Raw genomic sequence first — 576716 nt, forward strand, 5'->3', positions numbered from 1 at the left:
ATTTGTGATGCCCAAAAGTAACAATTTATTATATCATTTTTACTATGGAAGTAACTAGTAAATATCAATAATGTTTTTCTGGTAAGAATTTCATATAGAGATAACTCCTATAGAGATAACTCCTATTCTGAACACTGTACTACATATTTATCTTATTATGTTTAATCTTTACAAGGACTCTATGAATTTTCCCAGTTTTCATTTGCACAAACTAAGTCTCAAATTAACCAAGTTTACACTCCTATTAAACAGACAAGTTAGGAATCAGCTGCATAAAGTTTAGATCCAGACTCTATGATTTAACTAACACAGAGACCACGTTACTTTACTTTGAACCAATTAATCCATTTCCCCATCACGTTTGAAATGAAATGCATGTTTAAATTTAAAAATTTGTGAAGATATTCTGTTGTGGATTATCACCACATATCAACGTCATTCAAAAAGTCAATCTATTGATGATGACCATGGTTGTGACCAGGATAAATTAAGATCTACTGACTACGAAATACATTTTGCCAGAATGAACTCCATTAAAATTAATTTTCAATGAGTAGAAAGATGACGATGGGTTTATTTTTAGATTTAGAGGAAGCAGTCGGACTCCAAATCTCAAATAATATCACTGTAAAATTGGAATTTCTATAACGAAAACATTTGCTAAGATTTGCATTTAATTCAGTATTTCAATAGCAGGTTATGTGGTAATCAAAATTCCACATGAAATGATGTGAATTTCACTAAACTGGTAGTGAAAACTTTTGGAGAGGTGACGTGTCTGCTTTGTTCATTATTCTGGTTCCGGTGTTTTGCACAATGGCTGTCTTGTTATAAGAACTCAGATGAATCCAAGTAAGGAATTAATGTATTATTAATAATTGATCATTAATCATCATCTTTAACTCCATTCCAGCAGCTCCCTGGCTTCTGATCATTTTTGTTATTCCTACTGGGATCATTCCTTGGGCTACGTTCATGGTCCTATTAGATTTTCCCTTCCTTCTGATCCTCAGAATTTTCTAGGACAGAGGTTTTATTGAATCCTTTGGGGCTTTCTAGTTCTAAACTTTGAATGACCATTTATGCCTCTGGAAATATCGGCCTAATATTAGTACCCTGACCAGAAGCCCTGCTAGGTTCACTCCTACAAAATATCAGAGACTATCAGAAAGATCTTGACAACTACAAAGAACTATACAAGGAATGTCTACTTGCAAACCAGAAAATCCACTGCTGGTCTGGGTTGTTTTCTGTGTGTTTTTTCCCTAACTATGAAAGCCTTATTTAATAGAGGTAAATGACGCTACTTAACTTATAGTGAAATGTATTGATTTTCTCTGCTTCTGCAAAGGTGACCTCTAGGCAATGGTAGACTCCAAATTACAGCAAGGCAAACAGGTATTATAGATTTAACTCAGCAGTTTGAAATCTATCAGCCAGTTAATTCCCACCTCTCTTTACAGTCCATTAAGTACTCTATTTTTAATTGAAGTTATAATATTTATTTTCTCATTCTCACCTGTTTGGGTATGCTACATTTCTTTGGTAATTTCTCTAGAGATTTTTGCTTGGATTAAATTTTTTTCCCATTATTCTCAGTACATTTGTCCTTTTTTCAAGTGTGTTTGGAATCGATTGTCTAGAATTTAGAATAAACTTTTTTGAAAAATGGAAAAGACCTCATAATTCTCAGTGAGGCAAACAAACCAAACCCTTCGTTGTTCAATACAGGAAATAGAAACATCCTTGCTATGGAGGAGAAAGTTAGTATAACTCAAATATCTGATCCTCAGTTTCAACTCACATAATTAAAATGTGAGAATTTACTCATTCTCACTGTCAAAAGTATTATAATGAAATGACTATCCAGACTGTTATAAAGAAAAAAAAAAACAAATTATGAGTGATGACTATTTGTAAAATAGAATGCACTGTATACATTTGTTCTTAATCATAGATCTAATAATTAATTTCTACCTCCAATACTAATTAAAGTAAAAATTTTTGTTTTGGTGTATTTTATAATCCGAATTTCACCTTTGAGTGTGATTTGTGACTACAAAGAAGAAATTACATTTAGGTTGATTTTTATTATAATACAAGTTGAGTAACCTTTATCGGAAATGCTTGGGACCAGAAGAGTTTCAGATTTCAATTCATTTTCAGATTTTGGAATATTTGCGTATATATAATAAAAGATGTTGGGCATGGGACCCAAATCTAAATATAGAATTCGTTTGTTTTATATATACCTTATACATATAGCCTGAAGGTAATTTTCTACAACATTTTAAATAATTTTGTGCCTGAAACAAAGTTTGTGTACATCGAATTATCAGAAAGCAAATGTGTCACTATCTTAGCCACCCATGTAAACAATTTGTGATTGTTTGGCATCACCATCATTTCTGATTTTGAATTTATATATACTACTGATAGGCAATCATCTTCTTACACTTATTCACACATAAGTACTTAACAGTAAAAAACATATGACATATAATTAACATAGTGAAAAAATGACGTGCTCCTTTATCTGGCAGCTCATGCCTGCTTCCCAACACTTTGGGAGGGCAAGTTGGGTGGATCACTTGAGCCCAGAAGTTGGACAGCAGCCTGGGCAACATGGTGAAACCCCATCTCTACAAAAATTACAAAAATTAGTTGAGTGCCGTGGCACACACCTGTAGTCCCGGCTACTTGGGAAGCTGAGGTAGGAAGAGCGCTTGGGCCCAGAAGGTCAAGGCTGCAGCGAGCCATGGTTGCGCCACTGCACTCCAGCCTGGGTGACAGAGTTCGACCTTGTCTCAAAATGAAAACAAAAGCAAAAACAAAACAACAACAATAACAAAACGTGCTCAGGGTATTAAGTGGCACAGTAGCATCCTCAGAATAACTGTACGTGTGTTAAACAATAGCAATAGCAAACAACGGCAGGCTTTCAGTCTCCACCTATGATACTATGTTTTGGTAAAAAGGTTACTGTGCATTGCATTATTATAATTTTTTTTTAGGTGAGAAGAAACACCAGAAGTAGTTGAGGGACAGGAAGAGGGCTCTCTTTATTCCTAAAGGGATAAGGAAGCATTCTGCTAGATGGCTTTTTAAAGTGTTTTCACCAGAGTCACCCGTCTTGTTAACAATGCCTTTTTTTTTTCTTTAAAATTCCTCTCTTTGATTTTATAAACTGTCATGATTGCTTGTTCTACTATGAACGCATGCTGCTGTGGTCCCTCAATAAGCCCATCATCTGTCTTCACTATGTCATCTACAGGCACTTTTTCAGTGTTAACAAAGTCACATGAGGTCAGGTGTAGAGTTTTCCACCTTGGGCATCATGTTGGCTCTCAAAAATTTTCAGATATTGCAGTATTTCAGATTTTGTAGTTTTAGATTAAGGAGACAAATATTTTGTAACATAAAAATGTTTAATTAATTGAACTAATCCAGTTTCTAAATGGAGAGTCATGCAATATGTTGTAATATGGAATGACACTAATACAGTGTTAGAAGTATTACTCATTTATTTGGCAAGCCTTTCTTCAGTTTCTCCTATAAGCCAAGACCTATCTCTTGTTCTTCAACACTTAGAATTCAACGTGGAAGCAGATAGACTGGCTTCTGCCCCCAAAGTTCTGAGCCTTGGCAACCTCTTCATTAGTAAAACAGCTATATAATCATCATCTTTTAAAATTATATACTGTGTTCTAATTTTTAATGTGAATTTGCACCTGTTGTTTCATTTTATTATTACTTGGCATTCAAGCACCTTATATGTAGGCCATTTCTTAATACAATCCTGGATGGTTATCAGGGGATAGGGTAAATGAAAATATGAATGAAAATAAAATAAGGATAAATAATTGGCCAAAACAATCCTTCTGATAATTCAGAAGTAGTGTACAGATTCCTTGGGTTTTTCATATTTTCTAGTTTCCAGAAATTTCCAAGTAGGAAATTTACTTTACATTGATCTGGTGTTATCCGTGTTTTCATGTTTGTAATTAACCTCACTGATATAGCTCTTTTTTATATTAGGTGTATTATTTTAAATACTGTACACTTTGGATAGTTACCCATGCAGACATGTCAGTTTGCTTGGAAATTTCTTGTTTTTCTTTTTTTATTTATTAGCATCATTCTGACTTTAATTTTTGACATAATTCATGGAAAGAGATCATTGAAATGTTCATTATGTAATGAATAAGGGAAGCAATGAATATTTAGCTTTTATATATATAATTTATAATTTTTTCATGCTGCCTTTTATTCCATAATATTTCAGTATATGGTATATTAACTTTTTTTCAGTGTCTTAATTATGGCCATTTAAATCAAATAGCACTGATGTATCTATGTTTAGTAGCATGTATTTGAATGTATAATACATATATTTGAAAAATTTGAATGAAGAAATTAGAATCTGGTTTCAAAGGAAATACTTAAAGCAAGGGTTTCTGGGAATAATTAATCTTTAAAAAGACTATCAAATATGTCAGTTATAAATAAATTCCAGCTTTGGAGACAATGAGATGTTTGTATTATAATAAAAATTCTTTGAAATATTGCTAACTAAAAATAAATGTTAGAGATAAGTTGTTAATATAAGTATGGCTGTAGCGTGGATTGCTAAAAAGTGAACTGGAGTCAGGAGACCTGGTTTCTAGGGCTAATTCATCTCTTGATTTTAGGCAAGTCATGGGAGTTCTCCAGGCATCAGTTTTTTTAGCTAAAAATCAGGATTTAATAAATGCACTATGATTCTTATCTAGTTCATTTAGTGCATTATTCAATGATCCCCACATTAAATGTTAAGTAGTGGTTATAATAGTAAATTCTCATATACCGAGAGAAAAAAAATACATGCAATACTAGACCAAAAATCTGTGGACTACTAAACCATCAATGACTATTGGAAAAATGCTAAAATTATTATGATATATTGCAGAAATAACCATAAATTATCATCCTCCCTGTATTAATGCCTTTACAGTGTGACTTCCCAGATCCTACTTTAAAAGGTCAAGTCTATTTTCCAATTTCTTGAATTTGTTCTGGTTGTGTGACTTGCTCCAGTGAACAGAATGCGGTAGAAGCAGCATTGTACCAGTTGAGCATTTAAGCTCCAAAAGGCCTTGCAAACTTCTAGTCTCTCTATTGCAACTCTGAGAAGAACCCCGGGCTGCAGCATGGATGAATGGCCATATTGATCAGATAGTAATTATCCCAACCATGTGTGCATGCCCAGCCCAAATTGGCACAGCTACCCAAGCTGCTGGCTGCAGATGCCTGAGTGAGCCCAGCAGAGTCCAGAAGAACCACCTCACTTCACCAAGCCTAAAATTCCAACCCCAAAATATGAATATATGCTTTTTAATAAACCACTATACTTTGAGATGCTTTTCTATGCAGCAAAAGCTAACTGATGCAACTATGAAGTCCTAATTTCTCCCAGATACAATAAAAGTTATTGTAGAATAGATACAGATATTAGACGGAACCATATTTTGCCCTCAATATTTCATATCTGGTCACTGTTATAAAAAAGTGATCTCCATAGTGTAAGAAAGTGGTAACATTCTATAAGAAGGGAACAAGATAGGAGAAGGAAAGTCATAGAGTAAGACAGCATGGTGATAAAAGTTAATAATTATGTGTTGTATACTTCAAAATTACTAAAAGAGTAGACTGTAAATGCTCTCACCACAATAAAATAAGTAGATAGATGATGGATGTGCCAATTATTTTGATTTCATCATCTTACAATGTATACATGTATGAAAACATCACATTGTATCCATACATCTATGCAATTATTATTATTAATTAAAAAAAATAAAAAACCAAGTCCAGCAAACAAAATTGCCAAAATAAACATTGTTCCTATTACTAGGCCAGACTACTTTTTTTTTCTATTGTGGGAAAATAGAGGAAATACTCAATTTATTGAGACAAAATAAGTCAACTCCTTGCTGCTCTTAAATACTTCTTTCTTACTTCGGTCTTGCTGACTTTTATTTCCAGTAGTCCTCCAAGATGATTTATTACAAAATGTTGTGCAGTTATATATTATTGTGTATAGCAAATGTGATTTGTTTTGAATTTTTGTTGCTTTTATAATTAGTTAGGAAGAGAATTTATATCTCTGTTAGTATAATTCAATTTCATGGACATGTCTTGACAGGAACTATCTTTCCCATGCTACAAAGTTAAATAACGGATTGCATAAAACTATGAAAAGTAAAAGATCTTTCAATATATTAGTGAGAAAATATTCCACGAGCCAAGAAGAGCATATACATTTTAATATTACATAGGTAATCTGGGTTTTTCTAAAATTGTTTCATATCTAATAACTGTTCTGTTATACTCACATTAATATACTTTATGATTATCAGACAATGGGTGATGTTTTTGTTTGGAAAGATATAGCCATTGTATATTAACTGTTATATAACATGAAGATGAATATATATGCATCAAAGAAAAATATTTTTTAAAATGGAAATGTTGATAGGTTATATTAGTATAGATTCTCCAGAGAAATGGAACCAGTAGGAGATGTGGAAATTGGTTCACGTAATCATAAAAATTTCATCATCTGCTTTTTCCAAGCTGGAGAATCAGAAAAGCCAGTGCAATTTAGTTTAAGTCCAAAAACCTGAGAACTGGTTTGGGCCGCTGGTTTAAGTCCCAGATTTCAAAAGCTTGAAAACCAGGATCTCTGATATCTGGGGCGGGAGAAGATGGATGCATCAGCTAAAGAAGAGGGAGTAAATTTACTTTTCTTCTACCTTTTTGTCCTAAGGGTGCCTCAGTGGAATCTATGATGCCTGCCTACACTGGTGAGGGTGATCTTCTTTACTCAGTCTGCCAATTCAATGCTAATCTCTTTTGGAAATACCCTCACAGATACACCTGGAAATAATGTTTTGTTAGCTATCTAGATATCCCTTACCTCTGTCAAATTGATATGTAAATTAACCAACTGAAGTCTACTACTTCTCAAATTGGCACCCATATTAATTTCCTTAAACCAAATCTAATTTCCAAACAAAGACAATAACAAGGTTATAATTCCACCTCTCATGATAGAACTGTCCTATGTACAACTCAAAACACACTAACCCCTTTCCAGAAAGAGCACGCAAAATCCTTGAATAATGTTTACTTTTGTTCTGATAGCAATACATCATACATTACATAATAAGGGAATATAAGAGGAAAGAGAACAAAGATATTTCTTAAGATATTTATATATACACAGAAACATATTTGTAACAAAGAGAAAATACTCATGACAATTACAATCCCCATTCCTATAACTGCTCCTATGGTCATAGCTGGAATTTATAACTAATGTCCAGTAGCCAATTTATTTTCCCATTGCCTTCAGTAAACACCTCAGCTTATTGCAGTTCTTTACTTGGCAGGTTTACCCAAACTTTCATTACTGAAGAGTCTGGGCCATTTGTAGTCTTTCCTGCGTTGGGTTATTGTAGTTTTTATTGACCTTAATTACACGCATGGTAAAATACTATCAGATACCCTAAAGCATCTCCTGGGTTTCAGATACACTCTTCCTTAGCTCCATTGTGGAGTAGTGGTTCATTTTCCCCTTGGTGGATCAGATCAATCACCCCAGGCATCGTCGCAACTCCATTCTTTTCCTGTGGACTCAAAGGCATGAGGAGACCCAAGTGGCCAGGTGGCATCTTAACTTCCAGTTCAGTGGAATCATTGTTGTGTTTCCTGGAGGAACCATTCCTCCCTCTGAAACCAAGACCTCTAGGACAGCAGAGCCAGGGGAACAGAAAGCCAAATTTTGCTAGTGGATCACTTGGGGTAACAGTGAGTGGTGCCACTCCCATTTCCACTCCTTTATTTCTGGATTTTTGCTTATATAAATAAAAAAACTCAAGTAGTTGTTTTGGAGTGTAGCACATTTCCTCATCACACTTTCTACCTTACATCTAGAAATCTTCCGGACTTATACTATTACACTTATTAATATGTTTTATTATTGTCAGACAATATGTGTTGTTGCTGTTTGGAAAGACAAAGACATTTTATATTTAGTGTATAACATTAAGATGAATACACGTATATCAAAGAAAAATATTTTTTAAATAAAGATATTGAAAGGCAAAAAGATATTCAGGGGAAAAGCTTAAAAATTAGCTTTGGGTTTGAAATGTAAAGATGTTTTACTGAACTATGGAGTGGGACTCAATGCCACCTCCTGGGAAGTCAGTATGGACTTCCCAGGGAAGGGTGGAGAAGAGGAGGATTAAAAAAAAAAAAAAAAAAGCAGAGAGAAGAGACAATTCTGAGATTAAAAATATTAGAAGGAAAACGTAGAGAGAGGCCTGACAAGAAGTGACCACTGAGACAGGTTCAGTGGTGTAAGTAGATACGCAACTCACAAAGAAGGAGAATGGGAAGGAACTGAAGACAAAAGTGGAATGGCAGAAGTGAAAATGAAGAGAGTAGGACATTCTTTACTGGGGTTTGGTTATAAAGGGGAAAACAAAATGATTGGAAAGCTGGAGGAGAAAGTTGTTTCGAAGGAAGTTTTAGTTTGGTTATTTCTGAAGGTGGAAGGTGTCAATGTCTTTATTTGCTAATAGAATGATGAGAGAGAGAAAACTAAATTATACAGGAGAAAGAGGGGGTCATTTAGCAACGAAGTCATGGTTTAGATGAGAGCAGACAGGCTCTGGAATCATAAACTTTGCCAGTCGTTCTGCCAAGTCACTGAGCCATTTATAGGACTGCAGGAGATCTTTGAGGGGCCTTCTAGTTGTGATTCCCAGTGCATTAGGTAGTGTCATTCTAAGGGACAAAATGTCTTCTTAATAAAAATAATAGCACTAGAAAGGGTGCACAGGCATTATTAGTCCTTTCTGCCTATATATTCAAAGATACTTTTATTTATAATTTTTCTTCAAAATTTGCATTTTCTCCTTTCTAAAAAAAAAACAAACCTTTGTTAGGTAACAAATGTGTTTTTAGAATATTCTTAACAGAACATTTTTTGTGTGTGTTATTGAGTACTTTAAGATTGTGGCTATAACAAATCATTACCTTAAGGGGTTTTATCATCAAAACTAGAGTGAATCTAAGGGAATAAAGGAAGAAGAAGAGGAAATAATACAAAAATCAGGTGTCTTTTTAGATCAATGATCAAAGGCTGTGTTTTGACACTTTTGAAAACATGAGTTATTACTCATTCTCTCATAGTTGATATTTTTGCTCCATAAAATACCTACTGTTTCTTAGACATAACACATTTTATTGGCTATTTGAAGATTATGAATAAAAGTGACTCATTTGGCCTAAAAACATCTAATTTAGTTTTGATTTCCCCCCACCCTCTATTTTCCAAAAGTCTGTAACTTTGATTTTTTTGTTTTAAAAAATCTCATTTCCATTTTCTGCTAATATCTTGAAAGTGAATCACATTATCTATTTATTTATTTTTTTTAAATATACTTCAGCTTTGAAATCTATGTTATAATCTAAAAAAATAGGTATGATAACCAAGTTTTAAAATCTGGATAAGAAAACATTCTCAGGTTTACAGTTAATATCTCTGATGATGGAATATCCATTAGGTGAGGTCTGAGGAAACAGGTGGATAAGAAAGACTTGTCAATGGTAGTGGCTCTGAGAGTGAGAATATGTAAACATATAATTTCACATTAAATAAAATGTTTCTGTGCACATTTCATGCGTTGAACAGTATTTTCTAGAGTCAGAAAATGTTAGAGATAAAAGGGATCTTAATGATTACTTATCTCCTTTAGTAGATAAGGAAACTGAGGCCTAAGGAGTCCAGTGACTTTCACAAGATTACATATCTGGCTTAGGATGATTCTCCAGAAGGATGATGTATTTACATATAATGATTGTTTTAATGTCAGCAAGCAGGGTGAAAACTACCCTCAAAAAGCCTTTAAATCACTTATAAACTACAGCATAGAAAAAAGCATCTACAAGTGGGTCAAGTAGAACATTTTTCTCGTTTTTTCTTTTTCTTTTTTGTTTTGTTTTTGTTTTTGTTTTTAGAATGGAAACATTACTTTCTCTCCTACTGAATCCCAAAGTAAGCAGACATCTTGTTTTCAAGCGACCACATTGTACATAAAAAAATCATACAAAATACCTGGGAAGTGAGACCAACTGAGGGAATAGCCCTGTTATGTTCTTTGGGTAAAAATGTGGCTTGAAATAAATCCACTCATTTGTCGTTAATTGATTTTTGACAAAGATTCTGAGAATACACAATGGGGAAAGGATAGTCATCAATAAATGCTGGTGAGAAAACTGGATATCCACATGCAGAAGAATGAATTAGACCCTTATCTCATAGGACGTTAAAAATAATCTGAAACGGTTAAATGACTAGAAGAAAACATAAGGGAAAATCTTCATGATGTTGGTCTGGGCAAAGAGTTTATGGATATGACCCTTAAAGCACAACCAACAATAGCAAAAACAAAACAAAACAGAAGAGAGGCAAGATTGCTGACGAGGTGCAGTTAGGAACATCTGCCACCAAGGTACCTGGACACCAGGAAGGTTGGTGCACTCTGAGAAGATCTTCAGAAGGAAGCCATTGAGAGTGGATGGAGGGAGGACACAGGCTGCACTGAAGCAGGAGGAAGCTGGGAACCCTACATGGGGCTACCATGCACTGAGACTCATTCCTAGCCCCCAACAACTCCTGGGGAGAGAGTGAGTTGAGCAGGTAAGGGTTGACCCACTCTCGCCATGGACCTCTGGCATCCTGGTAGCAGGAGACCTCATAGCCCCAAGGAACACTTGAACTGACAGGGAGAACTGCTTAGAGAGGTAATAGGGGCAATATTCCAGCCTGTGGAGAGTCCAGAGGGTTTGGTGTGGGTATGTCTGCAGGGAGCACAGCCAAGGTTACCCATTTCTGAAGGCTTGCCATGTTTTCTAGGAGACTCTAGCCTTAGGGGAACTGTCAGACCTGAACTGAGTAGGGTGATCTTGCCTTTGAGATGGGGTCAGTCTGACCTGAGTGCTCATCTGTCTGTTGGCCTCTCCCAAGGCCTTAGCCTGGCCATGCCTGCTTACAGTCCAGCCTCAGATTCCCAACCAGGGTGTATCCCAGGAGCCTGCATCATAGCTTCTGCACTGGTGGACCAAACCTGACCATCAGAGAGCTCCGGCAGAGCAACCTCTGCTGAATTGTACAAGGTCACTTCCACTCGCCCCCACCACAGCCTCCCCATGCCAGTTTGCCAGTATGCACTTGCCCAAGGGATACCCTCTCTTCACTTTGCCAGTGCATGTGTGTATGAGAGCAGACCTCACCTCTCCTTCCCTGTCAGTTTATGAGTATGGGTGCACCCCACTGTGCCATTGTTCCTGGCATGAGTGCACCCACCAGCCCCCCGTGGCTACATTGCCATTGCCAGTGGTATCACACAGAGGGACAGTGATGGCCCTGCCCTCTGTGTCATGCCACCATCATAGCTGGCATGAATACGCACATGGAGGCCCCAGCCCTGTGGCCACTGGTGCCCTGCCCCTGTGCTGACACTGCTACTGGTGTGAATACGAACATGGACCTCAGCAGACCCCTCCTGTCTTCCCCCCACTACCCCTGGGTGGCCAATGCTGCTGCTGCCAAGATCTGCTGGAGGCCAGCAGCCCTGGGCCTGCTACAGCCCCTTCCCAGCTGATGAACCTGCACCCTGCTGTGCTGTCACTGCTGCTGGCATGGGCGAATGAGCACAGATTCTGCTGGCACAGTCCAACAAAGCTCTTTGGGTGGAACCACTGTTCAGAGTGGGGGCCAGTGGTCCAGGAACTCCTTGACCACTCTAGAATAGCAGGTTTCCAACCATGAGGGGCTACAGAGAAAAGCTGGGGGCCCAATACCAGTCACCCAGAATTAAAGCACACAGCCCAGGGGTGCTGAGCTGAGCCCTGGACCCCCCAAAATCTACCAGAAATGAAGCTAGTCAACTGAATCCACCTTATACCACAATCAAATCCCTAAGAACATTAAAGAAAATAAAAGAAAAAAAATCATTCAAAACAAAAAACAGAATAAACAAGACCTTTGAGAAATATGAGATTATGTAAAGAGATCAGATCTATGACTCACCGGCATCCCTGAAACACAGGGAGAAAAAGTAAGCAACTTAAAAAACATATTGCAGGATATCATCCATGAAAAATTTTCCAACCTCACTAGAGAGGTAAACATTCAAATCAGGAAATGCAGAGAATCCCTGCAAAATACTACACAAGGAGACCATCCCCCAAACACATAGTTATCAGATTCTCCAAGGTTGAAATGAAAGAAAAAAACGTAAAAGGCAGCTAAAGAGAAGGGGCAGGACACCTACAAAGGGAACCCTATCAAGATAACGGGGACTTTCAGCAGAAACCCTACAGGCAGAAGAGATTGGAGGTCTATATTCAGCATTCTTAAAGAAAAGAATTTATAATCAAGAATCTCATATCCAGCCAAATTAAGCTTCACAAGTGAAGGAAAAATTAAACCCTTTCAAACAAACAAATGCTAAGAGATGTTGTTACCACCAGAACTGCCTTAAAATAGATCCTGATGGGAGTGCTAAACATGGTAAGAAAAGAACATTATCAGACCATTATCACTACAAAAACACACTGAACTACACAGAACAGTGACACTATAAAGGTACCACACAAACAAGTCTGCATCATAACCACCTAACAACATGATGACAGAACCAAACCTGCACATATCAATACTAACCTTGCAAGTAAACAGGTGAAATGACCCAACTAAAAGGCATAGAGTGACTAGTTGGATAAAGAAGTAGGGCCCAATAGTGTGCTGTCTTCAAGAGACCCATCTTACATGCAATGACACCATAGACTCAAAGTAAAGATATGGATAAAAATCTACCAAGCAAATGTAAAACAGAAAAAAAAAAAGCAGTTTGTTGCTATTTAAGTTCAGACAAAACAGACTGTAAACCAACAAAATCGAAAAAGACAAAGAAAGGCATTACATAATGGTAAAGGATTGAATTCAACAAGAGACCTAACTATCCTAAATAATATATGCGGCCAACACAGAAGCACTCAGATTCATAAAGCAAGTTCCTAGAGACCTATGAAGAGACTTAGATAACCACACAATAATAATGGGAGACTTCAACACCCCACTGGTAGTGACAAAGATAATTGTGACCCAAACTCAACACATGGCTAAATTGATATAATAGCAATCTATAGAACATTTCACCCCAAAACAACAGAATATACATTATTCTTATCTGTACTTGGCACATACTCTAAAACTAACCATATAATTGGCCATAAAACAAACCTCAGCAAGTTTGAAAAATCCAAAATCATACCAACCACACTCTTGGACCACAGTGCAATGAAAATATAAATCAATACTAAGAAAATCACTCAATACCACACAATTGCATGGAAATCAAACAACCTGCTTCTGAATGACTTTTAAATAAATAATGAAATTAAGGCAGAAATCAAGAAACTCTTCGAAACTAATAAGAACTAAGATACAACACACCAGAATCTATGAGACACAGCTAAAGCAGTGTTAAGAGGGAAGTTTATAGCACTATATGTCCAAATCAAAAAGTTGAAAAGATCTTAAGTTAACAACCTAAAATCACAATTAGAAGAACTTGACAAACAAGGCAAATCAATTCCAAAGCTTTCAGAAGAAAAGAAATAACCAAAATAAAAGCCAAACTGAAGGAAAACGAGGTGTGAAAAGCATACAAAAATCAATGAATCTAGAGATTGGCTTTTTGAAAAAAAGAAATAAGACTACTAGCTAGACAAATAAGTAAACAAGAGAGATAATCCAAATAAACACAATCAGAAATGGTAAAGAGGAAAGTATCACCCCACAGAAATACAAAAAACTCTTAGAAATAGCTATGAACACCTCTATGCACACAAGGTAGAAAGTCTTGCAGAAGTGGTTAAATTCCTGGATACACAAAACCACCCAAGACTGAATCAGGAAGAAATTGAATCCCTGAACAGACCAATAATAAGCTCCAAAATGAAAGCAGTAATAAGAAACCTACCAACCAGAAAAAGTCCAGGAGTAGAGAAATTCAGAGCTGAATTTTACCTGATGTATAAAGAAGAGCTGGTACCATTTCTACTGAAACTCTTCCAAAAAATTGAGGAGGGAGGGCTCCTTTCTAATGCATTATATGAGGCCAGCATCATCCTGATACCAAAACCTGGCAAACACACACATGCAAAAAGAAAACTTCAGGCAAATATCCTTGATGAACATAGATGCAAAAATCCTCAACAAAATACTAGCAAATGAAAACCAGCAGCACATCAAAAAGCTAATCAACCATGATCAAGTAGGCTTTATCCCTGGGATGCAAGATTGGTTCAACATATACAAATTAATAAATGAAAATTATTATTTACTACATAAACAGAATGAAAAACAAAAATCATATGATTATCTCAATAGATGCAGAAAAGGCTTTTGATGAAACCCAACATCTCTTCATGTTAACAATCCTCAACAAACTAGGCATTGTAGGAATATACTTCAAAACAATAAAAGCCACTGTGACAAACTCACAGCCAACATCATACTGAATGGGCAAAAGCTGGAAGCATTCCTCTTGAAAACTGGAACAAGATAATGATGCTCTCTGTCATCCCTCCTATTCAACGTCTCGGCCAGAGCAAGCAGGCAAAAGAAAGAAATAAAAGGCATTCAAATAAGAAGAAAGAAAGTCAAACTATCCCTATTTGCAGATAATTTGATTCTATGTCTAGAAAACCCCATAGTTTCTGCTCAAAAGCTCCTTGCTCTGATACACAACTTCAGCAAAGATTCAGGATACAAAAATTAATGTACAAAAATCAGTAGCATTCTAATATATCAATAACATCCAAGCTGGGAGCCAAATCAATAACAGAATATCATTCACAACATGTATATGTTATATATATATTTTATTTGAATTTCAGGATACATGTTAAGGATGTGCACATTTGTTACATGTGTAAACATGTGCCATGATTGTTTACCGCACCTATCAACCTATCACCTACATATTAAGCCCAGCATGCATTAGCTATTTATCCTGATGCTCTTCCTCCCTTTGCTCCCCACTGACAGCTCCAGTGTGTATTGTTTCCCTCCTTGTGTCCATGTGCTCTCATTGTTCAGCTCCTACTTATAAGTGAGAACATGTGGTGTTTGGTTTTCTGTTCCTGTGTTAGTTTGCCAAGGATAATGGCTTCCAGTTCCATTCGTGTCTCTGCAAAGGACATGATCTCATTACTTTTTATGGCTGCATAGTATTCCATGGTATATATGTACAACTTTTTAAAATCTAGTCTATCACTGATACGCATTTAGATTGATTCCATGTCTTTTCTTATGTTATATTTTTAAGGAATGAAATATTATTGGATAACAACTTAGATGGTTTAAGTGTTTGGGTTTCAGGTGACTGATTTCAACTTTAGTGTATTTATATAATAACATGTGATATGGTTTGGCTTCGTCCCCACCAAAGTCTCATCTTGAACGGTAATCCCCATGTGTGGAGGGAGGGAGGTGAATGGATCATGGGGACTGTTTCCCCATGCTGTTCTTGTGATAGTGAGTTCCCACAAGATCTGATGGTTTACTCTAAGGGGTTATTTGCTCGCACCCTCTCCTGCCATTTTGTGAAGAAGGTGCCTGCTTCCCCTTTGCCTTCTGCCATGGTTGTAAGTTTCCCAAGTCTTCCCCAGCCATGCACAACTGTGAGTCAATTAAACCTCTTTCCTTCATAAATTACCCACTCTTGGGTATTTCTTTATAGCAGTGTGAAAATGGACTAATACACCATATATGGGTTGCAAAGCCCTTGTTGAACTTATTGTCTTGCTGTAGTTTCTTCTGCTGATCATGTATCAATAGGTCTTAATTCTAACCAGAAGCAACCACGAGCCAAATCATCATACATGTAAACACCACACTCTAGGCTCTAGGCGCTGGGACCATTACAAGAGTGAAATATAGAAAATACTATTAATCAAAACCTAAAATGTTTATGACCATTTCCATGTAACTCTTTACAGCTGTTACCCAAAAACTTGTCTTTGAAAGTCCCCTTTAGGAAGTGTCTTAAAGGTTTTCAATGGAAGCTTTGTTTGAAAATCATGGAAATTGGGGGGAGGAGAGAGAACCCAGAAAGTAATTTCAATTTTATACATAAATTCATGTATTGCCATGTACTTTCACTCAAGTATGTGTTAATTTGATAAGGGTAATCGTTGGGACACTTAAGATGTGAACTCATGTAAAGAGAGGAAAATTACAGGACTAAGATATCTGTCCAGTAGAATTTCCCGCACCCTACTCTGTATCTTTCTTTACCCACTAAAATCTATGTTTTTTTTTTTTTTTTTTTTTTTTTTTGAGATGGAGTTTCTCTCTTTGTTTCCCATGCTGGAGTGCAGTGGAGCAATCTCTGCTCACTGCAACCTCCACCTCCTGGGTTCAAGCGGTTCTCCTGTCTCAGCCTCCTGAGTAGCTGGGATTACAGGTGCCCGCCACCACGTCAGGCTAATTTTTGTATTTTTAGTAGAGACGAGGTTTCACCATGTTGGCCAGGCTGGTCGTGACCTCAGGTGATCCTCCCACCTTGGCCTCCCAAAGTGCTGGGATTACTGGCGTGACCCACCACGTCCGACCCCGTTTAATTTTCTTTATGTTTGGTTCTATGAATCTTTTTCTTGGCACTGAGATTGTTTGGTCCCTACTCATGTCAGTTAAAAAAAAATTATCTGGCTTTAATTGCATTAAGTAGTCAAATTCACCACCACGGTTCCATCTATTTTTCTCTGCACTTGCTATTGCTCATCCTTACGAACATCTCATCACCACTACCTTCCACTCAGCTCACTAGTATCTCTAGGATAACCTAAAAAATAAATAAATGAAAATAAATAAATAAAGTTTAAAAATAACCAGGCATATCAGGCAGTATCTACACCTGGGTTTAAAACCAGTCAACTAGGTCCTAAGAAACTTGTTTCTTTTGGCTCTCTACCTCTTATTCTGAAATTCTTCCTGGAGTGCCAATATGATAAACATGAGTCTTTCCTAAGATATGTGCATAAAGTACATTCTTCTTCTTCATAGACTCTCCCCACTCTTCCCCTTCCTCCCACCAAGTAGAGACACACAAGCAATCACATTTTAACAATATACCAATGTGAATTTTAAAAGTAGAGGACATGCAAAATTGTTACAGTTTTAGTATCATATAGTTTAAAATCCAAGGAAAGTCTATGCATTCAGAAAATATTTGCAAAGTAATACTTGAAAAAGGCAAGACAAGTCAGCACAGGGAAGCTTTTAGATTTAGGGTTATATTTTACTTTGCAAATGGCAAAGACTCAGCTAGTAGTAGTTGTGCTCCTAAACAGTAATGTTGACTTTGACTAAGTCATTTACTTTCTTCCATAAATTTATCTGATTTTGTTGTCTCCTGTATACTCTGTGGCATGTTCGTATGTCCCATCACACCTTCATTATTACAGCAATGATAATGGAAATTAAGTATGCATCTTTGAACTAAAAAGTGCTAAATAAAAATTGTCATTAAAAAAATCTTGCAAATACCCTCAAGGTCTCAAGAGTAGTAATGAAAATCAAAGATGATGTTTGAATCTTTATACTCAAATGCAATAAAATTCATCAAGAATTACTAAGTTGCATCCTTTGCAGTTCTCTCCATCTTGTTTTTAGATCTCAAGACAAAATCCTTTGCTTAGCTTGTGTGCATATTAATTAGACTTTTTTTCAGATATTGTTCACTTTTGGCACATACAACTAATTAAGAACTAACCCCATTAACAGGCTAACATGAAGGTGATGTTTTTCTAATACATTGTTTTATTTCGGAACATGCATAGGGATATTTTTAGCGGTTTGGTTACACACTAAATAAAATATTCTGTGTCTTTCAAAGGATCCCTGCTAATGCATCTATACTCTTTCCTAGAAGCCCAGAATATAATTCTGATTTTATTTTTCAAAATAATCTTTTTCTCCCTTTATTGGAAAATGTCACTTCATCAATCATTTAGCAATAAACTCCTGCTGTGGCTTGACCTCCCTCTGTAACTTTTGTGACTTTACAATTCATCCTTTAAGTGGAGCTGTCATTTTGGTATGATCCTTGGTTTAATCCTGTTAAGCTCCTGCAAGCATCCCATTTTCTATATGTTGAACACTTCGTTGAAATGTAAGACACTTTTACAATCCATTTTTCATTTCCAACGCTGCTGCTGTAGAGTAAATTCACCATTCACTCTTTCTGAAACTGTGCACTTTCCAAGGAGATTGACATTCCTAAAATTGTATCATCATTTTCCTCATTCATTTTACCTGTCATTTCTTTATCTGTTCTCATTCTACATGGTCCTCGGTGTTTCCTGTAACTTACCTACATTTCTTAGAGATTAATAAAATTCACCCCAGCTTCTAATGGGTGCAAAAGAGAGCCCCCTTTACGTTGAAGATAAACAGGACATCCTATCTGTAAGTCATAGGCCTGGTTTTCATTCTGGCCCCATCATTTAACAGCAATAGGACTTGAGCAAATCTCTTCAATTCCCTTTATTAGTTATTAGTACCATCTACTTCAAATAATCATGAATGATTCAATGAATCTGATAAGAAAAATACATAAAAGAATAGCCACCATTTGTTTTACTACTAAGTTTATTTGATAAAGGATTATAGAACTAAAATGTATTGAGCACCTAACATGTACCAAGGACTGCACTTGGAATTTTACAATTATTCACAAATGTTGTCATTAAGGTTGCTTCAAAAAAGGAATGTGAATTTGTCTTTGCTCATGTGTTATGTAGATCCATGCTATTATAACTATGATATAGTGCATTCGGTCTTTCAATCTCTATAAATTTCAGTCTCCTCATCTGAAAATGAAGATAATATTACTTAATTTTAGGATTCCTTTGAAGAGTAATGAAGTTATATAAAGATCTTAGTAAAATATATTGCAGATGCTTTAAAGAAAAGTTAGTTATCTGTATTTATTGTAGTCACAGTGGCCATGGTGGTAGAGGTAGCAGGCAGAAATGTTTCAGCTTATGAACAATTTGTGTACTCTAAATGTTTCTAAAATTTTTAATAGTGTATGCATATTGATGTGTATTTCATTTTAATATTTGTGAGGTGGTGTTGTAATTAGATGTTCGGGAAGACCCACGAAACCCATTTAATCTGTAGTAGAGCTGGACTGTTTTATTAATAGGACTATATATTTCTCTCATTCTAATGTGTCATCCCTGTACATTCACAGACCCATTTAAGATTTCAAATATTTTCGGCTGGGCACGGTGGCTCATGCCTGTAATCCCGGGACTTTAGGATGTTGAGGCGGGTGGATCATCTGATGTCAGGAGTTTGAGACCAGCCTGGCCAACATGGTGAAACCCCGTCTCTACTAAAAATACAAAAATTAGCTGGGCATGGTGGCGGGCGCCTGTAATCTCAGATTTTCAGGAGGCTAAGGCAGGAGAATCGCTTGAACCCGGGAGGAGGAGGTTGCAGTGAGCTGAGATCGTGCCACTGCACTCCAGCCTGGGCAACAGGGCGAGACTCTATCTCAAAAAAAAAAAAAAAAAAAAAAGAAGATTTCAAATATTTTCAAGGAAACCATATTGAACTGATTTTGACAGAGAGTCTTAAAGAATAAAAATATTCTGTAATGCTATACCCAAACTCCCAAACTGATGACAACATAAAGCTATAACATTAAGCTATAGACCTTATAAATATGCAGTGTTTTTATTGTAATTTGTTGCCACGAGGAAGTAAATGTCAGATTCAGCTGGAGATGGCACAGTCCTAGAAACAAAAACTCCACATCAATCCCTGAATTGGTCATCTCTGACTGAAATTGGAAATCAAAGGGAGATGCCCGTCTTGTTTACTCATTTTCAAATATCATTGAAAATATAGTTTTCTTACTTGTCAACTGCAATTACAGTGTCTATTTTAAATATTTTATCTTCTGTTTGGCTGTTTTTATGCTCTCATTACAGTCTTTATTTTAGGGTATTTATTTTTCAATTAAGGTTACCTTCAAGACAAGATGATTGATTTGTTTTTATTGAACCTTCTTAAATATCTTGTTAATTACTAATAACCTCTATAATTTTACATGAATTACTGAAGAGGAAGCTGACTTAAAATTTGTATTTTTGTTTAACTGAAAATTCCAACTGTTGTTCTAGGAAATCTTGGTATTTTGCATCTATAAATGTGGTCACAGAAAAGAGAGAGATTTTATTATTTAACTCATTATTTCTCAAAGTGTTCAGCCCATACACTTATAAAATGTGAGATGATTTTAAGTAGTGCGTGAATTTTCCTTAAAATATATATTATCAAATCCAAATAGCATCTCAATCCCATTATGTCACAAATATTTTAGATAATTGCAAAAAATTATTAAAGTGGATTTAGAGAAAATATAACTATATATGTTTACATATATAAATATATACATAATTTTCCAATATAGTGTGGGCTTTGGAAAATTTGCTAAAACAATAAAATTTTGTGAACTATTGGAAAAGTCAAAGATTGTTGGGGAAAGTTGGCTTCAAACTTCCAGTTGAGGATGTGCTGGGCACATTTGTCATGCACCTCTCTGGGAAAATATGTGTGATTGAAAGTCCAGTTGGGCTTAAGGCTAGAAGGAAGTAAAAATATACAATCATTAGAATTTGTATTAGTAGATATCAACATGAGAGAAAAATAAAGAGTAATGTTATTAAGGGGATATTAATATGTAGCAAGCACACAAACAAACTATAACAACAGTAAGTTTCATGGCTAATAAACTCAAGCAAGTTTCTTTGCAACAGGTTTTCTTAGCACCATTATGTTAATCGCAGTGCAAATCACCAAGAAGCAGATCAAATATAAGCTAATTCCTAAGTATGTTTGATCATGAGGCCCTTCCCTTCAAAAATTCCTATTAATATTTCAGAAAAGCGAGAGTGTGAGGCAATACTTGGTGACTGTTAAAGGAATAATGTTTGAGAAAAACACATGCAATTCATTTTTTTGAACTTCTTAATGGCAGAAATTAATTTTTATATGTCTGTATATTTTGTATGCATGAACATAGCAACTGTCAAAAAATAAGGTATGAATGAATTAGTCCAATACTTCATCAGATTTAAGATATTACAAAGGATAGGATGAGAAATCATTTTAATTGTGAATTAAATTGAGTTGTTCAAAAGAGAGACTTTTGATCTTATTTGTAATCTTCACTTTTATTAATTTTTTCTATATTTGCTCTGAATTCAGAAACAAGCGTCTCCGTATAGATGACCTACGAGGTCCTGAAAGTCAAGTCCATTCTCACTTTTTACACTCCCTTTTTCTACTCTTAGTACATTTAGGACACTATACTGTGTGTTTGTCAAACAAAGTTCTCAATGTATTATAGATGCAGGACAGGTGAGGCCCAAAATTGAAGCTTAGCCTGGGAGGGTTATTGGTTTAACTCAAAAAGGAATTAAAGGGTAAGCTAATCGTGCTGGACAGAAATATTTTATTGAATGGTACTGCTCCTTGGGGAGCGGGGCTAACTCATAGGCAGTGTGCCCAGACTGGGCAATGTTGGTGACTGTATTTATACTTACTTTTACCCACTTTCTATTTTATGCAAATTAATGGGAAGGTTAATGCAAATTGAGGGGTGGGTTTCTAGAACTTATTTAAAAAGGGGTGGCAACCTCTGAGTCTTTGCAATGGAAAGGGCTGGTAACTTCTAGGTGGTTGCCATGGCATTTGTAAACTGTCACAGCACTGGTGGGAGTGCCTTATGCCTATGAGCAATGAGGGCAGCTGGGATACCTTTTGTCACTATCTGCTGGTTTCAGCTGATTTCTTCATTTTATCCTGTCTGAACCAGATACTGTTTTAGTCAGTAGGGTTGTGACCAGAAAATAGGCCCTGCCAGTCTCCTGTCTCATTATTATATAATAGAATGAGTGACTGAATAGCCAACTTTAAAGTACCCTGTATAGTTCAGCTTAGACTTTTCTTTGTCCTGAAAAATCATCCCCTGATATTGACTTAAGGGGTATCCTTTATATGTATGTAATTCCATAGCATTCCTACTTACCCATTTATAGAATCAATGAAAAATTACAGCGATTATCAATGTAATTATCTCTTTCTATCGAAATTCTTTTTTTTATTTTTTATTTTTATTATTTTTTTTATTTTTTGAGACAGAGTCTCGCTCTGTTGCCCAGGCTGGAGTGCAGTGGCCGGATCTCAGCTCACTGCAAGCTCCGCCTCCCGGATCTACGCCATTCTCCTGCCTCAGCCTCCCGAGTAGCTGGGACTACAGATGCCCATCACCTTGCCCGGCTAGTTTTTTGTATTTTTTAGTAGAGACAGGGTTTCACCGTGTTAGCCAGGCTGGTCTCGATCTCCTGACCTTGTGATCCGCCCATCTCGGCCTCCCAAAATGCTGGGATTACAGGCTTGAGCCACCGCACCCGGCCCTATCGAAATGCTTTAAGAGTATACTTGTGCTGAATTCATCCCAGGCACATTATCTGGCTCATAGGAGGTGTCCAGGAAATATCTGATGAATGAAGAATAATTAAAACTTTATAATTATTACTAAAAGAAAACCCATTTGACCTAAAGGCCATTGTACTGGGTATGTAAATAAGACAAGTAAAATGTAATAGTCTAGGAATGTGATTTGGTCCACTTATGCAAACCATAGTATTATGGAAGTTATAAGCAGTGTGAAGTAATTATTGGTGCCTATTAAAAACAGGAACTTAATGGTATTTAGGCAAATATTTGCTGTTCACCAGCTGTGTATGACCTTTCTCTACACATTTCTTCTGTATCATATTATTTGACCTCTCTTTACATGCATTATACAAGCATTACCATTTATTTCTCATTAGAGCTGGAAATGAGTGGTAGAGGCGGCGTAGGGGCTCATTAAAAAAAAAAGCCTGAGAGAACTCCCATTCACAATAGCATCAAAGAGAATAAAATACCTAGGAATCCAACTTACAAGGGATGTAAAGGACCTCTTCAAGGAGAACTACAAACCACTGCTTAGTGAAATAAAAGAGGACACAAACAAATGGAAGAATATACCATGCTCATGGATAGGAAGAATCAATATTGTGAAAATGGCCATACTGCCCAAGGTAATTTATAGATTCAATGCCATCCCCATTAAGCTACCAATGACATTCTTCACAGAATCGGAAAAAAAAACTGCTTTAAAGTTCATATGGAACAAAAAAAGACCCTGCATTGCCAAGACAATCCTAAGCCAAAAGAACAAAGCTGGAGGCATCATGCTATCTGACTTCAAACTATAATACAAGGCTACAGTAACCAAAACAGCATGGTACTGGTACAGAGATATAGACCAATGGAACAGAACAGAGCCCTCAGAAATAATACCACACATCTAGCCATCTGATCTTTGACAAACCTGAGAGAAACAAGAAACGGGGAAAGGATTCCCTATTTAATAAATGGTGCTGGGAAAATTGGCTAGCCATAAGTAGAAAGCTGAAACTGGATCCTTTCCTTACTCCTTATACAAAAATTAATTCAAGATGGATTGGAGACTTAAATGTTAGACCAAAAACCATAAAAATCCTAGAAGAAAACATAGGTAATACCATTCAGGACATAGGCATGGGCAAGGACTTCATGTCTAAAACACCAAAAGCAACGGCAACAAAAGCCAAAATTGACAAACGGGATCTAATTAAACTAAACAGCTTCTGCACAGCAAAAGAAACTACCATCAGAGTGAACAGGCAACCTACAGAATGGGAGAAAATTTTTGTAATCTACTCATCTGACAAAGGGCTAATATCCAGAACCTATAAAGAACTCAATCAAATTTACAAGAAAAAAACAAACAACACCATCAAAAAGTGGGCAAAGGATATGAACAGACACTTCTCAAAAGAAGACATTCATACAGCCAACAGACACATGAAAAAATGCTCATCATCACTGGCCATCAGAGAAATGCAAATCAAAACCACAATGAGATACCATCTCACACCAGTTAGAATGGCAATCATTAAAAAATCAGGAAAAAATAGGTGCTGGAGAGGATGTGGAGAAATAGGAACACTTTTACACTGTTGGTGGGACTGTAAACTAGTTCAACCATTGTGGAAAACAGTGTGGCAATTCCTCAAGGATCTAGAACTAGAAATACCATTTGACCCAGCCATTCCATTACTGGGTATATACCCAAAGGATTATAAGTCATGCTGCTATAAAGACACATGCACACGTATGTTTATTGCGGCACTATTCACAATAGCAAAGACTTGGAATCAACCCAAATGTCCATCAGTGACAGACTGGATTAAGAAAATGTGGCACATATACACCATGGAATACTATGCAGCCATAAAAAAGGATGAGTTTGTGTCCTTTATAGGGACATGGATGCAGCTGGAAACCATCATTCTCAGCAAACTATCGCAAGAACAGAAAACCAAATACTGCATGTTCTCACTCATAGGTGGGAATTGAACAATGAGATCACTTGGACATAGGAAGGGGAATATCACACACTGGGTCCTATTGTGGGGAGGGGGATGGGGAGGGATAGCATTAAGAGATATACCTAATGTAAATGACGAGTTAATGGGTGCAGCACACCAACATGGCACATGTATACACATGTAACAAACCTGCATGTTGTGCACATGTACCCTAGAACTTAAAGTATAATAATAATAATAAATAGCCTGAGAGAGCACAGGTGACTTTAGAGAGTTCAACAATGTCAATAGAACAAGTGACATAGCAGCATCATAGTAAAGAGAACATCATGTACATGGGATGCGCACCAAGAGCATGAAGCAATCTTCTGGATGAAGCCATCTTCAGCATCTGGATGGATGCTGGAAGCAGCAATATGGAAGGATTTCACATATTTCTACCAGGACCCATGTTTACAGGATAAACAATGTGAGGAAAGCATGAACTGGGGAAAGCTGAGTGAAAATGAACTGGCCTGGTACCCAAAGAAGATCAGGTTCTAGGTAGGATCAACTGGTGAAGTACAGTATTCAGCACATTTTTTTTCCCCCAAATTCCTCAGCAATTTGATGTATGCTAGATATTCTAGTTAGTGAGATGATCTTGCAGTGTTTTCCTCTCTGAGTGACTTCTGACTTTAGTTGTCCAGTTACTTCTTGGTTATGACTCATTTAAACCACCACGTATTCTGATTATACCTATATTATGAAGTGATCTGCCTTTATATCTTTGCAGTAAACACAATGTAAGAACATAAATTCAGGGTGCAAATGTCCACAAATATTAAGTAGCATTATCTATATATACTTGGCTAGTCTAATTTAAAAGTATTTAATGCTTTCACGTACCCTGACATTTTACTGCATTCCTATCAGATATTTTCCTGTATAGGAAATGTAATATATGTTGTTGTATTTCTGTACACCTTCTTGGCAATCTGAAGGAAATGAATTTTCATATAAGTCAAACAATTCGTGGGCCCATTTGGAAAATGAGCAAGGTAAACTTGTGCTTGTGGTCTTATAATGTATGTGAGAAAGAATATTCCAAGACATACACACACACACACACACACACACACACACACACACACACACACACACATAGAAAAGGACTAGAAAAGGAAACTGGGGAGAAGGGAGACAGAAGTCAGGAGTTAACCTTTGGAGACAGGAGTTAACTGTAAATGTATCACATAATCAAGAAGATGAAACAAACAAAGAAAAAACAAAGGAGACTCTCAGCAGTCATATTATTCTCCTACAACTAACTGAACACAGTTTACACTTCATTGAGAACCTCTAGGAAACTCATCTTCAATGGCTTAACACGTAAAAAAGAAATAGTGAATTTTTTAAGGCTTGAGGAATTTGACTAGTCTTTAGTTAGTTCTCCCAATTTCTCTACTTAATGATATAATAGATTTATTCCTAAACTTGTTCACTTTACCTTATTTTCATAACAGCTTATGCTCCTGAAAATTGTTCTCAATGATGGAGAACTTGCAAATGTGAACTGAACTCTCAAGGCTGGGTGGAGAATTATATTTTAATTCATCTGCCATTTTCCCTCCAATAGTATAGCATATGATCAAATAAGATATAAGATTTACTTTAAGCTGAGAATGGCTTTTTTGTTTAGAATTAACTGATGGTAGATGTATGTCCCTTCTGGCATCAACATGGTAAGTTTTCTCTATTGATCAAGTAGCATTCCAGAGGGAAAGCTGTTTCCAGAGGACAGACGCTACGTTACACAAACTGTCATTTTCTTGCTTTTCTGGAGCCAGGAGTAACTCAGCTGCTAATTAAACTGGGATGAATTAGGGTAAATTGAATCTTCCTGCACATCTGTTCCAGATCTTCAAATAGGACCATGAGGCACAGCAGACACAGCTCATTTGACAAGAGCCTTCTTCTACTTTCTACTACTTTCTTCTACTTTCAAACCAGTCCCAAAGAATCCCAATCCTCAGGTCATGGAATCCTGAGGTAAGAAAGAATGTGAATGAGAGAAAACTAACAACCACCTTGTGCATATCTTGACACTAAGAGTATGCAAAACAATAATTCCATATTCACAGAATGCCTGGAAGGCTTTCAAAGTTGGGTCATTTTAGAAAGTGGACTACATGGCCAGGCGCAGTGGCTCACACCTGTAATCCCAGCACTTTGGGAGACCGAGGCGGTGGATCATGAGGTCAGGAGTTCAAGAGCAACCTGGCCAAGATGGTGAAAATGCAAAAATACTAGAATACTAAAAATACAAACCTGGCCGGGCGCGGTGGCAGCTGCCTGTAATCCCAGCTACTCGGGAGGGTGAGGCAGGAGAATCACTTGAACCCCAGGGTGGAGGGTGCAGTGAACTGAGATCGCGCCACTGCACTCCAGCCTGGATGACAGAGTGAGACTGTGTCTCCAAAAAAAAAAAAAAAAAAAAAAAAAAAGACTACACACATTTATAAAACAAAATCATTAGATTAAGATTAAATCAGTTATTCCCTGATGACTCCTTTACACATAGCTCGAAGGATAGTTCGATACTATTATTTCTGTGGCTACCTAAAATATCCATATAATTTAATCCCATTTCTTTAATTAATCCCCTATTGTTGGAAAATGCTATGGTTTCCATTTTTGTTTCTTTTTCCTGTTGTTACAGGTAAAGCTGTAATTATTTCTCATACATATATAAACACACACACACATATATGTGTTTGTGTGTGTGCATTACACATATATTCACCCACACTTGCAGTTATTTACTTGAACTACATTTCTAGGACTAAAATTTGGGGGATCAAATTTTATTTCCAATTTTCCATTTGTGTATACATCACTAAATTACCAGGAGATATTTTACCTACTTTATCTATTTCCTGATATTTACAAATTCCTTTCTCTCCCTCCCTCAATCTCTCCCTTCCTCTCTTCTTTCCTTTCCTCCCTCCCTCCCACCCTTCTTCCTTCCTTCCTTCCTTCCTTCCTTCCTTCCTTCCTTCCTTCCTTCCTTCCCTCCCTCCCTCCTCTATTTGTCTCATTACATAGTAGACTTTTTTTCAATGGGTTCACAGTAATGAAAACCAAAATATGAAAATGTAATACAATTACACTGACAATCTCTAACTACAAATAAATTAATCAAATCTTGCAGAAAAGTTTACATTGTATATTTTCAGAAAAAAAGTGCTAATTCTTATATTCACATGAAAAATGATTCTGTATGTAGGTTTTTCATCAAAATGAAAGATCTGGATTATGATATTAAGAAAATTAAATACCTCAGTAATAAGTAATAAGAAATATGAGAAATAAGAATAATCTCTAGGTTGACTGTATCTGTAGCTGTATAAATTAGTTCAAGTATTTATTGATTTTAGTAATCAAGTGCTAATGGCTTTGCTAGGCTCTCGGATTAATACAAGAAAGACATAAAGTTAATCTTTGCATTAAAAAGGTTTGTTTACTTGTTAGTGTCTTCTCTGCACTGGAGGCATAGAGCATTGAAAAGCACCTTATATTCAAGAAACGGGGTTAGTTCTGTGTGGTGGAAGCATGAAAACTGCTAGGAGGAGTGAGAAAAAGTATGGGATGTAAATTGTACTAAATAGTGAAAAATCTTTTTTTTTTTGAGACGGAGTCTGGCTCTGTCACCCAGGCTGGAGTGCAGTGGCGCGATCTCGGCTCACTGCAAGCTCCGCCTCCCGGGTTTACGCCATTCTCCTGCCTCAGCCTCCCGAGTAGCTGGGACTACAGGCGCCCGCCACCTCGCCCGGCTAGTTTTTTGTATTTTTTAGTAGAGACGGGGTTTCACCGTGTTAGCCAGGATGGTCTCCATCTCCTGACCTCGTGATCCGCCCGTCTCGGCCTCCCAAAGTGCTGGGATTACAGGCTTGAGCCACCGCGCCCGGCCAATAGTGAAAAATCTTGAAATCCAACTTAGAAATCCCCAAAGTAAGTTTCCCAGGACACTAGCAGCCATATTTGTCCCTCGAAAATGTGACCCATGGATATACACGATTAGAAGATTCTGACTTGATATCTTCCCCCTCGAGAAGTTAAAATGTACATTAGTATCTAAGCAGATCTGAGAAGTCTTTCACTAAGAAATCAAATTACCTTGGTTTATTCCTGCGTTTCCTATACCTATTTAATCAATGGAACTGTTTAGATGTAAAACCTGATGCTATCTCACAGAAAGAGAAAAAACTCTTGTAGACAGTACACAGCCCCAAAAAGCTTTTGACAAAAATATAGTATTTTCCCAATCTCAACCATACAGGTACTGAACAGAGAAGAAAGAGACATATCTACATTTAAAGAGGAGTATAGAGGAAAATGCATCAGAAGTAAAATAAGCTCCTGGAAATATGGGAATTCCCAAAATATTTCAAGAGGCTGATGTAGTTAGTAAGAATCTCTGCCTGTAGAACCAGTAGGGCTGGTGTTGGTATACTTGACTGTCGCCAAGTACTTGGGCACCTCTGTCCATTACCTCAATTTGGGGTAATATTTGGGTCGGACATCTTTCTCCTTTTCAAGCCCATCCCACTCATCACCATCCATGTGTAGAATGCAGGACAGAAAGAAATGGCTAGGACTTTCCACTGCAAAGTGGGAAACAAAAAAGTCAAGGTTAAGGTTGACACTCACCCCTAAAAATTATGAAAATTTCCAAATGTCAAATAAGTTTCAAGAGTAATACTACTTTGAATAGAAATAAATTCCAAAGAATCGGACTTCAACTTGAGTTCAAAAGTTGGAAAAATGATATATAATGCAAAATGAGTTAAATGATCACTTCTTTTAAATATCCAAGATGAATATTTGCCGTTCCTCAAGCTTTAACAAAGCACCAAATAGAATTGATAGGGATGAGAATGATTTTATTTATTGTAGGAGGTCATACTTTCTGTCTGGCACATTCAATCATGAAGATGCCTTGGACATGTATGATGATGAGGATTGTTCTAGGTAGGAAACGAAGGTAAAGTGCATTTCTGTTCATTCTTGCCATTCATCATCACATTTCTTGATCAGTTCATGTGACATCACATAGAAGCATATGAGGAGTCTTTTAAAATGGTTTTATTATTTTCTAGTTTAAAAGTTGAGGATACTACCTTTACCACATCATTCCCCAAATTAGTACATTTAAGGTTCTCATTACATATTATCTTCTAAAATAATAGTAATACTGTTAGCTGGGGATTTTTCTGTTTTTCAGTCACTCTACTAAGCACTTTTTTAAAGGGTTACTTTATATTATTTGACTTGACCCACACAGGAAACTTACAAGTGAAATCAAATTTTATCTCTAAAAGAAGAGAAAACTAAGGCTCAGATGTTGAGTAACTTGTTAAAATCATGGAGCTAGGCAGTAGCAGAGACAGGACCCAAATCACAGTGCAATCTACTTTCATTTCACTTGGAGCTACTTTGACTTAGAAGACCATTTATGATCTGACAGCCTCTCACTGCCCATTCTTTCTCTAATTTAATCTCCTTCATTTCATTGCTAGATCACTCCTCTCCTGCCACCCAGGTCTCTTTACTCTTCACCAAATATGTCAAGTATATTCACTTGTGCCTTAGGGACTCTACATTTGTTGTTTTTCCTGAAATGTCTTCTCCCAAAAAGTCTGTGTGATGTGCTCTTTCTAACTTCCTTCTGCTTATTTGAGTATCTGATCAAATGTCACATTGTCCCCACCTCCCACGTGTCTGCCTCCAAAAGTCTCTCTCCTCTTTCATCTGCTTACTGTCTGCCAATGTACATGTAACCATCTAACATACTTGAGTTCTACTTACTTATTTTCTCACTAAACCTTCCCACCATGAGTCTGTAAATTTTCTGAAGGTAGGTACTTTGTCTATTTTATTGACTACTGTACTCTGAGCACTTACCACAGTATTTGGCAAATAGTACTAAAGAAGTATTTGTTGAGTTAATTAAGAATTATTTTCTCTTGTCTTTATTCTTACATATTTGTTTCATTTCCTATTTTTATATTTTTAAAATTTATTTTTCATCTCTAAAGCTTTATTACTGCAAGCAAATCAATCTCTAAGTATTTTACTAAACAATAATCAGATGCGACAAATTGTATGAGGTCTAAAAGAAAATATGCAAGGACGATAGAATATGGCCGATGCATTTCAATGGTGAGGAAATCACATTGGTCTCTACAAAACAAGGCAAGAAGAGATTGCTGTAGTTTTTTTTTCCCCCTCTTTTAGGCTTATAATTTCAAATATATTGGAATTAAGACAGGAAAATGCAAAAAAATTATATTAACCAAGTCATTTGAAGACAATGATTTTAAGTATTAATACAATGGAATTGTACTGAAAGAATGTGAGTAGATGAGAAATAAAAATAAATTAATTTCCATGAGTTATGTCTAGAAACAAAAACAAAGGGACACAAAAGCCCAGTGCACATGCATCATATTGACTCAAGACAAGTCAAATAAAAGTAATCTCTAACGTACTTTATGCCTTACATCAGCAGTGACTGGATTTCTTTACACATATAAAAATAGAAAAACATGCTTCTTTGGTATTACAATGTACTGAATATCTAAAATTATTTTTCCTTATTACCATGCATTTCCTCTACTATGCCTTGTCAGGTGCTTCAGGCTGTTCTTTTTATCTTTGGTTGAGTCACTTCTATGTGCTCTAAAAAAATACATTGTACATTTCCATTTCTTCTATTCCTGTTATTACTGACTTTATTTGGGCGTTTGTCATCCATAATCTGGAAAACTGAAAGAAGCTATTCATTATTTTTTCTGCCATCCTTTTCTTGACTTCCAGTCTAGCCTCTGGATATTATGAGAAAATATGCTTGTAAAGCTCAGTATCTTCAAGGGTCCCCTGTTACCTATGGAATAAACCCCAAATTTCCAAGCAGAAATTCGCAATGGCGTGGCCTTGACTTCTCACTGTCTTTCACAGATTAAATATTCTGATTATTCTGTTCCAAGCGTCGTTTCCAAAACAGGCTTTGCAGCTCGTTCATATGATTTCCTTTTTTGGAACATTATTGTCTACTCTTGATTCTCTATAAATATTACTTATTTTTTTATTTTTAGACCTAACTTGAAAGAGACTTTCTTCTTTTTTTGATTTCTTTCAGAATCAGAAATAACAGCATATATGCCTTTTTTTCTTTGTAGATTTATATTCAGAGACTACAAGTATTTCAGCTTTGTTTTCTTCACAATATTTAGAATTGTGCTTTGCATTCTTTTGGATCTCAATTTGTTTATTTGTCTCCATTATTTTTGCTGTACAACAAACATGCCAAGATTCAGTAGCTTAAACCAGCTCATTTATTATGCTCACAGAATCTGAGGTCAGGAATCCAGGCAGAGCACAGGGTGAGCCCATCTGTGTTTCACAATGTTTGGGTCTTCATCCGGGAAGGCTAAAGGGCTGTGGGTTTCATTCAATCATATGTGGATTCTGGCTGGTGTGACTCAAAGACAAAGACTGCCAGCCAAAGCATCTGCATGTGACTTGACTTTTCCACAGCATGGTGGCTTCAGGGAAGTCAGACTTCTTATTGTAGTTCTGGTCTCCAAGGGGAAGTGTTCAGCAAACATAGAGAAAGTCCCAGTGTCCTTTATGGCCCTTCTCAGAAACCACTGAGCGTCACTTCTGCTTCACTCTATGAGTAGAAGCAGTGACAACTCTCCTAGATTCTAGACCAGGGCACATAGCCCCTGCCTATTGTGGAAAATGGGAGGAATACCAAAGAATTTTGGAGCAATGTTTTGAAATTCTACACTTGTATTGTACATATGGCTACTTTTAATGTACAAAAAAACTTCGTGAAATGATCATGGACAAGCTCTTGTATTTCTGATAACAGAAATCAGATTTTTTTTTTTCTTGTGTTGATGGCTGCTATTTCTGTAGCGCAGCAGAAATAGAACAGCTTGGACTTGGGAGTAAGACAAGCCTGGGTTCAAATCCTGGTTGTGTAGTTCATCAGTATGTGCCACTGTACAAATTATTCAACACATTTAAGCCTCTGATCATTCAATTATGCCCCGGAGATAACAATATCTCAAATAATTGAGATGAGGATGAAATACAATAATGCACACAAAATAAAATGTGTGAAACATAGTTGGCCCTAAATAAACATTAATTTCCTCTGGCCTTTCTCCATCCAAATCAAGCCTGCAGTTATCTTCATATAAACATATCTAGAATATAAATATTCAAATAAGAAGATGGTATTTGAATTCCTTGTGTAGAATAGGTAAGTAATGTATAGGAATGCTAGGCAAAGGTAAGAAAGATGTGACAAAACTTGGTTAGGTGACCTTAGTTTCATGGTCTGGAGTTTAGTGGCTAGAGGAAGGGAGAAGAGATAAACCCAGGGAAGTAGCCATGGGGACAATTTAAATTACGATTTCTATTTTTCTATCATGTTTTTCTTTTGCTATCTTTATCCCAATAGATAGTAATTTCAATTCTGTACAACGGTAATTCTCTAGTCCTTTCTATAAGTAACATGGCAGGGAATCTCCTCAGTGACCATCATGCTGAACAGCTGAGTTTTCTCATTGTCCCCTATTAGATCCTTCACCTCACAACTCTGTGGGAAGAACAGCTGCAGGGTGCACTGAATATTAATCTGAAAGCAGCAGGCTGATCAGGGAAGGAATATACCATCTAGAGACACCCAGGAGGAAAATGACTCCAATTAATGTGACAGCTTATGATTATTTATGTTATTATTTTTGTTATTTATTTCTTTTAAAGGGATTGATTGCTTCATTTGAAACTGGAAGCAAATAAATTTAGCCAGTAAGGGAAGAATTGAATAATGGTTCTGGAAGATGTATTTCAAGTGGTGCTACGAAGGTTTTTAATTATTCAGGGTTGGATCTATCATGGAGCACCCAGAGAGACCCTGTTTAACTCCCCACAGGAGGGAGATTGCCTTTTAACAGGATTAGTCAGCATCATCACCAAAGTCACATTGTGTACTCATTATGCTATGTGCATATGATAATTATGCTGCACCTGTATAGGATTCAGAAATATGTATAGACAAATTCTATCTATATATGCATACTGGTGATATATATAAAATATATAATATATAAAATATATATATGGGTTGATAGAATATATGCTAAGATAATATAAGTGTTAATAGTGCTTAATCTGTGCCAGACTGTATTCATTCATTTTCACACTGCTATAAATAACTTCCCTGAGACTGGGTAATTTATAAAGGAAAGAGGCTTAATTAACCCACAGTTCTATATGGCTGGGGAGGCCTCAGGAAACTTACAATCATGGTGGAAGGCAAAGGGAAAGCAGACACCTTCACAAGGTGACAGGAGAGAGAAGCATGTGAAGGAGAAACTGTCAAACACTTACAAAACCATCAGATCTCATGAGAACTCACTCTCATGAGAAAAGCATGGGGGAAACTGCCCCCATGATCCAATCACCTCCCTCCCTCTATATGTGGGGATTACAGTTCAAGATGAGATTTGGGTGGGGACACAGGGCCAAACCATATCACAGACTTTATATATATTAACACATTTAATTCTTACAGTAACGCTAAGAGGCATATTCTATTGTCATCCCTATTTTTCAAAAGGGAAACTGACACACAGAGATATTAAGTACCTTGCTTATGGTCACACAGATCACAAGTGGCAGAACTGGGATTCAAACACAAGCAGTTTGGTTTAAAGAAAAAGTGTGCATCTCTACATATTTTATATATGCACACACACTTACATACGTATGTGTAGTTGGGTTATTTTATGAATAAATATATAACAATGTAGATAAGAGACACAGATAAAGTTAGATCTAAAAATATAGATGTGGACACTAGGATACATCCCTTCTGCTTCTGTGACCTCAGTGTTCTGCAGTAACTTAAAATAGACACTTGAAATAGATCACTAGACCAGAAGATTTTTAATAATATTTTATTGGTCATAAGACATTTAATATGTCTCATGAGTCAGGAAGTGAACTAGTTCAAGCTTGAAGCTAGGACAAAATAAACAAAACACAGATTTTATAGTCTCTGAAATTGAAATAAATTTCCATCTTTTTACTCTAGTTTCTCCTCCTTTCAGCCTATCAACCATTTAAAAAATATAGAAGACCTTCAGGCGATTCTGTTTAATTTTTCAAGATTTATACCTCCACCAATAAGTTTAGTATTATAACTTGCAGAAAAAATTTTCTAATATGTATACACCCTTGGCATTAAGTCTTCTCATAGGGTTATAAAATGCCATGGTTAGTTATCCACCATGTCTACATAGTCTGCATGAAGGCAACAATGCTAGACAGTCATTAGATCTTAAAATACAAGTGTGGCTATTAGGATACATTCCCTCTGCTTCTATGACCTTAGGGTCATAGAGAGCTTGAGAAGAGAGAGTAAGCATGAAAATGTCCCATTTGATTTATTCAGCTGCTTTAGAGCTTATTTCTTTAAGATTATTAACATTGTACTACAACAAGCATTGTAATTTAAAAAGGATTCCTTAGAACTGTTCCACCTGAAGTGAGAAGAAGCTGAGTATTTGTCCTTCAACTCTTACCTATCATTGACAAGACAGCTATTTCTTGGGAATATCAAACCCTGCAATCCTTGTGTGTCTATCACCAGCCCAGAATGCCAGAGAAAGCCCTCCAGTGCTTGTTTTCGGAAGCCACAGGTAGTATGGGATTGGTAGGTCCTGAGGAGATGTGGGTGAGGTGTTAACAGCATCTGCTACAGATATTCTGCAGCAGACACTTTCCATTCCTGCACAATGCTCAGTCATCACAAAGAGTATTTGAAGTACATATTGGCCCTCCCTTTGGAGAAATGTCGTCTTATTAACATTAACATCTTACATGTGTTTTCCCATGAATTAGCTCATTTCTTAAGAGAATAGAGTTAATGACATGAAGTCTAAATACTTTTAGTGTGTTGCTCAAAAACAAATAACAAATGAAATATTAGAACTCAGATGATCCAAGCCGAGGGTGCCCACATGACGCTTCTCGAGAAACTGAGGAATTTTCTTTAGTTAAGATTGTACCAGGGTCCCATCTTGTTAACCAGCAAGGTAGGGTGGCCTCAATTCAACATCGGTTGAATTCAAGGCTGTTTTCAGAAATTAGTGTTACTTGGTGCAGAACATTCTCAAAAGCAACAACAAAAACTGTCTCAGGAAAGTTTCAAGAAAAGAAGAATGTAATTAACATCTGGTGGAAGTTAATTAAGGATCTCTGGTGTAAACACAATGAGGTGATATGGATATTACATTGGGTTGAGGAGGCAGAGACCTGGTCCTAATGTAGTGTCTGCCATCAACCAGCTGTGTGACATGGATTAAATCACTTGTCCTCAGGAAACCTCAGGTCCTAATTTATAAATAAAGCTCTTCATGCTTAAATTGTATTTTGAGACTCTGAGGAGGGAAGTAACATTATATTTAAGTAGTACATTGCCTTACAAGTTTGGATGGTTATATGCATTTTGAGAGAACCAGGCACTTCGGGGTATTAATACAGAACGCTTTGGGTAGTTAGACTTTTGTATGCTGGTTGAACCTCATAAAATGCCACATGCCTAATCTCTCTTCCTCTCTGTTCTCCCCTTTTTCTTTTTCCTCATCCTGCTCTCTCCTTGGCTTAATGTTCTTGTCTCCTGGTTCCATACCAGTGAAACAGAACCACAATATTGCCTTCTCACCCACCTTTGGCCATCATAATGGCATTTCTTCATGTAAAATTATTACACATCCAATTAAAGTGAACACCTGGAGGAAATAATAGCTGGACTACTCAGTAATTTTACATTATGCTGAAAAAATAATTTTATTTCAGTCTTTTCTTCAGGTCAGTTTACTTGAAAAGAAATAATGTGTAATGGGTTCAAAGTCAGTCTGGCAATTTGCCTACAAACTATTGTCAGGCAGTAAATTACAGAAGCAGTTGATCATCACACATGCCCATCAGCTCACTAATAGAGAGAAGCCAATGACAATTTAGGGAGAAAATAACCAAAATATATATCACATTTATTCTATTCATAACAAATCATTTTTTAACACTTATTTTTTTTCCCTAGTTAAGTTTCAATTTATCTGGGACTCTGTCAGGATGACAGAAACTCATTTAGAATCCATGAAGACAGCTGACAGAAAGTGCATTAAAAATTAGATTTTGAATTCAAAGAATGAAAGCTTTAAATCACTACAGTCAAGTCAGTGGGACAAGATTGATACCAGATGCTATTTTGTTCATATTATTAAGGAAGTATTCCAGCCTTGAAGAGACCTTGTCACTACACAGCTTCTGTCTATGTAAATAAGAATGAAGTGAGTATATCTGTTGTCAATGATAGAAACAGCCATTCAGTGCCTCAAAGCAACAGGCTAGTTCATTTGAGGAGAATGCTGAAAGTTACAAGAACCCTGAAAGGTCACATATGCCCAATTCCCTCATCATGTGTACGGGAGGACTGAAATCCCATAGGAGAAGGTTAGCATGTGTATTATACACACATGAACTCTTTAATTTAAATTGAGTGGTCTGAGTAAGGGCTAAGCCACTCTCTTGATAGGGGTTTTGGGCAAGTCACTGGACAACTCTGGGCATCATTGTAGAGAATATTCATTTACCCTATGTGTGTTTTTAGTCTGTTCAGCAGCTATTCCACCCTCCTTCAGCACCTCACTTTATTCTTTGAGAACTACAGAAATCCTGAATTGCCTGTGCTTTTTATTATTATTATTTTAATTTGGGTTTTAATTATGTACGTAAATAGCAACATGAACAACATGAGAACGAGGAGTTCTAAGGTCTGTACATGATCTCTAGGTGAGAGGATTTCAGATTAGTTTGCTTGTAGGATGGTACCACCCAAAATAACAGAGGTCTGGTCTAGTATTTCCTGAAGAAGAAAGCCAATTTAATACATTCAATACTGACTTCTCTGCCATTTTTCTGTAGAAATACTGATTTACTCTATGGAGTTTCCAATGTTTACCTACAACTGATTAAGATGGGCAAAGCATGGAGTTTTCTACTTAGTTCCAGGTGAATTCTTCACGTTTCCTGGCTTTTGAAAGTTCTCCTTCCACAAATCTTAAACCCCAGTCATATAATCTCTCCCCACTGACCTGGGCCAACACGATAGTTTGTTGTGGATAATACAGGGAGGCAGCTAATCCCACGAAACCAGGCGGATACGCTAGCTTCTTTATTTTTGAACCTCTAGCCAAAAGGAGTTCAATAAGGTCAGCAAAACCACTAACACCAAGTCTCGGAAAAAATCCAGGAGGTGCATTTTGGAGACAGTCATAGCTGTCTAACCCCCATTGAACTAAACTTTGCATCTTGGGCTTACTTTGGGAGTACGTGTCCTGACACCAGCTTGTGTATGGCTCGCAATAAGTGTCGGAGCTGTGAGATGCTTTCTTCAAGCGGGTTCCTCGACTCCTCCACACACTGCGATTCACCCTCGGGAACTGAGTAGAGTGAAAGCTCGTCAATCTTCACGGAATTTTTGGGAGGTGAGTCTTTTTTCGGTGCTGCACAGACTTTGAAGGTGAACAAGCTCAGGCTGGCTGGCCTCACGGACCCCTCTGAATTACGTCTAACGTGTGGCTGGCAACTGTGGCTCCGGAAGGGTCGGTCACCCCAGCCTCGGCCACGCCCACAACAGAGAGGTGGCTACGGAGGCCCGGTAGGGCCTTGATTTCCCTAACGGCAAGCAAGCCGTGGTGCGGGTGACGGCAGTAGGGCAAACTCGGTGCCGCGAAGACTTAGTTCAGTCACTCCTGCCTGTGCTCTTGACGGGACTTTCTTTTTTTTTGTTTTGGTTTTTTTTTGAGATGGAGTCTCGGTCTGTCGCCCAGGCTGGAGTGCAGTGGTCTTGACGGGACTTTCAATTCAGGTATCCTGCCCTCCTCTGGCACACAATGTTAATTGTTTCCACAAGCTAAGTTCACCAGTCTCTCCGTACAGGGAAATGAAGTCCTGAGCGAAGTGACACAAGTATGGAAAAGGTTTAGAACTGATGTATTCTGGTAGTCATCCCCAAAGCGCTATCCATTTGTCCTGGTTACTACACCTCCAAAATTCCAATGTCCGAATTTTGCAATGTTTGTATTCTCTTTCCAGTATCTGATTGTTTACGTTCTCCTTCAGTTCTATGAGCTGCCTACGAACCTTCCACTAACACCCATTTTTAAGTTAATTGCCGTGGTCTCTGTTGCTTGCAATCAAAAACAAATCTGATATATTGTACATGTGAAACTGTAACTAATATATTGTACATGTAAAATGGGAATGATTATACTTCACTCATAAAGGTGGTATCAGGTTTTTTTTTTTTTTTTTTTTTTTTTTTTGAGATGGAGTTTTGCTCTTTTCGCCCAGGCTGGAGTGCAATGGCACCATCTCAACTCACCGCAACCTCCGCCTTCCGGGTTCAAGTGATTATCTTGCCTCAGCCTCCTGAGTAGCGGGGATTACAGGTAGGTGACACCACACCCGGCTAATTTTGTATTTTTACTAGAGATGAGGTTTCTCCATGTTGGTCAGGCTGGTCTCGAACTCCTGACCTTAGGTGATCTTCCCACCTTGGCCTCCCAAGGTGCTGGGATTACAGGCATGAGCCACCTCACCCGGCCCAGTTTTTTAAAATATATAAAATAATGTATATTAAAACTACTGACTTGAAGAATAAAACTTAGGAGGAACCCAGTAAGTATTGTTTGCTTGGTTTTTAAGATCCTTCCTATGTATTCTCATCTATATTCCTGGATTCTGCTGAGATGCTCAATGGATCCATGAGTCACATGCTTAATCTCCTCAAAGAACTCTCCGGGTGAGAGCATACACTCACCTTTTGGTCTTTTTGAGACACTGAGTAATAGTTGTTTAACCACACCCTTGACTTTCTCTTCAGAACACATTTTCCTAAGAATAAATCTAGTTTTAGCTTCTTTTGCAAAATGAATAAGCAGAGAATTTCCCAAATCATGAAATCCTGGTTTTTGTTTGATAGTCTTCCTCAATTTATCTCCCTCCTCTTGCATTTTATTATAAGCAGCAAGACGAAATCTGACTGTACTTTCAACATGTTGCCTAAAATGTTCAGAAAAACGGCCAAGTTATTTGCTTACAAGTTGTGCTTCCACGTAATTGTAGGACAGAATTCAGCTAGGCTTTCTCTTTCTATATTATAAGGGTCTCTTCTCCAGCTCCCCAGATCGAGTTCCTTATTTTTTTCTGAGCCCTCAACAGCAAAGCCTTTAATGTGCATATTTCTACCAACATTCTGTTGTTGGTAATATACATCTACTTTAAGATAATAGAGACTTTCTCTCCTATTCTCTTAACTTACTCCTGAGCCCTCATCAACAGGGCCTATAATACACGTTTTTCTACCAAGAGTCTGTTTAAAGCAGTATAGGCTTTTCCTTTCTAGTACCTCAACATTTTTTGAGCCTCTACCTATTACTCAATTCCAAGGCCATGTTCACATTTTTAGGTATTTGTTACAAGATTTTTAAAGACAGTTTTTAGGTATTTAGTTAAATATAACATTTTAGATATTTGTTCCAGGTTTTAGATACGTAGTTTTTAGGTACCAAAATCTGTATGTTTCCCATGACTGTTATAACAAATTATCACAAATTTGGTGGCTTAAAACAATTGTTCTCTCCAAGTTCTAGAGATCTAATATCTGAAATCGATATCACTAAGCTGAAATCAGGGTATCAGTAGAGTTACACTCCCTCTGGAAGCTCTAAATGATAATCTGCTTCTTGCCTCTACCAGCTTCTGGTGGCTGCCAGCCTTTCTTGGCTTGTGGCCATGTACATCTAATCTCTGTCTCTGCAGCTACATTTCCTTCTCCTTCTGTGTCAAACCTCCTTCTCATGAAGACACATGTGGATTACACTGAAGGCCCACTTGGATTATCCAAGATAATCCCCCCATTCTAAGATCTTTAATGTAATCAAATCCACAACATCCTTTTCTGCCATGTAGGGTAACATTCACAGGTTCCAGATGGTAGGATGTGGATACATTTTGGGGGTCATTATTTAGCTTACCACATGCTTCTTCTCTTTTTCTGGTTTTGCCTTTTCCAACTCTGTACAAAGTTGTCTGTGTAACAGGCCTCAGTGTGACATTCTGGAAACTTTAAAATTTAGCTGACTAAAATAATTTCATGTAGGAGAATATATGACATTGAAATTTAAATTTTGTTCAAGGGGCTTTATTTACTCTTGTTAATAGTAACTTTTTAAATACAGAACCAGATGGTGATTCAACACACACACATACAAATACACACACATCTGCCTGTTAGCATAATGTAAATCTTCCACTTACAATTATAATTTTACAAAAATCAGTTGAGGACATGCATTAATCTATAGTAAATCTGGCAGGAGTTCTTCAATACAAGATTTTATATGAAGATGTAAATGTTTATTTAGTTTGAAATGAACCAAACCAATCTGTACAGAAGAAACAACATAGAATTTTACTATTCCATACAATTGAGCATTATGTTCAAATACTATAAAGGATAAAGAAGTGAATTCCAATATTTTTCCATTTCTTTTCCTTCTAAATAGTTAATGTACATTCTTAACCTATTTTAGCTATTAAATTGTTTTTCTCTGTTATTCCAGGTTTCTCTTCATCTCTTTTGATCCTCAGTCTGTACATCCGAGTCTTTTGTCCCATAGTTTTTAACATGAAGTGTATACATTATTTTGCATTGCTGCTGTAAAAAATCATCACAAATGTAGTGGCTTTAAACAACCCAGATTTGTCACTCTTGCAGCTCTAGAGGTCAGAAATCTAAAATGGGTTAGCAGGGCTGTGCTATTTCTGTGGTCTCAAGAGAGAATTCATTCCCTTGCCTTCTCTACCTTCCAGAAGCTTCCTGCATTTGTTAATTTATGGCCCCGACTTTCTTCCAGCAGCATAGTATCTTCCAATCTTTGTCTTTCTTTGCCCAACACACCACTTTTTTCTGACTCTAATCCTCCCCCTGCCCCCGATTACAATGGGCCCATGAGCATAACCCAGGTTAATCTCTCCATCCCAAGATCCTTAAATCAATCACATATGCAAAGTACCTTTTATCATGTGTGGTAAAATATTCATTGGTTCTGAGACTAGGATTAAAACATCTTTGGGGGTGGGATTAAAACATTTATTCGGGCTATCGCATGAAGCTTGCCAAAATTCAAATCCATGTCTTTGTTACTATTTGCAAAAAATCTTCAGTGTTTGCTATCACTAATGGTCAAAACTGCATTGTTTGGTTTGTGCAATGAATAACTTTCAAGTGGAATCTGAGACAAAAATTGGACCTTTCATTTGATAGAAGCATAGGCTCCATGACTCTCATAGGGTAAGATAAGTAAACATTCATCTTAATTGCAATCCATTTCTGACTTCTGTTTTAGTACTGCATGGCCCAGAATGTGTGGGCTATTTATACCCTTTTGGTGAGAGGCAGAGCAAAGAAAAGGAGGGCAATATTTGAAGCAGAGGGACCCCTCTTGCCCTGGTTAAGTTAAGAAGAAATGAACAAGGATCTCAGGGCAAGATCAAGAGAGGTGATTCATCACCTGGCCTTCAACTAGAAAGGAGAAGATAGTCCTTTCTAGTGGAGTAGTGGAATGAACATGACAGAGCTCCCAGGTGTGCAATTCTTTCAGCAAGCTGGTAGTATTAGTCAACTCACTTCACCTCTCTGGGTGAAGAGGTGAGCTCAGCTCATCAACCTCTAAAATCTTAACCAGTAGTAACTCTGAAGGATTAGCCTTGACATTTACTGATGTTGCCTGTCTTGCTTAATATTTTATAGTAATGAAAATATTACTTTGTAAGTACTGGGGAGAAATGTATTTTAACAACTAACAGAATTGCTACTTCTGAGAAAGTGGTAGAGAGGGATTTATCAAAGTCATCTTGCTTATAACAATAAGAAGTGTCAGCAGAGGAAAAAAGCGAATAAAACAGTTAAGTATTTTGTAATCTGAGGCTGAAAGATGCTGCCTAAGTAGTGACGATTCATATTAAGGAAAAATTCTTATCTTCCAAATCCCATCAGACAACATTACATGTTCTGCACAGATTTTTACTGCTTACATGACTATATTTAATGGAAAATACGCAATTATTGGAAAACACTGAGTGACTTGGGGCTTACGGAATGTGTTCTTTGGTGGCAATGAGAAATAAAAAGCAGTGCTTTCAGCTGTGAGGGGAAATTGCTTTAGTATTGCCGAGGTTCTAGAGTGTCATTGCATAGCATTTTAAATAAACATTTATTTGTTTCATTTTATTTATTCCTTCATTTAGTCAATCAGCAAATATTTATTAAGTGGATAGGCCCCACACTACACTGAATGTTAAACAAGATATAATGGACTAGATATAAACCCTATCTTTTGGGAATTTATTGTCTATCTGGAATAAATAGGTATAGCCACAACTAATGAGAAAACAAGGCATAAGGTATTATTTGCCACATGAACCATACAGAAGTATAGATAGATTATCTCTGTGCATAGAACTCAACAGTATTGAGTAAGTTGCATGTAAACTACTTAAAATAATATCTGCCCCAAACTAGTCTATGTTCTTGGAAATCAGAGTAACAGTTACCTTTGGGAATGGAAGAAGGAATATGATTTTTTAAAAAAGGAGCAACAGGAGATTTCTGAGATTTTGGTAACATTCTGTTTCTTGTTCTGGATGCTAGTTACAGTGCTATGTTTTCTTTGTGAAAATTCAATAAGCTGTATACTGATTTTATTTTTACTTATATATTGTTTTAAAAATCAAAAAAAGTTTTGAAAAGCAGTGCTTCCATCGTGGTATGTTCAAAACAAATATTTGTTATACTCAAATCGCAACTCTTAGCAACTCAAAGTGAAGCAGCGAAGGTTCTTGGCTTCACTCAGGAAGAAATTCAAGAGCAAACTGGTGGTTAAAAAAACAGCTTTATTGAGGTGGACAGCAGTGTTACAGTTCTGTGAGCTCCTGCAGAGCAAGGTTACTCCATAGGCAGTCATATTTATACCCCCTTTTATGGACATGTTAATTAAGGGGCTGGTTATTCAGAAAAAGCTAGAAAGTAGGCAATAACTTCCAGGTGTTGCCATGGCAATGGCAAACTGTCATGGTGCTGGTGGGCATGTCTTATGAAAAGGTACTTTCAGTTCCTCTTTCCAGTTTCTGCCAGTCTCCAACCTAGTCCCCAATCAAGTCTCACCTACCTCCTGCCTCAAAATGTGGGGAACAATCACTTCTGACTGAGGCAATGGGCAGTGATTTCAGGGAACAGGCCACTTCAACCAGATTCTCAAGATTAGTTGGATTATGTGCATACAAAAATAGGTGTAGAACTTCTAGTTTTAAAAAGTATGCCACATATTCAGGAAAGCATAATGATTCGGGGTGTGGACTGTGAAGTCAGATCTCAGTCTGAATACCAGCCCTATAGTTACCAGAAAAGGGTCCTGCTTCAGACCTCATGAGGGAGAGAGTTCTTGGATTTCATGGAAGAAAGAATTTTGGGGTGAGTCCAGAGTAAAGTGAAAGCAAGTTTATTAAGTAAGTAAAGAAACAAAAGAATGGCAACTCCATAAGCAGAGCAGCCCTGAAGGCTGGTTGGCTATGTTTATGGTTATTTCATCATATGCTAAACAAGAGGTGGATTATTTCATGAGTTTTCTGGGAAAGGGAATGAGGATTTCCCAGAACTAAGGATTTGCCTTCCATTTAGACCATGTAAGGGTAACTTCTGGACATAGTAGCCATGGCACTTGTAAACTGTCATGGCACTGGTGGGTGTCTTTTGGCATGCTAATGCATTATAAATAGGTATAATACACAATAATTAGTGTGCAGTGAGCATGGCCAGAGGTCACTTTCGTCGCCATCTTGGTTTTGGGGGATTTCTGCAGCCTTCTTTACTGCATCCTGCTTTATCAGAGGAGTCTTTGTGACCTGTATCTTATCCTGTGACTAAGAATGCCTAATGTCTTGGGAATGCAGCCCAGTAGGTCTCAGCCTCATTTTACCCAGCTTCCACTCAAAATAGGAGTCAGTCTGCTTCTAATGCCTCTGACACTATGGTTTAATCTATTTTAATGCAAACTACTCAAACTTTTTGAAGCAGTTTTCTCATCTGTAAAGTGGGGATAAATGTCCCTACTTCACTGGATTATTATGATATCTAAATGAAATAGCCCATACAATGTCTTTGTCATAGAAATAAGAGCATTAGAAAAACTCAAGAAATGTTGTGATGATGATGTAATACAATGACATCTGCCTGAGCTGATAAACGTAAGGTTTATACTGGGTATTGACATATATCAGTTTCTCCTAAGGTGGTTTAATTCATGTAGCCTATAGATCTTATTTTTTTCACGAACTTTAAGACATTAGGTTATTAGTTAGTACCAACAGACTTCAGAGGTATTGAAATGAAAAAATATTGTGAGATTGTATATTCATTTTTTTCAATTTTTATTTTATTTCTAATAATCATTAACATTATATTTTGTGTTCTATTTTTATCTTATCTGGTACTATATTTCTGAACTTCATTTTAATTAAATAAAAGTAGTAATAGTAATTACTACAAATTTTCAATTTCCTTTGAAATGTAAAATATTACAGAAAAGCATATGCATATCTTGGTATGAAATTGTACTCAACATTTCAAGGCCAGAGTGTATTATTCATTACAAACAACAACAAAAAGCTAATGGGAAAAACAATTGGAATCCATTGAAGTTGAATTATTAGAACATATTTCACAAGAGAGCATGTACTAGAACTGTGGTATGATGATCAGAAATACTGCATCTGCCGTTCTTGATTTGCGTAAAAATCAGCACAAAAGAAACTTCAGTTAATTCATTTGGTCATTCATTCACCCAACACTAGTCAGTGAATATCTGCTCACATTTGTGGCTCAGGCACTAGAGGTAACATGGTATAGATTACAGATACTTTCCCAGACTCCTCCAGCCAATACCTGCTCTTTGGAGGCACACTGACCTTCTTGTTATTCCAAGGTCTTCTCACATGTTTGTGCAATTGTCTCTACTTGGAATGCCTTTGCTGTCTTTCCAATTAACCTTTTCCCTGTAGATCTCCCTTCCCTTCTATTCAAATATAACCGGCATACCTGTTTTTCTACACTGAGTATGTATGCTTCTTATCCTGCCTTTGCACAACCCTACCTCTATGTACTCAGATTCATGGTCCAGACTTTTTTTTCCTGCCCCAGTGCTCAGAAGTCTGATTCCAAGTGCTTCCCCCATTTCCCTACTCTTGCTTTATATCATTTGTTTGGGCTAAGACTATGGCACCCAGAAAAAAATCACAAGTTGTGGGATGCAGGAGTCAGTGGAAGAGGAGGCCATTCCTTCCTGTGCTCTACCTATTTTAAGCTTTGTTCCTGGCATGGCTGTGTCCTTCCATGGCCCCTTTCCTGTTACACAGCCTTTCCTCCATGGCTGCAGTTCACACTGTGCTCCAGTAACTCTCTATTTTTTCTTACTTTTTTTGTAATGTCTTTTTTGTTTTTATTATTTTTTAAATTTAATTTTATTTTAAGTTCTGGGATACATGTACAGGATGTGCAGGATGTGCAGATTCATTACGTAGGTAAACGTGTGCTGTGGTGGTTTGCTGCACCTATCAACCCATCACCTAGGTGTTAAATCCCACATGCATTAACTACTTATGCTGATGCTCTCCCTCCCCCCCGTCCCCCAATCAACAGGCCTCAGTGTGTGTGTTGTTCCCCTCCCTGTGTCTATGTATCCTCATTGTTCAGCTCCCACTTATAAGTGAGAACATGTGGTATGTGGTTTTCTGTTCCTGTGTTAGTTTGCTAAAGATAATGGCTTTCAGCTCCATCCATGTCCCTGAGAAAGACATGATCTCATTCCTTTTTATGGCTGCACAGTATTCCATGGTGTATATATACCACATTTTCTTTATCCAATCTATCATCAATGGGCATTTGGGTTGATTTCATGTCTTTGTTATTGTGAATAGTTCTGCAAGGAGCATATGCATGCATGCATCTTTGTAATAGAATTATTTATATTTCCTTGGGTATATACTAAGTAATGGAATTGCTGGGTCAAATGGTATTTCTGGTTCTAGGTCTTTGAGGAATTGTCACACTGTCTTCCACAGTGGTCAGACTAATTTACATTCCTGCCAACAATGTAAAAGCATTCCTATTTCTCCCCAACCTCACCAGCATCTGTTGTTTCCTGACTTTTTAATAATTGCCATTCAGCCTGGTGTGAGATGGTATCTCGTTGTGGTTTTGATTTGTATTTCTCTAATGATCAGTGATGTTGAGCTTTCTTAAGTATGTTTTTTGGGCGCATAAATGTCTTCTTGCTCTTTTTGTGTTAGGGATGATAATGCATTACTACTGTTGCTAGTCTTTGGGTGCCTCAGTATCCCTTAACTCTGTTCACGTACATGTGTGTATTCCCCCTATATGTGGTTTCTTGGGCTGGATCTTCTTTCCTGCTGAAGGTCTTACTCATACATTATGTATAGTGTGTAACTTTGCTAAAATTTTTAATCAGATTATAATAATCTTTTTAAACAAACAGAGTTTTCTTTACAAGGATCTTCTGATTGTTAAGCATTTCTACTCTTTTCTGAAAAGAACAGTGCCTGCATGTAGTGGGATTAAATAAATGTTTTATAAAATATATAAATAAATACTATTTATACCTATGTATATGTTTTTTTCAACAAATTTTATGTAACAGTTGAGGAGTTTAAAGTCTACCAGATAATATATAATACTATAGGATGAATAGTAAGTACTTTATAGGATATTCAGTACAATACAATACTTAATACTATAAGTATTAAGAGGAAACCAGAGTTATTATGAGACTTATTAGAAGTGTTGGAATTGGATTTTGAAAAAAAAATTTTAGGTAAAATTGATGACTTTGAAAGAGGTTGAGGTTGATTGCTTTGGTTCCCTACTTTTAGAGAAACAAACAATAATCTGATATGTTCCACCAAAACGATTTTAGCAGAAAGGAAGTCTGAAATTATTTTAATAGAGAAATGGTACAGGGCTGATTCATCCATTTTGGAAGTTAATGTCAGAGGTATAACTTTCATTTTATTATTTGTATAGTTTGAAAAATAAGCCCTAAATAAAAGGCTCTTAACTATCATCACATCTGCAAAGTTTATTTTGTCATGTAAGGTAATGTATTCACAGGTTTGTGGGATTAGGACTTGGACATCATGGGGAACTTGTTATTCTGTTCATCACAGAATTGCTTATTTTCATTAGAATTATTTGATCTCTCAACTACAAATACCAGAAATACATTAAGAATTTTCTAATATGTCACACGTCAAATTTTGGAACTCCCCATATGGAAATTTAATGGAGCTGATATTCATCCAACATTTACCAAGTGCCAGAATGGGCCTGAGAAAAATACACAACAAAATAAAACAACAAAGTGGGAGGTAGAATTTATTTCAGTTGTCTTGTTTTTTCTTTTTTTTGAGACGGACTTTCTCTCTGTCGCCCAGGCTGGAGTGCAGTGGCACAATCTTGGCTCACTGCAAGCTCCGCCTCCCAGGTTCAAGGCATTCTCCTGTCTCAGCCTCTCAAGTAGCTGGGACTACAGGCACCTGCCACCACACCTGGCTAATTTTTTGTATTTTAGTAGAGACAGGGTTTCACCGTGTTAGCCAGGATGGTCTTGATCTCCTGACCTCGTGATCCACCTGCCTAAGCCTCCCAAAGTGCTGGGATTACAGGTGTGAGCCACTGCGCCCAGCCAATTGTCTTGTTTTATAGGTGAGAAAGTTAGAAAGTAAATGTCAAATGAGTTGCTCATGTTCACATCCATAGTAAGTGATATGACAGGAATTTGAGACTAAATTTGGTTTTAGAGTTAGTGATGTTTTAAGGGTACCACATAATTTTAACTTCTACTATTTTATAGTAATGGAATATATATGGTCAGCAGGTATCAAATAATATCTAAGTTAGGGAATACCTGTTTTATTATATAGATTTAATATGTTTAAGTTCAATATCAGTTTAAATTATAATACAAATTAGTAATATTAGTCAAAAGTTTACAAGTCAAATTGACATGCATTATGCAAGTGCATTTTAGGGATTTTAACATTTACAAGACAAACATTGATCTACCCAGATCAATGTCTACTTACTATTTTGAGGCTTTGCTAGAAGAATCTAAAAATTAAAGATTGCAATCTCCTTTTCTGCAGACACTAAATATTACCAAAAATAAATTATTGCAAACATATCCAAGATTGCTAAGTGGTTTTAGAACCCTTGCTTCTTGATAAGAATTTTTAAATTGGCATTTTTCAGCCTCTGCTTAATACAGACATGTTTTTGCTCTAAATATAGTAAACATCTATTGCACTATATGCAAAGGACTGAGAAGCATTTCAAAGATAGTGCACAAAATATCACATTATTTTCTGAGTATAGTGTTTAAAAAATCTATCTTGCAATCACTATTTACCATGATCAGTCAATATGTAGTCTTTGAGAAAAGAACATTAGCTTGTTGAACCATAATTCAAAATAAGTCACAATTTAATCGTATTTTAAAAACACTCTGGTTAATTGTAATTAATGTTTGACAGTTTGAAAGACATCTGTTATATTAACATAATGGTTTTATTGCACATGAAATGCTGCACATTAAAAACTCAGTGGAGTTGAATGAGTATTTTGCAAGGAAAAGAAGAAAATCTTTGATAAAAACATGTAGTTCTGTCTATTGTTTGCTAAACAAATAGGGCCTTTTTTCTCTTAACATGATAATTAATGAAATATATCTGTTTCTTTAGAAGGGAAATACACTTCCTGCTGTTTTGGTACAAATTGATCATTCTAAAGACAGTTTGGTCTTATGTTTTACAGTTTGAAAGTCATTGCTATACTTTGTAATTTCATGAATTTAGTTATTGCCAGCTGTGATTGTTAGAGGTCACTTAGACTCTTGGATTATTCCATACTATTTCAACAATATTCTAAATCAAACAAATAAATGAATGAAGCAAAATTCCCATACCAGATTTCAGAGATGATGCTAAACATCCTATAGAAAGCCTCTTCCCCTCATCCAATCTAAGATGTCAATAGTGCCATGGATGACAAACCCTTTCTTAAATCTATAATAAAAATCAAGAAGAAGATTTTGAAACATCAATATATTGATACAGTAAGGAGTAACTCTGACATAAGAAATGTGTGGAGGCAAACTTTATAAATGCAAACAAATCTACATTATTCTCCTGTCAGTTTAATCTATAGATTTGTATTTATAAAAAGTTGCTTTCAAATGTAGGTTTGTGACTCACCTTCCAAAGCAAAAAACCTAGGAGTGACTAATCTGGCTAAGAATTTATTTCACTAGGTGTTAATGTTTCTCCCTATTTTAAAAAAAAATTGGGAACCTGAAATAAAGACACTAATTCGGTGTATTAAAAATGATAAAAATAGAAGAATAATTTTAAATTGGGACAATGTTAATACACAAAGGTGAACACTTACTAGAATTGGGCTGAATATTTTATTTAAGTTTCCTCTTAGGAAATTTAAAGAGGAACTCTTGGTAAGATGCAAGACTTTTGGGGTCCATAAATTTAATATTACCTATAGTTGATCCTACATTATTCAAGTGTTAATTAGCACAGTGCCTGAAATGTAAAAGTCACAAATATGCATGTGCTGAATTATTCAGTTTGCTGTAGACAGTGAGCAAAAAGCGGTTTGAAAATTCTTTGTAAAACTACAAGCCACTATGTAGAGGCATGGCCCAAATATTTCACTTCTATGCTCATGCTTCCACCTTTCCCAGAAATTTCTTTCTCTACCTTCTGTGCTTGGCTGCCTCCTACACATACCCATGTGTGCATGGGCACACATGGCACAAAACAGTCTGATAGGTAAAAAATCAAACTCTTAACTAGACATAAGACATAGCTAACAGTTACTACATACTAGATACTGTTCTGGTGCTCAACATATTTTGATTTGTTTATTTTTACAATAATCCTATGCTAAAAGTGCTTTCACCCTATAGTGTAATATTCTCCATCTTTTAAACAGTGTCCATAAAACATTCCTCTAATATCCCCCAGAGTTGATAACTATGGGATGGTTCTACTTGCTTGGAATACTCCTTTGTAAATATTATTTGTTGAATTTTAGTTCCTTCAAGGATCAGGCCAAAAGCTGTGTTTTATAGAAAAAATATTTCCCTATTCTCCCAGTTCTGGGAGCTCTTCTCTTTACTCTTAAATAAATTTTATGAGAAAGATACTCAGTGTACCAGTTAACTTTATTTGTATAAAAATCCACTCCCAAAGTTAATTGCTTAAAATGGCAACCATATATTAGCTTTTGCTTTTGTAGTTTGGCAATTTGAGCTGGGCTTAGCTAGTTGGTCTTTTGGTCTTGGCTGGATTTACTCATGCATCTGTGGCTCTGCTTTAGAGACTTGGCTGGCCCTTGGCTGCAGTGATGGGGAAAACTGGCCATATGCCTCTTGTCATTCAGCAGGGTAGGCCAATTTATAGTGACTAGACAAGTTTCCAAGAGTGAGCTGATGCACTGACTCTGAACCGGCAAAATGTTACCTATGTTGCATTCTACTTGTTAAAACAAGTCACGGGCAAAATGTTACCTATGTTGTATTCTACTTGTCAAAACAAGTCACGTGGACAGCACGGATTCAAGGTGGGGAATAAAGTCTACCTCTTGGTGGGAGGAGCCACAGAGTCACATTACGAAGGGTTCTGTATAGGGATAGGGGAATAATTGTAGCCATAGTTGCAACCAGTCTATTCAGTTCACCAACATGTTGGATAATCTCCTTCAAGTTAAGCACATCATTTTGTACAGAGGGTCTGGAATATATTAAAGGTTAAATATAAGTTTTATGTCAGTGAATGGTGATTTTTAATTGCATACTTTTCCTTTATTCTTTGTTAAAATGATTTTAAAAGGAATCCAAATCACAGCTAATTTCTTGGTCTGACTGTAATCACTTTGGGTCTTAAATCAAGACTAGCCTGTTTCTAATAGTTAACAGTGTGATTTCTCATTCTCACAAGGAGTATAATTTAGAGGTGAGCATCCACCAATGCATGATACACTTGGAATTATTTTTTTTCAGTTTACGTTTTTATGGAGAAGTAGACAGCACTATACATCAAAGTTAGAAGCACCTACTTTTGGTCAATGACATTTCTAGTAACTAATCCAAAGGATGTTTTGTCTTAAAGTTACCAAAGACGTGTTTAAAATGATGTTCTTAGTATTGTTGTATACTTCCCTTTAGTTTCATGCTAAAGTGTATACTTCTCTTACATATAAGTGAGATCATACAGTATTTATCTTTGTGTGTTTGGCTTATTGCACTCAATATAATGTTCTGTATATTGTAGCAAATAATGAGATTTCCTTATTTTTTAAGACTGAACTGTCTGTGAACATATATATAGATCTCACTTTACTCATTCATCTGTCAATGGACACTTAAGTTGATTCCCTATCGTGGCTATTGTGAATAATGCTGCAATAAACATAGGATTGCAGACATCATGCTTGAGAAAATGATTTCATATCCTTTGGATATATACTCAGTAGTGGCATTGCTGGATCATATGCTCGATCCATTTTTAATTTTTTTAAAAAAGCCCTGTAATGGCCATACCAAGTTACACTCCCACCAACAGTGTAAAAGGATTCCTTTCTCTCTACATACTCACCAACACTTACATTTTGACATTTTCATAATAGCCATTCTAACAAGAGTGATGTGTTATCTCATTGTCATTTTGATTTACATGTCCTGATGATTAGTGATGTTGAGCACTTTTTCTTATACGTTTTGGTCATATGTATGTCTTCTTTTGAGAAACATCTGTTCAGATCCTTTGCTTATTTTTAAATAAGGTTATGTGTTTTTGTGTTTTTGAGTTCTATGAATTCCTTATATATTTTAGATATTAACTCCTTATTAAATGTATGTTTTACAAATATTTTCTCCCAATTTGTAGCTTGCCTTTTCATTCTGTTAATTATTTCCTTTGCTGTGTATACATTTTTAGTTTGATATAGTCCCAATTGTTTGTTTGCTTTTGTTACCTGTTTTTGGTGTCATATCCAAAAAAATCATTGCCAAGATTTATGTGAAAGGATCTTTCTCTTAAGTTTTTCTATGTTTTCTCTTATGTTAGCTTCTAAGGAGTTTTATGGTTTCCGGTCTTACATTTAAGTCCTTGATCTATTTTGAGTTGCTTTTTATGTATAGTGTGATGTAAAAATCCAATATAATTCTTCTGCATGTTGAGACCCTGTTTTCTCAACGTCATTTATTGAAAAGGTTGTGTTTTCCTTATTATGCATTCTTGGTGCCCTTGTGAAAGACTTATTTATCAAATATGCATGGATTTATTTCTGGGCTCTCCGTTCTGCTGGTCTTTGTGTCTGTTTGTATGCCAATACATACTATTTCGATCACTATAACTTTATAATATAGTTTGAAATAAAAAAGTATGATGCCCCCAGCTTTGTTAATCTTGTTCAAGATTACTTTGACTACCTGTGGTCTTTTGTGGTACCATATGAATTTTATACTGTGTGATATTAGGTGATTTTATATATATATATATATACAGTTTTTTGTCCATGTTTCCTGGCTTATAACACCCATTGCCTTTGTTACAATATTTTGTTATAATGTTTGGGTGCTTTAAGCCTTAGGAGCAGACCTCAGGAAATAGAATCTCTCTCTCTCTGTCTCTGTCTCTCTGACCTTATCCTTCCCTCCTTTCACCTGCCTAAGGTAAGACTCTAATCTGATTTTGAGGCATAAGACCCTTATTCCAGAAAATGTCCTGCTCATACTTTGGAAAAGGAAATGCTAAACAGAGAGACCAAGAAGAATCTGTACAGACAGGCCTTGCTGGGTTTAGATCGTACCCTTTTTGTCCAATCACATTTTGACATGGTTGTCCATGCTTCAATCATGGTCAAGCAATGACATCTCCATAAAAGACCCAAAGGACATGGTTCAGAGAGTTGTGGACAGCTAAACACGTGAATATTCCTGGAAACTGGCATGCTTAGGGAGGGCATGGAAACTTTGTGCCCCTTCCTCCATACCTCGCCCTACCCATCTCTTCATTTGTATCCTTTGTAATAAGCTGGTTAATGTAAGTAAGTGTTTCCCTGAGTTCTAGAAGCCACTCCAGCAAATTAATCATACACAAAAAGGGGGTTATGGGAGCCTCAACTTGAAGCCAGTCTGTCAGAAGTTCCAGAGGCCCAGACTTGACGACTGGTGTCAGGATGGTGCAGTGCAGCAATTATGGGGAGTCCTGGGAACTTAGCTCTGAACCTGTGGCGTCTGACATTATCTCTAGGCAGATAGTGTCATAATTGAATTGTGCTGGTATCCACCGCACAATTGATTGCTTACTTGCTAGTGAGGAGAAATCCTCATATATTTTGGGATCACAGAAGTTTTCTGTGTTGATTGTTGTTATGTTGGTAGGAGAGCAGAGGAAAAATATGGTTTGAAAGTTTTTCCAGAACAGATTGTTTTTTTCTATTTCTGTGAAAAATACCATCAGAACTTTGACAGAGATTGCATTGCATCTGTAGATCGCTTTGGTAAGTGTGGACATTTAACAAAATTAATTTTAATCCATAAATACTGCATGTCTTTCAATTTATTTATTTATTTTTCAGTTTATTTCATCAATGTTTTATAGTTTTCATTTTGCAAGTCTTTCACCTCCTTGGCTAAATGTATTCCTTAAGTATTTTGTTACTTTTGATGTTATTGTAAATGTAATTGTTTTCTTGATTTCCTTTTAAATAGTGCACTGTTGATGTTAAAAACAATGCTACTCATTTTTGTATTTTGATTTTATATCCTGCAACTTTACTGAATTTGTTTATTTCAACAGTTTTTAAAATAGAGTCTTTAGAGTTTTCTACGTATATAATCATGATGTCTGCAAACACAGACTTTTTGGTCTTCCTTTATTATTTGGGTGTCTATTATTATTAGTTTTTTTAACCTAATATTTCTGGCTGGGACTTCCAGTAGTATATTAAATAAAAGTCACAAGAGTGGGCATCCTTGCCTTCTACTGAAACTTAGAAAGAAAGCTTTTACTTTCACTTCATTGATTGTGGTGCCAGATATAGACTTTTCACTAAATGGCCTTTTGTGTGTGTGTGTGTTGAGATAAGTTCTTTCTATACCTATTTAGTTGAAAACTTTTTATCATGAATGGATGTTGATTTTTGTTAAGCATTTCTCCCCATATCATTGAGGTTATAATATGGCTTTCATCTTTTATTTTATTAATGTGATGTATCATGTTGATTGATTAGTGTATGTTAAACTAACTGCATTGCAGGGATAAATACTACTTGCTTAAAGTGCTTTCAACACTTCAAATACTTCATCTGATTCCCATCTAACCTTCAAGTTCTCTACTGAAATAGTCTATGCTAGTCTAATGATATTCCCTTGTATAAAACTAGTCACTTTTCTGTTGCTGCTTTCAAAATTCTTTTTGTGTTTATTTTTTGACAGTTTAATAATAAGGTGTCTCAATGTGGGTCTCTTTGGATTCATCTTGTTTGTTGTCTTTTGGGCTTCCTGGATCTGTTTGTTTATTTCCATCTCCAGATTTGGGAAGTGTTTTTTACCATTAACTCTTTATTAAGCTTTCTGCTTCTTTTACTTTCTCTTGTCCTTATAGAACTCTCATAATGTGTATATTAGTCTATTTATAGTGTCCCATAAGTCCTTTAAGTTGTATTTATTCTTTATTTTTCTCCACTCTTTGTTCTTCATTTTTATTTCCTTTTTGCTTCTCTGATTGGGTGATTTTTAGTTCACTCATCCTCTCTTCTGAGTGTGCTGCTAAACTCCTCTACTGCATTTTTAATTAAGTTATCATAGTCTTCAGCTCTGCTTTCTGCTTGGTACTTTAAATAAGTTTTTTCTATCTCTTTGTTGAAATTCTCAGTTTGTTTATTCATTGCTCTTATGACTTTAGTGAGCACCTTTATGACAGTTATTTTGATTCTTTGTTGGATAGATTACATATCTCCATTTTATTAGGATTGGTTTCTGGAGATTTATCTTGTTTTTTTTTTGTTTGGAGTATATTTTCCCATTTTTTTAGTTTCCTTAATTCTGTCTTTGGTTTCTACACATTAGATAAAATATCTGTCTTTGCCCCTCCTTACAGACTGCCTTGTACAGAAGATGAACCTCGCCAATCAGCCCAGACAGAGATTCTGTTTGCCTTCTTCCAAGTGCTTGCCTTCTTTGGTGCTTGTCCAAACCACTGCCTTTGTTTTTAGTAGCTCCCAGTAAACAAGAGTATGCCAAGTTCCATCAGTGCACCAACACAGGTGAGACAGAGCCAGTTTCTTGAGTAGCAGACAGAAAAGTTGAGGTGCTAGATGCATGGCCCAATTCCTTCTTTCATCAGCGAGAAGCTAGGAGTTGAAGTTTATCATCTGTTTGTAGTGAGCATGGAGAAGAATTGTGGCAAATACCTGCATTCTCCTTCAGATCATATGCAATTTCAAACCACTGCTTTGCTCTCTGTCCCCCACAAACCTAACAAATGCTGGGCCCTATCAGTTCTCAGAGACAGGCAAGTTAGAGGTCAGTCCTTGGATAGCAGCTAGAAAAGTTGGGGCGAATGATGTGCAGCTCAGTTCCTTATAGTGAGAAGCTGCATCCTTGGTTTTATCAATGGAATGAGCTGAAGGGAGGAGCCAAGGGAAATGCTCACATGCCTGTTCAATCTCTAGGCCACAGGAAGTATCCACATACCCATTCAATTTCAAGGAAACTGGTGATTTCTTGTCCTGTCAGTTCCTAGAGACAGGCAAGTTAGAAGCCAGATCCTCTGGAAGCAGCTAGAAAAGTCAGAACATTGGATGTGCGGTCTAACCTCTTCCAGGGAGAAGCTGAGAGTTCAGCTTTATTGCCTGCTTGCTCAGTGATGAGCTAGGAGGAAAAGGCAAGGAAAGTTCTATGCAGTTGTTTAAAGCCACCTCTTGTTTCTTTGTGGTCCATGGAGACTAGTAAATGCTGAACCTCATTCAGAGATAGGTGAGTGGGCTTGGAGCCAGTCCCTGAAGTTGTAGTGCTAGATGTGTAGTCTCAACACACTCTTTGCTCCTCAGGGAGAAGCTTGGAGTTAGGGATTCCCTCCCAGTTGTATGGTGCTGTGCTGAGAATGAGATTTATGACAAAAGTGTGTGTCTTACCCATTTTCTACCCATGTCAATGTGGAGTAGTTTTCTCATTTACCAAGTGTGCAGGAGACTCTCAACTAGTTTATGGATTTCTCTTAGAGGTATTGATCCATGTGTAGCTGTTTATTCAGTGTATCTGTAGCTAGAGGGAGAGTCCAGAGCCTACTCTTCTGTCATGTTGCTGATATCACCCAGGTTAATGTTTCAAACCACGATAATTACTTTCCTGGGGAACAATGGTGGTGTTTGGATTCCTAAGTGTTTGTTTTCTCAATGTTCCTCACATTGAAATTCTTCTGATTAATTTTAGTGTTAGTCTGTTACTTCTTTCTTTTCCTGTTCCTTTAAATTTCTTAATATCTTTTAGTGTGCCTAACTCAGGTGTAGGAAAACAGCATGTTGCATGGTGAGAGTAATGCCACCTTGAAGCAAAACTGCCATGATGACCACTGTCTGACCCTCCCATAGGTGTTCTGCAGGAAGGTCTTTAAACAGTGCCTGTAGCATAGATAACACCTCATAAAGATGCTTCTCTAACCTACCCAAATGTTCATGATCCTTTGACAAGAAAGTCTGAAGACATGACCAGCTTCACCTGGCTTATCCTAAAAGCTTGCTACTTAAAGGCTATTTTCTGGATGGTGAATATAGAGGATCCACTGTCTCACAGTCACCCAAGGCATCATTTCTGTTCGTTAGTCCCTATTCCTTTATTTCTTTCTGAAAAACTGGATTTGTCAGCCTCTTTCATTGGCCTCTCATCTCCCCCAGCCTTTGGGAATAGGTTTGCATATATACGAGCTCAACCCAGAACACTCTGGTAACTGATATTTTTAATTTGATACTAAAAGTATTTTGTAAACCAAGATATCAAATAGCAACCATTATCACAATTGTGGCAAGACAGGAATACATGGATTCTGAGTGAATATCCAAGAGACTCCCTTTTAGCAAAGAGTAATTGACCTCAGTGCGTGCCCTCTGCAACATACAGTTTAGAAATCCTGAGCTCTTTTTGCTTTTTTTTTTCCTGATACTCAGTTGTGCACAAAGAATATTGAACATGTTTCTAAGCCAGAAGATTTTCAGCTAGAGAATTTTTAACAGAAATAACATAAATGTTGCAACTCACAGAGCATTTAGGAGTCTCAACATTTGTAACTTTGAAGAGTAGAGGGGAAAGAAAATGAAAGAACTTGAAATTTTAACATTTTCAAAGCTGTTCCCTTCATAAAGTAAATTTTTTCTTGTCTTAATATGGTGAAAAATTGATCTTCCTAGTCATCTTCCATGCCTGGCTTAGATTTTCTACAAAGTAGTATTTCCCTGGCCAAATGGACCATTTGCTTATTTGTAAAAAGTGTTGTGGTGAGAAAGTTAAAAGATACTTTCTCATTCTTATCTATATGAAAAGAAAATAGATTGTTCCCTTAAAGACCTTTTCCAGATTTTCTATATTGTACAATGCACTTACTATTTATTGAGCCCTTGATAAATGCGCATCATTGTGAGAAATATTTTTCTTGCATTAACTCGTTTTGGATTTTTAAATGATCCTTTGGGAAGGAGAATATAATAATACTGATTTTATAAGTGAAGGTACTGAGGCTCAGAGAATTTATGATGTAGAGGTGACAGTGAGACAGAATGAGATAATTAAATGTCCAGATAAGTGATTTTTGACCAATACTGATTTTCATGGGGGCACTTTGGAGTCTTGATATTTATAATTGTAAAGAGCAGATAGGGTCCAAAAAATTACTATGAACTGGCCTGAGTTATTTTAAATCATAGATATAGGGGAGGGACTTACTACCAAAGTGACCTTCATATTGCTACAATACTTTCTTGGAAACACAATTCTAGTATTATAGACAGGATGGTTTGCTCTGGATGTGAGACCCTTGGGAAGGAAGAGTGTCAGTCCCCTTGATCTATCTGAGAGTATCTCTGTTATGCTGATAACTCATCTATTAAATACTTGGCTTAGTCTAGAATACTGTATACCCTCCAGTTCAACCCATTGTAGGGTGGAGCAAAGATGCCCCTTGAAAAGGGAGGGACAATTTGGAGTTTTACATCTTGTGAAGTGGTACATTGGATTTAATCCAGAGTCATTTATATCAGCCTACTCTAAATAGAGGCTTTAGGGAGAAATCTGGCTAGGAGTGGAATTGAGAGCTGCATCAGTTTTTACATTTTCCTTAATAGGCAACTTAAAATAAGAAGAAAAGCATTGTGACGTTTTGGATGGGATGAAAATTATGGAGATTGGTATGTGCAAAGTAAATGTGACACTAAGTTTAGAGTGAGATCCTAAACGAGAACAGCTTACATCTTTGGCATCAAATCAGAAAATATTAATACTGGAGGTGGTGATCTTTTTTCCTGACAGGTAGAACAACATTGGTGGAAAGAAGAGCAGTGCAAAGAGTAAAGAGAATTGATGAGAAAACTATTCCACCCCATTTCCTGACAAAGCAAGCCCACTTCTTCACAAATAACAGGTAGAGCCAGCATAACTTAAAAAGACCAGTGACGTCAAATCCATGACTATTCAAGCTACAGAATAGTAGAAATAAAGAAAAGGCCCCTAAGATATCAAGGGAGACATTGTCACCAGGGGATGCCGAGGAGAATTGACACTGTCAAGGAAAAATAAAATTCATTCAATTAAGCCAAACTCACTTGAGCACTTTGGTACTGAACATTGTGATAGGCTAAGAAAACAAGGATTGCAGGATGTAATAATTACCCTCAAGGCAAATTCAGTTTGATAAAAATAAGGTTCTAGGAGCTGCACATAAAAGCCCCAGAGTTACACAGCTTACTCATTCTCATTCTCTTTTACTCACTCTCACTTGATTACACTTTCCAAGCAACAGGTGCCATTACATAGTAGCTTTCATATTTTTAAGATGTAATTTACAGAAAAGATTGCACACATTTTTCAACCTTCATGTCAGATTTTGTGGGGCTGTAGAGCCTCCTGCTGAGAAGAGATGTAAGTCATGAATGAACTCTGTGGGAAACAGCATTATGGAACAGAGATTTGGGTATAAAATGACAGCAGGGATGCATATATACCACATACTCACCTCTTCTGTCTGTTAGATCTTTTGTTTTGCACAAGCCTGTCTTTGGAATACTGAATATAAAAATGACTTGTGAACTTCCATGTACTATAAACATAATGATTAATCATACTTTATTATTTCTACAATCCACTTTTATGTGGGAAGCAGTGAGTGAGTCTTGATGCTCTGTGCTAAAACTTTAAGGCCAAATATCCTCTTTATTTGGTACTTGTAGGAGTAAGCAATAAAAAATGTTACGCACACCTCAATTCCTCTGAAAATCTTTCATAATAGGGCCTTATTTGTACCTTTGTTATACTACTTAATAAGTCATAATACATTTTGGAGTAGTTCTCAGACTATTCCAAAATGAGATGAGTTCCTTAGGGAAGAAGTTGTGTCATTGACTCTGGATGTCACTTTTATACACAATACATTTTCAAAAGATAAATGAACAAAGAAATTATTACAAGGGAAATAGAAAAGAAGAGAAGATAAATGGAAGGGAGGAAGGAAGGAGATTTCTGTTAGAAAAATTGGAGACAAAGAATAAACAACTCATACTTTCTATGCTTATGAAACCACGTGTTTTGTAGCATTAGTGTCACCTTTCTACTACTGGTAGGAGATGAGGTCTGGGGTGAAAGGGGCAGAAATGGATTTAAAACAATGTGCTACGGGTAATGTTGCATACACTAATATTACATGCTTCACTGCTTATCTGATTATTCACTTTTTACACCTGTCCTCAGGGACCACATAGATGAGACATTTGATGTCATGGTTTTGTGTGATCATCATTGTTTATTTGGAGGCAATGTTTGCCTTCTCTTTAGTTAAGTTGATAGGCCATGCTGGCAAGCACGGCGTATTAAGCAGAACCTTCAATAGAGTAAGTGTGGATTGAATATTGATAACAGATAAGCATTCAACCTAGGCTCATGTGGAGAGGAAGAGAATGTGGAATTATGGTAATTAAAGGCCCAAAATGTTGGTGATATTTTCTAATGCAGGAATTGGCAAAGTTTCATTGTAAAGGACCAGTAATAAATATGGTGAGCTTTGAAAGTCATACTCTGTTATCACTACTCAACTCTGCCATTATAGTATAAAAGCAGCCATAGATAATACATAAACAAACAATCATGGTTGTGTTCCCATAACACTTTATTTACAAAAACAGGTGGCCAGCCCACAGGCCATAATAGACAGTAATATAATATCCATGTGCTGCTAGAATTATAGTACCGCATCACTGTTCATCATCCAGCCTTTTAAAAAATTCTTCTGATATCTCACTACCATCTGGGTCAAGCTTTTCTAAATAAAGATGTGTGTGTGTGCAATGTGAAATTGTCATTTTCTGTTATATGTCTGGACTGTGACCACACATTACTTTAGATCTAATCTTGGAAAGCACAATGGAGAACACAACTGTTTTCATGTGAGATCCTCTCCAGTATTTGAAGACAGCTGCCATATTCTGTTATTTTAAATAGTCTTTAAAGTTTAGAACACTTTTATATCTACAAATATCATTGTAAATATAATACAGAGACAGTCTACATATTCCATATTCTGTTTCTTCTATTATAACATATTATATTAGAATAGTACACTTGTCACAATTAATGAACCAATATTGATACATTATCATTAACTTAATTTCATACATTATTCAGATTTACTGATTTTTCCCTAAATGTCTCTTTTTTTCTTCCAGGATCCCATCCAGGATACCAAATTCCATTTAGTAATCATGTTATATCAGACTCCTTTCCTGTGACAGTTTCTCAGGCGTTCTTTATTTATAATGACCTTGAGAGTTTTGAGAATTACTGGTCAGTTATCTTGTAGACTGTCCTTCAATTCGGATTTGTCTGAAGCTTTTCTCATAATTCAACTGGAGTTTTGGGTTTTCAAATGAAGATTATAGAAGTAAAATACCATTCTCATCACATCATATCAAGGGCACATACTTTCAACATGACTTACCACAGTTGATGTTAATATTAATCACCTGTAGATGTTGTGTTTGTCAGGTGTCTCCATTGGAAAGTTATTCTTTTTTTCTCCTATTCCACACTGTATTCTTTGGAAGGCAGTTGTTATATGTAATTAACACTTGAGTGAGGAGATATGCTCTGCTTCTTTAAAGGTGAAGTGTCTTCACAAACTGCAATTCTTCTGCATTGGAGGTTTGTCTGTCTCCCATTTACTATCTATTTATTTAATCATTTATATCAGTTTAGACTTATAGACATTTATATTATATTTTGGATTATAATTCATAACTACTTTATGATGTTGCTCAAATTGTTCCAGCTTTGGTCACTGTGAGTTCTTTCAGTTTGCTCTTGTGTCCCTTTCACATACCTCAGTGACTGTGTGTGTGTGTGTGTATTTATCACTTCCTTACCTTCTGGATCTATAAGATGTTCCAAGTTCATCTTGTATATGTCTTATCCCAGTCATAAAATTAGACATTTCTCAGAGAAATCCTCATTCTTTTTATTGGATAATGATATTAAAAACCAAGTTCTGAGTATTGGATGTGCTCATTGCTACTGAGATATCACAGCTTCCAGGACCTCTCAGTTGACAAAGCAAGGAGGTATGTGTGTATGCTAACCCAGGCGCACACACATACCTGCAAGTATTTCTGTGCCTATAATAAGCTAAACATGAGTTTATACTGAGGTCTCCAATTCAGATCCATTACTACATAAAACGCTCTTTTCATCTTCCATTACTTATCTGCAATATCCCTTTCCGACAGTGAAAACATTTGCTTCTACCTCTGCCATCCATGTACTTAATTGTTCAATTCCAGTATACATGACACAGTGGTTTTAGAACCATTAACTTGTACACTTACGGGAAGCAACTTTATCAACTAGAATATATACTTATGTACTGTTCCTTTTGCCTCTAGTCCTACAGACTTTATTCACATTTAAAGTTACTTGTATCAGCAACTTATTCCACCTATCCCACCACCCACTTCAGTGAGGTTGTTTCATAAATCTGTAATGAATTGTTTTTTGTCACATTCTACATTGGATCTTGGGATTCTCCAGCCTCTTAATTTTTTTTTTAATTTGCATAGGTTAAGTATATTCATTTTTGAAAATGTGAATATATTAAGTATATTCATCATTATAGTCATCATTACAGTGGCTTACAGAATGGTTCACCACCCTGAGCATGTTCAGTGTTCTATTTATTTAGCCCTGTCCTTTTCCCCACCCACTGTGTTCCTGGCAAGCACTGATCTCTTCATGTTCTCTGTAGTTTTGCATTTTCCAGAATGTCGTATAACTGCAATAGTATAGTATATAGCTTTTTCAGACTGACTTATTTTGATTAGCAATATGTATTTAAGATTCATCCATGTCATTTCAGGGCTTTTTAGTTCATTTTTTAAAAATCTCTGAATAATATTCTGTTGTATGAATGCTCCACAGTTTATTTACCGATTCTTTCTTGGCAGAACGTCTTAGTTGCTTCCATTTTTATGATTACAAATAAAGCTGCTGTAAACATTTATGTGCCAGTTTCTGTGTGGACATAAATTTTGAAATTAGTTGGGTAAATGCCTAGCAGTATGACTGCTGAATTATATAATAAGATTTTGTACAGTTTTGTAAAAATCTGCCAAGCTATCTTCCAAAGTGGCTGTACCATTTCTCATTCCTGTCAGCAATGGATGAGAGTTCCCATTCTTTCACATCCTCACCAGTAATTGCTATTGTTAAGCTTTTGGATTTTAGCCATTCTAACAGGTGGAGAGTGGTATCACATTTTTTTAAAAATTAATTCCCTAATGACAAGTGATTTTCAATGTCTTTTCATATGCTTTCATTTGCCACTTGTATATCTTCTTTGGTGGTGTCTTAAATCCTTTATCTATATTTTAGTTATTTTTATCATGAGTTTTTAGAATTCTTTGTCTACTTTGGATACAAATTCTTCATTAGACATGTCTTTTGCAGATATTTTCTCCCTGCCTATGGCTTGTATTTAGTTTCCTTAATAGAATCTTTTGCAGATAGTTTTTAAATCATAATGTTAATAATGTTCTATTTATGGGTTTTTCTATTATATAGTGTATTATGGATATTGTATTTTAATCTTCCCCCACTGAACCCAAGGTGATGTATATTTTCTCCTATGCTTTCTTTTTAAAGTGTTAGAGCTTTTCATTTTAAACTTAGATGTTGTGATTCATTGAAATGAGTTTTTGTGCAAGGTTTAATGTCTGGCTCTAGGTTTGTTAATATTATTTTGTATATCATTATTATTTAATAGGGTGTTCAGTGTTTCTGGATTATTTCTTGTAAAGACTATCCTTTCTTCTTTGAATTGCCTTTACTCTTTCATCAAAGATACATTGACCATATTTTGTGAGTCTATTTCTTGTCTCTCTTTTATGTTCCATACTTCTATATGTTGTTTTTTCTTTAGTTCATAGCATACCGTATTATTTACTCTACCTTTTTAATAAGTCTTGAAATTGGGTAGTGTAAATCTCCCAGCTCTGTTTTTCTTCAGTATTGTGTTGGACATTCTAGGTCTTTCCTCTTTCCATATAAACTTTATAACTAGTTTTTCAATATCTACAAAAGAGTGTGCTGGGGTTTTATTGAGATTGCTTTGACCCTTTAGAGCATGTTGGGAAAAACTGACATCTTAACAAGATTGATTCCTCCAGTTCATGAATCTAGAATATCTATTTATTTCAGTCAAAGTATTTATTAGATATTTTTATATTCTTCTCAAAATTTTTATAGTTTTCCCCATATGTATCTTATATGTATTTTCTTAGATTTGTACCTAGATATGCCATATTTTTGTGCTGTTGTAAATGATAATTTTAAAATTCAAATTGCAATTGTTCATTACTGGTATATAGAAAACAACTGACTTTTGTACACTGACCATATGTCCTATCTCCTTCTATACTTGCTCATTGGTTACAGAAGTTTTGTTGTCTTGATTTTTGAAGGATACTCTAGATAAATAATGATATCATCTGCGAAGAAAACTTTCTTACCTTCTAGTCTGTATACTTTTGTTTTCTTTCTTATTTTATTGTACCAGCTAGTAATTCAGTGCACTGTTAAATAAGAATAGTGGCAGGAAACATCTTGCCTTCTTTTCTATCTAAGCAAGAAAGCATCTGGTTTCTTGCCAATACGTGTAATGTTTGCGGCAGAGTTTTTGTAGGTGTTCTTATCAAGTTGAAGACGTTTCCCTGTGTCGTTGGTTTGCGAAGAGTCTTCCTCATGAATTAATACTGGATTTTGTCAAATTTTCTGCTTCAGATAATATAATCATGTACTTTTTTCATTAGCCTGTTGCATTGGTTACATTTATTAATCTTTGAATGTTAAAGCAAACTTGGATGCTTGGACTACCTCCCAACTGGTTATGGCATCTTTATTCTTTTTATCCACTGTTAGATCAATTGGCAAATATTTTATTGATAATTTTTGTATCTGTATTCATGAGAGATATTAGTATTTAATTTACTTGTTATGTTTTTATCTCGTTTTGTTATTAGGGAAATGCTCACTTTAAAACATTTTCTTTTCTTGTTCTAATTGGCAAATACAAATTATGTATTTATGGTGTACAACATGATGTTTTGAAATAGGTATATGTTGTAAAATGGTTACATCAAGCTAATTAACAAAACCATCATTTCGCAAATTTATTTTTGCAGTGAAAACACAAAATCTACTCTCTTAGTAATTTTCAAGTATATAATCAGTTGTTATTAATTATCGTCATCATGTTGTACAATAGATCTCTTGAACTTATTATTCCTGTCTAACCAAAATTCTTTATCCTTTGAGTAACATCTCACTAATTTGCCTCCACTCCCTCCCTAGTACTTGGTAACCATTGTTCTACTTTGCTTCTGTGAGTTAGACTTTTTTTGATTTCATACATAAGCAAGATCGTGGTATTTGTCTTGCAGTGCCTGGCTTATTTCACTCAGCACAATGTCCTCCAAGTTCATCCGTGATGTCATAAATGACAGGATTTCCTTCATTTTAAGGCTGAATAGTATTCCATTGTGTATAAATTTCATATTTTCCTTATTCGTTCATCCACTGATGGACACTTAAGTTGATTCCATATCTTGGCTACTGTGAATAATGGTGCAATAAACATGAGAGTGCAAATATTTCTTTGACATTCTGATTTCATTTCACTTGGCTATGTACCCAGTAGTAGGGTTGCTGGGTCATACAACAGACATGTTTTTAATTTTTTGAGGAAACTTCATGCTGTTTCCCATAATTGTTATACTAATTTACATTCCCACAGTGTGCAAGGATTCTCTTTTCTCCACATCCTCGCCAACACTTACTGATATTTTAGAATGTGTCAGAAAGTGTTCCCTCTAATTTTATTTTCTGGAAGTGATTGAGGAGAGTTAGTACCACATTTTTGCTTGTTTCCTATAATTCACCATGCAAACCAGTTGGGTCTGGTAATTTATTTTTAAGATTATTAATAATTGATTTTGATTGTCTTTCTCTTGTATGTGTTTTCATAGTTTGTGTCATTCAAGGATTTGGTTCATTTCACTAATTTATTAAATTTGTGGGCATAGAATTGCTTGTAGTGTTTTTGTATTTTCATTTTAATGCTCATTGGATCAGTAGAAAAAATCATTTTTAAACTTTCTGATATTTTATGTCTGATAATTTGTGTTATCTCTGTTTTATTCTTGGTTAGAGGTTTATCCAATTTCATTGATCAACCAGCTTTTGGTTCAGCAAATGTTTTCTGTTGTTTACAATTTCATTAATTTCTGCTCTAATTTTTATTATTTTTCTTCTGCTTGCTTTATGCTTAACTTGCTCTAATTTTACTAGTTTCTTAAGGTGGAAGCTTCAGTTATTGATTTAAATTATTTTTCATTTTCTAATATATACATTTCATGCTATCAATTTCTCTCTAAGCATTGCCTTTTCTGTGTCCCATACATTTTGATACATTATGTTTCTATTTGTATTTACTTCAGAAGATTTTAAAATTTCTCTTAACACTTCTTTTTGACCATTGTTATTTAGAAGTGTGTTAGTTAATTTCCAAATACCTTTGGGGATATTCCAGCTATATTTCTGTTATTGAATTATAATTCAATTCCATTGTAGACTGAGAAAAGATAGTACATGATTTCTATAATTTTGTATTTGCTAAGATATGATTTGTGCCTAAAATGTGGTCTACCTTAGTGAATGTTCCATGCAAGCTGAGAAGAATGTGTGTTCCGCTGTTGTTCAAAGACATATTCTATAAGAATCAATTAGATCCAGTTGGTGAATAGTGCTTTTCAGGTGAAATATACTTTTATTGATTTTTTTCTGGCTGATTTATCTAACACTTGCTGACAATGGGTGTTGCAATCTCCAACTATCACAGGTTCGTCCATTTTTTCTTTTAGTTTTATCTGTTTGTGCCACACATATTTTGATGTTCTGTTGGTAGGTGCAGACACATTTACGATTATTTTGTAATTTTGTAGAATCGATCACTTCACCATTATATAGGGCCCCTTTTTATTCCTGATAATCATCCTTCTTTTGAGGTCTGCTGTGTCTGAAATTAATAGTTACTCAGCTTTCTTTTGATTAGTATTAATGTGGCTCATCTTTCTTGATTTATATACTTTGAACTTATCAGAGTTTTTCCATTTAGAGTGAGTTTCTTTTAGTGAGTTTCCTTTTTTAAAAAAAAAAAATCTAATCTCTGTCTTTTAATTGGTTCATTTAGATAATTAACATTTAAAAGGATTATTGACATATCTGGATAAATATCAAATATGTTGTAACTATTTTCTCTCCATTACATTGTTAAAATTTTTACTTTTCCTGCCTTCTCTTGTTTTAACAGCATTTTATTTGATTTTGTTATATCTCCTTTATTGATACTATTCTTCACAAAAATGATGGTTGCCTTGGAGTTTATATTATGCATTTTCAACAAGTTTCTAACCTGTATCATTTTCCTTCTGCCTGAAGGAAGTCTTTTAACATTTCTGGCAAGTCTGGTCTCTGACAAAGAACTCCTTAATTTTTTTTTTTTTTTTTTTTTTCCTGAGTAAGTCTTCATTCCTTCTTTACTTTTGAAGCACAATTTTCCTGGATGTAGAATTCTAGATTTGTGTTTTTATTTTCTTTCAACATTTTATTTCACTCTACTGTCTTTTTGAGTGCATGATTTCTGGCAAGAGGTCTTCTGTAATTCTTATCCTTGTTCTTCTTATAGGTAACTTGTCTCCCCCACCCCCACCAACTGACTTATTTCAAGATTATCTCTCTGTGTTTGGTTTTGTGGATTTAAATATGACATCCCCAAATATAGGCTTTCTTTTGTTGGGGGAGAGGGTATTAGGCTATTTGGTGCTTTCTTAGCTTTTTAGGTCTGTGGTTTAGTGTCATTAATTTTGAAGAGTTCTTGTCCATTATTACTTCAAATATTTCTTCCACTCCATTTTTGCTTTCCTCACCTTCAAGTATTCCAATTATGCCTATATTACAGCTTCTGAAATTGTCCTATAGTTCTTGGATACTGTTGTACTTTTTATCCATTTTTCTCTTTGCATTTCTGTTTAGGATATTTCCATTAACCAATGTTTAAACTTGCTAATTTTTTCTTTGGCCATTTTTAATTACTGATGAGCTCATCAAAGGCACTCTTGAGTTTTGTTGTAGTGTGCTTGATTTCCAGCATTTCCTTTTGATTCTTTATTTGAGTTTTTCCTCTCGCGTGTTTATACTATCCATTTGTTCTTGCAACTTACCTATTTTTCCTATTAAAGCCTTTAATATATAAATCAAAGTTATTTAAATTCCTTGCCTGATAATTCCAACATCTATGCCTTATCTGAGTTTTGTTCTGATGTTTATTTTGTTTCTTCAGATTGTGTTTTTTGGTGTGTTTTATAATTTTTTATGTTTAAAGCTGGACATGTTATATTGGGTAACATGGAACTGGAGAACATAGGCCTCAAGTGTTATGATTTTGTGAATCTGGCTAGGAGTTGGGCTTTGTTTACTGTTTGCTGGTGCTGTACAGTTCAGAGGCTTTAACTTCCTTTAGTATCATTGTTTTTGTCTCTCTTCTTGACTTTGAACTTCCTCAAATACTCTTCCGAGGGTCTGTTTCTTGCAGCTCCTTTAACTGTTATCCACTGTTGATATGGTGGTAAGGTTTGGAGCAGGGAATTTCTATATAATCTTTTAATTAAACTTAAGTCTTTTAGTGGGTCTGTTTTTCTTACCTATGACTTTCAAGATGTTTCTTCATATATAGCCCCCTCTACTCTCTTCAGGTAATACGGAGAGACTCTATGTGGCTGCATGGCGAGGAATTCCCTTTTCCCATGTCTCTAGGACAGGCTCTGATAAATTATTTTTGCCTAGAGAGTTATAAATAAAAATTTTGGCATAGTCACAATTATTCTTTATTCCTTCCCCTGCCAGGGCCATGTGAGGATCTTTCTTATATCTTTACCAAGAGCACTTGGTAATGTTCCCGAACGTAAAGCCCATGAATATGTGGGGCCCTCCCCAAACTAGTCCACTGTCAACTTCTAGCAGTTGATCAGAATTGCCCTTTAAATGTTTCTACTTCTTTATGGCTTCAGCAGCTTCTGCTACAGGTAAGCAGATCCTGGCTTGATTCTCTGTATTTGCCCATCTCTCCAGGTTTCAAATTGGTTTGTCCTGCTAACTCTATTCACAATAGCCCCCAAAAGATGATTGTTTTTCAATTTGCCCAGCATTTTCTTGTTGTTAAGGATGGGACTGATGACACCCAAGCTCTTCCAGCTCAAACTGGAAGCCCGTCATACGCTTTTGAGGGTTTGTTTCTCCTTTGTCTGGTTAAATGCCAGTTCTTTCAAATATTTTTTATAGTTTATGATTTTCAGATCCTTTGAAAACATTTGAAGGGTTGCCGAGAACAAAATTACTCTCTTAATTTGGGATGAACCCAACTGGCATATACTATTCCAGATGTAGTCTAAGTAATATAGAGAATGATCATCTCATTTATTAATGACCTGAAATAGCGTTTTTAGAAGGCTTAGTATTTTGTCTTCATTTTCCTCAGTGTTTACTATGGTAGTGGAAATATCATGGACACTTAATAGATTCTGTTTCTGGATGATTTTATGAAACATTCTGTTTTTAAGGAATTCTTGTAAGTGTGTAGAAAAATAATGAGCTATGTTATCAGGTTTTTTATGTATGTGTGGTGTTAAAGTAGATTAAGTAATTCTTATACATTTTGTGAAGAAATTAAAGTTTTATTCAACAATTTACAGAGCATTTTACACTATACAGTTTTTAAAATTATATCAACTTTCTAGTCTATAGAAGGAGGCTTCTGTAAATTTCAATGCAAACACATCTTCAACCTACCTTTTGGGATTGTTGAAGGATTCAATTTAATTTTTGAAAATATCTGGTAGAATGATTTGTAAATAGTAAGAGAAAATAAAATTATAGCTTGTCTCATCCTCATTTTATTGGTGAGAATCTGTAGTGCTGAAAAACTACTCCTATTCCCAAAGTCATGCCATTAGTAGATAGATGACTAAACCTTTTATTGGATTCTGGTCTTTTCCCACCTCTCTATCAGATACTTTACAAAACACTACTATTATTTTGGGATATTTTTACTCTTCTTCTTCTGATTGAAAAACTACAGAATAAACAACAGTTCCAAGATTCTGATTGTGTTTGATGTATGCATGAATCCCTTTCACAGCAAAATTTTCAAGAAATGTAAGCTGGACCAGGTTTTCTAAAATCCAGGTGGAGCGAGTCCTTCCACATTCCCAAGAGCCTGGCTGTACTCGCAGCAGGAAAGGACGTTGTTTGAGCCCCAGCCACACAGCAGCATGACCCTTAATTAAATGATGCAGCAACATATGGGAATTAGCAAAGAGATTAAGAAACTAATAGAGCAGAACGCAGTAATGCTGATGTAAATGGAGGGGAACTCCGTGTTGGCAAATTTAAAAAAAGAGAGAGAGAGGATAACCTATGACAAGGTATCGAATCATAGAAAAAGGATTCTAAGCATTGAATCGCAAACAGGACCCTAAGGTCATTTAGCCCTAATCAGATTCTACGTTCCAGCTACTGAGGACTTTTAATGGCAAGGTTGCCCAAATGCTTTTTGAAAACTCAAGTGAATGGAAAGACACAACCTTAAGAGGCAGCTTATTGCCTTATATCATTCATTTTCTGTCTCCCAAGTTCTTATTACTCTGTTCAACAGATACCTATTGAAGCTCATCATGTGCCCCTCCTGTCCTAAGCATAAAATTTATGGGAAATAAGACAGACATCGTTCCTGACCTCATGAAGAACATGTTCATGCCTGTAAAAAAGAATTTCTTATATGAAGCCATGATGTGTCTCTAATTGTTCCTCATCATTTATTTCCTTTTAATTCTATAAGACAGTATACTTTCTTACCATGTGACATTGTGTCAAATAATCGAAGATGGCTATTGTGTTCTAGAATATCTTCTACCTTCTTGGCTAAATATTCCCATTTTCTTGAATGTCAGGTTATATATTTTTGGATTTATAACAAAGGTATTAAGTTATCCAGATAATTTCAGAAGGAGTAAAAGGGAAAGGACCTATCTTTATTGTATTTCTGCCATGTGCCAGACCCATGGATTGTCACGTACATCCAAAATGTGTGGCCCAAGAGTGTATAGACCTTGTTCACTGCTGTATCCCAATGCCTCAAGTGGCATCAGGAATATACCATGGACTGGGAACATATATGAAGAATGAAAATACCCGATTTTTATATCCCTTTAAAATGAGGAAATTTGTCAGGTATACGAGAAGTATTATTCCAGCGTACGTTGACAGACCCTACATAGAACCTAGTATGAGCAAAGTACCACTACTATGGCCCTCACTAACACTACTGATATCAAGAATTATTATTTAAAGGTCATAAAGATGGGAAGTGACATAACTCGATCTAGGTGTTCAAACGATGTCTTCAGACATGTATTTTCTTTCTATCTTGTAGCGTAGCTTGATTTCTACTGACTTACTGTTTTATTTTCTAAAAGCGACATCTTCTCGAAGTACCAAAGGGGACCACTAACAGCTCTAGGCTTACTATACATACCTGTTATGAGTCACAGTTTTAGCACAATGCATAACTTTGAACAATGCTTTGAACAGATGGACTCATGAAAAATGTTGCAGACTAAGTTCTACTTTAAAAAATTTTTTTGTTGGAAAGAAGACAAATTTCATGGAACATGTAAGCCATTTAGTTATAGCAGAATTGTGGAATAATCAAAATATTCCAAAGAAGCGAAATCCTACTTTGTAATGTTTGGAGAAAAATGATAAAACAGGGCTGCTCCCTAACTGGATTTACCTTTGCATGGAAAATCAAGAAACCAATGTCCGTATTTCCTTGAGAGATGAATGAAGGCTGGAAGGCAGTGAGCACTGGTACAAATGACAAGGCCAAAGGATTAACAGTATGATCTTGAATTAGAGTAGTACAAAAGATCATTATTATTCCAGGGAAGGTATTAGGGAGTGAAATATTACCAATGTAGTGGGTTTCACCTAATTTTCATGTTGTATTACATATGCAATAACAGAGATATAACAACAATAGCTAACAATTATTGAACACTTTATGTCAAGCACTGCTTTTTAAAATTTTTTAGTATATACCTTTATAATCCTTACAAAAGCCATGTGGACTGGCAAACTACATTTCCATATTTTGGATATAAATAAGATACACTGGTAGATTAAGAAATGTACCTAAGGTCAAGGTTGCACAGCAAATATATAATGAAGCCAAGGTTTATAATCTGACAATCTGACTTTAGAATCCACACAGTTAAGCATTAAAATATGCAGCTTGAAAATGCAATTCCAAGATAGAGTTAATTTAGCAAAAGCTTTGATTAATTACATTGCAATAGTGCTTCTAAGAGTAGTTGGATTTCCAAGGATAAATAGAAGATAAGGGAATGGACACTTTAGACATGTGCAAAGGCATGGCATATTTGGGGAATTATAGTTTGGTATTCACTTTTAATGGGTGAGGAGAAAAGGATGGAAGGATATGTTGGAAAGAACAAGATGGTCACTTTACATCATTTCTTTTATGCCATGTTAATAATGAAAACCACATTTTGAATCACTCTGCATTTTAAGAGTATTTTTGATCTCAGAGATACCAGTGTCTGCCACTCTGTATTTCTCACCCCCACTCTACTCCAATTTAGAACTTGGTCAAGGGGAAGGAGAATAAATGAGCAACTCTGAAAAGGAATTTCTGCAATTCATAGTATCTCACCACAGCCCATTTGCTGTATATGATTTTATATGTTCCGTGAAAGTGTTCACATTTCAGAGAATTTAAAACAAATGAGACATTTATTAGTGTAACCTTTATTCTGGTGATGATTTAAGCCATTTCAAAAGTAAGTGAAAGGGAATCGCCATTTCTCTCACACTTCAGTCTTCCCCATGTCCCCACCAGCCCACAAAATGCTTCAGTAATTTAAACTTTCTGTACATCTTCTGAAATGCCTACATAAATAATCTATTGTTCTAAAGGTCACAAAGGTAGAAGATCACTTTGAAATGTCAGGAAAGTAAATGATTTGGCAATGTGGCGCCATAAATTTGGAAATGTCCATTACCTCTTTATCTTTAGATATAGGTGGGCATTGGAGGACATGAGATAGTTGACCTGCATGTGAAAGCTTTGGGGTACTTCAAGAAACAGAAGAATGCCTAAAATTGTGTAGTCTCGAACATAGCCTAACCACTTCTCCCCAGAACAAAAACTATCAAGTGTCTAGCAGACATAGCATTTTTGCTGGCCTCCTTGTCTCTGCTCACATGGGATAAAACCTCATTAAAACACCAAGTCTTAAAGACATAATTCAGCCACAGATCTATTTCACATTAAAGGCCACCCCGTGACCACGGTCTTAAGAGTTCACTCACAACTCTCAAACATCCCACGAATTTGCAGTTAATAGGAAGTTTGATAAATCCTCTCTCACCTTAACTGCTTTTCAGAACTGTCATCTTTCTTGATAGATGTCACAGCCTAAAGAAAAGATTTCTAAGATGTTAAATATCACTACAGGGTTGAACATCCAAGATTATTTTTGCATATTACCTAGGTAACTTTTAATAACATTCTCATAGACATATGGAGCATTAGAATTGGACAGATTGTGCAGACCTCAGAGCCAGATCTGAACTATGAGGCTTCCGGGGGTAGGGGCAAAGACAGATCAGGTACATAATAAAGGACTCAGAAATAGAATACGAACCATGACCTCTTCCTGGAAATTCTGTGTTTTTTCCAACATTGCAGGGATGCCCACTCTCCCACTTTGCAAATTAACCACTTTCCCATGTGGGCTGGAGACCAGAAGACTAAATGACCTCAATTATAGCCTGTAGCTGTAAATAAATAACTTTTTTAACACTGAAAGCCTCCCTCCAATACCATCTGTCAGAACTGAGCTATGTCCAGCTACAGAACTATGAGAGCAAGGTCTATCGCCACCATAGAAAGCTTTATCTTCATTTAGTCCTGGTGAATTCACAGCCCATTTCTCAAGAAGGTACTAATCTTTCAGACTGGGACTTTGATCAAAATATTTTGTCTGACAATGGTTGTACTGAGCACACCTTTCTGTAGTTATTATAAGACAATCAAGGGTTATTACACCGTGCTTGATCATTTCCCTTTGTCAGCCTTTACTATTCTCAAATTCAAACAAATCTTTATAGTGACTCATGCTCAGACTCAATGAAAAACTGCTCATTACTTGGGTGGCAAAATAATCTGTACACCAAACCACCATGACATACAATTTACCTATATAACAAACTGGCACATATGCTCCTGAACCTAAAATAAGAGTTAAAAAAAAAAAAAAACACCAAAAAACTGGTAGATTCAAATGGAAAGAGAAAGGTCTGAACCATCTATTATTATGTGTTACACAATGTGTTAGCACCATATCAGTAATGTAGGTAATAATAGCCTCATTACTCAGAGGAAGAAGAAAGGTTAGATAGCTTGTCCACGTTATTACACAGGTGATACGCAGGCCCAAGGTATTACACAAGTAGTATGTAATAGACTCACACTTGAACCTATGACCATCTGACCTATGAATGGAAAGTTATAGCTTAGCTAAAGAAGAACCCCAATTTTAAAAAGCAGATAAAGCATTGCCGAAAAATAGAGTTAACATCTTATTTCAGTTTAGCTTGCCTATTTATAAAATGTGTAGAAGAAAATGATTCACAAGAGAAGTAACCCATAAATCACCCTCTGAGAGCTTTAAATGTATATTTAGGTGCAAAACATAATAATAATGTGAAATCATGAACTATTTTCAGTCTTAGAATAAGAGCCTTGTTTGTCAATTTCTAATGGGGAGGTAAATAGGAAGAAAAACAGATCACACATGTGCTTCTTGTGGGCTAATGTGTGCTCCTGGTGAAAATGTGATCATGGCCCTTCTTGACTAGAAAACTTTCAAAGGATTCCCAATGAGAATGGAATCTGGGTCCTTATCCCAACATACAGAATCTTGCCTTCCCGTCCAGTTTCATGTCTTCCCACACTGGCTGTCACCTGATTCTCATCAGCCTGCACCAAGCTTGAAGCTACCTCTGCACATGCCAACATTTTCCTGTTTCAGGATCATTACTGGAAAGCTCTTTCCTCTAAAATCTCTGTGGCTCACACCCTCCCATCCTCTGAGTTCACACTTACATAGTGCCTACTCAGGGTGCAGTTTCCCGTGCCTCCCTTGTCACCCTTTACTCACTTGCCCTGATTTATTTTTTATTCTAAGCAACTCATTTACATTATTTTATCTTATCTGCCTAGCTCACTAACTGACAAGCTTGATGAAGACAAGGGCTTTGAGTGTCTTATTTATTTATTATTATTTTTTTTCCCCATATGTTTTTGACGAACAGGTGGTGTTTGTTTACATAAGTTCTTTAGTGGTGCTTTGTGAGATTTTGGTGCACCCATCACCCAAGAAATATACACTGTAACCAATTGGTAGTCTTTTATCCCACATCTCCCTCCTACTCTTTCCCTAAATCCCCAAAGTCTATTGTATCATTCTTGTACCTTTGCATCCTCCTAGGTTATTCCACTTGTGAGTGAGAACATACAATGTTTGGTTTTCCATCCCTGAGTTACTTCACTTAGAATAATTGTCTCCCGTTCCATCCAGGTTGCTGTGAATGCCATTATTTTGTTCTTTTTGATGGCTGAATGGCATTCATATATATATATGTATATCCATCAATCAGTGAGTGGATAGATTGTGATGTGTGTGTGTATATATATATAATTGTAGTATATAGATATAATTATATATATAATTGTGGTGTGTGTATGTGTGTGTGTATATCTCACACAATTTATTTATCCACTCATTGATTGATGGACATTTGGGATGGTTCCATATTTTTACAATTGATAATTGTGCTGCTATAAACATGTGTGTTCAAGTATCTTTTTCATATAATGACTTCTTTTCCTCTGGGTAGATACCCAATAGTGGCATTGCTGGATCAAATGGTAGTTCTACTTTTAGTTCTTTAAGGAATCTACACACTGTTTCCCATAGTGGTTGTACCAGTTTACATTCCCACCAGCAGTATAAAAGTGTTCCTTTTGACTGCATCCCTGCTAACATCTGTTATTTTTTGATTTCTTGATTATGACCATTCTTACAGGAGTAACGTGGTATCACATTGTGGTTTTGATTTGTATTTCCCTGGTGATTAGTGATGTTGAGCATTTTTTCATATGTTTGTTGGCTATTTGTATATCTTCTTTTTTGAATTGTCTACTCATGTCCTTAGCCCATTTTTTGATGGAATTGTTTTTTTTTCTTGCTAATTTGTTTGAATTCCTTGTAGAATCTTGATATTAGTCCTTTGTCAAATGTATACATTGTGAATTTCTCCCACTCTGTTGGCTGTCTGTTTACTCTGCTGATTGTTTCTTTTGCTGTGCAGAAACTTTTTAGTTTAATTAAGCCCCACCTATTTATAACCGTTTGTGTTGCATTTTCTTTTGGGTTCCTGGTCATGAAGTCTTTGCCTAAGCCAATGTCTAAAAGGATTCTTCCAATGTTATTTTCTAGAATTTTTATGGTTTCAAGTCCTGGATTTCAGTCTTTGATCTAGCTTGACCACATGGATTCACAGCTGAATTCTATCAAACATTCAAAGAAGAATTGATATCAATCCTATTGTTACTATTTCATAAGATAGAGAAAGAGGGAAGCCTCCCTAAATAATTCTATGGAGCCAGCATCACACTAGTACCAAAACCAGGAAAAGATACAACAACAACTAAAAAGAAAACAACACACAAATATCCTCAATGAATACAGATGAAAAAATCCTTAACAAAATACTAGCTAACTGAATCCAACAGCATATCAAAAAGATAATCTGCCATAATCAAGAGAGTTTCAGATCAGGGATGCAGGGATGGTTTAACATATGTAAGTCAATAAATGTGATACATCACGTAAACAGAATTAAAAACAAAAATCACATGATTGTCTCAATAGATGGAGAAAGAGCATTTGACAAAATCCAGCATCCCTTCATGATTAAAACCATCAGCATAGAAGAGACATCCCTTAATGTAACAAAAGCCATCTATGACAAACCCACAGCCAACATAATACCGAATGAGAAAAATTTGAAGGTATTCCCTCTGAGAACTGGAACAAGACAAGGATGCCCAATCACACCATTTCTATTCCACATAGTACTGGAAGCCCTAGCCAGAACAATCAGACAAGGGAAAGAAATAAAGGGCATCCACATTAGTAGAGAGGAAGTCAAACTGTCACTGTTTGCTGATGATATGATTGTATACTTAGAAAACCATAAAGACTCTTCCAAAAAGCTCCTAAAACTGATAAATGAATTCAGCAAAGTTTTAGGATACAAAATTAATGAACACAAACCAGTAGCTCCTGTATACACTAACAGTGACCAGAGAGTCAAATCAAGATCTCAACCCCTTTTATAACAGCTACAAAAAAATAAATAAAATACTTAGGAATATACCTAACCAAGGAGATGAAAGACCTCTGCAAGGGAAACTGTAAAACACTTCTGAAAGAAATCATAGATGACACAAACAAATGGAAACACATCCCATGCTCATGAATGGGTAGAATCAATACTGTGAAAATGATCACACTGCCAAAAGCAATCTACAGACTCAATGAAATTCCCATCAAAGTACCATCATCATTCTTCACATACCTAGAAAGACAATCCTAAAATTCATATGGAACCAAAAAAGAGCCCACATAGCTGAAGCAAGACTAAACAAAAAGAACAAATATGGAGGCATCACATTATCTGACTTCAAACTATACTATAAAGCCACAGTCACCAAAACAGCATGGTACTGGCATAAAAATAGGCACACAGACCAATGGCAAAAAAATAAAGAGCCCAGAAATGAAGCCAAATACTTACATCAAACTGATCTTTGACAAAGCAAACCAAAACATAAAGTGGGGAAGGGACATCCTATTCAACAAATGGTGCTGGGATAATTGACAAGTCACATGTGGAAGAATGAAACTGGATCCTCATCTTTCACTTGAGTGTTTGGTTCATTGTTTTATCCTGCCACATGGGAGAATGCCTAGCACAGAGAAGGCACTTAACAAATGGTTGCTAAATTAATGCATGGGCTGTTATTTTCACTCCAGAATAGTCGTGTCTCCCCAGGTTGCCATCCTCCAAAAAATGTCACTGTTAGGTAAACCTTGGAAACTTCATTGTAGGCTTTTGCAGACCCACAAAGACCACCAGCTTATTGTCATTGTAATGGCAAAAATGCAGAAACAAAGTAATAGTAGAAAAAAATAACTGCTGAGCATTGATTATAAGAATGATATTGAACTAGAATCTAAGTTCCATAATTCAGGCTTTGCAAACGTCTTTACTGATGAAGAATCTGAGGCTCTAACAAGTTACATAACTTGCTCAAGGTCATCTATTGTTAAATGATGTGGTTTAAATTCAAAACTACTTTTTTTGTCCTTATACCTTCCTCTCTGTGTAGTACTGCTAGTCTGAATAGTAGTGATAAGAAAAATAAGCAAGATTACACTTTATTATGGCAAAACTACTTTGAATTGCAGTCATTGGTCACCTTCCCCAACTTCATGTGCCACAGTAACTGAAAGATCAGAAAACTGCTAACATCAAACAATGGTATACATCACATACATAATAAAAACACAATCAACACAGCTGCCCCGATATTTTGACCTGGAAGAATGTATGCATGAAGCTTTTTTCTGTACCATGCCCAACAGACCACTTTTATTTCCAGGCTAATCAGGGACAGTGTGGGAAGATTCAGGCCCTTGAAAAGCCTTAGCAATATCCACTGTTTTTCCAGATAATGTACTAAATCCTCCCTTTCAATTTCTTGACAACTTTTTATTTGAAAATCCTTCTCATCTTCAAATACTTTACTGTTTAGTTGTTTATCCATTAATTCAAAAATATTGATTGTGATTTCTCTTACATGCCATGCACCACAGTACTAAGTGAGAAAAAAAAGTTCAGATTCAGCTAGCTCAACGATGTGAAGACCTGAATGGAAATTGGGTAGCTGACATAGGGCAGGTGAATGGAAGGGTAGAATGAGCAGAGATTTGAAAAGTCTACAAGGGTCAGACTGTACAGTATGTAAGAGCTTTGAGGTCGTTTGAAATGTAATTAGATCCTTAATGCTGACCCTAGAAGAAGTTTTAAGCAGAAGAGTAAAATAGTATGCAGTATACATTTTAAATGCTCACTACGTCTCCTGTGCAGAGAGCAGATTTGTGTGGAGCAAGAAAGAAGGCTGCGAGTCAATTCGGTGGCCATGGATGTGGTAGAAGAGAAATGAAGACAACTGGACTCCAAGCCTACCAGCCTAAAATTCGAGACATGGATTCAAGGTGTGTGATGGACTTCAACAAATTTCTTTTACTTCCAGACTAGGTCATTCATGCTTGTCACTTTCTCCTCTTAGACATGAGTTGAGTTTGTGAACAATGAGATATCATATTGCCAAAGAGAAAAACACACTGATTTTTCTTACAGTGCTAGTCACAAAGTATAAAGGAGAAATAAGTGGATTATCAAATTTGCTAAAAATGACAATAATAATAGTAAAAACAATCTAAACAGTTGAGGAAAATGCAGAACTTTGCCCCACTAGATCCTATCACTTCTTCCTGCCATTCCATTTTGCAACGTGTTCATGCAAGAATACAGGGTTAATGGTATTCCCGGAAAGGCAAAAGAATGTGGAATAGGAGAGCATTCCCTAAATAATTTCCACAAAGAAAATGAAGAGAAGATTTGTGTATATGAATTAATTTCTGTCTACCATACACAGTGAAAGGCATTTCATATGTGTTCTCTTATGTATTTGTGGTCCCATCTTTCAAATGAAGAAATAGATCTTTCTCCCACAATCTTCAGCCATGAAATGGGAAATTATAGGTACAACCTTACCTTCAAGACAACAAATAGCAAGCCTTTATTGCCTTACCACATAGTTTATTATTTGAAAATAAGAGAAGTATACACAAAATGTTTTGGCTTTGTACGTTTTTATTACCATTGACATTGTAACCTTGAAAACTGTAAAGACTCACAGCTATATAAGATAATTTTAAAACATTGTCTCAATTCATAGCATTTACATCTCCTCCAGACCTATAATATTAAGTCAAAGATGAATCATAGCTATGTTTTATTACCTGGAGAGGGTTACTGCAGTATTTTAACTATGAGCACCTGAATTTCCTTCTTTTCCTCCGTAGATTTGGTTTGGACAGTACTGTATAGTGGAGGTTGGTCCAGGAAAGACCAAGAGAATAGTGGGGAACCAAGACCAGGAAGTGAGAAAAACTAATATGTTTTGTATTTTCAACTAAGATATCATTGTGAGCAGCTGCAGCTGAGGTGAAATTGACTGGGGAATATTGGATAACAGTGTAGAACCTCAGAATTATTCTATCCAAGCGGGGAGAAAGCTAGAGTATTTATGTAACCGTTCCCATCAATTATTGGTTGTGGGTTGCCCTTGGGGTGCTAAGGGGCATTAATTCGCTGACATTTCTTACCTGCTATGCACACTGAAAGAACTGATTCCAATGTCCAGAGATGCTGACAAAGGGATGCAGGTTCTGGGAGTAGGAGGGCAAGTAGGTGTGCAATTGGGCACATAAGGGCAAAAACACATCAAAATGTTAAGAGTATTATTTATTAATGGTGAGATAAGGGACAATTAATATATGTATTCTTTTATTATTTATTTATTTATTATACTTTAAGTTCTAGGGTACATGTGCACAATGTGCAGGTTTGTTACATGTTTATACATGTGCCATGTTAGTGTGCAGCACCCGTTAACTCGTCACTTACATTAGGTATATCTCCTAACGCTATCCTTCCCCTCTACCTCTGCCCCACAACACACCCTGGTGTGTGATGTTCCCCACCCTGCGTCCAAGTGTTCTTATTCTTCAGTTCCCACCTATGAGTGAGAACATGCGGTGTTTGGTTTTCTGTCCTTGCAATAGTTTGCTCAGAATGGTGGTTTCTAGCTTCATCTATGTCCCTACAAACGACGTGAACTCATCCTTTTTTATGGCTGCATAGTATTCCATGGTGTATATGTGCCACATTTTCTTAATCCAGTCTATCATTGATGGACATTTGAGTTGGTTCCAAGTCTTTGCTGTTATGAATAGTGCCACAATAAACATATGTGTGCATGTGTCTTTATAGTAGCATGATTTATAATCCTTTGGGTATATGTCCAGCAATGGGGTGGCTGGGTCAAATGGTATTTCTAGTTCTAGATCCTTGAGGAATCGCCACACTGTCTTCCACAGTGGTTGAACTAGTTTACAGTCCCACCAACAGTGTAAAAGCATTCCTATTTCTCCACATCCTCTCCAGCACCTGTTGTTTCCTGACTTCTTAATGATCACCATTCTAACGTGTGAGATGGTATCTCATTATGGTTTTGATTTGCATTTCTCTGATGGCCAGTGATGATGAGCATTTTTTCATGTGTTTGTTGGCTGCATAAATGTCTTCTTTTGAGAAGTGTCTGTTCATATTCTTTGCCCACTTTTTTGATGGGGTTGTTTGATTATTTTTCTTGTAAATTTGTTTAAGGTCTTGGTAGTTTCTGGATATTAGCCCTTTGTCAGATGGGTAGATTGTAAAAATTTCTCCCATTCTGTACGTTGCCTGTTCACTCTGATGGTAGTTTCTTTTGCTGTGCAGAAGCTCTTTAGTTTAACTAGATTCTATTTGTCAATTTTGGCTTTTGTTGCCATTGCTTTTGGTGTTTTAGTCATGGAGTCCTTGCCCATGCCTGTGTCCTGAATGGTATTGCCTAGGTTTTCTTCTAGGGTTTTTATGATTTTAGGTCTAACATTTAAGTCTTTAATGCATCTTGAATTAATTTTTGTATAAGGTGTAAGGAAGGGATCCAGTTTCAGCTTTCTACATATGGCTAGAAATTTTCCCAGCACCATTTATTAAACAGGGAATCCTTTCCCGATTTCTTGTTTTTGTCAGGTTTGTCAAAGATCAGATGGTTGTAGATGTGTGGTATTATTTCCGAGGGCTCTATTCTCTTCCATTGGTCTATATCTCTGATTTGGTACCAGTACCATGCTGTTTTGTTTACTGTAGCCTTGTAGTATAGTTTGAAGTCAGGTAGTGTGATACCTCCAGCTTTATTCATTTTGCTTAGGATTGTCTTGACAATGGGGGCTCTTTTTTGGTTCCATATGAAGTTTAAAGTAGTTTTTTCCAATTCTGTGAAGAAAGACATTGGTAGCTTGATGGGGATGGCATTGAATCTATAAATTACTTGGGCAGTATGGCCATTGTCACAATTTGGTTCTTCCTATCTCTGACCATGGAATGTACTTCCATTTGTTTGTGTCCTCTTTTATTTTGTTGAGCAGTTGTTTGTAGTTCTCCTCGAAGAGGTCCTTCACATCCCTTGTAAGTTGGATTCCTAGGTATTTTATTCTCTTTGAAGCAATGTGAATGGGAGTTTACTCATGATTTGGCTCTCTGCTTGTCTGTTAGGAATGCTTGTGATTTTTGCACATTAATTTTTTATCCTGAGACTTTGCTGAAATTGTTATCAGCTTAAGGAGATTTGGGGCTGAGATGATAGGGTTTTCTAAATATACAGTCATGTAATCTGCAAACAGAGACAATGTGACTTCCTCTTTTCCTAATTGAATACCCTTTATTTCTTTCTCTTGTCTCATTACCCTAGCCAGAACTTCCAAAACTATGTTGAATAGGTATGTTGAGAGAGGGCATCCCTGTCTTATGCCATTTTTCAAAGGGAATGCTTCCAGTTTTTGCCCATTCAGTATGATATTGGCTATGGGTTTGTCATAAATAGCTCTTATTATTTTGAGATACGTCCCATCAATACCTAGTTTACTGAGAGATTTTAGCATGAAGGGCTATTGAATTTTTTCAGAGGTCTTTTCTGCATCTATTGAGATAATCATGTGTTTTTTGTTGTTAGTTCTGTTTATATGATGGATTATGTTTATTGATTTGTGTATGTTGAACCAGCCTTGCATCCCAGGGATGAAGTCAACTTGATCGTGGTGGATAAGCTTTTTGATGTGCTGCTGGATTCGGTTTGCCAGTAGTTTATTAAGGATTTTTACATCGATGTTCATCAGGGATATTGGTCTAAAATTCTCTTTTTTGTTGTGTCTCTGCCAGGCTTTGGTATCAGGATGATGCTAGCCTCATAAAATGAATTAGGGAGGATTCCCTCTTTTTTTTATTGATTAGAATAGTTTCAAAAGGAAAGGTACCAGTTCCTATTTGTACCTCTGGTAGAATTCGGCTGTGAATCCATCTGGTCCTGGACTTTTGTTGGTTGGTAGGCTATTAATTATTGCCTCAATTTCAAAACCTGTTATTGGTCTATTGAGGGATTCAGCTTCTTCCTGGTTTAGTCTTGAGAGGGTGTATGTATCCAGGAATTTATCCATTTCTTCTAGATTTTCTAGTTTATGTGTGTAGAGGTGTTTATAGTATTCTCTGATGGTAGTTTGTATTTCTGTGGGATCGGTGGTGATATCCCCTTTATACTTTTTTATTGCATCTATTTGATTCTTCTCTCTTTTCTTCTTTATTAGTCTTGCTAGCAGTCTATCAGTTTGGTTGATCGTTTCAAAAAACCAGCTCCTGGATTCATTGATTTTTTGAAGAGTTTTTTGGGTCTCTATCTGCTTTAGTTCTGCTCTGATCTTAGTTATTTCTTGCCTTCTGTTAGCTTTTGAATGTGTTTGCTCTTGCTTGTCTACTTCTTGTAATTGAGATGTTAGGGTATCAATTTTACATCTTTCCTGCTTTCTCTTGTGGACATTTAGTGCTATAAATTTCCCTCTACACACTGCTTTAAATATGGCCCACAGTCTGGTACATTGTGTCTTTGTTCTCATTGGTTTCAAAGAACATCTTTATTTGTGCCTTCATTTCATTATTTACCCAGTAGTCATTCAGGAGCAGGTTGTTCAGTTTCCATGTAGTTGAGTGGTTTTGAGTGAGTTTCTTAATGCTGAGTTCTAGTTTGATTGCACTGTGGTCTGAGAGACAGTTTGTTATCATTTCTGTTCTTTTACATTTGCTGGGGAGTGCTTTACTTCCAACTATGTGGTCAGTTTTGGAATAAGTGTGATGTGGTGCTGAGAAGAATGTATATTCTGTTAATTTGGGGTGGAGAGTTCTGTAGATGTCTATTAGGTCCACTTGGTGCAGAACTGAGTTGAATTCCTGGATATCCTTGTTAACCTTCTGTCTCTATCTGTCTAATGTTGACAGTAGGGTATTAACGTCTCCCATTATGATTGTGTGGGAGTCTAAATCTCTTTGTAGGTTTCTAACGACTTACTTTATGAATCTGGGTGCTCCTGCATTGGGTACATATATATTTAGGATAGTTAGCTCTTCTTGTTGAATTGATCCCTTTACCATTATGTAATGACCTTCTTTGTCTCTTTTGATCTTTGTTGGTTTAAAGTCTGTTTTATCAGAGATTAGGATTGCAACCCCTGCTTTTTTTGCTTTCCATTTTCTTGGTAGATCTTCCTCCATCCCTTTATTTTGAGCATTTGTGTGTATCTGTGAGTGAGATGGGCCTCCTGAATACAGCACACTGATGGGTCTTGACTCTATCCAATTTGCCAGTCTGTGTCTTTTAACTGGGGCATTTAGCCCATTTACATTTAAGGTTAATATTGTTATGTGTGAATTTGATCCTGTCATTATGATGTTAGTTGGTTATTTTGCTTGTTAGTTGATGCAATTTCTTCCTAGCATCGATGGTCTTTACAATTTGGCATGTTTTTGCAGTGGCTGGTACCAGTTGTTCCTTTCCATGTTTAGTGCTTCCTTCAGGAACTCTTGAAAGGCAGGCCTGGCAGTGACAAAATCTCTTAGCGTTTGTTTGTCTGTAAAGGATTTTATTTTTCCTTCACTTACAAAGCTTAGTTTGGCTGGATATGAGATTCTGGGTTGAAAATTCTTTAAGAATGTTGAATATTGGCCACCACTCTCTTCTGGCTTGTAGAGTTTCTGCTGAGAGATCTGCTGTTAGTCTGATGGGCTTCCCTTTGTCAGTAACTCGACCTTTCTCTCTGACTGCCCTTAACATTTTTTCCTTCATTTCAACTTTGGTGAATCTGACAATTATTTGTCTTGGAGATACTCTTCTCGAGGAGTCCCTTTGTGGCTTTCTCTGTATTTCCTGAATTTCAGTGTTGGGCTGCCTTGCTAGGTTGGGGAAGTTCTCCTGGATAATATCCTGGAGAGTGTTTTCCAACTTGATTCCATTCTCCCTGTCACTTTCAGGTACATCAATCAAACGTAGATTTGGTCTTTTCACATAGTCCCATATTTCTTGGCGGCTTTGTTCATTTCTTTTTACTCCTTTTTCTCTAAACTTCTCTTCTTGCTTCATTTCATTCATTTGATCTTCTATCACTGATACTCTTTCTTCCACTTGATTGAATCAGCTACTGGAGCTTGTGCATGCGTCACATAGTTCTCGTGCCATGGTTTTCAGCTCCATCAGGTCATTTAAGGACTTCACTACACTGTTTATTCTAGTTAGCCATTTGTCTACCATCGTTTCAAGGTTTTTAGCTTCTTTGCGATGGATTCAAACATCCTCCTTTCGCTCAGAGAAGTTTGTTTTTCCCGATCATCTGAAGCCTTCTTCTCTCAACTCATCAAAGTCATTCTCTGTCCAGCTTGTTCCATTGCTGGTGAGGAGCTGCGTTCCTTTGGAGGAGAAGAGGCACTCTGATTTTTAGAATTTTCAGCTTTTCTGCTCTGGTTTCTTCCCATATTTGTGGTTTTATCTACCTTTGATCTTTGATGATGGTGACATACAGATGGGGTTTTGGTGTGGATGTCCTTTCTGTTTGTTAGTTTTCCTTCTCACAGTCAGGACCCTCAGCTGCAGGTTTGTTGGAGTTTGCTGGAGGTACACTTTAGCCCCTGTTTGCCTGGGTATCACCAGCGGAGGCTGCAGAACAGCAAATATTGCAGAATAGTAAATGTTGCTACCTGATCCTTCCTCTGGAAGCTTCGTCTCAGAGGAGCACCCAGCTGTATGAGGTGTCAGTTAGCCCCTATTGGGAGGTGTCTCCCAGTTAGGCTACTCGGGGGTCAGGGACCCACCTCAGGCAGTCTGTCCATTCTCAAATCTCAAACTCCATGCTGGGAGAACCACTACTCACTTCAAAGCTGTCAGACAGCGATGTTTAAGTTGCGGAAGTTTCTGCTGTCTTTTGTTCAGCTATGCCCTGCCCCCAGAGGTGGAATCTACAGAGGCAGGCAGGCCTTCTTGAGCTGAGGTGGGCTCCACCTAGTTTGAACTTCTGGGCCACTTTGTGGCCCAGCAATGGCGGACGCCCCTACCCCAGCCTCGTTGCCACCTTGCAGTTCAATCTCAGACTGCTGTGCTAGCAGTCAGCGAGGATCCATGGGCATGGGAGCCTCCAAGCCAGGCACAAGAAATAATCTCCTGGTGTGCCATTTGCTAATTCCATTGGAAAAGCACAATATTAGGGTGGGAGTGTCCCGATTTTCCAGATACCCTCTGTCATGGCTTCCCTTTGCTAAGGAAGGGAATTCTCTGACCTCTTGCACTTCCTGGGTGAGGTGATGCCCTGCCCTGCTCTGTGGGCTGCACCCACTGTCTGACAAGCCCCAGTGAGATTAACCTGGAACCTCAATTGGAAATGCAAAAATCACCCGTCTTCTGCATCACTCATGCTGGGAGCTGCTGACTGGAGCTGTTCCTATTCAGCCATCTTGGAACCTCTTCCATGTATTCTTTTTATGTATCAATATTTTATAAATATTTTGTCATAAACATGTAATACATATGAAAAGAGAATAAAATGATAGCTGAAGGATATTTTTTCCTGACACTTGAGCATTATTCTCTAGGTATTATGCTATTAAGAATAGACACTTATATACTTTTTAAAAAACGTCTTCTAAAGTCTCCACTGCTGAAAATCTAGTGTCACGTTAATTAATTGCTTTTTCTTTAGTTCTTCCTTTTTAGAGGGTTCATCTAAGAATTGGGTTTGATTTCATTATTATTATTATCATTTTTCAGTTCACCATTTTACACCAGAGGACACAAACACTTAGCCAACACCCTAATTTATATCATCACTGTAAGACATCTCAACTGAACTCTGTGTTGTAAAATGGTGGTGGTGGGAGAAGGGCTTCCTGTAGAGGAGGGAATAGGTTTCTGTCCTATCTGAAGTTTTCTGCCTGTAAATGTAACAATAATTCCTTTGGGACAAGGATTAATATTTAGGTGTAAATTGGAAACAATTTTAATCTAATAGGAGGAAATCAGAAAGTTTTCTTATTGCATATTTCATACAGTCAGATTCACAGATATATTACCCAATGTTGGGTATGTTACTAGTTTTGTCCTAATTTCAATACCAAAAAAAATCATACTAATGTATGTTCTTCTTTTATTCTTTAATTATTGTCAGAATGTGACACTTAAAAGGTGAAAAGTTTTATTAGAAGAATGATCATTTATTATTAAATTTTACCATGATAAATACTTTATGTTAAAACACAAAGAAATAAAGATTGAAGTTCTTTTCCTATTTTATTCCAAATAAGAGCTATTAATTAATTACTTCAATGTTCTGTTCCCATGATCCTTATTGCCTCCTATTTATCTATCTATCATCTATATCTATCTGTCTGTCTGTCTGACATAAAATGCTTAAAATTAATGACTCAAGTTTCTGCTTTAAGAAGTTAGAGAAGGGGGAGGTATTTAAAATCAAGGAAAATAATACAGCAGAAATATGAAAAAAAAATAGAACAGAACTCTATCTAAGACAAACAATATTAAAAAATCAACAAAGCCAAAAGTTGGTTCTTTGAAAATGTTATTAAAATTATGAACGCATATCTGGTCTGAACCAATCAGAGAGCTAGAGACAGCACAAGAGTGAGAACAAGCAAGCAAGAGCTAGAGACAGCACAAGAGTGAGAACAAGCAAGTGAATGGCAGGAGAGAGAACATGCAAAACACGACCAAAATTGAAGAGGAGATGCCAATGTATACTTTAGTCATCTTAAAGGGACAATAGGGCAATATTGGAAATTAAATAAGATGACTTAGATGAAATGTACAATTCCTTGAAAATCCTTAGTCCAAACTGAAAAAGAAAACAGAAATGGTAACTTTTGTTGTTGTTGTTGCTGTTGTTGTTGTTTTGAGATGGAGTCTCACTCTGTCACCCAGACTGGAGTGCAGTGGCACGATCTCAGCTCACTGCAACCTCTCCCTCCGAGGTTCAAGTGATTCTCCTGCCTCAGCCTCCTGAGTAGCTGGGATTACAGGCATGCACCACCATGTCCAGCTAATTTTTTTTTGTAAGAAATGGTAACTTTGAAGGGCTCTATAACTACTAAAGAAATTAAATGTTAAAGTATGATTTTATTATATACAAATGAAAAATAGAACAAACTAATATATTCTTTAGGGATAGATGATAAAACTATAGAAAAAAGTGAAGGCATAGTCATTATGACAGTCAAGATTAAGTTTACCTATAAAAATGAGCTGGATCAATGGGGAGGGCTTTTGAAGTCCTGGAAATACTTTATCTTTAATTGGCAGGAGATTTATGTGGGTGTTTGCTTTATGATTATTAACTACTCAAACTTTCTTGTGTGTGTGTGTGTGTGTGTGTGTGTGTATATTTCAAATAATCACTCCTCTTTAGGTAGATGTTCATGGGACATAATCAGGAAAGCTGTTTTCATTGATATTTCCCAAGGTCAGGCTCATTATCTTCTCAGGGACTTCCCACCACTCCCCTGGTAACCTTACCATACCTCTTTTCAAGATATCTCTTCACCCATAAATCCATCATCATGACTGATGGGCCCATGCATATGAAAGCAAGTCATACTGGAGTGGACATAGTGTCTTTTATTCCTGGTTTCACTCAGAAGCCATTCAAAGGCAAAGCCAAACCCTGGAGGACAGAAGATAGTAATGCAGTCTCATTACCCTTTTGAGATCTGTTTCCTCAACCACAACTTCCCTCAACACGCCCAACTCATAGCATCCTTGCATCCTTCAATCCTGCCATGCCACACTCACCCCATGGGCACTCAATCCCCATCTCTTATCTTTTTATTTTATTTTATTTTATTTTATTTATTTTTTAAAAATTTATTATTATTATTATACTTTAAGTTCTAGGGTACATGTGCATAACGTGCAGGTTTGTTACATATGTATACTTGTGCCATGATGGTGTGCTGCACCCATCAACTCGTCAGCACCCATCAACTCGTCATTTACATTAGGTATAACTCCCAATGCAATCCCTCCCCGCTCCCCGCTTCCCATGATAGGCCCCGGTGTGTGATGTTCCCCTTCCTGAGTCCAAGTGATCTCATTGTTCAGTTCCCACCTAAGAGTGAGAACATGCAGTGTTTGGTTTTCTGTTCTTGTGATAGTTTGGTAAGGATGATGGTTTCCAGCTGCATCCATGTCCCTACAAAGGACACAAACTCATCCTTTTTTATGGCTGCATAGTATTCCATGGTGTATATGTGCCACATTTTCTTGATCCAGTCTGTCACTGATGGACATTTGGGTTGATTCCAAGTCTTTGCTATTTTGAATAGTGCTGCAATAAACATACGTGTACATGTGTCTTTATAGCAGCATGATTTATAATCCTTTGAGTATATACCCAGTAATGGGATGGCTGGGTCATATGGTACATCTAGTTCTAGATCTTTGAGGAATCGCCATACTGTTTTCCATAATGGTTGAACTAGTTTACAATCCCACCAACAGTGTAAAAGTGTTCCTATTTCTCCACAGCCTCTCCAGCACCTGTTGTTTCCTGACTTTTTAATGATCGCCATTCTAACTGGTGTGAGATGGTATCTCATTGTGGTTTTGATTTGCATTTCTCTGATGGCCAGTGATGATGAGCATTTTTTCATGTGTCTGTTGGCTGTATGAATGTCTTCTTTTGAGAAATGTCTGTTCATATCCTTTGCCCACTTTTTGATGGGGTTGTTTTTTTCCTTGTAAATTTGTTTGAGTTCTTTGTAGGTTCTGGATATTAGCCCTTTGTGAGATGAGTAGATTGCAAAAATTTTCTCCCATTCTGTAGGTTGCCTGTTCACTCTGATGGTAGTTTCTTTTGCTGTGCAGAAGCTGTTTAGTTTAATTAGATCCCATTTGTCAATTTTGGCTTTTGCTGCCGTTGCTTTTGGTGTTTTAGGCATGAAGTCTTTGCCCATTCCTATGTTCTGAATGGTACTACCTAGGTTTTCCTCTAGGATTTTTATGGTATTAGGTCTAACATTTAAGTCTCTAATCCATCTTGAATTAATTTTTGTATAAGGAGTAAGGAAAGGATCCAGTTTCAGCTTTCTACTTATGGCTAGCCAATTTTCCCAGCACCATTTATTAAATAGGGAATCCTTTCCCCATTTCTTGTTTCTCTCAGGTTTGTCAAAGATCAGATGGCTGTAGATGTGTGGTATTATTTCTGAGGCTTCTGTTCTGTTCCATTGGTCTATATCTCTGTTTTGGTACCCCCATGTCTTATCTTAAAGCAGATGCCTGAGGGTCATAAACCTTTCTCACCTATCCTTTTCTAGGACCCGAGCCTTAGTTAGTGATTTTTCAATATTAAGAAATCTTCTTGAAAGGGACAAAATATAGCAAGATGTTTTTGGCTTTTCTTTTTGATTCTGTTCCAAGCTCTCAACAGTGAGCATTGTAGTGGGCACTTTATAGATGTTCACTCATCAACTTTTAATTTATTAACTAACCCCTGTGAAGCATTCCACTCTAAACTTGTGGTTCTGGTAGTACTTGGGCTTGCTTTAGACACCCAGCTATCAAATTATGAGTAATTTAAAACATTCTCATACAGAAGCACCAATTCTAAATGGCTTCACTAGCTTTCAAATAATAGAAAATTAATGACTAATATTATACTTAGACAAATGTATAGACATTTGTCTAAGAAAGACAAATGAAAAACAACAACCAAAACTTTAATGACATATTTAAAAAATCAAATTTACCAAAAATATGTAATACATTCTGTCCAAAACATATTTATCACAAGAATGTTAGAGTTGATCAATATTTTATGCAATTTACACACTGATGCAGAAAAAATGACAAAATGTAGCATCTATGATTGATAAATACTCTCAGAAATCTAGACATAGAAAGGAATGTTCTCAATGTAATAATATGCAACTATAAAAAGCCGTAACTTAATAACATACTGCTGGTTGACCCTTTGGGAAATCAGAGAAAAATAAGAATATTACCTCAAACATTTCTCTTCAACATTACACTAATGATCCTACACAAGGCAATAAGGAAAGAAAAATAAATGAAAGAATTTGGAAATTATGAAGTAAAAAAGTCTTCCGATTTGCAGATGATATGATTATTTATCTAGATAATCTAAAGGATCCCAAAATAACAAACAGATGTAATAAGTAAAGTTAGCAAGGGAGAGTGACATCAGCAAGATGGCAGCATTGGTGATATAAGCATTTTTTCCTCCAACAAATAACCACAAATGATGTGAACCTAGTGAGAGCTCAAGGGTCCATTTAAAAATATGCAGCAATGCAGCAGAACAAAACAAACAAGCAAACGCACAACAAAAAACAGGAGACTAACCACACAGCAAGGATCACTGGGGACATTGGCATACCTGAGAAGTCTGGTCATGGCTAGAAACAAAGAAGGATGGAGGCTATCAGTGTCATTCATGCATCAGGTCCCACTATGGTCTGCAGCAGACTGCTCTTCAAAGGACATTGACATTTTTTTTTGACACTGAGGTAACTAACAGCCACCTCTGCCACAAATCCCATGGCAAGGGAGAAATGGTTGTGTCCACCTCCAAGGAGTTGCTATGGTGCCACACTAGGACTGAAGCTGCCACTCCACCTAACCCTATGTGTACCCCTGACTCCAGAGCTTCAGTCACTCTATACATGCCTACGCTCCGGAATCCTGCTCTGTGGCCTCAATGCATTTTTGCCTCAAACACTGGAACCACCACTGCTATGACCTAGCCTCTATGTGAACCCTGGAGCCCTGATCACTCTGTGCATACCTGTGCTTTAGACCTTGGTTGACAGCTGCAACAGTTTCCATAAATCTATGCCTGTTCACCCTCCAGATACCAGGTCCCTGACTGATCAAGAAGACCATAACCTTACAAACCATTGTGAATGTGATAGTAAGATATTTGTGCCTCAGACATTGATGGCACTGCTTCCCCAGATCCCCACTCTGTACATACCTGTGCTTTAGACCTTGGCTTGACAGCTGCAGCAGTTTCTATAAATCTATGCCTGTTCATCCTCCAGATACCAGTTCTATGACTGATCAAGAAGACCATAATCTTACAAACCATTACGAATGTGATAGTAAGATATTTGTGCCTCAGACATTGATGGCACTGCTGCCCCAGATCCTGGAGCCCCAGTAGCTCTACAAATACTCATGCTTTAGATCTTTGCTCTGTGGCTGCTCCAAAGGTGCCTCACATCAGACACCAGTGCCATAACCATTGTGAGCATATCTGCAATCCATATCTGGTACCAAGATCCTTATACATGACTTCCTCAATAGGAGAAAAATATATCAGGAGGACCTCAGAAGCCTTTGTCACTAAAGACCCCAACATCCCTGCAGGCACCCATAGCCTTGGCAACTGGACACCTTTGGAATCTTTACCAACATTGATGTCAGCTAACAGAGATGTATGGAGACTACACTGTTGTGTCCTCATGAGAGGCAGAACTGCTGTAGCCCACCAAGCTGGTGCCCTCACACCCACACCCACAGGGGAAGGTCTCTTCCCACTAAAACCTATCCATAAACTCTGGAAGAGGTGACTGCTTCATCCAATACACAGATAACAATGCAAGGCAGCAAGAAACAAGAAAATCCAAGGAAATACTACCAAAGAACACAATAATTTAAAATAACTGCAAGCCCCCATGGAAATCTACAAGTTACCTGACAACTCAAAATAGTTGCTTTAAGGAAGCTCAGCAAACTTCAAGAGAGCACAAAAAGTTAATTCAACAAAGTTTGATTATTTGAAAATCAAATTCAATAAAAATAATAGATGAACAAAATAAGATGTTTAACAGAGATATTGAAACCATAAAAAGAGCCAAAAAAGTCTACACATAAAGAATACAATGAATAAAATAGAAAATGCAATAGAGAGCATCAACAGCAGCATTGATCAAGCAGAAGAAAGAGTCCATTAACTCAAAGAGAAGATATTTAAAACTATTCAGTTAGAGAAGAAAACATAAAATAGAATTAAAAAAAAAACCCTACAAGATTTCTGGAACAACATAAATAGAGCTAACAGTTGCATTTAGAATTAAAGAGGGACAAGAGAGAGAAAAAAGGAAAGAAGATTGTTTTAAAAAAAAATACTGAGTGAAACCTGTCCAAATTTGGGAAAAGTTATAAACAATCAAGTACAGGAAGTTCAAAGATCTCCTCAGATTCCACCTAAAGAAGACTACACCAAGACATATTATAATCAAACTATCAAAAATCAAAGATAGAGCAAGAATCCTGAAAGCAGCAAGAGCAAAAAAAAAATGTCCTCGCATACCAGGGAATTCCCATAAAGCTATCAGTGAATCTCAGCAGAAAATTTGTGGGCCAGGAGAAAATGATAATATATTCAATGGGATGAAAGAAAAAACAATCTTGCAAAATAAAGATATTTTACTTAGCAAAACTGTCCTTAAGAAAGAAAGGAAAATAACAACATTCCCAGACACACAAAAGCTGAGGGAGTTCATCACCATTAGATCTACCCTACAGGAAATGCTGGGATTCCATTCCAAGATGGCCAAATAGAAACAGCTCCGGTCTGCAGCTCCCAGTGTGATTGACGATTGACGCAGAAGACGAGGGATTTCTGCATTTCCAACTGAAGTACCTGGTTCATCTCACTGGGACTGGTTGAAGAGTGGGTGCAGCCCATGGAGGGTTAGCAGAAGCAGGGTGGGACATCACCTCAACTGGGAAGTGCAAGGGGTCGGGGGATATCCCTTTCCTAGCCAAGGTAAACCATGACAGACTGTACCTTGAAAAATGGGACACTTCTGCCCAAATATTGCACTTTTCCAATGGTCTTAGCAAATGGCACACAGATAGATTATATCCCACGCCTGGCTTGGTGGGTCCCACACCCATAGAGCCTTGCTCACTGCTAGTGCAGCAGTCTGAGATTGACCTGCAAGGCAGCAGCCTGGCAGGGGAAGGGGCGTCTGCCATTGCTGAGGCTTGAGTAGGTAAACAAAGCGGCCCAGAAGCTTGAACTGGATGGAGCCCACCGCAGCTCAGCAAGGCCTGCTGCTTCTGTAAACTCCACCTCTGGGGGCAAGGAGTAGCTGAACAAAAGGCAGCAGAAACTTCTGAAACTCAAATGTCCCTGTCTGATAGCTCTGAAGAGAGCAGTGGTTCTCCCAGCATTGTTTGAGCTCTGAGAATGGTCAGACTGCCTCCTCAAGTGAGTCCCTGACCCCCATGTAGTCTAACTGAAAGACACCTCCCAGTAGGGGCCAACTGACACCCCATACAGGCAGGTGCCCCTCTGGGACGAAGCATCCAGAGGAAGGATCAGGCAGCAATATTTGCTGTTCTGCAATATTTGCTGTTCTGCAGCCTCCGCTAGTGATACCCAGGCAAAACGGTCTGGAGTGGAACTCCAGCAAACTCCAGCAGACCTGGAACTGAGGGACCTGACCGTTAGAAGGAAAACTGATAAACAGAAAGGAAAAGCGTCAACATCAAAAAAAAGGACATCCACACCAAAACCCCATCTGTAGGTCACCAAGATCAAAGACCAAAGGTAGAAAAAAATCACAATGATGGGGAGAAACCAGAGCATAAAATCTGAAAAATCTGAAACCAGAGAGCCTCTTCTCCTCCAGAGGATCACAGCTCCTTGCCAGCAATAGAACAATGTTGGACAGAGAATGACTTTGATGAGCTGACAGAAGTAGGCTTCAGAAGGTAAGTAATAACAAACTTCTCCGAGCTAAAGGAGGATATTCAAACCCCATTGCAAGGAAGCTAAAAACCATGACAAAATATTAGACGAATGGCTAACTTAAATAAACAGTGTAGAGAAGACCTTGAATGACCTGATGGAGCTGAAAACCATGGCACGAGAACTACATGACACATGCACAAGCTTCAATAGCCGTTTCAGTCAAGTGGAAGAAAGGGTATCAGTGATTGAAGATCAAATTAATGAAATGGAGTGAGAAGAGAAGTTTAGAGAAAAATGAGTAAAAAGAAACAAACAAAGCCTCAAAGAAAATATGGGACAATGTGAAAAGGCCAAATCTACGTTTGATTGGTGTAGCTGAAAGTGACGGGGAGAATGGAACCAAGTTGGAAAACAGTCTTCAGGATATTATCCAGGAGAACTTCCCCAATCTAGCAAGGCAGGCCAACATTCACATTCAGGAAATACAGAGACCACCACAAAGATACTCCTCGAGAAGAGCAACCCCAAGTAACATAATTGTCAGATTCACCAAGATTGAAATGAAGGAAAAAATGTTAAAGGAAGTCAGAGAAAGGTTGAGTTACTGACAAAGGGAAGCCCATCAGACTAACAGCGGATCTCTCAGCAGAAACTCTACAAGCCAGAAGAGAGTGGTGGCCAATATTCAACATTCTTAAAGAAAAGAATTTTCAACCCAGAATCTCATATCCAGCCAAACTAAGCTTTGTAAGTGAAGGAAAAATAAAATCCATTACAGACAAGCAAATGCTAAGAGATTTTCTCACCACCAGGCCTGCCTTACAAGAGCTCCTGAAGGAAGCACTAAACATGGAAAGGAACAACTGGTACCAGCCACTGCAAAAACATGCCAAATTGTAAAGACCATCGATGCTAGGAAGAAATTGCATCAACTAATGAGCAAACTCACCAGCTAACATCATAATGACAGGAGCAAATTCACACATAACAATATTAACCTTAAATGTAAATGGGCTAAATGCCCCAATTAAAAGATGCAGACTGGCAAATTGGATAAAGAATCAAGAACCATCCTGTGCTGTATTCAGGAGGCCCATCTCACTTGCAGAGAGACACAAATGCTCAAAATAAAGGGATGGAGGAAGATCTACCAAGAGAATGGAAAGCAAAAAAAAAAAAAAAAAAAAAAATTCAGGGGTTGCAATCCTAATCTCTGATAAAACAGACTTTAAACCAACAAAGATTGAAAGAGACAAAGAAGGCCATTACATAATGGTAAAGGGATCAATTCAACAAGAAGAGCTAACTATCCTAAATATATATGTACCCAATACAGGAGCACCCAGATTCATAAAGCAAATCCTTAGAGACCTACAAAGAGACTTAGACTCCCACACAATCATAATGGGAGACGTTAACACCCCACTGTCAATATTAGACAGATCAATAAGACAGAAGGTTAACAATGATATCCAGAAATTTAACTCAGCTCTGCACCAAGTGTATCTAATAGACATCTACAGAGCTCTCCACCCTAAATTGACAGAATATAGATTCTTCTCAGCACCACTTCGCACTTATTCCAAAATTGACCACATAGTTGGAAGTAAAGCACTCTTCAGCAAATGTAAAAGAACAGAAATCACAACAAACTGTCTCTCAGACCACAGTGCAATCAAATTAGAACTCAGGATTAAGAAACTCACTCAAAACCGCACAACTACATGGAAACTTAATCTGCTCCTGAATGACTACTGGGTAAATAATGAAATGAAGGCACAAATAAAGATGTTCTTTGAAACCAACGAGAACAAAGACATAGCATACCAGAATCTCTGGGACACATTTAAAGCAATGTGTAGTGGGAAATTTAAAGCACTAAATGCCCACAAGAGAAAGCAGGAAAGATCTAAAATTGACACCCTAACATCACAATTAAAAGAACTAGAGAAACAAGAGCAAACACATTCAAAAGCTAGCAGAAGGCAAGAAATAACTAGGATCAGAACGGAGCTGAAGGAGATAGAGACACAAAAAACCCTTCAAAAAATCAATGAATCCAGGAGGTGGTTTTTTGAAAAGATCAACAAAATTGATATGCTAGCAAGACTAATAAAGAAGAAAAGAGAGAAGAATCAAATAGATGCAAGGAAAAATGATAAAGAGGATATCACCATCGATCCCACAGAAATACAAACTACCATCAGAGAATGCTATAAGCACCTCTACGCAAATAAAGTAGAAAATCTAGGAGAAATGGATAAATTGCTGGACACGTACACCCTCTGAAGACTAAACCAGGAAGAAGTTGAATCTCTGAATAGACCAATAACAGGTTTTGAAATTGAGGCAATAATTAATAGCCTACCAACCAAAGAAAGTCCAGGACCCGAAGGATTCACAGCCAAATTCTACCAGAGGTATCAAGAGGAGCTGGTACCTTTCCTCTAAAACAATTCCAATCAATAGAAAAAGCGGGAATCCTCCCTATCTCATTTTATGAGGCTAGCATCATTCTGATACCCAAGCCTGGCAGAGACACAACAAAAAAAGATAATTTTAGACCAATATCCCTGATAAACATCGATGCAAAATTTCTCAGTAAAATATTGGCAATCCGAATCCAGCAGCACATTAAAAAGCTTATCCACCACAATTAAGTCGAATGTATCCCTGGGATGCAACGGTTAACAATACACAAATCAATACACATAATCCATCACATAAACAGAACCAACGATAGAAACCACATGATTAACTCAATATATGCAGAAAACGCCCTCGACAAAATTCAACAGCCCTTCATGCTAAAAACTCTCAATAAACTAGATACTGATGGAACATATCTCAAAATAATAAGAGCTATTTATGAAAAACCCACAGCCAATATCATACTGAATGGGCAAAACCTGGAAGCATTCCCTTTGAAAAATGGCACAAGACAGGGATGCCCTCTCTCAACATACCTATTCAACATAGTTTGGGAAGGTCCGGCTAGGGTAATGAGACAAGAGAAAGAAATAGAGGGTATTCAATTAGGAAAAGAGGAAGTCAAATTGTCCCTGTTTGCAGATTGCATGATTGTATATTTAGAAAACTCATCGTCTCAGCCCAAAATTTCCCTAAGCTGATAAGCAACCTCAGCAAAGTCTCAGAATAAAAAGTCAATGTGCAAAATCACAAGCATTACTATACACCAATAACAGATAAACGGAGAGCCAAATCATGAGTGAACGCCCATTCACAATTGCTACATAGAGAATAAAATACTTAGGAATCCAACTTACAAGGAATGTGAAGGATCTCTTCAAGGAGAGCTACAAACCACTGCTCAAGGAAATAAAAGAGGACACAATCAGATGGAAGAACATTCAATGCTCATGGATAGGAAGAATCAATATTGTGAAAATGGCCATACTGCCCAAGGTAATTTATAGATTCAATGCCATCCCCATCAAGCTACAAATGTCTTACTTCACAGAGTTGGAAAAAACTACTTTAAACTTCATATGGAACCAAAAAAGAGCCTGCATTGCCAAGACAATCCTAAGCAACAAGAACAAAGCTGGAGGCATCATGCTATCTGACTTCAAACTATACTACAAGGCTATAGTAACCAAAACAGCATTGTGCTGTTACCAAAACAGAGATGTAGACCAATGGAACAGAACAGAGGCCTCAGAAATAATACCACACATCTACAACCATCTGATCGTTGACAAACCTGACAAAAACAAGAAATAGGGAAAGGATTCCCTATTTAATAAATGGTGCTGGGAAAACTGGCTAGCCGTATGTAGAAAGCTGGAACTAGATCTCTTCCTTACATCTTATACAAAAATTAATTCAAGATGGATTAAAGACTTAAATGATAGACCTAAAACCATAAAAACCCTAGAAGAAAACCTAGGCAATACCATTCAGGACACAGGCATGGGCAAGGACTCCATGACTAAAACACCAAAAGCAATGGCAACAAAAGCCAAAATTGACAAATGGGATCTAATTAAACTAAACAGGTTCTGCACAGCAAAAGAAACTACCATCAGAGTAAACAGGCAACCTCCAGAATGGGAGAAAATTTTTGCAATCTACCCATCTGACAAAGGGCTATTATCCAAGATCTAAAAAGAACTTAAATACATTTACAAGAAAGAAACAACCTCATCAAAAAGTGGGCAAAGGATATGAAGAGACGCTTCTCAAAAGAAGACGTTTATGCAGCCAACAGACACATGAATAAATGCTCATCATCACTGGTCATCAGAGAAATGCAAATCAAAACCACAGTGAGATACCATCTCATACCAGTTAGAATGGCTATCATTAAAAAGTCAGGAAACAACAGATGCTGGGGAGGATGTGGAGAAACAGGAACACTTTTACACTGTTGGTGGGACTGTAAACTAGTTCAACCATTGTGGAAGACAGTGTGGCAATTCCTCAAGGATCTAGAACCAGAAATACGATTTGACCCAGTGATCCCATTACTGGGTATATACCCAAAGGATTATAAATCATGCTGCTATAAAGACACATGCACACGTATGTTTACTGCGGCACTATTTACAATAGCAAACACTTGGAACCAATCCAAATGTTCATCAATGATAGACTGGATTAAGAAAATGTGGCACACACACAACATAGAATACTATGTAGCCATAAAAAAGGATGAGTTCATGTCCTTTGCAGGGACTTGGAGAAGCTGGAAACCATCATTCTGAGCAAATTGCCACCAGGACCAAAAACCAAACACTCCATGTTCTCTACTCATTGGTGGAATTTGAACAATGAGAACACTTGGACACAGGATGGGGAACATCACACACTGGGGCCTGTCGTGGGGTGGGGTCCAGGGGAAGGGATAGCATTAGGAGAAATACCTAATGTAAATGATGAGTTAATGGGTGCAGCAAACCAACATGGCACATATACACCTATGTAACAAACCTGCATGTTGTGCACATGTACCCTAGAACTTAAAGTATCTATATTAAAAAAAAAAACTTTCACATACCAAAAAATGGATTCAAAACCTCAAAAAAAAAAAAAAAAAAAAGAAATGCGAAAAGGATTTCTTCCAGTTTAAAGTAAAGGATAATAATTAGCAACATAAAAGTACATGAAAGTGTAAAACTCACGGCTGGGCATGGTGGCTCACACCTGTAATCCCAGCACTTTGGGAGGCTGAGGCAGGCAGATCACTTGAGGCCAGGAGTTCGAGACTAGCCTGACCAACATAGAGAAACCCCATCTCTACTAAAAATAATAAAAAATTAGCCAGGCATGGTGGCGCATGCCTGTAATCCCAGCTTCTTGGGAAGCTGAGGCAGGAGAATCACTTGAACCCAGAAGGCAGAGGTTGTGGTGGGCCGAGATCATGCTATTGCACTCCCGCCTGGGCAACAAGAGCAAAACTCCATCTAAAAAAAAAAAGAAACTGAAAAAGAAAAAGAAGAAAAAGAAAGTATAAAACTCTAGTAAAAGTAAGTACATATTAAAATTCGAAATACTCTAATACTCTAATGGTGGTATATATATATAAATCACTTACAAATTTATTGTGAAAGTTGACTGTCTAAATTATTTTTAAAAATCTATAGCTATAATAATTTGTTTAGGGATATACAATATTAAGTGTAAATTGTGGCATCAAAAATGTAAAATATGATTGGGCAATAAAAATGTAGCGCTTTTGTATGCAGTTAATGTTAAGTTGTTAATACCTTAAGATAGCCTGTAACAACTATAATAAATTTTATGTAAGCCTCATGGTAATCACAACGCAAAATGTGTAATAGATATGCAAAATATAAAGAAAAAGAAATCAAAATATGCCACTGAAGAAAATAATCTACTCACAAAGGAAGACAGCAAGAGAGGAAGAAAAAAAAAAAAAAAAAAGGATCTTCAAATTAACCAGAAAACAATGAACAAAATGGCAGCAGTAAATCCTTACCTATCAATAATTAGCTTGAATGTAAATGAACTAAATTCTCCAATGAAATGACATATAGATTGAGTGAATAAATAAAAATACAAGACTCAACTATAAGCTGCCTACAAGGGACACTCAGCCTTAAGTACACACATAGACTATAAATGAAGGGATAGAAGAATATATTTTATAAAAATGAACCAAAAGAGAGCAGAGGTAGCTGTACTTACACAAAACAGACTTTAATTTAAAAACTGACAGGGCACAGTGGCTCACACCTTTAATCGCAGGACTTTGAGAGGCTGAGGCCAGCAGATCTCTTGAGCCCAGGAGTTCAAGACCAGCTTGGCAACATGGTGAAACCCCATCTCTATAAAATAATACAAAAAAAATAGTTGGGTGTGGTGGCATGTACCTGTTGTCTTGGCTACTTGGGAGGCTGAGGTGAGAGAATTGCTTGAGCCAGGGAGGTCAAGGCTGCAGTGAGCTGTGACTGTGCCACTGCACTCCAGCCTGGATGACACAGTGAGACCCATCTCAAGAGGAAAAAAATGTAAAAACTGTAAAAAGAAAAAAAGAGTGTCATTATATCATAATAAAGGAGTGAATTCATTAAAATAATATAGTAATTGTAAACATATGTACACAATATTGAATTACTCATATATGTAAACCAAATATTAGTAGATCAGAAGGGATAGATAGATGGTTAAAAAATAATAGTAGGAAACTTAATACCCTACTTTCAACTATTGACAGATTATCCAGACAGAAAATTAATAAGGAAACACTGGACTTCAACTACACTTTAGATCAAGTGGACTTAATAGACACATACAGACTATTTCATCCAGTAGCAGCAGAATACACTTTCTTCTCAAGCACAAATGGAATATTCTCCAGGATAGATCATGTTAGACCACATAATGAGGATTAACAAATTTTAGAAGTTTAAAATCATATCCAATGTTATTTTCAATCATAATGATATGAAACTAGAAATCAATAACAGGAAAAATTTTGAAAATTTATAAACAATGTACTTCTAAACAAAAAAGTGGGTTAAAGAAGAAATCTAAAGGGAAATTTAAAAACATCTTGAGATAAAAGAAAGTGGAAATACAAAACACCAAAATTTATGGGATGCAGCCAAAGCAGTTCTAAGAGGGATGTTTATAGCAATAAATGACTACATTAAAATAGAATAATGATCTCAAATAAACAATCAAATATTATATGTCAAGGAACTAGAAAAACAAAACCAGACTAAGTCCAAAGTTAGTAAAAGAAAGTAAATAATAAAAATCACAGCAGAATTCAATTAAATAGATACTAGAAAAAAATATCAACAAAACTATGTTTTCTTTAAAAAATAAATAAAACAGACAAATCTTTAGTCTAAAAAAAGAGAAGAGTCAAATAAATAAAATCATGAATGCAAGAGGAGATGTTGCAACTGATACCACACAAATACAAAAGATTGAAAGAGACTACTATCAACAATTATATGCTAACAAATTGAGTAACCTAGAAAAAAATGATAAATTCCTGGACACACACAACCAACAATGACTTACACTGTGATGAAACAAGAGAATATCCAAGCAAATCCATAATGAATAAGAATCAGTGAAAAATAATATCTCATCAAAGAAAAACCTGATGGTTCCATGGTTAAATTCTACCAAACATTTAAACAAGAACTAATAAGAATCCCTCTCAAACCCTTTTGAAAAATTGAAATTAGGGAATACTTATAAACTCACATTACAATGCCAGTATTAGCCTGATACCAGGACCAGAAAGAACATTACCAGAAAACTAAAATTACAGGCCAATATCCCTGATAAACCTAGGTGCAAAAATCCTCATGAAAATACTGGAAACCTCATTCAACAGTGCATGAAATGAATCATCATGAATAAGTGGGATTTATTCATGGGATGCAAGGATGGTTCAATATACCAAAATCACTAAATGTAATACTTCATATTAATAGAATGAAATTTTAAAAATATGATTCTTTCAATAGATGCAGGAAAAGCATTTGATAAAATTGAGCATGTCTTCATGATAAAATCTGTCAACAAATTAAGTAAAAAACAAATGTACTTCCACATAATAAAGGCCACATGTGGTAAACTAACAGTTAAATTCATACTCAGTGGTAAAAAGGTGTAAGCATTTTCTCTAAGATCAGACAAGACGAGGATGCCCACTCTTGCCACATCTATCTAACATAGTACTGGAAATCTTATCTGGAGCAATTAAGCCAAAGAAAATTTTAAAAAAACATCCAAATTGGGAATAGAGAAGTTAAATTGTCTCTGCAGATGACATGATTGTATATATAGAAAACTCTAAGAACTGTATTAAAAAGCTGTTAATGACAGTAAACAAATTTAGTAAAGTGGCAAAAGACAAACTCAACATACAAAAATCAATGCTCTTTCTATATACTAACAACAAACCATCTGAAAAAGAAATCAAGAAAACAGTCCCATCTAAAATAGCATCAAAAAATCAGACTTATCTGCATAAATTTAAACAAGAAGAAGAAAAGCTGTACTCAGAAATCTATAAAACATTGATGAAATAAATTGGAGAAGACAAATAACTGGCCATATATCCTGTGTTCATTGATTGGAAGAATTGATACTTAAAACTTCTACACTACCTAAAGTGATTCCCTCATTGAATAAAATTCCACTCAAAATTCTAAAGACATTTTTCATAGAAATTAAAAACACAGAAATAGAAAAAAATCACGGAAAAATGCATGAAATTGCACGAGACAGTGAGTAGCCAAGACAATCTCAAGTAAAAAGCAAAACAAAAGAAAAGCTGAGACATCACCTTGCCTAATCTCAGAATATACTATAAAGCTACAGTAATCAAATAGCAATCTTAATTGAATGGTATAGTAACAGACACGTGGACCAATGGAACGGAGTAGATAACCCAGAAATAAATCTACACATTTGCAGTCAACAAATCACACACAACTAGAACACACAATGGGGAAAGGGTAGTCTCTTCAATAAAGGATGTGAGGAAAACTGTATACTCACATGCAGAAGAATCAAATTGGGCCTTTAACTTCCACCATATTAAAAAAATCAACTCAAAATGGATTATAGAATTAAACATAATTGTAAAACTACTGAAAGAAAACATGGAAAAACAGCTCCTTGGCATTAGTCTTTGCAATGATTTTTTGGATATGGTCCCAAAAGCACAGTCAATAAAAGCAATAATAGATAAATGGGGTTGCATTAAACTCAGTAACTTCTTCCCTTTAAAGGAAAATAACCCAACAGTGTGAAGGGACAACCTAAATCTACAGACTGGAAGAAAATATTTGCAATTCATACATCTGATAATGAGTGAATATCTAAAATAAGGAACTCAAACAACTGAATAGCAAGAAAACAACCCAATTATAAAACTACAAAATGAGCAGAGGACCTGAATAGACATGTTTTCAAAAAACAAGGCATACAAATAGCTAGCAGGTACATGAAAAGGTGTTCAACATCACTAATCAACAGGGACATGCAATCAAATCCACAATAATATATCACCTCACTTCTGTTAGAATGGCTATTATCAAAAGGCGAGGGTGGAGAGATGTAAATTAGTACAGCCATTATAGGAAACAGCATAAAGGTTGCTAAAAAATAAAAAATAGAACTACCATATGATCTAGTAATCCGACTACTTGGTATATATGTTTAAAGGAAATTAAATTAGTATGTCAGAGATATCTGCATCCCCATGTTCATTGCAGCACTGTTCACAATAGCCAAGATATGGAATCAACCTGTGTCCATCAACAGATGAAAGAATTTTTCAAATATGATATATATACACAATGAAATACTAATACCATTCGTCCACAAAAAAGAAGAAAATCATGTCATTTGTGAAAGCATGGATGAACCTCGAGGGCATTATGCCAAGTGAAATTAGCCAGGCACAGAAAGAGAAATACTTCATGATCTCACTTGTATAAGGAATCTAAAAATGTCAAGCTCATAGGACCTGAGAATACAAGTGTGGTTACTAGATCCCAGGAAAGGGAGGATCAGAAAGTGTTGGTCAGTGGGTACAGAGTTTCAGCCAGACAGGAGGACTAAGTTCTGGAGATCTACTTTACAGCGTGGTAATTATAGTTAATAACAATATATTATATACTTAAAATGTGTTAAGAGAGTTGATTTGTAATCTTCTTACCTGAAAAAAAGTATGTGAAGTGATGGATGTGTTAATTAACTTGACTTAATCATTTCACAATGTATTCATATGTCAAAAGTTCACATTGTCCTCCATAAATGTATACCATTTTTATGTTCAATTAAAAAATAAATCCAGAGGGTAAGAAATGAGATGCTTAATTACTGATGTGTATAAGAGGAGAAGTGGTCAAATTTCTAAGGCAAATTGCGTATAACTTGAGTATGGACCAAAGAGGGGCCACATGTAAGAGAGATGGCAGTAGACTCATCTTGCATCTTATCTCCGAGGACTGCCTGGAAGAGTAGACAGAACTTTAGCAGAAGCTGAAAATATTACTAGCTTCCTAAGAACTGAGGAAGGAATATGAATTAGTGTATAGATGCATTCACACACATCAAATAACTCCAGAATGATGGAAGGTTGCTTAAGGACCCATGAAAATTCTATGTCACATTTCAACCTCTGCAATATTCAATAAGCACACAGCCCACAACAGTACAGTACCAATCAAGTAAGGTCTTTTTTTTTTTTTTTGAGACGTAATCTCACCCTGTCGCCCAGGCTGGAGTGCAGTGGCTGGATCTCAGCTCACTGCAAGCTCCACCTCCCAGGTTTACACCATTCTCCTGCCTCAGCCTCCGTAGTAGCTGGACTACAGGCGCCACCACACCCGGCTAGATTTTGTATTTTTTTTTTTTTTTTTTTAGTAGAGACAGTGTTTCACCGTATTAGCCAGGATGGTCTCGATCTCCTGACCTCGTGATCCGCCCGTCTCGGCCTCCCAAAGTGCTGGGATTACAGGCTTGAGCCACCGCGCCCGGCCAGTAAGGTCTTTTCTTACGTTTCCTCTCTCTCCCAGCTCCAAACCTGGAGGAACTCTAGGTAGCTGATATTAAGGAAAGGGGAAGAAGAGGAAGTTGATCATGCCGTCTTTCTGCACTGTAGACTTTTCGGTGTGAAAGAATGAGAAATGTGGAGAAGGCAAGATTTAACTTTAAATCCAGTTCAGATTAAATTCTTAGCTTAATTAGATGGAATTATGCATTTTAATTTGTAAGTTGTGACTGTGTTTATACAAATATAATCATAGGACTTTTTTTCCCCCCAAAATGTTATGGGAGATGGATGAATTTTTCAATCAAGACAGAGAACTAGCTCTTTATGAGATTGAAAGTGAAAATGCTATATAAAAGCAAATTTACTTATTCTTTCAAAAGTAAAAGTAAAAAATTGAGTTCCCAAGATTCAAAATCAATGTACACACAAAATTTTATTTCTATATGCCAGCAAGAGATATTGGAAAATAAAATTAAATAATGTTATTTCCAATGACGTATACATAAATTCTTAGAAACCCTTTCACAACAAATTGTGAATGATCTATACAATAAAACTCACGAAATATTGCCAAGACAATTATTTATTGATTGATTTTTGAGACAGCATCTCCCTGTCACCGAGGTTGGAGCGCAGTGGCGGGATCTCTTCTCACTGCAGCCTCTGCCTCCCAGCTCCAAGCGATTCTCTCAAACTCCTGGCCTCAGCCGGGCACTGTGGCTCACGCCTGTAATTCCAGCACTTTGAAAGGCTGAGGTGGGCGGATCATGAGGTCAGGAGTTCGAGACCAGCCTGACCAACATGGTGATACCCCGTCTCTACTAAAAATACAAAAATTAGCCCGGCTTGGTGGCATACACCTGTAATCCCAGCTACTCAGGAGGCTGAGGCAGGAGAATTGTTTGAACCCGGGAAGTGGAGGTTGCAGTGAGTTGAGATCGCGCCACTGCACTCCAGCCTGGGTGACAGAGTGAGACTCTGTCTCAAAAACAAACAAACAACAACAACAACAACAAATCTCCTGGCCTCAGGTGATCTGCTCTCCTTGGCCTCCCAAAGTACCGGGATTACAGGTTTGAGCCACCGTGCCCGGCCCAAGACAATTTTTTAAAATGTACATAAATGGCAGAACATACCATATACCTGAATTTCAAGATGCTATTTAGCAGTGTCTTTTGTTGTCAATCCTTCCTAATACATACATTAAATGTAATCATGATCCAAGTCCCCATATAATTTTTTCTTATAAATTAAAACTTGATTCTTATGTTAGAAAAATTCAAAGCATCTGTTAAATTAAAAAATTTTGTAAAAGAATGGTGGAGGAGTTGCAAATCTAATTTTGATATATGTTTTGTTTTGAGACGGAGTCTTGCTCTGTCACCCAGGCTAGAGTGCAGTGGCGCTATCTCAGCTCACTGCAGCCTCCGAGTAGACTGAAATACATGTTTGGGTCTATTTTGTAAAGGGATGACAGGGTAATTCCACTGGGAAAGGATAGTCTTTCAACAAATGGAACTGAAACAGGTAGATATTCATTGGGAAAAACAGCAGTCTCCCCCTGACACCATCCAAAAAATAATTAAATATAAATCATAGACCTAACTATGAACCGTAAAATTTCTATAATGAAAATTTTACCATCTTGGGGTAAGTAAAAATTACACAGACAAGACAAATTGCACTAACCCAGTGATTAAAAAAAAATGATGAACTGGACTTCATCAAGATTTACAAGAAATGTCCAGAATATGCAAATCCATACAGATAGGCAGCAAATTAGTGGTTGTGCAGGGCTGGGGCAAGGGAGGAATGCTTGATGGCTATGAGTTTTCTTTGTGAGAGTGGTTAAAATGTTCTGGCACTAGACAGTAGTGATCGGTGCATACCACTCAGAATGTACTAAAAGCCACTGAACTGTATGCTTTAAAATGGTGAATTTTATATTGTGTGAATTTTAATTAAAGATCTGCACCACTAAGAAAATGAAAAGTTAACCATGGAGTAGGAGAACATATTTGCAATACATAAAACTGAAGGGATTTATGTGCAGGATAAGACACCTTACGGAGAAGTAAATGAAAAGAAAAACAATACAAGATTAAAAATTTTTTAAATAGACTTGAATTGATACTTCATAAAGAAAAGAATGGCCAGTGAGCTTATGAAAAGACGCTTAGCATTATTAGTCATCTCACCACCTGGTATAACATTCTGTGACTTACAACAAATAATATTGATCACAATAATAATAATGAACACTCCGGAAATACTAATTGCTGTGACAATGATGGTGGGAGTGTAAAATGGCAAACCCACAAAGTAAAGATATTTGAAAGTTTCTCACATATTTAAACAGACACTTCACCCATGATGTAGGAGTTTCATTTCTAGATATTTACTTTAGTAAATGAAAACATGTCTATAAAATAGTGTGCAAGAATGTTCATAGCAGTTTTATTTATAACAATTAAAAACCAAGGCAACCCAAATATTTGTCAGCAGATGAAGGCATAAGCACATTGTGGTATTCACACAATGGAATCCTGCTCAGCAATTAGATGGAGTCACTATTGATACACATAACTGCATAAATGAATCTTAAAATATTTTTTAAAGAAACCAGAAAAACACAGAATACACATGGTATGATTTCATTCATATGAGGTTTAAAAATATGCAAGCTAAACTATGGTAGTGGAATGATGGTTGCTTCTAAAGGAAAGGATTGACTTAAAAATGGTCCTGAAAACAACTGACTAGTATGATGAAAATGTTGTATATTTTAATCACGATAATGGATACAAAACTCATTGAACCGCACACCTAAAATCTGTAATTTTTAAAATAAAGGCTATATACTTCAATTAGAAAAAAATAAGTAATTTTTTAAAAAGTCTCTGCACAGTCTTATAGAAACCTTTCCTCTCTCCCTCTCTATTTTGTCTTCCTTATGGATCATAGTTAAATGTCCCTATCTATGGTACAATTTAGGAGTAAACTTAATTTGTTGATCTTAGGAAAAAATAGGCTTGATCCTTTAGACTTGAGTTAAGTTCTAACATCCTATACTCTATTGAGAATTCAGGAAGTACCATGATACAGAAAGAGCAAGTCATTTAGAATCAAAATGACAAGGGTGTTAGAACCAGCTCTGTCACTGATAAGCTGGATTTTGAAAAGATTAAACTATCTAAGTCTCAGTTGCTTTATCTGTTAAATAAAAGAGGACCCTATGTAATTTTCCCACAGAGTGGGAAAAGATCAAGATGATATTCATAGAATGTTAGCACATATTAGTTAGAGCTCCCTAAGTGATAGTTTTTTTTCTCTTACCCAATTCAAAAATTAATTGAATATTTTTAATTAAATAATTTATAAACCTTGAATATGATTTCTGATTTTCTTAGGTTGCTTAATTTTTCTTGTATCTGACATATCTAAGGTGTTACTGGTCAACTCTTCAGAGAGTACTCAAAACACGTTTAAGAGTTTAACCAATTCCTGACATTGGATTTCATAATCTGGGGCATGTGTAATTTTCTCTGTATACTCCAGTGAAAGGGAGCTTCTTGTATATAAATGAGTTAACCTGTAAGGGGAAAACAGAGTTGTTATGAATGGGTAAAGGGTTAGGTAGTCATTACTCTTGCTGTTACTACTATTGGGAAGTCCGAAAATTACCCCATTTACTAATGTATCAATTCACTCATTCAGTCAGTTATTCCTTTGGTCATTTATTCATTCATCTGTATAATTTTTCAACAAATATTTTTGTGAATGCCTAATGTACTATGTGCTAGGTGTATGTAAAACAGAAACATTACTCTAAATGTTTCTTTTATATTTTTAATAATTTTACACAAGGCAAAAGTGTACATAGATTCTTTGTGATAGCTTTAGCTGCAAAGGAGTCTACTGAAATTCCTCATGCTAACATGCTGTTTTCAGAATGTCAATGCCTAAGGTAGAAATTAAAGGCCTCTGGGAGTTCTGGAAAGTATAGCCGTTGGACAGACCTTAAAACAAGGAGACAGTATTGTCCCAAAGATGAGAATATGACAATTGCTATGTCATGCCCATAAGTAATCACTGAGTTAATGCCTCCTTCAAAAATTCTGCCAGGGAACTTAGTTGTGTGCAGCACGTCTTGTTTGTTCTCAGGTTTGTAGTACTAACAAGGCTTCTTAACAATTAATTACACTCCTGTTTTACAAGTGTGAGTGTTTTGATTTGTGAACTTTCTGGAGAACTTCAGGGAAATTTAAATTGCCCTCCAACAACTACCCAGTTCACTGCCCTGCACTATGCAAATTTGATATTAAATGATCAAGTATGAACCCGAAGCCTCATGAGGTCGTGGAATCCCTTGATTTGGGACCAGGTGTATAGAAATGTTCAATTATTAAATAATTAGTTTGGAAACAATAACTAGTGTAGTTTAAGTCTCTTGCTGATTTCCTAATGTTTGTTAATTTAAGCACCTGTGTCTTCCTGTAACACTTTCCTGCAGAATGCTTACCGGGATATGTCTTGCATGTAAATTAACAATGAATATAATTACCTTTTTGCAACTCACTCCAGGTGCCTAAGTGAGTAGAAATGAATTATGACTTTAATTGTCAGAAAGAGTTCAATATTCTGAATCTAATGATTTAAAAATCATTTAAATGTTTGGCTACGTAATAATGTTAGTGTTAATTAAAACACCAAAATATTATATTTTTAGGTTAACCAAAGGTTCCATTAAAGAAGATTCAGATCAATAATTACATAGTAAAGAGAAGCAGTTGTTTTAGCATACCTAATCTGTTCTCTGACTATTTCAAGGATGATTGAAGTTGTAGATGCATTTTCCAGCTTTCAGCAAAGTCCCTAATTCCTTCCTTTGACCTTCCCCATTTTTCTTGAGAGTGAAATAACGTTCATCTTTGTAGAGAAGTAATCCCATTTATACTTAAAATTCATGTTCAAAATTGCACTAATTATCTTCTTATAAAGTCATCTCAATAATATCATCACCATTCCCCCATATAACTAAAAAGAATGTGAAACTCATTTTAGATTTTACCTTTCTCCCTTCAGCCCTGCATCAATTAGTTAACAAGTTCTGGTCACTTTTCTTCAGGCTCATCACCAAATTCCCAACCAAACTCTCATCTTATCTTGCTTGATCTATCCCAGTAGTGTCTTCCTATTGAGTCATATTCTCCCATCTTTAGGGACTCTTGTCTCTAGCCTCAGCTGTGACCTTCAGGCCAACTTCTGAATGTAAGAGTTATTTTTCCAAAGTGCAATTAAAAATAAGAGAAGGAGGAAAGTTCATGTCCCAAAGGTGCGGTTGCTAATGAGTTGGAAGTGGGAGGAGTTTGTTTTGAGAGATAAAAGGAACACATATGGTCATTTTGAAACTATTCTGGATGTCGGCTCTTTATGGAATCTTATTCACCAAAACTTATTCAACTAGTCATTTCACATTCCCACATATTCCACATGTGTATGTGGATGATATCCACATATTAATGGATATCTTTAATGGACATAAACACTAAAAACAAACAAGATGAAAAGTTTAAAAGTATAACATCTTCCTAGTATTGAAATATGCAGATAATGCCTTTAATTCTCAAATGAAATGCTCGTATAGAGATAGTAAAAGATATATAATCTTATGGCATAATTATGGGCAGATCATCCCTAATCATTATTTCACAATTTCACCCTAAGTCTTAAGGTCAGGCAATGGATTTATATGTAAGATGTTAAATTTGTTAAAGTGCCATGTTAGCACAAATTGATTTGATAAAGACTGGTGGAACTTTTCCTAAAATAGAAAGAAAATGGGTAAAATGATCTTTTAAAAAGCCTGTGACTTTCATGGCAGATCGGCAGGGGTACCCCATTATGTAGTGTAACATGTATTCCTACACTCGTAACAGTGCATGTTAAAATGCCAGGAAATAAACAGCAGGACTGAAGTAGGAATGAGGTTGCCTGCGTAAAGCATTTCTTAGAAACATAATTACAGCATCATTGAAGCATGAAGGTAGCCACACATATTTGCAGCTGCTATAATCAGTGTAATTGGCCTGCCATTTCCTCTGCACACCCTTCTTCAGTTAAGACTTTAGGAGTGTTTCTGCTGGAATGATATAGTTAATGCCCATTTGTTCTCTTCATGCATTAAATCATGCTGTTCCTCTCTTCTACTCATATTGCTGCTATATCATATGACATTGTTTGTGGAGTAGATTCAACTATCAAATGGGCTTTCAGATTTTCTGTCAGAACGGAGTTTATAAAACAATTAAACATAAAACTTGTTTTCATTGTTGTTATTCTTCTTTGCATCATTTCTGGGTCCAGTTATGAATATCCACCTTGTTAGCTCCTTTCTGCTTGTTTACCTTGATTGTCACTGGCAGGGGAAGAAAGAGGAAAATTATTCACAAATTGCTAGAGTTAACTAGGGCAAATTCTAAGGCAGGGTATCTCAAACTTACCTCCAAATGGTTATTCTACCAAAAACGCAAATGTACTTATGATGTAATAAAATAATTTGTTTTTGCTGAAAAGATATGTAGTAGATTTACAAAGATTATGTACATATAGTTACATTTAGCCTTGACAATACATCGTATATTTATAGTCCAAGTAATTTTAGAACATGATCAATATTTTCCCTAAATATTGAGAAGCAGTGCTAATAGATATGGAAGTCATTTAAAGTTTAAGTAGGGAAAAAAACATAGTAGTTAGAGAATGCATTCTTATTTTCATTAATTATGGTTGCAATAGTAATTAATGGGCTCAGATCTGGGAGAAACAAGACAAATTATAAATTATTACTGATTCCTTGTCCATCTGGTCATGATGAATTAACAGGGATTGGACTTACCCTCCTACAGTAAACACCGAATGAAAGATATAAAATGACTTATTTTAGACAGTGGGAAGAAGCACCATAAGATCGTGACCCCTGAGAAAAGGGAAATAAGCAAGACGAGCCCCATGATCACATCAGGTTTCTTGCAGACACATTCCAGTCGACAATGTTGGCAGAAAAATCCAGAGTATAGCACAGTGGTTTGATAAAATGAGGAGGCAGATATCTCACTGCAGAAAAATTGAGGCAATTATTGAAGAATGATTAAAATTTTACCTTAGTGTTCTAGTTCCTGTGGTATCTTTGAAGCAGTGAGGAGAGTACAATTAGAATTGATTATAATACCTAAGAACTGAGACATAAGAAAAGAAGGAAGGCAGGAAAGAAGAGAGAGAAAAGAGAGATGGAGACAGAGAAGGCAAGAGAAAGAGGGAAGAGAAGGTAAGGAAGGATAAGGGGAGGGAGAGGAAGAGGGGCATGGGAAGAGGGGAGAGAGAAAAGAAAGCAGGAAGAAAAGGAAGAGGGAGAAGGGGAGGTGAGAGAGGGGAGGAGAAAAAAGGAAGAAAAGAAAGAAAGGAAATGGGGAGAGAAGGGCAGAGGATGAAAGGAAGGGAGGAAGGAAGGGCAGGGAAAAAGGAGAAAGGAAGAGAGAGAAAGAAAAAGAAATTCACATTTGTAATATGCATGCTATTTAAAACTTCCATAGTGATCATGGATTTCCCAGCAATGAGAATACAAACATTTCATGTCTCATCTTTTCTCTTTGCTGTGTGCTTAGGATGATGAAGGTGAAGGCAGAGTGAGAGGAGGGAAGCTGAAAATATGAAAGTTTATATTCCCACTGTTTTGAAACCCTTTGTTAGCATGGGTAATCTTAAACTGCCAATATATAACAAGTACTAATGTTGCCAGATAGTCGGATATATCATTTTTAAGAAACGCTGTTCAGATTTTATAAATCCATTTGCATATTTACATAGCACTCAGTGATATTTCAGGGAAGGAATGATACTTGGGGCAGGGTCTGATTTCTTTGGATGGGCTGTTTGTTCTCCTTATAGCAAGCTCTGACCTGAATTCAGAGAGGATATATAGACAAATGGACCTTCAGATGAAGAATTTAAGTGTAAGAAGAAAAATAATCTTACTAAATAAAGTACCTTACTACATCTTGGCAAACACAACCATATGGCACTCTTATCTCCTCGAGGTACAGGTGTTATCTTTTAGGATGTAGAATAATCCACCTTCATCTTCTTCATTATACTGGTCTAGCTTGATAGATTAAGGCCAATCTCATCAGTTCATTGGGATAGAGGTGGCAAATAAAACTTAAATTTTCCTTAATTTTTGTTTCCTCACACCTGTATGGTCTTAGTTCTCTAAAGAATTATCAATCATAGTTTATAATAGAATCGATTGATAAAATTATTATTAACCATGATGGGTCATTAATACTTTATAAAGCATGCTTGCGTATATATTGTTCCGAAATAACTTATTTTGTGAATTTATATTTCAGACTTGGTGCTCTATAAGTGAAATATGATTATACTGAACTCATTTAGTCTTTGAAATTAATTATAGGTGGTAATAACTATCCCCATTTTAGAGAGAAGACATAAGAGCTTTAGGAAGGAACCTAGCCCTTGTTACACAACTGGAACTTGAGGGGCAATGTGAAGACCCAGGTTTGCTCTGCTTCAAACCTCAAGCACTTAAATATCATGATGCCTCTTTAGTGTCATGTTTTACGTTTTATAAATGAAGAAATGAGGGGGTCAGAGAGGTGCTTCACCTACGAACATAGAGTTACCTAAGGACATGCAGTTACCTAAAGAGGACAATTGAAGTCTATATTCGGATTTTTCATAAAAAATCTTTGAGTATTTTTCCTACTCTCAAGTTATCGGTCACATATAAGCATAAGAAATATTTCTCAGGTGCCTTTCCTTTGTAAAATGTATAAATATTCCTATCTCAGAAAGGTCTTCCGGTTGCACATTCTATATAAATTGTAATGAGACACATGTGGGCATAAATATATTTCTAACTGTAAAAATATAGGTAACTGTACTAATTTTTAGGGGGTCTAGGGTTGAAAAAAAATATATGAGTAACTGATGTAGATGTAATTTTAATCTAAGGCCAGGTACTTCATCTGGGATAATTTAAGTGACAAATCCCTGGATAATTCAGAGGCAAAAGAAGAAAAAATTAACATTTTCTGAGCTTTACTAAAGTCAGCCTATTCCTTTTTTGGGGAGATTTCTTTGTTCTTAAAAGGAGGGGTTGACAGAGTGTGGGTGAATCCACAGCACCATGAAGAATGCCTTGGACTTGAAATAAGGTTGGCTGGAGGTTGAGAGTTTTAAATTTGTCACTGACGTCAGGTATGTTGCTTAACCTCTCTGATTTTTCATTTTTCTCATCTGCAAATTTAAATCCTAAAACCTAGTCTAATGGACTATTTTGAAAATGGAATGTCATAATGCGCATTAGAATAGAATGACTCTCTTACTAGATGAAATTTCAATTATGTGATGAGTGGAAGAAAATGTGAACCAACATTTTCAGGAGCTTGGAAATGGGTGCACAGACCCAAAAAAGTGAAGGTGAGGAAAGAGGAAACAGTAACATTTACTACCTGACCCTGGGGTCTATGACATCATCATTTTCACTCACCTGTAGATAACATAGAAATATTCTCTCGGGCCCTGATTCTTAACAGAACAATTTTACCAATCAGATACCTAAAAAATTAAATGAACTACATTAAACTCTTAATTCTACTGATTGTATATATCTTAACTCTTTCCAGCATTCTATATTTTATGTAAATCAGTACAAAGGTATGCATAAAGGGAGAAAAATGAAGTAAGTTAATAATCATTACTTCTTCTCCTCCCCAGCCTCCTCCTCCTGCTATCAAAGCAGTGAAAGTAGCTAACAGTAAGCGTTGACTATCATTCTTGTATATTAACTTAGTGAATACTCACACCAACCTTGTGGATTAGCTACTATTATTATCCCCATTTCTCAGGGGGAGAAAAACAAGACTAGAAAGATTAGATAATGCATTTATTAATCTATCTGGACTTTAAAATCTAGCTTTACATCTTCCAGCACTTGAATCTTAGTATATTCTTTGTGTGTATTTTCCAAAGTCACACAACTGGTGTCTGAAGTAGATGGAATTTAAAACCAGAAATTCTCACTCTGGAGTTAGTGTTGTTAACCAAAGTCCTTACTGTGAGAAAGACATCATGCTACATCTTTTCATATATGTTGTCTCATGAAATTCTTACAATAATCTTGTGGCAGATGAATAATAATACCTATATTTATAAATAAGAAAACAGGCACAGAAAATTTGAATTCATTTTCTAAACTACATTGACAAAGCCCGTATTTCCCTGTTTGTGTTTGTTTTTTTCTTTTTTTGAGACAGAGTTACACTCTTGTTGCCTAGGCTGGAGTGCAATGGCACTATCTTGGCTCACTGCAACCTCCACCTTCTGGGTTCAAGTGATTCTCCTGCCTTAGCCTCCCCAGTAGATGGGATTACAGGTGCCCACCACCATGCCTGGCTAATTTTTTTTGGAGGGGGGTATTTTTAGTAGGGAGGGAGTTTCACCATGTTGGCCGGGGTGGTCTCAAACTCATGACCTCAGGTGATCTGCCTGTCTCAGCCTCCCAAGGTGCTGGGATTACAAGTGTGAGCCACCGCGCCCAGCGCCTGTATTTTTTCAATAATATTTTGCTATCTTTGAGTCACCTGGCTATTTGATTTCTCTAGGGTGAATAGCCAAATAAGTGAAAACAATGACAAAGGGAAATATGGGTGCTTATTGGATAACATTAAAGGTGCAGATTAACAGAATATTAATGGAAACTTTGGTATCTGGTCAGGAGAATAAGTGTGCCATTGATAGGTGCAGAAACTGAAAAAGAGGACAATTTATAGATATTAGAGTTCATCGTAGGGAGGGAAGAGCTGCCAGTCCATGACACAAAGATTGAAATCAAAATTTCCTTCTACTGAATAGGTTGGTAGGGGATGGGAAAAAAAAAATAGAAAACATTGCCGGAACCACTGGGATTGACACATAAAGGAGGAACCACAAGGCCAGGTAAAGGCAGGAGTGAAGATGGCTTAACCCTGAGACTATTGACAGAGGCTTCAATTGATTCAAAACTTCTGATCAGCAGTCAGGATGTGGGCTCAGGTTTGGAGTCAGGTGGAATGTGAATTTAGAGACATTAGTACTATCACCTATAAGAATATAAATATTAGCCCATTATTCTTTGCTCCCTGCTTTTGATTGTGTGCATGCACTTTGGCTGTGCATAAATGTGTGCCTTTGCTCATCTACAAATTCAAGCTATGTCTATAGAAAATACCAGATCAATACTGGAAAGAATAGAGTCTAGAAGATAAAGTTTGCTCTGTTTGAGATGTCAGCAGTCTGGTTCAGGAATTTGACAGGCCGTGGCCTCCAGATAGCATATCCCTAGTCATCTTTCACTCAATTCTATTTTGTACTCCACAAAAAAATTCTGTCCATATCTCTCATATGGATATAGTTATTTGTGTATATTAAACTCAGTAAATGACTGTAATGTTACATCATATTTTACTGAATGCTAAAGTGTTGGAGTCGCCCCCAAACTAGTTACCGAACTCAAAGAATATAGTTGAATATGCCGGGTGCTGTGGCTGATGCCTGTAATCCCAGCACTTTGGGAGGCCAAGGTGGGTGGATCACTTGAGGTCTGGAGTTTGAGACCAGCCTGGCCAACATGGTGAAACCCTGTCTCTACTAAAACTTCAAAAATTAGCTGGGCATGGTGGCAGGCGCCTGTAATCCCAGCTACTCGGGTGGCTGAGGCAGGAAAATGGTTTGAACCCAGGAGGAACAGGTTTCGGTGAGCCAAGATCTCACCATTGCACTGCAGCCTGGGAGACAAGAGTGAAACTTTGTCTCAAAAAATACAGTTGAATAAAACAACTTTACAGATATAGACAGTTCAAAACATTTTTTTCTGTTGCTTAATTGTATCCTCTGAGGGGTTATAAATATGTCTGAGAAGAATTACGTGATGAGATAAAATAGCAAAATTTTTTGTTCTTAGTATCTACCACAAAACACATATTGTTATAACAAAATATGAACTGTGGTTCTAAAAAAAAGTAGAAAGTGAAATCAAAAAAAACAAACAGTTCATCTTCTTTCATCTTCCTTTTTTTTTTTTACCAGAATCTTAAACATGATCAAAAAAATCTCTGTTTGGATTTACTCATTTGATGTTTATTGAATTTAGCCCAAACAAGGTAAAGACTTCTCATCCACAGCATATTGTTTTAAAGTCATGCAAAAACAATTGTGCTTCAGCTAAATTACTGTGTAGATTGTGAAAGTATTTTAAGCCATGAGCAAAAATATTCTGCTCTTGACGTTTTGGAGGGGGAAATCAATAAAACCTCTTAAATATGTGACAGTAAAAAAAGGAGTATTATATAGGATACAAAAAGCTTTATGCTACAGTTAGTCTAATGGTCATAACTGTAAATAGTATTGGAAAATGTATATAGTAAATTAAGTCTCACAAGCTCTGAATTTGCAGCAGGCAATTTACAGAGGATTTCCTCACTTCTTCCCTAGGGGAGATAGGTGGGGGAATCTCTCACACGGGCCTGCCTCCTCACCATCCATCATTTCAAAGAGACATATATCGGTCTCCAAAGTGCTTTAAGGCAGCTGCAAGCAAGTGTCACTTTGAGTTAAATGCATTATTAAACTGTTGGGAAATTTCACATCATGGGTCATTTATCTATGCTAAATTGGGTCAAAAGCCTCTACACATGCCTAGATAAATGAGAGAGAAGAGCACAATTCTCCTGTGGGAAGTAGTACTTTGACAAGCTTTATGAGTGTGGTTTATTTATTTATTTACTGAGTAGCCATGGGGAAGGGAAATTTTCTTGTTTTTGTTGTGTATGTGCATGTAGTTATTTTAAGAGCTCATCAAACAAACATGGCACAGAAATAATGTTACCTAATAAATATAGTTATATATTTACCATCCCTACAATGCCACAAATTAGATTTTGTGGAAAGCATAAATCATTAAATATTCATTCATTTAACAATCATTTGAGTGTGTTCTGTGTGTCACACATTGTATAAGAAGTAGGGAGTGTGAAAATAATTATTTTAGGTCCTAAATTCTGGAGTTATTTCCAGCATGATGGGAAAGACCTGATTGCCTTATTTATATTTTTTAAAAATAGAGTGTGGATGCAGACAAGCGAGGGATTAGATCTTCCAGACTTTAAAGGGGGCAGTGCAGGAGACATGACGCGAGCAGGGCCTTCAATGATGGGTAGTGATTTGCCAGATAAAGGAAGTCCAGGAGTCCAGTTACAGGATGAAGAAACAGCAGGAGAGAAGAAAAAAGGAAGCAGAAATGGAGTTATGATGATGATATAATTAAGGACATAATTATAGAGTGCCCAAATTAGGACACTTGATAAAATGAAAGGGGACACTATGAAGTAAAGTGGGACAACAGTTATAAACCAAATCTATCCCAAACAAATGGAAACACTCATTTAACTGAGGTGGATCCTTATCCTTGCAGTGGCTTACATGCTGATGTTACAGTGTTTGTAAAAGGTCATCCAAATGTAAGAATGTGAATGTACCTACTGCCACTGAACTACACATCCGAAAATGGGCAAAATGGTAAATTGTGTATTATATATGTTTTACCACCATGAAAGAAAAGGCAATCCAGAACCCTACAAATGTGGACACAGTTTTAGTGGAACATTTACCAAGGTGGTGTGAAGAGGCAGAGAGGAGACACAGTTAAATATCAGTGATTCTACCAGACTTTATTTTCTTTTTATTGTATTGAATTTTTGATTTTCTAGTAAATTGAGTAATATTATGATTTTACCTCTTATTATTTCATCAAACTTTATTGTTCATCATTTAAGTTCCTGATATGCAGAGAGAGAAAGGAAAGAAGCTAGAACAGAGCCATCTTAAAAGCAGCAAGTCATCACTTACGAGTAAGCTACAATAAATACAGCCTGTTCTTGATTTCTAATTTGATTCCATGGTAGTGGGAAAATATACTCTGCATGACATAAATTCTCTTAAATTTATTGAGGCCAGTTTAAGGCCTACCATATGTCCTATGTTGGAAAATATTGCATGGCAATGGAATTTTCCCAAATGATTAAACCTTTTTCATTTTGCACTGCAAGCATGTATTGGGCATCTAATGAATTGTTTGGCATATTGTCAATAGTTTATGTGACAGAAAACTGAAGTTTCATTTGAGTCTTTGCTCAATCTGTTGCACAAAATGAAATTGTTACTTCTTGTGGCTTTATTAAGATATAATTCACATGTTATACAATTCACCCATTTAAAGTGTAAAATCCAGTGGTTCTTAATATAATCACAGTGTTACCAAATTCTAATTTAATATTCTAATATATTCCAATAGTATTATCAAAATATAATTTTAGAACATTTTCTTTACTGCAAAAGTAAGCCCATGTCTACCATCATTCATCCTTACCCCCACTGACATTCAACTCAGCCTCAGACAACCACGAATCTGCTTTCTGGCTCTAAAGATTGGCCTATTCTGGACATTCTAAATAAACATAATTGTAAAACATATGATCTTTGTTACTGGGTTATTTCACTTACCATGTTTTCAAGGTTCATCTGTGTTTTGTATCAATACTTCATTCCTTCTAATGGCACAAAAGTCCATTATATGGATGTACCACATTTTATTTATTCATTTATCTACTTAAGGACATTTGGGTTCTTTCTACTTTTTGGTTACTAGGAATAATGCTGCCGTGAAGGTTCATTTACACATTTTGTGTGGATGTATCTTTTCATTTCTCTTGAGAAAATATCAAGGAATGGAATCGCTGGGTGCGATGATAATTCTATGGTTAACATTTTGAGAAATTGTCAGACTGTTTTCCAAAGTGACTGCACCATTTTACACTCTAACAAGCTATGTACAAGAGTTCCAATTTCATCACATTCTTGTTACTATTATCTGTTTTTTTTTAATCATAACCATCTTAGTGTTATGAGGAGGTATCTTATAGTAGTTTTGATTTTAATTTTCCTGATGGCTAATGATGCTAAGCATCTTTTCATGTTCTTATTGGCCTTTTGCACATCTTCTTTGGAGGAATGTCTATTCAATGCCTTCACCCATTTATAATTGGGTTATTTGTCTTTTTAAGTTTTGAGCTGTAAGTATTCATTATGTTTTTTAGATACTAGTCCCTTGTCAGATATATGATTTGCAATTTTTAAAAAAATTTTCACTTTGTTATTGCTTTTTTTTTTGAGGTGGAGTTTCACTCTTGTTGCCCAAGCTTGAGTGCAATGGCGCAATCTCAGCTCACTGCAACCTCCACCCTGTAGGTTGAAGCGATTCTCCTGCCTCAACCTCCCAAGTAGCTGGGATTACAGGCACCTGCCACTATACCTGGCTAATTTTTGTATTTTTAGTAGAAACAGGGTTTCACCATATTGGCTAGACTGGTCTCAAACTCCTGACCTCAAGTGATTCACCCTCTTTGGCCTCCCAAAATGCGGGGATTACAGGCATGAGCCGCTGCACCTGGCCTTTGTTATTGATTTCTAATTTAATTACAAGGTAGTAGGAAAGTATACTTGGCATGATTTAAATTTCCTTAAATTTATTGAGGCCTGTTCAAGGCCCACCACATGTTCTATGTTGAAAAATATTACATGTCTACTTGAGAAGAATGTATTTTCTTCTGTTGTTAAATGGAGTGTTCTAGGTTCTAGGTTCTAGGTTTATTAGGTCTCATTTATTTATAGTCTTGTTCAAGTCCTCTATTTCTCTTGTGATGTTTCTTGTTGTTCTATCCATTACTGAAAGTTTGATATTCTAAGTCTCCAACTACCATAGTTGAATTCTGTCAGTTTCTGGTTTATCTATTTTGAGGCTCTGTTTTAGTTTTATGTATACATATTTATAATTTTTATATGATCCTGATGGACTGACTCTTTTATCAGTATAAATATCTCTTGTAATCTCTAGTATTATTTTTGTTTTAAAAAATTTATTTTTTTCTATTACTATATTATGTACGTCAGCTTTCTTTCCTTTTCCTTTCTTTCTTTCTTTCTTTTTTTTTTTTTTTTTTTGAGACAGGCTGCCCAGGCTGGAGTGCAGTGACACAATCTTGGTTTACTGCAACCTCCGCCTCCCAGGCTCAAGTGATTATCTTGCCTCAGCCTCCCAACTAGCTGGGATCACAGGCACATGCCACACGCCACCACACCCAGCTAATTTTTGTATTTTTAGTATATATGAGGTTTTGCCATGTTGGCCAGGCTGGTCTCAAGCTCCTGGCTTCAGGTGATCCACCTGCGTCAGCCTCTCAAAGTGCTGAGATTATAGGTGTGAGCCACTGTGCCCTGCCACTCAGCTTTCTTTTGGTTGCTCTTTGAATGATGTATCTTCTTCCACCCTATTACTTTCAATCTATTTGTTTCTTTGGATCTATGATGTGTTTCCTATAGATAACACATAGTTGAATCATAGTTGTTGTTTTTAAATCCAGTCTGAAAATCTCTGTTCTATCCACTCACATTTAATGTTGTTATTAATATGGTTGGATTTATGTATGTCACTTAACCTTTTGCTTTTGGTGTCTCAAATCGTTTTATGTTTCCCTATTCTTCCATTTCTTTCTTTTTCATTGAGTGAGTATTTTGTAGTAGAGCATTTTAATTTGTTTAGTTCTTTTTTTCGCTGTATTCTTTGAGGCTTTTAAAAGGTGGTTTCTATATGGTTTCCCCACAATATACATTATCAGAATCAACTTTAGATTTATACCAACTTAAATTCAATGAGAAGTAGAAATCCTATTTCTAGATAGCCCTATTCTTTCTTACCCTCATTTTGTGCTATTATTTTTAAATACACTATATTTACATATGTTACAAGCCCAAAATAACATTATTATACTTTACATGAGTTTATGCTATCAAAGGAGCTAAGAAAACAAAGGAGAGGAAGTATACATTTCTAGAGTTTTGTTATATTACCCTTATTTATCATTTGATCTATTTCTATGAATTTGAGTAACCATCTGATGTCATTTCCTTATTCAATACAATTTTTCTTTCATTATCCTCCTTTGTGGTGTTACTGTCAAATATAAGCCCAGCAAAGCAGTTAAGGTACATATTGGTTGCTGAATAAAATAACTTTTTAAAATTTATTAAGGAAGAAATATGAATGTGTACTCTTTTTTATAATTACATAATTATCTTTACTGGCAGTCTGTTTTTTCATGTGGATTTGAAATACTTTCTGGGATTACATGTTTTCAGCTGGAAGAAATTCTTTCAATATGTCTTATAAGGTAGATCTGCTAGCAAAAAAAATCTGTTTTTATTTATTTATGAAAGTCTTTATTTTGCCTTCATTCTGTAAGGTAGGTTTGCTGGATATAATATTCTTAGTTGAAAGACTTTGAAGATGTCATTCTACTTCCTTCTGGACTACATTGTTTCTGATGAGAAACCAGCCATTCATGTTTTGGAGCTTACTTGGAAGTGATAACTTGTCTTCCTCTTGCTGCTTTTAAGGTTCTCTTTGTCTTCTGACGTTTTTACTAGGATGTGTCTAATATGGATCTTATTGTGTTTATCCTACTGGGTGGTTATTGAAATTCTTGGAAGGGCAGGTTAATGTTTTTCATCAAATTTAAGAAGTTTTCAGCTATCATTTTTTTGAATATGTGTTCTAATCTTTCCTTTCTCTATTCTGCTGATACTCCCATTATTCATTTGTTACTGAGCTTCTGGTTGGTGAGAGTTTCTCTGAGGGGCAGATCTTTTTTCTTCATTATTTTTTTCTCTATTTTTCAGATTGCAAAATCTCTGTCTCCAAGTTCATTAGTTCTTTCCTCTGCTTGCTAAAATCTACTGCTGAATTGCTGCAGTATATGTTTTATTAAAATTATTGTGCTTTTCAGCTCCAAAATTTATTTCTTATAATTTTTATATCTTTATTTTAATTCTTTATTTGATAAGACATTATCACACTTTACTTTTTTTAAGCATAGCTTTCTTTAGTTATTTAAATATATATATATAAATATCTATTTTTATGTTTTTGTTTTTATCCTGATCTAACATCTGTGCCTTCTCAAAAGCAGTTTCTATTGCCTGTTTTTTCTCCCATGACTCGGAGTTACATGTTTTGTCTTTATTTGTGTATTTTGTACATTTTTGTTCTAAAAACTAGACATTTTAAAAAAGTCTTGTAACTACCCTGAATACTAATTTTTCACTCTTTCCCAAATCTCTCTTTGTATCTTTTCTTGATTTCTTTGTTAAGCTGTCTGCCTTAGTTTGTATCACAGAAAGCCGTTAGCCTCCACTAATTTCCAGTTGTTTGTTTTACTGTTTTCAGTTATTCCCTGGGGATATAAATTGCTCTAGTCCAATTCACTTAAATGCAGGCCATTTTTCAAAGGTAAATTTTCAGTCCAGTTTTTGAGGTTTGTTCCTTTTTCTAGCTGTCACTTCTTGGTTCTCTCTTTAAACCTATAGCTTGTTTTTAGCTTTTCTGGAGCTACCAGCATCCTCTTAATTGCTAGGCTTGACCTTTTCTACACTTATTCTAAATAATGTCAGTTTCTTTGTAGAATTTCTCCACCCCCTAAGCAAAACCTCTGCACCACTGCTTAGGAACTTGGGAAGGGGAGAGAGATCCACTTTTTGAGGAATGACTCCCCTGCTTCATGTGTGGGGCAATGAGGTGGAGAAGCTGCCTCTAGTTTTCTTGGTTGCCTGTTGCGAGGTGTAACATCTACCTTACGAGCAAACTGAGTGGAGGGCCCTTGGGGCCACTGTATTCTCACTCTACCACACCTGGGCTCTTACTTCTACCAATGAGTGGGAGCTGAATGGATGAAGAAAACCCCAGACCTCTTGGCCAGTCTTGTGTAGCATAGAGGTCCTGCAACAGGTAGCTGGGAATATGAGAAACACTGGCAACCTGCATCTCCCAGGGAGATACTGTCACCCTTAACCGAGAAGTAGAGGGAAAAGGAGTCATGTGTTCTTGACTGCACCCACCAAAATGGAGCCCCCATCATGCTGAGTTGGGTGGCTGGGAGTGGGGGAGCTAGTCTTGGCTCAGTTACCGCAGACTTGCTGTTCTTATTGAAATTTAGTAGCTTTTTAAAAATAAGTGTTTCTTCGCTGGCTTCATTGCCTTAAGAAAATTTCCAGACATTTGCATTATTTTAAAATATACACTTTCACCAGCTATAGTTGTTTCCCTAGTGAGAGAGTCTGTGTTACTCTTCATATCACCATCTAAAATTATCTTTTGAAAGGAGTTTATCCAATCTGAAGGCAATTCCCTAATCATTTCTATGTCAAAGAAAGGGGCCTCTATGTATAAAAAGTAAATTTTAAAAAGAGCCCTAATATTCACACCAGAACAGCTCTTGCCTCTTACAATTTTGATGCTGCCAGCATGTGATATCTCTCTGGTATTAATACTGGCACCTAAGCCATTTTCCAGACACTGAACTTTGAAACTCATCAGAAGAATGATTGAAATGCTAACAATAGGGATGTTTTTATTCTAGAAATGTTCAGTCTTATTCTGAAATTATCTGAGTTCCCTCCTTACACATAGTAAAGACAAATAAAGGAGATAATCATATCTGGATAATATTGCATTATATGACCACAGAGGTACTTCTGAATTTTCATGAAATGCTTTGTTATTACTATAACAATAACAATACATAGCCAGGTCTAGTCCTCTCATACTAACATCAGTGCTAAGAGGTAGGTACCACTTTACCCCCATTTAACATGTGGGTAACTGGAAACCTAAGTTCACATAGCAAGCAAGTAGTAGAGGGGAGACTGAGAACATGAATCTCAGACAGATGAATTCCAAAGCCTCAGACTTTAATCAACTTACAATTGCTTCACACTGCTCTAGTGTTAACCAATGCTACAAACATTCATTTAGTGCTGCATTTTACAAAATGTTGTCCAGAGATCCCTGAAAGTCCTCAATACTCATTCAGGGATCCATGAAACTATTTCATAAAAGCTCTTTTCATAATATAAATATATTGTTTGCCTTTTTTATTCTGCTTCTCTCACCAGTATGCAGTGGGGCTTCCAGAGGCCACAATACTCTGATTGGGAATGCCTCATGTGCTTGTATAGCTTTGTATCCTGTATCTCCCTTACTATTGCTATTATGTTAAACATTGATAGATATAACCCAAACATATGAGGATCCTTGAGGTTGTCCATTTTTAAATTTGCAATGGAATCCTAAGACCAAAATTTAGTTTGAGAATCACATATTTAATTAATGCTACTGTAAATTATTCTAAACCATGTGGAACCATTGTTCTCCTGTTTCTATGTATTCAATATTTTAGATTCCAAAGACATGTGAGATCATGCAGTATTTTCTTTTTCTGTGTGTGGCTTGTGTCACTTAGTATAATGTCCTCTAAACTATTCCATGTTATTGCAAATTGTACTATATCTTTCCATTTTCAAAGCTGAATAGCATTTCATTGTATATGTATAGCACAATATACAATTTAAAAAAACATACTTGGAAGGAATTGAGGTTACATAACATGCAGTTTATAATTCCATGGCTTGCAGAAAGAAAAGAAGTCCTTTTGCCTTGATTTTACATCACAAAATGTTACCATATTTACATTTTTCTTTCTTAATTTGCCTTGCCTATCTTTAAGTTTAGAGTTAAAAGTGTAATTGTAGTGACAATTTACCCTAGTTGCCTGATAACATATTATATTTTACTTATGTCAAAAATTTGGGGGTATCCTTTTTAGATATTTTATTGGTTCTATGTTATAATGTGCTTTGAACTTTTTAAAAATAGAAGTAACTGTAAATGTGGATTTTGCAAATTCAATATACTTCTTATGTTAATGAAAGTGGTCTGAATTAACACTCTTCCCTTTCACCTTTTTTTTCTTCATTCATAAAATGACATTCTGTGGCTGTGGGATAATGGAGGAGTCCATTTTCATAACTGTATGTTGTGAGAATTTCACAAAAGTAAACAAAAACTTAGCTGGTCTGGCACCTTGAATAGAGTCTTTTCTGTTTACTTGCAGTAGTTTTGCTGCATTAATTGAAACTTAATCCCTCAGGAAATGGGGTACAGCACATCTCAAGAGTATTTCACCCAAGATCTGAGGAGTCCAGGGCATTTAAACATCAACTCCTGACAGTCATTGTTTGAGGTCCATATTGGTTTTTCAGTGCTGCCACAACAAAATATCACAGACTGGGGGGCTTAAGCAATAGAAATTTGTTTTCTCACAGACTTGGAGGCTAAAAGTCCTAGATCACGGTGTTGGGAGGCTTGGTTTCTTCTGAGGCCTCTCTTACTGGCTAGCACATGGCTGCCTTCCAATATGTCTTCACCTGGTCTTTCCTCTTTGGACATGCATCCCTGGTGTCTCTCTGTGTGTCCAAATTTCCTCTTCTTATAAGGACATCAGTCAGATTGAATCAGGGCCAACCCTAATGGCCTCATTTTAACTTAATCTCTTTAAAAGTCCTGTCTCCAAATACTGTCACACTCCAAAGTCCTGGAGGATAGAGTTTCAACAGATGAATTTTGTGCCGGCACAATTCAGCTCCTAGCAGGGGATGTGCTGGGGCAGGAGGATTTTTTTTGAACTACTTCTGATATGGGCAAAGCAGGCTCAAGCTGCCAGTACAAATCTATGACAAAGAAGTGCAGCTGTTCCCAGCTAGAAGTCAAACATGCACTGCAACTGTGAGGGCAAGGGTATATGGGTGGGGCAAAACAACATCTTCCATCTCTACACACAAAATCACAAGTATCCTAAGGCTGACCTTGTCAATTCAAACATGGTGTAGTCTCTTTGTTTCAAGAGAGTAATGACCATATCCATGCACATTTGGTCAAATGCATCTAACTACATTCTATATAAGTACTGAGATAGCAAAATAAATGACACAAAGGGATCATAGTCTAATGGGGTATATGATGTGAGTTCATTCATGGAAGAGATAGAGCCATGGGACATCATGCCATGGGAGAGAGTGGGGAGATGGGGATACAGGTCATCAAATAGTGAAGGCTTTCGTGCAATGGTGACTCCTGAGCTGAATCTTGGAAAATAGATAGAAATCCATAAAATTAGCAAGAAGTTTGAGACAGAGATATGGAGAGAATTTTGCATATGGAGTAAGCAGGGTGGAGGTGGAGAGATAAGGATGGTGCATTAGTGCACTTAAATGTCCTATGGCAATGAGCTAGCATCTTTCAATAGAGACGCTGGTAGAGAAGGCAGCTCTATTCTCCACTTCTTAGATTATAAACCATAGAAGGAACTTATTCACAGGTATTATGTACTCAGCAATGCATTCAGAGGCTTTTCCCTTTCATTTTTTTCCTCATACAGTTGCAGAAGAGCAAAGTGACAAAAAGCAAACTAAGGTTTTCTCTGCAATTAGGAGTAAGCAGTTAAAGTTGTTCTCTCTCTCTTTGTCTCTCTCTGTCTCTCTCTGTCTGTCTCTCTCTCTCTCTCTCTCTCTTTCTCTCTCTCTCTCTCTCTCTCTCTCTCTCTCTCTCTGGAGGACCCAAAGCTGCTGGCAGCTGAGAAAAACCACATGGAAGGATTTTTTATGCCAAGCTGGCTTGAATCCCAGAGTCATGCATATTCCTTTGAAAACGGGTTTTGACTCCAGGCTAAGAAACCAGACTATGTTAGAAAGGAATATTCTCATCAAAGTCAGAGCATTTGCATTTAATTCAGCATTTTGCTCCATCCCAAGATAGCTTTTTTAGTTATTGCAAAATGTAAGACACTATTCCCCTGGGAAAGAAAAAAAGGAATCATCCACTTGCCTTTTGAGACTTAAAATGAAGCGATTCCACAATTACCATGGACTTGGTTAGAACTGTCTCCCTGGGTAAAAAGCGATCCTGTTTACTTACGGTGCATGCATGCATACATGTGCTTGTCTACTTTAAAAAGGGAAACAAGCAATCTAAAATACAAATGTTTAGCATTACATGGATTTTAACATTTTTAAGATTTAATGCATGGCTAAATTAAGAGCTGGCACTAATTGTCCTAAAGCATATTTTCACTTGTAAAGAAAGTTAGAAGAATTTATACAGAAATTGGGCAATTTATGTTAACCTCTGCCACGGATATTATGAGACCAGGCAATATGTTACTCATCCCATATTTTTATTTACTAAATATGACAAACTCAAGTCACTCAGTTCTATCTGGAAGTGCCAGAACTCAAGCCAAGATTGCCTAAGCAAAGCTAACATAGTGAAGCGTTGTGCACTATTGATACAAATATATTATGGCACTATATTCAATATTTTCTTTTCTTAGCTATGGGAAATGCTTGTGTACTGATGTGCATTTATTTGTATGATAGTTGAAAGACCAGTGTTTGAAATTCCTAAGACCTAGGTTGGAATTACTGCTCTTCTGTTAGTCAGTTGTGCAATGTTACTCATATTTCTTTCATAACCTCAATGTTCTTACTTGTTAAAGGGGGATTATTTTGCCTCCACTGATATGTAGGTAAATACAAGTTGACCAATTGGCTTCTGCCTGACACTGCATGAAAAGTTAAACTTGAATTATTTCATTAAATCTTCACATGAAAACTCCGAGGGTAGAAACTAGTAATAAGAATTCTGACTCCATCATTGTTGTTGTTGTTTTCCTTTTTTTTTTTAAGTTCGGAGATACATGTGCAGAATGTACAGGTTTGTTACATAGGTATACATGTGCCATGATGGTTTGCTGCACCCATCAACCTGTCATCTAGGTTTTAAGCTCCACATGCTTTAGGTATTTGTCCTGATGCTCTCCCTCCCCTTGCTCCTCACCCCTCCCTCCGACAGGCCCCAGTGTATGTTGTTCCCCTCCCTGTGTCCACAGGAGCTTTAAAACTTCACCTCTCCTTCTTCCCTGCTGCCTCACATCTGGGCAAGCTGATAAGAAAGCCTGAGTGCTCTTAGAAAGGAGTTCAAACAATGGAAACTCTCATCTCATCCTCACCCCAACTATCATAAAAGCCCCAAGCCTATCTCCTTTCCTTGATCTCTCCAACCACTTAAGGATCAGCTTGGGAAGCCTGCCCTTTTCTCTCCAGAAAGACTCATTTTGTGACTAATAAACATTTCATACTCTTTTGGGGTGTGTGTGTGTGTGTGTGTGTGTGTGTGTGTGTGTGTGTGTGTATGTCTTCAGTTTTAACATCTGAACCAAACTTTGGAAGGGGGTCCGTCCTATTTCTCTGGAGTGACTACAAAACAATACTATTATTTCTGTAATTTAGAGATGAGAAAAACTTGGACTTAAATGATGATTAACTTGCCACAGTCACACAGACTAGTAAATTAAGCATCTGACTTTACAGTCGCAGCTTGTGGTGTTAGGAAGATAAAATGAGGACATTCATAAGAAATGTTGAGTCCAGCACTCAAGACATGTTTAATGCCCCATAAATCCCACCCACATCTAGGTAAAATGGGGAGGTCAGCATGTGTGAACATCAAAGTAGGTTATTGATTCACTGTTGTGCCATCTGCACCGAACTCAGAGCTTTCCTAGAAATAAAGGTTTACATGCGAACAACCATCTGATGCTTGCAAACACTCTATGACTCTCTCTTCAAAGCACTGAAAATGCACAACTTCCATCAGTCCAAGACAACAAGTTTATTTTCCAGTCTCACATATTTCATTCCCCAGTTGTTTGCTGGAAGCTGCTGGCTGGCTGCCAACATGACAACCCTCATCTGTCATCAGTGTGTGTGTGCCTCCTATGTACGGCCTTTCACGGAGACTTGTAGGATATGTCTTCTATTCGCCGGAAGGGTGGACACTCTGCCAAGACTCTTATGAATCCTAGTGTTCTCTGCCTCTCTGTGTAAGGTACAGTTAAACCTCCCCTAATCTGAGAATGACATCTCCTGACACCTCTGTGATACACCAGGAAATCACTAATTGCCTAACCCAAGGTCATAAAGTTTTACTCCTATGTTTTTGACAGCATACATGTGCAGAATGTGCAGGTCTGTTATGCCTGAGAACCAAAAACATGCTGGGTTTTCTGGTCTTTCTAACAGCCAGTACTATTTCTCCTCCTCCTCATTCAACTCAACTGCTGCTACTACTGTTACAACAATTACTACTACTACTTCTATTAGTAATTGTAAGTAAGCATTCCCTAATAGTAGCTAGTTTATCTACTGCATGCTATTCTGTGTGTGCTTTATATGCAAGATTCCATCCTCATTATTATACTATTAAGCAGGCTTTATAACCGCCCCCTTTTCTGAATGAGGAAACTGTTACATGAAGCTGTGCCCATGTTATTCAGCTACTTGCTAGCTAAACAAGGATTTGATCACTGCTTCTTTGACATCTAATTATCTTTAAATATCACCTTGTTTATTATTGTAGTTTAGATATCTGTCCACTCCAAACCGCTTGTTGAAATTTTATCTCCAATGTTAGAAGTGTGGCCTAATGGAAGGTGTTTGGGTCATTGAGGCAAGTCCTTCATGAATAGATTAATGCCCTCCCTGGAGGGAGCAGAGGTGTGAGTGAATTTTCGTTCTCTTAGTTCCCATGAGACCTGGTTATTAAAAAGCCTGACTCTTTCCCCAGTCTCTCTTGCTTCCTCTCTTGCCATGTGATCTCTACACACATCATTTTCCCTCTATCTGTCACCATGAGTGGAAGCAGCCTGAGGTCTTCACCAGATGCCAAGTCTTGATCCTTCCAGCCAGCAGAACCATAGCTAAATAGACCTCTTTTCTTTATAAATGACCATCCTCACGTATTCCTTTATAGCAACACTACATGGAATAAGAAACCTGGCGTCTTCTGGTAGAGAAATCTGAATCTCAGATAACATGGTAACTAGTTCAAGGTTATAGGATAGGATTTCTAGAATTCAGGTTTGCCTGGCCACAGATAAATACTCTCATTTTCTTTCCATACAGAACAGTAAAGTGTTAATTCTATATCCTCAGTGGTGCCTTTTCTAGCTTTCATGCTAAATAAAGGTCCTAATATTAGAAAGGACACTTTGCATACTGCACTTACGGAATGCTACTGCTCTGAGAGAGAAGGTGGGAGGTGCTCAGTGTGTGAGTTAGATACGCTTGTATCTGTAGTAATACTCTATATGTCCTTCTCTATCCTCGTCTCTCCCTCTGGATTTTTCTAATATTACTTTCCCTGCTTTCAAGATGAAACAGTTATCTATTCTTTTTAAGATGAGCCCGTGACATACTGCATGCATCTCTTTTAGCATTTCTCACATGGCTCCTCAATGATTTTCTATCTGTGTCTCCTAGACGGCAAGCAACCTGAGGGTGAGAAGTGCATTATGTGTTTATTGGCATCTCATGTTTCTCAAATAATAGGCCCTTTAAGTCTCTGTAATGATTTTGCAGATGACTGACTGAATGACATTGAAATTGCCACTAGTTGGCAAAAGTGTTTTTGCTTGTTTCACTGAGGAGGGAGAAAAGGAGGTAACAGGTGAAACATAGGGGCTTGAGGGTCAGAGTGACATTCAGAGAGATACGGAGGAGATATGTGGATGTTGTCTTGGACACTCAGCTCCATAAAGGTTATATGAAGGACAAGCTAACATTAAGCAGAATCTGTAAGGCTATTTCTAAATAGATTATTCAATTACAGACATTTCTCCTGAATATAAGAGTTTCATACTGATTCAGAGTAAAGGATACTTGGTAGCATCAAGTCTTTGATGTTTTCTGGGAAACAAAGAATGGGTTCAGCGAATGCTCTTTCATGCATAGAATACGATCAGTGCTATTCACCAGGTGACCCTTAAAGTGTCACACAAAGACGTGAAGCTTCCGAGGTGAAAAACTGCATCCAAAATATGCCTTTGATTTGCTTAAGGCACGTTAGAGGGAAGCATTCAGAATCGGAATGAAGTTTTTAAAGGACACAAACGAAAGTAAGGAGCAACTTTAATATCTACACTGTTGAACATCATAAGGTATTTTACTAAGTGGCTTAAACGGAAAATATTTTTTCAAAAAGGAAAAGGATGACAGGCATTATCGAGCTGAACTGGAGAAAGAGTTTTAGGTAAATCCTCAGCGGTATTGTAGAAAGAAGTATTATCAACTCCTGGAATCATAGCACAGTGTCCATACATATTCAGGGCAAATTTTTCCTCAAATGTCAGCATATTACATTGCAAGTTTATATCTGATTTTCTGTCTGTTCTCATATCTAGGTCTCTTTTGGAATTGTTGATTTCAAACCATACTTTCCCCTCCCCCTGACTGGGTAACACTGAATATTTAAGGCGCTAAGAAATCAAAACCCAGAAGTTGTCAGTACTGAGGCACCTGCTGTGTACATGCCCTGAATGTGTGAGTGGAAGACAGAAGCCTATGTTGGTGGAATTCACATGGCAGTGAGAAAAGACAAATGTGACACACTAGCCTCTACTCTCCATAGGGGATGAAATGATTATAAACAGGAAGTAATACTCCAGGGGTGTTGGTAGATATGCAAGGAAGACTCTTCAGGCCATTTTCATTTGGGGGGAGTAGAAAAATAAAGCAAAGCAATAAAATGATGGCTATGTGAAAAGATGGATTAAAGAGAGGAGATGGCATAACTGAAAAAAAACAGTTGCCTTGTTTGAATACATCTAAAATGCAATGGCTGAGGGGCATCTTCCTAGTCTGTCTCCCTGTACCATTTGTGTACCTCCCACAAAAAAAAAAAAAAAAAAAAAAAAAAAGGATGGTTTTCAGTTGACTACAATCCCTTATGCCCTTCCGCAGATTCTGAACCACACACAAGCCTCTCTTGGTTAGTGTGATATGTTAAACATTTGACCAATTATCACATAACAATCCTCACAACCACACACTAGAAAAAATGATCACCACTAGTTCTATAAATGACTCAATTTTTTTTTTTGAATGGCTGCTCATTAACGTACTCAATCCCACACCCACCAGCACCATGACAGTTCTGGGAACATTTGTATTTGGTGTAAAAATGAGTGATGCCATGGTTCCGAGAAATCTTCACTTTTTTCCAGAAATCTTTTTGAATATTCTACCTTTTGGTTAAAGAAACCTGTAAAGATAGAAACCCCAGACCTCACGGCATGCAATCTCTCTTGAGTATGTCCGAACTCCCTTTTCTTGAGTGTGTATTTTAGCTTTGCTATTAAGTCCCATACTTTCAGTATTTCCTGATTTGTTCTTGATTCACCTCTGGAAACAAACAGTATCTAAGAGCCTGGACACTGGCCTGGGTAAAAGGTCCCACTGGCATTTAGGGATCTCTCTTCTCCCACTGGTATCACTTAGACAGATTACATTATTTCTCTGAATCCCTTTCTTATATTAAAATGTCTCATATAAAAAAGTCATTAAAATGACTTCCATAAAGTCATTTTAAGGATTGGCTATAATATGTCAAGTATTTAGCATAAATATAGGATGAATGAAGGGCAGTGATGGTGCTGGTGGTGATGACGATGGTGTTGAAGATAATGACGCTTGATATGCCTATGCAAGAGGGAAGGGAAAAGCAAGTCTGATTTTTCCCTCTTCTTTTAGAAATGCTGCCATCAGCAAAACTCATACTAACCAAGAGAGATTATGTGTGGTTCAGGAACTCTGGAAGAGCATCAGGGATTGCAATGAACTGAAAACCATCCTAGGTTGGTGTGGGAGGTTCACAAAAGGCATAGGAGACGGACTAGGAAGAATGTTCCTCAGACAATGAGATGTGGTTACACATGTTCAAATCTGTGTGAATCTGGCATCAGGAGAAACAGCTCATTAGTATTTAATGCTGACAATGTGAATTCTGAATTATTTTGTGTCAATTAAACTTTATAAGATAACTGTAAGCTAAGAGTACTTAACAAGGTATGAAGTGTTAAGGACACAGAAGAGTGAAGTGTGTTTGATTGTCCTGCTTGGGCTATTTGTTCCAATTGGATCTGGTAAAAGTAGCATGCTTGGAGAAATAGAAACATTTTGAAGAGATGGGAGATGTTTGATTGGACCTGAATAGAACTGGCATCTGTAAGAGAGATTCTGCACAAGTCCTGTGGGCAAAAGGTGAGTGAAAAATATAGAAGGCAAGTTTCAGGTTAGCACAAGGGAATAGAAATACCTAATAATAATAATACAAATTATAGTAATAGTAACAAAAGTATTTTAAGGTAGCATAGGCCACTAAATGTGTCCTATCCTTTCCTTAAAAGTATGCAAAAGATGCCAGGTAGCCACTAAAAGAATATATTTTTATAAGGAAAGACCTGCTGTGAGTGCAATATTGAGCTATATTACTCAAAGATTACCTTCAACCCCAAGATTTAAGAACTTTGATAGAGTAAACTATTCATTTTACATGGTGTTTGTATTTTCACTGTATTAATACCTCCAATAGGTTGACTCTGCTAGTGCTGGCAAAACACAGTGAAGAAAACCAAAATATTTCACCGCAAAATATACTTCTTTGACATATTAACAGAAGTTGCCTTGCAAAGCTGTTTTAAGTGGAGGAGATTTGCATCTGTAGAGAATCTGCACTCTACAGATTCTGCACTCTCTGTGGTCCTCCCTCATCTGGATCTAGGAAAGATTGAGTCTGACATCGTTAAACACCCAAAAGAAACATTTACAACTCTTATATCTGGAGGCTGCTACCTGTGAGGTTCATCTATATAACAAGACCATCTTTGCCAGCCAGGCCTCCTCTTCTCCCCTTCCCATAACCTGGCCACGTCTTTGAGTTCTTGTATTTTGTATGACTCACATGCACATTATTAGATGCATATGCCTTTTCTCCTACGTTAAAAGAAAAATGTTAGACAAATTAAATTTAACAGAATTTAATTGAGTAAAGAACAATGTGCAAATCAAGCAGCCTATACCCCAAGCCAGAATAGGTTTAGAGAGACTCTCGTGCTGTCCTGTGGTTGGAGAGGATTTATGGACAGAAAAGCGCCGTAAACGAAACAGAAGTGAGGTACAGAAACAGCTGGATGGGTTACAGCTCAGTGTTTGTCTTATTCGAACAGTTGGTGCCCTGTGATTGGCCAACACTTGATGATTGGTACAAGAGTGGGTTACAGCCCATTTATGTATAGTTTACAGGTCACTGTATATGGAGAAACCTTTAGACTATACTTACAAGGAGACAGTTTTAGGTTAAACTTAATTTAACACCTATTAATCTGCCTTTCACCAATTGACTTTTCAGTGAACCTTCAGAGGGCAAAAGGGAAGTTTTCCCTTGGCCCCTACAACAAAGATGGGCAAAATGGCAACTCTTACCATTATAAATTTTTAACTATGTAAACTTAATTTTTCTTAAAAGAAATAACCAAATTCCATCCTAACATGTATCTTGTGTTTTAAAAATATCTATTTTATTCTTTCCTTGCCTTAGTCTAATTAATGGCTGCTGGGTATTGTAAGCAGGTCAGGTGTATTTTTCAAGTATTTTATGCATAATAGGAGTTGAGATGATGTTTTTAATCTAAGGTAACAAAGATGATTATTACTTAGTAAATGGCATTGACTTTTGTATATTTGTGCGAATTTAAGAGCTAGAAAATCATGTTCAGGAGTAGAGAATTTTGAATTACCTAAATTTTCCCAGTAATTTGATAACAATTATTTCTCATCCAGTAATTATTTTTTGAGATGCTAAAAATGTAATAAAATAAAATCTTCATGATTGCCAAGAGCAGAATGAATTACAACTATAATCTCATTGTCACTCAAGAGTAGGGAATTAGAATACTCTAATGGTGTCAATGGGATGTGTGAGTTGGACACTTCCATACCATGAGGAACGTTTTGTATAAATGATGATTGACTGGGTCCGATCTCTGGTGTGTGACTGGCACATCCTGGATGCCACACGTACCCCAAACTGGGTAGCACACGAATTTACATTTGCATCCATCTGTGTCTTTTTGACTATCTCTGTTATTAGTCTCCTGGTGGCTCACCATCCATGGGAAAATGAGGCAGCTCAGAAATGAACTCATTAGCTCTCTTATGCATCTAATAAGAGCGGTGATAACTACAGATTTCAATCTGTAGTCCCCTGTAGAGTAATTCTCATTTTTCTAACCTGTCATCAGATAACATTAAAGTCTCAGTGAAAAACAATTGTCTTTCCAAATCGTCTTTCAGGTAGCTGAAAGTAAGAATTAGGCCACTTATTTGTCTGATTTTCCTAACTAGAGGTAATAAGCTTGTAAGGAAAATACAATTTGGTAATTATACATATCAAATGTCTAGCATGTTCTCCGGAAAGGTAAATTATATGTTGTCATACAAACATACAATAGGCAGAATTTCTCAATTACAGTGTAATGAACATTCTGAGAGGAATGCAGAAGAATATGAAATTGTAATTATAACACCTTAATACATGACATTCTGGTGTCATTTTTTATTTTTGTTATTATTATTATTATTCTTACTATTATTGAGACAGGGTCTTGCTCTATCATCCAGACTGAAATGCAGTGGCACAATTTTGGCTCACCACAACCTTGGCCTCTTGGGCTCAAGCGATCCTCCTACCTCAGCCTCCATTCTGGTGTCTTTAATTGAACCCCTGAAACAAACTTAGTATTTGTGGGGGTGGGAATAGCAGAGAATTTTATGTGACAAGTATTTTACAATCACTTCTATTTCAGAGGAATTCTAGATATTCCTGCACTGGAATGTTATAGCAATGTCTTAGATTAATTATTCAAAATATTTCAGCAATCACAAGATTTGATTCATAATCACCAATAAACCATACATAATTAATATGATGACATATGAAATGTAGCTTCTATTGTGTAGGTTTATCCAATAATGGCATGAGATGGTCATCATCCTGATTGTAAGTTTTACTGAAGGTCATGTGGTAAGTCAAGAGTGTTCTTCACGAACAGAATATCTCAGGTAATGAATTGAATTGTAAGCCTTTGAATGATGACACATACATACACAACCTGAATTTCTTAAGCCTTTCAGCAAGTATAAATCAAAGCACATTAAATGTTTAGGTTTGGAAATTCAGCTCAGCTTCAAGTTGGGCTTTGTGGTTGATTATCCTTTTCCAAACTGTTCAAAGACATCATCAATCAGATTTGAGAATCCTGGAATGAGTATTAAACTCAGCACATGAGTAGATTAGAGTCCAGAAATGAGAAGAAATGTATATTTTGATTTATTTCATTAGAGTTGCTTTCTGAAGACATTACAGATTGCAAAACTGTTCTCCTGCATTACCATGATGAGATCATTCTGCAGAAGTGGTGCTAATGTCTGTATTTAACAGACAACGTTTGCAATGATAGATAGAAACCAAAACATAAAATCTGCAAATCAATATGTTTCTGGTTATTTCTAAGTGTTGCCCACATTTGCTGGAGACTGAATCTACTTTCAACCAAGGAAAATATATTAGCAAGAACATCCTGAGAATTAAATTATAAATGTCTGTTATAGATTTTCAATGTTTCACAATCATGATCTTGTGAATAGTTATTTCCTGTGGCTTTGGCCCATTGCAGTTTACAATGTTTTCTTTTCCAATAGCTAACTATGAAATGGAAGGTAGTGACTATGATCATTTTTTTTTTCTTTTTTATCCTTTGCTTTCTACATTGCTCTTGATGTCTTCATAGAAACATATCTTATTATGGTAACATGACTGTCAGTCATTTCATAAACTGCTGCTGATACTAGAATCAGGTCTAAAAGGTAGCTCATGCCTGTAATCCCAGCACTTTGGGAGGCTGAGGTGGGTGGATCACGAGGTCAGGAGTTCGAGACCAACCTGGCCAACATGGTGAAACCCCATCTCTACTAAAAATACGAAAATTAGCCGCGTGTGGTGGTCAGGCGCCTGTAATCCCAGCTACTCAGGAGGCTGAGGCAGGAGAATCGCTTGAACCTGGAAGGTGGAGGTTGCAGTGAGCTGAGATCACATTCTTTAATCTTATGGAGTATATCGGCCTTTTGGAAGGTCTCAGTCTGGTCCCTAAGGTTATGATAGATCCTTGACATCTGTTAAATTCTATTAAATGATGCACCCTGAAGGATGCAGGAAGCATTGACATTAGAGTAAAGGAATAACTGACATTATTGACATTAGAGTAAATGAATAATCCTCTAAAATTGAGGCCAATGCTAGTAATTATAATAATAAACAACTGATAGTATTTGAACTTTTACTATATGATATGCCAGACTGAAATACTTATTTAACATGGATGATTTTATTTAATTCTCATGATCTGCTCAACCTTATGAGGTAGGTACTGTTATTAATCTGATTTAGAAGTTGGAAGACTGAGGCTAAGGAAGCAACATCTCCCCCAAAGCAGTATGACTGCTAAGAGTCAATATTAGGATTTGGTTGTAAGCATCGGCCTTCAGGAATTGCACTTGTAACTGCTGCTGTGCGAAGACCAGCTGTCTGAGTGTCTGTGTAGAGGCATGTGAAAATGTCACGTGATGTTTTACCAAAGATGTTCTGGTCTCACCCAAAGCACCTGGGACCAATCTGGCAGCATGGTGCCCTGGTTGGATGGGTAAGGATGCAAAAGAAGAAAAGAAAGAGATCAAAGTATTTTTTCTTATCTGTATTAATTAGACTACTAAGGACCCTGACTTGTAGTACGGATAAATGGTATTCAAACTAGAAATGCTTAAAATTCTTCGGAAATCATTTAAAAATTGTGAAGAACATTTTTTCACTTCCCTCTAAGGGCCATTTGTTCTCACATTCTAGTATGTTAATTCAATAGAGTTGTTGGCATAAACAAAGGCGATTCATGTTATAGGCTAGTTTTAACACTATCTCATTCATAAGAATATTAAATTATTTTAGGCAAAGTGGCTGTGTCAAACTGAATAGAAATAAAAGGAAAGTGGTAATTAGACTATGTTAAAATATAACCTCCAAGGATATTAAGTATGCAAGAGCTCATCCATGAAAAATTAGACTACAAGAGGTTATACCACATATTAGGTTATTTTGTAAGATATCAAATTACTTCTCATGAATAAATATGACTAATAATGGTAACTCTATAATTTAATGCTATAATATTAAAAATACTTTTTGACTAAAAAAACCCAAACTAATTATATATTTGATCCTTTTTATTACCAAATACTAAGTTAATATGAGTTAAATGAATAATTTCTGCTAACTTTACCAAACTTTGAGATATTCTACATTTTAAACCCTACTTACAACATATTTTAATAAATACTACTTAAACAAATACTGAGATTTAAATTTTAAATGGAAATAATACACAAATTATTTTACCTTGTGGTAAATATGTCAAGTACCCTGACAGAGTAAAACGAGGGTCTTTCTTATGTGTCCAATATTTTGCTAGGTCCTGAGGTTATATGACAAAATAAGAAAAGATAAAACAATTGCAAAGAGTTACTAATATTTTAAAAACTTACTTTTTATATATCTATATACACATATATAGATGTGTGTGTGTGTATGTGTGTGTGTGTGTGTATATATATATATATATATATATTTTTTTTTTTTTTTTTTTGCAACGGTGTCTCGCATCGTCACCTGGGCTGGAGTGCAGTGGCGCAATCTTGGCTCACTACCTCTGCCTCCCACGTTCAAGAGATTCTCCTGCCTCAGCCTCTGGAATAGCTGGGATTATAGGTGCCTGCCACTATGCCCAGCTACCTTTCTGTATTTTTAGTAGAGATGGGGTTTCACCATGTTGGCCAGGCTGGTCTCTTAACTGCTGATCTCGTGATTTCCCTGCCTCAGCCTCCCAAACTGCTGGGATTAAAGGTGTGAGCCACGCGCCCGACCCCTTTTAATATTTTTAACTGTGAAAAGAATGCATCAAATATAATGACATCCCTGTCTCATTGATGTGAAGAACCCCCATGGGGAAATAGGCTAAGGTAAAGGAAGAATCTATGTATGTAAGAGAAGGTGCTGTCCATTAGATTCTGGGTATCTGATAACCTGGGTGCTGGTTTGCTTTGAATTTCTCTCTTTCCAGGTTTTGCCAACCTCTTCCCCATCTTGCTTTTGTCTCAGGCTCATCTGCTTTGTCATTTCACTTGCTTACAAATACTATCAGAGGCATTTGAACCAGAGTGACTGCATCTTGAATAGGGGCTGGATAAAATAAGGCTGAGACCTACTGGGCTGCATTCCTAGACCGTTAGGCATTCTAAGTCACAGGATGAGATAGGAGGTTGGCACAAGGTAGATACAGGTCATAAAGACTTTGCTGATAAAGCAGGTCTCAGTTAAGAAGCCATCCAAAACCCACCATAACCAAGATGGTGACCAGAGTGACCTCTGGTCACCCTCAACGCTACACACCCTCCAGTGCCATGACAGTTTACAAATGCCATGGCAATGTCAGGAAATTACCCTATATGGTCTACAAAGGGGAGGCATGAATAATCCACCCCTTGTTTAGCATATAAGCAAGAAATAACCATAAAAATAACCCTCGGGGTTGTTCTGTCTATGGAGTAGCCATTCTTTTATTCCTTTATTTTCGTGATAAACTTGCTTTCACTTTGCGAACTCACCCTTAATTCTTTCTTGCATGAGATCCAAGAACCCTTTCTTGGGATCTGGATCAGAACCCCTTTCCAGTAACAATACCATTTGCAGAAAATTCTTAGTAGTGAGGGCACTAAGATAATACTTCTCCTTTGCCGTCTGACTGTTGACTGAAAATCATTGACAAGAGGCAGATCCACAGGAGAAAAAGCATACAAATTTACCTGGTCATGGTTTTATGTGTCATGGGAGTCTTTAGAATGAAGACCCAAAGATATAGCGGAAACTGTTCATTTTTATGCATGGGTTCAACAACATATGGACAGCCATGTAGAAATATTTTGGGACAAAAATAAAACCACCCATCTTGCATGTTAGTTTCTTGACAGAAATATAGTTATAATTAAGCATGAATCAGGCTGCATTCTGGCCTGTTTCCTTATTGCTGAAAGTCAGGTAACACCAGATACTGACCCTTTCCATCCCCATTGTTTCTACAGATAGGAGTTCTGACATTAGAGTCACAAGAAAGATTAAGAATTGATTTGCATCCCCATTGTTCCTATAGACAGGATTCTGACATTAGAATCATAAGGCTCCTGTTTAAGGATCCTTTGAAATGTTTTTCAACCCTGAATTCCAGTACCCAGCTTGAGGACTCCCACAGAGGAACAGGATCAGCGTGTGGATACAGCTTCTTCCTCTCCCTGTTCCATGACTTCACCCTGCAGTCTTCAACAATCAGTGATCTCTGATCGCCACACTTCAGCTCACTCCACAATCCTTAAAAACTTAACCCCAAGTTCCTCAGTGAGATGGATTTGAGGTTTCCTCCTGTCTCCTCATCCAATGGCCCTACTGTTCAACCTCTTTCTCTGCTGCAAGCTGGTGTCTTCGTGTATTGACTTGCCATGGGTCTCAGGCAACAAACCTATTAGGGTCAAAAAAAGGTTGTAACCTAATGCTAACAGACTTAGTGGCGATATCTAGGAAGACCTGTCTGTCTAGATTCGTCTTGGCCTCTCTGTACATTCATTCCTCCTCTCTGAGCATGGAACGTGACCCTCTCTGGAATACGGGTATTATGACTATAATGAAACAAGGTAGCTCAGATAATTTCTGTATGGCCAGGTTTTACACAGGAAGGTAGGGAGGGAAATTAGACTAATATTTTTAGGGTTTGTGGATGGCTTGGAAGAAAAGGGGTTCTAGTTTTTCTGACTAGCCTCAGGGGAGAATGAGGGGCCAGAGACAGGAGGTCAGGGGAAGGTCAGAGAGAGTTGCTTCTGAGGGCTTCATTATGTGGTATCATTTTCTCAGACCCTACACTAGCTAAAGAAACCTTTGAATAAGTTTCCTAGTAAAATAACTCCATCCCATGCACTTCTCGGGCCCAAGCATGAACAGATAAAACTACTGGCACTCTGCCTTTCCTTAACTATATTTAAGCCTATTGGGAAAATACACGTAACAGCAAATAATCCAAATGCAGCAAGGCATCCATCCCACTGTTTATAGAATGAAGTAAGAACTGAGAAGGAAAATAAACTCAAATCAGTCAGGGGAAGCTCAGAAATTTTTCACAGAAAGCCAAGCATTTAAACTGATGATTAAAAGTTTCACAGGCACTTACTAGAAAGTCTAGCATAAATCAGGCAGCCTAAGTGAAGAGAAATAGTGGGAAAAGTGAATGGGGGTAGTGGAAAGCACAAAATATTTGGGAAATTCAAAGTTTAGCATTCCTGGAGTATGAAGCTGCGTGGGTGTTGGATTTAGCAGTGGAAGTTTAGTCTACGGGGATACACAGAAGTGTTCTTATGGAAAGTGCTGTAAAAATCCAGCTGCAGTCTTCTTATCGTTGTTCAAACTTCAGTGCTGTGTTTATAATTGCCAAAGGGCACATTTACCTGGAATTTCAAATATCACACATCTACAGAATGGTGTCATAATATCTCCTAAATCTACTCCTTCTTTTGTGCTAGGAACATTTCTTTAAAACCACACTACAGCCCTGGGCCCGGCGGCTTACGCCTGGTAGTAGCCCCAGCACTTTGGAAGGCCGAGGGGGTGGATCACTTGAGATCTGGAGTTCGAGACCAGCCTGGCCAATGCAGTGGAACCCTGTCTCTACTAAAGATACAAAAATTAGCCGGGTGTGGTGGTGGGCCTCTGTAATCCCAGCTACTTGTGAGGCTGAGGCATGAGAATCACTTGAATCCAGGAAGCGGAGGTTGCAGTGAGCTGAGTTCGCACCACTGCACTCCAGCCTGAGTGGCAGAGCAAGACTCTGTCTCAAAACACAAAAAACAACTCCACACTACACACACCTTTGAGTCAGTCATATTTGAAGTGTGTTGTCCAATATACCACCAAGAAGGATAAATTATAGAAAGAAGAGTTTTATTGTCAATATTAGTTTGCAAGCCAGGAAGAGACGGTCTCCAGCGTGGCCCAAGGAACTCTCTTTGAAGAGGGAAAGGACAGTTGGGGGTTTATGGCATTATAGCACCTGTGTCACAGAATAGATTCATACATATTCAGCACTTTTGGGGGAAAAGATAAACATATTTATGAGAGGAGTCAAGAACACGTGCAATGAGTAAACACATATGTAACAAACATCTCCTATTCACTGCGTGGCAGGGTTTTAACATTAAAATGAGGTAGAATTTGGTTCTTCACATCAAAAGGTGACCTGTAGGACACAAAGTGTTTGTGTCGGCTCTTTAAGCTGCTGAAACTGGCTCAAGATCTGTAGTTACTTTTCAGAAAAAAGAAAAAAAAGAGTTTGTAAGGCTGGTCCTTTGTCCAGTCAGAGTTGTAATGGTTTAGGTTGTAAATCTGAGTTAGGATAGGTCTGATAATTTGCCTGATAAGTCCTATTAGGGAGTTTAGCAATAGTGTGGTTTTTCTTATAGCCATAGGAACTTAGGAAGGTGCCATGCCAGCTGAGTCCTGAAAACAAGTAGGTAAGTTTTGTTTTCTTAACCTTAGGGTTTATCTTAGTCCATATAGGGATATCTATTTTAGTCTCTCAGATCACAAGTCTTAGAGACATATTGATAGGCTTTACCTCCCCAAGCCTGCCTGTGTCACTAGCAGCCTGTGATGTTGTGAAATATAGTCATCCCTTGGTGTGCCTGGGGGCTTAGTTCCAGGACCCCCTGCAGATACCAAAATCCATGAATGCTCAAATCTCATACACAATGCTATAGTATTTGCATATAAGCTATGCACATCCTCCTGTATATTTTAAATCATCTCTAGATTACTTATAATAACTAACATGATGTAAATACTATGTAAATATTTGTTGTACTGTATTGTTTAGGAATTAATGACCAAAAAAAGTCCATACATGTAGTACATGTTTAGTACAGATGCAACCATCCTTTGTTTTTCCTCAAATACTTTTGATCCAAAATCGGTTGAATCCAAGATATGGAACCCATAGATACTGAGGGCTGACTGCATGAATTTTGGATTTGATCCACAGTTCCTGGCTCAGAGGTCCTAAAACCTTTATAACTCTTAAGTGACTAGACCAATAGGAGTATCCTTTGTTAGAATATGTGGCCTTTTGTCCTGGATTGTAGAACAGCTCTGGAGGGATAAAGGAAAGAGGAGTGTCTTTTGTTATTCCTGACAAAACCAATGATGTGGTTAAAAGACTGGAACTTTCAACCCTACCTCCACCTCCAGGGAGAAAAGAAGGACTGAAAGGTGAGTTGATCACCAGCGGCCAATGATTTAATCAATCATGCCTATGAAATGAAGCCTCCCAAAACCCAAAGGACTGGGTGTAGTGAGCTTCCAGGTCAGTGAATAAGGTCATTTTCAGTCTGGGACAGAAGCTCTTGTACTCATGATTCATCCGGACCTCACCCTGTGTATGTCTTCATCTCGCTGTTCATTTGTAACCTTTAAAATAGCCTTGGTAATATATGGGTAGACATAAGTAAAGTGTTTCCCCGAACTCTAGTAAACATAGTAAGGGAAGTCTTACTAGAGTTTACCAAATTTAAATATATAGACGATTGGAGAGTTTATTACTTATAATGCATAGACTTAATTTTTTCCCTTTCATTTAAAATTTTACAACCTAATTTCAGACCAATAATTAGAAGATCTGGAAATCATAATATAATAAATAAATCTTAAGAATTAATTTAGCTGTCCATTTTTGGTAGCATTAAAAGAGTTTGAGAAATTTAGAAGCAATATTATCTAGATATTGAGAAATAGAGCGATATCAGATGTGATATCTAGTAAAGTGTTTACTAAAGTTTTTTGAGCCACTCTAGTAAATTAATTGAATTCCAGGAGGGGTGGTGGGATCTCTGATTTATAGCCAGTTGGTCAGAAGCACAGGTCATAATCTGAGGGTACTGATTGGCATCTGAAGTGGGGAGCAGTCTTGTGGGACTGAGCCCTCAACTTGTGAAATCTGATGATATCTTCAGGTAGATACTGTCAGAATTGAATTAAATTATAGGACACCCCACTGGTGTCTGTTGCTAGAGAATTGCTTGGTATGCTGGAAACACACACACACACACATACACACACACACACACAGTCATAGAAGCATTCTGTGCTGTGAGGTATGTGTGAGTAGAGAGAGAACAATTTGCTTTTTCCTGTATTCGAATGGGCCATACACAAAGACCTACATTGACTTATATTCTAGGACTTTCTGACCAAAAATACTGCAAAGATAAATAGGATTGGACCAAGTGAAGGATTCCTCCATCATGCTCTTTGTAGTTCTTCTTCAGTTCTTTATGTCTGGAACATTCTCATTGCCCATCACATTCCCTAATCCAATGCTGAATTCATAGATCTCATGAAACTTTTTTACAGGTTTTTAAAATGTGATATTCTTCTTTGAACACCCACTGTATTTTAATATCTTCATGTTTTAGGGGCTTCCTGTGTTCCACTAGTGTTATATTTCAGAAAGAGAAACATGCACAACTATAATTATAAGGTTTTAAAGAGAGATACTGAGACTCGCCCATTCACTTCGTTATTTCCAACAGTTTTTATCTTTGGTTGAATTAAAAATAAAAAGGCACATGAGCACAAACTACTAAATGTTAACTTTTAAAATTCATATATTTGTTTGGAAGAGCAAGGCAAGTTCTCTGCAAGAAACACTGGGATGCTGAAAAGTTACACTGATCTATTTTATAATGATCCTAGCTACTTGGATTGGCATGGCAGATTAAAGTTTCTTTGTAAATTAGGAGATCTGGGCTGGGCGCGGTGGCTCACACCGGTAACCCCAGCACTTTGGGAAGCCGAGGTAGGTGGATGACTTGAGGTCACGAGTTCGAGACCAGCCTGGGCAACATGGTGAAACCCCATCTCTACTAAAAATACAAAAATTAGCTAGTCATGGTGGCGGGTGCCTGTAATATCAGCTACTCGGGAGGCTAAGGCAGGAGAATTGCTTCAACCCGTGAGGCAGAGGTTGCAATGAACTGAGATTGCACCACTACACTCCAGCCAGGGCAACAGAGCAAGACTCCATCTCAATAAAAAAAAAATAATAAAAATAAAAATAAATAAATAAATTGAGAGATCTGAAACAATGGAAACAGTACCACATCCTATGTTACTTTCTTTTCCTCAGAAAATCTGCTACACATTGTGTATCTACTATGCATTTTCCCTTGGAAAACTGAATTTTCCTCTCTCCTATTCAATTCAACTCAATACAAATTTCCATGACTCAATCTAATTTATTACCCACTTCTTCTGGCTGAGCAAGAAAACTTTGGGAAAATTGTCTTTGCAATAAATTATGAATATTAGCAAGATACCAACCACAGAATTAGATATAACGTGAATCACATCTGATATCTATTTCTTGATATCTAGATAATATTCCTTCTAAATTTCTCAAACTTTTTTAATGCTACCATGAATGGACAGCTATATTAATTAATTCTTAAGATTTATTTATTATATTTGGATCTCCCAAACCTTTTTTTTTTTTTTTTTTTGAAATGGAGTCCTGCTTTGTCACCCAGGCTGGAGTGCAGTGGCATGATCTTGGATCTCAGCTCACTGCAACCTCCACTTCCCAGGTTCCAGTGATTCTCATGCCTCAGCCCCTTGAGTAGTTGGGATGCTACCACACCCATCTAATTTTTGTATTTTTAGTAGAGACAGGATTTCACCATGTTGGCCAGGCTGGTCTCCAACTCCTAACCTCAAATAATGCACCCATCTTGGCCTCCCAAAGTGCTGGGATTAGAGGCATGAGCCACCATGCCCGGCCTCTCAATTCTTGGTCAGAAATTATGTTTTATAATTTAAAATGAATGGAAAAAATATTTTGTGTCTATGTATCATATGTAATAAAATCCCCAATTGCCTATTAAAAGTTTGTAAACCCTAGTAAAAGGCTTCCCTTACTATGTTTTCTACCTGGCTTTAGAGATCAGAATGTAGGCTCCAACAGCATGGTCTGGCAGGGCATATACAATGAGTTCTATATGTTTTTTGTGGACCAATCAGTAATTGGTGAATAAATTATCTATTTTACCCTTGAAAATCAAACTGCGTCATGACTTCAGATATTTGGGTATTTTTGGTACTTGAGACAGATTATGGGGAAGAAGGTTCTTTATTATGCCAAATTCATAATTTTAATAGTAGCATTTCCTTCCTCCCAAGAGCCAGAAACTCTGTAAACCTGTCACACACACAATGTTACTTCGTCTCAGATCTTCCTGGGTTATTGATCAGTTTCCAGTAAGGAAAAAATAACTCGCCCAAAGTTACTCAGAAAGTTAACTGCAAGCATGATATTCAAACTGAAAACTCTATCCACCATAGGACACTACCTCCATTCCTAGGCTACAACAAGCTGTATACTGGCCTATCTTACTCTCTAGATTTATTCCTAATAATTCCCTTCCTCATGGCCACGTAATGTAGTGTCTCTCAGTCAATACTACTGTGCTAGGGTCTCCTTATACTTTATTCCATCAATATATTTTTTATTAGGCACCTTCCTAAAGAGCTCTCAAATTCATCCACTCATCTTTCCTTCAATTATAGCTGTCATCTTATTCCAAACTACCATTAATTTTATCCAGAATAATGCAATAACTTTTTTTTTCCCAGACAGAGTCTTGCTCTGCCACCCAGGCTGGAGTGCAGTGGTGCAATCTCGGCTCACTGCAGCCTCTGCCTCTCGGGTTCAAGCGATTCTTCTGCCTCAGCCTTCCAAGCACCAGGGACCTCTTTATTGGTTTTATCAAAGACCTCTGGACCATCTCCAACATTTTCACATCACTCTGCCTACCGTCTTCCTCATCAGCATTAACCCGTCAGTGGATTCCCATTGCTCTGAAAAGAAAACAATATATATTTATGAGACCTACAAGGCCACTGCAAGCTTGGTCCTGTCTAACCCTCAAATCTAACCTCACATCAGTTTGTATTTTGCTATTTGACTTAATTTTTAAAAGTATTTAGTTCTTATTAATTAATATTACATAACATATTTGGGGGTCTGTACCATTGACTTTATATTCAACATTATTCCAATGCTCAGGCCTTGGAATTAGTCTGAGTATAAATCCTACTTTGGCTTACCTGGTGTGGGGGTTTGTCATCTTTAATTCCTTCTTTTTCTTCAATTTTATTATTATAAAGTGGGTGCTAGTCATAGTAACTATCTCACAAGGTATTTGTGAGAACTAAATGAAATAATATGGAAAAAATGATGAATGCATGCAAGCACTGTATCTTTTATGTTTATTTAATTAATGTTCACCCCCTCATGGGGTGAGATTTTTAAGGTAAATGACAGCACACATTATGTCTGGTGTTCATTACCATGTATCACAAGTGCTTAGGATAGAGCTGACATAGTATTTTGATAAATGCTTATTAAATGAGAGAATAAATGACTGGATTTAAGTTTTACAACAAAACCGGTAAGATTGTCTGAGCTGAGCCCCTTCATCTGCCAAGTAAATGCCTCGTATTTTTTGAAGACCCAGCATGTAGCTTATTGCCTTTTTGAAATCCTTCTGTGTTCTCTGGGGTATTGAAGAACTCCTACTGAGATAACTCCACCTACCTTATGCAAAATTCTATAATTACCTTTGTAACACTTCATATGTTAAATATTTTTTATAGATATTTCTCCTGAGATCAGAGTATTCAGGTCAAATGATGAATTAGAGAAAGTTTCTTCTCTCTAAAGATTTACAAAGTAGTCGAAGAAGACACCTGTTTATTAATACATTCATCTAGTGAAGTAGTGGGTATACCATGGTGTTTATTGTACCGGAGGAAAAAATAACAGAAAAATTAATAAGTAAGTGTAATGATGGAGATAAATGAGGGATAAGTGACTTGTATAAAGAATAACAGAAAAGGATTTTCTTTAGGTTAGAATAACTTTAATGAAGCAATGATATTTAACTGAAATTCACTGCCAGGAATAAGGAGCCAGAGAGAGAAGTAAAGATATGATTGTGGTCTCAAAGCATAGCAAGAGACTGGTCCACTGAGGACACCTGATGCTTGCCATCAGAATGAAAGAAGTAAGATATGGTGGGGACAGGGGGGAAGGGATAAAGAAAAGCAGCAAAGCATTTTTAGCATTATTTTAACTTTTCTCAATTTTTCCAAAAATCTAAAAGGTAACTATTATTTAGTACTGAATTCAAATTTATGTCCTTCCATCAACATATTTTGAAACTCATCATTGTCTCCTTGAACATCTGCATCACTTATTGGTAATACAATAACTTTGCAACTCTGGAACAAGAGATTCAGTATGAATCAAAAATGTGTTTGTTGTACTTAACCCCTTAGTTTTGTGATCTCTTGTGAAAGTATTGCAGCTGACCAGGCACTGTGGCTCATGCCTGTAATCCCAGCACTTTGGGAGGCCGAAGGGGGCAGATCACTGGAGGTCAGGAGTTCGAGACCAGTCTGGGCAACATGGCGAAACCCCCATTTCTACTAAAAATACAAAAAATTAGCTGGGTGTGGTCACGTGTGCCTGTAATTCCAGCTACTCAGGAGGCTGAGGCACGAGAGTCGCTTAAACCTAGGAGGCAGAGGCTGCAGTGAGCTGAGATGGCAGCACTGCACTCCAGACTACAGCCTGGGAAACAGAGAGAGACTCCTTCTCAAAACAAACAAACAAATAAACCCCACCGAAAACAAAAATGTATTGCAACTGTTGAGACAGTTGATCCCATTTAAGGATTCTCTGTTTGTAAGTTCAGAATATAAAAAGAGTCAACTAGACCAAGCCCCTGTCAACTTAATACTGCATGGCTCTCAGCTGCCTTTTATCACCACATTTTCCCTTCACCATGCTTGATCAATTTGAAGATTGACACAGAATGTTTTTTGGTGATCTGCTTTAGCATCTTTACTTTATTTTGGTGTCAGTCAATCCACCAACAGTTGGATCTCAAAAATGACTGTTTAGTTTATTGAAATTATAATTTTTAGTTTCTTATCCATAGTCAGAGATTCCTCAAGGCTTTGGATTTTTTTTCCTCTCTTCCAAAGACTAGTGCCACTATTTTAAATCCTGGCTTTTTCTTTTTTCTAGATAGCTAGGAAGGAAACCAAAAGATGTTTTTTGTTTTAATAATGAAAAGTTACATTTGAATCAATAGTCTAAATACTACAAAGATGCCAATTCTCTGAAAATTTATCTGCAGATCCTACCAGAATTTTCTTCATAGGTATCAATAAGCTCATCATAAAATTCATACAGGAAGGCAAAGAAACTCAAAGGTCCAAAACAAACTTGAAAAGAATATTGAAGCAGGAAATGTCAAATAACTGATTTCAAGGCTTACTATAAAGTTACAGAAATTAAGCAGTATAGGATTGGCCAATTAATAAGTATATATAGACCCACAGAACGGAATAAGGATCTATAGAGATTGACATGTACAAATCTAGTCAATTGAATTTTAACAATAATCACATATTGCATGTTTTTTAATATTAAGTTCGAGAACAAGCAAATTTAATCTGTGGGGAAAAAATCAAAATAATGGTTTCTTCTGTAGCCATGGGAGTGATGATTGACTTGGAAGGAACATGAGGAACACTCTTAATGTTAAGATTCTATTTTTTGATAAGAGGTTGGGTTACACAGGTAGATGCATGTCAAAATTCAGTAAATGTGTAATAAGAACTGTAAATTTCATTGTGTTTAAATTTTGCAACAAATAAAAATAACTGTAAACTCTTTAAAGAGCAATATATTTTAAACAACTGTCAAAATTGTCTAAGATGAAAATTTGCAAGAACAAAGCATTGCTGAACACACAGGCAAAATTCACAATGATTTCTTGAAATAGAGATCTCCTTACTTAGGAGATGTTATTGATATCTCTAACAGATTTATTTTTTCAGTTGGAAATTTCATATAGAGAATGGGATGTGGAGGAAATATTGAAGCAGGCCTCTAGAATATCAACAAAGAGATAAAAGGGATAGGAAATAGTCCTAGCAAAGAAAGATAAAAGGATCTTGGGTCATTTTGTGTAATTTTCAGAACAGAAGTTGAGAAATTGCTTAATGGGCATCTTCCCCATTTATAAAGGTAATGTATTGTGTTCATAGAGACCCATGGAACTACTTGGAATTTTGAGTTCATTTGCTCAAGCCTCCTTTATTACAAGTGACCACACTGATTTCCAGGGAGCAGATGTGACTTGCTGAAAATCTTGCAGCTCGTTAATGGTTGAGCTTGGTTATAGACTATAGCATGATTGAGATTCCAGGTATCAAGCTAAAAGTGGGTACCGTGCCTGCAAATGTGAGAACTCAGGGAGGAAGTCTTTATATATATATATATATATTCTTGTATTTTAAGTTCTAGTGTACATGTGCACAATGTGTAGGTTTGTTACATATGTATACATGTGACATGTTGGTGTGCTGCACCCATTAACTCGTCATTTACATTAGGTATATCTTCTAATGTTATCCCTCCCTTCTTTCCCCACCCCACGACAGAAAATGCTATTCTATTAACACAGACATATGCAGTCTCCTGGAAGAACATTGTCCTCACAATGCTTCATTCATATATCTGTATTTCCAAAGTCCTTAATTGCTTCCTAACTGTCCTAAATAGATAATTCAAAGTTCCCATAAACCCACCTCCACTTCTAGAGGCAAGGGCTCTGACTGAAATGAGTGGGTTTGAGAAGTGACAATGTGCTAGCAGCCCTTGCTCTTGGCACCTCCTTGGCCTCCGCGTCCACTGGTGGCACTTGAGGAGCCCTTCAGCCCACCACTGCACTGTGGGAGCCCCTCTCTGGGCTAGCCAAGGCCAGAACCAGCTCCCTTTGCTTGTTGGGAGGTGTGGAGAGAGAGGCGCAGGTGGGAAACGGGACTGCATGCAGCACTCACAGGCCAGCACGAGTTCCGGGTGGGTGAGTACTCGGCGGGCCCCACACTAGGAGCAGCTGGCTGGCGCCCCCAGCCCAGGGCAGTCAGGGGCTTAGCAACCCAGCCAGCAGTTGCAGAGGGTACGCCAGTTTCCCCAGCACTGCCAGCCCACCTGTGCAGTGCTCAAATTCTTGCTGGGCCTCAGCCGCCTCTCCATGGGGGCAGGGCTCGGGACCTGCAGCCCGCCATGCCGGAGGCCTCCCCCCTACCCTCATGGGTTCCTGTCCCCTGAGCCTCCCTGACAGGCGCCGCCCCCTGCTCCGTGTTGCCTGGTCCCATGGACCACCCAAGGGCTGAGGAGTGCGGGTGCTTATTGTGGGACTGACAGGCAGCTCTGCCAGTGGCCCTGGCAAAGCATCCACTGGGCGAAGCCAGCTGGGCTCCCGAGTCAGGTGGGGACTTGGAGAACTTTTATGTCTAGCTGGAGGATTGTGTATGCACCAATCTGCACTCTGTGTGTAGCTCAGGGATTGTAAATACACCAATCAGCACTCTGTGTCTAGTTCAAGGTTTGTAAACATGCCAATCAGCACTCTGTGTCTAGCTCAAGGTTTGTAAATGCACCAATCAGTGCTCTGTGTCTAGCTAATCTGGTGGGGACTTGGAGAACTTTCGTGTCTAGCTAAAGGATTGCAAATGCACCAATCAGCACTCTGTGTCTAGCTCAAGGTTTGTAAATACACCAATCGGTGCTCTGTGTCTAGCTAATCTAGTGGGGACTTGGAGAAATTTTATGTCTAAAGGATTATAAATGCACCAGTCAGCACCCTGTCAAAATGGACCAATCAGCGCTCTGTAAAATGGGCCAATCAAATCTCTAAAATGAACCAATCAACAGGATGTGGGCGGGGTCAAATAAGAGAATATAAGTAGGCTGCCTGGGTCAGCAGCCAGAAGGGGAACCCTCTGGGGTCCCCTTCAAGCTTGTGGAAGCTTTGTTCCGTTGTTTTGCTCTTTACAATGAATCTTGCTGCTGCTCACTCTTTGGATCCGCGCCTCCTTTATGAGCTGTAACACTCACCGCGGAGGTCTGCAGCTTCACTCTTGAAACCAGCGAGACCACGAACCCACCAGAAGGAAAAAACTCTAAACACGTCCGAGCATCAGAAGGAACAAACTCTGGATACACCGTCTTTAAGAACTGTAACACTCACCGTAAGGGTCCACGGCTTCATTCTTGAAGTCAGTGAAACCAAGAACCCACCGATTTCAGACACAGGTTAATCATATCTTGCCACGGTTTTCGGTTCAGTTCATCTAAGCCTAAGCCAACGGCTACTATGGCTTCCTCTAGATATTTTAGCTGATTTGAGTTGTGGTTCAATTACGAAGAAAGTCAACATTTTGCCTTAGAATCTTAAACATATTGATCTCATTTGGGACATCATGGGACACAAACAGGAAATACAGGATCTCTACAGCCACTTTTCTTGAAGTGAAGGTTCTTTGAACATTCAGTTGAAAAAACTGAAGTAAACTGAACCAAGAAAATGACAATAAAAAAATAGATAAATAAATCACAACTTTGACCAAATTATACCTAAATTCACTCTGGATATTTAAATTACATAATCCACTAAATTCTCTGTAATATTTAATTGTCTTCCACGTTTTTTTTTAATATTTACAATCAAAGACATTCCAACTAATATCCGCCAGAAGAAATATTTCTTTTAAAGAATAGATTACTGAGAGTTATTTATTTTTAACAAATTAGTTACTAAAGTAGATAAAGTAATATCTATTGTAAAATGCTAAGCACTTTGCATACATTATTGTGTTTAATTCTGACAACAGCCTCTGAAGTAAGCAATACTGTTATCTTCATTTTACAAATAGGAGAAATGTGGCAGGTAAAAAAGAATGTTTCCTATGGATTGTGTTTATGTTCACACAGCCAAAATGTGGCAGTGCTGGCATTTGGCCCAGATTAGTCTGATTCTAAGACCATGACTAAGCACCTCGGAGTAACACGTGCAATGACTTGAGGTGTGTAGGATACAAAGCAGTTTTAATACTGGATTTTAATTTCCAACATTCTTCTTTAAATGTACTTCAATAAGGATCCCATTCCTTTCTTTCATTTCTTTTCTTTTTCTTCTGGCTAGTCCTGAAAGTTTTTATTGACTCTATACACTTATTTTAAGTACGTGTATACTGGACACTTTTATGAACTCACCTATTTAAATAAGACTTTCAGTTGATGCATTAAAGTTTGCCCATGCTATACATATATCTACTATCTGTAAGGAATAATGGTTTTGTCTTCTACTATCTGTAAGGAATAATGGTTTTGTCTCCTCTTTTTGAAATTTTGTTCTTTTTATTTTGGTTTGCTTTTGTTTCTGCTAAGTACATTGAACGCAACCTCCAGAACAATGTTTAATAATAGTAGCATTAAATTTTAGTCATGCTTCTGATTTTAATTAGACCAGCTTTACTATTACACTATAAAGGTAATATTGGTTGTTGTTTTGAAAGAGATTATTTCTTTTTAAAGAAACTGTATCCCTATGACTCTTTTACTAGATCATTATTATTTTAATGAAGCTACAGGTTGATGTTTATACATTTTAGATATATTTTTTAAAAAAGGTAGGAAGAGAATTGTCAAGTTATCAGTTTGGTACAGGCCCAAGACTTGAGTGAAGGGATGGAGAGTTGAGGTAGAAAGTACTCTATCTTTCCACATTTTAATATCTGAGCAGTCTTTGTTGCATAAATCATAATGCCCTTTCTCCATATTCTATCAATTAGTGCCTTTTAAAAATTCATTATAGAATATGGTTATATATTTGTCAATCTTTGTTTATTGTTGTGATGTGATTTTTATTATTTTTCCATGTCTCCATAGACATTTTTTAAGGGACACTGTAAAAGGCTACATCAAAACCTGATGGAGACATGAAATCTCAGGCCTCAAACCTGGTCATTTCTCAGCCCGTCATCACTTTCACAATACTCAATTCCTTTTAGAGGAAAAGAATCTATATGGTTTTAGAGATTAGGTTTCTGGCCTGGAATGCCTGCTGGGTTCCTACTTACTATGCTAAATGTCCAAAATGCTTGTTCATTCGTGCATTTAAGTGAAGAAACTGCTCAGTAGCTTTGGGGTGGTGTTCTAGTCTCTCTTTTTTCTGAAAGACAAACAATAAGTTACAGAGCTATCTTATAAACCACCCTTTGCTTACCTTGAGGCATTTATTGAGTCAGTGAATATTTTTCCATGCCATCTGAGCACCAGGCATTTTGCTGGGCACCAAGGATACAAGACTGAGTAAAGAGGACATAGCCTCTGCCCTAATACAGACTAAAGAGTAAACAACTCAGCTAGTAAATAAGTGTTTCTCTGCTCTTGTCTGTACTAACCAACAAAGGTAAGTACTCTAAAAGGAAAGAACTGTGCTCAGAATTATAGAAAGACAAGGATATGTATCCATCAGTCAAGTTCTCATGGGAAGCAAATGGCACACTCAATTGGAATCAATAAAAGGGACTGTAAAAGGGAATGATAAGAAGACCGTTTCTAAAGATGTGGGCAGGGTGGAGGAAACTACAGAGGACCATGCAGAATCCTGAAATCAGAAACAACACAGGTTTGGAAGGATGAGGGAAGGAATGGTTTTCAAGACCCAGTGACAGAGAAGCCCAGGTGAAAGGGCCACCTGAAAGAACACAGCTACCCTCCAGCACATGGGAAAACCCAGACAATAAAAGCCATGCCTTCTCTTGTGTCTTCCTCTCTGCTCTTCTTGTGGTGCTCATCATGGACTGGATTCACTAGGAAGCACAGGGCCAGAGTGTCTTTGCCTGTCACACACTCTTGTCAGCTCCCTTTGGAATGGAGCAGTGTGTGAAAGGGTTGGGGGGGCGGGGTCGATCTGGAAGAAGAATGGAAAGATCTAAAACATAAGCAAGTGACCTATTCTGAGGACTAAGAGAAGTTTGTAAAGTCAGCAAGTTCTTGGTGAGAATGCAGAACTGATGGTGACACTGATACTCGGTGACAGCATTGCTTTGAGTACGTCACTCATTCTTCCCCAAACCCAATGCCATATCAGAAAGTTAATAATAATAATAGGTACTGTTTGGGATTGCTATGAGGATGAAAAGAAAAAAAAGATGTAAAGCTCTTTGAGTTGTACCTGGTCCACATAAAAAAACTACATGTTAAATGTTATCATGAATAGTAGTTTATTTTCTGCTATAATTGTTCATAGTAGTCAGAAATGTCCCTGCATTTTCCTGGACAGAAGAGTAGTAAGTCAAACTGGCACACTTGAAATTAATTGGATGAAAGAGGTGGATGCTGCTGCTAAAAGAGAAGTAAACCATATTGCATTTTTGTAAATTAGTGGTTCTGCCAATTCCTGGCCAGGAGAATTGTGAAGTTCTGAAGAGATAATTCAATTACTTAAAACAGAGCAAATATAGCTACAACCTAAAAGCAGTTGCAGGTTGACCTAGAAGGAAGGATTTCAGGAAGACAGCTGAAATACTTGGGGTTTTCACTATATCCGGACCCTTACGATGCATACTTTAATTCTCACAACACACAAGAATCATGCAAGATGTATATTTATGTATGCATGTATATATGCACAAAAACACACATAATATACAAGGCACAATCAACTTTTCCTGCCGCTATCCTACCCCTTCAATCTTCCAGAGACTTAGGAGACCAAAAAGGGGAGGCTCTCTAGGCAGAAAAGAGTGTTAACACTTAGCTTCACATTTGGTGTGGCTTGATGCTTTTTAAACTCTAAACAGTAGATGATTGAAGTTTCCTCTAAAATCACTTTTGGCTTCAAATATGATTACTTGTATAAATTATTTTTTAATGGAAGAGGGTGGGAAGAGTGAATGGGGATAACTAATGCAGGCTTCTTTTCATACCAATTTTCTATCTCAAAGTAAAATTTAATTTAAGTTCTTGAGGCCTTCAGTGTTAATGAGTATTTATTCCTCTTTTTCTTATAAAAAAAAGATGAGCATTTTTAGCGTGATTAAAGTTGATGACAATCTCATTTCCATAATTACAATGTATAGCTTTATGAAAATGTAACCAAAATAATGTTCTTTGTGTGTGTGGAGTGTGTGCATTTTCTTTTTCAGGAGAAAAGTGGAGAAAAGAAATGGAGGTTTGTTTGAAAGGGAGAGGTTTTCATTTCCCGGTATTTTCCCATTGGAGATCAGGTGTCGGTAGACGGTTCACATGAGTGACATTCTGTCTTCTAACCCTCAGCATCCTCATCTCCTGTACAGAGATGGTGATACCTAGGTGGCAAGGCTGTCATGAAGACCTGATAAAATAATGACAGGAAAGAGGAATTTTAACAAGAACAGAATCAGAATATTTAGTATGATATTTATAATTCTCAAAAAATGATGCAGTGGTTGAGTTCAGGCACTGAGACAGAATGGGCTTAGGTTTGAGTCTGAACTGTGGCTCCACTAGCGCATTAGTTTGAGAGCAAGGTGCATGACCTCTGTAACCATTTATTCCTTAATCTGTAAAATGGGGTAACAGTGGATCCTACCTCAGGATATTGCAGTGAGTCAGTGTAGTAAAATACGTCAGTCACAGTGCCTGGCACGTCATAAGGACCCAATAAATGTGTCTATTGTTATTGATAATATTGTTGTTGCTGTTATTATTGAATAAGGCAATTTAAGAGATAAATATTTGAATCTTTGTTCTTTTGTTGTTGTTGTTCATTCAGTCTCAATTTTCTGGAACACTAAGTTTCCACTGAGGACAGCACGTAAGTGAAGTAAAAAACAGCAGCTAGGTTAGATCTTGCCGTATTATTCTTTCCAGTACCTTCAGTGACTGGGTTTAAAACTGCGACGTAAATGTAACAAAAAAAGTTACTAAGCATGACATCCAATATAAAATGTAGCCCATTACAACAGGCATATGGATAAAATATTTCCTGTGGGTAATCTGGTTTACCATCAGCTTTGCCAATGTGTGCCACATAGTTCCTCACTAAAATAAGTCTGAATGAAACATTTGGATCTCTCTGGCAAAGTTGAAGCTTTTGTATCTTAAATATTAGATAATCAAATTCAAAATTATCTCTAGCATCCTATTTCAATTCCACAAACATGGTGAAAAATACAGTTTGGCATCAAGTGACACAGACCACATCTCAGCCACACCTCTCTGATTCAAATACCTTCACATTTTCACTTAAAAATTCAGGTCTCCTGACTTCCAAGCCTGCATAAGCATGAGCCTTCCAGTCATATAAATGTGGGCTTGAGTCTCTTCTTTCTCGTCTACTGGCTGTGTGACCTTGAATTAGTTATTTAACCTGATTGTCTTCATCTGTAAGACTAAGATAATGGCTCCAATATCACAGGCTGTTGCAAGGATTAAATTCAATCATGAGTGTCAAGTCCTTTCCACATAATAAGTATCAATAAATGGTGGTTTTTATCTTTTCTAAGCCTTGGCTATGCTAAGTTCAAATATGGTATGGTGGTGAGTGATTAAACTTCACTCAGAATCTTCCATCACTGACATTCTAAAAGTCAATTTGTAAAAAGAAAAAAATATATATGTGCTGAAAGCATGTTCTGTGCCAGCTTTATTATTATTATTTACCCATGTGTGAGTCAGCTTTTGAATGAAGTGGTTAATGATTTGAATGGAATTAGTGGAATCCTGATATTGATTACTCAGTGTTACATTTTTATCATTTCTGACAAATGGGGATTTTTAAGATAACCTTGGTAATTTATCTTTAAAAATTTGACACACAGTCCCTTGAGACAAATTCATTCCATTTACACCAGCCTGTTGGAAGAGCTAAGCGTTTACTGTCATTTTTCTTAATGAAAAATCGAACTGCAACTCATCAAAGTTACCAGGAAAACATGATTTTATAAATGAAGGATTTTTAATTCCCTAACATCCTGAAAGTGATTTTGTAATGGCTGCATTGTTCTGGGAATCTCTGTTTTCTTGCATGTTGTATTTAATTTTTCCAATCAAAATTACCACCTCTGATCATATTGGTATGTATGAAGGGCCTATGGCTGTTGATATGACATAAAGCTTTAGTTCATTTAGTTATAGAAAGTCATCATGTCATTAAACACATATTTCACACATGGAAGTCATTCTTTTGCCACAACTCTCTAAGTTAAAATTATAGCATAAACTTGTGGAATGTTGCATTTTCAAAGCGTATTATATAGCATCTTTAGTAACTTGCAAAGGTGTTTTTTCCCCACATACATTCACTGCCTTAGTCTATTTGGGCTGCTATAATAAAATACCATAAATTGATTAGCTTATACATGACAGAGATTTATTTCTTATAGTTCTGGAGGTGAGAAAGTCCAAGATCAAGAAACTAGCAGATTCGGTATGTGGCGAGGGGTGTTTCCTGCCTCATAGATGGTGTCTTCTAGCTGTGTCCTCACGTGGTGCAATCACAAGGCAATTTTCTAAGGCATCTTTTATAAGGACAGTAATGCCATTCATGATCCACCCTTATGATCAAATCACCTGCCTAAGGCTTCACCTTCTAAGGCGATTACACTGGGGATTAGGTTTTGAACATATAAATTTTGGGGAGACACAGCCATTCAGACCACAGCATTTATCATAGTTTTTCTCCCAAAATTTCTACAGGAAAGATAAGGCAGTTATTTCCATTTGATCAGTGGGAAAAATTGTAATTGATGCAAATCCACATGGATAATAAAGAGTAGAGCACAGTCTATAGCCCAAGTTTTTTGGTGTATTTTGTTCAGTGTCATTTCTGCCTAAATTACAAATAACTCCTTCTGAGTTTATTTCTTTATCTTTGTATATTTGTTCAGATGTAACAATGGATCCAATGCAAAATGAATTAACCACATAAGAAAAAATGCGATCATATCTTGTAACAAGAAGTCCTAACATAAGTAAGCTAGTTAGAGGTTTGATAACCTAGTTAGAGGTTTGATGTTGACATGAAGGATCTGTCTCCATCTTCTGCCCTGCTGTGCTCTAGCAACGAATATGTTCCTCAGGCTAGTCCCCCAATGGTCAAAAGATGGCTAGCAGAGATGTAAGGAAAAACTTGCTTCATCCAAAGGAACGGCTGAATTTGAAAGCAGATTACACAGAGAGATTATTGTAAATAGCATCAATACAATCCAGTCAACACTGAAAGCTTAAATCCAGCCATTATTGGGATGATTTAATTAAGTAAAGTTCCTTGTGCAGGCAGATTTTAAAATGATATAACCTGATTTCTGAAACCAATAAAAATCTAAGAAGCCAAAGACAATTATTTTTTCATTTATTCACATCGTAAAAACAGATGCAATAAGTGGTTGGGGCCATCTGAAGATATTTTACAAGCTGTTCCATCTGCTTGCTGGCATTCTACCCAAGCAGTGTGGGTGGTTCTGAGCTCTGAGTCATCTCTATCTAACAGTTGCATAACTTGGCATGAGATGGAACCATTTTCTTTCCTTTCTTTCTTTCCTTATTTTTTATGTCCTGGAGTGGATAGAAGCAGGTCATTTATTTTGTTTTGTTCCACTTCTAAGACAAGGGGGAAAAAAGTTCTTTTTTTATGTACTTGTTCAATGTTTCAGAGTGCCTTGGCTGGTAATTTCCTAGAAGGGTGGTTTTAGGTGTCCCCTGAGGGTAAGATAGAAGCTGTCATCTATTGCTTGCTTGCCAGCTAAATCTTTTCACTGGCTATGCCCAACTACTTATATACATCTTCCACTTGCTCTGCCCCTGGTGTATTAGAAGTAAAATATGTGCTGAAATTCACCAACATAAAAGAATACATAAGTTCTTATCAGATATTTACGTTCTTCCTGTTCAAAAAAAAAATTCATACATCAAATTTCACCCAGCCAGTGACTCGTGACACTATGTAGTATGACAACATGAGAAACAGGCATGAATTCAGGCTTAGGCAAAAGTAGGAGTGTATGTGAATCCTTTTCAGGTGGTCTTATACAATCATTTTTAATTGCTTCATTCATTCATTTTCCTCTCACCAACACGTAAAGGAGTAAGTTAGGGAAGATTCTACTCTTTCTACATGTCATGTAGACATGCAGATGCCTAGAAGATTAAGTGATTTGTCCAAGATAATAAATATTTGAATTGCAAGTGGATTCTGATTTTCAACATATCCATAAAACACTCAGTATTGGTCAGAGAAAGTATGAATGAAGAATCTCACCGGAGAGTCTAGTCTAGAATCTCATATTGTTGTGATGTATGTGCAGATCCTTTGTCCGGGCTGAAGCACACATTCTCCCAACTACCTGAAGTGTTGTCAGCTGATAGCTGAAATTTTGTCTGAGAATTTGTCCTCAGACAAAAAAATAAAAAAAGCTCCCTCTTCCATAGTCATGCCCTTTCCTTTGGGACATTTCTCATCTATTGATTGTTCAATATGGGGGTGAAAATGCCTACTTTCTTAACCTCAAGTCATTACAACTTTAATGAAAGTTTATCCCAACCCAAAACTCCCCATGGAATCAGCTGATAGCTTTGTTGTCAATGCGTTGAAATTAAATTGCTCCAGACCTCTGTCTGATCATACTTCCATCGCTTTCTAATAATCTTTCTACATGCAAATCTTTTTAGAATTTTTCTCCTGGGGGATCTAGCCTAAGGCAGGTGGTGTCGAGAAGAATGAAGATCTGACACAGGATTTTGGTGTTAGACTAAATGGAGTATGGATAGCCCTATTGGCATACTATGGCTGTGTAATTTTAAAATTTTTCAGTTGTGGTAAAATGAATAAGGTATTGGTGAAAGAAAATGTGCTGGCAAGGGTAACATCTCTGATATATGAGAAATTTTAGAGGAGGTAGTAAATTATAGGACAATGGAATTAGATGAATAATGGCTACGTGTAAAGTCAGCAGGCACTGTTAATGTCATATGGAGAAACTCTTATCTCATGCAATCAAAAAACATAAAATAATTCAGGTCTGGCCTAGGACTTAATAAATGGCAGAAAAACAGATTGAATTCTCCATCTTAGAAAATAGATTTTGCCAAAATCAGACCCTTGATTTGGAAAGAGTAGGGTCTTCTGAAAATATGAAATGGAAATATCTTGGTGGATGTATCCAAATGTCTTGAATCTCCAAATGCCTTACTATGCCCTGGGCTTACAGAAGTAGGCTGCTGTGACCTGTTAAGGAAAGTATTCCAGTCTTCCTTGACAAAAATATAGAGAACTATGCCTGCAGGACCATAAAAAGAATACATCTTGGAATGTACCTCCAATTCTGTTTTGACCACCAGACCAATGAGTCAGGTCAAGTCATAATACAGTTTGGCAAGGGGGCATGAAAGGAGAAAAAAGAACATACATACCCAAAGAGGGATGCAGGACCTAGCCAAAATGTATCCGAGGAAAACTAGATTTTGTATGGAAGTATCTTGAGGATGCTGCAATTGAGGGGGTCATAAAGTTGTGTAAGAGAAGGTTTAGTATCCCATGATACATACTTTAATATCCAGGCAAGGACTCTGAGGGCCAGTGGTAGTATACCGTTAGTATGGTTCTTGGAAACTTGGATAAAAGACTGCCTCATGCTAAATGACATAAATATGGGGATTTCCATGCTAGACAATAGAAGAAGGGACCAAACAGCTCAGTGAGGTGGGCATGATAGAGTTGACATACTAGGTAAGCTAGTGGTGTCCATAAGAAGTCTGTGTGCCCTGGGAGCTTAGCAGTAATGTAATAGTGAGAGAGCACTGGCATTGTTGAGAAAGTCAAAGATGGTTGTGTTTTATAGACCAAAACCAATGGTAGGATATGTTTTTAGGGAACTGGGCTAATTGATAGCAATGCAGTGATACAATCTTAAAGTAACAGTGATGAGGTCATAGTGTTTAACTGTCAGATAAATGGCAAGGTCAAAGTGGCAGTCGGGAGGAGTTACTTGAGGAGATCAGTGGAGTTGGTTAATAGAAAATAATATTCTTAAGGGCAAGATAGATGGGCAGCTAACAAGGCTATACCTTGAACAATATAATGGAAAGAAATTATTAAAAAAGGGTTGATTAAGAGGCAAAGTGCAACTACACAAATTAAAAAAGTGTTATCCCTTGACCAGTTTCTGATCCTGAGTCAGTGCTTAGGCCTAGAACCCATTTATCAAAAAAAGAGGTTGAATGTGCAGGACTATGGAAATTGTATTCAGTAATAATCTTTATCCTTCCACAACAAAACCTAAAGCCCTTTTCTAGAACTATTATAAATTTGGTAAAAGAAAAAGCCCAAACATTTCAAGAACTGATGGATACAGGGTCTAAAATGCTCTCTGTCATGACTACAGTGGAAGATGCATGATTCTGTACTTGTCAAAACCCATAGAATTATATCTCACAAAAAATGAATTTTACTGTATGCAAATAAAAACAAATCAACAAGGATATGGGGGGAAGGGTATTTTGATTGGATACTCCAAGGCTAAAGACAAACTGTACATAAACACTGCCCTGTAGTTAGTAAAGTTATTTCTCTCAAGAGTATGGGCTAGCAATTTTAACTACTTTATGTATATTTAAATGTTGAACAAATAATTAAATATATTATTTATAATGAGAACCAAGTTTCTCATGTTGATAAAGAAGTTACAAATAAAGAAAAAAATGGCTGAAATAAAGTGTATTGGATTGAAATTGAAAGTAACAGTATGAACTGATGGTTTCAGAAATATATAGAGAATAGGAGGATGGTTACCAGAGTCTGGGAAGAGTAATGATTGGGGGAGTGTTGTGGGGGAAGGTGGAGGTGGTTAATCAGTGCAAATACAGTTAGAAAAAATAAGACCTAGTATTTTATAGCACAACAGGGGGATTATATTCAACAATAATTTAATTCTACATTTAAAAATAACTAAAAGAGTATAATCAGCTTGTTTGTAACACAAAGGATAAATGCTTGAGGGGATGGATACCTAATTTTCCATAATATGATTATTACACATTGCATACCTGTACCGAAATATCTCATGTATGCCATAAATATACTACAATGTACCCACAAAAATAAAAAATAAAAAAATTAAAGAAATACGTACAGATAAAAATGTTGACTGTTGCATTTGCTGTGCAGAAACTGTTTAATTTGATGTAGTCCTTCTTGTTTATTTTTGCTTTTGTTGTCGTTGCTTTTGGTGTCATATCCAAAAAATCATTGCAAAGACCAATGTTAAGGAACAAAAGCTCCCTATGTTTTCGTCTATGAGTTTTAAAGTTCCAAGACTTACATTTAAATCTTTAGTTCATTTCTGGTTAATGTTTGTCCATAGGTATAAGGTAGGTTTCAATTTCATTCATTTGTATATATATATATCCACTTTGCCAACACCATTTATTGAAGAGACCTTTCTTTACCCATTGTATATTATTTGTGCCCTTATCAAAAATTAGTTGACTGTATAGGTATGGATTTATTTCTGGGCTCTCTATTCTGCTTCATTCATCTATGTGTCTAATTTTATGCCAATACCATACTGTTTAGATTACCATAGATTTGAAATATATTTGGAATCAGGAAGTGGGATGCCCCCAACTTTGTCCTTCTTTCTTAAGATTACTTTGATTATTTGGGGTTATTTCTGGTTCAATATGAATTTTAGTACTTTTTTTAAATTTCTGTAAAAAATGCCAAAAAATGCCATTGGAATACTTATAAGGATTATGTTGAATCTTTAGATCACTTTGGATAGTGTGATGGTTAATACTGAGTGTCAACTTGATTGGATTGAAGGATGCAAAGTATTGTTCCTGAGTGTGTCTGTGAGGGTGTTGCCAAAGGAAATTAACATTTGAATCAGCAGACTGGGAGGGGCAGACGCACCCTCAGTCTGGGTGGGCACCATCTAATCAGTTGCCAGTGCAGCTAGAATAAAGCAGGCAGAAGAAGGTGGAAAAGAGCAGACTTGCTGAGTCTTCTGGATTTCATCTTTCTCCTGTGCTGGATGCTTCTGGCCTTCAAACATCTTCAACTCTTGGACTCTTGAACTTACCCCAGTGGTTTGGCAGGGGCTCTCGGGCCTTTGGCTACAGACTGATGCTGTTCTGTTGATTTCTCTATTTTTCAGGTTTTGGGACTCAGACTGGCTTCCTTGCTTCTCAGCTTAGATGACCTGTTCTGGGACTTCACCTTGTGATCATGTGAGTCCATACTCCTTAATAAAATCCACTTCATATATACATCTATCTTATTAGTTCCATCCTTCTAGAGAACCCCAACTAATACAGATAGTTTGGACATTTAAAACATTATTTTTTTCAATCCATGACACAGGATATTTTTCCATTTATTTGTGTCTTCTTCCATTTCTTTATAATTTTGCTTTATAGTTTTAGTGTACAGATCTTTTACCTCCTTGTTAAATTTCTAATTATTTTATTCTTTTTGATGATTTTTAAATGGAATTGACTATTTCTTTTTTAAGTATTTCATTGCTGATATGAAGAGACATTACTGATATTTGTGTATTGGTTTTATACTCTGGAACTTTACTGAATTTATTTTTTAATTTGAATCAATTTTTATGAAGTCTTAGTGGTTTCTACATATAGAAATATGTAATCTGCAACTGGAGGTAATTTTAATTCTTTCTCTGGTTTATATATCTTTTATTTTTCTTGTCTAATTGCTCTGGCTAGGATGAGTACACTGTTTAATAAAAGTGGCAAGAATGGGCTTTCTAGTACTGTACTGCAGCATACAAGACAAACTTTCCATTTTACTCATTAACTATGATATGATGGCCTTCAGTGTGTTGAGATAAGTTTCTTCTATACCTATTTTGTTGAAAGTTTTTATTATGAATAGATGTTGAATTTTACCAAATACTGTTTCTGCAACTATTGAAATGGTCATGTAATTTATATCTTTCATTCTGTTAATATGATGTATTACACTGATTAATTTGAATATGTTGAAACCATCTTGCATCCCAGTGATAAATATTACTTGGTCATGGTGCATAATCTTTTCTGTTCTGTTGTTGAATTCAGTTTCCTCATATTTTATTGTGGATGTTTGTATCTATGTTTGTTGTGGTGTCTTTGTTCAGCATTGTTGTTAGGGTGATATTGGCTTCAAAAAATGGCTTTGAAAATGTTCTTTTTTTCCTATTTTTTGGAATAGTTTAACATGAATTGCTGTTCATTCTTTGAGTATTTAGTAGAATTCACCTATGAAAGTATCTGGCCTCGGGCTTCTCTTTGCTGGAAAGGTTCTGATTACTGTTTCCTTATTGATTTTGGTTTGCTCAGGCTTTCTGTTTCTTCTTGATTCACTCTGGTAGGTTGCATATTTCTAAGAATTTATTCATTTTTCAAAGGTTATCCAGTTTGTTGGCATATAATTTTTTGTAACAATCTCATGATCCTTTCCATTTCTGAGGCATCTATTGTATTGCATCTTCTTTCATTTCTGATTCTGTTTGAGTCTTTTCTCTCTCTTTTTTAGTCAAGCTAAAAGGGTTGCTCAATTTTAGAGATAGAGTCTTGCTGTATTGCCCAGGCTGGTGTTCAGTGGCATGATCATAGAACATAGTTCACTGTAACTTTGAACTGCTGGGCTCAAACAATCCTCCTGTCAGTCTCCCAAAGCATCGTTACTATATTTACTTTTTCTTTGGACTAACTGTAGCCTTAATCTGTTCCTCTTTCTCTTTTACTTTTTGTTTATTTGTTTGTTTGTTTGACAGAGTCTTGCTCTGTTAACCCAGGCTGGAGTGTGGCAGATCTAGGCTCACTGCAACCTCTGCCTCCAGGGTTCAAGCGATTCTCCTGCCTCAGCCTGCCCAGTGACTGGGACTACAGGTGTGCACCACCATGCCTGGCTAACTTTTTTCGTATTTTTAGTAGAGATGGGGTTTCACCGTGTTAGCCAGGATGGTCTCAATCTCCTGACCTCATGATCCACCTACCTCGGCCTCCCGAAGTGCTGGGATAATAGGCGTGAGCCGCCATGCCTGGCCCTGTTCCTCTTTTTCTAGTTCCTGTAAGTATAAAGTTGAATTGCTCATTTGAGATTCCTTCCTTCCTTCCTTCCTTCCTTCCTTCCTTCCTTCCTTCCTTCCTTCCTTCCTCTCTCTCCCTCTCTTTCTCTCTCTCTCTCTCTCACTCTTTCTTTCTTTCTTTCAGATGGAGTTTCACTCTTGTTGCCCAGGTTGGAGTGCCATGGCACAATCTTGGCTCACTGCAACCTCCACCTCCCAGGTTCAAGCGATTCTCCTGCCTCAGCTTCCCGAGTAGCTGGCATTACAGGCATGTGCCACCACGCCCAGCTAATTTTGTCTTTTTAGTACAGACAGGGTTTCTCCATGTTGGTGAGGCTCGAACTCCCAACCTCAGGTGATCCACCCTCCTCGAACTCCCAAAGTGTTAAGATTACAGGCGTGAACCACTGCACCCAGCCGATTTCTTCTTTTTTAATGTCAATGTTCATCATTGTAAACCTTCCTCTTAATACTGGTTTTGCTGAATCTAGTAAGTTTTTATTGTTGTGTTTTCATTTTAATTTGTCTTAAGATATTTTTTAAATTTCCTTTTGATTTATTCTTTGACCCAGTGACTGTTCAAGAGTGTGTTGTTTAGTTTCCACGAATTTGTAAATTTGATTTTCTTGCTGTTATTGATTACTAATTTCATTCCATCATGGTCAGAAAAGATACTTGGCATATTTAGACCTTCTTATATATAAGAATGTATAAAGTGAACATGGAGCATTCTCAGAATATATCACATTAGGTCTCTTGGGTGGAAATTTCCATATATGTCTACTAGTTCCATTTGGTCTAATATGTAGTTCCCAACCAATGTTTTCTTATTAGTTTTCCTACTATTACTATTTGAACACACTGTTATCTGTTAAATCTATGAAGAATAATGGATATAAAAGATTTTGTTTTGATTTAATTTATTCCTTTTCTAATGTTCTTTTTTTGTTTATTTATATAGATCTGAGTTTCTGACCTATATTATTTTTCTTCTTTCTGAAGAATTTCTTATAACATTTTTTGCAAGGTAGGTCTACTGGTGACAAATTCTGTCAGTGTTTGTTTGTGTGAGAAAGTCTTTATTGCTCCTTCACTTTTGAAGAATGACTTCTCTTGATAAAGAGTTAGAAATTTGTGGCGGGGAGGGAGGGGCATGTATCAACATTTCTCTTCAGTCTTCTCTTGCTTCCATAGTTTCTGAGAAGTCTCATAGAATTCTTATCTTTGTTCCTCTATAGGTAAGGTTTGCTTTTCTTCTGGCTTCTTTAATGATTTGCTCTTGGTCTTTGATTTTCTGAAGTTTGAGTATATGTCTAGGTTTAGTTTTGGGGGGTTTTGCTCTCTCTCTCACTATCTTTTTTATTATTATTATTTATTCTTCTTAGTGTCCTCTGAACTTCTTAAATCTGTGGTTTTGTGCCTAATTGTAATGTGATTTTTCTACATTTCTTGATCATTTGTTTCTGTCTTTTACATTCTTTTTTTCTCTTTGCATTATTGTTTAAGAAATTTTTCTTGCTATTCCTTCAAGCTCCCTGATGCTTTCCTACCCTGTGTCCAGTCTATTTATCTCAGCAAAGGTATTCTTTCTTTCTGTTACAATGATTTTGATTTCTAGTATTTTATTCTTTTGTAGAGTTTCCATCTTTCTGTTTACATCACCCATCTGTTTTTGCAAACCATACTCATTTTTTATTAGAACCCTCATCCTATTAGTCATAGTTGTTTATATTGACGCATACATTTGTGCAAGCTGCCTCAATTTCAAAAATTAAAACTATATAGGTTTATACATTAAATAGTCAACGGAAAGGGCTGAATTCTATGCAAGGAGAAAAAGGGAGGAAAAACAGTGTATTTTTCCCTTGAGAGTCTCAGTTTTAATTCTAGGTTTGTTCATCTAACCGACATCACCCAGTTCAAATCACTTCTCTGCAACTCAGTTTCTTCACCTACAAAATGAGTGGTTAAAGTTGGAAAGGACCTTATAAATCTTTTCTGGAATTCTCTCACCTTCATTTAAATGGATGTTTCACAAAAGACAAAGAAACAGGAAAAATCACCAAACTTCCACTATATATGTGATTTCTACCACACTACAACATTGCTTTTTGGAAAAAATGTGACTGCTAACTCTTAATTCAAGCCTATACTCAAGGAATGTAACTTTCATTACCGAAACTCAGATGATGCGTTCTACCTTTTTTTAAAAATATGAGATAACATGTACAACAGATCTTTCATGTTCTTTTGTCACCTAAGATTTTCTCTGCAGTTCTAAATAGAAAATTAAATTATGTACTTTAAATTGTTGGGAATGAATGAATACAATCATTAAACTAGGATTACTAAGGGTTGAACATGAGGTATGTGTGTGGAGGAAGTTGTGGAGGCAGGAAAAAATATATTTTACCCAATTAGTACCTTAAACTTTGTAAATATTAGTGCATTTGATTAATACAAGTAATGTATGGAATAGCCATTCTGGGTTGTATTCAGTATGGAAATATTTGAAAGCAGCCTCTGTTTTTGTTTTTTCCACGTTGTTCCTTTTCTCACCTGAGAAATTTCTGGGTCACTAAGGAAAAAGCACTTGGGTCTAATTCAATTTCTAGATAGTTAAACAATATCAGAAATGCCAAACCGTTGAACCTCAACTCAACTTAAAAACCGTGCCCTGCACACTCAGTAAGCTAATGGTCTGCTTCACTGTTCTTTCTACCAGATTGCCCCTTTGCCTTTTCATTTCTTTATAAAGCAACATTTCTTCCAGGTGAACACCCCTGCAAGGGCAGGCATGGAGAGTGGCCTCATCTATTAAGGTGACACAGTTAATCACCTTTGACAATATTCATTTGTGGCTGAAGTGAAGCATTTCCAGATCAGAAATGACACTCTGATATTATAGTGCTATTAACACCTACATCCACAAATGCAGAGATTTTGCCCAAGGATGCTAAATATCACTTCGGAATAAATTTATTTGACACCTAGATTGGTTAACACGTGGTCAAATATTAACACAGACTTTTCAGGACACATATAAATATGAACAATGTTCTACAAAGCTTTCTTAAAGTAGTAGGAAGAAAAGAAGGTAGGAACAAAGAAGTAGTAAAAAGCTTGGGAGTATTTGCTTCATTGTTCGTACTGAATGATATAGGTACGTATATTAATGTTCTTGCTGCTTCCTTCGTGTTCATGAGGAGGACATAAAAATAGATAACTCCAGCCTACCCACAAACAGATGCTTAGTGCTAGAAGAATACTGCAAAGTATTGTGATGGAGGATGAAACAAGGACACAGCCTGCTGAGGAGTTCATGTAATGCTTCTTAGAGGAGATGGACTCTGGGCTGGATGATGAAGAACAAGTACTAGCCATTCAAGTGAAGAAGTGAGGGTGGTGCATTTTAGTTGGGGATATGCACAGAGACCAATAGAAATAGAATCACTAGAGCAGCTGAAGTAGTCCAAGAAGTAAAAAAGAGTGAGATATGCGGCTGAAATAAAAAGTAAGAGCAGAGTCTTAGAAAGCTTGGTATATTGGCCGAGTGCAATGGCTCACGCCTGTAATTCCAGCACTTTGGGAGGCCAAGGCAGGCGGATCATGAGGTCAGGAGTTCGAGACTAGCCTGGCCAACATGGTAAAACCCCGTCTCTACTAAAAATACAAAAATCAGCCGGGTCTGGTGGCGGACACCTGTAATCCCAGCTACTGGGGAGACTGAGGCAGGAGAATTGCTTGAACCTGGCAGGTGGAGGTTACAGTGAGCCGAGATCAAGCCACTGCATGACAGCCTGGTGACAGAGTGAGACTCCATCTCAAAAAAAAAAAAAAAAAAGAAAAAAGAAAGCTTGGTATATCATATTCAGATGCTCAGAATTTATCCTGTAAAGCATGAGGTTTATGCAGTTTGAAAGAGAAGAATGATTACCAGTGAAATTCTGTATGTCCCAAGGGAGACTGCCAAACTCTGATCACTGATCTTACCTCCAAAATAATAGGATTACAAGAAAGCTTGCAGATAACTTTTGTTTTAATTCCTCCTTGCTTTTAACAGATGAAGAAACTGACACTTAGAGAAAGGTGAAAGTGATTTGTTTTAGGTCACATGGCAGAACTATGGAAAATGTATGGTTAAAATTAAAACATCAAAACTCTCAGCATAGGATTATTCTCATGCAAATTAGATCCTTCTCCCGATCTAGTCAAATCTAATGTAGTGCTACAGTACCTTCCAACTCAATGTAAGGTTATCATTTTCTAATTTAAAATAAGACAAAACCTAGGAAGTTAGCCGAACAGTTTGGAAGTCATTATTTGGAAGAATCAAGGAGCATTCATGTCATAATTCACCACTTCAGGATGTTAAATATCTAGCAAGAAGCCAAATTGGACATCAGAAGAGTTCTGTTGTGTCTGCTAACTAAATAGGTTATTATAGGTAATAACCTTTTGCCTCAGTTTTTTAATCTATAAAATGGAATTAAGTCTAGACTATCAACACTATTCACCTGCATAGAGAGTGTAAGAATAACATGTGATAATAGATGTGGAACTGTGTATTTAAAATGGAGTTTTTCATGTCAGTGTTTCCCATATGGTGCATAACCCACTAGGACTACACAAGATGATTTTACACAAGGGAAAAAATAAGCAAGTGATTACATTGCCTCTCAGCTCCAAATCCACTCTTCTTTGCCTTGATGTAGTTTCTCAACTTGACCAAGTAAATACTTCTCCCTTGACAGGTGGTGAAATATTGGGCTTTGTCAATAGAGGATGCAAGAGAAATGTGGGAAGGTGCAGAAAGAGCAAAGAGCTTGTTCTCTTGGTTCCTGTGTTTTCCTTCCTCTTGTGGCTCTCAGTGGTGTGCAGGACATTCAGTGGCATTCAATGTTTAATCAGTTTCTTAGGCCACTTCTTTTGGGCTAGCTCCAGTTCACTGACATCTTAGTTGGTGGCTTCCTGTGCATAAGCTCTTCCCCAAGTCATGTCAAAAAACCTTTCCCCCTTCCAGAGAGCTGCATTCAAGGACAGAATCTCAGCATTGGGAGCCCGGGCTCTTACATGTTTCATTCACTTCTTGAGTGCTTTCCCTCAGCCTTGGAGGTAGCAGCTTTTCCCTATAGCTGCTATGTCCCTATTTCTTAGAAGGCTTTTTTTTTTTTTTATCTCGTTTAGTAGTTAACCACTTTTACTAGTTAATACCTTTTTATATTACTTTTTCTCCTGCTGAAATTACTTGTGTGATTTCTGTCTTCTGGCTGATCTTTGAATAATATGGAATATATATTATTTAATATTTAAAATTATTTAACATTTTGATTACAATTTATGATTACTATGAAATTATAATTAGACTCAAATTTATTATTTTGTGGTAGAAATTTAAAGTTTTCACCTCACAACAACTTTTTAAATGTAAACAAATGGCTTACGTATAATATTATCTAAATAAGAGTAAAGGTAGCTCAAAAATATGGCAAATTCATAGCTGTTCTATAAATGACTGGAGTTGAGGAAAGCCTAAACTGTTTAAAAGCAAAATACCTAAGGTATTTAACAATAGTTTTTAGATTTCTAAATTATGTCCTTTATTAAACAGTTACATAGAATGTACTGTCAATTTATGTGCATAATCTTATTTTGGTCTTACAACAACACTGAAGAGTTATTTTATTCCCCATTGTATGTATAAAATGAAAATTAGATTTAGATAAATTAAGTAAATTGCTGAGATGAGGTACCTAGTAAGTGATAGATGTGCAACTCAAACCCTAATCTGATGTCAATGTCTGTGCATACTGTTTGTAATGGCAAAATACTGAAAATAAGCTGCAGGTCCCAACGCACTAGGGGTTGGTTAAATTGTTCACCAAAAACAATAGAATGATAATTAACAAAAATAAATGATGAGTTATTAACTGTGTATTGACCTTAAAATATAACCATGATATAGTGTGAGTTGGAAATATAAAAACAGAATAAGTTACAGAGTTGTGAGTATCGAATGATCCTAATTTTGTAAACCAAAATGATGCATATGCATGTACATGTGTACATGTAATGATGTTTATGAACGTCTGGGAAAAACAAAGAAGGCTGCGCATCCAGTTCTTAGAGCTGGGATTTTTGAAGTGAAAGGATGGAATTTCATTTTTATTGAAATATATGTAAGACTGTGAGTGACTTTTACTTTAGTTTTGTTCAGTAATTTTTGAGTGAATTTTGAAGTACATTGTGTTCTTACAGCTATGCTGATTGTCTATTTTGCATAATTCTCCAGTAAAAAGAAACTTAGCAGATGCTCTCACTGAAGGCAGCAGTCATAGAGGAAGATCTGAAGAAATAATTCCTTGAGTGCAGTATCATCAAAATGCCCAGAACTCTGATGAGTGTTTCCTCTCTCAATTTCCCATGCCAAGCATATTCTAGTCTCTAAACCTGGTTAACCTGGATGAGTGCATTTCTCACCATATAGATATTGGCTAAGCAAGTTTGACTTATGGAGTCTGTTCTCAAAATATAGATATTCCCTGTTAACTTATTCTACCATGAAGAGCTCAGCTAGATTCATAGAAGTTACAGATTCTAGGCTGGTAGCTGTGGCTCACGCCTGTAATCCAACCCTTTGGGAGGCCAAGGTGGGTGGGTCACGATATCGAGAGATCGAGACCATCCTGGCCAACATGGTGAAACCCCATCTCTACTCAAAAGGCAAAAATTAGCTGGGCGTGGTGGCACACACCCGTAGTCCCAGCTACTCGGGAGGCTGAGGCAGGAGAATTGCTTGAACCTGGGAGGCAGAGGTTACAGTGAGCCGAGATCGTACCACTGCACTCCAGCCTAGAGACAGAGTGAGACTTCATCTGAAAAAGAAAGGAAAGGAGAGGAGAGAGGAGGGGAGGGAGGGGAGGGGAGGGGAGGGGAGGGGAGGGAAAGGAAAGGAAAGGACTTACAGATTCTGAACAGGAAGAGTGAAAAGAATGGCATGGTGTTTTAATCATCTTCCAACTACTCCATTGTTGAGGGGAGGATTCCCTCCCTAGGGTTATAGAGATGATTAAACATAAGATACCCCACACTGGACAGATGAAATTATTAGTGTATTGGTTACATGTACTCACAGTCTGCAAGAGAAGGAGACTGCATGCCCTGTGGGGCTACATGGATTGCACGGGAGAACAGAGTGCACAACCAGAGGATGTGGGAGGCAGGCTTTGTAATACCAAAAGGAGGCGGTGCCCTGTAGTTCCTGTAGGAAAGATGTGATTGACCTATTTCAATAGCTCCATAAGCCAACAAAAAAACTTAAAACTTACTACTCCAAGACTGCACTTGGTCTTTGACAATAGCATTGTTTGGCTAAGGGACCTTATTCCCAGGAGCAAAGTGGAGAAGTGAACCTGTGGTGAGGCCATTTGAGGCCCTTTTGAGTTCACCAGCTGTCAAAGTAGTACATAATATTGGACCTTAACGTCACATGTGGACAATGATTAAACTACAGTTTAACTCTAAAGGAGTTGGATTCAAACAGGTCATACTTAGAATGTGTGACTGAACTAAAATTCCAGTGCAATATCACCGTTTTATCCATGGTTTCTCTTTTTGTGATTTCAGTTACCAATGATCAACCCAAGGTCCAAATATATTAAATGAAAATTCTGGAAATAAATAATTCATTCATAAGTTTTAAATTATGGGCCAGGCATGGTGGCTCACACCTGTAATCCCAGCACTTTGGGAGGCTAAGGCAGGTGGATCACCTGAGGCAGGAGTTTGAGACCAGCCTGTTCAACATGGAGAAACCCTGTCTCTACTAACAAACAAAATTAGCCAGGCATGGTGACCCATGCCTGTAATCCCAGCTACTTGGGAGGCTGAGGCAGGAGAATCACTTGAACCTTAGAGGTGGAGGTTGCGTTGAGCTGAGATCATGCCATTGCACTGCAGCCTGGGCAACAAGAGCAAAACTCTGTCTCAAAAAAAAAAAAAAAAAAAAAAAAAAAAAATTGTATATCACTCTGAGTAACATGATGAAATCTTGCATAGTACTGTCCAATCCTGCCCAAGACTTAAGTCATTTCCTTGTCCAGTGTATCTACATTGTACATGCTACCAACCTGTTAGTCACTTAGTAACTATCTCCATACTGCAGTGCTTATGCTGAAGTAACCCTTATTTTTACCTAACAATGACCGCAAGGTGCAAGAGTAGTAACACGGCATATTGTTATAGTTTTTCTATTTTGCAATATTAGTTATTCTTGTTATGTCTTACTGTACCTAATTTATAAATTAAACTTTATCATAGGTGTCTATATGGAAAAACATCATATATATAGGGTTCAGTATTCTCTGTAGTTTCAGTGATCCACGGGGGTTTGGAACTTATCTCCCGAGCATAAAGGGACTATTGTACTTTTCTAAATCCTGCAGGTTATTTATTCTAGGAGTTGTGTGACAGTGTTTGCTTTTTGTCTTAAAATGTATTTGTTGACTTTGTAGAATAATATTACGTATATTATAGAAGAAAAGCACTTTATTTATTTCCATCAGCTTCCATAAATTGCTCTCAACTTCACACCAAAAAATTAATTTCTGTCCTTGGATTAGAACTTAGGCAGTTTAAACTAGGAGATCTTTTATAAGAATAAAAACAACAATGGCTTTTACATCATCTAGCATTTTTTAATAACGAACTTAAAAATTATTTTATTACAGCACCCATAAAAACATGAGCATGGGCATTATAATTAATCTACAGCTGGGCCAAGAAACAAACATCTGCACAGGGAATGGATTGTGCAAACAAGTACATTCTGTTAAAAAGCCAGACAGATAGTAACATGTGGATTTAACTACCAAGTAACTGTAGGAAAAGCATATTGTCAGTAATAACCAGAAACACGAGTCATAAAAGTTTGTAACTAATGAAACCAACTCAGTTTGATAAACATGAATTAGATAAATAACCCAGGAAGTACTTTTTTTTTTTTTGGAGATGAAGTTTCACTCTGGTTATCCAAACTGGAGTTCAATGGCGTGATCTTGGCTCGCTGCAAACTCCACCTCCTGGGTTCAAGCCATTCTCCTGCCTCAGCCTCCCAAGTAGCTGGGATTACAGGCTGCCGCCACCATGCCTGGCTATTTTTTTTTTCTTTTTTTTGCATTTTTAGTAGAGATGGGATTTCACCATGTTGGTCAGGCTGGTTTCAGACTCCTGACCTCAGATGATCCACCTGCCTTGGCCTCCCAGAAAGTACTTTTAAAGGACAGTATGTAAGAATTTGTTAAGAAAAATTCATTCAGTTAGTCATTCAGGGGCCATAGGATAGGCTTTCAGGTGGACAGGTTGCTTTCTACCATCTGCCGGCTATGGGACTGTCCTCTTACAGGCTTAATCTGTCTGAGACTCTATTGACTCATCAGGAAAATGGGAATAATCAAACTTTTTCATAGCTTTGCTGGAAAGAGTAAATGAGATTCCGCCTAGCAAGGGCCTGGAGGAACCCTGGGTATACAATGAATTCTCAGTGAACATCAGCATCATTGTTCATGTGCACTAGCAATGGTTTGACCCTTAGGTCAGATCACAAAGGCAAATTATGTGTGATCCAAATGGTTCCTGAGTTACTCAGAATGATTACCTACAAGTTGAACTCTTCCTAAACCCTACATGGGAATCACCTGGAAAATCTATTAAAATGCAGTGCTCTTGATCCACAATTCTTGGATTCTGAATCAGCATGTGAGTAATGGAGCCCGCGAATCTACCTTTTAAAAAACAACTACTTTAAGTAATTCATAGGTACACCTTAAGACACATTTGTGTTTTCATCCCAAATAAGCAAATGTTTCCCAGTTGCCTCCTTCACATTACCGGGATACTTAAACATAAGCACTAGTTACACTAGCTATGTTTTAGTGAGCAAGAAGCAGAAAAGAAAAAGGCACAGAAATAATATTTGTATTACAGATAAATTCAGTAAAATATGCTGTCTGGAAGGAAAAGTTGCTGAAAGGTTTCTGTAGGGACACAACAGGACTCATATAAAATGTGTCCATAGTCCTTTTGGGGGATGTCACAAGATTATTTTCTAGTTGTTGCCAGGATCCTGCTTCAGAGCATCCCTCTCTTACAGTCTCCAGAAATGGACTGGCCTGATTCATTAAGGAATGGATGTCTGTTCAGATTTCAATACCCCTGGGGAATATAAGAAAAAAAAATTACTGAGTTTATTTTGATTGTGTAACTCCAGTGGATATAGAAACCCTACTAAATTCAGAGATCGGTGCCTTGTAAACATTGAGTCACAACTGGAATTCTGAAGAATGAATATGGAAGAAAAGAGCTTGAGAGCAATGAACCCCACTATAAACTACTTGTGAGTGATGCAGGAGGCTTGGAGCATCTGAGGAAGGAACGAGAAGCTGTTCAAAGGGAGGATCCCAATAGAATGTGCGTGTGTGCACGTATGTGTGTGCACGTGTGTGTGGGTGCACGTATGCTAGAGAACTGCTCCATATCACCTTGTGTCTGCCTCCTTTAAGGATGCAGCTATTACTACTACCCTTGGTGCTCATCTAATTCCCATGATGATTCTAAGGTGCAGGCATTACTGTCCCAACTCTAGAAAAGGAAACGGAGATTCAGAAAGTAACCCGCCTAAAGTCACCTAACTAGAAAGTGTCAGAAATGGAATTGGGACTCTTGTCTGTGTTAGGACACGGCTGTATTATTTCAAACATGCCACATTATCTTAGAAGCAAAACAAGCAAGGAAATGAAAAAAAAAAAAACCCAAGCCCTTCCTTTCCTCATGCCCGCTGAAATAAAAGTGTGGACAGTGGATAAAACAAAATGGCGCATGCTGGGGAAGTAAGATATGCCAACTACGTGATTTAAAACCATGGCAATAATAATCTTCCTCCCTCGGTTTTTCTTTCATTCCTTCCACAAGGTATTCAACCAGTAATCACCATACATCAGTCACTCTGCTACAAACCGTGTAGAGAATGGTGTTTCTCTGAATTCTTGTTTCATGCTCTCCTGGACTCACTGTACTCCAGATATATTACTTTACTTACTTTCCCTCGAATACATCATCAGCTTTTGACCACTTTCCCATGTGCTAAGGCCCTTTTGTTTTACAATTTTGTTTTTTAAGAGATGGGGTCTCAGTTTGTTGTCCAGGCTGGAGTACAGTGGAGCAATCACAGCTCATTGCAGGCATGAACTCCTGGGCTCCAGTGATCCTCCTTCCTCGATCTCCCAAAAGATGGGATTATAGGTATGAACCATTGTGCCTGGCCAAGACCCTTTTATATTTAGTCTTATTTTATTCTCAGACTTTTCCTATGATCCTCTAATTTCTCTTAATATCACAGGGAAAGTATTTGGTACATCAAAGATTCTTGACTTTTCTGGGAACAATCCAAGCAGATAAGGTGGAGGCAAAGGAGGGAAGCTATGTTTCAGACTTTGTAAAACAAAATTGGGGGTAGCAATGATTATTTGAAATCCTGCAACTCTTAAGCAATGATACCCTAAGGCCCCTTTAGCCTTCAGCACAAATAAGCTTTGGCTCCTCCAGCACGTGTTAAATTTATAATCATCGTTTATAAATATCTTCAGCCTGTAGCAAATTGCTGCCACTATTTTCTGTTTCTATCCCAAGGCATTATGTGATGAGTACTTAAACACATACACAGACATACCTATATATTATTTGTAAAATAATGTATATCCCCTTTATCCCCAAAGCAATCTGCAGTTAGTAGTGGCATGTCGTGCTTTACTCTAGAGGACTAAAATTATACCATACTAAACCCTCCAAATGATTTGATAAATCTGGCAGAGGCAGCTCAAACGAATGGGTATTATTGTGTCATAAATGGCCCATTAGATTGATTCCGGTAAGCAGAGAGCTTTAAAAGGCATAAATTAGGGGAATGAATTGGACTTCCCTTATGGAGTAACTCAGTGGCATTGCCAATTCAGCAAGAAACAGCCCAAACACTGCTATTCTTAAGGATGATGGCCCCAATGACAAATTAAGTGCACATCAGGGAAGAGATGTGGCACTCCCCACTTAATGGTTTCATTTCTCTGAAGTTGCTGGAGGTGGCCGGTAAAGGACAGTCAGGGCAACCTCCCAAATATCAAGTCTCACATTGCTTTGTTGTTTAATTACGTATGCTTAAATGCCAAGTAGTCTATAGAACACGAGCCTCTGACTTTTAATTGGGTGTTTTCCTGTTTCACTATCCCCTGCTGTTCCCTCTCATGTCTCTCAGCTGCTCTTTTACTCCTCTATTTATAGGAGAGACATTCTCAGGCCTCACTGGTCTCTGCTCCCCTTTCCTGCAGCTAGTTGCAATTATGTGAACACACAGGTCATCTTGTTGCCATGCACTTATTTTCAAAGGAAACTCTGAAATGACTCCTTGATGGAACTTATTGGAATCCAAAATAAATCCCCTTTTACTTGGGCATGGTAAACATAAAACTTGAAGGAAAACAACAACAACAAAAAACTAACTCCAAAAAAATCAATAGATCCTTATATATCAGTTTTATTAGTGACCTTGTCAGGGTAAAATAACAACTTTCGTTTTCCCTGGCACTGAACACGCTATTTTATGGGCAGAACAAAACAGCCTCTATTTTCACCTTTCAGGGGCCGGAGGGCACATGGCTGCATAGAGGACAGAAGAAATGCACTCTATACCCCTCTATCCAGGCAGCTGGCAGATCCTCCCTTGCTTCAAGGCAGTCATTGCCTCCCTGGTGTTTTCAGCCCAGGGCTAAGATTAATGACTATGTTCATTTCATGATGGATCTTGCCTTCCTACCAGGTAACCTTATCTGAAAATTACCCTGAATGAGTAAATACTTACTGAGCATTTACTACATTCTAACCATGCTACTAAGTACTTCATATGCATTATCTTTATTGCAGTTATCATTTCTTCTCATTTTTCTATATTTGTTTAGAATCTGCCTCCTCTCACCAGACTATAGGCTCCAATGGGTCAAGGGCTTTGTCTATTTCGTTTATTGCTATATTACCAGGTCATTGAGCAGTTTCTAGCCAGAGTAAATAAACAATAAACATTTATCAAATAAATGCATTATTTAATCAGTATGGAAAGCAAAAGCTCTATGCTATGCTCTGGATGTTGTGTCCTGCTTAAAACTCAGATGTTAAAATCCTAACCTTCAAGGTAATGGTATTAGGAGTTGGGGTTCTTGAGAGGTAATTAGATCATGAGGGCTCCCTCATGATTGAGATTAGTGCCCTAACAAAAGAGAACCCAAAAAGCTAGCTAACACCTTCCATTGTGTGAGGTCTCAGAGAGAAGGTGCTGTCTTATTGTGTCCCCTTATTGAAGTTAGGAAACTCTCAAAAGTTACAATATTGCTAGAATCATAGGTTTCTTCCAGTAACATTGTATTTGGACACCTCTTCATTTCTACTTATACTCACTACAAAAGAAAGTGCATAAACATAGGCAATAAAATGTTAGGCATTTACATAGTTAAGGGAGCATGTCTTTACCAGACACTGAATCTGCTGGCGCCTTGATTTTGGACTTCTCGGATTCCAGAACTGTAAGAAATGCATGTTTGCTGTTTATAAATCTCCCAGTTTATGATATTGTTATAGCAGCCTGAACAGACAAAGACACACTGCAAAGATACATAACTTTCTCCAAGCTAAATAGGTAGTGAGATTCAGGATTTGAACTCATGCTGTCAAACTTCAGAATCCGTGCCCCTTTTACATTCCAATGATAACTAGTGTGTCGACCTGAGGCTGACAGATCAGATTGTCCTGTAGAATACAGTAACAGAGAAATTCTACTACTCATGTTTCTATGAGTCAGAATTTTGAACAATGTAGTCTACTATTCTAGAGAGCAAAGCATTCCACTCTAAGGTTCTTCTCAATTATACTCACAGTTGCTATGTGTATGTGAAAACTGGTGGGGGGTGATGGAAGGAAAGAGAAAACAGAGTGTAGGAGAAATAGGGAGATAAAAGGGAAAGGGAAGGGAGAAGCCAAAGGTGAGGGAAAAAGAGAGAAAGAGATAAACCAGAGGGAAAAGAAGCATATTTTGGTTTTGAAGATTTATTCGTCTCCTGAGAAATTTGAACCTCTCCTCTGTGTCGTTCAGTCTCTATAAACGGTTGAGTGGTGTAGATGGTTGTGAATCTATTAGCAGTGATTTGCATCAGACCAATTTAGAGGTCACTTAGGCATGAAAACACTGAGCAAGAAATTGTATACCTAATGAAACAATATCAGTAATAGCATATTTAAATGAACAGTATCAGTAATAGCATATTCTGAATGTTTCATTAAGTCTGAATTGTTAGAATCAGATCGCTGCTGCTTAATAGATTTTACCTTCTTTAACAAGTGTTTCCATATTGGTCATATCGTGTCTCTTTATTGAAATTAGGAAGCTCTCAGAAGTTACAATTTTCTTATAATCATATGGTTTTTATAGTAACATTGTATTGGAGCACCTCTTTTCATTTCTACTTATATTTAATACAAAAACAAGTTTATAAAAAATCCAACATATGTTCCTGTGGCAAGAGTGTGCATAATAAAATTTTACACATTTACATATTTAAATTAAAGTACCTTTAAAATAAGGTTGCCAGTTCAATCTAGTTTTATATTCCTGAGAACATGATATGGGAAAAGTAATGCTATCAACCCATAATAGGTTCACTTTCATTTCAAGATCATCAAGTAACAATATTAGACCTTCAGAGACCATAATAAGAATACTTTCATATTCTTGGGAACATGTTTCACATTGTTATTGACTGCATTCAAGCTGTCTTTCTGGATTATTCTTAGGTTTATATGAAAAGAAGGGGAAATATTGAGAACAGTTTTCACAAGAGTCAGTCAGTGGAAAAAATCTATCACCTGGGCTGTCCAGGAAGGGGATTCTATGTACTCTTCAAGATAATTTTATAATGGCTCCATGCCTGTTTACATAGAGCCCAATTATCTATCTTATGCTCCCCAGTACAAATGCTGACAAATGAGGCAAAACTCATTAGTCAGCATTAGTCTGCAACTGTGCCAGTTGCTTTATTTTCATTGTACTTGATCTCATCGAATGCTCACAAAATTACTGCAAGGAAGGTGTATATTTCACAGAAAGATAAATAGCCTATCAAGGCAAAAACTGTAAAAGTGGTAGAATTAAAACCCAGATCTCTGACTTCACAGTTTTGGAGCTCTTTATGATGCTACACTGCAAATGGCCTTCAAGCAGATTCTGTGCAGCACCCTGCTTGTCCTCTGCTTGTTGCAGAGTGGAATTTTAGATAAGCTAGCTCTGTGTTAGAATGTATCCACATAAGCTAGGCCACTGAATTATTTAAGTGATTTTGTTAAGAAGTGCTTCATATAGAAGGCAGTTTGATGTCCTGAATGTCATGGACAACTTTTTAGTGAATCGCAGGTTGATTTTGTAAGGTCCATTAATCAACACAAGACCTTTTAGTTGCCAGAAAAAGTTTTTAAAACATAGCATGTTTTCTTGGACAAGAGAAAAAATATGCAAGAGTAATATTCCTATGCTGATTGCAACTAGAGCTACAAAAGCTCAAAAGCTAAGGTTAGGAAAAGACTTTTGGCTCCACTGCCTTGTCTTCTGAGGTCTTTTTATTTCTGTTCTTTCTCCTAAAGATGTCATCATCCTCCAAAAGTTCAACTATATATTATAGTGCCCCGCCTCCTGCTGAGCTCCTGGCAATATTTCTAACATTTGAGGGGGCTCTCTTTGCTTCTTCTATGGGTCTCTCATATATGATACCCTACATTCATGTTCTTCCCTCCAAACCATCACTTTCCCTACAAACCAGCTTGTTATCTGTTTTCCTACTTTATAATAAAATCCAGGCTTGAAATATTGAATCCAACTTTCATTTTATAGTGGGAATTGGTAGAGGCACTGAATTCACAGTGTAGCACAGCTGACCACGTGGAAGAGATTCTGCAAGCAACACGAAAGTTAGCCTTGAGTAAGTTGTACTAAAAAAGATTTATATTGGGCATTTTCGTTTTCTCTTCTCCCTCCATCCTCTGTTATTTTAGAGCTATGATTCTTAGAGGTGAAACCTTAGAGATAAGAATTCTTTCTTACAGAAATTCTTTTAGGTTGGTGATCTTAATTCCATTTTTTTAATGTAAGCAAACTAAGGCTTAGTGCTATAAGATAACTGTAAAAATGGTGTGGCTAACCAGTGGTAGGATTCAAACATCTTATAATTTTTATTAATAACTTAATATGATCAATCAGAGCTTTCTAAAAATATGCGTAACTACTGCATATCTCTATTCAATGAAAACAATATACTTTATAATTTGTATTTCAATGCAAATGTGCCTAGGAGTGGTAAATTTCAGCAGTATTTTGAAGATAGGGTTAGCATGACTTGCTGATATATTGAATGTAGGGCATGAGAAAAAATGATGAGTCAAAAATAAGTTCAATATTTTGACCTTGTCAACCTAGACACCAAACAGAAAGAGGCTCTATAAAAGAAAAGATATTTATCTGGGAATAATGCATCGCAATGGCAATATGCATGCGATAGTAAACTATGTGCATATTTAAGGGGGGAAAAGAAGGCAAAAATTTTTAAAGGACAAAATGAGGAGGATTACATAATTGTTCTGGAATAATTATCCTTCAATAACAAGGGTGACACGAGTCTGAGGTTGAACAAGCAGCTGCTGGGAGGATACCCTTGCAGAAGTATTTTTGGTGAAAGATTGCAATGGTCTTTTTGCCAGGTTGTGTTTTTTGCAGTCTTTTGTGACAGTTTTTGTTCTCAGGCATACAAGCATGAGAACACTCACTTCATGGCCTTTCCTGGCTCTATTTGTCAGGGTTTTCTTAACATTGGTGACTACATTTTGATTCTGACAACTTCCATAACCTCGACAACTAAGAAGGATGATTGCCATTACTGTGATTAGGAAGGCTATAGGTGGGGCAGGTTTGGGGGAAATTTCAGGAGTTCATTATACGATATGTTGAATCTTCAATGTCTCTTAGACATTCAAATGGTGATTTTGAGTAGGCAGTTGAATACATAAATCTGGAGTTTAGGAGAGAGGCCTTTGCTGGAGAAAAATGAGAGTTTTTAGATATGGAATTTTAAATCAATAGACTAGATGAGCTCATCCAGGGAGTAAGTACAGATAAAAAAGAGAAGCTAACCAAGGATTGAGCCTTGAACATTTCAACATGGAGCTGAGAACAGAAATAGGAACCATCAAAGAAGTCAGAGAAAGAGAGGCAGTGAGGGGAGAGGAATACCCTCAAGGATATTTGGGGTTCTGTGAGCCAAAGGGTAAGATTTCGTCAAGGAGGAAGGAGCGTCTGCATAAAATGTCAGTGATGAGTCAGGAGGAAACTTGGATTTCCATTGGATTTAGTAATATGACAGTTGTGCATATGCGTTGGAGGGTAAAGGGAGACTTGCAGGGGTAGAATGGATAGAAAACCTGTAGATAAATCTATAGTCAAACATATATAAAGTATCTATTGTTTCTTAAATAAGACTTCAAATATTTTATTTTGCTTCACTCAAGCTACATAATTAGTTCAAACTTGAGTGAATTACAATGGACCTTGAGCAAGAACAAAAATAAAAGAGAAAGAAACAGAAACAAATATAATATTTCTAACTAGCATAATCTGGCTTCGTTTAGTTTTGCTCTGGAAAAGTATTTTAATGTAAGAATATCACGTTTTAGCGTAAATTTTATAAAAAATGGAGTATCAACCTAATATGCCATTTTCTCTACAGTGTATAAAATAAAATTCTGTCTGAGATTTGGGATATTTTGATTCGATTTTTCAAGTTGCATTCAGGTCCTTTTTCAGAGGGCAAATAATTTTCATTCTTTATGTTGGTTTAGGGAATAAATCAGCTTTAAGTGTTCTGAGAAGTTTCAAGCAGGATCAAAGCAAAAGTTGATTATACTTTTAGCTAAAGAACTTGCTAAACCTTGAGGGTTCAGTGACATTATTTACATGGAAGTGAGCATGGATTGTAAAGTGCTAATTCTAAAACAAAGACACAGCTTACCATGTTTCATAACCTTTAGGATTATTTCACAACCACAATGTAGAATATATTTTCTTCGGTGGGGTGGGGGATACTATCTCTGGTGGACCAATAATTCTATTGAAAATCTAGCCTCATAAGGTAGCCCTTCTTTGGAAATGACCTGAAATTCACTTTTAACTAAGCCAAGGACAATAAGAGTTACTGCTGCCTAAGCGTACTTGCTTGTCATTATTTAGTATATAAGATTGAAATGCACAAGGTGTGGATCATAGGGTGAATATGTGCCCAAGAGGTATCCAAACAGGTCAAATACTCAACTAAAATAATTCCATCCCTATAATTACTGTTGAGTCTCATTCACTAAATACTATTTATTTTCATTATAATTTAAATTAAGATAATTTAAATATAATACAAATATTTAGTGAGAACATAAAGTTGAAAACACAATAGAGTTTTATTTTAGACTCTTGAGGGCAAGCAAAATATACCTACTTGTTCTTACATAAGTAAAAGGTATTTTATTACAAGAGTTTGATTGGTTAGGATCTTAAGACAGGTCTAAAAGTAGGTCTCAGGAATGCATTGAAATCAGATACTTGGACACCATCAGAAAAGTTTTTCTCATCTTTTTGCATATTGGTTTTATTTTTGTTTCTTGTTAGAAACTGACATTTGCTGTGTTTCAGATTTCGTGGTAGAACACGCATTACATTATATTTGCAGTTTTATATCTCCTCTCCCTAAGATAACAGAGAGATGAGGCTGGAATATCTTAATCCCATTGCCAAGCTTCCCAAGAAGAGATTCTGGCTCAGTATGGTACAGGTACTCATCCCCCTTGAAATCTGAGTCAGACTGTACAATATTCTTGTTTTCCTGTGTTCATTTGAATGGAACCATGAAAAAACACTTAGCATCCAGAAAACTGGGAAATGCTGGATTGACAATAAAAATCATCTTCCAATAGTATATTTTAAATTAGCTTTTGATATATATCCACTGGGCATTGAAGTCTTTAGCACAGTTTACAAAGATGGTACTGTCTCTTTCAAGGATTTTGTCATGACCCCTGATTATGCAGTTCAATTAATGAAAGTAGCTGCTTGGGTACTGATGCAAGTAGAAGTATATTAAACAAAGCTAAGTATTGACTATCACCAAAAATGGATCTTACCTATTTCACCATGTGATTCATCCAATTTTCTCCACCTATTCTCAGATTACACACTTGCTTTTAAAGACATCATAATAAAACACATAAAAATAATGTGATATAAAATATAATAAATTCAATTTACAATTATCACAAGTAACTTGGACTATTTTTGTAGAAATCTAGTTATCCTATAATTTTGTCTTTTTAAGGTAAGTTTCTCTATAATGAAAGAGATTTTTGTCAGAGCAAATATGGTAACTTAGTTGTATTAAATTGTAGTCAGGAAATAAAAATATGGACCTACTTACCATAGTGAAGGCCTCAGACCCATAGTTTGAATAAATTTAACAATAGAAAAAATATTTATAGAATACTCTGTATAGATGACAAGTAGTTATAATAATTAAAAATATTTACTTCATTATTGTTTAAGGTAATGTAATGAGCTACTTAGTTTTCATTTTTGAGTTAAATTCAAAGTATAAGCTCTCAGTGTATAATTATACAGTCAACAGAAATGTGCACTACAAACAATGTTAATTGGTTATGTAGCATGTTAACTCTAGGAGAAGTTGAGTGTATAAGAACTCTTTGTAAAATATTTTTAACTTCCTATATATGCACAGTTATCTCAAACTAAAATATGTTTGAAAAGTAAAGAAAAATACTTGTAGTAGATATGTCAAGATTGCATTTATGTAAATTTCAAGATAGGAAAATAAAATCTATCACAATAGAAATCAAAGCAGCAATTGCCTTGGTAAGAGAGCAATAGCAGGAAAGAAGCACAGAGAATTTTCCAGGGTAATGCATGGGTACACGGGTTAGATGAGTGTATACATTTTTCAAAACCCATAAGACTGTGCACTTGTGATTGCCTGTGTGTATGCACGCATGTACATATCATCATATTTAAATTAGAAGGCCAGCCGTGGTAGCTCATGCCTGCAATCTCAGCACTTTGGGAACCAAGGCAGATGAATTGCTTGAGCCCAGGAGTTTGAGACTAGACTGGGAAACATGACTAAACTTCGTCTCTGCAAAAAAATACAAAAATTAGCCCTGCATGGTGGTGCACACCTGTAGTGCCAGCTACTCAGGAGGCTGAGGCAGGAGGATCGCTTGAGCACAGGAGGCAGAGGTTGCAGTGAGCTGAGATAGTGTCACCGCACTCCAGCCTGGGTAAGAGAGCGATTGTCATTAAATAAATACATATATACATTCATGCATACATAAAGTTATGTTTATACTTAAGGAATAATGAAAATATTTTGGAGTAGAAATCATAAAATGCATGAACTTATACAAATCTTGTAATTTTATTAGAAATTGCAATTTTGCCACCTAGCAAGATGTAGTTTAGCTTCTCAGTGCTTTTCTTTCAGTATGCCAAGTAGATTTCTGAACTAGTTAGGGTAACAAAAGCTGCTAAAAATAGTCTCAAAACACATAAAGATTCAAACTTAATAGGGGCTTATTTTGGCTTTGCATACAAGCGGCGCTCTTCTGTGTCTCTGGGAGACCTATTCTGTGAAGTGCTGCCTGGACCTGGCTCCTTTCATCTTATGTGTCTGCCATTCTCTAGGGCATTGTAGTTATTTAATGCTTCTGTACAAGATATGGGTAAAAATGGAACCAAACAAACAAAGAAAAATGTGGAGGAGATACATTCTCTTCTTTAAAAAAGCCTTGACTGAGAATGGCACACATCAATTCTCCTCGTATTCTCTTCACAATCAAAAGTCTCATTGACACATATAGAGGTAAGGGAAGCTAGGAAATGTAATAAGTGGTTCAACAATTGTTTACCAATGACAACTCCACTCTGCAGAAGAAAGAGCGTGAAATTTGGTGAACGTGTAAAACTCTGTAATACAATAGCTATTGCATCTGATTTTCCTCCTTAATATTGAAATTGTGTTTTCCCATGTCAATAACAATTTTGTTTTTGACAGATAATCTAATTTTCCACCCTTGCCTATATCATAATTTAAAGATTCTGCTTTCTGTACATTTCTGGTATTTCCTGTTTTAATTTTTTTAAACTTTGCTATACTTTGTTATCATTAACAGATTGAGAAAAAATATTCTTACAAATCTATTTTTTTTTAAGTTAAAGCTAGTTAATGTCATATTACTAGATTAAATACTGGCATCAAAAGCTCTTGATAGATGCTGATTTTAAGATTGAATATACTTATTTTATCAGTGAATGATAGAACAAATGTACCTCACCTTCACCAGAACTTGGTAGTACCACTGTAACAAAAGTCAGTGTGATATATAGAACATAATTATCTGTCATGAATTCATGCAAGCATCTGTAATCTTATGGAGAGGCAAGCCAATGCAGCTGTATTTCTCTTCCTTCTATTCTTTCATTTCCATCTTTCCTTCTAGGTGTTGCTTGAGAGTCAATGAACAAAACAAAACACAACATTCTCAAAGTGAAATAAAGTAACTTGAATGCATTCCTCTGTGGATATATTTAATTTGCATTTATCTTTTGAATTAAAAATTTATGTTTAAAGAAATGCATTCAGATTGGCTTTTGGTTTAAATATTGAACAAGACTTATGCTTCAAAGTTTTACCCTCTGGGTACAAGGACAATTTTGTGTCAGAAATCTGTTCATATGACCAAGGCCAAAATTTTCTTCTTTTTTCATGAACATATAACTTTTTATTCACTAAAACCCCTGAGGTAGAAATTAGCTACTCTTCATAGCTGATTAAGGTTTACCCAAGTATAACTTTTCTTCTAGGAGCCATGGATGTATTTTTGAGAGTTCTCCTGCATTTATATCACAGCTATCCTTTCGGAGGTAATAAAGGAATACTCTGCACTCCACCACCTGCTCTCTTCATCCCCCAATAACGTTCTTAGAAATGTATCTGCAGATATAATTTTCCATATAAACTTTACACATCTCAGCTAGCAAAAAGAATGAGAAATGGAAAATCTTAAAACGGGCATTCTATTATTTTTTTTCTTCAAACACACCAGGTTCATGGCACCATAGAATTTTTGCACCTGTGGTTTGATCCCCCTCAAAAACTATTCATCTCTGCCCATGCCCCCGATTTAGCTTGGCTCTCTCCTTCTTATCATTAAGGACTCAAAACCCATCTAAATTAACTGTTTCTCCCCTTCTATGCATTGCACTCTCTTATTCTCTTCATAAGATTTATCACTGGATGACAGTATCTATTAGCTATCTTAATAACTTGAGCTCTAAATAACAGGAATTTGGCCAGGTGTGGTAGCTCACGCCTGTAATTCCAGCACTTTGGGAGGCCGAGGCATGCAGATCATTTGAGAGCAGGAGTTTGAGACCACCCTGGCCAACATGGTGAAACCTGTCTCTACTAAAAATACAAAAAATTAGCCAGGTGTGGTGGTGTGTGCCTATAATCCCAGCTGCTCGGGAGGCTGAGGCACCAGAATCACTTGAAGCTGGGAGATGGAGGTCACAGTGAGCTGGGATTGCACTGCTGCACTGCAGCCTAGGGGACAAAGTGAGACCCTGTCTCAAAAACATAAATTAATTAAAATTAAAATTTAAAAAACCAGGATTTTTTTTTTCTATTTTGTCCGCTGCTCTAATTCTAGATCCCACAATAGAGACTAACAATAAGTAGATGCTGAGTGAATGAATGAGATTAATTAAATAAACTAATAGATGACAAATGAATCTAGGATGGATAACTTTTGGATATAGTTTGTTAAATATATCCTACCACTTGTGTTTTGTTTTTCAAATGACACATCTCACTTACATATATTGTTCATTCATTAGGAAATAATCAGCAGGAATGTTGGCAGAATATTGAATACAGATTTCATGAAATTTCTGCATGGGACTCAGATTATGTATCTTCTCCTAGTCTCCCAGTGCCTTCTTCCCATCACTGCATATACTAGAGAGGTCAGTTTGTGGGCATATGGAAGGGTGGGGCTCTTCTTTCTTAGAGGGGCAAGTTTAGACCAATGAGTCCAGGAACTGGGTAAGGGCTGGAAGATAAATTCCTCTTTCTTACTTCTTCCCATAGACCTTTCTGAAGCACAGTGATTCCCTACACATCTGAAGTAGTCCTGATCTTGTCAATTCAGTAATGTACCACTTGTATCTGCTTTCAGCCCTTCTCAAACCCAATACATTTTCAACCTTGTTCTTGTTGCCCTGGGGACATAACTCCGGCACTATTATACCTGAAGTTTTCCCTCAGGCTTTGTTTTCTAGGAAATCTGGGCTAACTCTCTGGTTCTGGACTTTTCACAACATTTGAAATAATATCTATTTTCCCAATCGATGTGACAGTATGTTTCAATAAACAGATCAGATTGAGTTCATTTCCCATTGAGTCAGAATAAAACAGAGCATGCTAAGCCAAAATTGAAGGTCAATTATCAAGTTCTTTCCTATGTCCTCAACAATGCTACCACTACTCAGGAAGAAGGCTTTAAGGAATAATAAGCTGAGATCCAAATTTGAAAAACAAATATGTTACTGTTGCCTATGTCTTTGAAACATGCCCTTTTCCAATAATATTTTTTATGCATTGAGTATTGATTAAGAATACCGTTTTGAGGGGTCAAGGAGATATATGGTTTCACATACCAGCTTCTCTACTCTCTCATAGTCTTATAGATAAAAAGTCACTAAACCTTCCCCATTCTCATGGTAAACTACATTTGCATTAAAGGGATATTACTCTTTAGTTTGATTATTATGAGGATTAAATTAAATGAGGTGAGTAAAGCATTTAGCATAGTTTCTAGCTCTGTGCTAAGAAGAGGCCCATTTTGCCCAAGTACAAAGTTTGATTGTCCTAAAATTGCGCCTCTCACAAGATCTGAGGATGCACCTCTGTCTCCATATCACTTAGAATGCAACCCAATTGCCTACGAATTCATTCCCAATGTGATAGAAAATAGAAAAGATGGGAATTTGGATGATATTTTACAAAGGGGTTAGAGATCAGGAGCTATTGATGTAGAAGATAAGAGAGGCACCAGGTTTAAAGGAATGAGGATTTTTTTCTCTCCTGAACCTTTTATAGCATCTTGCTCATTGAGAAGCTAGTGGTGCTCAGACTGAATAGTTGGGGGAGAATCTCCTGTATCAGCCTCTATACAATCCCCTCTTGCTTCATCTTGTGATGGTAAAACACTACGAACAAAACAAAACAAAGACAAACAGGAAACCCAACACGCAAAGCTGTAGAGTTCTCTCGTTTTGTTATCAGCAATAACATAAACAGTTATTTGTATAAGTTTGTTTGATTTTAAACTTACCATGATTCAAGGGTTAAAGTTAGATATTATGCTATAAGATTAATTGGAAATCTAAGGGACTTTCAAGGTACCAATCCTTACCAATAAGATAAGAAATACCTTGTTTTAGATAACAAAATGCTGTTACAGCAATTTAACACTTTTCATTGTGTATAAGGATAAAGGTCATATTGTCTTATTTTGATCTCTCTTTTGTAGAAATAAATGATGACCACCCAAATGAAGACAGTCAAAGGATATTCATTCAGGGCTTGCTATATAGCCAGGGAGTCAGTTGCTATTACTTGAGTTTGGCAAGACTCAAAGTTGGCAGGGGTTTGGGAGAGCTTCATAGTGAAAAACATGGAAGACTTCAGGTATCCTTTGATTTGAAGTTGTTGGCACAGAAGCTGGAGGTGGACTCAGTAGACGTGAAACATCTGATGTGAATAATTTGTTTGAGTATATTTAGCTTTCTTTTATTGGTTCTGCATTGAAAGCAGAGGCAAAAATAGGAAAGCTGTGATTTAAAACTAAGTTCTAACCACTCTGGGTTGAATAAAAAGAGCTTATGGTCTGGCTTTCTGGAATGGTGTTGCAGAGATTGTGAGTCAGAGTTTTTCCTCTTGTCATGAATGGCTTGGCTATTGCCTGTTTTTATCTTCAGTCTCTTGCTTTATTCACATAAACTAGGGAGACCCTCTTCCTATGAGGGAGGAGCTTGGACCCATGTTACTAATCATCTCTTCCTTTCTGTCTTATGTCATTTTGCGATCTCATAATTAAAAGAAATATTGAGTAAAGCTGTTGCCTCACCTCTTTGAGAGAAGTTATAGCCATCCTTTTTTTTATTTTTTTGACCAATTGGCCATTTTTTACCCTCTGTATCACATAAGAAAGAGAGATGCATGTGCTTATTAACCTTGATCATACCTCACCAAATTATTATCCCTCCACTGTTTAAAGAGTTAAAGTTTGCTTCAATAGAAAGAAAACCTAGACATCTCTTTTTTAGTTGTTTGTGAAGGTGCAGTTTCCTTCTCTTAAGAAACTGTTTTTCTTTCAAAATAGTAGCTAAGCAAGGAAATAATAACCATGGTCTATGATGATGCTAGGTCATAAAAACATATTTTCTTTTGATGTCTATTTTCCCAATGAGTTGTATTTTTGGCCAGTCTTTTTCTCTGCAACGCCAAGAATTGAGAATTGTGTCTGTTCTTTGGGGTGAAAATTGACAAAAACCAATGGTTAGCCTTCTTTATTATGGCTTACATAGGTCATCAAAGGAGATTAAAAAATGATTTTTCCAACTGTTCCTGCCTATATCACTAGTGTTCTTCATAGGGATTTGGGGACAAATGACAGCCACTAATAAAGTTTTACTCTGCCTTGCTTCATTCTTGTGTATACATCTCCTTAGAAGAACTTGAGAGAGGGCATACTGGCCAAATGTCATCTCAATTTCATCTCACTTTATTATTTCCCAAAGAGAAAACTAGATAACATTTTAACTCCCAATAAGAAAATTAATTTATACAGATTCAAAACAGAATGCAAGTGACCCAAGGCCAAAAACTGAGAAAAAGTTTTTTGGGGCATTTATTGAAATCCAGGTTTTTTTTTCTGTACTTTCTCCTTTCACATATTTATTTGCTTAGTACCCAGCATATATTTGGCACTTGTCTATGGGAAGTCAATATAGTAGTGGCCAACATATATTTATTCTATATCATCCTTTGTAGAGAAGGCTGAAAAATAGACAAAATAATAATTTAACATAATGATATGCTCTTAAAAATAAATAAGTCTGCAGTGTGGTTTGGAAGTAAGAAAGATCTCTCCGTTTAACATTACTCTTTCTGCTTCCATCTGCTATTGCTTACATGACAGTTATTCTTATAAAGGAGTGATGTGTGAGCAGGAAACTAAATACTAGAAGTCCATGTCCCTGGAAAAGAGCATTACAAGCAAAGGGAACAGCATGAGCAAAAACAGGATAGGGTTAAGTTTGGCATGCTGCTTAGAAAACTGGATAAAAAGTCAGTGTATTTAGAATACAGTGAGTGAAGCAAAGTACTAGAAAGCCAAACGTTTAGGGTTATGGATGACTTGGTGATCTTTTCACTTTCATCATCTAAAGAACTAAATGTAATTCAATCATGATGTGACCAACCATCAAATATTGTTTTTCTCAGCATTTCCAGCTGTGAGTTAAATTCCTAAAGATCTTTTGTATTAGAAATTCACAAATCATGAGAAAACGGACTTTGGATGTTCATACTTTAGATATCACTGTATATGTAGTGTCCTACATTTTCTTTCTATAATAAAACTATTTTAGCATTTTCTCTGATGGCTAATTTAGACATCAACATGTTTCTGAAACCTTTGATGTCCCTTTTCTTTCTCACAATTAATCATCTTGCTCTTATCTCATTAAGGAAAGTCAAGCACTGCTTTTTATTTATAACAATAAAGGACTGCCTTTTATCTATACCAATAAATCTATCAACCCATCCTAATCTTAATCCACATGATGTATATTTTTCTCTATGACAATAGATGAACAATTTTTGCATTTATTGTGGTTGTGGTGGTTGGTAGTAATTTTGTTTTCATTGTAAAAACAAGCTTTTCACTTGCTTTTGAGATTCCACCTCTTCATGTAAAGCAAAGTAAAACAAAAACTAGATGAAATGCGAATTTGGCAACTTGAGGAGAGTTAAATGAAGGAACTGTTTCCAGAACTTCATAGCTAGTGATAATGTACCATAACCAGCCCTAGAGCTGAGAGAGAAGAGAAGGAAAGCCATTAGAAAAGGAATACTTGAAAGAGTTGTAAAGTTGTCCTGAGTATCAGGGACTGAATTTACCTTTCCATCTGAAAAACTAAAAAAAAGTAGGACAGAATGAGTCAAATGGTTTTTAAAACATTGAACATTAGACAGCAAAGAAGAATCTCTAGTGATGGAAAAGAAATGAGCCAGACAATTGCCCTATCTTATTATATTGAGACAGTTTCCAGTGTTGGCAGGGGCGGAATTCAGGGAGAGTGATCTCAAACTCCTTCCTGTCTCCCGGAAGAGTTGAGGAGAGGGAACTAAGAGTCCATAAAGACCAAGATGGATAGGTGTGGATATGTGCTACGGCTTGAATGGGTCTTCCAGAATTCACGTGTTGAAAACTTGGTCCCCTTGTGTGGCAGTGTTGAGAGATGGGGACTTTGAGAGGTGATTAGGTAATTAAGAAAGATTAATACCACTCTCACTGGACTAGGTTAATTCTTGTGAAAGTGAGTACTTGCTCTCATCACCTGGTTTAATTACCACAAGAGTGAACTATTACAAAAGCAGGTCACCCTTTGTGTTTTGCTCTGTTTTGCACACATTCACCTGCCCTTCAGCTTTCCTACCATGTTTTGTTGCAGTACCAAAGCCCTCATCAGAAACTGCCACCAGGCCCTTGGACTTTCCAGTCTTCAGAACCATGAGCCAAATAAACTTCTTTTCTTTATAAATTACTCAGTCTGTGTCATTCTGTTATAGTAAGAGAAAATAGATTAAGACAATAGATTTCACAGGACAAGTTACAGAAATAGGAGAGCTATGAAACGAGAACTCTGATGTTCTCTTTACAGCAAGAGAGTATCTGTGCATGTGTGAGGAAACTATATAGGGTGAGGAAGGAATAACCTGAAATGATTAGAGATAATGTTACTCAGGGCTCACACAGGGTCAAGAAGAGTGCTTATTTTCACCAGCTGAAATGGAAAAATCTCATAATTCACAAGGCATTGGGTCAAATTATCTACAAGCACTTCCCTAATAGTGGGAAAGTAAATAGCCCTAGCTTCACCACTGATCTGTTTCCGCCTCACAAAACTTCAAAACAAAACTAACAAAAGAAAAATCATGATCTCAAACAAATCAAACTGTTTGCTTGTACTAAAATGCATCCCAGAAAAAAACTCATGAATATGTATAGGAATGTAAATTATAGGCAATTATAGATAAAAAGTACAATATCTGACATCCCCTAAAAAATAAACAGATATGGAAAGATGGAAAAATATGACTCATAGTAATGCAAAAATGTCAATAAAAACTGATCCAGAAATGATGCAGGTATTATAATAAGCATATATGAACAGTGTAATGGTATTATCATTTCAAAACTGTATATAGAGAACGTATAATATAAAAACAAAATTTCTAAGATTAAAATATTGTACTGGAGTATATTCTAGTAAAGAAAGTTTGGTTTAACATTCAAAATACAACAAATGTAATTTATTATATTTATACAATTTTAAAAATCTTATATGATTATCTCAATATAATGCCCCAAAATGTTTATCAAAACCCAACACCATTCCTGACAATGACTCTCAGAAAACTAGGAATAGAATGAAACTTCCTTCAAGCTGATAACAGTGTAACAGTCATCTAAAAGAAACCTAAAGTTAGTATATTTAGTGGTGAAAAGTTGAACTCTTTGTCTCTTAGGTTAGAAACAAGACATGATGCCTCTACCTACCACTTATTGTATTCAACATTGTTTTGAATGTTCTCTCCAGTGCAATAAAGCATAAATACATAAAAAACTAAAATTATGTTTTTCTGGTAGATTACATCAGTGTTTATATAGAAAATCTCATCACGTCTAGCAAAAAAACTTTGCTACAAATAATAAGGGAATATGTAAATATCACAGGATACAAGATCAATATTAAAAAGTCTATTTTTCTATATACTAGTAAAAGCTAGAAAATAAAATTAGGAAACAATACTGTGTAAAGTAGAATCAAAAATATGAAATATGGATAAATCTAACAAAAATGTATACTAAAAACTAAAACAAAGCGCTTTTGAGAAAGAAACTAAAGAATAATTTAAATAAAGGTGGATTTTATATATATACACATATATAAAATGTATGTATTATATATTATATAATATATAATATATGTGTATATATATATAATGATTTTTAGTCTGAAGAGTTGAGGTTGTGATGATAAATTTTTCCAAACTGATTAATAGTTTCAACATAAACTTAAAGTCCTTGCAGGCACTATTGCAGGAGAGATTAAGAAGCTGACTTTAGCATTTATATAGAAGTGCAAATAATTAAAGATGGCAAACAACTTTAAAAAATAAAAGAATAAATTTGGAGAAGTAACACTACCAATTTAAATATATATTATAAAGCTAGAGTAATCAGGACAGTATGGTATTGGTATCATGATAGACAAACAGATCAATTAAATGAATCAAATAGTCCAGAAAATGATCCACACATATATGGAAAATTGATTTTGGAAGAGTTGTAAAGTCAATAGATAAAAATAGATTATTTAGTATTTAGCAGATAAATATTTAATGTTTAATAGATAAAAAATAATACTTTTCAACAAATAGTGTTAGAGTAATTAGATAGCCATATGCCAAAAATTTCAACTTTGATCTGTGTCTTACAAAATTTATTTACTCCTAAAACTATAAAACTTCCGGACAAAAATATAAGAGAAAATTTTTTGAAACCTTAGGTTAGTCAAAGATTTCTTGGACACAATATCAAAAACATGCTGCATATAAATAAAAAAGTAAGTTGGACTTAAAATTAAAAACTTATTTTCAAAAGATACTGCCAAGCTCATTAGGATACAAGCCATAGCTTAGGGGAAATATTTTTTAATTATATACTCGATTATTTAAACTTTGTCTGGACCATCTAAAGACATTTCAAAACCAAATAACATAGCAAAACAAATGACCAAAAAATAAAAAATAGAAAACAGATTTGATCCGACATTTTACCATGGAAGACACATGGATGACACATAAGCACATAAAAAGATGCTCAACATCATTACCCATGAAAGAAATGCAAATAAGAATCACAAAGAGATATTACTATATACCTATTTGAAATATTAAAATTGAAAAGATATTAACCATACTGGGTGTTATATAGTATGTGGAGGGAGTAGAACTCTCATATATTGTAAAGGGAATGAAAAATAATACAAAAATTTGGCAATTTCTTAGAAATTTGAACATGCATCTGCCTTATCATGTAACCATCCCATTGATTATTATTTATCTAAGGGAAATAAAAGTAAATGTCCCATACAAAAAAAATGTACATGAATGTTCATGACAGCTTTATTTGTAACAGCCCAAAACTAGAAGCAACTCAAATGTCCATTAATAGATGAATGGGTTAAAATATTTAAAAACCTGAAATGGAGGCATTACCTTTAAGAACTTACAAAGCTGAAGTAGTATAGTCATTATGCTCTGTATTAGATCCTCAGAATTTCCTCATTATTTTTTAACTTTTGTTTTAAGTTCAGGAATACATGTGCAGGTTTGGTGTACAGGTCAATATCATGTTGCAGGGGTTTGGTATACAGGTTGTTTATTCAGCCAGGTAATAAGCATAGACTGCAACAGGTAGTTTTTTGATCCTCACCCACCTCCCACACTCCAGCCTCAACTAGGCCCTGGTATTTGCTGTTCTTTTCTTTGTGTGCATATGAATTCAGTGTTTATCTCCCACTATAAGTGATAACATGCAGTATTTGGTTTTCTGCTCCTGCATTGATTTGCTTAGAATAATGCCCTCCAACTCCATCTATATTGCTGTAAAGTATACGTAGTATTTCATGGTGTAGATGTACCATATTTTCTTCCAGTCTACCATTCATGGACACTTAGGTTGATTCCATGTCTTTGCTATTGTAAATAATGATGTGATGAACACACATGTGCATGTGTCTTTATGACAGAATGATTTATATTCCTTTGGGTATATACCCAATAATGACTAGATCAAATGGTATTTGTGTTTTAAGTTTTTTGAGTAGTGGCCAAATTGCTTTCCACAATGGCTAAACTAATTTATATTCCCACTAACAGTGTATATGCAATCCTTTTTCTTCACAAACTTTAATAATAGCCATTGTGACTGGTGTGAGATGGTATCTCATTGTGGTCTGGATTTGCATTTCTCTAATTAGTAGTGATGTTGGGCATTTTTTCATATGCTTGTTGGTTGCATGTAAGTCTTCTTTTAAAAAGGGTCTGTTCATGTCCTTTGCCCACTTTCGAATGGGCTTATTTGTTTTTTGCTTATACATTTGTTTACGTTCCTTACAGATTTCGGATATTAGGCCTTTTTCAGATTCACAGTATGCAAAAATTTTCTGACATCCTGTAGGTTGTTTGTTTACTCTGTTGACAGTTTCTTTGGCTGTGCAGAAGCTCTTTAATTATGTCCCATTTGTCAATTTTGTTTTTGTTGCAATTCTTTTGGGCTTCTTCCTTATGAAATTTTTGCCAAGTCTTATGTCCAGAATTGTAATATGTAGGTTGTGTTTTACTTGTAGGTTTTTACAGTTTTTACAATTGTAGGTTTTACCTTTAAGTCTTTAATCCATCTTAAATTGATTCTTGTGTGTGATGTAAGAAAGACTTTTGTATAAGGTGTAAAGAAAGTTTCAGTCTTCAGCATATGGCTAAACCGTTATCCCTTCACCATTTATTACTGTCTCCATGCCCCCATTTTCTTTGTTGAGTGTTCTAGTCCACAGGGCTCACTCACTCAGAGGCCATAGTTGGCAGACAAGTCATATTGTTGCTGGGTTATTCCTAGTGTGCTGTATATGTGCTTGCTGGGAAACTTTCTCATCTTATAACAAAGTTTGTACTCTTTGACCAATATCTCCTCTTCCCCCTACCATCCCCTATATGTGCATTATATGTGTGAATTTATTTCTAGGCTCTCTGTTCCATTAGTCTATGTGTCCATTTATATGCCAGTACCATACTGTCTTGATTACTATATCTTTGTAATATAATTTAAAATTAGAAAGATGATTCCTTCAAATTTGTTCTTTTTACTTAATATTGCTTTTATTATTCAGGGTCTTTTGTGATTCTTTATGATTTTAAAGATTTTTTTTAATTTCTGTGAAAAAAAGTCATTAAATTTTTGAATAGGGATTAAATTAAATCTGTAGATTGCTTTAGGTAGGATGGATATTTTTACAATAATTCTTCCATTATATAAGAATAGGATTTCTTCATGTATTTGTCTTCTTCAATTTATTTCATCAGTGTCTTATATTTTGGTGTATAGATCTTTCACATAATTGTTCCAGTTTATTCTTAAGTCCTTTATTGCTTTTGATGCTATTATAAATGGGATATTTTTATAATTTATTTTTTCTCATAGTTTGTTGTCAGCATAGAGGAAGGATACTGATTTTCAAATGTTAATTTCTTTCCTTATGACTTTGCTATAATTCATTTATTCTACAAGTTTTTTGGTTTTCTCTATGTAAGAGTATGTCCATTTTACTTCTGCCTTTACAATTTAGATAATGAGTAATGAGATCTTCTATTTACTTTTTCTTGATTAATTGCTCTGACTAGAACCTTCAATAATATATTAAATAGAAGTAGTGAGAGGGGATGTCCTTATTGGCTTTTCACCATTGTGTATGATGTTAGCTATGGATTTATCATATATGATCTTTGTTATGGTGAGGTACATTCCTTCTATACCTAATTTGTTGAGTGTTTTTATTATAAAAGGATCTTGTATATTGGCAAATGTTTCTGCATATATTGAGATGATCCTATGATTTTTACCTTTATTAAATTAATGTGGTATATTGTGTTTATTGATATGCATATGTTGTGCCAACCTTGCATTCTAGGGATAAATTCAATTTGATCATGGTAAATCATCCTTTAATGTGCTGTTGAATTTAATTTGCTACCATTTTATTGAGGATATTTATGTCTATGTTTAGAAGGAATATTAGCTATAATGTTCTTTTATTACAGTATCCTTGTCTGACTTTGGTATCAGGGTAATACTGGCCTTGTAAAATAAATTTGAAAGTGTTCTCTCCTCTTCAATTTTTTGTAAGAATTGCAGAAAAATTCATATTCTTTAAATGTTTGGTAGAATTCAGTCATGAAGCCATCAGGCTATGGTCTTTTTTGATGAGAGATTTTTGATTATCAATTCAAACTCCTTACTCATTATTGGTAATCATTTCTTCATGAATAAGTCCTGGTATGTTGTATGTTGTCCCATAAGCTCCTTATGTTTCTTCATTCTTATTGTTGTTGTTGTTGCTCCCACTGGCTAATATTAAATGACTTGTCTTTGAGTTCACTGTTTATTTTTTTCCTGATCTTTTCTACTACTATTGAAGTTCTCTATTGTATTTTTTAGTTCATTCGTTGTATTATTCATCCCCAGTATTTCTGTTTGGCTCTCTTTCAGGGTTTCTATTTCTTTATCAAACTCTATATACTTGATGTATTATTTTTCTGATTTTGTTTTTTTGTCTATTTGTGTTCTCTTACATCTCACCAAACCTTTTAAAGATAATTATTTTGAATTATTTGTCAGGTAATTCACAGATTTCCATTTCTTTAGGGTCAAATACTGAGGCTTTAATAGCTTGCTCTGGTGGTATCATGTTTGTCAGATTCTTCACAATGCGTGGCCTTACATCTGTGTCTGTACTTTTGAAGGAGCAAACATATTTTAATCCTTAAAGACTGGTTTTGGAAGGTGAAGCATTTTTTTCCCTGCCAGGTCGAAGGCTAATGGGATTGCCTCTGGGATCTCTGACAAGAAGAGTTAAAGGCAGGTCACATGGCTGTCACTGAGTCTGCAGTGAGGTTCAAGGTTGGTGGGCGTGCTACCAGAGACTCAGGCAGCATGGATCTTGCTTGGTTCCTGGGCAGATGGGACTTCCTTCAGAGTCTTAGCCAGTAAAGATGGTGCTAGCACACAGATCTATTTTGCGGTCTACAGTTGGGTCTTCAGATGGTGGGCCTGTTACCTAGTGCATACATGGATAACTCACACCTTGTCCATGACAGGGCTCTCACCAGGTCATTTTGTGTGTCCTTGAGTGGGCAGGACAGGCCCTGCACCGTGGCTGAGAGTTGATGGAACTGAGTTGCAAGGCTGCTTCAGGATACACAGTGAACTAAGGTCTGCAGACCTGACTCTGGGGTATTAACAGTGGCATTTATTCGTATAGTCATTTCTTTGTACAGAATGTGCATTTTTGTCTTTCTGGTGGCTTTTGATATATTTCTCTTCATTGATTTTTTTCAGCTATTTAATTCACATGTAATGGCCAGACATGTTTGTGTATGTTTATTCTGTTTGAGTTCACTGAGCTTTGTAGATCCATGGCCTTATAATTTTTATCAAATTTGAAACATTTTTAGCCACAACTTTTTCAGATATTTTTATGTCTCCTCAGTCTCCCTTCTCCCTCTAGGAGACCATTTATATATATATTAGGCTATTGAATATAACTTGCACATCACAAAAACTCTTTTTATTCTTTCTAATCTTTTGTTTTCTCCTTCTTTTGGTTTGATTCTATTGCTATGCTTTGAAGTTCATCGTTATTTTTATGCTACCATGTCTAATCTGCTATTTATCCCATCTAATAGTGTCTTAATTTTAGATAGTATTGTTTTATGGAAGTAGCAGTTTTTATATTATCATTTTTTCTCATTTCTTTATATTTTTAATTAAATGCTTGTTTATAGTTATAATAGCTATCTTAATATCATTTTCTCTTATTTTTCCATTATTTCTTTGTTTAGTTTTATTAAATTTTTTTTCTTGGTCATACATTACTTTTTTCTTGCTTCTTGGCATGTATGAAATATTTTGATTAGAGATTGGGCCTTATTAATCTTATGCTACCATTTGGCAGTTAACTTGGCAATTAAATTATTTTGCATTGATTTTATGACTTTGAAGCCTGTTTTAAGTTTTTGTAGTGTGTATCTGGGGTAGTATCTACTCCTGGGATAATTAAGCCATAATTAAAAAATAGGATTCTGCTAAAGTTTCCACCAAATGTCCTGGCTGATCACCAAGAACAATCAATACCTTCTGGCTGGTTAGACTTTAAACAGCTCCTTGCTTGGTGTGAACTTTGCCAAATTTTTATCTTACAACTTTTTGTCTAAGATTTGTGGAATTTTATATTATGCATATATAAGCAAGTATTAAGTAGAGACTTAAAGAAACCCTCCTGTAGATTTCTTGTTACTGCATACTTATTTCTTCTAGAATTTTTTCCTGCTACTTTTAGCCAGCTAATCCTCACTGAATTCTGGTCTCCATGTACTGAACTCAATGAGACTGCGTGGTTCTGTTTGTGTTTCCCCTCTCTGTGACTACAGCCTAGATATAGCATCCAGTCTAGAAGTCGAGGGCAAATGTAGGACTCAGTTCATTTTTCCTTTCTTTCAGGGATCACATTCTGTGCTACCTATTTTCCAACGTGCAAAAACATTTGTTTTACATTTTATATATAGTTTTCTAGTTGTTTATAGTGAGAGATTAAGTTCAGTCCTTGTTCCTTATTCATATCTAGAATTAATGGCACACATGTGTTCATGATCTTTTAATGGTTTCACTGCATCAAAACTAAAAGTAAAAATAATAACAAAGCACACACACACACACACACACACACACATCTTACCTTAACCTACAGAACTCTATATCATCTGGCCTTAGTTACCTCTTCAATTGTATTTTCCAATATTTCTTTTCTCCCTCCATTAGCCATAACCAGAGCACTGGCCTTCATTGTCTTCTAGCATAATAAAACAGCTTGAGGCTCTGGGAACATTTATTTTGTGTATCTTCTACCCGGAATACTACTCTCTTACATATTTTCAAGATGCATTCCCTCAATTCACTAAGGTTCCTGAGGTAAAATTATTTGGTTATAGCAACTTACTATGACCTCACTATCTAAAAGAACCACTCCTTTTTACTGGCTATCCTCTTTTTACTGCTAATATTTTCTGAATAACACTATTTACCACATAGTGATATATTATAGCTTTATTTGTTTATATTTTTGTCTCTACCATTAGAATGTAAGCGTTGAAAGAACTAGAATTTGTTATATTTATTGTTGTATTCCCCATGGTATATAGCAGTCCCACAGTGAACAGTTCTTTAAAGAAATAATAACATTTCTTGGCTATAAAGTACCAGATATCGTTCTTACTTCATTATTTTTAGAAAGTAACTTAAAATATAAGAAGTGAATTAATAATGAATTTTTCCCAGTTTATATAATTTAAAATGGAAAGCTTTGAAAATTATATGTACTCAATTTTTAGTTACATTGAGGCCATATATTTTAATTTTTGTGATATTTATAAATATAAATATTGATCTTCCTCCTTCTAATTATATGTGATAGATTATAACAACTAATATTGAATGATAAAGTGCTCTGTTTTGAAAGTTTTTCTAGCGGACACTGCTTATGCTATTATATAACAAACTCCATTAGACTCCTTTTACCCTTACCTGTTTTTGAGCACATTTTTTGAAAACTACCCATTGAACCTGCTATAGTTTGAATGCATCCCCTAAAAGCTCATGTGTAATCCTCAATGTAACAGTTGAGAGGCAGCACGTTTAAGAGATGATTATGTTCTGAGGGGTTCATCTTCATAATTGAATTAATGCCATTATTGCAGGAGTCAGTTACTTATTATGGAAGTGGATATCTGATAAAAAGTATGCATTTGTCTTGATTTTCTCTTTTGTGCTTGTGCTCTCACCATGTGATGCTTTTGGCCATGGAATGACACTTGCCAGATGCTGGCAGCCTATAGAACCATGAACTAAATAAATTTATGTTTCTGTATATTTTGCAAATATAGCAGAAAACAACCTAAGATAGAGCCTTTGCCCATACACAGAGGTATTTTAAAAACCTTATAATTATCAAGGAATGCTGTTTATGAAACTCAAACCTCTCATCTCATTTGCAGACAAACTCTGAGATGTCACTTATATTCTAGAACTCCCTCCAAAAAACCAGGATAATGCATCCTAAAATTAATTTTTTCTTTTTTAGCAGACCTATTTAGTATCCAGCATCCTAAAATTCTATCCCCTTTTGGTTTTTCTTCGATGTCCACTCCCTTATCAGTTTTTCCTGGGAGAATTTCTTAGAAGAGCAGGTGCATATGAATCATTCATTATCTAGTTTGATATGTGTATTTGTCAGGATGGGTTAGGTTTACAGAGTCTTAACAAATAATCCCCATATTTCAGTGGCTTAATATATCAGGTATATTTCTTCTTAAAGTTATATATTTATCATAGATTGGTGAATATGAGGGCTTGTTTTCTACATAAAACTCTTGGACCTGGCCTAATTCTATCAGTCAGGGGCCCAGCAAGTAACAGATTGCATATTTAAATTAGTGTAATTCAAGGAATGTTTCATAAAGAGGTAATTGACTAAGGTATTAGCAGAGTATAAAGGCACCACAAGAAATAGTGCAGCGCTGACAAAGATGCTGCCATATTTCACCTGCCCTACCTAAACCATGTGACTTCTTTGATTGCAGAGCTGGGAAAGGATTATAAGAAATCGAGCATAAACTTTATAGTTCCTCATACATCAAAATAATATATATCAATTTTACTCACATTTTATTGGCAGAGCTTGTCATACAGATTCACCTGACAGTAAAGGGACGGGAAATAGACACTTCCAATTCATATGGTCTTATTTCATTCAAATGTGATTTCTGTTGGTATATCTAGTATGCAACCAGCAATGTGAATTCTCTTTCAGAAATGTGATATTTATTGCAGAGAGTGTGCCTTTTTTCAAATGTACTTTTCAACTTTTTGAACTTTTATCAGTCTTAAAAGGTAAATGCCTTCAGCTGTCAAGTTATCATATCCTATTTTTGATCAGTATAATTTTTTAATTTTTGATTGGTGTCATAACAGCATGGCAGATAGGATTCTGGGTAAAATTAATAATGAAACATTTTAAATCAAAGGATTTTAAAAAGTAACTTTCTTTTAACATGAGCGAAGTGACAACTTGTTGACAGATGACTGTTAACATGCCCTCTAATCTGGTGAAATGATTTTTGAAGGAAAAGAGCATATCATATCATTCCACGTTAAATTATATGCATTCAATATTTGATATTTTATTCATTCTCATATGGCTTTGGAAAATATGAGCTATGTGTTTCTTCTTTTATAGGAAAAGATATAAATGTAATAACAAATGTATTAGTCAGAATAGGTTATATTATGCTGTCATAACAAACAGCCCTAAAAATGTCAGTAGTTTAAAATGACACAGGTTTACTTCTTGTTCATAGTACATTAACTGCACAGGGTAGTTGATGGACTTAGTTCTACAACACCCTCATTCAGAGACCCACCATAAAGTAAATTCAATGTCTGGCTATGCTCTCATGATTGCAAAGGCAGAAACATTAAATATGGGAACTTTTGCATTCCACTTATAAGTCAAACACATTATTTCCAACCAGGTTACATTGATGATTGAAAATCATATGGTCATGTTAACATCTTGAAGTAGAAAAACACAATCCTACTGTTAGATTAAATGGGGAACCAGAAATACTTTGTAAACCATGACAAAGACTGACGTACTTAGGAATAAAATGTAGCTGACATTTACATTAAGTAATGCTTTGTCATTTCAAATATCTGTAAAATTCATTTAGGTGCTGAAATTCCTATTTAACATGTTTAAATACATATTTCTAAGAAAAAATATTTATCCATCTGGTGAATTGAGTATACAATGCCACAGAGCATATTTTATATGTTTTTAAACATTATTTTAGCATAAGAATACCCAACTTTACTTTTAAAAGATTTTTAAGTGTGCAATACAGAATTATTATCTGCAGGCACAAGGCAATACAACAGAGCTTTAGAACTGCATGTTGCATAACTGAAGCTTTCTACACATAGATTAGGAACTATTCATTTTCTGCTGCCCCTAGCTCTTGACAACCACAATTCTCTATTTCTATAAGCTTGGCTCTTTTAGATAACTCTCATAAATGGAATCATGCAGTATTAGTTCTTCTGTGACTGGCTTGTTTCACTTAGCACAATGTTCTCAAAGTTAATACATGTCGTCACATATTACAGGATTTCCTTCTTTTTTAATTCCGAACAATATTCCATTTTATGTATATGCCACACTTTATTTTTCCATCAATGGACACTTACTCGTTTCCTCATATTGGCCATTGCAAATACTATTGCAGTGAACATGAGAGTGCTAATATCTCTTTGAGATCTTGATTTCAATTCTATTAGATAAATACCAAGAAGTGGGACTACTGAATCATATGGTAGTTTTATTTTTAATTCATTAAGGAACATCCATACTGTTTTCCAAAGCACCTGCACTATTTTGCATTCCCATCAATGGTGTATATGGGTTCCAATTTCTTCCCATCCTCACTGACACTTGTTGTCTTTATGTTTTCATGTGTGTGTGTGCTAGCCATCCTAACCAATGTGAAGTGATATTTCATTGCTGTTTTGATTAGCATTTCCCTGATGATTAGTAACATTGAAAATATTTTCATATATCTGTTGGCCATTTGTACTTTTTTTGAAGAAATGCCAAGTTCCATAGTTCACTCTTCTGTATATCTTAGGATCACATTTATTTATGTCAACATTTTTGTCCCCAAACTAAATAGGCCCAAACACTAAATGAAAATGAGGTGCATGTTGTATTAGCAATGTTTGTACCTATGAAAGAAAATTATTGTTTCTTCAAGACAAACTCAATCTGGATCATAAAGTTGGTTTTCTGCCACTGTCACTGTGGTGCTTTTGTTTTTGTTGTTGTTATTATTCTTTAATATTGGTTAAAACTCAGATACAATGCTACACTCTTTTTCAAATAAACTTTTTATTTGTAAAAGTTTTAGATTTATAGAAGAGTTGCAAAAATAGTACAGAGATTTCCTTTATTACACAAACTCAGTGTCTTCTAACTTACATTTGTATAGTTTATCATAATAAATGAGAAAATATTAATGCTTTGTTATGAATCAAAATCCATTGTTAATATTTCCTTAGTGGTTTTCTGAGGCCTTTTTGGTTATAGGAGTCCACTCCGGATACCACATTGCACTTAGTCTCCATAGCATCCTCTGAATTGCGAAAGTTTCTTTGATTTTTCTTATTTTTGAAGACCTTGACAGTTTTAATAGGTAATGGTTAGGTATTTTGTAGACTGCCATTCAAATAAGATTTGATTGATGTTTTTTATCACAATTAGATGGTACTTAACAGGTTTTAAGGAGGATGATCACACAGGTAAAATGGCATTATCATCAGATCATATTATTATCATTAGATGATACCAAATCATATCATCAAATCACAATACATAGTATCAACATGACTTATCACAGTTAATGTTGACCTTGATCACTTTGGCTGAGGTAATGCTTGCCATGTTTCTTCACTATAAAGTTACACTTTTCTATTCTCTTTCCACACTCTTCTTTTTGGAGGGAAGTCATTAGATACAGTTTCCGCTTAGGAGTGGAAAGTTATGCTTGTTTCTTTCAGGATGAAGTATCTCCACAAAGTATTTGGATAAATATCTTTATTTTGATCAAAGATATTTCTATTCTTTTCCATTTATTTGTTTGTTTTCAATTGTTTATTTATGTCAGTAAAGACTCATGGATACTTATTTTATGTATTAGGTTACAGTTATTACTTCTTTATTTATTGTGTTGCTCAAATTTGGCCAATTGGGAGCTCTTTCAGTATACTACAATGTCTCTTTAATGCAACTCCTTCATTATGGGTTTTTGTGTTTTGTTTTGTTTTTAGCATTTTCTTTATTTTCTAGCACTATAAGATGCTCCATCTACTATATTTTCTAACCTAGTCCTAGAATAAGCCATTTCTTCAAGGAACCACATTCCTTTTATTTCAATATGGCATTAGTAAACAAGATCTGGGTTCTTAGTGTGCTCATTGCTACTGGATTATTGTTTCTAGGATTTCTTAGCTGACAGAGCAAAGATAGGTGATTACATTAGCCCATACATATATGCATGCCTATACATATTTGTAATTTTAACTATATGTATCACCACTAAATGATATATCACTGCTAAACTGACCTGCTAAACTGCATTTGTATCACTGCTAAGCTAAGCTGAGTCACTAACTCTAATTTATTATTACATAGATAATTCTAGCATTATCCTCTTATTTGTTACTTTCTGCTCCAATGGTAAGAAAACTCTTACCATCTGCCATCATTTAGGTAATTTTTCAGTTTTATTATATGTGTATAATGATTTCAGAATTGTTAACACATACTCATGTGGGGAACAACTTTACTGACTATAATGCCACACTTACATATAATTTCTTTTGTCTTTACCCTTACATATTACATTTAATTCTAAAGTTGTTAGTACTTTATTTCCCCAACACCTTAAGTAAGACTGTTTCATATACTTGCAAAACAATAAGATTTTTTCATCACATCCTGCCTTCCATTTTGGGATCCCTGATCTCGCAAATATATATATATATATCTTGTATTCACTCTTTGTACTCTATAGTTCTATGGGTTTGGGGAGTTTAGTGTCATATATTCAGCATTACATTATTGTACAGAATAGTTTTAGCACTTTAAACATTATCCTGTGCTTCTCATGTTCTCCTGTCACCTTCTAATCTATGCCAGCAGCTGATCTCTTTACCATCTTTATAGTTTTGCTTTTGCTAGAAGAGCATATAAATGTCTCCATACATTATTGTTAGCAATATGCATTTAAAATTCATCCAGGTCTTTGAGTGATTTGATTGCATATCCCTTTTTATCAATGAGTAATATTCCATTGCATGAATGTACCATAGATTGTTGACCCATTCACATATTAAAGGGCAACTTGATTGCTTTTACTTTTTAGTAATTATCATAAAGTATCTCTAAACACTTGCATACTGGTTCTTCTGTGGGCATAAATTTTGAAAGCAGGTGGGTAAATACCAGGGACATGACTCCAGGATTGTATGGTAAGACAATATTTAGATTTATAAGAAACTGTCAAACTGTCTTCCAATGTGGCTACATCATTTGCATTCCTGCTAGCAATGAATGAGACCTTCTTCTGTTGTTCTGCATCCTCACCAGCAATTGACAGTCATTTTTTAAAAGATTTTTCTCATTCTAATAGTCATCTAGTAGTATCTCATTTGTTATGATCTTCATTTCTCTAATAACAAAATATGTTGAACATCTTTTTACATGTTTACTTGCTGTATGTACATTTTCTTTAGCAAGGTATCTTCAGATATTTTGCTTATTTTTAAATTGGGTGGTTTTCTTAGTTTTAAGTTTAAGAGTTTTTGTGTATTTTGGATAGAAGATCTGTATCAGTTATGTATTTCACAAGTATTTTCTCCAAGTCTGTAGCTTGTCTTTTTATAACAGTGTCATTCACACAGCAGAAAATTTAAAAATTTAAAAATTTTAATTTTAAGATGGACTTATAATTTTTGTATTTATTGTGCTTTAGATGTTATATCTAAAAACTCATCACTAAACCCATGATCTTATAAATTTTCTCCTATTTTTTCTTCTACAAATGTTATACCTACACATTAGGTTTATGATCCATTTTTAGTTAGTTTTCTGGGTAAGGTGTAAGGCCTGTGTTTTCTAGGTTCATTTTTTTTTTTTTAATTTGGACATTCTATTGTTCTAGCATCATTTCTTGAAAAGTCTGGCCTTTCTCAATTGAGTTTCCTTTGTGTCCTTGAGAAAAATAAGTTGACTATGTTTATATAGATCTACTGATGAGATTTTTACTCTGTTTCATTTATTTATTCTTTTGCCAATGCCATGCTGTTTTGATTACTGTAACTTCATAGTAAGTTTTGAAATATAGTAGTGTGACTCTTCCATCTTTTCTATTCTTTAGTATTGTGTTGGCTACACTGGGTCTTTTGCTTTCCATGTAAACTTCAGAATCTCTAAATAGTATGCTGGGATTGTGATTGAGATTTCATTGAATCTAGAGATCAAGTAAAGAAAAATTGACATCAACAATATTAAGGGGCTTGTCATGAATAACAAAAGATAACCCCTATCATTCAGAAAATTCCAAGATTTTAGGAGCTCTGTGCCAGAAATATGGGATAAAGACAAAATATATTTAAAAGTTATCCTGCACTCAGTATTCCCAGTTCTTCCCTCTTATTCATTGTGACATTAATGCTGTCCATTTCACTTATTCACATGCAATATTTTGCTACTATTATTGTCATTATGGTTTGAATGTATGTGTCCCTCCAAAACTTACATGTTGTAGTTTAATACGCAAAGTAATAGTATTGAGGTGATGCCCTTGAGAGGTGATTAAGCCATGAGGGCTCTGCTCTCATATATGGAATTGGTGTCCTTATAAAAGGGCACCACAAAAAGAGTTCATCTCTTTCTTGCCCTTCTGTCTCATCTGCCATTTGAGGACACAGCAAAATGGTGCTATCTTGGAAGTAGGGAGTGAGCTCTGAGCAGAGACAGAATCTGCTGGCACTTTGATCTTGGACATTCCAGCTTTCAGAACTGTTTAAGAGATACTTTTCTGTTCTTTATAAATTACCCAGTCTAAGGTGGCATGTGGTCAGAGGTGGAGAAAGGAGGATATTTTATAATCTTACAATAAAATATCAGGTTTTTATTGGGGCTGTATCTTGGGTCTATGACCTTTGCAAGCATTCAGTGTCATAGCATTCTCTCCCCGCCGTGCTATCCCTTTCTTGTGTGCAGGATTCCCAGTCTATCTCCTTGAAGTTCTGAGTCCTGTTGACTATATTGTTTCTTTTTCTTCACTATAGATGAGACAGGAAGGCAAGACAGGGATAAAGCAGGACAAATTTCCTTTTGCTAAGTGAGATAGGGCTCCCAGAAAATATTTAATCCTTGGAGATTTGGCCTTTGTTATAAGGAAGACTTGGAGTGTGTGTCACATGACTCCTCTTTCCTTGTCTTGCCAGAGCCCTGTGATTATCTTCCTCAGATCTTCACTGTGAGAACCTAGTGAAGTTTCTTGGGATAAATTCTATAAAAGTGTATCCCTCCAAGATTGCAGCCACCAGGAGCTTCTCACTCACTCTACTCCACAGTCAGCCTGTAGCAATTTGTCAGAATTACCATGGAAATGTTTCTACCAGTTTGTGCCTTCAGTGGCTTCTGCTCCACGTAAACAAATCTCAGCTGTGTCTTTCTGGATGTACATGTCTTTCCAGATAACGGGGTGGTATTTTTCCTGTAACATCACACCTTTGACAGGTCCAAGAAAAGTCATCGATTATAAGTTTGACGAACTTCGTTTTGTAGGTTTGTGAGTGTTGACTTCCAAAATCTTCAGATGTTGGAGCTAAAAATTCTATGTTCAGTTTTAGCTATTTGAGCAAGGTATGAGAAATTAAGCAAGGACTATTATTTGTTGAGGTATCTCTAGGTGCTTTTGAGTTTTATATGTTTCTAGGTCGTACGTGTGTTTGGATTATTCCTAAGGCTTTGGTTTTCAATTATTCATAAATATAAAAATGTATATTTTTAATGATAATAAAATTAGGATACATTATTAAATCAGAAAAAAAAATCAGGAAAACTTTTATAAAACATATTTATTTCCAAACTTCCCCTTATTTTCTCCCTAAACCAAAACAAGATATATATTACCATTTCCTAGAATTTTGTATTGTGAAATTAGTTTCAATAGAATGGTTTTCTATTGAACTTCAATTTCATGCCATGTTCTGACATAACTTTTTATAATTCCTTGGTGAAGTTTGAAAGACAACTCATCTTTCCAAAATATAAATGTCTGTTATTCTTGGAAAGACAATGAACTTTCCATCCTTTTTTTATTTCAACACATCATATCACAAAGTGAAATAGTATCTAAAAATATGAGATTTTTCAAAATGAAACTTTGTGTTACTAATAGTTTATTCTTGCCCTCATCATTCTATCATTCAAGGTTAATATTAGAGACCTCACAAAATGTTGTTTAATGTTTATTACTTTAACAAAATATGGAGTTCTAACAAAGCCCTATCAATATATTGGCCTTAAATTAGTTTTTTTTGGTGAAAATACATATATATAATTTCTATTAGTGGAAACCTTGAGCCAATTTATGCTTGCATATACCTTCAAAATGAACTTGAGATCTTTATTGTTAATATATTAAATATATTATTAAACTTTATGAAGTTTCTATTAGTCATTCTGATTGCATTTCATACTATTTAAAGGGTATACAGAAATAAAACTCCAAATAGAATAGTGAATAATTTGTAGGTTTATTTCATTTAGAGTTATTCAGAACTTACTGGCTTGCACAATCTTATGATTGTCCAAATCCTCAAAAATATTGATTAACTGTTCTGTTGATAACATAAAATGCATCTTTAAAATCAAATGCAAGCTCTGTGATTTCTTTGTTCTGCATCACCCAATTGTTTGCTATTTTGATTTGTTGCTATTTGAGTCACTTGTTTAATCAAAAAATCTATGTTGTCTACCAGAACCTGGAGTTCCCAGGAATCTACAGTCTTTATGGTGACATAAAAATTACTAACAGTTTTTACCAAGAAAGGTTGCCTTATGAAAATTTGTTAAAGAGTCATTGAACTCGACTTGCATTTATCTCAATTGATCGATTGCACTTACACCAGCAATTTTCGTATTTGTTACAATATACACAGAAAAGAAAAATAGCTGAGGGTATAAATTAGTTCATATTTGCTCTAACTACAAACATGAAAGGGAGTACATTAAAGCTAATCATCCTTCTATTACCTTGTCATTGCCACATTTTTACTGATACACGATGTGAAATGAAAAACAGAGAGAGCTTTAGGAGTATGGTGATGATGGAGTGGATGAGTGATCAGCTTCTCTCTCTTGCTTGCTTCAGTATCCTGTCATTTGGGCTGCGTAAATCCAGTACTGAACCATAGGATTTTGGTTTCTTTATGAGAAATAACAAAGCCTGGGCTTTGAGAACTAGTGAGGAATTGAATAGACAAAGCATTAATATTTTTGAAGATTGTATTCATCTTATAAAGACCAGAAATTTATCATTCTAATTTCACAAATACATTAGCTATTTAAATGATTATAAACTTATCTCAAAAATTTTAAAAACACAACATCTAGTAAAGATTATTAACATAATCTAACTTCATGAAAAACATTCGTATTAGCATTCAACCTTCTCGAAGATATGTAATGTTCTTAGGAACAATAGAGCTATATGGAGACTGAGGAAGTAAATGGTGCATGGGATTAGGCTTATTTGACACTTCGTCTTAATAAATCATCCTTCCATTCTGTTTTTATCACTTAATCATCTTTTGAAAGAAGGGTATCCACACACTAACCTGTGAAATACTGTTAATGTGGTAAGTTCTGAGTATCCCAAATGAGACATTCTCTACTGAACGAGATCCTGTTTTTCTTTTTTTCCCCTATTGACAGCAGAATCCCTAGCTCATTTCCCTCCAAGAATTCTATATCATCTGGGGAGAGTTTTCTACATATGAGTCTTTAGTACAAATCTCCATGGATTTTAACCTATCTAGATGGTAACTTGTTATAAATAGTTCTTTTAAAATTAATTGATTTAAATTAATAATTTTACTACCACTAAGGCATCCCTGTGATAACACTTTGGTTAGAGCCACACACACACTCCCCTAGATAAGGCTAAATTACTAATACCAATTTACCTAGTTAAGAATACAAAGACTCTGGTGGCTCACGCCTGTAATCCCAGCACTTTGGGAGGCCGAGGCAGGCGGAGAGGTCAGGAGATAGAGTCCATCCAGGCTAACATGGTGAAACCTCCTCTCTACTAAAAATACAAAAAAAAAAAAAAAAAAAAAAAAAAAAAAAGCTGGGCGTGGTGGCGGGCGCCTGTAGTCCCAGCTACTCGGGAGGCTGAGGCAGGAGAATGGCGTGAACCCGGGAGGCGGAGCTTGCAGTGAGCCGAGATCGCGCCACTGCACTCCAGCCTGGGAGACAGAGTGAGACTCCGTCTCAAAAAAAAAAGACTTCAGAATGCAGGTATCCCCAAATGTCCAAATGTCGGGCATACATGTAGCTTATCTCAACATGGCACCTACTTTATCCTGGGATTCCAGAGGTAGCATCAGCTAGTACTAAAATTGTTCTTGGGAAGATATGTTTTCTCCAGACCTGACAGAGCTGAATACTTAACGTTCTGCTGCATTTTAACCATGAAGATTACATTGCCGTTTCAGAACCTCTGAAATTTTTGATGTATTCAAAAAGGGTGAAAGGTTTATTGAAAGGAAAATGACTTTCCCAATATAGTATTTAATTTTATATTTTGCTGTGATATTATCTGAAATCATTTTATGTACCACATGCGCAGTGAGTTTGCATTTATGTAAACAGCGGTTCACAGCACCAGTGTGTAAGCATATGTAGCCACAAATCAATTCACGCGTCCCACTTTATGATCCTGGGTAGAATTTGTGAATGATTCACATTAGGATTTCCTTCAGTGCCTCCTCTGGACTTCTTATCAGTCTAGTTGACCTTTGTTTCATCATTCATTATACTATATTTGTGATCCCCTCGTGGGTCTCTAAACACTTCTATTTACCCCTATGTTCTAACCATTTACAGTGAGACATTACTTACTTAAAAAGTTATTGTTACTCAGCAGAAATCTTGATTATTTATGATAAAACATTGTAATGTTATAAGGTTTACAGATTTTTAGTAACTAGCAGTCAAATGTAGAGTTATGCTTTGTTAGGACAAAAAGTATATTTTCCTAATGTATTTTTTCCAAACTAAGCTTCAAGAATGGGATCAATCATGATCTTCCTCGTTTGAATTTACATATTTCCAGTTCCAAAGACAAATAATGCATAATTGACTGACAAGGTTTTCAGGGTTTTTTTAAGTTAAAAATTACTGGACACATTTGACAAAAAGTTTATGAAACAAAATATGGATGTAATATGGGAAACCTATTGACACTAACCTAACACTTAGTAAATTTTACATTAGGTAATTCAATTTTTATCATGTAACCATATCTTTGTGATCAAGGAAATTGTGGGTATTACTACTGACATCACTTCTTGCTATCTAAGATCACTCTCATGTTCATTATTTGATATAATCTATGATACTTAAATGTGTTTCTATGCTGACATTTTAACCCAGAAATTAAGACACATGACCAAACAGATTAAAAAATAATGACTGTAAATATTTCACAGAAAATAATGGAATTTTTCAAATGTTTGTATTTTTCCCCCAAACTACAAAATCCCTGGGGAGAAACGGTGTGCATTCTCACTATTGTAAGCTTAATGCTTAGCACAGTGCCTGGCACCTAGTAAAGCCCAAATTAAAATATATTCTCTGCAGTGAAGGATGGTTTATTGATTGAGTGACTGAATAAATGAATAATAGTTGGTATATTTTACATAAAAGAATTTAAAGGAATACCTGTTTTCCTCTGAATACATCCACACATTTGTATTTCTTTGGGAAAAAAACACATCCTGTTTATGGTGAACTGAATTTGGAAAAAAGACAGAAGTGTATTTTAATTAACCGGAAAATAATAGACAAAAATGATTTCTCTGGTCATGTGAAACTCCTTGCCTCTGTCACTTCTTCAGAGGTAAGTGTATTTGTTCCAGTGACCTATTTCGGTAAACGAAACCATAACAAAACAATAACCATTTTATTGCATGCTGTGATGTTGTGGGTTAGAAATTCAGTCAGGGCTTGGTTGAATGATTCTTCTTTCTACATGGTGCTGTCAGATGCTGGCCAATGGTTTTAAGATGGCAAATGACCAAAGGGCTCGGGACAGCTTCATTCAAATGTTCAGTGCTCATCAGAGTTGGTGCATCTCTTCAGTCAGGATTATTTTGGAGTCAATGGACTTGCCATGTGGTGACTCAGGGCTTCAGGGATGAGTTTTCCAACAAACAAGGAAGAAGTTACATGGCCTTTAATGAAGCAGCCTCAGAAGTCACATTGTATCATTTCTGCCATATTTTAATGTTAAAAGCAGTCATCAGTCTGTCCAAATCCCAAGGGATAGGACTTACCACACTTCTCGTGGGGAAGAGTGTCAAAGAATTTGCGGTCATGTTGTGAAACTAGTAGTTTATCTCTGATAATATATAGACCTTCTGCAATGTGCTTAGTACATGATGTAATTTTGTCAAAATGTGATATGGTTGTAAAAATAAAATAGCATTTTATTTTTTTATTCAAAGTAGCCAACTTTTGGGTCAAACTATCAATGGTCTTTTATGTTAAAGCTGTGGAATCTGGAGTTAGATGGTTTTGAGTTGTTCCTAAAGTGCTTGAATTCTAGGTGGAAAGATAAAGCCAACCTGTATAAAAGGAAGTCATGGGAAGCTATATTGTGTGTTGAGCTGCTGTGATTGGAATTGTGAACCAAATATATCCTTAAACACCTCAGACGTTGTTGCAGGAATTAGTTAAGAAAGCTTCTCTGCTCATGTTTTTTTTAAGGTTGGAAGCTTTACCTATTTATGGATTTGGGTGGCTCTGCCTAGAAACATTTATATGGTTTCCATATTTCGGCCTTAAGGCATAAGAATAACATACTTTGCATCAGTATCCCTACCAACACTACAGAGCAAACTACTAATATAATAACTTTATAACCCAAAACATTATGAAGAATAAATGAGAAAAGAAAGGGCTAAATTTAAAATGTTGGACAATGTCAGTGGATCTAGATGAGAACACTTTTTTAAAAGACAGAGTTTCACTCTGTTGCCCAGGTTGAAGTGCAGTAGTGTGATCATAGCTCACTGCAACCTTGAAAACTTCTGGACTCAAGCCATCCTGCCACCTCAGCCACCCAAGTACCTGGGGCTGACTGAGAACACTTTTTAATATTTGTAGTCTTAGGGTAATAACTTGGCTTAAAAGGGAAGAATAAAATTATTAATTCTCTCATATGTGTATTTATGGAGAGTTTAGTTTAATTCAGTGTGGCCCCTGGAATCAGGGATGCACACAGCCTGATGTTCAAATACTGGGTCCAGTTATTTTCACGGCATCCTCGGGCAAGTTACATGACCCATCTGACTTTCATTGATCTCACCAGTACAGTGGAGATGATAATAGTATAAAAATGATTGCATTGTTGGTTAATGAAACGGCATGCACTGAGAAAGAGAAAAGCAGTCTCTAACATAAGAAGCTATACTGGTACTATCACCTACAAGTTGTGTCAGCACTCACCGCTAGGACTTGCTCTTCTAGTGTTGAAAATAAATGATTTCATAGAATATCAACATCAGACAAGAACACTGTAGTCATGATGGACTAAGACAAAAACAAGACCCTCCATAATCAAGTCTAAAAACTGACAAAATATGATTATTATCCAAGCCACAAAATACCAAAAACTCCATCTCCTAGCTTGTGTGACTGACTGCCGCTTTTTTTTCTTCTTCCCAATTACAGCTTTAGCCTCTCTTTATTTGGCCCTCCCCACACACAGGATTTGATGAAATGCTCAAACATAGAACCATCCCCACTCTCTGACATTCCTAACCCAGAGCAAGGGCCTTCTTTTTTGAATCTGCTACAACCCAACCAAAGAACAAATCCTATCATAAATCCCTCTTAACAGGCTATTACTGAGATAGTCCATGGCTCCTTATGTTGTGAGAACCCACACACCATGTCTTTTGCTGTGAGTAATAAATATGACTTGTTGAACCATAGATATTTACTGGGTGGTTTTAGCTGGAGGTCCTTGACAGCATGACTGTTATAAAGCTGTTAATAGAGTCAGTATAAATAAATGTTAGCTGCTATTATTAACATTAGCATTAGTATAATTAAATTATATTTTTCTTTTTTTTTTCTTTTTTTTGTCCATGAGAATATATTAGTCACAGATTATATGTAAGAACCAGCACTAGCAGGCAATACATTTTTTAGGATGTGATGTTTGAACACACACAAGGGAAAACTTATAAGGATAGAAAATGTGAGGAATGAGGTGGAGGGGAGGTTATCAGGTGTGGAATAAGCACAAAGTGTGTGGTGGGGAAAACAGAAGCCTGCCCTAGATATTTTTTTGCAGGAAAATGTTCAGCTGAAATATTTCATCTGATATATTAAGAACACTAATTGTCAATGAATTACAAATAACTACATAGACAAAATGATAGTCTCTGATGCTTTTTCCAGAAACAAAGTTAGTTCAAATTAAAAATGTATGGTAATTTGTGTTTGGGGAATTTGAAGGCAGTTCAAAGTCAATGGCAATTTATCCTACTACATGATCAGTATCATTGATTATGTAATCAGCATATTAGCAAATGCATTCAAAATTTTCTAATATTCATGTAGCTTTAGAGCTTAACTAAAAGGCATATTTAAATTACATTGAGAAGAATGTTATACTCTTAATTGGGACATTGCAATGAATATCCTAGTTTGCATAGTTGGATAATTTTCAAATAGTGTGCCTAGGTTAAGAAATCTAAAACCTGTAAAACACTAAGCCAGTACACCTTTAATAAAGAGTACGTTATTTTTAAATGCTTGCTTTTTTAAAAAAGAGGTATATTTTATTTTGTATTTTTTGTATTTTTAGTAAAGATGCGGTTTCACCATCTTGGCCAGGCTGGTCTTGAACTCCTGACCACGTGATCCACCCACCTTGGCCTCCCATAGTGCTGGGATTACAGCTGTGAGCCATTGCACCTAGCTAAATTGAGGTATATTTTAATAATAGTATAAGAGTTTCACAGGATGCAGTTTAGATATGGATACTTTTATTTTATTTTATTTTATTTTATTTTATTTTATTTTATTTTATTTTTTGAGACGGAGTCTCGCTCTGTCGCCCAGGCTGGAGTGCAGTGGCGCTATCTCGGCTCACTGCAAGCTCCGCCTCCCGGGTTTACGCCATTCTCCTGCCTCAGCCTCCCGAGTAGCTGGGACTACAGGCGCCTGCCACCTCGCCCGGCTAATTTTTTTGTATTTTTAGTAGAGACGGGGTTTCATTGTGTTAGCCAGGATGGTCTCGATCTCCTGACCTCGTGATCCGCCCGTCTCGGCCTCCCAAAGTGCTGGGATTACAGGCTTGAGCCACCGCGCCCGGCCTAGATATGGATACTTTTAAAAGCTTCCCATTTGATTCATACCTTGATCGCCTTGAAATACTCTAACATTGGATATGTGGAAAAAAACACTGGATTGGACTGAAACCTACCTGGATTGTTTAATCCTGGCCTTTTACTTACATTTGTGGTAACTTCAGCAATTTTGTTAAACACAGCATCTTAGATTCCTTAACTGAAATATCATGATTTTAATTTTTCACTAAGGCGTATGATGATCATGAAAATTGAGATAAAGAATGCCGTATCTTCAGGACTTGGTGTTAATAAATGAGTAGTTATATTTCTGTAAAAAACAAAACAAAACATGTGAAATTCCAAAATTAAGCATCAGCTGCTTTATCAATGTAAATCCACATCCTCACCTCATTTCAGCATCAGTAATCTTCTTGAACTAAGTGACCAACACTTAACGGGGTTCTAAGAGTCGGTCTTGCCAGCCCAGAGATGCAGGTTCAGAACATCTCATTACAAAGCTATAAAGTACTTTCAATAAGATAGTAAGTTCCTTGGTAAAAAGAAGTGAATCTCTGCATTATCAGTATTTAGTTTAATGCGATGCTTATTGTAGACAATCCATTCATTGTTTTTTGGAAGCACACAATCACCAACTTTAGGGCCATTATGAATCATCTACTCTAACCACATTGTATCAGAGTAATTCTCTTGATCTGTTCCATTGGGAGAGTTTCTTCTTTTCTTGACTTCACTTTCCTATTGTTCATCTTTCTCCAAAATCTCTAATTTATTGATGGGTAGAATAAAAAGGTTATAGGATGTAGTATTACCTACTGCTTTGGGTTCATGGATCAATAATTTGCATGGAGCCCAATAAAATATACCACCAATCCATACATTTCAATCCATCCAAAAGATGCTAGGCAGCCTTTTCCAAAGGGGGTAGTTGGTGGCGAGTTGCTTGAGGACCCATTTTCTCAGTAGCTACTTCCTTGTTTAAAAAACGGTTTTTCAAAAAAGACCTTCGAAACTTCTTTATCAATGATCCTGAGCAAAATGGCAAAATCGCTCCCTTGTCCCATGCAGCAAACTCAAGTTCTTTAACACCATTCAGCTCTGCAAGCCAATGTTGAACATGAATTTATTTTGTTTCCTCCCCCAGACTAATTTTATTCTTGTGAAACATCTGCTTAGCTTTTAATCTCCTGGACTAACAGGTCATTACTCATTTGTTTATGGACCAAATGATTCACATCAGTGTAAATAACTCCTGTAATATTGTTCTCTCAATTGAGTGACTCTTCAACAAAATGATAATGAGTAGGATGTGTAACTTCTGCTAATCTTGTTTATTGTTTTTGGGCCATGCCAGTGGTTTCAGTTTATTAAGATTTCTGGCAGGAAAGCAGAACTCATAGCCTTTCAATTTCACATAAGCTAACATTCTTAAGAATCTTGGTAGACATTTTTAAATATAATCCTCGAAGCTGCATAATTTTTGCATTCCAGTAGCAGCTCCTAAGGTCTTTATATTTCTAATCTGCTTTTGGAAATTATAGGAAAACCATGACATTTGGCTACTATCCTGTTGGAACCAAAGGTGGTGGGCTCTGGCCAACCCTCTCAGATTTAAGGAAGAGTCCCCAAGGAAAAGAAGTAGGTTTTATATTTCAAGGTATGCATATCCACAAAATGCAGTATCAATGTTTTATCCAAAGCTATTCTCTCATACCCTTTCACTCTTTCACAAAGTTTTTTTCTTTTGAGGACAAACATTGATTTTAATTTTAATTTTTTTTAAATAAAATAGATTGATCATATTGACAATGGAGAAAAAATAAAACAATCATGTGTGTTCTGATATTTCTAATAGGGAAAACTTGGAAAATGAGTCCACTGATGAATAATCCAATGGATACAGAATTCTCAATTGTTAATAACCCATTAAAAGGGTAATGTCAAAATCAAAATGTTTCTATACAGATTTATAAAACTCACAAGACAATCTTCATATCATTCTTATTAACTACTATATTTAATAAGAATATAATATAAATTCTTATTAATATTCTTAAGTATTCTTGTATTCTCTTAGATTTTTAGCAGAAGAAAAAAATGTTACTAAAAAGGCATTTTATTCATAATTCTATTAGACAATGATGTTTGCTTTTCTACTGGTCAGACAGAAAATCCATCAAACAACAATAAAAAAAGCAGGGAGCATGAAGGATGCACTTAAGAATAAAAGAATTACCAATATATTTAAGATGTGTCCCTGCCCTCAAACAGTGCACATTTTATAACACTAACTAGTTTCTAAACATAGACAGGGAGCCGTGGCTCACACTTGTAATCCCAGCATTTTGGAAAGCTGAGGTGGGAGAATCACTTGAGCCCAGGAGTTTGAGACCAGCCTGGGCAACATAAGGAGACCCTATAACTACAAATTTTTTTTAATATAAAAAATAAAAATTAGCTAAGGGGATGGTGGTCCCAGCTACTCGAGAGGCAGAAGTGGGAGGATTACTTGAGCCTAGGAGTTCGAGGCTGCAGTGAGTTCTAAGATGCCACTGCACTGCAGCCTGGGTTAGAGGGTTAGACCCAGTGTCAATAAGCGAATAAGTAAATATAGATAAATATTAATTATGCATTTTGAGAAGCATTTGATACCAATGGTTTGTCAAAGTAGAGTTCCAAGAAATAAAAGCCATTGGCTTCATAAAACGTCTTTTTTCAATAAATGAATAAAGTAATTCAAATATTTACTGAACGCCTAGTTTGTCACAGGCCCTATTTGGACTAGAGATAAACAACTCATGAGTAAAATCAGACACAGTCACCATTCTCAGGGAGTTTACACAGAACTTGAAGAATGGGAACAGGATTCAGGAATTTGGAGAGGACATCTGAGAGGGAAAATAATGTACATTCTTATTATGGCATTAATATAAATAACAGGCAACAAACAGGTCTTGCGCTCATTAAAGAAAGGAACTGGGGGCTGGGCGTGGTGGCTCACGCCTGTAATCCCAGCACTTTGGGAGGCCCAAGCGAGTGGATCACGAGGTCAGGAGATCTAGACCATCCTGGATAACAAGGTGAAACCCCATCTCTACTAAAAATGCAAAAAAAAAAAAAAATTAGCCGGGCGTGGTGGCTAGCGCCTGTAGTTCCAGCTACCCAGGAGGCTGAGGCAGGAGAATGGCGTGATCCCGGGAGGCAGAGCTTGCAGTGAGCCGAGATCACTCCACTGCACTCCAGCCTGGGTGACAGAGCAAGAGTCCATCTCAGAAAAAAAAAAAAAAAAAAAAAAAAAAAAAAAAGGAACAGGGTTTTAGCGTTTACTGAACCCCTAATACCTACCTTGGCACAGAAGGCATTCATTATGTAGTCATTAAGTGAATACATGACTGAATGAGAAAAATACACACTGCTCCTAAAATACAAATAGGTAATTAACTAAGGACATCTCAATACAAAGCATCATTTAATAAATACTTTTTAAAGAAAGGTCCCATATATCATACACAACTAGATTGAAAGCATCTACTCATTCCATGTGTGCCTGAAAGTTCAGAACTTCTTTTGAGCAATGACCAGAAAGGCCAAATGGAAACAGTGTTGAAACCTGCATGAGTCTAGGCAGGTATAGGAAAAATAAAGCCTGAGAGGATTATTTCCAAGGATATTAGGATTAAGACTCCTGTTTTCATGATTTTAATACATCATAGCAGAGGAGAAGGCCGCTCTTCAGAGCTTTAACAAATGTTAAACTCTCTTTGCTTTGTGTATAAAGCACTTCACACCTCCGCTCCCTTTAGAAGAGAAGCTGATGAGATCCTAGCCTGAAAAGTTCAGAAACTCATAGAGTAATATTAGTGGTTTCTAAGTCTTTGGTACAAGAACAAAAACAAAATGAAGGAGACACCGGGCCCTGAAGGAGTTTAGTGAGTTAATGAATGATGGCCTCTTTCCATTTTCTGATATTCAATTGAGCCACAGCAGATGGGCAGAGGTTCCATGGGAAAAATGAATTATGCACATCAGACTGTCGTTGCGTTTCTCACAATCACATTTTTATCACTTCACCTGTTGTATGTCTTGGGCTGATTAGTTATGCACCTCATCTCATATTGGCATCCCTGGTTCAGAGATAATCTTTAATTGGTTTTTCCCTTCCATATGTGAGTCTGTTAAAGATTTTTGTCTCTCCTTTCCCTCATGAAACAAAGTTTGCACACTGACTTATTCTGGAGAGGATGATGGTGAGGGCTATAATATTAATATTTATTGTGAGACTTGGATGGAACGATTTGTGAGCAAAGCATATTCTAAGTGGTAGGCAAGAGGAAAGTTTATTGGTGCTAGTATCCATCCTGTGCTTAGGGAATGGATATTTTATAAGACACTTTTTGAACCAAAACAACAAAGTTGGCAAAAGTTACTGTATCAGGGTAGATCAGACATCAGATTAATTAAAGTCTTGCTGAAAGGCACATTCACCTGTTTTTTATTTGACATCTCCACAATTAAATTCATCATTTTACTTCCTAAAACTCTTCTTGCAACTTTAAGATCAGATAAGCATTTAATCATCAAGGAAAGCAGGACCGTGTTGTGGAAAGAGCTTAATTTGGGATTTAAATCTGGTTTGGGATGCTTATTTACTGTGTAGATGTAGGCAAGCCACTTCACCTTTTTAAACCTCAATTTCTGAATACTGCTTCCACCTTCAAAGAGTTGATGAGACAATAAAGCAAAACAACGTGGGTAATGTCCCTTACAATGCTTGGGGAGAAAATAAAAGAACTGAATCTGTTTAATAAAAGCTTGCTGAATCTGAAAGAATGTAGTAGAAAGTGAATTGGACTAAAAGTTAATCCTTATCTGAGATTTTTCTGTAATATTGGGAAAGCAAATGTATCTATGGAATACTTTTTTTCTGAACGGAACCAGTACATATTTCTGGTGATTTTGTAGAAGCAAAGGTAGGAGTTTCACAACTCTACCCATTTGGATCTCTCCCCTTCCCCACCACACTTTGGAGTCTGGCCATTTGGCTCAGCAATCTCTAAGGTCCTTTTCATCTCTGGAATTCTCTGAGAAAATAATAATGCATTAATATAAAAAATTATGCATCTTAAATGTAGATCCTTATTTTTGTCAGAATCTATTGAGGGAAACAGAAACCACAAAAAGTATGTGGGATGGGTGCAGTGGCTCATGCCTGTAATCCCAGGACTTTGGGAGGCTGAGGCTGGTGGAGCACCTGAGGTCAAGAATTCAAGACCAGCCTGTCCAACATGGTGAAACCCTGTCTCTACAAAAATGCAAAAATTAGCCAGGCATGATGACGGGTGCCAGCTACTCAGGAGGCTGAGGCGGGAGAATCCCTTGAACCCGGAGGCAGAGGTTGCAGTGAGCTGAGATCATGCCATTGCATTCTAGCCTGGGTGACAGAGCAAGACTCTGTCTCAAAAAAAGAAAAAAAAAGTTTGTAAGTCAAGAAGATACAATGATGGGAAAATTTATTATATGGGTGATAGAATTGCTAAGAAGCCACAAGAAGATTGGTGCAACTCAGAGACTAACAAAAGCAAAAGCCTTTACCACCCTAGGCAGGAGGTACCAGGGAAGGGGCAGAATTGCCAGATTCCAAGGGCTAGAACCAGAGTTTGAAGGCAGCTAGAACCACTAATGTAATTTTGATGGTCTCCAGATCCAGCCTGAGGCAGAAAAAGAAGATGAATATATTTGCATCTCCTGTTTCTCCTCTCAACAACCCCTCCTGTTAGCTGAACCTACCCAGAAGTTGGCTAATATGAGAACCTTCAGAGAGCAGCTTTCCTGTCACCCAGAGCAAAATGGACAAAGAGTAAAGAATTAGATCTGAGAGCAAACAGGTCAGGGACTGGTCCATGTCAACTGACTCACTGACAGTAGAAAAGGATTATTCATAGCAGACTTCAGTTACATGAATGGGTAACCCCATGATATACCTAGAACTTATTTGTATTTATTTTTATTTAATATCCTACATTGCAAAGCGACACATTTTTAAAAAATTATTTTGAGCAAGGTTAATGAGAAGGCAAAAATATATCTTGGGATCTCAGATCCATGAATTTTGAGATTATTTTTGTTCATATCCCCTTCTTTCCAGTCATTGCTTGGAGATGTACAATATTATCTGAAGTGTTCTGATAAGTCCTGCAATAAAAAAGTCCAACTGAATTTAACCCAGTGTTTTCCAATAACATTCAATAATGTATTAATATATTAATAATATATTTTAACGAGCACCAGTTAACCTAACCTGGATCTACTCTTTCATGCTACACACCTTGTAAATGTAAGTATAAATCACAGACATAGTACAAACAATATTTGGAAATACTTCACTTGACACTCTTGCTTGAAGTGTTTACACAATAGAAACTCATTCATACATAAGATATGCTGCTCTAGTTTTGAACACATTTGAAAATTTGGGGAGGTAATTTTATTTTATCTTCTAATGACTGGTTTTGTCTTTTAGAAGAAAGTTAAAGAACTAGTAAATAGAAAGTGACTATTTTCAAGTATCTCATAAATTACATCTAGCATGTACCCACCTCACCTGTCTCATTCAAATCTAAACAGTATTATTTTCTCCTCCAAATCCTCAATTGCTTGGTTTTTCTGACATTGCTCTGGTCATTCTCCTGGAAATGTTATGTTTTCAACATCTCTACTACCATATGGTTGTCAGATGGTGCATATCATAGCTGGTGGATTCTTAATAACAAAGAGCAAAATTGAGCTATCATTCCTCTTATTTGAAAAAGTTTAGCTTCCCTGGCTAAGTTGGTGTGAGAAATACGTCGTGTAGCTGCACATCAATTTTGTCACCCAAACTATTAGAAGGAAATCTAGGCTAGAAAAATGTGACAAACCCCATGTCTACTATCCCATGTAAGTGGTCAAAGATGGATAAAATCTAGGAATCCTGATTCTGAGATTGTTCATCTAACTATTTTCCAGGAAACGTTTGCCTTTCAAGAATGGGCAGTAGAACAGAGATTCAGTAGACACTTCCTGTCCCCTTGCAAGAGATTCTGATATTTCCTCTTATCTGAAGGCAACTGCCATTGTGAACTGATGAGAAGGTGTCGTGTCTCTTGATTCTGTTGAGAAAGCTCAAATGTTGACATTCAACATTTATCTATACACTCTCCTTCTAGTTTTGTTTTATTTGTCTTGTTTTGTCTTTCATTTTTGAGACGGAGTTTTGCTCTGTCGCCCAGGCTGGAGTGCAGGAGTGCGATCTTGGCTCACTGAAACCTCTGCCTCCTGGGTTCAAGTGATTCTCCTGCCTCAGCCTCCTGAGTAGCTAGGAATTATAGGTGCCTGCCACCACGTCATGCCTGGCTAATTTTTTGTATTTTTAGTAGAAACGGGGTTTCACCTTGTTGGCCAGGTGGTCTCGAACTTCTGACTTCAGGTGATCCACCCACCTTGACTCCTTCTTCCATCACCTACATCACCTGTGAGGACATAATCCCTAGGTTCCGTTTCATGCCATCTTGTACTGCATGGTCATTTCAGTTGTTGTCCATGGCTGACTGTCTGCCTTAAACTAAGCAAAATTGAGAATATCTTCCTATTCTGGAACTAGGAAACACAGTCTCAGCTCTAAAACTACCCTGAGAGGCTCAGGAGAAAACCAGAAACTGTAAATGCTTAAAGGAACAAACTAGAAATATTCCATAACTTAGTGACTACTATGAAGAAAATGTTGATTTTAGTTCTTGATACATGATGGCTATAAACAAAAGCTTAGGTGTCATTCTTGCTTAAAATATACTTACATTGTTTGGTCCTTGGCAATTCTGAAAGGTAATTAGAGGACAGTTAACCATTACTCTATAAATATGTGTTATCATAGGTAAATTAGCAAAGTATTCGTTTAAGTATATATATGTGTGTGTGTGTTTGTGAGAGAGTGTACACATATGTGTTTGTGCATGTGTGTATATATAAAAAACAATAAAAATGCATACCTCATAGAATTTCTTGAAAAAATAAACAAATCAGTCCATATATTCATGTAATGCATATAAAAGACTTAGCTGACAACTTTATGCAGTTATTTGTATCTACCAAATACAACCCTAGGCACAGGAGACTTTGTTTCACTTGTAACAATTAACTGCAAAGTATTTTTTAATTATTATTATACTTTAAGTTCTAGGGTACATGTGCACAACGTGCAGGTTTGTTACATAGGTATACATGTGCCATGTTGGTTTGCTACACCCATCAACTCATCATTTACATTAGGTATTTCTCCTAATGCTATCCCTTCCCCAGCCCCCCACCCCCCGACAGGCCCCAGTGTGTGATGTTCCCCACCCTGTGTCCATGTGTTCTCATTGTTCAATTCCCACCTATGAGTGAGACCATGCAGTGTTTGGTTTTCTGTCCTTATGATAATTTGCTTAGAATGATGGTTTCCAGCTTCATCCATGTCCAAAAAGAACATGAACTCATCCTTTTTTATGGCTGCATAGTATTCCATGGTGTATATGTGGCACATTTTCTTAATGCAGTCTATCGATGGACATTTGGGTTGGTTCCAAGTCTTTGCTATTGCGAATAGTGCTGCAATAAACATACATATGCATGTGTCCTTATAGTAGCATGATTTATAATCCTTTGGATATATACCCAGTAATGGGATGGCTGGGTCAAATGGTATTTCTAGTTCTAGATCCTTGAGTAATCACCACACTGTTTTCCACAATGGTTGAACTAGTTTACAGTCCCACCAACAGCGTGAAAGTGTTCCTATTTCTCCACATCCTCTCCAGCACCTGCTGTTTCCTGACTTTTTAATGATCGCCATTCTAACTGGTGTGAGATGGTATCTCGTTGTGGTTTTGATTTGCATTTCTCTGATGAACAGTGATGATGAGCATGTTTTCACGTGTCTGTTGGCCGCATAAATGTCTTCTTTTGAGAAGTCTGTTCATATGCTTTGCCCATTTTTTGATGGGGTTGTTTGTTTTTTTCTTGTGAATTTAAGTTCGTTGTAGATTCTGGATATTAGCCCTTTGTCAGATGGGTAGATTGCAAAAATTTTCTCCCATTCTGTAGGTTGCCTGTTCACTCTGATGGTAGTTTCTTTTGCTGTGCAGAAGCTCTTCAGTTTAATTAGATCTAATTTGTCTATTTTGGCTTTTGTTGCCATTGCTTTTGGTGTTTTAGTCATGGAGTCATTGCCCATGCCTATGTCCTGAATGGTATTTCCTAGGTTTTCTTCTAGGGTTTTTATGGTGTTAGGTCTTACATTTAAGTCTTTAATCCATCCTGAGTTAATTTAATGCAAATGTTTTTTTTAAAGGTGAGGAAACTGAGGCTAAGGGAGGTTAACTAATGTGTTGATATTTTTACAACTGAGTAACTTTGGATATAGTAGGCTAAGAAGTGGAGCTAGAATCAAATGGTACCTGATTGCAGTGCCAGTGAAAGTATGCAATAGGATAGCCAGCTGATGCATCTTGGTATTTGCTAATGATGCTGATTTAGTATAGATGCCAGTGAAGGTGGAAATACAGAGCTGCAAAGACTCACTAGGGCTGACACATGTTTGGTTCTTAATACTACTTTGGACAAAATACTCCCTGCTTAGAACATAATTGTATTGACCTATTAGTGGATTCTAAAAGGACCTTTTCTAATGAGTGGGTAGCATGTGGCTTGCCAAGTGTTTAGAGAATACAAATCAAAGTAGTTCCGAACCATATATCATAGGAATCTTACATTATTGTTACTTTATAGAAGATATGTAGGGAACCAGCTTGTCCCACTTTGTTCAAAACTTTCCTGGTTTTAGCACTAAGTCTTGCATCTGAAAATACCCTAGATCCCAGACAAAACAGACAGACAATTGGTCAATCTAATCCAGAAAGGGATATTTGGGTCATAATTGCATAATCTCATTAGAAGAAGAATAAAGTTTCCTCGTTAGTATTTCAATACTCACCCGTCCTCATTCTTAATTAAATTTATGGGTTTGGAGTCTTGATAGCTTTATAATTGCATGCCATTCTCTGCCATTCTCTGCCAAATAAAGGCTGAATCGGTTATTTCCTTCAGGACTTCGTTGTTATTGTTCTTCTTTATTGCCTTAGTGTACTTGGAATACTGATTTGATATTAAAGGTTACAGTAGTTCTGTTTGTCTTCACAAGGGCAAAATCTTTCCCAAAACCTCTTTGGAAGTCATGCCAGGCATGAGAAATTTTCTAAATTTAATGATTTGTTATTCAGAACCCAGTAATGTTAATGTTGTGATGATACAGTCTTGCAAATGGTTGAACACTGAAAAGTTATGTTACTCTTAACTTTTTAATCAACTTGCATCTCCACCTTCCTTTGAATAAAGACATTAGTCATGTCTGTCCTGCTTCTTATAGAGGAAAAAGCTGCCTGTTAAACACACTGTTATTATTCTGTATTTTCTTAAATAATAGTTTTCACAACTGTAATTAATTAATTATATGTTTATTTAGTACAATTCCATGAAGTACAGACAAGCCTGTCTTGTTGACCAGTGTATTTTCAGCACTTACATAGAAACTGAACATATTACGTATACAGTACATATTGGTTGAATGCAAGTATTGATGAAGGACAGATGGATGGATGGATGGATGGATGGATGGATGGATGGATGGATAGATAGATGGAGAATGGATGGATGAGATGAATGGTGAATAGATGAATAATGGATGGATGGATGAAATTTTTAGCCACACCTAGCCCAATGTGGTTATAGCCTACATTATACTTCTGTCATGACGTGACATTTTATATAGACCTTCACTTTTCTAAACTATGCCTTTAAAAGAACCTAGTGAATATCTTCATTCTTTTCCTCTGGCTGAAAACCATCATGTATAAGTGTTGCCCTGCTCATGTATGACAGGACAGGAAAAAAGTCAGAGAACATATAGTAGATCTGCCCAGTAGTCAGATAAATTCTTTATACTATGTGTTCACTAAATCTGTCCCTCTTTCAAATAGAAAAGATTGGAGTTTGAAGGAATCTTATAAATCAGACAATTCAAATCACCTTTTTAAAGATGAGGAAAAGGACCACAGATGTGTTAGTTTACTTCTTAAAGGTTACAGAGCACATTATTAACAGAGCCAGTAATAATAGCCAGATCTGCCATGGGCAGCTCCAGGGTACTTTATGTTGTCTGCTTAAATATAGTATTCTTTAATGCTTCTTCTTTGAGCCAGATTCGCTGAATCAATCTCTGGTCTGCCAGACCCAGGATAACAAAACTAACTAGCCTTTAGTTTTTGCCACTGCTTCTTGTTTAACTACATTTCTCATCTTCAGCCTCTTCTAGTCAAAATAAATCTGATTCTCCATGCACTGGGGGAAATATCAAGGAAATGCCTTGCAAACATATGACACAAGAAAAATAAGAGCACATCCAAGAAAACTTTCATGGTTAGTGACAATCTAGCAATTCATCCCATAAGAATCAAACACAAAAGGATTTCATATTCGCTTTCAAAGTTACGCAATTCATTTATATTTCACACACTTAGAATTCTGGATTTATATGGAAGACCTCTTTTTTCCTATATTCTCTATAAATTGTGAATGCTGTTCCTGAGTTGAAGGTTAGCCACAGTAATAGAAATGCAGTCAGGTGGAAATTGTCTACAGCAGAACTATTACTGGGTCCATGACGCAATATCTCTACATACGATATGCTTTGGCTATAAATGAGAAGAGGAAAGAATGGCACTGAAATAGGATTTCCCCTCTAAGTAAGGCCATTCTAACTAAGGAAGAAATAACTCTATTGGAAAGATGCCACTGCTTTCTATTCAATATTCATTTAAAAGGAACATTTTTGATAGCTTCATTTATGCACATTTTCAACAAATACCAATCCAAAGAATCAGAACTTGCCATATTCAATTTTATGCAGCTCACTAAATGACCAATAAGAGAGAGAGCACTTGTACTTTTTCATGCTTAGATTATTGCAAAATGAAACAATTAACAAATGTATGCCACAAGATTCAGACTCTTTTCTTCCAATATTTTGCAGAGATGCCAAATGCAAAATGCAAACACTTTCAAAATGTATTACATTAAGAAATAATTGGTCTTTATTCTAGAAGTTAATCTAATTGATAATTCTAAACAGGTGGCTTATGGCTCAATAAGAACTCTTATTAGGTACTTTTCTTGATATTATTTTTTAATTTTCTTCTGGAAAAGTTGGGCAAACTGAATGCTTGAACTTCACTCCTCATGTCTGGTACAGTATGAGAAAATATTCTTGTTGGCTACTTGACAGGGTAAATAAAATAAGGAACTACTGGGAAAAGAGAATATATTGCTCCCTGAAGGTGCAAGTGTTTCTTCAAGCTGAAAATTACACATTTATGAGAAAAGCCAAGTGCCTCCCAATGGAGAATTGGGTATCTCAAATCAGCTGAAGTTAAATGAAATACATATATTGAATAGATAACTAAATTCCACAATTGGAATTTAAGGAAATGCATTCTCCTCTGTCAAAACATTTCACATAGGTTCAAATAACTAGGATCATGCATCACTTTATGGAATTAATTCAGCATAAAAATAAATTGGTTGAAAAATCAAGGAAAATATTTTAAATTAAATTGTTCACTTTCTCCCTTTTTCAATTCTGTCTCTTTTCCTTTCCAGAGGTTTCTAAGAGACTTTGATTTAAGTGTGCATCAAGGGATTTTCTAGCTGTTTTCACCCACAGTTGATATTTCTCAAATGTCCCTATACTAATCTTCCCTTTTGCTGATAGCAAATAATGTAGATTTACTCCTTTTTTTATTATTGCTGCAAAAATGATTTACCTTCAACATTTAATACATTAAAACATTCATAAAAATACAAATAGTTCTATGGTAAAGGCATGGGTTTGTCATGAGCACTGATGGAATGTAACTATTCACCAAGACTGTGACAAGATTGTCCCATTCTGATGCTGGCAATGATACTGTGATTTTGGACATTCTATGTTTCACCTTGACTGTCTCTTAAATCATGTAACTCTTTTCCTGTACAATCTCAACTATTCTAGACTTTCGTATATTATTTTTCTGCTGATAGTTCTAAAACTGGCATCCAGATCATTTACTTTTCTTCTGAGAAGTGCCCTTTCGACAATTTTATGTGAAATTTTACTGGTGCTTCATATCTATTATGTACAAAACTGAGCTCAGGCCCTCTATCTGCTGTGGCTGTGGTTTGTGGTAGGCTCCTACTAGGCCCTATAAAGAAGCTGCATCAGTTGGAAGGGAGGGACATCTGTTTCTCTATATGAAGAGGTGGCTGTTGACAAAGCCATGGGCCTGTGGGACTCCATCTATCCAGAGGGGCTGTCTTTTCCTAATCTGTACAAAGGTGCTCCAAAATCTAATAGGGTCCTTGATTGAACACTCTATATTCTTTCTCACTTGCTTCATTTCCTAAATTTCCTATTTCTAGTAAGGATAATTTAAATTTGGTAATTGAAGACACTTCCTTACCTCTACCACTCATTTCTCTCCCTATCCAGTTATAGATTCCACTGAAGGGTATCCTACAAATGTTTTTTGCTATTCATTATAGGGTTGTTTCTTCTGTGAAAGAAATAGGGAGCAGTAGTCTTGGATTTAAGGTTGCATATCATTAGATTTGGAATAAGTCATTTTTCAACAGGAACCCAACAATTGCTTTTTTAAAAACAACAACAAAAAACCCTCCTCCCCTTCTACCAGACTCTTTCTAAAATGTAAAACTTTTCATGTCATATCTCTACTTATAGTTTGTAATAAGTTAAAAATAATAGCCTACAGAAGATGTCCATGTCCTAATTCCTGAAACTTATTAGTACATTACCTTATATGGTTAAAAGGACTTTGCTATTGTACTTAAGTTGAGGATCTTGATTTGAGAAGATTATCCTGAATTATTCAGGTGGGCCCAACGTGTTCACGAGGTCTTTATAACAGTGAAACAGGAGGAAGAGAATCACCAGCAGGAGATGGGATGATGGAAGCAAGAGGTAGGGGTGATGAGGGGAAGGGGCAATAAGCTTAAAAATGCAGGCGGCTTCCGGAAACCATAAAAGGCAAGAATATATATTCTCCTCTCAGAGTCTCCAGAAGGAACCAGCTAAGATAACACTTTGACTTCATACCAGTGAAACTGTTTTGGACTTTGAAAATTCAGAAGCACAAGATAATACATTTGTGTTGTATTAAGCCACTAAATCTGTGATAGATTTTCACAGCAGCAATAGGAAACTAATGCATCAATTTTGATCAGTGACTCTTTATAATCTTCAGAATAAATTTCAAACTTCTTAATTTAGCACAGAAGTCCCTCCATGATATATCACTGTACAGCTCTCTGATCTTACTTTCAGCTACTATCCAGTTCTAAATTACTTTTATAGTTGCTGAAATTTCAAGCTGATAGACCATTTCCAACTACTTCCTTTTGTGGGCATTAGAAATATTTACTCCATCTCTCTCTCTCTCTCTCTCTCTCTCTCTCTCTCTCTCTCTCTCTCTCTCTCTCTCTCTCTCTCTCTCTCTCTGCTAAAGCTTACTTATCCCTTCCTTCAGGACTCCTTTTTTGATACTCAAGTCCAGTGTGGAAAATTCACAAATGAAAGAAAAACCAATGAATAAGAAATTCATTAAGAACACTTTTTTAAACCCAACTATTTGCCACAATGGTATTTTGTTTGTTTGTTTTGGGTGTTGTTGTTGTTGTTGTTGCTGTTGTTTTTGAGACAGAGTCTCGCTCTGTCACCCAGGTTGAAGGCTGGAGTGCAGTGGTGCGATCTCAGCTCACTGCAACCTCCACCTCCTAGTTTCAAGTGACTCTCCTGCCTCAGCCTCCCAAGTACTTGGGATTACAGGCATGTGCCACCATGTCTACCTAATTTTTGTATTTTTAGTAGAGATGGGGTTTCACCATGTTGGCCAGGCTAGTCTTGAACTCCTGACCTCAGGTGACCCACCTTCCTTGGTCTCCCAAAGTGCTGGGATTATAGAAGTGAGACACTGTGCCGGCTTGCCAGTCTTTAGGTACAGCTATTATCACCATCTCGATCTATGGCATGAGAGTTTAGATCTGTCTCCATAAATCATTTTCAAACTTAAATACCTTCTCTTTCATGAGATACTTTTCTATTTTGAAGGATTGTATCAGTGGATTCATAAAGAAGCAATTTACAAATTATCAGTAGAGAAAAGTATTCGTTAGTTGTCTGGGCAGATGAGTTTTACTTGTATGGCCAGAGTTAAATTTCTAGCTTATGGTGACCACTAAAATATGGTAACAGATTGATGACTCATACAACTTTTTGCTCTTACTATAATTACAGTATCCAGGACAAAGTCCCCACTGAGAGGAATGCTTGTACTCTGTGTACAATACATACAGCATATAGTGTCATTTTTGAGGGTACCTCATGGGATTTCACATTAGGACCACATTTAAATGACACTAAATTACACACACGCGCACACACAAATCCAACGAGCAAGAATTTTAATGTACAATTAATGATATATCTCAATAGTAAGTCTGGTTATCATTTAAAACATCCTTGAATATTTAATAGAACCTAATTAAAATTAATAGAGAAAACACTATGAAAACATTTAATAAAAACATTTTTGTTTTTTTTAAATGAGAGGAAAATGCCCATTCTTAAAATAGGCTTTTAATGCTGACATTTAATCTCTTTACTAGCTTCTTTTGTCAAACAACACGATGAATTCTCAGTCAATAAACAATCACGTGATATTTTAAAGAACTTTGTTGTGCTAAGTACTATGCGATGTGTTTTCATCTTCAGTGTCTCATATCCCCTGCTGTCTTCCAACACTCACACAACTGTTAGATGTAAGTGTCACTTTATATATTACTGTCCAAAAAAGTAAAGTTTAGAATGACCAATGAAGCAACAAGTAGAAGAGTCTATTAGATTTAAACCCCTTTTTCCTAGCTCCAGGTTCAGAATTTCTCCTCTTACTACACAATGCCTCTCTTAAGAATATCACTACAATAATTAACTTAGTTTACTCATGTTTGAAATGCTTGTTCTCCTGTGCCGTAAAGAAATAGCACTTGAACATAAATCTAATTTATTTAGTAAGGCCATTTTTACTTCCTGCAGAAAGGGTACACTCGCCAGCAGTTTTGCCATGAGAGTACACCGAACGAAGGAGACAGGGTCATTTGTAACCTGAAGTGTCCACCCTACTGTTGTGTCCGGTTTCCATGGACTGTAACGGAACCTCATGTTCTGTGTTTATCCTGATTGGCGAGCAACTTAGAACTTTTTTAAAAAGAGGCAAAGGTAGAGGAGAACAAAGGAAGGAGGAAGTAACTTGAGGAATTCTGAGAAAAGTAAAAATACTTTTAAATAAGGAGGAGGAACAGGCTATGACCTAATGCTTGCTTGGACCAGTATAAGAGTGCCAGGGCAAATATTTAGGCTAAATTGTGGGAGCTAAGAACATAAAGTACATTGATTTATCTATTACGGCTAGGAGATATTTAAGAATGTTAGCACAGGTCTTTGAATCCATTTTGCTTTTTAAGAGAAGTTACTACTTATTCCTAATTAGACGGGGAGGAAAGTCTTTGAAGAGGAACCTCTATTTACTTTTTACAGTCAGATTCTCCACTTTTCCTTTTGAAAAAGTAGCTGAGGGATGTATGTAGCCTGAATATCCCCCAAAACTTTACCCTCACTTCCTTCACACCTTTATTTTGATTTTTATACCAGTCATGTCTTGTCCACATTCCAGAGATATGCCTCATTATAGTGCCCATGTAAATTAATAATCCAACGAGCAAAAAATTATAATCAATAAATAAATGTCGGTGAGTGCCATTTGGAATTGTTAGCACTTGAGTGTATAATACCAGAAAAGGCTTATGACAAACGTTGTTTATAGTCCCAAATTCCAATGCCAGACACATGACAGACTTTCCCAAACTGTGAGAGTCAACCTGGGTGATAGAATATGCCTTATCTTCAGAGACACAATACATTATTTTGAATTTTTCTCTATTTTTAAATAGTTCTGCGATTTCGAACTGATCATGTAGCCTGTCTGAGTTTAATTATTCTCTGTTTTAAAGTAAGAGTAACAATACCTCCTCTGCTAAATACACAAGAGCTACCATCTCTGTCCTTCAGAGCCAGATAATTATCCTTTCGCAAAGATGATTATTTTGCAAGGTGATATATAATTTGGCATTTTTCATAGAAGTTTTTGTCATGGGAAACTTGTTTTGATAATTCTCTGTCTTCAGAGTAAACAGCCCTTCATTTGATATCAATGGTGTTTGATGGAAAATGAGAAGATGAGTATATCGGGAGTTAGAAAAGAGAAATGGATATACACAAGATGTGTAAGTTCCTTAAAAGTAAGAGATTCAAGCAAAATAAATTCTGAAAGAATACACAGGAGACTACATAGTTTAGAGGAGCTGGTCATTATCTTTGCAATCACTGTTTCCAAACTCCATCTTCACAACTCACTAGCTGTTCAAATTCTGATTTGTTCTTTAATCCCCATTTTTTCCTCATTCTGTGGAAACATATTTCATCGGTTTAAATGAGATAAGGTATGATTTCTGTCATGCACAAACTATCAGGAAATAATGATAATACTAATAATTATCATACATAAATACTCATCTGCTAATGAAGACCTTTGGGAATTTATATAAAAAGATATTTACTTTTGCCTAAGTTGCTTTTTTGTTTGAGTTTTTCTTATGGGTAGAGAGTGCTATTTGTTTTGCCTCATTGTTTCATGCATCTTCCTTCTGAGTTTAGTTTCCTTCGTACTGAAATACATCCTTTAGAAGTTCATTCAGAGATGCTTTGTTAGTAATACATTCTTTCAATCTTTTAGGACCAAAATTGTCTTGATTTTGCTCTTACTCTTGAATGATGATTTGGCGGGCATTAGAATTCTAGGTCGGCAGTTTCCCTTATTGCTTGGAAAATATTATTCCATTACATTCTAGTCTTTTATTGGTGTTAATGGAATGTACATTAATTATTAAAATTGTTTATTTGTATGTAACCTATTCTTCCTCTTTTGCTTTATTCGTGATTTCATTTTCCTCTTTTGTTCTGCAGTTCACAACAGTATGTCCCAGTAGGGATAACTTTTATTCTATTTTTGAGCCTTTATGTGATTCTTTAAGGATTCCTATTTTGTTCATTCTGCAAAATTCTCAGACTTTTAAAAAAATATTTATTGCTTCCTAGCTTCTTCCTCAAAATGTAATGGCTTTAAGCCACAAACCTTAATTATACCTCATGATTTTAAGCTTCACAATTCATGCAAGGCTCAGCTGGGTATTTCTGCTCCCTGTTGCACTGAGCGTTTACTCAGTGGTAGTCAGTTGCATTGGGAGTTTACTCAGTGGTATTCAGCTGGTGATGGGTCTCATCTGCAGGGTCCGAACAGGCTGGTGCTTTGGCAGAGGTGATTGGAAAGCTAGGCTTAGCTCCGTATGATCTCAAGATTCCTACCTAAAGGTTCCTACTTGAGATCATACTGTTTCTACAGCAAGGCACTAGAACTTCTTACAGCCCAGAACTCTCAGCTAGTAAGAGGAAGTAGCAAGTCATCTTAAAGTCTAAGTCCAAAGTTTACTGTACTCTGTTGGTCAAAGCAGTCATAGGCTTATCCAGATTCAATAGGAGCGAAAAGGATGTTTTAGGCCATTCTTGCATTGCTATAAAGGAATACCTGAGACTGGGTCGTTAAAAAAGAAAGAGGTTGAATTAGCTGATGGTTCTGCAGGCTGTACAAGCATGGCACTGGCATTTTCATGGCTTCTTGGGAGGCTTCAGGGAACCTGGTGGAAGGCAAAGTGGAAGCAGACATGTCACATGGTGAAAGCAGAGGCAAGAGAGCAAGTACGAAGATGCCACACACATTTAAACAGCCAGATGTCACAAGAAGTCACTCATTATCACAAGGATAGCACCAAGGGGATGGCGCTAAACCATTCATCAGAAATCTGCCCACATGACTTAATCATCTTCCACCAGGCCCCACCTCCAACATTGGGGATTACATTTCAACATGAGATTTACAGGAGACAACATTCAAACTATATCAAATGGACTCTACCCTATGATCAAAGGATTTATAGCCATCTATAACTCTTCACAATTACTTTTACTACGGCTTTCTCCCCCTTCTTTCTCTTACCTCCTTCTGGAATTCTAATTATATGTGTACATGTTGAAATTTGGCATCTGATCCTCAATGTCTTTTAACGTCTTTCAGATATTACCCGTCTCTCTCTTCTGAATCCTGAAGTATTCCTAATAATCTCATAAACCAGTAATTATTTCTTCAGTGTCAAATATGTTGATAAACTTATGTAATCAGATTTTCGTGTGGTATATACTACAGAGATATATTCCTTTCCAGAGGCCTATTTGCTCTTTTTCATATTTTGCTGGTTTCTTTTATAATGCCTTGTTTCTTTGTTTCTTCATTTCTTTCTTATTTACTCAAAGTATGTTTTTTTGTTTGTTTGTTCGTTTTTGTTCTTTTGTTTTTTTAAGTTTGCGTCTCACTCTGTCACCCAGGCTGGAGTGCAGTGGCACAAACCTCAGTTCACTGCAACCTCTGTCTCCAGGTCAAGTGATTCTCTTGCCTCAGTCTCCTGAGCGGCTGAGATTACAGGTGTGTGCTACAATGCCCAGCCTATTTTTTAATTTTCAATTTTTTAAAGAATTGTATCAACTTTTATGTTAAATTCAGAATTACATGTGCAGGATGTGCAGGTTTGTTACACAGGTAAACATGTTCCGTGTTGACTTGCCACACAGATCATCCTATCACCTAGGTATTAAGCCAGCATCTTCCTGATGCTCTCCCCACCATCCGCCCCAACCCCAACAGGCCCCAGTGTGTGTTGTTCCCCACTATGTGTCCATGTGTTCTCATCGTTCAGCTCCCACTTATAAGTGAGAATATGTGGTGTTTGGTTTTCAGTTTCTGCATTAGTTTGCTGAAAATAATGGCCTCCAGCTCTATTTATGTCCAGGCAAAGGACATGATCTCATTCCTTTTTATGGCTGCATAGTATTCCATGGTGCATATGTTCCAAGTTTTCTTTATCCAATCTAATGTTAGTGGGCATTTGGGTTGACTCCATGTCTTTGCTATTATGAATAGTGCTGCAATAAACATACACATGCATGTATCTTTACAATAGAATGATTTATATTCCTTTGGGTATATACCCAAATGGTCAAACGGTATTTCTGGTTCTAGATCCTTGAGGAATTGCCACACTGTTTTCCATAATGGTTGAACTAATTTACATTCCTGCCAACAGTATAGAAGAGTTCCTTTTTCTCCACAACCTCGTCAGCATCTGTTGTTTCTTGACTTTTTAATAATCACCATTCTTACTGGTGTGAGATGGTATCTCATTGTGGTTTTGATTTGCATTTCTCTAATGATTAGTGATGTTGACCTTTTTTTCATATGTTTGTTGGTTGCATGGATGTCTTCTTTTGAGAGGTGTCTGATTTGACCTTAAATCCCAAGCCACTGGAGTACCAACACCAGCTACATCCAACTTCCATGTCTGTCTCCCCATTGGACACACACACGTGTACACACACACACACACACACACACAGCTTGAAATAAACAAATATTCCAGCTCTTGTTTTCAGTTACCTCTTTGATTCTATCAACTTAGGGGCTCTCTTTCTTTCTTGTAAGCTTAGTTATTTATTATAAATAATTTTCAAATAGTTTATCCAGTATTTTAACATACTTATAGTGATAGTGTTAAAGCTTTCTTAGTCTGTCATCTTGCTACATGAGAAATTCTGTCTTTACTCCCTAATTAAAGAAAAAAGAAAGATAAAAGAAGAAAATAAATATCCTGAATCATATACATTTTTATGTTACAGCAGAATGCAAAAAAATGTGAAGATCTGTGAACACAGAAATAACTAAGTTATGGATGGGTATGAGCAACTTAAAAGAAAATCCCTATTTAAAATACAACTATTGTGAAGAAATTCATGTAATTAAATAATGATCAGTATGAAGCAAGTGCCTCCTAAGAGCTACTTCACTTGATAATGTATGAATGAATATTTTTATAGAAAAATGTGCCAAGTTAGTTGCTCTCTTGCATTAATATTACAGTCAGACTAATAGAGAACAATAAAATTAGTTCCCGCTACCTAAGTTTTATACTTCAATATAACAAAGTAATGTTTTTTATTTATCTTTTTTCCTCCATGCATAGTCTTCTGTTGACAACCCCAACTTTTCTTGTGCACATCTGCAACCAAATAAATGATAATGAGCTAACAATTTAGCACAATATACACCATTTTATGGATAATCATGCTCATTTACAAAGGTAAGCATGTTTCTTCATCCAATAGTTTTCTCAGAGTTCCTCCAAAATAAAAACTATGTTAACACAGAGTAACTTAACTGCCCTGGAAATGCTGTCATTGCACTGATGCTCTCTGACGGACTCGGTATGTTTCTGGCTTTAAGAAAGCTGCTGGTAGGAATATTATGATGATAGATACGCCAATATTTTTTCTTTATAAATTATAAGTACCCTTAAAAGATAGTGCCAATACTAGTTCATTTTTGGGCGTGAAAGAAAAACAGACAAGCAAACAAATAAAATTTTTCTAGTCCAGCCTCAGGCGCTTTGGAAAAAGGTGATGTGCCCGTGGTCATAAGCACTAGAAATTAGCAAATGATCTTGCTGAAAGCTTTGCAATCCTACCTCTGAAATGCACCAAAAACATTTGCTGTTGTTTGTTTTGCTTAATTTTTGCCTTCTTAACTGGTTATAGGAATTTCTTGTCTTTGTTTCAACATTTCAGTTCTCTGCATGTCCTCCTTGTCTTTTCCTAGAAGAGGCATAATTTAAAAAGCAAGGTTAAATGAGATCTTTCCTTTATATTTTTCGTCATTCTCTTCCTCTATACAACATATCGTTTGTGTAAGGCACCCACCCAGTCCTTTCCATAGGAATGACTAATATTCTTTTTCCATGGCTCTGTTTAGTGTTTCCTCCCAGTTACTCAAGTTCTTATCTAATATGCCACTTCTTCAAAGAACCTTTCCCTGAAATGGGAGGTCAGAGCCAAATGCTCTTTCCACCTGTTCTCTTGGTACCTGTTCTTCATCCCATAATGACATGCATAGTTCATTATTCTTCATGAAGCAGTAAAGAAGGTTATTTCTTTAAAATAGCATATTCCATGCTACCAAAGACTGTATAGAATGTACAATTCAATCACATTCCTAGAATGTAGAAGACAATCAGAAATTACTTTTAAATGAATGAATGTGTTAATGAAGGAATCCATCAATAAATTGACCAAAGATTGAGTCACACTCAATGGACAATTAGGAAGAATAAAATTCTGTTAAATATAAATGAGATCTTAATAAGTAGATGAAAACATATAACTGATTACTCCAATTCACAATAAATGATGAGAACCTTATTTTTAATACCATATTATATATTAATGATAATGAGATGAGTCCTGGAGTGGGTAAGAACGAAAGGTTAACAAAATGTCCTAAATATTTAGGACATTTTATATTGTCATTTTGCAATCTCAGAATTAGAATAATAAATTAGGTATTTGGCAAATGAGATAAAATAAAATAAGATGGCTCACGCCTGTAATCCCAGCACTTTGGGAGGCCCAGGCGGGCGGATCACGAGGTCAGGAGATCGAGACCATCCTGGCTAACACGGTGAAACCCCGTCTCTACTAAAAATACAAACAATCAGCCGGGCGTGGTAGTGGGCGCCTGTAGTCCCAGCTACTCCAGAGGCTGAGGCAGGAGAATGGCGTAAACCCGGGAGGCGGAGCTTGCAATGAGCCGAGATCGCGCCACTGCGCTCCAGCCTGGGGACAGAGCGAGACTTCGTCTCAGAAAAAAAAAATAATAATGGTAAAATAAGTTTCACAAACTCTTTTATAAAAGCCTGTTTTCATATATATATAAAAAAATATATATATTTCTCATATGTATACATATATATGAACATATATATGTTTCTCATATATACATATATGAACATATATATATTTCTCATATATACATATATGAACATATATATATGTTTCTCATATATATATGAGAAACAGAGACAGGGAGAGAGGGAGAGGGAGAAAGAATGTATTTCTCTCTTTTTTTTTTTTCTTAAAATAATTGAAATGATTAATCAAGAAAATTTTGAAATATGAAACATGGACAATTCTTTATTCTTGCTATATGTTTTTTTTTAAATTTATTTATTATTAGTACTTTAAGCCAAGCAAGGGCTAATCACTAACATTTTTATTGGTGACTATATCAGTATAACAGAAAAAAAATATTTAAAAACAGACCTAATTTAATCTCATAAGAACTCACTGAGATAGGCCCGGAAATTATTGCTTTTATCATTGCATACATTTTTTTTGAAAAAGGAAGTTAGGTCAATTTTCCTTGTGACAAAATGTATAAATGGTATATCTGGGACTGGAACCTGTGTTTTCTAGTGATACAAATAATAACAATTATTTAATTACTTCTATGTTCCATGCTCTAGGCTATGTGCCTTAAATATCTACATTTTTAACTTTAAAAAATGTATATTTACAGGAAGTTGCAAATGGTATAGGCAGGTCCCTTGTACTCTTCAGCCAATTTCCCTAAATGGTAATATTTTATAATACACAGTCAATACAGTATGAAAATCAGGAATTTGACACTGCTACAATTCACAAAGCTTATTCTGATTTTATTATACTCATCTGTATACAGGGGAGGCATATGTGTGTGTGTGTTTCCATGCATTTTTAAGAGGTATAAATTTATGTAACCACCTCAATCGAAACACTGTTCCATCCACATAAAGATCCTTCAAGTACAAAACCCCTAAGTTGCTCTCTGTTTTTATGATTTTGTAATTATAATAATACTATATGGAATTATATACTATGTAATCTTTTGATATTGGCATTATTCAGCATAACTCCCTTGAGATTCATACATATTGTTGTATGTATTGATAGTTTATTTCTTTTCATTACTAAGTAGTATTACCTGGTATGAATATACCATAGGTTGTTTAACCATTCACCAATTGAAGGATAGATGAGTTATTTGCAGTTTTTGGTTATCACAGAAAAGCACTAATGCACATGTTTTTGTGTTGACAGAGTGTCCATTTCTCTGAATAAATACCCCCAAAGTGTAATTAATTGGTCATATAGTACATATGTGTTTAGTTTTTTGTTTTAATGCCCAACTGTTTTTCAGAGTGGCTGTATTACTTTAAATTTTCATTAGCAATGTGTGAGAGATCCATTTTTTCTACATCCTTTCTAACATTTTGCCAATTTTTATTTCAGCTGTTCTAACAGACATGTAATGTATCTCACCATGGTTTTAATTTGCAACTTTCTGATGGCTTATGATATTGAACTTATTTTTGTGCACATATTTGATTTGCTGTGTGTGTAAATTCTTCAGTTAAATGTCCATTTGTAAATATAGTAGTTCCCCCTTATCTTCATGTGATATATTCCGAGACCCCCAGTGGATGCCTGAAGCCACAGATAGCATTGAACCCTACATATACTATGCTTTTCCCATACATACAGGCCTATGAGAAAGTTTAATTTGGCATAGTAATGAGATTAACAACAACTAATAATACAATAGAACAATTATAACAATATACTGTAATAAAAGGTGTATGAATGTGGTCTCTTGCTTTCTAAATATCTTATTGTACTATACTCACCGTTATTTTCTACTGGTGCTGTGGAATGATAACTGTGTGACTAATGGGCAGGGAGTGGCATCTACAGCGTGAATACACAGGACAGAGGTTGATTCAAATCCTGGGAAAGATTGAGCAGAATGGCGTGAGATTTCATTACATTACTCAGAAGAGTGTGCAATTTAAAACTTAAGAACTATTTATTTCTGGAATTTTCCATTTAATATTTTCACACCATGGTTGACTGTGAGTAACTGAAATTGAAGTAAACAAACTGTGGTTAAGGGGAAACTACTGTATCTATATTTAATAGTTTAAATATATCTATAATCATGTGCTTGCCATATTATTAGCATTCGATGTCTCCTGGGTAATGTAAGAAAGTTACAGAGAAGTTAAGTATATGCCCAAAGGCACACTGCTAAGAGGTGGCAAAGCCAAAGTTTAAAGTTCTGCTGTAACACCAACCTTGTGCTATTGCACTTTGCTGATTTTTCCACTTCCTTGATTATTTTATTGTGCTGGCTACTTTGCAGAGATTCAAGGCCACAATCTTGAATAAAGCAAACATGTTGCATCTTTACCATGTATTTATAAATATCACTTTTAAATACTTTAGAAGTTAAAAATGACTTTAAAAATGAAAGATGAGGCTCATGCCTGTAATCCCAGCATTTTGGGAGGCCGAGGTGGTGGATCATGAGGTCAGGAAGGAGAGACCATCCTGGCTAAGACCATCCTGGCTAACATGGTGAAACCCTGTTTCTACTAAAAATAAAAAAATTAGCCAGACGTGGTGACGGGCGCCTGTAGTCCCAGCTACTCGGGAGGCTGAGGCAGGAGAATGGTGTGAACCCAGGAGGCAGAGCTTGCAGTGAGCCGAGATTGTGCCACTGCACTCCAGCCTGGGCCACAGAGGTGGACTCCATCTCAAAAAAAAATAAAAATAAAAAAATTAAAAATAAAAATAAAAAGTAAAAAATGAAAGATGACAGAGTATGTGGAATATGCATTTTATGAGCACTTTAAACAATTATTAATAAACCAAAATGGAGTTCACACTAAAGTTTATGATTCAGGATATAAACCTAAAGTAAAAATACGTATGTGAGAAAACAAGTAAAATACATATTTTATGCTTTAATTGATTTTAAAAATTCCATTTAATACTTGACAAGGAAAGTGGGATGGGGTGGGAGGATGAGAGAGTTTGAGGTGGAAGAAGAAACAACCAAGAGGCGTGTTTGCAATTTGCCTTCACTAATCACCTTGTACATCCTCACCACAGTGGAGGATTAGAATGTGGTAGGTGCACATATTGTTAATTACAGACAAGAAGACATTCTCCAGCTGAAATTAATTAATTACTTTTCTCTGGGTGGGAGAAGCCCAGAGTGGTGTTTGAGATGTAGGGTCATGATTCCTTGTATCAATTTTGTATTTGATTATATTAGTCCTGACAAGCTATTCGCTAAGGACATTATATATTTCAGTCAATAGTGATATTATTCTTCAGCTATGTCAACATCAAATAACTGGAGATTAATCTTCGATATCCTTGGTGCTCTCTTTTCCTAGGATTTTTGTTCTTATTCATTAAATATAGATTTTATCATTTTTGTATGAATGTCTGCTTAGAATTATTGTCTAGTGATTGGCGTATCTCATTTGAAGATGATCAAATACTTTCCCATTGTACATAATTTTTAAAAACAGAGGCTGGGCTTATTTTAAATCTGAAAGAATATAAAATTCATCATGGTTAAGCTCAACAAAGCCACAAAGGAACATATTAACATGTTACCAGCTCATGTCTGGAATAATTCATCTACTCATCCATTTGGTTGGACATTTATTAACTAAAAACATAGTTAAATAGCACTCTAGAATGAGTATGCTACAAAGAGGAGAGCATGAAATGGCTGTACAACAAAGACCCAGGGTGCTACCGACAAACAGTATGTTTGATATTGCCATACAGGGGGAAACATAAAAGTCAGTATCTTCTTTTCAGTAGGGGAGCTGTTTTTAGGTCACATACAACTTAGAAGTCATTCTTGCTCCAGTCAGAATCTACAGCAGCCACTTCAACATCAGAGGGTTCTCAGAACAGCGTGAACTCAACCACAAGTAGAAGGGTAAATTGCAGCAGGCATTTTCTAGACCAGACAGTGGGAAGTCAGCTCAGCATGGATATTTGTGGTAACCAGTTTGCAACAGGCTGAGTAAGAGAAATAAAAGTACAATTTAAAATCTTCAACTTAAATTCGTAAACATTGAACAACTGAAGTTGAAGAGATTGAACTAGGCTCACAGTACATATATCATTGAATATTGCAGGTAAAACAAATAACATGAGACACAGAATCAAATGGAAAACAGAAAGAAATCAGAACAGTCTTGGAAACCATTGATTAAAGATGATTTGACCATTGGTCAAAGATGAGCCTTGGATAAAGCCCATTAACTCAGCCTCGACTCATTAAGGCTTTCTTTAGTAAGGAGATATTGAAAGTTAAAAACAGAATTTTATTATATGATATGTAATATATAGAGATCTTATATATGTGTGCATGTGTATATATATTACATGTATAATGGTACTGTATGAAACGTATACATATGTAATGTATACCAAACATTACATATGTATACCAAACATTACATATGTATATTATATGCATATAAATATACACACATATATATACACATACATACATATATCAGAAATGTTTTGTCCATCCTAGTATTTTAAACTGTAGAGACAATAGGAGAATTAACTGAGGAAGTTTAATTACAGAAGTTAAGATTTTTATTACAGGCATGTGAATGAGGCAGACACCAAAAATTGATTTGGTATGGAAAAGCAAAAATTTTGCCTAAAGGCTCAGAAATGATGCTAACTGACCAAATGGTTAGGCCCAAACCATAACAGAATCTACCAAGATCCAGGCTCTGCTCTTCTCTCCAAATTATCTCCAAAGGCTTCATTATACCATTGAGAGTTCATCAGATTTAGGGAAGGCTCATTCAAACTAACTGGATGCAAGGAACACTAATGTTTATAAACATAAATTCTTGTTAATTTTTCTTAATAAATATTTCTTGCCGGTAATAAAAAAGTATTTGTGTACATTGTCTATGGAAAATACTTTCCATTATTAGAACACCTAGGAGGAATAATACCAAGATAGCTTTTTGCTATGTATGAAATCATAACTGACATAGTCTTGACTGTGGAAATCCAAAACAATTTGAATAATTTTAAATTTGTAAAATATTCAGCAACATTTACTGATAATCTTACTTCATGTAAAAGGGAGACACACATTTGGCTTGGGATTCTTTATCAACCTTTTCCCAAATACAGAGTGTTTCTTCTCCTGAGAGTGACCCATAGCTAGGGGACAGCAAGATTTAAAGCTGTGTTTCTATGTCATCTCCTTCAGTCAGCTCATGTTCTCACAGACAATGGAGCTATGAAACGGTACTTGTTTTATTTCCCCACCCCAATGTAATGAATCCAAAGATCAGGAAAATAATATCTAATGAAACAATTACCATGTGTAGAGATAACTTCTAGCCTTGAATGTGAGAAACGATGCTATGGAAGCACCAAGCTTTCCTTTCGACCGTTGCTAAATCTGAGACTCAATAATAATCAGAAGACTTTCAGAATAGGAAAAGAATGAGCGTTCAAGGAAAAAGATACATCAGGTACAAAGGCAGTGAAAAGTGAGGAATCTCAACTATCAAAAACTGTAAATAAATCTATGACAGAAATATAGGAAACTGGAAGGAGTGACTTAAGAAATAGAAAAGAGCCAGTTCATAAAGGGTCTTGTAGCTCAGCATTTTTAACTTATCTTGTATTTGATGGGTTATGAGGTAACATTTTTGAATAGACTCAAAACTAGAGGATTGAGAGACTGCTCTCAAATTTTTATTGCTGGCTGTGACTATGATTTCAGCAATGGAAGATGAATTAAACTAAGCATTGGCTGTGGTTTGAAATTTATGGAAATTTGAGTGACATTTATAAATCATTATCAGCAGAGCTATTGAACAATGAGTTGTATGGAGTAAGAAACCAAAGTCATTTAGAATGAATCTCAGGTCACTGGCTTCATTAATAGTGGTACTGCTGGCTACAAACAGAGAAATAATGCAAAATGAGGCAGTGAATTTTAAACTTGGGTGATATTTCATATGTTGGCTCTACTATAATATTTTTCCAAAGACCTTGACAATGAGATTATGAATAAAACAAATTGCCACAAGAAGTACACTTTTAATGAAATACTTGTAATTTTTAAAAGTCAGGTACTGTATTCATAGACTGGAAGACTTAATATTGTTAAGATATCAACACTACCAGAGTGATGTACTGGTTCAACATAATTCCCATAAAAATCTCATGGTGTATTTTGCAGAAGTAGAAAAATCCATCCTGAATTGTATATGGAATATTCAGGTACCCCAAATAGCCAAAACAACCATGAAAAAAAAAGTTGGAGGTCTTACACTTCCTGATTTTTAAACATATTACAAAGCTACAATAATCAAAACAGTAATCAAAGCTGGCATAATGACAGACAGATCGACCAATGGAATAGAATAAAGATTCCAGAAATAAACTCTTAAGTATATGGTCAAATGATCTTCAACAAGAGTACTTAGAGCATTCAGTGAAGAAAAACAATCTCTTTAAAAAAAATTATGCAGGGAAAACTGAAATATCTGAATTCAAAAAGATGAGGTTGAATCCTTATCTTACAGCATACACAAAAATTGACTAAAAGTGGACTAAAGACTCAAATGTCAGCCTGGTCCAACATGGTGAAACCCTGTCTCTACTAAAACATATAAAAATTAGCCAATGGTGGTGGGCACCTGTAATCCCAGCTACTTGGGAGACTGAGGCAGGAGAATCACTTCAACCTGGGAGGTAGAGGTTGCAGAGAGCCAACATTGCACTGCACTCCAGCCTGGGTGACAGAGCGAGATTACTCTGTCAAAAAAAAAAAAAAAAAAAAAAAAGACTCAAATGTAAGACCATACAACTCCAAAAAAAAAAAAAAAAAAAAAAACAGGGAAAAAATTTTATGACATTGGAACTGGTGATGATTTCTTGAATATCACACCCAAAGCTGAGGCAACAACAAAAAATAGACAAATGGGACTGTGTCAAATTTAAAAAGCTTTTGTATGTTGATATGGTTAGGCTTTATGTCCTTACCCAAATCTCATCTTGAATTGTAATCCCTATAAGCCCCATAATCCCTACCTGTGAAGGGAGAGACCAAGTGGAGGTAATTGAATCATGGGAGGCAGTTTCCCCCATGGCGTTCTTATAATGGTGAGTGAGTTCTTACAAGATCTAATGGTTTTATAAGGTGCTCTTCCCACTTTGCTCAGCACTTCTCTTTCCTGCCATCTTGTGAAGAAGGTGCCTTGCTTCTCCTTCACCATCCACCATGATTATAAGTTTCCTGAGGCTTCCCCAGCCATAAGGAAACTGAGTCAAACCTCTTTATCAATTATTTAGTCTCGGGCAGTTCTTTATAGCAATGTGAGAACGGACTAATACATATCAACAGATAAAATCGTCGGAGTGAATATGTAATCTATGGAACAGGAGAAAAAATTTGTAAATCATATATCTGGGGAGTGACTAATATTCAGAATACATAAATAACTTTTACAACTCAACCAAAAGAAACCCCAAATAACCCAATGAAAAAGGGGCCAAAGGACTTGAATAGACATGTCTCACATGAAGATATACAAATGACCCACAAGCACATGAAAAGATGCTCACCATCACTAATCATCATGAAAATGCAAATCAAAACCACAATTAGATATCAGCATACACCATTAGAATGGCTACCATAAAAAGTAATGCAAAATAACAAGTGTTGAAGAGGATGTGAAGAAATTGGACTCTTTGTGGCACTATTGACATAATTATGCAATGGTGCAACCATTATGGAAAACAGTATGTTAATTCAAAAAAAATTCAAAATAGAGCTATCATATGATCCAGGAATCCCACTTCTTAGTGTATATGTAAAAGAACATAAAGTGGGATCTCAATTAGTTACTTGCCCACCCATGTTCATAGCAGCATTGGTCATAATACCTAAGAGGTGGAATGAACCCAAATGTCTATTGACAGATGAATGGATAAACAAAATGAAGTATTATTCAACTTTAAAAAGGAAGGAAATCTTGTCACATACTACAACATAGGTGAACCTTAAGGACATTGTGCTATGTGAAATAAGCCAGTCACAAAAAGACAAATACTATATAATTCCACTTATCTGAGCTATCTAAAGTAGCCAAACTCATAGAAACAGAAAATAAGATGGTGGTTATCAGAAGCTAGAGAGGAGGTGGGAGGTGATTGTCTAATGGGTACAGAATTTCAATTTTGCAAAATGAAAAGTTTCTGACAACTATGTAAATGTACATAACCCTACTGAACAGTATACTTAAAAATGGTTAAGATGGTAAATTTTATGTTATGTTTTTTACCAAAATTTTTTAAAAGTCAGGGAAGAATCCTAAGTCCAAAAGAACCATCAAAAGGTTGGTTTGTTCCAAATACATTATGCAGATAGATTTGTGTGTGTGTGTGTGTGCACGCGCGTGTGTGCTCACTCATTAAAAAGGAACTGATAAATATACCATTTGCCTAAACTAATCTCTTTGAAATAAAAAACATCAAAACATCCATATATAAATTTGTTTCCATTGCTCAGATTTCATTGTCCTCTCTAAGCTAAACTTTGACTAATCACTAAATGTGGTACTCTCCAGTGCATATGATGATATTAAAATATTAAAGATTTGACCCAACCCTGCAAAGAAATAGGGCTACATGCTTTAGCTGTATGTCTCAGGGAAGGTAAATGGTCTTTTTGCTATGCTTTATGAACACTGAGCAGGGCCAGAGATCCCTTAAGAATTTCCTTACCAACTAATAGAGAGCTTTAGTGAAAACATCATCAGGAATATTCCAATTTATTTCTATTCAATTTCATTTTACCGTGTCAGTATTTCTTCACAGCTATATGTCAGAGTGTCCCTTATGTTATAGGAAAGGGCTTCAAGTGTTAGATATCGAAAATAATATTATGTTTAAATAAATATATTACTTCAAAGAGGTTTGGTTTAAATACTTTTAGCCAGAGAACAAAAAGATGTGTCAAGAGCCCAGACTGAGTAATCAGACAATCTTGTTTAAGTTTCATCCTGGCCATTTACTATAGGTGTTCATTAAACTTCTTAAGTCTCTATATTTAAAAATCTGTAAATTTAGGATGATAATTCATACCCAGTTGTGCAATTAAAAGGATTACCTCTGTCTAATAAGGGACCTGACATATATAATATTTAATAAGTGGTAATAATTCATTGTTGTTATTATTACAGTAATTTTAAAAACTAAATACAAACAGTAATTATAGTATTATATAAATTTTAAAAGTACAAAACTATAAAGTAGAAGTGCAGGTATAATAAATGGTATTTATATATTTTAAATATAACTAATATTTATAAATAGTAATGATATCGTATTTTAATATTAGTCATTATTATTTAAAAGCTATAAAATGATAATAATGTAGTAGTTCTGATATGAAGTCAAAGCTATTCTACCCAAGTTATGCAGTAGTACAGAAGTAAATTACTATAACCTTTTGCACTACATGCATTATCAGCGTACCTGGGAGAATTACTACATCCAAAAGGACCACTCTTTTATCTCTGCAATTCTATAACTCTTTATGAGATTGTAGCAATCTGTCCACAGTACAATTCTGAACTTGGTGGTGATGCTGGTAAAAGCTGTTAGTAAAATCTTTCCCTATTTTTCTTTACGCATAGTCAAGACACAGCATTTATTGACCAATAAAGCCAGCAGGACAATATCACACTTGTGTTTATAGCATAGTAAGAGTCTCTTGTATTTGCATAATGCTCTAATGCTTTATAAAGCTCTTACACATACAGTAAATTACTTGAGTTTCACAACAACCCTGTATAACCACCTCCACTTTTTGGCTGAGGAAATAAAATTTGCCAGAAGTGAAAATCTTGTACAAGGTGAGACATCAGTGAAATGTTTGATTTGAGGTTTGGTCCCTTTACTTGCAGTGTTTTTTTTTTTCTTAATATACCATTCCTCCTAAGTATCAGAATAACACTTGTGTATGTTGAGAGAAAATTTAGACAGTCACTAAGGTTAGAGAATAAATTAAGTAAACCAGAAAAATGTTCGTGACTCTTGGTTTTCCAAACTTAAAATGATATTGCTCATGCCCACCCTAAAATCAATACAGTACAATGTTTCCTTTCATACCTAAGTTGGTTCCATTTAATCATATCTGTTTCCTGGTTTGCTCAGTCTGTGTGCCTGTACAAGTGATCACCATCCAGCTAATCCTCGGTACCCCCTGTACTCTCTTGTTCATAACACTCATCTCAAGTGAGCTACTTATTTAACATTTGTCTCACCCATGAGATTCTTGTGACTGTAGAAACTCCAACCATCACACATCTCTGTATTTACCCTCTTTGCCTTGTGAATTGTTGATACCTAACATTGTGTCAATTCTGTGCCTAGGCTGTAAAAAAGCTTTCATGTTTCCTCTTGTCTCTGCCAGCACTCTGAGATGAACATGTTTAGGCAAGCCCAGTAGTCACAGATGAAATATAAATGACAAGTAGAGAAGAGTCTAAATCAGCTAACATCTAGATATGTGAGACAGAATGTCAGCAAAAATGGTAAATTGAGGACCTCCAAAATGCCTCTGCTCTTTTCCACAAAAGCAATAGGAATACTGCAAGAAATTATCATTATCAACATGTTCAGTGACCTGTAAATTAAAGGTTGCAACATTCTGGAAAGCATTTATTCCAGAAAAATGCCTAAATCTTGACGAGAACAGCAATTCTTATGACATTTTAACTCACCTTATTTTTATGACCCCCCAGTTCCTGCTTCATGGTAACCTTGGAAACTAACTGCCCATAATCACAGGAAAACCAGTAACTTGGAAGACACTGGAGAGGGCCGAATGGGATGCAGCTCCTTCAAGGTCCCATTTCCAGGGAATTATCATTAAATGTCTCGTCTGATGGTTCCTTAGATGACCATATTCGTAATGCTGTCTTTCCTTGAGATTTCTCAGGACAAACAGCATTCTTCCCTGGGAGCATTTGCTTTAAACCATCAGAGGCAATTGTTTAATATAAAGGCTGACTAAGGTGGCGTATGTCAGCTGGGAAAAGCAATTGAATGAGATGTTCACAGGGAGCTTTGAAAAGCTCTGTCAGATTCCTAAAAATCTAGAAGACTGTGCACATGTGCAAGAATGTGCATTCTCAGGAAACACCTGAGAAGGCTGTCACTTCTCACCTATGGTTCATCTTGAGACTCAGCATGAGCAAGAAATGAAAGTTAAGGTGAATTTGTAAACTACCCAGTTGAATGTTGAAGGCAGGCCCCAAAATGCACACTGAACCTCTTAGCAAAGATTTGAAACTTACTGGTTTCAAGCATTTGAGGAAATCTGGCTATTAGCTTACCACAAATTGAACTGACAACAACTTCATTAGACACACACACACACAAGTTATGACTTACCTGAAGTAAGTCATACAAGCACAACAAGCAGCAACAATGAGAGCAAATTCTGAGGAAGGGTCAGAATCTGATTTTTATATTGGTTAAACCATATTGTTTAAAATACCCAATTTTCAACAGAAAATTACAAGACATGAAAAAATTAAGAAAGTAAAACTCGTGCACATGAAAAGAAGCAGTTAACAGAAATAGTACCTGAGGAAGCCCAGATGTTGGACTTAAGTCTTTCTGATTTTAAGTTAGTTATTTTTAAATACATTCAGAGCACTAAAGGAAGTCATACCTACGGAAATAAAAGAAAGTATACAAACAATGTCTCATCAAATAGAAAATATCAATAAACAGAGAAGTTATTAAAAAGGAACCCAATAGAAATTATGGAGTTAAAAACTACAATAACTGAAATGAAAAATCCACTAGAGGAGTTCAAAAGTAGATTTTAAGCAGGCAGAAGAAAGAACTAGCAAACTTAATGAGTGGTCAGTTGAGATGTGTGAGAGGGCCCATCAAAGATCAGCAGTGCCACTCAGCTGGACCTCTCTTAGGTCAGCCAACTTCCAGCAAATCCCCATATTTGTGTGCTATATAGATACTTACTATTGTGATTCTGAGATGTGATGGTTGTATGATATGCTGCATTTTTGTGGCCATAGTTAAGCAATACAGACTGTAAAGACCATGAGGGCCACTGATACATTCATGCTGTTCACTGATATACATCCAATGTCTGAAACTTAATAGATATTTGTATCTAAATATTTGTTAAAATGATTTCCTTTTAATTGAAAAGTGCCCTATTAGTTTAACTTTAGTCTCCTCATTCATAGAATAGGCATATTAAAGTGGTTTTTTAAAAGATTATTCTCAAGACTTAAATTGCCTAATTGTTTAAAGGTTGTCTGTAAAAACTCCTTCTCAGCCTTAGTTGCATTGTATAGGATGAAAAAGTTCCAGATAAATAATATAAATTTTTATTGAATATTCCTAATGCCAGATATTGGAAGTGATTTAAGAACAATATTGACAAATGGTTCTCCTATGCTTAAATAAAAAGAAAATGTTCTATAAATGGGCTATATCTCGTTAACTTTCTCAAGACATAATATTCCTAAATATCATGTACTCTCTCTTAGTTCTCCATCACACGCCTAAAGTGCACTTACTTCAAAGAAAACAACTTTGTTTCCATAGTTACATTTCAGTAGTATTATTTCAGCCCCACTCCATATCATAGTTTTTCTCAAAAAGGTTATAGCATCTTGATGGAAAGTCAAATTGCATTTAACATTTAACTATAAAAGTGTTATTTGACAATAATTCTTTCATTTTCTGATCTGTAATGTGAAATTTGAGGAAGAAGCTTTCAAATGTAATCTCAAAATTAATGTCCAAGAACAAGACTCTCTGAGATATTATCTGAAGTATTATATTTTGAAATACAATTCAATATTCAGTAATGATTATTTTACCCATTAAGTTATTGACAGACAACATTGCTGATAAATGTGTTTCTTCAGAGTCACTTCATAATTTAATATGTGACATCATATCAAATCTGTCTCTGGCATGGCTTCCCCTTTTACTGTCAAGTCCTGTTGCTAGCTGCCTTGTGTCTTTGATTCTATGATGGTTGAGGTGAGATGTGCCTACTTGGAAGTGTAGTATTCTTGACCATTTCATTTTCCTCCTAGCAAAACTCTATCTCTTTTGTCAGTTTCCTCCCTCCTCAAATAGAACTATTCCAAGTATTTTGTCAAGTATTATAGATCTTAATGTCTAAATATGTTTGAGATGTAACATAACTTTTGTGTTTGGCACATTGACTGACATGTTTATGACTGTTTTATTGAATGTTTACTATTTTTATTATTGTTATCACTTATAAATATTGAGAGGCCAGGCGTAGTGGCTCATGCCTGTAATCCCAGTACTTTGGGAGGCCGAGGTGAGTGGATAATGAGGTCAGGAGTTCTAGATCAGCCTGACCAACATGATGAAACTCTATCTCTACTAAAAATACAAAAATTAGCCGGGAGTGGTGACGTGCACCTGTAATCCCAGCTACTCAGGAGGCTGAGGCAGAAGAATCGCTTGAACCAGGGAGGTGGAGTTGCAGTTGTAATCCCAGCTACTCAGGAGGCTGAGGCAGAAGAATCGCTTGAACCAGGGAGGTGGAGTTGCAGTGAGCCGAGATCACGCTACTGCACTGCAGCCTGGGCGACAGAGTGAGACTCCATCTCAAAAAACTAAATAAATAAAAAATTAAAAAAGGAAAGAAAAATGAAAGGCAGAATTTGGAGCACACTCTAACCTAAACTGCTTCCTTGCTAGTTTCCTATGATCCATACTGACTCATTCTTCAGACATGTTCATACATGTTCTCCACTCTAAGTCTAAAATGTCGTACAGTCTGATTTACTTGAAAATAAAATCTGACACTCCAATTTCAATTACTCTTAAATTTTGTTTTTCCACAGTTTCCTGTTCAATAATATTCATCATCTCAATGTTCTGGGAATATTTAGCTGATCATCTTCATCAAGAAATGAATCTGATGACAATTCTGTCTTGTTTCTTGGCAATTATTTCTTGTAAATTATTGGGGTATGGGTGGTATTGGCAGTTCTTGTACTTGGATGTCTAGGTCTCTGCTAGGACAGGGAAGTTTTCTTCATTATTCCCCCAAATATGTTTTCTAATGTTTTAGAATTCTCTTCTTCCTCAGGAATATCCATTATTCTTAGGTTTGATCGTTTAACATAATCCCAGAATTCTTGGAGGCTTCATTCTTATCTTCTTATTCCTTTTTCTTTGTCTTTGTTGGATTGGGTTAATTTGAATACCTTGTCTTCAAGTTCTGAATTTATTTCTTCTATTTGTTCAATTCTATTGCTAAGATTTTCCAGACCATTTGGCATTTCTAAAAGTGTGTCCAAAGTTTCCTGAATTTTTGGTTTTTTCTTTAAACTATTTATTTCCTTAAATAATTTTCCCCTCACTTCTTGTATTGTTTTTTGGATTTCCTTGCATTGGGCTTCTCCTTTCTCTGATGCCTCCCTAATTAGCTTAGAAATTATTCTCCTGAATTCTGTATCCACTGCTGGTGAACTAGCGTGATTTTTGGGGTGGGGGGGTGTTGAAGAGCCTTGTTTTGTCATATTACAAGGGTCGGTTTTCTGGTTTCTTTTCATTTTAGTAGGCTCTGTCAGAAGGAAGGTCTAGGGATGAAGGTTGTTGTTCAGGCTTTTTTTGTCCCACAGGGTACTCCCTTGATGTAGTACTCTTCCCCCTTTTCCTAAGGATGTGGCTTCCTGTGAGCCAAACTGCAGTGATTGTTGTCTCTCTTCTGGGTCTAGCCACCCGGTGAGTCTACCCGGCTCCGGGCTGGTATTGGGGTTGTCTGCACAGAGTCCTGTGATGTGAACCATTTATGGGTCTCTCAGCCTTGGATACCAGCGCCTGTTCTGATAGAAGTGACAGGGGCGCTGTGCAGTGGACTCTGTGAGGGTTCGTAGCCTTGGTGGTTAAATGCTCTATTTTTGTGCTGGTTGGCCTCCTGCTGGGAGGTGGCGCTTTCCAGAAAGCATCAGCTATAGTAGTATGGAGAGGGACCAACAGTGGGCGGGGCCCTAGAACTCCCAAGATTATATGCCCTTTGTCTTTTGCTACCAGGGAGGGAAGGGAAAGACCATCATGTGGGGGTGGGGCTAGGTGTGTCTGAGCTCAGACTCTCCTTGGGCGAGTCTTGCTGCAGCTGCTGTGGGGGATGGGAGTGAGACTCTGAGGTCAATGGCGTTGTGTACCTAGAAGGATATGGCTTCCTCTGCTGAGTCACGCAGGTTGTCAGGGAAGTGGGGGAAAGCCAGCAGTCACAGGACTCGCCCAGCTCCCATGCAAACAGAAGGGACAGTCTCACTCCCACCATGTCCCCGCCCACAACAGCCAGGAGTCTGTTTCCAGGAGGTGGGTGAGACAGGCTTGAAAACTTGCCCCAGGCTCCCTGCTTCCCAGTGGCGAAAGAAAGGGGGTTAGTTTTTTCCTACCTGTGGAGTCTGCACACCAGATTTCTGCCCTCCCCCAGGTACTGCCCATGAGGCTTCTTGCCCCGTTCAAAATGTTACAAAGTTCAGCTGGCAATTTCTTTCTCCCTGTGGAGTTTTACCCCCTGCTCCTCTGGCCGCCCTCCTGATGGATCCCTGTGGTGCCAGGCAGGAATGGCTGGCTTGGGGACCCAGCGAGCTCCCAGGGCCTTTCTGCTGCTTCCTCTACCACTATAATTCGCTCAGCTCTGTAAACTGACTCAGCTCCAGGTAAAGTCGGAAACTTCTCCTGCAAACAGACCGTCAGCTTCTCCAGTGAGGGTGTGTGTTTGGGAGAGGAGAGTCTCCCTTTCCCCCTTCCGCAGTTGGGGCACTCACAGCCATGTTCCTGCCACTGCACGCCCACCTGGGTGTCTCCCAGGTCCTGTGGGAGCAGTCTGCTTCTTTCAGAGGGTCTGTAGGTCCATTCAGGATTGCTGGTTTGTTCTCACAGTCAATCTGGAGGTAAAATTCCCCATGCGAGCCTCCGCACACTGCTCTGTCTGGAGCTGCAATCTAGTCCTGCCTCCCATCCACCACGATGATCCGAAATCTGTTTCTTGGCAATGTTCTTAGTTTAATTTGTTGAGGTTGTAGTTACTTCTCTTCAATTCTTTTATCTAGTGAGTCACCAAATTCTGCTTATTATTTCTTTGAAGTCCTACCTATTCATCATTCTACCAGCAGAATGGCTTCACTATTTAGGGCTGGGTTTGCATAACACTTTTCTACTTGATTATTCTGATCTCAGTCTTTCCCTAGTTAATCCCTCTGTTATTCATAATCTGACAAATCGTAAAATCTTATGTGTATGTCTCTCAAAGAGCTATAAGAATGTCTATACCAGCTAGCTCTAGAGTGACCAACCATCACGGTTTGCCTGGAACTGAGGCGGTTCCTGGGAAGTGGATCTTTCAGTATTAAAAGCTGGAACCTCCCAAGCCAAACCAGGGCAGTTGCTTCCTTTACCTGCGCATCACCAGACATGCTCTCAGCGCTTTTCTATGTTGTCAAATGAAATCTCATTTTTCTAGCTACACAAATATTGATGCCTTCATTTGGAGCTTTTATGTTAAAAAGTTAGTTCCATCATACCAACTTTAGCATAGAAAACTTGAGACTCAAAAAATAGTGACAAAAAAAGAGAAAGTAGTTAAATGCAAAACAATTTAGAGTCACTTTTGCTATTTAAATTTGATTCCAAAGGGTGTGCTCTTAGTATTTCACTGTACTACTTTAGATAGGTTCCTTCCTCTAGCTATGTTCCAATTTAGAAGAGGAGAAACAAATGCATAATTTTAATTATGTTAAAAATATGTTATCAACTATGTACAGAGCACAATTTGAGTTGAAGAGGAAAAAGACTCCAGTTTTGCTGGGGAATTAAATAAAGGAAGGTTTCAATGATAATGAGACATTAAACAAGACCTTAAAAATTAGAGAACAAGACATGGCTGGAATGCAGACAAGAATAAGCACAGAAACAAAGATGTAGAGAGAGATTGCAGATCAAGTAAGAATCCACACGAAAACATATAAGTTGAAGACTGGGAGATGGGTTCAGAAAAGATGAGAAAATGGCATGGGATATCTTGAAAGACAAGTAAGGAATCAGTGCTTTATCCTTTTATTTCAGTTAGAATACTTGAACCCGATCATCCACATTTCCAGCCCAACAAAGAGATGCCCTATGATTATTTAGCACCATTTTACCTGTGATTTCAGAAGACTCCACTACAGTGATACCTAAAATGGGCTGCAGACAAGTGGAGAGTAACGTGGAGCCTCATTAGATGGCTATGCCCATAATCCAATTGAGAGAACACCCTGGGGCCAGACATGGTGGCTCACACCTGTAATCCCAGCACTTTGGGAGGCCGAGGCAGGCAGACCACTTGAGCTCAGGAGTTCAAGACCAGCCTAGGCAACATAGCAAAAACCCCATCTCTACCAAAAAAAAAAAAACAAAAATTAACTGGGTGTGGGGTGCATTCCTGTAGTTCCAGCTACTTGGGCGACTGAGACAGGAGGATCACTTGAGCCTTGAAGGTCGAGCCATGTTCATGCTTCTGCACGCCAACCTGGGTGACAATATAAGAAATACTAATAAATAAATAAATAAATAAAGGAGAAAATACCCTGCAAAATTAATGGGACTTAAAAGCAGATTTTTGAGTCTCAATCGTTTTTCTACCTTACATAATCTTTTTTTTTTTTTTTTTTTGAGGCAGAGTCTCACTCTGTCATCCAGGCTGGAGTGCAATGGTGCGATCTCGGTTCACTGTAACCTCTACCTCATGGGTTCAAGTGATTCTTCTGCCCCAGACTCCCGAGTAGCTGAGATTACAGGTGCCCGCCACTATGGCCAGCTAATTTTTTTTTTTTGTATTTTTAGTAGAGACGGGGTTTCACCGTGTTCGCCAGGCTAGTCTTGAACTCCCGAACTCAAGTGATCTGCCCACCTTGGCCGCCCAAAGTGCTGGGATTACATGCATGAGACACAGCGCCTACTCACCTTACACAGTCCTTAAGCAAACATTTACTAAATAACTACTGTGGGATAAGCATTAGGCTGGATGCAGAGAAACAAACTTAAATGTAAAATAATCCCTTTCTTCAAGAAGTACATAATCCAGAGGGGAATGAAAAAACAGACAAATATATTGTATTTAAGTCTTAAAGTTTCTAAATTATGTCAAACATCGATGATAGATACTCAGTCCATCTTGGGGAATCCAGAGAAAGCTATTCTGGAAAAGCCAGGCCTGAAATGATTTATAAAGAGTTAAGATACTAATAAAGGGACAGTAACATATGAGATAAGGAGGGGACAGAACTTCTGGGCAAAGTGATCAGCAGGAGGATTTTGGAACTCTGACTTTTACATTTTTAAAGCAATAATGAATTGGCAGGAGATGCGACTAGAAAGCAGGATGTGTAAGCAGGATCAAGATAACGGAGAAACATTGTAAGCCATGTTGAGGAACAGCCCGTCTCCTGTTGAAAATCACAAAGGACTGTAATGGTTTTACAATTAAGGGGAAAAAAAAAAAAAAAAACCCACAAAGAAAACAGAGGAATGACATGCTCAGTGTTACTTTTTAGAGAGTACCTGCTAGAAGTCCTATAGGCAATGTTCCCTTAACTAGGTCAAAGCTAGAGGCAAGGAGACTAGCCAGCAGGCAATTTTTATACACTGGGAAAAAAGAGGGAAAAAAGATGATGGGATCCATGCTAATATTCCATTTTCAAGGTCTTGCCTATAATTCCACATGCAAATGTTACGATATTTGGTGGCTTAACCTCATAATCAATATTTTACTTGAGTCCCCTTTCATTTTACCTTAAACAGTGTCACTCTTCTCAGCAACAGAACAGTTCGAAGGAAGGGTTAGCAGTGTTACATTTTAGGAAAGGGTACCTAGCAACGGCACAAACCAACTCTGGGCTCCTATTTCAAAGTTAGGGTAACTGCGATGCGATGTAAAATACAAATAAGCCTCCAAATGATGATTCTCTCTGCTTCGGATACTTTACCTCTCCTTCGGAGTTGATTCCCCTTTCCCAAAAGAGTGATTGTGCACAGACCACAAGTTTCAATATCATAGAATAGAATTTATTTGGGAACAAAATGATGGGATGAAAAATAATCTTTATGCAGCAAAATCCCTATAGACAACTAGAGGGCCTGCTTTGCTTTGAAAGAGCAGGTTCCTTGCTCCTTGTAAAGTCAGTGGAAAACACATACAAAGAATAGAGGGTCTTTTTTCTTCAGATTTTAAAAATTAGAATGCTTTTGTGAAAATAAACATATTTGAAAGATATTAAAGCAATAAATTAATTTTTAGTTTTTGAATTGACTTTCTTATTCTATACCCCATGTCTTTTAAGAAGTGTTAGACTTTAAAAAGAATGTTAACCCATTGAAATCAGATTAAGGATTCCCAGCAGACAGTGTAGCGATTTCAGAAAAAAATTTTTTTAAATCTCTAGGTTAGACATGTTTTATAATGATTGATACTATGTTGCTACATTAGAAAATATCAACTAATAACCATGCTAAGTATTAAGAAGCAAAGACTACAGGATCTTTAAAAAAGCAAGAAAATGAAAAATATCATGTTTATATTTAAAGGTTGGGACACAAGAGTTTTCCCATTGTGACACAAGAGGACATAAAAACTAAAATATGAACCCAGCTCTTCTTAAATGTTTGTTTTCCTTCGATATACAAGAATTTCCTGATTAATCAGTATTTTCAGCAAGAACTAGTGATTAAATGCTGCCACAGCAAAAATGGATGTTGAGTTGGAGTCCAAGTGCTCAGCCAGGTTCAGTCTCTGGCCAAGGGACTCTCTCTGAACTTCAGCATCATAATTCACACATTTCAAATTTGAACACCAGGAAAATGAAAAATCACTACATGCCATGTGTCTTCAGGAATGGATGCGAATAGTCAAAACCATACTGAAAGCTAGGAGCCACTGAATTGCTGGAGAAAAAGCTTAAGAACTATGCAAAACACTATAAGGAAAATAGATAATTTAAAACACTATCGCGTAAACCCGGGAGGCGGAGCTTGCAGTGAGCTGAGATCCGGCCACTGCACTCCAGCCCAGGTGACAGAGCGAGACTCCGTCTCAAAAAAAAAAAAAAAAAAAAAAAAAAAAAAAAACTATCATTGGCAGGATTCTATTATTTAATCAGCTAATAACAAAATAACAACTTTAACAATTAAGCTGTTTAACAATATCCAAGAGAAAAAAAAAAAAGCAAACCCTCAGAATTATTCAAAGGCTATCAAATGCCTTTCAAACAACCTGGAAACAGGGATAATAAACAGTTTTGAGACAGCTGGGAAAATCTAGGGACAGCTGATAGAAAAGGGTAGTGGTAGAAGAGAGAGAGAATAATAGAATAGTAAGAGTATAGTTTCTACTTTCAAAATACAAAAATATTTTTATCCATTTCAGATTCGTGGACAACAACAATGAAGCCACCCCAAAACAACCAAAAAGTAGTCTGTATATATAAGGCACATTAGAAATAGATAACTAATAGGACACAGAGCTATTCAGTATGGATGTATTACCTGCCACTGTTATTTTAATTATGAACATTAATCACTCAAACTCAGATTCACACTCATGGAGCTTGCAGTTGCATAGGAAGAAGTCATGTGTATTAGTGTCTATCTAAACTTTGAGGTATTTTCCATCTGAGGAAATGTCATGAGAGGTTTGGAAAACTGCTAAATTCCAGCCTTGAGAAGAATTTCAGGAAGGCTGCATGGAGACGTGTTTTTTTTTTTGCTTTTCTTTTTTTTTTTTTTTTTTTTTTTGAGACAGAGTCTGACTCTGTCTCCCAGGCTGTAGTGCAGTGGTGCGATCTCGGCTCACTGCAACCTCCAACTCCCGAGTTCAAGCTTATTCTCCTGCTTCAGCCTCCCAAGTACCTGGAATTACAGGTGCGTGCCACTAGCCAGGCTAATTTTTGTATTTTTTGTACAGACGGGGTTTCACCATGTTGGTCAGGCTGATCATGAACTCCTGAACTCATGATCTGCCCACCTCAGCCTCCCAAAGTGCTGGGATTACAGACGTGAGCCACCGCGACCAACCGGAAGTGGTTTTTACATGTCTACTTTCTATGTATGCTTCAAACATCAGTTCAGAGTTTCAGTGTACAGGTGGAGGGAAAGAAAGGATAAAACATTCCAGAGGAGAAAAAACACAATAAAGAGAAATGCATTAATAGTGTGAGTGTGATTCTTATGCGTATTGTTAATACAATATGAGTCTTAAGTAACTCACACAAATTTAGTAAAAATATTGAAATTTGAGAAGGATTTTCTTGTATTATAAATTGGAACAAAATCAAGGTTATTCTTAAAGTAATTTAGTCTCTCCGTGAAAAGCATGCCATAGTGAGTTAGAAAAAAAAAAAGTGTTGAAAGGGGAAAGTATGTTTAATAGACCTTGTAATAGAAGCTATCGGGCTTTAAATCAGGGAAGATACACTGGACCAGTGAAGACTTTGACTTCCAAGAGAGAAACCAAAGTCAAACTCGATTCTGCAGAAGGTGAGATTTATTGGTGAAAGTCACTAAATCACAGGGATTGGAGGGGAACAGCATAGTGTCACGGGCCCTGGAAGATAAGACTTATGCCACCAAGTTGTTTCCTCTTTTTCCAGCTATGTTTTTATCGGGGATGAATTCATTCTGTTTCGCCTCCTCTGCGTGGGTGAAAATGTGGCTGTTGGCAGCACCTATCTTCACACCTTCTTCATCAACAGAAAGAAACTGAATCCCAAGTTAAAATACTATTAATAATGGCAACAATAATAAAAGAGTACTGATTTGCTCATCAACTGGGGCTATGGCTATGGGAGTAACTTACTGTGATTGACTGAGCTGGGTGTAGATTTCTATTCAGAGTTATTTATAACATGTATGAAAATGACAGCATCCACTTTCACTGCTGACCCTCAAACCCTATTAAGAATAACAAAATGCAAGGAGAACTAGTTGAGAAAAGCAGGATGCTATTCTGGGGAGATACAGTAGAAAGTATATGCTATTTTGTCTCTTTTATACAAATTCTCTGGTTTTTTTGTTTGTTTGTTTGTTTGTTTTAACATACCCATTCTTTCATCATCCCTTACTGCCACTCTCTTTTTGGTTTTTACATTTTATTTAACTTTACTTTTTTCTGTTTATTTACTATTTTATCTCTGAATGTCTACTAGAGAAACACTGTAATTGCTCTTAAAATAAAATTGTATTGGTGATGATGATTCTGTCGGTCATTAAGCCATACTCTTTCAGATCCAAAGAACACTGGGTACTTGTTAGGCTCTGCCCCTCAGAGTCACTGGGGAAAGGCAAAAAAGCTGAAAGAGGAGAAGTGAAATGGTTTGGCTGTGTCCCCACCCAAATCTCATCTTGAATTTTAGTTCCTATATTACCCACGTGTGGTGGGAGGGATCCAATGAGAGGTAATTAAAACATGGGGGCAGTTTTCCCTATCTTATCCCAGGATAGGAATAAGTTCTCAGGTGATGTGAGAACCATCTGATGGTTTTATAAGGGGCTTACCCCTTTGCATGGCTCTCATTCTTCTCCTTCCTGCCGCCAGGTAAAGAAGAATGTGTTTGCTTCCCCTCCTGCCATGATCATAAGTTTTCTAAGGTCTCCCCACCCATGAAAAATTGTGAGTCAATTACACCTCTTTCCTTTATAAATTACCTAGTCTCAGGTATTTCTTCACAGCAGCATGAGAACAGACTAGTAGTACAGTAAATTGGTACCAGTAGAGTAGGGTGCTGCTATAAGGATACCCCAACATGTAGAAGCAACTTTCTAACTGGGTAATAGGCAGATGTTGGAACAGTTTGAAGAACTCAGAAGAAGACAGGAAAATGTGGGAAAGTTTAGAATTTCCTAGAGACTTGGAGGACTCAGAAGACATGAGGATGTAGGAAAGTTTGGAACTTCCTAGAGACTTGCTGAACGGCTTTGATCAAAATGCTGATAGTGATATGCAAAATGAAGTCCAGACTGAGGCGGTCTCAAATGGAGATGAGCAACTTGTTGGGACATGGAGCAAAGGTGACTCTTGTTATGCTTTAGCAAAGAGACTGGTGGCATTTTGCCCCTGCCCTAGAGATCTGTGGAAATTTGAACTTGAGAGAAATGATTTAGAGTATGTGGCGGAAGAAATTTCTAAGTAGCAAAGCATTCACGAGGAAGCAGAACATAAAAGTTTGGAAAATTTGCAGCCTGATGATGTGTTAGAAAAGAAAAACCCATTTTCTATGGGGAAATTCAAGCCTGCTGCTGAAATTTGCATAACCAACGAGGGGCTGAATGTTAATCCCAAAGACAATGGGGAAAATGTCTCCAGGGCATGTCAGAGACATTTGGCCAGAGACCTAGGAGGAAAAAAATGGTTTTGTGAGCCCCCCCTGCTGTGTGCAGCCTCAGGACTTGTTGCCCTTAATCCCGTCTGGTGCAACTGTGGCTAAAAGGGGCCAAGATACAGCTTGGGCTTCAGAGGGTGCAAGCTCCAAGACTTGGCAGCTTCCACGTTGTGTTGAGGCTACATGTGCACAGAAGTCAAGAATTGAGGTTTGGTAACCTCTGCCCAGATTTCAGGGGATATATGGAAACTTCTGGATGTCCAGGAAGAAGTTTGCTGCAGGGGCAAAACTCTCATGGAGAACCTCTAGTAGGGCAGTGTGGAAGGGAAATATGGGGCTGAAGCCCCCACACAGAGTCCCCACTGGGGCACTTGCCTAGTGGAGCTGTGAGAAGAGGGCCACGGTTCTCCAGACCCAAGAATGATAGATCTACCAACAGCTTGTACCCCAGGTGCCTGGAAAAGCTATAGGCACTCAACACCAACCCGAGAAAGCAGCCTGGAGTGGGACTGTACCCTGCTAAGCCACAAGGGCAGAGCTGCCCAAGGCTGTGGGAGCCCACTTCTTGAATCAGCATGTCCTGGAAGTGAGACATAGAGTTAAAGGAGATTATGTAGGAGCTTTAATATTTAATTACTGCCTCACTGGATTTTGGACTTGCATAAGGCCTGTAGCCCCTTTGTTTGGCCAATTTCTCCCATTTGGAAATGGGTATATTTACCCAATGCCTGTACCTCCACTGTATTTAGGAAGTAACAAATTTGCTTTTGCTTTTGCTTTTGATTTTACAGGCTCATAGGCAGAAGGGACTTGCCTTGTCTCAGATGAGACTTTGGACTTGAACTTTTGGGTTATTGCTGGTATGAGCTAAGACTTTGGGGGACTGTTGGAAAGGCATACTTGTGTTTTGAAATGTGAGGAAGTGAGATTTAGGAGGGGCCAGGGGCAGAATGATATGGTTTGGCTGTGTCCCCACCCAAATCTCATCTTGAATTGTCATTCCCATAATACTCACAAGTCATAGGAGGGACCTGGTGGGAGATAATTGAATCATGGGGGCAGTTTCCCACATGCTATTCTTATGATAATGAATAAGTTCTAATGAGGTCTTATGTTTTTATAAGGAGCTTCCCCCTTCACTTGGCTCTCATTCTTCTTCCTGCTGCCATGTGAAGAAAGACATGTTTGCTTTCCCTCCCACCATGATTGTAAGTTTTATGAGGGTTCTCCAGCCCTCCAGAACTGTGAGTCAATCAAACCTCTTTTCTTTATAAATTACCCAGTCTCAAGTATTTCTTCATAGCAGCATGAGAGCAGACTAATACAAGGAGGAAAAAAAGATGATGTTTCTTTCTTTCTTTTTTTTTTTTTTTGCTTTATCTTCCTCTCAGTGTGAACACAGCAAGGTTTCAGTCTGTAGATTTTCCATCACCTGCAGAATCAACCCCATCACTTCTGTTTCAGTCCCTTAAGAGACAGCAGAACTAACTGATTGGCATCCGCCTGGGTCCCAAACACATGGGCCTTTCTCTGAGCTCAGAAACATACCAGCACCTTCTGTCCAGTCCGGCCTCCCAGAGGCTTGAATCTCAGTTGTACAGGGCTCCACTTTCAAGCTTCTATGTTTCAATAATTCTTCTCTTGGTTCTGCCAATCCCAGGGATGGTATCTGCTTCCTCAGTTTGTTCCTTCTGTAATATTTTAGTGTTATCTTCTTCCTTTTCAGTTTGTCAATATCTAGCTAACAATAATTTATTTTATATAAAATCTTTTATGTTAAAATAAATGTATAGTCTCTGTTTGCTGACTGGTTTCTGCCTGATGCAGGGATGATTTTTTTTTCATTGCAGTTTTGTTTGTATGATTTCACCTCAGGCACTCACACCTCAAACACGTTCAGTGAATATTTACTTGTCTATTGTACATGGGATATTTGTATATTGGGTACAATGCCAGAAATCTCATCTTCTTCTGATTCAGTAGAACATTCACCAGATCAATATTGTTAAAAGGAAAGTTCTCTAGTAGAAAGAAAAAAACCTAGACTCACAGAACACATCTTTCCAGGAAATTATATGTTCTATTAATGACATTGAGAACTGTTAGAAGTTTCTGAGTAATCATTGTCTGGAATACAAACAGAGAATCATATCTCTAGAAAAGCCACCTTATCTCATTTACCTCCAAAACCTCAATTAGATTTTGTGGAAATAGGTATTTTATTAGTCAGGGTTTCTCCAGAGAAACAGGACCAGTATAGTAATGTGTTTTTTAATGAAGGAAATACATTCTGAGAAGAGTAATTAGGTTATTTCATTATATGAACATCATAGCATGCACTTACACAAACCTAGATGGTATAGCGTCCTATATATTTAGGCTATATGGTATATCTTATTGCTCCCATGCTACAAACCTCTACAATATATTACTGTACTGAATACTGTAGGCAGTTGTAACGCAATTATAAATACCTGTGTATCTAAACTAGTTAAAGACAAAAGGTGCAGTAAAAATAAAGTAGCTACACTAAATTTATTTTTTTAATTATTTCTTCAATAACTGACTTCTATTACTGAAAGTCAAAAACCTACAACTTATTGTAATTTTTCACTTTATAAACTTTTTAGTTTTTAAAAACTTTTTGACTCTTTTGCAATAACACTCAACTTACAGTACAGATACATTGTACAGCTGCACAAAAATATTTTATTTTTTATGTCCTTATTCTATAAGCCTTTTGTTATGTTGGGTTTTTAAAAAATATTTTTTTGTTGTACTTTCTAAACGTTTTTGTTAAAAGCTAAGACACAAACACACATATTAAGCCTACAAAGTGTTAGAATCATCAATATCATCTCCACATTTTGTCCCACTGGTCGGTCTTCAGAGGGAATAACATGAATGGTGCTGTCATCTCCTATGAGAACGACGCCTTCTTCTGGAGTACGTCATGAAGGACCTGTCTAAGGCTGTTTTACAGTTAACCATTTTTTCATAAGCAGAGGGAATATACTCTAAAAGAATAATAAAAAGTATAGTATAGTAAATACATAAACCAATAACATGGTTGTTTCTAGTTACTATCAAGTATTATGTACTATATATAATTATATGTGCTATACTTCTATACAAGTAGCAGCACAGTATGTTTTTTTACATCAGCATCCAACAAACACATGAGTAATGTGTTGCTATGATGTTATGATGGCTATGATATCACTAGGTGATAGGAATTTTTCAGTTCTATTATAATCTTTTGGGACCACCATGGTATTTGCTGTCTGTCTGTCATTGACTGAAACATGTGCTGCATATGACTGTGTACACACACATAGAGAGAGAGAGAGGCAGAGAGAGAAAGAGAAAAATTTATTATGAATAATATGTTCTTGTGATTATGAAGGCTAAGCAGTCCCAAGTTCTGTCATCTGCAAGCTGGAGACCCAGAAAAGCCAGGGTAATTCAGTCCAAGACCAAAGGCCTGAGAACTAGAGAAACTGGTGGTATAAATCCACCAAAAATACCTTAATTTAAATCTCTGTGTCATTTACTAGTCAGGTGGTCTGGGACAATTTCACAGGATAGTTAAAATGAGTTCTCTTGTTATTTCTCCTGATAATCTTGCTAGATGTTTTTAAAATGTTTAGCATGGGTCTAGCAAAGAGCAGGTGCTCTTGCTGTCTTGGCCTCCCAAAGTGCTGGGATTATAGGCATGGGCCACTGCATCCAGCCATAAGCCTTTTCTAAAAACCTGTTGCTACTGTATGGCTAACACTGATTGAGCACCCACTCTTTGCTAGACCCATGCTAAACATTTTAAAAACAGCTAGCAAGATTATCAGGAGAAATAACAAGAGAACTCATCTTTTAACTATCCTGTGAAATTGTCCCAGACCACCTGACTAGTAAATGACACAGAGATTTAAATTAAGGTCTTTTGGGTGGATTGGAAAAACTATGGGCGTTGGGAGCTAACTGCCTCATTCCTACCTGATTCGATCAATAAACACACTCCAGAAACGTATTCAAGTATAACATATATGCAATAGCAGGCCAACATCACCTTTATTCTGAAATATATATTTATCTTTACTACTAGGAGTAGAATTATGCAGCTGTTTTATGAAGGTTTAAACTTAAGGAGACAGAAGAATTTCATGACAATAGAAGTTGTTCAATGATTAGGATTTTTCTATGAAATTTCCAGTAGAATTAAAGAAAGATGCAATAAAAATCATAGAACAGGCAGAAAGCTCTATAAACTTACTTTTATATGGGATTGGGGAAGGAGAAGTATACAAAATTTATTCTAAGAGGAAAGTTTTCAAAGGCCTAAATACTTCATTTAAAAGTCTAAATTCAAAGTTAAAACAATGATACTATGGGCCACATATGATCTATAGATAGACGTATACAGAGAGATGTAGATAGATACAGATCTAGATAGAGATATTTATTTATTTTTTTAACCAAGCAAGGTCATTCCCTTCTTTCCTAAACATAAAACACATTTCTCCCTAAATTAATCACAATAATAATATCTATTTTTAACAAATTTTGCCTTTTAAAATAATTCAATAATACATTTTTCCTTTTTCTTTTAGATAAAAACTCTTAAAACCAGATGGTTGGTCTTAATTAATCCTTATCACAGAGACATCATTGTCATAAAGCGTTTTTCACAGATGACCAGTATCATCCAAGCTCCTTTGTTTACTGAATCACTAAAAGAATGATTTTTCATGAGGAAAGCAGTCACTGTAATTTTATCTTTTATTTCTTCAACTTCTTTGGCACTTAAAAGCAATTATAACATTTAGTCTATTGAGTATTCACTGAAGCAAGAGATATGTTTGTTTTAAATGCTTGTGTTTTCAAAAATAAATAATTTTTTCAGGATTTTTATGTACTGCAGTGTTTAGTTTCAAAATAAATATTGCAAAGGCCACGTTTGTCAGTAGGCTGTCCATCTGCATGCATAACACTTGCACTCACCATCAAAACATCCAGTGGATGGAGGTTTTTATTTTATTTCATTTTATTTTAGAGATAGGGTATTGCTTTGTTGCCCAGGCTGAGGTGCAGTGGTGCTGTCATAACTCACTGCAGTCTGGAATTTCTGGGCTCAGGTGATCCTCCCACCTCAGCCTCCCAAGTAGGTGGGACTAACAGGTAATTGACACCACACCCAGCTAACTTACCTTCATCTTTCTTTTTCCTATGCAACTTCCCATTTTACCCAGCTAAAATATCAAGTGAAATCACCAGGAAACAACATTTTCTGTCAGAGACAGATGAGCACTTAATGCTTTAATTAGATTTCATCTGGGAAAGATAATATAATTATGACCTATATATTTTGAAAAAATCGTTGAGAAAATGAACAACAAACTATGGCATATTCTCTTTCTCTCTCTCACATGCACACACACACACACACACATACACACACACATAAATAAATCTATAATAAAATTAAATGTCTTGGAAGAAAAGTTTTCAATCACAGAGTTCCTACAGTACAGACAAGACTGAGTTTAGTGTTGTTACATATTAACTTCAATTTTCAGAGCAACTCTTCAAGGGAGGCCAAGCAACATCACATGGTGAATAAATGATGAAGGCATGTTTGGAACACAGGTTGTCTGACTCTAGGAGCCAAAGCAATTTGCATTCATCAACCTCCATTCCTCCCAACTAAAAAACATGTATTCACAGAGTTTTTACTTGTTTTCTGAATTCACAAATGATTTCTGTATTGTTTCAAGTAAAATGCATAGATTCATTTTTACCTAGATATATAATTAAGCACATACATTCAAATTTATCAAATAACCTTGAACTGGTTTTTGTGTGTGTGTGTGTGTGTGTGTGTTTTCTTCAAGTCATGTTCTATTTATATAAAGTCACTGCTTCCCCCTTTATTGACTGGATGATTAAACATGCTGATTCTTCCTCTTTTGCTTCAAGTTATCATTGATATTTGTCTGGTCAAATATATATTGATTTATCTTTCTGAGTTTATTCTATTTTTGGAATATAGTCCACTGCCTGATGCCAAGATAAACCTCTGTAACAGCTCCCATTTTAAAATACAAAAATAGTATTATTTTCTAAATAGGAAGCATTGAAAATGGCATGACAGTTTCAATTTTTCCTTTTCCTGCTCAAACTCTCCCTCCCCTCCCCCTAATCCATAAACTGTATCAGTGAAAGAAAGGAGAAGTTGAGGAGGAAAGAGGGGGATGGTAGAGGCAATAACTTTTATAATTTTTCAAAACCGATTTATTCATTCACTCATCAAATATTTAATGAGTGACTTTTATGTTCCAGGCACCATGCTAGAATAAATGTTACTATGGTATGAAAAAACAATACATTATTTTACATACTTATTTATAAATTGATTAAATTCCATGTATTTCTTTTATACAACATGTTTTCAAGTATATATACACACCGTGGAGTGGCTAAATCTAGCTAAAGATATACATTACCTCACATAGTTATTTTTGGTGAGAAGACTTAACATTCACTTTCTTAGCATAGGTAAGTTATTATAGACCTTATAAAGGCACTTAAAAAGTTCTATATAAAGATGATGGAAGGCAAAGAAATGCATGATGCTTAATAAGTGCTTTAGTAATTTTTTGAGGGCAAAACAATTTTTACTGTCAAAGATATTTGCCAATTGTAAAGCATACTTATGTTCTGAATTAATAATTTTGAAATATTTTAAATTATTTATTCAAGGCAACCAATTAAGCCCATGAAGAGACACTTTTTATAAAAGAGATACATTGATAATGACTCTATGAAAGGCATCTATAATGGCATTTTGATCACAATTTGAGAATTTAATCTCTGTACATTGCAGAATAAGAAATCCATTTTCTAGTTATTTTTGCTCAAGCAGCATTGAATGCAGCCTAAGGGACAAAGAATGTGTGTGACCATCAAGCATGGCCCACTCTGAACTTGAATTTCTGCTCAACTCTCAGTTTCTCACATGCTGCAGTTCAGTGGCGAGTGAATGACAGCTTGAGTGCTGAATGCCAGTATGGAAGTCAATCTTCGTAAGTTGTAAATATACCACCAGATGTGAAAATGCCACCACTTTATTTCTGAACTTGTAACAATCAATGCAATATTATTTTTCTCCTAAAAACAAATCATTATTGGGATTCCTCACGTCTCTCCCAATTGTAATCAGGAGTTATAATTGTCTCACACTCTGAATCAAGTGAATCACTTCAAATTGCACAAGAATAGCTCTGCCGTGTGAAGTAATACAACCGTTTACTCTTGTGCCGTTCAATCATAGTATGAAATAGAACATGCTATTCCTCTCTGAACATGTAACAACTAGTACAGTCATCTGAAAAGGCAGGTAGCTCCAGATCAATAAGGCTGGACTGTGACCTCTATGAGAAAAGTAATAGAGAGAGACAGAGACAAAGAGGGAGAGAGAGAGAGGAGAGAGAGAGAAGGAGAGAGTGTGTGTGTGTGCACGCACATGTGTGTGTCAATCAGAAGAGAGACTAATTAGCCTGGTTCATAGGAAAGTGACGGTGACTAGTGCCCTTCGAAACAACATTCTTTGAAGGTTGTGCATTGATTCAAGGACAAATCTGTCAGGTTCTAGTACTTTCGATCACCCAAAACAACAACAGCTAAATGTCATTGTCCTGGTGCATTTATGAAACAAATCCACTCCATGGCATGCAGAAGATTGTGTGTCTACTGTAGAATGCTGAGTTACACCAAGGTGATGCTAACTGGTGAACCACCTTGTGGAACAATGCCCTGATTCATTACAGTTGCCTCTTATTTTGAGTTTAAAATGCTACATTTTGAAAAATTGACTTTGTAAAATTACATTTAAAACATTTGTAATTTCATGTAGCTATCAAATATTAGCCACTCAGTGAATATTGGCTATTAGTAAGCTTTTTACACATGATCTTTTAATAAATAGCTAGTGAGCATCTGCTATGATTGTCGGTAACTCATTAATATTACCGAAAACCAAAACTGAGTGAGTTAGGAACTATTATTATAATTAATGCCTAACCAGTGAAGAAACCCGAAGCTTAGAAGATTTCTACCTGTGTGACATTGGGCTAGAAGTGGTGAAGCTAAGATTTAGTACCAAGTTTTCTGATGTTGAAAACTAACTTCTTGTTACTATGTATTTCACGAGGATTCAATAATATTTCAAATGTGAAATTGACTTGAAAATAAATCACGGGTCTATTGACTGAATAAAGACTACCACTCTCAGGTAAACAGACTCCAAGCAGACTTTTATATACATGATGCACAATATTGCTTGTGCATTATGGTAGATATAGCATAGGATGAAGAGACAGATGAGGTGATTGACGACCTTTGATTTTGCCACAAAGTATCTGGGCACAATTTCATGGAGTCTCATTGGATGGGGTTCAGTTTCTTTATCATTCACGATAATAAGAATACTAATTAACAATAAGACCATGTTTACTAACTGCAGGAACCTATTTACCCTAATAAGTATCATAAATAGATACAACTTTATAGTTTTCTTGCTCAGAAATTTTTGTGATTTTTCTGTGTGTGTGTACATGCGTGTAAAAGGTAATTTGTTGGATCATAAATAGCACAGTTAGTTTTTATTTTTCTTTATCAAAGAAGCCACAGATTGAGAAGCCATAAACTATTTTGACAAGTCTTTTTATGAGATAAAATGTCATATCACATTACTCATTTCTGTAGTGAAAATAATTTGATAGGCAATTATAGTTTTCTTCTGTGTGCTCTTTTGGAAGATGAGACCATTGAGGTTACCTGTGGATCAATAGCACTCATCATGTTGTGAGCAGCCTTGTCATAGCACAATGCCTAGGAAAGTGTCTTTTGGAGCTAAATTTAGCTTTGGAGAAATAGTATAAGAAAGCTGGGGGACTTCTAGCCGTGATGGAGTTGTGAGTCGCTGAGAGCAAACTTTCCTTCTTGACACAACACACACACACACACGCACACACACAGACACACACGCAGAGAGAGAGAGAAAATGGGACAAACTGAACAAAACAAATACGTTTAGAAAGTGGAAACAGTAGGAAGCACAGGAATGTGGTATTTGAGAAAAGGGAGTATAGGGTGAATTCTACAGTCACTCCAGCTTTCTTCCTGGAAGCACTTATGGACCTTGCTGAGGGGAGGGAAGACATAATAAAAGCACAGTGGCCTTTCTGAGTTGAAGTGACAGAGATAGGAGGTCAGTAAGGCTCAGACAGCTGGAATATATAAAGCAGAGTAGACAGAAGGAGATTACACCAAGAAAAAGTTTCAGAATCTGCCCAGGGGGTTCTTCTTGATTCTCTTGCTGAATAATAAGTCAAGTTGGGTGAACCTCCATGAGGATAGCCCAAAAAAACCCCCCAAAACAAACAAACAAACAAAACATGCCAAAACAAAACAGAGATCTATAAACTGAATTTCACTTTCACGCACAGGTGGACTAACATTCACATTTGCTCTAGACAGTGTGAAACAAGGAATTAATTTAGTAGAGATGCCAGAGGATTATGCCTCAATGGCAGGATGAAAGTTGCTCGAGAGAAAGTATACTCTAGATCTTCCTTAATAAAGCTTCAAAAAAAAAAGAACCCTTTAATGAATCAAATTCATCCAAATCATCCAAAGATAACTGCCTGCTAATGAAGATTCATTATACTTTAAAAGAAAACAATAAAATCTAACATCTCACAATATAAAGTTACCTTGTCCAGCATTTTATTAAAATTTACCTTGGGCCAGGTGCAGTGGCTTATGCCTGTAATCCCAGCACTATGGGAGGCCGAAGTAAATGGATCATGAGGTCAGGAGATCAAGACCATCCAGGTTAACATGGTGAAACCCCGTCTCTAATAAAAACACAAAACTTTAGCCGGGCGTGGTGGCACACGCCTGTAGTCCCAGCTACTTGGAAGGCTGAGGCAGGAGAATTGCTTGAACCCAGGAGGCAGAGGTTGCAGTGGGCCGAGATTGAGCCACTGCACTCCAGCCTGGGCAACAGAGTGAGACTCTGTCTCAAAAAAAAAAAAAAAAAAATTACCATATACCACATTCTGTCAAAATGTAAAAACTATGGTAATATGTGACCTATATCCAGAAAAATCCATTTTAAATATGCTCAAGAATTTAATGGAAAACATGAACTTTAAAAAATTCAAAGAAAGTAAAAGAATCAGAAGAAATTCCTAGGATGAAAACTATAATGTCTGAAATTTGTCATTCAAAAGATTATCAGCAATTGAGACATTGCTGAAGGAAAAAAAACAAAAAAAAGCAGTGAGCATGATAACATAGATATATAACCTATTTAAACTGAAGCACAGATTTAAAAAAATTATATTGGGCAATATCAAACAAACTAAAATAAGTGTAATTAGGGTCCCAGAAAAAAAAAAGGGAAGAAGGTTTATTGGAAGTTAATTATTTGATAAAAATTATAAATCCACAGATCCAAGGAAATCCACAAGATTAACAGAAAAATCCATCAAGGTACATCACAATGAAGTTGCAGAAAACCAATGGTAAAAACAGCATCTTAAAAACAGATTGAGTTAAAAGTACACAGTACATAAGAAGAGCAGAAATAAGAATGCCCTCAGATTTCTCAACAGAGGAAAAAAAGCAGAAAAAATACAGAATGACATTTTAAAGTCCCCCAAAAATGAAAAAGGAATTCTATAATCAGGAAAAATGTCCTTCAAAAGTGAAGATTAAAAAAGACTTTTTGAAACAAATAAAAACAGAGAAAATTTGGTGTCAGCAGACTGACATTATAAAAAAGACTAAAGGAAGTTTTTTAAGAAAAAAATGAAAACAAATTAAAACTTGTATTTACACAAATGATTAAACAATACCTAATGTGGGGATTAGAAGGCTAATTAAGTGAGATTTCTTTCATTAAAAAAAAAAAAAAAAAAAAAAAAAAAAAAAAATCCCTGGATTTGAAGAGGGGCCAAGATGGCCAAAAAGAAACAGCTCCTGTCTACAGCTCCCGTCTACAGCTCCCAGCGAGAGCAATGTGAAAGGCAGGTGATTTTCTGCATCCCCAACTGAGATACCAAGTTCATATTATTGGGACTGACTAGGCGGTTGCAACAACCACGGAGAGTGAGAAGAAGCAGGGTAGGGTGTCACTTCACCGGGAGCTGCATGGAGGCAGGGGAACCTCCCTCTCCCAGCAACGGGAAGGGGTGAGAGGTGCCTGCCAGGGGTACTATGCTTCTCCCACGAATTTTTGTAATCTGGGGATCAGGAGATTCCCTCGTGAGCGCACACCTCCAGGGCCCTGAGTCTCAAGCACAAAACTGGGCAAACCAATGACAGCCGCTCCTGTCAGCGGCTGTTTGGGCAGACACTGAGCTGCGGGAGTTTTTACCTAGTCCAGCGGTGCCTGGAACTTCAGTGAAGCAGGAGAACGGTGCACTCCCATGGAAAAGTGGCTGAAGCCAGGGAGCAAGTGGTCTTCATCAGCGGGTCCCACTCCCATGGGGCCCGGCAAGCTAAGACCCACTGTCTTGAGATCCCCACAGCCAGCACAGCAGTCAGGAGTCGGCCTGGGACAACGGAGTTCCTGGGGGGCTTGCAGACAGAACTCTCATCTCCCTGGGACACAACTTCGTCTTTCCTGCCTGCTGGTTCTAAAGAGACCGACTGATCCCAGCGAGGGAGATTCTCCTAGCACAGTACACCAGATCCGCTAAGGGACAGACTGCTTCCTTAAACGGGTCCTTGATCCGGTGCCTACTGACTAGGTGAGACCTTCCAGCGGGGGTTGCCAGACACCTCATACAGGAGAGTTCCAGCTGACATTAGGTTGTTGACCCTCTAGGATGAAGCTTCAGAGGAAGGAGCAGGCAGCAATCTTTGTTGTTCTGCAGCCTCCACTGGTGATACCTAGGTGAACAGAGTTTGGAGTGGATCCCCAGCAAACTGCAGCAGACCTGCAGAAGAAGGACCCGACTGTTAGAAGAAAAATAAAGTAACAGAAAGTAACAACAACAACAATATTAACAAAAAAGACCCAACAAAAACACCATCCAAAATTCATCAGCCTCAAAGATTAAAGGTAGATACATCATGAAGATGAGGAAAAGCCAACCCAAAAATGCTGAAAATATCAAAGGCTAGAATGTCTATTCTCCTCCAGACAATCGCAACACTTCTCCAGCAAGGGCACAGAATGGGGCTGAGGCTGAGATGGGTGAACTGACAGAAGTAGGCTTCAGAAAGTGAGTAATAACAAATTTCAGGAAACTAAAGGATTATGTTATAACCCAATGCAAAGAAGCTAAGATCCATGATCAAAGATTATAGGAGCTATTAAGTAGAATAACCAGTTTAGAGAGGAACATAAATGACCTGATGGAGCTGAAAAACAGCATGAGAACTTCATGATGCAAATATAAGTATCAATAGCTTAATTGACCAAGCGTAAGAGAGAGTATCAGAGCTTGAAGACTATCTTGCTAAAATAAGGCAGGCAGATAAGATTAGAGAAAAAAGAATGAAAAGTATGAACAAAACCTCTGAGAAATATGGGACTATGTAAAAAGACTAAACCTACAACTAATTGGAATATCTGAAAGAGATGTCCTTTGCAGGGACATGGATGAAGCTAGAAGTCATTATCCTTAGCAAATTAATGCAGGAACAGAAAACATAACACTGCAAATTCTTATTTATAAGTGGGAGCTGAACAATGAGAACACATTGTCTCATGAACACATGAGGACACAGGGCAAAAAACAACACATGCTGGGGCCTCTCAAGGGGTAGTTGGGGAGGGAGAACACCATAAAAAATAGCTAATGCACCATTAAGCCTATGTGATGGTTTGACAGGTGCAGCACACCACCATGGCACATGTTTACCTATGCAACAAACCTGCACGTCCCGTACCTGTACCCAAGAACTAAAAAGAAAAATTTTAAAAAGCAAATGCTAAGAAAGTAATCATAAGAATTGTCCAAACATTCAAATTAAAAAGCAGAAACTAAGTAGTCAGAATATAAAGAACAAACTATATGCTTTCTATAAAAACTCATTTAAATAGAAAAATATAGATAGCTAAATGTAAATGTTTTTAAAAAGTAAACTATACAAATGCTAATGCTTCAAATGCTTCAAAGGAAAGCTATAGTGGCCTTGTTAATATGAAAGTAGACACTAGAAAAAGGAATATTATTGGGAATAAAAGGTTACATTTTGTAATGATAAAGGGGTCAATTCTTCATGAAGACTTATAAAACTGAAATGTGTGTGTTCATAAGAGATTCAAAATGCGTAGAACATATACCAATAGAAGAAAAAGGAGAAACAGATAACTCTACATTTATAATGGTATATTTCATATATGTCTCTCAGAAAATGATAGAAAGTAAACAAGCAGTAGGGATATAGGAGATATGAACACTGTAAATACATGTAGAATAATTGAAATTTATAGGATACAGAACTATGAACATCATTAAATAGAAGTGTCATCTTTAGAAATGCCATATGACAAAAAAAAATCACATATTTTTCAAATGCCTCTGTAAGTTTATCAAGGTAGAGTACATTCTGGGTCATAAAATAAGTCCCAACAAAATTAAAAGCATAAAAATCATACAGAGCATATTCTTTTATCACAACATAATTAAAATAGAAATCAATAACAGAAAGATATCTGAAACACTTTTATATATTTGAAAATTAAACAATGGATTTTTTAATAACCCATAGGTCAAAGAATAAATCAGAATGAAAATTAGAAAATATTTTGAAACTGAAAGAAAATGGAAATAGGGCAAATCAAAATTTGTGATCTACAGTTAAGCAGTACTGTACTAGTCTATTGTCATATCGCTATAAAGCACTGCCTGAGACTGTATAATTTTAAAAGGAAAGATGTTTACTTGACTCACAGTTCCACATGGCTGGGGAGGCCTCAAGAAACTTTTAATCATGGCAGAAGATGAAGGGAAAGCAGGCATCTTCTTCACAAGGAGGCAGGAGAGAGAGTGTGTGAGAGTGAGAGAGTGAGAGAGTGAAAGAGAGAGAGAGAGAGACACAGAGAGAGAGAGGTATGTAGGGGAAACTGCCACTTGTAAATCATCAGATATTGTGAGAACTCCCTCACTCTCATGAGAACAGTATGGGGAAACCCCCCCAACAACATGATCCAATCACCTCCCACCAGGTCCCTTCATCTACACATGGGGACTACAATTTGAGATGAGATTTGGGTTGGGACACAGCCAAGTCATATCATTCCACCCCAACCCCTCCCGAATCTCATGTCATTTTCACATTTCAAAACCAATCATGCCTTCCCAACAGTCCCCCAAAGTCCTAATTCATTTAAGCATTAACTGATAAGTCCAAGTCCAAAGTCTCATCAAGACAAGGCAAGTCCCTTCTGCCTATGAGCCTGTAAAATCAAAAGCAAGTTAGTTATTTCCAAGATACAATGGAGGTATAGGCATTGGGTAAATGTTCCCGTTCCAAATGGGAGAAATTGGCACAAAGAGACCAAAGTCTCCATGCAAGTCTGAAACCCGGCCAGACTTAAATCTTAAAGCTCTCAAATCTTCTTTGACTCCATGAATCACATCCATGGCATGCTGATGCAAGGGGTGGGCGCCCATTACCTTGAGCAGCTTCACCCCTGTTGCTCTGCAGGGTATGACCCTTGTGGCTGCTCTCACAGGCTGGAATTGAGTGCCTGTGGCTTTTCCATGTACACAATGAAAACTGTCAGTGGATCTACTTTTCTGGGATCTGGAGGACCATGGCCATCTTCCCAGAGCTCCACTAGGCAGTGACACAAGGGGACTCTACGTGGGGGTACCAATCCCACATTTCCCTTCCACACTGCCCTAGCAGAGGTTCTCCATGAGGACTCCACACCTGCAGCAGACTTCTGCCTGGACATTCAGGCATTTCCATACATCCTCTGAAATCTAGGTGAAAGTTCCCAAAGCTTAACTCTTCTGCACACCTGAGGGCCCAACACCATGTGGAAGCCACCGAGGTTTGGGACTTGAACCCTCTGAAACCATGGCCAGAGTTGTACCTTGGCCCCTTTTAGCCAAGGATAAAGTTGGAGTGACTAGGACACAGGGCACCAAGTCTCAAGGCTGCACAAAGCAGCAGGTCCCTGAGCCTGGCCCAGGAAACCATGTTTCCCTTCTGGACCTCCAGGCCTGTGATGGGAGGGGCTGCTATGAGCATCCCTAAAATGCCCTAAAGAAATTTTTCCAATTTTCCTAGCTGCTAACATTCAGCTCCTTGTTACTTACGCACAATTCTGCAGTCAACTTGAATTTCTCCCTAGAAAATGGGTTTTTCTTTTCTACCACATGGTCAGGCTGCAAACTTTCCAAATTTTTTATGCTCTGCTTCCCTTTTAAACGTAAGCTCCAATTTCATATCATCTCTTTGTGAATACATATGACTGTATTCTTTTAGAAAAAGCCAGGTCACATCTTGAATGCTTTGCGGGTTAAAAATTTCTTCTGCCACCTACCCTAAATCATCTCTCTCAAGTTCAAAGTTCTACAGATCTCTAGAGCAGGGGCAAAATGCCACCAGTATCTTTGCTAAGGCATAGTAAGAGTGACCTTTACTCCAGTTCCCAATAAGTTCTTCATCTCATCTGAGACCACCTCAGCCCAGACTTTATTGTCCCTATCACTATGAACATTTGATCAAAACCATTCAACAAGTCTCTTGTAGGTTCCAAACATTCTCAATTCTTTTTGTCATCTTCTGAGGCCTCCAAACTGTTCCAACTTCTGTCTGTAACCCAGTTCCAAAGTTGCTTCCACATTTTTAGGTATCTTTACAGCAGTGCCCCACTTTGCTGATATCAATTTACTGTATTAGTCCATTTTCACACTACTATGAAGAACTGCCTGACACTGGGTAATTTATAAAGGAAAGAGTTTAATTGACTCACAGTTCAGCATGGCTGAAGAAGCCTCAGGAAACTTACTATCATGGGGAAAAGCAAAGGAACCTTCTTCACAAGGCAGCAGAAGAGAGAGAGCACACAGGGGAAACTTCCACTTGTAAACCATCAGATCTCATGAGAACTCCCTCACTATCACAACAACAGCATAAAGGAACTGCCCCCATGATCCAATCACCTCCCACCAGATCCCTCCCTCAACACATGGGGATTACAAATGGAGATGAGATTTGGGTGGGGACACAGAGCCAAACTATATCAAGTACTTAGAGAATAATTTGAAGGCTTCTTTTTTATTTATTTTATTTGTATTAACTTATGGGGTGTAAGTGCAGTTTTATTATATACAGATATTGCGTAGTGGCAAAGTCTGGGCCTTTAGTGTAATCATCACTTGTATAATGTACATCATACCCATTCAGTAATTTTGAATCATCCACCCCTTCCTCCCCTCTCACCTTTCTAAGTCTCCATTATCTATCAATCTACTCTCTACATCCATGTATACATATTTATTAGCACCCACTAACAAGTGAGAACATGCCATATTTGACTTTCTATGCCTGGCTTGTTGCACTTAAGATAATGACCTCCAGATGCATCCAAGTTGCTGCAAAAGACATAACTGCAATAATTTTTATGACCAAATAATAATCCATTGTGTATGTAGCCCACATTTTCTTTATCCAGTCATACATTGAGGAACACTTGGGTTGATTCCATATCTTTGTTATTGTGAATAGTGCTGCATTAAACATCCACATGCAGGTATCTTTTTAATCTGTTGATTTCTTTATTTTTTCCTCTGGGTAAATACCCAGTAGTGAGATTGCTAGATCAAATGGTAGTTCTATTTTTAGTTTTTTGAGAAATCTCCATACTCTTTTCCATAGGGTTTGTACTAATTTACATTCTCACCAACAGTGTATGTCAGTTTCCTTTTATCCACATCCTCACCAACAGCTGTTATTTTTTATCTATTAACATCCATTCTCACTGGGGTAAAATAATATGCCATTGCTTTTTTAATGTGCATTTCTTTCATGATCAGTGATGTTGAGCACTTTTTCATATATCTGTTGGCCATTTGAATGTCTTTTTTTTGAAAAATGTCTAATGACCTTTGACCACTTTTTTAATGAGATTTTTCTTATTGTTGAGTTTTTTTTGAGTTCCTTTTGTATTCTGGATACTAGTCCTCTGTCAGATGAGTAGTTTACAAACATTTGCATCCATTCATCCTATTGTCTCTTCATTCAGTTATTTCATTTGTTGTGCAGAAGATTTTTAGTTTAACTAAGTCTCATTTGTTTTGGTTGCCTGTGTTTATAAGGTCTTAGTCATACATTTTTACTTACACAAATGTTCAGAAGAAATTTCCATAGATTTTCTTTTAGTATTTTTATAGCTTTGGGTTTTATGTTTATGTCTTTAATCCATCTTTATTTTTGTATATGGGGAGTGATAGGGCTCCAGTTTTATTTTTCCACATGTGACAATCCAATTTTCCCAGCAGCATTTATTAAAGTGACTGTTCTTTCCTCAATGTGTGTTCTGATCTGCTTTGTCAGAGTTCAGTTAGCTAGAAATATGACTTTATTTCTGATTTTTCTATTCTGTTCCATTGATCTATATGTCTATTTTTATACCAGTACAATGTTGTTTTGGTTCCTATAACTATAGTAGAATTTGAAGTCAGTTTACTTTTTGTGCTTAGAATTGCTTTGGCTCTTTAGACACTTTTTTTGATTCTACACAAATTTTAGAATTATTTTTTCTATTTCTGTGAAAACTGACGTTGGTATTTTGATAGGGATTACATTGAATCTATAGTTTGCCTTGGGCAGTACAGTTATTTTAATTTTAATGATGTTAAGTCTTCTGACCCATAAACATGAGATGTTTTTCCAATTGTTTATGTCCCTTTCAATTTCTGACATTTGTGTAGAGATATTTTCCTTGTAGAACTATTTCATTTCCTTGTTTAAATTCATTCATAGATATCCTATTTTATTTGTTTGTAGCTATTGTAAATGAGATTGCCCTCTTGATTTTTTCTCAGATTGTTATTGGTTAATATAAATGCTACTAATTTTTATACATTGATTTGGTAACCTGCAACTTTATTAAATTCATTTATTAAATTTAAGAGTTTTTTTGTGGAGTCTCTAGGTTTATTTAGATATAAGATCATATTGTAAGCAAACAGTGACAATTTGACTCTTTTCCAATTTGGATGCCCTTTCTTTCTCTCACCTGGTTGCTCTGTCTAGGACTTCCTGTACTATTTTGAATAGAAGTTGTGAAAGTGGGCATCCTTGTCTTGTTTCAGTACTTAGAGGACATGCTTTCAACTCTTCCCCATTCAGTATAATGTTGGCTGTGGGTTTGTCATATGTGGCTTTCATTATTTTGAAATATGTTCCCTCTATATCTAGTTTGTTGAGGTTTATTATCATAAAGCAATGCTGAATTGTATTGAATGTTTTTTCTACATCTATTGAGGTAATCATATGGTTTTTGTTTTTGGTTCTGTTCATGTGATGTATGAAATTTATTGATTTGTGTATGCTGAACCATCCTTGCATCCCTGGTGTAAAATCCACTTGATCATGGTGTATTATCTTTTCTATGTCCTGTTGGATGTGATTTGCTAGTATTTTACTGAGGATTTTTGTATCTAAGTTGGGGATACTAGTGTGTCATTTTCTTTTTTCATTGTGTCATTGTCTGGTTTTGGTATCAGGGTGATACTGGCCTCATAGAACAAATGACAGAGAATTACCTCCTCCTCAATTTCCTGAAACAGTTTTAGGAGAATTGTTATTCATTCTTCTATGTATTTTTGGTAGAATTCAGCTATGAATCCATCTGATCTTGGGCATTTTTTGTTGGGAGATTTTTAAGTTACTTATTCAATTTCATCTCACTACTTTTGATTTTCTGTTCTGGATTTCAATTTCTTCCTGGCTTAAGCTTGAAAGGATGAATGTTTCCATGAATTTATTCATTTCCTCTATGTTTTCTAATTTGTGAACATAGATTTTCATAGTGGTCTCTGATCACAAACCCATAGTTTAACATTACACCAAATAGTAAATATTTGAAAGCTTTTTCTCTTAGATCTGGAAAAAGACACAGCTGTTCGCTTTTACCACCCTTATTTAACATAGAATTGGATGTCTTAACCAGAACACTCAGGCAAGGGAAAAGAATCAAAAGATCCAAATTTGAAAAAAGAAGTCAAATTGTTCCTCTTTGCAGATGACATAATCTTATACACAGAAAACCCTAAGGATTCTACCAAAAAACTGTTCAAACTAATAAAAAAAAATTCAATAAATTTAGAGAATACAAAATTAACATACAAAAATTTTGTAGAAACCATAACATTCATTTATCGATCAATAAAATAAAGCTGGAGGCATCATACTATCTGCATGCATTTGGCAAGGGGTTAATAACCAGAAAATAAAAGAAACTTAAACAACTCAACAAAATGCCCTTTTTAAAAAATGGACAAAATATCTGAAAAGACATTTCTTAGAGGAAGATATACAAATGGCCAACAAGTATTTGAAAACATGCTTAACATCACTAATCATAAAGGAAATGCAAATCAATACCACTAATAGTGACTGATAAAAGAATGTTACAATAGCTACAAAAAAAGAGATACCTAGGTATAAACTTAAAGAAGATAAAGGATCTCTACACTGAAAATTATAATACATTGATGAAAGACATAGAAAATCTTACAAATAAAATGAAAGACATCCTGTGTTCTTGGACTGGAAAAACTAATATTGTTAAAATGGTCATATTACCCAAAGCAATCCAGAAATGTAATGTAATCCCTCTCAAAATACCTAAAATTCACAGAAATTTTTTTAAAATCCTAAAATTCACATGGAATCACAAAAGACCCCAAATGGCCAAGGTAAGTCTGATCAAAAAGTACAAAGCTAGAGGCATCTCATGGTAATGACATAAAAACAGACACATAGAACAATGGAATAGAATAGAGCGCACAGAAATAAAATCATGTACCTATAGCCAACTGATTTTGCCAAAGGCACCAAAAACACACATTGGGAAAATGCAGCCTTTTCTATAAATGGTGCTTAGAAAATTAGATATCCACATATAGCAGATATGGAAGAAAGTAGGTTTCTACCTCTCACCATAAACACGTATCAACTGAAAGTGAATTAAAGACTTAAATGTAAACTCAAAATTATGAAACTACTACAAAAAAATAGAAAATGTTTCACAAAATTGGACTGGGCAAATTTTTTTATTATGAGATCTCAAAAGCACAGGCATTAAAGCAAAAATAGACAAATGGGATCAAATGAAAATGCTTGTGACACCAGAGAAAACAATTAACAGAATGAAAAGACAACCTACAAAATGGGAGAAAATATTTGCAAATCATGCATCTGACAGGGGCTTAATAGCCAGAAAATAAAAGAAACTTTAACCAGATGGCAAAAACAAAATAACCCAATTTAAAAATGGGCAAAATATCTGAAAAGAAACTTCTCAGAAGACATAAAAACGGCCAATAAGAATATGAAAACATGCTTAACATTACTAATCATAAAGGAAATGCAAATCAATACCACAATGAGATACCACCTCACTCCATTAGAATTGCTATTATAAAGAAGATAAAAGAAAGTAAGTGTGGATGAAGATATTAAAAAAGGGAACACTTATATACTGTGTACAACATACCGAGATTGTAAATTAGTAGATTTATTATGAAAAGCAGTGTGGAGGCTTCTCAAAACATCAGAAATAGAATTACCATATGATCCAGGAATCCTACTACTGGGTATATACTAAAAGGAAATAAAATACGTGAAAGAGGTATCAGCACTTTCACGTTTATTGTAGCACTGTGCACAATAACCAAGATATGGAAGCAACCTCACTGCACAACAAAGGATGAACGAAGAAAGACAATGTGATCTATATGCACAATGGAACACTATTCCACCATAAAATGAGTGAAATTTTGTCATTTTTAGCAACATGTTTGAACCTGGAAAACGTCATGAAATAAACCAAAAATAGGAAGATAAATACTGTATGATCTCACTCATATGTGGAATCTAAAACAAATGAAACAAACAAAAAAGCCAAAAAAGGTTGATGTCATAGAAGCGGAGAGTAGAATAGTGGTTACCAGAAAAGAGAGGCTTTTTAATATTCTTAACACAAAAGAAATGATAAATGAATGGGGTGATGGATATTCTAACTATCCTAATTTGATTATTATATATTTGTGTTAAAACCTCAAATTCTACCCCACACATATGTACAATTACAATGTGTCAATGAAAAAGCTATATGTATATTGTATATAATCAGACACATCTCGTTTTCTTTTTTGATAGGTCTCATTTTTTTAATAAATAATATCAGGATGTTAAATCTTGATATATTAAAATATCCTGATACAGTAAAAGATTCTGATATATTAAAATCTTAAAATATCCTGATACATTATAACAGGAGATTTTAAAAAAATAAAAAGACCCATTGTCTTTGTCCATTTTGTGTTGCTGTAAGAGACTACCTGCTGAGATTGAGTGATTTATGAAGAAAAGAGGTTTATTTAGCTCATGATTCTGCTGGCTGGAAAGAATGAGAAACATGCCACAGGCATCTGCTGGGCTTCTGGTGAGGGCCACATGCTAGATCAAAACATGGCAGAGAGGGTCAAAAAGAAAGTATCCATGTGGGAGGAGAGACCAAACAGAAGGAGGAAACTCCCTTTATAATAACCTACTCTCATTGGAGTTAATTCATTTTCAGAGAACTAATCCAGTCTTGCCAGAGTGAGAACCCAATACCATAGGAGCAGCACCAAGACATTTGTGAGGGCTCAACACCTATGACTTAAACACCTTCCACTAGGCCTTACTTCCCATTGCTGCCAATTGAAGATCAAATTTCAACAACTTTTGGTGGGGACAAAAATATCATATCCAAACCACAGCACACAAATTGTCCTTTTGATTTTGGTTTCTAGGAACTACAAAATAAACAATAATTAATGTAATAAATACTATATTTCTGGCCCCAAGACAATTATCCTCCTCTTATTTGGCCTAATTCCCTTTTTTAATAGCATAAGTCATGTCAAATCATTTTTAGGTATAGATAGCGTATGATGTGTTAATCACTCCCACACACAAATTAATTGTGCTGTTATAATCCAACTCAGTGAGTTCATATGACTGAGAAAAGGTTTAAAAAGTGAAGATAGGATGGTTGACATGAGCTAAATTAAAATTTAGTATCAACTTTAACCATCTGGAAAGTGTACATTTATAGAGTCCATTATTTTAATTTACAACTTAATAGAACATGTATATTGCTGGCTGCATAAATTTCAGGTGTCCTACATATTAAATGATAAAACAAACACATTCCCCATTTCAACACTTCCATAAAAGAAACTAAAGTCATGCTCTGCCTATGACAAATATTGATTTGCTTTGCTGTTTCAAAACACTTTTAAAAATTATGTCTGTGACGGACAGCTTACGTTCCTTTCTTTGCTGCATGTGTCCCAGAGTTACTACTCAAATGATTGAGTTTTTTTTTTTTAATACAAAGAAAATTTTATTTGTATATCAAAGACTCTAAGAAATGATGACATAAGGTTAACAGAGTTGATGTCAGACACAAATAGGTTTGAAGTTATAGATGATAAATCACTTTGTTTTAATGAACCTTCCCCTTGTTTAGGTTAGAGAGCATCCTTGGTACGCTCCCAGTTGAATCTTAAGCATGATGCATCCGGGTGATATAATTGTAATTCCTTTCTGTTAGTTCTCATTATCTCTCTTTTTTTTTCTTTTTGTTCTTTTTCTCTGGACTAGGAATTGTTTTGCTGGTACATGGTTCTTCCTCAGAAAGTGGTTCTTCCTTAATGTCTTTCTTTTTACCCTTTTTCTTCTTCTTCTTCACAGATGTTCCTTCTTCTGCCACTTTTTCTTCTTCCTCTTCTTCAACTTTAACTTTAATCTTGGCTTTTTTTGCTTTCTTTTCAGTAATTTCATCCTCTTTATCTACTTGTTCTATTTTGCGTTTTTTAGAACAGGTTGGAGGTGTGGAGTCACCAGAAGGATCATAAGTCTTCACTTCAATAAGCATGCACTGTTTTTCCATTTTAGTGGCTTTGGGGTAGTTTATGAAGACTAATAGTTTCCAAAAGGTAAAGGCATTCATATTTTTCAACTAGGTCAGTCACATTCAAGAGAAGTGGTGAACTAAATGAATTATTTTGTGTTCATATTTTTCTGTTTTCACTAATGCCTTTCCTGTTCCACTTATTTTTCTTATCCCTCTATCTTCCAAAGTTCTCAACCTGGCCTCTAATTTAAAACATCATTCAAAAGAGTATAAGAAAATTATCTGTATTCCTTTTTCTGTGGCAGGAAATGTTTAAATGGCCTTCTTATTGCTAGCAAAGTGTATCTACTGGCTATGCACCCCTTTCATTTTGAATTCAGAAGCATATTTTTCTGACTTCTAGATACTTCTAAATTATTGAAATTCATTAATTCATTATTCTTCATGATTTTCCTTTCAACTCGCCAACAGGAGAAAGGACAAGCAATGTTCCCCCAAAGGGCATTTCCCTACTTGGTCCTAAACATGATATTAATTAAGAATCATGGTAAATAATAATGATAAAATAAAAGTAATGAAATTAATAAGAATAATAATAATATTAATAAAATCTCTCTTTTTAATAAAAAGGAGAGATATTTTTTAAAAATAAAAATCTAATCGATTAGTGTTGGGAAAAGTGAGGGTAAAAGGGAAGGAAGGAAAGAGCAATCAAAATTGCATCCCTGACAAGATGACACTTTGCATCACTTAAAAATCTATTCTTTTAATTTTAGTTACCTATGAAATAGATTGACAGATGATATTATTAGATTTGTGAACAAACATGTATATATGAGGATACTTATTACAGTATTATTTTAATAGTTCATAACTTAAAAAATCTAAAATCCAATTGAAGTATGATTGAATAGACTATAGTACACACATTACTTTAATGATTCCATGTTCTCTATATTTTCAAGCAACTTTAAATGTATGAGGTTGCATACTTTTTCTCATACCATATAAACAAGCATAAGTATATATTTTAAAAATACACACGTATTCACAGAAAAAAATGTGAATGTCACCTCCTGGAGGTGGAATTGAAGTTTCAATCTTTTATTTGATACTCAAGAGAATACTAAATGGTATCAAAAAGTGTAATAAAATCATAAATGATGATGAATAGATATTTAAATCTTGAAGTTATAAACACACAGGGTATTTATCAGAGTTCTCCAGAGAAACAGCAACCAAATAAAAACTAATTTATTACAAGAAATTGGCTCATGTGATTACAGAAACTGACAAGTCCCAATATCTGCAGTCAACAAGTTGGAGACACAGGAGAACCACTGGTGTTGTTCCAGTTCTAATAGGATGGCTTGAGAACCAGGGGAGCTGATGGTGTGGTTTTAGTTTGAAGGCTAGCAGGCTCAAGACCCAGTTTCACTTCAAATCCAAACATAGGAAAACACATGTTTCAGCTCAAGACAGTCATACAGGAGGAGGAAATGATTTCTTATTTAGGAAAAAGCTCAGCCTTATGTTCTACCTAGGCCTTCAACTGATTGAATGATTCCCATCCACATTAGGAAAGGTGACTGGCTTTCTCAGCCTGTCAATTTAAATGTCAAATCATCCTGAAACCTCCAGAATAATGTTTGCCTAAATATGTTGACACTCCATGACGCAGGCACATTGACACATATAATCCTCCATCGAACACAGTTTGCATTTGAAAAATGAGTAGCTCCATATTAATTGTTAAGGATTATTGGCATAAAGCTATGGGTTGGTATACCGAATCACAGGAAGCCAAGGGTTTTGTGAATACCTTTCTTAGAAATAAAAGACAGTGATGCATATTCTAAAAATGATAGAATTTCCAATTTTGTATGAGTCCTGTCCCTCTTCTTTTGAGATTCTATTACTCATTCAATGCTCATTGAATGTCTTTCATTTAAGGTTTGTGAGGCCAAGTTATCTCTTGGTTCTAATATTATCAATCTTATCTCCAGATTACCCCTTTTAAACTACAAAGACAAATTTTCAAAGATTTGGAAGTGGGCAAAGGTGATTACTGGGTGTTCATTTGGAAGAATGCTGGATATTATCTGATGATTTATGGGATTATCTGATTCTACAGGGGTGTTTTTAATTCTCTGATTGATTAGGCTATATTACAACTATTTAGAGATAGAAGTTAACTTGAAGAAAACTCATAGTAATGTAAATACTTTCTGTTTAGAGCAATGCAAATTATTACTATTCATAGTAATGAAATAAATTTTATCAGGAAGATGCCATAAATCTCTCTAAATTAAATTATCATTTGAATCAATTTCAATATATTTCTGATTCCCTTATAATGAAAAAATGTAAAATTTTAACATAATTTTATATTATATAAAATATTTATATTTGCATTATGCCTTTAACTTTTTGGTTAACTTCACTGTTCTTTTAATTACTTTCTCAAAAATCTGTTTTAGTCAGTGGATTACAAGCTCAGTGAAGGCAAGGACCATATTTGTCTTGTTTATTGCTGTATCCTGAGGGCTCACTATTAGGAATTTAGAAAGGGCTTAGAAAATGTCCTCATGGTTTCCTGAATTAGTAAATGCAAATGAATCAAAGATACTTCTGAGCAATCAAATGAGTCCTGAGGGATAAAATTTCAGTGGTATTAAGAAAGCATTGAATGGCCTCATTAAATCAGAACATGCAAAGTGTTTACATGCAAAATTCATAATGAAAAACCACTATTTAGAGAGTATCTTTAAATATCACTGCTGGGGAACTGCAGTGTTTTTGGAGAGGAGTCCTATAGTGTCAAAAAGGTATGGACTGTTACTATTTTAACTTGGGATATAAACATATCAGAGAACAGTGCAAAATAATCTATTATATGCCCTGTACCTAGACATTAAAAACACACATATTTCTTATTCATTTTTATATGTTTAAATGTTTATCTTTAAAGATGATTTTGGTTTTTTGTAATTAAAAATTATTATTCTGATAAAAATATTTTGCAGTAATCAAGAAAGTCAGGCCAATAAAATATTTGAGTCTTTCACACATCTAGATTTAGATCTATTATAAGCTGATGCAATTCGCTTAGTACTATATAGGTGACTGAAGGAAACCAAAATATACTACCTGAAAATATACTTCTTTAGCATATTTTGGGATGGCTATTCAGAGGGCTGCAGATACTGGAATAGCTCTGAAAAGCTGTCCTTTGTAGGGTAGATTCGCATCTATAGAGGAAATCTGTATTAGTGAAGTAAAAAAAGAATGCAAACAGGTTTACTCTGGGTCCCTTTTATCTACCGTATTCAGATCTAGGAAAGATTAACTCACAGAGCAAGGAGAATAAAAGTCTAATGCTTTTAAAGGTCTAACAGAGACACTTTCATAGGCTACCAGCTATTCTTTCAGAGGCCCACTACCTGTGAGGCTTTGCTCACCATGTCTTTCCTCCCCTCTCACTCCTATGACCTTTCACCATGCTTCAAGCATGTATTTCTTTCTCTGCAAAAGAAAAATTTTAGTCATGTGGGTCTTCCTCAAGTCTCACATTTTGTGTTTTTGCTGTGCTTATGTATGTTAATAAATTTGTATGCCTTTTTTTCTGTTAATCTATTTGTTGTCAAATTACTTTACTAGGATGACTCAATTATTGAACCTTCAGAGGGAAAGTTTAAACTTCCTTCTATGATCTTATAAAGGCTAATGGAAACTGATTTTGTATATAAATATTTCCTAATAAATGCAGTACTCTTGCTAATATTCACATCTAAATTTTTGACACATATGTTCTCAATGAACATTGAAATTTTAAAATCTAACATTTCTTTGCTCTATAACATTTGTAATAAAATTCCTTATTCTGTGACTGTCTGTGGTATTTGTATGTTATAGAAACAGGGAGATGAGATGATAAAGGAAAACAAAAGCATTGCTATGGAAGTAGTAAATCTCTTCTGTAAATACACAAAAACATACACCAAAAAATTTTTAAAGTAATTTGTAATTCTAATTAGGCATTAGAAAACCCAACACCCACAGACCTTCCAACTTACATTAAGATGTTAAAATATCCAAAGATCTTTCTAGTGTTATCTTTTTACTAAGAATACCTGCTTTAGAGCTGCAAGCAAGATACCTACAGGAAGGCTGTTTTGCCTTGCATCCATATATTTAGTAACCATAGAACCTCAACTGCTTTTTTTAGCATAACTCCTGAGTACTTTTTTTTTTAACAACTGCAGAACATTCCTGATGCGTTAATTATAATTTCCAACTGACAAATCTCTCCCTCCAATAATTGATATTGGGTAAATTAAATCACTGTGATTATCATCTTGATTTCTCTAATTAGTAATTAATATGTTTAAAATTTTAATAAGATGAAAATGGTCAGAGTGGAGATAACCCAATTTACCATCCTTGTTTTCCTTATCCATTTATGAATTCATAGCTAACCTGCAAGGGCCTACAAAAGAGGAAGCTTGCTAAAGCATACTTTTTCCATGGGAAATCATGAAATATTCTTTGTGTCACCACAGAATATGCTTACTGGTGTATTAAGACCTGGTTTCATTTCTGACCCCCTACTTAAGTAACTAGACCAAGGTAATTTTTACTTGTCTGAACTTCAGCTTCCTTACCTGTCAGCATGGAGCTGGGGGTTCAAATGAGATAATACTTGTAACACACATTGCACAGTACCTGACCCTAGCCAAAATTTAATGTGGTAGGATCAACTAAATGTGTTAATACTTTTGAAAATTGAAAGTAATTGCTGTGGCTTGTCTTTTTGATGGAGATCGTTATTTCATCCAAAACTAGTACACAATTTTTTTTAAAGAAGTTTTTAAATAAATGAAAGAGATATCCAGGAAGAGAACCAGACAGATAAACAAAGGAAATCAAAACATAAAATGAAAAATTGACAGACAATGACAAACTAGGTAAAAATCAGGCAATGAAGAAAGAAAACAAAATGCTGAGCACTATTTTGTGTCTGAATTGGGGCAGCTGTCCATTTGTTATATCGTATTTTCTCACTTATACTCAGATTAAATGAGCAGTTAAGAAAAATGGATAGTTTTCATAATAACAGGACTGGTGGTCTAGAAAGTTGAGGTAAATTTGCTATTTATGGATTTTGTATCTTCAGGCAAGGCACTTGATCACTCCATGTTGCTTTGTTCATCTGAGGATCTTAAAGCAATTATATACTAAACTTCCTTCAAGCTTGATAATTTCTATGTCTATGATTCTTTGAATTCTAATACCCCAGTTTAACCTACCAAGCTCAATTCTTTTTTTTTTTTTTTTTTTTTTTTTTTTTTTTTTTTTTTTTTTGAGGTGGAGTCTCGTTCTGTCGCCCAGGCTGGAGTGCAGTGGCGCGATCTCGGCTCACTGCAAGCTCCGCCTCCCGGGTTCCCGCCATTCTCCTGCCTCAGCCTCCCGAGTAGCTGGGACTACAGGCGCCGCCACCACGCCCGGCTAATTTTTTTGTATTTTTAGTGGAGACGGGGTTTCATTGTGTTAGCCAGGATGGTCTCGATCTCCTGACCTCGTGATCCGCCCGTCTCGGCCTCCCAAAGTGCTGGGATTACAGGCTTGAGCCACCGCGCCCGGCCAGCTCAATTCTATTTGAGTCCAAATTGAGGACCAGCTAAAACAGAAACAAAGTAGAAGCACCTTTCTATAAAACACACCCACCAGTGTGCCATGTCAGTTTACCGTTGCCATGGCAATCCAGAAGTTACTGCCCCTTTCCATGGCAATGATCTGGCAACCCGAAGTTACAATCCTTTTTCTAGAAATTTCTGCATAATCTGCTCTTTAATTTTCATATAATTAAAAGTGAGTATAAATATGACTGCAGAACTGCCTTTGAGCTGCTACTCTGGGCACATTCTCTCTGGGCGTAGCCCTGCTCCTCTAAGATCAGTACCTCTGTTGCTGCTGTACACTGCCGCTTCAGTAAAAGTTGCTGTCTAACACCACTGTCTCGTGCTTGAATTCTTTCCAGGGAGAAGCCAAGAATCCTCCCAGGGTAAGCCCCAGTTCTGGGGCTTGTCTGCCCTGCATCAAAATAGTCCAAACTTTTAATCTTTAAACCACTGTTTCCCCCCGATTTTTGTAACTTTGTCAGCATCCCCTTTACCTTGTTCTTTAAAGAAAAGACCCTTGACTGGTTTGTGAAAAAGAGACAGTGCATGCTTAAAGAATACCTGCAAAGTACAATAGCTGGCTAGTCATGAAATTCTTCCATTACCAATTAGTCAACTTGGATAAACAATGTTATAATTAGCTATACCCATAATTATAAGGAAGATAAATATCATAGCTAATATTGGAATAAGTCCATGAAATAATTATCTGTGTAGTATCTTAACTGCCCCTTCTCCTATTGTTCTATAGAGTAAAATTTGGTGGCTGGTGTTTGTGAATTTCCAAGTTCTTACAAGAAAAAAACAGCAATTGAACTACATTTTGTGGGTTAGTTTATATTTTTGAGGTAGGCTAAATCATGAAAATCACATAAAGTGGTTACGGTTTCCTAAAACTGTTCTTCTTGGATGATAATATGCAGACAGATAACATGAAGAATTATTAAAATAATGAAGATTTCCATTCAGTAAGTCTTGGGTCAGAATTGAGTACCGGAATTTTTAACAAGGTCACACATAATGCCAATGCTGCTGGTCTGATGCCTAGCTGTAGAATGGTGAAGGTATAGATTGAACAGTCCCAGCCCCTTCTGCCCTATCCTTAAATGTAGTTTAAGATGAACTAATTACAACTGCTCTGCCATCTTGCTTGAATGATCAATAGGCTAGTTGTTGTGCATCTCAGTATTCTTCTCTGAAAGAGAAAGCAGAAAGGAATTTTACTGGTTCTGGCAAACAAGTAACATATCCAGTGGAAAGTATCCAAAGGAATAATATACTTTGAATAAAGTTGTGGAATCCTTTCAGGATGAAGTCATTTATCAGAAGACTAAATGTATGAGCTGTTTTGCTTCATTCACTCTGATCCTCAGACTAGAAATTTCAGTGGACTCCAAAATGTATAATTATAGTTGATATTTATCTCTGACATTCTGCTGATAATCCCTGTCTCAAGTTCTAGCTAGAGGTACCAATATAAATTCCATGAATTTCTATTCTAAACCAAGAACAGTTTTGTGGTTTAAATGGTAGCTTTTTCTTGCATTTTTTAAAATATGAAGTTTAAAATCGCATGGGGCTTTTAATTTTAAAAAGTTCAAGTTTGGATTATTTTTGAGTGGCTATGTGTGAGGCACTCTGCCAAATGCTTTATTTATGTTTTTATTTGATTTCCAGTAGAATCCAGCCAGGTAGATGTTTTTAATCTTATTCTACAGAGAGGGAAACAAAAAAATCTATTATTGTAATCAAAATCCAGGACTGTCTGGTACAAAAATAAATTGTTATTCTGAATTTTCCTACAGCCGAGTATAATTGGAATAATTGGAAATGCAATTCAGAGCAGCAACATTAAAAATAAAATTAGAGCATTTCCACTTCCAGAAAAATGGTGTAGATGTATTTGTCCCTACTTGTCTTGCTAAGTACAAATTAAAATCCTGGATACTATACAGAAAACAAACACAAGACTCTGAAAAATTGGATAGAAGAAAGCATGCTGACTAGGAAACTCAGGACCCAAAAAATGGTAGAGTAGTGAATTCTTTAGGTTTTCTTCCTGTCTTACATGCCTCAGACTTGGAGTTGAAGAAACCAGCAATCCAGAAATACAAACAGGCACAGACAAAAACAAACAACAAGAGTCTGCTTTTTGTAGCTCAAAAACAAGGGAAAGGGGAGCTTAGCAAGATAAAAACTTTTAAACAATAATCATTCTATTTTAGCCACATGCTCTAGAAAAAGCTGTAGCCTCATGCTTACCCCAATATTAAAGGCTGAATGGAGAGGCTAGCCTTCAACTCTTACCTGGTTGTAATAAGGAAATTAAACAATTTTTAGAAAGAGTTTTGAAACATAAGAATAAAAAAGAAAGAATAATGGAAAGAGTAAAAATGTGGTAAACATAAGGCATTTTGTTCCCCTTTGAGTTTCCTAAATTATGTTTGACATTTGAAACAAAAATTATAGCACTGTCTGATGTGGTTCTAAATACTTATATAAAAATATTCAAGACAATTACATTATTAAAGGTAATGGTAAAATGATAAAATGGGAAGCAAGTTTCATGCAGTACTTCAGTCTGTAAATTAATGACATCAGCAACTGACATTGTGGCATATTGTGATGACTCATGAACTTGTAAAATAATACCTACAACAGTTTAAAAGCTATAAAGAGACACACTCAAAATCACTTTAAATATAACAAATGAATTTCCAAAAATTGTTTAAGTAACTCATGAGTAGGCAGAGAAGAAAAAAAAAAAAACAAACAATGAGAATAGTCACAATCTAAACATAAAATAGCAAACTTATGCTTTGTTGTATCAATAATTACATTAAATATAAATGGTCAAGTTTTCTGGTTCCAAAATAGCAGCATAAAAGCAAGCTGGTTTCACTCTCCCCTCACCCCTACAAAACCATAACAACACAAAACAAATATGCAGCACTACAATTATTACCAGCAATATCCCAGAACTTTAATAGTTAATTCTCAAGAACACAGAAAAGTGGAAAACTCTGAGCAGAAGGTGAGAGAACTAGACATCCATATCCATGTTGTCTTTGAGATTGAGGTGGGCAACCAATTTTTCTACCATCTTGAATTCACTGGCCGGAGGCTTGTCCCTGCGTCAATCTAAGGAAAACATAATGAGCACTGAAAGGAGAAGTACCTTTCAGAAGTACCTGTAAGGACAGCCAGAGACAAAGGGGAAAGTGAGACTATCATCCTCAGTGGTGGAAACTACCCTATAACTTGGGGGAAGGCAATGCCAAAATTAGAGTTGCTATTCAGCAGCATCACACTGTACATGGCAGGTTCCATAATTTCCCTGGGTAGAAACCTTTAGCAAGCCTTACCACTCTGCTGGGATATTCCCTTTGGCACCTCCTCTCATTTGGCATGGGAAGTGCTCTGATAGTTACTACAGTTGAAGCAAACCTGGGCTTAAGGCACCATCTAGCACCAAAAAGGAGGGGAAAAATGGATAAATCTAAATGGAAAATTAAGAATCTCTAAGCAAACATATACAACAGAAAGTAAAATAGGCCAAACAGAAAACACTGGAATAAATAATACTTCAATACAAAAACATAGATGCATATCCACAAGAAGCAACAGCAAACAGGGAACTGTGACCTCTCCAAAAGGACAAAGCCAAGAACCACTGACTGACAGTAAAGAGATGGAGACATGTGAGCAATCTGACCAGGAATTCAAAATAGCAGCTTAAGGAAACTCAGTGATCACCAAGATAACACAGACAAGCAATTCTGAAATGTATCAGAAAAAAATAACAAAAAGATTGAAATAATCATGAAAGTAAATAGAAATCTTAGAAGTGAGAAATATATTTGATGAACTGAAAAATTTATGTGAGTCTCTAAATAGAATGGATCCAGCAGAGGAAAGAATAACTGAACCTAAAGATAGGCAATTTAAAAATACACAGAGGAGAAAAAAGAAAAAAAGACTGAGAAATAATGAAGATTCCCTAGAAGATATAGAAAATCACCTCAAAATATTAAATTAAATATTGGTTTTTAGCAGGAAGTTGAGAATGAGCAAGGGGTAGGAAGCCTATTAAAAGAATAATAGCAGGAAACCTTTCAAAACTTGAGAAAGATAGGAATATCCAGATAAAAGAAGGTTAGAGAACACAAAATAGATTTGACCCAGTTAAGACTACCCAAAGGGTTATAATAATCAAAATCTTAAAGGTCAAAAACAAAAAAAGAATTATAAAAGCAATAAGATAAAAGAAACAAATAACATATACAAGAGCTTCAATTTGTCTGGCAACAGACTTCTCAATGGAAACCATACAGGCAAGGAAGAAGTATGTCAGCATTTTCAAAGTCTTGGGGAAAAAACTGCCGTCTAGTAACTCTGTATCCCACAAAGTTATCCTTTAAATATGAAGAAGACATAAAGTCTTTCTCAGACAAACAAAAGCTGAGAGAATTCACCACCATCAAACTCATCTTATAAGAAATGCTAAACAGAATTCTTCAGTCTGAAAAAAAATTAATGTGCACAAAGAAAACAATTGAAACTATAAAACCCACTGATAAAATTAAGTATCAGACAAATATGCTGTAATTTAATACTGTAATTGTGGTGTGCAATCAACCCATAACTATAGTAAAAAGCCCAAGAGACAAATCTATTAAAAATAATAAATAGCAATATCTATAGCAGCCTATGAAAAGGAATAAGCAATATAAAATATAAAACTATGTACATTGAGATTTTTAAAAATTCAAAATGTTGGGAGGAATAGAGTTAAAGTGTAAGACTTTCTTTAGTTCTTTAAAATTTGTTTATTTCTATTCTTTGTGATCTCAGATAGGTTGTCATTTCTTTAAAATAGCTAGTGATGTCTATAAGATGTTTTTGTAAGCCTCATGATAAGCACAATGTAAAAATTCACAATAGATTCACTAAAATTAAAATGCAATGAATTTAAATGTACTACCATAGAAAGTCACTTAACCACAAAGGAAGACTGTAAGAAGGGAAGAAATAAAGAATTTACAAAACCTGAAAACAAGTAACAATATGGCAGTAGTAACTCCTTATTACCAACAGTAACACTGAATGTAGCTGAATTCAATTTTCCAACTGAAAGAATGTATGAATGGATAAAGAAACAACTCTATGCTGCTTACAAGAAACCTACTTCACCTGCGAAAACACACATAGACTGAAAGTGAAGGGATGAAAAAAGTTATTTCATGTAACTGAAAACCAAAAGAAAAAAAAAAAAGCAGAAGTAACCATACTTAGATAAAACAGATTTTAAATCAACAACAGTAAAAAGAAAAAAAGAAAAGATTAAAAAGATCATTATATAATGATAAAAAATTAATTCAACAATAAAATATAAAAATTCTAAATATATATACACCTAACACCAAAGCACCTTTATTTAAAAGCAAATACTACTGGACCTATGAAAAAAGATGGACAGCAATACAATAATAATGAAGAAATTTAATACTACACTCACAACACTAGACATCATCAAGACAAAAGAAAAGTAAATAAAGAAACACTGAACTTAAATTGGACTGTAGACCAAATGAAACTAATAGACATGTATAGAAAATTCTACCCAGCAACTACAGAATATATGTTCTTCTCACCAGTGCATAGAACCTTTTGCAAGATAAATTATATGTTAGGCCACAGAGCAAGTCTCCATAAAATTTTAAAAATCAATACTTGCTCATAAACTGGAAAACATAGAGGAAATGGAAAAATTCCTGGAAACATACAACCTCCCAATACTGATTCAGGAGGATACAGGTATCCAGAGCAGACCAGTAATGGGTAGTGAGACTGAATGAGTAATTTTAAAACTCCCCCCGCAAAAAAAAAAAAAAAAAAAAAAAAAAAAAAAAAAAAAAAAAAAACCAAGACCAGATGAATTTACTAGACATACAAAGAAGAACTGGTACTAATCTTCCTGAAACTGTTTCAAAAAACTGAGGAGTGGGGAACCTTTCTAACTCATTCTATGAAGCCATATCACCCTGATACCAAGGCAGGTAAGGACACAACAAAAAAGATAACTACAGACCAATATCTTTGATGAATATAGATGCAAAAATCCTCAGCGAAATACTGGCAAACCGAATCTAACAACACATCAAAAAGATAATGCACCACAACCAAGTTGGTTTTATCCCAGACATGCAAGGATGGTTCAACATACACAAATTAATAAATGATACTTACCTTGTAAGCAAAATTAAAAACAAAAACTATAAAATTATCTCAATAAATGTAGACAAAGCATTAGATAAAATTCGGTATAACTTCATGATAGAAACTACCAAAAACTAGGCATAGTAATACTATACTGAATGGCGAAACGTTGGAAGCATTCCCCTAAAAACCAGAACAAGACAAGGATTCCTACTTTCACCGTAACTATTCAACACAGCGCTGAAAATTCTGGCCACAGTAATCAGGCAAGAGAAAGAAATTAAAAAAAAAAAAAATTTGAATTAGAAAGAGGAAATATAATTTTCTGTTTGCTGATGATATGATCTTATGTCTGGAAAACATTAAAAACACTAACAACTCCAAAACTCTTCTAGATTTAATGAATGAATGAATTCAATACAGTTTCAGGATACAAAGTCAATGTATAAAAATCAGTAACATTTCTATACACCAATAAGGATCAAGTTGAGAACCACATCAAGAACTAATTCTCATTTACAACAACTATAGAAGAATGAAATACCTAGGAATACATTTAACCAAGGAGGTGAAAGGTACATCAGTATCCAATACAAAACACTGATGAATGAAATTGTTGAGGACACAAACAAATGAAAAAAATCCCATGCTTATGAATTGGAGGAATCAATATCATTAAAAAATGACCATACTGCCCAAAGCAAACTACAGATCTATTGAAATATCCAAATTATTTTTCACAGAATTAGAAAAAAAACTATTGTAAAATTCATATACAACCTAAAAAGAGCCTGAATAGCCTAAACAGTCCTAAACATAAATAACAAAGCTGGGGTCATCACATTAACTTACTTCAAATTACACTGCAAGGATATAGTAACCAAAGCAACACAGTACTGGTATAAAAATAGACACCTAAATCAATGGAATAGAAGAGAGATTTCAGAAATAAAGCTACATACATACAACCAAACTGATCCTCAACAAATCTGACAGAAACATACACTAGGGAAAGGATACTCTATACAATCAATACTGGTGGTAAAATTGAATAGCCGTATTCAGAATAAAGCTTGATCCCCATCTTTCACCATACAAAAATTCAATCAAGATGGATTAAAGACAAATGTAAGATGTAAAAATATAAAAATTATGTAAGAAAACTTTGGAAAAACTCTCAGCAAATGGCTTAGGCAAAAGTAAATGCAACAAAAACAAAAGTGGGCAAGTGGGACTTAAACTAAAAAACTTCTGCACAGCAAAAGAAATAATAAACAGAGTGTAAAGATTCTGTCACATGGGAGAAAATAATTGCAAATTGTATATCCAGTGAATCTACAGGAAACTGAAACAACTCAACCAGAAAAAAAAACAAATAACCTAATTAAAAAGTGGGCAAAGGAACAGAAAATTTTCAAAATTACAGATATAAATGGCCAACAAGTACATGAAAAAATATTCAACATCACTAATATCAGAGAAATGCACATTAAAACCACAGTGATATACCATATTACAGTAGTTAAGATGGTTACTATTAAAAAGTCAAAAAGTAACCCACACTGGTGAGGGTGGAGAAAAGAGAATGTTTATACACTGTTGAAGGGAATGTGAATTGTACAACTTCTATTGGAAAACAGTATAGAGATTTCTCAAAGAGCAAAAATAGAACTACCATGTTATCCATCAGTTGAACTACTGGGTATCTACCCAAAGGAAAAAAATCATTTACCAAAAAGTTGCTTGTCCTGGTAATCACAGCACTATTCACAGTAGCAAATACGGAATCAACCTACGTGTCTATCAATGGATGACTAGATACAAAATGTGGTGTGTATATATGTCATGGAATAGTACTCAGGCATAAAAAATAAAATCATGTCTTTGGCAACAACATGGATGAAACTGTAGGCCATTATCTTGAGTGAAATAACTCAGCAACAGAAAGTCAAAACTGCATGTTCTGACTTATAAGGAGGAGCTAATTAATGTGTACACTATAGATATAGTCTATATAACAAAACTTGTTAGCTTGCATTTATTAGCTATAAAAAACGATGAGTGGATACTAAATCCTCATCACAAAAATACCATGTGAGGTAATAAATGTATTTGTTAATTTAACCATTCCACAATGTGTAAAAGTTTGAAAATATTATGTTGTACATGAAAAATACATACAATTTTATATACCCATTTAAAAATAATTAACTTAATTTGGAACAAAAAGAAATGAATGGCAAATCTAAATAAATGAAAAGACATACCACACATATGAGTGGATTGGAAGGCTCAACAGTAAAGATGTCAATTCTTACCAAGCTGATTTACAAATTTAAAGCAATTGCTTTTAAAATCCTGCAGGGTTTTTTGTAGACATAGGCAAGATTATTCTAAAATTGGCATGGAAAGACAGAGGAATTAAAACAATTAATACAATTTTGAAAAAAAAGTAGGAGGAATCAGTCAATTCAACTTCATAACTTATACAGTTCCAGTAATCAAGATTGTATGGTATTTGTGAAGGAATGGACATAGAGACCCATGGAGAACAACAGATAACTCAGAAATGACCTATGCAAATATACCCAACTAATATTTTGCAATAGTGCAAAGCAGTTTAATGGAGTAAAGGTAGTCTAATCAAAATTGATGTTGGAGCAACTGGACTACAAGGAGGTGGTAAATGAACCTCAACCTAATCTCACACCCTTACAAACTTACAAGTAAAACTATGAATCTTTTAGAAAAAAAATTAAGAGAAAATTTTTGAGATACACAGCTAAGCCAGTTCTTAGACTGCATACTAAAAGCACAATACATGAAAGGAAAAATGGGTAAATTCAATTCCATAAAATTTCAGACCTTTGCTGTGCAAAAGACCCTGTTAAACAGTTAAAAAAGGAAAGCACAAAATGGAAGAAAATATTGTAAACCACATATCCAACAACAGAGTAGAATCTAGAAAATACAAAGAGCTCTCAAAACTCAACAGTACAAAAATAATCTAATTAGAAAATAGACAGAAAACATGAAGAGACAGTTCACCTGAGAGTATGTACAGATGGCAAATAAGCACATAAAAATGTTCAAATGATGAGTCATTAAGGAAATGTATGTTAACAGGATAATGAGATATCTCTATATACTAATCAGAATGACTCAGACAAAAAACACTGATAACGCCAAATGTTTTACAGGATGAAGAGAAATTAGATTATTAATACACTGCTTGTGAGAGTACAAAATGGCATAGCCATTCTGAAAAAGTTTGGCCATTTCTTTTTTCATTATAAATCTTATTTTAGGTTTAGGAGTACATGTGCATGTTTGTTATATAGGTAAACTGCATGTCACAGGGGGTCAATGTATAGATTGTTTTGTCACTCAGTAAGCATAGCCATTCTGAAAAATTTTGGCAGTTTCTTAAAAACTGAGCATAAAATTAACCATACAACCTAACAACCGAACTCTTGTATATTTATTCTAGAGAGGTGAGAACTTATGTTTACATAAAGTCTATATGTAAATTTATGGTAGCTTTTTCATAACCCAAATTGAGAAGAACCTAGGTATTCTTCAATGTATACATGAACTGTGGTGCATTTCTGCCATGAAACACTACTCAACAGTAACACATTAAAAACTATAGATACAGGCAGTAACTTGGATGAATAGCCCGAGAATTATTCTGAGTGAAAAAAGAAAGCTAATCCTCAAATGTTACTTAATATCAGATTTTTGAAATAACCAAAATTATAGAAATTGAAAAGAAATTTGTGGTTGTCAGTGATGAGAGAGTAGGAGTGAGATGGAAGTGATTATTGCTATCAAAGGGTTAAGGATCCTTGTATTGATGGCAATGTTCTGTGTCTCAATTGCATCAATGTCAATATCCAGGTTGTGAAATTATTCTACAGATTTCTCAGATATTACCATTGGGTGAAACTGAATATACAGAAGATCTCTCTATTATTTGGTACAACTGCGTGTGGCATTTATCCCTCAAGGTAAACATTTCTTTACAAAATGAAGCAACAAAAAACTAAGGAGCTTTGAAGTGAGTATGAACTTTAGTAAATTATCATTTATCAATACTGGCCAATTCATTTTGAAGTTGTTAACAAACATGGGAGACCATGCATAGGATGTAAGAGAACTCTCATATTCTACCGACTTTTCTATAGATCTAAAACTTGTGAAGCAAAAACTATATACATAAATAAAATGAGAAAATATGAAGATAAACTTATGTGTTGTGCCATTTAGAAAGTGGCATTATTAGCTTCAAAGAGAATAAAATACCTAGGAATCCAACGTACAAGGGATGTAAAGGACCTCTTCAAGGAGAACTACAAACCACTGCTCAGTGAAATAAAAGAGGACACAAACAATTGGAATAACATTCCATGCTCATGGAGAGGAAGAATCAATATCGTGAAAATGGCCATACTGCCCAAAGTAATTTATAGATTCAACGCCATCCCCATAAAGCTACCAATGACTTTCTTCACAGAATTGGAAAAAACTGCTTTAAAGTTCGTATGGAACCAAAAAAGACCCTGCATTGCCAAGATAATCCTAAGCCAAAAGAACAAAGCTGGAGGCATCACGCTACCTGACTTCAAACTATACTACAAGGCTACAGTAACCAAAACAGCATGGTACTGGTACCAAAACAGAGATATAGACCAATGGAACAGAACAGAGTCCTCAGAAATAATACCACACATCTACAGCCATCTGATCTTTGACAAACCTGACAAAAACAAGAAATGGGGAAAGGATTCCCTATTTAATAAATGGTGCTGGGAAAATTAGCTAGCCATAAGTAGAAAGCTGAAACTGGATCCTTTCCTTACTCCTTATACAAAAATTAATTCAAGATGGATTAGAGACTTAAATGTTAGACCTAAAACCATAAAAACCCTAGAAGAAAACCTAGGTAATACCATTCAGGACATAGGCATGGGCAAAGACTTCATGTCTAAAACACCAAAAGCAATGGCAGCAAAAGCCAAAATTGACAAATGGGATCTAATTAAACTAAAGAGCTTCTGCACAGCGAAAGAAACTACCATCAGAGTGAACAGGCAACCTAAAGAATGAGAGAACATTTTTGCAATCTACTCATCTGACAAAGGGCTAATATCCAGAACCTATAAAGAACTCAGTCAAATTTACAAGAAAAAAACAAACAACACCATCAAAAAGTGGGCAAAGGATATGAACAGACACTTCTCAAAAGAAGACATTCATACAGCCAACAGACACATGAAAAAATGCTCATCATCACTGACCATCAGAGAAATGCAAATCAAAACCACAATGAGATACCATCTCACACCAGTTAGAATGGCAATCATTAAAAAATCAGGAAACAACAGGTGCTGGAGAGGATGTGGAGAAACAGAAACACTTTTACACTGTTGGTGGGACTATAAACTAGTTCAACCATTTTGGAAAACAGTGTGGCAATTCCTCAAGGATCTAGAACTAGAAATACCATTTGACCCAGCCATCCCATTACTGAGTATATACCCATAGGATTATAAATCATGCTGCTATAAAGACACATGCACACGAATGTTTACTGCGGCACTATTCACAATAGCAAAGACTTGGAATCAACCCAAATGTCCATCAGTGACAGACTGGATTAAGAAAATATGGTACATATACACCATGGAATACTATGCAGCCATAAAAAAGGATGCGTTCATGTCCTTTGTAGGGACATGGATGCAGCTGGAAACCATCATTCTCAGCGAACTATTGTAAGAACAGAAAACCAAACACCGCGTGTTCTCACTCGTAGGTGGGAATTGAGCAATGAGATCACTTGGACACAGGAAGGGGAACATCACACACCGGGGCCTACTGTGGGGAGGGGCTGGGGGGAGGAATAGCATTAGGAGATATACCTAATGTAAATGATGAGTTAATGGGTGCAGCACACCAACATGGCACATGTATACATATGTAACAAACCTGCACATTCTGCAATGTACCCTAGAACTTAAAGTATAATAATAAAAAATAAAAAAAGAAAAAAAGAAAGTGGCATTGTTTTTATAATAAAAATAGTTTTTATAGTTTTCATTATTGTTTTTATGGTAAAAAATGTAAAAATCTGTGAAATAAATCACATTATAAATATACATTGGTAAATATATCTGTGTATGTTATATATGTTTACATACATTAGATTAATAATAATATTAGCTAAATTTTTTAAAAAGGCAAAGATATTGGTGATAATAAATCATATTGTGTGTCAATGTGTGAAACCTGGTATCACTCAATATTTTTATGTACGAAGAGAAGTATATATAATCCCACATGTGTCTATGGCTATGTTTTTAAAATATTTCATCCAATGTTCATAATAATCGGGTCTTTTAGCTCCTCTCAAAATCAGGTGTAATTATCATACTTAATCTTTGGATCACTAAATATACAAAAACACTTGACTCAAAGAAGACATACAACTACTGTTTGTTCAACCAAGATTTGTGTTGTCCAGGATATCACAATTATTGAGGGGAAGAGGGAAGGACACCACAAACATATCCTCCTTCTAAAAGTGGAGTTCATTTCACCACAGTTTAATTTCTGCTATGGCTAAAAAGGAGAGCTTTCTTCTGTGTTTTTTCTTTGTTTTCCCCATCATCTTTGGCAGATGTCACATACATAGTAAGTGCTCATTAAGTATAAGTTGAAGAGGATGAAGTCATTTCTCCCTGTAAGACAACTCTCTTGCTTCTCATGGTCTTGCCATTTCATAGTTGAGACAGTAAAACTTGGCAATTTTCATTCACAGTTTTGAATGATTTAGAATTCTGTTTTGCATTTCAGTTTTGTCTGAACCCATATGGTAAAGTCAAAACTCCAAAAAAATCTGATAAATTCCATCTTGCGCTAGCCATTCCCTGTGACTTGGTACAGCACTACAAGCTTTTGCACTGCTTAATTTTTTCCTTGTTCCATTACCATCTGTATCTGCATCTTTAGACTTGAATAGGTCTTGCAATTGTCTGAAACACAGTATCAAAGAGCTCCGATAAGTTCATTTGTTAAGGATGAGTCTCTAAGAGGCTAAGAGAGTAAATAAACCAATCTGAGAACACAGAGTTTGCAGTACTAGAGTAACATCATACCTCAGCACAAGTATGCTCACCTGTAAAGGATAACTCTTGGAGTTAGAGAGCCCAGATTTAGAGTTAATAAATTGTCACTTGTTGGTATGAATACTTACCAAGTAATTAATATGTATTCAATACTAAGGACAAAATGTATTAGATACTTTTTAAATTCTCCAAGCAAACCTTTGAACTAAACACTAACATTAGCCCCACTAAATTGTCAGTTTCATTTTATTATGTATCAAAATGCTAGGCACCATAAATTTAGTTTTTTTCCAGGGTACAAATTGCATCTAGGAAGATGCCGACAAGAACATGTAGGTAGCCTTCACAGTGAATTTTACGTTTGAGCTGTATCTTGGGGAATGAGTGGGCTTTGAGCAGGCAGAGTATGATGGAAAGGATATTCTGTTCTAAAGGATCATCCTGTACCAAAGATCCAAAAGAACTTGTAATTGAATGAAATATTCAGATAACAATGTGGCAAAATGCATGACTGAAAGTAATATGAGATATCTGATAAGCAGGAAGGTAACTTTAGATCTAATTATGGATGGCCTTGAATGCTAGATGAAACATTCTGGACTTCATTCACTAGGTTACAGTGAACTGAAATGTGGAATGCTGTGACCCTCTGGCAGCACCGTGAATCATGCATTGAGGGGGAATCAGTGATAGGGACACCAGGTAGGTCTTCTCGGACTAATTGGTTGAGGGTGAACAAGAGCTTTGAGCTCATTAATATGCTTTGCTCTCTATTAGACTTTATGTCCTGTGGCTCATTAATTCCCTGTTGATATAGCCTCAGGCCGTGTTTCTTTCTCAGTGAGTTCATGGGGTAAAGATTTTCCTCTCCCTCTTAAAAGTATATCAACATCCAGCCTTGCTGGGCTGTGCAGCATTTGCCTATTCCTTTGTGAGCACTTCTGACCCATAAGAGAGTTCAGTTTGAAATGTTAACTTAAAAGCTGGGGGAAAAAAAATAATTAGCTATCATCGGCTCTGGCTTAGGTATTCACAACATCTATTTCTGAGACTTTCCACAACAGACACGTGGTTTCTTTGTTATGCCATTGGTCTTATTTCTCCAGAGGATGCAATTTAATAATTTGGGGGGTTACTTTTATTATTCAGCTTGCTTGTTTGATGAGAAGAGATGGAATAGGCCAAGGCAAAGGTTTAGATAATAGTTTTCTTTTTTCAATACATTGAAAATATTTACTAATTGTGTGTCTCCTGTTACATATAAACACCTAAGATAAAAACAAAATCTAAAAGAAGAGAGTGAAGAAATTAGAACAAATGGAAAATGAGACTCAGAATGAGATAATAAAAATGAGAATGACGCTACTACCCACAATTATTATCCTGAAAACCTGCACCCTTTTCAGCGATGGGCCATCAATTGGGCTCTAAACTTTCTCATAATTAACCCTGGGACTGTAAGCCTTTTCAAATGTCTCTAGAGGGAAGAAAGGGAAAAGTAAACAAAACACACATGCCAAAAAAAAATGTATTCATCATTTCTGTTTGTTCAATTTCTCTAACATCTAATGGTACTCAGGAGGATATTATAGGTTGTAATGAAAACAGTTCTTCAAAAATATCCTTGTAGTACAGATGCCACTTTGAAGAATTTTTCTCAATTTGCCCATTAGTATAAGGTTGAAACACATTTCAATAACATAAATGGAATGAAGTTGGGTGAAAGAAGGAAGAATACAGTAATGCTGTCTAAATATGGAGTTTTCTATTCATCCCATGTAATCCAAGACTAGGTCTTAAAACAGGCATTCTAAATCTCCAGTGGTGTTGGTGTCCAGAGAATTTTCTCCAGTGCATAGTTGAGGCCACCATCAGATCTGTTAGAACATTCCATCTTGGACCAAGTTTCTTTCTGGTATATCATTAAGACAAACTGGATGCAAAACATACAGCTAAAGAAGCAAATACATTAATTTGTGATGTGATAATAAATATGTCAGTTTAATATTGAAAAACTTCACTAAAATTATTGACTTAGGATTTACAATAGTTAATTATAATTTTTGACTTGTTAATTACGGTTGCTTGACTTCTTGAGTAAATACCTAATTTATTTGTTTTTCTTTAAAGCTAAACACAAGGCATTTCTTAGAAAAGAAGACAAGGCAATGAAATAGATTCGGTCCCCAAGCAACCTGGCTGGTTGATATTGGGAGCTAAGGAGGTGGTGGGGAAGAAGGGGAGCATAGGATGCATTAAACACAAACTTCTGTTTCATAGCCTTGCAAGTAGCTATTTCAACTTAAGAAACATTCAAATTGGATCCCATCCAGAAGTAGGTTAAAAATGAGAGTTTTATTTCTTGCTTTCTCTATTGAGCATTTTCAGCATCTTTGCTGCAGAACCTCCCAAAGTTATTTACCACAGGTGTGTTCATAATTATGATATATTATAAACATTTACACTGTATAATGGTCCTCAACATCTTGCATCCGTGACCTGGTACCTGTGTACCAAGCAGTCATGCAAAGCAGGTAGAAATACAGGCTGCCAACTTCTGGTAAAAGGGCTTTGTTTTGTATTTTCTTTTCTCAGATGTGCCATTCTCTTAGGACATTAATATTTGTGTAGCAATTTTTCTCTCAGTTTTCTACATTGCTTCAGTTAAATGCACCTTTTTAACTTAAAATATTAACAATGTTTAACAGAAACCTTTCTAAATGACATGCATGCTTCATTGTCTTCTTAAACCAAGTTAAGATAAATTTATATTTATTTTCTAAATGACCCAGAGTTTATTGCATCAATAATTGGATCATGATGAAATGAGTCCCATTGGTGAGTATTAATGACGCGTGAGCAGATTTTGCTTGGTCACATATGTCCTTGTCTTATGAGCCCTTGACTTTATTATATAATAATAATACTGATTCATCTTCTATATTATGAGTCCAACTGTCAGTTATTATGCTTACTGGTATCTATATTCCTACATGTATTATCATTTCCCTAGGTCCACCCCCTTTAATGGACATCACTCTTTCTTTTTTTTTTTTTTTTTTTTTGAGATCGAGTCTCGCTCTTGTTGCCCAGTCTGGAGTGCAGTGGTGCGATCTTGGCTCACTGCAATCTCCGCCTCCTGGGTTCAAGCTATTCTTCTGCCTCAGCCTCCCGAGAAGCCGGGATTACAGGCACCCGCCACCACACCTGGCTAATTTTTTGTATTTTTAGTAGAGACGGAATTTCACCATGTTGGCCAGGCTGGTCTCAACATCACTCTTTCTTAAAGCATACCTACCATAATAGCAACAGCATTGGTGACATTCACCAACCACAGCACTTATCTAGCACCTAATGTACCTCAAAGACCCTATTAGGAGCTCTACACCCATTTACCTTCACAATTGCTTATGCAGTAGCTAATTGACTTAGGTGAGGAGAAAAATACACAAATTTCAAGAGGGATGAAAATGTGCTTTTCACACAGAAACAATACACAAACATACAACTAAAAGAGGCACAACAAAATATTTTTGGAAGGAAATCTGTAAGAACATCTGTTATACAGGTAAATAAATTAAAACGAATACGTCTAAACAAGAGAATTCAAATCCCACACAGGAAATTCCCCAGATGTAAGAAATTTACATCTAAGGGAAAAATAATAGGAACTTTCAGATTTTATTTTATTTCTCAGTATAACCCTTATCTTTAATGCTGTTCTGTTTATGCTATTGTTATTAAAATTCAAGAATAGGAATAGAAGAGGACCACGGATGGAGTGAGCAAGAAAGATGAAGGAGCCGAAAAGTGATCAGGAGAATACTATCCTGGGTGCTAAAGATGCTATAAAATGGCTTCAGAAATCAAGAAAAAAAGTTGGTGTGGAGATAAAGAAAATGAGCATCTGAGGCCAGGCCCAGTGGCTCTCATCTATAATCCCAGCACTTTGGGAGGCTGAGGTGGGTGGATCACGCGGTCAGGAGTTCGAGACCAGCCTGGCCTACCTGGTGAAACCCCGTCTCTACTAAAAGTACAAAAATTTGGCGGGCATGGTGGCGCATGCCTGTAATCCCAGCTACTAGGGAGGCTGAGGCAGGAGAATTGCTTGAACCCAGGAGGCGGAGGTGGCAGTGAGCTGAGATCACTTCACTGTTTCACTGCTTCACTGCATGCCAGCCTGGGTGACAGAGTGAGACTCCATCTCGCAAAACAAACAAACAAACAACAACAACAAAAAACGAGCCATTGGTATACTGATTGTGAGATGCCACAAGTGCACCTAGAAGGCCACATAACAGCTGGCTGTACTCTTCTTGAGATCCTCAATATGGGAGGTCTGAGGAAAAGATGAGCCGCTAGAAGAGAGGAGACAAGGAACAAGGCTAATGCATTATCTCAGAAGCAGAGGAAGCAGAGGACTTCAGAAGGATGGGGGTGGTGGTCAGGAAGGCCCAATTATATTTTGCAATAACTAAAATAGCAACATAATTTTAGTGATTCTTTTATGTGACTATGTGGGTTGAACCCAAATGGGCTGGGAAAACATCAAATTTTTTGGAAATTCTGGTCTCTCTTGAAATTAACAGTCTTCCTTGACTGTTCTTTGAAAACAGTTCATAAAAACTAATTTGCTTTCCATCTATATTCCCCAGTATTTAACCTAGATGTTTATCATTCATTCTTCCTGCATTTTTTCATCCTTTGTAATTGCAACTAGAGTTCTCTGTCTAAATTTCCACTTTGACTTCTCTCCACCATATTTCTGGTTTACTCGTCACCTTGACTGGGCTGTTTCACCAGCCTCATATAAGGACTTCACAGTTAAAAATGTCCTCTCTGCCTATCTAATCCTGTACCATCCTCATGGGCACATATAGACTGTGTATCAAAGAAGCCGGCTATACCAGGAGCGCATACAAGCAACTGTTAAAATCCAAATAACTATTTTGTTACTGAAGCTTTTAAGCATCAGAGCTTAAAATGAAGCATCTTTTGTAGTTTTGTTTTAAGTTGTTATATGTAAACTAAGTTATTCTTCCATTTCACAGTTGGTAACACCTAGAAAACCTGATTTAAAAAAACACATCCTAACCTTGTTCTGTAGATAAAAACCAAATTGCTTGGGAGAAAGAGGACGCAGATAGCATCTGGAAGGGAAAAAATTGGTGTTAACAAATATATAATGTGCTCACAATGGAAAGCCCCCACTTCTCACTTTCCCTCTTCCTTCCAGCTGACATGGGTTTGGGTTTGTTTTGTTGTTATTTTATAAGCTGTCACAGTGGTAGATGCAGATTGAAGCTCCAGGCAATTGCAATTAAATCAGGAAAAAGATATGCATTCACCAAGGTTAACACAAGCTGCAGCTTAATCTGGGTGAAACAAACACACACATCCAAGGACCTTAAAATAAATTCAGCCATTTCAATCACCTTCTTTTAATATCTGCCCCCACCCCACAACCCCTGCAATAACTTAAAAAAATGCACAATGAAAAGCTAAATAAATAAGTTCCCAAGTCAATATACATGTCATGAAAATTTTCAGCTACCAATGTAACATGTTATTTCAATTTATTGGCTATTGATCTCAAAACAAGTCATTATAGTATTAAAGACAAATTTTGATACAATTGAGGCTTCCCATATGTAAGCCATAGACACATGTATAAACTTAATATTGATTGACTTAACAGATAAATATTCCTAATGAGCTCATTGTTCTAATTTGTGTTTGAATACATGTCTCTTTTTAAATTTGGTTTGAGGATATAAATTTTGGTAAATGGCTTATCAGCATTACATCTAAATAGATGTGCATGTTACAAATACATTGAGGATGGTGGTTCAAATGTAGTAGGCCATATGAACTTTATATGATTGGGTTTTTGTGATGGCATTACATTTGTCGTCATCTCTTGTCATTATCATTTTTTAAATGACCTATTTAATTTGGATACTTTCAATCTCTATAGGTAACTCTCCATATTACTGCCAGACCTATTATCCTTAAAAAAAATAACTTCTATTTTTCTCAAAATGTTGTATGCCTCTCTGTTTCCTACAGATATAAATTCTAAACTCTTTAGCTTAATTGTTAAAGTTATCTATTTTTCTCTATGCCCTTGTTTTTTTCTGATTAAATTACTTTATAGGAATGTACTTATACAAAGCTTAGACCTAACAGTCTTGATTAACTCATCTTTAACCAAGCTTCTGAGCCTTTGTTGGTGCTGCTTCTACAGCTTGGGACGGTATTTTCACTGCCCCCACAATTATCAGTCTCCTAGTATTTCTTTTTTTTTTTTTTTTTTTTTTTTTGAGACGGAGTCTCACGCTGTTGCCCAGGCTGGAGTGCAGTGGCGCGATCTCGGCTCACTGCAAGCTCCGCCTCCCGGGTTCGCCATTCTCCTGCCTCAGCCTCCTGAGTAGCTGGGACTACAGGCGCCCGCCACCGCGCCCGGCTAATTTTTGTATTTTTTTTTAGTAGAGACGGGGTTTCACTGTGGTCTCTATCTCCTGACCTTGTGCTCCGCCCGCCTCGGCCTCCCAAAGTGCTGGGATTACAGGCTTGAGCCACCGCGCCCGGCCTCCTAGTATTTCTTAAAGACTGAAGCCCCGGTGTGTGATGTTCCCCTCCCTGTGTCCATGTGTTCTTATTGTTCAACTCCCACTTATGAGTGAGAACAAGCAGTGTTTGGTTTTCTGTTCCTGTGTTAATTTGCTGAGAATGATGGTTTCCAGCTTCATCCATGTCCCTGCAAAGGACATGAACTCCTCCTTTTTTTAGACTGAAGGCATCCTTTTGTGATGCCTTATCTAATGCTCCCAGTTAGACTCACTCCTTCCTTTGCACTGCCAGCAGTACTTTACTTATACTTTTTGAAATAACGTGTGTTTTATTCTATTGCCTTGATTTTAGTCATTAACACTTGCATCTCTTGATAGACATTTTTATCATCTTAAGGTAAGGGGCCACATCCAATATAATTCTATATTTCACTCCCATATTATCTAGATTACTATTGGTACCTGGTAGGTTTAGACTTATTAATTTATATTTTAATCCACAAATCTAGCCATCTGTTTATTCAATAATTTATCAGCTCTCACATAAATACTGAGCTCTTTATATGATACTCAATGGTAACTAAGATACAGTGAATGAACCGTAACGAAGACACAGTGAATGAACAGACAGTAGTACCTATCCTGGCTTCACTGACATTCTTGTCTGAAAGACAAGCTTTAACAAGTAGTTACAAGGAAATGTGCAATGAGTGTTTGGTCTAGTTTGAACACTAGGAAAAGAAGAATGCCATAGTGTAGGTATCATTAAAGTCCACCTTGAGAAAGTGTTCTTTAATTTGAAGTTTGAGTGATTAGAAAATGTTTACCAATTTAAAAAGGGGAAGAAGGCAGAACGGGGTGTTTCACTCTAAAGAAGAAAGAGAATGTGGATCTGGAAAGATGAAAGAAATTCTTTATAGTTATTTTCTGAAAGAGAAAGTGGGAGAAAAGAATGAAGGAGAATGACAGAAAGATACTAAAACAAGGGTTTTATGGAATAAGACCTCAAAATGATGTAGAAAAGCCATTTAAATTTATAGTCTTGAGCAATAGCAAAATAAGTAAGATAATTTTGAAAAGATTCTATTACATTCTGACTTCTCCAAAGAGAACTTAAGGTCTTAAACAATAGTCAAATGATAAGTGAATAGGGAAGGTGGGAATTGATTCTAGCATCTACAGATAAGACCAAATATATTTGTCATTACCAAACAATGGTATGACTATGTGCTTAATTGGCTATCTATAGTCAACTCTGAATATCTATCCCATATTTAATTCATCATTTCAACTATAAGACCCAAAACCTAGTTGGTATCCAATAAATCATTGTTGTGTGATAGAAAATATTTTAAACATTGCATATCTTCCCAGATGTGTGCAAATTGTTACATTGCCCACATGTTATAGAGACATATATATGACAGCTTTCACTTTTATTTCTCACATCTCTCAGATGCACATTTTTTGCTTTATTGGCTTCAAACTCATATTAATACCATAAAATCAGCCCTGGGGGCACTATTAGGCTATAAGTATTTCTCTGCTTCAAATGTTGTGTATCCATACTCCTACATCATTATTTCCCAGTGTCTGTTATTCTCAGAATTTTCTGAAGGCAAGATTCTTGCCCTCCTCTGTCATTTAGACTTAATTTATTCTCTTAAAAATTGCATTCAAGTCAGAACCAGTTATTACTAAATTTTACAGTTTGTTCCTTTTCTAATGTTTTTCTTTTGTTTTGTTTCTTTTCTACACTTCTTTTTAGAAGGAGCTCCAAAGACCTGCCACTTTATTTTCCTCTCTCACTCTTAAATCCTTTCTGCAGTAATGGCAACTAGTGGTCCTTTTGTTCTGTTTAAGCAATTTATGGAACAGCTGGTTCCCAACATCCCAATAATTTTGTACATGATTAATTGTCAAAATAGGCTTTATTTTAATGAACTCAACTTAGCCTCTTTGTAACCTTTGTAAAAAAAAATCTACGTTATGCTTTCTAGAGACATGAAGAAAAAAATAAATAAAATTACTCTCTTTCTTGCATGGTAGAATTCCACTATTTTAAGACAATGCTTACAGTATACTTTTTTCCTTCTAAACACAATATGGTCCAGATGACAGGTATGTGTTCCTGATCTCTTGAGAGTTACATATCCCTGTTTCAACCCCTGTCCTGTGTTCCACAGAAGTTTAAATCAACCACCAATATTTCTGGAATTTAATGGGTTAACTGCATTCTCAAGGCTCTCTATGTTTGTGGTTTGTGTTTCTATATACAGTCATTCTTACCCCAACCTAATTAGTCAGGATAGGGAATTTTGCAATTTCTCAGTTTCTTGATTCCATTTAACACAAATGATTTGCAGAATATTGAAGATTCTGGGAACACAGTAGTGTAGAGGAATGGTTTATTTCTATTTTCCAATAATGTATACCCTTGAAACAGAACACTTAACATTCCTGTTCTTATACTGCCTTTTACTGTCTTATACTCTCTTTTTCACCGATCAACTTTATTCTATGCCCCCTTCCAGTCTCTTTGTCTTCTCATTGGCTTATCTTCTCACTACACTATCTTCTCTGTCTTTTCCCTTCTCATTGAAATTGTGGGTAGATCCTCTCTCCCCACTCTCTCTGTAACTCTGTCCCTCTCCTTTACCCTTTCCTTTCTTCCTCTCTCTCCTCTCCTATCTTTCCAATCTCTTAACCATCTCTCTGCTACCTCACTATTAGTTCTAGTTTCTAAATTTAGAAAATGAGTCTCAGAGAAGTTAAGTGACTTGTGCAAGTTCACCTGGTTAGCAAGATTAGGATTCATACTCTGCTCTGTCAGCCATCTATTTTTGTTTAGTTTGACCTTCTTAAAATTAATGTTGTTAAATCTGACCTGTGATGACTCCTTGTTAGACAGTAAAAGCTTATTGAATTACATATTTTATGCTTTTTGGAAATGTGGCCAATGTGTAATGGATACTGTTAACAACAAATTGAATAAAAGGTATACGCTTAATACCAGAGTGAATTAGGGCAAGCTACAAACCATGTGATATATTACTGGAGTCATTGTTATTGAATTAAAGCTTTCCTAGTATTTTATATATGGATTACTAATCAAACATATATATGTATTTTAATATGTTCCATCTCTGAATGATGAAACATGAAAAGAAAACATTGCACCCATCACTGTTACATTGTTTTTAATTTTGAAAGTAACTAATGTATTTATCTAGAAATAAAATCATATTAACCCATACAAGCTTATACATAGCACAAAACATTATATAATACACATTAAATGAATAGATATTTTTACATGTGTCAAGATTGAAAGTGAAGTGTGGGGTGTAGTAATCCCAGAAATAAGGAAGCTATGAGTGGGGGAATCATAAAAATATGAAAAGAAACTCCTTCCAAATTATTGAATGATTCTTAAGCTGTGCATATGCAGAGTAAAATTTCAAACAAAAGCAATAGCTATAATTGAACAGTTTCAGCAATTGCCTTTTAAATTTGTGCTTTTAAATTTTATACTTTTACATTTTGATATAACTGGAAGCTTACAGGAAAACTGTAAACTGTGTATCCAGATTCACCAAGTGCTTTTATTGCTCTCTGTGTGTATGAATATATATGTAAAATAAATGTTTCACATATAAAACTAAGCTGCATGATCCATGATCTAATTTTACACACACACAATTTTTTAAGTATTTGAGAAGTTGTAAATATCATATCCCTTTTTCTCTAAATACTTCCTAGTGTAATTCCTAGGAATAAAGACAGTATCTTACTTATGCACAGTACTGTGATCAGAATTAGAAAAATTTACGTGGATACAGTGCTGTTATGTACTCTACAGTCCATATTTAAAATCTGTGTGTTATCCCAGTAATGTTTTGCATACTATTTTATTCTTAGACCAGGATCCAACGCAGGATTACATAGCATATTTAGTGTTCATGGTTCTTTAGTCTGTAATCTGGAACGGCCTTTCAGCCCTCCTTCAAGTTTGTTGACTATGAATTTTGAAGAGTACTGGACAGTTATTATGAATAGTGTCCTAAATTTGAGTTTATCTGATTTTGTTTAATAATTAGATTCCTATATGCTTTCCTGGAAGGAATACTACAGAGATAGTGCTGTATCCTTCTCAGTGTATTTTATCATAAGCACATGATATCCATTAGTCCCAATGTTGGTGATATTGACTTTGAGAACCTGGTGTTATAGTCTAAATGTGTGTGTCCTTCCAAAATGCATATGTTGAAACTGAATCCCTAATGCAGCGGGAGGACGCTAGGTCATGGGAGTTCTGCCCTCATAAATGGGATGAATGCACTTATGAAGAGATTTCAGAGAGCTGCCTTGCCTGTTTGGCCCCTTTTACCATGTGAGGATGCAGCAATAGGGTGCCTTCTATGGAGCAGAAATGAGCCCTCACCAGACACTGAATCTACTACCTTCTTGGTCTTGAACTTTCCAGCCATTTTAACCGTGAGAAATGAATTTCTATTATTTATAAATTAGTTGGTCTAAGGTATTTTGTTACGGCAGTGAGAACACATTAAGACACTTGAAGTGTCTGAGTTATATCTACCACGAAGTTACTATTTTCTCCTTGTAATTAATGAGTCGCTTGTGGACAGGTATCCTAAAAATACTCAACTCTTCTCTTTCTTGACAAAGTATCACTCAATAGCTTAGTTCCATTGATGGTTTTCCAAAGCTACCGTTCGTTCTGCATTTATTAGTTAAACTTCAACTGTAAGGAAGAATTTTCTTTTTCATTTCTTTATTTATTCAGTTAATTATCTATATAATTTTGAACTCACAAATCCTTTTGTTACGCAATGAGTCATAGCCCATTACTCTTATTATTATTTTGATGTCCAAATTGTTTTTAGTTTTTGGCCAGTCAAGTCCCTTTAAGGTGGCTTCTGTGTCACTTGGATATGTACTTTCTTTATATATTCCTCACTTCAAGGCATATCAAAAAAAAAAAAAAAAAAACAAAATAGCATATGACAAAGCAAGTGAGAAATTTAATTGGAAGCAGATCGACCACTGTTTGTGTTTCTCTAATTCAAATTTAGGGGACTTGCATTATGATTATTTAGGTAATCCTCAACCAGTGAATCCAATGAAAGAATTTCTTAATAATAAATGCGTGAAAAAAACATTTAAAAAAAAAAAAAGAGAGTATCAAGTTTATTGTTTACTTTCCCTGACCCAGCCCTGAAGTCAATCTTTCCTCCAAGCCACCTTAACTTAGTTTAAAGAAGGGTTGCACTTAGAAAACTGAACCTGAATGCTATGCATCTTTTTTGCTAAGGGTGTGCCATTACTTTTAAAACCTTTAAGATGGAAGAAAATGACAAACTGTGTGTGTGTGTGTGTGTGTTTATATCTATATTTTAAAATTATTCTTTCATGTATTTTTCTATTCCATTCTCCCTCACCTCTCCCTCTCCTCTCTCTCTCTCTTGTCTTTCTGTCTCTCCACTCTAGCCCTATGGTTTGACTAAAAACTAAAACTTCTTTCATCTCTCTTTTATCTTTCTTTTTTGTCTTTATAAAATTGATAAATATCTTCCCATTTCTCTTCAAATTTACTGACCCTTTTCTCTGCTGCCTCTACTTCTCCACTTTGCTGTTAAGACTTTCAAATGAATTATTCACTTCAAATGTTATACTTTTCCATTTTATTATATTTTTATTATTTCCATTTTACTGTTAAAAGTCTCCATATTTTCACTCATTACGATTATCTTTGTTAAAAGTTATTAATATACTTATTATAGCTGCTTTAAAACCCTGTCTGAAATTTAAAATATCTATGTAATTTGGGGCAGCTTCTAGTTACCTCTTTTTTTCTTAATTTTAGGTTATACATATATCTATATTTATATAAAGATAAATATATCTTTATTTTTGTATATATCTTTTTTTATCTCATACTAAACATTGTGAATAATACATTTTAGAGGCACTCTATTCTGTTATTTTCCTTTGCAGAGTATTTAATTGATTAACCAGCTAAACTGTCTAGAGTCAAATCCTAAATTTTATGGTGACAATTGCTGAAACTGTTCAATTATAGCTATTGCTTTTGTTTGAAATTTCACTCTGCATATGCACAGTTTAGGAATCATTCAATAATTTGGAAGGAGTTTCTTTTCACATTTTTATGATTTCCTCCTCTCATAGCTTCCTCATTTCTGGGATAACTATACCCCACACTTCACTTTCTATCTTGACTTGAAACAATAAACTACAAAAACCCTCAAACATTTTCAGCTAAAGTCAGCATTCTCCCACACATGGAAATCCCCTTTGATCTTTTAAAAACAAAAGCCAGCGAAATATAATTTAGGCAAAGCAGAACAAAAATATCACAAATGAAATCAAAAGGGAGATGAAATATTTCAGAGATTCATCTGTTGTAATGCTAGAGCCCTGGACAGGTACCTCTTCAAAGAGAACGAAATTCAACAATTACCATTGTATTTATACATGTAATATTCTAATTGGACTCCAAAATCTTTTGGTTGACAACAGTACATGTTACTGGGAATCCGTCTAGTAACAATGTGGACTAGTACATCTTTTTATAGGTTTAGCCATATTCATAATAGAAAAATTAAATAACATTAGATTGATGAGGTTTCTAGAAGACTTTTTTTCTTTTTTTAGATGGAGTCTCACTCTGTTGTCCAGGTTGGAGTGCAATGGTGTGATCTCCGCTCATTGCAACCCCTGCCTCTGAGGTTCAAATGATTCTCCTGCCTCAGTGTCCTCAGTAGTTGGGATTACAGGCGCTCACCACCACACCCAGTTAAATTTTGTGTTTTTAGTGGAAACAGGGTTTCACCATGTTGGCCAGGCTAGTCTTGAGCTCCTGATCTCAAGTGATCCACTGGCCTTAGCCTTCCAAAGTGCTGGGATTACAGACGTGAGCCACCACGCCTGGCCAAAGACATTTTAAACAAAACGAATTTAAGAATGCATTTAGGAATACTGGAACATGTAATCTTTTATTTAAAAATGTTCCCCTGCTCATGGAAACTGATACAGGATGTATGCGTAATGTTTTCGACTCTCAATTTTCTTTTGCTATTTTCCCTTTTACTCCTTTCCTTTTGCCGTTATAGATATATACTCCATTCCTTCAACACTCCTCACTTCATCCTGGTGATATAAAATAAAGACTGGAAGTTCCAGAAGTTTTCTGGAAGTTCCAGAAGACTTGAGGTTTCCAGAAGTTTCTAATCATTCTATGATTAAACTACACACTTATTATTTAGGAAATCATAGTATACAGAGAGCTAGTACTTCCTAAGAGCTCCCACCTAGCACATGGCTGTGTCTGGACTGGAGCTTAGCTCTCCTAACTTTAAGTTATGTGCAATTCCTACTACAACTGTCTCTTATTTTACCTTCTTTTCTGGGTAAATGATACAAATCCTTCCTCAACAAAATATTTCAGGCAAGAACCCCAGGACAGAACACCAGCAAATAATCTCTAGTTTTATCCATGAAAATGACTTAATTTCCATTACATCTTTGAGATATGAAGGAGGGAAGTATTCAGTATGCTGTTGGCTCAGTGGGTCTTTTATTCAATATTCATTAATTACTATAGCCTGGTGTTCTGCTGGGCACTGGAGAGAAGGTGATAAAAAAGATTCAGAGCCTATCTTCATAAAGCCCATAGCCTAGTGAGGCTTGTGACAAATACTGTTCTAGAGGCATACAATATATAGTAGACCAATGATGTAAGGATAACTGTAGATGAGTGATTACAGATGGATTCACAAAGGCAATGGTGTTTGCCCCATATTTGTCTTGTTTAAAGAGCCTAGAATGGCTTTACAGGCTAAGGGGGACACTGTGGTATTTTACTCAGACTCATCTTTTAGACCAAGGAAGTTATGCTTCCATCTGTCTGGAGTTTTGGCTGTTGATGGCTTATAGCTGAATCTCTTTCTGTTGCTTACGTTCAGCCAAAGAAAGATGCCTTGTTCAAGACCACACCTCCATACCCCCCAGAGAGATACCACATTTAATGACAGGTCAGTTTTGACTACAAAGTCCTGGCTTCTTTGTTTTAATTCAGAAAAGTGGCAAATAAGATTTTCTAAGGTCTAGGTTTCAATGGTTTCACAGTTTAATTTCTCCTGCTACCCAATTCTACTTCTCTTACTCCTTTCAGCTTTTTTCCCATAGACCATGCTCCAGTAAACTTCCTGTGGTCCAAATATCCATCTTATAATATGTTTCCTGGAGAACTTTACCTAAGATATAGAGAAAAGGAATTATTTGTTTAAAATACCAAGAAAAGGCAAGAGGCAAGAGACAATGGTTAAGTAGGCATAATGCATGGATTTGGTGAGGTTGGAGGGAAGGACTGAATACGTGGCTAATAGAGAAGAAGAGAGCATAAAGACCTTGGCTGGGGAATTCAGAGCTATCTTGTGGACACTGGGAAGTCACTAAGAGTTTTCATTTGTTGTTTTCTTGTTGTTGTTTGTTTTTTATGGTACATGACTGAAAGAGAAAGATCAGTCAAATGGCCATAGGAAAAAACACAGATAGTGATTTATCCTAGCTCTGTTTCCTCTTCTATTATTAGAAATTTTATGCTAAATTTTGTCTCTCGTTTAAAAAATACTTACAAAAGATGTTGTTGCAGTATGTGGTAAAAATAATGAGATCATGGCTTCTGCTATCAAACTTTAAAAAATTACCTCTGACTCAAATTATAAGGAAAAAAAGTATTTTAAGGTTCTTGTAACAGAGAGAACACCCACATGGTGTGCCTTCCAATCATGGGGAATGAGAAAGGTTTTATAGGTGCAATGAGGTAGGTTTTGGTCAGGAAGATGTTGCAATCTTGCAGAAAGGAATTGTTTTCCTTTGCAATTTGGCCCATCTCAGTGCATGATATCCTGTTTTAGGAACTGTGAAACTGAAGAAGGAATTTAGAGGGAGAGGATTATTCTGTTTTCTTGGGAGCAAGGGGGTCAGTGTAACCATGGAGCAATAAGTTTTTCAGGTCTTCATATTTAAGATGACTGAGCAAGAATTGGAAGGATTAATTCAGGGCTCTTAAGAGTTGAAAGTGTAAGGATTCTTGGCAACTAGATGAGGAGGATGATTAAAGATGAGTTTTGGATAACTGGGGGCCAAAAATGAGTTGGGTTTAGATGATTGGTTGACAAGGAAGTGATGATTCTTAACCCTGATGTGTAGTGCTGCTGAGGAAGCGGATTTGTGAAAAACTAATGGATTAAGCTAATGTATTGAGTTTGAATCTTCTGTGTAGCAGAGTGCAGTGAAAAAGGTATGGCCACACTGTTTACTAGTTCTTTGATCTTAGGAGTGTGACTTACCCTCTGGTGTCCTGAGCTGAAAAATGAAGACATGAAAGAATACTAACTTCATAATGATGTTAAAATTGAAATGGAATCATGCACATGAAGCACTTAATACACTGAGGGTTAGAGAAAGTAAGTGATTACATCATACATATATATGATCATTACATTCTGATAATGAGTCTTTGACAAGAAAGTGAAAAGTAATTTGAATTGTAATAGCAAGAGTCCAGGGAGGTGCCTATCATGGTAGCAGTACAACTGACTTGTAGTTTCGAGTAAAGTTCACATAAATGCAAAAAGCTAAGTTTCACCCATCTGTTAAATGAAGTTTTATAGACCACCTCAGTAATGACATCAGATAAATATTTCTCCCTATTAAAAAGTAATATAATAAAATGTCAGAAAAAAATTTACAGTATCTCTTTTATGTGCCTTATCTTGTGTAGGTGGTAGAAATACTGGCGCAAAGAGTACAGTCATAGTCACTGCCTTCATAGACAGACTCATGCCACAGTGCTTCTACCTTCTAAATGCAATCATTAAGTACACGGATAATTACATTGAGGAGCCAACTCTGGAGTCTCACACTCCTCCTCCTGCCTGGATTGCAGCTGGAGAATATGAGTATAAATTAATACATTTATTGCCAAATACTTAATGAGCACCTTTTGTATTCAGGGCACAGTACAAGGTACTTGGGAAGCTCGTGAGACAAATTAATCAAATATTCTCAAGGAGTTTCTGATGTACCCTGAGTAAAATATATACATATAAATAATGAAATTATAAAGTAGAAAATGTTCTACACTATAAAAGAGAAAAATTCTGCAGGGATGTTGAGAAATATGGAATTGTTTTTATTTGAAAGGGAAAAGGTCTTCGATGATATTTTTCCTGGGACTTAATGAGTGAGACATAGTTGGATATGATCGGAAAGCCTTTCCATATACTATTTTCATACACTATTTCTCTTCTTCCTCCCTAGAGTTTGTAATTCATGGTGCTGCCATGGGAAGATTTCTGGATGCAGGGTCAAAAAGATCTGAATTCTAGTCCCGTTTTTTGTTTTTCCACTTACATGTATCTAATACGTAGAATGATTATCTTTATGCAAATTTTACATTTTACTAAGCACATCTCTGCATTTTCTGTCTCTTGACTTCGGGAGGAACCACTTAGAATTCTGAGCTTCAGTTTTCTCAATAGAAAAATGGGAAAATTAGCCCTTCTTTGCGGACATCTGAGGAGCAAGGATGTTAGGAATACGACAGTCTTGTATGAACTGTAAAACATCATATGGCCGTGTAGAGTTGTAATCAGAACATTAAGTCCTGGACAAATCAAGCAACTCATTTCACAAAGTGTTGGATGACTGAGTTTTAAAGCTTCAAGCTCTTAATATACTATTCAACACCCTGAAAAGATAAAGTTGAGAAAGGGGGAAAAAAGAAGGAAAGGACAGTGGCTTCTTTTCAGAGGACCTGAATGCCCATTAAAATGCATCTAGCAGGGGTCATAAAACCAATGAGAAGGAGCAATTTACTTTTACTGCTGGGGCAGGAGCGATGCAACTATTTTTACTAACTACGACTGTTCCCAAGTCTATTAGAGTACCTAAAATATTTATGATCGCTGTGTCTGTGTGAAACACTGTCTGTCGCAAGCAGAAACGCTAACCTGTGTTGGAATGTGTTTGCTGTCATTTTCTTGTCTGATAATTAATGCAGTGGAAATAGAGAGGGGCTGAGCAAAATCCTCATATAGCACACGAAGAAAAGAAAAATGAAACCGTGGCACCATGCCAGGGGCAAGAGCTTTGCCAATTTGGCACTTTGCCTACCTAGATTGGGGGATTACCCTGTAGTATATTAAAGTATCAGCTTTTTAATTTACCAAATTATTTTCCAGATGTTTTTGGTAGAAAGGGACTTCTTGGCAAACACTTGAGTACTTGTCAGAGAATTACACACTTAATATTACACTACTCATTATTTTAATTAACGACAGGAAGAAGTTTGCTTGAAGACAATTCTTAACCACACAAAAAAAGAATGTTAATATTTTATGAGGTGAGGAAATTATCTTTAATACTGATGAATTGAAATGTTCAGAAATTATAACAGAAGGAATATTACTAGGAAAAAAATGAGCTGGTTGTAGTGACATTTACTGTTAGACAGCAATTCTGACAGAAAGAGATCATAAGGAAAACTGATAGGCAGCATGCTGTAAGATTAGCAAGACATGTGAAATTAATATGTACCATGCGTAAAGGTCAATAAATAATAGTTCAATTAGAATTTGAGAATAGATGTAAAAATAGCGTTGGATGCAAGTGACATCAATCCTCATCTCTGGTCTGTTAGCAACTTTGTGTACTAATGTTCCTGTTATCGTTTCTTGAATGCTCTCTGTGTGTCAGGCATTCTGTTAAGCACTTTACACAAATGTTAGAACTTGGAACAACCACTTGTTATGCTCGGGAGAGTGAGTTTCATAGAATTTAAATCATTTGCTCAACCGCATTGAGCAAATAAGTGGTTGAGCCATTCCACAGTCTAAGTTTTAAACTGTGTTATCATTACCTCTCTAAATCATTCAGGAAAAAAAGAAGCTGAGTTTCTCCAGCTTTCAAAAGAATCGGCTGCCGTAGGAATTCTAGTGGGTGTCATCCATTTTTGAGGACTCATATTCTACATGTATTTAGTTCCTTCCCTCTGCCAGACCCTCCGCCAATCAATGATCAGTTTCACTTCAATGTACTTACTAAATCCATGACTAAAGATACCTGCTGAATGCTCTCCCTTTTGCCCCTTTCAACATTTCTAGCTACTTAGAAAGCCATTCTGCCACCTCAGCCTCCTGAGTAGCTATGACCACGGGCCATAGCCTTATTGGTTCCAACCAGAAACATCTGAAAAATAATATAGTAGCATTTCGAGATACTCCTTCAATCCAACCTCAATCCAACCAGGGTGAAAAAAAATGAAACATACATAGCTTGAGACATAGAAAATTCTTTAAAACAGTTTAACCTCACAATATGTTAAGTTGCCTATTGACACCCTTCTGATTTTTATCACAATGGTCAGTTGCTGGGATCCTCTTTTTGTTCCTTTTTAACTGGCCACCACTTTGATAGCCTTCTGAACAAACTTGTGTTTTTGTTTTGTTTTGTTCTGTATTTTGAAGGTTTACAACCTTGGTTTTTACTAATGATGTGGGTATTTTTTTAAATAGATGAAGTGTCATTTTTTTTTTTGCCCAAGCTGGAGTACAGTGGCTTGATCATAGCTCACTGCAGCCTTGACCTCCTGGACTCAAGCAGTCCTCCCACCTCAGCCTCCTGGGTAGCTATGACTACAGGTGCACTGACTCTACTATATATACATATATAGTAATATATAAGATCTCACTATGCTGATGCTGGTCTCACACTCCTGGCCTCAAGGAATCCTCCTGCTTCTGCCTCCCAAAGTGCTGCAATTACAGGCGTGAGCCATCATGCCAGGCCAATGATGTGGATCTTGAGAAATGTCACCATTGGTGATAACAGTATCCATGTTAGAGGACTATTCCTTTTTTGTAATAAATTAGTACAAAAGCAAGCGAGACAGCTAATGTCATGCTCACACAGTTATATTCCTATAATAATTTCTTGAGTAACAGAGAAAAAAGAGAGTTATAGCTAGCATGCACAACGATGACACATTAATATAATTTATTTTTCACGGATATAAAAATCAATGATTATTTGTTTTATAGTAGAAAAAAATTAAGAATGGTGGCTATATCTAAGTGTGAAGATCAATGACTTCTTTCTCTGTCTTTTAATGTTGAACTCGTCCAATAATGACTGCCAGTGTCAGCTTTCCTTAGAGCAGTATCATGGACTATAAAATTAGTAATAACCCAGACTCCACTCAATCTGAACCAACGTTATCGGTGTACATTGAGATTCACTTCTGTGCTCTACTTCCACATTCAAAGTCACAGCCTCAGCCAGTCCTGGAGTTCTGCTTACACTCCTAGCTCTCCCTTCCCCTGCACACTTAGCTCATCTTGTCACCAACCCCAACACCCACTTTTATATTACTTTTCTTATCTTAATTACTCTGTCCCTTAGAATGAACTTTTATTCTTTTAAAAATAATTATTTCAGCATTTGGAAAGAACAGCACAGAATATGCTTTATGATTCAAGGGATTTATAAGCAAAATTTTACTTTTAAAACTCAGTGCATGAACTGAGCATTCAGTTGCCTCGTTTTCTCAGCTGTGTAGAGAAGGCAAAGATAAATGCTGTTTTCATTATTTAATGTGAGTGCTCACATATGATTTAAATAAATACAGGATCTGAAATATTAGTTATATATTAAGGGATATTTGATATGCAATTTCAGGACGTGAGAACCAATGTCTAGCTATTGTAATAACTTGACTTGTCATTTGGTGTTAACATGCCTAAAATATGTGTTGTCAAGTTCCATAATAACAATTTTTTTTGGTCAGGATTCCACTTCCATGCAGGTCCATGAAAGGCGATTTCTATCAATACCATAAAAGAATTAAACCCCTCAAAAGAGATTCAAGTACATTCCCAGGATAACATTTCATATTCAGTCAGAAACATACAGGTATACTGAATATAACAGCAGCCACTCTCAGCTAATGAATAAGTCTACCAGAAAAGACTGGACTATTTCTCTATCAAATTCACCTCTATGAATAAAGACAGACCTTTAAGCTTCTAAAGAGAGCTGGTTGCAGAGAATAAACTGCCTTAAAAAGATTTCCAGTTGGAAGCTGTTCTGTTTGTCCATTTTTCTTTTCCCCAAACCTGCCTTGCCCGTCGTTCAAGCCATAGCACCTAGTATTACGTTTTTACCATTAACAAAAGATGAGGCATTTCAAAGAGGTGAGGACGGTATTTTAATTGCCTATTGCTTCCTAACAAATGTCCTCCAAACTTAGCAGCTTAAAACACTAAGCATTTATTATCATGCACTTTCTATGGTTTGGAAAACCAGGGATGACTTAACTTGGTGGTTATGACTCAGGGTCTCTCATGAAGTTTCAGTTAAGCTGTTGCTCAAGGTTTCAGTCATCCCATAGCTCAACTGGGGATGGGGATTCTGCATCCAAGATCACCTACACTCATATTGGCAGGCCTTCGTTCCTAGCTAGCTGTTGACTGGAAGTCTCCATTCCTCACTATGTGCTCATGATGGGGCTACTTGGCAGGGCAGTTGGCTTCCTAAGAACAAGGAATCTAAGAGTGAGAAACATGAGAACAAGAAAACACCAAAGACAGAAGAAACTGAAGTCTTTTATAACCTAATCTCAGAAGTGAGATACTACCGTATGCTTCGAATCACACAGAACCAAACTCTAACATCATGGAGAGATGACACAAGGCTGGGAGTACCAAGAAGCAGGGATAATTGTGGGTCCTTGCAGTGGTGACCTTGCAGACAGGTGACCACAATCTCCTCTTTGACCCCTAATCATTCCTTTCCTTCACACATGCAATGTATATGCATCGTTTCTCCAGGCACCTCAAGTTATCATTCTATCAAGCATCAGCTCAAATTCTAGAATCTCATCTTCTATGTCAGACCCGTATGTTGGAGGAGATAGATAAGGCTCAGAACTCTCAGTAATTCTTCCTGTATCATGAAAGGCACCACATGTTTGCAGCTAAGTCATTTTCTCATTCTGCTTCTTGTCAGTAGAAATTGGAGTGTCTAAAAGTTTTTCCTTTTTGCACTCTATCAACCCAGTTCAAACTGACTGTTTCTGCATTTATAGAGCTTGTAAAAGCTTTGTAGATCTTCTGTGAATCTCTTTGGGGTCCATTTCATCAGCAAAAACAAAAACAGAAACACAAAACCCACACTCACAAGTATCTGTGATAATCCTTTACCTTTAGCTTCTGCTGAGATTGCTGAGGACAATACCTTTAAACATCCTAGAAGCTCTATTGTTTCATACAGAATATATGTGTATACCTTCAATTCATTTAAAAGATTTTTTGTCTGACATAATCCTACTCTGTGATACCATGTTTGATCTTTCTGAGGTCTTAAAAAAAGATTTTAGAGTCATACTTTTAGTTTTATCTTTAGATTGCATTTTGCTCTCTGTAGAGGCTGAGAATTTTCAAACCCAAGTTTTAGATATTTTTTGTTTCACTGCCCTTCTTTTATTTATCTGTCTCTTCTTACATTTTACTATAAGCACGAATAAACCAGATGGCAGGTTCAGTATTCTGTTTGGAGATCTCTTTAGTTAGATTATCTTATTCATTAGATACCTTTATCATATCCCACATAATTGCAGGCAACAGTCTTGCTAAAATGTCTGTGACTACTTAGAAAGGATCCGTTTCTTCAGTTTCCAATAGCACTTATCTCACTTTCTAAAGCCCTCACTTTCAGCTTTATCAGAGACCACGAGGCTTCTAGTAACGTCTTCACCAACAAACAGGGCTTTTACTAACGCTCTTCTCAAATTCCACCTCCAAGTTCCAAAGCCCATCCCACATTTTTAGATTTTTGCCACAGCAGTACTCCACATTCAGGTACTCAAATCTGTTTGGGTATAAATAGTTTGCTACTGCTGCATAACAAATTACCTCAGAACTTGACAGCTTAAAGATTATATATATATTTATATATATAAATTATATATATATATATATTTCACAGTTCTGTTTATCCTGAATCTGAATATGAACACTTTGGCTCTGTGGTTCTGGATCATCATCTCCATTGAGTTTGCATTTAAGTTGTTGGCTCCGTTGGGCATGGAGAAGCAGTTTCTAAGCTTACACACATGGTTGTTGGTAGACCTTGGTTCCTTGATGACTGTTGTTTAGAGGCCTCTGTTCCTCACCACATAGGCCTCTCCTTAGGGCTATACAACACTGCAAATTAAGCAAGTACTGGAGAGAGACTGTGTAAAGGAGAGAGTGTTCACAACAGAAGCTGTAGTCTTAGAAGTGACATAGCTTCACTTATGCCATGTGCTATTGATCACACAGACCAATTGCGGTGTGATTTAGGAGGAAAATTCACAGCATGTCAATGCCATGAAGGAGTAAAATTTGGGGACCATCTTGGAGGCTTGCTACCACAAGGTTTCAGCCATAGGCAGAGCTCAGGAAATGAGAGAGATGATATAGAATGATAACATCTCTTTATTAAGAGAGTGTTTTGAGTAAGTTAGCCAAAGCTTTACTAGGAAGACACCCAGGAAAGCATCACGAGAGAGCCATTCTCCACCACGACAATACTCCTGCTAATTCCTCTCATGAAGTAAGGGCAATATGGGGATGGTTGCAGTAGGAAATAATGAGGTATCCATCTTACGGCCCTGACTTGGCTCCTCCTGATTTTTTTTTTCTTTCCTAATTCAAAGAATCTTTAAAGAATGCCCATTTTGCTTCCATTAATAATGTATAAAAGACTTCATTGACATAGTTAAATTCCCAGCACCCTCAGTTCTTCAGAAATAGACTAAACGGCTGGTATCATCACTTAAAAACTATCTTGATTTTGATTGAGTTTCTGTTGAGAAATAAAGTTTATATTTTTTATTTTTATCTTTTAATTCTCTGTTTCCATAAAATATACTTGAAGTCACGTTATATGTACTCAGCATTAAGAAATGATCTGGAGTAGTCAAGTCAATCAATAGTGTTTTAAAGATAGATTGGTGGATGGGTAAGTGGAGGTTAAGAGTGGCTAACGGATTCCTGGAAACTTGCCCTAAGTATACTAATTCAGAGAATTCCTTTTTCTTCCATAATCCCCTAGAGCATATTTATATATACTAGTTCTATTTCTCCCCTTTATGTACTATATTATGTCTCTCTATTCACTGATATACACTTACCTAGGACCTACAACTAAAATCTATACCGAGAAAGTGATAAAGATATATTAATAATGTGGGTTAATTAAAAAATTAAATAAATGTATTGAAGTGTGCTTGTTGAAACAGTATTCTAAACAACCGTTTTGATATCCAGTTTATCCACAGTACCATTTATGCACGCATAAAACATTGACTCTCCAATTGATTGACCTGATATAGGACAGCAATTAAAATAGAAAATGACTATTTAAGAACTCGCATATTAATAGGTTTTATGTTTTCAAATAACTCTCTCATCAACTCTCTTGTATCAAAATTTCAACTTTGCTTTTGAAGTTATGGAAGTCTAGTTTTCCAGTTCACTTTACTACTGGAGATTTCTGAGAGTACTTCAGTTCTGAACAAGCCTAAGACACTTTCAGACTCCCAGTTGAATTTAACTATTTGAAGAAGGTATGAAAATAAAATTAATAAATGAAGGAAGGCAGCATGAATATGCTCTATAGCTTTATTCAAGAGAGCAAAGGCTCTCTGAGAGTGGCTAAAGAATTATTTGATATCCAGTTTGGTTTGATGTCACAGTGAGCAGTTCAGACAAATCTAAACATAAGTACTTTCCTTATGTCAAAATTATTAAGAACCATATATACTTTGGGAGTTATTTTTCTGAGATTATCAGTATCTTATTTAATGTGTGTCTCTTTTGTCATTTCTTAAATGTAGAGTAAGGACTCTTTTCAAAATAATTCTGATGCCTTGATACCAGAACTCATACTGAATAAAGCTCATATTGTCCCATTCTCGGGGACATTATAATTATCTGTCATATAAGCATGTACATTTTAGTATCACTGAAGAAGTTTCACTGGACATAATTAACACAAAAACGATTCCACTTTAGTAAGATTTTTTTTTTCTTTTTTCAATTGAGCACTTTTTTTCTGGTTAATGATTTTCTCTGAAAAAGAAAATTATATAATCACAGTTCTTTTCTTCTTCTTCTTTTAATCCCAGACAACTAAGATACAGTGATTATGTTGACTGGATTTCAGGATCTGTTATAATTATATATTTAACTCCTGTGAATGACAATATAAACCCTTCCTCTTGCAGTATTGAGGAGTTATTTTCAGTCTTGATAAAATATTGCTTATCTTAACATACTCGATGTTTTACATTTGCGAACTGCCATAGTCCTCATTTTTCTGCAGGTGTTGTTGTTGTTGCACAATGAGTATGGAGATTCTCTTTGTCACTTGCTTGATTAAAATAATGGAAAACATAAAGTAAAAAAATATTCCAATACAATTCATTCATTAACATAGCTTTCTTTTATGAGTACTGTTCTTCCAGTAGCTTCACAAAGAATATTAGTCTGTGTGTTCTCAGAGGTGATTTACAAAACTCATTAAAGATATGAAAATTATTTTAGAAACTATGTAAATTGATTTTAGGAAGGATGGTAAATCCTATATATGATTTTAAATAGTACACATCTCATGTGAAGCAAAGCTCTTCAATAAATACAGAAATATGAAATTGAATTTTCCAAGACAGATAAAATTTCTTCTGTTTTTCATGCTGTTTTCTAAATTTGAATTCAGAAAATAGTATCATCCTATTTAGAAAAGAGAGTTTGGAAAAGCATATGAAGTTTTTGTTTAGTAGACCAGTTGTGCCATTCATTGGTTCTGGAATTCTACATATTTCAGCGCAAAGCTAATCCAGTCCTTTTTTTTCTGTTTGTACCCAATGGCTAGCTCCACTCTGAAAAAGAAAATTATCTAAGTGGTTCACTAAGTTATGTTTCTGTCTATGCCTTTTCTATTCCTCTGTCCATTGTTACATTCCTGATGGCAACTGTCACGTTGAACTAAAATTCCTCAATACTATGATCTCTGTGGTTTTGAGTTGTCCCATGAGTTGTCTCTGTACTCGAACAGTCACATTTCTTGATCTCACTTGGGCAAGTCCCAATTATAACTCTTAATTGATCAGAAATTTCACACAGTAAGTGGCCTCTAAACAGAATAGCTCTTGTCTGCTTGCTCTCATAGTCCCCTACCCTTCCATGGACCATATCACATTATATCGTATTTTCCTTTTTCTTGATAAAACTTTGTTACTGTACTGCAGGCAATGTAAAAGCAAGTACAATACCTACAATATCTACCATGGCACTAGACATTGCTTTCTTTATACCTCAGAAAAAAAAATCAATAATATTGTTAGTTGCCCCAAAGAACAAGTGAGCAACGAAAAGATGAGTGAGTTTGAAAATTTAATCTCGGTTTTCTCTTCTTAGATACTTGGATAAGCTCACAAGTTTGTTGGGGATGGTGTCAGCTAGTTGTCTGTCTCCAAGTCTTTTGTTTCATTCTGTTCCTCCTCCTTGGGAATACAACTGTGATATTATTCAGGAGTGAAATGTGCCTGTTTTCCAAGTCTGGTCAAGAGATTGTGTTCTGGCTACTGTGATGTTAGCAGAAATGTTGCATGAGATTTCTGTGCAGGTTAAAGTTTAAAGGTGCTATCTCACGTAGAGGACCCCTCTTTGCCCCTCTGCTTTTTCTCCACTTCTGTTCTGTGAAGAAGGAAGTTGACATTAATGACTGGAATTTCAGCATCCATCTTGATCCATGTAGTGGTCTTGAAAATATATGATGTACTGGATGGCAGAACAGAAAGATGGCACAGCTCGAGTCCCGGGTATCACTATGAAGTCACCAAGTCACCTCTGGACTATGTTCAAACTTACTTTATATGTGTGAAAATAGACTTTAATTCTCTTTCAGCTAATGTTACTTTGCAGTGTTCAATTATGTAATGGGAAACTGAACTTAAACTATTGGTGTGAAATTTTATTGAAATAATCCATATGAAAAGTACTAGTGCGACTTTATACAGAGAGAAGAGAAGAGAGAAGGAAAAAGGAAGACAAAGAGACAAAGTCACTGTTCTTTCTTTTGTTATTCTCCAGGAAACAATCAACTAACTTAATGAAGAAGGAAAAGAAATCTTATATAACAAAGTGTGTAGAACATGAAGTTAGTCTTTGAGAAAATTCAAATTGTTGCTTATTCTAAACTTACCAAGATGTTAAGAGAAGCTAAACAAGTTTTCTTTTGCCTAAAAAGATAACAGAGTACTGTGATCTTTGTAGAGCTATATCCTACAAGTAACTTAGCGTCATGATATGTAGACCAGGCTTCTTTGGGTGCAATCATCATAAGCCCAGTGGATGAAGATGGATAAAATCTGAAGGCCTGATACATAAACTATCTAAGTTTCCTGTACCTAGATGTTTAAGGAAGTTTTCAAACAAAGTCTTCTCTGTCTCTGTATATTAAACAGTTAATAAATGCTAAGAGCCCAAAGTTTAGAAGGGAAGCTGTTTTCCCTCATCCAATGGAACTAGGTAGCAAGACACCTGTTTTTTACTTTCTGTCATCTTTATACTCACCAGCAAAATCATGGGCTAATATCAGAATCCCTGCCATTTGCAAGTTTTAGAGGTCCCAGGTGAGTGTGAACTCAGTCTAAGCTTCCACCTTCAAAATTTGTTCCCTTAGTGAAGTGAAATGAACAATGTTTATCTCTTGAACACTTATACTATGACAATCAACAAGAACTATTGGAAATGTACAAGACAGGCTTAATAATGGAGGCTTACCATGTTTTGATTGCTGTAGTACTAGCTAATAAATTATTGTTCTGAATACACATAATGCATTTTTTTGTTAATTCCTTGAAATGCTTATTGATAAACATTTGATTGTTTGTATTAACATCTTATCCTTGAATTCAAAGGCACTATTTTTATCATGTCCTCTTATTCTTCTTCAATATGTTAAAATATAAAAAAAAATCCCAGAAAATGTCACTAGACTGCTCCCAGTGTTTCTCCAGAGCAGAATGTGTGCCTTAATGACATTTACATTACATTACAACAAACACAGTGTCCAAATCACCGTGGTACTCAAAAATATGCTGACATGATTGTGGCGTACTTAAAACATTTTTATATAAATTTGTTACAACAGATTAAACTCTAAATTGATATCTTGTTTCTGATGGTTCAGGCTTTTCCAAAGAAATCCACATAGATTTTCCTTCACCTCTCAAATTATCATCCGTAGTCAGTATTGATTAAGCATCTTTCTGAGCTCTGTTACTTTGTCCACACTGTGCAAAGCAAGTTCAATCAGCGCAGTTTCTTCTCTTAAAGAGCCGTACACCTAAGAGACAGTCAGTTCTTGAGGGCCCTGAGGCTGCACATGAGTGTTCCGTTTTCCATCCCAGAGAAAGGGTATTTGTGAAACTGAAGAAGGAGGATGGCACAGAATTGAATGGGAGAAGGAGGGGTCGGCGTTTACCTGGCTTTAGGTCTTTATGCAATTCCAAAATGGGAAAAGACTGCAAAAGTAAATGTTTATATAAAGTGTTAGAGAACATAGTATTGTTTTCTTTGAAAAAAAGTTTAGCTGTGTCTAACTTGGAGGTTTACTATACTGCTTTGGAAATGGCTGAGCACACAGAGAACATTAGCTGAAGATGCAGTATCACTTTGTCTCTTCATACCCTAGTTTATTATTATAATTACACTTCGTTAAAGTCTTGTACTTAGGAATCTCTTCCCCTATATCAACTTCAGTTAAAACATGTGTGGATAAGAGTAAAAAGCTGTGGATAGAAGAGATAAATTCAAATACTTTTATAGCACTTCTTTCACGAAATGGAACTCTGTAAATATCTAAACATTTCAAAACATTTTAAAGATTGTAATGGTGATAATAATTATGTTAATAATGATGGTGATAATACTGTTTTCAGCCCGCATTTTGGGCATGTACTATTTTAAGCACTTTGTAACAATAATCTTATGTAATCTCACAATAATTCTACAAAATGTTTCCAAGTCTCCAAGCTAACTTGACTAGCCATTTTTCTTGAGACATATATTTTTTTCTTCACTGTAAACCCTCAATTAGGCAAAAAGGGTTTTGTGATGGTGTCAGTTATAATGATTTCTTGAATTTCCCTTTTCTGTTTGCAGACAATTTATATGACCCTGTCAGAAGTTTGTTGTGTTGTTTGCTGATGATTTGATCTCAGAGGAAAGAATGAAATAACAAACAAAAATTTGTCATACATTTTGTAGAATTGCGTCTCATGGTAGTGAACCATGAAAATTCAATATCAAAATTTAAAGTTTTCACAAGCCTACTTAAAGAAAAAAATGACTAAAATACAGAAATAGTAATTAAGTTTTAAAATATTTGTTTAAACAATTATTTCATTGTTTTTCTTATAATAAATTAACTTCTTGTGTCTCCTCTTGTAGATTATTGAAACCTTAGTTAGGATTATTATCATTTCTCATCTTTACATAGTTTGCTTAGTGCTGAATACATATTTGAAATTGTAGTATTCTTTCTTTATTTTATTTTATTTTTTTTTTTTTTACCTACTAATAAAATAGCATAGTTTCTATTTGAAAACAATCTTCCTCTAAGGAACAAATTGACAGAAAATAATGAAGCTACATAAATAAGAATAAAAAATAGTTAAATTACAAAATGCCAGGTTGTTATAGTCAGTAGAGCATGAAAATATTTACTGTTGAAAAATAAATATCACAAGTGCATAACAGTGATATATGTATGCTGTTCATAGAATTTGTTCAAAAATATATGCTAGCCTTTAAAAAACGAATATTATGCTAAGTTCTAGAATAAAAATAGCACCATTTGTTGAGTGATGAATATGAGATACGCTAGCAGTGCTTTACATACATTATTTTATTTAACCCTTGTATAAACCAAATTGTTCTAAACATATTTTTGCTTATATTAACTTTGCTAAATTCCTTGATGTTAATTGTATTCTTTTAAACATTCCGTTTATGAAATTGCTATAAATTTCTGAGTATAACATGCTCCTTTGGGCTTTCTAAAGGCAAATCAAAATGACTGGATGGTGACCAAAGTGAACAGATATGATATTTATTTTTGTGTTATATAATGTATGAACACTTCACTCTTTATACCAAAGAATATGTCATTTGAAATAAAATATACATTGTTGTTTCTTTCAGATACAGCTTACTTAAGATTCTAAATTCCTAATGCTAATGTTTATGCAATTAAAAATGTTTTATATGAATTTGAAATGGTGTCACCAAAGCAGAAATTGATATTATAGAGTTCATACCTATAATGTTGCTTTCCACTTAACAGATATCCAAAAATTAAAACAAAGCCACTAGTGGAATTTCAAAAAAATATAACAATGTATAAAAGAAATAATTATATTGAACTGGTTGTACAAAATAAAGCAAATTTTAATATGGGTAATACTTTTTTAAATTTATGCAAATATATTTCTTATTATATGACTATTTGGGCGCTACTGGTTTTACCATAAGTTGACTACAAAATTGATTGTATTTTTTTCCTTTTCCTATATTCAGAACCCATGGAATGCAATTTTGAATCTCCTCCCATCAAGAGGTAGCATGTATTTCACCATCCCTTGTATTTATACTGTCTTTGTGATTTATTCTGGCCAACAGAATGTGTCAGACGCAGTGTTGTGGTTTGTGCTTTCTTAGAGTGTGTTGGGTTCTGCCATTGCCATGTAAATAAGCTGAAGCTTGTCTGTGGGAAGATGGGACGTAAGTAGCCCAGTCACCTCATTGTGGAAACTGACTGCCATCCCATCTCCAGGCATGCGACTGAAGCCACACTAGAGCAATCAGTTCCTGCCAGTGTGGAAACAACACTGAGCCACACCAAATCATCCCTGAGGACCTGTGGACTCAGGAGCAATAATGAATACTTCTTTTTAAAAGCTAGAGATTTTGGGGGTGACATTTTTTACAGCAAGAGCTGAGTAATACAGAATTTATATAAGAAAATGTCTTAACTCATTTAGAGGCTAGCAAAAACTGACTTACGAAGAAGCTCTATAGCAATCAAAAAATGATGTCTCCATTATTAAGCCTGTCTTGTGCATTTCCAACAGTTGCTTTTGATTGTCTTACTATAAGTGTTCAAGAAATAAATATTGCTTGTCTCACTCCATTAAGGGAACAAACCACTGAAGGTGGAAGCTCAGACTGAGTTCACGCTCACCTGGGACCTGTGAAACTTGCTAAGAATGGCAGGGATTCAGATATTAGCTCATGATTTTGCTGGTGAATATAAAGATGACAGAAAGTAAAAAACAGGTGTCTTACTTGTTCCATTGGATGAGGGAAAACAGCTACCTTTCTAAACGTTGGGCTCTCTCTTAGTGTTTATTGATTAACTGGTTAATTAATACCAGAGACAGAGAAGACTTTGTTTGAAAACTGCCTTAAACATCTAGGTGTTGCAGTGAATTCAACAGGAGGCTGTCACAGGACAATAGGGCTTCTGCTTGGAGGAAAAGAACATCAAGGTGAAGGAACATCATTTATCAATATATAAGTGTGAAGGCAAAGATGGGAAGTTTCAAGGGAAGGTATTTATCATGAGATATTGTTCTATTAAGCTGGCTTTATTTTGGTTATGTCAAGTGATTGATGTGCAGTAGATGTAATCATTTTGTCAAAAAGATGTTAGCCCGGCAATGTGTCAACTGTTCAGTGTACCATTATTAAACGGTGGCATTCTGATTGACTTCCAAGCCAGAGACTTTCAACCTTCTGTTAATCAGAAATAGGCAATCCAAAAGCAAAAACCAAGGCAAAAGGAGAGACAAAAGTACTCAATAGATCTTTAAACTGTCAAAGAAAAGAACCCGATTACATTAAATACATCTTATTGTTAAAGAAAAGGTAAAAAAAAAAAAAAAAAAAAACCACATGTACTAAGCAATAATTGAAAATAATAAATTCTTTGTTTTGCCACTTTGGGTTATAATTGCCTTCTATTGTTATCTCCCTAAAGAAAGATAATTAATCTTGAAATATTTGATGGTTTTAAAATGTAAATTTCTTTGAGTAAATTGAATAGTAGAGTCCATATTTTTTAAAAAGCTATTCTGACCTTGGACCTTAATGTAACTGAATTTCCTTAATTTGCTGACATTTAGAGAAAAAAAACAATTTTTCACTTTGACATGAATGAGTCTTGAGGAAGAAGTCATTTGTTTTTTGTGTGTTTGTTTGGGGTTTTGAATTTTTTTTTTCTCTTGGAAATGCAAACTATGACTTGGCTGAATAATGGAAAATATGAAAGGTAGTGAGACTCATTTCATGGTATATAACCGTATAAAAGCAGAATGTAGGCATGGAAGGATCCATAACTGATTTTAAAAAAAAAATACACTAGAGGAAATTATCTCTGTGACTTTGACTCAGTCATCTAGCATCCTTTGGCTTTTATTCTCTCTGTGGTGAGCATAGGGCCTGGTCTAAGGTAAAAAGCAAGTGAGAGACTTGCCTTGAACACAAAATTTAAGGGACACCAAATATCCAGCATTCAAAACAAATAACATTTTAATGCAATACATTTTTTTTCTTTTTTTTTAAATCATACTTTAAGTTCTAGGGTATATGTGCACAATGTGCAGGTTTGTTACTTAGGTATCATGTGCCATGTTGGTTTGCTGGACCCATCAACTCGTCATTTACATTAGGTATTTCTCCTAACTCTATCCCTCACCCAGCTTCCCAACCCCCAATAGGCCCCAGTGTGTGATGGTCCCCTCCCTGTGTCCATGTGTTCTCATTGTTCAACTCTCACTTATGAGTGAGAACATGAGGTGTTTGGTATTCTGGCCTTGTGATATTTTGCTGAGAATGATGGTTTCCAGCTTCATCCATGTTCCTACAAAGGACAAGAACTCATCCGTTTTCATGGCTGCATAGTATTCCATGGTGTATACGTGCCACATTGTCTTTATCCAGTCTATCATTGATGGACATTTGGGTTGGTTCCCAGCCTTTGCTATTGTGAATAATGCCACAATAAACATACTTGTGCATGTGTCTTTATAGTAGCGTGATTTATAATCCTTTGAGTATATACCCAGTAATGGGATCGCTGGGTCAAATAGTATTTCTTGTTCTAGATCCTTGAGGAATCACCACACTGTCTTCCACAATGGTTGAACTAGTTTACACTCCCACCAACAGTGTAAAAATGTTCCTATTTCTCCACATCCTCTCCATCATCTGTTGTTTCCTGACTTTTTAGTGATTGCCATTTTAACTGGGATGAGATGGTATCTCTTTGCGGTTTTGATTTGCATTTCTCTGATGACCAGTGATGATGAGCATTTTTTCATACGTCTGTTGGCTGCATAAATGTCTTCTTTTGAGAAGTATCTGATCATAACCTTTGCCCAGTTTTTGATGTGGTTGTTTGTCTCTTTCTTGTAAATTTGTTTAAGTTCTTTGTAGATTCTGGATATTAGCCCTTTGTCAGATGGGTAGATTGCAAAAATTTTCTCCCGTTTTGTAGGTTGCCTATTCACTCTGATGGTAGTTTCTTTTGCTGTGCAGAAGCTCTTTAGTTTAATTAGATCCCATTTGTCTATTTTGGCTTTTGTTACCATTGCTTTTGGTATTTTAGTCATGAAGTCTTTGCCCATGCCTATGTCCTGAATGGTATTGCCTAAGTTTTCTTCTAGGGTTTTTATGGTGTTGAGTCTTCTATTTAAGTCTTTAATACATCTCGAGTTAATTTTTGTATATGGTGTAAGGAAGGGATCCAATTTCAGCTTTCTTTAGTTTGGTTAGATCCCATTTGTCAATTTTGGCTTTTGTTGCCATTGCTTTTGGTGTTTTAGACATGAAGTCCCTGCCCATGCCTATATCCTGAATGGTATTGCCTAGGCTTTCTTCTAGGGTTTTTATGGGTTTTAGGTCTAATATTTAAGTCTCTAATCTATCTTGAATTAATTTTTGTATAAGGAGTAAGGAAGGGATCCAGTTTCAACTTTCTACTTATGGCTAGCCAGTTTTCCCAGCAGCATTTATTAAATAGGGAATCCTTTCCCCATTGCTTGTTTTTGTCAGGTTTGTCTAATGGATCAAAGTCCATGATTAACACAATATCAAAATTTGTTTGTTTGTTTCAGAGAGGGTTTCACTCTGTCACCCAGGCTGGAGTACAGTGGCACAATGTCAACTCACTGCAACCTCTGCCTCCCAAGCTCTAGCAATCCTCCCACCTCAGCCTGTCAGGTATCTGGAAGTACAGGTGCACACCACTATGCCTGGCTTATTATTATTATTATTATTATTTTGTAGAGATGGCATCTCACTAGGTTACCCAGGCTGGTCTTAAACTCCTGAGCTCAAGCAATCCTCCTACCTCAGTAAAGGTGTGAGCCACTGTGCCCAGCTATGAAATATTTTATTTTATTTATTTTATTTTTATTTATTTATTTTTTTTGAGACGGACTCTCACTGTGTCGCCTAGGCTGGAGTGCAGTGGTGCGATCTTGGCTCACTGCAAGCTCCGCCTCCTGGGTTCACTCCATTCTCCTGCCTCAGCCTCCCAAGTAGCTGGAAGTACAGGCACCCACCACCGTGCCCGGCTAATTTTTTGTATTTTTAGCAGAGACGGGGTTTCATCGTGGTCTCGATCTCCTGACCTCATGATCCGCCCGCCTTGGCCTCCCAAAGCGCTGGGATTACAGGCATGAGCCACTGCACCCGGCAAAAAATTTTTAAAAGACAGGATTAGTATTACTGAATTTTCCTTCTGCTTCAGGCAATGTCCACACCAAATTGTGTGGATAACTTTGCAGCTCAACATATTTTCACCAAAAAAGCACAGTCCTTGAAATGAGCACTCAGATCAAGAAACAGAGCATAACCAATATGTCCAGAACCTCCTGATGTGTTTTTTCAGTCACTCCTACTCTTTCCTCAAGAGTTACCAAAATCTTGCCTTTTAACATTATCAGTTTCACCTATTTTTGCAATTTAAATAATTAAAATCATACAGGACATTCTCCTTTTGTCTAGCTTCTTTTGTTCAATATTATGTTTCTGAGATTAATCCATATTTGTGTACATTTATAGAAGGCATAGTCTCCTTACTGTATAATGTTCCATTGTGTGCATATTTCAGACCTTATTCCCTTTATGACTGATGGACATTTGAGTAGCAAAAAAAAAAGAAAAACAAACAAACAAACCAAATCAAAATGATATTTATGAGCATTCTTTTCCTTTGTCTCCTTTTTTGTAACAACACCTCAGTTGTCATTTGCGAATCTTCCACTCCTACATTCTATACTGTACTAGTGAGTCTCCTATAATAATTCCCTTCCTCCATCTCACAACTATGGTGAGTTCAAGACCTAAACTAAAACAATCCCTACAATTAATTCTTAACATAATGATACACAGCAGATGTCAATGCTATAAAGATATTGTGCATTAGTACTTGTTACAGATATATTTCAACGTGTGATTAGATTTCTCTTCCCAGGTATTCAGGTGTTGTATTAGTCCATTTTCACACTGTTATAAACAACTACCTGAGACTGGGTAATTTACAAATAAAAAAGGTTTGATTGACTCACAGTTCCACAGGTTTAACAGGAAGCATGGTTGGAAGGCCTCAGGAAACTTACAATCATGGCAGAAAAGGAAGAGGAAGCAGGCACTTCTTTACCATGATGGAGAAGGAGAGAGTGAGTTCACTAGGGAGGAATTGCCACACACTTTCAAACAATCATATCTTATGAGAACCCACTCACTATCAAGAGATTAACAAGGGGGAAGTCCACCCCCATGATTCAATCATCTCTCACCAGCCCCCTCCCCTGACACGTGGGGATTATAATTTGAGATGAGATTTGAGTGAGGACAAAGAGCCAAACCACAAGTGTTCAGCTTTACATTTGATTCTGTGAGTTACCCAGTGTCCCTTCAACCAATTGCTTGAAAAGATTAAGCTAGCCAAATTATGTTTTTGTTTCTTGCGTCAAAAAGAATCTTGACAAAGAGAGAGAAGTTAAAGCAATTCACATGGGCGGAAAGAGACAGTAACCTGAATAATCATACAAAGTAGAAAATGTAAACCTGCGTTACCTTGTACATTACTTCGTTTCCACACTGCTGATAAAGATATACCTGAGACTAAGCAATTTACAAAAGAAAGAGGTTTAATTGGACTTACAGTTCCATGTGGCTTAGGTGCCCTCACAATCATGGTGGAAGGCAAGGAGGAGCAAGTCACATCCTATGCAAATGGCGGCAGGCAAAGAGGGAGCTTGCGCAGGGGAACTCCTCTTTATAAAATCATCAGATCTCATGAGACTTATTTACTATCATGAGAACAGCAGAGAAAAGACATACATGCCCCCATGATTCAGTTACCTCCCATTGGGTCCCTCCCACAACACAAGAGGGGAATTCAAGAATAAGATTAGGATGGAGACACAGCCAAGCCATAACATTCTTCCCTTGGCCCCTCCCAAATCTGATGGCCTCACATTTCAAAACCAATCATGCCTTCCCAACAGTCCCCCAAAAGCCTTATTTCAGCATTAACTCAAAAGTATACAGTCCAAAGTCTCATCTGAGAGAAGGCAAGTCCCTTCTGCCTATGAGCCTGTAAAATCAAAAGCAAGTTAGTTACTTCCTAGACATGATGGGGGTGCAAGCATTGGGTAAATACAGTCATTCCAAATGTGAGAAATTGACCAAAACAAAGGGGCTACAGGCCTTATGTAAGGCCGAAATCCAGTGAGGCAGTCAATCTTAAAGCTCCAAAATGATATCCTTTGACTCCACGTCTCATATCCATTTCACGCTGATGCAAGAGGTGGGTTCCCATAGTCTTGGGCAGCTCCACCCCTGTGGCTTTGCAGGGTACAGCCTCCCTCCCGGCTGCCTTCATAGGCTCATGTTGAGTGTCTGAGGCTTTTCCAGGAGCATGGTGCAAGGTATCAGTGGATCTACCATTCTGGGGTCTGGAGGACTGTGACCCTCTTCTCACAGCTTCACTAGGTGATACCCCAGTAGGGGCTCTGTGTGTGGGCACCACCCCACATTTCGCTCCTGCACTGCCCTAGCAGGGGTTCTCCATGAGGACACTGTCCCTAGAGCAGATTTCTGCCTGAGCATCTAGGCATTTCCATACATCTCCTGAAATTCAGGTGGAGGTTCCCAAACCTCATTTCTTGACTTATGTGCACTCTGAGGCTCAACACCATGTGGAAGCTGCCAAGGCTTGGGGCTTCCCTCCTCTGAAGCCATGTCTTGAGCTGTACCTTGGCCCCTTTTAGTCAAGGCTGGAGTGCCTGGAATGCAGAACACCAAGTCTCTAGACTGCACGCAGCACCGGGACCTTGGACTCGACCCACAAAACCATTTTTCTTCCTAGGCCTCCGGGTGTGTGATGGGAGGGGCTGCTGTGAAGACCTCTGGCCTGCCCTGAAGACATTTTCCCCATTGTCTTGGGGATTAACATTGGCTTCCTCGTTACTTATGCGAATTTCTGCAGTCAGCTTGAATTTCTTCTCAGAAAATAGAATTTTCTTCTCTATTGTATTGTGAGACTACAAATTTTCCAAACTTTTATGCTCTGTGTTCCTTTTAAAACTGAATGACGACGGGGTGCTGTGGTTCACGCCTGTAATCCCATCACTTTGGGAGGCCGAGACCACCCTGGCTAACATGGTGAAAACCCGTCTCTACTAAAAAATACAAAAAATTAGCCGGGCATGGTGGCAGGCGCCTGTAGTCTCAGCTACTCGGGAGGCTGAGGAAGGAGAATGGCGTGAACTTGGGAGGTGAAGCTTGCAGTGAGCCGAGATCGCACCACTGCACTCCAGCCTGGGCAACAGAGAGAGACTCCATCTCAAAAATAATAATAATAATAATAATTAATCCCTTTAATAGCACCCAAGTCACCTCTTGAATGCTTTGCTGCTTAGAAATTTCTTCTGCCAGATACCCTAAATCATCTCTCTCAAGTTCAAAGTCCCACAAATCTCTAGGGCATGGGCAAAATGCCACCAGTCTCTTTGCTAAAACATAGCAAGAGGCACCTTTGCTCCAGTTCCCAACAAGTTCCTCATCTCCACCTTATCCTGGAATTCTTTGTCATATCATTTTCAGCATTTTGGTCAAAGCCACTCAACAAGTCTCTAGGGAGTTCCAAACGTTCCCAAATTTCTCTATCTTCCTCTGAGCCCTCCAAACTGTTTCAACCTCTGCCTGTGACCCAGTTCCAAAGTCACTTTCAGATTTTTGGGTATCTCTTCAACAGTGCCCCACTCCACTGGTACCAATTTACTGTATTAGTTTGTTTTCATGCTGCTGATAAAGACATACTCGAGACTCGAGACTGGCCATTTACAAAAGAAAAAGTTTTAATTGGACTCACAGTTCCACATGCTTGGGGAGGCCTCACCATCACAGTGGAAGGCAAGGAGGAGCAAGTCACATCCCACATGGATGTCAGCAGGTAAAGAGAGAGAGCTTGTGCCAGGGAACTCCTCTTTGTAAAACCATCGTATCTGGTGAGACTCACTATCAGGATAACAACATGGAAAAAACTTGCCCTCGGTCCCTCTCACAACACGTGGGAATTCAAAATGAGATGAGGGTGAGGACATGGCCAAACCATATCACCTTGTATGTAGAAAGTTTTAGAAATCCCCTTAGCATCTGCCACACTATGAATTAAAAGTATTTTTAAAATCCAACAAAAATTGATGATTTAAGTGGAATTTTAATCATCATGGCTGACATCTTATCTTTGGAGACTTTGGAAAATGATGACCATGACTTTTTCAAAAGTCTACCCAGATGTTTTATAATATGTATTTCAGCCTTACACAAACAATGCAATATGTAGTGTCCTGCCACTGGCCTCTCCTTAGGGACCACAGTATCTGATAATAGAGCTAGGCTTTAGTGTGGTTTTCCCAGAAAACTGTCTAAAACATGATTGGGCATGACTTTAAGGGAGCACAAAGCATGAAATGTTTGTTGGTAGCAGCATGGAAAACAATCTATGTCATATGTAGTTTTCTGTTCCTGAAAATTTGGAAACATTTTTTTCAGTATTTAAAGAAAAACACGATAGCTGACCATGAAATGTTGCAAAATAAGTTGTCAATCTAATGAGACTCAAAGTCACTCATCTCTTCTGAATACATGGAAAAAAAGGAATCTATTATTTTGATAGGCAAATATTCCTGTATTTTTTTTCTGCCTACATATTTTTAAGCTCTTAGATAAATCATATAGGCCTGATAACTGAAACCTTTCCTATGGCATAATATTATCTGAGAAGCTGTCAAGCATAAGAACATAAATAAAAATCATGAAGATTGTCACTGTGAATCTAGTCCACTTCATCTCTGTTCTTTTCGGTAGGAGAAAAGGCCACTTGCTATAAACCATATGTGCTAGTATGGCATTTTGCAATAAATAGCTCTATATTCAAAGGTAGATATTTTGTAGTCAATTTTAGAATGAGTTTTAAACATTTAAATGTAGGAGTGAAAAAAATAGAATGTGATATCTATTTTTCTCTACTTAAAACAGGTTGGATAATCTTGAAGCATCTGTCAGCCTTCTTAAATAATTTCAAAGTTAGTCTGTGCTTGCAAGGAAAGTGTAGGATGCTGGCTAATTTTAATGCCATCACTTAATATTCATTCTACCAATAAATAATAAGCCAAAACTATTTAGACATTAATTTGGAATTTGCAGATACAGAATCAATTGATTGATCTAGATGCTTAAAGTGTATCAATTTATCTAATTTTCACATCAAACTGCCCAAGGAAGCTCTTATTATTGTTTGCTAATAAACTCTGCATTTTAATTGAGATTGAGTTTGCTTTGGATCAGAAATGTGAGATCTGAGTTCAAATATGAGTTCAGTGGCTCTGAGACCTTGGGAAAGTCAGTCATTCTGACTAAGCTCTTGTCTTCATTTTTGACCCTAGGGAATACAACAGTACCTATTTCATAGGGTAGATGTGAAAATTAAATGAGATAATGTATGTGCAGTGACTGGAAGATGAATGAGGCTTTACATGCTTTTGTGTTATGCTCCGTCCAATCTCAAAACCTTTGCATTTACTGTTTCCTCAGTCTAAAATGCCCCCTGTTCCTCCTTACTTTTCCTATAGAGAACCTCTTTTTATTCTAATTGCTTCTGAAATGCCCTGAGCTTCCAGACCACATCTGGTTCTCATACCATGCACATTCATATCTGCTTCGATTTCTCATAGGCATTGATCAGATAATCACATGCCTGTTTCTCACAGGCACTGATGAGACAATCACACGTAATTTGTTTAACTTATGTCAACTATAAACTCTCGGATGATAGGACCTACATCTGTTTATTTTGTTTCCCATTAGATCACAGAATTGAATTCAGCAAATGGCACATGGCGAAAGTATAGCCTCTTCCTTAAGAGGCTTCTCCTGCCCCAAAGACCAAAATCCCCTCTGCTAGTCCTACTTTTTATTAACAGAATGGTAGCAGTGATCTAGACAGCAAAGGATTCAGAACTCCTAAACAGTACCTGGGTAGAGATAGTTTGTCCAGATCATAGGTAGCTCTACAAAGTTAACCTCTTGGTCCTCAGCTTTAGACTTTGGTATGTTGGGTGCATTTTCTTCTGTTCTTTTGGGAAAGTGGTCAAGTAACCCTTGTTTTTTTAATTTGCTGCAATTAGGTGTTAACTACGAATTAAAGCAATCAGTCATTTTTTAAGGTTTCCTCATTTTGTAATTCCAGCCATATCAATGATTGCTATCCACAATCTAGGCTTTTTACATTTAACCTTATGAGCTATCTTGTTGGAGACAAGGGAGCAAGAGAAATTATTATCTATCAAATGATCGTATTATTAAGGCATGTATTCCTAACCATTTCCAAATAATTGAAAAATTCTCAAAGCATCTAAATAGATGTTTCTAATAAGATGATATTAATAGTTACAGAGTTAACAGAGTGACAGGTGTAATGTTACACCCAGAGTCTGGATGAACTACCAACCAATCTCAAACCTATCTAATTCCAAAAGCTCCTCACAAGCTCCACAACAGATGACAGTATTGGTTGAAGTTAGTACTTTTACATTTTCCATTTGTCTTTTAGCACAGAAAGGATTACTGAGAGAAAGCTTCATATTTCTCAGTCTATGATTATGATTGTGCTACTAGTATGGCATCTGATAATTAGCTTTCTAATCAGTGTTAGGAATTGAATATCATTGCTGACTTTAACCAGAAAAATAGACAGTCTCTGCTTTTCATCCTGGAGTTTACTTTATATTGGGGGAGCATATTTTTGTATTTGTTATTTTAATTATAATTTTTTTTTTTTTGAGATGGAGTTTCACTCTGTTACCAGGCTAGAGCACCATCTCAGCTCACTACAACCTCCCAGGTTCAAGTGATTCTCCAGCCTCAACCTCCCCAGTAGCTGGGAATACAGGTGTGCACCACCACACCCAGCTAATTTCTGTATTTTTAGTAGAGACGGGGTTTCACCATGTTGGCCAGGATGGTCTTGATCTCTTGACCTTGTGATTCGCCCGCCTCGGCCTCCCAAGGCACTGGGATTACAGGTGTGAGCCACCATGCCTGGCCTATGATATTATTTTTAAAAGAAAAAGTAAGTATCCATAAGAGCACATAGAAGGAATCTAACCTGGTCTGAGAGAAGGAATGATTTTGTGGTGATGGCATATTTAAGATGAGCCTCATGCCACTCTCTAGAGAGGGAGCTTAGGGAAACTTTTCTCTCCCTCTTCCCTCTTTCATAAATTACACAGATCTAGGGTGGGAAGGAGTTTGGCCTATATGAAATGATCAGATAGTCGATGCCAACAGGATGAAAAAAAGAATATCACATGAGAAATAGTCATGGGCTAAACCAAACAGTGCCTCTAAGCCTTAATATTCTTACCTGTAATCTGAGAATAATTTTCTCATCTGGAGCTAATGATGGTTCCCTACATATCTGACAAAATTGCCAGAAACCAGTGACACTCTCCATTAAAAGGTATGCATAAAATTTAATTTCATATATAAAATGCTAAACAGCTATATTATGTAATATCATATACATATACATGAGTTATATAATGTGAGAACAATGTATAATACAACTATGCAAATAGAAAATACATCTCTCTGAAGCCCATGCTCTAGATACATGGAATGAAACTCAAATTTTTCACTGGGAGAGACCCTGATAAAAGGAAACTTAACATTCATACCACAACTCACAAGCTGGTACTATAACAAGATTTTGAGCAGGGTTTATTTCAGACCAATTTGAACTATTGAGTACATACCAATAAGAATGCCAGCATTCATTACATTTGGAGAGACAGATGGTCTGGACTGAGACAACCAATTAATGTAAAATGTGTTCTTTGTTGGCACTTACCACAAAGGAGGATCTTTTTTTGAAATACCTTCTTAAAGTTTATTCTATTTTCAGACAAATGCGTCTTTATGTAGAAAGTCAGAGTACTTAAGGCATCTATGGGCAACATTTTACCTACTTTTTATGACATCTATGGAAAAAGCTAATTTATATTAGTTATTGCTTTTTTTAATTTTAAAGAATGTAAAATAAGCTATTCACTTGAAATATTCTGATGTTCCATTAATCACATTTTTCATCTGGTAGAAAAGTATAAAGAAATTGCTTTTCCAAAGATTGCTCAATGAGGTCATTTCCTGCCTTCCTAAGAAACTTTCGTTAAATTGTGTGGTGTCAGTGGATGTAAAAATTAACTCTGAATTGTTTGCAGAAAAAAGAAAACAAGTATACCCTTTATTTATGACACATATCCTTTAGGTCCTGGCTGTTTAGTCAAAGCACAGGAAACATTTTTATGCTTAAAAATGTTCCAAGAGATATTTGCCAAATGTTCTATTACTCAAGAGTTATTGATGCTCAAGTTCACCCAGACCGTGTCACTTTACTCCCTTTCCCAGGTCAAAGCCCATGCAAAGAAAAACATGTCTGCCTGGAATGATAAATGATGAATAGGAGGTAGAGTTAGAGCATTATTTTGGTATCATTATTGTACATTAGACCATGAAAGCTAGAGTTCAGAGATTATACGTTATGTTCTGAGCCAAAGTGAAATGAGAAATAAATTTTTTGAAATGTGGAAAGCAAATGTGACAACTTATTTTCCTATAGCTTATCGACTTTTAAATGTTTTATTTTCTGTATATTTGATAATATACAGAATATATTAGTGCAGAAGTCCTTGTATATTATTTGCAAATAAAAATGCATGAACTGGGGATACATGCTTACATATTTTACTGATAAGTGCATCCTAAAAAATGTTTAGATTGTTACTCATCTAGGCAATGGTAAACCAATCAAGTACATTAAACCTGAGATATTGCTTTTAGAAAATTAAAAAAAAAAAAAGAGGCGGGAGAAGAGGAAAGGAAAGAAGAGGAGGAAGGAATAATCATAATGCACATCACAGAAAAACACATGTACATAGATTAATAAAATATTGTCATGTATCCAGAAATAATTCAATCAATGGAGTTTTAGCATATCAATTTCATAAACTGGAACAAAGATACTCTTTAAAGCAAGACCAAGTCAGCTTGGTTTTACCCCTAGAAGTGACATAAGGTACTTGTGAAAAGTCATCTATGTCTCTGGTTTCACTGTTTTGTGATCTATTATGTGTTTTGTTTCTGCAGGTTTTTGTTGTTGTTGGTGTGCAATACTAGAATATTATGTCTCAAAAATACGAGAGGCAAGAATGTAAAAAGTGCAAATAAGAGTAGCATCGAATTGTTACAGAAATAAAGGTAGAAATGTAGATGGTTAATGCAATAATTAACTCAAAATGGTGTGATTAATTTTATCTATGATTATGGCACAAATTTCTTAAGAGAAAAACAATTGATGGAGAAAAAGAAATTTGTACAAAATATGAATAGTCCTATGCTTAAGTTGTGAAAAATAGTATTTCTGGGGAGTAGCAATTTTTTCTCTTCATTTTCTGATTTCAGAAACTATCAATGTACACATACTTTTGGACAACATAAAAGAACAGGGTGCATTCAGGGCACGCAGTTTTCAAGAAAATATAAATGTCATGGCCAGAACATGAAATTATAATTCAAATGAAAACCAGTCTGTCTGATTCCAAAGTCTGCCACTAACAAGCTGTTAGACATGAAGAAACTACTTAAACTCTCTGGTCTCTAGGTCCATTATCCACTATATGAGAATATTAAAACCCAGTTAAGAGCACTTCAAACGATTAATATAGAGTCCCTAGCTTGTGGTGTAAGGGAGTCTTCAACAAATGACAACTATTATTGAAAACTGTCTTCTAATCTCTAATCATAACAATCAATCACTATAATAAAAATATTAGGCAGAGAAATATTTCCAACATCTCACACTTAGTAAGGCACAGAATTATGGTTACCTTTTTTGCCTCCTTTTTACTTAATTCCATTAATTTTAATAGGAAATGCAGAAGAAACGTTTTTATAAGGGAAAAAAGAGCAGTTATTATACATTTGTTTATTCTTTTAATTTTTAAAATATTGTAGGTATATAGTAGGTGTATATATTTATGGGGTACATGACATAATTTGATAAAGGCATACCATGCTTAATAATCACAACAGGGTAAATGGGGTATACTTTGCCTCAAGCACTTATGCTTTCTTTGGGTTACAAACAATCCAATTATATTATTTTGATTATTTTTAAATGTACAATAAATTTTTGTTCCCTGTAGTCATCCTGTTGTGCAATGAAACACTAGATCATATTCATTCTATGTAACTATATTTTTGTACCATTAGCCATTCCTGCTTCCCCTCACCCAACCCAATACCCTCCTGAGCAGTGAGAAAAAATCTTTGCCCAGTCTAATGTCCTGGAGAGATTGATTCCCCAATTTTTTAAAAAAGTAATTTCATAGTTTTCCTTCTTAGATTTGAGTTTTTAATCAATTTTAATTTAATTTAATTTTTTTTTTTTTTTTTTTTTTTTTTTGAGACACAGTCTCGCTTTGCCACCCAGCCTGGAGTGCAGTGGCAGGATCTCGGCTCACTACAAACTCCACCTCCCAGGTTCAAGCGATTCTCCTGCTTCAGCCTCCGAGTAACTGTGACTACAGGCCCCCACCACCACGCCCAGCTAATTTTTGTATTTTTAGTAGAGATGGTGTTTTGCCGTGGTAGTCAGACTGATCTCAAACTCCTGACCTCAGGTGATGCACCCGCCTTGGCCACCCGAAGTGCTGGGATTACAGGCGTGAGCCACCGCACCAGACTGATTTGATTTCTTTTATGGCTAGAGATAGGAGTCCAATTTCATTCTTCTGCATATTAATATGCAGTTTTCTCAGCACCATTTATTGAAGAGACTGTGCTTTCTCCCGTGTATGTTCTTGGCACATGATACGATTTGGCTGTGTCCCCACTCAAATCTGATCTTGAGTTGTAGTTCCCATAATCTCCACGTGTGGTGAGAGGGACCCGGTGTGAGGTAATTGAATGGTGGGGATGGTTTCCCCCGTGCTATTCTTGTGATAGTAAGTTCTCAAGAGATCTAATGGTAAAAATAAGGGGCTTACCCTTCACTTGGCTCTCATTCTTCTCCTTCCTGCTACCGTGTAAAGACTGATGTGTTTGCTTGCCCTTCCACCATGATTGTAATTTCTTGAGGCCTTCCCAGACCTGGGGAGCTGTGAGTCAATTAAACCTCTTTCCTTTATAATATACCCAGTCTTGGGCAGTTCTTTATAGCAGTCTGAGAACGGACTAAATAGCACCTTTGTAAAAAATGAGTTCACTGTAAATGTATGGATTGGTTTCTGGGTTGCTTGTTGTGTTCCGTTGGCCGTGTGTCTGTTTGTATGCCAGTAATATACTGTTTTGGTTAATATAGCTCCGTAGTGTGATTTGAAGTTAGGTAACATGATTCCTGCAGTTTTATTCTTTTCTTCTTGGGACAGTTTTGACTATTCTGGGTCTTTTCTCATTCCAGAATATAAACTTAAAGGGTTAGTCTGTGAAGAATGTCATTGCTTTGGGTAGTATGGACATTTTAATAATATTGACTCTTTCAATCCATAAACATAGAATATCATTCCATTTTTTGGTGTCTAGCTCAATTTCTTTCACCAGTGTTTTACAGTTTTCATTGCAGAGTTCTTTCATTTCTTTGGTTAAGTTTTTTCCTAGGTATTTAATTTTATTTGTAACTATTATAAATGGAATTACTTTCCTGGTTTCTTTTTCAGATTGTTTGCTGTGGGCATACAGAAATGCTACCGATTTCTGTATGTTGATTTTGTATCCTGCAACTTTACTGAATTTATCAGTTCTAATAATTTTTTGGTGGAGTCTTTAGGTTTTTCCAAATATAAGATCATATCATCTGCAAACAAGGAAAAGTTGACTTTTTCTTTTTCAATTTGGATGCCTTTTTTTTCTTTCTCTTGTCTGATTGTTCTGGTTAGGACTTCCAGTACTATGTTAAATCACAGTGATGAAAGTGGGAATCTTTGTCATATTCCAGATCTTAGAGAAAAGGCTTTCAGTTTTTCCCCATTCAGTATGATACCAGCTGTGGGTCTGCTCTGCATAGCTTTTATGTGTTGAGGTATGTTCCTTTTGTACCCAGTTTTTCAAGGTTTTATTTTCACTGTGAAGAGATGTTTAATTTTATCAAAGGCTTTTTTTATATCGTCAATTGATATGGTCATATGGTTTTTGTCCTCCATTCTGTCTATATGTATCATGTTGATTGTATATGTTGAACCATCCTTGCATCCTTGAGATAAATCCCACGTGGTTATGATGAATGACCTTTTTAGTGTGTTGTTGAATTTGTTTTTCTAGTATTTTGTTGAGGATTTTTGCATCAATGTTTATTCAGGGATATTGACCTGATAGGTTTTTTTGTTTTGTTTGTGATGTGTCTTTGTCTAATTTTGGTACCAAGATAATACTGGCCTCACAGAATGAGTTTAGAAGCATTCCTTTCTCCTCCATTTTTTGAAATAGTTTGGGTAGGAATGGTATTTGTTTTCCTTTAAATGTTTGGTAAAATTCAGCAGTGAAACCATCAGGTCCCAGCCTTTTCTTTATTGGAGGCTTTTTCTTACAGCTCTGATCTTGTTAATTGTTCACTTGTTCAGTTTTTATTATTTCTTTATGACTCAATCTTGGTTGGTTGTATGTGTCTAAAATGCACTCATTTATTCTAGTTTTCCAAATTATTGGCATATAGTTGCTCACAGTAGACTCTAATGATCCTTTGAATTTCTGCAGTATTGATTGTAATGTCTCCTTTTTCATATCCAATTTTACTCATTTGATCTTCTCTTTTTTGTCTTAGCTGGTCTGGCTAAGAGTTTGTCAGTTTCATCTTTTAAGAAAACAATTTTTAATTTTGTTGATCTTTTGTATTATTTTCTTCATTTCAATTTCATTTATTTCTGCTATGATCTTTACAATCACTTTTTTCCTACAAATTTTGGGTTTGATTTGGTCTTGTTTTTCTATTTCTTTAAGATTCATTTTTAGGTTATTTGAAGTTTTTCTACCTATTTGATATAGGTGCTTAAAGCTATAAACTTCCCTCTTAGCTTTCACTGTATCCCATAGGTTTTGTTTCCAATGTTGTGTTTCCATTATCATTTGTTTCAAGAAAATTTTCAACTTCATTGTTAATTTCTTCATTTACCCACTGGTCATTCATGAGCATATTGTTTAATTTCCATATATTTGTATAGTTTCAAAAATTCCTTTCATTATTGATTTCTAGTATTATTCCATCATGATCAGTGAAGATACTTAATTTCAATTTACTAAAAATTTTTAAGACTTGTTTTGTGCCTAACATATGTTCTATCCTTGAGAATGATCCATGTGCTGAAAAGAGTATTCTGCAGCCACTGGATGAAATGTTCTTTAAATATCTACTATATTCATTTGGTCTATGGTGCAGATTAAGTCCAATGTTCCTTTTTTGACTTTCCGTCTGGAAGATCTGTCTAATGCTTAGAGTGGGGTATTGAAGTTTCTAGCTATCATTTTATTGGGTCCGTATTAGTCAGGATTCTCTTAGAGGGACAGAACTAATAAGATATATACGTATATAAAGGGGAATTTATTAAGTATTGACTTATACCATCACAAGGTCCCATACTAGGGTGTCTGCAAGCCGAGGAGCAAGGAGAGCCAGTCAGAGTCCCAAAACTGAAGAACGTAGAGTCTGAGGATAGAGGGAAGGAAGTATCCAGCATGGGAGAAAGATGTAGGCTGAGAGACTAGGCGCGTCTCTCATCCCTTTATTTTCCATCCCTTTATTTTCAATCTATACATGTCTTTATAAGTGAAGTGTGTTTTTTGTAGGCAACAGATCCTAGGTCTTGTTTTTTGGTTTTGTTTGGTTGGTTGTTTGTTTAATCCATTTAGTCACTCTGTTTTTTGATTGGAGAGTTTAGTCCATTTATATTCAATATTATTATTGATAAGTAAAGACTCCCTCCTGCCATTTTATTCTTTGTTTTCTCACTGCTTTGTTGTCTTCTCTCCCTTCTTTCCTTCCTTCCTGTCTTCCTGTTAGTGAAGGTGATTTTCTCTGATGGTCTGTTTTAATTTCTTGTTGTATGTTTTTTAATCTGTGGTTACATGAGGCTTGTAAATGATGTATTATAACCCATGTTAAACTGATCACAACTTAACACTGATTGCTTAAACAAACTAACCAGCAAAGAGAAAACTCATAAAATTTCCACACTTTGGCTTTGTCCCCCTTCCTTTTTAACATTTTGTTGTTTCTGTTTATATCTTATTTTACAGTCTATATCTTTAAAAGTAACTGTAGTTATTATTTTTGTTTGGTTCACCTTTTAGTCTTTCTACTCAAGATATGAGTAGTTTATACACGACAGTGACAGTGTTACAATATTCTGTGTTTTTCTATATACTTACTATCACCAGTGAGTTTTGTACCTTCAGAACATTCATTATTGCTCATTAACATCCTTTTATTTCAGACTGAAAAATTCCCCTGAGTATTTCTTGTAGGACTGGTCTGGTGTTGGTGAAATTTGTCAGCTTGTGTTTGTCTGGGAAAGTGTTTATTCCTCTTTAAGTTTGAAAGATATTTTCACTAATATACTGTTCTAGTATAAAAGTTTTTTTCCCTTCAGTACTTTAAATATGTCAAGCCTCTCTCCTGGCTGGCTTGTAAAATTTCCATTGAGAAGTCTACTGCCAAATGTATTGGTGCTCCATTGTATGTTATTTGTTTCTTTTCTCTTGATGCTTTTAGGATTTTTTCTTTATCCTTGATCTTTGGGAGTTTTATTATTAAATGCCTTGAGGTACTCTTCTTTATGTTAAATCTGTTTGGAGTTTTATAACCTTCTTGTACTTGAGTGTTGATATCATTCTCTGTGTTTGGGAAGTTCTTTGATATCCCTTTGAAGATTTGCCTTCTTGAGGTTATTTTTAAATGTTCTAGGCATGCTCATTCTTTTTTATTTTATTTCCTGTTTCCTCTGACTGTGTATTTTCAAATAACCTGTCTTCAACTTCACTAATTCTTTCTTTGGCTTGGTCAATTCTCTTGTTAAGGGACTCTAATGCATTCTTCAGTATGTCCATTGCATTTTTCAACTCCAGAATTTCTTGATTTTTTAAAGTATTTCAATCTCTTCGGTAAATTTGCATGATAGGATTCTGAATTCCTTTTCTGTGTTATCTTGAATTTTGTTGAGTTTTCTTAAAACTGCTATTTCAAATTCTTTGTCTGAAAAGTCACATACCTCTGTCTCTCCATGATTGGTCACTGGTGCTCTATTTAGTTAAGTTGGTGAGGTCATGTTTTCCTGGATGGTCTTGATGTTTGTGGATGTTCATCAGTATTTATTACAGTCTTTACAAGTTGGGCTTGTTTGTATATATCCTTTTTAAGAAGGCTTTCCAGGTATTTGAAGGGACTTGAGTATTATAAACTAGATTTTTGGTCACTGCAGCTATATCTGCCTGAGGGGTACCCCAAGCCCAGTAAAGATGTGGCTCCTGCAGACTTGTAGATATACTGCCTTAATGGTCATAGATAAGATCCTGAAGAATTCGCTGGCTTACCAGGTGGAGACTCTTGTTCTCTTGCTTGACTTTCTCTCAAATTTTGAAGTCTCCTTCTCTGTGCTGAGCTGCCTGGATCTGGGGGAGGGGTGAAGCAAGCACCCCTCTGGACACCACCATTGGAATCCACATTAGACCTGAAGCCAGCACAGCACTGGGTCTCACCCAAGACCCGTAGTAACCACTGCCTGGCTACTGCCTGAGTTTTCTCAAGGCTGTAGGATTTTACAATAAGCAGGTTGTGAAGCCAGCCTTACCTTCAGAGCAGTGAGTTTCCCTAGGTCTTAGTTGAGTCCAGAGATACCATCTAGAAACCAGGACATAGAGTTGGAAATCTTAGGCTTCTACTATTCTACTACAGCTGAGCTGACACCCAAACCACAAGACAAAGTTTTTCCCATTCTTCCCTCTCCTTTTCACAAGTAGAGGAGTCTCTCCCTATGGCCACCACTGCCACAGACTCACAGTGAGTACTGTCTGGCTGCCACCAATGTTCACTCAAGGCTCAAAAGATCTTCAGTCAACTTTCAGTGAATTCTGCCAGGTCTAAGACTCTCCCTTTAGACTAATGGGATCCCTTCTGGCCCACAGAATGTCCAGAAATGCCATCCAAGAACCAAATCCTAGAATTTGTGACTTCAAGCCTGTTTGGTGCCCTACTCCACTGTGGCCAAGCTTGTACCTAAGCTGCAAAAGTCCCCTTTACTCCTTTCTCCTTTATTTTCAAACTGGAGTTCCACCTTATAGCCACCACAGCTGGGAATGTGTTGGGTCACACCTGAAGCCAGCATGTCTGTGAACCTCACTCAAAGCCCACAGTGAGTACTGCATGGGTACCACTGCTCGCTATTCAGGACTCAAGGGCTCTTTAGTCAGCAGGTGTTGAATCTTGCCAAGACTATGTCCTTCCCTTCATGGCAACGGATTCCCCTTTGGCCCAGAGCATGTCTAGAAATGTCATTCTGAAGCAAGGTCCTGGAATGTGGGCCTTATGACTCTGCTCAATACCCTATTCTATCATTTCTGAGCTGGTATCTAAGTTGCAAGACAAAGTCCTCTTTACTTTTCCCTCTCCTCTCCCCAAGCTGTAGGAAGGAATCTCTCCTGGAGCTGTAAGCTGCACTGCCTGGGGATAGGGGAGAAGTGGTACAAGCACTCTCTTGACTAACCCAACTGGTGTCTTATTGTCATGTGCCCCCCAAAGTCCACTGGCTCTGAGCCCCGCACAACAACAGTAATTGCCCAGGAATTGCATGACTTGTGGCCTAGACTATTTTGGGGGTTTATTTAGAACCTCAGAGCACTTTAGCTCACAGTGGTGAGGCCTGCCAGAACTCAGGTTCTGACTGCTGAGATGGGTGATTCCCCTCTGGCTAGGGGTGGTCTATATGCTCTCTTCATGGGCGCTGGCTGATTTCTGTCTGGTGTTGCTTTCCACTATGACAAGGCAGCACTGAGTTCAAGTGCAAAGTCCATAGTCACTGTGCTCTCTCTCTCCCAAATGCACAGATTCTCTCTCCATGCCATGTAGCTGCTGCGCAGGGATGGGCAAGCAGTGGCATATGCAATTTAAGACTTTTTTCAGTGCTTCTTTCAGTGATATGAAGTCAAAACAAGGTACTGTAATGACTCACTTGATTTTTGGTTTTTGTGAAGATGCTTTTTAGTTGTTCAATTTGATGTTCCTACAGGGAGGATGATCAGTGGAGGCTTCTATTCAATTATCTTGTCCTGTCACCAATCTCTATTTGTTTATTCTTACATCAGGATTGACTGAATTCTAATCATTTAATCTGGCTTTTAAGTGATAGTGTTTTGCCACATCACATTGGACTTGTAGGGAAGCACTGATATGATCTTTTTTTCATTTTTATTAGACTGACTTTTATAATGGTCAATCAAAAATGTGGATACATATTAGAAGTGTATATGAACTGTTAGTTATGGCTGTTATAGATGAGCAAGGATGTCCAGAAAACACAGTGAATGAAAAATAGACTTTTCAGTCATCACCAGATTCCATGAACGTGCCTAAGTTAAGAAAAACAGGGAGTACCTAATTTTAAAGTGTACGGAATAAGGTATATTTGGGAGCATTTTAAGCATTTTGAGTATAGTTTGACAAAGATGTTTGGGGAGCAGGCCAGATCAATAACCTATCTCAGTTCTGGCAGTAAACTGGAACTAGAATGAGGGTGGTACCTCAGATAATTCTTTAAAATTCCTTAATCTGATTGTTTCAACTCTCATATTATCATGATTCTCTTTATTTTGATTTGTTTGGAATAAAAATATTTTTATTCCTTTTTTCATACAATGAAATAAATATTTGCTGAACAAGAAAGTTAATAAATGTCCTGGCATTGACTCTATGTACTGAATATGGGGAGTTTTATGTGAGCATGTGTAGGTGTGTGTTTCTCCTTTCTGAAAACATTATGGATATGTCAAAGAGTATACCTGCTTTGTTGATTAAGGGTGTCAAGATGTATTTACTGGCTAGAGGTGAGAGCACCATATAAAGATAACTCTATAAACATTTATTCATTTCTCCAACGGTCTCAAATGCATGGTTTTGTAAGAGATATAAAGGTTATCTGCATGTGATGTCTCTAAACAAAGAGGTAACTAATTGGCAGCCCCTTAATCCACACTGATAAGTAGTCTGTTCCAATCCCTACCTCTCCAATTTTCCTATATGCTTCTTCTCTTCCCAAGATAAGGGACTGACGAAAGCAGGGTAGTGTCAAAAGATTCTTTTCATAAGAAGAAGAGCTGATATTGTTGAAGCATTTTTCTAGTGCAGAGGACACCATTGGTTTTGAAATCTCAGAACCGATCTTGAAGATAATGGATGAAATTTACTTTCTCCAAACAAAAGAAGGGGAATTCTGATACAAAGAGTAAGGTCATTACCATCTAGAGGAAAGGATCAGAGAAACAAGCAAAAATATAAAAGTCTTTTAGGAAGAAGATTCAGAACAACCCATAGTCATGACATGCATTATAAACCATTCTATTCCTGTAGCAATTTGGGGATATATAATACATTATTATTATCTATGGTCAGCATGCCTGATAAGTTAGTGAGGTGAAGAATATGTTAATTAGATTAAAATTTTCCACGGTGTTTTCTAAATAGGTCAAAACATCACGTTGTACTCACAGATATACACAATTAATAGTTTTCAATTAAAAATAAATTAATTTAAAAAGTTATTTCAAGAGCTTTTCTCCAGAGCTGGCTAACAGAAGCCTTCCTAAGATTCCTATTTATCATCAGTAGCCAATGCTTTGTTAACTAGTTTACTGAATACTAACATGGAGTTTCACTGGGGGAATCTAGCAGCATCTTGTAAAGTAGGGTGATGAAATGAGCTCTCAATGGCAACATTAGGGATAAACAAGATTTGTGACTTGACTAAAATAATTTAGAGAAGCGCTATTCAATGTGGAGTTCATACACTAGCAGCATTGACATGACCTGGAAGCTTGTTAGAAATGGAGAATCTCAGGCCCTACCACAATATTCCTGAATTAGAATCTGTACTTTAACAAAATGCCTAGGTGATTCATTCACACATTCATTTTTTTCTTTTTAATTTAATTATATTTTGTTTCAAAATTTGGGATACATGTGCAGGACGTACAGGTTCGTTACATAAATAAACGTGTGCCAAGGTGGTTTGCTGCACCTATCAACCCCTCACATCGGTATTAAGACCCACTTGCATTAGCTATTTATCCCGATGCTCTCTCTCCTCCTGCCTCCCCGACAGGTCCCAGTATGTGTTGTTCCCCTCCCTGGGTCTATGCATATGCCCGTTAATTTTAAGAGTAGTAGTTTAGAGAAATCTTTCACCCTTACAAGAACAAGTTATGACACTCTAGCAAATCTTAGGGATGATGGCTTGGGCTAAATACTGAATCAGTTCAGCATCTAGTCACACCTTTTGGTTCTGATAGTTAAAGATCCTGCTTCTGGAATATTGATGTTTGCTTCATCTAAACCTTCTACTGAAAATGATGATAATGATTGCATCCCAAATGAAAACTTATATTCAAGGTAACAAAATCAGCGTGATTAAATTCCCATGTTAATTCCAGTTTGTTTTTGCTGTCCTGCTCTCATTGTTAATAGAGCCCTATTTTACTCTCACATAAATCTAGATTTTGGAGATGGATTACATAAGTACCCTAAAAGGTAATAAATATACATATGCTTATTAAAGATAAATAAATAAATAAAAACACACCAAATGAGCCCTTTCCTGATTTTCATGTAAATCACACACACACAAACATCTTCTTGGTAGCCGTGGGTAATGGAAGACAGTTGAGGTTGATGGCGATAAGGGCTCCTCTCATGGGTGCTGGCTGCCTTCACATTTGTGCACCTAAAATTGTTTGCCAGGAAGAAGTGACAGCTCACCCCAGAGGAATATTCAAGCCTCTGACTCCTGCAAGACAGATGCTTGCTTCCGAGTTTAAAATGGCATTTCATTCCAGATTCTTCTCAATTTGACCACTAGGGTTTTAAGGCTGTTGGGCCAGGTTTTATTCAGAGTTCAAACTGGAGGTGTTGTGTTTTCCTTTCTCAGCATTCTCTGTGGGAAGAAATATTTGCTAGCTGCTTGGCCAAGCAGCTCCGTCTTTGATAATAGTAGGTGAGGTTTTATTTCTAACCTCCTTTTCTTAGTGTATAGAATTACTGCAGTGACTCCTATGACCGCCCTCTTTTTTTTTATAGGTAGTCTCACTTGCTTTTAAAAAACATCTCTACTTGCTTAAGCATAAGTAGTATTGCCTTTATTTCCTCCTACCCTCTCATATATCTAACAAACTCTTTAAAAATATTCTTTCTTTTTCTACCCCCAACAAATATTAAAAAAAAAAAACTACTCAGAAGTAAAACAACAATTAAATAGAAGAAAACTCCAGTATCAGTCATCTAAAATAAAAAAAATCAAAGGAGAGTATTTTGTAAATCAAAATAAATCTTTCCAACTCAATGGGCTTTCTTTGAAGTATTAGATATTTATTTTACACCAACTTCAAAATATTGTCTAGGGAGACAGATAGCTACACAAATGATACGCATATTTTTGTAATACATTTAAAAATTTGATTTCCCCCGACAATGCCAGAAAAATAATAACAAAGCTTTAACAAAAACTGTGCAATGATAATCAATACAACGGCAATCAGTACAATGTGTTGTTACTCATGTGTTTGCCCGAAAACATTGTCAGCAAGGATTCTGAACACAACACAGCACATTCTCATTGTTGGCACCACCTCATTGTATATTAAAGTCAGCAAAGAGAATAAAAAAAAGCAAAAGGAAAAGAATCAGATCACCGTCCTGCTGTATTCTTTGAAATTTATTCAAAATTAATTACAAATGCTGGTATCTCTTTCATGTTTGCTTTGAATTAGCAGTCTGCTTCTCTAAAAGGTACTTGAAATTGTTCATAATAAAACCACTTGTGTAACACTGTAAATGGTATGCAAGGATATAGAAAAAATAGAAAAACAGGTATCATTAATAAGAAAGTGATAAGTTTGCTCCAAGGCAGGGCTGAGCTATTTGCTCAGTATATCACACTCTGTGCTCCCTGGTAGCCAGTGCAAAGAGGGAGAGAGAAGCAGAAAAAAACAGAAAGGAAGGAAGGAGATAAGTTACATAGTTACTATTTCATGACACAAGACAACTCTGCAACTCTTCAGAAAGTACTACACAAGCACTAATGTATAAACAAAGTGGTGCTGGTGATTGCTTAATCAATGTCTCTATGTAGCCTCATCCTACACTTTAGTATCCTTATACATAAGTAAAATTTATGTAGAACATATGTATTGCCAGAAATATTTCCCTGCCTTACATATTTCACTTTACGGTTCATTACTCACATTTGTTCTTAAATACTGTAGTTTTAACAGCTGTCTCTAGTTTCTATCAAAGTACCCTAAAAATCCTATAATAATATTTTCCACCTCATTTCCTCCTTTCTTTTGACTGCATTGTGATAAAGCACTGTGTCCGATAAGGGAAAGTGACAGCCTTGTCAAACTCTAGACCAAGCATTTGCATGCTGTTATTTTATTCACAGGATTAGAGCAGCCACCAGAAGCTGAAGGAATTTGCTTTCCCTAAATCATACATTTTCACTGATGATGGTGTTTTATCCTACAATCTGTCACTCATAAGCTATCTCTTTCATAGTTCTGGGGTTGTTTTTTGGAGAAAATGCGTCCTTTATTTTCTGCTAAAAATTTATTGTTGTGGAAACAAAATTAATACAGGAACACTGGACACCATCTTATTTTTGATGAGCAATTGAATACCAGTCATTAACATTAATACGATGATAAACTCACCAAATGCTTTAGTGTCTTTAATCCCAGAAGACAAAAGTGCTTTATAAACCTTAAGTAAATATTGCAAATGTCAGTAGTGCTTCGTCAGAAGACTTTAATAACTGCTTCAGAAAAATATTTTCATTTCTTGTCTACAAGTCGCCTAATAATCACTTGTAGGAAAAAATAAATAAATCTCTTATTCAAAGATTCCAATATTAGTTCCTCTGAAAAGGGTAGAATATCTTTGCACGTTGAGCTTCTTATTTCTCCAGTTCATTCATTCAGTGGTAAAATTTATGGTTTGAACTATTTTTCTCATCAGGTTTTGTTCTGGTCAACCTTGAAGGGAAGACTATCAACAAACAAGCTCTGGCAGAAATTATTCTCAGAGCTAGATTTCTCCCCTATTAATTATATAAGTGTTAAAATGCTTACTCAAGGAAAGAATAATTTCCACAGCAAGAGGTAGAGATATTCTATAACAGTTACTTATAATAATTGCTTCAATTCATTTGCAACTTAGTTCCTGCTCTTTTGTCTAGCTGCATGTAAAAAGGCACAGCAAAGAGCATTGTGTCTGAGATGGGACATAATATGTGTTTGAATTCTTGCTCTTTGTACTAATTCTGTTACCCGGATCTTGCAAAACCATAGAAGACTTCCATTATTATCAAGCACTGGTCATCTTTCAGTATCCTTCTTCCTAACATGCATTAGTTCTAGTGGCTAATTCATGTTTGGGAAAGTCACCTAAGTATCGTCTTTGTTTTTGCCTCAGTTTGTTTTTGGCAAAAGTTTCCTAATATTAATTTCCTGTTTGTTCCTGTAAGAGTGTGTGTCTTGGATGCTGGAGGCTGGAAAAGCTTTGCAGATCCTCTGCCCTAAGTGTAGAGATGCATGTTCCTTCACCTATGTAGAATAAAGAAAACCATAGCAACTTTTGTTTGTTTGTTTCCTCTGTCCCAACGCACAGAGATATTTGTCTTTAGCTATGTGGATGATGACTTCATGCAGAGCAACTCACATTCGCCAGTGATTTCCCACCATTTCTCTATCAGTAGTCCCTGTCCATGGTTTTCTTCTTACAATGTTACCAGTGGTGGATCTTGACCCTCCGTAAATAGAAGTAAAACAAGAGGCTGGGCGCGATGGCTCACGCCTGTAATCCCAGCAGTTTGGGAGGCAGAGGCAGATGGATCACCTGAGTTCAGGAGTTTGAGACCAGCCTGGTCAACATGGTGAAACCGCGTCTCTACTACAAATACAAAAACAGTAGCTGGGCGTGGTGGTGTGTGCCCTTAGTCCCAGCTACATGGGAGGCCGAGGCAGGAGAATAGCTTGAGCCCGGGAGGCAGAGGTTGCAGTGAGCCGGGATCACGCTATAGCACTCCAGCCTGGGCGACAGAGTGAGACTCCGTCTCAGAAAAAAAAAAAAAAAAAAGTAAACCAAGAGTCTGAAATGGGCTTGAACAAGGCAGTTTATTGGGGCTTTCACCTTAAGCAGAAAGGGAGACAACATCAGGAAGGAACCTGCTGCTGGCTTCCCCAAATCAGGTAATTTAGGCTTTTCTTTTCCTTTGAGCCTCCTCCAGGTGACATTCTTGGGGTGGTTCAGCGGTTGTGTCTGCACAGTCTCATGTCATACCTTAACATGCGTGGTATGTCTCATTTGCATCTTAAATCTCCACCCAGAAATGTGACTTTTACTATTAAAATGAAGCAAAGTTCAAGTTAGGACAAACTAAGATGTTACTTAGCGATGGGGAAGGTCTCTTAGAAAGTCTCTACACTTGGCAACCAAGATGTTTGCGGTTAAAGTGCTTTGTTTCTTTCAGGCCTAATCGGTCGATTTTGTGAGAGGAAGCGTCTGTGGTGGCGCAGCTTCCAGGCTGAGTGTAGCTAGTCCATTAGGAGTTAGCAAGGAAAAACCGGGAGGGATCCCTGTTCTGTTCTCGCTGTCTCAATTGCATACTAGGGATATTGTTCCCAGGCTGTTACCGGCGGAGGGTCTTGTTGACTTCATGAGTTGTCCAGGTTCTTGGCGTTTTGAACAAATAATTGAACAAAACACACAAACAAAGCAACAAAAGAATGAAGCAAGGAAAGCACAGAGTTATTGAAAGGAAAGTAAATGCCACAGAGTGGGAGTGAGCTCAAGCAAGCAGCTCAAGAGTGCTGGTTACAGGATTTTGTGGCGTTTAAAAATACCCTCTAGAGGTTTCACATTGGTTACTTGGTTACACCTTATGTAAATGAAGGAGTGGCCCATGACCAGTCTGATTGGTCGTGGGAGGCAACCAATCAGAGGCTGAAGAGAAGTTACGAAGTTGCACATAAAGGCTTGGCCCCTGACCAATCTGACTGATTGCAGGAGGGGGCCAATCAGAGGTACTTTCCATTTTTCACAGGGAAAATGGAAAATAGGGGTGAGAGGGCAGGGGCGCTTCCAAAAGAAGTAGGCTCTAATCCTTTTGTTACTTGAGCATGAAGAAGTGGGGTTTTCCTTTTGATTCAGTTCTAGGAAATCCGACTGAATTGGCCCTAGGTTTTCTGCCTCCAGACCCTATTCTCCTGCCTCAAGGCTAAGCGTCTCCCCCACAACTGCTCCCACCCCGGCACCCCTGCCAAACTGCCTCTCTGAAGGCCAACTTGTGAAATTCTCTATTCTTGCATGAAGATAAAGAGGTGTATGTCTAAATACAGCTGTACCTGCCAGTGGATCCTGGTCCAGCCCCTTACTGGAGGTATGACATTCAATACGTAACTTAACCATCCTGAATCTTCTTTTTCTTAACTGTGAAATTGGGCTTATAAGAGTATCTACGATAGAGAGTAGTTGTGAGGATTAATTAAATTTAGAAACTAATATTTATAAAATACAAAATATGACCTTGCCAGAGTAAAGACTAGCGCTCTGTAAGATATCATAAACTTTACCAGTAGTGACCTTGTACAGCACTCCATTCAGTCCTGAAATCCTTTAAGGGTGCTTTAAAAAAAATTTGAAATTCTTTAAGGGTGGTGTTATGTGACCCTTACTCCCTAGGGTCACCTATCAGTTTATCATTCATAAATTGCCAACTGAACCTTTACTCTCTTCATCTCTTCACCCTACCCCGACTTCCCTCCTTTCCCAGGACACATTCTTTTTTCACTGTCTGTAGCTTAGGCAATTAGTCATTCCTATTTATAAGAACTTCCCTTTGATGAAGCTGGAAATAATTTCAGGGTGACATGAAGGGAGAGAAATACCTTAGTTCCCCTTTGCCTGTACTATCTTTTGTGAAAACATAACAGCAATTTAGTTAACAAAAAGAGTTGAGGTATGAAAAATCCTTCTTAGACTTTCATGATTATTAAGAGCTAGTGATTTTTCAGTATCTCTCTGCCTAACATTAATCAGCTCTAGTGTGTGGTTTTTGCCAAAAGTCTCTGATTCTTTTTTGTTTTTTGGGTCTTTTTTTAAGAAACAGGATATTTCATTGTCACCCCGGCTGGAGTGCAGTGGTGCTATCACAGCTCACTGTGGCCTCAAACTCCTGGGCTCGAGTGATCCTCCTGCCTCAGCCCCCTGAGTAGCTGGGACTATAGGTGCATGATACCACTCCGAGTTAATTTTGAAAAATTATTTGTAGTGGTCTTGCTTTGTTTCCCAGGCTAGTCTCGATCTCCTGGCTTCAAGCAATCCTTCCTGTTTGGCTTCCCAAAGTGCTGGGATTACAGGCGTGAAACACTATACACAGGCCTAGTCCCTGATTCCTATCTCTGGCATATGGAGTAGGAGGCTGAGATTGCCTTTTTTATTGTTCACTTAAACTACAGCACAATCTATGTCCCACCAAGAGGGAAGAATAAGCGTCCTTGAAGATGATGAACAGATGAGAGGATCCATTCTGTCCAAATTTATATTTCCTAATTGTTATGAATATTTAAATAAGAGAATTTTGTGCACAGATTAGAACAGTGCTAACATGCTTGGTGGTTGACCCATTTCCGTTAACCTTGTGCAACGTTCTAGGTTGAGGCAATAGGGCAGTTATATGTACGCTTATGCCTTCATATTCAGTTTACTAAACCTCACATCCAGAATTGGTGTTTTATAATGATGAAAGCTTAAGAAAGATTTTAGCATCTTAAATTTGGGGGAGGCTAAACCATTGTCATTTTTGTATTGCTGCTTTTATTCATCATATTAGAATGTTAACAAAAATGGTTGGCAAGATATTTTTGTGAAATGATGCCACATCAAAATGAAATGAACTGGAAACTTAAAACTTATATAAAAACTAGGGGAAAAGGCTGCTACATTTCTTTAAAATTGTCCTTTACAAAAAATAAAATTTCTGATTTTATAAAATAAAAACACTAACATTTTACACTTATTTGTAATTATTGCATTTTTTACACATGTGTATTTCATTTCTGTTACAATTAAATAAATAATCAAAATGCAGATATTTTTCTCTCTGCTTTTAGAGCTCTATTACATTACAGATAGACTTCAGAAATAGCCTTGTTTCTCTAGAGAAGAAAACTTATTCCATTCAAGAATGCAACTATTATTGTAACACATGCACATTTTTAGCTGATTGGAAATATAAATATGTAAGCCTGACCTTAAAGTCAATTGTATTTACTTTATAATCACCAAAACCATTAGAAAAGAAATTGATTTACAATAAATTCACACTCTGTATTATTTTTAAAGAGGGAAACATAGATAGATAGTTAATCCTTCCAGATTCCGATGTGATATTGAACATCCTCTGTTCTAGATGTTTTATGTTTGTATGTATGTGTTATTTATCTTTCCTTGGCCTCCCTTGACTATTTGTCTCAACATTACATGCCAGCGGCTTTTTCTCTTGCTTGAGGGCAAACAGCATATTGTTCATGTTGATCATGGTGAATGCTTGTTTTCTCATTATAAAATAATTTCCTAGTCATCAGCATCCCCACAGACTCTGTAGAACTGTCCTTGTTTTACACAGCAATGACATAGGGCTGCACTTCCTTGAAAACTTGGGTAAGGCTAACTAGAACAAAATCACTTGCAAAGAAATTAAATGGTAGAAATTTAAACCAACTGTCAGTCACTTTCCTAACTCATATGAATGGGTAAGAAGGGTGCAGATAAAATAAATGTGACAAGGTCAATCTTGTTTCTAAATCCAACGAGTTCTCCCAATCAAATTTGAGGTTACAGAGCAAGAACTGAAATGAAACAGCAGAGGAGCAGAATACCAACAAATTGCAAATCCTAGGTCTCTAGGCAAGATGTTGAATGAAGCCAACTGGTAGGAGAAGGCCTGATATCAGAGAACAAGCTTGAGCTTTGAAGTCAGATATACTGCACTTACATTTGAATTCTAGCTCTACTGTTTCTTAGCTTCAACTGAAGTATATTACTTAAATTCTCCAAAGCCTTGGTTTCTTTACATGCATAAAGATAGTAATACCTGTCTCCAAAGCATTTGAATAATTGAACTGGAAAATGTGGATAAAATACCCAGCACACTATCTCTGGTACGCTGTAGCTATTCCAGTATTTGTTCTTTTCTGTACTTCTCCTCTCAGGAAGTGGCATTAATTCCTGCAACCTGTTTTTTCCAGAAATACCAGAACTCTTACTATCAGAATTCAGCTAGTGCCGAATTAATGTTAGGTCCTGCCATAAAGCGTTTTTATCATTTCCCAAATTTCCTTTAAGTATGTATGTGAGGGAGTATTATCTTGCCTCCATTTACTCTATTTTCAGAGATTCCTCGTGTAAGGCTATGGGGGAAACACATAAAATAGCGAAATTTCAATTTGCAGGAAACAAAATGACAGAAAATATTTATTTGAGATTCTTCAGTGTTATCCATCAAAAAGTCACTGGTTTGTTTTCAAAGGAAATTGCCTTTTTTTTCCTTTGTGGAATAAGTTATGAAAGTGTTCCTTGATAACTGCCAGTAATACAGAACTTTTTCCATCATTAGAAAATCCACAGAATTATTAGACGACTTCAATTGTTATACAAATAAACAAAAATCTTTAGAGTGGGCTAAGATGGCCACCTTAGAAAAAGAATTATAGCACTTATTAAGAAGCAGTAATAAGACAAGTATTTGAAGAACTATCAGTTTGCAGCTGCATTAAAAAAGACAGCTCTGTACTTACCTTTATAGGAATGAACAGAGATTTTCATTTATTTTTAAATTGAGTGTAGATTTGGATAACACATTTGTATTCTACTCATGACTTTGCCAGTAGTAGGACCTTAGAAATGTTTACTGATTTTCTGGTTGATTCTGTTTCTACTTATATGGACAGTAAGATAATCAAGTTCCTTCTAGCTCATGGAAGATGCCCAATAAATGGTAATATGTATATATGTATACCAATAGAACTAAGGTCATTATCTTCTTCAATTCTGACAAAAGGCTACAGATTATTCTTTTGTGTGCAAATGTATGGGATACATGAGAAAATTTGTTATATGTATATAATATGTTGTGGTCACATCAGGGTCTTCAGGGTGTCCATCACCTGAGTACAATACATTTTTGTTATGTATAGTCATCCTACTCTGCAACAATCATTGAATTTATCTGTCTTACTGTATGTTTGTACCCTTTAACCCACTTCTCTTCATTCCTATCCCCCCTGCTCACCCTTCCCAGTCATGTTATCTATTTTTCCACTCTCTACCTCTGTGTTTCATTTTTCTAGCTCCCACATCATGAGTGAGAGCATACAATATTTGTCTTTCTGTTCCTGGCTTATTTCATTAAGACATTGACCTCCAGGTCCACTCGTGGTGCTGCGAATGATATGATTTTATTTTATTTTTAACTGCTGAATAGTTTGATTAAGTAGTAATAGTGGATCCAAGATTTGAAATCAGGACAACTACCTTCTTTTATTCTATGAAATTGTGAGTAAATTGCAGAACAAGCAAGATGATAGGCACAGATATTATCAGAATGTTCTAGCTTGGTTTGTAGCCCCACCAGGGGCAAGTGTGGAGTTAGCGAGAGTTCTAGACTTCATGCAAAGCAATGTTGTCAGGTAGCCATTTCACATGATGGTCATGTACAGTGATAAGGAGGGATATTACACATAAAAGCAAGACAACATTCAGCTGTCAAATTTATTCCTGCTGATTTTTGTTCTTTACTACAGCTTGTTGAGGTTATTTTGGATGTTGGCCCTGGTTTTGATTTAAATTCAAACTGCATGTGGCTTTCATATCTTTATCCAGTTTTTGATCAAGACAAAGCCAAACATGCCTCCTGAAGAGAGGTCCCATCGTGAAATCTATTACAAAACACTTAGTGGATATGGTTCACAATGAGCTGTAAAGTGTGCTATTCATATTTATAGTGTACTTAGAAGTCCATTTAAAAAATCTAGTTCACAAAGTTGCAATAATTTTTTTCTAGTTGAAATAATTCGTGTTATAATACATAGTATCATTCACTTGTTTGGAATCTGAAAAAGAAAGGAAGATGGTAACCACGCTTCAGAAACAACACATTTCAGAAGAATGTCTGCCTTATTTGTCAATGTTATCCTTGGTTTCCAGCGTAGTATCTCACACACACAGTTGCTCAAATAATACTTATGAAATAATTATTGTTTAAAACCACAAAATTAGTTGTTCTGGTCATTACACATAGATTTGTTCTTTTATATATGATTTTCATCAAATATGCCATGCCATATTTGATGAAACTAACTAGTTCATAGCAGAAATTCCTATAAAAACAATTTTGTGAAGGAAATCTAGTCTGGACCACACTATGCACTTACCTATTTTTTTTTTTTTTTTTCTCGGTAGAGACAGGGTTTCACCATGTTGGCCAGGCTGGTCTTGAACTCCTGAGCTCAAGTGATCCACCCGCCTCGGCCTCCCAAAGTGTTAGGATTACAGACTTGAGCCACCGCGCCCAGATTGCACTTAACTGTCTTTTGTTCCCACAAAACTACATCTGAGTTATGAGTCCTGGACTCACAGACCTTCATTATGCTTCAAAACAATTTACTTGTAGAAGTAACCATTAGCATGCCAGTTGTTTTACACATATTCTGTCAACCAGTCATCTAGATTTTCCACTAAGGTAGATACTATTCTGATCGTGTTACACACATAAGTAAAATGAAGCTCAAATAGTTTGTTTTTGCCAATTCTAATAGAGCCAAGTGTTATTTCTCACGATTTTTTCTTGCCTCTAGGTGTTGCAGTTTTCAGAGATTTTGAAGGCTGAAGATGAAAATAAGTAGGTAAAAATAAATTCTTCATTAGTCAAGTTTTTCCAAGCTTAGAAACGTTTATATAGTGGGGATTGAAAAGGGGAAATCCCAGGTAAAATAGGAATTTGGAAAATAAAATTTAGTTCATTAGTAAATCTAGTATCTCTGCCTCAAAGAATGAGATTATCATGACAAAAAATGTAGGAAATTCTTAGCAATTATTACCAAATTCATAAGATAAATTTCATCTTGCAATCAGTATCCAAATAATTCAAATTTAAAAGAAAAGAAAAACTAATATGTAAATAATTTCCCCAGTGTCTCTTTTGTCTTTACAAAATGAAATTGGTTCCCATACATGTATTCATTTTCCTATTATTAGGAATAATCACTTAGAATGATGTTTTTACTATTATAAGAATGATCACATATTGTGATATGTGTGAGTTTTGAAAACAACATCCCTAGAGGAATCATCTTAATGGAGTGTTTCAAAGTGTTTAACATAGTGCTTGCTATATGTGTGCATGTAAATAGATGCACTTTTTTGTAGAGAAGTCACAATTGGAGAAGTGAATGCTGGAGAAATACTAGTAAAATTACAAGAAAATTAGCATGCATGTCTCTCAGTTAAATGAGCATGCAATGTGGAAAAGGGATCACATTACTTAATTCATTGACTCTTTCAAATCACTCACTGATTAGATACTCTGAATTCAATAAAAGTTTGATTTGAAAATATTTTAATTGAGTGTTACTGGTTGGCTAGAATTGGCTACATAACACAGATGATTCTCACTATTAGATAACAGGATATTGTTTAAAAAATGATCACATCTTTATTATCTGTGACATTTTGTGATGCAGTGTTGCATTCTTATGCAAAATGCAATAGATAATTGTTATAAAATACTATAATGAAATTAGGCTGATTATTCTATTTGATTTAAAATGTCATATAGTAAAGGTTATTTTCACTCATGAAGATTAAATGTGTGTGGCCATATGTTAGAACAATCTTTTGAATTGAAAATACACTCAGCTGAAAATTGTCAACAAACTCAGAAATATCCAAAGAAAAATAGCTTTCTTTTTTATTTGCCAAAGCATCTTCTTTCAATTAAAATGTCATTATGTTATACTCATGGATGACACTCCATTATGACACATCTCGTATAGGAAACAGTAAATTATTCTATATATAAATTTGATGGCATTTTGATATGAAAATGTGTAAAATCTGTCAATACCCCAGAAATAGAACATCAACAAAGAGGATTATTGGTCCACCCAAATAATAATGTAACCATTCAGAGGATAATGTTTTCCAATTGCAATTACATGCTCTAATTTTAAAGGGGCTATCATTTACAATAATTTGGCAGATTTGGCTCATATTTCTTTCAGAAATTCATTTCTTCATTATGCTTCAAAACAATTTATGGTGCATTTATGTTGGGGAAGATAATTTGCTTATTTTATTGTGAGTGGAAATCAGTAATTACATACAATCCCATTTTCTCCAGACATAAAGTTAATTCATGATAGTAATTTTATACAGAATATTAGCTGGCATTAGTTATGATGAAAATGTAACTGTGGTAAATGCCTCTATTATAGCTGAATTTCCTTGGACTTGATAGAAAAAAAAATGTTGACTTAGTAATAACAATTCCATGATGTTGTGGCAAGCCTATGGATCATTTGTCCTGCTAGCAGTATGTGGGAAATTATTACTGCCAACACTCTGGCTTTGGATATGACTGAGTTTGAATCCAGACTTCTCTATTTCTGTGTTATGCAACTTTGAGCCAGTAGCATAGCTTGTGCAAGCCTTAATTTTGTCACCTGCAACATGGAAAGAATTACAATACCTGTGTCATAGCGTTCTTAGGGTTAAGTGAAAAGATACATGAGCAATTTTAGTTAGTTTCCCAAATTTATGGATATAGCAGTAGTGTTTTGAAAAGTACTTGACAAATATGCATCAAAATATGTATTTATCTTCACCCAACTCTGACTAGAAGACCCTCATGCTGGAGGAAAGCAGACAATCAAAGTAAAGGAAGGAAGAATTTTTAATTTCTGTAGCAATTTTTGTTGGGATTTTGTTAGGAACTGGACTGGCACATTAATAATATTATGCCTTCCAATTCATTAACATGGAATATCTCTCCAACATTTTAAGTTTTTATAAAATTTCTTTATAAAATTTCTCCAGTCTTGCAATTTTTTGTAGAGTGGCCTTGTACATTTTTAATTAAAAGTAATACTACATGGTTTATAATTTGTTATGCTGTTGTATATGCCAATTTTATTTGATTTGCCAATTGTTCATTGCTAGTGCATATAAATAACACTGATATATCATCATTGTAGTCTGCGGTGTTCATGAATTCACTTGTTAGCTCTAGTAATTACTTTAGAATTTCTTTAAGATTTCTACATGTGCAGAAAAGAACATTTTATGTTGCCTTTTTTTACCTTTATACTTTTAATGTTTATGTTCTTTATTTTTCTTGTTATTATTGCACTGGGTAGGACATCCAGAACAATGCTAAGTAGCACTGGTCAGGGCAGCCCATCTTACCTCACTCCTGATGTTAGAAAGAAATTATTTGTCTTTCAATATTATGATATTAGTAGGATTTTCACGAAGGGCCTTATCTAACTAAGGAAGTTCTTTTGTTTCGCCCTAGTTTGTTGGGAAATTTTATCATGAATGTAGGTAAAATTTTGTCAATGCTTTTCCTGCATTTATTGACATAATCATATGTTTTTCTCCTTTATTTTGTTAATGTGGTGAATTACATTAATTGATTCTCAAATGTTAAACCAGTCTTCCATTTAGGGATAAACACAACTTTATCATCTTATATTTTCTTCTTTCCTTCTCATATATTGTTACAAATATTTTGTTATTTGTGTCTGAGGATACTGGTTTGGGTTTTTATTTTCGTGTTAGGTCCTTGTCTAGTTTACTTATCAAGGTTATGTAGACCTTATAAAATGAATTAGAAAGAGTTCCATCCTCCAGTATTTTCCAAAAGACTTCAAGATTGATGCTATTTCTTCCATTAATGTTTTCTAGAATTCAACAGTGAAGCCATCTGTCCCTGAAGGCTTCTTTGTGGGAAGAGTGTTAATTACAAAAATATAATAGATTTAGCAAATATAGAGTTATTTTAATTATCTGTTTCTTCTTGTGCCTATTGTGTTTTTCAAAGAATGGTCTTTTTATATGAGTTGTCAAATTTATAACCATCAACTTGTTTATAATGATAGTACACGTACTGATGCTACCTCTTTCTTTTCTGATAACTGTGCTTCTTTTAAATCTTTTTTTACCCTTGGTCATTATAGTTATGGGCTACTTAAGTTTATTTTATATTAATCTATTTTATATTTTGGAGAAGGAGACAATATTTCTATACAATAATAATTAGTTTCATTGCTTTTCCTCTATGTTTGACTGTTTCTGTTTCTTCAATTTTCCCTCTAATCATTATTATTTGCTTTTATTTGTTTTGAGTGAATTAGATCATGTTTATGGGTTTTTTTATGATAGACATTTGTATAATTGGTTATATGCCTTTCTTCTCTCCTAATATAAGCAAGTGATGCTATAATTTTTTCTCTGTACACTATGAGAGTGGTACCCTACATATTTTTATATGCTATGTTTTAATTGTCATTAAATTCTAAGTATTTTCTAATTATTTTTAGCTCTTGTTTTAACCATAAGTTATTTATGAGCATGCTGCTTGATTTCCCAATTTTTTTAAAATTTCTAATTTAATTCTATCTTAGAATACATACTATATGATGTCAAACTTTTGAAATTCAATGAGACTAGTATTATGCTTCAAAATATGGTCTATCATTGTGAATGTTCCATGTGCTCTTGTGAAATGTATGTTCATATTGGTTGTACATAGTATTCTATAAATATCAACTAGATTCTTAGTTATATTTGAATGGCTAAATCCTTATTGAACTTTAGTCTACATTTTCTATCAATTACTGAGGGTGGAGTGTCTGTCTTCTTGATGAATTGACCTTTATCATTACAAAATGCCTTCTTGTCTCTGATAATAAGCCTTTCCTCTGGAGGTCTACTTTGTTTGATACGCACATAAGTGTACCTGCTTTTCCTTACTATTTCCATTGCTTTCCTTTAACTATTTACTAGTAGAATAAAGGGCACCTCTTGTGAACAGTATATAGTTGGGTCTCCCTTTTTTACTTAATCTGAGAATCTCTGTCTTTCATTAGACTTGCATTGAATTTTCATATAATTAATGATATGCTTTTGTTTATGTTTACCATTATGTGATTTTAAATTTAGTATTTTTGTCCCATCTGTCCTTATTTTATCCTTCTGAATTTTTTTGGGGTTAACTAAGTACTTTGTTTTCCTTGACCTTCATCTTTTTGTTTAACCTTTATTTTAAGGGATACAAGTGCAGGTTTGTTACATAGGTATACCTGTGTCATAGGGGTTCGTTTTATAGATTATTTCACTGTCCAGGTATTGAACTTAGTACCCATTAGCTGTTTTTCCTGATCTTCTCCCTCCTCCCACCTTCCCCCTTCTAAAAGGCCCCTGACTTTTTCAGTTTTATTTAGCTTTCAGCTGCACATCTAGGGATTATAATATTCAGTGTTAATATCTACAGTGTACTATGTTGTGAATTTACCACTTCACATGTAAGAATTTTAAAATAATAAGCCTCAATTTCCAATTATCTTCCTTTCTGTTTCAGTTGTTTTCTACTCTATTACACTTATTATACATCCCAAATACTTCGCTGTTATTTTGTTTTAAACAATTACCTTGTAAATATTCTTTTAAATGGGAAGAGAGTAGTCCACAGTACTTGCACACAAATTCTCAGTTTGCTTTCTCTTCTTTCAATTATGTGAATATGATAATACCAGTTATTAGTTTCCTTTAGGCTGAAAAACTTACTTTAGCATATTTTTTTAACTTCCTTTTTATTGGTGCCAAATTATGTCAGTTTTTTGTTGTTGTTGTTGTTGTTGTTGTTGTTTTTGACAGAGTTTCACTCTTTTGCCCAGGCTGGAGTGCAGTGGTGCGATTGGCTCACTGCAACGTCCAACCCTGGGGTTCAAGCGATTGTCCTGTCTCAGCCTCCCAAGTAGCTGGAATTATAAGCGCCTGCCACCATGCCTGGCTAATTTTTATATTTTTAGTAGAGACGTGGTTTTGCCATGTTGTCCAGGCTGGTCTCGAACTCCTGACCTCAGGTGATCCACCCACCTCAGCCTCCCAAAGTGTTAGGATTACAGGCATGAGCCACCATACCCGGCCTCTGTTAGCTCTTAAACTAAAAATGTTTTTATTTTGCTTACATGGTTAATGCCATTTTCTCTGACCAAATAACTAAAGAATAATTTTTTATTTTTAGCAATTTAAAATTTGTTAGCTCCTTGTTGCATTGTTCTGATGAAACATTATCACCCATTCTTATCGATGGACCCTAAGGTGTTTTTGTCTTCCTTCATTGAGTTGTTTTATGATTTCATCTCTTTGGTTTTCGGCAATGTAAGCAGTAATGTGCTTAGGTTTGTCCTTTTTTATATGTTTATTTATACTGGTTGGGGCTTGTTTTGTTTTTTAAATCTGTAGGTTAATATTTCTATAAAGTTTGGAGACTCTTTTATTTCCACCTGCCTTTACTTCGACTTGAGTTTATGGATATCTTTTTATACATTATTATATCCATCTTTTCTGTTGAATCTTTGAACATATTCACATAGCTGCTTTAAGTCACTACTCTGCTAATTCCTACAATAGCATAATGACTCAGTATGTTTCTATTCACTGTTTTCTCCTGGGTATGTGTTACAAATTTTTAAACTGCACTGTGTGTATCTGGATTTCTTTTTCAAGAACCTTCACTTTTGTTCTGTCAAGCATTTCACTTACTGTTTGATTAGCTTAATTATACTCAAGCTAGTTTTAAGTCTTAGTAGGAATCATCTAGAGTTACTCTTATTCTAAGGCTACATCAGCTCTATTTATAAAGAAAGGCTTTTCTGGAATTTTACTTGAATGACTTGGTGTTCAGTGATGTCTCTTTATATGGTTGATTATAAATTCCAATTATTCCCAGTGATACAGAGGAGGGTGAAGCAGGGAAGTGCTGGGAAGAGGAAGGTATGGTACCTGGCTGGGGCTCCACCCCTGGGCCTGTGCCCACAGACCTAGGTGAGGGCAGGCCCTCCTGACTTCTCTCCCAAATGTTGCATTTCCCAGGACCACCCTGGCCCACCACGCCTCCATCCTCTGCCTATAAAAACCCCGAGACCCTAGCAGGCAGACACATAGGTGGCTGGACTGCAAGAGAAGCACATTAGCAGAGGAACACAGGGGCAGCTGGATGTCAACAGGAACACACCCATATAGGAACACATGGGCATGGCGGCAGGCCATCAACTGGTGTCACGAGGCGGAGTTTAGCCAGGGCTGTTGGGGAAGAGTCAGGTAATGGAGTGTGGTGAAACTGTGTCCGGAATTGGTTCCTTCTGGTGGGTTCTTGGTCTCGCTGACTTCAAGAATGAAGCTGCGGACCCTTGTGGTGAGTGTTAATGTTCTTAAAGATGGTGTGTCTGGAGTTTGTTCCTTCAGACGTTCAGATGTGTCTGGAGTTTCTTCCTTCTGGTGGCTTTGTGGTCTTGCTGACTTCAGGAGTGAAGCCACAGACCTTCACAGTCAGTGTTACAGCTCTCAAAGGCAGCACGTCTGGAGTTGTTCATTCTTCCCAGTGGGTTCGTGGTCTTGATGGCTTCAGGAGTGAAGGTCTATGGTCTTGATGGCTTCAGGAGTGAAGCTACAGACCTTCACAGTGAGTGTTACAGCTCATAAAAGCAGTATGGACTCAAAGAGTGAGCAGTGGCAAGATTTGTTGGGAACAGCTAAAGAGCAAAGCTTCTTCAGTGTTGAAAGGGACCCCACTGGGTTGCTGCTCCTGGCTTGGATGGGCTGTTTTTATTCCCTTATTTGGCCCCACCCACATCCTGCTGATTGGTCTAATTTACAGAGAGCTGATTGGTCCATTTTACAGAGTGCTGATTGGTCCATTTTCACAGAGTGCTGATTGGTGCGTTTACAAACCTTTAGCTAGACACAGAACGCTGATTGGTGCATTTACAATCCTTTAGCTAGACAGAAAAGTTCTCCAAGTCCCCACCTGACCAGAAGCCCCGCTGGCTTCACCTCTCAAAACAAACTCCTTCTGGCTCCCTGATCTGCTGAGAGCTACTTCCACTCAATAAAATCTTGCACTCATTCTCCAAGCCCACATGTGATCAGATTCTTTCAGTATACCAAGGGAAGAACCCCAGGTTACAGAAAGCCTTCTGTCCTTGCGATAAGGCAAGGGTCTAATTGAGCTGACTTTAACACAAGACACCTATGGATGGCTAAACTAAAAGAGCATCCTGTAACACACACCCACTGGGGCTTCAGCTGTAAACATTCACCCCTAGACACTGCGGTGGGTTTGGAGCTCCACAACCTGCCTGTCTTATGCTACCCTAGAGATTTGAGCAGGGGGGCACCGAAGAAGCGAGCCACTCCCCCATCACACGCCCTGCGAGGGGGACAAGGGAACTTTTCCCATTTCACCTGCACTATTTGACCTTCATTAAAAAAGTTCTTTTCTGCCAGTCTTCCCAGAGTCTCACCTCGAAAGTACACATTTGTATTCAGCAAAGCCTGAAGAAAAGCACTATGCAGATATTTGTGGCTGCTTCCGGTCCCCATAAATTTCTGTTTAACAGCTTCAAATTCTGATCTCTTTTTTTCCTGCCCAGTGAGACTATTGTTCTCTGCTTGACCACTACTCCCCTATGACAAAGTTTGGAAAAAGCCTTCAGCTGGACAGAATATAAGGTAGATGTTGAGCTTTTATCACGTACAGAATTTCCCTTCTTTCTGTTGTCCAATGACTACAAATAGCTGCTTCATATAATTTATCCATCAGTATAGTAGTTTTATGGTTGGAGTATATGTAGGCTATCCGTAACTGTGTCTTCACCAGAATTGGAAATCCATTTTAGTTGTATTTACTTCCCATAAAATTTTGTGGAACCTATTCACCATGTCCGAAGTAATAGCCTTCCTAAGGAAGTCTCCCTGTGTTTATAGAAGCAGAGGAAATAGATTACTTGGCCAACATGGATACATTTTCTTATAAGCATCAGTACAGCAGGTATGAGATATTTGTGTAGCTTAAAAGTACAAAGAATCTTTAAACTTGGTAAAATGAAGCCTCTGTATTGCTAAATGATGTGTCAGGACATTTTTAGTGGGTGAGAGACAGATCTGAGATAATAACTTTGGGCGGGGCACGGTGGCTCATGCCTGTAATCCCAGCACTTTGGGAGGCCAAGGCCGTTGCATCACCTTAGGTCAGGAGTTCGAGACCAGCCTGACTAACATGATGAAACCCCGTCTCTACTAAAAATACAAAAATTAACCGGACGTAGGGGCGGGTGCCTATAATCCCAGCTACTTGGGAGGCTGAGGCAGGAGAATCGCTTGAACCCAGGAGGTGGAGGTTGCAGTGAGCCGAGATCCCGCCATTGCACTCCAGCCTGGGCGACAGAGCAAGACTCTGTCTAAAAAAAAAAAAAGAGGGGAACCTTAATCTTCTGGTCTATATTTAGGGTGGAAGAATAGTAGGAAATAGCATGGGGTGAAGTTTTTAAAGAATGGTAGTGTCTCAGAGGATTTTGTTTAAATGTATCTCATTTAACACAATGCACTGTCTCTCTTAGAGATGGTTAAGATAATGTTACACCATTTAAATGTCTGATCACAAAAGAAAGAAAAAACTACTGAAGTTTTTCTAGACTATCTGTTGCCCAAAAGCCTTTTTCTAGGGGACATTTTGTTGTTGTTAAATGTATCCATCATCACATGTATTTACCAAGATATTTGTGAATGCAGAGTTGAGTCATTTTTTTAATGATCAGTGTGTGCAATGGTAAAAGCAAAAGGTTACTTCAGGACTTTTCATTTCTTCATCCATTTAATATTTTTGAAAAGCACTAATGAGCAATTGGAGTTAATTGTCAATTACAAATAAATGTATTTCTTCAAACAAAAAAATTATTCTGAAATCACATGCTCCCATTATAAAATGTTTTCTTGTTCCCCTTGAGAAGAGCTGATTTACATAGTATTTTAACTATCATAGTTTTCTTACATTTAAGTATAAAATTCCCAGGCTAGAGTTCTGAATGTGTAACATTAAAAGGCTTGAAATCCATTTCTTTTTCTTCTTCTTTTTAAGTTGCTAACTGTGAAGATATAAGAATCAGACTGACACTAACCGCTTCAATGTTTTGCTTAGAAATGGAGCAATGGACTGTGCACAATGCAGCCCATTCATGTTGGCCAAGAACTGAACTCCTCAGGGAGCCACAGAGGCAACATTTCGCTTTGTATGGTTTTTCACAAATCTTGGACCTGTATTAAATAAAATTTTTGACATGGAAGCCCTTGAAAAATTCCCATGCCTATTATCAGCCCAGTTCTAGCTGCTTCTAATTTTCTTGTTTAACAATTTGAGGGACTTTTTTGTTGTTGTTTCTCATGAGAAACTGCCAAACAAGAAGAGGTGGTTTAGCATGGTGATTTGGCTGGGGGAAACCATTTTTGGAATCCTCTGAGTAACTGAAACGAGACTTTACACGTTTGAAAGATAAAAAGATCCCTGTAGCCTTATAGGAGGATGATTAACTCTCTTTCTATATAACTATGAAGGAGTTTACCAAGAGCTTACCTGAAAACAGACTCTACTGTAAACAGAACTTTAAATAGCAGAACTTATGTGACCCAAGCTAAAACTTACTAGTATTTTCAAATACTATTCACATCCTTTTCCTAAAAGAAGAAAGGAATGCACGTTTTTGAAAGCCTCACAATGATATTTCTGCCATTAATATGTGCCTATAAGAATAAGATCTCAAAACTATAAGTAATTTATATTAATTAATTCTAATTCTCACAATAAACTTTCTCATTAAGTATATCTCCACTCTTTATATAAAAATTATCAATTTCTGAGACATTAAAAAAGGTATCTAACTGCATATAGCTAATAGTAGGAGAGAACCTAGATTAAAAAAAAATTGGGCTATGTGATTTTGACCTGACACACTTCATATTACACATTTTTAATGAGATATCTAAGAAGACAAGCAAGCTAACTTGGCATCCTAAAACTACCTCTTTTTCATTCTGCATGGTTTTCCAATGTTGTATTCATCTTCACAATCAGGCTCAAAATGTTTAAATGATCCTTGTCTTTTCTCCCTAATTTATTTTCTTAATCACTTCCGTATTCAACGTCTCCATTCTTTGTCTCTCACAAAATAGTCAATGGAATCATCTAATTGTGATACCGTTTTGCTTGAACTCAGTATTTTGAGAACTCAACATTTTATCCTTGATTTTCTCTGTATTCCCTTTCCTTAAAAGATAATATAGTCCTCCTTACTCTTTGTTAGTAATTCTTAAGAATTTAATTCTAACCACTGCTACTTAACCCTTCATCATTATCTCCAAATCACGCATAAACTTACAACACAGTTTGATGTTTGCTTGTCTTTATGTGCATTTGTTTCCATTTCATTTCTAGAGTGAACCACAAGCTTCTAGCAGGTACGTTTTGTATGCAAACAAAAAATACTGTATTCTAAACTCACAAGAAAAAGGGAGAAGAGAACAAAATATTTTCTGAGGGTCTATTATACTTAAGACATAGTCTAATTTCTTTCTTGTTATTATTGTATTTAATCTCCTAAAAAACATCCAAGGTAGGCATAAGGACCCTTTTATAAAAATTATGAATGTATGGCTTTAAGGTATTTAAGTGCTTTGTTTGTGTCACCCAGATAATAAAGGGTTGAACCCATTTTTTAACACCAGTCTCCCTGATTCCAAAACCTGTGCTAATTCTATTATACCAAAGAGCTTCTTCCAGATTTCTGATTAGTTGACTTTGTATTAATTCAGTTTCACAATAATAGAGGGAGTTTACAGATCCAAATATTTTGACATAGCATCATACAAATGTGTATTTCTATTAATAAGCTCTGGAACCCTGTGAGTATAAATTAAGAATTTCAGCATTTATTGACAAATTATAATTTGGGAAAAAACATTCTATAGAAAATGAGGAGTGTGGAAAGTAAAATTAAATAATCTATAATGTGGAACTAACACGCATAACTTCAACCATATAAGTGGACTCATTACCAAAGCAGAAAATATATTCCAAATGGTCTATGTAATTTGTAGAACTACCAGGTATTTCTGCTACAAGATTATGACCATATATTCATTGAAATCTCTTTGAGTTCTTAAACCAAATGAAAATATATATATATATAACCTGTAACTTTAAAAGAGATTTGAAGGCATGCGATGCAGCTTGGGTAATAAATTGAAATCTTCTGTCCCTACTTATTCATTCCTCTTCATTTTCTGTGGGTAGACAAGGTTTGCCCACAGAGCTGGCCCTGTAGGCACACCTAATAACAAAAGGTTATTCTTACAGGAGTGGTTCAGATTAACTTGCAAATCGAAGGGAATTGTTACCACCAGCAAGATGAAATCAGTTTACTTATTTAGGTAAAGTTTTTGGAGCTCTGTGTTTATGTCACTAAAGAGATACAGCAATATGTTTCACAATGAGAGAATGACAATGTTTAGAGGGAATAAACTCTCTTGCCATGCCATGAAAAACAGAAGGATAAAGTTGAAAATTTAGCTGATTTATCTGATGACTTTTTACACAATACATTGTTGTCTCAGCATACTCCCACATTCATTTTTCATTTAGCCAGAATTTTTGCTCTATTTTCTGTATATTTCCCCCATATCCCAATATTTACTAAAGATATGAACCAGAATTTTATATGTCTGGTTGTTTAATATGAATTAAATCTTTAAAATATCATTACTAACAACTTTATTGAGATGTATTTCATATACCATTGTAGGTGGTAATTCAAACTGTTTAAGTCAGTACTCTTTAGTATATTCACAGAGTTGTACAATCATCAAAATCAATTTTAGAATATTTCATTAACCCCAGAAGAAATTCTGTCAAACACAAGATGACATATCCAAGATGATGTCATAGCTAAGGTAATTGCCTAACCCAGGGTCATAAAGGTTTACTCCTATGTTTTCTTTTTTTTTTTTTTGAGACGGAGTCTCACTCTGTCACGCAGGCTGGAGTGCCGTGGCCGGATCTCAGCTCACTGCAAGCTCCGCCTCCCGGGTTTACGCCTGTCTCCTGCCTCAGCCTCCCGAGTAGCTGGGACTACAGGCGCCCACCCACCACCTCGCCCGGCTAGTTTTTTGTATTTTTTAGTAGAGACGGGGTTTCACTGTGTTAACCAGGATGGTCTCGATCTCCTGACCTCGTGATCTGCCCGTCTTGGCCTCCCAAAGTGCTGGGATTACAGGCTTGAGCCACCGCGCCCGGCCTACTCCTATGTTTTCGATAACATACATGTGTAGAATGTGCAGGTTTGTTACATAGGTATACATGTGCCATGGTGGTTTGCTGCACCCATCAACCCTACATCTAGGTTTTAAGCCCTGCATGCCTTAGGTATTTGTCCTAATGCTCTCCCACCCCTTGCCCCTCACCCCCCAACAGGCCCCAGTGTGTGATGTTCCCTACCTGCATCCATGTGTTCTCATTGTTCAACTCCCACTTAAGAGTGAGAACATGTGGTGTTTGGTGTTCGGTTCCAGTGTTAGTTTGCTGAGAATGATGGTTTCCAGCTTCATCCATTTCCCTGCAAAGGACATCCTATCATTCTTTTTGATGGCTGCATAGTATTCCATGGTGTAGATGTGTCACCATTTCTTTATCCAGTCTATCATTGATGGGCATTTGGGTTCATTCCAAATCTTTAGTATTGTCAATAGTGCTGTAGTAAACATACGTGTGTCTTTATAGTAGAATGATTTACAATCTTTTAGGTATGTATCCAGTAATGGAATTGCTGGGTCAAATGGTATTTATGGTTCTAGGTCTTTGAGGAATTGCTACACTGTCTTCCATCTTTTAAGATGTAATATTCAAAGAACATCTAGGAGATTTGATTACAATTAAAACCAAAAATAAATAATATTAATTGGGTATGCTAAATGGGAACCAATAAGATGGCTCAATCCCACACTGTATAGAACTGAAGCTGTAACATTGGTAGGAACAAATTCTTGGTGCTAGGTCCTATGTGGAGTCTAGACTGGTGCTCATGGTAAAAGCCTGCGAGTTCCTCCCAGCCATGACTACTGGGACTTTGTACTAAAAAATATCCTTTCAAGGGGCAATTGTCAGCTTTCTTTTGGATGTTAATTGAAACTACTGCAAAGACTAAAGGACATCAAATAATCTTGAAACTTGAAATACCCAGGTTGTCATGGTGATGTAAGAGAAACATTCTAATGGGGATAGCAGTGCCCAGGAAAGTTTCATTAAAAAAAAATGGGAGGTGGTTTATAGGGGATCATGCTGTGTGGGAAATTGCAAGGAGGAGATATTTACAAGCGGGGGGCTGCCTTTCCCCTAGAGCTGACTCTGGGACTGTGTGAGGAGCTACTGGATTCTATTATCACTTGGACAGTGTCCTGTAAACAAACCAACAAAGAGCTGATTAACTTGGGGATGGCAGTTCCAAAATGAATGGACAACATCTTGTTTGGAAGGCCACTACTATGATTAAAGAACATAAAAACAAATTATCACAGTGGGCTACATGATATGCTGTTTTTCTGACAGTGATGGAAGAACTGAACAGTAGTAGGAGCCCTTATCTTTAGGTTTTTGTGATTCAGAACCAGTGACCTGGCCACACATTCAGGCAAAAGAACAATAGAAACCTGACCTAGTACAGGGGTGCCCATTTGAGGGAAGGCCCTGTGTAATTTACTGTGGGAATTTGAGGAGGGTGTGCATTAAAGTAAGACATGTCAGTCAATGCCCATCGGAACAACTCCCAGATTCGGAAGGTGGTTGGAAGTGACAAGTAGATGCTCTCATGTGCTTGTTCAGGGTGGCCACCTAGATCTGTGAGTGAGTAGGCATGTGGCACTGCAGGACATAATACCATTTCTAACAGAAACCTGTAAACTTGGGTAGCCTCACCCTGGAGATATTTTATATGACATATTGATGGACTGGGCTAATTACTAAATTGCTGACAGCTAAATGCGACTTCTTATGATGTTTATGACCAGTTTCCTGTAAGGGATCTGTGGCCAGAAACCAGGATTGGACTGTGTCATAATAAATACACATGTGGTCTCTACCCCCATTTTCTGCCACATGGCTCCCAAAATTTATGGAATCTTCTAAATGATAACGATCCTGTTGTACCTGAAGATGACTGATGGCTGAGAGCTCCTGGGTAACCTTAGGAGGGAGGCAGGTTTCCAGGGAGACCAACCATGTGATTAGAGGATTGAAATTTTAGCCCTATCCCCTGACCTCCAGGGAGGGGAGAGGAGCTAAAAAGTAGCGTTGATCACCAATGACCAATGATTTATCAGTCATGCCTACATAATACAGCCTCCATAGAAACCCAAAAGGGTGGGATTTCGAGACTTGCTAGGTGTGGGAAATTGTGGGGGCACTGGGAGTTTGGTAAACATGGAGAAGGCATGGAAGCTCTATTGCTCTTCCCTCTACCTTGCCTTATGCCCCTCTTCCGTCTTACTGTTCCTGAGTTGTATCCTTTTATAATAAATATAATTTTTACAAAAGCAGATAAACCAATCTGTGTTACTGAACAATGTAAATTATGTTAAAGGACAAGCAATATGATACATAAGACAAGCAATACATAAGATACAAAGTATTGATACCCAACATTTGAATATATCTTCTTTCCATCAGAAAGAAACAGACAGAAAACCCACCACACACAAAAAAATGGCCAAAATACACACAGCAAATCATACAAAAAAGTGTCAGTGGCAATAACCATGTAGAAAGGCACTTAACCTCACTAGTGAACAGAGATATTTATATTAAACTAGCAAAATGCAATCATATTTTGTGCTCAGATGGACATTAAAATAAAAGGTTTTAAATAGTGCAATAAGCCTACCCATCAACCAGCTTTTGTGGCTCCTCAAGTGCCTTGATACAAATTTCTCGGTGTCACCTCATTTCATTTCAGAAGAGGGAGGATCTATTTTGCTCTTCTTTTAGACATTCTGTTTCTGACAATACAGAAACAATGGGAAGACATTTATTTGCCTGGAATACACTGGGGTATGTTTTATTTTCATAAGAACAACGTCAACAACAAAATAGATTTGTGTTTGTTGAACTATCATTCCATCCCAGGAATAAAGTCCAATTTGATCATGGTGAATTAAATTTTTGATGTGCTGCTGGATTCAGTTTGCTGGTATTTTGTTGAGGATTTTTGTGTCTATGTTCATCAGATATATTGGCCTATAGTTTTTTGCTTTATTTCTTTTGTTGTTGTTGTTGCTGTGTCTTTGCCCAGTTTTTGTATCAGAATGATATTGGTTTCACAGATTGAGTTAGAGAGGAGTCTTTCTTCCTTGATTTTTTTTTTTTTTTTTTTTTTTGGAATAGTGTCAGTAGAATTGGTACCATTTCTTCTTTGTATGTCTGTTAGAATTTGGCTGTGAATCTGTCTGGTCCAAGGCCTATTGTTAGATTTTTTTGTATTACTGACTGAATTTTGTTACCTGTTACTGATTTTTTTTAGTATTACTTTTTCTTTCTGGTTCAAACTTGGGAGGCTTTGTTTCCAGGAATTTATCTATTTTCACTAGATTTTCTAATGCGTGTGCATAGAGATGTTCATAGTAGTCTTGGAGGATCTCTTGTACATCTGTGGGATTGTTTGTAATGTTACCTTTGGCATTTCTGATTCAACTTATTTAGATCTTCTCTCTTTTTTATTAATGTAGCTAGAGGTCTATCAATCTTGTTTTTGCTTTCAAAGAACAAACTTTTAATTTTATTGACCCTTTATATAGTTCTTAATTTTATTTAGTTCTGCTCGTATTTTAGTTATTTCTTTTCTTCTCCTAGCTCATTTGTTTTTGTTATTCTTAGTTCCTTTAGGTGTGAGATTAGGTTGTTAATTTGAAACCTATCTTCTTGTAGGCATTTAGTGCTATAAACTTTCTTCTTGCCACTGTTTTAGCTGTATCCCAGAAATTTTGGTATGTTCTGACTCTGTTTTTGTTTATTTCCAAGAATGTTTTGATTTCTGCCTTAATTTTATGTGTACCCAAAAGTCACTGAGGAGCAAGTTGTCTAATTTTCATGTATTTGTGTAGTTTTAAGAGTTCCTCTTGATATTGATTTCTGTTTTTATTCCATCGTGGTCTGAAAAGATGGTTGGTAGGCTCTCATTTTTTTTTTAAGTTTATTGAGACTTGCTTTATAGCCAAGAATGTGGTCAATCTTAGAGCATGTTTCATGTGCATATGAGAAAAATGTATATTCTGTGATTGCTGGGTGGAATATTCTGTAGATGTATATTAAGTTCAGTTGGTCAAGTGTTGAATTTAAGTCCAGAATTTCTTTGTTAGTTTTCTGCCTTATCGATCTGTATAATGCCATATTGGGGTTTTCAAGTCTCCCACTATTAATATGTGGCTGCCAAAGCATTTTCTTAGGTCTGGAAGTAATTGTTTTATAAATCTGGGTTCTCTAATATTGGCTGTGTATGTATTTAGAATAGTTAAAGCTTCTTTTTCAATTGAACTCTTTATTATTATGTAATGCCCTTCATTGTCCTTTTTTACTGTTGTTGGCTTAAAGTCTATTTTATCTAATAAAAGGCTAATGGCCCCTGCTCTTTCTGTTTTCTGTTTTCATGATAGATTTTTCTCCATTCCCTTACTTTGAGTCAGTGGGTGCTGTTACATGTGAGATGCATCCCTTTTAGACATCGGAAGGATGGATCTTATTTACTTTCATCCAATTTTCCACTCTATGTCTTTTAAAATGGACATTTAGGCCATTTACATTTAAGGTTAATATTGACATGTGATATAGTTTAATATTGATATTGACATGTGATAAGTTTAATTTCTGTGATATAGTGTTGTTAGCTATTTGGTTTGTAGTCTCAATTGCATAGTTGCTTTATAGGGTCTGTGGGTTATGTTCTTGTGTGTGCTTTTGTGATATCCAGCATTATTCTTTTGTTTCTATATTTAGAACTTCCTTAAGCATCTCTTGTAGGGCTGGTCTGGTAGTGACAAATTCCTTTAGTCATTGCTTCTCTGAAAAAGACTATTTCTTCTTAGTTTATGAGGCTTAATTTGTCAGGAAATTAAATTACTGGCTAGCATTTCTTTTTAAAAAACATGCTAAAAATGGGCCCCCAATCTCTTCTGGATTGTAAGGTTTCTGCTGAGACATCCACTGTTAGTCTGACAGGTTTCTCTTTATACGTAATATGACCATTTCTATAGCTGCCTTTAAGATTTTTTTTTTCTTTTGGTTTGACCTTGTATAGTCTGATGACTATGTGCCTTAGGAATGATCACCTTGTAGAGTATCTCATAGGAATGCCCTGGATTTGCTCCATCTGTATGCTGACCTCTCTAGCAATATTGTAGAAATTTTCCTGAACTATATCCTCAAATATGTTTTCCAAGTTGATTATTTTCCCTTCTTATCTGTCAGAAATGCCAATAAGTCATATATTTGGTCACTTTATATGTGCCCACATTTCTTAAAGGCTTTATTTATTTTTTATTCTTTTTTCTTTGTTATTTTCTAATGTGGCTGATTCAAAGGACTTTGACTGCTGAAATTCTTTCTTCTTCTTGGTTTAGTCTGTTGTTAAGGCATCTAACTGTATTTTGAAATACTTGTAGTAAATATTTTAACTCTTGAAGTTCTGATTGGCTCTTTTAAAATATAGATATGTCATCTTTTAAAATGTAGATCATTTTGCTGTTTACTTTGTGCTGATTTCAACTTTCTCTTGGATCTCATTGAGTTTCTTTGCATCCATATTCTGAATTCTATGTTTGTCCTATCAGATATTTCATTCTGGTTAGGATTCATTGCTTGAAAGCTGATGAGATTCTTTGGAGGTGACAAAACACCCTGGGTGTTTGTATTTTCAGAGTTCTTGCTCTGGTTTTCTTCTCATCTGAGAGAGCTGTTTTTTTGGTTTTGTTTTGTTTTGTTTTCTGCATTTGCTATTGGTTGGATGGGGCTCCTTGATTTTTTAATATTTTTTCCAAGGCGGAAATGACTGTGATTTATATTGTCTATGATTGACTAGCTTTGTTTCTGAGTGCTTTTAGGGTGGCAAGGCTCTGTATGAGTTTCCTTGGTGTGGCTTTCTGAAACACTGTTGTAATTTTGTTTGGTGGTGTAGTTCAAACTACAGTCCAATAAGTGGCACAAAAGAGTAAAAGTTAGCAGGTGGGACAAGAGTGGAAGTAACAGAAAAGCACGAAAAGCACCCTTCCTGAGGGCATTTGCCTTCAGTGGGGTGGAGCCACTGTAAAAGCCTGAGAAGTGGTCTCTCTCAGCCCACTCTCCCCAGGCCCTGAAGGAAAGAGCCACTGCCAAGTGCACAATAGTGCACTCATCGGGGGAACCAGGGGTTGAGAGATGACCACCCTTCCCATGTCTATTCTTGGCCTATGGTGGTGCCATCTTCAGCAGCTCATAATGCCTCCCTGTTTCCTTTGACTGAAGGGGGTCTTTGGTGGCCTGCACTCCCCTCTCACTCAGCGTCAGGCCATGTTGAAGGTTAGATCTCTGATTCTAAGTATTTTTAGTGGCAAGGAGTCTGTATAAGTTCCTTGGTTATAGGTAGTCTTTGTATAGTGGCTTACCCAAATGCTGGTTGCAGCGGCGATGTACTGGGTGTTTCCATAGGCTCACTGGCTCCTGTGGGGCTGGGATGACATCAGGCTCAGGAAGCTTGTCCCATTCTCCCATGCTGTGTGCTTGTGTCAGCAGATTTTTTATTGTGTTGTGTCCTTCAACCTCTGGGCCAGTAGGAGGCTCTTATGGGTAAGAGCCAGCCATAGCCAACATAACTGAGGAGATACTTGATCATTGTTTAGTGGGAGAAGCTCTCTGTTGCCTCAGGCAATGCATTGATTCTTAGAGGCACAGTGGTCTGAGCTCCTTGCTCAGCCCTGGAGGAGGGTACCAGGATAGGTAGGGCTGGACTGTTGCAGGCACAAGCAATAGCAGCAAGGGGGTGGTCCTGAGGGAAGCTATCAAGCATCCAGAGGTGTGCCTAGGCATGAAGCTAGGAAACCTCCTCTGCCCCAAGTTCTCTGCATGAAGAGTGGATGAAGGGGAGTGGCCTAAACTCTTAATCCAGGAGAATGCCTGGATTCCTCCAAGGGCCTGGAGGTCTGCCTGGAAGTGGAGGGGCCAGAGAGGGCCCTGCTGTACCATGCTGTCTGCACCTGAAGAGTAGAGAGGCTGAGATTGCTAATCTGGGCAGAAACGTGCTCTAATGCCTGCAGATATGTCTGCACGTGAAGCAAACAGGACATCACCAAGGTCTTTTCTTAGGGTGAGTGGGGTGGCTCAGGTGCTAATCTGGGTGGGCAGGTATTGTGAGTGCCTGGAGATATGCCTGGAGTTGGAGTGTAGAGGGCTCCACTTCACCACAAGCTCAGAAAAGCAGGCACCCAGCAGTGGCACAGACAGATGGCTTATAGGTTGCCAAACTGGCCCTGGTTGCGTCTCATTATCCAGAAGAAACTGTGTCTGCCGCAGCTGTCTTCTCAGTGGACATCTGTGACGGGGGAGAGCATAATTTCAGTGCCTACTGCTGGGATGCTTTCCACACTCGCCATTCGATTTTGGCTGTGGAGGCTTCTACCCCACTCCAGAGCAAGCTCTCCACATTGGAATATTTGAAGATTAGCAGAAGTGGAGGTCATGGTCAAAAACCTGAGATGGGAGTTGCTGGGAAAAGAGAAAGATTTTCATGTGGAAAGGAGAGGTGCTGTATGCCAGTGCTCTCAAAAGGCTAAGAACAGAGAGTAAGAAAGAGGCTCCCTGGATTGGCCATGTGGAGATCTTAGTGTCATGAAGTTAGTGTTATGAGTGCTGTGAGGAAATAATGTAAAATGATTGAAAGACGTATTTATTTGGTTTCCTTTGTGGGTTTTTTTGTTTCATTTTTTCTATTTTTGTATTTTGTAATTGAGTAGTTATATACCTGGACTTGTTTTCATTTCAATTTTAACCTCAAAATTCCTGTCAACACACACACACACACACACACACACACACACACACACACACACACACATTGATGGGGGCTATTTAAAAGTATGTAAAAGCAACCAGAACAACGACATTCTGCAGGACCCTAAAATAAGGACTCCGTTCTATTCAAAAGATAATCTCTATGAAAACAGGGGGGTCTAATAGAACAACCCAAAAGTCCATCAGTGATAGACTGGATAAAGAAAATTTGCTACATATACACCATGGAGGACTATGCAGCCATAAAAAGGAACAAGATCATATCTTTTGCAGGGACATGGATGGAGCTGGAAGCTGTTATCCTCAGCAAACTAATACAGGAACAGAAAACTAAACACTGCATGTTCTCGCTTATAACTGGGAGCTGAACGATGAGAACACACAGTGGGGAACAACACACACTGAAGCCTATTGGGCTGAGTGGGAGGAGGGGGAGCATCACGAAGAATAGCTAATGGATGCTGTCTTAATATTTAGGTGATGGGATGATCTGTGTAGCAAGGCATTGTGGCACACCACCTATGTAAAAAACCTGCACATCCTGCACATGTACCCCTGAACTTAGAAAAAAAGTTGAAGAAACAAACAAACAGGTGGGTCTAAATGAAAAAAAAATGCTAACAACGAAATTATTAAATATGTGTTTATTCAACAAACATTCAGAATATGCCCAGCTTTGTGTGACATAACAAAGAAGTTAGAACACTGCTTCTACTTTTGAAAAAAAAGAAAGATGGAGGATGTGCACAAAATAGATCTGAGAATGAGAAACCTCTCTCTTCCTGTAGTTCTTACTCATCGGACAAAATTGAAGACATCAGGTTAGAGTTGGCAGATATTTTGGGGAGTGATTATGAAAAGTTTTTCTGAAAGAAATTTAAATAGAGCTTGAAAATTGGAGATATTACAGAAAGTGAACAGAAAGAACCATTAATGTGGGTAAAGTTACAGATATAGCCAAGTATTTTCACTATTCAACCTTCATATTTGAATGATGAAATACAATTATGCATTTAAAATTTACTCAATCTTGATGTTCTGAAGAAAAACACTATTGCATGTAGTCATAACATTCTGGCTGTCATTCTAAAACATTTCAAATATATACAATAATTCTAATACAAACATTTGCTTTTAAAAAGACATATATAAGGGGCCGGGCGCGGTGGCTCACGCCTGTAATCCCAGCACTTTGGGAGGCCGAGGCGGGCGGATCACAAGGTCAGGAGATCGAGACCACGGTGAAATCCCGTCTCTACTAAAAATACAAAAAATTAGCCGGGCGCGGTTGTGGGCGCCTGTAGTCCCAGCTACTCGGGAGGCTGAGGCAGGAGAATGGCGTGAACCCGGGAGGCGGAGCTTGCAGTGAGCCGAGATCGCGCCACTGCACTCCAGCCTGGGCGACAGAGCGAGACTCCGTCTCAAAAAAAAAAAAAAAAAAAAAAAAAAAAAAAAGACATATATAAAAGTATTTTCATGTATATATTTGCCGTATCATGAAAAGTATAAAGTGTAAATTAAATTATTTTCTTGTCCTGCCTTTTTCTTTCACTTCATCCTCACTCTTTGATGTTACTAAGGAGTTTATTACTGCTAATATGCACTAAATATTTCTCAGAAGGCTTTATTTTAAACTTTCTTTATACTATATACTGAACATATATTAGAGTCCTGATTTGAGCTAACTTTTTAAAAGGTAACTGAATATGATGTGGCTGAATTAGGATAAATCACCTTTAAATGTTAAGTGTTATATCTGAATAATAATGGGCTTGCATTTATGTCATGGTGGCATATTTTTCTCCTGATAATGCAAAGTCGATTAGGTTTTTTAGCATTGATTTATGAGGAATTAATATATCTACTTCTAAAATCAACTTTTCAAAATCTTATAGAAAAATAATAATTTATGCTCAGATTCCTTTACATAATTTATTTTGCTGAAAACTTACCAACTAAAAAGTAGTTATTTATGTTAGATGTCAGCCACCCAAATGGGAAAAAATGGCACACGTGGCAGTGAAACTGACTCATAGTAGAATTGTCTCATGAATTGTTGAAGTCTTGACAAGAGACATGTAGAATATAGGAATGTTTTCTGCGTTGTTCTCATACAGTGTAAGGTCAAGACTTTCTTGTCTAATCTTCCCACATTTCTTTTAAATAACAACACTCAGATAAACAAGACATTTTAGAATTCTTAGAATATAAAATTTAGAAAGATACTGAAGTGAAAATTGTTGAATTGCCAAATTTTTGAGTTACCAATCATTAAGTAAACACTTAGAATATTGTATTAGATTAGATAAAAATAGTGACTCCCTACTGGGGAGTTTCATAACATCAAAACGAATGGTAGGAACATGACATTATTTTTCCTTTCTCCACTTCTGTTTCTCCAAGCTGGGTAAAAAAATCACTAAGAAACTACTACACACTGTGAAGTCTCTTGTATTTCAGGATTTCCATATATAATTACCAGACATAGATCTTTCCCAGAAATCTTTGCTAATGAAGCTTACAATAAACAAACTAAAAACAGACTCTAAGTATATAATTGCATATAATTTTCCTTTTTTTAAAAAAATTATATTTTGTAGAGGCTTGGGAAGCTTAGAGATAGCAAAACCATTTCTTTATTGCTAGCTCCCCATAATCCTAAAGTCATGCGTAGGCTGATTCATTGTAAGATCGTGAAAAGCATTTCCCATACCAGGTATTCCCCATTTTAAATAAAATTAACACATTCCTTCCACATCTAATATGCGTCCTATGGTTAGTTTTAAAACACTGACTGACAGAGTAAATAACATTGTGGTGATTAATTAGGTACATCTCAGTGTTTACTTAAAAGTCATTGGAAAGAATCAGAAACTTTATTAATCCTATCTCTAGCACCAACTTGATAACAGATACCGCTCTCAAAATAATTGCATTTTTTACTTATGGCCTCTTCCATAAATTCTGCTCACTATCTATAAATAAAATTCAAAGAGTGAGCCTAGAAAAGACAAGGTAATAAGTCCTTTCACAGATGAAAGAAGACATATGTCGATTTAAATCATGCAATATAGATGGCAAATATAGACAGGCATAATCTGTAATATAAGTCAATTTACAGTGTTTTTCTTTTTTTTCTCTTTAACAAATAATGTGCCATCTAGAGTGTTTGAAACATCATCTGTTAAATGAAAATATCAATTTCTTCCCCACTGTACTGGTTATAAATTGCCTACATATAATGTAGTCACATGTTGACTTGAGATTCTCTTTATCGTGTGGTATTTTCTACTATTTCCAATGAAGGAAAGTCATTTATTCAAATGCTTTCTCATGCCATTATGAATCCAGAAACCTAAATTATGTTTAAATTATCTATCCAAATAGAAAAGAAAAATGCCCAATGTTGCTTTAAAAGTTGGTTCATGTAAGCCTGAAAATACAAGTTTTGTCTTTTTTTTTCATTTTGGAATCAGCCTAACACTAAATGCAATGCATTAAATTAGGAAGTTCAGTTAGTTCATTTTGCTTTAAAAAACAATTTTCAAAGATTAGTAAATGAATCTCCTCTGTGTCTAGGAACTATAAAATTATACATTTAAGGCCAGGTGGGGTGGCTCACACCTGTAATCCCAGCACTTTGGGAGCCCAAGGCAGGCGGATCACCTAAGGTGTGGAGTTTGAGACCAGCCTGGCCAACATGGTGAAACCCCATCCCCATTAAAAATCCAAAGTTAACCAGGCATGGTGGTGGGCTCCTGTATTCCCAGCTACTTGGGAGGCTGAGGCAGGAGAATCACTTGGACCTGGGAGGCAGAGACTACAGTGAGCAGAGATGATGCCACTGCACACCAGCCTGGGCAATAGAGCAAGACTCTGTCTCAATCAATCAAACCAGAATTATGCATTTCAGTAATGTCATGAGATATCTTGTAAGAAAAGCTGATTATCTGTCAGTAGAAAAATTTCTGAACAAGAACCTTAACATTGAAACTTTGGCCTCTACAACACGCAAGTGTTATATTTTAATAAACCACAAGTTTAAAACTCTTGTAGGCATATTTATTTTCTAAAGATGTTGAAACAATTGTATTCATAAGCTCAATAAGGAAATGAGGGGAGAAAAGGTGATTTGGTAATGGTAATGCTCATGCACATATTTTCAAATAGGCAATAATCACTTAAATGATGAGATTAAATGCAAGCCCCAATTTGAAAAAGTGTGTTCCGTTTGGTTTGCTAAAACAATAAGAATAATTATTCTTCAAGTATGCTAAAAGGTCACCAGTCTTGGTAAAAATGTGTTCTTGCAGTTTCCTTTCAATTGTTTCATCTTTCCTAATTAAGGTACATTATACATAATTGAGGTTTCAGGTTAAGCTATGAGTGGATTGTTTTCTTACCTGCCACCTCTTAAATGTCCTCAATCAATCTCCTATTTTTCATAGACCACAGTCTATATATATATATATTTATATATATATAATATACACACACACATATATATACACAATTTTTTTTTATTTTTACAATAACAGATTCTTTTAGAGTTTGAAATAGGAATCCTGTCAGAGGCACCTTGAAAGCAATAGCAATGATAGCACTCATAGTCTCATATGGTAGCCACAGTTCAGACTTCTGCTCTATGCAAATAAAAATACAAATTAAAAAAGGAAAAAATAGGCTGGGTGGAGTGGTTCATGCCTGTAATCCCATCACTTTGGGAGGCTAAGGCGAGCAAATCACCTGAGGTCAGGAGTTCGAGACCGGCCTGGCCAACATGGTGAAACCTCGTTTCTACTAAAAATACAAAAATTAACCAGGTGTTGTGCTGGACTCCTGTAATCCCAGCTACTTGGGAGGCTGAGGCAGGAGAGTCTCTTGAACTCAGGAGGCTGAGGTAGCAGTGAGCTGAGACCACGCCATTGCACTCCAGCCTGAGCAACAAGAACTATACTCCATCTCAAAAAAATTAAAAAAAAAAAAAAAAAGGAAAAAAAAACCCTCTCCTTTTAACAATGGAAAAAAGCCACCTTCCTTTCCTATTTTTCCCCTCTCCTTTGAGAAGAGTTAAAGTCTACCAACTTTCTACCTCTCCAGTTGAAGTAATAGCCACCAGGATTCCCAGATACAGGGGAATTATCTCAGTAAATATAGTATGTTTAACTGGGGGCTGGAGGGCTCTCTCAGAAGCTACATATTCATGCTTTAACAGTTCTTGATTAACCTATTTCTGATTTTCTATGTCTTATTTACTGCTCTACTTTTCTCCTGAGTGCATGAACATGTTCAACTTGACACTTGGCTTTTTTTTTTTTCTTTTTTTTGGTTTGTTTTGGAAACTAATGAATTTCTCCAGATAACTATTGATTTGGAAATGACTAGCAGCCCAAGTCATGGTCTGTTGCTATCTGGGTTTATCTACCAGAAAAAGCAAAGAATGTGAAATGAGGACACCCCCACACAATCCCCCAGCCCACAGAGTCCTTCACATGCATTTAATTCAAACTTGATTGAAAAGCTTAGTGATTTGTTTTATGCGACCACCGGAGCAGGCGCCAGAGATGAGGCAAGTAGGCAAGGTAAAAAAAAACTTTATTAGCTAGCCAATGTGAAGGAGGAAAGGGCGAGGTTCACCGGTCTCCGGCAGTGGAGGCCGAGGAAGTTGCTCCGGCGTTCTCGGGCAAGGTTCCTAGGTCCGCATATGAGGAGGGGCCGAGGCAGTTCGCGCCCAACGTCTGCCGGGAGCTGTTTTTTATGTCTAGGGCTTGGGAGTGGGAGGGCAGTAGGCAGGACACGGGCGTGTAGGGGGGCGTTCCATAGGCGCGGCTAGGTAAGTTTTGGTCTCCTCCTTCGGACATCATGTTGTGCCTGCTAGCAGTTGGTCTGCATTTTTCCCGGGCGTGGGCTGCGTTTTCCCACGCGCCAGTAAGTTGGTGATGAAGAACCTGGAAATGCGCCATCTTAGTCGTCTTTGTCCTCTCCCGCCGTCCAGACACTTAGGGTAGCATTCATTTTAACTAAGACATTTGTGGACTGTTTTTTCCTATTTCATAATAGGATAATGTTAGAAAAATTTTGCAGTGCCCATCCATATACATAACTCTGAGCATACACAGAACTATTCTTCTTTAGATTTCAGAAATAAATTTTTAGATTCAAACATGCACTTTTTAAAAACATTGTTATTGCCAAGCAGCTCTCCACAAAGGTTTCTTATCTATGCCAGATGGGAACACTTTTCTCTCAGGTTCATATTTACTCTTTTATAGACTCCCTTCTGTATTGATGGGACTAAAAGTCTGCAAAGTATGTTAGACGACTAGAAAACAGAAGGTAGTGGATAGAACAGAAGGAAGAAAGGCTAGAACTTGTAGACTGCTGTCTGGGGGCAGTAGCAACTCTGTGGTATTTGAATTAACAGTCTCCCTCTTCTTTTTTTTTTTCTTTTGCTTCTTCAGCTATTCCCACTTTTCATACTTTTGTTCTTTCGGTCTTTCCAGCAGTTGTAAGACATGTCTACTTTCAAAACTGTAGATGAGATAAGTACAGCAGATCCTGAACAAAATAGATTTTAACTGTGTGAGTACCCTGTACATGAATTTTTTTCAATAAATATATTGGAAACTTTTTTTGAGATTTGTGACCATTTAAACCAGGGCAATTAGGCAAGAGAAAGAAAGAGGATATTCAAATAGGAAGAGAGGAAGTCAAATTGTCTCTGTTTGCAGATGACATGACTGTATATTTAGAAAACCCCATCGTCTCAGCCCAAAATCTCCTTAAGCTGATAAGCAACTTCAGCAGTCTCAGGATGCAAAATTAATGTGCAAAACTCACAAGCATCCCTATACACAGATAATAGACAAACAGAGAGCCAAATCATGAGTGAACTCCCATTCAAAATTATTACAAAGAGAATAAAATACCTAGGAATACAACTTAGAAGGGATGTGAATAACATCTTCAAGGAGAATGAAAAACCACTGCTAAGGAAATAAGAGAGGACACAAGCAAGTGGAAAAACATTCCACACTCATAGATAGGAAGAATCAATATCATGAAAATGGCCATACTGCCCAAAGTAATTTATAAATTCAATGCTGTCCCCATCAAGCTACCATTAACTTTCTTCACAGAATTGGAAAAAACTACTTTAAAGTTCATATGGAACCACAAAAGAGCCCTCATAGCCAAGACAATCCTAAGCAAAAAGAACAAAGCTGGAAGCATCACGCTACCTGACTTCAAACTGTACCACAAGGCTACAGTAACCAAAACAGCATGGTACTGGTACCAAAACAGAGATATAGACCAGTGGGACAGAACAGAGGCCTCAGAAATGATGTGACACATCTACAACCGTCTGATTTTTGGCAAACCTGACAAAAACAAGAAATGGGGAAAGGATTCCCTATTTAACAAATGGTGCTGGGAAAACTGGCTCGCCATATGCAGAAAGTTGAAACTCGATCCTTTCTTTACACCTCATACAAAAATTAACTAAGGATGGATTAAAGACTTAAATGTAAGACCTAAAACCATAAAAACCCTAGAAGAAAACCTAGGCAATACCATTCAGGACATAGGCATGTGCAAAGCCTTCATGACTGAAACACCAAAAGCAATGGCAACAAAAGCCAAAATAGACAAATGGGATCTAATTAAACTAAAGAACTTCTCCACAGCCAAACAACAACAACAAAACAACAACAACAACAAAAAACCCCACAAAGTATCATCAGCATGAACAGGCAACCTACAGAATAAGAGAAAAATTTTGTGATCTATCCATCTGACAAAGGGCTAATATTCAGACTCTACAAAGAACTTAAACAAATTTACAAGAAAAAACCCCAACCCCATCAAAAAGTAGGCGAAGGACATGAACAGACACTTCTCAAAAGAAGACATTTGTGTGGCCACCAAACATGAAAAAAAAAAACCTCATCACCACTGGTTGTTAGAGAAAAGGAAATCAAAACCACAATGAGATATCATTTCACACCAGTTAGAATGGTGATCTTTAAAAAGTCAGGAAACAACATATACTGGAGACGATGTGGAGAAATAGGATGCTTTTACATTGTTGGTGGGAGTGTAAATTAACTCAATCATTGTGGAAGACAATGTGGCGATTCCTCAAGGATCTAGAACCAGAAATGCCATTTGACCCAGCCATCCCATTACTGGGTATATACCTCAAAGATTATAAATCATTTTACTATAAAGACACATGCACACTTATCTTTCTTGCAGCACTGTTCACAATAACAAAGACTTGGAACCAACCCAAATGCCCATCAATGATAGAATGGATAAAGAAAATGTGGCACATATACACCATGGAATACTATGCAGCCATAAAAAAGGATGAGTTCATGTCCCTTGCAGGGACATGGATGAAGGTGGAAACCATCATTCTCAGCAAACTATCACAGGAACAGAAAACCAAACACTGCATGTTCTCACTCATAAGTGGGAGTTGAACAATGAGAACACATGGACACAGGGAGGGGAGCATCACACACTGGGGCCTGTTGTGGGTGGGAGGGACTAGGGGAGGGATAGCATTAGGAGAAATACCTAATGTAGATGACGGGTTGATGGGTGCAGCAAACCACCATGACACGTGTATACCTATGTAACAAACCTGCACATTTTGCACATGTATCCCAGAATTTAAGGTACAAGTTGAAAAAAATCACAGATGAACCTTGTAGCTTAGAAATATTGAAAAAATTTAGAAAAGCTAGGTTTATAATGAATGTATAAAATATATGCAGGTAGTAGTGTATGTGTTAGTCAACTGTTTATGTTATCTACAAGGTTTCCAGTCAACAGTAGGCTATAGGTTTTGGGGGAATCAAATGTTGTCCATGCATTTCCAACTGCAAGGGTGGAGGAGTTGGTACTCCTAATGCTTGGGTTGTAAAGTCAACTATACTTTCTCATACACACAAAAGCTGAAAACAGATCCTCACTACAAGAAAAGTTAAACTGAAAAAATTTGCTCTTTGAGGAAATTGAAATTATTTGGATAAAAAAGTTACCTAAAACCATTTAGAGAGAGAAGAGAGGGGATTTAGAAATACCTGAAATAAAATAAGGGCTGCCAACAGAATTTTCCAGCAACCAGTGAGGAATAATTGGGGTTGATAGTAGAATAAGGCATAGATTCCTTCTCCTCTGTTAACATCGAGCTTGAATCTATTTCTGGAAAGAAAATAAGCGTTATATACTTTGCTCTGCTCTCAGAATCAGTGTAAGCTGCATGGCATAAGGGTGTCTATGCTAATGAGAGATACATGGCTTTCTTTCAGAAGACACAATCTTCATCCTAATCACCTGCTGACCACCATCAGAAGAGGTGAGCATAGTGACCATGTGACCATTAGTGGTGGTGTTGAAAGTTTTGAAATACTAGGCATTTTATTAACTTTAAATCATTTGTTTAAAATGGCTTTTGCTTTAAATACAAAGTTTTCTCTTTAAGATAGCAGTTTTCTAATGTAGGGTCAAATTGAATTAAGATGTGCTCATTTCTGGAGCATAAGGGCTGTCTGTGAAAAGCTTTTTTTTTTTTCCTGTGCTAAAACCACTCAGGATGCCAACTACAAGAGTGGGTCCAATTTCTCGAGGCGAATAGAGAAAGCAAGGCTTAAATCTCACGTTTAAAAGCCAAGTTTTACTTTTATTTTACTGAAATAACCTGGCTGTCTAATCCTTCGCCTTGTTGAAAGCAGTGCTGGGATTAGAAAGAAGGTTTTCTTACAATAGCCTGATCTTAAAATACGAAGATTATTTTCTCTGGGTTCAAACAAATGAGTATTCATGCCCCATCAGGTACCTCCGACTAGAGCCTGCCTCATTGGCTCTGCTTAGTTTTGTTTTCCTCTCACCTTTCTAGTTGGCTTCTGAGTCTTGAAATGACATTAGAGCTCTTTATGTTTTGAGATCAAATTAACTATTTAGCCATATCACTAAAGTGGAGGATATAATGCTCAGAAGTAAGCATTTCATTTACAAAAATGCACGTTATCTAGTGCAATAAATGGTGATACTGTGTCTTTAGGCCCTGGTTGTTTCATCATTTGGGGAAATAATAAAGACTTTTCATTTTCTCCCTTAGATCATAAGTGCTGTGTTATTAGTGCCGTCTCAGCATTAAACCAGGTTGCAAGCTGCTTATTCTTCAAAATGAAGCTTTATTTTTCAGTTTAATTGCTTTTTCAGGAGCATTATTAACTTCCAGAAGGGAAGAAAAAATTAAAGCAGCTGAAGCTGTGGTTCAGTGTATTTGAAGCAAAAACACACATTTCAAAAACTAATGCAACAATACTGTACCAATTATGAAGAATATTATTACAGAATATACATACTGTGATAATTATAGAAAGAAAGATCTTTTAAATACCAGGTGTGAGCACCATCTGTATTTTTCTGTTAGGTGCTTTTAACGTGCTGAATAAAGAATTATCCTATTGTCCTGAGAGACCAGATAATGCCCAAACTCCCTGAACTTTTAAAAATTTAATCTCCACTAAACTTTACATCTTAATCAATCACCAAATTCTAGATTCAACCTTTTTAATATCTATCAAACTCATCATTTTTTCATTTTCATGGACTTCATTGTATGTCAGAACTGGGGCATTTGCTACCATTATCACCCCCTCTCTACCAACTGGCCTCCTTGTCTTCCAATCCAATACCAGTGTCAGAGTAATCTTTCCCTAAGTCATTTCTAGGCTATTCCCCCAGAAGTGTCAACACCTTCATATGTTCCTGTTGTACATAAAGTTAAAACATAAACGTTGGTGTTTATTTTCTGTATTGACTTGGCCATCTCTTTGCCTCTCTTATTTCTAATGGACAATTCAACTACTCTCTTTGTCTCTCTCCTTCACTCCACTTATGCTAATCTACTAGCTACGTATATAGAAAGCGCCACTGTATAGGAAGATTAAAAAATTGAGATAAGAAGACTGTAGGAAGAGGCATCGAAGATTCCTAAAGAAGTTGGCTCAAAGTGCTGGACTCTCGTATTAGATGTTAGTGCCTATCAGAGAGCCCCCACTACAAAAGAGACAATGAATAAGAAGAATAGGATGACTCAGAGAGTTGAGTTAGCAAACCTCTTTTCTTGACCACCTCGATGCTTATGCAATAGACTTTTGAATGGAGTTGCCACAGTGACCTTTGATCAATGAATTATGAGATAAGCATCCTAGCATAGTCCCCTTTCATCAAGTGTGATTTTTTTTTTTTTTTTTTGATGATGTCTCACTCTCTTGCCCAGGCTAGAGTGCAGTGGTGCAATCTTGGCTCACTGCAACCTCCATCTGCTGGGTTCAAGCAATTCTCCTACCTCAGCCTCCCCAGTAGCTGGAATTACAGGTGCCCACCACCACACCCAGCTAATTTTTGCATTTTTAGTAAAGATGGGGTTTCACCATGTTGGCCAGACTGGTCTTGAACTCCTGACCTCAGGAGATCTTCCTGCCTCGGCCTCCCAAAGTGCTGGTGTGACAGGGGTGAGCCACTGCGCCCAGCCATCAAGTGTGATTTAGCTCCTGCTGCTGATGAGTGTTCCATCTGTCAGCAAATAAGACCTACACTGTGCCCCTGATATAGTCCCATCTTTCCAGAAGAACAGCCAGCCCTTTGGTGGAAAGTTGATTACATTAAACTCCTTCTCTAACAAGGGCGATAACTTACCCAAACAGATATTGACACATTCTCTATATGTGCTTTTCTTTTTTGCTCCCAGTGCCTAACCATTACCTGAGGACTCATAGAGTGTCTGACCTACTGACACAGGATACCGTATACTTTGGGTCAAGGGACACACTTTGCAACTTTAAGACAAAGGAGCATCCCTGGGCGCATGACTTCGAGATTCACTCTGTTTGCTGCAAACAATAGCATTCAGAAGTTGCTGTCCTGAAAGAGTACGGGAATTGTCTTTAAAATATGCTGCTGAGGAATCAACTTGGGAGTGACATTCCCTGAAAGTACTGTATCTTTTGAGATGCAGTATATACCTTAAATTGAGTTAGGTACCTAAGATGTAAAAAAAAGCATGAGAAACAAGTTTTGAGAATAAGAGTGACCACTCCCACCATCACTTCCACTTATCACTTGAGGTATTAGAGCTTTCTGCTCCTTCCCTATACGTAGGCTGTGTGGGCCCAGAGGTCTGGGTTCCAGATGGGGACTTTCCCTACCAAGACATATAGCAAGAGTCTCACTTGACTCAATGCCATGCCCACCATCTGGGAACTTTAGGCTAGAAGGTGAGCAGAAAAAGAAAGGAGTTACAACACTTTAAGTAGCTCTGCTGCCATTTAATGCTGGCAGGGAGGCATAGATTTTGCAGTCAGGTGATCCACTGAGACATCTCTTGATATTTCTAAGCCCAAATATAACTTTAAGTGTGGAATTACTGTAGCTACAGTCTGATGAGAACATGCTAACAAGGACTTGAGGCCCCTCAGGGATGAGAGTCTGGTATTGCACGTTGAAAGCCATGTAGACCAATGGAACAGGTAGCCAAGGAAGAGGGGAAATTAGAAAGCTGGTAGAAACAACAAATGATGTTATGGTTTTAGGACAACTGCAAGACTAGTGAAATTTGTTTCACCTGCCTTCCTCTTATCAATTTCTCCCCATATTGTGACCAACCAGAATTATGGAGAGGTTATGCTTGACAAAATAAACATTGGAGAACCAACTCATTCTACTGGTACAAAGATGACCTCTCATAGATGCTGCTAAGCTATAATCTCTTTGGATGCCCCAGTTGTAATGTGCATTCTCGGCTGCCACCTCATAACTCTTTCTTCTGTAGAGAATTGCCTTTGGGAGCCACCTCACTAGGAAGTGCCTGAGAGCGTATGTCCTTCCCTGGGGCAGCCTGCAGCCAATAATGGAATGACCCACTACAACAACTCAGTCCCCTTACTTCCATGTAGTTCAAAACCATGGCGTCATTTAAGCTTCAGAGCTTGCAATGGAATAAGCTGAGACTAGATTCCAGCTGATATGATATAGTTCCTTAACTCCCCCTTTCTATCCTGCTTGCTTCACTTTCTTGTGGGATTATCGTGAGAACATTTCTTCTATGAATACTTTTCACAAATAGTCTCTACTCAGGCTCTACTTCTACAGAACTCTATTGAAGATGGCTCATCTTTATAATACTGAGTATTTTTACTCACAATTATATGTGTTGTTACTTTACCTAAACCACATTGCTAAATTTTCATTGCTCCTTAACAATCTCCATTTTGAGTATTTATATTGAAGCCCCATCTTATAGCGCCCCTGGAAGGAATTTTTGCTATCTTTGGCCCACAACCCATAGGATATAGGCACTAGTACTGAGAGGAATGAGCTGAGCAGGCTACCATCGACTAAATAGGTCTCTATGGCGTTTTTCACAGTGATCTGCCTTAGTGAAGATGCCATGGGCAATACAAGTTTATAAAAGTTTTATCACAAGCATAGCAACCACAGACACAGTGGGATAGATATAGCTTTGTATTGTGGCCCACAAGGATCATTCTGGGATCCCTCTCTTCTTATTCATTTTCTGTTGTATTCAATTTGCATTCAATTTTTCTTCAAGAGAATGCATTAAATGTTTGTTGCCTAAATACCTTCTTTTCTTTTCTTTTTTCTTTTTTTCTTTTTTTTTTTTTTGAGATGGAGTCTTGCTGTGTGGGCCATGCTGGAGTGCAGTGGCATGATCTCGGCTCAACTGCAACCTCCACCTCCTGGGTTCAAGCAGTTATCCTGCCTCAGCCTCTCAAGTAGCTGGGATTACAAGCGCGCCACCACGCCCAGCTAAACTGTTTTGTATTTTCAGTAGAGATGAGGTTTCACCATGTGGACCAGGCTGGTTTTGAACTCCTGACCTCAAGTGATCTGCCTGCCTCAGCCTCCCAAAGTGCTGGGATTACAGGTGTGAGTCACCTCTCCCGGCCTAAATAGCTTATTTTCTTGGAGGTAGAGTAGAGTAATTTTCATGTTGCATTAAAAAAATATGTGTAAGTCCAACTTGCTGCCTAGGTTTTTTTCTCCCAAATAGCTTTTACTAGCTCTAAAATTGGGTGAAACATAGCAAATGGTGCTGGAACAAATGGACATCCACATGCAATAAAAATGCATCTAGACATAGACCTTTCACCCCTTACAAAAACGAACTCAAAACAGATCGTAGACCTAAGTGCAAAATCAAAAACTGTAAAACTCCTAGAATGTAACAGGAGAATATACAGGTTATCATGGTTATGATGATGACTTTTTAAATATAACACCAAAGACATTATTCATAAAAGAAATGATTGATAAACTGGACTTTATTAAAATTAAAAATATCTTTTCTATAAAAGACATTGTCAAGAGAATGAGAAGATAAGGACCACAGACTGGGAGAAAATACTTGCAAAACACATATCTGATAAAGGACTGTTATTCAAAGTATATAAAGAACTTAACCCAATTAAAAAATGAGCAAAAGACCTGCAAACACCTCGCCAAAGAAGGTATACAGATGCAAATAAGCATATGAAAAGATGCTCAACAGCATAGACCATTAGAGAACTGCAAATAAAACAATGAGATACCACTTCACACCTATGAGAATGGCTAAAATTAGAAATGCTAACACCAGCTACTGGTGAGGATGTTCATCAGCAGGAAATCTCATTCATTGCTGGTGGGAACGCAATATGGTCCAATCACTTTTGAAGACAGTGTGGTGGTTTATTAGAAAACTAAATGAACTCTTACCATACATTCTGGCAACCACACTTCTTACGCAAATGAGTTGAAAACAAGTGTCCACACAAAAATCTGCAAAGGAATGATTATAACAACTTTATTCATCATGACTAAAACTTGGAAGCAGGAGAGATGTCCTTCAGTAGATGAATGGATAAAAAAGCTGTAGTACATCCAGGCAATTGAATATTATTCTCTGCTAAAGAAAAAATGAGCTATCAAGCCATGAGAAGACATGATGGAATTTTCAATGCACACTACTATGTAAAAGAAGGCAGTCTGAAAAACCTACGTACTATATGATTTTAGTTATATGAAATTATGAAAAAGACAAAACTATGAAGGTAGTAAACAGATCAGTGGTTGCCAGAGATTAGAGAAGAGGGAGGGAGGAATAGGCAGAGCACAGAAAATTTTTAGGGCCATAAAACTATTCTGCATGATAATGTAGATACCAGTCATTATACCTTGGTCCAAACCCATAGAATGTACAGCACCAGGACTGAAACCTAATGGACTCCATAGACTTCAAGTGATAATAAAGCCTCAATGTAAGTTCATGGACTATAACAAATGGGCCACTCTAATGTGTAATGTTGATAGCGGGAAAGGTTATACCAGTGGGGAGACAAAGGATACAGGGAAACACTGAACTTTCTGCTCAATTTTGCTGTGAGTCTAAAACTGCTTGACAAAAATGAACTATTTTTTTAATGAATGATACCGATTCTGAAGGTGACATTAAAAAATCATATATTCCTTAACTATTGTTCCTTGTCTTCTCTATGAAAGACAGCAGGAAGCAAGAATCAATAAGAATCAAGATATATATGTCTGAATAAAAAGTTTATTTATACTGCTAGTTTAAATATAATCCTTTTTGACATGTTCATAAAATATCTCATGCATATTACATGTTTATAAAAAGTCTAATTTTAGCCCGTGCTTTATGGTTAAGGATGTTTTCACATATACTAGCTTTCTGAAAATGCTTTCAACAAATTAATTCTGGTTTCTCGGGATTACTTAGTTCTTATATGATAAAGATGAGACTTAAACTCAGGAGCTGTCATATAAAATTTAAATTCAGACACTTTGGGAGTCCGAGGTGGGCGTATCACGAGGTCAGGCGTTCAAGACCAGCCTGACCAACATGGTGAAACTCCATCTCTACTAAAAATACAAAAATTAGCTGGGCATGGTGGCACATGCCTGGAATCCCAGCTACTCAGGAGGCTGAGGCAGGAGAATCGCTTGAACCCGGGAGGCGGATGTTGCAGTGAGCCAAGATCACACCATTGCATTCTAGCCTGGGTGACAGAATGAGACTCTGTCTCAAAAATAAATAAATAAATAAATAAATAAATAAATAAATAAATAAATACAGAATCTGTTGTATAGCATGGCAGATAATAGGCAAGCAGTAAAATTTCAGTGAACTTGCTGAATAAATCCAGCTGTCTTTTCATTCTGACTTTTTATACCCAAGTAATTGGTGGACATTTGCTAGTAGATGAAACTAATCTGGATAGCTAAGCTTACTTATTACAGAATATGCTTTTTACGTATTTCAGCATTTCCAAATTTCACAAATGTTAATGTTAATTAAATACATACTTTGAAGGAAAAGGAATTCCCTTAGATAGCATATGTTCCAGTTCAGCTGTTTTTGAATATTGTATAAAAGCTTTATAATGACTACATGCTGGAATGTCATGTTCTTTCCCAAATTGTTGGTCTGATGCCAACTTGTGTGATTTGCTAGTGTTTGGTTCACATGCCCAGGGAAAATGTCAAATATTTTCTAAATTAAGTTGTTTCAATTATGTAACTGCCTCCTTTACCTTAGTATCAGTTTTCTCTGCCATTATACTGAATGTCATAAGAAAATAAGAGAAAGCTATTTACTTTTAAAGTCACCTGTATTAGCCAGTTTTCATGATGCTGATAAAGACATATCCAAGACTGGGCAATTTAAAAAAGAAAGAGGTTTAATGGAGAACTCACAGTTCCAAGTGGCTGGGGAAGCCTCACAGTCATGGTGGAAGGGCAAGGAGGAGCAAGTCACATTTTACATGGATGACAGCAGGCAAAGAGAGAGCTTGTGCTGGGAAACTCTAGTTTTTAAAACCATCAGATCTTGTGAGACTTACTCACTGTCATGAGAACAGCATGGGAGAGACCTGCCTCCATGATTCAATTACCTCCCACCAGGTCCCTCCCACAACATGTGGGACTTCAAGATGAGATTTGGGTGGGGACACAGCCAAACCACATTATCACCACCAATCTTTTAACTGTTCAAACTCAAGTCATTCTTTCACGCTTTCAAATTATATACTATGAATTTTTGTCAGACACAAATATAGCAGAATATATGTTTTAAAAAGTTCCACCTCCACTATATAATTATAATACAGAGAGATTGATGTCCCATTTATTGAATTACTATATGTGCCAAGAACAGGTGTTTCAGAAGGTACCAACCAGCCAATTGAGGAAAGTTTGGTTTCTTTTCAAAGATAATATTTTAAAAGGCCTGCATGTGGTATAAGAGACCACAAGGGATAGTGCAGAACGTAGTACAAGCTCATTGCAACTGTAATGCTGCAACTGGGTCAAAAAGGATGTGACAAAGGACAAAATCGGAAATCAAAAGGACCCAGTCACATAAAGTCTTACTAGTCAAAATGTGGTTCACAAACTAGCAATATTGATTTCACCTGGAAGCTACCTGGAAAAGAAGCAATCTCAGGTCCAACCCTAGACTGGCAGAATAAAAACTATATTTTCATAAATTCCCAAGTTGATTTGAATGCATGTTGATGTTTGACAAATACTAGAGTGCAGGATGCCTCTTTGAAATCAGTAACTCTAGGTCAAGAACACAGCAAGCTAAAGGTGATCTCCTAGGGAGAAAAACTGGGGACTAAGTATCCTGCCATGACTGTCCTCCATAACTTCCTTGGGTCTCTGTAGGGGTCCTCATTAGTCAAATGTAACAGGAACCTGGGAGTAAAGTGAACTGTGAGTGTGGTTTATGAAGATCCACTGCCCAAGGCAGAGAATTCAAGGAGTCAAAGTAGAAAAGGAATCTGGAATGACAATTGGAAAAGATCTAGAACAACTAGGCTAAGCACTAAAAATGTGAAGATGAAACACAGTGTCCTCTGACTTCAAATATTCCAAAACATATTTTGCAATTTTTTTTTCTCATAGGCACTCTTAATATTGGAATTGTGACCAAAGGTAATACTATTTTAATACAATGTCCAATAGCCTTTTCATCTTGAAAATACTTAGCATGTCCTTTGGTTTTAAGTAAAAATATTTTTAAAAATTATCAGAGCAAGGTAACCTAGCTAAGATTCTTACATATATTCTCCTGTTCAGTTTCACTTTTGGAATCAGTTTTAATTTTTTCTCTTGCCTTTTGGAAGTGAGTCCCTCATTACTATGTGATTTCTTTTGTCTGGGATCTCCTACTAGATCTGAAGCCTACTAGCTTAGATTAAAATCCTACGTATTTTTATCAAGCGAAATAGAAATTTGGTAATGTGGTGGCATTTCCCACTGTTTGAACTCAAGACTATAATCAATCAGTCTTTCAAAGACTGAATTTACCAGATAAGAGCTTTTTAAAAGAACAAAGCATGTTGCACAATTAATTGGCTGGTAAACCAAATATGGTAGAGGTCTTGTTAAGAAACTGTGTGCCAGACTGGGTGCAGTGGCTCACGCCTGTAATCCCAGCACGTTGGGAGGCTAAGGTGGGTGGATCACCTGAGGTCGGGAGTTCAAGAGACCAGCCATGGAGAAACCCCATCTCTACTAAAAATACAAAAAAATTAGCCAGGCATGGTGGCGCATGCCTGTAATCCCAGCTACTCGGGAGGCTGATGCAGGAGAATTGTTTGAACCTGTGAGGAGATTGTGCCATTGCACGCCAGCCTGGGTAACAAGAGTGAAACTCTGTCTCAAAAAAAAAAAAAAAAAATCTCATTTACATTGCCTCACATAGTAAAACTTGGCTTTTATACAAACCATCATGATTGAGGCCAGAGGCCGAGGCTCAGTGGGATTTAGGCCTTGAACCCTCCCAAAAATCGGAGATGGTATCTTCACACTCCATACTGCAGAGATTCTACTGTATAGTAGAATATAAACATTAACTTCTGTGTCAATTACTGAGCATGAGACACGTCAAAAATTGTAAAAAATGTTTTATCTATATTACTTTAAAACAATCCTGTATGATAGGTACACTAAAGTGTAAGTGATCCTAGAGGGACACCAACAGCATCTATGAGAAACCATCATTGCACAGTTATATCCACTTGCTTAGACTATGTATGTGGGCTTCTCCCACTGGGCTTATTTCCCTTAGGTCCCTCAGCTCCTTGCACATGCATTAGAAGATATAAATAGATCTTCTAATGTATATATGTGTATATATAGATACAGATGTATGCGTCTATCTATATATACATAAATGATTATGGATGTTTGTAACAAAAATATATTTTTCTCCTTCAAGATGTAATTAGTTTGAATTTTTAATATGTTTTTAGCTCCTTGGGAGTGTTCTTTATATAGGCTCTTGCTTGAATTACAGTTCTCTAAAGAATATAGCTATGAATAGAGATTAGAAAGATTAGGATCCTTATCTTGCGTGGCCCTTCAGAGATTATGAAAACTCTCCATTTCTCAGCAACTTTTCCAATAAAATAAAAAGTATGAATTATTTTTTCTCCCTTACATCACGTTTGTTCACAACATGGTTAACAAAAAGGAATACGATATGTTAATCACATTCATGTGGTCAAGGGGGAGCTCCACACTTCTCTCTCAGGGATATGTCCAGGTAGGAAAGGCTACCTTACCATTGATTAAGCTCCTTTATGGAGTTAGTGTATAAAGAAATAGCTGACTGATTATAAATACTGTTCTAATTTATAGATAAGACACAGATTAATTAAAATGAGTTAAGTTTCCACATTTGCTAAATGAAAAATTTCATTTCTACTTGTGTATTAGAACATTTTGAAATAATATGTACTAAAGAAGTTGAACAGTGTATTTTCTAGAATTATGATTATGGATTTATACTAATTCTTTCCTCCTTTTGTTCTCATTCCCATTTTGATGAGCTTTCAGCAGCCAAGTGGGGGGTGATACAGCATGCAAGAGTACAGTTATCAGATTAGACAGTGTAAATCATTATGATTGGATTTTAGAGAGTTGTCAATGTTACCCTAAACACAATATCCATTATCACTGCTTCCTTGTTTTCTAATCAATTTAAATTATCAGAAAATTGAGGACTATAAAGTAAATAGCATCATATACAAGTGGTAAGGACAAAAAATTCAGTTTATGAGTTTTTTATCTGTCCCAGAGAAATACTGTTTTATCATGAATAATGGATAAAAAACAAATTCTAGACAGAAGAGTGAAAAATTTCTATTTCCCACTTAAAACATATAACAAAGGAGGCCAGGCGCGGTGGCTCACGCCTGTAATCCCGGCACTTTGAGAGGCTGAGGCAGGCAGATCACAAGGTCAGGAGATCGAGACCATCCTGGCCAACATGGTGAAACCCCGTCTCTACTAAAAATACAAAAATTAGCTGGGTGTGGTGGCGTGTGCCTGTAATCTCAGCTACTTGGGAGACTGAGGCAGGAAAATAACTTGAACCAGGGAAGTGGAGGTTTCTGTGAGCCGAGATCGTGCCACTGCACTCCAGCCTGGAGACAGAGCAAGACTCCGTCTCAAAAAACAAAACAAAACAAAACAAAAATATATATATAACAAAGGTAAGATAGTTGTTAAGAGGCTAGATTTAATAGCTTCTGATCATAGCTCTGCCTTTTCCTAGTGATGCAGCCTTGAACAATGCACTGAAAATTTTAATACTTCCATTGTTTTTACTTGAGTCTCTTGAAAAGCGTTTGTTCATTAAAGAGTTTTTAGGCACCTATTTTGTAGCAAGCAACATTCTAGGTATTAGTCACAAGGCAGTAGGAAATCACATTCCCTGTGAAGCTCCACATTTTAATGGAGGGAGACGTGTCAACAGTTTGTATCATTATCTGTCAGGTGGTAATAAGTGCTATGGTAAGTGCTAGGAAAGGCCTCTCTGATGAGACGATATTTGAGCATGTCTCTCAGTCCAAACCTGTTCACCTGACAGCCTCCTCCATTGCAGGAAATGGAAACTCATTGAGTCATGCAAATGTAAAGGAACAGAGAAACTTTACTACAGTTCAGTACAAGTGTTCTGTGTTTTCCACTATGCATCCTGTATTTTTATTTGCTAGACCTGGCGATATTCCTTGGAGGCCTACCATGCATTAAGGCCTTGACTGCCACTCTGAGAGACAGAGAGCTATGAAAGCATTTTGAACATCCTGTCTTAAAAGGATCACTCGGCATGTCTTGTTGCATCTAGTCTATACGAGTCTAAGAACAGAAGCAGTTAAGCAAATCAGAAAACACGGAAGGATGAAAACTTCAACCAAGGTCTTAGTGTACAGTTTGCAAGTATACATGACATGATTTGATAATGATTTGACTGTGAAATTGTGGGACAATACAGTGGTCAAGGACAGGATCAGCTATTTCACTGTGAACAATTTGGCCACCAAATTGCCCTCATCTACCTCCTGAATACGCTGCAGTTTTTTACATTAAGTGCTGGATCTTTTGTACCCTATACTCTAAGGCTTTGGCCTTCTTTCTCTTAATTTCCTCCCCACGATTTTATTATTTGTATCTAGGTATCTTCCTCTATAGGATGCAAAAGGAGGGAGAAATTGGATTGACAATTACAGAATGATTTGTGGGCTAGTAATGGTTCATTCTTTGGATACTCTATAGACACACACACACACACACACACACACACACACACACACACATCATAGTACACATAATTTTGTCAAACTTTTTTCCAGAGAGGATTTTTATATCTTTAATACAATTGTAGATCTTATCTAAAAAATAATACAAGAATCTTATCTAAACATTTTGACTCCAAATACATAAACTGAGAAAATTACAGTAGCTAATATGAGTTTACTTAAAGTAAGATTTTGTGTAAGTAGTAGCTGGAGTTATTTTGAAGACTTTTGTAAACACATACATTAAAAATTGCAATAGTCTTACCCTCCAGAAGCACAAGCATTTTACCTAGATAAAGTATTTATGAAAGATTATAAAATCTGTATTATTGGAGTATCATTCAAGTGGTGCTTTCTGTTGAAAATGAAAGAAAAAGCAGCATGGGTATTTGCAATTTATCTACATCAGTGGATCTTCAGATTGGAAATAAACTTGAATACAGTTATTATTATTGTAGATAGTAACTGAGAGGTTGAGTGCAGATGGAAAACAGTAATGAGCTATTGACTTCACAGAAGAAAATGAGAAAGGAGTTGCTGAGGAGGATGGAACATCAAAGGGCTAATGGATTTGACTGTGAAGTCCAACAAATCTCTGCAAGTCTCTCTTCAATGATGCCGAGTTTTGTTCATCATTAAAGGAGAAAATCAAAGGCATGAGAGTACACATCCTGCTTTCTGGGGGACTAGCTGAAGATGCCATAGAAGGCTGGGAATACTTCCAATTGCAGCATCTCGTGAATCCACCAATGTCTGACATAGGGGTGTGGAGAAGCAGTCATGCTTTGCCTCCTTCAAGGATCATAGAAAGAGAGAGGAGAAAGAGAGAGGAAGAAGGAAATAAATAGCAAAGCTGGGATTATGAGGGGATAGAGTTAGCAGAAAAAAGTTTCAAGGAAACCAATCCCTTAGCATTGGTTAGCTAAAACTTCCCTGACCATTATCCATTATTTCACTTCATACATGTATCTTTTTCTACTTGTAAAACTAGCTAGTTTGACAACTTTCATGGTGTTTTTTTAGGGGGGAGTGTGTAGGCAGAATTCAGTCTGCATTCATTTTGAAGTAAGTGTAAGTTCTTTTAAATGACAGATCCTGGCCGGGAGTGGTGGTTCACTCCTGTATGCCCAGCACTTTGGGAGGCCAAGGCCGGTGGATCGCCTGAGGTCAGGAGTTCGAGACCAGCCTGGCCAAGATGACAAAACCCTGTCTCTACTAAAAATACAAAAATTAGCCGGGTGTGGTGGTGGGCGTCTGTAATCCTAGCTACTAGGGAGGCTGAGGCAGGAAAATCACTTGAACCCAGGAGGCGGAGGTTGCAGTGAGCCAAGATGAGGCCATCGTACTCCAGCCTGAGTGGTAGAGTGAAACTCCATCTAAAAATAAATAAACAAAAATAAAAGACAAATCCCAAAACAGGGGATATTGTGTGTGTGTGTGTGTGTGTGTGTGTGTGTATCAGTAAAGTTATAAAAGTAAGTACATATTTATATATACATAAAACATTAAAGTTATATACATGCATATATACGCACACACACGTGTAACTTTTACTGAAAACCACATACCAGGGTGCACGCAGGATTTAATTAATCTTCACAATGATCTTAATATGGAAATCCGAGCTAGATTTTTACATTTCACTTTGAGGAAGCAGAATCCCAGAGAGTTTAGAAATTTTCCTAAGATTACTTAACTAATGGATGGCAGAGCTGAAATTTACGCTCAGGACCAACTGACTTTAAAACCTATGCAATTTCTAAAGGGCTGCATTGCCTATTGAGAGGCATATACATTATATGTATGTTGTGCAGGATGACCATATAATTTACCTTCCCAAGTGGGTTACTTTTGCCTAAGACAAATAGTAAATAGGACAAGAGGTATAAACCAAGACTGTCCCAGACAATGGGGCATGCAGTCAACGTAATTGTGTGTAATGAATGTGTTATTGAGTGAGATCATATAATATACATACCTGTAGGGTTCTTCTTGAGAATCTGAAATATTACCTAATCTGAATTTATAAAATGTAGCTTTGCATTCAATTTGCAGGAATTATTCATCACAAATGACTGATTTCCTGCCTTTACTCAGATTTGTGTAAGTGACTCAATTATAATCAAGAAACAGCAGAGCAGAGCACGCAATGTAACTATGCAATCACCAATATGGATCTCAAGCTCTGATGGGATGCTTCTCTGATATTAAATGCAAGCTGAAAAGAGGAGCTTTTCAGAGTAAATGAAGGATTTGCACTTCACCATTTCTGACAAACTAATAGCACACTTTCTTTATTTCACAGGATCAGTTCCCCAAATTACGACCTTGGCATATGTAGGTATTCTGGAAATATATCAGTGCGAGAATAATAAATAAGCACTGATAGGGAACAATGTGTATTGTTCAGTCCTCCATAGAGACGGAATCAATTGGATGTGTAGATGGAGACACAGATGATATGGATGGAGATGATATAGAGATAGAATATGAGAAGGAATTTATTAGGGGAATTGCTGACATGATTATGGAAGCTGACAAATCTCACAGTGGGCCATCTGTAAACTGGAGACCCAGGGATGCTTGTATCATGGCTCAGCTGGAGTCTAAAAACCTCAGAACTAGGGAAGACGATAGTGTAATGCTCAGTTTGAGACTGAAGACCTGAGAGCCCGGGGTGGGGGAAACTGGTATAAAAGCCTGTAGTTCTTACGTAAAAGAGCAGGAGAGAGAGAAAAGATGACCTTTTCTCTCCCTTTTTTGTTATATTAGGCCCCAGCTGATTGGATGGTGCTTGCCCATATTCATGGTTGTTGGCCTTCCCCACTCAGTCCACTGACTCTAACGCCAATCTCCTCTGGAAACACCCTCACAGACACCAAGAAATAGTGCTTTGCCAGTTCTCTAAGCAATCCTTAATCCATTTAAGTTGACTCCTAAAATTATCATCACACGATGCAATTACAAAGGCTTTAATGTGTAGGACAAACAAAGCTCATCAATAGTAAAAGTGATAATTAGCCAATGGATTTTTCGCTATTTCTCTTTTGGTGGCATCGTATAGGAGAGCTCGGAAAGCCATGGCTGTCTAGCATCAAGTCTCAGATTTCCATCTTTTTTATGTGCTTTGAGAATGTCACCTTCCTTCTCTGGACCTCTATAAAATGAGGCATTCATTCAGTAAGGTAAGAGAGAACAATCTAGAAAACAGACTGGCTAGACTACTCTGATCCCTACTCACATATCCAGGGCCCCAAGAGAGCAAGACTTTTTCACTCCATGGTTTCTTCTGTATCAGATACCCACTAATTGAAAGGCACAGCAATGTGAGTAAGATATGATTGACTAGCTATAATGATTGGCAAAGATCTGGAAATAGTACCCAAAGCAAATGATACTGGCTTGGATTTATAAATTATACAACCATCCTCAAAACATCCTTTCTTTGAATAGAGTAGAAAGAAGAAAGTCCTTGCCAAAGGCAACCTGCCTTGAGACATTCCATAATACTGCCAATATCCAAACCAAAACTAGATTTGCAGGTACATCTCCTTGTAGCAACCATGCCATATCAATACAGTAGATGGTCTGTAAGCTGCCTCATACCTTGCAGGCCTTCTTTAGTGGCAACTGTTTTTTGTTTGTTTGTTTGTTTGTTTTGTTTTGTTTTTGAGACAGAGTCTCACTCTATGACCGAGTGAGTCACTGCTGTACAATTTTGGCTCACTGCAACCTGTGCCTCCTGGGTTTAAGCAATTCTCCTGCCTCAGCCTCCCAAGTAGCTGGTATTACAGGTGACCGCCACCACACCTGGCTAATTTTTGTATTTTTAGTAGAGACGCAGTTGTGGCATGTTGGCCAGGCTGGTCTCGAACTCCTGACCTCAGGTGATCTGCCCGCCTCAACCTCCTAAAGTGCTGAAATTACAGGCGTGAGCCACTGCGCCCGGCTAGGGGCAACTTTTAATATCTTTAAAGTGAATTGGTGTTAGACTGTAATAAAATCAATCTGTTTCTCTATCTCTCCTCTCTCTCTGTCTCTCTGTATATATATATACTGATACTCTGCTTTTGAGATAATCTTGATTTGCTTAGATTACTTTTAAAATTCTCATTCTTTCTAAAAACACCCTAAAATCTACAATATTGTTGTATTTCCTGTTTGTGAGATGCTTACATAAATGAAGTAGATAGTCCCAGGATCTTTCCAGCCAGGGAAGTAAAAGCCCAGAGACATTAATTACCTTTTATATAGGAACCCAATGTTGGATGTCAGCTGAAGAATTGAATGAAATGTTAGGAGACAACAGATTCCAGAAAAGTTTTGTGTTTCCCATCACACCTCGATATCTTTAGATGCTGAATGTAAACCCTATGAAGTCAAGAATTTTGTCTGTTTCTTTCGTGGCTATATCCTTATGCCTAGAAAAGCTTGTAGCATATAGTAAGTGCTCAATAAATATTTGTTAAAATGGTACATATTTCACAGTGTCAATGCAAAGAGAAATATAAATGTTCAAATCAGAAATAAGAACATATTGAAGCAGAATGCTGGGAAAATAAGACAATCCCAAGGATAAGTTTTTTTAACATTTGCCTCAAAGTTGAAGGCACTTTAATAAATATAAACTCAATATTTATTTGTGTATTTTTGCTAACATTATATAAAACATACACAACTATATAAATATTGCAATCTCTATGAACTTTTTCAAAAGATCCATCCAATAGTGGAATGTAGAGGCAATTTCCAATTGTGTGGTTTTGTATTTGGCAGAAAATTTAAAGACCTATTCATTCATTGGTAACATGTTTTGAAAATACGTCTAAAAGTAGGTGCCTGTAATCCCAGCTACTCGGGAGGCTGAGGCAGGAGTATAACTTGAACCTGGGAGGCGGAGGTTGCAGTGAGCCGAGATCGCACCATTGCACTCCAGCCTAGGCTGCAAAAGCGAAACTCTGTCTCCAAAAAAAAAAAAAAAAAAAAAAAAAAAAGTTAGAGGATGAAGACCAAAGGAAGATGATTTGCAAGGAAATTGAAAAGGATTAAGGGCATAAGACCCTACCATTATTGAAAAAATAAATTCATCTTCTCTTGATAAAAGTATCATACTTCAAGGGTTAAACAAAAACTTGCAAAAAATAACTAGAAGGAAGAGTTAAAAAAGAAAAATCAAAATTAATTCCCTCAGTAGAATGGCTGTATCTCATTGGTACGTTGAAAAAGGAGGGAAAATGCTATACTTCATAATATGTCCTTTATTCTATCTTTTATTTTTAGTATTTTATCCATGCATGTATATTGCATGGATTAAATATGATTGTAAAGTGTTTTAAAAGAAGACTACAGATTAAATTATTTCAATGATCAGTAAGTTGTGTTTTAAGGTGCAATAAAAGTTTTTATGTGAGATAGGGTAGAACAAATCACCTCTCGTTAGTGGCCAGTAAGAACCTAACCCTGAAACTTGAGAGAGCAAGTTCTACACTCTCTAGACTCACTCATGATATTATCCTGTGACCTTTATCTTTAATTAAACAATACATTTTATCCTTTGCCATGGTGCTATGTTTTATCCAGCTACATTGGCTCCATCAGTATCTACACATTCGACTACACCTAGAGAGAAATGGTTCTAGAACTCCAAGAAGTAGGTGAAATGTAGTAGTCACCTGGAGAGGTCTTACTTTGTAGTACTTTAAGAAAAGACAAGGTCACGTGCGGTGGCTCACGCCTGTATTCCCAGCACTTTGAGAGGCTGAGGTGGGTGGATCAGTTGAGGCCAGGAGTCTGAGACTGGCCTGGCCAACATGGCGAAACTCCTTCTCTACTAAAAAATACAAAAAGTAGCCAGACGTGGTGGTGCATACCTGTATCCCCAGCTACTCCCGAGGCTGAGGCAAGAGAATTACTTGAACCTGGGAGGTGGAAGTTGCAGTGACCTGAGATCACCGCACTGCACTCCAGACTGGGTGACCCAGCGAGACATCTCTGTCTATCCCCACTCTTTTCTCCAGGAATCACTGAAGTTAATGCTTAATAACACTCCCATACTTCAGCCCTTCCAATACCTTTGGGGGTATTCTTTTAGGACCTACAAGAATAGGTTCTGTGATAAGCAATGCTATGGCCCAAGAGGATTTCACACTGGGAATTTGAGGAACTATTATGCCTGCAATTATATTATCATAAAAGGCAAACAATGGCTCATATCTATAATCCCAGCATTTTGGGAGGCCGAGAAGGGTGGATTGCCTGAGCTCAGGAGTTCGAGACCAGCCTGGCCAATGTAGTGATACCCCGTCTCTATTAAAAATACAAAAATTAGCTGGGCATGGTGGCGCATGCCTGTAGTCCCAGCTACTAGGGAGGCTGAGGCAGGAGAATTGCTTGAACCCAAGAGGCAGAGGTTACAGTGAGCCAAGATTGAGCCACTGCACTCCAACCTAGGTGACCAAGTGAGACTCCTCTGTCTCAAAGAAAGAAAAAAAAGCAAACAAGAATTTACATATGTAATTAAAGGTACTAATCAGATGTCCTAAGAAAAAAAGAGATTATTCTGAATTATTGCAGAGGCACTAATGATCACATGATCTCTTAAAAGCAGAGAACACTCTTTGGCTTGTAGAAGACAAACATAGAAGGAGAAGATTAATCCAGAGAGATTCAAAGCATGAGAAGGATTTGATGCTCTCTTGGGTCAAAGCATGAAAAGGATTAGAAGGTAGAGGGACCCTGGATCTCACTTCAACAATCACAAGGAATTAAAATCTGCCAATAACATGCGAGTGAGCTTGAAAGTGTGTTCTTCCCTAAAAGCCTCCAGACAAGTACCTAGAGGGCAGACACTTTAATTTTGGCCCTGTGAGATTCTAAGCAAAGAAACTAGCTTAGCCACACTCTGCCTGAATTTCTGACCTATGGAAAGTGTGAGGTAATAAATCTATGTTGTTTAAACCACTAAATTTGTGGTAGTATAACAGCATTAGGAAACTAATACAGGTTTTGCCATTGCCATTTAACCTACAGAAAATTGAGGCTCAGGGAAGTTAAATATATTACACACAAACGTGTCTTGCAATGTCAGTCTAGTATCATGGATCACATCCAGATCTGCTGACACCCACGTTTGAATTCTTGTGATCATAGCAGTAGTTCTGAAACTTTAGCATGGATCAGAATCCCCTGGATGGCTTTTGAATGTGCAGATAGATTTCTGGCTCTCATCTCCAGAGTTTCTGATTCAGTAAGTCTTGAGTATAGCTAAATACTTCACATTTCTATATTCCCAGATGCCGCTGCTACTACATCTCTGAAAATCTCACTTTGAGAACCACTAGTTTGCAGGATGTGACTGTTCTTAATTGCATTGTTATTCTTCTTTGGAAAAGGCTTATTGTCTGTAGTGTAGAGGACATGAGAGTAATATTGTGATGCCTTGAGCCCACTTGCTCATTCGTGCTTGAGAAATGGAAGCAAAACCTATGCAGCATCTGCCTAAACTGCTTTTGAGAGAAAGTTCGATGAAAATCATTTGTTCTATCTTGTGGCAAAAATGTTAGCCACACACCCACCTGTATTAGATTTCACTCAAACTTAGCAAACAAAGATTTTCTGTTCGTCTCATCTGGTGTTTTTAAACCTTTAGCACATATTGAGTCCCTATTGTCAAGAACTTAGGAATTAAAAAGTCAATGGACAAACAACAGAAAATCTATGTTTCGGAAATTGCCCAAGAAAAGCAGTTTCAACAAGGCAGCCGTGTCCTATAGGATATGGGAATAAACAAATTGTTTTTCAGAAAAGGAAAACTGGAGTTGGGTATATCTTAAGGCAAGCAGAAAAAATATTTTCATTTTTTAGGTAAGGAATGTAAAACAAATGATGCTTTATATTTCACGAAAAAGGTGCCCCCTTGACTAAGTTCTTTTTAATAAGATGAATTTTTATTTTTTAACCAATTTATTGAGGTATAGTTTACTTACCATAAAGTACACTAATTTCAAGTGTGTAATTTGAGGATTTGGGAGCATATTTACTGAGTTGTAATCTGCAATCAGTATAACCCAGTTTTAGATTTGAATCATCTCAACAAAGTCCCTTATACTGGTTTATTGATAGTCTTCATTCTTATCTATAGTCCCTAAAAACCAATAATTTACTTTCTGTCTCTATAGATTTGCCTTTTGTGGATATTTCATATAAATGGAATTATATCATATGTGCTTCTTTTGGTCTGGCTTCTTTCCCAGAGCACAATGTTTTCATGGTTCATCCATGTTGTGGCATCTAGCAGCATTTTATTCTTTTTTTTTCTTTTATTATTTCTGATGAGTATTCCCAATTGATTTTTTAAAATATAATACATGAGCCAGGTGCAGTGGCTCACGTGTGTAATCCCAGCACTTTGGGAGGCTGAAGCAGGCAGATCACCGGAGTCAGGAGTTTGACACCAGCCTGACTAACACGGTGAAACCATGTCTCTAGTAAAAATACAAAAAATTAGCTGGTGTGGTGGCGCGCACCTGTAATTCCAGCTACTTGGGAGGCTGAGGCAGGAGAATTGCTTGAACCTGGGCAAGGGAGGTTGCAATGAACTGAGATCACGACACTGCACTCCAGCCTGGGTGACAGAGTGAGATTCTGTTTAAAAAATATATATATATATATATATTATATGTATCTATTTTGTGAGCTAGCATGAGTCTAACACTCCAGACTCAGGAATTTGTCTCTGCACTTTAGTCTCTCTGCTTTTACTGTTCTGGAATTTTTCCACTTTTGAACTTCCTCCCATTTTTTTTTTTTTGGAAACAGAGTCTTGCTCTGTCACCCAGGCTGGAGTGCAGTGACACAATCTCTGTTCACTGCAACCTCTGCCTTCCAGGCTCAAGCAGTTGTCCCACCTAAGCCTCCCAAGTAGCTAGGACTACAAGCACATGTCGCCATGCCTGACTCATTTTTGGTATTTTAGTAGAGAAAGGGTTTCGCCATGTTGCCCAGGCTGGTCTCGAACTCCTGAGCTCGTCTCTACCTCCCTCCCTTTTTTTAATGTTTATTGCACTTGCAATTATTTGTTTAAAATCTGTACCTCGGGATTAGTGTCAGTTTTCCAGTTGTGATATTCTACCATAGTTTTGTAAAATGTTACTATTGGCATGAACTGGGAAAAGTATACACAGAATCCCTTGTATTATTTTTTACAACTGTATGTATATGCAAAGATTTCTCATTAAAAATTTCAGTTGAGGCCGGGCGCGGTGGCTCATGCCTGTAATCCCAGCACTTTGGGAGGCTGAGACGGGCGGATCACAAGATCAGGAGATCGAGACCATCCTGGCCAACAAGGTGAAACCCCGTCTCTACTAAAAATACAAAAAAAAAAAAAAAAAAAAAAAAAAAAAAAAAAAAAATTAGCCGGGCGTGGCGGTGGACGCCTGTAGTCCTAGCTACTCGGGAGGCTGAGGCAGGAGAATGGCGTGAACCCGGGAGGCGGAGCTTGCAGTGAGCTGAGATCCGGCCACTGCACTCCAGCCTGGGCGGCAGAGCCAGACTCTGTCTCAAAAAAAAAAAAAAAAAAAAAAATTCAGTTGAAAACAAAGAAACAAAACCTGTAATCCCTACTATGTAGACATGGTGAGTCAGGGACTGCATGGGTCTTGCTCATTGTTGCATCTTTTCTGTTTGGCCTGGCACCTTGCAAAAGTTGTAGCTGAATTAAAGTTCGTAGAACAAAATAAATCCATAAATACTGGTATCCAAGGGCACATAGCTAGTTAGTGCCAGAGATGATTCAACTGAGATCTGGTTCCAATGATCTTGTTCTTTTGCTATAATTCCCTTTCTAGGCATAGATTTTTTTTTTTTAATCATTCATTTATTTATTTTTCACAAATATGTACCAGATTCTCTAATTGGCCTATGGTGTATTGGTAAACAGGATAGAGATTGAATTTATAGGGATTTATAATCCGATTCGAGAACCACAACAAACGTATTATATGCTGCTAAGACACTGATACAAACTGAAATTAGTGCAGTGAGGAGAAGAAGACAGAGTAAATGAAATTGAATATCAAAGGAACTGACCTAGACTGGGAGGTGAGGAAAAGACTCCTGGAGAGTGAGACAACTTAAGTTAGCTCTGAATACTGAGTAGGACTTAGCTTTCAAGACAGAAGGAATGTGGCCGGCGCAGTGGCTCAGACCTGTAATCCCAGCACTTTGGAAGGCTGAGATCACCTGAGGTCAGGAGTTCGAGACCAGCCTGGGCGACATGGTGAAACCCCGTCTCTACTTTAAAAAAAAAAAAATTAGCTGGGCGTGGTGGCCAGTGCTTGTAATCCCAGCTACTTGGGAGGCTGAGGCAGGAGAATCGCTTAAACCTGGGAGACGGAGTTTGCAGTGAGCTGAGATCGCGCCATTGCACTCCATCCTGAGCAACAGGGTGAGACTGCGTCTCAAAAAAAAAAAACAAAACAAACAAACAAAAAAAACACAGGAATAGCATGTGCAAGGACCTTCTGACAGGAGGAAACAAAGTACATCCAAGAAACGGAAAGAAAGCCACTGGGGCTGCTACACAAATGGAAAGGGGAGATGACTGCTAGATTATAGCAGGACCTCAGGATCTCTGCTAATTAAGAATCTGGTCTTTAGACTGAGAGCTATGAAGCAATGACTGTTTAAAAACGATGAGGCCGGGCGCGGTGGCTCACGCCAGTAATCCCAGCACTTCGGGAGGCTGAGGCGGGTGGATCACCTGAGGTTAGGAGTTCAAGACCAGAAATGGCCAACATGGAGAAACCCCGTCTCGACTAAAAATAAAAAAGCTGGCTGGGTGTGTTGGCACGTGCCTGTAGTCCCAGCTACTCGGGAGGCGGAGGCAGGAGAATCACTTGAACCCAGGAGGCAGAGGTTGCAGTGAGCTGAGATCGCGCCACTGCATCCCAGCCTGGGAGACAGACTGAGACTCCATCTCAAAAAAAAAAAAAAAAAGGGTCAGGCACGCTGGCTCATGCCTGTAATCCCAGCAATTTGGGGATCCAAGGCAGGTGGATCACCTGAGGACAAGAGGTTGAGACCAGCCTGACCAACATGCAGAAACCCCATCTCTAGTAAAAATACAAAATTAGCTAGTGTGGTAGTGCATGCCTGTGATCCCAGCTACTCAGGAGGCTGAGGCAGGAGAATTGCTTGAACCTGGGAAGCAGAGGTTGCCGTGAGCTGAGATCGTGCCATTGCACTCCAGCCTGGGCAACAAGAGAGAGAAACTCCATCTCAAAAAGAAAAAAAAAAAAAAAAAAAAAAAAAAAAACAAGAAATAAACAAAAACCAACAAAGAAGGCTTCATACTGTGTTATTCCACTGACATGTTATTCTGGAAAAGGCAAAATTAAATCATGATGGCAGTAACACATCAGTGGTTGTCAAGGGTTAGAGGAGACTGAGGGATGAATAGGTGGAGCACAGGGGATTTTTAGAGTGAAGAAACTACTTGGTATGATGCTATAATGGTGGACTCATCATTATACACTTCTCAAAACCCATAGAAGATGCAGCAGCAAGAGTGAATCCTTATATGAACTATGGGCTTTGGGTGGTAATGATGTGTCAACGTAAGTTAATCAGTTGTAACAAATGAACCACTCTGGTTTGGGATGTTGATAGTGGAGGAGGCTGTACAAGTGATGGAGAGGGGATATATGGGAATTTCCTGAACCTCCCACTCGATTTTGCTGTGCACCTAAAACTGCCCTAAAAAATAAAGTCTATTAAAAGAACAATACAATATGATGAAGAACATTTTACCTAATTAGTTTTATATTTGGAGAGGGTCACTGTGGCTTCTGTAGATAATGTATTGGGATGGAAGAGTAAGGGTGAATGCAGGAATGTATTTACATGCAATTGCAGTGGTCCAGGTCAGCGATAATGATGACTTTGATGAACCAGTGGTTCTCAACCATAGAATCTGGTTTATATTCAGATTTTCATGCTAACTGAAGGTTATCTCAAAGTCACTCTGTTGGGTGATGTGTTCTTGGCTCAGTTCTCAGAATGGGGCTTCTAAGTCTCATCTTGTCCCAGTTGTTCCAATTTTGCCTTCTGGATCTGCCACAGTGACATCTAATGCCATATATTCGGAAAGCATAGCTTTTCAAACCAGGCAGACCTAAGTTCAAATTACATTTCCACCTCTAACTAGCTTTGTAGCATGAGCTAGTTACTTAATTTCTCTGGACCTCAGATTTCTCAGGGATACTAAGATTTAAGTCATGACTTTACTGTAAATCAAGATTGAATAAAAATGTATACAGCACAGTGTCTGTTATCTCAAAGTTTGTTGCCAAATATTGGCTGAATTTTAAAATAACAACAACAGCTGGTAAAACAGGTATACTATATATGACTCCAATTTTGCCCATACTCTTTCTAAGATCTTTTGGTATCAGAGTACTGCCTAGAAAAAAACTTGAAGGTGAATAAATATGTATTGAAGCTAAAGAACATAATTTTTAAATTAAGTATGCATTTTCGAGCAGAGAAACAATATATTTCAAAATGCCCATTTTAATCCTCATTAATAGGCTCATAATAGACATTTTAGGAGGAGGTAATGTAGAAGAAAATCTCACCATAGGTATATTCATCATAACAATTAGATCTGAAGATTCAGTTCACGTCTCTAATTATAAATGAATGCCACACATTAAACAAAGACACTGTGGAGTTCACACTTCCTTAATTATAGGTTCATGGGGATGCTAGGTTTGACCATGTGAGTTTCATTTTCATTGCTATGTGCTGACATTCTCCTGTAACCTCACCGTAGGTAAGTTTTCTTCCTAGTCATGTACTTTGTGACAGGTTAGCAACAATTCCAACTTCATGCTCCATTTTCTCTGCCTACTGAGGCAATTTGCTATCCATGCACTTTGTTATTTCCTCCGCTTTGTGACTCCGACCTGTAAGGTGTTTCATGATGGGAACTGCACTTTGAATACCAACACTTCAATTGCTCTCCCAGCTGAATACTATCTATGCCACTTTAAAAGGAGGATTTTAATATATAGGTCACCCTCTTACATTAAATAGCCGGTCAAGACTGTAGGCTGAGTTGTTTAAAAAATGTATCCCATTGTACTTCCCAGGCTTTTGGCATTTTACCGTTATCATACTCAAGGTCTCTGTGATCTGGCCTCTGCCCACCTCTCAAGGCTCATCTCCTGCCACTGCCTTGATATTGGTGATGGGGGATATTAAACTGTGTAATATGCCCTAAATTCTCTATGCCGTTTTGCTCTTGTGTTTCCTTTGCAGAGGTCATTTTTGTTTCTGCCTGTAAGAATCAGCTCTTTCCCTATTGTCTACTTGCTTAACAACTTCTCTTCTTCCAAGATCCCATCTGAGTATCTCCTCCACTGGGTGACCTTCATGATTCTTTTCTTTGTACCTCTTCACTCTCAGCCGCAATCAAGTTCTCCTTCTATTCCTCTGGCTCTCTGGGCATCACTCTATCATACAATGCACTGCATTGAATTGAAACTATTGGTTTATAAATGTCTTTCTTCATCTGGACAATGAATTATTGAGTCCAAATCTAATGCATACCTGCATCTCCAACACCTCTGTCTGATGCATACCTATGTCCCCAACACGTCTAAGAGAGAGAGGTCTCCTCTGACCAGAGCATTAAAGATCAACTGCAGCTCTTCCCTTGAGCATAGGTGTTTGCTTTACTTATATTAGTGCCCAGCTATCCATAGAGCATAGTCAAGATGTTAAATGCTTATTGAAATGATTAATGTGTTAGAATAAAGCAAAGGAAGCAATGTCACTAATCATTTATTTTACCCTGTTGCAGGTACTTTGTTACGTGTTGAGCACACAAAATCATCTAGTGTAAGCCTTGCCTCTAGATACCTAAAATCTAGAGGAAGAGAGAGATATATAAATTGACCATCATAATTCTGTAATGTAGGCAAGTGATATGGTTTGGATCTGTGTCCCCACCAAATCTTATGTCAAATTGTAATCCCCAGTGTTGGAGGTGGGGTCTGGTGGGAGGTAATTGGATCATGGAAGTGGATTTCTCATGAATGCTTTAGCACCATCCTCCTTGGTACTGTCCTGGTGATAGTGAGTGAGTTCTCATGGGATCTGGTCATTTAAAAGTGTGTGGCACCTCGCCCTCTCACTCTCTCTTGCTCTTGCTCTGCCATGTGAGACATTTCACTCCCACTTTGACTCGCATCATGATTAGAAGCTTCCTGAGGCCTCCCCAAAAGCAGACGTTACCATGCTTCCTGTACAGCCTGCAGAACCGTGTGCCAGTTAAACCTCTTTTCTTTATACATCACCCGGTCTCGGGTATTTCTTTATAGCAATGTGAGAACAAACTAATATAGTAAGTATAGGCTATAAGTGAGGCCTGAGAAAGACATCTAAATCAGATTACTGCCAGATCAAGAAAGGTGCCCTAGGGGGAAAGAAAGAAGCACTGAATTTTTATTGTCATTACTATTAATTTCATTTAAATAACATTAAATAATTATTTGTCTTTACTGACATATTGATTGTCTACCATAAAACAACTTCTTTACATGCATCGTCTTATCTCTCCCAACAATGTTAGGAAGTGAGTACTGTTATTGTTATTTTATAGAGGGCATGCTAAGGCACAGGGAAGTTATGAACCTGTCTCTAGGTCACACTGCTAAAAAGTGATAGAACTGGCATTAGAACATGGGTCTTTTGTGATGCCAAAGGCACTTCTCCAATTATCCTGCTACAAAGATGTCCTGCCCTATGATGGAATAAATTGAGCAGGGAAAGAAGAAAGAGATGGATATACTAAAAGTGAGGGAATCGTTTTGGAGGTGAAGGAGCATGCTGTATTTTTGGAAACTGTAAGTTTAGGGCTTTAAGTTCAGATGTGCAAGAGAGTACAGATCCCAAAAGAAGTGAAAGAAGAAAAATAAATTAGGTATATTCTCAATTCTTGCCCTTTCTAATCTCTCTACTCCCAAGGGGCAGCCCTTCCTTTCCCAAGGGTAGCAAACTGTAGTGGACAGCGCTGAAGAAAATAACTATTGGCTTTCTTATCTAGGAAGTGCCACATTGTTTAGAAGTACTGGAGAATGACAAAGTACCTGAACCCTTCATCTTCCTCCTTTGCTGAGGCTAAAAGAAAAGAATAAATAACAGCTGAAAGAAACGATCAATGAAGGCCTTGCCTGCAATAACAGATAGAAAGTACCTGGCAAAGGGAAACCATAAATGCTATAGAACCTCATTCTTCATCCTTTGAACTGAAGGTCTCCTCTGGCCGGACCATTAAAGATCAACTGCAGCTCTTCCCTTGAGCATAGGTGTTTGCTTTACTTATATTAGTGCCCAGCTATCCAGGGTGGCATTGAAAACCTGTCTGCAAATACGGTGGAGGTTTCTTGATGGCTAATCCATAAAGTTTGCAAAAGTTACATTTATCTATCGAGACTCATGCGGGTGATATTATACACAGTAGGGCATTTACTCACTCCTTCTTCCATTAGTAATAACATCTAATATAGCAAGTTGGCGGAGACCAAGGTGCTCAGGACACCCATCCAATTGTTTTCCTGCCTTTCACTAGTGATGGATGGAAGTGATTGAGTTTTTCATCCTGAGCTGCTGAGCTCCTTTAGATTGTGCTGTGAGATGACAGGGCTACTACCAGAGCTGTTTCTTAAGCATGATGAAGTGACATAGTTTTAAGCTGGGTCCAGGAGTGCCTTAGGAATTTGGAAGAGCCTTCTGGGGTCCATCGTGGATAAGCTGGGTAGATGGAGGCTGTGCACTGGAGAACTCTCACATTTTCAGTTTGTAATCCTATATATGCTTTTCAAAATAGAGAATGATCTGTTCAAGTAAAAGAACTAAAAATCTCCTAGTGAGTAAAGACAGATGACCTTGGAGACCAAGGACCTCTGTTAAAAAATTCGCACAACCATTAACAGGACTGGTCCTGAATCTAAGTTGCTTCTCTTCCTTTGAACTTTATTAGCATTATCTCTAAAATAACCATGACAATGCAACATGTTCTCAAGTTTGGAGGAGTCTTAGGATGGTCAAAAGAGAGCTCATAAATAAAAGCACCATATTAAGTGTTTGCTGCTGAGGAGCTGTTAGTAAAGCTAGTTACTACTTCTAAATACTCCAGTTTCTATGCAAAGGTTATCATATTTGATCTCTTTTGATTGACCCAGTCATCCTATGAGATAGGTAAATTAGTAAAGACAGTTTACTCTGCCTTGTCTTGATTTTCTTAACTGTAAGTCATCACAGCATATGTAGCAGAAGTCAAAGACAAGGGTTTATGTGCAAATAAGTTATTAAAGGAATTGTTCCCAAAGGAAATCAGTAAGAAACTAGAAGAAACAGGCTAGGGAAGGGAGGGAGCTAAGCAGGGGAATGATTTCAGACAAAATCCTGAAAAGTGTAGCTTCATCCTACAGACATAAATGAGACCTTAGAGTTGTCCTATCTGAGGAAGCTGGTATTTTCATATTTTGATTTCCATCGGTCTTTGGTTAAAAGTACCTACTCCTTCTGCCCATACATTTACATTTCAGAGATGGCAATTATTTTTGAATGAATGAGTAAATATTTATTGAACATTGTCTATGTTGCAGATGCTGATCCAGGTCGGAGTGGTGAAAATGACAGGCTTCCTCATGGGACATATTAACAACCAATAAACAGATACATATTTGTTTTCAGGAAATAATAAATGATATGAGTTGAAAAGAGGGTAAAAGGAAAGAAAAATACAAGTGTTAGGGAGAGGGTGATATTTGAGGTATGTCAGTTACCCCCCTTCCTGTCTAGACTTATGACAGATATTCATACCTCCACATCCATTAAGACAAGTTGAAGTCTACAAATCTCACTTTTGGGGTTCTTATAGAATGATTCTTGCAATTAGTGCTATATTAGACAAGACGGTGTAAGAAGAGTTTGCTTTTGATTTTCTTTTCAAAAGAAAATAGATATATTATGTTTTATTCCTTAGTTTTATCCAGGACCAGTCCTGAACCTATTTTACCTTTGTTTCGTTCCCAAACTTTCCCCTGCTCTGCTGGGCACAGCAGATGAGCTGAACCTTGAATGCTGTAAGGATCCTGCATCAGATAGATTCTGGTTGGTTCAACCAGAGAGACAGGGTGACCGCAGGGCTAGAGGAAGGGAGAAATAAGTAGTTTTCCCTAGTCTTCTGCTTCCAGAAACAACTCTAGCAGCAGCTGTACCTCCTCTGCATCTCCGGATTCCCCTAGAATGAACTGTGGTTCCAGTGTGCATCATGGGACCCAAGCTGTGGGCTTTGCTGATTCCACTTCTTCCTCCTTTGTCTCTCCAGCATATGGAATGATGGTAGTGGTTTCTTGTTGCTGATATCTGGACTGTCTCATTTTCCTTTGTTGGCTTATCTCTTCTACCACCTATGAAACAAATTGTCTATACTGAACCTCCTCTTTTTTCCTGGTTTGACCCTAACTATGGTAGACAATATTGGGACTCAGAAAACAACACTCCCAAAATGAGGGCCTCAGTAGCAGCCTCAGAAGCAACAATTTCTCTCTGCCCTCCTCCTTTCCTCTTTCAGTCCTATTTTCACCCAAAGCTACCCATAAAAACTAGAAGAATCCTTCTTCTCCAAGGTAGGTCACAGAAACCAGAACCTCTTTTTCCCACAGCCAGTCAAAAAGCCTAAAAACATTACTCTTAACTTTCCTCCACTTTTCTCTGTAGAAACTGGCCATAAGGAAATTATCTGACCTATACCTTGTTTGACCGAGGTCATAAGAACCCCTATTCAAGAGAGGGTCCTGCCCCATGCGCAGAAGAAAGAAATGCATACTCAGAGAGGTCAAGAAGAGGCTAGACAGGCCAACCTCACTGGGTTTCCCCGGTCAGTCTATTAACATTAGATCAGACCCTTTTTGTCCAATTATATTTCTTCACAGCTGTTCATACTTTATTGAACTTAAGCATTAAAACAGGCAATTTTCCCTGTATGTTTGAGTTTTCATTCTGAAGGTTCTTGTGCATATGCGCTAAATAAATTTGTATCCCTTTTCTCCAATTAGACTGTCTTTTGTGAGTTGACTTTTCAGTGAACTTTCACACGGCAAAGGGGTAATTTTTCTTTGACCCCTACACCAGAGTCCAGAGGGACACCAATGAGCCTCACCTCCTTATGCAGTCTCCTCCCACATGGAAATATGGCTGGCCTGTATGTCCAAGAGAAGTACTGAGTGTCATTTCTGAAGCCAGGTCCAAATAGTAATTGTGATTCCAACCTTTGTCTCTCTTAGATTACCTTCTCTGGGGAAAGACAGTTGTGGTGTCATAAGGACACTCAAACAGAATGTAGAGAGTCCAGTGTGGGAAGAAACTGAATTAACTTGCTAAAAAACAGCCCCAAACTGCCATCCATGTGAGTAAGCTACCTTGGAAGCAGGTCTTCCCATCCCAGTCAAGCATTCGGAGACTGAAGCTCCAGCCAACATCCGGAGTGCGACCTCATGAGAGACCTTGAGCCACTTTTAAGCTCCCAACCCGTTGAAACCATGATAAATGATTATTTTGCTTTACATCTTTTTGTTTTGGGGTATTACATAGCAATAGGTAACTAATGTTCTTACTAATCAGTGCCCTAAAAATATAGACTTAAGGATGTCAGAGAAGTAGACAAACATCAGTGGAAAATATGCAATATTTCAAATGTGTCCTTGTCACCAAATTTCTCAAGTCTGTCCACAGAAAAGACATTCCATACTGGACAAGGGTATGATTGTAGAGTTAAAAGGACTTAAATTTAAGTCTCTGCTTTATCTCTTGTCAGCTTTGCTTCCAAGGAAGTTTATTAACTTCTCAAACATTTAATCTTTACTATTATAAAATGGGAAAAATAATGAAATTCTCATAATCATTCCAGGAGTTAAGTTCTATGTGATGGAGAAAAAAACAAACTTTGCACAATACAAGTGCATAATAAATATTCACCATTATTTTTGGTTTTGTTACATTCTGAGTCTTCTGTGTGAACCTGAATTTCAGTGTCTACATGTGTAAAATAAGAACCATAATACCTACCTTTCTGAGTTGCTGTTGGGTTTGATTTCCAAATTCGTGGTAGTAAGGAAGGGGTCATCTCCAGTCTTTGCTGAGAAAGGCTATTCCTCAGTGTGGAATAGATGAACAAAAGTGAACAGGGAATTTCATGCATCAATTTCATGAATTTTCCAGATAAACAAAGATGGATACAGGGAATGATTTGGGGATATCCTAGCGTGAAATCATCCTCAACCTGGTGAAAATCCCAAATCATCTAACTCTTGCAGGCAACCTCAGCAAAACTTCGTAAGGTGGAATCCTGACCAAAACTTTATAAGGTAGAGCTCTCCCCAAAACTGTATAAAGTAGAATTCTCTCATAAACTTTATTAAATTCATGATATTATATGCATATTGTAGAAGTTGAATTTGAGGTTCAGTTTAAACAACTTATGAAAGATTGCACAGCTAAGAAGAGTGGAACCAGATTTGAAGCTTTGCTATGTATTTCATACCACAAAACTTCCCATACAGATGAATATTCCAGAATTAGTTTAATTCAGTATTTTAAGAGCTCAGGCATTTAAAATTAATATTGCTATCATTTTTTTCTAGTAAATACACAAATCTATAATCAAATAAATGAAAATGCTCCTACCTTGGAATTCTTTGTTTTGATTTGTTTTACTGTTTACCAAAAAAAAAAGACTTGATAAAGATTTCTCAACATTAGCTTAGCCATTCCCAATTTTGTGGTAGCGACTCTTCCTTCCTCTCCTCTCTCTTTCTTTCTTTCTTTCTTTCTTTTTCTTTCGTTCTTTCTTTCTTTCTTTCTTTCTCTTTCTCTTTCTTCCCTCCCTCCCTCCTTCCTTCCTTCCTTTCTTCCTTCCTTTCTCTTTCTTTCTTAATTTCCTTCCTTCTTTTCTTTCTTTCTTTTCTTTCTTTCTTTCTTTCTTTCTTTCTTTCTTTCTTTCTTTCTTTCTTTCTTTCTTTCTTTCTTTCTTTCTTCCTTCCTTTCCCCTTCCTTCCTTCCTCTCCTCCTCTTCCTTCCTTCCTCTCCTCTCCTTCCTTCCTTCTTTCTTTCTTTCTTTCTTTCTTTCTTTCTTTCTTCTTTCTCTTTTTCATTCTCTTTTCTTAATGTTTTTTTCCTTCTCTATGTGAACACTGAGTATTTTATGAGTCTGCAAAGTATCTGATAAAAGCAGAACTCCTGAAGAATCTGATACTGCAATTGAGAGAGAAAATTAACATGCAACTACAGGTGAATGTAAAACTGCAGGATACTAACAATAATGTAAAGTCTGGGGTCAGACTGAGGGCAGTCTGAACGCTACCACCTCCACTCACTAGTTGTGTGACTCTGGTCAAGTTCTCTAAACTAACAGTTAACAATAGTGCCTACCCATAAGATTGTTGAGTAGATTAAATTATATAATCCATGCAAAAAGTACAGTCTTGAGGTATGAAATAGCTTGTAATAGCTAACATTTATAACATTTTTCTAAGTAATATAATAGTGGTATGCAGAATCATTACCTTTCTTTCTTTTAGAGAAGTTTTGGAAATAACTGGGTTGCTCTTCCTGAGTAATAAAACTAAGGACTAAAACTGGAGCAGCAAAGCAGTGGATTCATTACAATAACAGCATGGCTTTCCTGAAACTCTAGGCAGGGAACCCTAAATTGTGCTCAGCACTAACTGCATATATTACTGGAATTACATTACAATTAGGTTGACACTGTAGCTAATGTCTCCAGTCACTGTGCTGGGTACTGAGTCACTTCCAGCTCTTGACTGATTTCCATGGTGGCCTACACTGGCTCAGTGGAATAGGAAAATCACACTTTAGGGACTTAGAAAGTGTGTGTGACTGCCAGAAATCAAATCGCCAGTTGATTGCAATATTTACTTTTTAAAAAGATTCTTTAACCGGACTTTGTTTTGTTTTTTTCCCAAGACTGCCTTTCAAGAAACTGTTGTTACAGTTGGGAGAAGGAAGGCCATATTTACACTATCAGGTATAAGTCAGCTTCATTTGGAATAAATAGAAACTATTCACTTGCATAGGAAGAAAGCATAAGATACTGGTCCCTAAAAAGAGTCTCTACACTAGGATCTAGTTTTACATTATTAAAATAAAGTACACTATTAAAATAAAGTCTGAATTAACTCCCCCACCTCGGGGATTGATTGCAGGGCAGTTCATTTAACACTGTTCTAAAGTGATTTTCTTTAAGTGATACTGATTAGATAAAAAGTCAGATGTTTGAGCCAAAGCTTTCCTTGATCTGAACCATCGCTAATGTTAAAGGCTTCCCTGCTATTGAGTCAATTCTTGCGTTCTGTTTTGCAACCAAACTAACCAACGTGCCAAAATGTTTTGAATTTAACTTTTTTGCAGCTTTGCCTTTTTTCTTCATTGTTCCCCTTGCATCCAGAGTCGGCCATTTGCTCCCACCCCCAGCCCTTGTGCTAGGGTTGTATCTAATGGCAAACATGTCAGCTTCCTTCAGTTTCCTTCCCCAGCACTTCCTCTTTGCCTGACCTTTTAATGATGGAACTCCTCAGGGCTCAATTTTAGCTCTTTTAATTCTATCCTCCTTGCCTAGATAATTTCATCCATTCTTTAAGTTAAATTACTATCTATATGCTGATGACTCAAAAATGTATGTCTCTAGCCCAGACACCTCTTCCAGCTGTAGAGTCTTACATCCACCTCCTAGCTTGACAGAAGCATCTGAGTATTTTCCAGATATTTAAAACTCAGTGTGTCACAAATGGAACTCCTGGCACATCCCACACTCCAAATGGAATGTCTGCAAGTGGTTCTTCAGTCCGTAAAAGGCACTTTCGCTCACCTACGGTCTCACCCCGAAAATTTGAAGGCTTTCTTTGACATCTCTGTTCCCCTCACCTTTATATTGTATGTATTTTTTTTTTTTAAGATGGAGTCTCACTCTGTCTCCTGGGCTGGAGTGCAATAGCGCAATCTTGGCTCACTACTGCAACCTCTGCCTCCTGGGTTCAACCAATTCTCCTGCTTAAGCCTACTGAATAGCTGGGATTACAGGTGCGCACAACCACGCCTGACTAATTTTTGTATTTTCAGTAGAGACGGGGTTTCACCATATTGGTTAGGCTGGTTTCGAACTCCTGACCTCGTGATCTGCCTGCCTCAGCCTCCCAAAGTGCTAGGATTACAGGTGTGAGCCACTGTGCCCAGCCTGGATCTAATTTTTATCGATGCAACACCTAACACACTTCTCAATCTTCACCTTATCTCTTTACTTCCATTGATACCACTTTAGTCAAATTGACAACTGTATCTTCTTTTAAACATTTAAATATTCTAATTTTCTTCATTTCAATTTATTTTTCTCTTTTCAGTTTATTCTCAACTGAATGGGGAATGCATTTATGATCATACCAACCTCTGAAATAAAACCATTTAATGACTTCACATTGCCTTTAAAGTATGGTCTGAAATCCAAGGCAGGTCTACAAAGCTCTGTGTCATCAAACACCTGCCAGCTTCTCTGGTCATATCTGACACTTTTCTTTCACACTTTTATGCTGAATTCCTGGAACATGATATTATCTCCAACTTGCAATCCTCCTTTCTATGTTCTTTTCTCTCTGTGTGGGGTACTCTTTCCTCCATTTTTGTTGTCTAAGGTTGTTTAGTCCTTGGTTTGTCTTGAATGTTACTTCTGCAAAAAAAACATTCTCTAAACCCTGAACCAAATTGGGGCCCCTTATTTACATTCTCAGAGGATCTTGTGCTCCTCTTAAGAAGGCTATACTTTTAAGGTCAGGCACAGTGTCTCACGCCTGTAATCCCAGCATTTTGGGAGGCCAAAGAGGGCGGATCACCTGAGGACAGGAGTTGGAGACCAGTCTGGCCAATATGGAGAAACCCTGTCTCTACTAAAAATACAAAAATGAGCAGGGTGTGGTGGCACACACCTGTAATCCCAGCTACTCAGGAGGCTGAGGCAAAAGAATCACTTGAACCTGGAAGGAGGAGGTTGCAATGAGCCAGGATTGCACCATTGCACTCCAGCCTGGGAGACAGAGCAAAGCTCTGTCTCAAAAAAATAATTACTATACTTTTATAAACAGATTCTTTATAATAATTGTATCAAAGTCAGCCTTGCCTAATAGGCTCTAAAGTCTACAAAACGCAGAGCTTTTCCTAATCTGCTGACCATTCTATCCTCTATACCTAGGGCAATGCCAGACCAACTGTCAACACATAATACATTTTTGTCACTTTTTTTTTATTATTATACTTTAAGTTCTAGGGTACATGTGCATAATGTACAGGTTTGTTACATATGTATACATGTGCCATGTTGGTGTGCTGCACCCATTAACTCATCATTTACATTAGGTATATCTCCTAATGCTATCCCTTCACCCCTCCCCACAATAGGATCCGGTGTGTGATGATCCCCTTCCTGTGTCCAAGTGATCTTATTGTTCAATTCCCATCTATGAGTGAGAACATGTGGTATTTGGTTTTCTGTTCTTGCGATAGTTTGCTGAGAATAATGGTTTCCAGCTGCATCCATGTCCCTACAAAGGACACAAACTCATCCTTTTTTATGGCTGCATAGTATTCCATGGTGTATATGTGCCACATTTTCTTAATCCAGTCTGTCACTGGTGGACATTTGGGTTGATTCCAAGTCTTTGCTATTGTGAATAGTGCCACAATAAACATACAAGTGCATGTGTCTTTATAGCAGCATGACTTATAATCCTTTGGGTATATACTCAGTAATGGGATGGCTGGGTCAAATGGTATTTCTAGTTCTAGATCCTTGAGGAATTGCCACACTGTTTTCCACAACGGTTGAACTAGTTTACAGTCCCACCAACAGTGTAAAAGTGTTCCTATTTCTCCACATCCTCTCCAGCACCGGTTGTTTCCTGACTTTTTAATGATTGCCATTCTAACTGCTGTGAGATGGTATCTCATTGTGGTTCTGATTTGCATCTCTCTGATGGCGAGTGATGATGGGCATTTTTTCATGTGTCTGTTGGCTGTATGAATGTCTTCTTTTGAGAAGTGTCTGTTCATATCTTTTGCCCAGTTTCTGATGGGGTTGTTTGTTTTTTTCTTGTAAATTTGATTGAGTTCTTTGTAGGTTCTGGATATTAGCCCTTTGTCAGATGAGTAGATTGCTAAAATTTTCTCCCATTCTGTAGTTTGCCTGTTCACTCTGATGGTAGTTTCTTTTTCTGTGCAGAAGCTCTTTAGTTTAATTAGATCCCATTTGTCAATTTTGGTGTTCGTTGCCATTGCTTTTGGTGTTTTAGACATGAAGTCCTTGCCCATGCCTATGTCCTGAATGGTATTACCTAGGTTTTCTTCTAGGGTTTTTATGATATTAGGTCTAACATTTAAGTCTCTAATCCATCTTGAATTAATTTTCGTATAAGGAGTAAGGAAAGGATCCAGTTTCAGCTTTCTACTTATGGCTAGCCAATTTTCCCAGCACCATTTATTAAATAGGGAATCCTTTCCCCATTTCTTGTTTTTGTCAGGTTTGTCAAAGATCAGATGGCTGTAGATGTTTGGTATTATTTCTGAGGGCTCTGTTCTGTTCCATTGGTCTATATCTCTGTTTTGGTACCAGTACCATGCTGTTTTGGTTACTGTAGCCTTGTACTATAGTTTGAAGACAGGTAGCGTGATGCCTCCAGCTTTATTCCTTTGGCTTAGGATTGTCTTAGAAATGTGGGGTCTTTTTTGGTTCCGTATGAACTTTAAAGCAGTTTTTTCCAATTCTATGAAGAAAGTCATTGTCACTATTTTTTATGGGGTGAATTGTGTCTGCCAAAAAGATATATTGAGATCCTAACTTCCACAATGTTGGAAGGTGAGCTTTGTTAGAAATAATGTTGTTGCAGATTAAGGTCATACTTAAGAAGGCTGGGCCCTTAGTCCAATATGATCTTTGTCCATAAAAGAAGACAATGGAAGCTACAAGGGAAGAAAGTCATATGAAGAGGGAGGCAGAGATTGACGTGCTATGTCTGAAAGCCAAGGAGAACCAAGGATTGACGGCTACCCCTAAAAGCTATGAAGAGACAAGGAAGAATTCTACCTGGAGTCTTAGAGGGAGCATGGTTCTTCTGACACCTTGATTTTGGACTTTTCATCTTGCAGAACTGTGAAACAATAAGCCACTCAGTTTGTGGTACTTTGTTAGAGCAGCCCTATAAAACTAATACACTGTTTACACCTAAGTGCATTCTTTTAATATACTATGCATTATTCATCTCTAAGTCATCAGTACCTAGCACTATTGGAATGTAATACATACTTCATAACAAAATACTGATATATTGATTATGTATAGACACAGTCAGAATCTAACCATATGGTCAACTCTAAATAAGAGCAAGTAGTAAACATCCAAAAGTTATATAACCCCAAAAATCTTACTCTTAGGTCTTTATCCAAGGAAAAAAATGTGAACTTCTATATAGAAATGTTTATAATGGTATTATTCATTATAGACCAAACTGAAATCCACCAAAATGTCTTTTAATGACAAACCGTCATTCCTCCATGCAATGAGGTTACTACTCAGTAATCAAGAAGAATGAGCTATTGATACACAATGCTGATAGATTTCAACTGCATTATGCTAAGTGAAGAAAGTCAGACTTAAAAGATTACAAACTGCATGAATTCATTTATGTGACATTCCAGAAATAGGCAAAGCTATAGGAACAAAGAACAGTTAAGTATTGTCACAGTTTGAAGTGAGGAGAACATTTGAATACGAAGGTTCAGCACGATGGAATTATTTGAAAGTTGCAGTTGTTCTGTATCCTGATTGTGATGGTGGTTATGTGAAGGGAAGTAGGTGTTCAAACCCATAGATACTCGTATAAATTTAAAAGTTAAAAAAATGGGCTGAGCCCAGCAGCTCATGCTTGTAATCCCAGTGCTTAGGGAGGCCAGTGTAAGAGAAGCACTTGGGGCCAGGAGTTCAAGACCAGCCTAGGCAGCACAGCTTGTCTCTACAGAAAAAAGTAACAAACAAAACAAAAGAAAACAAAAACTGAATGTTGCGCCACACACCTGTAGTTCCAGCTACTTAGGAAGCTACCTTAGGAAGCTAAGGTGGGAGGATCACCTGAGCCCACTGTAGCTCGTTTGTGTCACTGCACTCCAGCCTGGGTAACAGAGTGAGATTTCATCTCTAAAAAAAAAATGAAACAAATAAATAAATGAATAAAATGGAGGGGCAATAATAAGGAATAGAACCACATTAAATGTACAGATCAAATAAATTTTTTAAAGCAAAAAGAAACTATGTGTACTATGAAGTGGCTATATTTCATGAGAAAATAACTTCAAATATTTCTTACATGAGTGTCTACAAGTTTTAAGGGTACCGAGGACTATGCACATCTAAGATGAAAGCCTGGTGTAGGCAAATGGTCTCTGCCCTCATGCATCATTATATACTTAACTAAGGAGAACATTTTGCGGGATTTGTAAAAGTACTTAAGGCCTTTTTAGTTCCTCACCACTAATCCAAAACTGGCTCTCAGCAATAGCGGCTGGAAGCCATTACTTTGTAATAGTTACTTCCCATTCTGTAGCCTAAGTAAAATGGATAGTTCTAGTTCAATTCCTAATAAACAGGTGTCTCCATATGACAGATTGTGCTAATTGTCACCCTGCTGTTAGATTTAGTGGATCCCTCAGAGAATGAGCCTCAGAGGCTAAAACACGCTATAGGACAGTCTTGAATTTAACAATTTACAATACATGATTCTGCCAGTCTCACTGGGTGTTCATAGGCCTTGAGTCACTAGTGAGTAGCTTTGCCATGGTTTGTGGAGGGGTGGAGACATTACTGCTTTTTCCAGCATGCCTGCTGTTCTGCCAGTAAATGGACTTCAGGACCATTGAACCAACACCTGTCATACAGCAAACACAGAGATCGTGACTTTGGAACAATTTTCCTTCTTTAGTGTCTGTAAGAAATGCAGTTTTCTGGTCTGAATTTCCCTGTTTGATCACCTAATATTGTATATTGTTTTCTTTAATAACCTGATGCTAACATAGCCCCTCTCGTATCCTAAAGCGTCATTGGTATTTTCTTACTCGTTATCTAATGATGATCTTGAGGTAGGAGGCAGGACTTGACTCCAGAGGTAGGGCCTGGACACTGGACCAAACTGAAGAGTAGCTAAAACAGGTCAGGGGTGGAAGCACCGCCCCACAAGATATGCCCACCAGTGTGCCATATCAGTTTACCATTGCCATGGCAACACCTGGAAGTTACCACCCCTTTTCATGGCAATGACCTGACAACCTGGAAGTTACCATCCTTATTCTAGAAATTTCTGCGTCAGCTACTCCTTAATTTGCGTGTAATTAAATGTGGGTATAAATAGGAGTACAGAACTCCCTCTGAGTTGCTACTGTGGGCACACTGCCTATGGGGTAGTCCTGCTTAACAAGGAGTGGTAAGTACCCATGCACTGCTGTACTCTCTGCTGCTTCAATACAAGTTACGGATTAACACCACCAGCTTGCCCTTGAATTCTTTCCTGGGCAAAGCAAGAACCCTCCTGGGCTAAGCCTCAATCTGGGGGCTTGCTTGTCCTGCCTCGGTCCTTCTCTATAACCTCTCCTTTCCATAGAGTGTGATGGCTGCAATTAACTGCTTACCACTATCACTGAGATAGGCAGACTGTGTTTCAAGATTTCTGGTTAGACAATATCTTATTTCAGTCTCTATGACAAAAGATTTTGTCATCAGCTGTGCAAGATAAGAAACCCAAATTTGTCAGTGTCCTCAGATTGGTAGGATTCAGGAGGCTAGCTTTAACTAAACACCTTAATAAAAGATTGCAGAACAATCCAAAAAAAATAAGAATAGCTTGTAAATATTAAAGTAAAATTAAGTTATCTTGTTGGTTTTCTGCTTTCCATGGCATCTTCAGTGTTGCCCCTGTCTATGGAAAAAATGTATACGGAAAAGCCAGCTGTCTTCTGTAATATACATGTCTTCCGTATAAAGTCTACTTAGTATGATCCCTCAATGAGAGCATGAGAGGTAGTACAGATATCTTTAAATATATGAATTGTATTGCCCATTTCCTAAAAATAAGACAGTTCTATGCTACAGTGTACGTGCATTTTTTTAGTTTGGATTACTACACAGTGTTAAGAAGTAGACTGATCTTCTAATGTCTCTCTTTTGATACCACAGAAGAAAAGCAATCCTTTGTGACAAAATATCAGAGTAATCTTTTGAAGAGGATACATATTCCCATTGCCAGTCACCCAGGGGAAGGGAAGTACTCAGACACCAAGGAGAAAACTGGGCAGTTGAGAGAAGCTCCTTACTAAGCCTGGACATGGTTGCACTTGTTATTAATTAATTAATTTATTTATTTATTTATTTTTTGAGAAGGAGTCTCACTCTGTTGTCCAGGCTGGAGTGCAGTGGCGTGATCTCAGCTCACTGCAACCTCCGTCTCCAGGGTTCAAGCAATTCTACCTCCTCAGCCTCCCTGGTAGCTAGGATTACAGACACGCAACCATGCCAGGTTAGTTTTTGTATTTTTGGTAGAGACAGGGTTTTACTGTGTTGGCCAGGCTGGTCTCGAACTCCTGAGCTCTAGTGATCCACCCTCCTCGGCCTCCCAAAGTGCTGAGATTGCAAGCGTGAGCCACCGTGCCCGGCCTGGACTTGTTATTTCTTATTTGACTCTTGAAACTTGGCTTTGCTTTGTGGCAATAGAGGCGTAAATAATACTATAGGGTGCACCAAGCAAAACCTGTGGCCATTGAACTTCGTAAGTAGAAAACTGCAGTTGAATATTTCTTTGCTTATCCTACTAAGATTCTTTTTTCATTTATTAGACTATTTAGTAAGGTCTTATTCAATATTCTGTCTTGTTATCAGCTGTGCAATAGAAAATCAAAGAATAGGCTGCTGGCTACATCTGGACAGGTGATCAAATACGGCACCATCTCATTGGGGTCATTACAGTCATGGCAGAATAATTATAGAGACATCTCCAAATGCAAGGTGAATTTCTGGGAATTATTTTTCTGATATAATATGGCAACATTTTAAGGCCTGTACATAGTCTTCTTAAGCTTGAGGGCAAATTTCCTGTAATACCCTGATAAATCTATTTTATCGATTTACCACTTTGTTAGTGTAGAACAGATGACTTTTGCCAACATAACTGCTCACTGGGTTTTTCTTTTTTTTTTTTTTTTTTTTTTTTGAGACGGAGTCTTGCTCTGTCACCCAGGCTGGAGTGCAGTGGCCGGATCTCAGCTCACTGCAAGCTCCGCCTCCCGGGTTTACGCCATTCTCCTGCCTCAGCCTCCCGAGTAGCTGGGACTACAGGCGCCCGCCACCGCGCCCGGCTAGTTTTTTTGTATTTTTAGTAGAGACGGGGTTTCACCGTGTTAGCCGGGATCGTCTCTCGATCTCCTGGCCTCGTGATCCGCCCGTCTCGGCCTCCCAAAGTGCTGGGATTACAGGCTTGAGCCACCGCGCCCGGCCGGGTTTTTCTTATTTGTGTTTCATCAAGAGAACTTCCTTGTCCGGGCGCAGTGGCTCACGCCTGTAATCCCAGCACTTTGGGAGACCGAGGCGGGTGGATCACAAGGTCAGGAGATGGAGACTATCCTGGCTAACACGGTGAAACCCCGTCTCTACTAAAAATACGAAAAATTAGCTGGGCGTGGTGGCGTGCGCCTGTAGTCCCAGCTACTCGGGAGGCGGAGGCAGGAGAATCACTTGAACCCGTGAGGCAGAAGTTGCAGCGAGCCAAGATTACACCACTGCAGTCCAGCCTGGGTGACAGAGCAAGACTCCGTTTCAAAAAAAAAAAAAACTTCCTCTTTTATTCACACTGTCTTTTTCTAAACAGTGTTTGATGCAATTGTTTAGACATGTCCTTTCTAAATTACTTTATATTTTAGTTCTATCTCCCTGAGATTACACATAAGTCACCTTGAGTGGAACAATGGATATTTTAAAACTACTTAGTCATATCTTTATTGGAAGACTGAAAGTTTATTCCTACTAATGGCTTATCTCATACATTGTGTGCACATTTTGCTTATTCAATTCTGGGAAAACAATTCCTTCCTTTAATTTATATAATTGTTGACAGTGATCTATCTTTGGCAATGTGGTCTATGCGTGTTTATGCACTTGCTATATTTAGAGGAACCTTACCAATTCCAGTTATATTTAACATAATAAAATCATTTGTTTTCTTTTGCATTATCACTCTTAAAGACCCTTGGTATTTTTAGAGAAAATTTAAAGGAGATAAGACAAAGTGATCTGAGAATAAATTGTAAAAGTTTTATTCCAATTCTCCCTATGGAATAAAAGATTTATAATTTTTTTCTATTATTGATTTTTGTACTGTCTAAATGTAATCTTCTTTTGAATTTAAACTTCTGTTTTCTTACAGCTAAGAGAAAAACAAGTTAATATTATTTTGATTAAATATGACTTTTCTAATAAAAATGCATACAGAAAATAAATCCCTATGGGAGAACAAAATAATTTCTTTCCTTCCTGGTAGTTAAGCCCTTCAGTGTACAAACTCTGCCTAAATCCCAAGAGTCTCACTTTTAAAAGTGAACAGATAGCCTCTGACCACCACATGTATAAATAAATTCTTCAGGTGAAAAATAGAAGTCAAATAAATAATAACAAAAAGGGATTAGAGGGAACAGAGATAATAAAGGGAACAGAAGGAAAATCTAACAATTAATATCTTAAGAGAGATAAGTCATTACAAACAGAACTTAAATAGAAAATTCTCTCTAAAAAGGAGACTAGAAAAACCGTTATAAAAAGAACTCTTGGAAAGTAAAAATGAGATGTCAGAAATATTAAGAAAAAAACAGATGGCCAGGCATGGTGGCTCATGCCTGTAATCCCAACACTTTGGGAGGCCAAGGTGGGCAGATCTCTCGAGGCCAGGAGTTCAAGACCAGCCTGACCAACATGGCTAAACCCTGTCTCTACTGAAAATACAAAAATTAACCAGGCATGGTGCCATTAGCCTGTAATCCCAGCTATTCAGTAGGCTGAGGCAGGAGAATCACTTGAACCCGGGAGGTGGAGGTTGTGGTGAACCGAGGTTGCAGTGAGTTGAGGTTGCTCCACTGCACTTCAGCCTGGGCAACAGAGCGAGACCCCATCCTGAAAAGAAAAAAGAAAAGAAGGAATGACGGAAGATAGAATTGAGGTAGTATCTCAGGAAGTAAAACATTAGAGAGAGAGAAAATTAAAGAGAAAAGAGTGAACAAACAAGAACCAGTTTAGGAGGTTTAACATCCAATAGATAAAATCCAAGGTCCATTTTATCTCTTTTATGTTTTCTAGAATTCCTGTAAAAGAACTGAATGCAATAAAATGTACCCAAAGTTAGGACACATTTTTCCTTTTTAAAAGGACTCACCATGGACCAGCACAATGAATAATAAAATAGTCCTGCAACAAGACTTACTGTCATAAAAATTTAAACACCTGAGATAGAGATGATCTTCAAAAACTCAGAAAGTACTGTGACTCATGAGGACATCCGATATTTCTGAGAAAAACAGAAAGCTAGATGAGAAATGGCCTTCTAAATGCTGAATGTGGGAATATTTATTTTCAAACTTGGTTTCAATGCTTACACTGTTAATTTGGCGGAAGGGAGAAATGGGGGACACTTTTAGACGTGCAAGGTCTCAAAATGAAATTGCCCTCTCATACACCATTTTTCAGGAAGATACTAGAAAATGTGTTCCAGAAAATGAGAAAGTAATCCAACAAGCAAGATTACAAAGAATTCAGGAAGAAAGACTGCAGTGCATAAGAGAAATGAAGCAAGTCATCAAGAAGCAGAGAAGACAAATTCCAGGATGACAGTTGTAAAGAGGCCAAGAAAGAGGACTTACAGTGCAGGCAGAGATGGACAGAAGGCTTTAAGAAGGATGTGCCAGAACCGGTGACAGATGAGAATGCAGGGATAAGCATTTGGTGATATTACCTGATAAATTTTTCTGCATACGTTTATGTACCTGCTAGAGTTTGTGATGAACTACTAATAGGGGCAAATCAACTCATAAACTTTAGCAAGAGGTGACTCTCTGTTCATTCTTGTTATTGGACTGAACTGGAATCCACTTACCTGGTGCAGTAATGCCAAACATCCGCACTGAGGTTTGCAGCAGGAAAAAGGAGGGTGTTTATCTGGAGGGGGCCACACAAGAAGAAACCAGCAGCTCACACTTAAGACCTGACCTTTCAGACCGGGCGAGGTGGCTCACGCCTGTAGTCCCAGCACTTTGGGAGGCCGAGGTGGGTAGACTGCTTGAATCCAGGAGTTTAAGACCAGCTTGGCTAACATGACGAAACCCTGTCTCTACTAAAAATATAAAAATTAGACAGGCGTGGTGGTGCATGCCTGTAATCCCAGCTACTTGGGAGGCTGACGCCCAAGAATCGCCTGAACCTGGAAGGCTCAGGTTGCAATGAACCAAGATCAAGCCACTGTACTCCAGCCTGGGCCACAGAGCGAGGGTGTCTGAAAAAAAAAAAAAAGGCCTTAACTTTTTCCTTTCTGAGAGCTTTCAAGTAAGGGTCTTTAAAGGAAGGGGTAAACTTTAGGAAAGTAGAAGTTACAGGCAAAATCCTAAATGAATACATTAAGGTGATACATTGGTTTGGCCTAAAAGGGCAGGATATTTTTATTTGGGGGCTTGCTTACAGGTTATAGATAGATGCAAAGGTTTCCTTATTTGTAATTGGTAGGAAGAGAAGCTTTGTTTAAAACATGGGTTTAACAGAAAAGAAGGTTAGCTCTGGCTCATGGATATGATTTTCTCCAGGCTTTTCAGGAAGACCTTTAGAGCAAAGACCTGCAGTCAGAATGCAGTCCTCAGTTTCCCTTTATCCGAGGTCTATGTGACAGCAGATCTGTCTGGTGGAGGTCCAGATTTCTGAAAGACTCATGGACATATGTTAAACTGTTATCTTTAGTTTTTGTAGGGAACCAAACATCCTACAATTTTAACTTCCTTGGCTATTGTTTTAAGCTCCTATGACCTTCTCACTTGTTGAGTTGCCTGTTTACTTCTCAGGGCTAGCTTAGGTAGCTAGAATTTCCTTTAAGGAACTCACGATTTTCCTTTCTTTTTCTAAGCTGGCCCCTACAAGGGGTCCCTACTGTGTCTCATTTTGAGGAAATCAGTATACCATGATTATTTCACTACTACTGCATATATATTGCTCAATAAAAAGTAACTTTAACTGCTTATTATTTAACTCATAACTGTGATATAAATATGTTGAGAGATACATGTAAAAACACTAAATATTCATCATTTATATTGGGAACTTGACAGTGTCTAAAATTGATAAGCCTTGAAATAGCAACATAAATACACTTTTAAAATACAGAGATAGCTATCAGAAGAAAAAGTTAAAGAAATTTAAAGTAGTGGAGTTTAGAAAAGGCATTTTCTAAAAACCTATTGGTATTTGTATACTATTTCATCTTTATGAACTACGGTTTTTATGTTACTTTAAAATATAATATGTATTATATTTTATATTATAATAATTATTGAAGGTGTGAGAGGTTAAAATATGCCACCCAGAATATACTTCTTTGGCATATTTCCAGACGGCTATTCAGGGAAACAGGCTTAGCTTTAAAAAAATGTCCTTTTGGAAAAGAAATCTACTTCTAGAAAGAAAATCTACATTAGTGAAGCAAAGAGTGGATGCAGTCTTTCTCTTAAAGCCCCTTCCCTGTCTTATCTGGATCTAGGAAGGACTAACTCACAGGAAAAGAAAATTAAGAGTCTAACACATTTTAAGGTCTGACAAAGACACTTTTACCAAAGGCTATCACCTGTTCTTCTGGACCTGAGAGACTTTATCTGCAGAATAAGACAACAACTTTTGTTTGCAGTGTGTTTCTTTTCCCAGGATCTCCAAGCTCCTTCCCTTTCTGTACAATATAAAAACTTTAGTCATCTGGGCCTTCTGAGTTTCATATTTTCTGTGGCTCCCATGCAGATGTGCACCTTGATAAATGTTTATGCTTTTTTTCCTGTTCACCTGTCTAATGGTCTAATGCCAGTTTATTTTAGTAGGTTCCTCCTGCCCTACAGAGGAAAAGCAGACCATTTTTTTCTTCTACTCTGTATTCTCACATGCCACTCAATACAACACCCTGACACCAGGTTTTTGCCTGACACCAGGTTTTTCCAAATACCAAGCAATCTTCCAGTAAACAGCAGCTGAGTGTCGTCCGATGTAACTCAATTCTGGAGCTATATACCTGGGGATAGTGTGAGATCCCACAGGTTGAGGGCTCAGTCCCAAAAGACTGTCCCCCACTTCAGCTGTCAATCATAAGCTGTGGGTTGTAACCTGTGACCAGCCAGCTACGTATCAGGATTCCCATGACCTCCTTCTTGTGTTCAATTAATTTGCTAGGATGACCGACAGAACTCAGGGGAAGACTTATTTACATTTATCCATGTATTATAAAGAGTATTTCAAAAAATATAGATAAACAGCCAGATAGAGGAGATGTACAGGGCAAGGTATGGGAGAGGGAGCTGAGAGCTTCCATGCACTCTCAGGGAGCACTACCCGCCAGGTACCTCTGCATATTCAACAATTTGGAAGCTTTCCAAATTCTGTTCTTTAGCTTTTCATGGAGGCTTCATTACATAAGCACAACCAATTAAATCATTGGGCTTTGAAGATCAACTCAAATTTCAGCTTCTTTCTTCTCTCTGGAGATTGAACAGGTGGGACTCCATCTCAAAAAAAAAAAAAAAAAAAAGAAGGTAGTCTTCACCCAGAGATCCCAAGGATTTTAGGAACCACTTTCCAGAAATCAGACACAGAGATCAAAGATATATTTATTATCACACAATTATATACATTGTTAAAAAGTGTGGATGTAAATTATAATTAATATTTTATTAAAATGTATATTGTATGACTTAGATAATTATGCAGTTATATAATTATTTAATTTATAAAATATTATATAGTATATTCTAGATCTTTATAGATAGTACCTTTTTATCAGATCCATTCTGAAAATAGCCAATTTCATGATATATTTTCAAAATATAATGTTAAAACTTATGTTTAGTATTCAATTATCTTTATGTAGACCTAATTTTCTTAAATACACCTTCCTACCAATGGGTTTGTGGCAGGACAAGCCGCAGACAAAACCCCTCAGACACCGAGTTAAAGAAGGAAGGGCTTTATTCGGCCGGGAGCTTCGGCAAGACTCACGTCTCCAACAACTGAGCTCCCCGAGTGAGCAATTCCTGTCCCTTTTAAGGGCTCACAACTCTAAGGGGGTGCGCGTGAGACGGTCGTGTTCGATTGAGCAAGCAGTGGGTACGTGACTGGGGGCTGCATGTACCAGTAATTAGAACGGAACAGAACAGGACAGGGATTTTCACAGTGCTTTTCTATACAATGTCTGTAATCTATGGATAACATAACCAATTAGGTCAGCGGTCGATCTTTAACTACCAGGCCCAGGGTGTGGTGCCGGGCTATCTGCTTGTGGATTTCATTTCTGCCTTTTAGTTTTTACTTCTTTCTTTGGAGGCAGAAATTGGGCATAAGACAATATGAGGGGTGGTCTCCTCCCTTAGGTTCAAGCTGTATTGTTTCTTCTCTGCTCATTTAAGATGTCAAATTTATGCCTTGCTTTGGGATTAATGGACGTTTCTATTTTTTGCATCCACTTTCTGAAAATGAGCCAATCATGCAATGTCATAAAGCAGGTTTGTCATAAAATGTCTCTGATGAACAAGAACAATTCCACAGTGCAAAAAGTCTTTCAAAGCAGAGTCACCCAGAAGCCCAGGAATAGAGAACTTGAATTTTATGATCCATATCAATATTTTACTGTGGTTACAAATCTAACACAGATGCCAAGATATTTTATGTTGCCAAATGCTTCTTTTATTTTTCAGCACATGTTGTGTGTTCTATTTAGTAGTGAACACATCTGTTAGAACGTTTTTCTTTTCTCTCTCCCTGCGTTTTTTTTGTTTGTTTGCAATTCTAGTTCCTCCAAAGATACAAACTCATACATCAACCCAATGCATGTTTTATGACTTATAAACATTGTTAAACGATGCTAGTCTAAACAGTTGTGGGTTAGGAAATGACTGCTTTGGGAAAGGTATTTTTAGTGGCAAAAGTACTTTTCATTAATCTAAATTTTCCAGGTTTAGAATCCAGACAGATTCAGGCAGGAGAACTCTGAAAGCCGCTGCATTTCAGATTCTCTGGGAGTATGCATATAGGGCAAGGACAGACATAAACAGGTGTTTTGTGTGATGCAATGTGATGAATTTTCTACTTGCCCTTCTTTACTTCAAGTTGAAATCACTTGCCAGGCTGGCAGAAGTTTGCTTAAAAGGTGCGGGGGTGGGGTTGGATGAGCCGATGTGCTTGCTTTTCCTGCCAATGAAAATTAGGAGCTACGTTGTTTTCAAGAGTCTCTGCCAGTCCTCCCCACTCCGCCTGCACCAGCCCATCTTCCCCACCGAGTTGAATCAACATTTTCAGTGGCAGCCCCTCTGGAGTAATCAATGAGAGGTGTTGCTGGGAGAGGAACTGAATGATTTAGCACAGTGGGAAGGCAGCATATCGACCACCAACAGCAGGAGATGGGGGGCCGACTGACAGTGGCTTTTATAGCCTCTGCCTCCTTGTGAAGAATAGTTCATAATGGGGAAGAGTGGAATAGTGCAAGGGACTCTGCATCTGTCAGGCACAGATAATCTTTCCCTTTTACACAGTCAGTTGGGATGTCATTTGCATTTTAGATTGTAGGGAGATGAACACACAATTGAGTTAAGGAGCAGAAATCCCTCAAGCCAAGTGAAAAAAAAAATTAGAATTTCAGAAGATGTGTGTATGTGCCCATGCATGTGCTTGTGTGTGTGTTTGTGTGGCAGGGAGAAATATACTGTTCCTTGGTTCGAACAAATTTGACCCACAGAAGCCTCCTCAATCCAGCCTCACCTGAATCAAACTTCCAGCCTTTATTATTTTAACAGAGGCACTGGAGACTTAATTTGCTCTAAAATTTGTCTTTTTAAAAAAAGTTTATGGACAATCAGAGGAACACTAAGGTTTTTTACAGATGGCGAATCAGTACGGGTCTACAGCAACCTGAATTGTTACCTCCTCAGAAGAAAGAAGGGCACAAGGCAGAAGGAGAGACCGAGGCAAGTTTTAGAGCAGGAGTGAACGTTTATGAAAAAGCTTTCGGGCAGAAATGAACAAAAGGAAGGAAAGGACACTTGACAGAGGGCCAAGTGAACAACTTGAAGAACAAGAGCACGGACTGACCTTTTGACTTGGGGTTCTAGATGATGGCATACCTCTGAGGTCAGGTGTCACTTCTCCCGTGATTCTTCCTTTGGGCTCAGCCGTCCTCATGTGCAGTGACCTACCAGCACTTGGGAAGTGAGCATTCTCGTTGTGTTTATTGGAGTTGTAGCATGCTCACTTGAGGCGTTCTTCCCTTACCAAATCAATGTCCCTGCGAGGTCATTTACTGGTTAAACTCTGCCATTTTGCCTCTTACTCAGCAAGCTTGAGTCACTCACCCCAGATCTTATCAGGAAGCTGTTGATCACCACTTTCAGGTTTTTTCTATGTGGAGGCTGCCTTTCCCTGGTGCCATCTGCACGTATTATTATTTTAGACAGCGTAGAGAGACAGTTAACAACCACCTGACCATCGCCTGAGTCACCTGATATTCCTGGATGGAGGGATGAGGGCGGAGCCCTCTCCTGCCCTGTTTATGTCTGACTAGCTACTGTGAAAGGAAAATACTTTGGGCCCTGAAAATCACTAAGCTAAAAGTAAGATCCAAGCTGGAAACTACTCAGGGTAAACCTACCTTCCATTCTATTCAAAGTCATCCCTCTGCTCACTGAGAAATGGATACATGTTCTGTGTCAGGCATCTGAGCCCCAGCTAAGCCATCATAGCCCCTGTGACTTGCATGTATACATCCAGATGGCCTGAAGTAACTGAAGAATCACAAAAGAAGTGAAAATGGTCTGTTCCTGCCTTAACTGATAGTATTACCTTGTGAAATTTCTTCTCCTGGCTCATCCTGGCTCAAAAGCTCCCCCACCGAGCACCTTGTGTCCCCTGCCCACCACCCCTGACCTCCAGACAACTACTCCCGCCTTCCGTCCTCCCCCCGCCATTGACTGTAATTTTCTATTACATACCCAAATCTTATAAAACGGCCCCATCCCTATTTCCCTTCCCTGACTCTGTTTTCGGTCTCAGCCCGCCTGCACCCAGGTGAAATAAACAGCCTTGTTGCTCACACAAAGCCTGTTTGGTGGTCTCTTCACACGGATGTGAGTGAAATTCTGATTGCCTCCTTTGGAGAGACTTATCAGAGACTCAAACAATGCAACAATTTTTCTCTTACCTACCTGTGGCCTGGAAGCCCCTCCCTGCTTTGAGTTGTCCCTGCCTTTCTGTACTGAACCAATGTACTTCTTACATGTATTGATTGATGTCTCATGTGTCCCTAAAATGAATGAAACCTAGCTGTGCGCCAACTGCCTTGGGCACGTGTCGTCAGGACCACCTGAGGCAGTGTCACAGGTGCACGTCCTTAACTTTGACAAATAAACCTCCTAAAATGATTGAGACTTGTCTTGTCATTTGTCTCAACTGACAGTACCTACTGTAACAGTTTTGGTCACTGATTAAGACTGAGTTTGCAGATGTGCATTCCTGTAAATATAACTTTTAGCTGCCTTGACAAGAAGGATGGTGTAAAAAGATTGCCCGACAGTCCTGAGCAAAGGAGTCAGTAAGTGTGTGTGTGTGGCGGGGGTGGGGCGGATTCTGATGTCCTGATTCTACAGCATCGTTATGAATCTTGAAAAACCAGATTTTGTCTTGCCAGGTGCAGTGGCTCACACCTGTAATCCCAACACTTTGGGAGACTGAGGCGGGCGGATCACCTGAGGTCGGAAGTTCGCAACTAGTCTGACCAACATGGAGAAATCCTGTCTCTACTAAAAATACAAAATTAGCCAGGCGTGGTGGCACATGCCTGTAATCCAAGCTACTCAGGAGACTGAGGCAGGAAAATCTCTTGAACCCGGGAGGCAGAGGTTGTGGTGATCCAAGATCGTGCCATTGCACTCCAGCATGGGCAACAAGGGCCAAACTCCATCTCAAAAAAAGAAAAATCACGTTTCATCACTGTAACTTCCACAAATAGATGGGAAGCCAAAATCTGGATATTTACTTTCCTTTTCTTTTTCCTTTTTTCCCCAAGAAAAAAAAATATATATCCAGGATAGTTAATTTTCTTCCTTTACAGAATAACACACAAATAACCTGCTCATTTCAAATCTGGAGTACTGTGAGAGTTTTTAAAAATTATTTTTAGTTTCTACTATCTAGCTTTTGATGTTAAAATATGTATGATTATAAAGCCTCAAGTAAGAATTAACTTTAAAGCCGTGATAAGTAATTAATTCATTCAAGTTACCAGCTTTGAGTAGCACTCCAAATTGTAGCGTTTCATTCCTAATAAACCATATTTACAGTAAACTCTGAGTTCCTTTGGCAAAACAAATGTGTGGCTGGAGATAACCTGTTTTAGCTAGTTATGATTAAAAAGCTAAATACGTAACTGTCTTTTAAACAATCTTTATCCAAACAGCAGTTTGTGCCTCAAATTCAGAGATCTGTGATATAATATCATAATCTATTCCCCTAGATCTGTATCTTGTAAATCACAAACCTGATTCTGAGTATAATGTATTCAATTGAGTAGTGAACATGGCATGGCATACCTGTGAAACCTGGGGATAATGATCAGTTATCAGAAACTACACACTAATCTATTATATCTGACCAGAAGTTTGACTGAATGTATATTAAAATTGTCAGTGGTGAGTGAACCAGAGAAACTCCATCTTAAGTAGGAGCTGGATAAAATGAGACTGAAGCCTACTGGGCTGCACTCCCAGACAGTGAAGGCATTCTAAGTCACAGGATGAGATAGGAGGTCAGCACAAAATACAGGTCACAAAGACCTTGCTGATAAAACAGCTTGCAGTAAAGGAGTCAGCCAAAACCCACCCAAGCCAAAATGGCAACGACAGTGACCTCTGGTAGTCCTCACTGGAACCATTTGGAAATCGTTAGCGCCATGACGATTTCCAAATGCCATGGTAACCTTAGGAAGTTACTCTATGTGGTCTAAAAAAGAGAGGCATGAATAATCTATCCCTTGTTTAGCATATAATCAAGAAGTAACATAAAATGGGCAGCCGACAGACCTCGGGGCTGCTCTGTCTATGGAATAGCCATTCTTTTATTCCTTACTTTCTTAATAAACTTGCTTTCCATTTTTGCACTGCGGGCTTCCATGAATTCTTTCTTGCATGAGACTCAAGAACCCTCTCTTGGGGTCTGGATCGGGACCCCTTTCCTGTAACAATATGACTTCAGCTGAGTTTGGCTCAACGTTGTTTTGAGATTTATGAAATGAGTGTTATAAGGATAATAATGAGTTTAAATAAATCAATACTAAATTCATGTCATTTACTTTATTAACACTGGTCCTCCAGAAATGTAAACTCTGCCATTTTAGGTATTCGTGTTTGTGTTCTTCGTTGAATTTGCTTGTTGTCATTTGTTTGTTCTAATGGTTACTGTTTACTATAGGGAGGAGGAAAAAAACAAAATTACCTCCCTATGCGAAGCTGTCAGAATGGTGAGAAATTCATTCTAGCTTGTTGACTTTTGAACAGAAATTAAACTACTGTTTTTCAACTTTGAAGTTAGTGCACTAAAGGAGGGTTGTGATGTTAGTAATGATTTTATATGAGCTTTCTAGCTGTCCGTTTTGGGGATGATTATAAATTTTCAAACTGGATTATGAGAAAGTTGGGGATTTGAGAGGTTTTTTTTTTTTTGGTTTTGGCAGCAGTACACCAGAGAGCCACCTGCTGGCTTCCACGAAGAAACACATCTTTGATATCTGTGATTGGAAGGAGAAAAGGGAGGAAAAACAAAACAAAACAAACAAACAAACAAAAAAAACCAAAAAACCAGTAACACCAATAAGCAAATCGTTTGAAGAGAATTGATTATTTGGAGGAAGGATATGTGACTCTAACATCTACATTGATTGCTGACATTTGTATTTTACGTGGTTTTTCATATCCCTGTTAAAGGAATTGTTTTTAAAAAGTGATTCAGAGGACCTTTTTCTCTCAGAAGTCCCCTCTCTCTCACTAGAGAGGGGAGTTGTTTTCCTTTCTCCTTTCTCTTTCTTTTGCCTATTAAACCTCTGCTCCTAAAAAAATAAAAAATAAATAAAAATAAGTGATTTAGATTCATTAAATGTGGCAACAAACACCATCATGGTGTTGAAAAGTGTTTTCGTTTTCATTATCTTATGAACGTGAGCGTTCTTCATGTTTTATAGTTGGGGAAGCGTAACTGGAAACTGAGGCCAGCTGCTTTTCAGTTGAACAAGGACCTATGCCATACATATGGCAGAGCCAGGACGTCTGATTAAATAGCAGCTGTCCTTTTCATCTTATTCAGAAATCTCATGCATCATTCTTCTTTGTATTACAATTTCAAACTTGCATTTCACCATGTATTCATACTGCATGGTTACTAACATCATCGTTTCGAGTCATTATGATGATAAATTAAGATTGCCTTGTTAAATCCAGAAGCATGAACTGAAAGGGGGGATTGGTTTAGATATTATTTGAAGAGTAATGGTGCCCTTTTATTCTATTTTAAATGCTAAATACCACTAGATTTAATTTCTAGTTGGAATGGCCTTACTAATTTTTAACCAAGTGAGGTTTTTGTTATTATTCAAATGTAGGCGATTTGGTTTAATCCCATTCTTAGTCCCATGGGAGCTGAGGTTTTGTTGTCTTCTGTTGTCATTAGGCCAGTCAAAATACTAAATATTTCACTTGCATAATCTTTTTTTTTTTCTTTGTTTGAGATGGAGTTTTGTTCTTGTCAGCCAGGCTGGAGTGCAATGGCCCGATCTCGGCTCACTGCAACCTCCGCCTCCTGGTTCAAGCAATTCTCCTGCCTCAGCCTCCCGTGTAGCTGGGATTACAGGCGTCCAGCACCACACTTGGCTAATTTTTTTGTATTATTAGTAGAGACTGGGTTTCACCATGTTGGCCAGGCTGGTCTTGAACTCTTGACCTCAGGTGATCCACCCGCCTTGGCCTCCCAAAGTGCTGGGATTACAGGCATGAGCCACAGCGCATAGCTCACTTGCATAATCTTTTTACCTGCTATCAATTATTGGTAACTTTACATTTAATTGCCTAGTTAACCTGCTCTTTTTTCTACTACTTGCATTGTTTTCTATTTCAAATGAAAACTACAAGAACTCCGCAGTCTATGAATTTATAGTTGTAAATACAAGAAACAGTGATATGGCTTGTTTGGTCTTCCCAGCTCTCATTCACTAGCTGGATGTCATTGGAAAAGTTACTTAACCACCCTGAAGCATACCCTCTTCATCAGCGAGCATTAGTTAATGATATCCACCATGAAATTAACAGAGTAGGTATTTAGCAAATTTCTATTCCATATAGGCTTTAAAGTACATAAAAATGTTTTGTTTAAAAATATTTTATTTCACTCAATATTCCTTAAGTACCTATTTTCCCATTCTATATTTTGAAACAATGCCCTTTGATATTTTTTTCAGCATTTGTAGGAAATATGATCAAGTCACAGATATGAGAACTGGAGTATTGTATAGATTGGGCCATTCCAATTTATGTGACAGTCAATAATTTGATGAGTTCCTTAACCAATGTGATTCTGTTATTCTGTCACGTTCAGGGATAGAAAGCTTAGTTATACTGGGAATCTGAATCATGACTTCTGAAGAACTACTATTCATAGAATACCTGTTATATACAAGAAACTGTCATATTTAATATCACTCTCGTAATTGGAATATTCTTTTCCCTTTAAATAATTTTTCATTATATTTAGAATAAAACCCAAATTCCTATCTCTGGCTCCTTAGGCTGTTAATGATTGTGCCACTATTCAACTCTCCAAACTCCAAACTTACTGCTTTTTCCTGGTGCCATTGGCCTTTTCTCCTTTTCTCTCCTTGGTGAAGTCCCCACTAACTCAGGACCTTATTCACATTTTTCTCTACTTTGTATGCCATTTCCAACTGTTTGTCTGCTTAACTGTGTTCCCCCAAGTTACTTCCCCAGGAAGATTCTGCCATTCTAGGTATTCCAATCTCACCCTTTAACCATTGATATAATCTTTTATTGCATCTCTTACTTCATGAAAGTTACCATAATTTGAAATTGGGCATCTAGCTGTTTTTATCAGCACTCCTTGTCTTCCCAAATTCCAAAAGGCAGAGACGCTGACTGTTTCTTTATGAACAGACAGCCCCTCCAAGCACACTTTATTAATAATCATATAGCCCATCCTAGCAGTGTGCTTGGTCCTTAAAAGTGAATCAATGTATATGTGCACATTACGAGAATTAACTTTTTGAGGGCAGATTTACTATTCTCATTTTACAGATGGGGAAACTTGGAGGTATCAAGTAGCAAATGTTAGACACCTAGTAAGTGGCCAATCCCTTTTTGAACCAGGTCCACCCCACTACAAGCCTTTCTATCAGTTTCTCACACACTCAATGTACTCACAGATTTTCAGAAAGACATTTCTGTGGAGAAAGATTCCATCATTAATCCCTGGATTACAGGCAGCAAACAGGCAAAGTGAGAGAGTGATTTTGGAGAAGAACATATCTACACCTTAGAGGAAGGCCTCTGCTGTCTGACAGTTCCCAGAATATCAGGCCCACACTGGAGCCTGGTGCTGAGAGCCCCTAAAGAGGACAGAGAAGCTTGCTTCACTCCTCTGGGGAAAGAGGGCTGATAATCATTAACACTTAAAAGCCAAGGCTGGTCCTGACGTTGATAGCTCCACAGCAGGGAGCCTTTAATATAAAGCACTGCCTTCAATAGCAATGCAGAGAATAAGCTCTGCAGATCTTTCTCAAGATTGAAAAGGGAAAATACTCTTTGGAAAAAAAAAAATACTTTTTGGAAATCTTTTTTTTTCTTTTTTTCTTTAGTGGCATAGTTCAACAGTCCCCTGGGCACTCATCAGTCTAATCACATTTCATGGGTCGTACGTGCATGAAGAAATGCTTCCCAAAATTGGTGCTACGGTTGCCTAGAAATCTGATAAAATAGAAACATAAATACATAGATTCTAAGTTCATACAGCAGATCTATTAAAGCTTAATGCCTGGAGTAGGCCTGGCAACCTGCATTTCCCCACATGTTCTTAAAGTGATTCTCAAACTTTAAACCAATACCTAGACACTGGTCTGCTCCTTCATCCTTCTGTAGAGGTAGTAGCTTAGTCAAAAGCCAGTTTTACGTCTGTACTGAATAGCTATCAATCTGTCTCACAGTTTCACAGAAGATTAAAGTGAGCCCCAATGACTGCACACATTAAAAAATAAAGGAATGGATTCTTGTACCCTGCCACTCACTACCAATATGCCCTATTCACATGAGTAAGAGATTCTGCATCCCAGAAGATTGACTATGTTTTCTCTAGCACCTATGTGAACATTTAGCACTTGATTTTAAATATGTGCAAATGAATATTTTGAAGCCTTTCCCTTATTCTTATCAGATAAGTGTTCTAATAGGTCACCAGACTTTCACTCTTGCCCATGTGAAGAGACCACCAAACAGGCTTTGTGTGAGCAACAAGGCTGTTTATTTCACCTGGGTGCAAGCGGGCTGAGTCCAAAAAGAGAGTCAGCGAAGGGGAGATGGGGTGGGGCCATTTTTATAAGATTTGGGTAGATAAAGGAAAATTACAGTCAAAGGAGGTAGTTCTCTGGTGGGCAGGGGCGAGGGTCGCAAGGTGCTCAGTGGGGGAGCTTTTTGAGCCAGGATGAGCCAGGAGAAGGAGTTTCACAAGGTAATGTCATCAGTTAAGGCAAGGACAAGGATGGGCCATTTTCACTTATTTTGTGGTTGAATGTCATCAGTTAAGGCAGGAACAGGCCATTTTCACTTCTTCTGTGATTCTTCAGTTACTTCAGGCCATCTGGGCTTATACGTGTAGGTGACAGAGGATGCAATGGCTTAGCTCGGGCTCAGAGGTCTGATACAGACCATCATGTGAACTTTTTCTTCTCTAAGTTCCCACAAGTGTCAAGTTGGCCAATCTAAATGTTCATTCATTCATCCATTCATATCATCAGCCTGCATAGGTGCCTAGTAACAAGCACCCCCAATATCTCAAGGGCTGACTTTGTGTCTTCCACATTGCTGAATCCTTAGGAATTAGAATTATCCAAGAAACGAACTCTCATACAAAAGAAGACAAAAATATGTCAACAATTGGTTAAGTTCTACGACAGAAGTATGTATAAGAGACAATGGTGAGACCACCTAGCATATTAAACAATTGCTGAATGAATAAGTATAGGAAAATAGAAGGTCGGGTAATTTCTTAGCCAGTAGAATGGAATTAAAACCAAACCAGACAGTGAGGACACCTTGTACAAAGACCAATAAGTACTGCAGAGGATTCCTAGTCAGGTTTCTAGATAATGTCTGAGCATGGTTGGAAAGCAGAAGATATGCTTTTTGCAGACATTCACTTTCCCCCTTTTCCATCATATTTGGATTTCTGTTGCTGCTCTGTTCTTCCACCTGAATTAGGACTTAGACAACCAAAAAACCATTCTGGGATGAAGGCGTACGCCACACTGGACAATTGGCCTTACCATCTTCTCCAGATGGAAATGATCAGTTACATTTATAACTGGTATCCACGAAGACTTGTCAAGTGTTTTAACACTGTTTATGGGTTTATTAAAGACAAATTCTAGTAGTGGAAATTACACTGCTTCTGGTTTGCATCTGGCTATGACACTTAACATGCTGTTTTCCTAAAGAAAATACTGAAACTCTATAAGCCTCAGTTGCTTCATTTGTAAGACGTGCATAATACGACTTCACAGAGTGGTTAGCAATGGAGTGAATGGCATGCAAATAAAGTTCTGATATGTTGTCTTTCCTTAATCAATGTATCTCCCTCCTTTTTGATGCTGTAAAATCAGTAACTGTATTCTCAAAGGAACACTCAATAACAGAGTTTTGTTTTTGTTGTTTTCATTTGATTTACTTTACTGTCTCTTCTCAGCTGTGATGTTGTTTAAGTTTGACTAACTGAGGAGATTAACTGAATTTAACAATAGAAATATACTTTGTTCCTGTATTAAGAAATCCAAAGTTTACTTTTTGCTATGTTTTTTCAGTTTTACTATGAGAAATACACCTTCTACTGGCCTTTATTTGAAAAGATGATAGAATTTTACTATATGTTAAATTGGCCTGAGAATAAATTAAAACTGTTTTGTTTCATAAGTAATCAGTTTTGTTAATGTATACATCCTATATTTGTATTTTTTAATATTTTGTTACCCCCATATGTCACCTTGTCTCTCTTGACAGTGACTAACAGAATTACTTACCATAAAACAGAAAAAAAAGAAAATGCACGAACACACACTCACAAAGGGTATGCATGCACATACCTGTAAACATACAAACTAAAGTCATAAAACAAACATATATTTGAATGAAACTTCCCAGTCTGTACAACACAGTGAAACCCCGTCTGTACTAAAAATACAAAAATTAGCCAGGTGTGGTGGCATATGCCTGTAGTTCCAGCTAATTGGGAGGCTGAGGTGGGAGAGTCGCTTGAACCCAGTAAGTGGAGGTCGCAGTGAGCTGAGATTATGCCATGCCACTGCACTCCAGCCTGGGGGACAAAGCAAGACTCCCTCTCAAAAACAAACAAACAAACAAAGACCAGGCCTGGTGGCTCACATCTCTAATCCCAGCACTTTGGGTGGCCGAGGTGGGCAGATCATGAGGTCAGATTGGGACCATCCTGGCTAACACAGTGAAACCTCGTCTTACTAAAAATGTGAAAGATTAGCCAGGCATGGTGGTGCACGCCTGTAATCCCAGCTACTTGGGAGGCTGAGGCAGGAGAATCACTTGAACCCAGGAGGCAGAAGTTGCAGTGAGTTGAGATCATGCCACTGCACTCCAGCCTGGGTGACAGAGCAAGACTCCAAGAAACAGAAAGAAAGAAAAAAAGAAAAGAAAAGGAAAAAAGAAAAGGAAGAGGGAGGGAGGGAGGGAAGGAAGGAAGGAGGGAAGGAAGGAAGGAAGGAAGGAAGGAAGGAAGGAAGGAAGGAAGGAAGGAAGGAAGGAAGGAAGGAAGGAAGGAAGGCCGGCCAAACCTCAAGACTCTTGCAATTTCTCCATGCTATGCATATTAAAATGAATTTTGTATGCCTTTTCTCCTATTAGTCTGCCTTTTGTCAGGTGATTTTTTAGTGAATATTCAGAGGGCAAAAGCACCATTTTCTCTTGGTCCCTACAGTTTTGGTGCTATCAGCAGAGTAACCAATATTGCTCTGCTCTTCTGGAAGCCACAGTTGTAAAGGAATACAGGGCTTGACTAACAGGCAAAGGTAAGAAATTCTTAGCAGTCCTGGTCTCTTCTCTGTGGAATCCAGTGCGATAGATAATAAAAATCACTGTTTTTCCTTTTCAAATTTGAGGTTAATGAGAGAAAAGCATTTGTATGACTAGTCTTAGGTGTAGTGACTCTGGTCTATGTTTGGTATAAATACTCCTATTGTCCGATCCTTTTCCTCTCCAAAATAGTCTCTACTTTGTCCTTTGTCTCTGTCTTTCTGTAGATTCCTTCTCATTTTATGTCCATGAGATGGTGACTTGTGACCAAGTGGGAGCACTCTCTCTTGATCTTCACCATTTGGAAGGCATGATTTTTGCATCATATACAGTGGCCACTATGAAAGGACTGGAGTACTGCGACACGTCAGATATTAGGCAGCATACTCTTCGTTCCTAATGGGCAAGGCTGTCAGGATAATTTTTCTTTCTTTCTTTTTTTGTTTCTTTTTTTGTTTTTGTTTTTTCGGAGACAAGAGTCAGTGCAGTGGCATTATCTTAGCTCACTGAAACCTCCATCTCCCAGGTTCAAGCAATTTTCCTGAATCAGCCTCCCGAGTAGCTCAGACTACAGGCACATGCCACCATGCCCAGCTAATTTTTTGTATTTTTAGCAGAGACGGGCTTTTGTCATGTTGCCCAGGCTGGTCTCAAACTCTTGACTTCAGGCATTCCACTCGCCTTGGCCTCCCAAAGTGGTAGGACTCCAGGTGTGAGCCACAGTGCCCAGTCAGGAAAACGTTTCTTAATAAGTCCTATATATAAGAAGCTTCTGCTGTCTTAACTCTTGTTGCCTAGTCAGTCCTGGGAAAATCTAATCCCAAGAAGATCTACCCAGTATCCCAGGTTAACAGTTCTGTGACTGGAAGTCTCCACCAATTTGTGAGGTACTAGAGACACTGTATGCACAAAGACTGTTTCTAACTCTCTGTGGCTATAAGAGTCTTTGTGCTTTCTTACCCTATTTCTGGGAGTAATTTTTTTTTTTTTTTTAAACATGATGGCTGCATATTCCATACCCATTTTTAAAGTGCCACCTTCAAGAGGTGATTAGGTCAACAGGGCTCTGTCTTTATGATGGATTAATGTTTTTCTTGTAGGGGTGGATTTGTTATTGTAAGTGTGGCTTTGTTGTAAAAGCAAGTTTAGTCATTTCTTGTTCTCTTGGTCTTGTCCTCTCTTGCCCTTCCACCTTTCATTGTGGGATGATGATGACACAGCATGAAGGCCCTTGCCAGATGCTGGCACCATGCTCTTGGACTTCCCAGTTCCAAAACTGTGGGCTAAATAAATTTCTGTTTATTATAAATTGTCAAAGCTCTGGTATTCTGTTGTACAGCACAAACCAGACTAAGACAACTTCTCATCACCCAGACTCATATCAGTGTTGCACAGCTATCCAGAATAGTTCTGGGTCCAAACTGGGAGTTAAGAGTAACTTTGAACAAATTTGAAAGTTATAGCATGAATTTTAGGCCATGGGAATGATATGTCATTTAAATACAGTATTAAACAAGGGAAAATGTGATAAAAAAACTGAACCTCAAAGATATTAACATTTAGAAGTTTGGAAGATAGGAACTAACTATAGTTCACAAAAAAAAAAAAAAAAAAAAAGAAGAAAAACTGCCGGGAAGAAAGAGGAGGTTAGAAAAATGTGGTGTCACAAAAAGCAAAAGTGGAAGAAACTATTTTCAGAAGGAGAGTTAGGTCAATTTTAAAATATAAGGTTGTTGGAAAGATGTAAAGATAAAATTTAATGTATATCCATTAGTACAGTGTGCAACACATAAATATATATCAATATATAACACATTATTATTATAAAATTCTAAAATAGCTGGGTTTGGTGGCTCATGACTGTAATTTCAACACTTTGGGAGGCAGAGGTGGGCGGATCACGAGGTCAGGAATTCAAGACCGGCTTGGCCAACATGGTGAAATCCTGTCTCTACTAACAATACAAAACTTAGCCTGGCGTGGTGGTGGGCACCTATAATCCCAGCTACTCAGGAGACTGAGGCAAGAGAATCGCCTGAACCCGGAAGGCAGAGGTTGCAATGAGCCAAGATTGCACCACTGCACTCCAGCCTGGCGGACAGAGCAAGACTTTGTCTCAAAAAAAAAAAAATATATATATATATATACACACACATGAATACACATATATATATGTTGTACCACACTAAACAACAAGTATCTCCCACAAATTAAATGCTAAAATTGAGTCGACAAAATCTTGGTGAATGAACCAAATATCAGATTATGTATATCTCAGGAAGCACATTAAGCATAATCATGAAAGAATATCTGACATTCACTTTGGGTGAAGTAGATTGCTATGGACTAAATGTTTCCCCCTAAAATCCATGTTGAAACCTAGTCCCTAGTGTAATAGCATTTTGAGGTGGAACTTTTGAGAGATAATTATGTCATGAGGGTGAATTCTTTATGATGGAATTGGCACCCTTGTAAGAAGAAACATGAGAGCTAGCTTCCTATCTTTCTGCCCCATACCATGTGAGGCGTCCTATTGTTGTGAAGATTAAATGAGCTAACAAGGTATATAATAAGGCCTGATGTATAGCATGCTCTCAGTAAATGTTAATTGTTATTTCTGTTCTTCTTGCTGTTATTTTTGGTGCTGTGTTTGTTCCTCTTATTAGACTGATGAAATCCATTTACACAACATTTAGTGACAGCCCTTTGTGCACACCTCTATCACACTTACTCTATGATGATCTGATGGCTCTCCACAACACCAATGCCTACTTCTTCCATCTAGGAGGGAATCTTATAACTTAGGTTCAGTCATTGAGTGCGTTCAATCTTCTTGACAGCAATTGGTTCAGATGTCATAACCATGGGATTTAAGTTAAGATCATTGGAAAAGTCAGAGAAAACCTGGGGGTTTTTGTTTCAGCTTTTCTTTTCTCCACTAGTCAGTCATAAACCTGAGACATGGAAGGCTATAGTTAGAGCATCTTAGTTCCGTGAAGTGGTGGGATTTAAATGACCAAAGAAAGGCAAACCTAAGAGGCAGAACAAATAAGAACTGATGTTATAATTTGAGTTCTCAATCAGTTATGCTGGAAACCCTTAATTCCTGGTCCTGTCAGTTACCATAGCCATCAAATATCCATATGACTTAATCCATTTTGGATAGAATTCTATCTCACTTGCAAACAAACACGCAAGAAAACACTCCCAAATGATTTCATTTCTTTTCTTTTTTTTTTTTTTTTTTTTTTTTTTTTTGAGATGGAGGCTCGTTCTGTTGCCCAGGCTGGAGTGCAGTGGCTTGATCTCGGCTCTCTGCAAGCTCTATCCCCCAGGTTCAGCCCATTCTGCTGCCTCAGCCTCCTGAGTAGCTGGGACTACAGGCGCCTGCCAGCACGCCTGGTTAATTTTTTTTTTCTTTTTTTGTATTTTTAGTGGAGACAGGGTTTCACAGTGTTTGCCAGGATGGTCTTGATCTCCTGACCTCGTGATCTGCCCACCTCGGCCTTCCAAAGTGCTGGGATCACAGGCATGAGCCACTGTGCCCGGCCACAATTTCATTTCTTATTCTCACTTGAGGAATGCAGATATATTCACTATTGCTTATCTTTTTCTTTTTCGCCTATTTCCTAGTCACAGAAATTGCCACCAATTCTTAGCTTTCTTACCAAGATGATCTACTTCACCTACCACTTTATTTTTGCTTTCCCTTTGTCAACAGAATGAATTTATTCTTTAAGCTAATGTTGAATTTGACAGTGGTAGAATATCTCCACTTATGACACATCTGTAATCTTTTAAATCTAGATAGGATAAATTAGGATACCTTGCAAGTAATACGGTGCGAAGAAGAAAATTTGGCCATAAAAGGTATAACCAGTCCAATAAACAGATATTTTCTGTTTTACATTTAAACATCACTAAGACACAAAAGACAAACTACAGTGCCCCAAACAACATTGGAGTATATGCCTATAGAGTTCTTTCTACCTTAATCCCCTTAGTTATATATGAAAATAAATGAGAAAACACCTATGAACATTTAAAAACTAAGTCGTTTATAAGAGTAGAGTTTAATGGTGATGATGGAATAAAAAAGATACCGAGTATCTGAGCAAGCCCCTGAAGAAGATAAGGTCTTTCAATTTTAGAGCTATTGGATGGATGTTTGCTTCCCCCCTTTAAGTTTCTTCATTTCTTTGTACAATGATCTAGCTCTATTTTCCACCAGGTTTATAGCTAAGCCTTTCACTTTAAATCTGTTCATCTTATTTGTGATCCAGATGACAGAAAGCAATTGCACTAAGTCCTTAAGTCTGTTTGTATTCAAATGGTGCCTCCCAGGCCTGATTTACATTACGCAAGCAGGTTTTGTCTGGAAAATTCACTTTCCCTGAGACTTGCATGTGGGTGTCAATTTTCATCAAGGGTGAATCTATTAGTCTCCTTCATTTCCTGATTACTCAAGGTTTTATCAACTAGAAGGGATTTAATACGCCTGAAGGATAAGCACTCTATCCATTTCTCTAGATATGGTAAATTTTCTCTCTGGGTCTACTCAGATAATCACAAAGTCAGGTACCTGGGCCATAATCTTTAAGCCTATGATGGAATAGCTTTTACTGAACGGGACTTTGTTTCATGGACTTGCATTAAAGGCCATAATAAGAGTCAGTCTTAGGAAAACATAGACCTTACTTGTATCAAGGCCTGAGAAAATTTGTCAACAAGTGTGTCTTTTATAAAAAAGCCCTTAATCATGATTAAGGCATAGTCCATGGCACACTGGTGAGCTGGGAGGTATGACAAAATATTGATTCATTCAGTATTCAGAGACAAATGGCAAGGTCCTAGGGCTCATCCTTCCTGGCTGAGAGAAAACTCATTTATCACAGTGCATCTTAAAAATAGACCACTTTCCCTTTGCTCCTTGATAAGAAAAAGTTTAGGAGCACTGCTTAATGACTATGCCAGTAGATTTCCTAAATAACTAGTTTTTATTTTGTATTGTAGGGGCTAAGTAAAACATCCCCTTCACCTTCTTAAGTTTCACTGAAAATTAATTGACAAAGGGAAGATTAATAGAAGAAAAAGCATAGGCCAGGCGTGGTAGCTCACGCCTGCAATACCCACACGTTTGGAGGCCAAGCCAGGAGGATTACTTGAGGCCAAGAGTTTGAGATCAGCCTGCGGAACATAGTTGGGACCCCATCTCAACTAAAAAATAAAAAATATTTTTTTATGTGGTGGCTCCTATCTGTACTCCTAGCTACTCAGGTAGCTGAGGCAGGAGGATCACTTGAGCTCAGGAGTTTGAGGCTATAGTGAACTATGATCATGCCACCACACTCCAGCCTGGATGAAAGAGTGAGACCTATCTCATAAATAAATAAATAAATAAATAAATAAATAAACAAACAGCATACTAAATTCATTTTAACACACATAGCAGTGGGGACATTGCAGAAGAGTGATTATCCAATAACCCAATGGGGTACAAAAGCTTATCTATCCTTCACGTAGGGTAGGGGGAAGGCGGGGCACAGAGACAATTCTTTTGAGAGGCAGTAATTGATTTTTAGAGAGGATGAATGGGCCTGGAAGGCAGAAATTAACTTTTAAGTAATTCTGTCTGAAATTTGAAAGACCCCAAGAGGAAGACATTATCATGTGAAAAATTCTTTCCTGGTGTGGTTGCATTCCTCAGTCTTCTTTTCTACCATAGATAATGAGAATTTAGGGAGAGGATGGAAGGCGATTGCGTTTGTCTTCGGGGGCCCAGATTTTAGGTAGGTAAGAGAACTTCAGAGAAAAGCCTCCCAAAATGCTTTGGGAGACACAAAGGGTGAAGAGGCAGGAGTGGAGGAAGGTCAGACAGATGCCGGTGTCGTTTCCTTAGTTCAGCCATATTTCAGGATACAATATTCTGGTTTCCTTCAGTTTCCCATTTTAAATAATGTTTTTAGAAAGTTTCACATACTAAAATAGGATTGGTGGTTATGAAGAGAGAAATCAGGTTGGTAATTAAATGGCAAGGGATCTGAGAAAGAAGAAAACAAAATAGATTAGGATGAGAATGAATACATAGAAAAGAATGAATCTGAGCACTTTTCTTCACACCCAATTAAACCAGTCTCTCATTTCTGGGAATAGGCCAGTCAATTAAACAGTTGTCTCTCATTCTGTAAGATGGTGTTGCAGATATATTCTCAAAGCTAGGCCTTTATATATGATACAGGCCAAAAGACTGTTAATAAGAGGTATTTTTATGAAAACAAGGTGGAAAAAAAAAACACCAAAGTTTACAGTGTACAGTAGTCTATAAACTAGTTTTTCTCTAGTTTGGAAGGCAGCCAGTTGCAAAGACGACTGCATCTAGGCTGAAACATCTTTAGTTAGAGAAGGGAGGGTAGTGGCAATCTCACAAATTTTCCTAGCATAAAGGTTGTCTATACAAAAGCCATTGTGGTGATTTCTGTGGTTCCTATTTCTCAAGCTGTCTAACTTCAGTTTATAGAGTGTCAGGAAAAAGGAAGTTTTAATTTCTGCTGATTTTAAGTCAGAAAAGTGGGGGGAAATGGGAAACAGTATGGAGAGTTGCAGCCAGATATTGGAGGAAGCTACAAATTCAGTATTCAGTCCAGATAATAAAACATAACTCAAAAATTATGGACAGGGCTAGAATCTAATAGTAGGTGTGCAATAATTTTCTTCTGAAACATAATTTTTCTTTCTCTGGTCCCTCATTTCCATCAAAGTTATTTATGGAAAGACTAACTTGTTTGTAAAATAACTTGCATTAATTTGACCTGTAACTTTCTGTAAAGTTACAGATCATGATTTATCATACAGGCTCTACTTATCAGCTTTGCTGTAACTTCTCAAAAGGAATCCAAGATTAGACTTTTAAAAGCCACTGAAGGCTAAGAAACCAAGCCAAGGATTTGACTCACCTTCAGACTGGTAATACCTGTATGAATTGGGTGAATTCCTCTCTTCTTGAGGTCTCTAAAACTTCTCTTGAGTTTCCTCAGCCTATCAAAAAGTGACATTATTTACTTACCACAGGGCTAGGAATTTTATGAGGGTACTGTGTATGTAAGGTTCTAGGCAAGTCTTTCCAAGGGTATGATGTTGGCTCTATAAAGTCAACCCCAGCTTCTCAAAGCTGTCTAAAGACATGACATTCCAGTCAAAGTCAGGGTAAAATAATTTGCATCTTCAATTGTGTCCTGTTACAAAAGAAAACAGGTCTTTAGTGAGCTTATGCAAATAACTGTATTGCCATGAAATAGTAATACTCATGAATCGTCCAAATTCTGGAGGAATCAAATAGAAAGACAAATGTTTCAATTTTGTTCAGAAAAGTATAGTTTACCCAATTGCTGTAAGCTATAAATAGCTTAAAAGAAAAAAAGCTTTTTGTACTCTGGAAAACAAAATATAAAAATTATTGATAAGGTTTCAATGACTGGAGGAACACCAGAGTCCTTGGTTTTGGGCTGATTTAGATAAAACGACATGGATATACGTGGAATGGTTTGAAGGAGCGGAGAGTTTAAAAGGCAAGAAAGAAGGAAGAAGCTCCTCTTTACAGAGACAGAGGGAGGCGGGCTCCAAGTTGAGAGAGGAAACCCCCAGTGCAACGGCAAACAGCCAGTTATATGAGGAGGCTGAAGGAGGAGGCGGTGTTTCATTTGCATAGGGCTCAGGGGTTTGGTTTGCCCGGGTGTGTCATTCATTTAGCCTGCGAAAAAACTGGCCTTCCCACCCTAGCCTTTTAATATGCAAATGCAGGGCACTATAATGTTTAACACACGTGTGGATATGTGGAGGTGGCCATGTTGCCAGGCGCATGAGGGGACAGTGGAAAAGATGGTGGGAATATCAATGTTAGGGTGGACCCAGTTTTTAATGGCTGCATTTGCATATCAAAACTTGTCCGCCCAGCTCTAAGAGTCAGGACTTTCCTGCTAGACAAGAAACGTTTCTGGAGCTGCTTTAAAAGAAACAAAAACTTCCCAAGGACCCCTTTTCTTCTTTATCTGCCTAAAATAATTTCTTAATAACTCTTATAACATGATCAGCAGTGTTTCAAACAAAAAAAGTTATAAAAAATCATAATTTTTCATCAGTTCGGTCCCATGTGATTAATTCTTGTTCTGCTTGATGTTTGGTTAGCAGTTTTATGAATCCAATTTTTCTCCTGTTGGAGCTTTTGAAATTCTTACCCTGTTTAATTGAATAATTTCAGTCATCAGCAGAAGCCTGTATTTCAGAGTACCTGTCAGAGTCTTTTTAACCTTTTTGAAGAACCTCCATGAAAACACAATACTTTAGAATTATAGTTGCTTGCAAAGATTTTTGAGAAGAATCATCAGAATTAAAGCTCTTAACTGTGGAGAACAAGACTTACAATGGCCATAGTTAAAGATGGAACTTACAAGGAAATTTGGTTACTTTCTGTTACAACAATTTAACGCATCAGATTTTTAGGAATCATAAACAAGTTTGAGGTGCATACCAACAATACATTTATACAAATATAACTCAGAGAAGGCTAAGCATCATTTTTTATTTGCTAATGTCTTCTATATTATTTAACATATTAAATAAGCCTGATTGGGTTTATTATCTTTCTTTCAGATGTTTTCAGGGTTTCTCTGTATTTTTCTATTTGAAGTCAAAAAGACTTAATTTAGAATACAAAATTTGATTTGGGGAAGATTGTCAAATATTTCAAAGGTTTATAACACTTGATCAAAAAAAGATTATAGGTCACTGTAAATTAAGTCATTCATTTAGCCAAAGTGATAAGTAAAACATTTTAAAAATCAAAAATCTTTTCTCATTGAGGAGAGAGAAAACTAAATTTTCCAAGTAATCAAAAGGCCTAATAAAGACAATGTGAGACACACAAAATCTCTCCTCTTTCTCAACTTTCCCCTTTTGTAGTTCACTCAAAGGTGAATAAAAATCTTTTGCTATCTTGTATTAATATTACACAAAAACCTTGTTGAAAAGAGAAAAACAAACTTAACTTTTGTACAAATGTGTCTTTAATACTACAGCTAATTTTATTTTATTTTATTTATTTATTTATTTATTTATTTTGGAGACGGAGTCTCGCTCTGTCGCCCAGGCTGGAGTGCGGTGGCCGGATCTCAGCTCACTGCAAGCTCCGCCTCCCGGGTTTACGCCATTCTCCTGCCTCAGCCTCCCGAGTACCTGGGACTACAGGCACCCACCACCTCGCCCGGCTAGTTTTTTGTATTTTTTAGTAGAGACGGGGTTTCACCGTGTTAGCCAGGATGGTCTCGATCTCCTGACCTCGTGATCCGCCCGTCTCGGCCTCCCAAAGTGCTGGGATTACAGGCTTGAGCCACCGCGCCCGGCCAAGTGTTGGGATTACAGACATGAGCCACCACACCCGGCCAATTGTAACTCTTTATAACCTTAATTTTCCGTAAAAATATAGGAAGTAAGAAATTTTAATTGTTATGTACCAAAACATTTTAGGAATACATATTTTATAATTTCTAGAAGCATAGGCTCATTTGTAGAACAATTTTTTCAATGTGAAACAGATTACATTTACCAACAAACTCAAATATCTTTTGTTTCTTTAAAATAAGACAAAAGTATATATGCTTAAACTCATTTAGTCATGATTGTTTTGGCATTATGTTAAATTTGGAAATAATCTAGATATTAAATGAATATTCTTCATTTAATTTAGCTAAGCGTAACTGTAAGTTTACCAGTTATCAAAGAGATTTGAAAACTTTTAAGTAAACTGATCATGAAATGTAATTATTATTAAAAAGTTTATTTTGTTTAGACTTATCTAATTTACTCATTTTTAACAATTATATTTGAATTGTTCATGAAAAATAAAGCTAGCCATTTAAATTATATTATATTTTTCTTTTGAAAAAGCAAAACCAAGCTAATCCTGTATTCATCAGTCTTATCTTAAGCAAAGTGTGTGAGATACTGGACACAGGTACCCTCCCCAGTGTCTTCTCCAATCGTCCTGGGTTTACACATAACATCCAGGGTAGCTATGAAGGACAGGGCTTATCTGTGTCCTAGATTTACCCACTAGAAACACAGATGGTATACAAACACAGGTACATGCGTATACATAAAAATGCAAACAGAAATATAAATTTTATAGCTTTAGTTTTACAATTTTAGCCGTAAGATAAGTAAAACTCACTAGCTTAAAATGACAGTTGGATTCAAACTGTGACTTAAATGGAACGAAGTTAATCTGTTGCACATAGTAGAAGCTCCTGAGTTTTAGAAAAAATAAGGGAGCAAATTTACATCTGAAAGCACAGAGAGACACTAAGTTTTTTGTTTTGTTTTGTTTTGTTTCTTTTGTGACGGTGCGATCTCGGCTCACTGCAACCTCCGGCCCCCGTGTTCAAGCGATTCTCCTGCCTCAGTCTCCCGAGTAGCTGGGACTACAGGCACGCGCCACCACGCCTGGCTAAATTTTTGTATTTTATTTTGTTTTTTTAGTAGAGATGAGGTTTCACCGTGTTAGCCAGGATGATCTAGATCCCCTGATCTTGTGATCCGCCTGCCTCAGCCTCCCAAGGTGCTGAGATTACAGGCGTGAGCCACAGCGCCTGGTCCAACACTGTTAAGTTTTTACAAGAAAGAGTTGGGTGTGTCAGAGGAGACACAGAGGTTGATTAAAAATGGATGCCACAGCAACACAAAATCATAGGAATTTATGAAGGGGTGGCCTGCCCCTCCACACCTGTGGGCGTTTCTCGTTAGGTGGAACCAGAGACTTGAGAAAAGAAATGAGACACAGAGACAAAGTATAGAGAAAGAAAAAGTGGGCCCAGGGGACCGGCGCTCAGCATACAGAGGACCCGCGCTGGCACCAGTCTCTGAGTTCCCTCAGTAATTATTGATCATTATCTTTACCATCTTAGAAAATGGAAGTGACAGGATAATAGGGTCATAGTAGGGAAAAGGTCAGCAGTAAGACATATGAATAAAGATCTCTGTGACATGAATAAGTTTAAGGAAAAGCGCTGTGCCTTGATATGCATATGCAAACATCTCCATAAACCTTTTTAGTGCATAAAGAGCAGTATTGCCGCTAGCATGTCCCACCTTCAGCCCTAAGGCGGTTTTCTCCCATCTCAGTAAACAGAACATACAATCGGGTTTTACACGGAGATGTTCCATTGCCCAGGGATAGGCAGGAGACAGATGCTTTTCTCTATCTCAACTGCCAAGAGGCCTTCTTTCCTCTTGTACTGGTCCTCCTCAGCACAGACCCTTCATGGGTGTCAGGCTGGGGGACGATCAGGTCCTTCCCATCCCATGAGGCTATATTTCAGACTATCACATGGGGAGAAACCTTGGACAATACCTAGCTTTCCTAGGCAGAGGTCCCTGCGACCTTCTGCAGTGTATGTGTCCCTGGGTACTTGAGATTAAGAGAATGGTGATGACTTTTAGCACACCCTGCACAGCCCAAATCCGTTAAACCTTGAGTCACCACAGCACATGTCTCTTGCAAGGACAAGGTTGGGGGTAGGGTCACAGATTAACAGCATCTCAAATACAGAACAAAATGGAGTCTCTTATGTCTACGTCCTTCTATATAGACACAGTAACAGTCTGATCTCTCTTTCTTTTCCCCACAATGTATCATAGGATTTTATATGAAGCTCAATTTTAGTTAGATAGACAGCTTTCAGTTTAATCTCCGCTTTTCAATTGTACCACTGAAATCAGAAGCAACAAATAAATACATAGGGCCGACAAAGCGTTTGAAGCTTCTCAGGCCCAGTACTCAGACATGTAAAAGGCAGGTACAGCTGTAAAGTGAAGCACCTGGATTTCCAGAAATAAAGGATCCCATTCCTGAACTGAATCTCAGGTATCCCAAAGCGGAGGCAAAGGCGCAAGGGGAAAATACCACCAGCTGGGTCTGATACTTCGCTGCAAGGACATTGCCCTGAGGCTGGTGGGTGACCTAACTCCAACCAGCCCTCTCTGTGATTAGCTCATCCCCGTAGGCTTTCTTTTCCTGGGGGGAGGTGTTTCCACAGCCTCCAAACGACCAAACAGCACTCACTGTCAAGCCGTAGTCCTGGGTCTGAGATTCCTCACTGACCAACCTAGTTAGTGACTTTCTCATACCAAATTGCCACTTACTGTTAGTTTCTGTTTGACTCAGTCAGAAATCCGAGGCTTTTCTTATCTAAATATGCAAAGAAATACCTGGGATGTCCTTTCTTATTATTTATCCACTGACCACCAATGGAAAAAAAAAGTAGAGGCGTAACAGGGAAAATATTAATGATTTAAAATAACTGAATGGAAGGTCATAGGTGGTACGAAAGAGGAGTAGAAGCAAATGGGAGAATAAGTCTTGGCGGAACCAGTTTGGGAAGATCATAAGCTTCCCCAAAAGACCAACGCAATACAGTTTTTTGAGCAAAAACATGTCAAGAAAGGAAACAAACCAAACATACACACACACACACACACACACACACACACACACATATATATGTATATACTTCAGGCTGTGAGTGTGTGTGTATAAAATATTTTATATAAATATATATCAACTTTTAATAATATTAGCTTTTAATTAAGCTGACTTCTGATCATAGAGCCCTTAAAACAACAACAACAACAAAAAACCCCACGAAACTTTACATCTCTTACTATTCTTATGCAGCCTAAACAGTCAATATTCCTGGTTTTTGAACTTTCTTTTTGCTAAGCCAAAGGTATCTACCAAGTGACTCAGAAATTAAATTAAGTTTTTTTGACTTAACCAAGAACACATGAGATGTCTCCAAAGAGGTACAAAGACGTAGTCCTCACAGGATCCAGAGCCATCCCCAAAAACACCTAAAGAAAACAAAACAAAACAAAGACTTAGAGATGAACAGGAAACAACAACTGTCCATTGGAGGCAAAGGATCAATAACACATGAGTACCCCAAAAAGTCAAGAGGCAAACAATACACATTCAAAAGAAATGATTTGAACCGATTCTTGTAAGTGTTTCATCTTATAAGTGTTTCGTTTTCAGGGGACTAGTTCCCTGACCAGGAATCGAACCCAGGCTGCAGCAGTGAAAGCATAGGATCTTAGCTACTGGAGTACAAGCTGGAGTGCCCTTCATTGTGGATCTGCAGAGGATCCAGAACTGGTAGTTTGAGCATGCAAAGGATTTTAACTTGTTTTAGATCTGATTTCTGCTTTATAGAAAATCTTGCCAAGGGAGTTTTTAGGGTTATATTTCTGCTGTATCTTTTTATATGTACCAATAAGATAGCTGTTTAAGATGAGAGCTCTCTACAGCTTTTTTGTTTTTTAAATATAGTCAATTTATGTATTCCATGAGTGATTCAAGCCCATAAGTCTTTTTCATGGAAAATCACAGAAGTAACTTTCCAGGTTTAGAATACCGTGGACAGGTCCCCATTTATAACAATGAGTATGGATTTTCTAATTATATAACCAGATCCTCATTTAAAACCCATATCCTCTTGAAATCTATAATCTACAGTTGGTTTGCCAAGGTTGATTTAAATAACCAATGAAACCATTATAAATATCCAAAAAAAATTTCTAAGTCTATTCTATTAGGTGAACCCAATATGTTTTATTTATATACAGTTGGAAAACATTATTACTGCCTAATAACCTTCCCCTAATTTTCCACTCAATAAATATCCTCCTGTTAACAATTCAAATGCTTGATCAAAATATAATATTAGTCAACAGTATTTTACAATTGAAGAAGGACTGAAACTCTTTGGGGGTGTATGAAAATCAAAGCAAGCTTGAATCAAACATTAAATAACATCAGAAAACACAAAACAAAAACTGCCTACAAGTTTGTAATTGTGGATGTGGATATGTGTGTGCACATGTGTGCATGTATGTGTGTGTCATGTATCTGAATTTACACTAGCTCTTAATTTAGAATGAAAATAAAATTATCTTCATTATTTCCTTTTTCCTTCACTGAAGAGGCATTCCCTGGGCACACATACAAAACTTGTACCTTTGTAATTTTTGACTTTTAATTTCTTAGAAAAAATGCCTGCCATTTCCCCCAAAGCAATACGTACTTGCAGTTATTAATTCACATAAATTCACTCCATCCCTTAAAATTGATTTTGTGAAATTAAATCATATACTTTTATATTTAGCTAAATTTTGAAAAAGGTGATGTATTAAACTATTATTTGAATTATTTAATAATTTGCTACTAAGGTGATTTGGCCACAATATGGTAACCTCATCTGAAAAATATATATTTCTTGGTTTTCAGCGTGCGCCCCTATACTTAACATCCACAATTCTCCAAAATGAATATCGCCATCATCTGAATCAGATTTCTTCTCCAGTGTAGGTATTATGCATTAAGAAGCCAAGAGCCCAAGAGTTTAATTACTATTCTTATTTTGCAGCCTCTCAGACTTAAACTCAATGTATGATGTACGTATCTTCCAGGCACTGTTGCATCAAGCAAACATCAGTTGTCACTTGTTGGGGCCGTTAACTAGACAAGTCCAAAACAAAACTCAGAACAGTGAGGACATGTTGTGCATTCTATAAATTATGTGTTCTGAGAACCTATTAAAGCTGACAGTGAAGGGGGCCTGCTATTGGTGAGCACCTTATTATACCTTGTACTTTTATTCCCTGTTGACTTTGGTGATGCCATACCTTTCCATTTCCTGGAGAAATAAATTAAAAGTCAGAAGTAATTTGCCTGACAGAGGGTGCAGGTGGAATTTTGTTCAGAACAGCCTTTGCACACTGTGAAATCCAATTTAACCCCTTGATGGGGGGACAGCTTATTTTCTTTTGTTGACAGCTTTGTGGCAGCTAAAATAGGGACCTGATTAAAGAGAGACGGTGAGAGATTGAGGTCTTGTTCTAACAGCAGGGGGATCAAGGCCTCTAATCTTATCTCCCACAGCACTGAGATGAACTGAGGATGTAGGCGGGAGAGATTAGTCCAGGTATTTTGTGTGATAGGAGGGGAAAATACTAAGGAGAGAAAATACAGGTAAAAAGGGATATGAACAACAATTTTTAAATAATAAATATTTATTAGGAGTTGAAAATAAAAAAGTCTAGACTGCAGTAAAAGAAAAAAAGAAAAAGAGCTCTAAGTTAACAGCTTGAAAAGGTGAGCTTTGTGTAATTTTATCCTCTGATGATTGTTTCTTTAAAAGTGGGTGCTTTTTAAAAGTAAAATATTGTAAATGTGAAATGTATCTAAGACAATACACTATCATTTGGTTCTATTTGTGTGCTGCATTGCCTAACAAAATTATTATTCACACTCATATTCACCACATTTAAATGAAACCTAACAAATATACAATGTCTGTTTCATTAATTCAGAATTATTTATTTATTTACTTATTTACTTATTTTTTTGATGGAGTCTCACTCTGTCACCCACGCTGGAGCGCAGCGGCGCCATCTTGGCTCTCTGCAACGTCCGCCTCCCGGGTTCAAGTGGTTCTCCTGCCTCAGCCTCCCTAGTAGCTGGGATTACAGGCATGTGCCACCACGCCCAGCTAATTTTTTTTGTATTTTTTTTTTTTTTTAGTAGAGATGGGGTTTCACCATATTGGCCAGGATGGTCTCGAACTCCTGATCTTGTGATCTGCCTGCCTCAGCCTCCCAAAGTGCTGGGATTACAGGCATGAGCCAACTTGCCCAGCCCCATTCAGAATAATTTATTATGGATCCACCAAGTCCTATAAATAGTATTCATCTGAGATTGATATTAATCTTTTATAAAATTGCTTTGTCAATGTTATCCAGAATGTGGAACATAAATTGTATCACTTGCTAATTGTTATGATACATTTTGAAATTTCAGTAGGTCTAAGTAAGTGCTTTTATTGAGGGTTCCATCTAGGGTAGAAGACCCTAACAATTTTGTTTTTCTCAAAGAATACTCAAAATCATATTTTTCCTTTAGGTATATATATGATTGCTTTCTACCTGGCCTTCCATATGCTTTTTGCAGTATGTCTCCTGTGACGCGCTTCCCTGTACCATATCTAGTGTTGTCTGTTAACTGATGGAGTTGGAGGGTGAGTCAGGTCAGAATTTTTACTTTAGTGTCTTCGTATCTACAGAATGTGAACAAGTATTATGTAGATATAGGTATAGATTCAGATACATGACACACACACATGCACACATGCACACACGTCCACATCCACAAATGGTTCACTGGTCAATAGATTTGAGAAAAACTTTGTTAAATATGTGTACAAACTTTGATTTTAGAGGATCTGAGAAGTCCTGTGGGAATGTGAGGGGCAACCCTTTAAGAAACTAGGCCGGGCGCGGTGGCTCACGCCTGTAATCCCAGCACTTTGGGAGGCCGAGGCGGGCGGATCACAAGGTCAGGAGATCGAGACCACGGTGAAACCCCGTCTCTACTAAAAATACAAAAAATTAGCCGGGCGCGGTTGTGGGCACCTGTAGTCCCAGCTACTCGGGAGGCTGAGGCAGGAGAATGGCGTGAACCCGGGAGGCGGAGCTTGCAGTGAGCCGAGATCGCGCCACTGCACTCCAGCCTGGGTGACAGAGCGAGACTCCGTCTCAAAAAAAAAAAAAAAAAAAAAAAAAAAAAAAGAAACTGAGTGGATTAAGTAGTATCTCCTTAACTAATTTTACCATGGAATCCCTTTCAAAGAATACCTCTCAGCTCTGGTGTGGGAGGTCACTCACTTCATACCCACAGGTCCTTCTACCTTGGAGACATACAGGTCCTAAAGTGACCTTCTCTTAGTATAGCCTAGGGTTGTTCCCCTAATCTGTACTTATAAATTCAGGGACACACAGAAATATGCATAAAAATGTTGCTCAGGTGATCCTTCCTTCCTTCCTTCCTTCCTTCCTTCTTTTCTCTTTCTCTTTTTCTCTCTTTCTCTGTTTCTCTCTTTCTCTCTTTCTCTCTTTCTCTCTTTCTCTCTTTCTCTCTTTCTTTCTTTCTTTCTTTCTTTGACAGAGTCTCACTGTGTTGCCCAGGATGGAGTGCAGTGGTGCAATGTCGGCTCACTGTAACCTCCGCTTCCTGGGTTCAAGCCATTCTCCTGCCTCCTAAGTAGCAGAGACTACAGGCGTGCACCACCACACCTGGCTAATTTTTTTATATTTTTAGTAGAGATGGGGTGTCACCATATTGGTCAGGCTGGTCTCGAACTCCTGACCTCAAAAGATTATCCTGCCTCAGTCTCCCAAAGTGCTGCCATTACATGCACGAGCCACTGTGCCCAGCCTGGTGATGAATATTTCTTGACACATTTTCACATATTTTTGTGTAATATACTTTCTACTTTCTGAGTCTCTGGGGCAAATCTTCTTTTCTCACATAAGCTTTCAAGTGACTCTCCTTCAGCTCTTGTCTTTTTCAGCTTTGCTTTTCAACTATTAATTTTTTCAGAACAAATGACATGATTTTATGGGAAATTTGCCTTTCTGAAGATTCTCTTGTGGGCATTTGGGAGTACACGTACATTTCTATATTCAGTTGTTTTGTTCTGGGATTTTGCAAAATGGTATATTACATACTATGTGCAGTTTTACCCCCATGTTATTGAGCTACTGAGTACAGCAAGAGTGAAATAAATGTGAGGGTGTCACACATATGGCTTTCATAACTTCACTAAAATAGGTGAGCTAAGGTGCCAGAGTATCAAGAGGCCTGAGATGTAAAATGGAGTGAGTAGGAATTTTGTTTTTTAATGTTGAAAGATTGTGACACTTCTCCAAGCCTCAGAATTCCCATCCCATATGGACGTTATAAACATTAAATAAGATGCCTTACCTAAAGCCTACATATTATAGGGCCTCTATATTCATTCACTATCTCATTTTTCCACTGTTCAGGCCAGTCTTGCTAAAGTCAAAGTTTTTGTTTATACCAAAGTCTTTCTAGGATGAGAATTTAACCTCCAAAGACACTTAAAATTTCTGTGGCTCCCTCGAATCAAATACAGAAGCTGTATAATCATATTTAATATCTTTCCCTTCAGACAGGGAGGTAGATACTGAGAATCAACTAGCTTACATTACATTTCATCCCTCTTCAAGCAAGCAATGGTGGGAAAGTTTAAAAGTACATTTTCCATATTCCTAGACAGAGGGGGCAACTCTGTTAGTTTAGGTTCTGCCAATCAAATAAGCCTGAATTAAATTTGATCTGGAACAAGTCAGGTAAAGAGGCAGGGAAGGAGACATTCATTCTTTTCTGTTATATATTATGGTCCAGGAGACATATGTTTATGGAGCTGGTTGCCATGTCAGGGATTCATTCAACAGATAACTTTCTCATTCTGCAGCTTCCTCATTCAGGGACAGCAGCTCCTTCAGTAAACTCCTCCTACATTGTTGCTTGGGAAGTCATTACTAGAAGCTCAGCTAGGGACCTGTGTCTTCAGGCTTTCCAACAATTCTGATGCCAGCTTTTTTATTGTGTTGTGTTTTTCATTTTCTCTTATTTTATTTTATTTTTGAGACAGAGTCTTGCTCTGTTGCCTGCTGGAGTGCAGTGGCACCATCTCGGCTCACTGCAACCTCTGCCTCAGCCTCCTGAGTAGCTGGGGCTACAAGCGTGCGCCACCACACCCAGCTAATTTTTCTATTTTTAGTAGAGACGGGGTTTCACCATGTTGGCCAGGATGGTCTCAATCTCTTGCCCTCATAATCCACCCACCTCGGCCTCCCAAAGTGCTGGGATTACAAGTGTGGGCCACCACACCCGGCCTTTATTTTTATTTTTTTAATTTTTTTTGAGATAGAGTTTCATTCTTGTTGCCCAGGCTGGAGTGCAATGGCATAATCTCGGCTCACTACAACCTTTGCCTCCGCGGTTCAAGCAATTCTCCTGCCTCAGTCTCCCAAGTAGCTGGGATTAGAGGCGCCCGCCCACCACCATGCCTGGCTGATTTTTTGTATTTTTAGTAGAGACAGTTTTGCCATGTTGGCCAGGCTGGTCTTGACCTCCTGACCTCAGGTGATCCACCCTCCTTGGCCTCCCAAAGTGTTCGGTTTACAAGCGAGTCACTGCACCCAGGCTGTTGTGTTTTTAAAATGTGATAAATCCCTTTACGATTAATAGTGTATATTGTGTCCACTGTTCTCTGACTGATACAAAAGATAGTAAGACTACTGTAATTCAGGTTGTTGCTCAAATGCTCAGTGAAGGTGGAAGATGAAAGTATTTTCAGGAAAGAACCATACCACAATTCTGACAGTCTAGTCTTGTATGAAATGCGGGAATGACTTTGCTATGTTAATTTTCTCTTCTCAAGACCCCTTTTATTTTATTTTTCAAATAAGATAACATTTACCCTTTCCAGGAATTAAGATGCGTATATCTTGGAGGAGGGGTATTTTCTAGCCTTTTACAAAAGGGATTGAATTTAAGGAGATCATTGTTTTTCAAACTGTTTTCCTCAGAGAGTTTCTAAGGGTTTCTTAGGGAGATACTAGAAACAAGTGTGAATCTGACCTCAATTATCATTGCTTCAAAATCCTATTGAACCTTCTCCTCTTTTCATTTAATAATTTGTTTGTACAAAGTTTATCATGGTAGAAAGACCTTTCAAGACTGAGAGAGAGCACCTAAATTGCTATAACTCATGATCATCAACGTGAATTCTGAAACACAGTTTTCTGATTCCCAAGCCTGCAAGTACTTTTTACCAAATGAAAAGTTGCTATCGAATACACACGAGGATATTACGCTGAGCCGATTAAGAGATACTCTTCTACTGAAAATAAAGTCTCTCTCTAGGGAAGAAACTCACTGATTAAATGGTTACGAAACAAAGATCCATTTGTGGCGATTAATCACAAGGTCACAAAACGTGAGTTCAAAGTCCAATTCAAATTCCATATTGTAAACTTCACTCTAAGCAATAATTTCTGTCATCAGTAAATGATTTTATCACGTTGCCATTTCTTTTTCTTCTCAAAGTTGTGTTGTTTATGTTTGTTCTTTGAGCCTTTTTGAAATTATTTGCTTTCAGGGCAAGTTTTCACCAAGGGGAGTGATGATAATGACTACTCTTGTGGTCAGAATGTTTTAAAAACAGAGAAACATTTGCTTCATGGTTTTGATAACCACATTTGCTACCTGTGCCTCGGGTCATTCTGACATATGCAGGAAGAAAGCAGTGTTTAACAAGAGATGACTAGAGATGACACTATTTTACCACTCTTCCTCCTAACTCTTATGATAGGAAATGAAAACAGGAACAACAATAGAAAGGCAGGGAACACTATTCTGGAGGAAAAAAAAAATGTCCATGTTTCACAGTAACATCCTCTCAGTTGACATGAGTGTTTGTAGAGTTTCTGCCACATGAGTTTCTGGAAGGTTTTGACAGTATCGGTGGCCAAAGAAAAATTGCTTTCCTGTGGAAACCCTAACAAAAGGAGCTCTTCAAAATGAACCCGTGTACCACTTCTGTCCCAACCAGTCGTTGAGTGCTATGTAGCTCTAAATGCTGATGGGACAGAAAATTTTAACCTGAGATAGAAGCGTTGCTGAGACTTCATGGAGAAGATTGACAGCAGATATTCACTTAAAGAAGCTCTCCTTACACTTCATTGAGTAGACTGCAGAGAAGCACAGGACAGTGAGGGAGATGCGGCTAGTGCTCATAGATGTACCAGCAATTTATGATCATGGCCTCTTGAGTGCAATGGTAGGTGTTAATAGGGAAGTAATACTAATATTTATTCATCATTATACTATGATATTATTAGCATTTTCTCCTTGACTCTTTACAGTACTGTCAGCAAGTAGATACCATTATTCTCTTTTACAGCAAGAAACTGAGAAACAAGGATGGTGTGTAATGCAAGTAATGCTTAAAAAACCCAATTCTGACTAATTTCTATTCTGTAAGTCAAATAACACAAGAAAATAGTATTTTAAGTCTCATAAGATATCATAATAATTTTCCGATCTGTCTCTTTGCTGTTATCGTTGTTGGTTTTATGCATAGTTTTTTATGGCATTCTTTGATTTTTTTTCTTTTTGATAGAGTCTTACTCTGTCGCCCAGGTTGGAGTGCAGTGGCATGATCTTGACTCACTGCCACATCTCCCTACCGTGCTCAAGTAATTCTCTTGCCTCAGCCTCTCAAGTAGCTGAGACTACAGACCCATGCCACCATGCCTGGCTAATTTTTGTATTTTTAGTAGAGACAGGGTTTTACCACGTTGGCCAGGTTGGTCTTGAACTTGTGACCGCAAGTGATCTGACTGCCTCGGTCTCCCAAAGTGCTGGGATTACAAGAGTGAGCCACTTTACCCAGTGAATATAGAAGCATTTCTATGTAAACTAAAATACAACTGCATTGTGAAGTCTCCCACTCCAGATTGCCAAAAATTTGTTTTGCTTTATGTTTGCTTTCATCAGAAAATAAAAGAATACAGACACCTCATTCTTTATAAAGCCAACTTGCTTTGAGTAATGGCTTTAAACATAGAAAACAAATTGATATTTTTCATTTTTCTAGTAAATCTTAGTGTTTGCTGCTACAATATTTAGTGGGAAATTGTGTTCTTTTCCCTATCATATTCTTTATTGATGCTAACGAGACAAGATAGGAATGACAAACCACCTTGAGTACCTCTCCAAGCAATATATATCTTGAAGATTATAGACTAAGCTATATACAAAATCAATCTATTTTTTTTTTCAGCATGACTCTGTGGATCTGTCTTTTCTTGCAAAGATATTAATTGGGCCAAAGGGGCTTTCAGGAAGTGGTTTAGTGGGACTTAACATCTATCAACAAATATTTATCAAGTGCCTACTTCGTAATGTATTGCCTTGTGAACATTTTGCAAAATTCTTGCTTTCCTGCTGCATTATTTGTATGCTACAGGAAAAGATGGTGAGAGGAGTTTAAACTGAGAAATTCACTTTTTGTGTTGTTCACAATCTTTCCCACTATGTCAGTATTAATAACTTCAGGACTGTGGCCCTATACCTTGGTGGAAGGAAACATGATAAGTAATTAATTTACAGGGAAGGGACATGAGCAGGAATGTAGAAAACTGAGGGAGGCACTTTGGGAGGCCGAGACGGGCGGATCACTAGGTCAGGAGATCGAGACCATCCTGGCGAACACGGTGAAACCCCGTCTCTACTAAAAAATACAAAAAACTAGCCGGGCGAGGCAGCGGGCGCCTGTAGTCCCAGCTACTCAGGAGGCTGAGGCAGGAGAATGGCGTAAACCCAGGGGGCGGAGCTTGCAGTGAGCTGAGATCTGGCCACTGCACTCCAGCCCGGGCGACAGAGCCAGACTCCGTCTCAAAAAAAAAAAAAAAAAAAAAAAAAAAAAAAAACTGAGGGAGAATAAAGTAATCTGAAAATGAAGTTGTAGAAGACATTTGCTGTTTGCCTTTTACTAACCCTTCCTTCCTATTGAGACCTACATTTTACTATGTAGATCTCATTTACTACATTTTACTATGTTCATCTCATGTTAGTTGGAGTTAAGTTTCAGGCCTGTAGCATATGACCCCAAGCCAGGTATATCAAAGACCCAAATGCTGCTGGCAACAGAAATTGGTTCAGTGATCAGTATACATATAATGTAAGCCAATTAAATGAGAGTGAAACTCAATTGGTTTTGGAAGGACTAATACAAAGAGGATCTTCTTTCTCAAAGGTACTTCTATCTAGGAGGATTTAAAGATAATGCTACCTTTGGCATCTTGCCATCATTTTCAGGCTGAGAATAAGATTAATACAAGGTAAAGAAGACAGCAAATAAAATACCAAGGCACCGAATCCAGCACTTACCCTGAACTTTTTAACCTCAGGGCACAATGGCCATTGGCCAGTATATTTTTTGTTTTGTTTTTTTGAATAATCTAGTTTAGTTGATTTTCTGTCACTTATAACTAACAGATTAATAATTCAGAGAGGATGAACAATACTTACAGTGCCCATACAACAAGAAGTTAGAACCCAGATCAGTCCCAGGCAAGTTTGAGAGATGATCTGAAGCAGTTTCAGAGTTGCATTGTAAAAGTCGAGTGCAGGTGGAGGTCAGAGAAGGGAAGTTCCTCCAGACAACATCCTAAGGATAAAAATCCCAGTTGTAAGATATGAAAGTGTAAGGAACAGGAAAGAAATAGACTCTTAGGTACTCTGCTAGGATCTTAGGCGAAAGCTTAGGTGGGACATGCAAGTAACCTGACTCCTTTGTAGGAAGTTAGAAGCAGTAGGTATGTAACCACCCAATGGGTTCACCTTGCCCGCTGCCCAGAGAGAGCCAATTTATCAAGACAGGAGAATTGCAATAGAGAAAGAGCTGTTCACATAGAGCTGGCTGTGCGGGAGACCAGAATTTTATTATTACTTAAATCAATTTGCCAGAGCATTCAGGGATCAGAGTTTTTAAAGACAATTTGGTGGGTGGGGAGAGGCAGTGAGTCAAGGAGTGGTAATTGGTTGGGTCAGAGATAAAATCATAGGGCGTCACTGTCTTGAGATGAGTCAGTTTCTGGGTGGGTGTCACAAGATCAGATGAGCCAGCTTTATGGATCTGGGTGGTGCCCGTTGATCCATCAAGTACAGGGTTTGCCAAACATCTTAAGCACTGATCTTAGGAGCAGTTTAGAGAGGGTCAGAGTCTTTTAGCCTCCAGCTGCCTGACTCCTAAACCATAATTTTTAATCTTGTGGCTGATGTTAGTAGTCCAGTCCCCAGGCAAGAAGGAGGTTTGTTCGTGGGAAAGGGCTGTTATCATCTTTGTTTTAAACTATAACTTATAAACTAAGTTCCTCTCAAAGTTAGTTCAGTCTATGCCCTGGAATGAGCGAGGACAGCTTGGAGGTTAGAAGCAAGATGGAGTTGGTTAAGTTAGATTTCTTTCAGTGTCTTAGTCATAATTTTGCAAAAGTGGTTTCAAGTATTCACAAGTTATTGTCACAAATATTTTAAATTCTGTTGACACTGTAAAATGTAATGTAAAACTGTCTCTGAATTATTTCCAGAAGAGAGGAGTTGCTGATTTCAGAGATAAGAAGCACTTTTTTATTTTTTTGAGAAAGGGTCTTGCTCTTTCACCCAGGCTAGAGTACAGTGGCATAATTTTGGCTCACTGCAACCTGCATTTCCCAGGCTCAGTTTATCCTCCTGCCTCAGCCTCCCGACTAGCTGAGACTACAGGCACACGCCTCCATACCTGGCTAATTTTTGTAATTGTAGTAGAGACAGGGTCTCACCATGTAGGCCAGATTGGCCTCAAACTCCTGACCTCAAGTGATCAGCCTGCCTCAACCTCCGAAAGTGCTGGGATTAAAGGTGTGAGCCACCAGCCCCGGCCTCAGAAATAAGAAATACCTTGATATTCCCTTTGGAATAGAAGATAAGTCCATGAAGGATTTTCAAACACACAGGTAACTGGGTCAGGCACAATGGCTCACACTTGTAATCTCAGCACTTTGGGAGCCTGAGGCAGGCAGATCACTTGAGGTCAGGAGTTCGAGACCAGCCTGGCCAACATGGTGAAACTCTGTCTATGCAAAACCCACAAAAATTAGCCAGGCATGGTGGTGAACCTATGATCCCAGCTACTTGGGAGGCTGAGGCGTGAGAATCTCTTGAACCTGGGAGGTGGAGGTTGCAGTGAGCCAAAGTCGTGCCCTTGCACTCTAGCCCAGGTGACAGAGCAGGAGACCGTGTCTTGAAAGAAAGATAGAAAGAAAGAAAGATAAGAAAGAAAGAAAGAAAGAAAGAAAGAAAGAAAGAAAGAAAGAAAGAAAGAAAGAAAGAAAGAAAGAAAGAGAGAGAGAGAGAGAGAGAGAGGAGGGAGGGAGGGAGGGAGGGAGGGAGGGAGGGAGGGAGGGAGGAAGAAAGAAAAAGAAAGAAAGAGAAAGAAAGGAAGGAAAGAAAACCACAGATAACTAAGGGGTGATGAAACTCCATGCATTAAAAAAACAAAAACAACAGAGGATATCTGTCCTTTTATGCCTATACAGTTGAAAGTGAGGAAAGTGGAAGTGAGAAGATTGAGAAGTAAGATAGGTTCTTTGAGGTTATTTCTATATGGGAAATTGGATAGTAGAAATTTGCTTATGGGGTAACTTAAATTCTCAGTGCTTCATGTTCAACTCAAGCTTCTTGGTTATGTTTTGCTAAAATTTCTCTTTCACTTTTATCTCCAAATCTTCACTAGCTCAATCTGCTTTGTTAATAAATGCTTTATGAAGATGCTATTCTTTGTTACATTTGCTCCAAAATTGTAGCTATGTTCTTTCTCTCATGAGTCTGGAGCACAGAGTCAGACATGAACAGAGATAGTCTAAAAATAATTTTTTAGAAATTTCTGGCCGGGCACAGTGACTCACACCTGTAATCCCAACACTTCGAGAGGCTGTGGAGGGCAGATCACCTGAGGTCAGGAGTTTGAGACCAGCCTGGCCAACATGATGAAACCCCATTTCTACTAAAAATACAAAAAAGTCAGCCAGGTGTGGCGGCAAGCGCCTGTATTCCCAGCTACTTGGGAGGCTGAGGAACGATAATTGCTTGAACCTGGGAGGTGGAGGTTGCAGTGAGCCAAGATAGTGCCACTGCACTCCAGCCTGGGTGACAGAGTGAGACTCTGTCTCCAAAAAAAAAAAAAAAAAAAAAAAAAACTGTATGATATTACAGTTTAAGGTAGGGTGATAATTAATCTCAGTTCCCCTGGAACAATTCTAGTTTGCCTCTATTGTCCTAGAGAATTATTAACAATTCCTTTTTTGTTAAATTAAATATAAGCAGGAGGCCACTAGTCTGAGGCTTATTCTGTACTTTGAATTCCTATATAACAAACTACAACCTAACTTAGGATGTCAACAAACTAAAACCAAACTCAGAAGTATTGTTTTGAACAAATCTCCAAGTTTCAGCCAATCAGAAATAGCTGAGCTTCAGCCAATCACAGGTGACCAACTGCTCACACCATGCCCAAACAAGGCAGACACCTAGTTGCGGCCAATCATCTACTTTGCTTTTGTTCAACCTATAAAAGCTTACTGCTCACACTGCTAGGCAGGGCTCTTTGAACCTCTTCTGGTTCTGAGTACTGCCTAATTCATGAATCATTCTTTCCTCAAATAAACTGTTAAATTTAATTTGCCTACGGTTTTTCTTTTAATACTTTTCACTTTCGTATTTGTTGCCATTTGTAAAATAAAGTGTATGGACATCCAAATTCAAGCCCATCTTATGTAGATTTCAAAAGTCTCAGGAAAGATCTCTTGAAAATTTCACATACAAATAACTTAGAATGCTTGTTCCATAATCATTTCTTGATAATAATCATGGCATGTAATATTTTATCACTTGCATTCTCTAATGTTCAAATTCTTCATTTATGGAACGGGAAACCTACAATAATTGAGCTACCTACTCAATTATTTACTGATATGTTCACTCAGTCACTCACTTAAACACACTCTCATTCTCTTTTTACCAGTTCATACAGCTATCAAGAGGTTGCTCCATACTTGGAGTAATGCTAGAATCTGAGGATAAAAAGGTTAATCAGAAATCATTCTTGCCTTCAAGCAACTCATGGTGTTAGGGGAAGGGACATGAGTAGAGAAATAAATTGAAATGTGCAGTATACCAAATTTGCAGAACAGATGATAATATAAATAACAGCATTAATTCCAAGATAAATTAAATATGTTTTGACAATGTCAGTATTATGAACATGAACATGTATGTCATGGATAATTTCTTTCTGTTTTAAAAAATAATTTAACCACAGTTCTCAGTGAGTCTCTTCTTTCTAGTAAAGGGACATACTTGCAGGTCTCAATAATTTGTTTCAAAGAAATTATAGGTATAATTGTCTATTGATTTCTGAACGTACAAAAAGGAATATCACAGGATTATGTCAAAGATGGCATTGTTTGTGATTCTCATATGCGTCAACACTCCCAGAAGTATATTTTATGCCACTACTAAAGACAGTTTGTAACAAAAATAATAGATGTTTCACCTCTGATTTCTTTAGATTAATCATTTATATAGAGCACACACACACACACACACACACACACACACACACACCATTTGCAAAATTAACCAAGGGAATTCAGGATTGAGATCATGAGGTCATAGCACATCTGCTTTAATCAGTGCTTGGCCCAGAGAAATTAGAAAAAACACATTTATATTACTCTTATACATAAAAGATTCTTTAAATAATTTATAAAAATGGATAATGCAGACCTTTACTCAATACACATTTATGTGAGTAAATGAAGGATGAAATCTTAAATGTTGACTTAAGCAGCTTTACAGCTTTGTGATAATGCAAATTTTGTCAGACCTCTATGAGGTTATATTTCTTAATCTGTTAAGTGGTCCTATGATTATATTGGCTGAAAGATCCGTGTGTGTGTGTGAGTGTGTGTGTGTGTGTGTGTGTATACTGAATTTGATTACTGGGATAAAAGAAGATCCTCAATAATTGTGAGTTATTGTATAGGGTTAGCATTTTGATTTTTTTTTTTTAATTGAGTAGAGATTGTAGATAATATGCCATGGATACAGGTCAAAGTCTAAACCTTCTTTCGGTCCTGGTACTATATTGATGTAGGATTTTTCTTCTTGGTCACTTTGCAAGCCAGGGAACCCCAGCCAACAATGCCTCACAGGAACTCACCTCACCAACTGATATCCTCACCTGGATATCACTTGGCCATGCTGGCATGCCCCAGCTTGTCTGTGTCATAGCTTGTACCTGTGTTCAGTGGTGCCCGATCTCTTGTATCACACCCAAGAAGAATAAGGATATGCTAGACATTGAAGGATGATTAGGGCAGAGAAGGATTTTATTGAGTGACTAAATAAGCGGAGAGGAGACACAGGGAGTGGTCTGGTCCCCAATCCCTGCAGTTGGGTGGTTCTCTCTGCCTCATCAACTGAGTCTGGGAGCTTTATAAGCACAGGATGGGGAGTGCATGCTGATTGGTTTGTCAGTGTGCAAAAAAGGTTAAAACGAAGCCACCACTCAAAGGTGAGCGTGATACTGCAAAAAAGCAAATAGGAAAGGGTAGGTATATGTAAAATAGGAAGGGTGGGGATCAATCAAGGGGAAGTGCATCAAACAGGAAGACAAGTTCTCAATCTGGTCTGAGGATTGAAGTTGTAGCTTGGTTTTCAGACTTTAAACTGTCTTTGGCTTGGAGGTGGAGATTCACTGGGCACCCATCCCTATCTGTCTAGGCATTTGGCTGCTTCCTGTCATTATAAATATCAAACTTGGTTTATCAAAAAGACCAATAAAGATTAATGGCATGGCCTAATGCCTTTAACTTTCTGTTAAGAGAGCTAAGTAAGAAAATGTTATTGATGTGATACTTAGAAATCCAGTGTTTTAACAGTTTCTTCATTTGGTTTTTGGCCTTGTCTCCTGTTTCCCTACCCTTTACCTGTCCCCTTTCCTCTTGCATTCTCTTCACAAAGTACTTTATACCCTTTTCCCCCGCTAATTACCTCTGCCTGAAATGGTATTCTTGCTTTATTTTAATGAGATAAACTCAAAATTCCTATCTGTCCTGTAAGAAGCTGCTAAAGTGAGCTGAGATCGCGCCACTGCACTCCAGCCTGGGCAACAGTGCGAGACTCTGTCTAAAAAAAAAAAAAAAAGCTGCTAAAACACTACTGCTTCTACAAAGCCTCCTATAAACTTCTAGGAAGCCATAGTCACTGCTTTGAAACCAAACTGTATCTTTTAACTACCTCTGCAATAGCACTCAGTTTACAATAAAGTTCTTAGGTTTCTCTCCTACTTAATAATGAACTTTTGAAAGGTGGTGAATGCTTCTTGAAATTGATGCTAAATCCTTTTTTAATCAAATGTTCTTCAAATTTGCCACAGTGAAATTTTTAATCATGTAGATTCTGAATTCAGCACAGCACATTCGAGAGCCTTGATTAGTGAAGGTGAGTACGTGAATGAATGGGTCACCATTGTAATATAAAGCATCTGTTGAAAGTGTAGTAATATTTTGATTTTATCTGCTAATTTTCACAAAACTCAAGATGCCATTAGTTGCAAAATACAACACCATGGCATTATGTACAAAATAAATAAGTATTTGCCAAGTGTACTCTAATACAATGCTTTTTCAACACTTGGAATAATTTTAGTAAGTTCTTATAGACATTTCTTGTAGACTTTTGTAGACAAATTTCATTTTTATCATCTGTGTTTCTCTCTCTCTCTCTCTAGTATGAAATGTGTTAGAATTTAGGCATTTATACATCATCTTAAAATTCAGAGGCAGACCGTTTGCAGCTCTTTGGAAATTTATTTAGAATTGTTGGTGTTTGTTTATTATCATTCAGCATCATCCTTTATGTCATCAAAAGTGTTGATAATGTTGTATTTTCTAACATTCTTGCCTTTAATACAACACGAATGTTACATTTTCTAAACGAGGGGCTTCACTGGTAGCTCTGGGATTTGCTTACAAGCTGCTGAATCCAATTTTTGTGTATATGTGTTTTTAATGAGTTAAAGTTCACATAACATCAAATTAACCATTTTAAAGTGTACCATCAGTGGCACTTAGTATATTCATAATGCTGAGCCACCAACACCTCTACCTACTTCTGAAACATTTTCATCATCCATAAGAAAACCATACTCATTAAGCAGTCTCTTTCCATTGCTCCTTTCCTCTATCCCCTGGCAAACATGATCTTCTTTCTGTCCCTATGGATTTACCCATTCTAGATATTTCACATAAAGAGTTGTATGATATATAACTTTTTGTGTCTGCCTTTTTTCACTTAGCAAAATGTTTTCAAGGTCCATCTACACTGTGGCATGTATTAATTCCTCCCTCTGTTCCCTCCCTCCCTCTCTCCATCCCTCCCCCTTTTCCTTCCTTCCTTCCTTCCTTCCTTCCTTCCTTCCTTCCTTCCTTCCTTCCTTCCTTCCTTCCTTCCTTCCTTCCTTCCTTCCGGCAAGAGTCTCACTTTGTTGCCCAGGCTAAAGTACAACAGTGCAATATCGGCTCACTGCAACCTTCACCTCCTGGGTTCAAGCGATTCTTATGCCTCACCCACCCAAGTGGCTGGGATTACAGGTGTTCACCACCATGCCTGGCTAATTTTTGTATTTTTTTGTATAGCTGGAGTTTTGTCATGTTGGCCAGGCTGGTCTCGAGCTCCTGGCCTCAAGTCATCTGCCCACCTTAGCCTCCCAAAGTGCTGGGATTACAGGCATGAACCACTGTACCTGACTAGTACTTCATTTCTTTTTATGGCTGAATAATATTCATTATGTATACTTACCACAATTTCTTTATCTATACATTGGTTAATGAACATTGGGTTATTTTTATCTTTCAGCTATTATAAATATTGCTGCTATAAATATGTGTGTATAAATATTTGAGTACTTCTTGGCAATTGTCTTGAGTATGTAGCCGGGAATGAAACTGCTGGGTTATATGGTAATTCTGTACTTAACTTTTTGAAGAATTGTGGAACTGTTTTCAACAGTGGTTATAGCATTTTAGATCATTTTATATATCCCCAGCAACATAAAAGTCTTCGAATTTCTTCACATCTTTGCTAACATTTTTTTTTCTTTTCTTTCTTTCTTTTTTTTTTTTTTGAGACACAGTCTCGCTCTGTCACCCAGGCTGGAGTGCAGTGGCATGATCTCAGCTCACTGCAACCTCTGCCTCCCAGATTCAAGCAATTCTCTTGCCTCAGCTTCCCTGTAGCTGGAATTACAGGCGTGCACCATCATGCCCAGCTGATTTTTGTATTTTTAGTGGAGACAGGGTTTCGCCATGTTGGCCAGGCTGGTCGCAATCTCCTGGCCTCAAGTGATCCACTCACCTCAGCCTCACAAAATGCTGGGATTACAGATGTGAACCACTGTGCCTGGCCAGCATCCTAAATTTTTGACAATGTAGTTTGAATTGATAACAACTTAGATTCAACAACATGGAAATTCTCTGCTCCTTTACAGCTGTGCTCCCTCTTTATATTGTTATTGCTGCAGTTTCCATTTGTAGATACTGTGAGCTCCTTGATGTAGTTTCATAATTATTGTTTAATGCATTTAAAAAAATCACATGTGAAAGAAAAAGAGGAGTTACAAAGCAAACAACCCAATAACAATGGCTTTCATGTTTTGCTATGTAATTAGCATTCTTTATTTCTTCATATGGCTTCAAGTTACAGTACAGTGTTCTTTCATTTTAGCCTGACCCCTTTAAGCATTATTATTATTTTATTTTATTTTATTTTTTTTGAGATGGAGTCTTGCTCTGTCGCCCCCAGTCTGGAGTGCAGTGGTGCGATCTCGGCTCACTGCAAGCTCTGCCTCCCGGATTCACACCATTCTCCTGCTTCAGCCTCTGGGGCATTTCTTATAGGATAGACATACTAGCAAAGGAAGGCCCCAAATTATCTGTATCTGGGAGTGTTTTTATTTTGACTTCACTTTTGAAGATTAATTTTGCCAGTTAGAGAATCCTTGTTTGACTATTTTTTTTTTTTTTTTTTTTTAGTTTAAGCTCTTTATGTCTTCCAGCTGGGCATAGTGATGCATGCCTGTAATCTCAACACTTTGGGAAGCTGAGGTGGGAGGATCGCCTGAGCCCAGGACTTCAAAGCTGCAGTGAGCTATGATCATGCCACTGCACTCCAGCCTGGGCAACAGAGTGAGACCCTGTCTCTAAAAATTAAATAAATAAATAGTCTTCCCATTGCCTTCTGGCTTCCAAGGTTCCTGATGAGAAATTGGCTGTTAATTTTATTGAGGATGCTGTTTATGTGAGGAATTGTTTCTCTTTTATTGCTTTCAAGATATTTCTCTTTGTCCTTGTTTCTGAAAAATTTGATTATAATGTGTCTCTGTGTGCATCCCTTTGAGTTTATCCTTCTCGGAGTTTGCTAAGCTTCTCAGATGTGTAGGAGTGTGGGAAGTTTTCAGCCATTACATCTTCAAATATTCTTTCTACCTGCTTCCCTCTCTTTTCTACTTTTGAATTTCCACCAGTGAATATGCTGATAAACTTGATAGTGTCCCACAGATCTCTTAGCTTCTATTCACTCTTCTGCATTTTCTCATTTCTACTCTTCGTACTGGATAATTTTAATTGTTTTATCTTCAAATTTGCTGTTTATTTTTTCTGCTTGTTCAAGTCTGCTGTTGAAATGCTTTAGTAAATTTTTCATTTGAGCTATTGACTTGTTTCTAGAATTTTTATTTTGTTCTTTTTGGTAATTTTTGTCTCTTTTTGGATATTCTCCACTTCATATATTATTCTCCTGGTTTCCTTTAGTTATTTTCTTAGGTTTCCATTATCTCTATCTCTCTCTCTTTTTTTTTTTTCTTTTTTTTTTTTTTTTTGAGACAGAGTTTTGCTCTTGTTGCCCAGGCTGGAGTGTGCAATGGCACAGTCTCGGCTCACTGCAACCTCTGCCTCCCAGGTTCAAACAATTCTCCTGCCTCAGCCTCCTGAGCAGCTGGGATTACAGGTGCCTGTCACCATGCCTGGCTAATTTTTGTAATTTAAGTAGGGACAAGGTTTTACCATGTTGGCCAGGCTGGTCTCGAACTCCCAGCCTCAGGTGATTCACCTGCCTCTGTCTCTCAAAGTGCTGGGATTACGGGAGTGAGCCACTGTACCTGGCCTCCATTAGCTCTTTAAGCATATATAAGGCATTTGATTTAGTCTTTGTCTAGTAAGTCCAATGTCTGAGCTTTCTCAGAGACAGTTTCTATTATTTTTTTTCCTGTGAATTGGTCATACTTTCCTGTGTTTTCATATTCTGTAATTTAGTGTTGAAAACTAAACATTTTGAATACTATTATGTGGTACATCTGGAGATTGAATTATCCCTCTACCCTCCCCAACTTTTTCTGTTGTTGCTGATTGAGGTTTGCAGTCATTCGTTTAGAGACTTTTCCAAACTATTTTTGCAAAGGCTGTCTTTCTTGTCAGATGTAGTCACCAGAACCTCTGTTCTGATATCCCAGCAGTAAGTTAGTAACAGATAGAAATTTCTTTGAACACCTGGAACCCAAAAGAAAATGAAGTTACTATCCCTATCTTTGCAGATTATCTCTGAGCTGAGACACTTGTGAAATGCTTAGCCAGCCCACCTTGACATTGACTTAACATTCACCTTCTGCTTGCACAGAGCTCAAAGATTGGCCAGGGGTGAAGCTTAGGGTCCTCTTAGGTCTTTCCTGAGCTCGTATCCCATCCTGATCGTGCACTCTGAAGTCCCTGATATACACAGTAACCCTTAAAAGCCCTTATTTCCCAAGAATTATCCTCTTAGCCTTCTCTTTCTCAGGTTTTATAATCCGTCTGCTTCTTGCCCATGTGCAATCCCCATCTTCTCTGCCTTGCCTTAGGGAGCTATAAGTAGTACAGGTCTTTAAATGCTTTGATCGACATCAGCCCAGGAAGCTGCTCCAGCCAGAGGAGGGCAAAATGAAAGCAAGCTTCTGTGCTGGTCGCTTGGACAATTATCAGACAGGCCAAAAAGCATAGTCACGATATTAATGGGATTCATATTGCACCTTCTGGTAACTTCAAAAACCACCATGACTACTGTCAAATTGGAGAATATTGGTGATAGGCAAGTGAGCAAAATCACCGTACCACTTTCTCACCAAAATTTAGCAGCCGCTTTTTTTCATTAAGTACTCACTTGGTTGTTGTAAGTGTTCTGTTCAGATTTTAGAGTTCCACAAAGGTTAATTCCATCAGTGTTTTCCAGCTTTATAATTGCTTCAGTGGAGTGACTTGATGCTTCCTACTCCATTTTCTGTGATGCCAATATCACTGTTTTAAAAAATTGCTGGTACTTAATTTTATTAGAAAGTGCCAGTGGAATGCTGTCAGATGACTTAGATTCATATTCTTTTCTCAAATGGTTTGTTATTTTTTGTTGACTGAAAAATGTAAGAGTTACTATTATCCAGTTATACCATTATTGCTGATAAAACCTCTTCCATAGGCTGGAGACAGTGTAGTTAAGTTACTAAGAAATCAGTAAGTGATAATCACTGCTGTTTTTTCTCTGACTCTTTTCCCCTCCTCCTCCACCAGCATTGTGCCCTGTTCTAAACCTAGCTTCAATCCCCAGACTGCAGTTTTCCCATCCTGCTGACCTGCTATAAATCTATTGCGTATGGACATACTGCTTGTCGGCTAATCCTGTATATATAGATGCTGGATTTGGCTTGCTGCTGGGTCAGTGATTTTTCCTAGCTGCCAGTATCCTGGGCATTCATGAGAATGAAACTATAAATTCTATATGCTATCCTTTTGGAAACTAAGCAAATGTTATAGTGAATGTATGTAATTGTTAGTTAACAAAGATTAAATTCTCCAGTCTCCAATCTTGTTTTAAAATAACAATCATATTAAACATTGCAGAGGCATGACATCATTCCCTGATGATCTGCTACAAAGCCAGATGGAATTATCCATGTCTCTTAGAAAAATGTAGGAAAGGGATATCTCTAAGTATATGATTAACAGATGTTAATAATACCACCATCAAGAATACACTGTCTTAGGCCAGACGCAATGGCTCATGCCTGTAATCCCAGCACTTTGCGAGGCTGAGGTGGGCAGATCACTTGAGGTCAGGAGCTTGAGAACAGCCTGGCCAACATGGTGAAACCCCGTCTCTACTGAAAATACAAAAATTAGCTGGGGGTGTTGGTAGGTGCCTGTAATCCCAGCTACTCAGGTGGCTGGAGAATCAGTTGAACCTGGGAGGCAGAGTTTGTAGACAGCAGAGACCGCACTACTGCACTCCAGCCTGGGCAACAGAGTGAGTGAGACTCCATCTCAACAAAACCCCCAAAAAACACACAAAAAACCAAAAAAAAACCCCACCATCTTGATGTCTCAAGATATATACAATCTTGTCACTAATTTTATATTAATGTGTTCTGTCTATACGAAAAAATTGTAGGCTCAAAATTTTGTAAAGTCTTTGTGTGGCGGGGGGAGGAGTTTACCCACAGCATACATTTTGCCAAACTAATTTTTAAATATATGAAGTCCCAGATTTCTTGATTATAAATTGTTCTACATGAGTTTTTAAGGAACGTAATTCTCAGATTGGGAAAAATATACCTTTTGCCTGTGGCCTAGCCTGTACCATTGAGATTTTGATCTAATCAAATGACTTAGAAAAATCTTTAGTATGTCTTCCAATTACCTGGGAAGTGAGTGATTCTGATGCACGTTGTCTAAGGACATTTTGAGATAAGTGACATACAAAAAGAATAAGCATGATTGTAGAGAAATAATGAAATAAGTCAAAAAAGAAACATGACTTTTCATAGCCGCCCATGAAGCAGACCTACTTATATCCATTTCATAAGCAAGGAAAGTTCCTCTGAGACACAAGACATTAGCCAATCTTAGGGGACAATGTCAATACATGAAGAAGTGCGGATGCAAAGCCTGGTCTTCCGAACTCAATGATTTTTTTCTTCCTTTTCGGTGTTTCTGGTATATATATATATATATATATATATATATGTATTTTTTTTTTTTTTTTTTTTTTTTTTTGGAAAAAGTCTGGCTCTATCTCCCAGACTGGAGTGCAGTGGTGCGATCTCAGCTCACTGCAACCTCAACCTCCCAGGCTCAATCGATTCTCCCACCTCAGTCTCCCGAGTAGCTGGGATTACAGGTATGTGCCACCATGCCTGTCTAATCTTTATATTTTCTGTAGAGACAGGGTCTCCCCATGTTGCCCAGACTGGTCTTGAATTCCTGAGCTCAAGCTATCTGCCCATCTCAGACTCCCAAAGTACTGGGATTATAGGCGTGAGCCACTGTACCTGGCCTCTGATATATAACTTAATTAAGTCAGTAAGAAAAAGACCGAGGTTGTTCTTTTCTTTCCCTCAAATTTCAGATGTAGAAATTAAGGTATATTGCTGTTCCAACAACAGCTTGCTATTGGTACTTTGCTACAGGATGTGTGTGCCACTGGGTGCCTAGTCATCTACTGCCTGCCTTCACCTCTGGACATCTCTCTGAATTAGCACAAAGTGGCTCCCTGCCCCAATGGAGGCCAGAGCCCTTGGTGTGTGTCTCCCCACTGGTGAGGAATTGCTGTTGTAAAGAGTGGAAAGAAGCGGATGTTCTCAACAAGGAACTAAGACAGACATATCCAGAGTGTGGCAGAGTGACGCCATCTGCCCTTTTGCAAGTACCAGTTCAGCTGCTTCGGAGAGGAAAGGAAAAGCAATTTAGGATCTGTGGTCTACTCTTAGGAAGAGGCAATGATTGTTCTTAGTGTGAGACCCATCAGTCTTGACTCATTAGTCAGATTTTAAAAAATACAACTGTGGGAGGTCTACTGAAGCCATTAAGGAAGGAGAGCACTGACTCTCTCTATCATCCTTAGAGATTTCCCCAAATCGCTGGATTGGGGAAAGGCTACTATTCTTCAGTAGTTAAACTATGTATCTACTCTGTATTAAGAGTTGTGCTGGTGTGGGGAATGCAATAGAGAATACAGGAGATGATAGTCATTGTCTTATTGGAGAATAGTCAATGAAAAGAAGGAACAATAAATCAAACAATTCAGAAATAAAAAATTGTTCTGAAAGGATGATGTAAAATTATTTATCACAACCTGGATATTCTGAAAGGAAATAAGATGGTAGAATATGGAATGTACTTTTGATAGGGTGGACAAGCTATTTTGGGGAAAACAAACATCTTAATTGAGATCACAAGGATGAGAAAATTCATTGGTGTGAATAACTGGGAAAAGAACATTTCAGGCAAAAGAAGAGAAAGCATTGGCAAAGGTGCCAAGGTAGAGATGAGGGTGGCAGCTCTAGGAATGGAGGAAATGCCTGTTTGTGGGGCTCAGGGCATGATGAAAGGCCTGTGGTCAGGCTGGGAAGGGAGAGATTTGCCGATTTGTAGATCATGATCAGAATGCCAATTGTGTGAATGCTTACTGCAGGACAATGTTGTGGAAATAAGACATATTTTAAATATGATTTGTACTGTTTACTACGAATGTGGCAAACAAGAAGAAATGAGAGTGATTTACCACTGACCAGGGCTACCAATCTCATTTCTTTCTTTCTTTTTTTTTTTTTTTTTTTGAGACGGAGTCTGGCTCTGTCGCCCAGGCTGGAGTGCAGTGGCCGAATCTCAGCTCACTGCAAGCTCCGCCTCCCAGGTTTACGCCATTCTCCTGCCTCAGCCTCCCGAGTAGCTGGGACTGCAGGCGCCCGCCACCTTGCCCGGCTAGTTTTTTGTATTTTTTAGTAGAGACGGGGTTTCACCGTGTTAGCCAGGATGGTCTCGTTCTCCTGACCTAGTGATCCGCCCGTCTCGACCTCCCAAAGTGCTGGGATTACAGGCTTGAGCCACCGCGCCCGGCCTCCAATCTCATTTCTTAACACAGTAGTTTTATAAGTTCTCTTTTACACATATATGCAACCCCAAATCCCTCCTGTCTAATTCTTTTTTTTTTTTTTTTTTTTTTTTTTTTGGAGACAGAGTCTTACTCTGCCACCCAGGCTGGAGTGCAGCAGTGGCGTGATCCCGGCTCACTGCAAGCTCGGCCTCCTGGGTTCACACCATTCTCCTGCCTCAGCCTCCCGAGTAGCTGGGACTACAGGCGCCCGCCACCATGCCCGGCTAATTTTTGGTAGTTTTAGTAGAGACGGGGTTTCACAGTGTTACCCAGGATGGTCTCGATCTCCTGACCTCGTGATCCGCCCACCTCAGCCTCCCAAAGCGCTGGGATTATAGGCCTGAGTCATCGCGCCCGGCTTCCTCCCATCTAATTCTTTAGAATTACTTTGGAATTCAAAAGGGAGGAAAGTCTTTGTACTCATGAATGAACGACTTGCAATATCTATTTGGAAAACGATGCTAGTCAACATTTGGAGAAGAGATTTAACAATAAGCAGAAGTAGAATATACATCTGGAAAAGATAATCTGATATATATTAGAAAAGAAAGCAAGACATGGTATTCTTTCAGAAGAAGAAAGGAATGTAACATTGAAGATAGAAGAAGGATTAAGAATATTTTTGTTAGTTAAGATTTTGACTTTTAGCATACGTGCATAACTTTTGCACATATGGGGCTATATTCATTTCATGTGGATATATTTATTTCTGTCATTGCTAGTCACAGACAGTTCAGACTGTCTTAATTTCGCCCAGATAATCTCATTTAATCTTTAGTAAACATTAATGAGCAGGTATAATTATCCTCATTCTACAGATGAAATAATTGGAATTCACAAAGTTTAATAACTCCTTGAAGCTCATGCAGACAGTATGCAGCAGAATGAAAAATCAAACGCAGGTTGATTTTGAATTCGTACTTTTTCATTTGTTTATTGAAATATGATTCATGTACTATAACATTAACCTTTTAAAGTGTACAAATCAATTTTTTTTAAAAAAAAATTCTCAAGGTTGTGTATACGTCACCACTGTACTTTGACCTCCTCAACTGTTGTTATTCCTACACAAGTGAGGGAATAGTGGGTTATTTTGGTTTGTTTACTCATTTTGTTTTGTCTTTTGGAGAAAAGCTTGGTCATTTAGAGAAAGTGGTAAGTAAGATGAGTGGAATAAAGCAAGGCAAAGAGGGCAAAGAATTCCCAGCTGGAGAAACATCTAGGTAAAAGCAAGAGGGCACCAAAGAAAGAGGCCCTTTTTTTTGGCAACTCCAAATTGCCCTTTTATGGATGGAGGATGGGTGAATTTATGACTTTAAAAAATCTGGAAGAAAGTCAAAGTCATGTAAACTTGAATAGTGTTTGGGCTTATTGACTTATAGGCACTCATTTATTTATAAGTCAGTTTGGCATTATGTAGATAATATACAAACAGGCACATACACAAGTATACATAAAATACAGACAAATAAGGATTTTTATGGCTTTCATTTTTAAATTTTAGCTGTGAGAAGGGTAAAACTGACTAGCTTAAAAGGACAGTTTGATTCAAACTTTGTAAATGGAACAAGCTAAAGTTTATCTGTCCCACATGGCCAAAGCCCTTTCAGAGCTTTAGAACAAACAGGGTAGCAAGTTTACATGTGAAAGTGCAGCATGACAATTTAGCTTTTCTAAGAAGGGAGTTCAGTGTGTTGGAGGAAAATTTTAAAAGAATGCCAAGGTAACACAAAATTACAGGAATTCACTACAGGATTTTATAAGGAGATCAATTTCATTTATGTAGTTAGCTTCTCATTTTATTTCCAGTTTCCAGCTGGACCACTGAGCTTAAGGTGGAGCCTATTAACAAATTGGGCCCACAAAGCATTTGCCATTTCTGGGGCCTAATATTTATTGTATGTAAAAAGTAGGTATAGCTGAAAGGTAGAAACTTAAATCCCCCAAAATCAAGAATGCCTTTTTTTTTTTTTTTTTTTTTTTTTTTTTTTTTTTTTGAGACAGTTTCACTCTTGTTACCCAGGCTGGAGTACAGTGGTGTGATCTTGGCTCACCGCATCCTCTACCTCCCTGGTTCAAGAGATTCTCCTGCCTCAGACTCTTGAGTAGCTGGGATTACAGGCATGTGCCACTATGCCCGGCTAATTTTCGTATTTTCAGTAGAGACAGGGTTTCTCCATGTTGGTCAGCCTGGTCTCGAACTCCCTACCTCAGGTGATCTGCCTGCCTCAGCCTCCCAAAGTGTTGGGATTACAGGTGTGAGCCACCATGCCCGGCCCCATATTTACATTTAATCCTGGTTCCCCCCACAAAAGGGAAAATCCACGGGACTAGACCATGCAACATTTCCACAGTGCACCTCACTGCAGGGACATTCCTTTTGAAGCTGGTGGGCAACCCAATTTGTGATCAGTTTATCCCCCACGGGAGTTGTATCCCTCAGTGTTGAGTGTTTCCATAGACTCTAGGTGTTCAAACAATGCTTTTCTTATCTAAAGATGCGAAAAACAACACCACCACCAACAACAAAAAGGAGTAGCCCCTGCAGTAATAACTACTCGTGGTAAATGCTGACGGCCACATCCAGAACTACAGCCACATCCAGAACTGCAGCCCCCATCAGTGACTTGTCAGCCATTGCACACTCATGAGGTCGTAGTCTTTCATAGTACAGTGTAATAATCCCTGGTACTCCTGAAAGCCAAAGAGATAATGAAGCTCAATGCGAAAGAGACCCGAGCTTTAGACCTGAGAGAAACCTTCCCCTGTGTCTTGGGACTCCATAAAGAAGGCAGAAGCCCCCTTGAAAAGGTGCATGGCAGCTTTTTCTGTGTTCCTCAAGGGTTCATAGGGACTTTACATAAGTCCCTATTACAACATTTAATAAAGACTTACAGACAAAAGCAATGTCTCGGGCAGCTGTGAGATGGTGTTCCCCCCATCCACCCTCCAGAATATATCCTTTATATAGTAAGCTTTTTTTGGTAAAGCATGCAGTTGGTCATGCCTCAGACTTTTTGCAAAACCAGTGACCACTGGGAAAGTTAAACATCTTTGTGAGGAGTTATCTCTACTATGGGAACCCTTTGGTATGCAAGAGCCAAACATCAGACATCATGGTGGTTTCCTTTCAAGATGGCATCACTCTTGTCATGCAACAGGCTGTTTTCCTACAGCCACTGATCCAAACCATCCTTTTTTTTTTTCTTTTTGAGATGGAGTCTTGCTTTGTTGCCAGGCTGGAGTGCAGTGGTGTGATCTCAGCTCACTGCTACCTCCACCTCCTGGGTTCAAGCAATTCTCCTGCCTCAGCCTCCCAAGTAGCTGAGACTACAGGAATGTGCCATCATGCCCAGCTAATTTTTGTATTTTTAGTAGAGATGGGGTTTCACCATGTTGGCCAGGATGGTCTCGATCTCTTGACCTCATGATCCACCCACCTTGGCCTCCCAAAGTACTGAGATTACAGGCATGAGCCACCATACCCAGCCCATCCACTTCTTAAACATGTTCATCTGGAAGGACTCACACCATTTCTTCTCACAATCTGTTGGCCAGAAGTTAATTGTGTTGCTACACCTAACTGTGAGGAAAGTTGGAAAATGTAGCTTAACATGCAGTAAAAGAAAATGGATTTTGAGGAACTCATGGTGCACTCCATCACACTGGCTTTGTTGAATTGAGCACATAATTTCTTTTCTTCTCTCAAGTTCTCACTTTTCTTATATATATGATAAAGAGTTTAATACTTTCCTCATGGGGTTAAGTATTAGATGAACTAATCAAGGTAAGTCTTTCACACTTTTCTTGGCATAAGGTAAGGGTTCAATAAATGTTTGTTATCATTATATGTATTATAATTTCAGCAGGAGCCAGAACACCTTTCCTGAGAGAAGTTAATGCTGTCTGGGTGAATACACAGTTCTCATACACAGTTCTTCAGAAAATGAAAACAAACAGAATTAAACCAACACACACATATACACAATACCTCTTCACAGCTAATGCTTAAAGGGAGGCTTTGGTGATCTCTTGCTCAAGGCCAAATATGAGTTTTTCTATAGCTTCTAGGATGAGAAAAAAATGAATCCAAATTTGATTCTTTGATAAAGTGGTTGTCACCAGGGCTAACTGTTCCAGCAATCACTAAGTGTGAATTGAATTTTAGCCTAAATGCCTTTCCATTCAATTTTGTGGTTTATGACTGCCACCAGCTACAGGTGTCTGGCTGCTGAATGAAGAAAGAAAGACACAGCACTCACCAGTAATCATACAACTGTAACTACAGACCATTCTGATTTCTCAAAGTGTAATCTGGGTAAGTTAGAGAATGTAAAATGCAAGCACATTATCCCTAGCAAGTTTTAGTAGAAGCTAATATTTGTAGGACGTATTTCAATCTAGCACAGAATACCAATTTTTGTCCTTGGAGCTCTTGTATACTTCATTTACTCTTCCTCCTCTCTTTGATAGTCTTTCTTCCTATACAATTGATTAGTAGGTCTTCAAGTCATACATAGAATATCTGAAACATCCTGAAATAGGGCCATGAGTGGAGGCACATGTCTGTAATCCCAGTTACTTGACAGGCTAAGGCAGGAGGATTGCTTGAGACCAGGAGTTCAGACCAGTCTGGGCAACAAGCAAGACCCTGTCTAATAAAAAAAAAAGTCCCTTATAAAGGGACATTTGGCAAATATTGGATAGATAAATAGAAAAAACCTTTAAACTGACTGTATGATATTAACACATAGGATTAGAATAAAGACTTACAGAGCTAAAACTCTGTATAAGAGTTGGGAGGTGTTTGCCTGTTTTCCCATCTGGGAAATAAAGACTTAACTTCCCCAGTAAGATAGGGTCCAGGCAAATAGATATATCTAACAATTGAAATTTATATATATGTAAATGTATACGTACACATGTCTCACACATATCTGTATATGAGATATACATATATATGACTCAGTGAATCAATAGATACAGATAGATAACTGGAGAGGTTATTTAATTAACAAAGGGGCATTGACAAAGTTTAATTGTGATTAACAAAATAATTACATTTTTAATTAAGAAAGTAATATAAAGAAGAAAAAATATCTGATAAGAATGACTGAACCATCACGGTGGAAAGAAAACTCCATATATTTTACTACAGTAATAATAATGGATATTTACTTAATTTCTACTTTGGATTAAGAACCTTGCTACAAACTTGGTATGTGTATCGTGTTAAACACCCTCATAGAATGTATTTGATTATTTCATTTCATTTATTTCACTGATAAAGAAACTAAGGCTTAAATAAGTTGGTTTGTCAAGCTTCACCCAGCTGTCAAGTGCAGAACCAGGATTTGATTCCAGATTTTTCGAAGCTCCAAGCCTTCACTTCTCTTAGCATCAGGGAATATGTGTCTTAGTTTAAAGGAAAATGTGGCTAGCATGCCAGTGAATGTCTTCTGCTTTCACTTCATTTTTAAATTTTTACTGCATTTATAGACGCTAGAGAATTATGTGTGTGTGTGTGCACATGTGTATCTCTCTAGCTCTCACATAACATTAACAATGTCCTGTATTTATCTACTCTCCCTACCAATATTGCCATTCTGTTGGCCAACTAGTAGAGTTGTAAAGACACTCCGCAATTCATCATGGCCCAGAAACTGAACATCGTGAGTTCCTTTGATGCCCCTCCACTATGCAGTGAACCACAATTCTGTGAGTTTTGAATTCCAGTGAATTTAACACTAAACAGTGTGAAAAAGTTGTTTTTTCCCTAAATTCTCAACCTGTACGCTTGGTATTGTCAGGTGTTCTATACTATTAGCCAGTTTACTAGATGTGACTCTCTCCCTGTCTCTCCGAAGGGTTGTTTTTATGTTTTCTCTTCCCCTTCTTTAGCTTGTTTCCTCAAAGTTCCTTCTGTCATTTTGTCCTATATCCTCCATGTTTTGTGTTCGTTTGTTTGTTTTGTTTTGTTTTGTTTTGACATGGGGTTTTACTCTTTTTGCCCAGGCTGGAGTGCAATGGCACATTCTTGGCTCAATGCAACCTCTGCCTCCTGGGTTCAAGTGATTCTCCTGCCTCAGCCTCCTGAGTAGCTGGGATTACAGGCGTCAGCCACTATGCCCGGCTAATTTTGTATTTTTAGTAGAGATGCGGTTTCACCATGTTGGCCAGGCTGGTCTCAAACTCCTGACCTCAGGTGATCCGCCCACCTCGGCCTCCCAAAGTGGTGGGATTACAGGCGTGAGCCACCGCGCCCGACTGTCCCTGTTTTTATGTTTTACTTATTCTAGCTTATGTTACTCATGTTAATTTTTACAATTGTCTGGTAATTGCTGACTTTTCCTCATTTTAACAGCAGGGCAATAAAAAGCTGATGAAAAGCTCTGGAAGGGACTTCTTTTAACGTGAGCCGGACGGTAGAGTGATCTGGCTGATCCCTTTCACCAGGAAATCTCTGACATTACTAGTTTTATTTTTTGAAAATCTAGACTGGGTATCTACTGTTTGTTACATCCAGTCTTCACAAAAATAGTACAAGGAAAGTTAGATTTTCTATACTTTTAGATAAATGACTGAGGATTCAGGACATTTATATACTTTATTTCTGAGCGGACACTTCCAGTGTTCAATTTGATAAAGCCTTTTTGCCTGTATCCTGAGAGATATTGGGGAAGGGTTGGGGAGAGAGTCTTAATGTTCAAAATGTAATCTTTTACTTAACTCTTCCCTCCATTAGTAGTAAACCAATTCTTTATCTTTTGTCTTTGTCCTTGTGATTGTGCCTTTTGGTGTTGTCCTCTCTACTTACATTATAAAAATTTTTGAGGAAGAACTTCATGCTGTGTTGAATCAACCAGCTCTAAACAAAAAGCCATCATGATTTTAATCTACATTTCTTTGATTACTGATGAAGCCATATATGTGCAAACATGTTTCTGTTAAATTCCTATTCATGTATTTGTACATTTAAAAAATCAGCTACATATCTTTAGAAATTCTTTATGTATTTTAGTACTAATTTTGTTACAAATGTTGCAGAAAGGTAGTTACTGTTCAACCACTTCATATAAGAGAGAATGTACTGAATAATTGTAGAGGCAAATTAATAACAGTATCTACTGTTTGTTACATCCAGTCTTCACAAAAATGGTAAAAGGAAAATTAGGTTTTCTATACTTTTAGATAAACAACTGAGGATTCAGGACATTTATATACTTTGTTCATATTCCTCCAATTTGTTAGATTGACTGGAGTGTAAGCCCAAATCTGAAACCACTCTATTTCAACTACTCTTCTGACATTTGTTATTCTCAGACAGAGCAAAATTCTAGGCCATATCTATTTGGGAATGGTCTTTGGATTGCAAAAATGCAATAGAACATATCTATTCTAAATAAAATGGAAGAAAACTCTACAATTAAATTTTAGAATGTATGTTACAGTTTTCGTGTATGTGTGTGTGTGTGCATGTGTGCTTTAAAAACAAGGCTGATAAATCTTATTTTGTTTGACTAGGACTTGTCTGCTACTAAAATTCAAGTCTATCAATTGGAAATTTTGTTTTGAAAGGTAAGGAAGAGAAGGAAGAAGATATAAAACTGCTTCACAGATTCCCCTTATTGTATGATTTTATTCTCTCACAGACTCTCCTAGTATTTCCTGAGTATTATTCTAATATTATATCAATTATTTGAAACAAGTCTTGGAAATCAAACTAGGAAATAAGACAGTTATTTTTTTCATGTTTTATATGTGTTATATTAATGAGCAGAAGTAATCTACTGTAAAGTATGGAGAATACTATATGGAGTACAATTTCTCAATAAACTAAAATGCATAACCTTTTTATCTAAAAATGTTTTCTTTATGGCATAGTATAAGAAATATGGATGGGAATTGATGACAGAAAATGCTTTCGGTGTTTTCTTTGAGATCACAAAAATGTTCCCAGGTTGTATGTGGTATGAAAGAAGTCAGACCAGAATCTGTATTCCCAGGGCACTTCAGTGGCCTTTCAAAAATGTTTTCCATGGAGAGGAGACCAGAATCATAACTAAGATCTAAGACTGGAGATGAAAGGGTAATTACCCACTGAGGAATACACCACACATTATTGCTGAAAAGCGGAAGGACTCCTGAGAACTCTGCTCTTGATCATCCTGCCCTGCTGGAAAGTGGCATGCATTGTATTTGGAGAACATATGATACTGAGCCAGAATTAATTCATTTCCCAACTTTTCCTCTTCAGAGTTTGAATGGTTTGGGGTCAAGTTGATCAATTTATTTGAGTCTTAATTTTCTTTACCTGTAAAAGTAAGGAGGAAAATCTCTGCCACACATTGTCATTTTAAGAATCAAATTATATAATCACCAGAAAGTGCTTTGTAAGCAATAAAACATGGCACCAATGAGGTTATCATTAGTAGTTTGATTAGCTGATCACTGTTGCTAATGATACATCAAACAGACTTTGCTATAATGGCTTAAATACTTACCACCTACATGACTCAATAATTCTGCACAATGGATGAAAATCATGGCATCGCTTGTGGATTAGGGAGGCAGTGGTGCTAGAGTGAAAATCAGAGTGTGCGTCCAACAGATTGGGGTTCCTCACTCCTTTACTTATTGGCTATGTGTCCTTGGGCAAATTTCAGAACCTCTCTGATTTCTGATTTCCTTATCTAAAAATTGCGGGTTCTCATTTCTACCTCAAAGTGTTGCAATAATCACTTAATATTTTTGACATCAATCATTTTACAAGTTCCTGGAACTTAGTAGAAGCCCAGTAATTATTACTCCTGTACTTCTCAAATTCATTTTATTGTACAAATAGTTTGGATATTCAAATAACATTTTTGAGTAATTCCTATGTGTCTGTTGGATGAAGAACCAAGTTTAGGCAGACAGCAGAGTTTGAAGAGAGAAAGGTAGTCTGCTGCCTAACTGAGAATGACAACTCCTCTCCCTAAATCTGGCCATATTATATGAAAATAATAGTCTAAATGCTACACGTATAATGCTTAACACTTATTTCTTCAAGAATTGGTGAGACTTCAGCTTCTCTCCTGAAAAGATCCTTTCTATCTGGGTCTTTGCTATCTTTCTTTAGTCAAGAATAACTGTCTTCTTTGCCCCAATCATACTTGTCCCCACAATATTTTTCAGACAAATGGGCTTGATTTGTAGTTAAGAGCTTAATAAATGTTGCTAATGAATAAAGACATTATTGCTTCTACAATTGGCTAATTGGTTATGTTTTCTTGTTTTCAGATTCATTGCTGTAGCTGCTGCTGATGAAATAACATTAGTAACAGCTACCTTCTATTTAGTAAATAAGATGTTCCATGCATTATGCTAACACATGATTTTTTATCAAATCTTGAAAACAATTTCATACATGAAACAGAAGAAGACACTTCTTTAAAGTCACAGCTAATATTTTATAGAAGGAGCGGAATAAGGTAGGGGAGGGAGAGATATATTATGTTTCATTACCAGCCTATATTAAAATATCAGGTTCACTTTATTCAAAATTCTATTTTCAAAATTCAGTAGTGCTATCTCAGGTTATGACTTATTTTTGCTTGTTGCATTAATCCATTTTCACACTGTTATGAAGAAATAACCTGAGACTGGATAATTTAAAAAGAAGGAGGTTTAATTGACTCACAGTTCTGCACTATTGGGGAGGCCATAGGAACTTACAATCATGACGGAAAGCAAAGGAGAAGCAGCCACCTTCTTCACAGGATGGCAGGATGGGGGGAGTGCAAGCAAGGGAAATCCCAGATACTTATAAAACCATCAGATCTTGTGAGAACTCATTCACTATCACAAGAACAGCATGAGGGATATCACCCCCATGATCCAATTACCTCCACCTGGTCCCATCCTTGACACCTGGGGATTATGGAGATTACAATTCAAGATGAGATTCGGGTGGGAACAAAGACTCAAACCGTATCACTTGCCTTCTCAATTTTTTTTCTGATGTTGTTATTATACAAACAATCACCTATATTCAGCTCTATATTTTTATTCATGTCATTCTTGTAATTCTGTGGTATGTAGCTTTGTATTTACTTTATAAACCTCTTGTCCTATCAGTAAAACTGGGCTCAAACACACTCTTTCCATTCTAGGAAAAGATTTGCCATATTCTTTCCCAAACGCATTTTTGTCGAGAATCTGTTATCTCCAGAAATCTAAATCACATCGATTGACTCTTTTGCTTCCCCAACTGCTACTTTTTTTCTTCTAAAATCTGAAATATTGGCAGGAAAAAAAGTTATATTCTTCAACTAATCAATTTCCTTCTCATGGCATAAGTGATGGCAGTTTGGTTTCTCTTGTTGATCTTATTTCCTGCCATAGGAATCTGTAGATTAGATACGTGTTGGTGGACTTTTCATCATGTCCTGAATGACTGTTTCAGAAAGAGAGTAAGCATGTCTTCTCTGTCATGTTCTTCCATTTAGTCACTATTTCATTTCCTTGCTTTTTATTTTAATAAGGATAGCTAAGAACTTAGCGTAGTATCTGGTGCAGAGTTACCACTTATTATAAATCATAATTTTGATATTAATAGTTTTAATTTCACTTTTATTATTTGAGGTGACTGTTGAATGGCTTCAAACGTGCATAGCTTTGCATAATTGTTTAAGTGGTTGCTTAAAATATTTGTCCTTAACTAATATAGTCCACTCAGACTTAACGTTGTGCTGTAATATTAAATGCAAACGACATTGTAACAGTCTAGTTCTATTTGTGCCGCATTCTTTGTGCTGTGATTTTCATATACAGTATTCTAACATTTTATAAACCCCATACTATGGTGGGATTTATATTTCTCATAGTAATTAGCAGGCAGATATCTCATATAGTAATTAAGAAAAGGTAGCACATATTATCTTTTACATTTACACACTTACTTACCTTTCCTGGTATTCTTTATATATTTTTTCCCTTACATCCGTGTTTCTAGTGGTGTCATTTCCCTTCAGTCAGAAAATTGTTCTTTAGTGTTTCTTGTAGTGCAGATCTGTTGGTGATGAATTCTCTACTTATGGTAAAATGGCTATAACTTTCTTTTATTTTGGGACAGTGTATTTTCAAGATCTAGAATTTTGTCTTGACAGGTGTTTTCCCCCTTTCAACACTGTGAAGATATTGTTCCATTATATTATCGCTTCTAGGTATTCCCTCTTTATTTTTTATTTATTTATTTTTCAAACGGAGTCCCACTCTGTCACTAGGTTGGAGTGCAGTGGTGCGATCTTGGCTCACAGCAACCTCCTGGGTTCAAGCAATTCTCCTGGACTACAGGTGTGTGCCACCGTGCCCAGCTAATTTTTGTATTTTTAGTAGAGACGGGGTTTCACCATCTTGACCATGATGGTCTCGATCTCTTGACCTTGTGATCTGCCGGCCTCGGCCTCCCAAAGTGTTGGGATTACAGCGTGAGCCACTACGCCTGGCCTAGAGCTTCTGTATAATTTCTGATGAGAAGTCAGTCATATTTCATATCTTTGTTTGCATGCATGTAATGTGATTTTACTTCTGTCATGGCTGTCAAGATCTTCCCTTTATCCTTGATTTTCAACTTTTTGGTGTATTCACACATAATTCTTTTTGTATTGTGGTGGTGCTTGATGAATTTTTTGTTTTTTTATTTAGAGATGGGTCTCACTATGTTGTCCAGGCTGGACTCAAACTCCTGGACTCAAGGGGATCCTCCTGCCTGAGCCTCCTGAGTATCTGTGACTAAAGGTGCATGCCGCTACACCCAGCTTGAGTTTTGTGCTTTTTAAAATTAGGATCTTGGAGTCAGGGGTGGTGGCTTACACATGTAATCCCAGCACTTTGGGAAGCCAAGATGGGCAGATCACCTGACTCCTTTTAGAAGTTATTTAACATGGCTGGACTCCAAATCCAAACAGTTCCCTGTCGGAGGTGGTCAGCAGATGAAATACCTGAGGTTCCATCCCGTCTTTGCCCTGTGTCCCAGATGTGTCTTTTGCCAAAAAAAAAAAAAAAAAAAAAAAGCAAAGGGGCATCTTCTATGGTTACTATGCCTAGTTTCAGCACTTTGCCAGGAATTTGCATAGAGCTTTTAAGTAAACACTGAAGATCTTCCTCTGTAGTTCACTCCATTCTCTGATTTTCCTCTACGCTCCATACACTCTGGCAGCTTCCAATTTCATGCTTTCACTTCTCAAGACAAGAAGACTACAGATAGGCCGGGTGCGGTGGCTCATGCCTGTAATCCTAGCACTTTAGGAGGCCGAGGTGGGTGGATCACTTGATATCAGGAGTTTGAGACCAGCCTGGCCAACATGGCAAAACCCTGTCTCTACTAAAAATACAAAAATTAGCCAGGCATGGTGTGCCTGTAATCCCAGCTACTTGGGAGGCTGAGGCAGGAGAATTGTTTGAACTGGGGAGGCAGAGGTTGCAGTGAGCTGAGATCACACCATTGCACTCCAGCTTAGGGGACGAGAGCAAAACTCTGTCAGAAAGAAAGAAGGAAGGAAGGAAGGAAGGAAGGAAGGAAGGAAGGAAGGAAGGAAGGAAGGAAGGAAGGAAGGAAGGAAGGAAGGAAGGAAAGAAGGAAAGAAGGAAGGAAAGAAAGAAGGAAGGAAGGAAAGGAGAGAGGGAAGGAGGGAGGGAAGGAAGGAAGGATGGAAGGAAGAAAGTAAGGAAGAAAGAAAGAAAATAAGACTACAGATTTCTGCTTTCTGCTTAAGTTGTAAATACACAGTCTGGGTAGACTGGAAAGTATACTCAGGCCATAGAAACATGAAATTTACTGAGGGCAGTTTCCTTTTTTCCTCCAGTTTCTGACTTTTTCTTTTTCCAGTGCATTTGTATAATTACTGTGTTTTTAAAGAGAGGGTCAAGATTTATATTAATTATCAGATGATTAATCTAATACATGCTACTCTGCCAATGTTAAAAGACGAGCTTTGTCTATTACAACTTTTATTTTCATTTTTCTAGTTAAAGCAATTTCTAATGAAAGATTGCTGCCACCAATTTTCTCTTTTCTTTTTTTCTGTTGTTTTCTGGTACAGTGGTATTATGGCTACAGATTGGCAGAACTAGAAATTCCTGGCTAATTAAGTTAAGAATACAGAATCTTGACAGACACAAGCTGGATACATAGAGAAATAGCAGTTGCCTTTCTAGTCAGTTTCTAATGGGGTTCTTAGTTTCGACGACACTAGCTGGGTGAGTAAATTCCTACCTCTGATGTGAAATGTGAGTCTACTGATACTAGGAGGTGGCAATTCTACATTTTTTCCCTAGAAACCTGAACCTTGTTCTCTTGCTGTTCTTTTATGCTTCTGACACGAATCATCCAGGAAAAATGGTTATCAGCAATCTTAATATTGGTTGAAATAACTAAACTCTTATGGCCCTGAAATGAAACTCGTCATTTAATGATGCCTCATCTTCATCTAGAGTCAACACACACTCACCTGCTTCATCCTCTTTGCCTTCTGTTTTTTAGCAGCTTGGAAAAAGGACTTCTCCATAGTTAGACATGGATACTCAATAATTTTACACATTTGACAGTCTGAGAAGGAAATGTAAACAAGTGTTTCAAAAGTTAGGCTTTAATATTTCATTGAAATATACTTTAGTATTTGCAAACAACAAGCAATCCCCTGGCTTATGAATATTAACTTTTATTTAACTAGGTATTTATTTAAATGGAATTAGTTTGGGAAAATCAAAGAGTGACAGTGCAAGAGCATTATTTATTAAAGCCATAGGACCCGTGTTGGAATTCTACTTCAAAAAATCATAGCCAGGTGATCAGTCCTGTTTTGGTACTCTTTCATTATGAATCTTTCATTGAATCCATGGAGATTTAAATTCTTTTTTGATCAAAGAGGATGCAAAGATAATAAACCTATATATTTTACTAAATAATGCCCTTAAAACAAACAAAACCAAACCCTCCTATTATTTCTCACACAAGTTATGTTTTAGCTCCAATCTACTCAGAGATTAAACCCATGTTCATCGTTATTATCCTATCATTATCACAACAATCAAATGCTTAAAATAAATGTATTACTTCTGAGAGCCATCTGTCAAAGTTTTGCTATGTACATAGCTGAGAGATAGAATTGGGAAGCCTGATACTGCATGTACTATGGACTGCTTCATCTCTAGTTTATTCCTAGGACACCACAGGCCATTTTTCAAGCAAGCAATAATCTACGTGACCAGATCTTTGATCAAAAGTTTCTGTCAGACAGGATGACTATTGCAGGTAGCAGGGAATAACTAAAGTAAACACAAACAGCCATTCTCATTGGCCTATGTAATCTTTCTTAAACTCAGACAAATCTTCACTGTAATCCATTTCTAAATGATGTCTCCTATCACGATAGTAGGTAATGTGAAGGTATGGAAGCATGAAACAACAGATGCACTTGGAGAAATAAAAGGGGCCGGGGCTAGTGAAGGGCACCTGAGGTGCAGTGGAGGAAGATGAGCTTGGAAAGGTCATCAAAAGCCATGTAATGAAGGTCTTCCATGATCAGTATTCTGGGGAGATGGCCATTTAAGAATTTTGGCAGGGCAGTGACATGATTGGATGTGCATTTTTAAAAGGTTAGCCTAACAGGCTTCTCAACCCAGAGCACTGTTGTTCAGAGTTTGGAAGTGTATGTGTGTTTGCATGTGTGTGTATGTGTGTCTTTGCAAGGCATTTTATACATAAACTTTTTTATTTTGGAATAATTTCAGATTTCAAAATAACCCCACAACTGTAACGCTAGTAGAGACAGTTCCATCTACTACTCACTCAATTTTCCCCTATTAAACATCTTGCATTACTATAGCTCATTTTTCAAAACTAGCATTGGTTTGTTACAATTAACTAAATTCCAGACATTAATTGAATGCCACCAGTTTTTCCATTAATGTCATCTTTTTGTTTCCAGGATCAAATTAGGATGTCACTTGCATTAAATGGTCATGTCTCTTTAGTGCCCTCTGGTCTGTGACATTACTCAGTTTTTTTTTGTTGTTGTTATTTGTGACCTTGACAGTTTGGGGAGTGCTGATCAGAAATTTTATAGATTGTAGCTCAGTTTGGGTTTTTCTAAGATTTCTGTCATAGTTAGATCAAGTTTATGGCTATTTTGAAAGAATATTACAGATGCAACGTGCTCTTCTTGTCACATCGTATCTGGGGCTCCATTATATTTTCATGACATCATTGGGGATGTTAAACTTTATCACACGGTTAAGATGGCATTTGTAGGTCCCTCCGTGGTAACCTTACCTTTTTCTAGTTTCCCTACTCTTAATTGGAAGTCCGTCATACATCCAGCCCACGGTTGGGAGGGGAGGGATAAAGATTCTCCTCCTAAATGAGGAGTATCTACATGTATTATTTGAAATTCTTCTGTAAGGAAACTTTGTCTCTTTTCTTAGGAAGTGTTTTTTTGTTATCACAATGAGTAGAAATACTACTGATAATTACTTGGTAAGATTCAGGGAAACTAAGGGTCCTGAATTTGTGGATTGGTCCTGCAGAGTGAACAATTACATGTCTCCAAACATCAGTAGTCCGTCCTTTGAGAAACAGTCAATTTTTTCAGTGTAGGTGATGTCATGCATTCTCAACGTGGATGATGTCACCGGCAAGGGTGTGAAAATTGGTTATTGCGAAAGGAAAAATCTTAATCTTGCTATGTATAAAGCATAGATATATAAGCAGTAAGTGAATAGATACATAATATGCCTGCAGTATTAAAATGTCATGAGAGACAGTTAGGGAAAAATGTCTAAAAGCTATTCTTAGGAAGTTGACAGTGAAAAAACAATTATTCAGAAACATTGGTCTGGCAGAAGAGCGGTGAATGTGTTGAACCGCAGAAGAGAAGAGATTGGGCAACGAGAGGCAAGGGTATCAATGAGGAGGTTAATTCAGTTGATGCCCAGATCAGGCATATCATGTAATTAAATGAAAATACTGCTTCTTTTCATTTAGAATTGGCTTGTATGTGATTTTTCAGTTATTTTCTTTTTGTTGGTGGTGGTAATAGTCACTGAAAATAAGGCATAAAGTTTCTTGATAACGTTGTTGCAGGGAAAAATAACACATTCTATTTATTTAATCATTTTTTTCCAAAGTCAATAATATTTTTGACATGTACTGCTTCTGTGTAACAGCATTCGTCATACTTCACAATGGTTTCATGTTGTAACTTCTCCCTAGCTTCACAGACATTTTCTGGATAGGTAAAGTTCCTGGGTTATTGGAAAACAAAGAAGTCCGCACTATGCATTCTATGATTCTATGTACAGAAAACCTGGAGATATGGCTCTATGATTTCATGGGTTTTTGTTTAAAAGGAAAATCTGAGATTAAGCAATAAAATTTATTTTTTTAGAAAGAGTGGATGAGAATAAAAATCAAGTAGATATTTATCTTCTTTTGATTTAATCTTGAGAAAATATATGCTTAGTAGAGAAAATTTGGAAAATAAAGAATAAAAGATATATAACATAATTTTTTTACAATTTTAGTACATTTGCTATCCAATATTTTTCTGTGACTATAAATATATATACTCTCTTCTTTTTAAGGAACTTTATTTTTTAATAACTCCACAATATTCCAACATTGAAGGTATGTATATATGCATTTTCTATCAAATTTTCTCTTTCTTTCTATTCATTATTCAATTTCTTTAAATTCAAATAGCCTCAACTTAATATCACTTGCCTACTTTTATGAGCAGCTCTATCATTCTTCCTTTTCCGACTTCATGACCTTTAGCTATGTGAATTATCTAAGGCTGCCCTTTCAGCACCATTCTTCCATGGACAAAGCATAGAGGGAAGTTAAAAAAAAATCCCCAAGTCTTATTTAGCACAATGCAAAACTTTGAATGATTATGGAAATGAGTAGTTATATTTAATGCATCTCACAGTCAGATGTGTGTATACATAATAATGACACCAAAATAGAGGTCTTAAATGAGTTCAAGGACCCCAGTCAGGATTTGTGACTTCCCAGGGTACTGAAATAAGTAGGAAATGATATTGCGAAACCACTGATCTTTGGTGAATAATAGGGAGGGGGAGAGCAATAGGGAGACTGAAGACAGGGAAGTGATATCATGATCTTCAAAAGACGAGGAAGTTATATTTCTTAAATAATGAGCTGTGAGCATGACTTTAATACCCAATGAAGTTGACATTTTTGTTATATTTGGTTGCTTAATTTCCATTTCTACTTCCTAAGGCTATTACACATTTTCTTTGAAGTCTCTCCTCTTTCTGAATCTCAGGTCATAGGATTTGGGAGTCATGGTGGTGGCCATGGGGAAATTAACCCCATCCTCTGCCCTGTCGTGAGCTCTGAGGGACTTAAGCCAACCAGCGTATTTTACTTCCCTAGTGCTAGTAATTTTTTGATGTGCAGGTATTAATACAATTGACCAACAACAGACAGGGCCAGAGCTTGTTTTAATCGCTGGGAGGGAGTAGCTCCTCTCTCCACAAGGGCTGACAACCTGAGGAATATGAGATCTGGAAGTGGTGGAAGCCTCGTGGGGCCTGCAGAAGAGAACATGATAAGTAACAAAGCCAACAAAAAGGATGGAATATACGGCAGAGAATAGCATCCTTGTGCCCTCAGTGAAGCCTCTTAATCTGACCAGGGCTGAGGACAAACTAACTCATCAAATGTTGAGTTATATAACTTTGAAAATGCCTTATTTACTTCTACTTGCTTCTGACTACTTTATAGTTTCTGCTTGTTTTTGAACTCTATGTTTTTCTGTTTCTTTTTAAAATGTATTATTATTACTTTTTAATTATACTGTACTCAGGAACATTCTTCCTAGGTAATATTACCAAGCTCCATGGTCTCAATGATAATCTCTGTGTTGGTGACACCCAAATATTTATTTTCACTTTCTAAAGTGACAAATATCTATTTCTGGGAGCCCTCTTGATTTATCTACTTGAGAATACTTCATAACATGTTAGCTTTTCACAATGATGTAGCTGTCTCCTGTAATCTCAATTTCAGTTCATAGACTCACCATCTATCTATTTTTTGTAAGCCCAACTTGTGACAACATTGGCACCTCAGTATATTCACCCCCTAAGCCTGTCTGTCATCAGGTTAAACTAATCATTCTTTAACTTAGCATGTGTTAGACCTACTAGGTACCTACAGATTCCAATCCTTCCTCCCTCTGCCAACATTTTGGTTTGTTTGGCCAGTGTTAGGGCCCAGGAATGTGTAATTTTATCAAGACCCTCAGGTGATTCTGATGTAGGTTGTTTATAGACCAGATTGGGAGAAAAATGAAATTTAGGCCACAAAACTATTAGAGAAAAAGGTCATCACTTATTACATTTGTGTCCCCAGCATTTAGGAAAATGTTTAATACCTAGTGAGTGATTAAAATATTGGAAAAAAACTGAACGGATCTTCAATTCAACAAACTTAAAAATGTCAGTAATTCAGCCTCTTCATCGTTAAATCTGCCACTGTTTTAGTCTACTGAGAATTGATCTGTGGTAGTTAACTTACTAGGATTTCTGAATGAGTTCTACATATCCGTGTTGTTAAATATTAGCCAAGTTATCTTTATGAAATGAAGAAGGCGGAAAGTTTAAAGAACCAGTAGGTGACTTCATTGCACTTCACATTTATACTAAAAAATATATCCCTATCAACAGTTTCTCTTTACTACAGTTGATTCCCATACTCACACAGGAGTTACCTTTGCAAAACACATATTTACATGTTATTCCCTTGTTATAAACATTTGAGTGAACTCCACATTTCGTATAAGATAGCATCCCTAAATGGGGATCTCTTTCATGCCTAGATGCTTTTGTGTGTGATACTTCTTTGGAATGCCTTACACTCTCGAATTAAAAGTGACAGATGATAGATAGCATCCTTCCCATCAAGATCCAGCTAAGTGCCACCTCCTCAGTGAGGCAGTAAACCTCTCTCAAGCAAAACTATTTGTTGCATCCTATGCCACTCTGAGAAGAATTTTCTTTATATCTCTTATACCATTGCCATGTCGTGTTCCATTATTTCCAACTGCATACCCTTTGAGGGTTATATTCTCAGAGTTACTAAATATCTTAGTAGTAGCTGAATATTTAAATCAAGCTTATGAATCAAACTCATTAAAGTATGAGAGGCTTTTACCAGCAGGCTCCAGGTGTACTGCAAATGTGAATGTCTGAAATGCTCATGGCTCGTGATTGATGTTGTTACCAATATTTCATGGAACAGATGACAAAGAGTTTCCTAAAGGAAATATTACAAGGCTAGCAAAACCAAGGATGTCTACTATACAGTATTTTGAGGATAAACATCAAGCCCTTTAGTGTTACTTGCAAGGGATTTCATTTTCTGGTACCAGTTACATCATCAACTTCATTTCTTTCTCTTATTTTCCTCATATGCTGTACTCTAGCCATAATGAACTGCTTACAAGGATTAAATCAAATGCAATATCTCTTTCCTCTTCTCTTTTGCATGACTTGTTTATTATGCTTAGAAAGCTCCCTTCTCTATTCCCTCCACCCTCCCGTAAAATTTCTGAGCTTAGTTCAGGTTTCACTTCTCTGCTTCTTGGTCTGTGGCAAGAGCCCATCCTCTGTGCCTCTAAATGAGCCTGTGCCTGAGGCTATTTTACTCTTTACATGGAAGCTTATTTCTTTTATGATAAACCCTGAGCTTTATCAGGAGTGATAAAGTCATATGAGGCCTGTACACACTGCAGCTAACACAGAACTCAATAAACTTATTAATGAAGAAATAACAAAATAAGTGGTAATTACTAACAGTTACTGTATTTGGATAATTAACATGTTAATGTATAAGCTACTTAATGTTATGGGTCCTTCCAGGCAGGAGAAAAATGAGGCTTTATTAATGTCGCCTCCCCATCTGAACACAAAACAACTTACTTTTTCCCCTAAGGCCACTCACTTAAACAATTTTTCAAATAATAGTTCCTGGACCTCTGAAATTTGCTGATAAGCATAACTGAAAGAGAAGATCATAGTGTTACACGCAACTTAATATGCATTACAGCATTACTGAACTTTTATATTTATCCTTTGTTGTGCTAAGTAAGAATTAGTTTTCTTATTCTATTTAAAAAAATAATTTGTAGAAAAACTGAGTTACTGTTTTTACAAAAGCGTAATTCAGGCCTTAATTTACATAATAAGCTGTATCTCAGAGAAGAAAGAGGTATGACCCTTAAAAATCATTTCGCATCTAGACAAGAGTAATTGTAATCCGAAACATTTGCAGGGAGACCTCCTGCTCAAGGTGGCATCATCAGAACAATGTAATAGCAAAATCTATATTCACAGCTTTTACTGGGAAGAGATGCTTCAAATTCATCATGATCGTAGTTCTATAACCTTTATACTTTCTGACTAAGTTAAATTTGTACATGAAGGCAAAAGACAAATTAGATAAATAGTCTTTATCACTTAGTCTCCTCTCAAGAGTGGGAAAAAAAAAGTTCTGTGAAACTATCAGGATTTAAAGAATCCTGATTTTTCCTTTTATCTTGCTTTTGTTTCTCCTCCTCCTCCTTTCATCCTCTTTCTTCTCCCTCCCCTCTCAAGATGGCAATTGAGATTCTCAATTTAAATTGTAAGATAAAAAATCTTAGGTGAACTTAAATAATAATTTTTGTCTTATTTCCTTTATTTTTTTGCCTTAGCGGTTTTCTGTATTATATTTTTAATGAAACAAATTTGTATTGTGGAAAACACCACTATGGTGTGCACACCACCAAGTACAGGAGTACCCTATGGAAGCAAGAAGATGAATATTATAGTGTATCTAGGACTGTGTTGTCCACATATGGCTGTTTAAATTAATTAAATTTACATACAATTAAAAATCCAGTTTCTCACTCATACTAGTTACATTTCAAGTGCTCGGTAGGCACTTAGGACTACCATTGTGTACAAGGTACTTTATACCCTGTGTATGAAGTAAGGCCTAGAATCAATTTTTATCCCACCTCTTTCGGTAAAATAATTCTGACCTGCCTCCTTTCCTTCCGCGTTTCACCTGGATCACATCTCTTTGCTCTCAACTTTCATGAGGCCCTCTATCTTTCTTTCGTAAATGTGCATTGATTATTAGTTACCAAATCTTCACTGCTATAAGATCCGTTAGGAAAAGCACTATCGTAGCAAACAGATTCACTAAATATGTTTGAATGAATGAGTGGATGGGATGGGGTGGCTTGGGAAAAGTTAGGCAATATAGCAGAAGGGACGCGTAGGCTACAGAAGAATGTAAACAAAAATAAGACATCATAATTTTAATTTTATTTATTTTTAAAATTGTATTTTATTTTAGATTCCGAAGGTACATGTGCATATTTGTTACATGGGTGTATTGCTTACTGGTGGGGATTGGGCTTCTAGTATACCTATTACACAAATAGCGAACGTTGTACCAGGTAGGTAACTTTTCAACACTCGCCTCCCCTGCTCCACAGTTTTATTTTTAAGTGAAATTGTTTATACCCCTAATCAGGTGAATGCTTATTGCCTCTGCTCCCACACTCTTATCAATGTGACATGTTCTTTATTAAATAATGCCAGTTTGGCATCATACTTGACTATCTTCTCAAGAAAGATTGGTGTGTGTGTGTGTGTGTGTGTGTGTGTGTGTGTGTGTGTTGCTACTTTCTTCTTTCTCTATGTAGACACACAGTTTCCTTCAATAGCAGGAAAAAAATGATTTGAAGATCTTGTTAGGAATTCATACTGAGATTAGAGAGGATACTTCAAAGGACATACTTGAAGATCCTTATCTAATATACCCTAAAGATAATCACATAAAAATTCTACCTAGGATTGAAACTACAGTTATTATATTCCTTAATAAGGCAATAATTTTCCTTTTGTCCCAACTACAGAATGTTCTTTATTTTTAACTTTCAGGTATGACATGATTATCTGACTTTATGAAGTTATAAAGTTGCAACTAAATTTTCAGATTGCTTTTAGTTTTAAAAGAAGAAAAAGGAGAAAAAAAACCAGTTTGAACACACTATTTCCCAGGTGGTGAGCAGCAATACTGCCACTGCTTTTTTAAAAATTATTATTTGATGGAATATGATGGATAGAGAATTATTTACCTACTAGCAGAAAAAACATTAATGCTGCAAAATTCATTTGTCTAAAATTAAAGGCAAATATATTACTCTTTAAAAATAAAGTGTAATCTCTGCTATTCATCTTCTTCTACTTAACAGTTTCATTAACACAGCATTATTTAGCAATCACCTTAAAGCTTCTTTCTTGGCTCTATCAAATACCGTGGTTCCAGATTCATCAAAAATTCTTTATTTCAGCTATTTCCTTGTAAACGTCTGTTTGTCTTCTACCTTTTGGATTGTTCAATTTCCCTAATGTTAAACATTATGACAAATAGAGTACATCGAATTATCTAGGGTTAAATGGCAACTACACAGCAAGCTGTCAGTCAGATGGCATTTTACTAAAGACACCCAATGCGTATTTTCCTGGGAATTTACAATGTACAGTATAATTAACATAGCTAAAGAGATCATGCTGGGTAAAAATGTGGTTCTAGTGGGATATTAAAGAAAGAAAAGGTTAACATTTTTTTACTGGTGGCTATAAAACTATCACAAAGATTTCTCCTCTTTTCTTGTCATCTTTTTTGGTGTACGGTAGGATAAAACACTTGCAAATGAATGGGTTATAAATTAGACATGTATTGCACCCTACTCAGTGTTAAGTGCTTATGAAGAATCTGATCCTTTAAGAAACAATCTACATAATGAGACAGAATTTCTTTGTTCTATAAAATAGTAGACGAATTACAATTTTGATGACCCTGCAAAAATAATGGTTAATTGTAACCACATTCTTATTTTCTAAAGCAAAATTGTGACCCTCTGTCTTTGAATCTAAGTCCTTTTTCTCAATATAGGGCTTATAACAAGGTATAATTTTCTTCTAATTTGAAGTTAATGCATGAAAATCACAAGAAAGAAAATGAACATAAAGTTACTTTTACTTTTTTTTTTTTTGAGACAGAGTCTCGCTCTTGTCGCCCAGACTGGAGTGCAATGGCGTGATCTCGGCTCACAGCAACCTCTGCCTCCCAGTTTCAAGAGATTCTCTCGCCTCAGCCTCCCAAGTAGCTGGGATTACAGGCATGCGCCACCATGCCCGGCTAATTTTGTATTTTTAGTAGAGGTGTGAGGTGTGGTTTCTCCATGTTGGTCAGGCTGGTCTCGAACTCCCGACCTCAGGTGATCTGCCTGCCTCATCTGCCTTAAGTGCTGGGATTACAGGTGTGAGCCACTGCACCCAGCCTACTTTTACTTTTAAATAAATGATCATTTAGGGAGTTCTTTTATCTTAGGAAAAGAGAAGCTATTTAAGTGGAGAATGCGATAACATAAACTTAAAACATGACTTCAGGGTTGGTTAAAAACAGAGAGTTTTAGATAGAAGAATTTAGCTGCATTTTTATATTTTTCCTTATGGTCAGACAAGCCATAAAAATCCACTTTAATATTTTAATAGTGATGGATGCTTACTGAGTAAGAAAACCTGTACTGGACATTCTGGGTATAATGAAGAATAGGGTACCTTCCATGATCTTTCTTCTGTGACAGACATACAAAAAAGTTTTAAAACCATCATAGTAAGAATTAGAACAGAATGAATCAGGACATTCAGAGTAGCTTAGATGAAGATGTGGTTACACCTATCTGGAATATCATTAGAAGTTTCTCAGAGGAGGTAGTTAGGATGATTGGTAATAAAGGAAGGACTCATGGACTGCTTTTGTATGCCAATACGTTATGACATTAGGAGTGCTTTTCGTCGTTTTGTTTTACTAATCCATTAAATAAAGATGGCTCTAGACACACACAACCTTATCCCAGTGAATATTCAAATGCCAACATGTAATTCATTCAAAATAGTCTGCAGGCTTTTGCATTCAATAAAAAATCAATGTTCAATGTTAAAACACACATAGAAGAAAAGGATTTTTGAGCATGTGTGTTGTTAATAATGTGTCACTTAGTACATGGGGTAGGCTGAATTGTCACTGCGGAATCCCTTAGTTTCTATAAGTGGCAAATCTAAGGTAATGTAACAGAGAAGTAATAACAAAATAGAGTTGTTTGGCTATAAGCAGGAATTATAGCTGTAATGTACCTATAAAGACCATTTAATTAATTCAGTCGACATCTGCCTTAATCACCAGTGAAAATTAAGCCACGTTTGACCAACAACTCAAAACGTAATTCAGTTAGTAAACTATTGAAAACCAATAGGGAAAAAAGTACTTTCCGTGTTCTTGTTTTTAAATATTCATGCTATTGAACCATTCCCACTAAAGGCATAAATGACAACATAATATTCAACTGTAACAGTTGGTGGAAGCCATTTTAAGTAGCAGTTTAACAAACAGAGATGAATTTTAATTTGCAATGCCAGTTGAGCTGTAATAAAAACTAGTATTCCAGCTGTGAAAAAACAAACAAACAAACAAAACACACACACACACACACACACACACACACACACAGCATGGTTAGAGTTATTTACAGTTTCTTTTTTTTTTAATACTTGACAGTACAATGAAACCATCTTGTTTCTATCCACACCAGAAGTTTGTTAAATCTCAAAATACGTCTTAGAAAATGCAAAAAGCATGTCTCTTTAGGGAAATAAAAATATTTTTGTTGTATTAGATTATAGTGTTCAATTTAATACAAGTTAACTTAGCAAACTAAGTGTGCTATAGTTTTTGCACTATTTCAAAAATTGTGAGGGTTAATTTAGAGTAAATGAAAAACCCAGTTACTTTTAAAACTAATAAAAAAGGTACTTTCTAACATTCAGTTTACAAAAATATGCTTTGCATTCAATGCTTACTTGATTGATATTTTACTAAGAAAAATATTAACTTGGTGTTTATCAGGAATGCATTTTAGAGAATTTTTTTGCATTTTTGACTGTAAACACCAAATAATTTCAGTTAAAATTTTTCATAGATCTATAATCATATTCCTAAAATGATTGTCTCTCTTGTAAATAACAACTAGATCTGAGCAAAGGGGTATCATAGGTTTCCAATTTAATATGACATTTCCTGTGATTTTAAGAAAAGAGGGTCTCGCTCTGTCACCCAGATTGGAGTGCAGTAGTGCAGTCACACCTTCCTGCAGCCTCACAGTCCTGGGCTCAAGCAATCCTCCTGCTTCAGCCTCCCAAGTAGCAGGGACTACAGGCATGCACCACCATGCCTGGCTAATTCTACTACGATTTTTTAAATTATGCTGCCACTTAAAAAACTAGTTACTCATAGGATAACGTAGATTCAACAAATTTTATTTTAATTTTTTAAAAAATGGAGATGATAAAAAGAATAATGATAAGAAAGAAGGAAAAAGAACCATATTTATAGGAGAAGCCCTCGTCTATCTTCAAAGAATGTTGAGGTGCAAGAAAGATGCTTTTTGTGCTCAGTGGGGAGACTATGGGAACATGGACGCTAAACAAAGAAACAGAAAGCAAGGCGCGGCACTCTACACGAGGAAAGGGGTTCCCTCGACCCTGTGGTAGAACCCAGCAAGGAAGGATGAAGCGGAGAGATGCAGGAGGCGTGAAGGCAGGGAAACTAGGGGAGTGGAGGGTGGATGGCGTGGGAATAAAAAGTAAGAGAGAGACACAGAGACAAGGAAAGCACGACTGAGGGTTCAAAGCATAGACAGCCCAGTAGAGGAAATGAAGGGAAGAAGACATATCATGAAATCGAATATTGAGGTGGTTTTGCTTTATGTGTGAAGTGTAATGTCACTTCTCTACTTAGGAGAACTTTACTACAATATTACATTGGTCAGCACACACTTTGAAATAGGATCTGTGGTCTTTGAATTTGAAAATATTCTGAGACTCGTCCTAAGGAAGACACAGTGGACAGCTGAGGTCAGCCAAGTAACTGAAATTTGATTTAAGTTATGTGTGTGTCATTCCACAGTCATCAATGTTTACTTTCCTTTATGTAGAAGAATGTATAAGCCTTTGATATATGATTAAGCCAAATATTATAAAATATCCCTTCACTGGTATATCCAATTTTCAAAGAAGGACACAAGAAATTTGTTTTTATTTCCCTTTGATATCAGTGCCTTGCACAGGGCCTGGCACACAGCAGGTACATAATAAAATATTTATTGAAGGAATGAATGCAAGAATAGATTTTTTTTGCAGAATATGCAGTTTTTGCTCTTGTTTGACATTACTATTGTTATCACCGTTATTATCTTAATAAAGTGTATTTGAACCTTTCAGCACGCTCGGATTTCCAAGTATGACTTTTCAGTTTTATTTGGCTTAAAAATCTGACATTGTAACGGATGCCACTACGGCTGCACTTCGAATCACTTAATTTCTCGAAATAGTGTCAGTGAAAACTCTCTATGTTGAGCACCGCCATGGAACAAAAACCGTAACTTCCTGTAATGAAACCTAATGAAAAATCTCTGGGCTAGATTAGATGGTGTTCTGATGTGAGGCCAAGCAAAAGAGAACACTTAAGAGAAGGCGGTGGAGTTGAAATTACACTTTGTAGAAGAACAGGCAGGACGCATGAGGAACTGAAGGCAGAATACCAAAGCACCAGCGGGGTTATCTGCATTTTTTTTTAAACCTCCCTGAAGACTGGCTGTGAAAGCCGACTGCTTCTAGAGAGATGTCAGCATGAGCTGCAATAGACCTATTTTCTGCGTCTAACATCAAGATGTGTGGTCTGGCAGGTAGGAGGGTATTTGTATGGACAATGGCTCTAAGTGTTTGAAATAGGAACTGCCATATAATAGGGTGTTACCCTCCAGTTCCTGGTGATTCAAAGATTATTTTATAAAGGAATACATAGGGAGACGTGAGTAAGAGGTAGCAGTACAGAGGAAAAATTAAGAGATATTTTAGAATATATCAAGAAGAAAACTTAAATGAGCACAATGACTCCATATCAGGTCTCTGGAGCTCACACCTTCCAAATTTTCAGGAAAATGAGCTGGATAAGAAAATAATTATATACATTTACAATGCAAAGCATTTAACTAAGAAAATTAGATATGTCTTTTAGACACTCAGGACAACTCATTTTCAATACCAAAATAACAGAAAAAAAAAAATCATCAGAATACTGACTGGTGAATGTATGACCAATAACGAAATGGGAAGGATTTTCTTGAGCCATATTATTTATATTACCAGAATATATTTATTTTATAAGATGAGATGAGACTATGCTAGGCATTTTGGGGGATACCCAAGAAGTAGAAATGCGACTAAATCCTAATTTATGCACAGCCTTATTTCAAGACCAGTCATTTTCTTGTAATAAAATCAGAGAGACAGCCCAGTGTTTGTGGCAAAATCGGCAAAGCTGGCTTCCACTTCTAGCTCCTCTCAGCTTCCTAGGGGACAAGCCACTAAGCTTCGCTTTACCTAAATTTCTCACCCATGCTATGGGAATGCCTAAAGATATTCAGAGAAGTGTTGGGAGAATGTTTCTCATATGGTTCCTGGTGCTTATTTGATCCTTACTTTGATCCTGGTGCTTATTTGATCTATCACATGTACCCGCCAAATATGTACATTTAGTATGTATCAGTAAATAAAGAACACAAATAAAAACTTTCACCTTTGCCTGCTAATAAAGCAACCATTTGTATACATAATAAATATTTTAATATGGGCTTGGATCAAGGAATCAATTAAGTGCTTTAATAAAGTAGAAATTAAGCCACCTTAAAAATATGAAAAATATACTTTAAAACAAGAAGTAAATTTTGGAGAGCAAAAGAAACAGCAATCAGAGCTGTGTGGTTATTCAGTGTGTAAGTGTGTAAGTTGGCACATTTCAGAATCAGACAGCTTGGGTTTGAACCCTGGCTCCTCAACTTTATCTGCAAAATGGGTATAATAACAGTATCAACCTCACAATGCTGTGAAGATAATACACTTAAGAGTGAGACGTTCAGGGCTCTGCCTGGCATGTAGTAAGCACTCAATAGCTAACTAACATTGATTAGTATTATTATTCTGACAGCTTAAGTAGTTACCTGCCTTGTCAAACTTCCATATGAAATGCCCTCAAGGCTACCATGGTTATCTTTCCCCGTGCGTACCACAATTCAAAATTCCAAAACTTAAAAAAAAAAAAAGTATTTGTGTAAACATTAATTTGGTGACCGGCTTCCTTAGCATCCTGTAAGCTCCCTGAAAGCAGGCCTCATGTTCTCGATCATCACCAATGCTTCTACAGTGCCTGCCCAACTTGCTAAGCACTGAAATTAACATTGAAAAATGGAATAAATGGAAAGAAAAAGATACATGGCTATCTCCAAGGGGTTTGTTTGTTTATTTGTTTATTTCCTGAGACAGAGTCTTGCTCTGTCGCCCAGGCTGGAGTGCAGTGGCGCCATCTCAGCTCACTGCAACCTCCGCCTCCCAGGTTCAAGTGATTCTCCAGCCTCTGCCTTTCTAGTAGCTGGAATTACAGGCGCCGCCACCACACCCAGCTAATTTTTGTATTTTTAGTAGAGACAGAGTCTCACCATGTTGGCCAGGCTGGTCTGGAACTCCTGACCTCAAGTGACCCAACTGCCTCGGCCTCCCAAACTGCTGAGATTACAGGCATGAGGCACTGCGCCCGGACTCCAAGGGCTATTTTTAAAGTGTAGTTTGGCTTTAATTTTTCATCTTCATCCCATCATTTTCCTATTCAAAGTGTGTATGTAACACAGCACACTGAAGCAATATAGAATATTTATTAGCGGGCTGAGAAGAAGGAGAAAAGGAGGCCGTTTACATGTAAATGTATGCTTAATGCAGCCCCTTATGGAGAATGCCCAAAGGGTACCACCAGCTTCCTTAGATAGTAATTGGAAGCCTAATTCAGATAGGTTAATTGTAGGGTGGTAGAGATGTGTACTGCCTGTGCAAAATAGCAAAGGAGAGACTGGCAAGCTGCCTCCGCTGGCTGCAGAATATAATAATGTTACAGCATCCACTTCCTCTGGCTTTAGCATGTCACTAGTCAAGAGTAACTTGGAAGAAATGGAAATATTTCTCTAGATTAAAAAAAAAAAAACAAAAAAACTTTCTTATACTAAGAACAACTGAAGTTTTATCACTGGTCTTAATTAAAACTTTTGAAATTCATGAGGACCTGTGGGGTAAGAACTGAGTCTGTTTATCTCCCCTAGTCCAAGCTTTAACTCATATGCAAGGAGACCTGGATTTAAATACTTACAGCAACACTTACAAACAGTGTACCTTAGGGCACACTTTCTAACTTCTCACAACTTTGACTTACACTTCTGCAAATCATGGATAAATAGTATTTGGCTCACAACCTTAAAAGATTAGATGAGATGATCAATGAACAACAACTAGTGTACTCTAGTGTACTGTCTGTTACCTACTAAGTACTCAGGCAATGTTAGTGCTCTCTTCCTCAAGCTGGTTGGCAGTTTCCTATAAAGTTAAACATACCTTATGACCCAGCAGTTCCACTCCTAGATGTTTACCCAAAATAAATAAAAATGGGTGATCACAAAAACATTTATGGAAGAATCCATAAGGGGCAAAAACTGGATGGAAGAAAGCAGCCACAACTATCCATAAACAAATATGTGCTTTTATAGATAAGCAAACTGTACTTTTACCTACTGGATGAAACAGTACTCAGAAATGAAAGAGAATGAACTACTAATATAGGGAGCAACATGGATAAAGCTCTGAAACATTATGTTTTAGTCTGACACAAAAGATTATATACGATACTATTTTTTAATCTATGATTACAGAACAGACAAAATTAATCTATGAGGATGAAAGTCAAAACAGTGGCTTCCTCCGGAGGAGGAGGATCAGCTTCAAATAGAGCAAAAGAAATTTTCTGGAGTAATGGAAAAGTTCTATAAGTGGACTAGAATATTGGTTTTTGTGTATACCCATTTATCAAACTCCTCAATTCCATATGTAACTGTTTATACTTTTTACTTTATTAAGAAATAATTTTTAAAAATTAAGGGCAAAGATTGCATCTTTCTAGTGTTTTCCTACTGAGCCCAAAAAGATTCCAGACAAATAGTAAATGAGTACATTTGTTGATGTAAATGTTCTTGCTATATACACGTATTTGCATACCTTTATTCTTTGTATATGTCTATTTATACACTTGCAGACAAATATACATGGCATAATGCATACTTTACCTATGATACACCCCACCCGCTACCCTCAGCCACAACCATAGCAATACATGTGTTTGAAACTGGTCTCTGGCCATGTTACTTGCCGCTGGTTTAGCTCCTAAATTAAGTTGTAAACTGCCAGAAGCTGAAGTCAATTGTTTTTCTTTTCCTTTCTCTTACTCATCTACGATTGTTGCCAAGATGTAAATTCTCAGTAAGTGCACAAAGGAAGAATACAAAAGTGGGGAAAAAAAAAAACTTTTTTTTTTTTTTTTTTTTTTTTGAGGTGGAGTCTCCCTCTGTCACTCAGGCTGGAGTGCAGTGGCACAGTCTTGGCTCAATGCAACCTCTGTCTCCTGGGTTCAAGCAGTTCTCCTGCTTCAGCCTCCCCAGTAGCTGGGATTACAGGCGCGTGCCACCATGCCTGGCCAATTATTTTTTATTTTAATAGAGATGGGGTTTTGCCATGTTGGCCAGGCTGGTCTCGATCTCCAGACCTCAAACGATCCAACCGCCTCAGCCTCCCAAAAGTGCTGGGATTATAAGCATGAGCCACTGCGCCCAGCCAGAAAACATCTATTTGAAAACCACCTTAGTTTTCTTTTGAAAGAGTGTCCACCTCGGGAAATATTAATATATATTTTATTTTTCCTTTTTTATTGTGATAATTAGAATTAAATTCCTTTTTGTCAGTAATAATAGACATATCACTACAACAATAATTGGCCTTTTTACTATTTTACTATTTTTTACTGATTTGATTTAGTCTTGGATAATTTCTCTTTTATTTCCAGCTTTATGGAGGACTAATTGAACAATACAAATGATATATATTCAAGAAGTACGGTGTGATAATATATGTGTACATTTTATAATGATTATCACATTATATTCATTAACACTTTCGGTATTTTCATTACATAGTAATTATCATAGACTAAGAGAAGTCTAAAGTTTGCCTACCATGAATCATTAAAATGTCACATTTTGGCTTTATGACTTTCTCTGAAATCTATTTCGGTTTAGCCACTTAGGTCAGGCAAGAGAAGACTTACTTTTTTTTTTTTCAACTTATGTTTATTTGTTCAAAGATTTTAGAGGTACTCAGGTGGGTTTTAAATACTCTGTCTTTTAATTTTTAAAATATTATTGACCCTGATTTGTAGTTTATTGCATAAACTAAGTTTGAATGAATAAAACTTCAGAAATCTGAAATTTATATTTAATGAGCCTAAATGTTTTAACTTCCAATTTGACCAATGTTAAAATTCTAGTATGAGACCACTTTAATTTAGGAATGTGTCCTATGAAGAGACCAAGAGTGCTGCCAGAAACGCTTTATAGTCAGAAATTCAGAGTTTCTTTCTTTCTTTCTTTCTTTCTTTCTTTCTTTCTTTCTTTCTTTCTTTCTTTCTTTCTTTCTTTCTTTCTTTCTTTTCTTTCTTTCTTTCTTTCTTTTTCTTTCTTTCTTTCTTTCTTTCTTTCTTTCTTTCTTTCTTTCTTTCTTTCTTTCTTTCTTTCTTTTCTTTCTTTCTTTCCTTCCTCCCTCCCTCCCTCCCTCCCTCCCTCCCTCCCCTTCCTTCCTTCCTTTCCTTCTTTCCTTCCTTCCTTTTTGTATTTTAGTAGAGACGGGATTTCACCATGTTGGCCAGGATGGTCTCAAACTCCTGACCTTGTGATCTACCCACCTCGGCCTCCCAAAGTGCTGGGATTACAGGCATGAGTCACTGCGCCAGGTTGAAATTCAGAATTTCATATAACATTCTCAAGTCACTGAGTTACTAAACTTCATGTAAAAACTTTGTTATTTTTGAATTATCTCTAAATTGTATACTATACCTTAACAAAATATCCTATTCTAATATAGGCAGAAATATATCCCAATAAATAAGAAATAAACTCATATGAATTAATCCATTCATACAGCTTGTCCATTTGGGACACGCTTGATAAGTTTCAGGTATCACACCAGGCAGTGATAATCCAAAGTTGAGTGAAATCTATCTCCACTCTTAAGTAGTAACTGTATTGATAATATATATAGTAACATTTGTTATCATTACTATAGTCATCTTGATCAAACTGGATACTATGTCTACGATTTCACTCCTGTTGCCCAGGGGCAGGCACAATAACAGCTTCACAAAGATGTCTACATCCTAATCCCCAGAACCTGTGAATATTTGCAAAAGGGACTTTGGCAAATGTGATGCAGTAAAGGATCCTGAGTGGGATTATTATTCTGGATAATCTGGATGGGTACAACGTAGTCATTAACTCCTTGTAAGTGAAAGAGAAAGGCAAGTGAGTCAGTCCAGGAAGATGTGGCAACAGAAGTAAACATTAGGGTGATACAATTCCTGACTTTCAAGATGGAAAGGGGTCCTGAGCCAGGAAATGCAAGCAGTCTAAAAAAAGAATTTGGAATCTTTCTTAGAACCTCCAGAAGAAACTCAGTCCTGCCAGTACCTTGATTTAAGACCAGTGATACCCATTTTAGACTTCTGCCATCTAGAGATGTAAAATAATAAATTTCTATTGTTTTAAGCCACTAAGTTCTGGTTAATTTATCACAGCAGCAATGGGAAACTAATAATATCTTCAATTCACTGGCCCCCGCCCTCAGAAAATCTTCATAAATACAGAAATTTGAGTCTCAGTTTCTTTAGGTTCAAATAAAGACAAAGAAAGTTCAATTAAGTTTTACGAATCACATGCTTAATGCATGACTGCATGAACCTAATATCTCCTGATATCAATTCTACACTAGTTCTAAACTAGGAATTCCTCAGAGACAAGGTGATGATCCTATCAGTAAATGATTGCAATATAGTGAGTTTGAACTAAAGCAGAGGTATGTGCCATATGGGGTGGTAGTGGGTGATGGTGGTCGAGTTAGCAGCAGAAATACTCAATTCAGTAACAATGAGTGAGGCCCTTTTTAAAAGTTTTTTTTTTTTTTTTTTTTTTTTTTTTGTGAGACTGAGGAGTCTCACTGTTGCTCAGACTGGAGTGCAGTGGCGCCCTCTCAGCTCATTGCAGCCTCCTCCACATCCCAGGTTCCAGCGATTCTCCTGTCTCAGGCTGCCAGGTAGCTGTGATTACAGGCAAGTGCCACCATACCCAACTAATTTTTGTACTTTTTATAGAGACGGGGTTTCACCATGTTGGCCAGGTTGGTCTCGAACTCCTGATCTCAGGTGACCCATCCGCCTTGGCCTCCAAAGGGCTAGGATTACAGGCATGAGCCACTGTACCCAGCCTAAAAGTAGGTTCTAAGTCAGGAATTAAGAAGGACTGATTTGGAAGAAAAGGAATCAGAAGACTCATCTGATAAGAGAGGACACAGTAAATAAATCAGCTTAAACTAGTCAGAGCCAAGTGACAACAAAAGCAGCCCACTGCTCGTTATACCCTCATTATAATGCATTATTAAAAAACACACCCCCTTCATGATGTAACAGTTTTTGTTTGACATAGCAACCACCAGAAGAAGCCGTATATGGTAAAAATTAAAAATTTAATTAAAAATTAAAATTAAAAAAAGTCCTTCCTAGGTTCCTGGAAATCCTCAACTCTTTTCCCCTGAAAGCCTATGAATAACCCTCCCCCTAATTACACATATTAAATGCAATCAATAAAACAGCTAACCCAAGACCCTCCCAGCATATCTCCTCTCTCAGATTGCCCCACTGTGTCTGTAGAGCAGTATTTGCAATAAGCTTCACTTTTCACTTTGCACTTGTGATTTGCTCTTGAATTTTTTATTGAAATCAAGAACCCACACCTCCCACAACTCCCTAGGGGATAGGAGGTTCTTGCCCGGCATCAGTTCTACTGTCATCCTATTCAAGAGATGAAGAAACAGGTTTATAGTGGATGGGAAATTTGCCACAGACGCACAACCAGAAAGTAGGCAGCCACAATTTTAACTTACGTTTGTCAGACTCAATGTTTAACTGTCACAAAAAGCAGCCACCTATAGTTTCTAGTGAAGAAATAAAGCCAGGGGTTGGTTGTGCTGGTGATAAAGAATGTCTTTACAGGAAAAAAATAGCTTCATCTAGATCATGAATGATAGGAGGACTTGAGACTCAAGGTTGATTAAAGGATAAAAGACATTCCAGAAAATGAACAGCATGAAAATAATGAAACTTCACAAGACTGGGTGCGGTGGCTCATGCCTGTAATCCCAGCACTTTGGGAGGCTGAGGCAGGTGGATCACCTGAGGTCAGGAGTTCAATATCAGCCTGGCCAACATGGTGAAACCCTGTCTGTACTAACAATACAAAAAATTTAGCCGGACGTGGCGGCAGGAGCCTGCAAATCCCAGCTACTCGGAAGGCTGAGGTAGGAGAATCACTTGAACCCAGGAGGCGGAGGTTGCCATGAGCCGAGATCATGCCACTGCACTCCAACCTGGGCAACAAGAGTGAGACTCCCATCTCAAAAAAGAAAAAAAAGAAAAAGAAACTCCACAAGACTTTGGAAAACCTCCAATGGTTTGAAATAAAAAGATCTTAAGGTTTAAGAGAGAATGTATTAGTCAGAGAAAGCTATTGTCAAAGCAAACCAAAATATCAGTGACTCGACACAATAAAATTGTATTTGTTATTTATGTCAAGGTCCAAAAAGAGTCTACCTCATCTGCATACTCTCTCTCATGGCTCTCCACCAAATCATGTTTCTGGGATCCAGGAGCTTTACACTGTGTGGCGCTGACATCCCTTAGGCCTTGGAGTCCTTCTTACCAGCCATGTGAAAGGGGAAAAAGAAGAGTATTTGGAAAAGCCCAGAGGAGATTTTAAGATGTTGATTAGTATTTTCGATGAGTTGTGTAACAGTGTACAATATTCTGTGGAGAGAAAAGGCCAGTCTGATTCACAAATTTGTCTATTATTCAGTCTCTTACAGAGATTTCAAGAGTATCTTCCTGGACTAGTTTAACATGGTTCATATTCACTGTGGCTAGGTTAGAAAATTCCACCATCCACAGTTCACCTGGGAGCATCAGCCTGGTTTACCTAAAAGGCAGCAACATCATCCTTGATTTATTCAGCTCAGGTTAGGTTTCATCTTCAGAACAATTTTGACCATTATTTTGTTTTATTTCATTTTTGCCACTGACACAGTAATGATTAATCAGATAGTAACCTGGGCTATGCAAAGTTCTGTTTTGTTTTGTTTTCCTTAGGGAAAATTAAAAGGATACATATCCTTATAAATAAGACCTACATTTATCAACTATAGGGGACTTCTATAGTGGCAAAGTAAAACAACGACTTTGAATAAAAAAGGGAGTTTGTCTCATTGAATATTTTTCTAAAGGGTTCTACTCAAGTTTAAACTTATATTATAGCCCACCTCCAATTTCAACATTGAAGTATAAGTTGTTTAATAGCCTCACTCTCTCTTTCCTTACCCCATCGCATCACCAGTTTCATTAAGACTGTCAGTTGCAGTTACCCCATACCTCAAAAACACTAGAGGGTTGAACTGAAGAACAGTATTTTTATCATTTTGGAAAATGGTATTATACACTTGTACACATTTTAATTTGAAGGGGTTGGCCTTTGGAATGGGAAAGATTTTGCCAGATGTCCAGCCACGTAACAAGAGAGTCATTACTATTCCTGTTTCTTAAATGAAGAGTCAGAGGACCATCTAAGGTCTCACAGTTAAAGGTGGAACCAGGACTCAAACCTAAATGTTTCTTATTTCAAAGTCCATGAATAACTTAAAATTAACTAATTGTTTTTACTTTGTATTAAGGAATAAAGAAAAGTTATTTTTTTGCGGTATGTTAGCATATCCTGGGTTTCTGTTTATCTATATTTGAGTGGTTCTGTAAGAGGATGTTTGCAGATTTATTATTCAAAATATGCTTTAAGATTCTTCAATGAAAAGGCTAAACAAGTTTAATCACAAAGTCTCTGTATGAGATTCCAGAAGGAATAGTCAGAGATTGTACATGCCGTACACTCTAGTGGGGTCTGGAGAGGATGATTACAGAATATAGCATTCTATATTCTGTATCAATTAACACAAAAGGCCAAATCAGGCCAACTATTCCAACTTCAGAATTGAAGTCCACATATTTCAGCTGAATAAAAATTTAGCATTTTTTTCTATTAAAAATTCTTGTTTTCAATATTACCTAATCCTAACAGTTATATGAATCCATCACCTCATATTAAGTAAACTCATTTCCATTCTTTCTGGGAAGAAAAATAATAAAACCTCAGCTGCATTAATGCTAACAGCTTATCGAGAATGTTTAGAATAAACACAAAATTGTTATGATATTCTTTTTGTAATTTCATGGCAATATAATAAGGATTAGTATATGAACACTGGACTATAATAAAGAGAGGAAGTAAAATCAATCTCATATTTGCACCAGATAAACCTTTGAAAAGAGGTTAAAATGCTCCCTTAAATATCATAATAATTGGAATATGTGAATATTTTTTTCTCCTTGAAGTAAGTCCCACTTATCAGCCTGTTACAGAAGGTAACAATTATGTTTTAGGTATAGGAAGATTGAAGACATCAAATTCAAGAAATGAAAAAAGCACTCATAGTCTTTATATTATAATTTTTTTTACGTTGTCACCTGCAGCCATCTGGGAAGACCAGCTACCCACCAGTAAGAACGTGAAGAAAAAGAGGCTCAGTTTCTTCCAATGTTTGCTGTGTCTTGCCTGAACTCTTAACTCCATTTAATGAAGTACCTGAGATCCTGCCTTTTTCGTCATCAGATACGCTAATTCTAAATATTCTTCATGGTGTTTCTAACTAATACCTGTAAAATATGATTTACTCTGCTTTGGCTCTGGGGTAGCCATTTTTCTTAGATACGAATTCATGTGCTAATGTCAACCCCAGTCAATATGGTTTGGCTCTGTGTCCCCACCCAAATCTCATCTCAAATTGTAATCCCATGCGTCAAAGGAAGGAGGTGATTGGATCATGGGGGGCGGTTTTCCCCATGCTGTTCTCGTGATAGTGAGTGAGTTCTCGCCAGATCTGATGATTTTATAAGGTAGTTGTTCCTGCTCTTGCTCGCTTTTTTTCTTGCTGCCTTGTGAAGAAGGTTCTTGCTTCCCCTTCACCTTCTGCCATGATTGTAAGTTTCTTGAGGTCTCCCCAGCCGTGTGGAATTCTGAGTCAATTAAATCTTTTTCCTTTATAAATTATCCAATCTCAGGGAAGCTCTTTATAGCAGTGTGAAAATAACTAATACACCAATTCATACATCATCTCCAGTAGGGTGACCAACAGTCCTGGTTTTCCTGAGACAGTTTGGATACTAGCACTTGAAGTCTCATGTCCAAGGAAATCTTTTATACCCGGGCAAACCAAAATGGTTAGTGACTGAGCACTTTTCGATATCCTGTACCTACTGGATAAGAGAGGATGGAGGAAGTTCTGAACATTATCTCCCAAATGAAAATTTGTTGTTAAAAAAAAAAATCTATTAGTAATAGTACTATATATTATGGTATTTATGTACATACATTAGTCCCCATTGATAGTTTTAGTCTTTGTCTTCTTATGATTTGATGATAAAAGAAACGATTATCATAAATTGTGCTTTAATTTTTTAATTCTTTATTTTAACAATAGTTTCAATTTGAAAACCAAGAAAACATGAGTCTCAGAAATTAAACTAAAATGTAATACAAAAAAAGATTAGTTCTCCAACTATCATGTAGGAGAGGAGATTTGTCAAGTAATTTGAACATCCAAAGGATGTTTGGACCCTGTTCTTATAATAAGGACCAATAACTTTATTTTATCTATCTATCTGTCTATCTATCTATCTATCTATCTATCTATCTATCTATCTATCTATCTATCCTTCCATCTATCTATCTGTTATCTATCTATCTATCTGTTATCTATCTATCTATCTATCTATCTATCTATCTATCTATCTATCTAGAAAAAAAGCCTGGAGATTGTGAATGTCTAATGGTCAAGGGTGGAGATGAAAAACTCTGAATCATTGCTCTGAATTTTGACTATGTTCTTTGTTTCATAAGCAGTTTATTATTTCTCCTAGGAAACCACTTTTATTTAATGTTTTGGAAGCAGTAGCCTACTTTTGTTTGTTGCAAAAGAAACACATAGCTGTACATCTGGTACCTAGAAACAAAACTTGTTACTTGTGAAGAACCTCAAAACATCCATTGATTTGAAGTTACATTGATAGACCACTCTTTCCAATCCTAAGATACATTCAAGGATAGGAGAGCAGAAAATCCTGAACTGTAGTGTTTCATGAAATAGAACTGGCATTCAAAGGGCATTTGAAATTCTAAAGAATTCTTTCATTAAGCAAAAAGCAGATTGGTAGTTGAAAATATCTGAAAATATAATAATGATAAAATTACTTTAGTAAATGTAATGAGAAAACCTTGAGACTTCATTACCATATATTGGATTCTGCCAAGCCTTTTTCTTCCCTAGAGTGCATAAATACAAATAAAACCAAATAAATTATAGGGAGGAAACTTCAGAAATTTTAGTGAAGTCAAATTGGCATTGATTTTAGAAAAACATAGGCTTGCCAGAAAAAATAAAGGAACAATTTCAGGTATTTATTCCTTTTAGTATGCTCTTTCTCAGTTATACCTTACTCATAAAACATAATTTTAGTTACATAGTTATAAAGAGTAATTGTAACAAAATTCTTATGTTCCATATGTGCTCAATTGTAAATATGTTACCAACATTTTTATTTAGTACATATGGTGTTAAATATAAAACAGTGGCACATGTAATGCATGCATGAGTAGTAAATTTTATGTTAATTTTAAGTGAAAATACTTTTCATAATTTTAGAACCAGAAAAAAAGGCTACAGGAGGTATCTGTTCAGATGGGCAAAAGCATGGAGAATTATGTAAATGTGCAGTTTCCAAACTTTTGCAATTGAAAACAAATATAAACACATATATGTATATATGTATATGCTTATATACACATACATGTATATATGTGTACACACATATACATATATGTTAGCTACAAAACTCTTGACAAAATCTCTTATGTTAAGAAGAAAGCTATAAACATTTCTGATCTTAGATATAGGTAAGCTTTTTAGATAATTCAATTATTTGGAAGAACAGCCTTGACCTTTATATGTAGTCATTTGTATACTTTTGAGAAAATTGGATTAATCTTAAACTCACAACTTAAAAATACCTTTTGTTAAATAGCAAAACATTAATATTCCCCATGTCATTTTTCTTTTTGTAGTACATTCATTGTTTTATTACAATTGATGATAAATTATAAACAATTATGTGAGGAACATCTTATTGAGTACATTTTTAGATATTTCCATACTCCATAATTAGGTCATTAGAAGAAGTTTTGGTAATTAGCATTGATGCAAAGTAAGGTTTCTCTTACCCCTTTTATAAATCTATGGTTTTTAAACTTTACTGTACATCAGAATCAACTGGTGGTTTTGTAAAAACACATGTCACTGGGCTTCATCCACAGAGTTTTGATACAGTACATCTGAAGTAGGATATGAGAATATTCGTTTCTAACACACCAATGCTGCTGAGCCAAACCACTTCTCAAAGTGCTGAGCCACTTTGAGAACCACTGTGACATATATAGCCAAATGCTAAAAACCAAATATTTTAAAAGAGTAGTCATTGTAATGTTAGCACTTGTTGATTGAGAAAGTATGTGCACACATATGATTCAGGAATCCATTGCAATGATACGGAGGTCCCTCGAGGCAGGCAGGGGGTTCCTGTATCACACGTCGTTGATTTTTCTTCCAGTTGATTTCAAAACAAAACAAGTCTTCATTTTTCAGACTTTGATATTTTGCTATTGCCTTTTGAACACCAAGTTTGTTTGCTGATGAATAAATACTTTGAGTTAGCTTTGTGGTGCTGTGAGGCACAGTTAATTTTTCAGTTTTGTTACCAATTGTGATTACTAGAGAAGTATATTTTGTATATAAAACAAAATTTGTACAAGAATGCATATATTTCATTGCATTAGGCTTTGAATAGAGAATGAGACAACAGTGCAAAAACAAAGAATAAGAAGTATAAGTATATGAAAAAAGAAATATACTGAGTCAAAAGCGGAAATAATTAGGAGTGTTGAAAGAGAATATGAATATATATCCTCCACTGGGTGCACAATGGACTGAAAGTGGTTGGCTCTGTGCAATTATGAAACAAAAAAGTAAGGCACATGTGCGTGTTGCAAATATAACATCAAATGATGTTAGGGATTGGGCTTTTGTTTTCATGTGTAAAGGTCTCTAGGAAGAAAACCCTAGAAGAGATGAAATAATAGGTTTCATGAGCAAAATACCAGCCCAAATAATAAACAAGTTATTTATTATTAATGGTTGGACCAGATCTCTTACATATTCCACCATCATTTTCCATAGTTCTCTTCTTCAAATGGAGACCTTCTCTGATGAAATGAAGACTCTAGTCTGGAAGGGTAACAGGCCTTCTAACTCCCTATTTCTTCAATTTGCAGATGCCTGCATGGGCCCCATCTGATACATCAATCTAATCATTGTGAAGAAACCAGAAACTTGAGAGTGATGGCTGGGCTTGTTAAGACAGGACTAGTCATGTTAATTCACCAATTCATTGCCAGAAGCTTACAAACTTTTTGCTGTGCAAGTGTTCATGAAGGGGAAGAATGAGCAAAACGTTGTCATCTCCCTTTTTATAATGCAGTAATGTTTCTCATTAGCTGTTTCAATCAGTTATAGTTAGCCAATCTAATTAGTAGTTCCTCATACCTAGGTGATGGACTGAGACCAGGGGAGTGCCAAGAGCCAAAAAAAAAAAAAAAAACAAAACAAAAACCAGATTGAATTATCCCTTGTCTCTTTGGCCTTGGGAGAAATAGTAGAGTAGCAGAAATCACCACTAACCAGTCTCCCCACCCGACACCCCACACAAACACAAGCCCACAATTATGTCTAAAGAGCAAGGTGCAATCAGGTGCTTTATACAATTTTAACTCTCTCGTAGTAAAGTCTATTCAGCACCTTCATAAAAAACAAAATTAAGAATGCCTGGTATTCTACATCTGTACAAAAGTGCTCCTAGAAATAAAAAAATGTCAAGAGCTTTCTGAGCCAAAGTTGGGAGGAAGCAGGGGTCAAACTACAAAAGGAGAATATTTTGATACATCCTACACACAAATTGTACCCCAACCCTGGCTATCTAACTGGATAATCAGATCATGAATAGAGCATGTGCACGCTTCAGGCACTGATATGCTAGGACAGTGCCTCACACAAAGAAAGTATTTTTAGGTTGGCCTGAAAAGTTGCATGAAAATCCAATCTGATTTACAAACCAGGGGGCAGAGCCAACATAGTTAATAGAAAAAGGTAGTTGGTTAGCTTAATACAAATCGTTCTTGGCTTAAATGTGACAACATGCAAACATCATCTCAGTACCTGACACGTAATACATTTTAAATCTCTTTTGAAAATAACATTTGTCAAGAGAGTATGTGCAGTGTCCTTTGTGTGCTTGAGAATCAAGAAAATAAGTGGACTGTGAATAATAATTATGCCTCCCCATCTCATCATGTATTGATTTAACATCTACTCAGCCTATAGTAGTATTCTCAAAGTGTGGATCACGTATTGCCCGATGATTTTAGATATGAGGTGAGAAGAATTTAGGTGGCACATACATATGGCATTATATACTTTTACTCACCTAAGAGAAAACATTCCAGAAATAATCAATAGAAATTAAAGAAAGTAAAAGGGCATGTCATATTTTATAGCTACGGTGACTTTCACATCAAATTAATACTTGCTACTCTTTCTCTCTCTGTCTCTCTTTGTGTGTGTGCATATACATTTAGATAGATATATACACACAAAGATATACATATATATCTCAACAAAATTGTCTGACTACATGTTCAGGGCCTTACACAGGTAACAGAAACAGAAAGTCAAAATAATACTTTTGTTCACAATGTATTTATTTTTATGATTACTTTCCTTTTATATTAGTACTGCAAAAATAAAAGTGAATAGAGTGTCTGTTGGCCTTAACATTTCCTTTTGAAACACATTTTTGTAAGTGAAAATTGATTTTGATTACAGAAAAAGAAATATAAGGAACAGTGCAAGTAGTTTAAAGAAATCACAGAAAAAGAGTTATGTATAAAAATTAAGTTTGGGGAATTTTGTCCTATATATATTCAAATTATCTCTTAGAATAGCCAACAGGCATCTCAAAATTAAAAGAGCCAAAGCAGCATTGATTCCTCATCCTTTCTACCCCACCTGTCAAGTTTTCTCAGTTCTTTCCCTTCTTAATCTTCTGAATTGCCATTCATGCTGCTCAAACTAAAAATCTAATCTTGAGTCTATTCTTACCTTCATCTCCACAATGAATGTTCCAGAAAGTCCTATTTAATCTACCTCCAAAACAATCTGAAACCATCCACTTAGTTCCAGCACCACACCTGCCACCTGGATCTACCTCCTAATCACCTGGTGTGGCCTGACTCCCAGTTTCCACTGTTACCTACCAGCCTGCACAATGTATGTCCTATACAGCAACAGTGATCACTGAGAGCATAATTCAGACCCCCACTTTTCTCCGTTGACTTCTTATTACCCTGAGAATAAAATACAAACCATTCATGGCCTCCGAGGCCCTATTTAATCTTTCTCTACCTCTCAGACTTCATCTCTGTCCTTCCCACCAGCTTTCCCTCATCCACCATGGTTTTACCTCCTTAACATCAAGCACTCCAAGCTTGCTTCCATCACTGAGTCTTTGCAGCTGTCTGTATTTCCTTCCTCACAAAGTCTTATTCACTTATTTCTTCTTATCATTCAGATTTCACTTAGATTTTGCCTCTACAAAGAGGCTTTCCCTGGCCATACCATCGAAACTCTTTGAAAAACAATTTGCTTTTAAATTGTCCTATTTAATGGTCTGTATAACACAAATATTTTTTTCTTGGGCACTTATTTGTTTGTTGGTCTATTTCTTCTACTAACACAAGAACTCCAAGGAAATAGCACCCTAATCTGTCTTGTTTGCTGTGGAACAGAACCTGACACATTAATAATAAGAAACACTCAGTCATGATTAGTTTTTATTATTACCATGCTGTTATTGTCATTGTATTTTTTATTTGACTCCCTAGAATGGCCTATCTTCTAAAACACATTAGTGAATAAATGTGTTTTGGGGAAGTGTATTAGTTCTCTACGTTCCTGTAACAAATCACCATAAACTTAGTGGCTTGAAAAAACATAGATATATACCTATATAGTATCTCACACTTCTTTAGTTGAAAGGTCTGTTGGGTTAGGCTGATTTCTCGGCTCACCGTCTCACAAGACTGAAATCAAGGTATTGACCAGCTTACTCTTTAACTGGGGGATCTCAGGAGGAATTTGCTCCAATGCTTATTCAAGCTCTTTGCAGAATTCAGCTCCATATGACTATAGGACTGAGGTCTCTACTTGATTGGTCTGGGATTGTTAGAGTCTAGAAGCTAGCCATGTTCCCTGGCTCAAAGCTAATACAACCGGCCTTGTCATCTTCACATCTATCTGCCTTAATTCTCCTCTGTCTTCCTCTTCTTTTTATTAAGGACTGACGCCAGCCAGAGAAATTTATCTGCCTATATGGGCTCAAGTGATTACATTGAGCCCACCAGGAGAATCGCCCTATATTTAAAGTCTATTATTTAATTCCTTCTGCAAAATCCCTCTCACTATGTATAATAACATATTCATAGGTGTAATGGTAGGGAGTGAAGTTCATGGGTACTAAAATTCTACCTACTTCAGAAAGTTTCCATTTGAGAGGTCCATCGATCCTAATTTTATTGATAAAGTCCAGCTCCTGGCATTGTCAGGCAGGGACTGGACCACTTGCTTCATGGCCACAAGATGACTGATGCAACGTTAAGCATCATGTCCACTTTTAAAGGCAGGAAGACATGTGGGTTGAGGAAGCTATAGGAAAAAAAAAAAAAAAGCTTTTTCCCTGGAGTGGGTCTCTTTTTATCCCTCTATCCCATCAGACTTTTCTTTATGTTTTACAGACCAAACTGGTACACAAATATTCACAGTTGTAAAAGAGGTCACATAAAGAAATAAATGGCATTTTCCAGTTTCTATTGTAAAAGACTAGCAAGAGAGAAGGAAATTGGTGATAGCTACTGGACTATTTTTCTGTCTACCACAAATATACTAAGGAAGAGAAATATAAAACCGTTCTGGTTATATTTGTTAAGAAAAAAAGTCAGCCAGCATTCGCCAAGTTTTACCTTCCAAGCAGAATTTATTTATTGATGGGATTCTGGGTTGTGTTACTTGATGCTTTAATATTTCCATTTATTAAGAAGGAGAGCAATTTTTTCCATGCTCTTACAGATGAGACAATTTCCTTGGAAAGTGAGAAGGCATGGGATGATTGACTTCTGGACTGCATTCTTATTTTATTGAGATGTTAGCATGCCACTCATTGGGAAAGAGACTACTAAATGACATTCACATTTACCAGACAGACTGTCAAGGTATATTCAGTGTCATCCCCTCTCCAGAATATAAAGAGTTTCAGGTTTGATGTTCCAAAAGAATTTGGCTCAAACCGTGTAAGCTCCCTGTGTGTTTTCCTGCTTGGAGTAAGCACGGTGCATCTTTAATTTCTCCTCCGAAAATCTACACATTGCCAAAAAAATCATTTTCAGTTTGCTCCATTTAACTGCATCTCTTCACCATTATTGGATTTTTTTTTTTCCCTGACATTACATGTTCGACCTGCTGGAACACAGTGAATAGGAAGAATCCAGTTAAAAGTCATATATGCAGGATTAATGCAAGGGATTTTATTTATAGACCTTAGCATTCTCAAATCCTTTAGAATTTGTAAAACATGAAGACGATGATCACATCTTTTTTGTAAAAAAAAAAAAGAGCCTTTGAAATACTCAAATTCTGAGGCTATATTTATTTTAAAAGTGATATTAATTTCTAAGACAGAGATTAAATTTGAATCTATTACTAAGAAACAAAAACAACTTATATTGTATTTCTCACTTTATATTATTTTTTCTCACTTATTTAATTCTTACAATAACACAATGGGCTAAAAACATATGATTGCTATACCTATATTGTAGATTAGGGGTCTAAGGTACTGTTTTAGTCTGCTTAAGGGCCATAAAAATGTCATAACTGGGTGGCTTAAACAACATAAATTTATTTTCTCCTAGTTCTGGAGGCTGGAAGTCTGAGATCTGGGTGCCAGCACAGTCAGTTTCTGGTGAACACTCCTCCGTCTGGTTGCAGATGGCGGCCATCTTGCTGAGTGCTCGCATGACTTCTTTATGTGAGCACTGAAAGAAGGCAAGTGAGCTTTCTGGTGTCTCTTCTGACAATGGCAGAGAAGTCCATCATGGGGCCCCAATCTTACGACCTTATCTAAGCTTAATCACTTCCCAAAAGTCCCATCTTCAAACAGTATCACATTGAGGATTAAGGCTTGGTTTATGAATTTTCAAGGACACAAACATTCAGCCTGTGATAGGAACAGACCAGCCAAGTACCTTGATTACGATCACACAGCTAATAAGAATGTTGCCAGCATTTAAACCCACAGAGTCAGACTCCAAAATCGTTTTTCTTAGTAATGAATAATGCAGCTTCTTTGACGTTCTATAGCCATGAGCCTTAGTAAGTGAAATAGGAAGACATGGATATAATGGATCAATGTTTGTATGGAATTATGAACTCAGAATTATCTTCATTCAACATGTCCCACCTGTCAAGCTTTATTCTGGGTGTTTCTATGAGGATGTTTTTGGATGACATTAATATTTAAATGCCCAGAATGAATATCCCAGACTACCCTCCATTTTGTGAGTGAGCCTCATCTAGTCAGTCGAAGACCTGAATAGGAAAAACCACGGATTCTACTCTGAGTAAGAAAGAGTGCTTCTACCTGATGACCTCCTATTAAGGACCTCGGCTTTTCCTGGTTCTATAGCAGGCTTCTAGCTTCTGACTTGAATTGGGATATTAGCTCTGCAGATTTTGGACTTGCCAGACTACATAATTTCATGAACCCATTTTTTTTTAAATTTATTTATTATTATTATACTTTAAGTTGTAGGGTACATGTGCATAACGTGCAGGTTTGTTACATATGTATACTTGTGCCATGTTGCTGTGCTGCACCCATCAACTCGTCATTTACATCAGGTATAACTCCCAATGCAATCCCTCCCCCCTCCCCCCCCCCCCCTCCCATGATAGGCCCCGGTGTGTGATGTTCCCCTTCCTGAGTCCAAGTGATCTCATTGTTCAGTTCCCACCTATGAGTGAGAACATGCGGTGTTTGGTTTTCTGTTCTTGTGATAGTTTGCTAAGAATGATGGTTTCCAGCTGCATCCATGTCCCTACAAAGGACACAAACTCATCCTTTTTTATGGCTGCATAGTATTCCATGGTGTATATGTGCCACATTTTCTTAATCCAATCTGTCACTGATGGACATTTGGAACCCATTTTTTTAAATAATCAATCAATCCCCTTTTTCTCTTTCTAGATAGATAGATGGATGGATGGATGGATAGATAGATAGATAGACAGATAGATAGATAGATAGGATAGATAATGATAGACAATAGATATAGATAGAGAGATCGATCCCATCAATTTTGTTTCTCTGGAAAACCCCAAACTAGTGTCAGATTTCTTTTAGGCTGAGAGTTGTCTGAATCCTTAGAAGTTGCACATAGATGTCTTTCTAGAAAAGACCTAGGGCAGAAATGAACAATAAAAGTGATGCAATTCAGATGAATGTGTCACCAAGCCATACCTAGAGAAGCTGGTTTGCTACAGCAAAAGTTAGATTCAAATAACTGGACTGGAGAAGCTGTGAGATGGGGCACTGAAGGCATCTGGCACATTTACTTATAAAGAGAAGTTATGTAGAAGAGGTTAAGCAAATCACAGAAACCCTTTCATCCTCCTGTATAAAACTGAAAAACTAATAATTTCCTTGCCTATTTCATTCTTATTTTCTTTTCCAAAAATTTAATTCTCAATTCTGTTGAAATTTTGAGTGAAAGGTCCACTCTGGATGTCAGAATCGTTGAAATTCAGTATCATCAATGGGTGGAAAGAAAGAAAAAGCAAACAGAATATGATGTTTCTTTGTCTTTAATGACAGAATTTTTATGCAATGCATGATTTATTAAAGGAATTTGAACCTATTAAATCAGGACAAGAGAGAATGAAAATTCATATCCTGTTTATAATGAGGCTTTGAAAATGATGCCAATTCATTAAACAGTCACTTGATGAATATTTATTAAGAAGTTACTATACTCCAGGAATGCTACCATGTTGGATACATTAGTGAATTAAATAAACATACTTCCTTCCCTCGTGCAGTTTGCCATCTAATGTGGGGTACAAATAACCTGCCATGTGAACAGGCTGCTGGGAGACAAGAGGGTTAAGGAAAATTTTTCTGTAAAAATATCATATGACCTTTGTTCTTAACAAATATAGGGTTTTAATAAGATTCACTTATGTGCAAAATGCCAGGTGCAAGACACATTCTCTTTTAGCTTAGATCATGGGAATACAAAGTCAACAGACTCACAATAGTTTAAAAAAAAGGAAGGAGGAAAGGAAGAAAACAGCCTTGAATCTTGATCGCCAAAGTCAATTCTCACTGCAAATTAGAACCTCTTTCCAAAAATTAGTCTATCTTATGATGATTTACACAAAAAGAGGGTTTAGCGATCTCACCTCTTACCAGTACCTCCTCTAGTGCTTCATGATAAAGTGAGGTTAGTCACTGCCTCTTCTGCTTCTATATGTACTGACTTAACTAATTACTTCTCTGTATAACTCTTATTATGAGAGAATGATTGGGTTGCAAATCACTCTTTTGAGCAAGGCTGTTATGCCAAGTCCCTTATAGGCTTCTGTGCAATTTGTCAGGAGGCATTGTGTGTTGTGGCAACAGTAGGTGATGGCAACAGTAGCTAATGCAATAGCCTGTAGCTACTTCAGAAGGAACAACGTCAAAAAACGATAGATCCCTTCACTGCAGAGACAAGATGTATAAACACATTCTTTTATTTTTTATTCCTTCTTTCAGTCCACCAAAAATAAAACAAAGAAAATCAAAGAAAAAATGAGCATCCGGTTCTGTACCAAGCGCTGTTCCAAGAATTAGAGAAAACAAAACTTTCTTTCCTTATTTCAGGTTTTTTCTTCTCCAAAAATCTGATTCTCAATGCCATTGAGTTAGGAAAATATAGCTCATTACATCGCGGAGCTTCTTTTCTGTCTAGCAGGAGAAATTGACGTTGAAACACAATTTCACTAATACATATGCACCTGAGAATTCACTGGAAATATCTTCGCTTCTTACGTCTGGTTACAATCAATCTCAGCTCATGCAGCTCCACAGCTGTATGAGTTCCTGTATTTTCCCCAAATTTTTATGAGTTCTTGGGCTACACTGCCTTATTTTTCCCTCTACCTTTATACTTCTAGTTTCTCTTATCTGACTTGCTTCCCTACTCTAACAGAAAATAGCATAAAAGTCAGTTGTTTCATTGATTTCTATTAAAAAATTCATTAAAATCACCATAGCCATCTTGAGGTTGACTTTATTGATGTTATTAGGAGTCATGAGGAGAAGTGAGATCTAACAGGCCATGACCTTCTGCAAACTTGCTCAATCTACAATAATTTTCTTTCTCTTATCCACTATTGGTTATTCCTCCATAAGAGTATTCTGATTCCATTCAGAGTAGCAATGCACTCTATTTCTTTCTTCTTCTTCTTCTTCTTTTTTTTTTTTTTGAGATGGAGTCTCGCTCTATCACCAGGCCGGAGTGCAGTGGCACGATCTCAGCCCACTGCAACCTCCGCCTCCCAGGTTCTAGCAATTCTTCTGCCTCAGCCTCCCAAGTAGCTGGGACTACAGACAGGCCTGGCTAATTTGTATATTTTTAGTAGAGATGGGGTTTCACCATGTTGGCCAGGATGGTCTCAATCTCTTGACCTCGTGATCCGCCCACCTCAGTCTCCCAAAGTGCTGGGATTACAGGCATGAGCCACTGTGCCTGGCCCACATGCTATTTCTTAACTTCTCTTTAAAATGTTTGTGGTAGGCAATTTCAAACTACACCCTTGAGTAGCTTTCTGCCCTCTAGTGTGGGCTGGGGGTATGAAGTAACTTATAATGAATAGGACATGACAGGAATGATAAGTCATCTCTTGTGAGATTAGGATATTTTAAAAATATTGCTTTCCGGCCGGGCGCAGCTGCTCACACCTGTAATCCCAGCACTTTGGGAGGCCGAGGCAGGCAGATCACGAGGTCAGGAGCTCAAGACCATCCTGGCTAACACGGTGAAACATTGTCTCTATTAAAAATACAAAAAATTAGCTAGGCGTGGTGGTGGACGCCTGTAGTCTCCGCTACTGGGGAGGCTGAGGCAGGAGAATGGCGCGAACCCGGGAAACCGAGCTTGCAATGAGCCGAGATCGCGCCACTGCACTCCAGCCTGGGTGACACTGCGAGACTCCATCTTAAAAAAAAAAAAAAAAAAGTTGCTTCCCTGTTGGGTATTTTATCACATTCTTCTTTGGATTGCTGTATCTGGGGAAGTCCTATGGAAAGGACATGTGAGTGAGGTTGGAAGTGGATATTCTCAGACTTGCCAACATCACATGCATAAGCATAGATGTGAGTCCTCCCAGAGTTGAGCCTTGAGATGCTGGCAGCCCCAGCCAACACCTGGATGGCTGCTTTGTAGAAGATCCTGAGCCATACCCACCAGTCAAGCCACTCTCAGATTCCTAACCCACAGAAATTGTGTAATAGTAAATGTTTATTGTTTTAAGCTACTAATTTTGGGGGATAATTTGTTATGCAGCAGTAGATAATGAATACAATGTTCAATCCAGACAACTAGATATTGTTTGAACACATTTAAGAGTAGGCATTAAGTATTGTTCAATATATTAAAGGCAGAAAGAAGAATTGAAAATTGTTTGCTCCCTCAAAGAGAATTCAATCTATTGGGTGTAAATTAGGATTTAGATGAACAGAAAGTAAAAAGAAGAAATTTAAACAAGGGAATACAACACCCTTTTTCACTCTTGTCTTTTTTTAAGACTTTTTTATTCTGATACCTATTAGTTTTATTAATGTGCTTAGCCCAAATAGTGAGTTTTATAGGAAAACCTAAGGGCATTCTCTCTGTGTATCATCAGGTAAGCAGATATCTAAATTCAGCACAATTGTAGTAAATCACTGGGACTACAGTATCTTAATTTTTCCTGCTGGAATCAAGCTTATATTTGACAATGTTGTTTTGTGCCAAACATAAGAGGCTTAGCCAGCAAAAGAAAATCTCTTGAGACAGCAGTGTGTTGCAAGTCTTAACTCCATATTATGAGGTGTTTCTTGGTTTTCTTTGTTTTATTGTCTATTGTTAAATGTGTTAGATTTGAGATTACACTGTGTCACCAAGAAGCCCCCAGGCTTGGACACAACCTTGCTAACAGGCTGAACTCTGGAGCCTTATTTTTCATGATCTCATGAGACTCTATGCTCAGACATATGAAAGCTCTTGCATATTTCCAGTGTTCCAAGACCATTCCTAACTTCCAGGCCTTAGAATATTCTATTCCATCTGTCTGAGATGCTCTTCTCCATTTACCTGGATTGTATCTACTCATTCTTTCGCATTTAGGTAACACTGCTTCCAGAATGCCATTCACAGGTGAATTCAGAGAACTCAACAGTTCCCTTCCCCCATAGAACCTTTTACCTGATATTAAATTATTTGCTTATATATCAAGACCAGAGGTTGCACATCAGAAAGCCCAAAAGTTATGCAGGCTATATTCAGCTCCCAAATATATTTTTGTAACACAAACAAACAAACAAAATCCCCAAACCAAAACAAAACCAAACACCTGATATTGAATATTTTAAGAGCTTGGACTCACAAATTCTCCTAATCCACCGCTGTTACTTAGTATTCTGTAGGTGGCTGGCATTCCAGTTTGTATTACTTGTCCACCTCTGCTTGATTTATACTTGAAACTTGTGACCTTTTGGAGAAAGAAACATTTTTGGTTTACTTTTATGTTCACAACATCTGTCACCATTCTTGGCATGTTGTATGAACTCAGTAAGTAAATGAATAAATGAATGAATGAGTGAGTGAACAGTTTATTAATGAATAAACATTTATGCTTTAAATTCTGTGTAATTAGAGCAATGTCTTCTTCTACTGTTGATCTCTTCAAACTGTTTGCCAGATTTGTTCTCCATAGGGAGCCATTCATCAACATTCTGATGAATGAATGGATTTTAAGCAAATCCTAGCAAGCCAATCCCACTCAGTACTTTATATATTATTTTGTGTCTCCACTCATATTCTCTTTTTAAAAATTTCTCTTTATTTTGTCCTTGGAAATGAGATGTTTTGCGAGCTATTCCTCTTAAATAACTTTATTACATTTTCCCCTCTATTTAGAAAGAGAGAAAAACATGTTATATTCAAAACTGTTATTTACATCAACATTGCCGTCAATAAGCATTTTTCATTTTTTTTTTTATTATACTTTACATTCTAGGGTACATGTGCACAACATGCAGGTTTGTTACATATGCCATGTTGGTGTGTTGTACCCATTAACTCGTCATTTACATTAGGTATATCTCCTAATGCTATCCCTCCCCCCTACGCCCTCCCCACAATAGGACCCAGTGTGTGATGTTCCCCTTCCTGTGTCCAAGTAATCTCATTGTTCAATTCCCACCTATGAGTGAGAACATGTGATGGTTGGTTTTCTGTTCTTGCGATAGTTGACTGAGAATAATGGTTTCCAGCTGCATCCATGTCCCTACAAAGGACACGAACTCATTGTTTTTCATGGCTGCATAGTATTCCATGGTGCATATGTGCCACATTTTCTTAATCCAGTCTGTCACTGATGGACATTTGGGTTGATTCCAAGTCTTTGCTATTGTGAATAGTGCTGCAATAAACATACGTGTGCATGTGTCTTTATAGCAGCATGACTTATAATCCTTTGGGTATATCCCCAGTAATGGGATGGCTGGGTCAAATGGTATTTCTAGTTCTAGATCCTTGAGGAATTGCCACACTGTTTTCCACAACGGTTGAACTAGTTTACAGTCCCACCAACAGTATAAAAGTGTTCCTATTTCTCCGCATCCTCTCCAGCACCTGTTGTTTCCTGATTTTTTAATGATTGCCATTCTAACTGGTGTGAGATGGTATCTCATTGTGGTTTTGATTTGCATCTCTCTGATGGTGAGTGATGATGAGCATTTTTTCATGTGTCTCTTGGCTGTATGAATGTCTTCTTTTGAGAAGTGTCTGTTCATATCTTTTGCCCAGTTTCTGATGGGGTTGTTTGTTTTTTTCTTGTAAATTTGATTGAGTTCTTTGTAGGTTCTGGATATTAGCCCTTTGTCAGATGAGTAGATTGCTAAAATTTTCTCCCATTTTGTAGGTTGCCTGTTCACTCTGATGGTAGTTTCTTTTTCTGTGCAGAAGCTCTTTAGTTTAATTAGATCCCATTTGTCAATTTTGGTGTTCGTTGCCATTGCTTTTGGTGTTTTAGACATGAAGTCCTTGCCCATGCCTATGTCCTGAATGGTATTACCTACGTTTTCTTCTAGGGTTTTTATGGTTTTAGGTCTAACATTTAAGTCTCTAATCCATCTTGAATTAATTTTCGTATAAGGAATAAGGAAAGGATCCAGTTTCAGCTTTCTACTTATGGCTAGCCAATTTTCCCAGCACCATTTATTAAATAGGGAATCCTTTCCCCATTTCTTGTTTTTGTCAGGTTTGTCAAAGATCAGATGGCTGTAGATGTGTGGTATTATTTCTGAGGGCTCTGTTCTGTTCCATTGGTCTATATCTCTGTTTTGGTAACAGGACCATGCTGTTTTGGTTACTGTAGCCTTGTAGTATAGTTTGAAGACAGGTAGCGTGATGCCTCCAGCTTTATTCTTTTGGCTTAGGATTGTCTTCACAATGCAGGGTCTTTTTTGGTTCCATATGAACTTTAAAGCAGTTTTTTCCAATTCTGTGAAGAAACTCATTGGTAGCTTAAAGGGGATGGCATTGAATCTATAAATTACCTTGGGCAGTATGGCCATTTTCACAATATTGATTATTCCTATCCATGAGCATGGTATGTTCTTCCATTTGTTTGTGTCCTCTTTTATTTCACTGAGCAGTGGTTTGTAGTTCTTGAAGAGGTCCTTTACATCCCTTGTAAGTTGGATTCCTAGGTATTTGATTCTCTTTGAAGCTATTGTGAATGGGAGTTTATTCATGATTTGGCTCTCTGTTTGTCTGTTACTGGTGCATAAGAATGCTTGTGATTTTTGCACATTGATTTTGTATCCTGAGATTTTGCTGAAGTTGCTTATCAGTTTAAGGAGATTTTGACCTGAGACAATGGGGTTTTCTAAATACACAATCATGTCATCTGCAAACAGGGACAATTTGACTTCTTCTTTTCCTAACTGAATACCCTTTATTTCTTTCTCTTGCCTGATTGCCCTAGCCAGAACTTCCAACACTGTGTTGAATAGGAGTGGTGAGAGAGGGCATCCCTGTCTTGTGCCAGTTTTTAAGGGAAATGCTTCCAGTTTTTGCCCATTCAGTATGATATTGGCTGTGGATTTGTCATAAATAGCTCTTATTATTTTGAGATATTTAAAACTACCTATTGTATTAAGCAGAGCTATTTTCTGGCAAGAGACAATAACTGGATAAAAAAAAAAAAATCATGAGGAATTGGTTGACTCACCCGACCTAAAAAGTAGCTAGTCTTAGTGATGACGCCAGGAAAAGTCAAACCTTCTAATATTTGTTTTCTCATCTCACTGAATATCAGGTTCTTCTTCAGATCAGCATTCTCACAGTATAGGAATCCTGAATACAAGTGCTTTAAGCTCCGTGTTCTTTCCTTTCTGCTTATACTATTCAAAGCTCAAATTCAAAATAATAATTACAAGAAGAAGCATCAAGAAAGGGCTGTCGATTGAGTCCAATGATAAACAATTGCTCTAGGTTGGGCCAATCATGCTGATCAGGAGATTGAAATGATCTAATTCTTGAGTCTAGAAAGCTTTAGATTGATTGACAAGTTCTGTAGAATCCCATGAATTGAAAAGAAAGATGTATGTGTGGGTATGAGCCCTTCTGCACACAAAAAATCAATAAATATCCATTATGACTGCCTCTGTACCAGGAAATGTGGAAGACATAATGTGGTCTATGCCATTGGGAAATTCACAATTGAGTTGTGACGGGTCATATAATTATAAGTAACTTATTATTAATAAAAGTTAAATTGGGCCAGGCACAGTGTCTCATGCCTGTAATCCCAGCACTTTGAGAGGCCAAGAGGGGTGGATCATGAGGTCAGGAGTTTGAGATCAGCCTGACCAACATGGTGAAACCCTGTCCCTACTGAAAATACAAAAATTAGCCAAGGATGATGGTGAGCGCCTGTAATCCCAGCTACTTAGGAGGCTGAGGCAGGAGAATCGCTAGAACCCGGGAGGCAGAGGTTGCAGTGAGCCGAAATCATACCACTGCACTCCAGAGTGAGACTCCATCTCAAAAAAAAAAATAGTGTTTATTAGAATCTTAGGCTTTAGGTGAATACAACACATGGTTATTTTCCTGTTCTGTGTATAGCAAATATACAAAAATCTGGGAGGAAAATGGGCTATATGTATATTTGTGTGTGTGTATGTATGTGTATGGTATCTGTATCATCTATATCTACATCTATATCCATATCTCTGTATCTATCTGTGTATCACATTTTTATCAGTTAATCAAAGTAAGGTCTCTAAAAGTGGAATTGGAGCCTAGAGATTAAAGGTTAGAAATTGGATCACCTTAGACATAACAGAACCCAAACTGGTTATCTCGTATCTGAGGAAGGAAGCCCATAAAATTTCACCTCCAGAAAGTCAAGTATGTCATTTCATTATTAAGGGAAGTATTTTTTAAGAAAGTGTTTTAAGCTTTTATTACAAACAGTTCTCCCTGTAGATTCTCTTAAAGACTTCAATGACACCAGTCTCCTAATTATAGAAAACCCAGCTTTATGTGTGCTGAGACCAATAAAAAAAAGAGCTTATACAATTTCACTTATGAAAGTTTGGCACTCAAAAGTAATCCTGGACTACTCTTCTTCCCTCACACCCTTCATTCAAGACTTCACCAAATCCTGTACATGAGTGATTCCCAAGAATGCAAAGAACAGTTCCCCACAACAAATAATTGTTTACCTCAAAATGTCAATAGTTCAAAGGATGAGACACCCCATTGCAGAATCTACCTCCAAAGAATATGTCCAATATGTCCAGTGCTCTCTAACTCCATTGCTACCTCATCTCTCCCTTGAACCTTGTCAGTCACCTCCTAGTTGGTTTCACTAACTCCTGTCTGGTACCCTGAAACTCATTGTTTATAAAGCAGCCAAAATGAACTTTCCAGACTATAACACTGTAGTTAAAACACTGCTCAAATTTGTCCAGTGGCTTACCAGCACACAAAGGAGGAGGTGGAGAAATAGGCAAATCACACAAAATCACATCAGCTGTGGTAAGGAGTTTGGCTATTACTCTCAGATTCATTCTCTTTCCCTGACTCTTTGTTCTTCCATCACCTTCTTTCTGTTTTAAGAATATTCCAAACTTATTCTTGTTCATGACTTTGGTACCTTTCAATCCTTCTGTCTGAAGTACTCTTTCCCTAGATATCTGCTTCATTAACTTCTTATTGATATTCATTTATCCAAGAGGCTTTCCTTATCTACTTTGAAATAGGCCTCTCTTCACACACTCTCATTGCCAATTCACCATCCATTCATTATATTTCCATGTTTTAAATGTATCTTTCTTGTCATCTTCATAGGCAGTATCATCTAAAATATTATTTCAGATCATGGTAAGATTTATATTTCCATTTCCACACTTTAGAACAAAAAGTCCCTGTGGTGGCAGAATAATGGCCTCCAAAGATGTCCACGACCTGGACCTGTGAACAGATTGGGATGCCTAGTGTTTTAGTTCAGGCTGCAATAACAAATTACCATAGATTGGGTGGCTTATAAACAACAGAAATTTGTTTCTCACAGTTCTGAAGGGTGGAAGTCTGATATCAGGGTATCAGCATGGTCAGGTTCTGCAGATTGCCTACTTCTCATTATGTCTTCACATGGCCGAAAGGGAGAACTATCTGGGGTCATTTCATAAAGGCATGAATTGCTTCTTGAGGTCTCCACCCTCATGACCTAATTACCTCCCAAAGGCTCCACCTTCCAATATCATCATATTGGGGGTAGAGAAGATAGAATTTTAATGTTTGAATTATGGAGGAACACAAACATTCTGTTACCAACCAATGGGTTCACCTTGCCTGCTGCCTAGACAGAACCAATTTATCAAGACAGGGGAATTGCAATAGAGAAAGAGTAATTCATGCAAAACCAACTGTGCAGGAGAATGAAGTTTTATTGTTACTTAAATCAGTCTCCCTGAGCATTCAGGGATCAGAGTTTTTAAGAACAACTTGGTGGGTGGGGGAACCAGTGACCTGACCAATCAGAGGTGAAGTCAGAGGGAGTCGAAGTGGTCTTCTAATGCTGAGTCAGTTCCAGGTGACTCATCAGATATTTACAAAAGTACATTTTAAGAAAGACATGGCTTCAAGTTATTTTCTTTTCTTTGATGAGAGACATGATTAAATAAAAATAAATATTCAATTAAAAGTAAAAAGCAAAGATTATGAGGAAGAAAACAAAAAATTGCAAATACAAAAACAAGTGCAAATACTTTGAAATATACAGATAAATGGCATTGATAAAAGCATCTAGTAGCTGATTCTTTGGGAAAAAAATTATACATGGATATTTTAATTTGTAAAATTAAGATAAACAATTTAAAAATAAGAAAATGAATAAAACCATTGATGGAATTGAGATTTAAATGATGACACAATGAAATTATTTTCATTCTTGAAGTGCTTGTATTTACTTCTTTCATTGCTTTTCATCAGTGTTGGATTTATATCAGTGTCATACCTTGTTTGGGAACATAGAAAAACAAAATTACCAGAGCAGATCTTAACACAAATGTATCCTTGAAAGGTATCATTTAAGCACCTCTCTCCTCTCCAGTGACCTACAGCTCACAATTTAAAATACATTCCTAATCTCAAAGCAAAAAAAAAAAGAAAAAGAAAAAGAAAAGAAAAGAAAAAAATTTACAGTAACAGCACATGGGCATGCTTTCAAACAGAGGATAAAGCTCCTGTACAGAAAATTCTACAACTAAAGGCAGCTTAAGAAGACCTCCTAAGTCTTGGGCAAATTGTCCTTGGCAGAGTGACAAATCCCAACAGCACATAACTTCTTAGAGTTATCCCTTAATGTTTGAACTATATTATAAACTGAGAAAATAATGACAAGACTGCAAGTCAACATAAACAAGACAAAAAAGAGGATCTAATCCATTAGCAAAAGAATTGTTCTCTGATAATAAGGAATGACTAGAAGCACTGGTTCCCTTATTGGCTCATCTGTCTAAACAGCTGTAAAGCTTATGGTTTTATTTATTCTTTTCAATGCTACTAGCTTTGAAACTCCATTGAGTCAATTAACATACCCATTGTCTTTCTAAATTGTCACATCTTACTCCATGTGGCAGAGTGATCATCACAATGATTTGATTTCAGATTGCTGATGGTGAGTGCTTTTCTAGGCAGAGAGGGCTGAATGCTCTGTGTTTGATTGAATTATATGGCCAACCAAATCATTAGAGTACAGAAGAGAAAGTCCCTAAATTGGTAGAAGATATACCCTAGGAAGATTCCTCATAACTTGTAATTAACTTAATGCCACATATTTAGCACAATTGATGACGCCAAAAGCTGTGTGCTTTGCTGGATATTAACTTGTTAAACAATTGATTTACTTGTGAAAAAGTCAGTACTGCTTTAGTTCTATTTAAAACAGAAACAGATTGTTTCTACTTCTTTCCACCTGTGTGCATTATATTTCATTTATAGATACCGGTGTTTCTCTATATCCCAAGAATCTTTAAATGAGATGCTACTTCAGGGCTGCTATACAAGCAAGTCCTATTTTAGTTCTTGAAGAAGCATGTCCGGAAGTAATAGATGACAGTGGCATGTTTCAATCACATTGTTTAGGAGTTCCACAATTTATTGTTGTTGATATGAGGCTTAATTACACACTAAGAATGCATTGCGAGGCCCAAAATTCCACTAATTAAACAATATTAATATATTACATATATATATATATAGAGAGAGAGAGAATCTTCAGTGTCTTCAGTGTACAGGAGGACTTTTACTCAGGGTGCTGATAATTTTATGTTTGTTAAAATCCATGGGAAAGAAAGAATACATGAACTTCATTCACAAATGACTTGGTACTACTTAAGTGTTGAGAACTTGTAGGTCAAAGAGCAAAAAAGAGGTGATGTGTTATAAGTGGGGGAGTAAGTCCTCCTTTGAGGGTAGGGTGTTTAATGAGTATTTCAACACAGCCATGGAAAACACACTTGGACAGGCAGATGGAAATTAAAGGATTGATTACACTCACAGGTCCTACAGACAGGTGGCAGAGCATGTGACACAAGGGGCCATTTGGGAGGAGCTCCAGGGAAGGAGATTCAACCATGCAGAAGGGGAGTCAAGAAAGAGAGTGGGGACCAGTGAGCAAGTGCCTTTACTGGGGAGTACACAAGTGAAAGGTATAAGGGAGTTTTATGGATGCGATTCAATGTCATTAGGCCACAGTAAGGCTGAGGCAAGAAGAGGAACTTGTGGCTGGGACTAGTCTTATCTCACTAGACCATCTGGTTTTCTGGGCAGGGTGCTCACAGCCTGTTTGTGAGGCTATTGACTGAGGCATCAGGAAAATATAAAGTTGTGAAAATTTATAATACAGATGCTATCTTTGCAAAGCTGAGTCAAAAACCCTAAATATAAATCAAATTTTCTTGAAAGATATTTTATATTCTAAAATTGCTAATTATTTTTGTCTACCTCTTTAAGAAAACTAACAGACTTAAGGCTGATTGGATCATTGTTCTTGAGCACCAATATCACAAGAATAGACTTTTTTCCCACTTTATTTTGATATTTTCTTCTGTATTTACAGTCGTATGGACATTTTTCTAAGAATCACAGGGTATAGAGTAGTGTTGAAAGAAAGACATCCTGGGTATTTAGAAACTGTATAACCTTATGAAAGGAAAAAATCCTCAACTAGACTTATATATCTTTATTCATCCTCAAGTATCATCAGATCTACTTTAAAGAGGTGTAATGAGGACTCAGTGAGCAAATACTCAAAAAGGGGTTAGCAAAATGGCAGGCACATGAACATAAATATAAAAATACTGAGATTTCAATGTTACTAAAAAAGGACTGCAACCCTAGTCTAAAACCCTTGGGGTCAAATGTTTCAGAAATTAGAATCTTTTTGCAGATTTTTGAAAGATAATAATGAGCATATATTCTGTATTATATAGGACTGATATATTAACAATTCAATAATTTTTAAATATAAAGACAGATTTTTAAAATACTACAGTTGACTTACACCCTTTCAGGTCAGGTTCTGAGACAAAATGAGTTTAGGTCAGGTCAGATTTTTGCATTAACAAGTTACAAAAATGTATTATTGAAAGATTTGGGATTTCAGAATGGAAGTTTATCATATACATTATAGGAGGCAGCAAATTTTATTTTATTTCTTTTTATTTTAATTTTTTTTGAGACGGAGTCTTGCCCTGTCACAGAGGCTGGAGTGCAGTGGCGCGATCTCAGCTCACTGCAGCCTCCGCCTCTTGTGCTCAAAAGATTCTTGTACCTCAGCCTCCTGAGTAGCTGGGATTACAAGCGTGTGCCACCAGCCCAGCTAACTTTTGTATTTTTAGTAGAAACAGGGTTTTGCCATGTTGGTCAGGCTGGTCTTGAATTCTTGATCTCAAGTTATCCACCCGCCTCGGCCTCTCAAAGTGCTGGGATTACAGGTGTGAGTCACTGCACCTGGCCAGAGGCAGCAGATTTTAAACGCCTAGCAAACATCTGGCTATATATTGGGTTGAGTGCATGTTAAAACCTCATTCCTTCTTCATCTTTCCTTCTTCCTCCTCTTAAAATCTGTCCCATTCCTCACTTCCCCAGTGCTGTGGGCTCCAATCTCTGGGAAGCCCTGCAGGGAAGCTCTGTGTTTCAGCATGAGTTCACACAGGTCACTGAACTTCAAAACAGCTTTTACTCTTGGAGTTTCTTGCCATTTCTTGTACAGTGTCATCTTTTAGCCATCATTTCCCACTTCCCCCTTTATATGAATTTTCTACTTCCTTTGACATGTTGTTGTTAACACTGGTGATATTAGCTCCTATCTGGTGATTGTCTTGATGAGCTGAGTTGGATTTATTGGGAATATTTCCCAGCAAAAAGTTTTTTCAAATACTGCCATTCTGTTTATCCCTGTTCTGATTTAATAATGATTGCAGCATCAGGTGAAGGTTTCGGTGCAAATAACACCTACAGCACACACAAATGTGTATGTACAGAAATCTGTACATATACCCAGATGTTTATGATGCCATAATGCATAATACATACACACACGTACATGCATACATACAAACATAATTTTCCCCTTAGGGATATAGACTCATGACAAGACTGAGATGTGTCTTCCTGACCTATATTCACTGGAAAATTATGCATATCTTAAGGGATGGGTCTGTGATTAAGCTACATGGGAGGCAGGAGAAGAGCTACTTCCCGTGCCTTTAAAATCTCCTTCTTTGAAGGGCAACTCATTAAAAACAAAACAAAACAAAACCCCAAAAACACTCAGCAGATATTTAAAACAGTTTAGCCATCACAATAGATTCTATTCTGGGTCACTTTGCACACCCAAATTGTTTTTTTGAGACTATTAACAATATCATGCTGAGCAATTTAATAAACATTCAGTGGTAAAGCCTGTTACTTTTGTTTTACTGGTTTGAAAAATCATCCTCATATATATCTACCCATGGTTATAAGCCTGCTCTCTTAACTAGGTAATCTCAAAGAATAACTTCTGCATGTATGATGGGGATTTTTTATTCTGGGTGACAGAACCTATTTTGCAGTTTCTATTCACACCCAAATTGTTCTTGAGGAACAATTCAGGCATCATTTGTGTGGGCCTCCCACACTCAGAATAGGTTAATAGCCAATGTCACCTTCACTGGGCTATTCTTTGGATAAAGACCATTAAGGGAAATAGCTTTTTCAGTGAGTGGCATATTAAAGTTCTAGCCCAGAGCTCTGTCTGCCTCTGGTTCCAATATTTGTGAGCGTGGCTCAGTGAAGAAGCTACAGTCATACTTTCTCCAGGATGTAAATACAAAGGAATTTAGCCATAAAGCTGGAGCATGAGTAAGATCAGGGCTTAGAGTAAACCAAAAGAGGATGAAAGAGAACTCTCACTTCTCATCGCTCCATCACTTTCTTCTCTAAGTACCTTGAAGCCTCCCAATTTTCTGCGTGTTCTCCCGTCCTCACATCAAGCATCCTTTCGTTCTTTTCATTAGCTCTCCAGTCACCCTTATTCATGAGTTTATTAGATCAGGCCTGGAATCTTGCCTCTGAGCTGATTTCCAGCCCCCATGTACCATTTCTTACTATCTATGCCCATAAAATGTTATTTTACAGTTAAGTGCTAGGCAAAACTTTGTTTCTCCCTAAGGAGTTGTGTGTTTCCTGCATGTGGATTATAAGAATGATAAAACCAATTATCTTTCTCTTTTAATTTTGGCTGCCTGGAAGCTCAAAGCCAAATGTTTGGGTTAATCAAGAGTCTAAAGACTTACTCTAACTACTTTTTTGGTGTTGTCTTTATTTCTCAGTCCAGGTCTAGAGTTCACATAATGCTTTGCTTGCCTTTCTTGGCCTAGATATCTTATTTTAACTCACTTTCTGTGTTCCCATTTCGACTTTGGCTGAATGGAACTGAATTAATCATAATCTTGTGTTCGTATTGTATTTACATTTTATTTTAAAACATTTTTCCTAATTGCAGTTAATCTTGTAATACAATAAATTCTTCGTGGAATGAGGCAAGGTATAAATAAATAGCTAGTAAGGGGTGCCTTTGCAGCAGCAAGAAAAATGAAGATAAGAGCAGGACTAGGAGGAATAAGATCTAATTACTCTGCATGACAAACTGGGATGAAGATAAGGTGACATTTGCTGAGCACAAGGAAAGGAAAGAGATGTGGGGGATGGGTAAGATAGAAAATAAATCACAGTGACCATGGATAAATTATCTGTGTGGGAATTACTCACCGATTTAAGTAATTAGGAACAGTGACATGTTACATTACAAGTTAGGAACAGACATGACAAGTTAGGAATAGTGACATGTTACATTAGAAATGAGGGTTTTCTGCCCTAAAAAGGAATTTCCCTTTGCTACAGCAAATGTTTACTAAATTCTGCTATACTAGCCTGGAATTAATAGCACATGGAAGAAAAGATGACTTCCACTGCGTAACTTGACAGGCAATTGAGATAGAATGGCAAGACTACGAAAGTTGGGATTGTTAAAAAATAATAAAGCAAATGGTAACAGTGACTCACAAGGAAATAGTGAGTCTTCCAGCATATGAGACAGGGCTTGAGTTACTTCTCTCTTCCTTCTTGCCATTATTTTCTTTTCCTTTGCCCTTTCTTTGCATCCTCCCTCTTTTTAATTCTTATTTTTCTTCCTTCTCTCTTTCCTTCTTCCTTCTTCGCTTCCTTCTCAGAAAGTGTTTGACTGACTTCTATGTGTCAGAGACTCTGTTAGGCATTTAGATCCCTAGGAGTAAAAAAGAAAGGCATGGCTTCTCACATCCTGAAGCTTATATCTTAGTATTACGTTAGCACAAAAGTTATTGCCATTAAAAGAAATGGCAAAAACCACAATTGTTTTTGCACCAACCTAATAGATAACATATAAAAAAATTAAATAAAAAATAATGATTAGAATTTAGAATTCATACTCTAATACAAAATTCAAAGGGAGAGAAAGAGAGAGAGAGGGGATGAGAGTTGTTTTTGTTGGAGAACTTAGTTCTTAAACCATATGACTTGGAAATTGAAGTAAAGGAAGACTCCTCAACAGGTTAGAGGAATTCAGGACATTAAATCTCATTTAAGTATTTCTTCTCATTAATGGTGTTACAATTGGGTGCAGGAAGGAAAGCAATTGAGTTCACTGTTGTACATTTTCTACTTGAGCTTTGGTTCCCTTATATTCCGAATTAGCTACTGAAAAGTTGATGCCTTTAGGTAAAAGTAAATCAAGTAGGTTCTCAAAAACTTTTAAAATAGAAATCTATTTGAATTTTCATCAAGAAAGTAAGAATCTCCAAATCACAGTATCCTTCAACCATGCTTTCATTCAATGTATGAGTCTTGAGTGTTTTAATTTTAATTTTATTATTTTAATTTTTTCTATGCTGTTTTAAGAAAATTTATTTACAGAAAATATTTTAATTGTTCCAAGTTAAGTTTTTGAGCTTCAAAACTAGAAAACATTACATTAACTCTGTCATGAGAAAGATACGTTTTAATGATAATTTCTTATTGTTTTGGTGCATTAGCCTACAAGTAGCATCTGTCAGTCTAGTGACCCTCCTGACCAAGACATTCACTTTTACTATCACCAGAGAGAAAAATAAGGAAAAGGCTAGAATCTAAGGTTTATTTTAGACCATGAATGAAAGCATTACCAGTTATTACTGTTTTAAAAACTGATGAAATAATAATTATAGTAATAGCTTCCACTTTTCTACGTTCAGGTATTTTGCAGACATTTACTTCATTTAATTCTTAAAAAGTCTTACAAAATAAGGATTATTGGCTCTCATTATATCAATTAAAGAAACCGAGTCTTAGAAGAATTAAGTAAAAATTTCACAGCTAAATTGTGTCAATTAGGGAGAGGCCAATTTGTGAATCTATGGCTCCAAAATTTATTCTCTTAACTACTATGCTACAGAATTGCTCTCTAGCCAAGGATAACAACAGACTAACAAACAAATAGGTAAGACTCTCACAGGAGCTCCTGGAAGGTAGGTATTCAGAAAGTACTGAGGAAAGCAATGGGAAAAACTGACTATATCATAGTGATCTAATGGAAAATGGGCTGGGCATGGTGCTCATGCCTGTAATACTAGCACTTTGAGAGGCTAAGACAGGAGGACTGCTTGTGGTCAGGAGTTCAAGATGAGCCTGGGCAATGCCATAAGACCTCATCTCTTAAAAAATAATAATAATAGATAAAAAAAAAAATTAGCCAGGTTTGGTGGCTTATGTCTGTAGTCCCAGCTACTTAGGAGGCTGAGGAGGGACATCACTTGAGACCAGGAGTTTGAGCTTGAGCTTGCAGTGAGCTATGATTGAGCCACTGCACTGCAGCCTGGGTGACAGAGCAAGACCTCCGACTCTAAAAACAAACAAACACAAAGAACAGAAAACAAAACGTTAGATGTGTATAAAAGTCTCTGAAGATATACTTGGCGTTTAGTTCAAGTTGTCATAATTTCAATCCTCATGGCACCTCCTTGAAAGTCGTTGTTATCTTGCTTTGCGGATTAGGAAATGAAATTTAGAGAAGTTAAGTGATGTTACACTTACTGGCTGAGTGAATGGTCTTCACAGAGCCTGGGTCTGTATTCTCTTCTTTAAGATGGAGAACTCAAGCCTGCAATCCCAGCACTTTGGGAGGCCGAGACGGGCGGATCACGAGGTCAGGAGATCGAGACCATCCTGGCTAACCTGGTGAAACCTCGTCTCTACTAAAAAATACAAAAAACTATCCGGGCGAGGTGGCGGGCGCCTGTAGTCCCAGCTACTCGGGAGGCTGAGGCAGGAGAATGGCGTAAACCCGGGAGGCGGAGCTTGCAGTGAGCCGAGATCGCGCCACTGCGCTCCAGCCGGGGCGGCAGAGTGAGACTCCGTCTCAAAAAAAAAAAAAAAAAAAAAAAGGTGGAGAAGAAATAACTCCTTAAAAAGTTATTATACCTAATGTGAGCATTAGAGGTAACTCAGATGAAATGTCTTTAGAGTAACTAGTGAATAGAAGTCGTCCACTAATAATCACAATTTTTATTATTATCATGAGTATCACCTGAAACTATTGCATTTTTCTGTATGTCATGCCATGGCCTTTTATAATGTGGCCCTTGTTTCTTGCCAACAGTGAGTCATCACCCACGGCCAAATAAAACCTCTTTTTAGAGAACAGGAAGCACTGCTACTATATTTGAACAATATTAGAGGACAATCTTTAGATAGATGAGAAAAATGTTAAATAGATTAGGAAATTGAGGGACATCTGATATGTCTGTCTCAGATCCCGACCTGCAGGAAGCCTGCTTGATGACGGCCCCAGTTGCTGTGTTCTAGGATCCATCAAAGTGGTGCTTCCCACAGCCTGCTCCAAGCCTGTGTCTGAGCCAGGCAAACTTGCTGCTGAGAGACACAGGACTCCTCTACCAGCAGCCTTGGCTCCAGGACTCAGCATTGCATCTGGCAAAACTTCCCTAGAACCACAGTGCAGCCTAGGACTTTCCTAGACATTCTTCCTTTCCCTCTTGATTCCACAGGGGTTAAATTAGCATTGAGGTCTGATGATGTATCTAATCTCCCCATCTTCATTTTCCTCTCACAGGGCTTTTCCCTAATTAATCTCTTGGATATATAACCCTCTTCTGGCATCTGCTTCTAACAAAGAAAAACAAACTATTTAGAGATTCTCGAAGATCTTGATCTCCATTTCTTGTTATCAACATTTTTGAAAATTTTTCTTATTTTGGATAGTCTTTTTTTTTTTTTTAGACAGAGTCTCACTCTGTTGCCCAGGTTGGAATGCAGTGGTGTGATCTTGGCTCACTGCAACCTCTGCCTTCCGGGTTCAAGCAATTCTCGTGCCTCAGCCTCCCAAGTACCTGGGACTACAGGTGCGTGCTACCACGCCTAGCTAATTTTTTTTTTTTTTTTTTGTATTTTAAGTAGAGATGGGGTTTCACTGTGTTAGCCAGGATGGTCTTGATCTCCTGGCCTCGTGATTGTCCTGCCTCAGCCTCCCAAAGTGCTGGGATTACAGGCATGAGCCACTGCACCCGCTGGATTGTCTATTTTTTAACCAAAACGGAAAAAGGCAGGGTTGTAGTAGATGACTCTTTCAATTCTCTTTCAATTGCTTTTATTTTATAATTCTAGAGCTACCAAATACTCTCTGTAGTTTGGATTAACACATTGTTTCTCATATTTCAGTACTAGATCAGAGTGTTGTTAAAGGGTTGCTGCGTGTGTAAATTATTCCTTGATCTAATAAATATTGTTTCATCAAAAAGTAAACACTGCTTTGATTTTTGGCTCATAGATACCAACATTTGTAACGTAAGAACAACAGCAATAAAATTCAAGTCTTTGAAGTTTGACTATTATTAACACTTCTGGTCCAAAGCTACTTATATAATTATACATTAAAGCATGCAACTCTTTCCTAATTGTTTTTTTTTTCTTCCCATTAAAAGTACTTTAAAGAAGCAAAATTATATGCCTATCAAAAGCTGACTTAAAATTCAACTATTCTATTAGTTTTGAACTAGTGGCAATAGTAACAAAATTTTAAATCCCATCATGATAGAAAATACAATCTCGCTTCTAGGTAGATTGCTTCTTCTGAAGTCAATACTTGATTCTTTGAAGGCACAATAGCTGTATTATTCACCTAAATGACAAATAGATCAAATATAGGGTTTTTAGTACAGAAGAGCAAGGTTACGGTATTTGCGCTACAACTACAAGAAGCAATAGCTATTGTTTGTCCTTAATTAAGCGGCACACACTGATAATCCATCTTTATCAGTGGAATGGAACGTGAACCTGGGAAACCACAAGATTTAATCTAAAATGGAGTGTTGAGATTTTCCAAAATCTCTTACACATTATCTCAGTGTAGGACTACTTTTGATAATCTTGTTCTAAGGCTATGATCAATGAGAACTTAAAGAAGGATTTAGTGGCGATGATAGGATTTTCTTCCCTTGAAAGATGCCACACTGGGGAAAAATGCATTAATGGATACGAATTTTTGAAACTTGTTACTTGATAAAATTTTACAATAGATGTTTAAGAACTTTATTTTCAAAGGGCTTTCAAACACAATTTTCACAGCAATTGTCTTAATATAATGGCATATCCAACCTTAATATGCAAGAACTGAAGAGATAATCATTCCAGATTTAGAGGTGTCCTCAATTGAAATGCAATGAAATTTTGCTTAGAAAGTTTGTCAATAACAGGTTTCCTTAAATCCATCCTAGCTGTGAGATACACATTCAAATTTTATTAAAGTCATTTAAATTTTAAGCATTTTCCTCACATTTGCAGAATTGTACAAATTTGGGTTCCACTCAAATGAAATCAGGAAGAAAGCAGATGCATCATTAGCGCCCATGGAAGTCAGGTCCAGAAATAAAACCATGCCTGCCGTCTGGTTGGTGTTACCTGCCTGGGATCTATTTGTGATCCGGTTAGCTATAACTTTAGTTAGAAAAAAATCAATTGCAAAAATATTAGCCATCCTTTGAGATGAAAGACAAATTATTTCAAAGAATTTGTACTGTTCCTCAGCCCCAAAGTGAGGGCTGAAATATTTAGTACTCTGCACCAACTCGGTCTCATTTGGCAGGCTGCACTTAGATTTTAGCAATTACCGCCAACAATTTAAAATTTGATAAAACCAAATGTGGTTGGCCAAGATTCTGTCATTTTCATTTTTAAACTCATTCATTAGGTACACTAAATCTTCCCCTTCACAGTGGGGAGAGCTGGACTCGCTAAATGGCATTTAGGGAGAAGATTTTAATTTTAAAGAGAATGTTCTTCTCTGCCTATGTATTTCTTCTGCACACCACAGTAACTATATTTCTCTTGTCTCTCTGTCTCTTGCTCTCAAAAAAAATGTGATGTGTGTGTGTGTGTGCACATCAACTCATTATTAAACAGATTCTTCATTTGGAAAATCTCTTTCCTTCCTGATATCAGTTGCATTCTAATTATATGATCTCATCAATATATTTTATCAATAAAGCAACATAGATTAGAAATGAAAGACTCCCATGTTCTTATGCATTTGCATTTCCAGTTGGATATTTTTGTTTGTTTGTTTGTTTTGGAATTTCTTTTTTTATTATTATACTTTAAGTTCTAGGGTACATGTGCACAACGTGCAGGTTTGTTACATATGTATACATGTGCCATGTTGGTGTGCTGCATCCATTAACTCGTCATTTACATTAGGTATATCTCCTAATGCTATCCCTCCCCTCTCCCCCCTCCCCACAATAGGACCCAGTGTGTGATGTTCCCCTTCCTGTGTCCAAGTGATCTCATTGTTCAATTCCCACCTATGAGTGAGAACATGCGGTATTTGGTTTTCTGTTTTTGCGATAGTTTGCTGAGAATGATGGTTTCCAGCTGCATCCATGTCCCTACAAAGGACACGAACTCATTGTTTTTCATGACTGCATAGTATTCCATGGTGCATACGTGCCACATTTTCTTAATCCAGTCTGTCACTGATGGACATTTGGGTTGATTCCAAGTCTTTGCTATTGTGAATAGTGCTGCAATAAACATACGTGTGCATGTGTCTTTATAGCAGCATGACTTATAATCCTTTGGGTATATCCCCAGTAATGGGATGGCTGGGTCAATTGGTATTTCTAGTTCTAGATCCTTGAGGAATTGCCACACTGTTTTCCACAATGGTTGAACTAGTTTACAGTCCCACCAACAGTATAAAAGTCTTCCTATTTCTCCACATCCTCTCCAGCACCTGTTGTTTCCTGATTTTTTAATGATTGCCATTCTAACTGGTGAGAGATGGTATTGCATTGTGGTTTTGATTTGCATTTCTCTGATGGCGAGTGATGATGAGTATTTCTACATGTGTCTGTTGGCTGTATGAATGTCTTCTTTTGAGAAGTGTCTGTTCATATCCTTTGCCCACTTTTTGATGGGGTTGTTTGTTTTTTTCTTGTAAATTTGATTGGATTCTTTATAGGTTCTGGATAGACCAATGGAACAGAACAGAGCCCTCAGAAATAATACCACACATCTACAGCCATCTGATCTTTGACAAACCTGACAAAAACAAGAAATGGGGAAAGGATGCCTTATTTAATAAATGGTGCTGGGAAAATTGGCTAGCCGTAACTAGAAAGCTGAAACTGGATCCTTTCCTTACTCCTTATACGAAAATTAATTCAAGATGGATTAGAGACTTAAATGTTAGACCTAAAACCATAAAAACCCTAGAAGAAAACCAGTTGGATACTTTTAAGAGTTAGTGGTCATTTATTCATTGAAAAACAATTATTTTCTTTTTGAAGAGAGTCTGCCAATCGTCTCGATAGCCTTAACTTTGGTTACTATCAGGTTTCAAATTATTATGTCCTCCCCAAACCTTTACAACCTCCGATCCCCTGTAGCTTCCAATTTTAGTATATGTGCTGCTGAAGCGAGCACTCCCCTGTAGCTTCAAACATTTCTTCACTATTTACCGTATGCGTGCCACATCTTCTTATTTGCTTGCTTGTGTTCTGATCGTCTTCCACTATGGTCACATTTTCTGGACAAAGTCTTCTTTCATGCCCCCGAGCTTTCTTCCAGTCAATTATTTTTGTTGAAAACCTGGACTTTCTCTGCCCTCCAATCCAGCTAACATTTTTCTGATTTTATGGCTAGAAAAACGCTAAGCCATTCATTACTCTAAAATATAAGCATACTTCCCTCTTTTTTGTATCTTTAAAAAAAAAAACATTTAAGTTCAGGGTAAACGTGCAGCTTTGTGATGTAGGTAAACTCATGTTACGGGGGCTTGTTGTACAGATTATTTCATCACCCAGGTATTAAGCCTAGTACCTATTAGTTATTTTTCCTGATCCTCTCTCTCCTTCCACCCTCCACTCTCAGGTAGGCCCCAGTGTCTGTTGTTCCCCTCTATGCGTCCATGTGTTCTCATCATTTACCTGCCATTTATAAGCGAGAACATGAGGGATTTAGTTTTCTGTTCCTGCATTAATTTGCTAAGGATAATGGCCTCCAGCTCTATCTATGTTTCAGCAAAGGATATGATTGTACTGATTTTTATGTTTGCATAGTATTCCATGGTGTATATGAACCACATTTTCTTTAAACGGTCTACCATTGATGGACATTTAGGTTGATTTCATGTCTTTGCTATTATGAATAACATATGCTGCAATAAACACATGTGTGTGTGTGTGTGTCTTTATGATAGAGTGATTTATATTCCTTTGGGTACATACCCAGTAATGGGATTTCTGGGTAGAATGGTAGTTCTGTTTTTCAGTCTTTGAGGAAATGCCACACTGCTTTCCATAATGGTTGAGCTATTTACACTCCCACCAATAGTTTATAACCATTGCTTTTTCTCCACAACCTTACTAGCACCTGTTATTTTGACTGTTTAATAATAACCATTCTGACTGGTGTTAGATGGTATTGCACTGCGGTTTTGATTTGCATTTTTCTAATGATCAGTGGCACTGAGTTTTTTCATATGCTTGTTGGCTACAAGTATGTCTTCTTTTGAAAAGTGTCTGTTCATGTCCTTTGCCCACTTTTTTAATGGGGTTGTTTGTTTTTTCCTCAGAATTTGTTTAAGTTCCTTATAGATGCTAGATAGTAGACAGTTGTCAGATGCATAGTTTGCAAAAATTTTCTCCTATTGTGTATGTTGTCTGTCTACTTCGATGATAGTTTCTTTTGCTGTGCAGAGACTCTTTAGTTTATTTAGATCCCATTTGTCAATTTTTGCTTTTGTCTTAATTGCTTTTGGCATCTTAGTTGTGAAGTCTTTGCCCATGCCTGTGTCCAGAATGGTATTGCCTAGGTTGTCTTCCTGGGTTTTTATAGTTTTGGGTTGTACAGTTAAGTTTTTAATTCATCTTGAGTTGATTTTTTTGTTTGTTTGTTTGTTTGTTTTTGTTCCTTTTGAGATGAAGTTTTGCTCTTGTTGCTCAGATTGGAGAGCAATGGCATGATCTCGGCTCACTGCAACCCCCACTTCCTGGGTTCAAGTGATTCTCCTGCCTCAGCCTCCCGAGTATCTGGGATTACAGGTGTATGCCACGATGTCCAGCTAATTTTTTGTATTTTTAGTAGAGACTGGGTTTTACCATTTTGGTCAGTCTGGTCTCGAACTCCTGACCTTAGGTGATCCACCCACCTCAGCCTCTCAAAGTGCTGGGATTACAGGAGTGAAGCACTGTACCCAGCCTTGAGTTGATTTATTTATTTATTTATTTATTTTGAGATGGAGTCTTGTTCTGTCACCAGGCTGGAGTGCAGTGGCGTGATCTCAGCTCACTGCAACCTCCGCCTCCCAGGTTCAAGCAGTTCTTCTGCCTCAGCTTCCCAAGTAGCTGGGATTACAGGTGCGAGCTGCCACACCCAGCTAATTTTTGTATTTTTAGTAGAGATGGGGTTTCACCATATTGGTCAGGCTGGTCTTGAACTCGTGACCTTGTGATCCACTTGCCTCTGCCTCCCAAAGTGCTGGGATTACAGGTGTGAGCCACCACGCCCACCCCCTGAGTTGATTTTTTTATATGCTTAAGGAAGGGGTCCAGTTTTAATCTTCTGCATATGGCTAGCCAGTTATCCTAGAACCATTTATTTACTGGGGAGTCCTTTCCTCATTGGTTGTTTTTGTCAAGTTTATAAAACATTAGATTGTTGAAGGTGTGTGGGCTTATTTCTGGGCTCTCTATTTTGTTCCATTTGTCTATGTGTCTGTTTCTCTATCCGTAGGAAGCTGTTTTAGTTACTGTAGCCCTGTAGTATAGTTTGAAGTTGGGTAGCATGATGGCTTCAGCTATGTTCTTTTTGCTTAGGATTGCCTTGGCTATTTGGGCTATTTTTTGGTTTTATGTGAATTTTAAAATAGGTTTTGTTTTTTAAGCTTTGTAAAGAACATCATTGGTCATTTGATAGGAATAGCACTGAATCTGAAAATTGCTTTGGGCAGTATGGACATTTTAATGAATTGATTCATCCTATTCACAAACATGGGATATTTTTTCATTTGTTTTTGTCATCTCTGATTTCTTTGAGGAGTGTTTTGTAATTCTCATTGTAGAGATTATTCTCCTCCCTAGTTAGCTGTATTCCAAAGTGTGTATGTGTATATATAATATATATAATATATATAAAATATATATATTTCGTGGCAGTTATTAATGGGATTGCATTCCTGATTTACCTGTTAGCTTGACTATTGTTGTATTGGAATGCCAGTGATTTTTGCACATGGATTTTGTATCCTGAGACTTTGCTGAAGTTATTTATCAGTTTAAGGAGTTTTAGGTCGAGACTATGGGATTTTTCTAGACATAGGATTATGTTTTCTGCAAACAGGGATAGTTTGACTTCCTCACTTTCTATTTGAAAGCATTTTCTTTCTTTCTCTTGCATGATTGCTCTGGCCAGGTCTTCCAATACTATGATGAATAAGAGTGATAAGAGAGGGCATCCTTGTCTTGTGACAGTTTTCGAGGGGAATGCTTCCAGCTTTTGCTTATTCAGTATGATGTTGGCTATGGACTTGTCATAGACGGCTTTTATTATTTTTAGGTATGTTCCTTCAATGCCTCGTTTATTGAAATTTTTAAACATGAAGGGGTATTAAGTTTTTACTGAAAGCGTTTTCTGCATCCATTGAGATAATCATGTGGTTTATAGTTGTATCAGTGTATTTCAAACTCCTTTATGCTCCTTCATGTGCTACTCATTCCTCAAGAAAGCAGAAAACTAGTCTTGAATCGTAGTTGCTAGTAGTAGTAGCAGTAGTAGTAGTATTTGCACATTTGAAGAATATTGAAAAATAAACATTAAATGTTTGGAATTTGCCGAACAGTCTATAGATATATTGCATATAATGAAAGCAGCAACATCACCTTTTTAACAAGCCAGTAACTATCTGGGATTCCTTTTAGACTAGAGATTACAAATTGGACATTGCTTGGCTGAACTCTATATACAGTTGCATTTTCTTTAGTCACAATATTTTAAAAAGCTAAATAAGCAGAAGAGTTTACAAAAACATAAGTACCATTTTTGGTGAAAAAAATGGTAGACATACAGCAACAAAGAGCGTATATTTCCGTATGGCTTCAATGGACAAATAGCTGTCCCTTTAAGAGTTACCTGTCCCTCTTGCTACATTCTATATCATTCTTTATTATTTTATAATTCCTCCACTTCATTCATTCATATTTTCTGTGTAGCCCCAGTGAGCATTTAAATTTTTGAAGTCTGTATCAATCTCTTTATGTTTTTCTTTACATCTACTAGACCAGCAGGTTCTGGCAATTTTTATCCTCTGAATTAGGGTTTTCAACCTTTTTTTTAAAGGACCAGATAGAAAATGTTTTAAGCTTTGCAGATGATACGGGTCTCTGTTACAATTTCTCAACTCTGCTGTTAAGAAAACCAAAAGCAGGCCGGGCGCGGTGGCTCAAGCCTGTAATCCCAGCACTTTGGGAGGCCGAGACGGGCGGATCACGAGGTCAGGAGATCGAGACCATCCTGGCTAACACGGTGAAACCCCGTCTCTACTAAAAAATACAAAAAACTAGCCGGGCGAGGTGGCGGGAGCCTGTAGTCCCAGCTACTCGGGAGGCTGAGGCAGGAGAATGGTCTAAACCCGGGAGGCGGA

The 576716-nt window shown here is 37.0% G+C and overlaps 1 long non-coding RNA gene and 1 pseudogene across 3 annotated transcripts; one reads left to right on the plus strand and one right to left on the minus strand.

The window, feature by feature from the left end:
- Window positions 1–33815: 33815 nt before the first annotated feature.
- Window positions 33816–38400, minus strand: LOC126945096 (MICOS complex subunit MIC26-like; annotated as a pseudogene).
- Window positions 38401–38405: 5 nt separating this feature from the next.
- LOC126945097 (uncharacterized) lies at window positions 38406–378481 on the plus strand. 3 transcript variants are annotated; one of them, XR_007722290.1, is made up of 6 exons: window positions 38406–38623; window positions 39084–39206; window positions 80133–80260; window positions 120893–120967; window positions 167212–167284; window positions 375067–378481. It is a non-coding gene; the product is annotated as an uncharacterized LOC126945097 (long non-coding RNA). The 3 variants fall into 3 exon arrangements; XR_007722289.1 differs by having other exon boundaries at window positions 39109–39206; XR_007722291.1 differs by lacking the exons at window positions 80133–80260; window positions 120893–120967.
- Window positions 378482–576716: the final 198235 nt, after the last annotated feature.

The sequence above is a fragment of the Macaca thibetana genome, chromosome 20, assembly GCF_024542745.1.
Source record: "Macaca thibetana thibetana isolate TM-01 chromosome 20, ASM2454274v1, whole genome shotgun sequence".
Lineage (NCBI taxonomy): Eukaryota > Metazoa > Chordata > Mammalia > Primates > Cercopithecidae > Macaca > Macaca thibetana.